General features: G+C 48.0%; 10 protein-coding genes and 3 long non-coding RNA genes across 41 annotated transcripts; 7 read left to right on the top strand and 6 right to left on the bottom strand.

Annotated features, from left to right (window-relative positions):
• The first annotated feature begins 238 nt into the window (after nucleotides 1-238).
• MSI2 (musashi RNA binding protein 2) lies at nucleotides 239-238,827 on the top strand. 16 transcript variants are annotated; one of them, XM_051635419.1, is made up of 15 exons: nucleotides 239-355; nucleotides 600-640; nucleotides 840-921; nucleotides 1,339-1,423; nucleotides 5,672-5,713; nucleotides 84,373-84,465; nucleotides 145,592-145,640; nucleotides 183,747-183,829; nucleotides 191,526-191,640; nucleotides 198,012-198,086; nucleotides 212,594-212,656; nucleotides 214,089-214,115; nucleotides 229,441-229,595; nucleotides 231,411-231,488; nucleotides 233,685-238,827. In XM_051635419.1, exons 1-14 carry the CDS (start codon nucleotides 294-296, stop codon nucleotides 231,450-231,452), a joined length of 1,014 nt encoding a protein of 337 aa, XP_051491379.1. In that variant the 5' UTR covers nucleotides 239-293; the 3' UTR covers nucleotides 231,453-231,488; nucleotides 233,685-238,827. The 16 variants fall into 16 exon arrangements, with proteins under 16 accessions (XP_051491379.1, XP_051491371.1, XP_051491375.1 ...); XM_051635411.1 differs by having other exon boundaries at nucleotides 229,387-229,595; XM_051635415.1 differs by lacking the exon at nucleotides 231,411-231,488 and adding an exon at nucleotides 216,455-216,546.
• LOC127392027 (uncharacterized) lies at nucleotides 238,090-242,870 on the bottom strand. The gene is made up of 3 exons (XR_007891167.1): nucleotides 241,269-242,870; nucleotides 239,837-240,043; nucleotides 238,090-238,145 (listed from the first exon to the last, which is right to left on the bottom strand). It is a non-coding gene; the product is annotated as an uncharacterized LOC127392027 (long non-coding RNA).
• A 133-nt stretch (nucleotides 242,871-243,003) lies between these two features.
• Nucleotides 243,004-256,067, bottom strand: LOC127392191 (uncharacterized). Of its 2 annotated transcripts, XR_007891211.1 has the most exons (6): nucleotides 255,739-256,067; nucleotides 251,768-251,862; nucleotides 248,532-248,646; nucleotides 247,345-247,507; nucleotides 245,664-245,814; nucleotides 243,004-244,031 (listed from the first exon to the last, which is right to left on the bottom strand). It is a non-coding gene; the product is annotated as an uncharacterized LOC127392191 (long non-coding RNA). The 2 variants fall into 2 exon arrangements; XR_007891212.1 differs by lacking the exon at nucleotides 251,768-251,862.
• A 12,866-nt stretch (nucleotides 256,068-268,933) lies between these two features.
• MRPS23 (mitochondrial ribosomal protein S23) lies at nucleotides 268,934-271,134 on the bottom strand. The gene is made up of 5 exons (XM_051636088.1): nucleotides 271,022-271,134; nucleotides 270,706-270,873; nucleotides 270,379-270,456; nucleotides 270,141-270,264; nucleotides 268,934-269,355 (listed from the first exon to the last, which is right to left on the bottom strand). The coding sequence occupies exons 1-5, from the start codon at nucleotides 271,063-271,065 to the stop codon at nucleotides 269,206-269,208; spliced, it is 564 nt and encodes a 187-aa protein (XP_051492048.1). The 5' UTR covers nucleotides 271,066-271,134; the 3' UTR covers nucleotides 268,934-269,205.
• Nucleotides 271,135-274,939: 3,805 nt separating this feature from the next.
• Nucleotides 274,940-297,507, bottom strand: CUEDC1 (CUE domain containing 1). Of its 2 annotated transcripts, none has more exons than XM_051635309.1 (11): nucleotides 297,397-297,507; nucleotides 285,176-285,638; nucleotides 284,504-284,628; nucleotides 283,542-283,668; nucleotides 281,952-282,135; nucleotides 281,283-281,366; nucleotides 280,296-280,385; nucleotides 279,533-279,626; nucleotides 279,295-279,353; nucleotides 278,605-278,674; nucleotides 274,940-278,348 (listed from the first exon to the last, which is right to left on the bottom strand). In XM_051635309.1, exons 2-10 carry the CDS (start codon nucleotides 285,464-285,466, stop codon nucleotides 278,607-278,609), a joined length of 1,122 nt encoding a protein of 373 aa, XP_051491269.1. In that variant the 5' UTR covers nucleotides 285,467-285,638; nucleotides 297,397-297,507; the 3' UTR covers nucleotides 274,940-278,348; nucleotides 278,605-278,606. The 2 variants fall into 2 exon arrangements, with proteins under 2 accessions (XP_051491269.1, XP_051491268.1); XM_051635308.1 differs by having other exon boundaries at nucleotides 278,574-278,674; nucleotides 297,397-297,505.
• A 4,512-nt stretch (nucleotides 297,508-302,019) lies between these two features.
• On the bottom strand, nucleotides 302,020-316,926 carry VEZF1 (vascular endothelial zinc finger 1). 2 transcript variants are annotated; one of them, XM_051635306.1, is made up of 7 exons: nucleotides 316,808-316,926; nucleotides 310,604-311,322; nucleotides 309,827-309,890; nucleotides 308,685-308,871; nucleotides 307,134-307,346; nucleotides 304,915-304,959; nucleotides 302,020-304,565 (listed from the first exon to the last, which is right to left on the bottom strand). In XM_051635306.1, the coding sequence occupies exons 1-7, from the start codon at nucleotides 316,838-316,840 to the stop codon at nucleotides 304,138-304,140; spliced, it is 1,689 nt and encodes a 562-aa protein (XP_051491266.1). In that variant the 5' UTR covers nucleotides 316,841-316,926; the 3' UTR covers nucleotides 302,020-304,137. The 2 variants fall into 2 exon arrangements, with proteins under 2 accessions (XP_051491266.1, XP_051491267.1); XM_051635307.1 differs by having other exon boundaries at nucleotides 310,625-311,322.
• Nucleotides 316,927-327,646: 10,720 nt separating this feature from the next.
• On the bottom strand, nucleotides 327,647-331,621 carry SRSF1 (serine and arginine rich splicing factor 1). 3 transcript variants are annotated; one of them, XR_007891193.1, is made up of 6 exons: nucleotides 330,989-331,619; nucleotides 330,493-330,677; nucleotides 330,085-330,257; nucleotides 329,634-329,820; nucleotides 329,086-329,205; nucleotides 327,647-328,167 (listed from the first exon to the last, which is right to left on the bottom strand). XR_007891193.1 is itself a non-coding variant. In XM_051635700.1 (5 exons), exons 1-5 carry the CDS (start codon nucleotides 331,180-331,182, stop codon nucleotides 329,183-329,185), a joined length of 762 nt encoding a protein of 253 aa, XP_051491660.1. In that variant the 5' UTR covers nucleotides 331,183-331,620; the 3' UTR covers nucleotides 327,647-329,182. The 3 variants fall into 3 exon arrangements, 1 of the variants encoding a protein (XP_051491660.1); XM_051635700.1 differs by having other exon boundaries at nucleotides 327,647-329,205; nucleotides 330,989-331,620; XR_007891194.1 differs by having other exon boundaries at nucleotides 329,086-330,257; nucleotides 330,989-331,621.
• A 238-nt stretch (nucleotides 331,622-331,859) lies between these two features.
• Nucleotides 331,860-339,575, top strand: LOC127392333 (uncharacterized). Of its 2 annotated transcripts, XR_007891237.1 has the most exons (4): nucleotides 331,860-332,161; nucleotides 332,680-333,905; nucleotides 338,353-338,531; nucleotides 339,257-339,575. It is a non-coding gene; the product is annotated as an uncharacterized LOC127392333 (long non-coding RNA). The 2 variants fall into 2 exon arrangements; XR_007891236.1 differs by having other exon boundaries at nucleotides 331,864-333,905.
• Nucleotides 339,576-346,184: 6,609 nt separating this feature from the next.
• DYNLL2 (dynein light chain LC8-type 2) lies at nucleotides 346,185-353,097 on the top strand. Of its 2 annotated transcripts, XM_051635904.1 has the most exons (3): nucleotides 346,185-346,328; nucleotides 349,411-349,549; nucleotides 351,231-353,097. In XM_051635904.1, the coding sequence occupies exons 2-3, from the start codon at nucleotides 349,418-349,420 to the stop codon at nucleotides 351,366-351,368; spliced, it is 270 nt and encodes an 89-aa protein (XP_051491864.1). In that variant the 5' UTR covers nucleotides 346,185-346,328; nucleotides 349,411-349,417; the 3' UTR covers nucleotides 351,369-353,097. The 2 variants fall into 2 exon arrangements, with proteins under 2 accessions (XP_051491864.1, XP_051491863.1); XM_051635903.1 differs by lacking the exon at nucleotides 346,185-346,328 and having other exon boundaries at nucleotides 349,397-349,549.
• Nucleotides 353,098-363,019: 9,922 nt separating this feature from the next.
• On the top strand, nucleotides 363,020-379,980 carry HEATR6 (HEAT repeat containing 6). 2 transcript variants are annotated; one of them, XM_051635929.1, is made up of 20 exons: nucleotides 363,020-363,210; nucleotides 363,768-363,875; nucleotides 364,266-364,406; nucleotides 365,995-366,110; nucleotides 366,916-367,030; nucleotides 367,290-367,391; nucleotides 367,814-367,951; nucleotides 369,050-369,342; nucleotides 369,715-369,892; nucleotides 370,176-370,382; nucleotides 370,893-370,992; nucleotides 371,223-371,581; nucleotides 372,404-372,526; nucleotides 373,082-373,168; nucleotides 374,081-374,215; nucleotides 375,401-375,523; nucleotides 376,458-376,582; nucleotides 377,454-377,550; nucleotides 377,977-378,181; nucleotides 378,636-379,980. In XM_051635929.1, exons 3-20 carry the CDS (start codon nucleotides 364,269-364,271, stop codon nucleotides 379,184-379,186), a joined length of 3,192 nt encoding a protein of 1,063 aa, XP_051491889.1. In that variant the 5' UTR covers nucleotides 363,020-363,210; nucleotides 363,768-363,875; nucleotides 364,266-364,268; the 3' UTR covers nucleotides 379,187-379,980. The 2 variants fall into 2 exon arrangements, with proteins under 2 accessions (XP_051491889.1, XP_051491888.1); XM_051635928.1 differs by lacking the exons at nucleotides 363,020-363,210; nucleotides 363,768-363,875; nucleotides 365,995-366,110 and having other exon boundaries at nucleotides 364,320-364,406.
• Nucleotides 379,981-390,842: 10,862 nt separating this feature from the next.
• On the top strand, nucleotides 390,843-413,352 carry HNF1B (HNF1 homeobox B). 2 transcript variants are annotated; one of them, XM_051635694.1, is made up of 9 exons: nucleotides 390,843-391,203; nucleotides 396,108-396,307; nucleotides 397,671-397,857; nucleotides 398,316-398,557; nucleotides 405,496-405,659; nucleotides 408,723-408,855; nucleotides 408,975-409,166; nucleotides 409,868-409,986; nucleotides 412,706-413,352. In XM_051635694.1, exons 1-9 carry the CDS (start codon nucleotides 390,866-390,868, stop codon nucleotides 412,724-412,726), a joined length of 1,596 nt encoding a protein of 531 aa, XP_051491654.1. In that variant the 5' UTR covers nucleotides 390,843-390,865; the 3' UTR covers nucleotides 412,727-413,352. The 2 variants fall into 2 exon arrangements, with proteins under 2 accessions (XP_051491654.1, XP_051491653.1); XM_051635693.1 differs by having other exon boundaries at nucleotides 397,593-397,857.
• Nucleotides 413,353-422,564: 9,212 nt separating this feature from the next.
• Nucleotides 422,565-430,866, top strand: DDX52 (DExD-box helicase 52). The gene is made up of 15 exons (XM_051635959.1): nucleotides 422,565-422,664; nucleotides 422,822-423,053; nucleotides 423,371-423,501; nucleotides 423,697-423,882; nucleotides 424,103-424,246; nucleotides 425,574-425,685; nucleotides 425,964-426,036; nucleotides 426,164-426,367; nucleotides 426,994-427,084; nucleotides 427,409-427,531; nucleotides 427,741-427,891; nucleotides 428,245-428,320; nucleotides 428,801-428,872; nucleotides 429,516-429,608; nucleotides 430,170-430,866. The coding sequence occupies exons 1-15, from the start codon at nucleotides 422,578-422,580 to the stop codon at nucleotides 430,255-430,257; spliced, it is 1,863 nt and encodes a 620-aa protein (XP_051491919.1). The 5' UTR covers nucleotides 422,565-422,577; the 3' UTR covers nucleotides 430,258-430,866.
• Nucleotides 430,867-432,264: 1,398 nt separating this feature from the next.
• SYNRG (synergin gamma) lies at nucleotides 432,265-473,288 on the top strand. Of its 5 annotated transcripts, XM_051635695.1 has the most exons (23): nucleotides 432,265-432,342; nucleotides 436,316-436,356; nucleotides 437,723-437,841; nucleotides 439,707-439,837; nucleotides 440,165-440,270; nucleotides 440,866-440,977; nucleotides 442,058-442,357; nucleotides 443,085-443,309; nucleotides 444,481-444,558; nucleotides 445,239-445,435; nucleotides 446,244-446,489; nucleotides 447,514-447,650; nucleotides 450,341-450,459; nucleotides 450,643-450,705; nucleotides 452,549-453,499; nucleotides 462,133-462,738; nucleotides 463,041-463,204; nucleotides 464,056-464,109; nucleotides 464,834-464,930; nucleotides 465,210-465,358; nucleotides 467,828-467,938; nucleotides 468,394-468,429; nucleotides 469,443-473,288. In XM_051635695.1, exons 1-23 carry the CDS (start codon nucleotides 432,269-432,271, stop codon nucleotides 469,572-469,574), a joined length of 4,248 nt encoding a protein of 1,415 aa, XP_051491655.1. In that variant the 5' UTR covers nucleotides 432,265-432,268; the 3' UTR covers nucleotides 469,575-473,288. The 5 variants fall into 5 exon arrangements, with proteins under 5 accessions (XP_051491655.1, XP_051491657.1, XP_051491656.1 ...); XM_051635697.1 differs by lacking the exon at nucleotides 442,058-442,357; XM_051635696.1 differs by lacking the exon at nucleotides 468,394-468,429.
• The last annotated feature ends 1,746 nt before the right edge of the window (nucleotides 473,289-475,034 follow it).

Below are 475,034 nucleotides of genomic sequence, written 5' to 3'. Positions count from 1 at the left end.
GGGGGAGGGCGGGAGGGACGGCGCGGCGCTGAGCTAAGCCGATCCCACGTGTGACGGATCTGGCTGCTTCCCCAGCGCCTCTCCAGTGAGCTCCTCCGGTAGCGGAGGGAGGAGGAGGAGGGGGGAAGGGAAAGGGGGGGAAAAAAAAAAAAAAAAAAAAAAAAAAAAGCAAGCAACCGGAGCGCAAGCGAAGCCGTTAGCCCGGGCCGGGGGGGGGCGGGTTGGGCGGGCGGGGGGGGGGTTCCTGTCAGGGGCTCTCGCTCGGCGCGGATCGCTGCGGGCTCCGCGCGGCCATGGAGGCGGACGGGAGCCAGGCTACCTCGGGGAGCCCCGGCGAGGCGCAGCACGACCCCGGGTAAGTCGGCAGGCGGCGGGGCGCGGAGCCGAGCGGCGAGGAGCGGGGCGGAGGGGGGTTGGACCGACCCGGCCGGCCGTGTCCCTAACCCCCCCACACACACCCCCTCCTCCCCACCCACCCCCCCCAACCCGCCCCGCTCCTCACCGCCCCGCTCCGCGCCCCTCCGCGCCGCCGTGAGGTGCCCCGTCAAAATGGCCGATCCCGCACCGGCGTTCAACTCCGCTCTCTTCTCTCCCTCCAGCAAGATGTTCATCGGCGGCCTCAGCTGGCAAACCTCACCAGGTAAGCACCGCCGCCCCCCCCCCCCCTCAGCTCTTTGCCGCTCCCCAACCCCCCCCCCCCCCACGCGTCCCGCCCCGCGTGGGCCGCGTCCCGCCGCGCCGGGCCCTGCCCGCGAACCCCCCCGCCCCACACACGCATCCCCCCCCCCTTTTCCCCCCCTTCCCCTCTCCTGCCTCTCTGCTTCTCTCTCTCTCCGCAGACAGCCTTAGAGACTATTTTAGCAAATTCGGAGAAATTAGAGAGTGTATGGTCATGCGGGACCCCACCACCAAGCGCTCCAGGTAAAACCGCCGCCCACCCGAGTCGGGCTGACAAACTTCGCGAGTTGCCGTCGGGGCGGGTGGACACCCCCCCCCCCCCCCCTCCCCCAACCCCTTCTCCCGGCCCAGCACACCCCTCATCCCATCCCACCCTCATCCCGCCCCACGCGTGGCCGGGGGGGGGGCCCGTGGGGCCGGTTCCCAGCGCCGCATCCCTTCAGCCGGGAGGAGGAAACAAAGCGGCCGGGGGAGGCGGAGAGGTGGCCGGGTCTGTCCGCCCTCCTGCCCTCCCTCCCTCCTTCGGATCCGGAGGCTTTGGGGAAGGGGAGGGGGGAGGATTTATTTTTATCACTTATCTCCTTGTCTCTAGTTCTCATCATCCTTCCCCCCCCCCCCCCCCCAACCCTTCCCCATCCCTTCGCTCTTTGTCTCTCGCAGAGGCTTCGGGTTCGTTACGTTCGCGGATCCGGCGAGTGTAGACAAAGTCTTGGCTCAGCCCCACCACGAGCTGGACTCCAAGACGGTAGGTCGTGCGTGGGGCTGCCCGGCTGCCCTTCCCCTGCCGCGGGGCTCGGCGGTGACAGGGACCGACCCTGCCCCTCACCCCGCGCTGGGGCGGGATTTTTGCGGGGCGATGTCAGGCTGTCCCTGACCCGGCGTGCTGGCGTTTTGCCTTAGAAGTCCGCCTGTAACTTACAGAAAGCCATAACTTTCATTGTTTTTTTGGTTGTTTGGGTTTGCGTGTGTTGGTTTTTTTTTTTTTAAGCCCGAATTTCCCCACACCGACCCGAGGCTCCTCCCCCAGCCTTATGTTTTTATCGAGCGGTGACATTGAACAAAAAAAAAAATATTGTAGAGTGAAATCCAACTTTTTCTGGGGGGGTGTTTGCTGCAGAATGCTTTCTGCAGGGAACTTTCTGCTTCTTTTGATTGATTATTTATTTAGCAGTGCACGCTTTTCAAGGTGGGAGTGACTTGCTGCCAAATCCTAAAAGCTGCTTCCAGTGTCGTTTCCCAAAGTCATTTTTTTGGAGAGATCCCTTTTACCTGTGATGTCAGGGCCCTAACGAAGCGTGCATGTTAATTTATGAAAAGCTGCATGAGAGCTGGAGAGTAGATGTGACAGAGAAGCACAAGCCCTGATTTCTTGTTGTTTCTTCAGAGCTTTTTGCTACACTCAGTCTCCAATGCATAACATAAGGAAAATGCTAATGAGATTGAGCTGATTTTTATTTTTTTTTAAATAAATATTGCGTTTTCTTTTTTTATTTTAAATTTAATTTTTTAACCCCCACATGTATGTTGACCCCTTGACCTGAGAGGGTGTTTCCAGTACTGGGTCAAACAAAAGATACCGAGTGTGCGTAGCTTTAGGCCCCATCTTTCTCCCTGTGCTCGAGGCCATGCAAAAGGATGAAGTTTTTGTGCCTCTGACTTTGTTGCAATGATGAGCCTCAGCAAACCTCGATGGGCAGGGGGGAAGGACATTGGTAGAGGTCATTATTGCTCTGGTGCAGATCGGTCTGAAGGGGGTCGTGTGTGGGGAAGGGAAGGACTGTGCTGGTTTCACTGTCTGGCAGGGAAGCTTCTGCTGGACCTATTAAATGTGTTTGTTGCTGTAATTGTCTTTTATAGTCTGTATTCTGGATCTTAAAGGCTTTATTTTAACATGAGCAATGGTGTTAGGAGGAGTCCTGTCTCGGTGCTGGAACATCCTGTGTGTGCCTGTGTGTATGAGGTTATGGTTTCAGTGAAGAATAGAAAAGGCAGGGAGCAAACATGAGTGTATGATTTTATTAAAATGTGATTTATCTGAAAACAAAAAGCCCAAAGCTCTTGCAGAAGCAGGTGGAATCTAGTGTTTCAATTCGACCTACAAATTCTGCTGGGCTTGTCTGAACACGTATCCTGTGCTTTCACATGCCTTAATAATTTGATTTTAGGTTTAATCAGATATGGTATGATAACTGATTCAACTGTGCTCCTGGGATTACAATCACCAGAGTTTTCATGTACAGATATATTCTCTGTGTGTTTTTAAAGATAAATTTAGATAAGAGCAAAAAAGGCAAAGAGTATCTTGAATGAGGCTTTGGAAAAAAAAAAATAAAATCATGGGAGGACACCCTGTCATATTTCTGACTATAATTAGGTCCTCCCCCAGCTTTTTTCCTGTATCACAGTCTAGTCCCTGCAATGTATTAATTTGCTCTTCCCTGGGGGAGGGGTGAAAGGCTTGACCAGGACAAATTTACCTCAGTTTTTTGATTGTGTGATAACGATTGAACCAATCTCAAGATGAAACCGACGTGAAGAATCAGTAACACAGCTTAACAAGTCAAACATGAAGCTAGCCAGCTTCCCTTTATCAGCATTTATTTGTAGACGTATTATAGTGACTGTTCTGTAGTTTAACATAGCATTTGACTCTGTTTCAACGTTCAGCACAGGAGGCAGATCGGTTGGGTATTGGCATGGAAACGTCGCTCTTGTTTACAGTTACGTTAAAAGCTTTGTTTAGGTAATGGCCATTCATATCAGAAATAGTATTATAGTCATTTCCTAGAGGACTTGTAGATACAGTAAGTAGAATTGTACCTAACTAACTAATTTATTTTTTTGTAGAAGTTTTTTTTTGTTTGGTTGGTTTTTTGTTTGGTTTTTTTTTTGTTTGTTTCTTTGTTTGTTTTTGTTTGGTTGATTTTTTTTGTTTCAATAGTTGACAGGGATGTGCAAAAGGTATGGATCTGCCACGCTGACTGCCAGTGTTCATCTTCCAGCACTGGTGGTGTTTGTCCAAAAGGTTTTGTGGAGGAGAGTTTGGTCACTTAAGAAGGGCTGTCGCTGTGGTGCACAGAACTCTTTGAACTGACCTTCAAAAATGAACGTGTTGCTTTATAGAGTTTAAGTGGCTCTTACAGCTTCCTACCAGCGGGGCTTTGCAGTGATGTCCTTCTGGTGGGACTGGTGTTCTTGGTTGGGAAAACTTTCACCTGTCAAGCAGATGTAGAAATGTGCATATTTGCATCTAGCTTTGGGGATCGCTGTGGAAAATCCGTACCTGTTGTATTTCCCCAGTAGACAAATGCCTAGTCAGTGCTGAATATATTTGTAGATCATGTTAATCTCTATGAAAAGGTTAGCTATCTAGATAAAGAATTTTACCTTTTATGCTTTTTGAACAATAAAGTACCACGTAATCACTCATTTCTCAGGTGTGTCCTAAAAAAGATCCTACATTTGTGTCTAATGTAGACAAATCAGTTTATCAGTTGCACATCAAATGTTTGTGCTGTTTCCAATTTTGACAAATTAATTGAGCAAAACTGCTTTTTAGGGGAAGCCTGTGGTTATTTATGTGACAGGCATATTTATCACCACAAAAATAACAATACCAAATGGAAACATCTCCTTTTCCTCATCAGGGTTAGCTTGAGGGGGGGTGGAAAAACACAACAAAAAACCAACCCTGAACTATTAAAGAAAGCATCTACTTCTAAATATGCCTTAACACCATCAGGATTAGTTTCATCAGCTTGTTAATATAGTCGAAGACAACACTGAAAGCAGTCACAAGTTGCACAGTTAAGGTGGGGTTTAATCTTTTAAAGAACCCTATTCCAGACTATTTTAGAGCACGTTTGCCTGTCGGTGCTGCTGAAGAACAGGGGTGAAAGCAGCAGCATGGAGACATTTTATTGCAGTAATTTTTAAAGATGACAATTTCAAGAGAGGCAGTTGTTTAAAAGGTATGACTCCATTTACCTCCAGCCACGCACCTACGGTGCTGTCTTTTTATGAAGTGATTTTTTGAATGGTGGAGAAGGGTCTCTTTTTTTAAAGATGGCTCGAGTGGAAGTTGTTGTGAAAATTGCAGAATTAGCATTTTGGGGCTGCAGGGTGGACACGCTCTCTCATTTATGCAGCGCAGTGAGTCGGTGCTGCATCTTACAACAAGGGAGCAGGGGGTCAAATAAAGATATTTTTTTCTTTTTGTGCTTCATTCTGGAATACTTTAGGTAACTCCTTAATGGAAAATCTTTTTTAAGAACTTGGTTTCTTCCGTTTTAAAATGCCTGAATGTTTCGTTTGTGTCTCACTCTCCCCCTGCCCAAAAAAATGCCCCTTTGTAGTCTTTTGTTGCTCATACATATCCTTTGCGGGTGAGCAATCCAGATCAACTTGGCATATTGTTATGGAAGAGAATCTTGCAGGCCTTCTAATGTTCTAGTTTTAATAACTGAGATGTAAATAATTGGACTTGGTGTTATTTGTTTCCTTTTTGCTGGTGGTGTTACTTGGTTGACAAAACAAAGCAGAAAAAGAAAAGAAAAACAAAGTAACCCCAAACCCAACTGAAGGAAGATGCAGGTGTCAAAACCAGCAGGTTAAGATCTTGATCAGGAATGCTGGCTCTCTTCCTGTGCAACCTACAGAGTATGCAGATTACATTTAACACACATTTTTAGGTGTAGAGGCAGCACCCAGAGACTAGTAGAGAGCTCCCTGAGCACCAGCAGAGACTGTTGCCCAGAAGATGATGGAGGAGGTGTACAGAAGAGATGTTTTCTTCCTCCTTCCCGTCTGCCTCCCCCTGCCAAACCCCCCCAGACAAACCCAGACTGTGATTCATCAGTCCCAGAGTAGTTTTAGATGACCCAGTGTGCTAAATTATAAGCCTGAGAAATGAGGGATTAATAATTCAGTGATATAAAAAATATAAACTGACAACAAAAGCAAGCTTGTTGATTTCCCCTTTCTTTTTCCTCAGATTGACCCTAAAGTTGCATTTCCCCGACGAGCACAGCCTAAGGTAAGTAGGAGGATCGATAATAGGATTTTAGGCACACAGAGAATCATTGTTGCCAGGCAGTTCAGGTTTCAAACAGGGAATTGGCAATGAAAGCTTTTAAAGCCGGAGCGCTGGCGTCTTAAGGGTATAAGCGTATGGCTGTGACACGCCAGGAGAGCTGCTCGGTGTGATACTGCCTGTCTCCAGTTTAACCATCTCCTGGCAGAGCCCTGGTCAGCTGGGGCTGGCTGGGAAGCAGAGGAGGCTCCTCTGGGGCTGGCTGGGAAGCACAGGCTGCTCTGGGGCTGCAGGAGGCCGGGGCTGCCTTGCCTGTGTTTGTTATATGCTGTTTTACGCAATGTGTTTTGCATGGTGTTTATGAAGAGCGTTTGGATTAAGTGCAGACTTCAGGCTTGTTTGGAGCTGAGCTTTCAGTTCTGTGGTTGTGATGGATGGGAATGTATCTCTGCCTTCATTGTTTGCAAATTTTCTTTTGTATAACTTGAGGGATGTGCTGGGAGGCTAACAAGCATTGGATAGCAAGTTTCTGATGAAGCTCCGAACTCTTCAGGCCACGGGGTACTCTTTTGCAAGAACAGTGAAACAATGAGCTCGAAGTCTCAGGCTGGTTGGAGAAGTGACCTTCTCCTTCCAGAGCTCTCTTACTGTAGTGTGGCCAGTTTCCACGCTGGGGCAAAGATGCTGTAGCCATGTGCAGAGAAGCTTGTGTCTGTGTGCTTGCTCTGAATTGCCATTTCTTCTGGAGGGGTTGCTTATGGAATAGAAGTGATTGTTGCTCTTGCGTCTGTGCCTAAGGAAAACTACAGATTGGTTTCAAATCCAAACCTGCATGCAGTCAGTCAGAATGTTGAAAGCCAGAGCCTGAAAGAAAACTTTTTGTAATTGTCTTTTTTTCTTTTTTTTTTTTTTAATTTGTTTTTGAGAGTCTATTGGAAAAACTTAATTTAGCTGGTGTATGCCACTTGTATACACTCTCATCATTTTGGGTTACTTCAGTACTCTGTGAAGAAATGGAAAGACAAGGCTGCAAATTTGTGGAAAAGTGGTTTTTTAAAGCTGGTGGCAGGAGACTACCTGAGCAAGTTCAACCTAACAGTTTTACTGCGTGTAGCTCCTCATGTTAATAGTGTGTGGGACCATAATGTTAAATATTGCACAAAACATGCATCTAGGGAAAACAATGTGTAATTTAGAAACCCTAGGCACACAGCAGGAGAGATGCTAGTGATTTCTTGAAAAGAAAAATAAAAGCAGAGGACAAAACCCAACAGCCTACTTGCAGAGCTTTAAACCAGACTAATGTAGTCAAATGTTTAGAGGTTCTTTTCTTCATAGGACATATCTAATAACTAATTAGTGAATAATGGTGTGTCTGGCTTGCTTCTGCACTAAGGAAAGTTTATAGTTTGTAGGGTTTGTGGCTTCTGGATTATGTTGGATTAATGTTGTCTTTAAGATACAATTTAAAGTTATCAGAATTTTTGAAGGGTTTAGTAATTGAAGTATGAAGATGATCTTGTGTTGTGCCTGATGTTCCTTTCCCCCTTCCCAATACCTTTTAAAGACTTACTTCCATTTTAAACTGTCTTCAGTTACTAGTTATCTGTTTCTACAGTGTTATTTGTACAAGTTTATAATGCTTACAACAGAGCTGTTAAGCTGCCCCATGTGGTTTCTTCTACAACAATTAAAACCAGGGCATGTCTTATGCCCAGGATATTAGTGAGTTAAATTTTCTTGTTAAAGAATGTAAAATTAGGTCTTTTTTTACAAAGGGGATTTTGTTTTTCTCCACATAGGTGTTTGGTGGTTTTTGGTTGGGTTGGTTTTTGGTAACAGACATCTTTCAAGTGTGAGGCAGATCCTGGAATGTTCTCTGGATTCCTCTCTTAGCAGGAGCTCACTCACTCTGGAGGGGTCAGCAGTGTCTGTCTCTGCTTTTTACACACTTGTCCCTTCTGAAGTGTTGAGATTTCTACAGGGCACTGGGAAAAAATACCTTAAGAGTGAAAGGAGTCTTACTAGGAAGCTGGAGAAAATCAGATGCAATAAATAACAGATTTTACAACAATTATGATGTGTTGTTCTGGCCAGTGTTTGATAATGTGGATTTCTTGTTTTCTGTTTTTTAATTAGATACTGAATTAAGGTTTTGGACTTGAGTTGTTCATTTATCCCAGTTGAATAGTGAATGCTCAGTGTTAAAATGTGACTGTACTTTAGTCTAATTAACTAGCTAATGCTTGGGTCTGTGGAGATTAATGGCATTTCATGAAATGTCTCTGTCTCTCTCTAGGTGTGAGAGGGTTTTTGTTTTGTTTTGTTTTTTTTATTTTCCCATAGTAGTTTTCCTTCCTGGTATGTTGTGCAAAGTGGGGATTGGGCTTTTTTTCTGTGATCACTGGCAGACTCTCCGGCAGCCTGTCGCTCCATCCATCCCCTTCCCCTCATTCCCTTCTTCTCCCTCCCCTTTCCCTCCCTCCATCCCCTTTGAGCCCTTAACTCCTCAGCGGGCAGTGGCTGGGCTGGATCTCAGGCTGCATTCTCCTCCTTTTCCACATCCCAGCCTGGCTGTGGTCTGTGGGGTCACTGCTTATTTGTGCTCGCACAATCATTTGTGCTCATTCCTTCCCCCCTTCTGACTCACTTTAATTGGCTAGTTTTCCCCTTTCAAGCCACAGCCCAGGAAAATGCTTTCTTTGGGGCTTTTTAAATGGCAACTCCATGATTTGACACCTCTCTGGTGATGCAAATTGGTTCCTGAGCAAGAAGTGGCAGGTTGTAACAGCGCAGCATTCTTCCCTGGTTTTCTTAGAATGACCCTTGCAGAAAATCCTGGGTGATTGCCTCCAGTGGATTAGCTGTGATGTGTAATCCTGCTCTCCTTGTGAAGTTCCAGGACGACTAGAAGCCATTGTTTTAGGAAATTTGCTGCAGGGGTTTTACTTGTTGTAGCTCTGGTACGTGGCTAAGGGGAGATGAAAGAATATACGTATCCTCTCTCGCGGCTGCCGTTCCTTGATAAAAATCTGTCTTGCTTCCAAGTGCTGGAAGGCTCTCTCTAACAGTTGATCATTTATAACTCTGCTGACTTAAAAATCCTTAAAAAGCAGCAGTGATGGGGAGGAGTAGTAGTAGTTTTGTACCCACTTGAATACTGAAGACTACAGTAATTTGACCTTTTATTATACAAAGCCTGTAAATTCTGACATTACTAGCAATATTAGGTTGGAGAAGCCTTACCAAATTTAGCATGTTCATTAGATATTTTCAAATGTAAGCAATTTCCACCCTCACCCCCCTGCCTTAGGGATTTATTTATAAAACAAAACAAACCTGGAGAGCAAAAGGACAGCAGCCTCAGTTCAGGAAGAAGCTCCTTGGCCATGAAAATATCTTTGTGTGACTGGTGTAGAAATGTGGATGCTTTGTTGTGCAAAACCGTGTATGGATCAGGCAGGTAAAACTTCAGTCAAAGGTTACAGTGAGTGAGGCTACCCACTGAGTTGTGCTCAGGTTCCTCCAGGATGGGACAGAGGTGCCTGCTCTTCCTGTCACTACGGGGACATAATGCACGTGGTTGGGAATTGCTCCAGCTAGTCAACAAGCTGGAACTACTTGTAGTAGCTTTTGGTAGCATTAATTAGCATTGTGTGTGTGACCTGCTGACTGTAGTCTGTAGCCTCCCTCTTCAGTGGTTGTTCAGTGGAAAGGGCAAACCAACTACTGCTGTAGCTACTGGAGCTGCTCCTCTAGCTGGGTGCTGTGCCCTGGGTGCTGGATGCCCAGCATCCTATTTGCTGACAACCCAGGGTAGAGGTAGTTGTTGTCAAGATTGCATGGTGTAATTTGGGATATAATCTGTGTGAGCTGGGTGCAGTTTTCTGGTGATTATGTGGTCACAAAATAGCAAAAGGGCTTTTTTTGGTGAGGGAAGCCTTTTGTCTGCTGATCAGATGGTGAAGCTGAACACCGATGCTTTTATTAGTTGTGTTTTATTCTAACAGAGGGCAGTGCAGAAGCAATAACTGCTCCTGGCATCTCTGTGCTTCAGTCAGTGGATCTGCAAACTGTGCGTCCCTTGTCTGTGGACTGGCTGGTTTCCTGTCTGGTCGGGCACATGGACTGCAAGAGGTGCAGTTGTGCACATCTGTTCCTCCTTCTCTGGCAAAAAACAGTGTCAATAACTCGCCTTTCATTTCAGTCCCCCCTGGTTAAACCCTTGTGAATTCGGCCATTCCAGAGCAGCAAATGGAGGGCATGCCCTTTTGGAATAACAGCCAGGCTAACCTGGGATATATGTGTATGTATTTGAAACCTGACCAATGGAGTTGGATGCCTGATTCCAATTAGTTGTGTGTGGAGTGTCTGTGTCCCCTGGCTGCCTGATAAACATGAGCCAGAGTAGCAGGGAGAGATTTTATTCCAAAGAAAATGATGGACCTTGAAAATCAAGACTTATGTTGTTTGTTTCCTCCCCTACTTCTGCCTGTAAACTCCTGAAGGTTAGTCCCACTACTTCCTATAATATTTTAAGTATTGGGTAGACTTTGAAGTCTTTTTCAAAAGAATGTGAACTGAACACATTAGCAAAACTCAGGATTCTTCCTTTCCTGCCACCCTTCCTTCCCCACCAAGCAGTAAGGAACAGCAAGGTCAGGCGTTTTTTTCTGTGTTTTTTTTCTTTTTAAGAGTTCCCCTGCAGGTCTGGATGGAGTATGAGAGGAAGGATTTCCTGCTCTTGGCATTGGGCATAGATGTGTACCTTAAGAATATTGCTGTATCTTCTGCATACAGAGAAAGATGAAGTCCTTACAGGTGGTATGAGGGATTTCTGTTCATGGTTGATGGTCAGTGTTTAAGCATCCTGTTCAGCCAGCTTGACACAGATCCCTTGTCCAGGCTAAGCACCTCCTAGAATTTGTCTGCCTCTGGCATCTGATGGTCAAATGGAAAAGTTGACAAGTCTGAGTCTTGGCTAATCAACCCAGTTCTACCCAGGTAGTAGAGGATCAGGGCTTTGAATCCCATTATTCTTGGGCTGAGATTCTTGCTCTCTGTGATGTGTTGGAGGCAGAGGCCGGTCTCTGTTCTCAGATACTGGCAGCCAGAGGACGACGTGGCTGTGCAAGGTGTTCTGTGGAGTGCAGCAAGCACTCCACACAAGGAAGAGCTGAGCTGGATTTTTGTAATTTTGCTTTTTTTGGAGGTGTAAACATTTATTTCTTCTCCTCAGCCACTCAAGTGGACTGCTCAGATTGTCCTTAATCCCCACAGTCTGTCTTGTACTTGTGTAAAATGTATTTCCATTATCATTGCCTAAGGACATCTTTCATGTTAAGAATAGTCCTAATGTACTTTCCTTTCCTTTCACTTACTGCTAACTAAAAATTAAAATTGAACATCATCTAACTTGTGTGTGGGTTTTTTGTTTGGATTTTTTTTTTTTAAAGGGGATTCTACATTCCCTGTGCTTTTATGTATCATTGGATTATTTTTAGTGGTGTCTGCCAGGTAACCTTTCTGCACTGAGACCTTGCTGCGTGGGTATGCCAGGAAAGGATCTGCAATGAGGGAGGTCAGGGAAATGGAAGGGCAGCAGCATGTGAACACCCCTGGGTGTTCCTCTCTGCTTCCAGATTGAGTACATCTCGTCTGCAAAGTGCTGAGCCTCTATCAGCCTGGGGGTAGGTCTACTAATGACTGATCCAAAACCATCAAATTCATTTATTTGTCACTGCCAGTGACAGGCCAGTTAATGCTAATGGATTCTTTTTTTAGCCTGTTGACTCTGATGATACTCTCATAAATGTTGTGAAATGCAAAGCGTTAAGGGAACTTGTAACTTAGTTTTAGAGAAGAGCTATTGAAAAAGGGTAATGTGGCGTGGGTAGATCAAGGTCTGTGTTACGTTGAGAAGGAAAAGAGCAACTCCTCTGTTTCATTAAGGCATACATAGATGTCTTTGCTGTTCTTAATAGTTATTTGACTTTTCATTTGTATTTCAGTGTTCTCTTTAAACACATTTTGGGTCATGCTATAAAGGGAGGAGAAGCTGTAAATAGAGCCAGTCATCTTAAGAAAAAGTGCCTTGTTTCAGAAAATGGTTCATCTGCAGGGCCTGAACCTTCTCTGTCCCTATTGTGCAAAAGCACTTAAGCATATACTTAAGTTGGCATAAGCATGTGGGTAAGTGCTTTGCTGAATCAGGGTGGACTAAAAGCACGTTATTAAATACTTTGTTGAATTGTGGAACCTGTAGCAGAAAAAGATTAAAAGATTACTTTGTGTGTTTGACAGTATTTTGTATATGGTCAGCCCCATCACTCCTGTTTCAGAGAGCCAGTTTCATCTCTCTTGTTTCTCCCCCCTTCCACCAGAGGTTCTCATAAGAGAACACTAACCTGCAGTTTCCTCAAAAAAGTCTTTGCAAGGTCAGTGTAGCATCAGACTTAAAAATAAATTTAAAAAAATCATTATCTAAGCTTAGTTTAGTCTCTAGCCCTGCAATCACACATTCTGTTTGCCTTAGTCATTGGAATAATTCTGTAAACTATGTGAGTAGAGTTCAACGTGGCTTAGGTTTCTAAGATATTACTGCTCTAGAAATGGTGGTTTGCTGAGTAATTTGAAAGTTAATGTGAATCTCTGTAGTCAGATCAGCATGAGGTATTAATAAGTTACTTCTAAACTTTGGCATTTTGCTACTCTCCTGTTGAAAATATTTCCTTTATTCACTGAGTGCAGAGAAAATCTGAAGAATGTTAGGAAGTTGTTCTCCCCTGCTCAGTCGTTCCTCGTGCTGGGCACATCTGCAGCTGAATCTGTTGTGGTGATTGAGTAGGCTTAAATTAAGTATTAAGATTGTGCTTTGAAAACTTTGTATTCTGAAGAAGGACCCTGCCCTGCTAAGACTTAAGCAATTGTACACATGAGGAATAGTTCCAAGACCTTAGCAAGCACAGTTAAATGCAGATGAGGCTTTTTAATATGTTGGTGAAGTGTAGGTGGCAAGAGGGGTGAAGGAAAAGAAGTGTTGTTCCCTCTGCCCTTCCCTCCCCCCAGCCAAGACATGCATTAATTTCCCATTGACTCTGATAGACAATAGGGAAGAGGTTTCAAGCTGACTAAAGGGGCAAAGGTCCAAGAAAACTACTGTAGCAGGAACTGATACAGAGTGACAGTAATGAGGTGGCCTGGCAGGTGGGAGGGAAAATGGTGGGATGGGGAAAAGAAACTTAATATCTAGTGAATTATGTAGTTCTCAGGGTTGGGAGTTAAGTCTGTTGATTTTATTTTTTGGTTGTATGTGCCATACAACTACAAGATACAGCTGGAGCAAGACCTCCATGGCTGAGAATGTGGGCAGGGTCCTGGTGCAGCTCCAGTCCCCCTGGTTCAGGGCTGGATTGTTGGGAATGATGGTGTTGCCCAGAGGATACAGAATTCTTCTGTAGTGTTTCCAAACCAGTGCTGTGCTGTTTTAATTTGTGTTTGAGTGTTCCTGAGTCTGAGCTCATCTTTATGTTGTTCTGTGGGTCAGTTTTGCATCAAAGAGAAGGTGAGGAGCGAAAGGTGAAGAAGTGTTTTGAAAATTTGATTTATTTGAGATGGGCACTGTGAAGTGCCAGCAAGACTTTAATCTTGAATCCTGGTGGAAACCGAGTGTCTGCTAGATAGAGAGTCAGTAGAGGTTTTTGTAACAGTTACTGAATAAACGTTGTTCAGGAATCTTCCCAAAAGGGTTATTTGGTGTGGTGTGTAAAGACGTTGCAAGGAGCTGAGCATTTGTCCCAAGTATCCATAAATCCCACTAGACTGAGAGTCAGACGCTTGGTTTGTGGCGAAAGTCTGTCAGCTGCTGACACACAGCACTGGCAAGAAGGTTTGCTGTTTGTTGCACTGCTGGAGAAAAGGTGTTGCTGAAGGGGATTTTTTTTCTAGTGATTTTTCTGCAGTGCTTGCTGAAAGAGTGAGACTTCTATATAGTTTTCCATTTGGCCATGTTATCAATCATTTATACTCAGAGATGCATCAGTGCTGTTCCCTGCTCTGAGCCTGAGCTGTGCACAGAGCCCGACACACACACGCACTGAGCATTTATCCTTTTGCCAAAGGTTTGCAAAGTGTTGTAAATGAGTATAAAGATCTTAATTTGCTGGTGAAAATCGTCTACTTCTGGTGTTGTATTTGGCAGACCTACAAAGCCTATAAGAGCGCTGCGTGCTCGGTGAATTGTGAAAGGGAACAGAAAACATTGAGAAAAAATCTGAAGTTAATGCTGAGACGTGAAATGTGATAGGAGTTCTCTGAGGACATGGGGGTTGTTGCCCCACCTTTTGGTGTGGGGCTGCTGCTGATGTTGGATGGTGTGAGGCCGTTGCTCTCTGCCTTGTCCTGAGGATCCCTGGGAGATCTCCCATGCAAGTCTTGAATGAGCCCCACTGAGTCAACTACGTTGAAAGATGTTGGATTCTTGCAGCTGGGGCTTCCTCTCCTCAAAAAGTCTTTTGTAAAGGTGTTGGGTTTATTGTTTGATTGATGTATCTGTACTAGACAGCTCACCTTCCCCCCCAGCAGCTCATTATTACAGCTCCAGCCCTGGATGGGTGCCCTGCTAAGTGCACAAAGTACCTCATGTTTGAACTCTACCCTGTTCAAACAGCACTTGGTGAAAATGCCCCTTGCAAAACCTGCTGTGCTCATGTCTCAGAGCTGCTGTCAGCTGGGTTTGACCACTTTGGCAAGGGCAGTTTTGCTGTCAGTGAGAGACTGGTCTTTACTGATGTAGAACCCAAACTGAGGCCCTGATGGGACTGGTATTGGTATTGCCATTGAGGCAAGGCTTGGAGGAGCAAAGAACAACAGGGGGTTATCCAAAGCACCTCAGCATGGCAGAGAACACAGCGTTTCCTGGTGCCTGGGTTTGGGGCCAGGAGGTGAACGGCTGCCTCTGTGTGACAGGGATGTGGGCAGCATCCCTGGGCCTGGGGGAGGAAGTGTGTGAGGCAAAGCAGCATGGTACCCTGCCAGCTCTTCGTGTGGCTTGCCTTTGAGGGGTTAAACTGAGGTTGTTTTTGTTTCTAACGACTTTTTGACTGGAAGATTTATAAGGGAGGCCCTGCCTGGAATGGCAGCGTTTTGGTGCATGGCAGAGGTTGTGAGTGTGGAGTCCTGACCTTCCTGAGGTTTCTGAACAGTGGCAGCAAGGCCGGGCCTTGGGGAGGGGGAAGCAAGATAAGGGCACCAGGCCACAGGATGTGAGAGCTGGTTTGTGATATGAATTATGGCTAATGCAGGTCCCAGGGTGGTTACTGGCTGGTGTGGGGGCTGGGGCCGCAGGGCCTGTGTGCTGGGAGGAGGCGGGGAAGAACAGGCAGTGGGTTGAAGTGGGCTCAGCAGCGTGTTGTGGTGCAGGGTCGATCCTGGTTTCCTCAGTAATGGGAGGAGAGGAGGAAGCATGCTAAGCTGCAGGTGTCATGGAGTCCCTCTGCCTCCAGATAAGAGTTGGCTCCTTTCTTCCCACAGAGCTGGGCGCCCGGCCATGCCGGACGCTCCTCCGCCCCCGTGGTCCAGCTCCTGGAAGCTGGCCTTCCCCTCTGTGCTGCAGGACTCTGCTTGCTTCTCTCTGTGTGGCCCTGTCCTTCCTCCCTGTTGGAGCTAGAAGGGATGGTTGCTGTGGTTCCTCTGCCTTTTGTAGACAGGAGTGTGTCCTGGTGTGCTTCCAGTGCTTTGGTGCTGGAGATGAGCTGCAGCAGGATGGCATTCCTCTGCTCCCCACTGCCTGCTGAGCAGGGGTTTCCTGCCCTGCCTGGCCTGGCATCCCGGGGGTGGGTGGATGGTGGTGAAAAGCACCTGGAGAGAGTCTCCTGCTGCGGTACCTTTGTGCTTTAAATTCCTGACTCGCCTAATCCCATGAGCTGTGATCAAAGCAGCAGGTTATGCATGCAGTGTGCCTGGCAATTTATGTGTGAACAGAGAATTGTGATTATCTTGTGCCATTTTTATTCCCCACCCCCCCACCCCCTCTTTTTCATCTGGTCACATCCTCTATGTCATTAATCCTCCAGATCAAATAAAGTGACAGTTAAAAGTCCTGCATAGTTATGATTTCCCCCAAAGTTTTGTGAGCATGGCTTTGATTTTGTTGTAGTTATTAGAAGTCAGTTGAGGTTTCTGGACCTCTGTTTTGTAGGTATCTCCAGTGGATACTTTAGTAGAGACATGTCTCTTCTCCTTCAATCAAGCATGTGTATGCAATAGAAAAAGAACAAAACATAAAATAGAAAAAAAAAATTAAAACAATTTAGTTACCAGTCCGAAGGCTTTAATGCTAAAGAGCCATGAAGAAACTTTATTGGAACTATAATTGCAGACATAAGTAGTGATTATGTCTTCATGCTTTTATAGTCCCCGTCACTGTCATCTGAACACGTGAAGCTGATGAGAGTGTGTGCAGAACGACATTCAGCTGATGCTGGGTAATTCTGATCTCTTGCAATATGTGGAAAGTAAAATAAAACATCACTTCATTTGAGAATGATGGGGAGAGAAAAAGGTGGGAAAGGACAAATACCCTTGCAGAACACGTAACCTTATTTCATCCAGCTTGCAGCTGAAGGAATGCAGTTGACAGGGTAAGCATCTTGTATGGATGTGGTTAAAAGAAATTTTGCTATTTATTAATGTTCTTGGAGGTCTTCAGCAGGTGCAGTCCTTCAGCTTTGGAGAGTGCCTCCCTTTGTTTGCTTGAAATGTTCTGAATTTCCTGCAGCTGAGGGAAGGACAACAGCACCTGTTTGTCTGGTGCTCCTGAGAACTGGAGATGGTTGGACCAAGGCAGACAAATGAATGCTGCCAAGAGCCTCTTGAGGTGGAACAGAGATCAGAGAGCAAGTTCTGAATTGCTTGGCCTGATTATTGCTGCTCCTTATGCAGGTGAAAATGTGCTCTGGGCTGCAAAGAGGAAAAGGTAATTTGGTGTTGTATGCAAGATTCATTTCCTGCTGCTTGGCAGGCCTAAAGATCTGAAATTCTCAGTATTTACTGCCTGGTAGGTTTTGGTGACCTTGGGTGCTTCACAGGACTGCCCACATGCCATGGGGCTGCTCTGCTGGTACAGCTGAGTGACTAACTACTTGTCCATTCCTGGACTGTAACCTAGTGCCCATTTTGTAAAGAGGTTTCCATGTCTCTACCACCCTAAGAAGTGTTGAGTGAGAGACTGTCTGCTGCTTGGCAGCCAGAGTGGTGGAAGGAGGAGTGTTATGTGGAGCTCTGACATTCTGCACTAAGGTTTGTAATCCCAAGATAGGCACAGGTTTAGGTGGTTAGACTTTGATTGATCTGGACCACTGTTACCAGGGCCTGCCTGCTGCCTTGATTGCCCTGTGCTCCCTGGCTCTTGGTGCTTCCCAGGCAGGTGTGCTCATCACCTGATGGCCATTTCTAACCCTCTCATTAATGCTGATGGCAGTCACCTGCTCAGGGTGACGTGGAGAAGTCGGGGGAAGAAAGGAGCCAGGAGCCATAAGTCCTGTGAGCTCTTGAGGAACAGTACACAAATAGCTGGAGGAGAAGTTTGAGCCTTAAGAAGGTAATTGTTTTGTTGATGATTTTTGGGTATGGGAGGTGCTTACTGGATAGGAAAGTAGTTATCATTTGTTTTCCTTTTTTCCTGGAATTTGGAGGTAAAAAGGACAACAGTTTTGAAGGAGGAAAATAGATGCAGAGGAATCCACAATTTCTAGATCTGTTTTTATTTACTGTAGGATCAGGTAAAAACACAATTGTATGTTTTTGGTGGACTTTTTCTGAATTTTTCAGTTATTCTCTTTGCTTTTGCTTAAGTTAACAGGAGGTATCCACTAACTTCTGTGAGAGCAGGTCAAAGCAAAGCTTCTGAATTGCCTAATACATTTAAGTGCATTTAAAAAACAAAACCAGAAAGCTACTAGTAAAGTGCCTAGATACAGACAGAAGCAAGTAATGTAGTCTTTGGAGGTGTGTGCCAGTCTGGCCTCTATTTGAAATCAAAATGAGATAGTGATGTTTTAAAGTTTTTGGACCTCATCTTAAGTGAGCTGCCATTGAAAAACTTGGAGAAGTTCTGTTCAAAATGTAGTTGAAAATCTGTGGCATATACGTTCTTGGAGACATCAGCATCCTACTTTTCACAGAAGATTTACATGTTGAAATCTCTTAGGCTAGTTTAAATCTGACCCTTATTCTTATTCGGAGCTGAGGTGAGTGATCGTCATCACCCTTGTTTTATGGCTGTGGAAAACAGAAGTGCTGCTCGTGTGTTCTGCAGTACTGAAAGCAGTGGGAATCCCTGGTGCTTTGGGAGAGGGTTATCTTGATCCTGATGTGGTGCTGGGGCTGCACCCGCAGTGCCACGTGTTCCCAGGTGTTGGAGAGATGGGGTTTGGGATGCAGACATTCCAGCTGTGCCGTGGCCAGTGCTGTGTGACTAACTGCGCCTGCCTCAGTCCTCACGAGGCAATGAAGCTCTCTGCAAAGATTGCCTTAGTGTTGCATCACTGGAGATGGGCATGAGTCAGTCATGAAAACCCTCTGCAAAAGGCTTTTGTAGCTAATCCTGGCTTATTAGAAACAGTTGTTGAGAATAGACCTGTTTTCACTGGGTATTTGAAGCATCTTAAGAATGATGCTAGAGGTGCTCAAAGGCTGACGGGGGCACAGGCAGGCATGGGATAAGGTATAAAGTGTTTAAGATGGAGGAATGAGTGCCCAGAAGAGCAGACAATGCAGCATACTCATCTGACATCCAACTGGTGCTTCAAAACCTGCAGTCAGCTACTGTAGTATGGGGCAAGAAAGGGAAGGAATTAATATAGAATTGCTCCTTGCTAGGGTTTGATTGAGTTCTGGGGAACACTCTGTAGCAACAGAAAGCAGTACTGAGACTCAGGGCTTATTGCACAAAGGTGTGCTGGTGAGCTTGGGTGCTGAGCTGTGCTGTCTGTGTGGTAAGGAGAGGCAGATGGAGCTGCCAAGTCAGCTCTCCGTGCTTGCTTCTGTGCAGCACTTAACCTCTCTGCCTCCATCGCTGTGAAATGCTGCTGCTGTAGTGCCCAGCACCTTGCACCCCCTCAGCAGCTCCCTGCCCCTGGAGCAGTGCTGCCCTGCTTGCACGCAGAGGACTTGCCTGTGTGGCACTTCTGTAGGGGAGGAAAAACTGCAGCCTGGGCTTCTGTGTCCCAGGCTGAATGCCCATCCTTCCTCCCTTGCTGCTCCAGGCTCCTCTGCCAGGCATGCTGGAAGCTTTAATTCATGTGCTTTGGGATCCTCTGGCAGGCAGCGCTGTAGAAATGAGGAGTATCATTGTGTTTTATTGTGGCTTCTAAGAACGCAGTGTGTTTGTGCTTTGGGGAGCCCCAGGGGCTTTGTTTTTTGCCAGGCCTGAGCTGTTCTTCAGTAGAGCCTTCCCGGAGCGTGATCTAGTTCTGCCCATTAGGAGTGAGAGACAGGCCTGACTGATTTTTGCTCCCTGCTGCATAATAAATCTGATACTAAAATTAGTGCTGGTCTCCCTAGGCCATAATTCTTGCTGAGATTATAGAGAATTGTGTGTGCAGAGAGGAGCTGTGGTTGTGTGTGTGTTTGGGTTTTTTTTATAACCTTGAGTGTCCGATTTCCAGGTTTTTTTACTTAACCCTCCCCCATCTTTTTCCCCATTTCCTCTCTTTTGGGAAGTGCTTAGCCTTTCTGTGTATTTTGGCTATTTAAGCTTCTGTCACTGCAGGCAGATGAGTTCCTTGGGAGCTCTTCTGAAGGTTTTGTAATTGAGTCTTTTACCACTGCGACAGGATATTATTAACCTTCAGTAAAGCAATTTATTTCATACTCCTTTGTGGGGATAAGCCTTTTTTCCCCCAGGAAAATATGTATATGGAAAGGGTTTTTATGTACAGGGGTAGCAGGACTCGCAGCAGTGATTATGGTTTTAAAAAAAAGGTACATGAAAAATAGGTAGTTCTGTTTGTGTCAATTTGAAAGAAGCCATTGGTCCTGAATGACTCCTATTCCTGCCCCAGTGTTTTATTTTGAAGAATGTAGTTTCTGCCTATCAGTGGTTTTGGAAGGAGGTTGTATTTCATTTTAGAGCTCTAGATATTTAGCCCCCGTGAGCACTAAACCATTTTGTTTTCATCTTTGAGGCCTTAAAAATTAACTGAGAACTGGAGGGAGAAGTTCTTTGCGGGGTCTCCCTCTTGGCTTGGCCTTTGCCCTGAAATCAGATGCAGGCTAGTCCAGGAGTCGTTAAAGATTGGATAGCTCCTGGAATAGCAATTGCCAGTGAACAAGTGGGAATGCTGGATAAGTGGCCAGTCTGGCTGAATAACTTGTATTTTCCATTGAGCGTGGTGACAAAGGCAGTGGGCTGGGATTCAGGGGCTGGTCTGTTACAGGCTGTGCCATTGCATCTCCTTGCACCTATGTTTTTATTTTTAAAAAGAGTATGAGAATATATCTTTTCCTATGTCTGGCTAGATTTTGCATTTTACTTCAGTAGACTGTTAAACTTAAAAAGAATAATTAGTGACATGGGTTGTGCCTTGCTTGGAAACTTTGCAGCAGAGTCTGCTTTCCGAGGAGTTCACCCTGCCTCACAGTGCAAGTGTGTTCTTCAGCAGTTATATTAGATAAAGAGGTGGTATTATTGCCACATTATACAGCTCTCTTGGATGAGAGCTACAGTGCTTTGTCCAGAACTTTACGTTTGTTAACACACTTGGATCTCTTGGTGCTGTTTGAGGCTGGGATTGCAGAGTCATCCGTTTGCTGTGCTGTGCCTCTTCAGCATGAGCTGCTGCTGCCTCAAAATGGGCATCCTGGAGAAAGTGCTTTGGTCTGGGAGGCTTTTAGTGACCTGTGTTAGGGCTGCCCTCCAGAACCATGCTCTCCTGAGCTGCTCTTCCTGCATTCTACCACTTTCTGGTTTTCCAGATGCATTTGGTTGTTTTTATCCGAACTTCCTAGTGCCTCCTCAGCAGTTCATTCCCTTTTACATTATATGGGCTTTTCCACAGACTGTGACTGAAACCTGTTACTCTTGACCCAAGGGGCACTTGCTCACGGTGTCCCCAGCTCTCATGGGAAATGGTTACACACCATGGACAGGGTGGCTGGAGAAAGTGTGGGTCTGAGCCTAGGGATGCTGAGCATGCTGGTGTCTCTAGGATGTCCTGCTGGGAGAAGAGACTGGTGATAAACATGTTTGTTTTTTTTTAAAAGCTGACAGCACTTTGTGCAGGCTGTCCTTTGGTGGTGGTGTGCCCAGATTTGCAGAACAAGCTTGCCCCTTGCTTTTAGGGTTGTGGGTTTCTGTGGTGTTTTGGGTTTTTTTTGGTAACAGTGAACTGAGATTTTTTTAAAACAACGGTGAAAGGCATGACCTTGTTTTTATGCTGCACTCTTCAAACACCATCAGTCCCATGTGGCACTCCTGGCTTACCAGGCACAGTGTGATGGTGGAGCTGGCCAGGGGAACAAAGAGGCTTCTCCCACTTATGCCCTCGTCATGCTTGGCCTCTGCTCTGATCCCTCCAGCAAGATCCCTTTCCTCTGTGGTCCTTCAACCTCTGCTAAAACTCCAGAGACATGTAATATGCAACAGAGCTTTTTTGTTATTGAAAGACTTTTTGGTCCCTCCACATGCTGGTTTTTTAAAACTTTGCAGCTGGTAGATTTATTCTTACCTCTTCAACCAGAGAATATTTCTATTTTAGAAGTGCTTGAAGTACCTTTTTCCCCCCTTTTTACTGTAACTGTTGTTGTAAATGAGCCCCACAATCCGAAAAAAAAAATAAATCTCTTTAAAGCCTTCCCACCAGAGATTTAATTAAAATATTGTGAAAGGCAGTCATTGAAAATGAGAAACCTTTTGAGTGGAAGGCACCCTGATTTCCCTCCACGGAGCTTTTTGTCACCATAGAGATGAAAAGAGAAGCTCAAAATTGCACTTTCCCCTTGTGCGTTGCTGCCGAGGGGCCGTGGCTGCAGGTAGCAGCTGCAGCTCCGATCAGCAGGGCTGGGAACCACAACCAAGGCTCTGGACTTTAACTCTTTGCAGGGCACGAGCACTGGGTCAGGGTTTCCACCCTTGGTTGGAAGATTTTCTTCTTCGTTTATTATTCTGTTTTAATTTCCTGTACTTCAGGGCTGGAATTTATCTGGGCTTGAGAAGGGAAGGAATGAAGGCGCCCGTCCTTTTGTCTCCATGAAAGCATAACTGAGCAACTTTCTGTGCAGACTGGCCTGTTGGGTCTCGGAGCTGTTTGGAGTGGTCTGTAAATCGTGGCATTGTTCCTGAGGTGTTTATGCAGAAAGCTGGTTAAGTAACAGTGTTGAAATCCAACTGGGCTTTTTCAGTTTTGTCATGTTGGTGTGTAAATCAGAACTTCTCTTGCTGCTCGGCAGCAGGGCTCAAGGCTGCCTGGTTCTTGAAGTATCTGAATGTTTGTTTTTCTTTTGGAAGAAATGAGTTAAGGTTTTTTCCTTTCCTTCCAGTAACCCCTCTGGAAGTGTAGGGATTAGTAAACCAAGAATACATGTTGCAACTACTCTGATACAGTTTCAAAGATAGTCACACAAAGTGAAGATTATTGGAGGGTATGTGACACTGGGCAGTGTTAGGCTTTTAATTATTTTAAAAACACATTTTTCTCCCTAATTGTATTAAAAGAGAGTGAAGAGCAGGCTCAGGAAGATTCTTGGCACAAACACCTCAGACAAATGAAAGTAAAATGTATATTCAAGCTGTCTGCTGTTGTATATCTTACATCATACCTGTCTTTGTGCCTGATCTCAAATGGATGTAATGGTTTAATTTTAAGCTGTGCGAGCGAGACCTGTTGTGTTTAAACTTCCAGATAGAAAATGAACATAACTCGTGTCACAGCATTATTAATAGGGAGTATTACCAAATTGTAATTTGAAAATTAATGGTTTAACTCTGAGATTAAATATACAGCTGTGTTCTTGTGTAATGTTACACGACAAAATTAGATGAAGTATTTAAAACCAGAAGGGCCTCATCCAAAACCAGCAGGTGTCTTCCCAGGGACTTCTCTGAGCTTTGCCTCTGGTCTCTTCCACCCTGTGGGGAGGGTGCAGACTCGTGGCACCAGCAAAGTTACTTTGATGTGCATATGTCCTCAGGAGTGGGCTGGCAGCATCTGACTACCCAAGGTACCAGTGTATTCAGAGAGGAATAATAAAATTGCTTGTTTCCATGATGGTAGTGACTAGGGCCAACCTATCTGGTGGCCAGGCTCAGCTTCTACCTGGCAGGCTGATCTAGGCAATGCTATTGTACATATGCATTTGAGTCCTTGCAAGATGATATATAAGTTTTTTAGCAAGACAGTATTTGGGAGCTGGGCTCTGATGCAATTTGCCCTTGTGCTTTCCTTGGCTGTTGCTAATAAGAAGTGCTGGCCTAAATCAGTGTCTTGGAGAATCATCGATTCGCTAATTGCAGATAATCGAGTCCCTGCTCATGCTGAGACCACTTTTGTTTTCTGCCATTCCACCAGGATCCAGGCAGTGTCTCCCAGCCTCTGACATAACCAGTAAAGTGTGTTTTGAGCTCTGAGGTTGTTAATTCTTGGGGGTGACAAAGTTGTTGCTATTCAGGCTTGATAAACAGGGAGCTCTTATACCACTGACCTTCAAGACGTGAAGGTCAAGGCTTGCTGGTTGGGTTTGGGGGCAGGGGGTGCTTGGAGATCTCTGGCAGCACAGAATTTGCAGCACTTGCCCTGAGTCAATGCAGTCCTGAGGAGTTGTCTGGCTGTGCCAGCCTGTGGAAATGGTTCTGAACACATGTGGTAGTTGCTGCTTATTTTAGTTGTTTTAAGATGTGCTTCTTTCCACTTCTGGGTTCAGTTAGGGAGGGTGTTTGTGTGCTGTATATTTTGCAGAATATGTTTAAAATGAAGCAAGGGCTGAGGAAAATGTCTGTGTCCTGCAGTTAACTCAGCCAGGAGAGCAGAAGAAGCTGCTGCTCTGTGGTGGCTTCTCCTGAGTTTCCTGTCCTGTTGGCACAGCAGGCTGTGAATGGATGCTCTGCTCTGTGCTCTCTGTGTCCACTTTACTAACCCACCTCCCTATCAGGCCTATTTTCATTCCCTAGGTGGATTTCAGTCTCAGCAAAGGATGTTGGAAAGAGGGGCAAGAGGTCATAGTGGCCGGCAGACTTTCCTAATGACTTTATGTAGAAGAGCTCATCCCAGACCATGAAAAAACGGGAGGAAATAAGAACCTTTCTTAGGAAGACCCCATTAGCTGTTGGGCATGCCTTCTTTTTGTAGGTGTTGGTCCCCAGGGGCAGGGAGAGCAGGGCAAATCCTCTTAAACTCCACTTGCTTTGCCTTTGCAGGTGGAGAAACTGAGCATATTGCCTCGCCTGAAGCATTTTGCCAAAAATAATGAGGGTTTTTCATTTTGTCCATCTGAGTGGGAGCTGATTCTGTGTGCAGGGCAGTGTGTGCCTGGGAGGTGGAGAAACAGGTTTGCTTTTCCCAGTGCCTGCCACCTACAAGCGGGATAGAGTGTTTAAATGGCAGAGTAAAATCAACTTCAGCCCCACACTGAAGTGCTCCTTGGCTGCTTGTTCCATAGAAGTGTGTTAGCAGATCTTGCTGTGGAGGAGGAGGGAATAACGTGGCACGTGTTGGTGTGCAGAAAGAGGACAACAAGTTGGGTGGGTGTCGGGAGCACGGGGGGCCACTGAGAGAGTTGTCCCCAGCCCGTGTCCCTACTGGAGCCGCTCTGTCCACGCTGCCGCTTTAAAGCCAAACCAGAGGAACAGATGATCACTGGACAGCTTAGGTTACCTAATCTCTTTTGGGTTTAATGTCAGGCCTCCCTGAGCCCCATCCAGTGCCAGCTTCCAATCTGGCTCGTAATACTGCTGAATGTCCTTTTCATTTTTCTCTTTATTAATAGTTCCCTTACTGTAGTGTGCACTTGCCCGGGCTTGGTGTGCTCTGTGTGCCTTGGAGCTCATTCCTCTGCTCTCCAAGGCCTCTGCTGCCTGTGCTTCCTGCTCCTCCACCGGCCTCGAGCTTCTCACGTGTGTTTTCTTTGCTAGTCCAGAGATGTTTTTGAAAAAATTGTGGGAAGGAGGAGGGCTGACCAGGGGATGGAGCTTTCATGATGGGTTGGCTGCTTTCATTCATGACGGGAGCTCATGAGCTGTGTGGGAGGACAGGCCAGCGCAGCGGTGGTGACGTGATGAGGCTGGTGGTGAAGGTGGGATGGGAGAGACCACAGCTGGGCAGAGTCCTGCTCTTTGCAGCCACAGATCTATCAGCTGGATGGATATGAGATTAGCTCATTTCTAAAAGAGCTGGTTTGCTTCTGTTTTGAATTTTTAATTTTTGTAAAGAAAGTTCAGGCTCTTAGTTGTTTTTCTCTGATCACTTGGACATAGTAGGACCAGCAGTTCCGTGAAGTCAGGGCAGCAGTGGTTTTGGATGCTAAAAGATTGTGTGATTCAGATGCCAGTGCTTTTTCCCTCATCCCTAACTCCACGAGTAGGAGACTTTGCAGTCATTCTCCACTCCTGCTAGGATTGCCACTAATTTCTTGTATGTGTTCTGATGCCTGGCATTTTTCTGAAAGCTCTAGCACTGATTATGTCCATGTCAGACATTTCTATTTAAAATAATAGTGTATATATGTATGTATATGTTTAAGTTTGCAGAAGGGAGGAGGAACTGAGGTGTTATTTCAGATACAAGTCTAGAAATGAAATAGAAACTGCAAAATAATGAGTGGACTTGTGATTTAGCAGCAACCTCAAGCACTTGGGATACTTCTGCATTCTCTGAGACACCTTCTCTTACATTAGGTGCTGCATAACGTTCTTGTGTCAGTTAAAGCAGTTGAAAAATATTGCAGGGAAAGTATTTAATACATTTTGAACATCAGTGCATTGGAGCAGCCACTGGAAAAAAAAAACAACAAACAAACCACAAAACATGAAGGGCAGAGAGCAGTACAGAGAGACTGCTTTCTGCAAACCTGTTGGTACCATTCTGGACCAAGGTGGAGGGTTCTGAGCTCTTGGTGTTCTTTAATCAGCTGGATCCTTGATTTTTATTTTTTTTTCACCTACTTTAAATGATGACTTGTCCCAGAGGGAGACAGGAGCTAGGTGAAAAAGGCAGGGTGGTGGGCAGGACTGGTATGTTTAGTTTCATTTGCACATCCAAGTAAGTATCACCCTTGCCATCTTGTGCACCAGTAGCTAGTACTTCCTAAACTCTGATTGTGAATAAATCATGGAACAAAACTGCTAATGCCATCATGATCTGAACTGTGAACCAAGTAGTGCAAAATCCAGCAGTGTTCTGCATGTCTGAAAAACCCAAACTGAATTGCAAGCTGCTGGTGATACAGGCACCTGCTGCTGTTTGCTGAAGTGATGGATTGCAGTCTGTGATCCCTAGGTGAGTCAGTCTCTAAATTTTATTAAGAGGTGGTATATGGCATAGCTACAGCATTATTTTGCTGCGTAACAGGAAGGAGCAAGAACCCAGGACTGGTTTGTTTGCTTAATTTTGATTTTTTTATGAGCTTAACATTTTGGGCTGTGTCCTTTTGCTGGCAGATACGTGCAAATAGAAGTCAAGACTGAGATGTGTGGGGAACATTAATTTTATTTAATATATAAATATATGTATGAACACACACACATAATGGATGCCAGAATCTCTTCCATGTTTGTATTTGTTCAAGTGTACAAGAAATATGATTGACTCCCCTGAAAAAGGGAGAGGGAAAATGAAATGAGTTATAGCTTTTGGTCCCCAAACTGCTATTTCTTACTGTATCCTGGAAGAGCCTTCGTACTAATGATGCTGAGCAATAAATAACACAGGGAAGATTAATAGCTGCCTATGGTAGCAAATTATTGTTGATTTATTGCACATAATATATACAGGTGCAGCTAATTTAATTAAACACAAGACCTTTTTAATGCTGTAAAGACATCCCTCTCTCTAGAAGCGAAGCAGCGCTGTGGTGCTGTAATAAGGCTTTAAGTGAAATAAGCAGCATTACGAGCAGAGCTGTAGTTGGTTGGATCAGCCTCTCATGTATTTGAGGGAGGGAGTATTTTTCCATAACCATTAATGCCACTTTAAGTCAACTTATGCTGTAACAAAGTCCAATTTAATATACTGATGCAAGTTATCCCATCTCTGCTTCATCATGTAACAGCAGCTTCCATAAAACAGCATGTGCAGCTTGTTATTTTCTTGGCTAATGGAACGATGCTGTGGAGGGGATGGCTTGACTTGCAGGGGAGGAGGGTTGGAGCCCTGGTGGTGTGGGATCTCACCCTGGGGATGGGAACAAATAAACAAGAAGTCATAGTTCCCTGGAGCCTCTCTGCTTGCTTGTGGGTTGTCTTCTATTCATCCCTCCTCCACGACTGAAAAAGGGGACTGTGTTAAAAGAAACTCTGGTAGAAGAGCCCATCCATAGGGGCACCTAGGCAAGGCCCTGGATTAGTTTTTCTCCACGTTTGCTTTTTCTGTTTTGTTTTTAAATCCTCTTCTGCTCTTTTTTTTTTTTTTCCAAATTGAAAAAGTGAAGCAGTCGAAGGGAGTATCTGTGTTTGCATGTATGCATAGATATACACCTTCAGCCCGGCTTTAGGCTGTCCCCTCTGCTCCCTGCTGTTGTAATTTCCCAGGAGCAAGGGCTGGGGGGCTTGCCCAGCAGTGCAACCTTTCACAGCTCATCATGATGCAGAGTTGAATCTTTTTCCCTGCATATAATGGGGACGATGCTCTATGATACTTTGCCACCATTACTTGATTATTTGTGAAAGCGCGAAAGGCTCAAGTAGCTGATTAATTTTTCTCTTTAAGTTTTTCTTCCCTCCGTTGCCTTCATTTGGAACATGTAATCAGTGAAGGAAAATGTATTAGGGTGTGCATATGAATGCTTAATTTTTTTCTAATTCAAGCATTCATGTGGGCACATGTATCCTGATGCATGCTGTGCTAAACAAATCTCTCTTCCAGCACTTGCTGGAGACAGATGAGTGAGGTTGGTGTGTGTTTCTTTTTCAGGACTGTAGTTTCTCTGTTCTGAAGCAGTTGCTGCTCAAGCTGCTTGGGGAGTATGAGGAGTGTCCATGAGCATGACTGGAGTGGGGGTGTGCAAAGCTTGGTATCTCTCAGCACAAATCAAATATCTACTTGACCTTTTTATCCGTCACTACTGGGAAGAAGTCCAGCAGCTGTCATAAATCTTCCCAGTCCGTTTGCTTTGGGCCAACACTTCAGTTAGTCACTGCTAGAGCTTCTGGGTTTAGGTTTAAACAGATATTTGTTGGCAGAAGCTGGTGGGCAAAGTGTGGTGAAGGTGCAGGATCACCAATATATGTGCTGAGGCTGAGGGAGGAGCGGGTTATGGTTCCAGGTAGCTTGGTCATGGGCAGACGAGTGGCCATGGTTGGCGGTGGCAGAGGGAGTTACACGTGACTGTGCTTCCAGAGTTGGGTCGTGGAAGCAACCCGGGTAGTGTGAATTAAGGTGCAGGAGGAAGAAAAGCCCCAGAGATACCTGTTCTCCAGATGGGCAAGACATGCTATTTTAAATACTTCTCCAAAATGAATAGCTTTTTGTTTCCTTTTGCTTAGGAATTCTGTCTCCTGTGTGTTTCCAGGATGTGTAACAGAAAATTCCCCATGTTTTTTATCTCTGGTATTTTGCATAGTCCCTGCATGGGGAGAGATGTGTAAATGCAAACAAATTTTTATTTTTAATGGCTAGAAAGAATGTATTTTCACATGGTTGTCAAAACTTTACCATCAGCTGATGGCACATACCAACAGCCTGGCTCTATGAAAGCAACCACTTTGTTAGTCATGTGGTAGTTTCTTTCATAAAGAAAATTCCCTATTTTAAAAGAACTGTTGTTCTGTGCAGTTCTGTTTTTCTGTGTGCTTTCTGGATGAGGATCTCCATGCTTCAGTTTTGTATCTGTTTAATGGATGGAGTAACAATCTTGCTTCTCAAGGATTCTGCTGTGAAGTGCTTTTGAGAAACCTGGGCTGAAATGTCACATTTGATAAGGCTGCTCAAGAGCTTCTATAAAAACTACTTTTAATCCAAATTATGTTTGAAAAAATATGTTGCTTCCCTGTATGTTTTGCTCTTCTCTGCTCAATTTTTGTTAGGATGCAGGAGGGAACTGAGAACATGGAGCCAAACCTGGAGCAATTTTTTGACTCTGAAATCTGGACAGTTACTTTTATGGTTTGGGCAGAGGGGGGAGAACTGCCTGCAAATTTCCCTGAGAGTAAAAATACTAACTTTATATTTTAATTTCTCATGGAAAAGGTTCGGTATTTGCCCTTCTGTGCTGTAATAATTCTTCTTGTACTTGTAGTTCTGATTATGTTCCCTCAGCTGCTACTTCAGGAAACGTGTTTGTCTTTGAACATGTCTGGTGACTCAGATACGTGTCTCCTTAGCATCTGGTGAGCGTAATTGTCATTATTAATCTGCCCCATGCCAATCTGTCTGCAGAGGAGCCGTGGGAGGAAGGGAAGGTGTTGCATGACTGGGTACATCCCCGTGCCTCGTTCTACTGAGAAATGTGACTTTTGAGAAGAGGCTAGCAAGGAGGTTGGGCTTGGCTGATGTTCTCTCTCTTCCCATTGCTGCCTCCAGTGCCATCAGAAAGAAGCAGTTAGTGCTTGATGGACATTGTTGATTTGATGGGTCTAAATTGCGTTTACGGCACGACCATGTGGAGAGTAATTGAAATAAGAGTCTGAAGGGAAGCAGCTCGTGTGGATGAAGTATTGTTCTTAATGTGTGCTGCTGCTCTTGCTGATTTGGGCTGCAGTGGGAAAAATCAGGTGTGAGTAGCTGGATATGCACGTGGTCTCTTCAGAAAGCGCTGTGAGGTTCCCTGGGTCCCCTTGGGTTTTCCTAAAAGCTGCTTAGTTTTTGTGCAAGCCTGTTAGTGTCTCTGACAAAGCCCCTCCACGTGTCCATGAGTGGATCTGCTCTATGAGGACCCAGTGTGGTTGGCTCTCAAGGAAGAGTTAATTGCTCAAGTGGCTGGAATCAGGGTCCTGCCTGTGTCTGGGCACCCTTAGCCAATGCCACCATCTTCTAATTATGCAATGCTGCTATTTTCAGTGTTGTGGGTGAGTGTGTTGTAAGTTAATACCTTGCTTTAGAGTTCAGAGATTCACTGGAACCAGATACAACTTGGCATTATCTCTAGAGCTTTGTGCATTTTCATTTTTAGACACAGTTGAATGAAATCTCCCACAATAAAGTCCGTTTTTTCTTCTCTGGTTCACGTAGAGGTTCTGCTTTCCTGTGTTCTGACCACAAGGTGGGTGATACATGAGTGTTAAAATTATCTTTACCCTAAGCCTGGACACTCTCTTACGGTGCCTTGTTCTTATGGGAAGGCTTTAGGTGCCTTTCTGCTATTTACTTTTAGGGCTGTAACTCCTGCTTCCTGGTTCACAGGATGAAGCTGCAGGTGATACAGACGTGCTCTGGACATCCCAGAGGCACATGGGAGGGTGATGGCAGAGGTTTAAACTAAGTTATCATCATTTGGAATAAGGATCCTCTCTCTTCCCACCCTTTCCACTTCTTGCTTTTCCCCTAAGGGGAAAGCAACCTGCAGAATGCTTGTTTGCATATTCTGCAAATTCCTTTTCAAGATGATGTGGTGATGAAGTTAAGGTAGTGATGCTTACTATGAAAGGGAGGACTTCTTTTTGCTGAAGATCTGGATTTGGAGAGGATGGCCACGTGCACCAAAATGAGTAAGAGAGCCTTTCCAAACATGGGTAAAGAGGAAAGCTAACGAAGTGTAGCAAGGCAGCTTGCTGACTTGCCAAATACAATCCTCTGGTAAGTGCTCTTGTGGGGGCAGTTAGCATCTGTGTTCTGGGGGATGAGAATAACAATTTGACTTGGGGCTGGTGATTATTCTGTTGCAGTGATTGAATTTCTTTCAACTGTAGTGGTATTTTGAATTCTGGGGACAGTTACCACCTCTTTTAAATATCTATTTCCACAGGCCAGTTGGGGCAGATCCACCTGAATAACGTGGTTTTCAAGGCTACTTATTGAGTCCTGCGTATTCAGAATGAGATTTTAATGGTTCCCTGTCAAGTAAGAGCCTGTTGCTGAGGTGTTGGGAGCTGGGCTGTGATGCAGAGGGGTGTGAAGGGAAGGTGCACGCCACAGAGGGATGGATTATTCTTCTTAATTTATCATCTCTACAAGCTTCCATCTGGATTATTTAAAGCAGACTTTGTTGGACAGCTGTTCAATTTATCTTAGTTTGTGTCAGTGTGTTGTCTAGAGAAGGGGGTGGCTTTCCAGCTGCAGGCAGCTCAGGCACGAGGACCTGGGTGGTGTTTTGTGTGGCTGGTGGTGGCCTGATGGCTTTCCTGGTGGGAAGCACAGGTGTCCTTCTGTGCTTCTGGAGCCTGCGCTGCCCCACTGCAGGTGAGGACATGGAAAGCCAAGTGCTCTCCCAAGGCTGCCACAGCTCACCAGCTGAGGGAGGGATCCCGAGTCCTGCTCAGATATCCTCATCCATGAGCCCGTGTGTACTTAGCTGCCAAAACTAGTGGTGCTGGTGTTGTTTTCTTTTTTTTTTTTTTTTTAACGTCACAGCTCTTGGTTTCCTGCCAGCTGGAGTCATTTCCCATTGTGACTGAGAGCAGTATACTTAGCCTAAATGTTTCCTCTTAAAATAAAAATTAAAGCAGAAAAAGCAAAGAAGCGCGGGGTGGTGCTGCCTGGCTCCGTGCTGGTCACCTCTCCAGAGCCTTTCAACAGGGACCTGAGGGCCCAGGGTCCCCAGGGTGGGTTTGGGAGGTCAGGGCGGGCTGGTGGGAGAGGCGGCCTGCGAGCCAACCCTGCCCTGCCATGGGAGCCAGCTCCTGCTCCTCGATCCCACTGGGATTTGTGGGCCAGGATCAGTGGGCACCGCGTCTCCCGTGCTGGTGCTTCTGTTACAGCTGGTGACATGGGGACAGCCACCAAGGGCAGGGGGGCTGCTGCCTCATGTCTGCTGGGAGGCTGTGTTTTTTTGGAGGGCGTGTGGCAGGGACACACAGTGAATGCTCTGTTCTTTCTTTGCAACCTGAATTTTCATTGCAAGCTCCGGAGGGAAGTGCTGCCAGTTCTGCTTAGTGAGGGAGCAGTTATGCAAAGCCATGATTTTAATTTTTTTCAGCAGATTTGGAAGGAAAGGGGACAAGAGAGAGGAAGGCTATAGTTGAGAAAGGGAGAAAAGTATACCAAAAAAATCTACTTTTTGTTGGTTTTTTTTCTGTTTAAAAAGGAGTTTACATGTCACAGGTCTGTGGAATGAATGATTATCTGCAAAGCAAAATTGCTTTTGGGGGCTCTTAGAAATAGAAGAGGTTTGGTCTCATGGGGGGTAGTGTGGTTTGGGTTTTTTGGTTTTTGTGGGGTTTTTTTAATCTTTACTGAACCAATTCTGCTTCTAAAAATGTATGTGACTGTTTCAATAAAGTCTGTTGTTTTGTTGTGTTTTTTTTTTTCCTTTTTATGAACCAGTTGCTACAGTGAGGTTTTTGTGTGCTTTAAGCTTGCACTCCTGCTTTCTCTTTCCACTCCTGCTCTCAGTGTTGCCTGGCATGTCTGAGGAATGCTGCAGTCTTACTTTCTTGGTTTTGGGCTATTACCTTCCATGGGAAAGGCATGAATAACACTTCTTGTTTGGTAAATGAAGATGCTGTGTGGTTTTCCCTAGCAACCTGCTTACCTGGAGGTGATGTCAGACCTCTCTAAGGAGTCACCTAGAGGATTTGGTAAATTGATCTGTTGGGAGATGTCCTGTGAGGCAGATGTGGTCAGGTTCTTCTGGTGTCCCTGGAGCCTGTCTGAAGTCACCTCAGTCAGGGGAAGTAATTGGTGATGTGTATTTGTTTTGACCTCAGGTAGCTGTTACAATTTCAGAGGCTGGCGCTCCTTGATGCAGGGTGTCTGCTGCAACTTCTCCAGATGAGCCGTTTGCTTTGGACTATGAAGGGAGGCAGCTTTGACACAGAGTTGCTAGGCCAGAGTTGCAGCCATTTACATATGACAGTGTTGATTAAGCTGCTGAAGAGTAAATGCCCTGGAACACAGATGTTGGTACACTGATGGTCTCTGCCTCACCCTCCTTATAGTCATTACAAAAACATGAGGAAAAAAAATGTTTGGATTCAGAAGCTTTATGTTGTGAGACACCAGTTGTGCCTGCCTTCCTGCAGAGGTAAGCATGGACTGGAAAGTCCGAGCTGTGACTGTTGCTGAGGTGGATGCTCTGAGGCCAAGAATAATAGGAGTGAGTGGATTAAAAGATGGTCAGTGCACATTTTAGCTTCTTAAATTTCCAAAGCAGCGTGGAATCATTTAATTCTCCATTGGGAGGTACTACTGCACGTTCCACAGGTGTAGGAAGTGAAGGCAGGGAGCAGGTAGGTGGTGACAGTCTGTGCCCAAGCTGGATCCAAATGAATGGCTGGTCTGGAGGCACAGGGTGTGTTCACTGGACTTCATCGTGGTCACTGACTTGAGCTTATCAAAGCTATGCTAGGCCTGCTGAAAACTACCCGGGTCTCCTGCTTTCTTCTCAGATCTGTAACTGAATATGACAGCAGGGAAACACTTTGAAGTGCAAGAATAGTCCAATTGGAACCAAAGACCTACTCTGAGAGGGACAGGCTGGAAGTTACTGTTGTGGGAGCTAGAGACTAGTGCTATGGATGAGTTCAAATAAACCATCTTCTCTCTGCCTCTCATGTATAAATTGAAATTCTGTAACATTGCTTGCTAAAAATCCAACCTGGATAGTTGAAGCTGAACCATACTAATCCACAGCAGAAAACAGAGTTTATTGCAGAAATTGATTAGTGGGAATTGTATAGGTGCATAATATGGAACTTTAGCTGCCTTTTTTTGAAGTAATGAAGTTTTGGTCAGAGCTGAAGGAAAAAAAGTAAGGGATAGATTATTCAGATGCCTTAATATGCTAATTAAGCATGATCAAGGCTTCTTCCCATCCTCTTGTCTCAGAGGACAGCAGGAACAAAGGCCTGCTTTCCCAACACCTGATGTTGCAGTTCTTTTTCTGTGTTGCTTTTCATGCTTTCATAGGGTGAGAAGGCATTGAGATCCTTTGTGCAGTGTAAAATTGGTTGTGGAAACAAATGCTGAATGTACTGGATAGTAGGGTGGGAACCTGGGAGGAAGTTTTATTTCACTTCCCACAGTGGCAGTGAGGAGCTGCTCTTACGGACTCAGCAGTAGAGGAGGAACACACACAGAAATAAAGGTGGTCTCCTTATCCAAAGATCTTTTGTCTTGTTGACAGGATGGAGGTAACTTGGACATCCTCAGTTTGACCTTCCTTTTCTGGCTGCTTGATAGCTGAGGGAATGGCTGAGCCTTCAGTGGATGCAGAAATTTTGTTTTGCGGACTCTTTTTCTTTGGTGTCTTTGAAGGTTCCAGCTGGTGTTTCTGGCCGGCCTCACCCATCCCTTGGGAAAAACATTAGGTCATTCAGGCTCCATTTGCAAGGGCACTGAGCAGAGTAGAAGGCAGCAGTTATTTTAAGCTTCTACTGACCAAAGCAGGATTTTAGACAATAAAAAATACTTGTTCTGCTGCCTGTTACCTTCAGTTGTCCAGATTCAAGATTTTGTGTCTTTTGTAAGGAAGTTACTGTGCAAGAGGAAAAAATCAGGCATGGGAGTTTGTTTGTGCAGTTCTGTCTTTTTGGTGGGTATTTTTATACCCTTGGGAAAACCTGGCTGTGCCAACCCTGTGAGGTCATACAGTGCATTGACAGGCTTTGGGTTGTGCTGAAACTTCCTAGTAGTGAAAGAAACACGTGGTGTGCCCCCCCCCCCCACCTCACACCAAATAGCTGCTGTAGTTTAGCGTGTATATTAATAGTCACATCCTCTCACTTCTGAGTTTCCCAGAGATTTCACTGCTTTCCAAAGAAGAATCCACTATCACGAGATGAGCTGGAACAATAGGAAGCAGCTGGGGTCAGTGGTCAGTCTGCTCTATTGGATATCCAACCTGTGCTCGCTCCTTCCTTTGCATGCGTTAGGCCTTGTCTTGTGTCCTGGTGCCTTTCCTGCCTCTGGAGGCCTCTGCTCCTCTTGGGAGCTTTCTGGGGCAGGGAGCTGTGTTCCTTCTGCTGGTAGGGCTGGTCTTCAGCTCCTCTGGACCTCCACGGGTGCTGGCAAAACACGAGGAGAGCAACAGTGATGATGAAAGTGTCCTTAAATGCCTTTTGAGATGTGTGCAACTCAAATTCCACTTATGCCAAAGGAAAATATTTGAGGCAATTTAATCCATAATGCAGGAAAATGGCAGGGAGTTTGAAGAGTATTGCAGTAAAGAGCCAGTGGTTCCAGATGTGTGGAAATGTTTGAGAGATTGAGGTTGTGATTGAGAGAATTTCTATGTAGTTTGATTGGCATCTTTTCTGTTTGGTTTTTGTTTGCTTATTTTTGGGGTTTGGTTTAGGTCACCTGCTGGTGTCATTTGAGGTTTAGCGGAGTCTTGTTGATCCAGTGAAAGTTAAGCATCAAGAAGGGAATGTTTGCAATTAGCTCTTTACACGATAAACATATATATCACAGTGACTGATCTATCTATCATAATACGATTTCCATCACTTTGATATATCTGGGTGATATCGAGGGGAGAGGAAGCTTTCCTTTTCCTGAAAAATGAATCTGTAGCACACGTTAATGTTCTTTTCTGTCCTTGCAGTCTCCTCCCTGACAGATTTCAAAGTCTGTGGGGCAGAGTAGCTGTCCTGCCATCACTGTCATTCCTTTGCATCTTGAAGCGTTGCTTGCAGCTGCCATCCTGCAGATAAAAACTTGTTTCCTGAGCCAGCAGGACTGCTGTTGGAAAGTATGATGTGTTCCCTTTTCCAAGCGCTGCGAATTCCTCTAGGAGTGAAGTCCAAGGACCCTCTGGGAACCCTGTGAGGTGGTGGCTGTGGTTGCAGGGCCCTTTCTGTTTGCAGTTGTGCCCTTGGCATGGCTAAATATTTCATATAGAGTTGTGTCTTGGGAAGAGTAGGGACAAGTGTGGGAAGTGTTTTTCCTTCATGGAGGAGTACCCTGAAGTCATGCTGGTAATGTGAGGTCCAGGGGTTTGCCTGGCTGCTCTCTAGGCTGTGGGTACCTTCTAGGTCCCCCATTTCAGTTGCTAAAGAGTGTGGGTAGACTTTTTTTTTTCCCCCCGAGTGACTAATTTTGGAAGCTCGACCTGGAAAATTTCAAATGTGCCCTGATGTTTAGAAAGTTAAGAGGCTGTCCTGTGACGATCTGAACCTGAAGGGAGATTTTCAGGCTTGGAGCATACAAAAGAAAAAGAAAAAAGGAAGAAGAAAGCAGCAGCAACTCTCAGACCTGTGAACCTGTGAGTTCAGCTGGGCAGTGCTGGAGGGTGAGCCCTGGGGATGAGGAAGGTCTGCAGTGATGCTGAGATTTGCCTTTTTGTATGTATGATGTTGAACAAATAACTTCTGCTCTCTGTTTTTTGTGGCTTTTTCCTTGTTTAAGAATGAATGCTTGAACGAAGTGTTTGCTGAATGTTTGCCAAAACATAAACATCAGTGACCTTGGGATTTTGGAGCCTGTATTGAAGGAGAAGGTCTGTGCTGAGAGGTGACTGTCTGTACCAAAGTGTGCAGGCACTGTCAGAGCTCTTTGTAGCACGAGCTTTAGGATCCTGCTCAACTTCCTAAGGATGTTCCTTGATGCACAAACTGTGTAGTCCAAAAGAGGGAAAGTTTGCTTCCTGGATCAGGAGAGAAATATTGTTAAAGGTGTTGCAGCATCTCTTAATGAAATTCGGAGGGAAATTTGCAGTGAAAAGAATCTTTTGAGCTTCTTTTAATGAAATCTGAGCAGCAACTCGAGTGCTTTCTTTAGACAGGAGAACTAGTGACAATGCAGGAGCTTGGTGGCAGGGCCACTGAGAACTTACTTTAAAAGCAGAGAGTCTCCTCTGTCTCGTTCCTTCCCATCTTCAGCCACTCTAATGGTTTGTGGTTGGGCTCTCCTGGTTCCAGCTTTGCATAGCACCAAAGTCTCAGCCCCAGAGATGCTGCACTGCTAGAATCTGGTTTACTGCAGGTGTTTGTTAATGTGGAGATCCAAGTCAAACCAGCATGAAATGGAAGAGACTGAAGCAAATCTTCTTACCTATCCCATGAAACTCATGTTTTATTTTCTTTCATGAAAAATTGGATGATGTTTCTCTCCTGTTGACTTTTACAAATTGTCTCCATAACCAACAGTCTCCTTCTCTTCCATAGATAAGCCCTTGATCATTGGTTTTGCTTTGGAGCCAAGTGCCTTCACTGCAGCAGGAGAGTGGCTGGCACTGAAGAACTGATCCATACTGACTTTTATTTTTTTTTAAGCATTCCTGGTTTCAAAGATTAAATATTGTCCTGGACTTTGACTTGAGGTAATTTGAAACTCTTACCTCTGGGTTAAGACAGCTCATCTGCCTCTCATTTTTCAGGCTTTGTTACATATGTATTTGAAGCCATCTGTAGAATAGTAAAAGCCTGTAGAATTCTTAGGGTAGCAGTTAAAAAGGGAGGGAGCAATGCAAGTGCCATGGGCTGTTTGACAGCTAATACTCCACCAGCTTCTGACTGGAATTCAAAGTAGGTTTTTACACCATTTGCCTTCCATCTTATTTTGCTGCATTTGTGGTTAACCTCAGCAGGACACTCCCATATTACTATTATTTTCTTGCAGGAAAATTGCCCAAAGAAAATTAAGTTCAAGTTGTATCAGGCAGATTATTTTTGGTTTAAGCCCATAAGGGGAATTCCTTCTGAACGGGGCACTTGTGGGGAAGGAGAGGCATAAGCTTTTATTTAAAGAGAAGTAAATCAGGAGATGTCTCTTCTCACAAACTAGTATGTCTGGAAATCAGTGGTGAAGGAGGCTGATGTTTGCCTTCCTTTTCCTTTTGCACATCTTCTGATGACATTGGCCAGAGGAGATAAATGAAAACATTCTGGTACTACTGAAGTGTGAGGTTAAGTTGTAACCCACTGGCCACTAAGGGTTCCCTGGCACTTGAAACTCAGGCCTTCTTTCATTTTATTTTTTCAGTCAAATAATCTGCCTATCTGAAATTCCTCCTCATTGTCTTTTATTTCTTTGTTTCTGGTCATTTGGTTTATCATTAAAGCAGGGTTGTGTTTTGCTCTGGAGGTGACTGTGTGGATCTGATCATGCTGCAGCTGATAAGTTAATTCACTTTGGAAAGCAGCTGGTATCCTTTAGAATTAAAAGTCTGTGTGAATGAATGGGATTTTCTGGTTTTGTGTATGTGCTTTGTGTGTGTAAGTCTGTTTATTTTTGTAAAAGTTCAGTGTCCCAGTGGAGATAACTGATGAATGGTGTTCCTCAGGGGTCAGCACTGGGACCAGTACTGTTCAACATCTTTGTTGGAGACATGGACAGTGGGATTGAGTGTATCCTCCACAAGTTTGCTGACAATACCAAGCTCTGTGGAGTATCTGACACCCAAGAGGTAAGGGAGGCCATCCAGAGGGACCTTGACAGGCTGGAGAGGTGGGCCAGTGCCAACCTCATGGAGTTCAACAAGGCCAAGTGCAGGGTCCTGCACCTGGATCAGCTCCCAGCTCTTGTACCTCGGGCACTAATGCAGGCTGGAGGGAGAATGGCTGGAGAGCAGTCCTGAGGAGAAGGACTTGGGGGTGGTAGTAGATGAGAAGCTTGATTCTTCACCATGAGGGCAGTAAGGTGCTGAAATAGGTTCCCCAGGGAGGTTGTGGCTGCCCCATCCCTGGAGGCGTTCAAGACAAGGTTGGATGAGGCTTGTGCAGCCTGGTCTGGTGGGAGGTGTCCCTGCTCATAGCAGGGAGGTTGGAACTGGATGATCTTTAAGGTCCCTTCCAACCTTCACCATTATGTGATTCTATGATGGCTTCAAGGCTTTTTTAAGAGGCATTTTACAGAACGAGGTTGGTGTTGGATGTGCGATGCTGGTGTGTGTGCCCTTTTCCCTTGAGTGGCTTTTAGCATTCAAGCAGCAAGCTGTTGTGGGTGAGTGTTCCTGGCCAAACCTTGGATTCTGCACAGAGGTGCAGGTGGTTTGTATTGATACATATTTCTATGGCTCTTAAGCTGGGTTCTGATTTCAGCAGTCAGGTTTCTCTATCCTGAATTGGTTTTGGTGATAGGAAATGCTCGCTAGAAAAAGTGAATTGCTCTGTGTTTTTCTTTTCCCTGAAGGAACACTGTCAAGAATTGCAGGGGAAGATTAAACACTTAGTCTTGCTCTCCTAGTGTGGATTGTTCTGTGAGAGGTTAATTTTGAAGAATATGCTCCTGAACTAAATTTGCTGTTCCCCACTGGCAGTCGGTTTTGCAAGTGTATCTTTTAACATACACACAGGATGGTGAGGGGGAGTCATTTTAACCTCTGCCAAGAGGAAAACACAACAGTTGGGAGAGGCACTATGTAATGATAAATATTTTATTGACATGTTCCAAACATATTGGATGTAAATTTACACACTCTCAGATTTTTTTTTTTAAAGTTTCCCTGTGAATCTCCCATCTTCCTGTAAATCCTGGTTCATTAATTGGCTGCAAAGAAAGAAACATCTGAGATAGTCCTTTCCCAGCAAGGAAGCCTGTGAGCTGTGATGGATGATAAACCCCCCCCTTCTGCAAAGCCAAGCTACAGCACCCAGTGAGCAGCCCTGCTGAGTGCTCAGCTTCCTAGGAGGGAGGGCATGGAAACCCTGTTGGCTTGGTTCCTCTGCACACGAAGGGGAGATAAAATCCATACTTCTGTAAATGAATGAAGGGTGGGGCAGTAGGCAGCTGTTTTCTGTTCTTTAAGGAGGGTGGCCAGGGTCTCCAAAGAAACAGAAAGTCAGGTTTCCTGTGTAAATTTAATTTGAAAGATCATGAAGTCCTTTAAATTAGTATCTTTAGGCACTGCCACCATCTCCTTTCCATTCGCAGTTAGCCCTGATGTGGTTCCTGTTCAGTAATTTGTGAGAGGAATGTCTCTGGGTTTGGCACAAGCTGTGAAGAAACCAGAACAGCCCACAGCTGAAACAGACACTGACCCTCTGCTCCAAGTCCCTGGGAGTATGGGAATCTCATCCTCTGTGTTTCCCTCCCTAGACAAGAGCAGAAAACTTAGGGGCAGGAGGAGTTAAGAAAAATTCCCAAGTGGTGTCTGGATGGCAAGGTGACCTTGGCTGGGCAGTCAGCTGGTAGAACAGTTTCTGGGAAGTCTTACCCTTTGACCACCAAGGTCTTGACAAAGACTGGTGGCAGAGTTGTCCCTCTGTGGTTCTAGAACCCAACTGTTTGTCCAAAAAGCAAAGAGTAGAAAAATTTTGATTAAGTTTGCAGTTTGCTGTGAATGTTGCACCTCAATGGGAGTTTGCAGAGCTGCATCCTTCTGATTTTTATCAGCATCCTCAGAATGTGAAGGTTCTCCATTAAAAGTGCAATAGAAGTTTTCACTCTTGCAACATTCTGAAAATGTTTTCTGCTACCTGCCCTTAGATGTTGGCTTTCTAATTGGTGATCACTAAAAAGGAAAAAATCCAGTTTTGGATATACAATTTGGATCTAAAAGGTTATACAGCGTTTATTTCACTGCAGTTCCTCTAAGTGCTTTTGCTGGAGTATTTTGAGGCTTTTGTGATTTTTAGTCTGTCTAATTAGATTTCTGGGGCTCAGAGGGCTTGGCTAACTCTGCCAGTTGGGCTTTGTCAGAGCTAAATCTTTGATGCCAGAGGCAATAATGATGTCTGTATTTCAGTAGTTAACTGCAGGGGTTTGGAAGAAGTGATTCAGAAGCTGTGGCTTTCCATCTGAAAGTGGCCTGATTGTAGCTATTGCTCTCCTAAGTTGGTTGTAGCATCTGGGTGCTGGTGTGTGTGTTTGTTCATTTCATGGACTTTCCAGGAGTCAAACCTTCCATTCACATCAAAGGTTAAGAAAACAACTTCTTAAAAGTAAGCAAAACAGGCTTATCTGCTTTAGTGAATCTCCTTTTTCGAGCCTCAAAACAACTGAAGCATTGCTAAATCTTTTTGAGAGGTACCTCCTTAGATACAAAGAGCTTGGGCATGTGAATAAATCACTGGCAGCAAGGAGGTGCCTTGGACCTGGTGCCCGTTCTGCAGTTGCAGGGGTGGTTTAACTCAGCCTCTGCAGCCACACCTTCTAAATACCAAATCCACAAACTTCTGTTTCATCACCTCAAGAGAGCATGGCATGAAGGATTAAGACTTCAGTAAGGCTTTCAAGAGGGTGCTCACAGGCTGCAACACCTGTTCGCTTCAAATTTAGATGCTGATTTGTTCAGTGTAAATTTTCTGATGTTTACTGAATTGTCACAGGAGGTAGGCAGGAAATCTGTGTAAATGTGTCTCTTATCCTTACTTAGCAGCATGTCATTGCAGGTACCCAGTGATGACCCATTTGTTCATGTTGTAGGTAGTTTACTCTGGAGCTTTTTTGAGGAGATGTTTTTGAGCCTTTCCCTCTCCTGCACCCCCTGTGGTGACAGCAGCACTTGTGCTGCCAGCTCACATGGTGGGACAGTCCTTGCAAGCAGGTAGAGGTGTCCTGCTGTTGTCCTGCCATTTTCGTGCTGACTCAAGTGAAGTTTGGGGAGTGTGAATGTCTGTGGCAGGGGAGAACAGACACTATGAGGCTGGAGCCTGCTCTTTTGCCAGCTTGTAATACCAACAGAAATACTGTCAGTCCTGATGCTGTTGTCTTTTTACCTGCTTTCTTTTAGTCCATTATCTCTCATTAGATTGGCAGTTGGATTAGATATCAGTGATGAGAATCTCCAGCTCTGCCTTTTGGAAGAAGGACCCTCTGGGTATCCACAGAAGAACAAAACAAACTTGCCAATAGCCATAGGAAATGTTGCTTGAAGGAAACAGGAAACACAAGGCAGCTATTATCATTTTGACCTACAACCTGGATTAGAAAAGCTATGCATCATACAGTGTCTCTCTCCTCTGCTCTTGTCTGGGATCTCACATAGTCCTGTTGAGGATACAAGTCCTTATGCTTACACCTAGGAATGTAGTTCAGGGCTAGATCTGTAGCTCACCAAAGAAAATTACTTTAAACATTTTGTTGAGGAGGATAAGGGGAAGATCAAAAGGAGCCAACCTTTTTGTCCTCTCCTAACAAGCCAAATGCTCTTCTTGTATGTTAGTTATGAAAATATCCCTGTTACAGCAAGAAGTGTAGTCCTCCCAGCATTGTGTCTAATCTTCACTTGACCTGAGCACAGGAACTCTACACACATGGACTTTCTTCTCTCCTGCATCTGCTTTTATCTTGCCTTAGCTCACCTGGCTCGAGCCTCTCTAGTGATGTGTGCAAATGTGCCAGTGCAGATGTGATAGAACTTGAAGAAGGCTGCAGGATTAGCTGAGCAATGCTTTTTTTCTATTTTGCCATTTTAATCTTGGTTAAACCTCTTAGTCAGAAGGTGATTTCCATTTCATCTTGAGTTACGTTGGCCTTCTATGGCTCATTTCAAGCTATAGCTTGCCTCCTTAAACTCCTGATGTAACCCTATTACTGCATTACCCCAGTGGCTGCAGGGAGCCATACCTACTCCTGGGTATGTAAATATTTTCTATTCTTTCCTTCATTTGTCAGACATTTGGGTTTGGTATGAGCAGGAATGGAAAAGTTTATTCTTGTTTCAAGGGGAAGGCAACAAACGTTTATCTGAATGATCAAAGCAGAATTTATGGGGAAATACAATGGAAACTATTCCTGGCTGTTTAGAAGAGATCCTCTTGATCCAAGAGGAACAGAAATATGTGTACTCAGTTCACTTTTTCTTCTGAATTCAGACTTCTCCTGGGCCTTTCCTGGTCCTGAACTGCAGTGAGTTTCCAGTAAGCAAATGCTTTTTCTTTGTATGTGTCTAATATTTACTCTGGATTCGTGATTTACAACAAAGGGTTGTGAAAAGCACAAAAGGTCCTGAACTGCTACTTCAGTCGAGCCACAGAAAGTGACCTCTTTATTGTAGATTATTTTGTTTAGTATAATTGTATTACTTACCACTTTCCTCCTCACCTGACATGGCTGTGTACCTTGATGGGGCAGGTGAGTCCAGTGAGATGGTAGCTCCACTGCTTTCCAGGTTAATGAGCCTAAACTTGTATTCTCAGGCTTTGATTTTGTGTTTCTTCTTTGGGTGAGGACAGCATGCCTAGCCCACTTGACCAGGCTGTCCTCATTACAGCCAGGTTGCTTATCTTCTTAGGTTGACTCTAATGAAGTGTGACAGCTTGATGAATTCTGGAAGGGAACTGGACCTATAGAAAGTAGAGGTTCAAGTATGTGCATTATATGGCTTTAGCAAAAGTATTTAAACACTTAAAATCATTAGAACCAATCTAATGGGCCTCGTGTGAAGACATAGTTGACATGAAGTTGTAGCAAGGCTGCTGGTACAGGAAACCTGTGCCTAACCCTCATCCTTTCAAAGAGATGAATTGCATACTGTGTGTTTCTCCTGACTCTGTGCAGCCTCTCAAACAGCATGCTGCAGGTGGTTTGTAACCTTTGCCAGGCCTGTTTGGAATGACTTTTCCTTTGCACGTGGTTATCTGTGTGAGACCTGCTGACCTCTTTCCTTGGCTTTGGCAGTCCATGGCCTCTCCTTTAAGAGGACAGTAATGCCTCTTGGTTTCTTAATTGAACCTGCTTATTCCTAAGGAAAACCAGGTGTGTTTGTGTGTAAGGCTCATTTGGTAACAAAACTGTGTCTTACTGCTGTTTGTTTTACTGTGGACTAGAATCCATTACATGGAGCCAGCTTTCTCCTGTCTTACTGATTGTTCACCTTTGGGGCCAGAGTCCTGAGACCCCCTGGGCTCCCCACAGGCTGTGATTTGTTTCACCTACAACAGTCTTTGAGGGTGGGTATGTGAGCTGTATCTGTCTCTACTTTCTCAGTTCTTTTGCTCCAAGTTCTTAAGAGCTCTGTTTTGTTCAGCCTGCAGACAATGGGTACACTCCTGCCTGCCTTAGGCAGGGGCATTTAGGGAATACTTGCTGTTTTATTCCTTGCAGTGGCAGCTTCAGGCTGTTGCTGGGCTGGCAAAGCCCTTCATTCTTTAGATGGAAATCAATGGGGTTAATGTCATGCGAGCTGAAGCTATTCTGTTTTTAGAGGACTGTATGCTAGAAAATTAAAAATGTATAGAGTTCAAATGCTTCAAATGCTTCTATTGCTTTTCTCAAATTCTCTAGCCCCTTCCTTCATGCTGTTATGTTTAGAGATAGGCCTGTATAGTTTCTGAGGTCTGGCAGAACAACATTCCTGTTGTGGAGCTCGTGTAGGCCATTCCCAGATGGATACAACACTTAAAAGATGCTAAATACATGAAGACTGTTTTACAAACTGGGAGAAATACGTAGTGGTGTCTCATGTTTAATGCTTTCCTTGTCTTTTAGTAACAGCTGTAGCAGGTGTGTCAATGGGTGGCATCACCTTTTGGTGTAGGAGGCAGCTGAAATGGTGGCTGAGAATGGGCAGAGGCAAGACCTGCCCTGTTTGCACCATCTGATGGTTCTGCCCAGCACTTTGCAGAGCTGCCAGTGCAACAAGATGCTCGGGTGCCCTCACCACACTCTCGTGAGTACAGCAGCCGTTCCAGCCCAGGCTGAGCTCGCAGCCTTTCCCGACCCGGGGCCGTACCAGCTCGTTCCCTCCCACTCTGCATTTTGAACAGCAGTGTCCAGTTATGGCCAGGTGACTCTGCAAGAGCTTCACAGGAGGGTCATTATTTTGTCACCTAGGTGACAGTTTGTTACCCTGCCAGTTGTCTGGAGTGCAGCAAGCCACTTCACAGACTGCTGGCGTGGTTTAGGCGCTTTTTACTGAGTAACATGGGTACCAGTATCCTTAGTCCTTGTCTCTCAGAACAATCAGTTTCCAGCTGTTGCATCTGTGATGAGACTGCTTTGAATTGGGGACTTTTGCAGCAGTTGTCTGCTTTGTCTCTTTCTGCTCGAGAAGGTGACATGAAGAGGGCTGTCCTGATTTAGAAGTGCTTTTAGAAACAGGAATCTTCAGAAGGTACTGGGAGATAGGAAGGTGCTGTTCCCCTTTCTGAGTTAGGTAAATGGAGCTGTGGCACTGTGACTTGTGCAAAACTGCCAGAAGCCATCCTGATGTGGCCTCTTAGACTAAAAATGGGCTTCTGTATTTATATTAACATGTATTTATAATACCTCCCATTAAGAGGGTTCTCCCGGCTGTCCACTGTGGACTGTAGGTCATGAATCCAAACTGGGTGAGTCCTCTTTAGAGATGCCAAGTGTAGGTTCAGTTTTTTAATTGTTCTTTTAGGATAGATTTGTTGTTGTTGTTGTTTATGATGCACCTTGGTAACTAATGCTGAAGTTTCCTTGCCAATAGCCAAGCACTGAACAACCATTTATTGCTAGAGGGGGAAGAAACATCATCTCCTCTCTGTGCCACTTCTTGCTTTTCTTCAGGGTTGGATTATGCATGTAGCATTAAAGACGTGTTGTACATAACATCATGTTAAGCATTTAACAACTCTCCTTGCCAGAGGTTGCTTTTTAAAGACTCTGCTGTCTTCTCACAGGAGGGATGAGATTAATTTAAAACTCTGTTCCTTCCATTTTAAGCACAGGCTTAGGCAAGGCTGTGAGACTGGATGAGACTTTACCTTGTCTGCTTCTCAAGCAAGGCCACTTGTGCCAGCATTTGGAAGGTCTCCTCGGGTGCTCCCATCCTTGTGCTCCCTGCAGGCTGTGAGAACAGAGCTGTCACCAAATGGAACCAGTGAGAGAGCAGCCACTGGGAGTCAGGAAAGCTGATAGAAGTCACTGGCTGACTTTTATTAGTGGTCTCCCCTCTCTTGCCTCTTGAGGAGTTGTTTGTTAACAAAGGTACTCAGCCTGGGGAGTGCACTATAATCCTTGCAAGTCATTTAAAGCAGTGTAGGCAGTTAAAGATTAATTTTGCATGCGGTGATGTCTTTATTTTTTAACTGCTTTGCCTCCTGCATCTTTAGAAATAACGAACAAATGCTCCAAACATACCAACCCCCTTGGAAGACAATGATTTCATTGTGGCTGTGAACATGACATACATTACATAAATATTGGTGCTTACATGCCTGCTGATTCTTTGTCCTTGGATGCTGAGTCTTCCAGCCCCTCTGGTTGTGTTTCATAAGAGCTTGGGAGGAAGCACAATCAACAATTTCAGACACTGAAGTTACTGATTGGTCAAGACTGTTCTTCTAGCTTGGTCTGCTTAGCAAGGTGGATATTTTTTTATTAACATGATATGGCTGGTTTATCTGTTAGGTCAGTTCAGCAGACCACAGCTCTTGTTGCACTTCTATGCATTTGTCTTGGGCTTTTACTTGTCTTTATGTTGGTTATTGCAGGATACAGAAGAGCTTTGTAAACAGTTCAAGCCTTCTGTCATCTCTGGAAGAAAAGTACCCAAGCCTTATCATTTTGAAGGCAGAGGGAGGTAGAGGAATGATGCACAGAGAAATTGTCCTTACAACACACTTGTGAAATGTGTTGCATTATGCCCCTTCCTCCTACGTGCCTCCTGTACATGGACAGCAGCAGATTCCTACAGCAATGCAGTCATGCTGCTCTTTTAGCTCAAGTGATGGGATATTGTGCTAAGGAGCTGCAAGTCCCAGTTTTCAAACCCTGCTGATGCCTGGTGCTGGAGGTAGTTTTAATTTCCTGGAGACTACATGTAACTCTGGTGGAGCAATGAGTTGTTCTCTGCTTGTTTCTGTAGCTAGGCCACACTTCCTTGCAGAGAATGAAATCTAAATCTCTACATGATCTAACAGTTGTTTCCTAAAATATGAACAAAATCAAAGAATGAAGAATGTGTGTTGTTCAGAGCAGCTTGAGAAGCTGAAATATTGACTGAAGTAGCTAAGAGAAGAGAAAGTGGGAGTTTTATGGGGGTTTTTCTAGATTGTTTAATGTGTTAAATTAATCTTTGCTAGCAAAGCCTTTTGAATCAAGTCAAAGTAATTGTGTGTATGTGCTCCTGTAATTGTAAGGTCACTTTCTGGATACAGGCAGCAGAAAGGGTAATTTTTGGTGCAGTATCTCACTCCTTGGATCAAAGACACTTTATAAAACTGAGATGTGTGTGTGAGAGAGAACTGAAGTGTAACCTGCGCACAGAAACTTGGGGGTGGGAGGAGAAGCCTGATAGACTTGTTTAACCTTTGAATGCCTCTTGGCTCAATGGCCCTTGGATACTGCTACTTCATGGAAAAAGTTCTAAATATAGTACTCGTTTGTTGTTGAATAATAACCCTAGAGGGTGGATGCTAGAGTTTCCAGCTCCTTGCAGGGTGGAAGCAGTGCAGGAGCTATATACTGTAAATGAGACCCTTCATGAGTGTTCAGTCCAGCAATACTGCTGAGCACTGACACAATTTATTTGTTGATTTTTTTGGATAGAATATTCTGTTGAAAGTCTGTTTGTTGCAAAAAGCTCCCCAAGATGAAACCTGAAGCTCATTTTTGCCCTTGAGAGATACTGCCTCTTCCTTGCCTTTTTGCCTGGCATGTACCAGCTCCCAGGCATGGGATCTTGCTGTCCATATGTCTGCTTGTAGAGCTGAAGAGATTTTGAAAGTAAATAGAGTGGGCAGGAAATGTTTTTGGGAAAGGGCTCAACAAGATCATCTTTCCCTAGAAGAGTGAGAGATAAAATCTAGGGAAAGGGGAAGAAATTTGCTCGAGGTCACATAGCAGGTCTGCAATGAATCCGGGGTCTGAAACTCCCATTTTTCAGAACCCAGTCCTTTAGCCAGGAATCCAGTCCTGTAACCAAGATGCCATCCTTTACTGGAAGTTCAAAAACCCTCTTGGTTTTAACCACCCAGGGAGTGAATCTGCTTCCTTTGTTGCTTTGTTCTCCCAGAGCTTTTACCTTAGAAGACCCTGCCATCTTGAACAATTTCCCTGTATAATGCCTGTTTCATTGCTGTTTCATTTCACTAACTTTCACTTGAAAAATCAGACATGTCCCCATCTTTTCTTTTTACTTCCTTATACAGCTTTTCCCTCTTGCTCTTGCTCATTAAATTGCGCAGCTGCGTGTTATTTAACATCATAAAGCACTCAGAGATCAGGCATATAAAAGGATACAAAATGAGTGTGCATTGTAATTCCAGTCTTGAGATAGCAAACTTCCATGCTAAGTTGTGACTTAACTTTTGGTGGCTTTGTAAAAGCTTTTACTTTTTTTTTTATTGAAGTGCTTGTCTGAGTCTTAATGATTTGTGTGTAGGTAAATATATTTATAATGCAGTTATTAAGTAATCTGTATAATTATGTACGTTAAATTAATGTGAGTATGAACTTGTATTGAAAATGTCAACTATTTTTCCTTTCTGTGAGTTCAGCAGCAGGCAGTGTGCTGCACTGGGTTGCTGCACGCTGGCACCATTCCACATGTGTGCCCTGGCCTGTGGTCAGAGGGTTCCTGTTCTGCTGAAAACTGATGCAAATAAACACACTCACCAGGCTCATAGCCTCCGGGAGGCAGGTGTGCTGGTGCCCAGTGGCAAGCCTCAGAGAAAGAGGAGAAGATGGCAAAGCTTCATTTTTCAATTATTTGGTAATGAGACTCTTGCTGGAGTTTGGCAACACGGGTTTGAAGCAGCCATGTCAGCTCTTCTGCTTTGTATTGGGTATTAATAACTCAGGATTGAAATGTGTCTGGCTTCCAACTCTGCTTTCTTTCTTTTTTCTTTTTTGATTTTTAAAGCAGGTTACTTAGCATTTGTGTGTCTAGGTTTACCTTTGGGAGGCATGGAGGCCATGTATTTCCTCTCCAGGAACACAGGCTCAATTGGAGTCAATCACTTGGAAAGCCAGAGCTGATAGGATCAGCACTGCCTAGATCAGCTTTTCCAGATGGGTTTGTGTGTGTGGTTGTTGTGTAGACTTGTTTGTTTGTTTTTAAATTCAAATACTCATTTTGAGGCCTAATTACCATTGTTTCTTTCTGGATCTGTGTCTAGGAGCTTGCTGGTGGCTCTGTGAAGCCATTTCTGAGCAGCGGGCAGTGGGGGGCTGCAGCCTGCCCTTGCTCAGGGTGGGGGCCAGCCCTCTTCCCCCCCTTGGGGCTTGGAACAGGGGAACTTGGCCTTTTTCCTTCTTTTTAGGTAGGTGTGTATAAGCTTGTGCACATTTCCAAGGCTTGATGTGGAAGGGTGTTCCGGGGGGCAGAGGCACAGTGCTCCGCTCCTCTGGCATTGCTTTTAAACATGTTCCTGCTTGTATTTCCAGGAGAGCTGGTTTGTGGGTCTTTTGCCAGGCACTGGAACCATGCTTAGCTGCAGTGTGTGTGGGGTGGCTCCTCTCACTTGGCTGTAGGCATGGGAAGGCAGTCCTGTTGGACCTGTCTCTTACACAGTGACAGTAGGATGCTTGTAGGAGTGTCCTTGTGTCTTGTAGAACGTCTTAGTAATACCTTTTCAAATACCTCTTGGAATAATCATTAAAAGCATTTTTTTCCTTTTTTTTTTTCCCCCTTTTTATTTTTTTAATGTATCCTGGCCACAGCAAAAAGGATCAGGAATTAGAGCAAGCTGAGGCTGGTATAATATACTGAACCATGACTCCAACAGCAATTAATGCAATGGAATGAACACTTTATAGTGCCCTGCAGTTATCCTTAGTTCTCAGTGGTAAACTGAAGTAAGCCTAGTGTCTATGTACTCACTAGACTAACTGCCATTTTTATTACATTACATGCTTTATTGCTCATTTTTTCCTTCAATTTTCAGGCTTCTCTCAGGCTACTCTCCTTCCGCTTTCTTAGCGACCCCCAAAGAAGAATATTATAGTTAGTGCAGTTGATTTGAAACAGTTGAGTTCTGATGCTCCTACATGGTCTGTGCAACTCAACATTTGAACATACTACTCTGCTGCCAGAACTAGAGGTGGCTAAGAGATCCTATTCCCTGGAGGGGGGAGAAAGAAAAGGTGTGGTTTGCATGGAGTTCACTGACTCAGAAGTGGATGCCTTGCTTTAAGCTCAGGGTCGTTCTGCTGACTTTGGAGCTGCTCATGTGCTTGATCAGGTCTTCATCTCACTATGTCCCAAGTCTTTTCTCAGTCAGGAAGTTGATATTCCACCTGATATTCCATAGAAACAAATCTGTTTGTAGTAGCACCCTGTGCCCCGTTCAGAAAGACAAGGTAGCTATAATATTACTAGAAACATGTTTGGGTTTGGACTGCCATCATTTTCAGGAAGAAACCGACTTTCTTGTTACTTGTAAGAAGTAAAAACATTTATGCCAGTTTAGTTTCTTTCCTGTTAATTATACCCTATTGCCACACATGCTCTGTCTTGGGGCTCTTTAACTTGCAGAAAGTTGAGGGTTGAAACCATACAGAGAGCAGCAGGGTGGGGAGCTTGTTTTGGTTATGGTAACCATGAAATGGTTAAGAGCAGAGCAGTTAGTGCTTCCCAAGTCAACCTTTTGCCCCTAAGCTTTTCCACTTGTTTGTGTGGGAAGCAGGAGATGGGAGAGAGCCTGAGCCTTAGCAACTTGCTGCATGTGTATGAAATTGGTGTATGAAGAACATCTGTGTGAAAACCTGAAGAAATAATACTCTTCAGGCAAGAGAGAGAATGTGTAATGTAAGAAAACGCTGTTACTTAATACATTTTTTTGCTTGGAAGCAATAGTCAACACATGCTGAAATACTTCTTGCTTGTGTGATACAGTAGCAGTGTGACACTTCAGATTTATTACTTTTGGTTTCTTTTTAAAGAAATCCTGAATCTGGAATCAAAAGAATGCTTTTTCCTCTAAAGCTACAGAAGGGAAAAAGTATCAAAATGACATAAATCAAAATTATATTAAAGGCCAGCAGAACAGATGAAAACTTTTTTGGAAGATTGTCTATAATGTTTGGCAGAAGAGACTAATGTGCTGTGGTTTTTGGCTGAATTTATACATATGAAATACTCTAGGGTCCGTCTCCTTGAAATGAGCTATTTTTATGTATTTATATAAAAAAAGCAGAAGTTACGTGTGTGTATATAATATGTGTATTAGCATGTGTGCAATTTATGTTAAGTGTATATACTGCATTCTGTGAACTCAATTACAGCTTCATATAGAATATTCAATTACAAAATCATTTTTCAGTGCAACCTCTCACTAGATAACTTGATCTTCGCCAAGAAATTCTGTATCCTCTTGTTGATTGCAGGGCTGGTACATTTTTCGTGTAGATTCATTTCTCTCTGAGACATGGGCATACATCTGTAGATACACTTTATTACAAGTATGATTATGTATGTTACTTTTTTGATAAGTTGCACCATCTAGTATTTGAAAGGTGCACTAGGGGCTCGGGAGGAAAGCCAGGAGATTTTGAGCTTGCCTTCTGTCTCGTAGCAGCTGGATGGAAGTAATCAGGCCGAGTGGATCAGAATGAGTTGGCTTTGAGTGTGTGTGCTCTTCAGTAAACTTCTTGATGACATGTTTCTTCCCCTTTTAATGCATTTTTAAATTTAGTTACGTGGTTGTGTTCTGTGTAACCAAGTCGCACCGCAGAGGTAGTGTGGGATCATCAGCTAAAGCCGCTGCTTCCTCCTCTGATGCCCTGGCCTTCTGCCTCTGCTTTCTGACCTTCTAAGTAAGTGCAGTCACCCCTTGACTGCTTGTGCTCATTTACTTTTGATCTAGGGAGGTTGTTTTGATTCAAAAGTTTCTATAACCTTCTTTCTAGGCTGGGGATCTGGTGCAGTCACTGCCCTGTAATACACACAACATGGATACTCTTTTCCTCAGCCTCCCTAAATGGCCACTGAAGTTTTGCACGGGAAGAGATTTCAACCTGCATACCCTGGTCACTTGAGTGTTACTGTCTGGCACAGCTTGCACTCCTAAACTCAACTGCAAACTCAGGCCTCAGGTCATCTAACTGAGCTCTACAGGTTTCCATTTTTAAAAATACATCTTTCCATATAGAAATGCTGCACGTCTGTGTGTATAACAGTTCCAGAATTGTTATTGACACTGCTTAAAAGTGTTTACAAAGAGAGGGCAACACGATAAAACTATCAATTAGAAATGACTAGAGCAGTGACAAAAGATGTGAAAACAGTTATCAGTTTGGTTTCCAAAATAAATCTTCAGGCTGACCCCTCGGGCGTGGCTGTTGGGTTTGGAAGCGACAGCTCTGGAGAAGCCGAAGCTTTCCATCTGCTGCCAGCACAGCCTCGGAGGTGTCAGCGGTTCAGTTCAAGCTCTGCAGAAGCCAACGAGTGTGGTAAAGGAACAGACTCCAAAATAGCAGAGATTGATCACATAACTCGCGTGGTAGGACGTGAGCAGAGCAGTTGGTGCTGGCGAGGAGGAGGCAGCGGGGTGGACGCTTTGCTCTGACCAAGGGCTCCCCTGCTCAGGGCTGTGGGTGCAGCTCCCAATTGCACCAAGCACTGGGTGCTGAACCTGGGCTTGGCTCTCTACATCTCTTTCCTGCTCTAAAGCTCTTTCCCTGGGTGTAGTAACGCTCACCGTGCTTCTGAGTTTTGCTGTTTGCAGCGGGGACGTACCAGCTAAAAGCGACATGTAAACAGCTTTGTTGGCTACTTTTACTTTCCTTGCTTATATTGTACACCTTAAATGTGCTATTTCTTTGGCATAATGGCAAAATCGCTGCTTATGGGAACTGCCGTAGATAATACAAAAGCTCTTTGAAAAGAGCTTTATCAGAGTACAAAGTACTTGGAATTGAAAGCCCCTAGAGGGTTGCTTTATTTTCCCCCTTCATTCAAACTTGTAGTGGTGCAGGATCGAGATACATCATGCCCTATTTTCAGCTGATTTGCATGTTAGAGAGAACGGAGTAATTGGTGTTTAACCAGAACAAAAGAGGATCTGTTTGCTAAAAGAAAAAGAATTCTTGAAGTAGACCCTAATACATATACTGCCTTTGTCTCTTCTCTTATTAAGAATTGAATAGGATGGCCTAGTAATTAGAATGTGGAAGGCATTGCTTTGGTGTTGATGCTTTTTGAGCTAATTGGTTTGAAAATTATATTTGATGTAGCTCTAAGGGATGTTGGCACAACACCTTCTTGGGACATGGACATCCTGTACTCCAGGTTAACTGCAGAAATAGGCACTTTGAGGCTGGGATTTGTCTTTTGGGTCTCTTATTTATTTATTAAAGCCATATTTACCTTCCCAATTGAATACACAGGATGCATTGCACATGTAGTAATTCTTCTCTCCCTGGTATGAAAACCTTGAAGTGACCTTGGAGAGAGATTAGCTCCTCTTTTCCCAAATAAGTACTTAGTTCAGACCTTGGTAAAGCAGAGATTTGAGCTAAACTGGGTTTGGATTTCTGCCTTTCTGCATTCTTGGAAAGGTTTTGTTGTCAGTTGGTTGGGGAAGTTTTGTTTTTGTTTTGAGAAAAAGTTTAAAACAAATGTAGTTCTTGAGCAGGATGTAGTTGTTGGTTTTCTGCAGAGCTCTGTACGATCATCTCAGTGAAGTATTACAGTGTGGTGGAGTTGATATGAGGATGAAGTGAACTTATAAAATTTCCCCCAAGGTTTCGTTGATAAAAAAGAACACTTTAAAAAATGACTTGAGGTTCTGGGGAGTATGTATTTAGCAGCGTATTTGTTATTTAAATGGATTCAGTCTTGCAATGAATGAAAGTTTGCTTTTCTTTACAGGTATGTCTTTTCTCCCTTCTTGTGACATTATGTTTTTATTTTGCTGCTTACAAGTGTGTCAAATCAATATAAAAGTTGTGATCCTGCTTTATCATTTATGTGTTAATTATACACAACTTCATTGCACTCTAGCGTCTTAAGGCTTTATCTTTAGATACTGTAGGTATTTAGATGCCTTAGATATCCTATCTTTAGGTATCAAGAGGTGACACTAAACTGTAGTGCAAGTCTTGGAATGCTGGGTTGGGAGTGATGGCCTCAGAGCCTGGCTGTGCTGCTGTCCCAGTGAGGTCGGTTGCCCACAGTGATGTTTTGTGGTGTCCCTTGAATCTCTGGTGTTCAGTGTAGCTAACCCCTTCTGGAGGAGCCTTCTGGGTGGGAGTTAGCTGTTAGGGTAATTGTCCTAACCTGAGACAGGAGTGCTGGCTGCAAGCTGCTGCTGCAGCACCAGCCTCCATTCCCTGCTCCAGTGTGTTGGCATCGGCCAGCAGCAGCACATCCTGAGGCTGCTCTGGGCTGAAGATCCTTCCCCACTCTGTCTCCCTTATTGCTTGTTTAGTAAATCATTCCCTTCTGGATGTCAGCCAGGGGCTTTCCAGCTGCAGTGGGAGCCTGGAGGGTCTGGAGCTGTTGTTGGTCGTGTGTGGGCAGTGGGGCCTGGGTGTTTGCTCCAGTTGTGTGCCCAGTGTGTTCAGCACTCAATACTAACCCAATCCAGTCTGTGACCAGGTTATGTAGCTGGGTTGTACATAAACACTGTTGTATTTTGCATTTACACACCACAGTGGGGGCTCAGTGTGGTTTGCTGGGCGGGATATGCTGTTCTGTGTTGAAGTCTGGATATCCACAGTGGCACCAAAACCTGCTCCTGGGGACTGGGGCACCTGGCAAGTCCAGCAAGTGCACTGGGTGAATGTCTTTTATAAATGCTCTCTTTGCAAGTTGGAGCTTGGAGGAGAGGAGTAGGAAGAGGAACTTAAGGGTCCAGAAATAAATTGTAGGCTACGATATTGATATTATCTAAAACAAACTTCTTTTTTTTTCTTTCTTATGGGTTCTCCTTAATGAACAGTGGGCCTAAAAGACAGAAGGTTTAAAAGGGGTTAAATAAACTGGAAAAAACCCCAAAACCGCAATGTATTTCCGTTCAGAGTTAAAACAAGATGTTGTGGATTGACTCAAAATGAAATTTTTCTTTTTTTTTTTTTCTTTTAAGCTTTGCCAACAAACTGAAAACATGTTTGTTTAATCATAGGCAAATTTTTCCTCCTGTTTTTTTGGTTCTGTTTTGTTTTCAGTTTAGCCAGCAAATTGAAAAATGAAACTGTGCTGCCAGTGCTACTTCCAGTTAGGATTGCTCCGAGCTCTGTGCCTCTCCCCTTTCTGCACTTGATCTAGGAACCATCAGAGTTTGTTCACTGATTAATTCCTTGGAAATTATAAATTAACCATATGGAACTACTTCAGTTTAAGTAACCTGGATGTTCTGATGATAGCTAATCCCCTTAAAATGTTCTTTTAACGACCAGTTTGTTTTCACCTGAGGTCATTAATGCTCTAAAAATGGCTGTTAACTGCACCAAAGACTTTTTTTTTGCGCCCAAAGAGGAATGCTGCTGTGCACCATATTTAATGGTCTAACACGTTTTATTTCTGCCTTACCTCCCAGATATGCTGCCTATTTTTAATGACTGTGGTGGGGAAAAAAACCAAAACCCCAACCTGTTTATTTTCTGTCTGCTAATGATGGATCTTCCATCTTCCGGGTTGAGTGATGTGAGGTCTGAGCCACCCTGAGTGGTGTGAGCTTGGGCTGGCTCTGGGCTTGGCACGTGCCTGGCTGTGGGGGGCTGGGGTGTGCAACCCACCCATCCCCCTTTTCTACCTTGCTGCCACACTGTGAATCATAAAGTCATTAGGAATATTAAAACTTCAGACGATGGGCTGTGGTTAATTCTCCTGCCTCCTTCTGCTTAATTTTTGTGCTAATTTATTGCTCTATATTCCTTACTTCTGTCACCTAAATGCAAATGCACTGGCAGCCTGCTTTATGGATAACACTTAAAAAATAATGGTGCAGTAATGAATGGTGAATTGCAGTGGAGATCTTGCTGAAGTGCTTCAATATCCATGTTAATTTGAAATTAATTAATTGCAGTTAATACTATTGTATTAAAAACCTGTCAGAAGCCGTAACGATGATTAGGGTGCAAGTATGAAATGTTATTTTGGAGCAGCATCAACATGTTTTAAAATAGCAATATATGATGTTAAAGTGTGTCTGACCTAATGGCCATCGTTATCGTCAGCTTTTGTGCTAAGCCAGTCTAGAGCAGATGAATCAGAAATGTCTGATTGAGAAAAAGAGGAGCTCTAATCCCCTTCAGTTTTTCATTTTGATTAGAAGCAAACGGGTCCTTCACCCTGGTGCTGCAGCAGGATGAAGGAAGGCTCTGGATCCTGTTGATCTCTGGTGCTGGGCGGTCACGCTGCTGCTAAACCACATCTGTCACCAGTGGGTGGTTCCAGCACAGGGGAAAGGGGAACCAGAGTTCACGGTGCTTTCATAGTTGCTTCCAGTCCTTCAGAACACAGTGGTGCTGTGGAAAATGTGTTTGTTATTCAGTAGTTAATACTAAAGAAGCAAAACTGTCCCTATTGGGACAAGCTTCAGTCCTTGTTGGGGATGCCTTGAGCATCCAGAGCAGGTCTGTGGCTTTCCTTCTTGGGATGTGGCTTGGGGTGGTTGGTACCCAGGTAGGGCAAGTCTCTGTGGGATAATCTGACACCACACTGACTGCAATGACAAAACTGCCAGTGCTGCTGGGTGCTGGGAGAGTTGCTGGGACTTCTTGCAGGCATCTCCCAGTGCTCCCTGTGTGCTGGGCGAGAGGCTGAGAGGCTTTTTTGGCTCTTGGGAATGAGATGGAAAAATTGCCATTCTTGGTAGAGCTTCATGAAGGTGCTGAAGAGCTGATGGCACTTGGTGATTCACCCTGCAAAGTGGGTGAAAGTGGGACGTGGGCTCTGGTCTCTGCATTCCCCACAGCTCCACCCCTCTGGGATGGCCCCATTTGGGCACCTTGGGAACCAGAGGGAAAGAGGAATAGGATCTGCAGTGATGCTGCAGGGAAGGGGCTGGTGCCACCAGATCATCTTCCCCATTACCTTCTCAATAAGTGGTTGAGGGCTGCAGCAGAAGTGCCTACCTCCTGTTTCATCAGTTCCTGTCCGTGTCTCCCCCAGCATCTGCTCTGCTGGGGTTGTCTCCAGCCACAGCACCAGCCCTTGCTCCATCCTCATTCCTGCTGCCTGCAGTGGGTTGCAGCTGAGATCCCTCCCTGGGCACTCGCTGGTGGGGGAATTAGGGTCCTTGAAGTTGGCCAGTTGAGGTTAAAAAAATGCAAGTAATTTCTTTTTTAGGGTGAGGCAGGTGTGAATGGAACTTTATTTAGGACTTCCCCCAGGGTACGACCTGTCAAAGGCTGGACCCAAGGATGCAGGAGCACCCTTGCAAAAAAACCTCTGCTCTGCTGCAGGTTTGTGAAACCTGGAAAGTGGGAGGAGCAGGAGGAGGAGCAGGGAAGCCAAGCTGGGTGCCTGCAGGGTCGCTCAGCCATGGTCTCCTGTGCTCTCCACTCCAGCAGAGAGGCTCCCACATCTCCACACCTGCCTTAGAGAAACAGGCACATCACTTCTTTCAGTTTAACCACTTGTATTTCTATTTTAGATCTTAGTGTCTGGCTTTGAAGAGCACTACACCTGCAGTTTGTCTCCTGATAGTGGAAAGCACAGAGTGCAATCTAACAGAGGAAGACAGCTGCATTTTGTTCATCTCACGCAGGAGTTCTGCTTGACGATTTGTAGATACAGTTTCCATCTGACACAAAGGCAGTCACTAATTCTGGCATGTGTGGGGCTGATAAGATTTCAGCCAGATCTCTTATTTTTTTTCTTTTAAAGAAAAAAAAACCCTTGATGTGTTGCATAGTTCAGTAATAATTTTCCAGGTTCTTTAATTAGATCTGTGCTTTAGCTGATTTAGCTGCATGTCTCAATACATAAATGATTTATAAAGGGGGGGGAAAAAAAAAGTATGTGTTAATCTCCAGTGAGTGATATTCTACTGGAGTCACTTTGCACTGTTTGTACTAGATATGCTACAGGATTCACAGTCTTTCCTTTAACAAGGAATTTGACTTTTGTTTTTAAAAAAAGAAGAATGACAGATTTACAGCTGTATTGTTAAAAGCTTTTTATTGATGTAGATTTGTGTGTATGTTTACATTTATATGTAAATGTAATTATTTAGTGAAGATCAGCAGTCAGTTGAAGTCCTGTCTCTCCATTTGGTGTGTAATTTGCAAATTAATTTCAATGTAGGTTAAAAATTATGGTTATCATTATGTTTAATGCATGAAGTGCTCTTGATTCACTGTTTCCTTGGACACTGCTGCAAATTTTACCTGATTTCATTCAAAACCAGCAGAGAGTTCATCATAGTCTCTCCTGTTCTTAGTTCATCCCTACATGGTAGTTTAGCAGCAACTTCCTGGTCAAGAAATCTGGGCTGTGGAACCTACTGCAAGTGTAGACAACACCATTTAGTCAATTAACTGGTAGTGGAGGCACGTGGAATTGCATTAGTGTGGCTGAGCTCAGAACATCTGTGCGGTGTTGGGCTGTGGGGTTGCTGTTGTCTGGAGGAGTTTCTTCATGATCCAAGAACACACCAGCATGGGTTAGTGTCATCTCCTCCTGTGCCAAAAGGCCAAGCAACCACTGGACTTGGTCCATACAGTGCTCCAGGAACCATCAGAACAATTCCCATTAGTCTGTTGTCTCTTCTCTATAGTTAAACAGAACTTGAGGCCTGAGGGTATCCTGACTCCCTCTTGCAATTGCATCATTCTCACTTTTAAATAAAGAGAGCAATCCTTTCTTTTTCCCCAAATAAAAGCTTCTTTGGATGCATTCTTGAGAGTTGTCTTAGTTTGTAACTGCTCAAATTGAAATGCATCCAGACGCCAAGTTCTTATGTTTTCTTTGTGTCCCCAAACTCTCTTATGGGTAATTTGCATTTCAGCCCTGCTCAGCTGCCTTTTGCTCAGTTTAAGGGAGGGCAGGTCCATGTGGTGGCGTGTGCTGATTTACATGTGTTGCTAGTACCAGCTAATTCTAACCTGGATGCTTTGCTTCCTTCAGGCAACCAAACCAGGATATTTCTTGTTGTAATATCCTGTTGGTTTCAGGTGAGAGGTAAACTGGAGCTTGCTCTGCTTGATTTACAGCTGGAATCTTGGTTTGAGGTTTGGTGGTAAAGATCTGAGATGCTTGGAGGATGTGAACAAAAATGGTGAGCTGAAGGGTGTTACTCTAAGAGTTGTTGCAAAAACTTAGGATATATAAACTTTGTGGTTCACTAAGTGAAAATAATAAAGGAAAAAGCACTACAGGGCACTGTTAAGTAGCAGCATGACGTGTCATTGATGTTTCAGCCTTTAGCAAACACTGTGACATCTCCAGAACTCCACTGCCTGGCAGGCAGTGCCTGCAACAGCCAGTTGCAAAGCTTTGCCATCAGATCCCACAGGCTCATTTTCTTGAAAACATACGTGCTTCCAGGTATCGGATCATGCTGATTAGTCTTCCGTGTTTTCTAACAAAATCAGGATTGGAGGGAGATTAGTAAATTCCAGTCTGCTGTTTTCCCAGTTACTAGTTGGCAGGCAGGGGTGTCCTGTCCAAACTTGGAGGACTTTTTTTGTCATTTCTGCAGTAGAGCTGTGTTGATTTAAATGCATCTTGTTGTGAGGCAGTGTGCACATAAAGGGCAGGCAAGCAGGGGAGCCCACCTAGGCAGGGCCGAGGCAGTACCAGTATAAAGCCTTCCTGCTTTGCCCTGATTCATCACCTTCTCAGAGCTCTGTGCAGTCTCACTCCTGCTGGAAGGTTCCTGGAAAATGTTTGATACCTGCTCAGGTGAGCCAAGCCAGGTAGGAGGTTTCCACTCCTGACTTGTGGTTGCAGGAGATGCAAATTACTCTGAAGCCTCCCCTGAAGGGACTTGAGTTTTCCCTTCCAGAGCTGGTGCCATATCCTGATTTCTCTTCTCCACCTTATGGAGCTACACAGAAGAGACCCTCGTGCTGGAACAAAGCAAACCTGTGAACAATCCTAAAGTGGCTGTGGGTGCTGCCCACAGCATCCTTCCCAGCACTCTTTGAAATGCTCTGAATTTGTGCTGTTAGGAAATAGGCATAAAAATACTGTGGGGCTGTAAAGAGATGTCAGGTTAAATTTTGACTGTGCAGGGGGGTGCAGATGGTGATGGTGTAGAGCAGCGTGGTGGCTTCTTGTTATTGTTCCTCTCCCTGAGAGCTCTGGAGCATCCAAAACCCAAGGGCTTGGGTCAGGAGGGGGCTTACAATGAGGCAAACCTGTGCTTGGTAACTGGATTGAGCTTTCCAGCTCATTTTAAGGGCTTTGGTTTTGCATCCTTGTCTTGTTTGCTGTGGGTGTGGAAAGGCCTTGATGGGGTCTGGGTGCTTTTAGTGGGGAGTGCTGCCTCCAGGAGGGGTGAGCTGGCAGGTAGGGCAGTGGAGACCATGCCAAGGGAGCTGATAATTGCCGTGTTAGTCTCAACAAACAAGCAGGAAGAGATGCTGGCTGGATTTAAATACAGGATCCCCATAGCAGCAAAAAGGTTTCTGTGTTCTCTGACTCATGAAGCTGATTTTAAAGAAAATGGGCATTTTTAAAATCCTATTTTCCTTCCATTTTCGCCCTCCTTTGATCAAAACACTTGAAACACCTTTTTAACTCTTATGTTTTAAATGTTTTTTTATAGCCATGAAATACACCCTTGTGTGGTTTTCAGCTCTCTTTAATTTTTAAAAGCCCTCCTTATTGCTGCTATATAAGGAGAAATTTTTAGATTATGGGGAGAAGCAAATGTGACATTCTGTTCTGTATTAAAAGTTAATTTAGGGCAGAACTGAAGACCAAGTAAAGTGTCTTTTCCTATACCTCTTTGTAATGTAGTTCACCTCTAATACCTCTGCAAGATCTGGCACGCAGGCAATGGAAACCAACTGCCCAGGCCCACAGTGAACACAACTGAAAGAATGTGCCCAACTGGAATCAAACTTTCTCTATTCAGGAGTTTTAAAGTAGGTCTGTTAAAACAAAGCAAAGCTTGTGGAACCAGATTTGGGCAACAAGTGAGAGGATGTGGGTGACCTGTTGGCACGGCAGGGAGGGCTGGAGGAACGAGTTCAGCACCAACCCAGATTCAAAGCCTGTTCCTGGTTAGTCTTGATGAAACATGATGACTGGAATAACCTCTGGCCACTGGGCCTGATGCAAACCATGTTACTGGGAGCTATAAAAAAACCTGCTGTGCCCCAGCCATGGCAATATCCCGTGTCCACACGGGATGAGGTTGGTTTAAAAGGCTTAACTTGTGCCAGTGCCAAGTCTTAGACCTGAGTTGGTTTGTGTCCTCGGCTCTTACATGGGTCCTTTGGTCTTATGCTGACTTTGGGCACAGCAGATTATTAAAAATGACAAATTAATTCAGATTGTGGTCATGGAAACAAGATTTTCCCTAGGACAGTTCTTGTCACTACTGAGATTGATAAAAGTCTTTGATACTGTGAAGCCAGAGAGAGGAATAAGTTTGTATAAACATACAGGTAGGAGAGATCCAGGATGGTCTCATCCTTGTGGAAGAGAAAATACAACTTTGCCATATTCCTCTTGATTCCCTTCCTTCCCTAGTAGTGTTAACTGGAACTTCTGTCCAGTGTCTTTTTTTGCAAGCCCTGGGCTGAAGTAGTCACAGGCATCCTCCAGGCCATCCTTCCACGTCAGAGCCAAGACTGTGGAGAGGGTGGCTTGGCTGCCTCCCTTGGCACCAAATCAGCTGTGTGGTCTTAATCAGAGGTAGCAACTGGAGGGTTGCTACTGAGACTTAATTATGCAATTATAATTTTCTATAAAATGCATCATAAAACCTATTCATGCCTTGTATTGGCTTGAAAGAGTTATGCCAGCCACTCCAGTTGTAGAGTGCACTTTTTAAGAAAATGGCCTAAATCTGTATTTTTCTTGGAGCAACTCTAGCCAGCCCCACGGGTTGCTAATAAATATTTCATAACCTTCTATGAAGGATTATTAAAATAATTGAAATATTCAAATGACTGGCTCTACTTGGCCCAGGCAAAGGCCAGAAGCAGCCTTTGGTTCATTTCTGTGACCTCTCTTGGCCTGCCATTAGGATGCCCTAAAGTGTAGGCCCTACATAAACACCGACTTGTTCTTATTGGCTTTGAATTTCTTCTGCCATTAAATCTGATTTACATTTTTTTAACATTAGTGGTTAAAATACATTTTTGTACTTCCACAGCACTTACAGTGACAGATTTAAAAATATCTGGTGTGTGTTAATTTAGCATGAACTCCTTCAGGAGCTGAGGAAACTCTCTTCCTTTTTTAACAGTCAGAAGGGTGGGAGGAGACCCCGAGTTTCCACCTGCCCCAATTCTTGTGTTGTTTTATCCCTCCCATTGATAGAACAAATAAGAAATTGGAAGGGGAAGACAGAGGGGCTGATGCAGCAATCATCCCAGCTGAGAAGATGGGCAAGCATACCCTTCATTTCCTACTATTTAATTATTTTTTTTCTGTAGTGAACCTACCCTGATTAAATGCACTCAAATCCCCTTTTCCCTCTGGCAGAGGCAGTGCCCCTGCAGGGCCAGGGCAAGGCTGCCTGGGATGGCTGTAGGGCTAGAGCCCCTGGAGCAGGGCAGTTCATTGCAGAATTCCAGCACAGACCCAGGAATGAGCTGAGCTGAGATTGCTCAGGAGCTCCCATCCTATGTCTTGGGTGAGGTACTTAGTGCTCAGCCTGGTTCTTCTCAATGGTGGGGTTGCTCACAGCACCCATCTAGCATATGACTTGTATTTGTAGCCATCCAGGGCTCTTCATTCTGCTAATGTGACATTATTGAAGGTCTGTTTCCCAAACTGTGCTGTGGGTTAGAGAGAGAATGACAGCTTGATCTTTGTGTGTGCAATATTTATGTATGTAAATTACTGGTATGTTTGCCTTTATCTCTAGATATAAATACAAGAGATGTATACAAATATTATGAGAAGGCACAGGAAGCTCATTTTGTTTAAGCAAAACATGGCACATTAAACCATCATGCCCTGACACTAGTTTAGTAGTGGAAAATAAAAAGGGAAGCATCGAGCTCATGTTGGGAGCCATGGAAGTTACTGCTTCTTTACATATTGGACATTATAGCTATAGCATTCTGGAGTCATTGGGGGTTTTATTATTATTTGTCCTTTTGGTGGAGACTGGAAAAAAAAAAGAGACAAAGACTAAAAATAAAAAACATAATTTTTGATCTAACTGTGGAAACATGGTTAGTTCTAACACAGCAGGTGGCTAAGGGACTCAATCGGCAGAAAGCAGCAGTGCTTTCAGTGCAATCAAAGTTAAGTGCAGAAATTTAATTAAATGGTAGCAAGGCTGGCAGAAACTTTGTAAAGCAGCAGTGCATTGTCAAATTCAACAATTATTTCAAGGAACACAATCCACAGATGGTGTCTAATTGATAAATTAAGGTTCTGGTGCCTGATTCCGCTTACATTTAAAGGTTCTCTTTTCTTAAACAAAACCTTCAAATTTTAAGGCTGCATAACTGTTCTGAAAACAGAACAAGCTGGCCTGTGTTTCTTGGATTGAGAAATGTACTTTTTTTCATGTTAGATGGACAAGGTTTGTTGTAGATTTTCCTTCTCTGTGTTTCATTCCGGAAAATCTGTGGCACAGTGTTGGTGAAGCACTAACTGGAAACTCTGGTATTTAGAGCTCAGCTCCTGGGGACCTCCCCTGTGTGCAGGGCCAGGTAGTCAAATAATCTCTCTCAGCTTTTAACAGCTTTTCAGCTTGCTTGTCTGTACCGTAAAGCTGTCTGGCTGTTTCTGGACCTCATTACCAGCAAATGCAAATCCTTCAGAGCTTGGTGTCCTGCTCCGCAAGCCCTTTGTAGCACGGGGCTGGTCAACCATGGGGACCAAGCCTGGCAAGACAGGGACCAATGAATTATTGTTGCCATCACTTTCACATCTTGTGTATTGTTTTTTTAGGGGGTCCTGGGCTGATTTTATATTTGTTCCCTTGCTTGGATGTTGCAAAGAGCTCCCCACCACTTTGTGCTGATGTGAGGGAACCCAGAGCATGTCTCCAGGGGTCCTACAGCAGACCTCAGAAAAGCCTCCTGTGATGTTCTGGATGTCTGTAGAGTTTAGTTACACAAACACACAGGCCCTGTTTTCCCCCTTTTTAAACTGAAGACATATCAGGGATATTGTCTCTGTGTGTTTTTGATTTCCATATGCAAATACAGTTCCCTTTCCAAGGCTTAGCATAGCACTTCAGAGAAGGGGGCAAAAAAGATTGAATCCAGCTCTTCAAATACACTTTGCTTATTGTGCTTTAGTGCTGGAGAGGGCCTTTTCCCTCACCTAGTGGCACTTTTTCTGTCAAAATAAGCATTTTGAACAAGGGTGGTAGTTGAGAGTGGAAGAGCTTCAGACTACACACCAGATTCATGTAGCATGTGTGCACACACACCTGAATATACAACATTCATTTGTCCCCGGTTAAAAAAAGAGAATTTTTGCCCTTCCAATTTCATGCTTTCTGCTTTATTAGGCAATGTTAGAAGATGGATGCAAGAGGGAAATCACCATTCTATTGTGTACTTTGTAAACCCAGGGCTCAGGATTCCCTAATTGCTCCCCTGAATGTGTTCTGTGTCTGTCTTGGCATTGCCCTGTGGTAGTAAATTCTCCATCAGCCGGATTCTGCGTGATGGAGCTGAATCTGTTCTGAGCCGTGGAGCTGAATCAGTGCTTGTTATTTTTGGTTACTAACAGTTCACTTGAATTCAGGAACTCGGCTGCTCCCTTCCCTCTCTCTCCCCTCCTGTGCCTAAATATATCCAACCAGTCAATCAGCACTGGCAGGCATCGATGCTATGGCTGTCAAGTCGAGTTAGCTTTGGATTGCCTAAAACTGGCTTGGTTTTTTGGGCTTGAAAATGTATTCAAATAGTGGCAACATGATTTGACTTGCAAATAAGTCCAGTCTGGTAATGGGGCCCTTGTATAGAAAGAATGATGCAGCACTTTAGTCAAATATATGTCTCCTTCCCATGAAGCAGATTAGAAATAATACAATACATGCTGATGTTTATGGCTACACGCTTAGTGAACAGAGACGGGGTTGAATTTTCATTAATGGTGGATTTTGGAGTTCTTAATGGAACAAAGAAGAACCACTGAAAATTAAAGAGATGCTAACGCCTTCCTGGGAAACTTAGAAAACATTTGGTTTAGAGGCAAATCTGCTCTGGTTGTCATTTTCTGTCTTAATTTTTTTGCCTTATCTCAGCTTGTTGGCTGGTTGGTTGTTTAAGAGCAACACTTACGCAAACACATTATCTTTGCTGCTGCTCCTTCCCAAACTGAAGGAACTGGCCTTTGCTGGTGACGGCATAGCTATTTCCACAGCAACCAGGCAGGATGTCACAAATTCAGAAGTGTGATTTTACATGCAGAACAGCAGCAGGAGCAGATGGATATTGGAAACAAAATCCCCACCCCCTCCCTTTGCCTTCTTCCCCTTCTTCCAAAAGAAATAAAAGCATTTCTCACAACGTCTCCGTGCGAATCTTCCAGTGTGTGGCATAACTTGAGTGAATTGTTTCTGCAGTTGGAAAGTAGCAAAAGCTGGGGAGCAGTGTGGTCCCTGTGTTTGGGGCAGCACTGCCGTGACAATGTCAGGGTGCTGGAAGAAGGCCTGGAGAGGAATGCCATCCCTTTTTGTAACTTTGGGGTAGAGAAGAGAAGGCTCCAGGGAGGCCTCATGGCAGCCTTCCAGTGCCTGAAGGGGCTACAGGAAAGCTGGGGAAGGACTTGTTACAAGGACTTGTAGTGAGAGAACAAGGGGGAATGGATTAAGACTGTAAGAAGGGAGATTCAGGTGAGACATGAGGAGGAAATTCTTTAGTGTGAGCATGGTGAGACCCTGGCCCAGGTTGCCCAGGGAAGCTGTGGCTGCCCCATCCCTGGCAGTGTTGAAGGGCAGGTTGGATGGGGCTTGGAGCAGCCTGGGCTGGTGGGAGGTGTCCCTGCCTGTGCAGTGGCGTTGGAACCAGATAATCTTTAATGTTCCTTCCAACCCAAACCATTCTAGGATTCTGTGAAAATGAGCTTGCTTGGGAATTTGGGCTCAGTTTTGGTCTGGAAGTTGTTTTATTAGCCTGTTGGCCTAATTCTGTTAATCCTGAATGTAACAAAACGAACAGGCAAACTCTCACCTTAGATATTTGGACACATTTGGTAGCCATCTTGCAGAGCTGTTTATCGTAACACCCACCCACCGTGTGGGCAAAAGCCCCAGGAACATATGCTCAGTCTGTTTTCTCAAAAAAGATAATATTGGAAACAGACACAGAAGGGGGTTTGCACTTAATAAAATTTGAGGTCAGGGCCTCTGGTTTGAAAAACATGGACTCGGTTCAGTGTCCCAGTCGAAGGCTCTCCAGGCAGCTTGCAGAAGTCACCGTGGGATGGACACATACCGAATAAAGCTGGGGCACAGGAGAGAACTAAACAAGCCGTTCTTAGTGCTCCCTGTTGAAACCTGACAAATGCATGAGGAGTGAGGCCAGATGTCCACCATTTGCTTATTGCCAGGTTGTCAGAGTCAGGTGGTGAGGAGCTGTAATAACCTGTTGGGACATCCTGTGCTGGAAGCCTTGCAGCCTGTGAGGAGAGAGCGGCCTGTGTTTTGTGCAGGAGGTCTGGTGTTGCCTGGGAGTGGTTGCCCCGCTTGCCCGTGGGCTGGTGCTGTGCAGGGCTCTGGTGAGGGCGGCAGAGATGTGCCCCTGGGGGCCTGTGTTGCACTAGCCAGGTTTCCCTGGCTGAAGCCATGGGTGGTGGGAAGCAGGTTCAGCTTATGTCTTTCTGTGCCCTCAGACTCTGTGAACTTGGTGCTTGTTTTGTCAGTGTTTTCATCTGGCTGGAAGGCTTGACTTTGTCAAGCTGAAGGCTTTCTTCTTGCTGGTGACCACTGGTGTCACTCAGAGCTCTGTATGTTCCTTCCTGAGTTGGATGACGGTGCTAATGCATCAGAGATACCTCCTGGGTGATGGAACAAAGGCTGAGCAGCATCCAGCCCCTTGCTGACCTGCAGGCTCCGTTGTCATTGTCACCTCTGACCTTGCATTTCTTCCTCCCATCAAAGTAACACTCTCACTTCACTGTATGCCTGGTTGATGTTGTGGTACTGCAGTACAAGTGATTGGTTTCAGTCAGGGTGGCAGTCTGTTGTAGATGTCAAAGGAATGTGCCTCTGGGCTAACTGCTCAGGAGGAGAGGACAGGTAAACCTCCGGCATCTTCTGCCTGAGCTAATTGTTGTTTCTGCAAAACCCTGAGCTGACTCTTCTGCCAGGCTTTCCATTACTAGAAAGTATTTTGCGCTTGTGTGTATCACAGCCTCTGAAATACTGGCACAAGAGAAGAACAATTCTTGGAGAGTCCTGGAGCCCAGATTACTTGCATAAAGCTGATTGTGGGTCCTTGGAGGCTCCTTGTTCTGGTGGGAATTGTAGACTGGTTTAGTGGGTTGAGGCTCTCTGAGATTATGCTTGAGTTTAAAGTTTCAAAGGAGTTAGGTGTCAAACTTGCACTGACTTGAGTTTCAGCAGGAGCTGGGTGTCTATTTTTGTCTATTAGCAGTCGGGTTGCAGCCCAAGATCCCCTTATATTTTTATTTTGTTATTTGACTTTGAAAACACCAGCTGTGATCCTCTACACTATTACTGGTATGGATTACATGACATTTTAATTAGCTCGGGTGAAGGGAAGTTCTGGTAATTGATTTAATATGCAAATGCCCCTCTGCTTGCTTTGGTTTATGTGCTGGAAAGATTGTATTGGAAATTTTCTATTGTGAGGGAGATTAAAATGCATTTTTAGGATTTTCTTGAAATCAACAAGTTAAGTGCCTCTAGACTGTTCAGATGAAAGATAGTATTGATATTTCATGATTTGAAATAAAAGGAGAAAATGTTGTTGTTGTCATCATCATCATCTTAATGGAACTAGTAACTGGTGGTGGAATTTATGCAGTTGGAGGTGACTCAGCAAATCCAAGTGCTCTTTGGTTCAGCCAGTCATAAAGCACAATCCTCTTGTCATGAACGTTACAGCACACATTTCATTAGAGAGGGTTCTAAAGTGTTTTAATCTCTGCATACAATAGGAGTTGGTGGATGTTGCATCCTGTGTGTGAAGCTCATCCTGACGTTCCTGCCACTTTTGCTCCCTGTGCCCAAGAGCCAAAGCAGGAGCACAGCTCTCCTGGGGATGTCTGGGGTGACCCCTGCAAAGTGGGTGTTAGTGCTGACAATCAGGTATTGTCTGGGGCACAGCCAGAGTGGTCAGGCTCTGCTGGTGTTACTATAGTCTCACATTGCTGGCTGGTTTTGTTGGCAGTTAATACATTTGCCAGGTTTTACACTCCCTGTCTCTAGAGGGGCAGTGCCCTGGGTAATAAAGTTGGTCTTTGTGGTTCCTGACCATCTGTGACCATCAAATGTGGAAACTTTTAAAAGTCAGACTGTTGTAGAGAGCAAAATTTAGCTGCTCCAGGAACAGATATTTCATAGCTGGTACTAAAACTTAGTTAAGAAACTCTTAACACCAGTATTTCATATCTTTAAACCTGGAACTATTTTGTATGTGTTGTAAAGGGCTGCTGTGGCCAGTGTACCTGGCTTTTGAAGAGGAGGTGGCTTTAAATATGTCCAACATCCCTCCTTCATGGAGCAGCTGGCAAGATGCTGCTCAGCTGTCATCCACAGGGAAGATCCCAAAACCAAAATATGTTTCATCATTCTCTGCCCTTTTTTCTCCTTCTAGTAAAGAATGGCATTTTTTTCTTGGAAAAAATAAAATGTCAATAAAAAAACCCCAAGCCCACAGGGCTTTGTCAGAGAGAAATTTGCCCTGCTCTATCATAGAATCATGGAATGCCAGGTTGGAAGGGACCTCAAGGATCATCCGGTCCAATCTAGTCTGTATCTTTCTATAAAAGGCCATTAATCGAGCTGCTTGTCCTCCAGAGTGCCCAGAAATTCCCTTTCGAGTTTGGGAGGTGTGTTGTCTTTGGTGCTTTGAAGTACAGCAGTGGTCCTCAGGAGCTTCCACACTTGAGAGATGCCCTGATGGATAAAGCTGAAGGACTTGGCTTCAGCCAGGTGGGTGCTGCAGTCAGGGGGCTGCTCTCTTAAATCAATACCTGTCAGATACATGCTTATGTTATAGAAAATTATCCTTTGCCTCTTCCTTCCCCTTTCCTGGTCCATCTAGTATTCATCTACAGCCCCACTCCTTTTACTGTCATTTCAGTCATCCTTCCAGGTGACTGACAAGGGAGATCATGCTAATTTTTCTTGTCTGGGGCTGCCACCTTTGCTTTCTCCTGATCTAGCATGCACGCACTCTCTGTTCACCTCACCTTTCACTTTCCTCAAAGTCTGTAGGCAGATTCCTTGTGCTTCAGAGAGGAAAGCCCAGGCACGTGATAGCAGTTTCTGCAACAAGTGGTTGTGTCTCTGTGGACTGACTGTATCCTGAAGGCCAGGTTTTACTTCTCAGTGCAGATGTTACTGTCAGGGGTAGAACTTCCTCTGTTTACCTTTTCAGAGCTCTTGGTCTTTCCTTCTACCTCTGTTTTTCTTCTCTGTATTCTTTTCTTTTGTGCTTCTTAAAAAACAACAACAATGAAAGATTAAAAAACCCTCTAAACTCTTCAGGTAACTCCTTAATAAATATGGCAACGTGGATATTAATACCTGTTCTATCTGGGCTAGGCTGTTAGTGCTAGAAATGATCTCTGTTCTCCCCCAGTATTTTACAGATGAGCACTGAAAAGCGTCTTTATTCGGTTTGACTGTTGCTATTATGTGGTGAGGCATTCAATAAAAGTTGTGATTTATGAGATGTGTGTGGCTGTTGTTGTTTTTTGCTCTGTCATCTATCAGGGAGAGAAAAGCCAGGCCTGATAATTCTTGGCACATAGCTTTTTCAGTTAAGAATGTCAGCTGTCAGGCTGTCAAGAGAAGTTATTTCTCTGGCTTGTGTTTTTTTTTTTTTTTTAAATAGGCAGAGATCCTGCTTCTTACTGTGCTGGGTTGATAAGGGAGTGCTTTCTGTATTGCTGAAAAAGTGTGTCCCATGGTAAGGCCCTCAGTGTATGCCCACTTAAACTTCCAATGCTTTGTGTTTTCAATGTGTGACAGCACTTGATTGCTTAATATAAAAATGCATTCAGCTTCTTTTTTGCAGCTTTTATGTGGGTTTTTCTTCCCCTTTTTCTCTTACTGAATAGAAGGCTTTTTTTCCCCCCCTTCCTTCTCTGTTACTAGGTATTTTTAAAATGCTCTTTTGCAAAATACATGCACATTAGATAATCTGGTATTGCATAAAAGCCCTTTCATATTTTTAGGGGTTTCATGCATGCATAAAGTAGACCTAATTGAAGACAGGGGCTGTTTGTCACAAATGTGAATATAAGGATGGGGGACGGAGGGGAAGAATGATGTTAAATGCCAGGGTGATGTGTTTTTTGTTTCCTTATTAGTTATTTGCAGAAATGTATCAAAAAGTCATTTTGATGCAGTGTACAATAGTGTCACCAACTTGTGCTTTGCATCCTAAGTGCCTGGTTAGAGCTCAGTTAGAAGCTGAAATCATTCCTCGATTAGTCCCTGGAGTCCTATATAAGTCTTTAAGTCTCAGCATGTGGTCTGTGATTTAACAATGGATGAAGGATTGCTGAACTTGAGCTGAATGTATAACCTGAAATTTTCAAACCAGGAACCCTTTTGCTTCCTCCTCTCCCCTTCCTCCTGGAGAAGATCCATCAAAACCTTGCCACAGCTGGCAGCGAGTTTGCCTTCAGGGCAGAACTTTGGAGCTGGAAAGACTGGCAGACAGCAGTTCATAAAAATGAATAGGAAATCACTATCAAAGAGAGGCAAAAAGGGTGTCTGGCTGCCATACAGTTCTGGGGTGTTAGGACTGCACGTTCCCTTGGAGGTTGGGAGGGAATCGGTCCCCACTTCCCACTACCTTCATGTGGCTGTGGATGCAGCTTGTGATGGCCTCCTTATTTTGATGAAGTTGGCCTTCATGTAAAAGGAAAGCATTTCCCATGCATTAATTCAGTCTGGACAGGTCATTTACATATTTCACTTTAAAGATATGAGGCTAGAGAGGTAGGATGTAAACATCTTATAAAAGATTTTGTTACTAGCATGTATGAACCATTTTGATGTGCAGCATTGTGTGTGTAGCCTATAAACCCTCATGTGGTTCACAGGTTATTTCTTAAAAATAGTAGAGTGGTCTTTTAACCCTTTGACTGTGCCAGTTGTGGCACAGAGCTTCTCATCTTCCATTAAAATCTCCAGCCTGGTTACAGACCTGGTGATTCCCTGGGAAAAATGAAGTCTCCCACCACACTGCAGACAGTTGGACAGTGGCATTTCTGTAGGCGGTCCTGGACTTCAAGCTGAGGTAGGTTTCTTCAGTGCCAGCAGCACATCTGCCCCTTGATCAGTGACCTGCTGGCAAGTGTGTTGCTGCTTTCCCCCCAGTGCTGCAGACTCTGAAGATCTTCTCTTCTGGAATAGAGTTTATGCTTAAATGGCAGAAGTTAGCAGTAGAGGTCATTAGCTTAATCCCCATCTATCAGGCAGGAGGCAGATGTTAAAATGGTGTTCAGATCTGGCTTGAGTCAAACTACACAAGGGGCTGTTCATGGGACGTTGTCCCAGCTTTTTATGTCCTGCCAGACCTGGGAATCCAGTCATCTCAGTGACATGGCCTTTTTATGTGAGATTTTTGGCAGTGTCATAATGATCTAGGTACTTTCAAGTCCCTGAATGTATTGATCTGTGATAGTCTTTGATATGGGCAGAGCTCTTGTGCTGGGGAAGATGGGAAGGGGTGTATTTCCAGCCAGATGCTTATTTTCAGTAACATCATTATTATTAGAGACCTATTGGTATTACAGATTGGGTAAGAGTGAGTCCCCTCATGGGAGCAGGTGTTGCTGTAGGAGCCAGTCAGACACTTTTGCAGCACTCATGGTGCTTCTGAGCCTTGGTGGGGAAGGAGAAACCAGCAGCCCCTGTTCTTACCCTTCAGTAGGTAGGAGGCTGAGCCAGTGACCAAAATGCCACAATTCAGTGATTTCTTCGAGCTCTGCGGGTCTTGCAGCCCTAGGGAGAAATAGAAATGACAGGACTGTCAACATGACAACAATTTTCCTTTCATCCATGCTCTCTGCCAAATTTTGTGAGTGCTGGAATGAGAAGAGCTTCGCGTTTGAGGGCAGAGAGAGGCATGGTGCAAAAATACCTGTGCTTTTGATGTCATGATGTGCAGGGAATTCATTCTTGCTGGAGAGTGGGTGAACGTGTCTCTGAAGTGAGGCCCTGGGGTCAGGCAGGCTCAGAGCTAGAGGTGTTGGCCAGTGAGATGTTTGGATCATTTGCATATTTGGCCAAGAGCAGGGGGTCTGGTTGAGCTCTGGTGTGGTTTGCTGGCTCTCTGCCTCCTGTCCTGGAGCCTTCACTTCCACTTCATGCATTTCTTCCCCCCACATCCTCACTTAGGACAGGGAGCTGTGATGGGGCCAGGCTCAGTTTCCTCTTTGGTTCTACAAGACCCCTGAGCTGCTCTGGGCAGTTGGAGGTGCTGCAAGCCCGAGTCCAGTGGTGCATGGTTCTGGTTGTCCTGGCCAAACCCCACATAGGAGGTTAGGAAGGAACATGGGAGTTGGCCTGTTCTGGTGGACAAAAATCTGCCTGACCTGATCAAGGTCTTGCTTAGAGATGGTCTTGTTAAAGCCTGGGTGCTGAGTCACACTGTGTGTTCTGCCATCCAAAAGCCAATGTATAAACACATCCGTTTTCGCAGAATCTCTTGCCAAGTACTTGGGTTTACAATGTTAACAGCTTTAAATAAATTCTTCCTGGAGATAACTGATTTATTGGGCTCCTACCCATCTGCAGGCAAAGCTAGTCACAATTAACAAAGCAGCATGAGGCAATTATCATTCTGGATAATAAATCTTTCAGTGTTGGGTACCACTTCCTAATGGGCTTTGAAAGTAACACTGCGTCGGTCCAAACGTGTGTTCAGCTGGGCGGGCAGCCTGTGCATGTCATGTCACAGCTATTAATGTGGCACATGAATGATTTCCATTTCTGTACCCAGATGTGTGTTGGAGGTGGATGGTGGGTTTGTGTTTGGGACCCATGCCCAGGTCCTTCCTTGCTCCATGCCAGTGTCTGGGTGCTCCAGTGGTGTGTTGGGATGTGCTGTGCACAGAAGTGGTTTCACCATGTGTCTGTACACCTTGCTCTTGGAAGATCTTACAGGTGTAGGAACCAGTGGTCTGTGTACTTTAGTGGTGCTAGGAGGGTGGTGGGTCATTGGTTTCCTTACTCTAATGAATCGAAGCAGCACATTAGCTCTGGGGGTCAATGTGCTGTGAATAAATGAGCCATTTTGATTCTGCTGCTGTTGTACAACAACGGCCACATGAAGTTTGAAGCAGATCAAGCTGTCCCTCATTTCTTTTTTGTTTTTCCTGGCAGCAGCCAGAGTTGGATCAACTTATTTACTCCTGGAAAAGGGCTACTTTTTTGCATCTAGTGCTTCAGAGTGTGCTGGTTGTGTGTCCATCTGTATGGAGGAGGTCTGTGTCCTGTCGAGGGGGAACACAGGGTGGTCTGAGGAACAAGTGTGCCTGCCTGGCACTGCAAGAGCTGGAGCCTTACCCCTTACTCCAGATCTCTTGGGCTGTCAGCTGGGGTCATGGGCCTGCCTGAGAAGGAGGGGAGCCCTCTGAAACTGAGGGGGTTACATCTATTTGGTCTCCTGTTCAGTATGGAATTGGTGCTTGGTGCTGCTCTTGGGGGGCTCACAGCCTGGAAATGAGAAACAGCTGCAAGCGGAGGCAGGGGAGGCTCTGCCAGCAGATACCTGGCTCCTTCCCCTGTGCTCTCAAGGCTACAGCAGTTGCCCTCAGGCCTTACTGCTTTGGTTTTACTGGTAATCCATCCCTGCTCCTTTACTACTTATTCACCCTTGCCCCTTTCCTGTCCCCGTGCCTCAAACCTGGCTCCTTGTTCAGCCTGGCTTCCCCTGGCTCTCAGCCTGATGGCACACAGCAGAGAAACAAGCCCTCCCAGTTTTGGGCAGTAGTTATTGTTGCTCCCTGATGGTGTCTTTGTTTGGATAAACAATTGGTCCAAGACCTGTTAGCATGGTTTCCAGCATCAGGGAGATATTTCTTGCGGGGTTTGTAAAAATGATCTAAATGGATCCGACAACCTGGCTATAAAACATCTGTAACATTACACATTTAGTTATGTTACTAGAGACTTGAGTTCATTTTGATGGGTAGTATTTTATCTGCTACTTTTTCCCTTCTGAGAGCAAAGCTTTCTGTAGAGGAGGATTTATAGAAATATATTTCTAGCACAAAGAAGTCATGCACATTAAGATGTTGGAGTAAAGGAGAAATAATGTCTTTTTTTGGAGACCTTGGCTGATTTATCTCTTGCTTGGTAGTTTGGTATGACCTCCCTAACTAGGAATAATATTTTTTTATTCTTCCTTTAATAACAATAATGTCAGTAACAATGTCTTGCACTACTTCAGCATCTTCAAATCAGAAATTCAGCAGGTTAGACATTTAATGAGTGAAGCCTCACAGGCTCTACTGAGCTGTGGTGATATATTTTTGTTCTTTTTTTGGTGGAAATCAAGGCACATAGCACTCGACTGTGCAATGCTCTCAGCCTAATGAGGCTTCCACAAACAATGCGAGTTAAAATGTATGCTTAAATGCTGAGCCCTGCAGACTCCAACCGAGTTTCTCCCAAGACTCTTTGATACATCAGCCCTGTGGAGGCTGAAGTGACTTGCCCCCGTGGTCAAGAAGTGAGTAAACATCACACAAGGGAGACAAGCTCTTGTAGCTGCGAGGTGCTGCCTTCCTTTGGAAAAAAGTATGAATGTTTTCTCTTGTCTTGCTTCCACTGTTCACTCTCACTGCTGCTCCTCAGGGGCCCTTTTATTCCTAGTCAAGGGTTATTTGATCCTCTTTCGAGCGACAACGATGTTGCTTTCATAATGGCTGGTGGGTTCCCTCCCTGGCAAGGGAAACATCTTCCTTTTGTGAGATGAAGGTGGGAGTACTGTAATTCTTGCAATTCACCAACCCATTTGTGTAGGGGGAAGAGGATAAAAGAAAACGCGGCGTTTCGTGAAATTGTGGAAGCATTTCAACAGCAGTAATAGGCAAATCTGGACATTTTGCAAGAATTCAGTGGTCTCGCATCAGAGGAAAAGATCACCCTTGTGAAAAAGCCAAGCAGCGTGTTGCATAGACATTAGCTTGACTCAGCAGATGAAGCAAAACTTGCTCATCAGTAACTGATTGCTGTGTGCATCTATATTATGTAGATGAAATTAATCAAGCCTAAGGGTTAAAGTTTTCCATTTGTTCTTTTCAGAGAAATCATCTGGAGTGTGTTGGGAGGGAGGTAAATTGCTTTACACGTTTCTTTTCCCTTCCTATGAATTTTTCTTGTTTTAGCAGAACACGATCTAGAATCCTAACAGAGAGCTCTCATCACTGATTTGACAGGGTTATCATGAAAAATTAGTTGATACTAACTTAGAAGTATTTAAATTACATCTGCTTTCTGCACTGTGGAGGCAATAAACTTATTTTGGAGTGACCTCAGTGTTTGGACCTGGAAGAATTTATAAACTCAGAGTGTGTGCCTTTCTTGGTCTCCAAACTGGACTGTTAGTTTTTGTTAAACACTGTGTTAAATCTCTGGTTATGTTTCTTTCTTCCCCATTTTGTAAGTGCAGGCTTACAGAAAGGTTCATTGGCAGTGCCAGAAAAGCTGTTGCAGCTGCAGAACCATGTTCATTTGGGCCTGTTGACAGGGCAAGCTGCTTGCATGCTCATAGGTACAGCTGGGCTGCACAGAGGAACTGCCTCTTAAGTGCTCCCCTGACTTCAGAGGTGTGTGTGGAGCAGCCAGAGAAGGAAAAGTAACAGTTTTTGCCTGTGTTTTGGCTCCTGGCTGACAGCCATGGTGTGGCAGTGTGACTTTGTGGGCTTGGGCAGCCCACCTGGTTGGCAGGCAGCAGCTCTTGGTCAAACATGACTCTACCTGAGCTTCTGTGAGCTGTTTGGCTTGAGGTTGGCCAGTGGGAACACCTGCCCTGGTGTCTGCAGCAACCAGGAGCTGGCGAGGCCTGGGGCAGCAACTGCAGCTGAATGCAAATACAGCAACAAGCAAAGGTGCTTACTCAGTTCTGCCTGCTGCTTTTTGCTCTAACAGATTTCTAGATTTTGATTGATATGACTCAAATCACAAAAATATTGTGAAGACTCTTGGATGAGGGTTTGGAGTCAGTGGGAGCTGGAGGACTAAGGAAAATGAGGGCACTTAAGTGCTTCAGTATGGATTTGGCATCCAGCTCCAAGCACACAGCTTTTGAAGCTCTTGGCCTTTGTGGCCACCTGTCCTCTGGGGCAGCTCTCAGTTGTGGAAGCCCTACACAAATCTCTGCTTTCAGCAGGTCTGCAGCAGCATATGGGGCTGGCAGCTGTTCTTTGACAGAAAAAAGTGCCAGGTATGAAGTAATAAGGACTTGGGTGTGTTTTGGGAAAACACTTTGTTTGATTTCTCACTTTAGTCTACTCTTCTTCATCTGTAGAGGCTTACTCCAAATTGACCTTGAACATGCCCTTGTAAAAATGTGCTTTCCCAATTGTATGTCTGTTGGAGGACACATTTTCTGATTGTATTTTGGATATGGCACATGAGGTTTCTTTCCAGAAGACAGCATAATATTAATAGAGAAGCTGATGAACACTGTAATGGTCAGTTAATGCTCTGTTCCCATCAAAAATTGCTGCCATGTCTTTGAATGTGAGGTCTCTGGGCAGAATGCCATCTCCTCCTCTCTCTCTGTACAAGGTGAAGTTTTGCCAGTAGCCTGTAGATGTAGGGCCAGAGTCTTAATTGCTTCCCACTGGGACCTTTGTCCCTACATTACGTGGGCATTGCAAAAGTCCTGCCTCTAGACATAGTCACGTTGGGCACTGATCTCCATTTGTGGTCCTGAGATGTATTCTTTCAAAAAGAATTATTTTCGTTTAAAGATATTAATACAGTTTTTAAGCTCTGCTGAACAGCCATCAGGCAGGCACCTTAGGTAAGTTGTCTGTACTTAGTGAATATTTAGAGTTACCTTCCTTACCATACTGTGCATGGGAAGCTAAACCAGGGGCATATAAATAGATTTTTCTCCCTGCTTCCCTCTTCCTACCTCTGTACCTTGCTACTGGGACCCATAAAAGAGTTAACTAGAGCACAGTAGAAGGGGGCAGCCCTGAGGGATGTGATATAACTGGTTATAGCCAGGCTGTGGGGCTATGATCTATTCCTGTTCTCCGGAGGGTGTGAAGTCTGGCTCTGGTGAATTTTACTGTATCTTTTGATATGAAGCTTGAAGCCAGATTTTGCTCAAAAAAAACCAAACCAAAACACCAAACAAACTCTCACAGCTGGGGCTAATTTTCAGGAGATTGGCTCTCCCATGAAGGGAGCCTTTCGTGGTGGGTACAGAAAGGCTTTGCTGTGCCCTGAGAGCTGGGGGTTTTGCAGGGTGCTCCTGGGAGGGTGCGAGATGCTTCTGTCCTTGAATAAGGGGCTGCTCCTCCCTGGGAGGCAAATAAAGAGAGTTAAATTTGGTCTTGTCCGGAAGGTGACCAGGAAGGACTCTGCTGGACCCAGGCCAGGTTTGCTTGTGAAACACCCAAGGATGGCTTTGGCAATTGCTGCCAATTCAATCTGTCATATAAAAATCACTTTGTGTGTTCTGCCTCCTGCTGATACAATGGCCATCGAGGGAGGAAAAAAAATAAAACACCAGCCAAACCCCCACCCTCCCGAAGTTAACAGCAAAACCAAGGAGAGCCAAAAACTAGGAATACAGCAGGGACAAAGTTAACAGTTTCATTCGGGAATGGATTGGCAGAATACAACCCATCTGTATTTTCCACAGAAGTCAAGGGAACTGATTTACCCCGCCGGGAACGTGTGCTGCTTGTTTGGATTAAAGAGCTCTTTCATTCCTGCATATCTTGCTATAGCTTGAGTCGGTTCTTACAGGATGACATTAGCTTACTCAGGGGTCAGGCACAAGGTATTTGCACCGTTTAAGTCTTGCTGAAATCCTATTTTGAATAGTTAAGCATGTTGTACGTGGCACACAAAGCCATGCTGCCTTTGCACAGAATTGAGTTCTCTTGCTGTTGTGGAGCTTCAGAGTCTAATATTTGCCAGCTGATGGTACATGGTGCTCAGCAAAAATGTCCATTGTTTGTCAACTGTACAGCAGGATTGGGGAAGAGGATGGTTCCTGGAGTGTTCTCATACTGGGGGAATGGAGGAAGCTTGGCAGTTTTAAGAAATGTTCTCTTTTTTCATCACGGCCTTTGCATCAGGTTTCAGTTTGGTTTTTTATTAGCTTTTTGGAACTTGCTGTGAGGATCCCGGAGGCAAAAAAAAAACATGGAGAATTCTAGCTTACGGTTTGTGCTCTGCCAAAGAAACCTAGCAATTTAGTTAACAAGATCGCTTCCCCTATTACGTGAGTTATTGTTGTTTTTAATTAGGGGTAATGCTGTAGTTCGAATGTACAACACAATGGGGTATAAACTACAGTTCAGCATATATAACCAAAGATGATTTTCCCAATTACAAACCTATTTAGAAGGTGGATACATTAGAAATGATGAAATGTCAACCTGCAGATTAGGTGAGCAAGCTGGAATATGTGTGCACCCACACACAGGCTATCATACAGGGAAGAGGAAGGTGCTTCTGGAAAACAGTTAAATATGGATAATTAGTTTAATCTGAAATTAATGCTAATTTCAGCTATTTGCGATGCAGATTCACTATTAGTGCTCTAGTCCTCTTCCACTCTGTTGAGAAGTTGAGGATGCAAAAAGCCTTAATGAATTCCACGCAGGCATGCAGCAGAGCTGGGTTCAGACACTGCTTTCCAGGGAGTTCTTTCAGCCCCGTGTGTGTTGGTTTGCTTCAGCTCCTGTCTCTGCCTCGTGCTTTTAGAGAGCAACTCCTCATTTCAAAACCAGTCCTGTTTCCAAAAAGGGTGAGAGGACATGCTGGATATCCCAGGATTTCTGACTCTACCTGAAGGAGGCCTGCAGGAAAGCTGGGGAGGGACTTGTGACAAGGGCTTGAAGTGAGAAGATAAGTGTAAATGGTTTAACACTGGAAGAGAGGAGATGTAGATTAGACATGAGGAGGAAATTCTTTAGTGTGAGGGTGGTGAGACCCTGGCCCAGGTTGCCCAGGGAAGCTGTGGCTGCCCCAACCCTGGCAGTGTTGAAGGGCAGGTTGGATGGGGCTTGGAGCAGCCTGGGCTGGTGGGAGGTGTCCCTGCCTGTGCAGTGGTGCTGGAACTGGATGATCTTCAAAGTCCTTTCAACTCAAACCAGTCTGGGATTCTGTCTAAAACTGCACCTGCACTTCTGGATGATCTGATTTCAGCACACACACATTTCTCTTTGCAAGGAGACCTGCCAGTGACACTTTGGGTCTGCTCTCTGTGCTCATCCTTCCCAACCCCATTGCCTGTGCCTCCTGAGTCAGGAGCTCTTCACTAAAACTGGGTGGGAAACAGCAAAAAAAGGCTGTGTAAAGAACAGTAGGGAAATGACACTTAAAACCACTACCCTGAAGTCAAATATGTAACTCCTGCATTAAACATGCACTGAGCCTTGTCTCATCTGAAGAGAGTCGTGGATACTTGTTGCTTTAGATTTTGAAATTCTGAGAATTCTGTGAAACATTTCATCAGCTTAAAAACCCCTTTGTTCTTTTTTAATAGTCATGACAATAAGACAGTTTCAGTGGGGGAAAAAAATAATCCAATAAGACTAAGAACAGGGTTGATTTGTGAGTGTGCAGGAATATTAATGGGCACCGAACTGGAGGCTGTACTTTGCAAAGCTGCGGTTCCTGCATTTTACCCGAGTCAGTTGATTTTAGCTCCCATAGTGTATTGATGTACTTGAGTGGGACAGGATTTTTGTTTCCAGAAACTGCATCTTCAGCCTCTTGTTTAGAGAAGATTTACCTGATACCCCCCAACCCGACCTCTTGTCATTCTGCAAGGTTGAGGTTGTACTAAAATGAGAAGACTGCCTTGCTGAAGCAGGGTAGTTTTTTCCTGCTTCTGCACCACCTGAAGTGTTCGCTGAGTTTCAGAACAAAGGCAAATGTATTTTTCAAAAGCCAAACCAATGAAGAGATTGTCACCTGGAACGACTCTTGGCAGTAGTAGCCACGTGTGGTTTGATTACCTGCAGCACTAGCAGTGTACAAACAAAGTGATTCTGCAGGTACTCACAATTAATGGGCTTTATAACCAGCCTTACATCTAACTCTCCTGTTGATTCCTTCTGCAGTGAGACACACACCTTCAGTATACAAAAGCCCCCCAAACATTTAATGTCTATGTTTGCACAACACTACAATAGTGAATGACAGACACATAATGCTGCAAATTAAAAACTAAGATGTGGAGCTGGGAGTGTTGTGGTTTCTGAGTGATCCAGGCCTCTTGGAGTCATTCATAGGACTTGTGATTGATTCCCACCAATCACTTCTGTCACCCCAACACTGCCCTTCCCAGCCCAGCAAAGAGCTGCTGGGGGGACCTGGCCCTGGATCACTGCTGGGACTCTCTGCTGCTGCTGGGGGGAGTGCCCCATTGCAGGCAACCTCTGGAAAGCAGGTTCTAAATTCACTCGCAGGAAAAGATAAAGATCCTCTCTGACTTTCTTTGGAGAGATTCTGGGCTGGGGACTCTTAGGTTTGGACTTTTTTTACACTTAGAAGTATTTATTTTTATATATATATAATATAATAATAATATAATAATAAACATAATAATAAATTTATATATATTAAAAATGAGTGGTTTAGATAGATACATATGTTTTTATAAAGTAGTTGATTTTTTTTTTTTTAATTTAAAGATATGCTGATTTCTGAGCCAAATGAGAGATGCAGATTTTAAAAACCTTCAACTTTTAAATCAGCAGTTCCTCGGTTGTCTCTCTGATCACTTGTCTTTAATGCTTACTAACCAGCACTAAGTGTACTTAAGTGTTTCGTAACCCTTTGGTTTTCCTCCCTGTGAGAAGCACAGATGTGGGGATGTGATGGAGAAGATCACATCAGACAGTGCAAATGTCAGTCACCGGGGTGAGCCAGGAGTCCATTGGGGCTGGTGCCTGTCTCTGACTGCAAGTCAGCTGTGGTGCTTAGTCAGAAATAAGGTGGTTTCCTTGTGTGTCCTCTAGTGCTGAGAGTTTTCAGGTCTTTCTGGTTAATGTGAGTTTTTGCAGAACTTGTGTGTGAATGTGGCTGGTCCTGGCAGTTTCACATGCATTAAAATCTGTTTTATTGGTGATTTAGTGGCTGATTCACACAGAAGGTGTAGTAAAATCCCTGAGTGAGTGAATACTTTTTTTTTTTTTTCATAGTTGTTTTATGTCTTTTCAGTGCTCCATCGTCTTTGGCTAATGTGTTTGCAAACTGTTGGCTGTGTGGTTAACAGTGTGTGCTGTGAGCCTGAGGGCTGTGGGTCTGGGGCAAGGCTCTGCTCCTTGGGAGCCCTGCACAGAGCCAGGACCGGAGATCTGGGACCATGGAGCAGGACCGTGGCTCTCTGCAACTGTTACCCTGTCAAAGCCTTGCCTCCTAACTCATCTGTGTGGCTGCTAAAGGAGGATTTGCAGGTTAGAGCAGGAGTTAGAGGCTTTGTTTCTAGTTGGTCTGAGTCCTGCCGCAGTTCCCTAATTGAAGATTGGTGAGGCTGTACCAGCACAGACAAGTCAACTGTGCCCAGCAGCTTACCCTGCATTAATGTCTGAGAACAGAAAGGGTGCTTCCAATACAAAAAGCAGCTTTTCTCCTCTGCTGAGGCTCTCTTGGGTGCCCTGGGCTAAAGGGGAGCCGAGCACAGTTGCTGGCCTTGCTGCCGGCTGCAGGAGCCTGTCGGGCACTGCAATGATGGGGCTTTGTTTGGTCACCTCCACCCTGCACATCCAGGTCCTGAGGGGGAAAAGGCTGATTTCCAGCCCTGCATGTGTGTAAGGACTGAGTCTCCTGGGCTGCCCATGAGTTCTGGGAGGTGGGGGGTGAGGAGATGGTGCCTGGCTGTGCCCGTGGCGAGCCTGGGGGCATGATAGTAACTCTTGCTGTGGGTGAAAGGAAGGCAAACTCCTGTTGAGGCACGCCGGGAGAGGAGGAATTGCTAAGGCTGCATGTTACTTCTGCTCTTTTGCTGAGGGGAATGTGTCTAACAAAACAATTGAACCGTCTCTTCAGGAAAACGTAGATTGTAAAAGCAGACTTAATTTTGTGCTTCACTTTTGTACCAAAGAGCTGATTTCTGAAACCGTTTCCCAGCTCACAACACATCTCTAGGCATTAAAATGTTGTGAATTTGCTTGTCATTACCAATATTTTCTTTGACTGAAGCTATTGAAACAAAGTAGTGGGTTTTTTTTTTCCTTTAACCTTCAATCTTGCTTCTCAAAGAAGTAACTCTCTTTTTCTTTCTTTTTTGGTCAAATATAAAAATGATAATTTCAAATATTGCTTTAGAATAATTGCTTTCCTCCTTCTTTTGTATGACAACAGAAGCTTGGCCTGATCTTAAATCAGATGCTGGCAGGCAGAGGCCTCTTGACAGCCCTGCAAAATCCTTTAGTTACAAGTCAAAGCTTAGCCAATTCTTTATTTGTAAATGACAATTTTCTACAGAAAAATATATACTTGGGCTTCAATTTTGGAGCCCTAGATTGCAGCCAGGAAAAAATAATTGAATTTTTACACTTTTTTTTCTCTCTTTTCTTCCTAACTTACAGGAGAAAAAAAAATAAAAAAAATTAAAGTGAAGTTCTGTAAAGCATGGTTAGGGGCTGACTGAGGGAAATACCTACCCTGGTTAATTTGAATGGCAGCGGAGACGGGAGCGACGTTTAATTTGTTCTGTGCTGAGAGAGTCTGGGGCCACTCCAGGTTTTTTGTTGGGTGCCTCAGATCTGTAAAGGCTTTGCCTGCAGTGGCTCATTACCACTGGTATGTGGGACAGGTCTGGTGGTACAGGGTCGTGATGGGTGGCTGTGCCACTGCTGGAGGCTGGTGGCCCTCCGGGCACCCCCAGTGACCTTGCGCTGGGCCTCACCACCTTTGGGAGCTCTCACAAAATGCATCTCGTCTTTGGTGACAAAATGAAAAAGTGAGGAAAATCCTGGCTCCACATGGAGCAGGTGCAGCAGTTGTGTCTCCAGCTGACTGCTCCATGTGGTTCCTTTGCATTCTTTCAGTGTCTGCCAGGCCAGTCCTGGTTCTGGAGTTAGGGGGATGTTTTTTCGCTTCTGCTGTTGTAACTTGGCTGCTCCGTCCAGTTTCTGTCGGACAGAAATCAAACTTGAGGTTTAATGCATGAATTTCTTTCAGATGTATGCTGGTTTCTTGAGTTTACTTCAAGCATCTGTGTGTGTGAGGGTGTTAGGGTGCTACTTAGTCGTCTCCAGTGGGAAGGGTATTGGGGTGTTTCACCTCTGTCCAAGCATACAGGATGATGCTCGTCCCTTTGGAGCGTGTTGATAATATTGTCCTGGATCAGCCCACCATCAAAATGGCCCACAAGACTCAAGTGGTTTTGGGTCCACCAAAGATACTAGCTTCCCCTGCCAGGTAACCCAATGGGTCATCTGAAAGCACCTTCTCCATAGAGTGTTCAGCATCATCCCTTCACTTTGTGTGGTCCAAACTCAGGCACATCTGGGTCAACAAGAAGAATTGGTTGCTCAGCTGGGCTCTTGGGCAACACAAAGGGGGTTCCAAAGGGCTTGATCCAGGCCCTGATGGACACAGACACTGTGAGCTGAAACGTCGTTTGGGGCACCTAGAAGACTGCATTGGTAGCTTGTGCTGTCTTTTGTAATTTGATTATTTTTAAAGTGACTATGCAAGTTCCTTTTAAACTGACCCATGGAAAGTTATTAACATATCACTTCAGTGTGATGTAATTACCTTTTGTCTGCCAAAGAGAATTCACTCTGTCTTTAGGAAAAAAAATAGGGTGGAAATGGAATGTCTTATTGAGACAGTATCTATGAGGATACAACACTTGGACTCCTTTTCCACTTATATTTGCATTGAGAAGCACAATAAAAATCACTTATTAAAAAAAAATATCCGGGGGCTAGAGCTGTTATTGAGTCCCTTTCCTCAGCCATTTCTCAAATAAAACCAAAACAAGACAAAGAAAAAAAGAAGTATCTAATCAAATAGAATCAGAATTGCTTTTGTAAAGAAATGCTCTCATTAACTGGGTTAGGGATGGCATCTGAAGAATATATATATTTTTTTTTCCACATATTGTTTGAAATAATCTGGTTAAACCGTGTGCTTGTCTTGTAATTTCTTACAGATGGTCACGAGAACAAAGAAAATATTTGTAGGTGGATTATCAGCTAATACAGTAGTGGAGGACGTAAAGCAATACTTTGAACAGTTTGGCAAGGTAAGTCCCTGCCCAAGTGAGCACCACATATTTTGAATTCTTCTTTCTTCCTCCCCTCTCCCCCCACCCCCCCCAGCCCCGTTATTCTGAAAGTGTGTTTTGAAAAACAGAAGCACTGAGAGGCCTGTTCTCAATGAAGGGCCACATTTTTTTGGCTTTCAGTGCAATGTCTCAAAGCCTCTGGAATAGCTTCTGGAATTCCTTTTCTGTTTGTTGCATGTGTGTATCATTGCCAACAGTGTTTTACCTTCATTAAAGAAAATGTATCATTGGGAGGTGAATTTGCGTATGTTCAGGAGGAATTTGACCCGTAGCTGAACAATTACCCAGTTGTGTCTACTCCATAAAAGTCAGCCTTCTGTTTACCCCTGTTTTCAGTGGCAAAAGGAGCAGATAGACTGATTTGAGAGAGCTCATTAAGCTGTGAAAATGCCTGAGAGAACCATCTGAATAGCAATAATAAGATGGAAGTCACTAGAATATCCATTTAATTTCTTATTAAAATATCCTTATCCTGTGGAAATAGATGTAGAATCCTGATATTTTGAAAAAATAAAAAGTTTATGCAGGCAAGGAAACCTGAATCTTGCCAAAATAGTCTTTACAGTGATGGGATAGCTCAGCTCCCACATTCCAGGCTCTATCTAGAGGGATCTTAGTGCTGCTGACTTCCATGGAGCTTACTGGATCCTCAAGGCTTCTGGATGCATGGCCAGGAGAGGTGTAGAGCTTGCAGAGCCCTCTGCTTGGAAAGGAGTTTCTGATGCCACCTTCCATGGAGACTCCTCTCAGCCCCACTGTCTGCGAGCTCCATACAGCTTGATTCCTGTCTTTTGGAGTGCAACAGCTGATGATTTAGATGCATGCTTGCATGAGGACACCACAGGGTATCCCAAAGCAAAGCAGCTCGCATTCCTTGTAATTAGCTTATGTTTCTTTTAACTTGGCCAGGCACTATTTTGTTGAGGGCTGAGGAGGGGAGTTCGTAAACTGTTCCTGTGCTGGATTGATAGTTGTTTTGCAAACCATTCATTTTATTTTCAATAATAATCTTCGATTCCAGCAGGATGTTTACAGCCTGTTGAGCCTTTTATTAAAGGATTACATGAGCTTTTGGATGTTTCTTCTGTAGTTACTTATAATTGCAGAGCTCCTCTAACCTGTATTTTTGAAGTTAATAATAGTTTCAATATAAGTGCTTTGCATATTGTCTGGATGCTGTCTTAATACAGTCTTTCTAATTTCACCATCTGGTAGTTTCATGCTTGCAGTTTCACAGTCCCTCCAAATGCAGACAACCAGGCTGTGGTTTTCAGAGGTGACTAGTGATTCAGGACACTTCAGTTCTGCTCTCAGGCTCTGCCTTCCTTGAGATAGCTTAAAAGAAGGCAAAGCTTTTGGAGAATCAAGTGTTTTTTCAAGTGTCTTAATTCGAAGGCTAAAGAAATTAAGGATCTGAAAGTAGTTGCATGAGTTGCAGTCAAGGTAGGAGCCCATTCCTCTGGCAGTGGAGCTGGGGCTGTTCTGCTGAGATGGTCCAGTGTGTGGTCAGTCATTGGAGCTCAGTTCCTGTAGGACTCGGGCTCACCAGGCTCGGCCCCTGTGCCACCTGGTGACCTTATTCAGTTGTTTCCTTGTTTAATGCTTCCCTGTCCTAGATGGTGACAAGGAGGTGAGTTTGGTGAAGCGGGTGGTGTTCCGGAGAGGCAAGTTGGCTGTGTCACCATGGCTCAACCTCCCGTGCTGGCGTTCAGGTTCTCTCCACTGCACTTGGCTGTTTATCCGCTGAGACGCTTTGTGGGGTGCTTTGAGGCTCTGGTTGCAAGATTGAGGCTCTGGTTGTGAGAAGATGCAGAGCTAGTTAATGACTTTAGGAAATGAGGACTTGTGGGCCAGCTAAATTAGAGGACTCATTAGCATGTTTCAGTGGGTGGGATGCTGCATTCAGGTATAATGACCCAGGATTGGCCTCGTGGCACCCTGTAGGAGCTGCTTCCTTCTCCCTTGTCCATTCTGTGGCCCCACCTGTCCTTGACTTGCTTGCTCAGGTTGCAAGCTCTTTGTGGCAGGTGCTGGTGATGGGGCTGTGCCACACTGCTTAGCACACAAGCCTCATTTGCCAGTCAAACCATTGCAATGCACACGGTGGGCAAGGGCTGTATTTGCTTGGAGCTTTCTTAAGAGAAAGCAGATTGCATGACATAACTCAGGTGTCGAGCAGCCGCCCATATTTGATAAGAGCATCTCAGGTGACTTGGTCATTGAAATGCTGAGCTTATTTATTGGGGTGGAAAAAATTGCTTACCTACTGCTGTGATTCTTGAAATCCTGTTTGTACTTGCTGTGGGGAACAGCTTTGCAACCAAGGGGAGGTTGTTTTGGTAACTGGAGGCAGTGCTCAAAATACCTGAGGTGCTTAGAGCAGCCACCAGCTTTGGGGCTGGGCGGACTCGCCTGTTTAGCTGCAGTTGGCAGGAAAGGGCCTAAAGTGTAGAATTTGAAACTGCAGCTTTTTGAAAAGTAAATGCCAGAACCTTTTTCTGCTAGGGAAAGAAAACTTGTTTTAGCTGACGCTCTTTCCTCACTTTACCAGTGAAAATGCCTCCAAACTCGTTTACAATCAGAAGGAAAAAAAAGAAGCCATTGTCTTAGTACCTAATCCTGACAGCCTAGTGCAGTTGTTTCTGTGATCCTCTGTTATTCGAGTCAAAGATGTTTCAAACATTCTTGCAAACAAAATAAATTCACTGGCTGTGTTAACCCATCCAGGGTCTGCAGTGTTGCCTGTGGGCAGACATGTGAGAAACTGGCTGTGAAGACCCAATTTTTAAAAGAAATTTTTATAAGTATGAAAAGTGAGGAGATGGAAGGGGCAGCACGATGGGGCTGTGCTCTGACCCCCATGTCCCATCCCTCTGGAGAGGCCACGAGTGCCCTGAGGTCTCTGCAGGGCTGGGGCCTCTTTTTTTATGGCTTTCTGGGAGTGTAAGAGAGACGGTGCCATCCGAGATGAGGACAGGTTGGAGTGTTTAAGGTTTCTGGTATCATTTTTAAAAAAAAAGAAGAAGAAAAAGAAAAAGCAGCAGCCTCTGAAAGCCGCACCCCGAGGCTTGTGACCAGCAGAAGGCCCCAGACACTCACGAATTCAGCTTCTCTCAGGACGTGCGTGTTCTGCACCTTTTAAGCTGCAAGTGGCTGATGATGAGGGACATGGTGGGGTTCATTTTTTCCAGTTCCCTTTACAGAGCTCCTGTGAAAGTAGCCTAGTCCTTATTTTGCCACTTGCAATTATACTTCACATGGCGAACTGTGTAATTAGTTTGGAAGACTTATGCCTAGTCATTGGTTAAGCCTAATCGGCTTTGGCTTTTCCCAACAACAAAGTGAGCTTATTTTCCTAAGCTGAAACAACTCTGCTCCCTTTGTTCCTCTCTTTTATTGTCTCATTCCTTTCATTCTGTTTTACTGCCAAAGTTTTGTTTCATTAGGCCTACAAGTCATTTCCAATCCAGTGGGCTGCTACAATAAGGCCTTTATAACTCAGCTGCCCTGGTTCCCATGTCCCTTCTGGTCTGGAGCCAGGACGTGCTGTTTGACATGGGATTTTAACCCTTTCCCTGCCCCAGCTCCTGGTCCCCCCATTGCCACGTTGGTGTGGAGCAAGCCAGGCTCAGACATGGGGCAGAGGGGCCACCCAGTGAGCTTAGGAACTCAAAACATTGTATGTGGTCATTAACTGATAGGTTAATGTGGTGTTGGGCTCCAGGTACAGTTTCTGACCCAGTTATTAAAACAGAATTCTGAGTGAAAATCTTCTTAGTGAAAATGCCATGATCAGTCTTGGTCGGCACAGTCCCATGAATGAAAAGACTGTGTCCTTCCAGCCCTTGTTTCCAGCACCATGGGAACAGTTATGGTAAAAGTATGTTTCAGTTGTCTTGAGCCATTAGATTAGCTTCTATGTGACTGCTGTTGTAAAGAAAATAATGATAATATTTTCTTGTGTGAGAGAGAATAAATGTAAATGTATACTTTTTGGAAAAAGAATGGTGATTTTTAAAGAAGAGGTGTGAAATAGTTTTGTGGATAAACAATACTTTTGCATACTGTTACTTCAGTCTGCTAGAAAATCAGATTGATGTTGGAGACCCCAGCTGTTTTACGTCTTGTAAAAATCTCAGATCAGGAGCTTTGGCTCTATGTTATTTCTTTCACAACAAACCTCGCATCACTTTTGGGGGGGAGGCTGCGGCACTTGCTTTTTATCTTACGTCTTCAGATGAAATTGGAACGGCCCCATATGCATTAATTTTGCTTTCTGTTCTGGCTTGCCACAAGGTCCCTCAGACAAATCGCAGGCATGTTTCAACTTTGCTTGGAATATGTTGTTTCCACAAGAATGGCTTTTAAGAAATTTTGAAACAAGACAGGATTTTTGAATTACCTCTCTGGATCCAAAGCATTTGGTACAGTCACTTGTTATTTCCTGTGAGATGCAAAACAGACCAGTGGAATAATAATATCTAGCTTCTGTTGTTCCTTGGGTTCTTTTTTTTTTTTTTCTTCTGGGCAACTGTTGAGCTTTTGAAAGATCATAATTGTCTTATCTCTTCCTTCTGTGGCCAGTATTTAACATCTCAGCAAGTCAGAGGAGGGTAACCTCTCCAGCCCTGTGCTGCAGGCATGCCTGGGCAGAGCCCTGGTGCTCCCTTGCACAAAAACTAAACCTGAGAGGGACAGCAAAATGTGAGAATGAGGGTTTCCTTCTTTGGTGATAAAATGTCACGTGCTATAACATAGCCATGCAAATAAATGACCAGTTTAGCCTTTGAAAAAATAGTATTTTCTGAGTAGGAGACAAAAAAGTCCCTCTGCTTTCTCTGCGTAGCTGTGCAGGGAGGGGCCAGAGGGAAGAGGGGGGATGCAAACCCAGGATTTCAGCCTAATTGGGTGGTTTACAGAACTTGCTTCCTACATGTTTTCCTCTCTGACAGCTGTGAAAATAGAAATGAAGAAAACAGGAGGGAAAACTCCTCCTCGATTGGCAAGGCTGTCTGGGTGTGAACGAGTTAATGTGCCAGTGCAGTATTAAGCACTCCAGTGGTTTACTTTTCCCTGAGACCTTGAGTATGGCCTCTGAAGATGTTATTACAATAGAGTTGTTAGCATGAGAAAAGGTGGTTTTCTCTCCATGGGTTCATTTTGGGGGGATTTGGAAGTCTGTGCAGGGCTTGGGGCTAAGGCTGGGATCAGGAGGGGCAAGGAATTTTGCATGTGTGAAAGTGAAAGCTTGGTTAATTTAGACTCGGCATAGAGTTTGAATTGTATTGTTACATCTGTTGGACATTGATATGTTGATTTAATAGTCAATAGGATACATGGATGATCTATTCTTAAAGTATTTGCTTTGCAGAAAAGTCATTTTTTGGTTTGACAAGTTGTTAGCCTTTCACATTTTTCAGCACTGTTATTTCCAGATTAAATATTTGTGAATTGGTTGCATTTTATGAAATGAAGGGACAGATTTGGACACTTATTTACTTTCTAGTCTGTAATAGCCTGAGTTCCCAAAACATTTGTAATATGCAGTAAAATAGAGAATGTGTTGGCAGTTTTTAGCTGCCGCTAACAGCACTGTTCCCTTGAAAAGGGAGCTCTAGACCTGGTACAAAAGAGCTTGTAGCTCCTGAGATTCTTTTCTATCTAAACTACCGGTGTGTTCCTAGTTAAGAGGTTGCTCAATTGAAATCACTGCACCTCCTTAAAACAGAGCAAGCAATAGACAAATACGTCAGCGATTGCAGCTTCTGATAAATTTGGGACAATGGAAAATGTGATTTGTGGGGCCTGTTCTGTTGCAGTGACACGGAACAGCCCTCAGCCTTGGTCAGGCTGCTGCCTCTGCCCTTCGCTCGGCCTTTCAAGTGCCAGGATTTCTGGATTTCCCTACTTGAACAATATCTCCATGGTATTCCAAAGGATAATGAATATTCCTTGAAATTTTTGCTTTGACATGTGGCTAAGGGCTTTGGGATGTAGTGGTCCCTCATAGCCTAAAGCCCTTTTTATTCTTTCTTTTCCTTCCCACGCATGCTCTTTTATTTAGTTTTGTTGTTGTTTTTGTTGTTTTTTTTTTTTAAACAAACTGAGAAACTTGATCATTGCTTTAAAAGCAGCCAGAGCTTTCATTCTGTCCATGAAAATTGTCCACAGGAAGTCAGTTTTTAGGTGGTCTGTAATAAGACACATGCTTTATGGAAGCGGTTTTGTTATAAATTAGATGTTGGTTTCTACCTGGATTTTATGAAAAGAGGAAATGTTAAGGCAGGATTTGTGGGTAAGAGGGCTGTATCAGAAGCCAGCAGAAGTTTGAAGTACGTTTTTCTTTCCTTTTCTACTCTGGTTAAATGAAATGGTGAGGAAGCTTTTGTGCTGTAGTCCCATAACCCTGGTGAGATCAGGTAATTGTGGTGGGGAGTCGGGGCCCCCAGCATCTGTCTTCTGTTTCCCACTGTGCCACCCACTTGCTGCTGGAGGTGGGTGAGCTGTTTTGTCTCCCCTTACGTTTCCTTGCCTTTTTTACTTAGCAGGTTCTGAAGGACATGTGAAATGTCAACTTGCCAGCCCTTGTGTCACGCACATCCCACACCAGGGGGGACACAGGGGCAGCAGAGCTGAGGGGCTGGAGCTGCACTGGCTGGAGAGATGGCCTGAGCATCCCCAGCTCCCAGGAGCCACAAGGGCAGGGCATCCTGTCTCAAAAATGGATTTAAGACAACTCTGCTATATCCTGATTTTTTTAAAATTTATTTTTACATGAATTTGCAGCTGGTGCCCCATGTTCTGTCTCACGTACTTCAGAAGTAGTAGGGGAGCTGTATTGGTCATAGAGTCGTAGACTGGTTGGGTTTTTCACCCACTTTTATTTTATGCAAACCCAGTAAGCTGTCTAAAATACCTGACAAATTTAGCTACTCATGTCTAGTAACATCTTTAATTCATCCCTGGAGAGGTCTTGGATTCAGCTCCAGTGCAGATGAGTGGGGTTGTAGATGTAGGGCTTCTGGGGAAGGAAATGCTTCGTTTTTGTTGTGCTGTGGTAGCATCTTGGAGCCCCTGTTTTGGAGCAGGGCCTACAAGGGTGGCTGTTCTTCAGAAAGACTCTGGCCCAACGAGCTGCATTGAAAGCAAAAGGCAGTGGTGTTAAACCACTGCAATAGGAGTGAGGGAAAATAATTCTAATAGGTGTTTCCAATATATGCTGCGAAATTGCATCAGATTCCACTTTGGCACTTGTCTTGAAGTGCAGCCTCTTGGACTCTCCAGGAACATATTTATCAGTGTAGGCACCACTCCTGACAACCCTGGAAGTGAGAGCCTGTGCCCAGAACGTTGCTTCTGTTCTTTGAGTAGCTCAGCTGAGGGTGCCAAAGCTTTGCCTTGGGAAAACTCATGTTTTAGCATTGATTCTCTAATGAAAAAATAGCAGCAGTTATTTAAAACTGTGTATGGTGTAATTGAGGCTTGTTCTGTGCTGCTCACCAATTGGGGGTAGGCTCATCAGCTCAAGTGAGTTAGTTAAAACATAATTGATTGGAGAGTAAGCGTTTGATCATTGTCATCACACTACATAATAAATACACCAGTGTTGAGTGATAGGATGTGAAATGTGAGGGTTTTTTAAATGGAGCTCTGAGTCCAGGCCCTTAAGAAAAGGACTATAAAAGTGTCCATGAGGAATTTCATATAAATTGTTCCAAACATGGAAAAAGAACACACAGTACTGGAAGGAGGTGTAGGAATGATTTTTTTTCCACCTGGGAAGGAATGGGTGCACTGGTAACCTGTTTAGCTGGTGCTGCCCAGGGTGAGCAGAGGGATGCCAGACACTCCACCATCTCTGTCCCCAGGAGCTGGTGACCCCTTGCCCAGCCTCATGCCTGCAGAGCCTCCTGTACTCCCAGGAATACTGCTGTGCCCTCCTCCAGCAGTTGTCCCAGCCCTGTCTGCCTTTCACCTTGCTGTACTGTGTGAAGTTGTTTGATATGCAGCTGGATTTTAAAAAATTACATTTTTCTGATGGAAAATTTATTTTGAAAGTGGAGGGTTCTGTGCAGCACAGCCTGGTGGTTCTTGGTTGTTGTTTTTTTTCTGTGTGCTTGTTCTTTTTATTTATTCCCATGGGTTTCCATTCTGCTGCTAAAAATCCACAAGAGGATTTTCAGTCAGTCCTAGAGGCGCAATAACCGAGCTTTGTTCACATGTGCGATACTGAGGTGCGACCAGTTTAATTAAACTTATGCTAATTCTACACAGGCAGAACATAAAGTTCATTTGATGTCCATCTTCTGCATGTATATCTCTGTTAGAAGTCAGTATTTAATTTTCTGGGGAAAACATGGGCCTGAGCTTATGTTTTGGTAGCAGTGGGGTGGGAGCTGAGCATGGCAGTTTGGTCCTGGTCCCTCCTGTCAATAACAGCCTGGCGCTGGGCAGCACGTGCGAGGGAGAGCTGTGCTGTGTGTGGCACAGAGTGTGTGTTTATAAATATAACTGCACAAATGGGGACAAGGGCGAAGTAGCTCAAATGAAGAGCCAATTAAGATAATCTAAGCAGAATGAGGATTAACTGCCTCCTGCTCTGAAGGGTACCTGAAATGCATGTGGACAGTTTAGGGCAAGCTGTTGTCTCTGTCGGGGACATTGCATGAGGGTTTGGGGTGGAAGGAGTTAAAATTGGTGTTTTCAACCTATTCTCCAGGGCAAACTGTTGTTGAAATGGTGATTCAGGCTCCTGAATCACTGTGGGTCCATATCACAGAAGATATTTCTTTGCTGTAATGTCATCCCTGTGGAAGTCTGAAGAGAAGTTTTGGCTGTGTCATGCAGAAGTGATCGCTCATACAAAAGGAGTTCACATTCTGCAGTTTTTCTTTTCCCAGAAAGCTGAGAACACTGGCAAGTCTGTCAGGGAAGAAGCAGTTATGTGTTTTCTTCATTAAAATGAGTTGCAGTGCCTGTCGTGACCTTCCCTGCCACTCCTGATGTGGAGGGAGGCTGGTCTGATCCAGGCTGGTGGTGAAGGCAAGAGGACGTTTGTGCATCGATTTTTAAACCTCAGCAAATAGAAACATCCAGGATTCCACCTTGAGCACCTATTTATTTTAACACTGGCATTGCCAAGTGTTTTGGGTGTGTGTCCCCTGCAGGGGCTGAGCTGTGAGCTTGTCCTAGGGGTGTTTATTGGGAAGGAGGGGGTGCAGCAGATTCCGCTGTGGCGATGCTCCGTTTCAGGGGAAGTTGCTGTGCAAGCGGCGACTTTTCGGGAGAAGGTCCCTCTGTTGACTCTATTACTCTGATGAGTGGTTTAGCAAGTTCAGATTGGTGCCATGTTAATTGTCAGGACTGGGAAGGTGGGAGCAGATTTCACCGGGGGCAATGGAAGAGATCCAATGAATTTCCACTCTGTTTCCCTGCTCGGCAAACCAGCACTTGCTGTCACTTTGCATAAATAGGTTTATTTCACAGGGTCAGCCATCACCACTCCCCCTCTTCCCCTCCCGGCCCACCCTCCCCTGAAGGATAGGAGGCCGACGAGCATTTAATTTCCCCAACAGCAGGTGCTTGTCATCCATCTGAAGATAGCTGCCAACATCTGGTGCGATTGCCTCAGCAAACGCAGTAACAAGGCGGCCTGCAGTTCAAACGCAGGGAGAGCATTGCCTCTTTAATGATAACAAGCTGTTGGCTTCCCCTCTGAGATGAATTCATCTCACAGATGTTTGTCTAGTTTTGGCAATCTTATCACTATAGCTTTGGTGATTATGCTCAACTGGAGACTATTACTATAAAAGAAGTTTGAACTAGTTCCACTTTGCCCCCCTCCCCCCTCATTATTTATTTATTTATCCATTTATTTATTTGCTTTCTAGATATAATTTGTATCAACAATTGTAGTGTTGGTCCCATTACCCAAGTACCCGTCAGAGTTTTTATTGCATCTGCTGAACAGTAGCTTGCTACTTGACTTTCAGCACTGGCGAGTGTCTTTCAGCCACACTGACATTTTTAACATTCCCCCATCAACAGCTTTGTGGTTTGAACCCTCTATTTAACACTACATTTTCTGGGATTACTTGGCGCTCGCTCTGTCTGTTCTCTCTAATAACTGCAATATACTGACTATTTCTGCAACGCGCCAGTCGCCAAGAATGTTCTGGATACTTCCTTTTGGACAGCAGCACTCTGGTGACCTTGGCAGGGGTTCGTAATGACAATGTACAGCCATCTTCATTGTTGTATCTTAAGCGTTTCCAGCCTCAGCATGATCATACAAAACGTGGAGACCTGCAGGCTGAGGACTTCAGTGTTTGGTTTTTTTCTGCCGTTGTCTGGTTTTCTAACATTTTGTTGTTTTGTTTTTAAGGACACATTTTTCTCCTGAGCATGTAGAATTTAATTCTGGTAAATAGGATTTATTTTTGGAAACATGCTTGTGAATAGGTGACTCATGCCTGAATGAAGATGTGTCACTGTTGGTGGGGACACCACGTATATAATTTCTAAGTCTATAAATAGATGTCAGTCCAAGTATTGGTGACACGGGGATGCTTTGCACTGACTCGTTAGCTGCAGAGTGGCTTCTGAGGAAAGTGTTTAGAGTGTCAGTCTCTCCTGCTGGAGCGGTAATTTCTGCTGATATTTAAGGAACAGACATCAATAGCTTTGTAAAAAGCAGAGTGCTTTAATTGGCACAACAGAAATCAGAATTCAGACACATTCCCACGCTGCTGTCGTGGGGTATATTCATATTGCTTCTCTCCATTGCAGAGGTGGAGAACTAAGTTGCAGAATTTGGATGCTTGTCAAAGGCCATGAGTGTCACCTGCAGGACCCTGAAATTCAAAAACTCGTGTTTGTTCATTTCATGCATGTGCTAATTTCTGTGGCTGAGGGAGATTTTAAGCTAAACGTTCAGGGTTAGAGATCACTACAATTTTCAAAACCTGGCAGTATCAGTTCCCTCTTCCTGTCGCTGATGCTAAACTAGTTACATGTTGTTGATGTTTGCACAACACCATTTACCCACCAACACAGCACATATGGTTTAATGTCTGTCTTTTTCCCTGCTTCTGCTGTAGTTACAGTATTATTAAAAATCCATTAAATTTTAATGTACATCATAAAGTATGTGCTCCTGTGAATGCAAGCACAGATAATTATTTCTGATGAATAAACCAAAAGGACAAGTATGTAAGAAGTTCATCCTGCAGCTTTCAATTTTCATTATATACATCTCCTGCAGGGGCAATCGTTGTGATGTTGCAGCTGGTTATTTCTGTGGCCTGGCTCTCCCTAGAGATGGATGATGACAATGCAAACTTGAACTAGCAGAAGTGCCAATGTTTTTGAGGGCATATTTGTAGATAAATGGTTTACCAGGGGAGGTAACCCTCTGGAAGGGAGAGGATGTGAAGAGCACTGCAGCACAGCGGCAACTTTTTCAGAGTTTTTGTTCAGCATACGTTGGCTTTGTGGAATCTTGGAAAGTAACCCAATTATTTCTCGTTAAAATAACCCAGAAATCTAGCAACAAGCAAGGTGTCATTGCTAAAACACCACCAGGAAGCTAGGCAAGCTCTTCTTGGTTTCCAGGGCCTGAAGCAGGCAAGGGAATCATTAAAAATAATGCATTACAGTGTCCATAAAGTTTCATGCAGTATATAATGGTCCATAGGGGCCTCACCTAGTTTTCCATATATGATACATACATAATGGTTACAGCTTCTCATTAACTTCCCCGTAACACTGAATATATTCCCGTTAACACCCCCTTCAGGCTTCATGTTATTTGCCAAGCATTTCCTAATAAGCAGGAACTTAAATATTTATCATGCTTGCCTCCTGTCCCCACCAGGCTAAAGCCGTTGTTGGCCTCTCTCCTGTCTATTTAATTTCCTCTTCCTGAGTGAGAGAAAACCCAGCTCTCTTGCTGAGGGGACTTCCCTGGGGTTCTTCTCCTCTGGTTTTAAGAGCCCACCCACCCCAGTACTTCTTGTGATGAAGAGCATGTCTGTGCCCAGAGAATTAACCTTGGTGTAGCACACAGCCTCTTGCACAGACCTTGGGCTTAGCAACAGCACATAGCCCTTAGCTATCCCCAGTAAGAAAGCCCAGTTAATCCCAAGAAGTCCTAGAGATCCTACCAAAGCCTTTGTACCTGTGATTTCTTTGCACTTGGGCATTAGTGTTAAAGCTGCTTGGGACTTGATGGATCCTCCGTGGTGATTTCGTTGCTTTTTGCCCTGCAAAGGTGTCTTTCAGAGCTTTGTGCTGCTGGTGGCAAGAGTTTTAGCTGAGTTTGGATACGTTTACTACTGAGGAAAGATGTTTTGAGCTGGTATGGTCTGCAGGGAGTTGGATCTAGGTGGTATTTAAGGTCCCTTCCATTTTATGATTCTGTGAGTCCAGGAGTAGAGAGGAGAAAGACGGAGTTAATGGCTGTGCTGGGACTATAGTTTAGGAACGTGGCTTTGTGGACCTGGCACTGATTTGCTGTCGGATTTTGGTCTCATTCGGGTCCCCACCCAAAATCTGGGACTAATAGTGCGGCTTTCCTATTGCCACGGTGACTGCAGGCTTTCCTGAGGGGGAGTGAGGGTGTCTGTGTGCAGCACCTTGCCATGACCTTGAGCAAAGTCACAGTGCTGCTGTGGTACCAAATGATGACAAATAAATTCACCTTCACACAGTTTAGTCTAGCTGGCTTTGTTCCTTCATCCCTGATCCTCCCTGCAAAGGATTTTGTTTACTTTTCCTGAAATGGAAGAGGCCCTGTTACATAGTCCTCTTTCAAAAATAAACCTCTAAAAAGGAAAACAAAAGAGAAGGAACAGAATCATTTGAGGTCTGATAATAGAGAGAAGATACTGATCTTGAATCCAAGGCAACTTGAACCAGAGGTTTGTTTAAGCATAACTTGAATTCTACCTTTTTTTGGATGATATGAAACTCTCCTCTTGTATTTTGTGAAAACAATCAGAAAAGAGAACTGCAGTAAAATTCTAGAAGTAACAGCTATTGATTTTTTTTGTCATCCCCTCCCCCCCCCACCTTATTCAGTTAGGTTTATGCTCTGAAGTTCACAAAGTCAGTTAAGTGCTACGGAAAAGCTGTATTTCATTTGACCTTTCGATTTGTAATTTGACTTTAAGAGAGTAAAAATCTCTGGTAAAAGACCAGGTTGCATTGCTTCCAAGCCCAGCAACAGATTCTTGAACTGGGAGAATAAAAAGGAGTGAGAAAGAGTGAAAACCCTTACCTGCTGTCTGAGGGGTCCATGGGACCCCGGGGCTCCCCTGTGTGCTGTGCTCTCACCCCAGCCAGCTCTATATGCTGCACTTGGGGTGTGCTACTCGGTTTATTGAGCTTTCCTGGTATTTATGTAGTTACTGGCCACCTGAAATGTCTTATTCTTGTTTGGAGCTTGGAAAGCCTGCCTGTCAAGATGGGAGTGAGCTCTCAGTACTCGGCGGCGTGGGAGTGAGCTGTGCTGGCTGTTAGTGAAATCTGGATTCATTTACTTGATGGGCTCTGTAGGCTGTGATGACTCCAGAGGAGCCCATCGTGTCAGAAGAAAAGAGCTGCAGAGACTAAATGCCCAGTGATGGCAAAAGCAAGCAGATCAACATAAACACTGCTCCATCTTCCCTCTGCCTCCCTGGAATGTGACCTTGTCTGTCGTGCTGTGGGGACCCCAGTGCCAGCCGTGGTGGCTGCGCAGGGGCGAGCGTCCCACAGCTGCCGTGACCTTGTGTCAGTGCTCACTGCCTGTCCCAGGGCCAGGGACCCTGTCTGCAGGAGCAGCTTTCTGGGGAGAGAGGAGGGGAGGGGGCTCAGGCATTTCTTTTAGTGAAGAGTTTTCCCTGCAGGTTGAGTAAGGGTATGTGGTGGATTTTCACTAGTGAAGCAAGAATCAGCCATGAGACTCATATCTGAAGGGCAGATGCCTTCTCCTTTGCTGCTGTTTGATTGTTTCAAAGCACACCCTGTAGCATGTTTTACTTCCTTTTGGTGAATGAGGGAGGCTGATGTTGCCTGGTGCCAGTGGCCAGAGCATTTACTATTAATATAATAACCTCAACATTTCCTTTGCTGAAAATGGAATTCAGGAATATGCGTGTGAGCAGCTGTGACAGTGGTGACCAGTGGGGGGTGCCCTGTGGGAGTGCTCAGGGGGCTGGAGACCCTTGGGTGGCTCCAGGCTCTCCTCCTCTCACACCACAGTTGTTGGCAACTTCATGGCTTAGGGTAGTTGGGGGGCAAACCTCTTGAGTGCCACTGGCTTAAATACCTTAGTGGCACCAGCAGGTGGATCTGCAGCAGTTTGCAAGTTTGTGGTGGTGTTTCTGAAGTAAATAAACAGTAAATGTTGACTCTTCCCACCCACAAAACGGCTGAGGAGGATAAATGAAAGCCTCTGTAACTGCACCTTGTTCATCAATAACTATGCTATGGGTTCCTGGTGAAATGTAAGCTCTGTGCTTGCTTGACTCATAGGTCCTATTTCCATTCCTGCTTTTCTGTTTAAGTGGATAGGTCTATATACTGTTCCTTGACCTAAAAAATTGCTCCATAAAACATACAGAAGGTGCAGTCTGACATAATGCATCTTTTGGGACTGGAGGCTTGCTTTTGACCTCTATTTACATGATGTAAATCAAACTGGAGTAGAGTTGTGGAAATAGGACAGGCCTGTTCAGCCTTATCACGTAATGATGCCGTGTGAAAATGCTAATACGTATGGTTTTGCTGTGGCCTTTGGTGATCAGGAAAGTGCTCTAAAAATAAAAGAATTAGAGGTAATTGATGATTTCAGCCAGATTGTGGATGTGAACTGGCAAAGCTCCTCGGAGTGAGAGGAGCTGTGCTGGTTCATACCCACAGGGCGGGAATGACTGGTCCCTGTGGGCTGTGCTGCTTTACACGAGCTGCAAATTGGACACTTGATTTGAGCAGAATAAATGTTCCCATTGCATGAAGGATCAGCCTGCATTCTTCCACGTCTCTGTGCTCTCGTGGCCTCAACAAGCCGGAGTTTGCAGGGAAGCATCAGTGTTGGCAGCAGCCACACGTGGTACTTGCTTGCTTGCAGCCCGGGAAGAAATCCCTTCATTCGCTTATGCTGAAATATTAACACAGAACAAATCATCCTGTTTGAAATGAACATCTGAGAAATTGTGTGTGCTGCTCTGTGTCCTCTGTAAGGGGACATATGCCTTCACTGGGGCTGAATCCTGCAGGCAGAGAGCCCTGGGTTGACTGGGCAGGAGGATCTTTAGTAGCCGGGGGTGTAAGTGGCCAAAGTTTCAGTCCTGAAGCCTTCCCTGGTTTTCTAGGAGCTAAGGTGAAGCAGGAAAAGGAGCTTCACTATTTTGCATCATCTGGGGCTGATTGGGAGGATATTTGGAAGATGTTAACTGCTCCTGGGACTTTTTCAAACAGCCTGTTTAAAGTAGTTATTTTTCCCAGATGGTAAATACAGGAGACATCCTTAGCAGCCTGCTAGTAATAATAATACTTTACATGGCACTTTACATTTTCAACGTGCAGTCCAAGTAGCTGATTTGTCTTGTCTTTTGCAGCAAGGTGTAGTTAAACCTGAAGAATATTGGCCTGAATTTCTAGCAGTTTATCAGCCATGTCTGTGAGTGAATTTGCTTTTCTGCTGTTTTGTACTAGGAGAGTAAACTGATTTCTCCTGTGAATCTTGACATTGATCCCAGTCTTTCATCTTGGTAGTGAAAAAGGTGATCTTTCAGCTGAATGGAGAAGAGAGATGTCTTTCTGCCTATTACACTACAAAAAAGATGAACATATCTTTACAGAAAAAAAGGTGTTCTTTTTTTTTTGCCTACATGGTATAAATGAACTTAGACCTTCTCTCAAGGAGTATGTTTTTTCCCTGTGGAATGACCTGGCTAACTTGTAGCTGCTCGCTATGTGCTTTATGTGCTTGGGTGCAGCTAACAGCAAGCTGCAGTGTTTGGTGTTTCCTTCTAGCTGGGGGAAACTCCTCTTGTTCTGCCCAGCAGTCTTATGGACCTGTGGGATGGTTTTTGATCTTAAAGCTGGGCACTGTTGGCCAAAGCATCTTCTGTGTTTCCTTAGTCTGGGGACTAGGGCAGGGACAGGTGGAACACCATGGTTTCTGGGGGTGGTGGGAGGACTGTGCCTTGGTGTGGGGACAGAGTGGGGGTGAGAAGGGTCCTCTCAGCCCTTGAGGAGCCTGAGCATTGTCATGTCACACCCTGGTGGCCTGTCTCTGCGTGGTGGCACAGGGGCAGCTGCTGCAGCTCTGCAGTGCATCTTGTCTGTGATCTCTCCAAGAGTTTTCTTTAAAGAGCATTAGGGGCAGGCAGAGGGAATAGGTTTTTGCACCTGCCTGCAATTAAGTAGTTTGTCTTTCTGCTCCTTAATCTTTTATGACAGTGGCAAGGACAGTCTGTGTAATGTGGAATTGTCATTAAGCCAAGAGCATAATGCTCAGTGAATGAAACACTCCACGCCCAGCCCTGCTTCCCGTTTGCTCAGTGTCTCCCGAGCTCCCGTGCCTTTTGCCGGTACCAGCCCAGGATGTCAAAGCTGAGCAGCACCAAGGGCTGGCACGGGCCAGAAGTGGAGTGTGTAGACACAGGGCTGGGCCATGGCTCGGGGGAAGAAGGCAGGAAGAAAGACAACATTAGTGAAAGGGGTCAGGGGAGAGAGAGCCAAGTTCCTAGAAAGAGGACCCTGCAAGGAATGCGCAGATGATGTGAAAAAGTAATTAAAAGGAAAGCCCTAATGGGACGTTAGGGGGAGATGCAGCTGGAACTTGAATAAGCAAATGTAAAGAGGGAATTAAGTTTGTAAGCTTTCCTCTAAGGAACTGATGGGGAAAACACAGCAGTGGCTTCTGTTGATGTAAATCAGCATTGAGTCCATTGCTGAAGAGCTCTAGCTTGTGAGACTGGTTCGTTTTAGATTTGCTAGTTCTAAACCTTGAAAACACACAGGGAAAGAGGATGTGGTGCTTTGCAGAGGTGACATGAAGGACACTTCATTCCAAAGCAAAGGATATTGACTTAAAAACCACAGTGAAACTGTTCGTAATGTATTTGCCTGGGGACAAATTGGTAGTTTGCTGTAAGTAATATTAAGTGTATAATGCTTTAGGTTACCTGGATAATTTAATCTATGTCATTTTAAAGAAATAATTTATTAGCTCTGATCTTGACTGAAAAAAGCACCAAACAAATGAAACAGAAGCCTTCCATTGATATTAGCACCCTCTTTTACTCTGGAGAGTAAAACACAGCAGAGACGTTTATTTTTAGCTATGAAGAATTTGCATGTGTGTTTCCAGATGTATTCTTAGACTTTGTACTGTTTAAAATTCGGCTACCACAGTAGGTGGATCTGAATTTTCTTTTCAGTAGCATTTTGTCTCTGCCACTGTGGGGATTTTTCCACACACACACCCCCCCCCCCTTTCTTTTTTCTCTCCCAGCAGAGGTGGTGGAGGGGGCTGTGATGATTAAGGCAGCTGGTAAGTCTCTTTGCTTCCTCTGAACTTTACTCCCTCTGCGAGGAGTGACCTATTTAGTTGGGGCCCTTTGATGCAGTTGGGAGGTCAGGTGAGGTCAGAGCACTGGCTGTGCCAGAAATCCCACAGATGCAGGAAGCAAGGAACTTCTGGAGGATGTGGGTTGAACAGGCAGTTATTTCAGTATGTTCTTTCTCTCTGTGTGCATTTGTTCTCTTACTAAATTCCTGAAACAGACAGGGCCGGATCCTCTGCAGTGCAGAGAACAGCCGTGATGCCTCTGCATCCCCACCGAGAGGGGTGGGAGGATGGAGAGGGCACGGGGTGAGGACAGCAGCACCAGAGCTGGATTCTCTCTGGCTCTGATACCCCCTCTGGTGCATCACTCAAGGCTTATGCAGATGTATGCAAATTGCAACCCTGCCTCCCCAGCTCCTCCTTCCCAGACCCGTTGGGTCTGTCTCCTTCGTACAGCTCGTTATCTGAAGGGGGCTGTGCAGATTGTGTTCAATCCTCCAGCCTTTTTAATTTCTCTAATTGCTGCATGGAAGAAAGGGAAGGAAAAAGAATGCGCCTCTCAGCTTGGATGTCCCAAAGTAAAATCCCAGCTGAGCAGCTTAAAATAGATGGTCAGCTGGTTGTGAGGGCTGGAACTAGCCCTGGGAGCATGGCATCTGTCTCCCAGGAATGCTGCCTGGTCATCAGGCTGGATGAATTAGGACTAGTACTGGACCGTGTGTGTGCAAGAGACAGACCGCACTGAGGATGGAGCTGTGCTGTCAGTGGGGCTGGTTTGCTCCAGTGCACTAACATCTGTCTGGGCATTGATAATTCACTGCTCAGGGATGCTGCAGGTCTCAAACATGGATGTGCTGGTGCTGGGGAGGTGCCTGCACTACTGCCCTGGCAGTGCTGCCTCCTCTTTGGTCTGCCCCAGGAATCTGACTGTGAAGCTGCTTTTAATGCTACATCTAATAACGGATCCAGCTTAAAAGGGTGAAGAAAAAAAAAAAGTGATGCCTATGATACCAGCACAATGACCAAGTCTGTGTTTTACCTTCAGTGCCTTTCCTCCACAGGCTGCCTCCTCCTCCCTCGGGGGCTGGGGGCTGGATGCAGTGACAGCTCTGCTGTTCCTCAGATGCATCACAAAACAGATTTTTCTAGTGGCTGAGTTTAATCACTTAGATGCAGAACACTGATAGACTGAATCAATTTAATTCCTATTGCTTATGACTGGGAGGGGAGAGAGCGGAGGAGGAAGGTCATAACAATTTAGTAAGCAACAACTTGGCTTAAAAATGTAACCAATAGGTCAGTCTTTAGGGTTTATTTTGTTTTTCAGACATGTCCAGGCCAGAAAATATGGCAAACTTAGGAAGTGGGAAATGCTGCCTGGGTGTGAGGTCTGAAATGCTGGGGCTGCTGCAGGGCTGTAGGATCACACCTCCTGTCAGGAAGTGAAGTTGATGCTACCTCCTTTTTTTTTCTTCTGTTGTTTTTTTTTTTTTTTTTGAGGGAGCTGCTGGAAAAGGCATCTTCTCATTGGGCTGCAAACATCTGAAATGGCACATGGTATCTGAGCATCTTGGTGTCCTGTGTGTTTGCCTCAGAGTGTCTCTGCCGAGGCAGCGAGTGCTGAGCTGCAGGGTTCTCAGATGGTGCCAGATCTCCTTGGGAGACTTCAGTTACCTGCTGTGGCACAGTCTTGCTCAAAGAATAGAAGGATTTAATTGGAAATGGAGCAGTCTGTGAGTCTTCTTTCAACACAAGGCCCTGCTTTTCCTGGTATCTGGTGCAGTTGTAGTATACCTGTTTCATACAAGGTCCAAAGCAAAGGGTTTGTTGGCAGCAGTTTTGTAGTCTCTTTTCCAAGGGTGGTGGCTCAGCAGGAGTCTGTCCAACTCTCTGCCTGGGATATGGCCTTTTCTGTGCCAGCTGCTTTTGGATACCAGTGCAGTTTCAGTGATCCCAGGAGATGAAGCTCCTGTGAAGATGATGTCCTCAGTATTCACCCAGGTAAGCTGTTGATGTTGGATTAATCTTTTACAAGCATCCAGCCCTCCCAAGAGAAACCTTAGGTGCATCAGCCTGAGTGCCAGTCCTGGGTGGCCTTTTAGAAGGATCTTTAATGATTTCTCACACAGCTCTTCCCCAGGTGGGTGCTGTGGGGTGCGGGTGAGACTGTTGTGTCTTTGGTGAAGATGAAAAACTTGTCAGGGATGCTGTGCTGTGCTTCGCAGGGAAACCATCTCCCTGCCAGGGCCTCCTGAGGTGCCATCCAGCTGGACTGGGCAGAGCAGCACAGAACTGTCCAACTGCCATGGTTGCCCCAGGCTGGCATGAGGAGCAGCCGTTGTTCTCCAGAGAGACACACAGTAGTAGTGAAATAATGAAAGCAAACTTGGCCAGCTTGACAGCTAACTTGGTAGCCTGCCACAGCCATCGGCCCATATGCACAATGGTAAATAAAAGCTGTAGTTGAATTTCTTTCAAGTTTTATATAGTGTTCGTTGCAATATGGAATTGAGGGGGAGGGAGAATCCCTCTTACAAGTAGTTCTGCTGAAAAATAAATCTGAATTACTTGTCTGCTCTGTGGGTGTGCAGCAGGGCAGCCGTGGTGAGGAGGAGGGAGCAGGGTGTGCAGTGGGGGGCTGTGCTGGGGCTGCTGCAGGCTGGTGTGCAGAGCAAAGCTGGTGGCTGAGGGGAGCTGCACCAGCACAGCACGGGTGTCCAGACAGGCAAGGTAGAGGTGTTCACCTGCCTCATCTGCTCTGGTCCCCAAGCCCTCAGTGCCTGCACAGCTGAGCCAGGAGGTAAACCACAGCAATGACAGTGGGAGCAGAAGGGGAGGAAGTTTGACTGTGCTAAGCAGTGGTCAACTTAAAAATAAACCGGTCTAACGATATCCTTGGCAGCACGCTGCTGCCCCCCCAGCGCCTGCTACAGCCTGGCTGCAACTGCACCTTCTACACGTGTTTGTGGGCAAAGGCTCCTTTGCTGCCCGGGAGGCAGCCTGCCCTGCAGGACAGTGGGGCCAGACTGGTGTGACCTGAGAGGGTTAGACTGGATATTAGGAACAATTTCTTCCTGAAAGGGCTGTCAGGCCGTGGCACTGGCTGCCCAGGGCACTGGTGAAGACACCATCCCTAGTGGGGATGTAGATGTGGTGCTGAGGGACATGATTGAGTGGTGGACTTGGCAGTGCAGGGTTAATGGTTGGACTCAGTGATCTGAAAGGTCTTTTCCAACCAAAATTGTTCGATCATTCTGTGATGCTGGGGGTGTTGCTTCATCACTGTTCTCCCAGCCCAATGTTCTTCTGGACTACAGACTCTTCCCAATGCCTCCTCCCTTGTCCAGGCTCCTCACGAGCTGCTGTGCTCTGTGTGTGGGTACTGGTGGGTACCAATACGGCCCTCCATCTGCCCTGGGGCCAGCACATGGCCACTCCATCACCTGTGAGCACTGGAGTGCCACGGCTGGAGCTGGGGGCACAGTGGCTGGCAGCACTGCCTCCCTTCTGCCAGCAGCTCAGGTGTCTCTTTGTTTTACACCTGTGTTGTGAAATGCCCAACTAATATGTGGGTGGCCTCATGCTCTGCTGCTGCGGGCAAGGAAGGAGGTGTAATGTAAACACCCACTTAATTGCCACATGTCGATCACAGGCAAGACTTCCAGTTTAGGGGAAGAGGCAGCACTGGTTCTGAGTTAATTCAGCCTTGGAGAGGAAGGAGAGCAGGAGTTACATGCCACGCAGCCAGGCCCCACAGATTTCCACGCATGCCCTTGCAGGTGCATTTCTTCCCCATGGGGCAGAGCTGTGTCTCTTCTTGAACTCAGGTTGTTCCCTCGTGGCCAGGAGTGGTTTGGCCCAGCAGCAGACCAGCGATGGGGGAAAACCCAGCACACTGGCTCTGTGTGCCCAGACTGGGCAGGCTGCAGCCCTGTGATCTGAGTGGTGTTCATGTCCCTGATTCATCCCTTCTTTTTGTTCCTACACAGTATTGGTGGTGGTATTGTTGTCACTGTTATTTTCTAAACTGGCTTTGTTGGGTTTTTTTAATGTAAATGGAGAAGTGAGACTGTTTTGACTTAGTTGGGATGAGTGAAGGTGACAACTGAGTGGAAGAGACCCTTGAGATGGCTCCTGCTGGTAGGTGAAGTGGGAAACCCACAGCTTGGGATTGGAGAGTTTGCTCTGGCTTTAGAGCACAGTGTTGATGTGCATGTTTTGCTGTCCAGCCATGGCTTTGCTGCCAGGATGGTGCCACATTCCATCCCTCCCTGGCTCTGGTGAGTGGCTGGGCCCTGGGAGCTGCTCCTTTTGCTGCACGCCAAGCTTATCACCCAGACAGGCACGATGGGACTGAGAGCCCCTGCAGGGAAGCTCTGTCACCTCTTTGCTATCATGGATACAGACCAGGGGAGAGACATCAATTCATTTCACGTTCAGTCTATTCTTAATTGTGAGGGTTTTTTTTCCTCTGATTTAATTTCAGCTTCCCACTCCAAATTAGAGGGTATTTGGGAGAATTTATTCTCATGAGCTTTTGCATTCCTTCAAGGAAACCTGTGCCACTGCTTCCATTACAAACCCTTGCTTATAAAAATACCTTCTCCTAGTTGAAATTTAATCTAATTAGATCTTAATTATATGGGGCCTCAGGATAAGGTTGTGATTTTTTTAATATACATTGAAAAAAAGCATAATAAAAAGGAAAAAGTGTGTCTAGGGATTGTTCCCTTTGAGATTGTCTGTCCAGCACTGAGGAATATTCTGTTCATTATCTGGATATTGATAATCAGTTTAATTCTAGGACGGGAGCAATGCTTTTGGTGTCTGTTTGTACAGTCACTTGCATATTCAGTCCTGACCTGTAACTGGTACTTCTGCAATGGAAATAATCAGCAGAATAAGCTTTTGATGAATGGCACTTGTAGTCATAAAAGCTAGCACCCATGAGTATTAAAGTGTTTTTTAGGAGGGTTTCCAATAGAGAGGATAATCCAGACCCTGAGCTAAGCTCAAGTTTTCCTGTGGCAAAGCAGACAGGGAGGGAAAAGGTGTACTGAGAGGGCAGGAAAAGCCATGTCCTCCTTCATCAGAGGGTGATCTGCTTTTATGGGGCTGGTGTGTTTGGAGTTGTTCAGTTGGAGAATACAGAATTGTTCACAAAGTGGTAGCACTCCAGCCTTTCCAGCAAACATTGACTCTCTGCCTAAATATATTTTTACCTAGAGGACCCTCTTACCTAAGTTAGACATGAAGTTTCAGTAACATTTAGTGTGGGAGCATTCTGTACTTGAAGTGGAACCGACGGGTTTTATTCCAAAGAGCATATTGAGGGGAGATTAATGTCTTTCCATACACAATTTATATAGAAGTTGTAGGTTCTTTCATGGTTTTTCTTTAAATGGAAGTGTGGTTTTATATTAATATTTCAACTTTGGACTGCCAATTCAGGTTTGAACATTGGGGCTGCTGTTTCACTCGCTAGTATGCACTTAAGTTTAGAATTTCTGCTTTAGTTTTCAATCTCTTCAACTTTTGTAATTTTTTTATCACAACCTTATTTAAACACTTTTAATTTAATCAGTTATTCTTTTAAGTGGGCTTAATTGTATAAAGATTATAATGCATAAGAGACGTCTATAATTAGAAGGGGGGATTGGTGCTATTAGACAGTGTTTTAGTGAAGAAAATTATAGTGTTCATTAACAGTTTGGAGAATGGAGGCAGCATATATTAACATTCAACAACTTTTATGTAATCCTAACAGAGTATTGACTCTTGCTTGCTTGGATGGGTTTGGGCTGCTCCAGTATTCCAGTATTTCCTCCACAAGCCTTTGTCCTCTGCTCCCTTCCTTCTCTTCTTTTACTCCTGGCATGGAACTGGAAACAATCTTGTCTCTGTTTTATTGCAATGCCATGGGCTGGCCTGCAGACCTGACTGTTTTGCAGAGTTCAGTCCATGACATGAATTAGCAGGTGTGGTGCAATGCTGACCTCTGCTCCTCAGTCCTAGTCTTCCACAGCTCCCAATCTTGCTATGTTTTGGAACTCAAGTAAAGGATATGAGCACTGCTTTGGAGCTCTCTGTATGGACAGAGTAAACAGAATCAAAATAGCTTTTCCATGAAAACAGGAATTTCTTGGCAATTTTGTATCAGTTGGGCTTCTAGAGATTTGCCTTTGGCTGCTCCACTGCCGCATGCTCTGCTGCTCCTCTCACTAGTTGGGGACCTGCTGACATTCACATGGACGTGCCTGTAGGACAGTCAAGGTGATTTCCATCTTGAGGTGGTTTAAAGCCTCCTGGGCTCTCTCCAGGCTGAGTCTGGGCCAGCTCTCTTGAAAAGAAAATGTCACCACTGTTTTTTTCCCCGGCATCCTTCTGTTAGCTGTGTGCATGTGTGAAAGTACAAATAAACATCCAGAGCTATTATGATATTCCATATGCAGGTAGGTAATTTATTGGAAACAATTACTCTGCACGTTGTGAGCAGAAATGAGCAGGAGAAGATGGTGTGCACCACAGCTTGGCAGCCTGCCTGAAGTACCTGTATTGTTAGGATTTCTTCCCCCTCCATCTCCTCCCCATTCCCATTGAAATGACATGACACCGGGAGACCATTGATTTCTGCTCGACACGTTGTTAATGAAAAATTCCTTGTTGGCTCCTAGTTCTCTAAATCCTTTGAGACAGCTGCAACAGTTTAGATACTTCAGGAGCAAACATGCCAGCCTGAGTGATGTATGACTTTGTGAACTTTCAAGGAACAAAAGGGTAGGCTTTTGTTGGCCATAAAACCAAGAGAAGCTCTTATCCGTGTAATTATTACATTTTCTGTAGCCAGTTTGCTGGACATATTTTGGTAACTCAGTACACAGTTTCCATCTCGGATGGCATATGAGATTTATCATGTTTCTTAATGCTTAATAATTCTATTTGGAAGTTTAGATCCAGCCAAGTAAGAGCCATGAGACTTGATGATGCTAAATAAAGCCTTCCCATACGTTTCCTAGGACTCCAAATGCAGTCCTCATTTTCTTCTCTGCTGCGTAGCTCTTTGCCAAGTTAAAGCCATTAATTTTGAGAGAAGGGAGGTTTTGTTTTAGATCACCTTGTAGTGCTTTGTTGCTACATTTTATGTTCCTGGACAGCATGGTACTGGAATGCTCTCCATTTATGAAGTGAGGGGTACAGATGGCAACTCATTAAAACTTTAGTGATAATCACCCTTCCTATGGAATTACCACTTAAGTCTGGTTAGTAGAGGAGGAGGAGCAGTGTCACAGAAACATGTTTCTTCTGGGTGATTTAAAAGCATGTGGGATTGAGCTTTTTATGTGTGCCCCCTTGTCAGGAGTCCTCAGAGCAGATTGCCAGAATTGTTGAGCAGTTAGAATTTAGTGGAGGTACAGGAGCTTCTGCTGTTGATCCCGTTGACAGTTAAGCTGTCATCTTGAAGAGCATCAGAAAAAAAAAATATGTAAAAAATCTTTTAAATAAAGCTTTTTTTGCAGAATAAATGGAAGCAAGACCAAGTAAGTATGTGAGGCAGTTGGTAAGGAAATATTTGATCATTTCAAGGTTGGGAAGTGTTCTTTGGGGAGTAATGCATCATTGTTACATGGCCTCAAAGGAAAAAAGGTACTTGCTTGTTTGTCCTCTCTTGTGCAGATGGTAAGAGGAATGGTCCCAGGGGCCTGTTGAGAGCTTGGAAGTGTCTGGGAGTTAGAAAAAAATTTGGATTTAAGTCTCAGCACTGTTACAGATTTTCACTAGGACTTGGAGCAAGTAACTTATTTCTTCTGTGCCTCCGTTTCCCATCTCTAAAATCTGGTGTCACTGCCTTTATTGTAGCAAAGTACTGGAGGTGCATGCATCAGAGATGGTGAAGTATTTAGGTAAAGTGGGTTTGAATATTGACTGTGGATAGACAGAGTCTTGCGATGTATGGTGAGACTTGGAGGCAGTGAGTTTAACGGGTGAATCCCTGATTCCCAGAGGTGGGTAGTGATGCCTTTCCTTCCCCACAGCTGCATTCAGGTCCGATTACAGAGGGTACCGAGGAGCATCTTGAATATACCAACAAATTGCAGCCTAGAGGTGTCTGAAAAGCTCCCTAAATAAGTTTTTTTGTTAAAAATGTCACTGTTTTCTCGTGCAGCATTGTTTTAAAATGGATCACAAAGGTTTGGGATTTACAAGCCTGGAATAGGCACTCAGGATTCCTAGGCAATGCCATGCTAGGCCTTTTTCTGGATAGTCTTTGTCACCTGAGCATCCTTTTTCATCTGTGCATTTGTCTGCTGTGAAGGGAGCTTTTCATCTCATGCTGAACTGCTTTGAGTCAGCAGAGGGGATGAGTGATGCTTTCCGGCTCTTCCTGTTCTTCCCTCTCCTGTTTCTTAACAAGTGCAGTGTCTTCAAAGATGACTTGTGCTCAGATGAGTGGGGGTGGTGAGAAGGCTGGGAGAGGTCAGCACCTTTGCACGGTGCTGTCATATTAGAGCAGGGTTTGCAACTTGGTCCATCTTGAAGCAAACCAGCAAATACATCCCTTATAGCATCCTCCATGGTCTGCCTTGCCTGGCTAATGCAGGTACGTGAAGGGCGTGGACCTTTTTTTCTCCTGTTCCAAGGACTTGTGTGGAGGTGCCCCCATGTCCTCTGTCCATGTGGCTCTGCAAATCTGTCTTGCCATGAATTTCTCTGGAGGGCAGCCAGCGGCTGGGCGGGCTGTGCTTTGCTGCTCTTGCTGCTGGCTGCAGGTTTGCTGGCGTGAGCCACCAGCCAGAATTTGGCTACTGTTTCCTCTGAGTCACATCTGTCTAGTCTTCCTAAAGCAAATAGAAAAGCTTTCCTGCTTTTGATGCTGCAGAGCCAAGAGCTGTGTTCAAGCCTGCTTCGCTCGCGCGGCCACGGTCAGACCTGGGCCTGGCAGCAGCACTTGCCAAGAGCTTTGGTTTTGTGTGCCAGGTACGTGGGGGATGCTTGGGAGAGAAAAAAAAAAATGTTTTGAACAGTATCTTTCCTTCAGTCAGTTATGTGAGAAAACCATGATGCAGGGTGGGACACAGCGAGATCTCTTAAATGCGGAGCTTCCTCCTCATTATAACTGTGTTTCAAATTATAATTGTCTATTTAGTGTACTTAAATGAATTCCTGATTCTGTCCTTGCATCCAGCAGTCTGATTGCAGTTCAGTCTCCGCCCTGTACTCCAGTGTCACTCAGCCAGTTGCTGGAGACTGGATTTAAGTGCCTTTAGGTGCTTTTTGCTTATCTTGTTTGCGTTTTGCCTCATCCATCAGCAGTCAGAGCTTGGCTGCAGCTTGAGCCCTTCCTCTGGCAGCGCTGACGTGACTGAGAGGCAGCCAGAGGTGACCCAGGCCACGCGTGTTCCCTCTGGTATCCCAGCTGTAATGTACCCAGGTTTTGGAGAGGAGTTTTGTCAGGTTTTGGAGAGGAGCCTTGGTTCTGGCTGGACCTCTCCTCTGGCCACTATGGTGCAGGGCAGGAGCAGTGGGTCAGGGTGTGATGGAGGTGCTCTCCCTCTGCTCTGGATCAACCTAGTTTGCTTTGAGTTTATAAACTTTAGCCTGCCTGCTTTTTTTTGCCTCAGAGGAGTGTGGAGGTCCAGGGTGAGACCCTGGGGAGCCCTGTCTGCCTACCCTGCCAACCACCAGCAGCTCTTGACTTGTGGGAGAGTCTGAGGCTGCAGCCCAGGAGTTGTGGGGGGCTTTGAAGACACGTGTGTGCTCTGGCTTCCTGCAGTTGTGAGAAAACCAGGCAAAGCTTTTCATTCTGCCTTGTGTATTTGTATGCAGAACAGTGCGGAATAGAAGCATCCACTCTCCTGGAGGGATATCATCTTTTAAACAAGGCGCATTTGAAAAAATACAGTAAAATTAGTGTGCATTTGTTCTAGTATAAACAAACGTGGCTCCTCAGCAGCAGATGGGGAGGCTGGAGGCAGCCAGGGCTGAGCTGGGCAGAGCTGCTGCCTGTGCCCAGGTTGGAAGTGCTTAGCTCTGCTTTAGCACCAACCCTGCCCTTCCCCCCTTAAAAAAACAAACAAACAAAAAAACAAACAAACAAAAAAAAAAAACCAACAAAAGACCACACATCTGCTAATGCATAGTTTAAAAAAAAAAAAAAGCTGCAGAGTAAAGCCCACTCGCTTGGCTGCAGCTGAACTCAGGGAAAAGTTCACCAAAGGGCACCCAAGCTGCTCTGCGGTCAGGCTTGTGAGAGCACTCGTGGTCACACCCTGACATGTGTTTGTGGCACTGCATGGCTGGGTTTAGACCTGGTTACAAATTGTATGTAATAATAGCAAATGCATATTAATTTTTAATAGAAATCTGCAGCAACTCGTGATGCTGAAATATGGTGTCTCTGTTGACAATTGCTATTTTGGGTGGAACCCAAACCCTAAGGCCTTTGCTGAGCTTCTGTGTGTTTATAAACATTGCTGTCTGCAAAAGAGGAAATGTGTTTTTCAGCATCTTGATGCAGTAATTTTTCTCTCTGATTTAATGGAAAACTTCAAAGTCAATTGTTTGGACTACTGATTGCAGCATTTGTCTATTAAGTTCCCTTTTGGTCTTCTCATCTTTGAAATATATTTAGCTGCTAAGTGCCACAGGTTCCAGGGAGTGGGAATAGTTTAAACAGAGACACCCCCTTCTGCTTTTTGTACCCTTGCTGCAGCAAAAGTTTAGCTGTGGAAGAATGGTCTGGGAATGCACACAGGAATGTGCTTGGGATTGCAAGTACCTTCCAAGTCCCTCTGACTGCTCCCTGTGCATGCCCATATGGTTGGTCCCCAGTGCTAGCTCGCTTTAATTCTTGGCTGTTAATTGCTTTAGAAATCATCACTTTCAAGCTCTTGGTGGGGGATTTTTGGTTTTTTATGTGGTTTGTTTGTGGATAGCAGGAAACTTTGATGTGACTGGAGCTTTGGTGCCAAGTGCTGGGCATTGCTCACTGGTCCTGTTTGGTCTCAGGTACCTATAGCTGCCTCTCTTAATCACCTTGTGTGTTTGTAGCATCTTTCTCAGCTAGCGAGAATGTTTTGTGGGTGCAGCTTTGGAGGAGTACAGGGTGATGTTGCTCTCAGTCACTGTGAGAACATTGACCAAAACCTGGTAATGAAATAGGTCTTTTCGAGACCCAGTAATTTTCACTCATCTTGGCACCCAAAACCCTTGGTGGGGCTGGAGTGTTGTGCTGGTGTGGTGAGGATGGGAGGGCTGTCAGGCTCAGCAGCAAGGTGAACAGTTTAAGATGGAATATTAAAACCCAGTGACTCCAGAAGGTGTTCAAGCCCTCAGTGTGCAATAGAAGGGTCTTGTGATACAGAAGGAAAAGGTGTATAAATCTTTTTTTGAGCAGCGGTGGTGGCAGCTGAGCAAGGGTGTCTGACCAGGCTGGCTAGGGCTGGTCAGAGCAGCCTCCATCAGAGGTTCTCGTGTTGCTGTTCTTTGTCCCCAGGCAACCACAGTAAATAAACACATGGTGTGTTATTTATGCATTTGATAATTACCTGTTCTTCTCCCCCTCCATGTTCTAGTTTTCACTTTGTTTCAACCATTTGCCATTTGTTCTTTTGCCAATAGATGATAATTCCTCTTAGGAGTTTTTCTAGGAATTGTTTTCTCCCTCCTCCTAAAAATCAGTCCAGAAGCTGCTGGAGACCAACGCCTCTAGAGAATTTGTGGCTGTTTACAGACCTGTCCATCACTACAGCAGTTGTTGCAGGGAGTTCTCCAGTTTCTGCTGGGTCATCTGCACAGGCCTGGTTTTTATTTTTACCCTGACAAAATTCTGTGAGATTTTCCCCCAGCACTGGGAGCAGCCACGATGCTGCTGCATTTCCTCATGGCAGGTTTTAGATCTGGATTCCACTGACTCCTCAGTTCTGCACTGGCTTTACCAGAGAGGAGGGTTAGGACATAAATACTGAATTTTTCATGGTGTCAGTGAAGGTGAAGTTTGCAAGTACCCCATATGCGTGTAGCTGCAGCTGTCATTTATTAGACTATCAAGAGGGTTTGTTTTCCCAAATAACCCTCTGAATTATTCTGTGTAATTAACTCATGAACTTATTTAAAATGATAACGGGGTAGGGAGGAGGAGAGGAACTGTTGTGGAGCTTAGTAAACCGATAGTGTTGCATCACTTCTCCCCACTGATCACAAGGTCGTCTCCAACAGCTGTTCAGGCGTAATTAGCCAACCCAGACCTCATGGTTTGAACAATTGAAAAATTACAGGGGTCAATGACTTGGTGTCTTAAATTTTAATAAGTACATAAAAACAAAGTGCTGAGTTATTAAAAATTAATCCTGCTAAGCGGTTGTTTAGGCTTTTTGGAGATGGAAAGCCTGAGTGTGTCCATTTGTCCACTGAGGCTGGAGAAGTGTGGGTGGTTATCTCTCTGGCTTGCGCTGCTTTCCAGCAACAGTTTAATGGGAATATTAAGTTTGATCATTCATTTAATGAAGGTCGTATTTTGTTTATGGAGAAGTAGAATGAACTGTGGCCCTCAGTAATCCTTTCTCTCCTCGCTAGCTCAGCCTTTGTAATTCCTATAAGCTGCTCATACGAGCAGAGTTGGGATATTCACACAGTCAAGTGGATATTGTGCAAGTGTTGATTATACTGCGCCGCTCTGTCTCTTCCTGAGTACAGAGATGTTCTATTAGCATGGAAGGTAAATCTGTCAGCATTAATATTATAAGCCTAATTTATTTATTTCCCCCCTCTCCTTTGGAGCTTTAGATCCTGGTTATAAAACTTGGGTTTGGAGCTTAAAGCGTGGTGAGTGAGCTTTCTTCTCTCCATGCATTCTTCAAGAAGCATTCAGCCGTGGCCTTTCTACAAGAACAAATTTGGGGACTTCTGGCTGCTCTGATTTTACAGCTTTGTGCATGTGTGCCGTTCTGTGAAGCCCTGAGAACTTGTGACAAAAGAAGGTGTTTATACTATTAAATATAAACGGCATGCAAAGTAGGGAGGATAGGCTGAGCCTGGGGGGGTGGGTTTTGAAATGAGACATTTATTTCCTTAAGTTGTATGCAGGAATTCATAAAGGAATCCAGTAAGAACACTTGCTTTGATTTAAACATAAAAGTATTGTGAAGATGCATGCTATTGGGTTGCCCCAGGGACAGCTGGAAAAATCATGAAGTGCATTAGACCTGTAATCTGAATTTTCAGGTAGCTGGAGATAGGATATTAGAACTTTTTCTTCTGTCCTGAGCACAGGCCTTTCAGTTAGCCAAGGTCATTGATGAACAGCTTTCCAGCCTGCATAATGTGGCTTTTTTTATACTCTTAATGTGACTCTTTTATAGTCTTTATATTATATATGTATATTATATATATGATGTGACTCTTCTATTTTTTTTTTATTATTTTTTCATACTCTTAAACTTTCCTAAACAGCCCCAGTGAAAACTTTGGGGACCTTTTGGCCAAGATCACCTCAGAGGAGGAGAGGGCTGGGGGAAGCATGTCCTGTGCCTGGGAGCTGAGGTTCACAGTCCTGGTCTGCTCCCTCCCAGCCTGACCTTGAGCTGCTGAACTGCTGAAATCTGCAGCCAGGAATATTAAGATAAAATTGATGCTGATTTTCATTTTCTGTAATTCACTGGGCCGTAATTTATGGCTGTAACTCACAGTTGAGCGGCAGCCGCATGAGCAGCCGAAGGTGGGGGATGAAGCTGCTCGCAGGCAGCCCTGAGGAGCTGTCCTGTGTCACCCTTTGTCCCCTGAAAAACGTGCCCCACCACTCTGCAGGGTCCTGGGCATAAGTGCTGGAGAGCTCACAGGGCCCGTAGGTGCCCTGTGTTCAGGCTGGTTGATAAATAGGGTGAATAAACCCCTGGCATCCCCGTGAAAGGAGCCTGAGGAGAAAAACATTCCTTCTTCTTGGGAATACAGGGTAATAGTGGGCACGAGAGGGCTGTGCCTCTCAAGACCTCTTTTTTTCCACACCACAAAGAAACACTGGTGGTTTTTTTTCGTTTTTCCCCCCAACCCTTCAGTAAAGATGGGAGAGCCAGGAGGTGGCCGGAGGCAGAGCCGCCTGGGGAGGGCTGAGGACCTTGTCTCGCCTTGGCTGTGGTTCGTTAGCGCACAGAGTGATACTGAAGGGTGATCACATCCCTTTGGAGCTGCCTGGCATGGGCATCACCTCCTCCCCAGCACTATGCTCCCCTCAGCCACCATCACTGAGCTGCCTTTAACTGTCTCCCCTTTTGTAAGCAGGGAGGTGAGAGAATACCAAGAGCCTTATTAAGATGTTTTTAGATAACGTTTGCTCAGCTGCGAGCCAGCAAAAGATTTTTCAGAGTCTATTAGGCAGCCAGTGCTATTGTATCGTAAGGTTGATTTGAAAAATTGGCACCTAATGGTTTACAACTGGAATAAATTTCCAGAAATTGGGCCATGGAGAGAAACTTCTTTCTGTGTGTGTGTGCAGCAGAGTGAGCCCCAGCCCCTGCCCCTGAGGGGCCACTTCTTGATTCAGTCGCCGCGCGGGATTTTTCCCTTCTAATTAGGGAATGTGAGGAGTTCAGATCAGCTTCTATTCATTTCTCTGTTTTGACAAAGCTGTTTGATGGAGAGAGGATTGCTGGGGGGGAGGCTCTTCTCCTGGCTGGAGTCTCTTTCTCCCCTTACCTCCTCCTGCCGGGTTTTGTAAAGGCCAAAGCCTGAGAATTCCTGAAAAATTAATGGGACCTCAATAGGTGCTTGGCATCCACTGCTCCCCCTCTGCTGCACCCACTGGGGTCACCACTGAAAAGTTTGCAGGATAATGGCTGCACAGCAGCTGCTCTTTTGTATGTAAATATGACCTAAAGCAGCGTGGGGAGCCCCTCAGCCACTGTCCCCCCAGCCCGGTGTGCTTCGGCTCTCTGAGACACTCCACCAAGATGCCACAAATGTCACCAGCAGCTGTGTTCCCATCCTGCTCTGTGGGTGCCACTGGCCCCTCCAGCATCAGGTGTAATCACTGTGCTGCTGAATAATGCACAGAGATGTCTCAGAGGAGCTGGGAGTAAGGGAAAGGTCTCTGCCTTCAGAAAACATAAAGACTCTCATTTTAGTGTTTGAAATATTCAGCAGCATCCTAGAGGGCTCTGAACTCATAAGTATCTGCCTTTTCTCCATTACAGAGAAGTCCTGCGTGGTTTTCATTACTGTTATTGTTGCACTATTTCCAGTTAGCCAGTGCTTGTTTTCCAGCCTGGCTTTAAAATGAAAGGTGCTGAGAAGACTTCATTTTACATTGGACCTGACTGCGTAAGTCTTCTGTTCTGTCTCCTAAGTTTATTTTCCAGCAGGAGAGAGAGACACTTGCTTCCCCAGCCAGGTTTGGTGCTTGGTCGAGAGTGCCCAAGTTAAATCTCTTGCTTCTCCTTCTCTTCAATACTTTGAAAGTTTCCAGTTTGCTCTAATAGTTACTTGCTTCATCAAAAAAAACCAACCACCCACATCAACAAAAGCCCAACCCTGAGTGCTAAGCTGTGTTTATCACCTTGTGCTGTGCACGCCTGGGGTGGGATGATGTGGGCTGTGGTCCTGCATCTCCTGGACTTCCCACCACTTCACCACCTGGAGGAGCAGTGAAGGTTGAAGACCTGCCTTTTGCCCTAAGTAGGTTGAGCTTGTTTTTACTCCCTTTGTTAACGTAACACCCCCTCAAAGGAAAAAAACAAAATAAAGTGAGAAGTCTTCTCAATTTGGCAGTGTGTAAAGGCTTTTTAAAGCTAAACAAGAAAACCAATTATTTTTCTAACTGCTTTACTCCTTCAAATCTTTCACTGTAATGGAGATTTAGAATCCATCTCTGTTTAGCTATTATTTCTGTGTAAACAGAGTCATGCCCTATTGCACCAAGCAAACAGTCAATTTTTTCCATTATACTTAGCTGCAAATAACAAGGGTACAGAATAGATGACCCGTTTTGAAGCATATTTGTCTCCACGAGGTGCTCTGCCTGCCTGTGCCCCCGGAGGAGGCTGAGAAAGGGGTGAGGCATCACCCAGGCTTTGTGTTTTTCTGCTCTCTCTGGGTTGTGCCCAGTGGAAGGAGCTGCAGGAAGGGTGAGGATGGTCCCCAGGGTGGCAGATCCTCTGCGGCTGTGCAGGGCTGTTCCTCACTGCCTACAGCTGGCATGTTTGGCTCCTTTTGAGGAGGCAAACTTGGGGAGCTAGCAGTAATTGCATCTATACCCCTGAGCCTGAATACTGCTTGTAGTGAAGAGCTGGGTGTCCATAGGGTGTCATGGCTGATTGTCTTCTGCCCTTGTCCCCATCAGTGGGAGCTGCCACAGGCAGGAATTGCTGCCCATCACCCTCTCCACTGGTCTGGGGTCAAAATGCCTTTAGAGGCGATGCAGGCAGTGGGGAGGGTTTCCCTGGCAGGCTGGGGAGCAGCCAGGGCTCAGGAAGGTTATTTTTCATTCTCAGGATAGTTGGCTATGTCTGACTTTTATTTAAATGCAGGAAACTCATGCAGGCGATGTGTGTGTGTTGTGTGAAAGCGTAGCACGCAAATATGTAGCCAGCAGCTGTTTTTTAAAATTAAACAGACACTTGAGGTTAAAAATCCACAAGTTCAATGTTCACTTCCTTCTGTGCTATTAAGTTTGGATTACATCCAAAAAACTTGGTAATTTTATATTATGTCATTGGGTTTGTTTGTTTACATTTTGCATTTCATTACTGTTACTTTGTGTTCCAGCTCAGGCTTCACTGCTGGGGGGCAGTGGCCACGTTGCTGGCTTTCTAAGGAGGGGTCCAAATCCAGAAACTTACTTTATTTTAATTTTTAATGCATTATAACAAATACGTTCTTTTTGGCAGCCCTGCAGGGCTGGGCAGTAACCTTTGGTGCTGGTGACACTTGCTGTGCTGGTGGGGCACTGGCAGGGCCACCAGCAGGGGATGGGTGCAAGTGGCTTTGGTGACTCGAAGCATTCTTGTGGCAAAGGAGGGTCCAACTATCTCACAGGACCAGCTAGAAATGACAGTGAAGACTGAAATAATAAAGTGTGATAAATTAATGGAATAAAATACTGTAAGGGATTAATTGAAAAAAATTAGTCAGAGTAGCATTTGAGGAGGATTTGAGTACGAAGGGGAACAGGCTCTGCCAACTGCCAGGTAGTGCTGGTAAAGAGAAGGAAGTGCTGCTGCCTTTACACAAGACCTCAACTTGATCAGCCATCATTAAGAGAGATTATTATAATTGGGAAGTTACAGCAACGGGCTGTTAAGATGATTGAGGGGAGAGAACACTGCAAGACCTATTTAGTCTTGCAAAGCAGAGAGGGGGGATGTCTCTCCCTGGGGTGCAGGGGGAAGGAGCAGGCAGAGGGTTATTTGACCGAAGAGCAGAGTCAACAAGAGAACTGGAGGAAATAAGAATAATAGATTTAGCCTGGAGTTTGAAGTTAAGTTTCAAACTATCAGTGAAAGGGATAACACAGGCTGTTGCTGAAGACAGTGAAGGACTTTAAGGTTCAGGATGTCCCTTCCAATGCTGAGTTCCCATGATGTTCACACTTTTCATTCCTCTTCTGTAGTGTTTGACTTGCATGACTAAGAAGGGACTTTTTTTTTTTTTCTTCTTTTAAAAATATTTTTGTGTAGCCTGTTCCCAATTGAGGCTTTTATTTGAGAAACAAATGCTTCTGCTCAGCTTCCGTATGGAATACTTCCAGATTTAAACCATTGCCATGAGCAAAATTAATTGACAGCAAAAAAAATAAAAACAAGCATCCCCTGAGCTGGGGCACTTTTGCCTTTGGGCCAGTGGGAATGATGTTCCTTAAAGGACAATAGTGTTGATATGTTTGTGTAGATACAATAGCTGTGTGTGTACATTGACACACCGGGTGCTGGGCACTGGCGTGGGCAGGGTGTGTGAAGCCCAGCTGGCTGCAGGAACTGGGCAAGTACCTTTGTTTGGGAATGAGAAAATATGTTTCTGGTCACTGTGGTTTGCAGTTCTGGAGGGAGAGGGTTGGCTCTGTCTCACTATAGCCAGCTCTGATGGTGCCTCTCCTGCCAGTGCTGGTGGGGTTTGGTGAGGGAGGCTGTGGAGCCAGCCCAGCTTCCAGGGACTGGGTGGTTCAGAGAAGCTGCTTTTGTTGGGGTTTTGGTGATGTGGGCTGGTGGGTTGTTTGTTTGTTTGTTTTTTCAACTGTCTTTGTGCCAAGGAGCACTGATCAAACTGGAAATGTGGGGAGTCGTGTCCTTCTCACACTAAACCCATTTTCCTCCCTTTGGGCATGAGAAGACCTCACTCCAATTTCCCTTTCATGCTCCTCCCTTGGCACAACCAGGCAGTGCAGGCAACCACTGCCTTTTCTGACAACATCTCAAACTGGAGAATCAAGAAGAACTGCAGGGGTTCTTAGTTAATCCACCAGATGTTGTTTTCTGCCCTTACTGATCTTGAGCAGAGCCAGGAGCTCCAGAGGAAGAAACCAGCGTGAAGCTGTCCCCTGGCAGCCCTGCCAGCAGTGTGACAGCCCCGGGGAGAGGAGATGACCCTGTGGGCAGCACTGGGGTGGTAAGGAAATAAGGAAAGGCCAAGGAGTATCTCCTTGGGTTTGTGAAATTCAGATCCACCAGAAGCTCAGTGCTGGGCTGCCTGTTTCTGCTGCTTTTCTCTTCCCTTTTTTTTTTTTTTTTTTAATTCCAGAACAACATATGGAGGGTTTTGATTTGTTTTTGTTCTTGCTTTTGTTTTTTCAAAGCCATGAGCATGTTTTAGACAAACATAATGAAACTATTTAAAAAAATAAAAGGAATGGAAATAAGTGACAGAAAAACCCCACTGTCAGCATCATCAGCTGTGCTCGTGACAAGGCACACACACCATGTCGTGCCTCAGAGACAATGAAATGGGCTTCATCTGTGGACCCCTGTTTGGAGGCAGCACTGCAGTGCACCTGCTGTGGGGATCTGGGTCTTGGGTTGGAGTTTTGTTCTGGTTTCTTTTCTTCCAGGGATTTTCTGCTTCTGAATTTATGGTTGGTTTTGATATGACGTCTTAAGCAGAGCTGTGCAAAAAGGAACAAGAATTAAAATCCCAAGCTCCGCACAAACCTCCTCATTTTGGGTAGATATTTTTTTTTCTTTCACTGAGTAGCTGGAAGAATTGGGCTGCCTAGGTTGCTTTGTCTTGCTTTGATTTCAGGTTTATTAGCACCTCACCTGGTAGCAATGCTGGTTTTGGAAAACCTTGTTTGTTAGGAGATGTTTGCAGTGTGGATTTGGGCTCTTGAAAGGAGCATCACTTTCTGACCTGCCTAGAGAAGCACCTATCTTTTATCACAGTTATTGGTTGAGAGTATTAATGAACTAAACCCCATCTTTTCAGAAGAATCCTCAGCAAGATGTTTATATTGTTTTTAAGAAGGGAAGTAAAAGTGTTCCTTTTTATTAAACAATAGTGTAGGTTCAGACTCTGTTCTGGTGAGTCCTTAATTGGCACAAAAGGGCAGTTTAGCTTCGTCTTAAGGAGGAGTTGTCAAACAAGCCAGAATTGTTTGCCACTTGGAAACATATGGAGCAATATTCTGTGATTTGCATCTTCTTTTCAGCTATTACATAGTGCAGCATATTACTTCTTGGCATGAGAGGAGCATCTAATGAGGACACTTCTACATCTCGGATGCTATCACTGCGAGAAATAGAGTTCTTAACAGAAATCTCATTTCTGGGCTGGAGATGGCAGATTTAATACTCAGTGTGTTGTGATGCATTCAGGGGCTGGGTGAAGTGGTGACTTTGGAAGGTTGGTGCTCCATGGAGCAAGGACATAATGAGCCAGACTGTAACGTGCTCCACATTAAATACAGCCCAGGCTTCTGGTGTGCCATTGCCTTTCCCCATCCCCTGCATCTCTGCAGATTATAAAGCCCCAGATCTTGTTTTGGTCAGCATGTGGATGCTCCAGAATTGAATCAAAGCAGCAAGAAATTGATTTTTGCAAAGAAGCTTCTTTAAATGAAAGAATTCCATTATGTAATTTATTTTCTTAAATCCACTGCAGTAACTCACAGTAATTCCTTTAAATTCTGCTGTGTATCTTGTGTATAACATAGTGGTTTTGACTATTACTCGCATGTACTTTATTAAAATTGTTTGGGGGTTTTTTGGTTTTGTTTGTTTTTCACTTTCTGGGTGTTTTCTGGGGTTCTTTCTCCTGCTTGGAGGGCCAGTACCATCCCATGCTCTGGTCCCTGAGTGCTCTGCAGCAAGCTCTGCTCTGCTGCTCAGAATTGGGGCTTCTTTTAATATGGGGTTTGCTTTGTGCCTCTGTTTTGAAAACAGGTCATGGTCAAAAAGATAAGTAATTAAACTGGAGACCCTTTGTAAAATTCTATTTATTTGTTAAGAGGAAAGAACACTAGTAAGAAGGCTCAAGCTACAGCAAATAGTTTCTCCTCCAGGAATGGACTAAGCTCTCAGAGGGGCAGAAGGAGGCTTTGAAGGGGGCTGTCCTCTCCTGTCCCCCACCCCAAAGAGGAGTGTCTTGGGGATGTTCTGCAGGATGAGCAGCACTGCCATGGGAGATGGGACAAACACCAGCCCAGGCTGTGGGTGACTGCACAAGTCTTGCCCAGCACGAGGTGTTCAGTGTAAATGCTGACTAAAACCCATCAGGAACCGAAGCAGTCTTCTCTGCCAAGTTGTTAATTTGACCTTTTGTTCTAATCCTTTTTGTTGCACTGATGATTTAGTAAAAGCCCAAGAAGGAGAGGGGAGTGCTGCTATACTTTACAGGTCAGGACCAGCATTGCCAGTGTTGCACAGGAGGGAAAAGCTGAGGATGCTGGAGAGGAGAGGGAAAAGCCAAGGTTGCTGGAGAGGAGAGGCAGGACGTGCTGGTGGCAGAGTTGAGTGGGGTCATGGCACGTCTGTGGAGGAGAGCACTGGGGAGGTGAAGAGGGGCTGTGGTGAAGTGGCCACTCCGTGGCAGTCAGCTCTCCTCTGCTTTGAATGTGCACAGCAGTGCCTTTCAGCATAATTGCTGAGACTTCCCCATTTTCCGAGGGATTTCTTTCCCGGTTTGGTCAGTGGAATGCAGGGTGTGCTGCAGGCCAGGCAACAGGAGCCTAATTAGAGCAATGCTGCCAGCACGGGGCTGTGCCTGGTAATTGGCACCGTGCGGGCCCCACAGCAGCTCCTCTGCAGCCTGCCTGGCCGGTCTCAGCCCAGCAGAGCCACCCGTGTCCCTGCCTGTGTCCTCCAGCTCCACACGGAGCGGAGTGAGGGCTGGCAGGCAGCAGCTCCTGGATGGAGCTGTAAAACCCCAACAGTTGGCCACTTACTGCAAACAATGCACCAGCATGTCTTAACCTTTCAGTTAGTTGGTGACAGCAGAGATCTGTCCTTTTGGTTCCATTGAAGTGCACAGCGACCTTTTAACAGCCGAGGAGCTGCAGAGACTCTTCCAGAGCTGGAGTCTGAGGCAGCTTATTGATTCGGGGGGAAGGGGGAACCCACTGTGAGTTCAGCTTCTGCTGCTTTGTACCGCAGAAATTCAAACTTCCAGGTAGAATCATGAAGGGTCTGACCTCAGCCCTCTCCACCTCCTTCACAGCTTGAGTGTGTCCCCCCAGGATGTCCCCATGCTGAGGGGTGCTCTGTGGGCAGGGTCTGGGGGAGCAGCACCTTAGATCTGAGCGTGGAGCCACTGTGCTTTCTGCTCCTGCTGTCTCCTGGTGAAAGCTGTATTAAACACTCACGGAAGTCATCAGGAAAAATCACCCCCGCTTTAAAGGAGGCAGGTGCTTTAATACCAGTGGTTGAGGCTTGAAAGCCTGCAGGGCAGTGATTTCGTGAAAGCTCTCGATGGTTGTGTTGGGAAGGTAGTGCTTGGTGGGCTCCAGGCTTGTCAACGTGGGTAACAGACCATCAGAGTGTCCTGTGATGGGACCAAACCATCAATTCAGATTTCAGCTAAACAGTGGGAGTGGCTCTGAAGTGTTCAGGAGTGTCTGTGGGGAATGCCCTGGTCCCATTACACCTCTGAATTCCTTCAGCTGGTTTTGTTGCTGGCTGTGGGGTGTGTCTGACAGGCTAAGCCTGGTTCGCAGTGCCAGCCAGAGCACTGAGATGGGGATTGGAAGGGAGCGAGGAGCTTTATTTGGATGGAGAACTTTTAGGTCTTGGACTTCATTTTGTTGTTATTGTTGTTTTCCAAAATCCCTTCCAATCCATCTGCTCTCCTGACATCCTTTTTATGTTGTTTGGAAGCTGGGAAGCAGTTGCATTGTGAGTGTGGTCAGGTCAAACTCCTCCCTTTTATCTTTGCTTTCCTGTAGATGATGGGTATTTGGGGAATAAAATGCTAAAAGCAGGGTTTAACAGGCCTTTGTTTGCTGTTGTCCAGCTGTGCCTGAGACAGCAACAGAGATGGGGATTTATTGACCTTCCTGGCTGCCTTCCTTGCCCTTAGACATTAGGAGGAAATTCCTCAGTGTGAGGGTGGTGAGACACTGAACAGGTTACCCAGGGAAGCTGTGGCTGCCCCATCCCTGGCAGTGTTGAAGGGCAGGTTGGATGGGGCTTGGAGCAGCCTGGGCTGGTGGGAGGTGTCCCTACCCATGCAGGAGGGTTTGTATCTAGATGATCTTTAAGGTCCTTTCCAACCCAAACCATTATATGATTCTATGAACAATAAACAGTGAAAGGAAGTAGAGATTTTAAACAGAACTGTTTATTTTCTTCCTATTCTGGTGTTCTGGATTCTAACACATTTTGCTTTTTAGTCCCAACTATATTAGTAAAAATAACAAAGCAAAGTGCATTCAGTACAGCTCAGAGCAGGTGGGATTTTGGCTGTTGCTTAGTATTTTATGCATAGATCTCCATCCCTGTGTATGTGTGTTTCTGGGGAGTGTCTGTATGTTCTGAAGATGCTAAAAAAGAAGTAATTGCATTGACTAACCCTCCTCCTGTTGATGTATTTCCCACATAATGCCCTGTGGTCTCTTGGGCCACTGTGCTTTTAGCCTGAGCTTTTGGGAGCTGGAGGGGGCTTTAGAGCTGAGGTTCTTGCCATCTTTGGCAGCCTCATTGTGCTGCCTTTCCGAAAGTCCCGGAGTACTGCCCTGGAGGGTGTTGACTTTTCTTACCCTCTCTATTCCTGTTGAGAGCTCATTTGGTACTTAGCTTATGTGATGGCTAGAAGCTCACCGAATTTATCACCTGAATTTATTTGTGGCTGGTTTATACCCACTTTGTTCACTCGCAGCTCTGTGGGAAACTGGACACCTTCTTGTCCAAGGCTTCTTTGAAAATCCTGTTTCCAAGTCATGGAAAGCAACTCTTCACTTTTTTCTGCTTGCCACTACTTAAACCTGTGTTCAGACCCTGATGTGAAAGGTTTGCACGTTGGTTTGATGTTATTTGTAAGGATGTCTGCCAGAAGACTTCACTGTCTCAGGTCACCATTCTGAATTTTTCCTCCCTAGTTTTTATCGTTTGCTCTCTTATAATTTTGTGGGCTGTTTTCTCAGTCCCTGCTCCAGCCCCTTCCTTTTCCCTGGGGCAGGGTGACTAATTTACACCCTTGATCAGAAAATGAAGGAACCTGGCAGAGCACAGCATTGTTTAGACTGTTTTGTTACATGAACCAGCTTTTAGTCGTTTACATATTGCAGACTGAGGTAAATTTTTCCCATTTAACCCCTTCTCCAAGTAAGCTTTAACCTCCTGTTTTGCTCTGCTGGGTATCCCCAGTGGAGACAGTGGGGATGAGGGGGGCTGCATCTGCAGGGTCTTGCCCTGTTTGCTCCATCTCACATGAAAAAGCCCCCAGGGCTCCTGTGTAATAAAAGAAAATTTCCAAGCTGTTTTTCTTTCAGATCATAAATACCAAGTAAGTAATATTGTGCTATCCCTTTCTTTCATCTTTTTTTAAAATTTAATCTCCGAGTGATTTGTCTGGTAGATGACTGTGGGCTGGCTGCGGTCGTGGTGGGCCCTGCCACTCTGGCCACACTGGGCTGGTGGGTTCAGGCTCTTAGGACCCATTTTAAGCAGGTGCAAGTGAGTTGGGGCTCTGAGTTGGGGTGCTTGTCCCTCCTGTTCTCTCCGAGCTTCACACCCTGCCCTCCACTGGGGACTGTATCTGAATCTCCCTTTGAAAATCTCCACCTACTTCAGAAACACTGTTTTAATAGCTGCACTGTTCTTAATTTTGAAACCCCGAGAGGAGTTCTCCGATAGGAATAGAAACTGAAAAACAAAGCAATCAAAAGAAAGCTGTCCTGCTCTCTGGGCATGTTTGGTTAGCAGGGTCTCAGGGGATGCTGAATCTAGTTCTTTAAACCAATGCCTCTCAGTGGTGTGAAAGGCTGGAAAGTTGCAGCCTGCAGCACCTCTCAAACTCATCTGTAGCTTGTAATGTATATCGAATGGAGATACCCGTTCTGCTAAAGAGCTATAACAAAAATAATCTAACCTATTCCACCCAAATAAATAAGTCTGAAAATAAATCTCTCCTCGTACTGCCTTTATAAATATCTTTGAAATTGAGTATGAGTGACAAGATGTGGTTGAGTCGCTAGAAGAGCATCTCTGATCGTGTTGGAGGAGCCTTTTCAGATCTATTTTATACCCCAATTGTCCCTGCAGCGCCCGCACCGTGGCCGCCCGCGCTGCCCTTCAGCGGCTGCAGGTTGGAAAATGACAATTGGTAGATTGAAGATGAGATACCCTGAGTGCTGCTGCGTGCTTCCTTGATTGGGCCTGGATTGCTGGGAAGGGAAAAACATCTCCCTGCACGGAGGGGGAAGGGAGCACCTCGGGGGCCACCTCCCCATGTCCCTGTTACAGGGAACCAGGGGGGATTGACACCAGGGGGGAACACAGGACCGGGCAAATCAGGCTGCACATCCCTCGCGCTGGAGCGGGGAGGCTGTGTGTGCTTATTAGATTTTCAAATGTTATTTAGCTTGATTGCAGCCTTTTTACAAAAGGAGTTAAGACATGGATATAAAAGATAATAGAACTATAAATTGCAAGACAGGTTCTTATGAAATCAGTAAATTATTCATTTAACAGTTCCGAGCGTGCTAATTTCATGTTGCTATGGTATCTCCAAATGGAGGAGGGAGGTCAGCCTGCAAAACACGGGGCTCGCATAAAACCCACGGATCTTTGTGGAAGACAGATAAGGCATTGCACACAACCTTCAGCAGAATGATAAATTGCCTCTTTATCTTGTGTTGTCCAGGGAGATCCAAGGCAGACAACTGAAAGAGATGTTTCACACTAGCTAGCGGTTTTTGGAATTAGACCAAAAATCACACATTTCAGTCTCGAAATCTGTTTAAGTATGCATTGTCTTAGTGGCATCTCTTCTCGGTCTGTCTCTGGAGATAGACAAATCACTGCACTCTGAAAGCAAACTTTTGGGGCTGCTTTCATGCCTGTGTGTTGCTGCTCTCTGCTATTTCTGGTGGGCAAAATGGGTTTCCCTACAACTGCCGGTTTCAAGAAGGGAGCATTGTCTACTGTTTGGTTTGTGGGTGTTTTGGTATAAATTACTAATGGACAGAAAAAATGCTGTGTTCCTGCTAATCCATAGATGTTTGCCTATACTGCTTTATTGCCTTCAGTGGCAGTGCTGGTGGTTTGGTGGGAGGGTAGGGTGGATGCTCAAGTGTCAGATGTGAATTTTATCCTTTTAAGCACATGAAACTTGCCAGCAAACTAGCAGGACTGGTGGGGGTTTGTACAGTGGTGATAGGAAGGGATCTCTTCTAATATTGATTGAATCTTTTGCACCTGACTGCTGGTACTGGAGGCATTTGCCACAGGAAGATGCTGCTGTGGTTGGGGGCAGCTGGGATTGTTGGTGTTTAATAGGTCTTTCTTGGGCTCTTTTTGTCTCTTTGCTTTTTGCAACAAAGAGCCACAAGGGTCAGTTCTCAGGGTTCTCTGTTTGATTTTTTGTGTTGTTGGACACTTGTGTGTTCCCTCATAGGGAATTTCCATGGTGCCTTTGTCCAGAGGATGGTAATTCTGTGCTGGGGGGGGGGGGGCTGGTACCCCGAGTGGGTGGCATGGGCAGGTGCAGAACTGGTCTGTACTGGTGGTGAGGGTAAAGGCAAAAAACTTTAAAATGTGACTGCAACTCCATCTCTTTGCAAACCCAATGTTTTTTGAAAGGTTGAATCTCCTGAGCGATCCTGGGTACAGGAGCCAGGTAAGATGAGGTTTATAAGTGTGAGGTTTATACATATCTTAACAAAAATACTGTGTGTTCCTAGACAAATGGGGCATAGAGCAGAGCGAATCCTCCCGGGTCATAAAATCCAGGTATATTCAGTCTGAGAGAGGATTCCAGACTGGCATCCTCCCCTCTCCACTGCCTCCACACACCATGTGAGCTCTCAGACATCTCCCAGGGCACTGATACAAATCCAGGAGACTTTGGTAGGAATGACCAGGGGCCCAGAAGGCTGGTTGTGTCACCCAGAGGGGCACAGCAACTGCTCCATGGCAGCAGTAGCTTTTCCACTGCTCCTGGTTAATTGAGCCCACTGTGAGTGTTCAGGAGCACAGGTAGCTAATTTTTATTTCCCAGAGACACCAAATGCAAGGAATATCTGTGTGCATTCTGGGAAGTATTTGTGGTGTTTTGCACTGACTAGTTTTAAGTCTTCCTGCTGGCACACATGCTAACTGCTGCTGCACTTCAGGTAAGAAGATAATGATCACATCATTAAGACACTACTAAAGCTGGCATTACTTGTTAGGTCAACATATCGATCTTGACATTACGCTGCAAGATTTTTTTTAGATAATGCCTGTCCATCCTGCCTCTTGCTCGAGGAGGAGGGAAGAAGAGGGAGAAAGGAAATGCAAAACGAAAAACAACTTGACACAGATCTTTTCCCCAAAACAAAAGCAGTTTGCTCCTTAAAAGATTTGTTCTGCTGCATCCTGCCTTGTCGCTGCTGATGGGATTACTGGCAGATTTCCTTTAAGTCGATAGAAATCCCAAGGGAGTTGTTGGGCTTGTGGGCAGATAATTTGGTCAGTCTAAAAAAAGACACTCCTTTAGCCTTTTTTTGCTTCTGGGTGCCTGCTGCCTTCTCAGGGATGGAAGTGGCCCCTCCAGCCTGCCATTGGATGGAGGCCTCTGAACCGAGGTGTAGACTTGGACCCATGTTCTGAGCATATTAGAAGTTGTGGCTATACCTCTCCTATCTTGCTGCAGAAAAAAACACCTCACTTTTTAATAAATGCCTGCTTGTCTTGTTATCTCTTCTGTATTGAAGCTGTCCAACCCAGTTTTTCTCATTTCACTGGGCAGTGTTTATAGCATGCTACTTAAAGGCATTTTGTAAAAACAGCAGTAACTTTGCTTTATGTAGACCTGTGTGTATGTGTTTTGTATCACTGAAGCTTTATTTGGTATTTTAATCTGAGCTTCCTGACTGCACTTTTAAGGACTTGTAAATCAAAAGTGATAGTTAAAAAATGCATGATGTGTTTTAGTCTTTGGCTTGCAGAGAAGCAGTGTGTACAGCAGCACTGAGCTAGTTTAGTATCCCCCTCAAAATCTTATTTCATTAAGAGTGGTCCATATGGTGTGTCAGGGAGAAGGGGAATGCAGAGCAGAACCTGTGTCTGCCAAAGAAAACTGTTTTGATCTAATGTTCAGCATAGTACAACTTTGGGGGAAAAAAAAATAAACATTGTCAGATGGGTGCTGCCAAATCTCACAATTTATCAAGAATTTCGGGCTGTTCAGTGATATTTTTTTTTTTTGTCTTCTGAACACTCCAGTTGCTGGAGCCTTGTGGTTTACATGAGACTGTTCATTTTCATTTTTAAACTATGTTGTAGAAAACATGTAGAAGATATGGAACCAATAGGCTCTAGTGTCTGCGGGCTAATCAAATCCTCAACTGTATTATATTGAAAATCTGGTGGCTTTTTAAGTGCAGCTCCTGATTTGGAGGCGGTGGGTTGTGGAACCGGAGGCGGTGTGAAACAGGAACCATGAGAAAGGGAACTTCTTGAGGGCATTAGGTGTATTATTTGTCTTGGTCATTTGCACAGAAGAACAAGGTAAGTCCCTTTGCCTTGTTCTCTTTGAGCTTCACTGCTGTCATGTGCTGCCTCTGATCTCCCAACAAAGGCAGCAAATGGGGACGTGTGGGGACACGGTGCCTGCAGGAGCTTTCTGGTGTTCCCTGACAGTCCTGCCAAAGCACAGGAGGAGAGTTGGTGTTTTTCTCAGTTACTTTTGGCTGAATGAAACCAAGTTGCTGCATCTCAGCAGCCATTTGCTTCTGTGGTGGTGCTCTGGACCAGAGACAGTTTGCTGTTGTCCTTAGATAGCTTCCATCCCACCTCCATTTTGCCCATCAGTCTTCAGTGCTTGTTTCTTTTAGGGTGGGCGAAGTTAAAATGCCAGAGTTTGAGAAATGAGCCCTGTTTCCTTCAGAACCCAGCCCTGCCTGACCCTTCCCTGGTTGGTGGTGGGAGATGCTGTGTCTTCAGTGGAAAACCCAACATTTTCTCATGGTTTCCTTTAGTCGCATTTGAATTTGTATCTTTTCTTTTCAAAGTTTTCAAGTTTTCAAAGTTGGTGTAAGGTTAATTCATGCCAATAAACAGAACCTCCTGTCACTAAATGTACACTATTTTATACCTGTTGGGCTTAGTCTGGGAAATGTTTGGAAGATTCTGCCTAATGAGAGTTTGGGGAGCTGGAGGAGCTGATTTTGAATTTCTGACACTCGAGACAGATGTGGTTTTGATCCTTATGATCTCCCTGGGGTCCTGGTGTGTAGATCTAGAAAGTCTGTAAATCCTGCGTCAAACAAGAGGAGGTCAGTGATGAATGGGGCTGGGAGGGTGCAGAGAGGGGAGCAGGTGAGATAGCTTCTCTGCTGCTTTGCCAGGGAAAGATCTTGGAGAGCTGGCTGCCAAGAGATGATCCAGAATCATTCAGTAACTCTGAACCTCCTGCTTTAATTTGACCTTTGAAGTGATGAAATGAGCCTGACTCTTTAAAACAAAATGCTGTGTCTCAGACCAGGGAATGCCAGCATCAAACCTGAGAAGATGAAGCCATTAATAACTCTATGCATCACTCCCTGTATTCAGCTTTTTTGCAATGATTTGCTGGAGAGGCAGTCAATCCAAGGCAACTTTAAAAACTAATAGAAAATAAAATTTCATGATGTAAAGTGATGCAAAGTTGGGTGACGCTGGAAGGGCTGTCCCCTGATGGACAGTAGCATTGGTGACTTTAACACAGTGTTCTGTGGAGCTCCTCATGCAGAGAAGTGTAAAAACTCACCTGGGTTGTCAGTAGCCTTGGAGTAAAATATGAGGCCTATTTTTATGACATTACAAAATGACCCTTTATGGTAGTTAAGTGTTATAAACCAGTAACAAGTGAATAAGGTAAAATATTTCATTTCCATTACCCATATTCTCCTGGTGCTAAAGCTCTGGGAAAAGCCCTCGAGGAGTGATGATGAGTGCACAGGAAGGAAAACCATCCTGTTTCCTTGAGTTTTGGTGCTGTTTTGGCTAATCATTATAGAAGTTCCTCTAAAGAGTCTCCCAAGCTCTCACTGAACAGGGCTGGAGAAAGGGGGCAACAAGGGGAGTTGTGCAGTTACAGAAAATGCCAAATGGGTGTCTCTGGGGGGAGGAAACACCAAGTCCTGCAGGAGGTCTGTGTGTTTGGGACAGTTTTACTTCTGGCCCTGGTTTGTCTTCTGACATGGAATAGGTCACTCCCTGCTTTTATTGGTCCTATCTATTTATTTATTTTTCTTGTTGGGTTAGCTTTGTATTATCTGCTTTGAAGCAAATTTACAGGAATAAAATGGGGAAGATGGCAGTAGAAAGTGAGCCAGAGCATGAGAGTGAGGAGGAGTTGAAAGTGTCCTACAGCTGAGCAGCAAGGTTAAAATCTGGCTGCATTTAGCCTGCCATGGATGTAGCTGCAAGATCAGCCCTGTCACCTCCCTCACAGAAAGGGTATAAATCTCATTTCTTGGGGCACTGAAAACTGGGTTAGCAAAAGCACAAGCAAAACGCAGTAGAGAACACTTTTGTCTCAAGCCTCGTGGGGGTGGGACAGATCCTTCTACTTTTCCTTAAAAACATTTCCCAGCTTCAGCCAGCACTTGAAAATGCCCTGTTATACTTTTGTGAATCTTTTCATTGCTTGTTCCCAGGTTATTTTTCTTTCTTTTCCTGTTTCCTTTGCTTGTTTTAAGCGTTGGCTACAAAATTAATGCTCTGCTTACTACAGCCCTTTATCATGTCGTGTTTTCAGCAGACACTCAAGAATTAAATATGTACAATTTCCATAATACTGATTATCCCTGTTTAAGTGCTGTTTTAGAGGGTATTAATTTCTGTTGCAGTAACAGCCTCAGCACCACCAGCCCAGCTTTCCCTCTGTGCCTGAGCCCGGGTCTGGTCTGACGTTGCCTGGTGCTGCTGGAGGTGGAAATGTTGGTGCTCAGGGTGAAGAACCTGCTTCCGTGACTTCTGATATCTTCTGGTTTCTGTAGGCAGAAACACAAAGCACAATTAGAATACAGTTATATATCCTCATAGTTATTAAAGCTTGGATTAACATGACATAAAGTTTTGTCTGGGGAGCCTTTTGCTATGGCTCAGGGAGCATTTTTGTGTGACAGTAATAGGCTGCAGTTAATATACTTGAATGATACCAGAATCTGTGTAATAAGACAGAACAAAGGGGGTTTATTTGAAGCTGAATTACAAAGGTGGAATTATCATTGTGAACAATCCACTGAGATCGCAGCTTAATTATTGTATCTTGCATGATTTCAGCATAACAAAGTGTAGTCAGTGAAGCAAAGTTAAAAAAAAAAAACATACATCTCAGAAGGACATCTTGTCAGTCATGCAGGATTGATAGGGGGACCTGTCACCTTTATTCTTAACACCAAAATCCTCTTTTTGCCTGTTTTTGCAGTTTGTTTGATTTACTGAGCCTGTTTGCCATGATTCAAGAGTCTCTTGTACCGTATCTAGGAGAGATTCATCACTGGGACATAATCCATTCAAATAGCTTTTGGGCAAGAAATAAAAAGTGTTGGAAGCCAAGAGGTTTCAAACAAAGCATAGAAAGGCAGCGCCTGGACCCTGTAGAGGAAAGGAAGGGAGGGCTTTATTGTTCTCCAGGGCTTAGGGGAGAAAAAGGAGTGAAAAGGTGGGAGCTTCCTTTTACATCCCCTTTCCTTTCTTTAATTTTCATTTATAAATGGAACAACATTATTTCTTTTTTCCACATAAATCATTTTTATGATTTAAGCAGCTGCAGGAGGTTGAATGGTTTTAAACAACCAAAAAACCCACAACAGAAAATGTTGGGGTTTTTTCTGCAGCAGGCATTAAAAGAGGAGTAAGATAGTTCCAGCAGTCGGGGTGATGTGATTATGCCATAATCCCTGCACTGTCCGGGGGTAATTAAAAATTGCAGCTGAACCTTGGTTTCAAATGGCTGGGTGAGGCTCTGTCAGACTGATGAGAACTTGCCTTGTTGACACGTGTAAAACTCAATTTACCCACCAATAACGGCTGTTCAGGGGCATTAAATCTCTCTCCAAAGGCTGTGACACGGGGCACAGCGGGACGCGCTGGTGTTCGGGGGGCTCAGCGAGGGGCGCGGGAGCTGTGCCGACTGCAGCCAGCACTGCTAATTGCTTTCTTTTTAATATTGTATTCAGCCTTAATAGCCTGGGCTCTGGGTGGATTGCCTTTCCCAGCATTTCTTACAGCCCGCTCAGGAGCCTGAGGAAAGAGTGGGAAGGGGTGGAGCTGAGGGGATGAAATCAAGGTGGTACTTCAAAAATTCATGTCGGCAGCCCGGACTGGTGTTCCAGCCTGAGCCCCCCGATGGAGCTCAGGTGAAGGGGGCCAGGCTGCAGCCAACAGCCCCTCCTCAGGAATGCTGGCAGGGGCAGTGTGCTCCTCATGGTGTGCAGCCCAAGGGACAGCACAGGCTGGGTGGTGGGTTGCCATCGACAGGCAGTAGTGTTTGTCACCAAGGGTCACTGGTCTTGGGGCTTTTTGTAATGAACAGGCTTAAAAGACACGTTTCCACAGGTGGCTTTGGGCTTCTGTCTTCTCATCAAGAATTGCTGATGTATCTTAAAAGAGGTAAATGATGAGTCTGAGCCACAAACACATGGGTCAAAGCTGCTGTTTCCTTTGTCATTTCTCCTCTTGAAGGCAGGTGATGTGCCCTTGTGTGAGGGGTGCGAGTGGGGCTGTGAGCCCAGGGAGGTCAGTGCTCCCTCTTCCCGGGGCAGAGCTCTGGTCTTTTCATGCAGGTTGGGAAAACAAATCCAGAGATTTGCCTTCTCCTGTTTTTAATCACTTATTTCCGACAAGGGGAAAGTCACTTTTGCTTTCTGTGCATCAGTGCTGTGAGCTGCTGGAGCGTGTCTGTGTGTGAGGAGTGGTGGGGTTCGGAGCTGAGGTGCAGCCTTAAAGCAAAGTCTTAACTCATGGGTGTCATGAGTTGGGTCTGAGTACCATTCTCTGCCTCCCCACCTGGTCAGCAGCCTGTGCAGGAGTCAGGGACCTGGGAGCTCACCCTGCTGCCTTCCTCTGCTTGCTCTGGAGCCCAAGGGGAGAGGGGGAGGCTTGGACCCCTGAGCCAGCAGTTCAGCAGCTTTCTTGAGTGCAGCAACATGCAACACTTGTTACAGCAAGGGGCTGGGTTGTGAGTGGTTTCTCCATAAATTAAAAAAAAACCCTGTGTGTAGAGATACAAGCTACATTTGAAGGTTGAAGGACAGGGGAGGAGAGCTTTGCTTGGAAGAAATAGCTCTGGAAAAATACTCTTTAATATGCAAGTCAGTATATGAAAAGAACAATAGAAGGAAAAAGGGTCTAGCAGGAAATAAAATGAAACTTTTTTTCATTACAGTCAAGGGAAACTTAGATGAGTTTTTCTTTGCTAATAAACTACACTTTGGTTTTGCAGCTGAGCCTTTTGCTGGAGCTGACTGTGGCAGTTCGTGCTTTTTTTTTTTTTTTTTAACTCTGGGTGATAAAAAAGTCCTTCATGCATCAGGAAATATAGTAATGCAATACTTGTCTTATCTTCACACTTATTCAGCAGGTATTTACAAAAGGGCAGCAGGAAGCTCTTTAAACTTGATCCTGCTACTTTGCTCAGGATGTCTCTTAATCAGATCAGTTTACCTGTGTCTGTCCTGCATCGGGGCTGTACTGCAAAGGCATCTGTAAAAACCCCTGGGTTCTCATGAAAGGAGTTTTTCTCTATGCTCTGCACCAGGCAGGCTCTGAGCTAGCTTTTCCTTACAGCTTAAGGGCACTGAATGGAAACCCACAGGTTATTATGGTCCAGTTAGTGGGTAAGAAAGAGCTGTGCTTTAATGCTGCGTGTTTGTGCTCTGCAGGGGTGTGTGGTTTGGTTATTTCTCTGCAGGTTTTGTCACTGGGTGAAGAGGAACTTCTTTTCTGCTCAAAGTGATGTGGTAACACAGGGACACAGCAAGTCGTGGTGTGCTGCCCAGGGAGTCCCTTAGGTCTTGTCTCCAGAAGGTGCTTCAAAGAAAAATGTGCCATTATTGTCTTCAGGCACCACATCTTGGAAGGACTTCATTGGGCTTAACCGTGTGCTTGAAGCTGAGCTGTGCTTCACAGTAGTTTCCATTGATTCAGGGTTGCTCCTGGAATGATCAGTGTGTGATGCAGAGTCCAATGTGCTGTACTTTGGTGGTCAGAGAGGTGGTTTCTGATGCTCTTTCTGGCATGTGGCTTTTAACGATCTCTCTGCATCTCATTATTTGGCATGTTTGTTTGTAGCAAACAGACCAGCTGCTCTTGTTTTAGTGTTGCATCAATAGGGAAAATGCTGGGTTTGGAAAGGAAAGCCTTTACCCTGTGTGTGGCACACTCCATCCAAGGACCTGCAAGTGCTCCACAAATATTTGAAACTCCTTCTCAGCTAGAGAGAGGTTGGGGCCTTATTTACTCTGGGCGTTGCTGTGTCCAGATCCCCTGTGGAGGCCGGGGGGGGTTGGACCCTGTTCAAAGCCCCACAGCCCCAGGGGAGCTGGGGGCAGCAGCTGCTGGCTTGTCACTTTACACCCTTTTTTTCAGGAAAGGCACTAATTCAGACACCCTCTGCCTGCCTGCATGGCAGAGCAGTGGGATGGCAGGGAGTGGCACTCTCAGGGGGTCCAGATCCAGCCAGCCTGGGGCTTTAACCAGCTCCACAGAAAAACCTGAGTGTCTTCTATGAAAAATGCCTTGTGCAAAGCAAACAGAGATCAGCAGAGTTTGAATTGATGCTGTAGTTACATTAAATGACAGTGTCCCTCTTGTTGCAGCCCAGAAAGGAGAACAGATGTTTGTATCTGCTGCCTTTTCAGGTAGTGGCATTGCTCTGCACAGCCAAAGCCCATCAAGGAGAAGGGAGATCCCGTTGGCCGTCTGTGTGTGCACACATCTTCAGCAGGAGCTGCCCCTCCTCTGGCTGGACCTGTACCAGTCTCCAAAAGTCTCCGGGTTTCCAAAATCTGTGCTGGCCAGGCCTAATGGGCAGCACCTCTTCAGTGTTGTTTGGAAAAGAAAACAGATTGCAACTTTGCAGGGCTAATATGCAAACGAGCACTACGAAGTGAGGAAGAATTATTTCTGCTGACGGCAGCTAATGTTCCGTGAAAGTAAAATCACAAACTGCCTCACACCTGGCTTGCTGAACTGCTGAAGGAGCAATGTTCCTCCAGTGCCCTGTGGTGGCATCTCCTTTGTGCTCTGGCATGGAGGAGAGCGGCCGTTCCCAGCACTGCCCAGCCCGAGAGCACCTGGTGGGTGGAAGGGGCTGAAGTGGACTGTAGGGCTGTCAGCTCTTGTGCTAAGTATCCTGGGATATTTGATATATTTAAGTGTCAGTTTGAGTGATGTGGTCACATGGGGCTCTCAGCATTTGCTTTCAAAAGCACAAAAGTTCTCCTGCATTTCAGCAGCAGAAGTTTAAATGTGAACCCCTAACAGCTCCTGTGTGGGCACCAAAAATAGTATTTTAAAGTTATTTTGTGTGCATTTAAAAAGTACAGCTTGTGTGTGTTTGTCTTCTGTTTTTATCTGGTGATAACTCCTTCAGGCTGCTAGTGAAGGGGCAGGGATGGATGGATGGAGTTCAGGTTCTTCATTTGTCTGTGGATCTCGCAAGAAAACACTGGAAGTTCCTCAGTTGTTGGGCAGATTTGTAGAAAGTAAAGCATGGTCTGTGGATACACGTGCACATGTACAGGGAGACAAGACATCTTGAATAAATAGACAGACAAGGATGCATGTGGGAGGTAGATCTCCTGATGCCAGCAGGGAACCGAAGACAGAGTTTTCCAGGACAGTGGCTGGCTCTGGGGCTATACTTGGGTCACTGAAAATGCCTGTAGCTTAATTTTCCTTCTAGTCCCACCCTCTTCTTGTCTATTAGATGGGTAAAACACAACGATGTTTTGAGGCAGGGTGAATTAAATGTTTGTAAGAGAGTTTGGAGGCTCTCCAGCAGCTGTTTTGAACTGGATTCTGTTCTTGCCTCTCCAGCAAAGGGCAACAGCGGGAGCTCCATGATTTAACACTGGCTTCAGGCTGAATGAGTTCAGAATATGCTCCTTCCCTTGCATGCTGAAGTTTTTTTTAGCTGTTGACATGTATTTTAAAGTTATCAATCACTCCCTGTCTCTTACTGTAGCATGGACTAACTCTGATCACAGAAGAAATTTCCATGGCACCAATTTCTGGCAGAAACATAGACTGGAGTTTTGTTGTGGCAGTGAGGGAGGCACTGCTCTAATTCACAAATCTGTTTGTTACCTGAACACTGCAGCTTCATGTAAACATGTGTATTGTGTGCCATTAGATCAGTCTGCTTCCAGAAACAAGGATGAATGTCTGCTTTCTGTCCCCTGGTAGGTTAGCTGGTGCTTTTTTGTAAAGCATGTGGCTTGCCGAGGATGGGGGTTCTGGAATGGTGCCACTCCTGGCCCTGCAGCTGTCCCTGAGGACCATTGAGGCCATCAGTGTTTGGTCAGTGGGCTCTGCCACCTCTCTGCCCCTTCCCAGCAAGAGATGCTGCCCTTCTGCCATGAAATTTTGTTTGTTGGTGTAGATCTCCAGGGCTGTGAGTAGCACAGCATCTAGCAAGGTGTTCTTAGCACTGTGTTTTGGGGGTCGTGTGTGTTCTAGTGACCAGGTAGAGTCAAGTCTCAGGTTCCTGCTGCAAGGGTGGTCATGTCTATCCTCTGTACCCTTTTCCATCAGGATCCTGGAGCACTAAACTGCAGCTGGATGTTGATTACCTGCAGCACTGCTGGCCAGGGAGAGGGACAGAGGAGGATCAGGGTTGTCTGGCTGGCTCCTGTGAGCTCTCTGTGACACGATCTCAGCTCCTCCAACTCTTACTCCATTTCAGAAAGGCAGCGCTGGAACCTATTTTCCCATCAAGCTAAGGAGACCCAAGGGACGGCTGCCTCTGTGCTGGCAGGCATAAATTGTTCTGGGCAATTAGACCTGGCTGCAGGACGTGATTGTGGAGATCTGACCCAGCCCAAGGCTTGCTCTGCTCTTGCAGAGGCAGGCCCTGCTGTCTCAAAAAGCACGGGGAACACAGGCGTGCCCTGTGGCCAAGGAGGAGAGTAGCATGGTGATGGCTTTGCTTGGCTCCCAGTGTCACTGACACCTTCAGCTTGATTTCCATTGATGAAGGCATCCCTGAAGATCACAGTGTTGCAGGTATCTGGGAGATGAGGGCCACCTCGTCTGTAGAGGGTAGATGCCAGTGCCCAGATGAATGAGTGTGATTTATGGATTGTTTTTTCATTTTTCGAGAGCCTTGTCATCCCACTCGTTGATGTTGGCTGCCGTGTGCTGGAAGTCTGATGGGGGCAAGGGAAGTTCTCAGCAAAGATGACAGGTCAAAGGCAAACTCCAAGAATCCTCATAGAGTTTATAACTTGATCCAAGAGTGGCAGAGAGCCTTGCTTTCATCAGTACTTCCTATTATTAATACCAGAGAAGGAATTAATGGGAAATCATCTATGGAGTCATCTCTGATTTCTCCTGCTGTGGAAAGCTGTTATTTTTCTGGAGAATATTAATTATTCTTACATCCCCTTGGTAGAGTAAGCATTGAGTAACGTGCTGGGTTTTTATAGGAGCATTTTGAAGTCCAAGAGTAGCCACTGTGCTTTTTTGGCAAGCATTTGGGATGCTCTTTGCCATGTCACGGCTGGTGAGCAAGCCCTGAGATTAATGTGATTGAATGACTGTTTTAATTTCAGTCCTGATGGAGCAAAATTAGTTACAATGATATGTGTGTGTTGAATAAAATTGTAGTTTTATTAGCTATAATTGCTGAAGAAGACTTTTTAAAGAGTTGACTGCTGGGGGGAGAAATTGCTAGCACTGGAATTTGTTCTTGCACAGTGTGGCATTGATTATTATCATGGTGCATAATATGTCAGCCCTTGGTTGATAAGTCATCCCTGGGAAGCGCTCAGCGAGGGACCTCACCGTGTGCCTCCAGATCCTGGGGAGCTCTACATAAATGGTGCCTGATCCTGAGGGGACAGGAATATCTCACCAGGCAGCCAGGGCTACCTTGTGAAGCTATCCTGGGTCGTGCTTTTGGCCCTGGAGGTCTTGGGTTTGCTCCCTGATGGGTTGGCCAAGCCAGCGGACATCAGGGCAACTGCAGGAGTGGAGCCCTCAAGCATGGGTGAGATGGTGGAGTGGGATCCAGCCATGCTCTGGGTTGAGAGCCAGTGGTCTGGTGTGGTAGTCTGGGAGATGGTGCTGCCCACAAGGTGGTCCAGCTGGTCTGGGTGGGGAGGGACCAACCCTCACGATGACAGCACCCGGGCAAGGGGCAAGAGTCCTCCAAGTGCCTTCAGACTGGGAGGGAGCCACACTGAGAGGAGGGGAGCCTGCTTGACAGAAAGAGGGGGAAAAGGTTGAAGTATTTCTTTATTTGTTTAATTCCATTGTAATCAAACCCAGGGGCCTGCTGTGGGGGAGCCATTTTTTCTAACTGTCTGGCATGCAATATGCATTTGTCTTAATTTATGTGGGGAGGCTGGGAATCTGCAGAAGCACGATGCTGGTGCTTGGATTTCACATGGGCATTTAAAATAATAGCACCTGACAGTTTACTAGCAGCTAAGAGGTTTTTCTGCTTCAGAAAGCAAAATATTGGAGGAGTTGTGCAGTGTGTATAAATAATTTGAGGAATTAAAGCAGAATATCCAGCATGCATTTCTTGGGAGAGCTGAAGAACTGATGGACCTGTAAAGTTTAGGAGTTGGGAATTGGAGGGGGTGGAAGCACAGCTCATCTGTGTGTAGCTGAATGTCACCCTTCTGTAAATTCTTTTCTCCCAGGACCCAATATGAGTTGCTAGAGTGTTTAATTATTTCATTTGACTGTCCTAATTATTCTTTACCTTGAAGGGATGGAGAACATAGCACCAAGTCTGCTCAGGAGTGTTAGAAACAAACAGCCCCCCCTGTTCTCATCCCCATCTGCTCTGGATGTGTTGGAAACCCAAGTTTTTGGATTGGGAAAAACTTTCCTGGGCTGGATGAGGAGTGTGAGGCATAAGAGGATTCAGCTGGTTTGTTAAGGTGTGAGCAGTGATGGGCTGGTGCTGGGTTTGATCATCTTGAACAGCTCAACTGCCCCATGACAATCCTGAAGGAGAAAGTGGGAGGGATGAATAGAGAATCCTGTGTGTTCTTGTGCCAAGGCTGGATCAGTTGCCTTAAATTCAGACTTTCTGAGTACAATTAATAGTAATTTTATTTAGGTCACCCTGGTTTTGGTGCTTTAAATGTATGCCTCCATTAAAGTGGAAGAAAATCAAATACATTTATCTCGGTGGAGACTTCTGTGAACTGGTTGGGCATACTTTAAATAACCCTGGGAACTGTTAGGATTATTAAAGCCTTTGGCTCCTCCAGGTTTTTTTTTTTCTTTCCTCCTGTTCTCTCCTATTCCACCTTCCAGGCAGTGATTAAAGAAGTGGTATAGCTCTTCGTTTCTCAGAGCCCCAAGTGGGTTGGAAAAAAAGTTAAATAAACTAAAGCCCATTAGTTAGGCTTTCTGTAAGAAACTGGGTCTAAATTGGATGTATGCTGGGACAGAGGAGAAGTCTGTTGGGCTTTAGTGTCCGTTTGTAGCTGGTATTATCTGGCAAGGCTTTTTTCTTCTTAATTTTTATTTACCTTAAGGGCTAAGACTGTTCATTTTGTAATCTACTCTTATTTGATGCCCGTAATTAGTTCAGATTAATCAGCTCCTTTAAGCCATGCTACATCTGAAAACAGACACAAGCTTTTGGATCTCCAGGAGCTTTCTGTGCTGGGTGGGAGGTGACTCTCTGCTCAGTGGCTCACACCTGTATGCAGAGGGTCAGCTCTTTGCTGGTGGGTGGTTTTTCACCATGACTGGAGAACATGCCCACAGGAGGCCACTGTGGCAGCCGATAACAGGATGTGGTGGATGATCAGCTCTGCTGTACCCCAGCCAAACCTTGGAGGTGGTGATGGCATCTTCCAGTCCTTTTCCTACCCCTGGAGAAAACTTCCTTCTCTTCTCTAAGCAAGGTGCTAGTTGTGTGTTTCGAGACCTGGAGAACTTGCTGTTCAAGCATCTTCACAACACCAGGCCAGCAAGGGAGCCTCAGGTTTGCGGAGGGGGTTAACTTTCGGACAGTCACAGCTCCTGAATCTGCTTGAGTTTCATCTGTGGGTTGTTGTTTTTTTTCCTTCTTCCCCTGAAATAGGGATCAATTTGCTTACTACAGGGTTTACTGCCGGTTACCTTGACTGTGCCCCTTAGTTCTCCTTGATGAAAACTTGAACAAGCCGCTTGTGTTTGATTCAGAGAGAACCGTGAGAAACGGGCTGTGTGAGGCAGTGTGGGTTCCTCATTCTATTCAGCCCTTTGTATATTCAAATTCTTCTACTTTCAGTTCTTGCTGTTCTGCCAGATTTCCATACCATTGATGGGTTTTCTGAATTAATAAGTTTCTTTCTCCCCCTCCCTCCCATACCCTCGCCACCTTTTTGCAACTGGTGAAAAGTTTTTCTAAGCAGGCTGCCCTCTCCATATTGATTTTCTTCTCTGGCTTGTCTAACCAGCTCTTAGATGTTTTATTTTGCAAAGTGTTAATAGAATTTTCCTTTTGCCATTGCACTTTATCTATTCAGGAGGTTTCAAGAAGTCTCATTGTGTCACTGGACTATGGAGGAAAGAGGCTATTCTTCTGTTACAATGCCTGCCCTAAAAAATAACACAGGGTGGGGTAAACTCCAAAAGGGCAGAGACGGAGATAAAATGTTCTGACCTTAGGAAACAAAAAAGATAACCAATTAGATGCTGCTGAAAGGGCACCAGCTGGCTTAAAGAACACCCCACTGATTATTTTCTCTTAAAGCCATGCTTGGTCCATGTCTGACAGCCACAGAGCTGCTTGCCCCCTCGCAGGTTTTCAGGTCTGGCCTGGTGGGGCTGACCTGTTTGCAGGTGGGTCTGCACCCAGTTCTGCTCCCAGATGCAGGTACCACTGCCTGGAGGGATGAAGGGCCTGTCTCTGGGATATCTGTACTCCTCCTGGTCCCAGCCTGCACCATGGAAATCTCCTGGCTTAGTCCATGCAGGCTGCATTTGTTACTGCTAATAAGGAGTTATTTGCATTAAAAAAGACCTCTGCCAAGATCTTCAGTGCAGTGTAGAGGGGCCTTAGTTCACATGGCACAAAGCGTGGTTGGCCCTAAGACATGTCGTGTGTGACTGAAATGGCAGATCCTCCCAGGATGGGCTGGAACCAGAACTAGAGCCCATCGCCTCCACTGGTGCCTTGTCCCATGCCAGGACCTGTCTCTCCTCTGTCTTGGCAGCACTTGGAGAAGTAGGATGGGGCTGCACAAGAGGTTCAGACCCATGGTGTTGCCACAGCTGAGCCTGAGAGGATTTTTCCACTCTCAGACTGCTGGGAGGCCTTGGACTGAGACCTGGCTGTGCTAAAGCAAGGTTAGAGTCGAGTTGTGCCTCATCTGATTTCTCTTCTCCCCCTAACAGCAATATGTGCAGCCTTTACAAAGTCCCCAGTGAGGTCCTGGCAGGAGGAGGTTTTGTTTTGAAATGTGTGGATCCATCCAGGAGAGCCTGTGCGCAGCAACAGCCTCTGGCTCTGGGGACGGAGGGACCCCCCAGGCTGGTGGGGTCTGTGCTGCTGCCCACCCAAGGCCCTGGCGTGGGATCTGAGGCAAAGAGGTTATGCTGGAATTGTTGCTTGTTAAAACTTGTGCAGCAGTGATTGGGTGGGGGCAGCAGGGTGGCCAGCACACTCGAGTGGAGCGAGGCAGAGGAAGCTGCGATGCTCTGGGAAGCAGCATTAGGTGCAACGTGTAATTTTTGGTTCCAGTGAGGCCAAGACCTCAGAGAATGAAAAATAAAGATTGCTGTGCAGACGTAACCCTGGAGCAGAGATAAGCAGTGGTGGTGGTGGGGCGAAGGGGAGCTCTGTCCTTATCTGCCTTCTGATATGACTTGTATTTGTGAGTTTTCTTCCTTTGGGTGAAGACAGACAGCAGGACAAATGGCTCTCTGCTTAACATGGTTTGGATTTTTCAGTGCATCAGCACCTTTAGGTTTCATTCGAGATGGGTATCGAGGCATGCTGTTCTCCTCCATCTCAGGCTAACACTTTGTCAACCACTAGGACTGAAAAAGTTGAGAACAAGTTAACCCAAGACAGGTTTTTAGATGAGTTTAGGCACAGGGTAAGGTTTTGCTGCACTGCGTTTTTTTCGCTATAGCCCAGCACGATTTCAGTGCAGTAGTTAAGAGAGGATCAAGCTGTTTATACCACTTTCCCAAAACATGTCTCTACCCAGCCAAGACAAAGGGTAATTCTGCACAGCAGTGGGCTGGGTTTGTGCTCCCCTGCATAAGAGAGGACTACAGGCAAACTGTACTTCTGAGCTGTGATTTCATCCAGGCAGGAGCTTTCAAATCCTGCTGTAATTCCAGGATCACATTAAGGCAGCAGAAGCTGGCACAGCTACCAAAAGTGGTCCCACCTTCCCCCAAGGTGCTGCCTCCCTGCCCTCAGCAGTAGCACAAGCATTGGTTTGGCTGTGCTGGGTAACTGATCTGGCTTAAAACTAACCTGGAAGAGAAAGTGTGGTTCGTTTTATCCTGGAGCAGTTCCCTGGCTTGATCTGCTGTGCAAATGTGTTGGCAGAGAGGAAGAGGCCAGCACAGAGCAGGCACGGGCAGTTGGGTGGAAGATAGAACCCTTTGGTGGTTCTGTGTAAGGTGAGGAGAGTGTGTAACTGCATTGTAAATCACTTGCCTAGAATAAATTATTTACAGAAACCAGAATACAAGAACATGGAAGTATCATAAGAGTAACTGGGGGGAAAAAAAGCCCCAGGCAAACCATAAAACCCACCCCTCAGAGACAACCAGTGGAGTCCTTTAAAATATAAAACTTTTTCTTTAAAAATCTCCTCCCTCCCCCCAATGTCTTCTGCAATTCAGTAGTTTAACAGGTTTTCATCAGCTTCTACTTTCAAATGGGGAATGGCAAGTCTGTAGTTTCTTTTCAAGAGAGATTGTCCCAGTTGTTTCCTGCAGCACGTGGGGCTGACCTGCCCCAGCTCCTGCAGCCTCTCAGCAACAGTTTAAAATGTGATAATGCTGGAAAATAAACCCCAGCACAACATCCTTCTAAAATAAGTGCAAAATTTTAGGTGTGGCTGCACAGATTAAATGGAGGTGGAATAAATCATGCAAATAGTAATGAAAGTTGAAAGCAATTTGGTTGCACTTCAATACGTTTCATCAGTCATCTCTCTTCTGAAGTGGAAATGCCAAGCCTGATGCGAATTAAACTTTCTCCCTCCTCCCTCTCCCCTCTAGCTTTTCAAAAGGCCTTTTGAAAACCTCTGAATACCTTTCTTGGCTGACCAGATTTTACCCTGCCCATACTTCTTGTAACCTCCTAATTCTCAGCCAAGAGAGTAACTCTAATTTGGAGAAGTCATGGGCTTGATTTTCATCTATGGTTCCTTTCTTGGCCCTTCCTTATCTCCCTACAAAAAGGAAAAAGACTGAGATGAGGCATTGCCGAGGGACTGGCAAGAGATGGAAGAACTCCTTAGATATTTGGCTTTTCAGGGCAACGGAACTTTTAATGTTCTCTTTTCCACTTTATGATCACATGTCAGCTGAGACAGGGGTTGGAAGCAGCAGATTTGCAAAAGGAAGAACTGACTCTGAGCAAAAGCAAGGAGATCTGATGCATCATCTTTACCTGACCTGAGGCTGCTCCTGCTTTCAGCTCCCCAGCCCAGTTTATTTGTTGTGCCTTTGTCACCCATGTTAAAGCACACATCTCCCCTCTTCTGTCTTGCAGGTAGAGGACGCCATGCTTATGTTTGACAAGACGACCAACAGGCATAGAGGTAAGAGAGAACAGGAGCTCTGACACCCCCTTTTGTGACAGCTTCTGCATGGTGAGCACAGCCCAAAATCAGTGTCAACATGATGACCCAGTGGCTGAATCCAGCAGTGGTGAATCAGCAGAGCCCTTTGTATTGGAGGCAGCTCCCTCTGTCCTGTTGGTGTTGCAGAGGAAGGGCTGTTGGGCATGTAATGGGAGATATTGTGTGGGTTTTCTTCTTAGAGGTGTCTTTTCTGGCCAGTCTAATGACTTAGCTTTGGGGAGACCATTGTCAGGCTCTGTGGCATCCCTGGAGATAGTAAAGGCAAGGGAGCTGTGTGTGGTGAGGCCACGGGGAAGCAGAGGGTGTGTACTGAGTTGGCTGGTGTTTGGTTAAGCTGGACAAGAGGCCAGTTAAGCTGACATCAGGAAATTAGGGCAACAACCCCCTGGGTTTTGCTGGGGCATCAGGAATGCTAGAATTTCAAAGATGAGGACTGCTTCTCCTCCTGTCATGGTAGCTTAGAGTACAGAGGATGTTCAAAGAGGAATTTTCCTCCACATATTTCATGAGAGAGACAAGGTTTCATCATTGCTTGTACAGTTCTGTGAAAATGAGCTGAGGGTTATTTTCAATGTTATGGCCATTCCTTTCAGTGGAAATAAATGATGCTCCTCTGTCTCTTGGCAAGTGGTTCACATGATCCCTGCAGTCGAGATGCTGAGCTCCAGGCAGAGCTGGGAGGGGGTGAATGTACCTGGGCTCTCACAGTGACTTGTGGGCAGGCTCTGGGGCACTCTTCTCTCCCAGTGAGACTGATTTTATGCCCCACTCTCCTGCTCTAACATGGCATGTGTTTGGAAGCAGCTGGAGCACTTGGGCTTGTAGCCCTGAGGTTTCTTGTTTTGCCTTCGCACTCTGGACACGAGTTCACTCTCGGGGAGGCTCACTGGGTTGATATGGTTATTGTCTCAGCCACAAATGTGTGACTGCTTGGAGGGGTGTCTGCAGCCTGTTGGTTTAGGGCTGCTGCCTGAGGTATCGTGGAGCCAGGCAGCATTGGGAGCCCTGGGAATGGGAGAGGGAAGCAGCCCGGAGTGCTCGGCCACTGCTTCATCTCCATGACAGGGTCAGGAGACCTCACCTCCTGGTGCTGCCTGAATTGTTCACTGCTCTGATGTTTGTCTGAACAAGCAGCTTGGTGCATGCAGCTGGCTGGGTGAGTCAGGCAAACCTCCAGGATAACGTTGCCTCCCTCCAGCAGCACCCTCCCAGGTGCTGGTCCCTCTCTGAACTCAGGGAAAGTCATACCCTGGAAAATTCAAGAGCAATGAGCAAAAGACTTCCTTGGAAAGATACGCTCTTCAGAGCCAGGGAAGGCTGTGAGCAGCCAGTGCCCATCGGTTTGGTAACAGGAACCAAGTGTTCAGAATTCTTACATAGTTTGGAGACTTCAGCCCCTGACAACCTCCTTTTATATCCATGGAATTTTCTACCCTTCTTTTTGCAACCACCCTTAAATGGATCATAAATCCCCTTCTCCATTCAGGATCTTGGCATGTTGTTTGTTGTGTTATATGGGGCTTTTGTGCTGCCCCATGTCCCTGCTCTGCCCTGGTCTGCTGGCTCAGGGAGCACTGGGAGGCTCAGGAAGCACTGGGGGTTCTAGTACCAGTCCTGGTCCCAGCAAGGCACAAACTCAGCAGATGTGGCCCATGTCAGTGAGCTTCAGCAAGTCCTCTGCCTGCTTCTGTTTGAATTCCTTGTTTTCTTCTCTTAAACTGTTTCTTAACCTGACAAGTTTATGTGGTGTGCGTTGGATAGGCTGACAGTGCATGCTGGTGTTCATCTCCATGCCTTGTCCTCCTGAGACTTTGTCAGACCCATTTACAAGTCCCTGACCAGTGGTTCCGTGTCTCTGCCTGTCACCCCACAGAACAGTCACTGCCATCCCTCTCTAAGGGCTCTACATGGACACCTTGTCCTAGGGAACATCAGCCTGTCCCACAGCATGACTGCAGCCCATTGGCTGCCTCATCCCTGGAGAAGGGCTCTGCTTCAGGAAGAAGTCTCAATTTTCTGAAATATCCCAAATCCTGGAGTTCTGTTCCCCCTGGGGCTCTCGGCTGTGCCTGCAGTGAGCTCTGTTGCCGCCCGCCCACCCCGTCGGGGGTCTCCTCACCAGCCTGTGCCTGCCTTGGCTGGGCTGCTCTGCCCAGGACACTCTGCAGGGACATTACAAAAAGAGCAGGGGTGTGCTAGTCCTTCCTTTGCTTCCTGTAAGCAAGACACTCGTCTCTTCCCTCCTACCTCAAGGTGATCCCTCCTCCGTCCCCGCCGGTGGCACTCTGCTGCTGTAAGCACTTTCCGAGGCGCGAGGGCACCGGGGAACGGTGGTGTTTGTGCTCTGCTGGTGCTGAGCTCTGCTCTGACAGCTCTGCTTCGGCTTTTCTGTGCTCTTAGGGGAAGCTGGGGAGTTCTGCTATCAGCGTGAACCTGAGAGATAAGCCCCAGAGGATGGTTCCTCTTTCCAAAGCATCTTTCCCCTGTCATATCTGGAGAAAAGGTCCGTAGCTGCAGAAGTTGAGGGCTGCAGATGTTAGGGCACCTTAGCTGCCATGAAACCTTTTGTTTTTTTCACAAAGTGTGTTGAAGATGAGAGGCAACAGGTCTTCCTTTCATTCCCCAGGAATTCTGTGAATGTATTTTGTCGGTTAATTTTTTATAGCCCTGATTTTTTTTCTACATAGGAGCCATAACATTTCTCTTCATATTAGCATCCTTGTGTAAATTCCTAGATGGGATCTAAAGAGAGAGGAGGAACTGTGAGTCCAAAAAGACCACAAGCAGACTCCAAGTGCCCTCAAGTGTGATGTTACAGGTACATCCCATACACTCCACTGGAGTCCAGCTCTGGACCTGGCTCTGTCCCACTTGCCTGTGCCATCCTGGGGCAGGATGGGCTGGAGCCTCCCTCCCCACTCCTGGCAAATGAGGCAGTCCTCCAGCACCCCAGAGGCTCAGCTCTGTTTGTGAGGCTGTTTCCTGGGGAACAGGCACTTACCCTTTTGCTGGATGAAGGACAATACTGCTTATTAGCCAGGATTAGCCAAAATTCCTGGGAGTGGGTGAAGCCTGGCCAGTGCCAAGGGGCCACGTGGCTGTGGCTGGAGCAGCTGCCAGAGGGGCAGGAAAGCCTGAGCTCTGGGTCTTTACCTCTGCGGAGTACGGGTGAAAGGGAGAAGCAAGTGGAAAAGGCAGAGAAAAGAATCATTTTCATCTTCATGCTTGAATTTATCCAGCCTTTTCTGGCATTTTTCCTTCTCTGTCCAGGTAGTTGCTGCTAATCAGGCTAATGAACTGGCTCCCAGGCTGCTTGATGGAGCGAGTTCTGCTGCATCGATCGTTTATAAAATCACCCTAGATTTTACAAATTGTGACATTCTGATTGTGTTGGAAACGTGTTTAAAATGCAGTAACGTGCAGCCACAATGTTAATGGCAATTCCTAAAGCCACTTGCGGGTTGCAATCTGTATCTTCACATTAGCCAAGGGAAAGAGGAATGACAGATAAAACACCCGTTGTGGTTTTCTGTAGTTAGTCTATGCCTAGAATAATCAACATAGATGAGGGGAAGGAAAAGTATTAAAATTCACTCCCTAGAAGGTGAGATGAATTTCCTTGCAAGCAAACTAAGGGTAGTTGTTGACATAACTGGCACGTGTGTGTGAGCTGTGTGTGTGTGTCTTCCAACAGCGTGTAAGTCACCTGCACCAGGCCAGCCCTGGTTAGTCAGTTGAAATGCACAGGTTTAACCAAGTGTAGTATGAAGGATTTTCAAAGCTGCTCATCGTTGAACAGTTTTATTAATACCTTGGGAAGGTTTGAAAGCCCCACCCAAAAGACAATCTGATGCCTTGCCAGTGGAACATGTAACTTTTATGATGTTAAAAATGTCAAGCTCACCTCGTTGCTGCCTCTGATGGTGTTTTTTTCTTTGTTAATGTCCAGCTATTCCTGTAAGGAATTTTCCTGTAAGGAAAATAAGATTCTTGCATTTTATGTCTATCTCTCTAGCTGTATTAATGGCAAGCTACAAAATCCGTGAGTATGTAGTTAAAGGAGTGACTTTTTGGAGTATTGTAGGTAGAACAATCCCTAGCTTCACTGGGATGCAGTGACAGTGGGCACACAATGGACCAGCACTTAAGAAGCAAGTACCTCTTGGTCAGCTTAGTGAAGATGCCTGTTCTTTTTAGAAATAAATTGTTGGTCTATTTTTATGCCCTCTACTGTACTTTTGGACTTCTGTACAGGGAGCAAAACCATACACAGAAGTTCTCCAGACACTCTGGAAAATCACTTTCATCACTTTCTTCACCGCCTAAAATTTCACAGAGCTAAAAATTACTGGGTCAGTCTCGAAAGAGTTTAGTAATTGGAAAGAAAAAAAAAAGAGAGGGTGGTGTTATTTTGTTACCCTTGCAAATCCTAGATAAAATCTAGAGTTCAGCATTAGTTATTGATCTGCAGGGTTGGAGGGAGTCTGGCAAGATGATGATGTCCTTCTAACTTGGTTGTGGCAGGGAGCTGCAGAAAGCAGCAATTTACTGCTGAGCACGTGTGACCACTGGAGCAGGAGAGGGCAGCTCCTGTACCCTTGTGCTGTGCCCACCCTGGGTGATGCCCAGACCCCAGCAGCAGGGCCTTGTTTGATGTATCCAGCAAAGCTGAGAAAAAATACCCATGGCTGCTTCAGAGGGGGCAGAAGGAAGGAAGAGTGAGATGGAAGTGTCTGACCCAAGGGGTGCAGGAGCCCTTCCTAGGCTGGGTTCATTTTGTGGAGAGGAAAATGCCGAGCAGTAGGTTTTTTGTATTATTATATATATCCTGACAAACTTGTTTGACAGCTCCTCTTTCTTCCTGCAACTGTTAAGCACGAGGGTAGAGATGAGTCAAGAGGAGGTGGCAAACTGGTTAGACACAGTGATGGGCTGCTCTTGCTTGCAGCCTGTGCTGGTTCCATGCTTGCCGGTGGCTGCTGGCTGCTCCAGAAGCTGTCCGCAGCATGTGTCACATCAGTCCCACATCTTGAACTTGCAAAAAAACAAATGAAGATTTTGAGTGATTGAATCCCCCAAGCTGTAATTGCTGGAATTAAATATAATGCTATATGTTTTCCAAAGCCATACAGTCCCCAGAGTTATTTTCATATCAATTAACTCTCTCTCGCTGTTTGGAATAGCAGGGGAGCGAGGAGGGAAGTGACAGCATGTGATTTCGGCTGCTTTAATCTTAAAACTAAACAAAACCAAAGAAAGGCAGGCTGTCTGCATGATGCAAACAGTGTCCAATGAGTTTGGGGTTAAAATGTCTCCAAAAGACAGGCAGTGGCTGTGGCAGAGCTTTAAAATTAGTTGGATTTTTGCATTTGTTGCCAACCTCCTGTTATTTCTCTGCCTGTGAAGGAGGGTGAGGGTACCCTGGGCAGGGGCTGGGTGTCAGGGGCTCAGCCATGGGGACTGCAGTGCCTGAGGTTTGAGTTTGAAAAAACTACAGCTGCACAGTTCTGGTTGAAGGATTTGTGCACCTGGCAGCACCAAACCAGCACGCAGCAGCACGGGGGCTGCTGCCTCCTTCCCACCTTCTCTGCTCTCGGGGAGGGACATGGGGGTTGTGCTTTGTGTCTGTGCTGTCCCCGTCCAACAGATTTTGGTTCATAAAGTAATTTGTCCAGGTGGAAGCAGTTGGCAGAGTGGTTGTATTTATTGGAAGAGACAGGAATGATGTTGTTAGGGAGGTATCGGCTGTGCCTTGGCAAAGTATGAGGCTTTTCTGAGGAGAAAAATAGCCTTTTGTGTTGTGTCCAGCTGCCAAAGCCTCAGTTTGGTAGTTGACCTCTGAAATTATAATTGACATTTTTATAGATGAGATATAAATATAATTAAGAGTCGCTGCAATTATTTGTTTATCACCATCTCCCTCAAGTAAAGCAAGGTCATGTGAATTTAAAGACATCCCCAGGCAGATTTGAGTAAAGAGTGTTTAAAATATATAGAAATAATTGCCTAATTTGGTTGTTTTCAGCTTAGCTTTTCTTGGCAGCAGCCTGGTGATTGTATCGAGTGCTTTGAGGGCAGCTCAGAGAGAACCTTTCACCTTCTCATGTAGTTTTGCTTTTAGAGGGATGGGGTTAAAGGGAGAGCTGTTGTTTGGCCAGGTTTGACCCATAGGATTCTGGAAGAGCATCCACATGATGATGGGGGGATTTTTTAGGGCATAAAGTGCTTTAAGAGCTTTGGATGACAAGTGTGACATAAGATATAAATGGAGATGGTGGTATTGTTACTGCTTTCCTAGATGAGAAGGGCTTTTATTCCCTTGTCTGTGGTATCACTTCATAAATGGGACTCCAGAGAGTGCAGTTGTTTGGAAGGAAACGCTTGCCTGGCTCAGCCTCCTGCTCCCTAGCCAGTGAAATTCATCCCAGGGACTTGCTGTTTGCAGCACAGAGAGAGGCTTTAACCCTTGGAGCTTAGAGGTTCTGGGTGTTTATTTCCTGCTGAAGGCACAGAGGATCAGAGAGAGGATTATTGCCTTGGGGTGTGGGGGGGTGTTTGTGTGATTTCTAAGCAAGTATTTACTTCAGAACTTCACATGAGGGCTGTGAAGAATCATTAGTTAATATTATTTACCATTTACAGACCTCTCAGTGAAAGTGGTGATGGCTGAGCGATAATACCATCAGTCAGACCTATCTGTTTAGTTTGCAGCTGTGACTTGTGCCGTATTAATATTTTATATGTGTGTGTTTTTAGTATTACATCCTCACTTATAAATATTCATGTCCTAAAACACATTAACGGCTGCGGCGCCGAAGAGCAACATCCACATCTCTGCTTCGTGTTGTGCCTTCACCTCCATCCCAGGTGGATCCAAGGTGGGAGCTGGGATGGCTGTGGCTGGTGAGGTGGAGCACAGGGAAAGGGGCTCATGGTTGTGCGACTTGGGTGGCTACATCCCACTGGTTTCCCATTTGGCATCAGTTTCTCCCCTGTCGCCTGTGTGGTGGGGACTGTGAGTGTCATCCCCTCAGGCAGGGTGGCAGCCACTGCAGGGTGGTGGCTTTTGCACAGCGATGTGCTGGTGGCCCCCAGTGCAACAGGCTTGGTGCTGCTCCCTGCTCCCGTGTTAACAAACACGAAACAAAAAGGAAAAGCTGCCAATTCTTGGATCCGTCTCCCTTGCCTTTTAATTTCCTGGCCAGCACCTATTGCTGCTGCATCAGGGCACCTCACATGAAGTGTAAAAACAAGGCAGTGTGAGCCTTGCATCCCAGAAGGCTCCAGTCTGGAATAGCAAATCAGGCTCCTGGCCACGCTTTTCAAGGCGATTATTGAACGTCTCGGGTGGTTACAGTCATTCTGCCCCAGCCTCACGCTGGATAACACCACCTGAGGCTTGGAATAATTGCCCAGCTATGTCCTGTCTGTCATACCTTATTGCTTAATTTTATACCAGTAATGAAAATTACATCCAGAGGAGGAGAAAGAGCAAACAGCTGCACTGCCCGGGACACACTTGAAGACATAGATGTGCGCAAATGCTCTAAAGAAGGGGAGAGGCTCAGCTTGCCAGCAGCACTCCAGAGATGCCTTGACATTTTTATTTTCTTGTTTAACAAACAAATGCAATAATAATAATAATAATGATAAGGAAAAATAAAAAAATCATGCCAACCTCCAGTAAAGGTTGCAAGCACAGCCCAGCAATTAGTTTGGAAGTCTCCAGTCACACAACCAGACCTTCAGGAAAATATCACCTTAAAAGTGTGTTGTAAAAGACAGTAGGTTTGTAAAACTCATTTGTATCTTGTCCTCATAGCTAACATGGGGAAACAAATGATTTAATTCCCTCTCACCAGAGAGAGGGAAAGCCCTACACAGCCAGACCTTCTTCACTTTCTTAATTTATCTGGCTTCCTTTTGATTAGCTTTAATGCAGGTGGTAACAAGGGGAGACATTGAAGTGCTCGGCCTGGGCACCCTCCCTGACATGGGGACAAGGTGCAGGTGTCCTTGACAGGCAGCGCTGGGTCCCTGGCAGCTCTTTAAAGTAGGTGTCAGGTACTAACAAATGCGGGAGGCAACGTCCTGCTCCCCCCAGGATGGAAACCACTGTGGGAAGGGAGGTTCACAGCCAGAGCATGAAACCTGCAGGAAGGAAGAGATGTGCAGGAGGAAATTTAACATTTTCTGTGGCACCTGTATGCAGAAGATAGTAAATAGCTTTTCAAATAGCAGTTAAGCTTTCAGCAGTTCCTGGGATGCAATAAATGATGGGTTTGCAGATCACCAGAGGCTGATATCTAGATGCCTCAGATGGGAAAGCAGAGATGCAGAAAGCTGGGAGATGGAAGTGTTGGTCTAGCAGAAGGTATCTGCGTGGTGTCCAGGGCTGGACCAGGGCAGAACCATGAGCAGAAAGCTGGGCATTTCCCTCCTGTGGAGCTGCTGTTAACAGTCACTGGCTTAAAAAGAAAAATCTTCCTATGCACTTAGTACTGAAGAGTGTCAATAACTTAATGCAATTAGATTACAGCCCTATCAGAGAGCGCAAAGTAAATCAGTGGAGCCTTTTCTCATTGCTGAAAGGTTCTTTGGGAAACACAAAGCAGGAGTTGTGCAAATATTTAAGGACTTTTAAAAAATAATTATAATAGTTCTGTTACACTTGCAGACGGTCAGCATGTGTGAGCTGTCTTGGGTGAGTGCTCCTGTTGGAACAGGCAACATCCTCTTCCTGGCTGGAGCTGCACTGAGAGGACAGTGAGGTCGTTTTAATACTTCAGTTTGCCATCTTCATTGTCACTGCTGAGCAGCCAGTTTGAGTGACAGATAAATTAGCAAAAAACCTGATGATCTGTGAATGGAAAGGCACCCTAAATACCGTGAATAAGTTCTTGCTTATGAATCTACTCAGCTGATGAAACCCAAACCCTTTTGCTTCCCAGAACACGGGAGCGGAGTGATTAGCAGGTACTGCTTCAAGTCTTGTGGGACTATTTGAAAATGTTAATTGAGGAAAGGCCAGAAACAGGAGGAGAACAAAAATGCAACATTTACATAGACGGGCAGCCTTAATACAAATGAGCAGAATTAAAATCAAGTGTGGTGACCTTGAGAAAATAGGCAGCTACTCACAGCGTGGCCATGCTCAAAGATGTGATTTGAAAATCCTGAGACGTGCCGTGCGGCTCTCGCTCCATGGTGGGTTGTTTCTGTTCCCAGCAGATCACTGAAGGCAGACTGGGTCAGTCCTCTCCAATCCACACTCTTTGGTGCTTTTTATTTTTTCAGTGTCTGTGCTTTATATCTGCTGGGTTTGATAAGAAAGCTTTTAGAGCACTTTTATGGAAGGTGAAGAGGATGTTCCCAGCAGCCCCGAGAGGCTGAGATGCAGTGAGTGGAGCTGTTTGTCCCAGCAGAGGGGCTGGTTTGCCTCCCAGTGCCCAGGTGCTCTCTGGAGTAAATCACCTCCAGGAACTGCTGCACCCAGGCAACTGGTGCTGCTGGAGCCTTTAATTTTGCAAGGTCGTTGCTGTATGTAAAGCCTCTTGGTGATCTCTTTAAAGAAACAGATAAACACATCCCCTATCGCCAAAATCGTGGCATTCAGCAGAAATGTGGGTTACCCAGTAATGCCTGTAGCTCCAGGGATGGCTGTGACCCCTGAGCCACCTACTGGAGCAGGCTCTGTGGCACTGATCCAGCTGCCAGGCTGCTTTTCTGGGTCTTTGTTGTTCCACAGTGTTGGCAGTTGGGCTGGGGAGTGCTGGTGTGGGCTGTGGGGTGTCAGGCACTGGAATGGGCTGACCAGGGAGGTGGTGGAGGCACCATCCCTGGAGGCATCCAAAAAACATGTAGGTGTGGCACTTCAGGACATGCTCCAATCGGCATGGTGGGTAGTGTTATGTTGTTTGCTTGGTGGGGTTTGTTTTTGTTTGTTTTTCCTCCTGGGTCGATGATTTGATTTGGTGATCTTAGAGGTCTTTTCCAGCTGCAACAATTCTGTGTGGGTACCTGAACTCCTGCTGTGCTGCCATGGGGTGTCCCCAAGCTTCTTGGAGCCCCACTCTGTGCCCAGGAGCAGAAATTGCTCCTGGGGTAATCTTTGCCAGGAGCTTCAAGTGACACCAGTGCCAAGGGAGGGCTTGGCCATGGGGGTGTGTATATGGAAACACTGCTACCCCGCAGTTAAGGGGTTACAACCCTGGCGTGGATACATTCCACCTAATCAATCCTCTTGTATTAGCAAATTAGAAGCTGTTACAATTACTGGCTTAGGCATGTAAAAGCCTGTGGCTGCTGCAACCTGCCTGCTCTGGGGGCAGGTCCCACAGAGCCCTCCTCACCTCCTGCTCCAGCCTTTGTCACCACCACCAAGCCCAGCTCCTTGCAGGTGACAGCCACCTGCCTCTGCCCTGCCACTCTCTCACTCCAGCAGATCAAGCCACTTCACATCCACCATCCTCTTCTGCCTGGTTTTAGGTGGCCACAGAGCCAGTGTCAGTGCTCCAGCCCCAGGATCTCAGTGTCCTGCAAAAGGACCTGTCTGGCAGGGCTGGGTGGGAAGAGGCAGCCAGGGGAGTGAGCAGGGATTTTTCTATGGGAGGCTGCTCAGGATTTCACAGATGAAAATATTTGTGCTTGCACCATTTCACATCTGTGCCCTCTTACCTACGCTCAATAGCGGCTGTCCCAAAAGGTTAAGTTTTGACTGAAGATTTCATTAATTAGGTTGATTAATATGTACTGGCAAGGAGTGATTTTGCTTATTCTGTATGTTTTTTGTATATGTAAGCTGAAGTGAGAACATCTGGTACTTTTTTTGCTGGGTCGAATAGAATAAACAAGTTGAAAAACTGCTTCTTTCAAAAAAACAGCAGGTCAGTAGATTTGGGTTGTGGGGTGTTTTCTTTTTAACTTATTGCATGTTTTCTGGACTAGAAAGAGAAACTTGAGGTAGTATAACAATTCCCAGGTTGTTCTCCATTTTAAAACATGAGTCGCTGCTAGCAACTTCCTCATCTCTCTGCTTTGGAAGAGGACCTAGGGTGAGCAGACACGGCACAACTAGCCCTGCACTGCCCTCCCGGGAGTGATTTCAGAGCTCTGGTGAGCATGTCCTGAGCTGAGGCTCATGTTGTGCCTGTGGAGCTGGTGAGGTGAGGAGATGGGGAGGATGGGACCCTGAACTCACCCAGCACTGAGCAGGGATCCAGCCCAGACTCTGTGGCTGATGCTTCTCCCATGGCACCATCTCTCTGTGTTTACTCTCTGCAGGACCATCACTGGCCCTGGTGTGAGTGATTTGAAAGGTGTGAGGGTGGCTTCAGTCACAGCGAGGCTCTGGTGATGGAAACCATCCTCATCCATGACAGGAGTGACACGTGGATACACATGTTCACACTCAGAATTAGGGCAGGAGCTGTGAGGAGAATTCTGGCAAGAGGACGTGCTTTAAGTATCGTTGTAGCAATCAATATATGCCTGTGGGCTCACAGGGAGTTGGGGTGAGCTAAAATCACCCAAAGGGATGGGAGGTGGGTTTGGCTTTTGCCCATTTCCCTGTTCCTGCCTGTTTCTCTCTGTTTCAATCCCTGCTCTCAGTGCCAGCCTGTCCCCAAGCAGAGGGTTTGCATCCATCCTGCTGGCAAGCTCCGTCCTGCAGGCAAACAAAAATCTTGTTTTCCTCCAGTCTCTGGAAGTTCCTTGCAATTGCAGGAAAACAAACAAACAAATCAGATGACAGAAGTGTGGGATTGGTTTTCTTGCAAATCAGCAGCCCATGTTCCCCTCCGGGCCACACCACGTGCATTTTCTTGTGGCCGTTTGGCTCAGTTTGGCTTCGTGCCTCACAGGGCAGGGGCATAAAGTGCAGTTTGTGTCCCCAAATCTGGGCTCCAAAGGAGAATGTGGGTAGGTGGGAGAGGAAGGTGGGCTGAGGACCTGCAGCTGCTGGGGACAGAGCGGCTGCAGAGGGACAGTGGGAGCAGCTGTGGGGATGAAATTAGTCATTCTATGAAGAAATGGATTTGATAAATAATAAAACAGTGGTATTAACAACAGATGCTTTCCAGGTCGGATGACTTGGATAAAAGCACCCAACAGCCGTGGGTAACGGTATGAAAAATGCGTATCTATATTTATAGATCAATCTATATGAAAAGGCTTATAAATAAGCAGGTGTTTGTGTATAGATGTGTGTGTACATGCTCATGGATAAATGTACCTGGCATTTTATTTCTGTTTTAAAATGACAGTGAAAGTGTCGCTGCTCCCGTTCTTCACAGGCTTTGAGACTTGCCAAGAAAACCTGAAAGCTGATCGATGTCTCTCAAATCCACCTCTTCTCAGTGCTGGCTCCATTTGTTTTTATATTCATACCTTTTCCTTTTGATGACTGTTTTGATTTGTAAAATACTACGCCTCATACAATGTTTCCTTTATGATGATTTAGCAGGCTCTCCTTATCTTTCACCTTAAATCTTTGATAAAAGCCTTTTAAAAAATGAAATTGCTACCTGACACCATTATCTGCTCCTGGCTGGTTGCCAGCAGGGATGGAGCTGCTGAGGAGGGAAGAGCTGGGAACAGCCATCCCCAGAGCCTGGGTGAGGAGCTGGGCTGGGACCAGACCCTGGCCCAGCAATGCCAGCAGTCGGTCGCTGAATGTTCCTCCTCTTTCCTCCCTGCTAAGTTGCTCATTAGCCTAATTGACTGTCATCGCACATGGGGTAGAAGCAGGAGGGTGTCTCAGTGCTCAGGTCGGTTTAGTTTCCCCTCGAAGCCCTAAAATCCAACTTTGGGATCGTGGTGTTTTTTAGAGGGCAACCCAACGTTTCCAGCACGTCCCTGTAACCGGAGTGTTTCAGGACATCTGTTGGTTGCGCCTGCCAGGTGCCATTTATCAGGGGAAGGCATCAGCAGCAGGAATGTCAGTAAATAGAACTGTCTGACATGGCAGGTCATTTATATTTTAATATAGTAGATTTAATGAACTCTTGTCTTTTTAATTCATGGTACTGAGCTTAACTCTCCGAATTGCAGTGATACGTTCCCAAAGTGCAAAGGGTCATCTAGCAAAATTGTTGCCTTTTACGTTCAATACTATTGGTAAGAAAAGTAGCCCAAAACTTCCCTGAGCGGTTCATGCATTATTAATTATTATTATGATTATTGAGTCTCTTGAAAGGTCATTTGCAGAGGCCTGTGGTGTGTTTTCCCAGGTTACTGGGGGCTCGGGGATGGGCTGTTGTTGTCGCGGCGCCTCTCGGGGAGTTTGTGCGTGTTCGAGTGCGTTCAGGTCAGAGCTGATAGCAGCCCCCAAATCTGTCAAGTGGTTTAATAGCATTTGTGTCCAGCCTAACCCAATCTATCTCACCTCGCAGAGAAGGGGGGGGGAAATAAATAATCCTGCATCAAAATTACTGCTTTTGGAACTGTCTTGTCTCTTTTGAGTAGGAACTGGAGACAACTAGACAAGCTTCAATGAAAGCGAATAAAGAAACATTACTTTCTGAACACAATCTTCTGTTACCAGTCACTTTTCAACAGACATTCAATCAAAATGCTAATAGCAAAGGCAACAAGGGAGCAAGGTTATTGTAATACTAATTGATAGGCTGCAGGGATGGGTTTTGATAAGTGCTATTGAAGATGTATTTTTGAAATATGATTCTCTTTAATTACAACGATGCTAAGAAAAATGAACAAATGATTTAATGATAGTTTCTCAGGTAATGGCTTGAAGATTTCAATTTTTTTGTTGTTGTTCATGTTATTTTGGAGGGTTTTATTTTTAAAGCAGAAATTATAAAGATCACCTTAAAAATAAAGCCATAGTGGAAGTTAGTGACTTTATCTAGACTTGTGCAGCTACTTTGCATCAGAATTAATACTGTCAAATTTGAAGCTCTGAAGCTCCTGAATAAGAAATCCAGTCATTTATTTATACAATAGACTTTGCTGAAAGACCATAGTTGAAGCCACATTGCATGTAGGAATGCATTTAATATCTAATGCTTATAATAATTAGGATCAATTATGCCAGCAAGGATTTTAAAGTACATCTGGAGGGAGGGGAGGAAAGGGCTGAGGGGCATTTTCTCAGATTTTCAAGTGCATCCTGAGGTACCAGATTTGATCATATTAATGGAATTTATTGACATTCAGTGATGGGAAGCTTCCAGCTAAGAACTGCTTTCCCCAGCTGATTTTCCATATCCCCCAACGGATGGGAGAGCTGTGCTGATGCTCCTGTGGGGACTTGTCCCCATCCAAGCCTCTCCTGCTCTCTGTGGGTTGCATTTTGGCATCCTGCCTCCTCTGTCCCCTCAGAAATGGGGACGCGAAGAGAAAGGCCAGATCTGTCACTTATCAGGCAGACTCTGCTGCAGCTAATTTTTGATGAATTAATTGATAACAAAAGAAAGAATGTTGTTTTGTTTTGAGGGGGGTGGGGGCTCTTTCTGGGGCAGGGAAGGATGCTCTCTGCTGCCTTTCAATTTGTCAAGCTCTCTCTCAAAGATCTGCCAGAGAAAAAAGGGTAATTAATAGGCTTGAAGTCATTTCCGATGTGTCAGTATTTCTGCCTTGCTTCCAAGTGATAATGTTCTCTGGCTCGAGGCCTCCGGGGAACCTTCCATCTTATTAACTTGTCTGGGAGAAACAGTGAGTGGGGACAGCTTGGGCCAGTGGGTGACATGAAATAAGGATTTGTGGCGTAGCGAGCTGTAAACACGGGGGCCAATGGAGTGAAAAGTGAAAAGAATATAAAGCAAAGGAAGAAAAATATATTTAAAAGGCCACCAGTCATAAGTACATTTGATGGGAGGGATGCACTTTATTTAGGGTAGCCTGGATCCAACCTGTGGAGCTGGAGCTGCTCTTCAGCTGTGTCACCCATGGCTAGCTTTGGCACGTGCCACTGTTGAGCCCTAATGCTGGTTGGGGCTGCAGCTGTCACCACCAGTTCTGACACCCACAGACCCGGGTGTCAGATGGGCCATGGTGTGTGTGATTTTATTTTAACCAGAGATCCTTCTCCTCATTCATTCGGTGTGTTTGCCAAGTCAGCTGGCAGTTTTCATAGCTTTTCTTACTTAAGAAATCTAGAATTTCCTTTAATTTATTCTTAGTTTTCTTAAAAATTGCTCTTTGGAGCCAAAGCTCTGTGTCCTGGTTTTCCATCTGCCTTGTTGTGGGTCGGTGTGTTCTGTATCCTAGCCCAGGACCAGCCTCCCACATCCTTCATCCCTGCTGGATGTGGCTCAGCACCTGCCCCAGCCTGGGAAGGGAAGGGGCAGGTAGGAGGGCACAAGTGCCTCATGCTGCTCAGCTTGTGCGTCAGCAGCTTCAGTCAGGGGACCAGCTTGGGGAGTGCAGTTGGCAAAATAATTGGTTTTTTGCCTTAACTCCCCATTGTTCTATACCTTCAAGGCTTATTTTTGGAAGGGAATGTGCAGGAGAGGAGAGGTTTCCAGTCTCTGCATGTGTTTGATAACTATACCTGTAATCACGGGACTGTGTCAGTACAGGATTTGGTATAATTGCTTCCCCCCCACACCCCCAGTCCTGGTGAGATTTTGTTAATTAGAATGAGAACACTTAAAAATAGATTATTTTTAAACTGTTTTCCTGATGATCCTGTATGACAGGAAGGCAGTTGGGTGGGATCTCAGTAAATGAAAGCTGTGCCCCACACGGGACCCAGCTCCCTCGAGGCCGTGCTGGGCATCCCCCATCCCAAGGGCTCATCCCAGCAGGAGCAGGGAGCTCTGGAGCAGCACCTGGGCAGAGGTAACTCGGGACTGCAGCCTCTGACAAGGCAAGGAATGAAAATAGTTATAGGTGGGCTCTGGCTTCTGGATGTGCTGAGTTGCCCACTGGCCTTTGGCTTCAGTGAAAGCTGCAAAACACCCTGGGAAAGAGGGATGAGCGAGTGATATCCCTAAGTTCATCAGGATAAAAGAAAGAGGTGTCTGGGAGTGGTGGTGTGTGCAGCTGATCTGGTCGGTCCTGCGCAGTGTTGAGCATCACTGGTGTTGGAGCTCTGACCTCCCTGACAGATGTGGGCTTACGTAAGGGCGTGCTCTAGCTGCATCTTTAACCTTTGCTTTCCTTGTTCTGTTTTTAAATTCTCCTTGATAGCAAGAGTGCACCAGCAGTTTCATTACCTATTAAAGAAAAACACAATGGAGGCAGCTCTGGTCTCCACCACGGACAAGCTGTTCCTTGGAGATTGTTCCCTTTTTTATGTTTTAGAGTAGCAAACTTTGGCGTTTTGGGTCACTGGGAAGGAACAGGGTGTCTTTCACATATTGACAGGTTTTTTTTCTTCTCTTTTCTCGTCTCACTCCTGTTTGTGAAGCTCACTTTTCATTTTCCAGAGAAATGATTATGACTAAACATCTCTGACAACCTCTTTGCAAAGTGTGAGAAGGCTACAATGCAAAAAAACCCCAACAAAACACCTCAAAGCTCTTCAATGATTAAGCAACTTAACGGGCAAGTTTTTCCTCTTCTGCTGCAAAGTGTATTTCTGCACAATGGAATTCCCCTTGCAAGCACTTATTAGGGAGGCAGTAGTATAATCTAATTAAAATTTGTTTAAATATTCTGTGAAAATTAGAACTGAATCCTTCCTGTTGGAATGAATGACTGTGCATGTATTAGTCCTCCGTGTTTTGTTGTTGTTGGTAGCTTATTCAAACATTAACACTGCCTGCATGCTCAAAATTATAGTTTGTGTCCATTAACAGAGCTTAATTCTCAAATTAAATGATGAATGATATATAGGAATAGGTGAAAGCTGGTTGCTGGATTATTTTCTTTTTTTTTTAATGCTAATGTTACTTCCTGGAGGTAAATAAGGGGAGCGAATGCTGTGCAATGTTATCACTGTGAAATTAAAATAGACTCTCATTATTTGAGGATGGAATTTAGTGGCTGAAGGTTTACTTGTCGTCTGAAGCTTCATCCTGAATTCTCCCAGCTAATTGCCTGCTGATTAGTCGAGAGACAGGCATTGCTAATGTTGGCCTTGAGCAGCAAATTATCTCCCGCAAAGTCTTCGACTTGTAGCGCCGAGCGGGTGCATTCGGTGGGCTCGGGGTTTGTTGGAAGTGAACAAGAGAGGAGGGGGTTTCCCTGACCCCCATGGCTGGATCAGGAACCCAGAGAGGATGGTTATGACTTCAGGGATAGGATGGAAAAAATTACAGAACTTAAAGCTGCAATTTATTTTTTAAAAAAAGCCAACCCCAACCTTTTAGTCTTGGTCTGAAGATGGAAAAATTACCAAAATGCCAGAAAACCTCCAAGTATCAGAATGTTTTCCCCTCTTCCCCAGCTGTCTTTCTGAGCTTGATTTGAAACATACTGAAAATATCTCTGTTCCTGATCTATTGGAAGTTTCCATTATTGACTAGCAGAAAGGCTGCCTTTGCGTGTGTCTCACTTGTGGGCAAAAGATGATTTTAAAAAGCACCGTGTTTATCTGGAGAGAGCAGTGTGTTGAGGCAGGAGCCCCAGGCCAGCTGTGGTGATGGATCCAAAACTTTATCTACATGAGCAGCAAAGATGGAACATTCTTGAGGAGCCTCTGGGAGCAGGTGTGGGCTTGGCAGAGTCTTCAGCTGGTGCTGAAGGAGCTTTTGAGAGCAGGAAGGGTCCTCATGCCCCTTCCCCCCCAGAATCAGAGCTCCCTCTGCCCCAGCTCCCTCCTGCTCCTCCAGGAGCTGGTACTAATGAGGCTGTGCCAGGCTGGAGGGACCCGTAACCAGTCCCTGCAGCAATTCGAGAAACAGGAGCTGTGCTGAGGATTTGGAAGGAGAGCCCTTAGTATTGAGAGTTTGAAGGGAAGGTGCTTAAAAACGTGGAGAGGCTTGGCAGGGTAATTAGTCTTGCTGCTCTCAGAGTAAATGTGCGACTTCACGGAGCGTTACCAGCGAGTCTGGCCTCCAGCTAAGAAAATACAGAGCCAAGAAAATACAGAACCACTTGGTAAAAGAGTGCATCAGACCCTTGGCTGGGATGGTCTTGCCAGCCTGAAATGACAGTGGCATCGTGTAATGGATCAAAAATATTAAGTCTTTCAAACCATACGATGGACATGTCATATCACAAGAGCTTTATATTCTTGGTGATAACAATCAGCAACGTGTTATCTCTGGTTTTTCACTTGAGTGTTTCTCACAAGCTGATAAACTTTGAGCTGATGAGAATCAAGCGTGCCACATTGTTAATGTCATGATCTAGGCTGGAAGAGTGTGTCTGGGGGTTGATACTGGAGCAGCCCAGGAGCTGCTGCTCCGAGTGGTGCTCAGCACCTCTGGTCCAGGTCCTCCCTCGAGCAGTGGTGGGCTCCATGTGTTTCAGTGACCCTGCCCGTTCTCCACAGCCAGGTAACTGGTGTGGCCAACAGAATTAAATAAACAACAGTGACTATCAGTGTTACAGAAGATGGATGCTTCACTTCACTTGGCATTTTAATCTCTTCCAGCACTAGGTTGGAATAAGCACTTTTCTGGTGCGTGGTGATTTATGTTCTTAAAAACCAAGGCATTATTCATAATTATGCAGCTCTATGAGAGTATACAGAGCAGTGTTCTTCCTGTGGTAGGCTGTTGGAGCTGGCATAATATTTAAATAAGAGCCCTGAGGAAAGGCCACGCTGATGTTCAGAGCAGGGCTCAGCCTCCTGAGCGAGCGATACAAATCCCTGCGTTGGGCACGGCTGCTCCAGTTATCAGCCAGCCCTCAGGGGGAAGGCCAGTGATTTAAAATGACATAGATTGTTAGAGAACATCAAACTTTTTTTAATAACAGTTAATGATCCTCAGCTATAAATAATCTGTTCCCATTGACTACTTTTGGACGGGGCCTTGCAGATCTGCAAGGTTTTGCCCCGTTTGTGGGTTTTGCCTTTTTTCCCTCTGTACTCTAGGTCCTTTCACCACAATCACTTTAGAAACAGCAGCCCCAGCTCTCGGGGCTGGGAAATGATGGTCCTGTGGAGCAGTTTTCCCAAGGGTCTGGTGGATGAACAAGGTGGAGATGGGCAGCTCTGTCCCTTCTTGGGGACTGGGATGAACTGCTCTGGGGCTCCCCACCTCTCTCTGCCACTAAATAGTCTCCTGGGAAGACCCAGCCTTTACTTTGTTAGTGAGACAGGCAGCTTTTGTATGTGCTGTGCCCCAGAACTTCTCAGGTTGAAATGTGACTGTAGGCCCATGGAGGAGGGTTTGGTGCCAGGGCTTGCTGAGCTGTTCTTTGCTGCTGCTGCCCAAGAGCTGGAAGTGGTGAGGACTTGTTCTGCAGAGCCCTTGTCCTGGCAGAGCCGTTGTCCTGGCAGTGCCCTACTCTGCCACAGAAAATCCTTGAGCAATCTGCAGAGAGGAACCGTCTGCATGAGCCCTGGCTGGTGTGTTGCTCAGTGCTTGAGCTGTGCTGGGAGCAGATCCCATTCCTTGCAAGAGCACCCAGGGCCCTGCAGAGTGGGATTTGAACTAGCCAAGGAGTTGGAGAGCAGCACTGAAAAAAGCTCTGAGAGCCACGAGCACTAGGAGCAGTCGGTGTGACTCACATGGGATGTCAGGCTGATCTGTGGCAGAGCATTTCTAGTCCTCAGCACTGGTTGAACATCACAGCAAAGTAACACCAAGGAAAAACCCCAAACTGACTCCCCAGCTTCCACAGCAGCAATTAAATGGCCACATTTCCCATCGCCCAGAAGTCATAGTGAGATTCTGCCACAGCTTTGTTCTCAAGTGCCTGCAGACACAATAGGAAAAGGTCATTGCATAAACACCACTTCTCTGAAGGCAATTTCTTTGTCTGTTTTGAAAGCTGGGAAGCAAAGGGTATTCTAACTTGACCTGCTCTGCTGGCGAGACAGTACTATGAGTGCCTCCCCCCACGCCTTTCAGGCACATCTTCAGATGAGGAGGCTTCAGGATCTCGGTCTGGGTGGGTTTGGCTGCCAAGATCTGGCACATGTTTGCCCCCACTGCAAAGCAGGATGGAGACTGGTTGGGGAAATGCAGCAGGTGGTAGCTTGAGATCTGGGCCAGGAGCACCTAGGCTGTGAGAAAGCTTCAGGGAATGCTCCAGTGTGTATAATTAGTTCACTTTTTCCTTTGCCTCCAACTGCTGCTTCTGGTGCTTTTGTTTTTAAGCAGAAAGATCTCAGCGTTTTCCCTAATGGTTTGAACAAAGGTTGAGTGTGTGGGGAAATCCATAAAACAATGTCACCAAAAATGCAAGGAGGAGAAGAAAGTTTTTAATTAAGCACTGCTGGGCACATGCACCTGGGAGTGGGGCTCAGATGAATCCAAACAGGAGGGAGGCTGCCAGAGAAGGTCACCTCTGAAGGAGGCAGATGAAAAAGCAGCATGGCCCGCTCTTCTCGGGGAGCTGTGGTAGAAATCCATCAGTCCATAGGTGTTCAGTTGGCCTGTCCTCTGCCGTGTGATTCCCCAGCATCCCAGGGCTGAGCAGAGCAGCCATCCTGAGGATGGAGCTTGTGCTTGAGTCAGGGGGTGGAGGGGAGCGAACTTCAAGGGCACGATTGGCAGTAGGGAGGGATTTGGCTGCAGCTGCCCCAAGTGGGCTACCAGGGAGGTTAGAAGATGTCATTAAGGCACCTCGAGATGACAATATAGTGGTTATTTGACGTCTAATGCTCAGCAAAGAAAGTACCTCTTTTTTGCCATGTGTGTCAGTGCCTGATCTTGAAAAGCAGCTGCAGAGGAAGGAAGGTATCCACCGTGCCTGAGGAGGGTTAGAAATCATATTGAAATTAAGGATGAGGTTGTTAGCAAAAGGCTCTGGATTTTGTGCCTGTTTCAGTGTCTTGTTTTCCTTTTCCATTACCAGCAGATCTGTTTTATAGAGCTGTTTGGCTCTGTGGCCTTTATTCAAAGTTTTCTTTCCCACAGTGATTCTGCTCCTTTGTGCATCAGGTTGTCAAACACTTTATACTATCAAACAGCAAAACTGCTTTTATTGATGCAGCAAAGAACAATGGGACCTTTCCAACAGTGCTCCCAAAATATGCTCTTGGCTTTTTGTTATGCCCAACTTCCAACAGTGGAGAAAATTATTAAGATACGTTAGGTTTACTCTGGTCAGTTCAATGGGAGATTGATAATGCCAACAAACAATTCCATTAAATGGATTAGCTCCTCTTCTCCAGCAAGGCTGATGTGATGTGGGCTTGCCCTGTCCCTGCTCTTTCTAGGAGGCAGACAGCTGAAAAAGAGGGAAGCATCTGCAGTCTAACAGACCATGGATCAGGTTGGGCAATGGTGATGGTGCTGGGCTGGTGTCAGGTTGCTGGATGTGACAGGACATGCGTGGTCGTTGCTCATACCACAGCCCCGGGCCTCGTGCTCGGTTCCTCAGAGGTGCAGTTTCCCATGAGAGCAGGGAAGAGGATGAGCAGAGACACAAAACCAGCCCTGCTCTGTGTGTGAACTGAGCTTTCTGTAGTGTCTTATTACTGGCTTTAGGTTTATTAGATACCAGGGTTAAGTGTATCTGCCATAGATTTAAAAAACAATATATGCCATATGAAAAATTTGTATATGTGTGTATTTTAATAGCCACTGTCAGCTTCTGCCTCCTGGATGAGTACAAAGACTCATGCAGGGCTCTGCCTCAGATTTGGGGAGCCTGAGAGGAGTCTCAGGGCGTTCAGATGCTTCCAGAAATATCCTTTGGTTTGTAACATTCTTCAAACAAACAAAACCCCCACAACACGAGAGTAAAGTTGTGTTTAGGCTGCATTGACTTGGCAGAAGAGTGCATTTTGCAGCCTGAGGGAACATACAGGGGTTTAATTAATTAAGATTTCATGTGCTGTGTAATATTTTTATTTATTTGTCGATTCTTCTGGGAGGGCCTTAGTAAGAGGCCTTTGTTTTCCTTCAGGTGGAAGGTGCTTGTTACAGCCCTTTGCTCCCCTGCCTTCCATTTCTAAACTGGATTTCCACAGCAGGTTGCATCTGGCTTCCTGGGACAGAAAAGAGTCTGTATGCAATGACTGAAGATCACCAGGACATTTATATAGTGCCTTTAAAAAAACAAAAACAACAACCAAAAGTGTAGTGCCATTGAAATCACAGCCCAGCTCTCTGTGATAAAGGGCCCTGCAACTTGACAGCAGGAGCTTTCAGAGGAGTCTGTCTCCTTTTGATGCAAACATTGCTGGTGGAAAGGAAAATAGAAAAATAAGGTGGCAGATGCTCGGAGGAGTGAAGAGGTGATGGTTATTCCTGGGAGCTCTGAGGAGCAGCCCTGCCTGCTCTGCTCACACCTCTAAGTCAGTCGTGTTTATGTCCATCTCAGCACCTTGTTGCCCTTTGGAGATGCCGGTGCTGGTGGCACGGCCGAGGGAGAGACCATCCCTCAGCAGGTCACTGACAGCCACGGGGGTAAAACCCCCTCCCCACAGCCACCCACACTTTCTTATGCACTAAAGGTGCCTTTGGGACCAGTCCCTATCAGTTACATCTATAGGCGATGCTCCAGTTGTCAGGTAAAAGCTGACATGAAATTCTAAACAGCATTAATGTAATTGATGAGGGCTTTTCCCCCAGACCCCAGCTCTAAACATATATGTAAGAAAGTGATTACCTGAATGTAATTCATCATTTGCTTGAAGTGCGTGCTGAACCTGAACCTGTTGGCTCTGATAAGCATTTACGTGCTGGAGGAATTGATGTTATCTCCCTTTGCCTGTGGTCTTGAACAAAAAAAGCAGACTTTGAGCTTATATTAAAATAGGGCCATTTCCCCCCTCCTCTCTTCTGATCAGAGTTTTCCTGGGAACAGCACATCAGAGGGGTTTGGACTTTTTGCTTGTATTTTAACCTATGCACAGAGGGGAGAAACGTGGGTATTTCAGCATTTGCAGGGATGTGGGAGGCTGTGTGTCCCACACCCCCTCAGCCAGACCGCCCTGTGCTGACCTCTCCTTGGTGGTGGGAGCTGGTTTCCAGGAATAGCTCAGCAAATACTTTGCTCTTTACATGCGTATCCAGAGGAACAAATGGTGCATATATTCCAAGCATCTGTCATAGCCAGACACCCTCTCACAGTAGTGTATGTTGTTTGCTTAGGCAAATACTGATACGGTGCCTGAGCAGCAGGGATGGAGCCCTGGCCAAGGAGATTAATAATGTTCAGGAATGTTGTGCACTGCCTGAAGCTATAGCTGGAGGGGTCATACTGCACAGCTCAAGGGTATTATTTTAACCTGAGGCTAAGCTTCTCATTTTTGCTGGTATTTCCCTTGACCTCAGTCAGTATTTATTTTGATTCTTTCAATAGTTTTTTTGTTGTTTGGTGCCTAATTCTTTATTCCTTTGCATTGTGATATACAAAGCCTGCGGGGCAATGAAGGGTCCATGCTTCCTCTCCTTCCCAGCCAGGGCTTGCAGTGCCTGGGGATGCAGCCCAAGGTGGGCAAAAGATCCGTGGAGGCTGCAGAGCTGTAAGAAAGGGCACCCTTGAGTATTGCATCAGTTTTTGCAGGCAGCAGCATTTGGCCTGGAGGTGAGCTGCAGATACAGCAGGTAAACCACAGCTGTCCAGAATGGATTGGTGAAGACTGGGGATATTTTGCAGCCAGGGTCCCCCCACGGGGGTGCAACCTGTAGAGACATGCCCTTGTTTGCTTGTCCACGTGAGCCTGTGTTGGCAGTTCCTGCGGCGGCTCAGAGGGACACCGATCTGTCACAGGCTGCTGTGTGCGGCTGTGCCAGGCTCACGTTGGCTTTCCTGTCCCCCCCAGTGCAGAACCCGCAGGGAGGGGGACATTCCCACTGGAGCACAGTGGCAGCTGCCAGCAACATCTCCACAGCTCACTTTCAGAGTGCGCCCGTGGTAGAACCTGGCCCTTTGCCTTCCCGTCCCCTTGGCTGATGGGTGTGTGTTGATGAGAGGAAAGACGCCTCCATGTTCACAGCAAAGCGTCCCTTGCTACTCCTGCAGCCTGGGAGGGAGGGCTGGAAGCAGGGACCTGCATGCCAGCAAGCCCAGGGGTGAGGTGACAGTGTTTTGGGAGATGCCTGCTGGCACAGGGGGTCCGTCCCCCAGCCCCGGGCTGTCGCTGCTGCAGTAACCAGGTAGGCAGGAGTCACCTTGAGCGCAGCCGCTTGAAAAATCTCCCCCCTGTGAAGTCGGTTCTGCAGACACGTCATTTCTCTCGGGGCGCCTCTGGCAGCTGCTGCGCCCCTGAACTCTCTGGCAGAGGTAATTAAATTTTGGAGGTAGGAACAAGAGGATGTTTTTGGGTTTGGCTGGTGCATCGGAGAGGAGTAGTGTCAGCAGCGGGTTTTGGCTTCGTTCCTTCGCCATGGAGCTGCCTCGCGTTTCTGCACTTGCTGAAATCAAGCAGAAATCCCTGTCTTTGCAAATCCCCTTTTTTGTCTGGAAGGACTGGTTGACTCTGAGGACATGGGAACCAACAGGGTTTGACACCAGGTTGGGCAGGCACTGGCTTACCAGGACTATGGTGGACTGTAGCTCCATCACCAAACCTGGGGTATGTCCATGCCAGGGGACACTGATGTATCAGTGTCTTTTGGTGTCCAGTTATCTGGTGAAAGAGCCTGAAATTGGACCACTGGTGACATGTGGCACAAAGTGGGCTTTGTGGGGTCAAGCTGGTGGTCTGCCCCTCCAGGCCTGCCCTGTGGGGCACCAGCAAATGCCCCATCATCCCACCTTCACCCAGCCCCACCATGGCTGGAGCAAGGGCCAGCTCAGTGGGAAGGGGCGTCCTCACTCAGGGACACTCCAGGTATGTTTCCTTGGTGCACCCAGCTGGGAGGAAGATGAGGAGCTGCTGTGCACTCTTTTGAGTGCTGCAGGACATGGAGGCACTTGGCTCATGTGCTCTGTTGAGGATGGCTGGTCCTAGAGCTGGACAGAGCCCAGTCCCAGGGTGTTGGGCAGGGACATGGAGGTGGGAGGTTGCCATCTGCATGAACTCTGCCTTCAGTGCTGTTGCTTTGGGTGAGGAGGGGTGACAGCATTGTCATCAGAGGAGGGCAGACTGGGGTGGCAGAGCTCTGTGCAGAGCCCTTCACCAGGTCACAGCAAGCAGGCAGCACCATGGGTGCTCTGGTTTTCTTTTCTTTCACCACCAGCAGAGCTACTGCTATATGGACATAGAAGCCATCCCATTCCTCATGCTGTACCAGGCTCTGTTTTACCTGCATTTGCTTAACTGCACCTTCAAAATGCAAAGGCACTTCACAGTTTCATGCTTTACTTTTGCGAAGTCACGGAATACTGAAAACTTTTGCTCCCTTGGTCAATCACAGTGATTTTCTGGCAGGGAGAGAGCTTTTCTGGGCTCTTTGTTGCAGAAGAAACAGCTCTGGCAAAGTGAACTTCCATTTTTTAAATAATCTATTTCTATAATTGAAGGATTTCAGATTTCTTTTGTAAGAGCAAGTGCCTGCTTAAACAGGGAGACAAATACAACCAATAATATGTACTTGAAGTTTAATGCAAGCTAATTCATTTTGGCACAGTCCCAGATATGCTGATTAAATGGCCTGTGAAGTGCTACAATATCTTGATAATGTACATTCTACATTTGATTATATAATCAATTATGGTGCACGTAATAAAATTTACAATTAGTGGAAGAGCTGTGAGCAGATTGGATCAGGTGCAGAGTGAGTCTTGGGGCAGCTTTAAAGAAACTTCTGCAAGCGTGTGCTGTGAAGGAGCCTGTGTCCGTGCAGGTCCGTCTGCTAAATACCAATCTTTAGGAAACTGGAGGCTCAGGAAAACGTTTCTGTTTAGTATAGTGACTTGATTTAAAAAAAAAAACACAGGGTGTGTGCAGCTCCTGCTGTCTTTGCTGGAAGTTAGGGGTGTGTGGCTGTCCTGGCAAGGTGACCCTGAAGTCCATGTACAGGATGAGTCCATCAGGCCCCACCTCTCCCCGGCTCTGTTTGCTGGAGCAGGTTTCTCCTGGGCCCCTTCTGTGCTGGGTGCTCCTTGCATGGTTGTGGGGAGAGAGCTGCAAAAATAATCTTCATGCACAGCTTCCCCCTTCCCTCCCTCAGTTTGCTGCTGGCAAATTTACTGTGGTTCTCTATGAAGAGATGACCTTGCACTGCATTTTAAGAGCTGAGATATCCTTGGCAGTGATTCTGTGGCAGCTTTTGAAGGGACATTCTCCCCCGTGGCCAGACGCTTGAGTTCAGCTCTGGGGTGTTCATGCACCCATCAGTGGGAGCAACGTGGCAGCAAGAGCAGAGCCAGTGTCTCCAGCCCTTCCCCGCACAGGGGACCTCAGTGTCCCTCCTTGGGGAGGATGGTGTGTCCTGGCCAGGTCCTCCATCATCTACAACACCCTCACTTGTTGCTTGATTCCAGCCAAGCAGGGTTAGCCCTGGGATGCTGGCCTGGGGCAGCTGGCAGTGCTAGTCATGCTGGGGAGTCCTGGGCTGTCCCTGTCCCTCTGCCAGGCACCAGGGAGAAGCCACCATCGTTTGGCAAACGTTTTCTCAGCCCTTTCTGGCAAAGTGAGCCGTTTCTGGGTGACTAGCTACAGCAGGTTAGGGGAATTTGGCCTGGATTTTATGGTCCTCTGGTAAGAGAGGGTTGATGGGAAGCAAATGTGTTATGGCCCCAGACAAGCTGTTGCTACATTTTTTGTTTCATTTTAAAGCAGCACTATCAACCAGTTGGAATATAGGCCTGGAGTATCGCGGGGAGTAATCTAATTAGTATGAAGTCAATTCACTAGTTCCTTTTGTATCTCGTGATTAAATAAGTGGGAAAATGGCTTGAAAATTAGGTGCTAGAACGACCCAATTACATTTCTGTAGCTTTTTGTATTCAATTTCATAAACAATTTTGCTCTTCGCTGGTTAATCAGTGAATGCCTTTTTCCAGTTTGAAAAGCACTTTTGAAATTATAATGCAATTAAATAGTGTGTGGATGTTCTGGCATAGCGAGTGTGAAAGCTGGGGGCCTGGCAGCCAGCCATGTTGTACCTTGACAGTAATGAGTTCCTAAGCTGGCAGCTTGCTGGTGTCATTCATAATATTGTCCACGCTGGGTTACTGTAAATTGCAGCCTCCTCAACTCCCTTCCAGCCCAGGTCACCAGGATCCAGGCAGATCCTCTGCAGAGACCTCCCGGCTGGGGATGGTTCCTGAGGCAGATCCACCACCTCCAAGGGTGGCAGAGATCACCTGCAGGACCTCATTTTGTGCTGGGCGAGATGTTCACAAAGTTGTTTGCAAAGTCATAGAGCAGCTTCGGGTGTTTTTTCTCTTTTCTGTTCCTTACATGAGCGTTTGTAGGACTGAAAATGGGCAAGGAGGATGGAGGGGCTTGAGTATTATTTTCTTGGGGCAAGTAGGAAAGGGTCTCAACATCTTGTCCTCAAAGTCAGCAACAGTTCTGCCCTTGGCCTCACTACCTGGTAGCTCATGTAGGTAGGTTCCAGAGGTGTCCCCTCACCAGGTGGGATGTCCCTCAGAGGAGCATGCCCCAAGCTCCCACTTGGGCTCTGAAGCAGTTTTTTTCACCAGCCCCAGCATCCATAAGGGCTGGGGTATTGTTTAAGCTCCTCTCTCCTCAGCCAAAATGCTGGTGGTCCATACAGCATGTGACTTGTGTGCAGCACCAAGGGGCATCTCATCAGGTGCTGGCTGCAAATGACTTCCAAAGGCCCACCACCAGCTCTTTGAGGCTACAAGGCTGGGAAGACCACTGGCTGCTGTGTGCTCCTGCTGCACTGTGGCCTAGCTCCATGGGCCTTTTAAGGTCAGAGTTTTTCAATGCTTGCTTTTTATTTTTGTAGATAATTTGCCTTGTATTCAGCCTGCTTGTGGCAAGCAAGAGCTAAATTCAGCCTCCTGGGGAAGGGTGACCAAGTCTGCGTGATCACCACCTCCCATGATTTACAGCTGAGCATCACAAGGGGAAAGGTAGAAAGCTGTGTTACAAGAAAAAGAAATAATGTTAGAAATAATGACTTGCTTGGCAGGTTTTAACAAGTTCAGTAATGGTATTAGGTGCCCTTGGCTCAAGATAGTAACCTCCTCTTAAATGATCATTACCTGGCTAATAAAGACCTCAGAGCAGGTCATTACAGCTTAATTTAGACATAGCATCCTGTTTGGTTTGCACAGCATTGCCATCTTTCAAGGTCCTGGATCTATTGCCTGAACACCCTGGTTGGGAGTTGGCCTCTGCTTGGGCTCTCCCAGCAGCTCAATGAGGAGCTGAGCTGCTTGGTCTTGACAGCCCTTCAGCTCTGCTGCTGGTGGAGGTGGGATAGGCAGGGGGAAGAGGACAAGGGGCTGCTCCAGCTCATCCCTTCAGCTCTGCTTACAGCTCAGGGGCTTCATGAGCATTGATTCAAAGCAGGGCAGGAAGAAGGGATGGGAACAGATTACTCCGTTTGGGAAAGCTCTTCAACATGTGTTCACATTGTTCAAATCAACGAGGTCTAAACGATGGCTGTAGGGCTTTGCCCTCTTGATGCATTGTTTCAGAGAACATGTGGCTTTCCAAGTCTTTTAGGCAACACTTGCTCAGGTGTCCTCTTTGCATGGGGACCCTTACCTGGCCCTGTTATGGGGCTGCTGCGCTGGCAGCTCATGCAGATGGAGCTCCCAGAATACAGGCATTTTCCTTTTAAACATCTCCCTCAGGAAGAGGAGTGACCACCAACAGGAAGGTGTGGAGGAGCTGGGGTCCAGCCCCATACCCACCATGCCACCCCAGCCCCTGCTTGCTCACAGATGAGCTGTCATGCTTCACTGACCCCATTAGCAGCAAGTTTCAAATGCAGGTAATTATAATAACCAACCCTCACCCATTATTAATATTTTGAAGACATCTCCTTGATAAGCCCATCTTTTCAGGCAATTTCCTATTTCTTCTGAAAGCAAAGCATCTTTCCTCCCAGTATTGCAAATCTGTTGTTAAAATGAATCAAAGGAAATGGAAATATGGGGGCCCCCCACCAACAAAACCCTAACGCCAGGCTGGGTGCTGGGCTGCCTTTGTCAGCCCTGGATAGAATTATGCATCATGAATAAAAACTGCTGTCAACATGCATTGGTTTCAAAACATTAGAGCATATGGTATGTGATTATCTGTATTGTCAAATGCAATAAAGTGAATTTGGATATAATAGAAAATGTAATATTTTAGAAATTTGGTAATAAACTGTGGAAGAATTGACAGGCAGGGAGTATTTGACGCCTGTAGGCAAATAGATAAAGATGGCAGGACTTAGTGCTCTGTGAGCAGCAGCCTCTGCAGTTGTGTTGGGAGCAGCTTTGGTGCCTGCTGGGGGAGCCTGACCAGGGGAGCCAGCACCCCAGGAGAATGACCCATTGTCCCTGCTTTGGTGGGCAGGGGACAGGGCTGGGGTCCAGCACAGGCTCCCCATGGGCAGGTCTGCACCCTCAGGATGTTGGAGCAGTGGTGGATATTTCCTTTCTTGCCTCGTGGCACAGTGAGGGGCTGTGGGACACTTACTTGGGGGTGGAAATCAGCATTTGGATTTGTGGCTGGCTGTGTGTGCTGCAGGTCTCGCTCACAAATAGACAGGAGCATCGAAGCATGATGTTCCCAGTCTGGTTGTTAGCAGATTAGTGGGATTTTACAGGCATTTGTGGTTTTCTTCTTTGATAGCAAAAAGAAATCTGTTCGTTTATGCTACGCTTCCCCCGCCCAGCTGCACTCCCATCAGTTTTGTACCACTGACTCATTAGAGAGCTGGGAAACCCATACCTGAGCCAAAAAGAGTGGTGGAAAGCTGAGGAGCATGGGTGGGTCTGCTCCCCACACTCCAGCAGCAGCAGTTAGAAACTGCTGAAAAAGCAAACGCTGCCTGAGGTAACTTTCTCCTTCAGTATCTTATATTTCAGCCTCGTGCATTAATTCTCAAGCTGCTGACAAAAATGTTCCCGTTGGGATGTGATGTCTCCAACGGAGAGAAGCTGAGTCGGGAGCAAACTTTGGGGCCTCCTGTGTAGAAAATTCAGGTGCAAAAAATACAGACCTAAGTGTATCACACGTACATGCAATTTTTCTTAGGTCACTGCTAATGCTTCTAAATGATCTGTGAATGCATTAATGGTTTCTGTTAATTAACAATATGATAAAACTGGCATTTAGTAAGTTGCCGTGTAGTGTGCATCTCAGTCATTATGTACTCAGCGCTTTGGTTTGATTTCAGAATGTTAATAGAATAAAATTTTAATGAAGATGTGTTGCTATGAAAAATTTATGATAAAAAGTTCAGGTACTGCTTTCATGTGTGTGCTGGAGTCCCTTCTGCAGCCAGCACCCTGTGCCACCCTGGAGGCTTTGGCCAGGACCGGCATCCTGGCTCCAGGCCCTGTAAGGGGAAGGCACATGCACCCCCCCAGCCTGGAAATCTTTGGTTAAGATGGGTCATTTGAGGAGAATCATTCCTCAAGCCCAGTTGGGGTGGATTTCTGCCTGCTTGGAGGAGCAGGCCTGGCGTGGTGACTGCTCATCCAGAGATGCTTTTTTTTTTTTTTTTTTTGTTCTTTCCCTTTGCTTGGGTTGTTTGGGGTTTTTTTGAGCGATGCTCCCTTTGTGCAAATGCCAGGCAGTGGTGGGAGGACAGAGCAAGGAGCCTAAGCCTTGCAGCTTTCCAGAACAAAAGCACAGGAGTGTCTTGCTGGTGCCCTTTATCCAGCTGCGTGGCTGACCCAGCTCTTCGCTCTCCTGCCGCGCCGGTATTGAAACACTGGCACCTTGTCTGGAGGGTTTGGTCTGAGGCAATTGTCTGCTGATTTAATTTTGAGAATTTACTCTCATGTCATGGAGTATATATTGACACTTTAAACAGCAGTAATACCTGCCTCTGCCTGCCAGGAGAACCGGACTATTTTCTGTACCCCACCCAAGGTGCACATAAAGACCAACTGGATGTGCAGGCTGATCACCTGGCCTGAAGAGGTCCTTCACAGGAGCACTGCTAGAGAGCACATGGTACAGTTAAATGAGGATGATATTTTCCAGCCTAGGTGTTAACCTTCTCTTTCCCTTTCCATCTCCTAGTGCGTCCCAGTCATGTTACCACAAGGGTGGGGTGAGATCTTGTTCTCCAAGGAGCAGGAGGTGCCTTCAGAGGGTACCTTCAGGGGGTACATGCAAGTGTGGCCGTTGCTTTTCCCAGCAAACCCTGCTTAGAAGTAAGGAAGTAAAATGTGAAGAGTATGCATCTCAGGCTGAGTTCTGTGAATCTGGAGAGAGTTACTTCTTTGGAAAAGAAAACCTCTCCTTTGGTGTGTTTGCAGCAGAGAAAATTGGAATAACAGGAAATAATGAGTTAGAGTTGACAGCTTTTATCCTAAATGATTTTGAGCTTTAAATAGCTGAGTTGCAGCACGTCAGATAAAAACTTTGTGAAAGAGACTAGAAAGTGGGAGGAAGAAATGTGGGTCTTGGACTACAAGGAAGATTTAAGCAACTTATCCAAAGACACAACATTAAAAAGGTGGCAGTCAGGGCTGAGTTTTCAAGTAATGCCTGTTGGATTCAGGCACTAGCAAACAAATGGCTTTTCCCAGAGGCAGGATTAAACCCACAGATCCCCCTTCCCAGACTCCCAGGGTGAATACTTGAAATTACCTTCACAGACAGGAAGAAGTTAGAAACATCCATGACTTGATGTCTGAGCAATTAAAATGTCCCAGCCCCTCCACTTGGGTCATTCTCTGTGTCTGTAAAGTCAAGATCCTGTGACAGCGATGACAGGACTTGGTTTCAGGTCCCCCTCTTCACTCCTCCCCTGCAGGTCTACAGGTTTTTAAATTATTTTTATTATTGTTTTTATTTTTATAAGGTGGCGTGGTAGTCTGGGATGTGCCGTCGTTTACTAAGTAACTTTTTCCTCTCTGATTACAAGGGATGTGTGAATAAAGTAGAACAGTATTGATTCACACCAATCTATGCATCGACTGTGTGGGAGCCACTTGCAATTCCCAGCAGCACCCGAAAGCTTTGCAACAGGGAGAAATATGACCAGGCAAGTTGAGAAAATAAATTAAACTAGTGTCAACTTTTCTTGTTTCTTCTCTCATTATTAATGGATGGAATGGGGCTCATTTATCAAGAAGAGGAAAAATTAATTGACACGGGCTTTAATGTTATTATGCCTGGCTTGTCTGGTCACATTTCTTCATTTTTTTATTTTTTTTTTTACTTTTTGAAAGGCATTTTATTACAGTTTACAGGACCAGCTGCCAAAACTATTGGTATAAACAAGAAAGCAGGTGCATAAATAACACCACAGCAGGAGTGGACCTTTCTGTTTCAAAGCTTCAGTAATTGAAGTATGGGGAGGAGAGGCGAGGCCTGAAGCAAACACAGGTCAGGGGACCTCACAAAAGGGGAGGGCAGCCTGAACCAGTATTTCCTCATTATCCTGCACTGGGACAGACTGGATATCCCCATCTGTTGGCATAGACCCAGTGGGAACTGCAGACCCCTGGGGACCCCAGGCCGTGCCCACAACAAAACAGCCAGGTGGGGACTGTGGAGCAGGATGGTGCTGCAGGAGGGGAGATGATCCTGCCCAGCGGAGGAGTGAGAGCTGAGCAGAACCTGCCCCACTAACGACTATGGTGTGGGCCGTGTGAATCTCTTCCCTTCAACTCTCCATGCTCTTCTCTCCTGCCCCAGGTCTTCAGGATTATTGTGCAGGTACAAAAGAGCCGTGGTGATTGCAGATTTCCCAGAGCCCTGTGAGGAGCTCTGGTGCCTTGGTGCTGTAAATGCAGTGAGGGGCTGCCCAGACCTCATAGGCAGACCAGACAGTGAGGAGCACTGCAGAGATAAAGTAACCTGCTCCACATCAGCAGATGACTCTGAGACAGCCTGGGAGCTGAAGAAGGATTCTCTTCCTCTCCTTCCACTGCCCTTGACCCCCAGGGATCCTTCCCATGGGCTGGCTGAAGAACCTCCACACCCAATGCCCATTCACCCTCTGGAGCCCACCAGGGCTAACCCCAGCGTTGGCCTAGGCTGAACCTTTCTGGCACGGGATGGAATTGTCTTTTATTTTTTTGTTTTCATTTTTACGCACAAACGGGCTTGAAAGAGCGAGGCCTTTCCCCTCTCAAGCTGCTTCTGTGTAATTGTCCTGACCAGTGACGTCCTCGCGTGCGCAAACGCGGCTGCAATCGATAACGCTGCGCACACGGATCAGCCCGGGCTGTGGAGCAGTTGCTGCCAACTAGCAGGAGAAAGTAGATCTGTTTCATAGCCATGGTGTCGTCATCTCAGCTCTATTTCACTTGAGTTTGACATAAAACCTCTCAAGTGACAACAAAGGTGTGAAATATAGTTGGTTTGAGTGTGAAAAAAAAACCCCAAAATGCAGAACACAGGAGCACTGACATTTGGGATCTTCTGTGTAGCTTCTTAATATTATTTATGGTGTCTAGCAATTTTTTAAGTATTATTTTTAGGGTTCAGTCACTTTCTCTGAACAGTGTTTCTCTTATTTCTGGAATACTGTGGCAGAAAGGGCTGTGGCTGAGCTGCTTTGCTGCACAGAGCTGTGCACCCACAGGCCTGGGCAGCCTTTGGGGCTGAACAAGGACCAAGAGAGACTTTTTGGTGTAATGAAGGTGTGTCAGAGGATGTGTCCTGTGCTGTCAGACATCATGCATCTGGGCTGGCATCTTGCAGGCACACTGGGGATATTTCCAGGGGAACTCAGGGTTGTTTGGTACTTGAGACTGTCTTGCCTTGCAGTCAGAAGTGTTTTGTGCCAGATTTTCCCTCCCCTGTGAATAATCCACTTGTGTCTGTTTCCTAGTGAAAAAAATCCCTGTTTGTGAGGCACTGTCAAAGAGCACCGTGCCCTCAGGCAGCCACCCCAAACAGGAGCTGGTCTACAGGAGCACCAAGTGCCTTCACCTTGGTTTGCATCAACTGAAGGCAACTGTGCCCTCTATTAATTGACACACACCACCCCCCTACACCCTCCCCAAAAAAAAATTTTAGCCTCCAATTAGCAGATGAAGAAAGTCCCAGTGAGTAAAATAAGTCAGCTGGGGAAGCAGACTGCTGTTCAGTGCCCAGCACATGTTGCTGTGGGCAGAAGCAGCAGCAGCAGCCTTTGTCCTCACCCCTCTGAGGTGAAGCTTTGGCATCTCCACCTCTTTGAGGACAGGCTGACTGGAAGCTGCAAAGCAGCTGTGAGCACAGCCGTGGGGAGCCGAGGGTAAAACAGGGTGGTTTGCTGGCTTTCCTGAGTGTCTCCATGTTGGCACATGTTTGGGGAGGTAGGAAGGACGGTGACCAGGGGCTGGTGGGGTGAGCCATCCCCAGCCACTGCTCTGAACCTGCAGATCTGAGGGGAAACCTGCCAATGGGCCACCCGCTGTGGGGACTTACTCAGGTTGAATTGCTGGGCCTTAGACAGAACTCCAAGGCAGCTTCTCAGCCAGATAGCCCCTCCGTCTCCTTCCGTGGCCCAGATCATTCCTGGGAGTCAGCCTCTCCACACACACCTGCCCTTCCTGCAGAACAAACCCTCCCCCTCCAGCCGGGGGGCTCGGAGGGGATCCTTGTGCATCTCTTTGATGCCCATTAAGTGGCAGATGAATAGAGTGAAGTGATCCCTTTTTCTGAGCAGATGCTGAAGGAGGGTTTTTCACCTGAAGGTCGTGAATATATGTCTCAGCTTCCTTTAGTGATGGCACTTGGCTCAGAGCCACTCATTTGGGGGCATCTGTTTGCCTCTTACTTTATTTTTTCCCTCTTCTTTGCCTTTTCTTTTACAGAAAAGATTATCCAAATGAATATTCAGTTTTATTCATTTGAATAAAAAACCCAACCGTTTGACTCTGTTAAATGCTTATCTCTTAAATAGAGCTTGTTAGCTTCCAATAATAGCTTCATTCAGAAGGATGCAGTATAATTTCATTTAAAAATGTGTGCTCCTTGACAACCGGAATCCTATTTATGTCACCATTTTAAACAGCCTTCTTTGTTTTGTGTTAATCTTTTTTATACACTTTCCGAGAACCATTTTTTTGTTGGCTCTTAGAACCTCTCAGAAGAAATAATTGTCTTTTTAGTCCAGGAAGGTTTCTAAGAGTTTGGGCAATTTAAAAATGAGCATGTATTCATTATGCTAACTAATAAGGCATGCATGCAGTAATATTTTAATATTTTTTTTTTGTATGTGCAATTATTAAAAGTTGAAATCTGATATTCAAGACGCAAAACAAAAAAAGGACCCATTACTGGTCACTTTTACGTAGTTTTTGGTTCTGGGACATATGATCTTTCAGGGATTGTACATTTAAGGAGCAGTAGCATCTCTTGAAGAGCATCCTATGGCTTTTAAGTGCCTGGATCCTTGCAGATTAAAATCCCCTGGTTGGTTCCCAATCAGTTAAATATGTTGGTAATTGTAAAGGTGGAACATTGTGAGCTTCAGGTATGGATGGAGTGCCCTGCATGGGCTCTGGGTCTGACCCTGTGAGCTCCCCACGTGCTGGAGCTGCCCACCCTGCCCATCTGCTGACTCTGGAAGGGATAAAAGATGGTTTTGTTTTTTCTTACAAACCTGATCACGACTGTTTTTTCTTGCCAAGCCAGCTAGACTGGCATAGATCTTTTAAAAACCTGCAAATGAGTGTTGACACCTATGGATTGTTATTTTATTCTTGTTAGAAAACCTGTACATACAGAAAGCCGGGTGGCTATGTGATTTAATCAGACAAATAATTTCTTGATAAACCCGTGTTTAAGCCATATGGAGTGGGATGAGAATGGGAAACTTGTTTCCAAGTCCAAATACGTAATGACTGCAGTGGGCTTTCTCGTGGTGTTATGCATATTAAGGCTAATCGCCTCTGAATTCCCTCTCTCCTCCTCTATCCTGGCAGTGAGACCTGACAAAAGTTGAAAGAGAAATCCTCAACTGCAGTACTCACTAATGAGTTCCTAATGATGAAGATGTTGCTGGTGCTCAAACAATTAATGACTTGTAGACCCAAACTGGCCATCTCGCTCTGCTGGGCAGAGCTGCTCCCAGCTCTGGTAATTGCCCAGCACAGTGTGCTCCAGGATTCCTGGGATGCCATATTCAGCCAGTTAACCACAAAAATTTTAGTTTTAACTACAGGTCTGTTGAAGGTAGATTTAAATGGAGTGATTTAGAAGGCAAATGAAAGACTTGAGTTAAGTAAAATACTTCAAGCTGCTACATGCTCTAAGTGCAAAGTAAAGTAGTGTTCTGAGCACTGGGTTGGAGTCTGCTGTGCTGTTGGATGATGTGTTATGCCTTGGAGGAGATCTAGAAACCATTCCTGGAAGTTTTTTTGCTTAATAACAGGGTCTAAAAGGATGGGAGCATTCCCCATTGCTACAAATACTGTGCATTCCCAAACAAACTGGCTGGGAGCTGCTTGGACCTCACCTTGAAGCATTTTACAGCTTCAAATATTGCAGCCTGCAAAATGTACCTTGTACCTGTAGGTTGCCAAAAACCCATATACAGCTGTGCTGGCTCCTTCAGAGTCAGGAAAGACAAAACTGCTTTGCTGCCATGCACGGGGGAGCAGAGGGATATCCACAGGAAAATAAAGCCAAGTAGCCTTGGCTTCTTCTCCCTCTTCTTTCACCTGTTGCCTCAGCCTGGGCAAAAGCTGCTGCTGCCTGGGATGCCCCAGCTCCAGTGTGTTTGGTCAGAGCCTGGTGTAATGGAGACATCCCATGTGGCTTCGTTGGTGTCAGGTCTAACAGAGTTTTCAGTGCAGGCTGGGGGATGAAGTTCATAAAATGAATCATGGAATCACAGAATGGTTTGGTTGAAAGGGACCTTAAAGCTCATCTAGTCCAACCCCACTGCCATGGGCAGGGACGCCTGTCACTTGACTAGGTTGCTTAAGGCTCCATCCATCCTACCCTTGAACACTTCCAGGGTTCCACTTCCTGCTGGTACATTTTTAAGATTTCAGTCAGTGTTGATGCTAGTTCATGGAACCTTTGCCAGAAATGTGGCACATTAGATTAGGGGTTTTTTGTTAGCTTGGTATTTTTCTATTTTTTTAAAAAAGGAGCAGAGAACATGGCTGTGCACAGCTGTGGTGGGCTACCAGATCTCTGTAGTGTTCCATGTCTGCAGCCACGTGGCCCCAGCAGAGCCAAGACCATGTATGGCTGTGGGCAGGCAGCAGGCATCAAAGGACCCTAAACCAGCCCAAACCCATGGCTCCTTTGAAGCAGCAGCAGAGAAGAGAGGAGTGATTAGATCAGAGGCTTTAAATGTGCTGCTTTCTCGGAGGCCTCAGGATGTCCTGATGAGGTACTAGAGGAAGTAATTCAGGAAGAAAGGGACAAATAACCACCTCCGGAGCCTGGCTGACCCACGGGGCCGGCTGCAGCAACAGGGATGGCTGGGGAATGGAAACACAAAGTGCTGCTGCATGTTTGGGCAAGCATTGGTATTTTTTTCCTTGCCAGTAGTAAATGAAGAATCATCTTCTGTCTTCCCAGATTTTTTTTGATTTTTTTTTTTTTTGGTCATGTAATGAGTCAGCCCTAATGGAGAAGTTCTGTGGAATTAAACAAGAGATAAAATCAATATGGTTCCATAGAAATATAATTGGGTTTTGTAGAGATGGCTCTTAAAAACGTATAAGGTGTAAAAGAAAATACAGCCTTATTGTAGCTTCTGAGCCATCATGTAACTGGGGTGTAACTATCCATTAAATTCTGCAGTATGGATCAAAAAATCCATAAGGAGGTTTTAATTCTCCATTAAATCCTATGGAAGAGCTGGAACAGAACCATATTAATTTTCCCCAAGACAATGCCTCTTCCCTCCATTAGTCTGTAATAAGTTCAGCAGCAGCTCCACAGACAGGAGGTGTATTTACTCATGCATGTTGTTAGGAAAGTTTTCCAAAGTCTAAATGGCTAAGTAATGCTTTATTCAAATGAAATCCATTTAACTTCACTAACATTTTCCTTTACCCCCCTCCCCTTTTTTGTTTATTGAACAGGATTTGGCTTCGTAACTTTTGAAAATGAAGACGTGGTGGAAAAAGTCTGTGAAATTCATTTCCACGAAATCAATAATAAAATGGTAAGTTGGTTTTGTTCCGCAGTGCGTGTCAGTGGCAGCGAATTCTTTGTCACAGACCCGTGCTGTGCCAGGGTGGTGGCCCTCTGGGAGAACCTTCTCCCTGAGTTTAGCTGGGTGCTGGGCACGCTCTGCCTGGCAGAGGGGCCATGGGGACAGGCTGCTGAGCCTCAGACATGTCTTCTTCAGACCCTGCTCCTGTCTCCCAACAGCAGGACAGGTGTCTGTCCCCCCACAATCTCAGGTGTTGGCTGCGGGCTCAGGCAGCCACCCCAGAGCAGGTTTTGGTGTGGGAAACCAAAGGGCTGGGCAGTGGTGTGACTCAACCTGCTCAGCTTCTTGACCAGCCTTGGAGAAGCTCTCATTCTCCTCCCAGCTCTTGGGAAGAGCTGTGGCAGCTGCTGAACCTTTGGGGTTTCCAGGAGGGAAGCAGACTGGGGAAGCTGTTACAGACCATGTGCTCCCAAAACAGCTCATTCTGGGTGAGTTCCTAGTCCCAGTGCAGCTCTGATGTTGCTGCTGGACTGTGTCCCCAGGCAAGTCATGGCTCTCTGCTATTAAGCTGCACTCATTTTCCACCCAGGCCCAACCCAGGAGCCAAACCTGGGTGAAGTTTCTCCTAAATGACAGTCAGGTCCCAGGTTGTGGGTTGCCCTGTCAGTAAAGCCACTGAGCCAGATGAAAAAGGGGCATTTGTATTTCAATTGCTGCACTAACTTTGATATTTTCAACTAAAATATTCTTTTTTCCTTTGTCAAAACATCCCTTGCTTCTCAAATGTGTATTCAGATATGCATTGTATATTGGTCTGATATGTGTTCACAGACTTTAAATTCAATAATAGAGCTTTTAGTGTGGATAAGATCAAAGCAATCTCCTTGGCATATGCTGGAGGCCTGATTCAATATTTGACTTGCTAATTTTTCCCAGGGCACTGAAATAATATTCCTCATATTGTTCCTCACTGCAACATGCATCTGAAATTCAAGTGTAAGGGTCCCCTTGGCAAACTGAGCGGTGGGATGGCAGGGCAGTGCCCCTCACCCTGCAGGAAGCCCCTTGCTCCATCCAGAGTGGGTGTCCTGGATTTTGTCTCTGCCCCCTCCAAGCATCTTGCTGCCCCTGGGGTGTCCTGCCAGCCACCAGTGATACCCCACCCGAGATACATGTGGGTTGTGGGGGAGGCTCATTCCCCTCTCTGGTTACCAGATGCCAATTAATCTGGCTTAAAATAAAACCAAAAGAACAAGCCTCAGCTGCCCCCACCCCAGCATCCTGACACGTAGACCCAGCAGCAAGTTAGAAATGCCTGGAATGTAAATTTAAAGTGAGCTTGTCAGTTGGGAAGGAAGAGCTGCAGTGCCATGCTCCAGGGTTTTCATCGTGGGTGGGTGTGTGTCATGTCATACTCCATGGATTTAGTTATTCCACACAACAGTTTTTTTCTCAGCCTTTGCCTGGTGCAGATCAGTGCTGCCCCAGGTGGCCATGGATGTGGGCTGGAGGGAGCAGAGGGTGCTGGTGTGTCCCAGCAAAGCCAGCACTGGCAGCAGAGTAAAGCAGGTTATTTGAGGCTTCCCAGCAGGATCTGCACTTCTGTGCTGCAAAAACCTTACCCAGCTGTTTGCAGGCCCCTGCTGTATGAGGAGTGGGGAGGATTTCTTCCAGTGGTGCAGGGAACGTGGAGGATGGGACAGGGTGAAAACACTCAGAAGGATTATAAAGAGCGAAAGGAGCAGCGTAGGCTGTTGATGTGTTGTTGTTGTGGATACTTAAAACGTATTCGTCCCAGCTCTCTGCTGCTTGGTGCACGACCCAGCTGCCACGATGCTTTGAGTGTTCTCTTCTTGTCACTTCCACACCAGAGATTTTAAAAGCAGCCCGCGAGGGAGGAGATGAGACGTGCTCCTGTCTTGGGTCTGACTCATCGTAGTGCTGATGTGTCTGCAGATTAATTAGCAGCCCCATGCAGGGGCAGGAGGGTTTGTGCAGGCGTGTGTGCCAGTGAGCTGGGGCCAGAGGTGACACACAGCTGCCTGGGGGTCAGCCTTGGGCATGGATGTACCTTCCACAGCACCTTCAGAGCCTCACCACTCGGGCTGTGCTTTTGACATGTCCCCCTCTAGTGTTGAGCAGGGAAGGGGATGAGTTCTGGCAGCCCCAGCTCAGGGCAATGGGTTTGCAGTTTCTCAGTAAGCTGGGAAATCCCATCCCCGGGCTGCTCTGCTGGGGCATCCACTGCTCCTTGGGCACCGACTCACTCTGATCTCACTCTCTCCCATCTCCTGAATCCCGTCATTTCCCAAAACACGGGAGCAAGCAAAGGGTAGTGGGGCTGCTGTTGTTCCCCAGCCTATTTCTAGCCTCCCATCTCGCTGGCAGGTTATTTTTAGCCCACTCATTCTGCTTCTGTTGCCATCCGTAAAGCTTAGAATGTCAAATGTAGTATTAAATGAGCAGCGCGAAAGCAAAAAGAAAATGCCAGTGAGGTATTTAATCAATGAAACTTGGAATTTACGTGGGAGGCCAAAGATGCTCTCCAAACACTAAGGGGGGGTGAACACCTAAAAGCCAAACAAGCTACTTCTCTGACGTGAGCAGGCTGCTTTGCAAAGAGAAAGCTATGGGGTTGCAAAACTTGCTGGAAAAGAAATGTGATGGAGTAATTTATTTTCCTTTTGGTCCCACTGTGATGTAGTTGTTCACGTCCTAGGGATAGTGGGACATGCTCCAGCCAGTGGCACAGTGAGGTGGGCCTGGCCAGGGTCTTTGGACTGAAGTCAGGATCTCAAGTCAGGCTCTGGAGCAGCTGACAGAAATGTTTGGCTGTTCTAAAATAGGCTCTGACACTGTGTAGCACCTGTGGCTGCTTCTCTTTCTCTCGGTGGGTTTTGTGGGGTTTGTGGGTTTTTGTTGTGGGTTTTTTAATGTATCAGCACTCCAGGCTTCTCCCCAGACTGGCAGCCTTCACTGTGTGGTGACATTTTTATGTCACACACCACGTGCCTTTGGGTTTTCATCAAAATACTTTGTACCTCCTTCCCCAGAAAGACCAAAGCGCACCACGTGCTGAAAGGCACATGAGAACACTGATGTCTAAGGACCCTGTAGCAGCCAGGAGTGAGGAAGCACAATGTGCATCCGACAGTCCACCTCTGACCTGCTCCAGACGTTTTAGGAAGCTGCTGGGTCCTTTGCCAGCTAGATGCCATGGAAGGCAGAGATAATCCCCCAGAGGTTCCAGGTCAAGGATCCTACTGGAAACCCTGGGAAACTCTTCAGAGTTGGGGTTGACTTCATTTGGCACATCTGTAGGACCTACCAAAAGAGAGCTGTCATCATGAATGGGGCATATGAGCACCAAGGGCAAAGGTGTGCCTGTCTGGTGGGGTGTGGTTGTCAGCAGGTCACAGGAGTGTGTCACTGCTCATTGTTTCCTACTGTGGGATCATGACCAGCTTGTAGAGCTGGAGCCTGACACATGGCAGGTTGCTGTGGGAGAGCATAGGTGGGCACTGCTGTGAACCACTGTGCCAAGAGGCCAATGCTTGTCGTGACAGGTCCTCTGCAGAGCGCGTGGAAGGTGCAGTAGCTTTGGAAACCCCATCTGTCAGCTGAAGGACACTTCAGACCACTGGCAGGTTGGGACACACTCCTGTAGTGTTGTCTTCAATGTGCTTTAAATGATGCAGCTGTTGCTGCCTTGCCAGGCTCTCCACGGGTGGCTGGGCTCTCCAGCCTGTGCAGAGCAGGAAGACCTGCCCAGCACTGGCTGTTACCAGGTGCTCTGGGGACAAACTGAATTGATGAATCACAAGAAACTCTGGCAGACTCCTCTGCTCTCCTGTTGCTGCCGAATTCTCCTCTTGCAATCTGAGGACATGACATCCTGTTGTCCCACTCCACCTTTGTCAATGATCTAATGTTTTTTTTTTTTCCAAAAACATGCTTCTAACCTCCCTGTGTTGCCCGCTCTGGCCCGGCCTTCACGGCAGGACTGGGCAAATACAGATTTCTCTGTTAGAGGAGCAGTAGTCCTGGCTGGCTGTGGCAGGAGCTGCACGGCCTCCTCGAGGTAGTCACATCTCAACTGTGAATCACACGTTCCTGGCAGGACAAAGTTGCCTTGTCTTTGGGTGGTAAAATGGGATTTTGTGCATTGTGCTCCTTCTGCTTTCCTCAGAACAGCCCCAGTTTCCCTGGAGGCTGTTAACGTGGGGCTCCGAGACATCCTGGGGCTGGGAGCTGACAGCCCGTTTTGTTATCCTGAGTGTAAGAAGCTTTTCACTCCTCATCTCCGCCATCCTGGGTTCTAGTGGCTTTGACTGCTCAGCTTGACCTAAGACTACCTCAGTGAAATGTTAATTCTCCAAACTAGACTAAACAAAAATAGTGAAATTTCATTTCCCTGCCTTTTTTTTTTTTTTTTTTTTTTTTTTTTGCCTTAGAGTGCAAACTGTCTTTGTTAGGCTGCAGAAAGTGGAGCACATCCCTTGTGCAGGGGAGGTGGAAAAAATCTGGAAATTATGAATATGTACAGAAATGCTGAACTGAAACTTCGTGCAAGATCCAAATTTACATCCAAAGAACCTGCATCGAGCGGGCTCCTGGGGGTGATTTGGTACAGAGCTGGGCACTGACTCCTAAATCCAGGTCCACCCCCTCTTGGAGAAGCCTCATTCCATGTCCTGCTTTGCTGACATATGTGTGGCATCCTTGTGCAGCATCTCTGCTGCCTCCAGGGTTTTAGGCTCCTGGTAACTGTGGCTATGGGGTGGTCATGGCCATCTCCATCCTGGTCCCCAAGGAGGAGAGGGCTGGCTTCTTGCAGGGAAGCAGCCGGGCCCTTTTTTTCCCACTTTTGCAGCCTCTGTTGGTGAAGTGGTTCTATCCAAGCCCACCACTGGGCCACTGATATGGTGCTTCACCTCCTTTTGCTGCATTTTCCCTGTTGGCTGATGGGATGATGCCTGGGCAGCTTCTGCAGAGCAGTTCAAGGCTTGATACTGCTGAATGGGGAGGGTAAAAAATCCCACCAGGCTCAGTCATCCCCTTCCTAAGGGATGTGGGAGCAGGACCAGGGCTCCTGGTCCCATGTATTGTACATCGTCCCTTCAGAAGGAGTCTCTGCTGGGTAAGAGAGAATAGTTTTGCCCTCAATATGGGGTGTGTTTGTTTACAAAAGCTAAGGAATTAATTTTCTTTCCTACTGTGGTGACTTTTTCTTCCCCTTTAAATCCCAGTTAAAACTTCTTTGCCACTTGCTGCCATTCCCTTTATGTCCTCGTGTGCTGTGAAAATCCTAAATGAGGCTGGTCTTTCAGAGAGCAGCAGTAGGCTGTTTTGTGGTTGCAAAAGCTAATTACTGGGTTATTGTTTCTAACAGTGCTAATCCAAACTTCATTTTCCTGCTAATTGTCCATCGAGCTGGGCTAGATTGTTTTGATCATCCTGGCTGTTTGCAGCCCCAGTGGCAGGGAGGTGTAACCAATGCAGCCGTGACACTTGGAGCAGTCATGAACCCAAAAAATGGGGCTGCAAAATGAAGTGACACACTTCTGGAGCTCAGCCCTGGTCGTTTGGCTGGAGAGATGTGGTTGGCATGCTCCTGTGCAATGCCCCTCTGGTTAAAAATAAGCAAAGGACAGTTTGAGGGGATGTTGCTGAGCTGCTGTGAGGGGAGGGAGCTGGTGCTTGGTGTTCCAAGATGGCTTTGTCCCCGGGTGCTTGGGGACAGTTGATGAAGAAGGGAGGTAGGAGCAGACTGCTGGCTTTGGGGGCACTGAGGTTGGGGGGAGCACACATAGCCCAGTTGGGCTGGAGGACACACTGGTTCTCACTGAAGCTCTCACTGGCATCTTTCTCTCCTGGAGGACTTGCTACCCTGACAGTGCTGGAGAGGAAACGGAGGGAAATGCTGGCCCTGTTGTGGCTGTTCCTGAGTTTTGGGGTGTCCAGACAGTCTCTTCAACACCACTCTTGCTCCTGCTCTCCTGTTTTCTGTTTCCCTCACACAGCAGTGTCTGGGCTGTGCTCACGCACCTCTGTCTCCAGCCATCCCCAGTCCCTCTCTGCCCTTCTCCCTCTGCCTCCTGCCAGGGCCTGAACACTTCTTGGCAGAAAAGGAGCCAAAGTTGAACTCCAGAAGAATTTCCCCCCAAACTTCACAGGGTTGGGGTAGCTTGTTTGCAGGAAGCATGTGTTTTGATGGCGTTGGCAGTGTCTGAGCATTGTAGCTTTGGGAAGTGTTGCAAGCAAGCAAAGTAAATACAGTCTGTGGAGGTTTGCAGCAGAAGGGGGAGAAGTAGGTGGTTTTGTTGAAAATACTCCCATTACAGTCAGTTAACCTTTATGTTACCTAAATGAAAATCATATAAACCTGAAATTTTTGCTGATCAGGTTGCCTAGGAACAGGTGGTTGGTTTCCATAAGACAATGAACCCAGTCACTGATCGGGCTATTAGGCACCGAGATGTTGAGACGCGTTATCCCGCATCCCCGGTTTGCCTGGGACAGGCACCTGCCTTCCCTGCGTGTGCCAGGGATGGAGGGGACACGAGGGACAAAGCCCCACTCAGAGCCAACCCTCTGCAGTCCCCATCCCATGGGCTGGAGGTGGCTGGGCTGGGAGTGTGTGGGTGTGGGGCAGCACAGGGCTGTGCCACCCACCACCTCTGCCAGGAGCACATTCCTGGCTTGTGGCATTCCTGCTCCCAGGCAAGCGTCAGGGGGAACGTAAATGTGCAAAGGGGATGAGGAACTGGTTGTAGAACAAAGAGGCAAAAGGCTCAAACCTTGACCCTTAGACCAGCAATTCTCACAAACCACATTGGTGGAGCAGACAGTGGCCCAGCTCAGGGCTTCCCTGTGCACTGTGTACCTGAAGTTTCCTTTTGCTCAGAGCATGGTCGGAGGTGTAAAGCCACGGCAGAAGGTTGGGACAGCTCCTGCTGGCTCCAGACCAGCTTACCAGCATGGCCAGTGCCAATGGGAGCACAGGAGCAGTCTGCTGGGGGGTGAGTTGGCAGTGCCAGAGCAGGAAAACATGGAAAAGGGCTTCATTTCTCCCTTTTTCCATCCAAAAAGAGGGTGGGAAGCAGCAGCCAGTGGTGTGGCCGGGGTGTCCTGGTGCCTGTCTTGGTCCCTGCCTCTCCCAGGGTGTTGGTGGGCACTCGCCACATGGTTCAAGTGGCATTCAGCAGCTTCAAGAGGCAGCAGGAGTTAACTGGAAGAATGCAGGTCCTTTATTAACAGGGTTTACAGAAATTTTCTGCTGGGTAGAACATTGATTCTTTATTCCTATTTTAAAAGGAGCCTTTTGTAATGATCACCCAGAGACATTGACAGTTATCGATTGCAATAGTGCTGTGCTGGAGACTTCCCTCCATCCATTCCATGCCCACGAGTACTGTTGGGGAGGGAAGGCAGCCCTGGTTTTCCTTTCAGGAACACAGGCAACTTCTGCAATCAGCGTTTCTGTCGCCCTTCCGGTGGGGGTTGCCACGTGTGTTTAAAGAGACACACACGTTTGCTCTTTTCAATCCTTTTACACTATTCCTAAAGTTCACCTGTGAGGGGGAGGTGGCGCGGGGAGGCAAGTTCTAAAAATAAACCTCCCCCCCTTAAGTAGATCAGTTCTGCATTTGACATTTACATGGCATTCATTTGCATCTCATTTGTACATGTTTCTGCTCAATAGGTAGAATGTAAGAAAGCACAACCTAAAGAAGTGATGTTTCCACCAGGGACGAGAGGAAGGGCACGTGGATTGCCGTACACCATGGACGCTTTTATGCTGGGGATGGGAATGTTGGGTAAGTGCTGGAGCCACCACACCTCTCCCAGAGCAAATCCCTGCACCTGTGTGGGTGTGAGCCCAACACTTCAGCAGGGGTAGAAGGGGAAAATAATCCTGTCTGTGGTAAATTATTAACTCCCCTCCCCCCTTTCTTGGAACATAAAAATTTGCATTTAAATGGATGTTTTAAATAGCCTGTTTTACTTGCAAAAATAGAATGATGAAAGATGCAGTGTGTTCATTCTGGCTAAAAATGATCTCTCTCCTTTTTTAGAGGAATTGAGTCACACATTATTCCCCTTCTTTTAAAGGTATCTTTGACACTTCAGCATAGATAATTGAAAATCTTGCTGGTTCTTAAATGGCATGCAAGATGGAGAAAGCAGGAGAACGTGTAGCAGAACAGGTCGCTACTATAATTACAAGTTCCAAGGAGATGGAACAGTATTTTAGTTTGGAGTATTGTGTCCAGAAAATACTAATTAAATGGGATAAATGATATTTAATTGCAAAATTCTGTTTGTGCGTGAGGTCTATTTAGTAATAATTGGTTCTCATTTGTTTCTGCCTAGACAGTTTTTCTTTCTATATAATGTGACAACCTCTTGACACACTCTCCTCAGATTTACTGAGCCAAAACACTGCTAATCCATTGCCAATGTATTTTTGTAAACTCCCCTGTATTTTCAACTTTCTGCTTCCTTTGTATTACTGGGCTTTCCCTCAGTTGTCACCTGTTGTGTCCCTAAAGCGTGCATGAACAAGAGGGCATCTAGAGGTGTTCCCAGACATAAATGATCCTGTCCCTGGCCTCTCTGGGATACTTTGAGTTTTCTGTCCTGGGTTTAGATGATCCCAGAAGCTGAGCACACCAACCGGCCTTGAAAGCTGGTTCTCAGTTGTCCTGAGCTAGGCTGAGCATGTTTGGGGGCTGTCTGAGATGCTGGAGGACCCCAGGGCTCCTGGAGCAGGCGTCAGCTCAGGAGACTGAGCTCCTGAGTACCAGGCTGTTACACTGAGATGTCTGACTTCAAGCACTGCTTGATTTGATAGGGAAAAGTTTCCTGCCATGTTTGCTTTGTCTTGGAATTAATAGTACTTCTGTTCGTGTGGCTGAAGCGATCCATTTCTGGGATATGTAATTCAGTTATTTCAGCTGATCATCTGTTTTTCTGTCCCCACATGCCACCGCCACCCTGCCCATAGTGTTTGGAAATCACATTTTATGGTTAAAATATTTATCTTCTTCTATCAGTCTGTGATTTCGTTACCTGTATGTTCCCAGTGTGCTTGAGCATCTGTACTTTAGGTCTGTGGTTTCTCTCTCTTTTCCGCTCGTGGTGCCAGAGATTTGGGGTGGCAGAGGTGGTGCATGCCACATGGCTACTGGGGGAGGGAGCCCAGGTCACCCCAGGGTGGGTAAAAAGCCCAAGGGCAGCATCCTTCTTCTTCTCATCACAGGCAAATTTGCTTCATCCCTTCTCCTTGCAGCCAGGCAAGAAGTGAACAGAGCTCAGGTCCATCCCAGTGACCTGAAGGTAAAATTCAACCTTCAGGTGCAGTGTGAGTCATTCCCACCAGAGCTTCGTCTCTGGAAAAAAGATAATTTCATGCCATAAGAAGTAAGGGGAGATGCCCTCAGCAAGCAGATCCATGTCTGCACAGAGCAAACCATGCAGGTGCTTGCTGGCAAATCCTTGTCCTGCTGCCATGGGGTGGGTCAGGTCACCCCGACCGGGTCTGCTCTGGCCACTCTCTCAACGTGCTCTTATTAGATTTGAAATCAGAGTGACTTGTTCAGAATTAATGATTGATTCATGTTGAAGGCCAGATGCTTCATTATCTGCTCTAGCTGGTTTTTTCATCTTCCAAGTTCCTGCTTGCCACAGTGGCACCGTGTTAAATAATTAAGCGCTAAAAAAGGAAATTGCAGCACAGGAAAGCAAGGCTCTCTGGATGGCCATTAGAAATCCCCATTTTCAAAGGCCACTTACAAGAATTGGCTTCGAGGAGTCTGGTGAGCAGCAGCTCAGCAGGGAGCCCCAGTCTCTCCTTCCCAAGCCTCAGCAGCTGCTCGGCTGGGGCCCTGTCCCCGCAGGGAGAGGGGTGTAATTAACCCATCAAACGATGAGGCACATAAAGCAACTCCTGCTGGAGGCAGCGTCTGCAGCAGCGAGTGTTTTGCTGTGCTCCCAGGAGACCAGTGTCAGCCCTACCCTGTTCCTCCTTGTCGAGGCCTGGCTGGACCGAAACACAGTGCTCGGGGTTTGTTTTGGGAGGATTTTTATACCTGTTTCCAGAAGCCCTTGTTCAAGGTCACCTTCTCCAGATGCCGTTCACGGGCAGAGGAGGGAATCAGAGGAACAAACGCATGAGACAACCCAAAGGAAAGAGCGGGGAGTGACTCCCTCCAAAGCTATTAAGGAAGTTGGTCTTTTTCATTAATCACAGCCTCCCCAAGGAGCCTGCGGCAGCCGGGGTCTAAAGGTGCGTAGGCAGCCGCTTCTGTGATGATTTGGTTGATTGGAACAAAATTAAAGTGTTCTTCTGAAAGGATTTTTTGACTCGGAGAGTGTGGGCAGGCTGAGCCTATTGCCAGGACTGCTTCTGGGCTGTCTGGGGCTCAGGCTGCTGGTGAGCCATGAACCATCTCAGGGGAGATCAGGAGCATTAATTAGCCACTCGGCATAAAGATCGGGCCAGAGTGGTGTCAGTGCCTGTGATCTCTCTCCCTGCCAGTCCACCCATCAGGAATTGTTGCTCCCCAGCTCCATGGATGCCTGTGACCAGGCAGCATGTTCCCTGTGGCAGGAACTCACACATCTGCAGCTGGGCAGGAGCAGTTCAGTGGCCGAGAAGTTGGCACGTTCCCAGAAGCCTCACCTGGTTCTGGCGTGGACACAAGGAGCCCAGTCACCCAAGGGCATGTGGCTATCACTGTGTTGCCCCATGGCTTTTTGCCTTCCATCCAGGTTTGTACCTGAAAACTTGAAAAAAATAGAGAAAAAGCAACCGAGGAGCAACATCAACAGGAGGTAGTCTCTGTCTGCCTTCTCGTCTGAAGCAGCTCTCTGCATCTGGGATTCTGTTACAGCTCTGGAGGTAACAGCCATGCTTCTGGATCCGAGCTGGGCCCCACAGCACTCATCTGTCTGGCGACAGACACTTAGGTTGGCTGGTGTTTAATATTAAAGTTGCTCTCTTCTTAGCTTGCAAACCCCTCCAGAGACAGGGAGTACTTGGCCCCTGAAGCTCACAGCCACAGCCTGCCGAGATGGTGTCTGCAAGGAGCACCAGGAGGTCTCCAAGAGACAGCTGTATTGCTGGGCAGAGCAGGCTCCACAGTGCTGCACACAGCCAGGCTGGGGAGGCTGAGCTCCTGCAGGGAAGAAGCTCATGCCCTTCAAAGAAAGTAACTCCATTTTTTTCTGTCAGACTGTTTCATGGAGTAGCAGCTGCCCCTGAAAGCAGGATTCAGGAAGGGGAGCCCTTTGTTAGCACAGGCTGGCACAACTCCCCAGCACCCCCCAGGCTCCTCCAGCAGCACCCACTGGGCATGGCTTTAGCTTAGCTCTGTCATTCCCTTAAAGTGAGACACAGGTCAGCTTTTTTTGGACCAAGGGAGAAACTTCAACAGCAGATGTGTTCCTTCTCTGTAGCTGCTCCCCAGTATGTGACCACCCTGTGTGGCTGTAGGAGATGATTTGTGGTTTGCATCCCCTCATGCCTCAGGTGCTTATGTCAAAGTCACAGCATGTTTCTTTTGAGAAAGACCTTGGGCTTTTTTGTTGCAACATGGGGCTATGCTTTGGCAGAAGGACGGTGCCTTTCTTTGCAAAGGAGATGATGTTCCATGCTCTGAGCAGCGTTAAGAGAGGGTATTTTTCTTGCATTAGAATTTTGAAAGCTGAGGTTCCCAGGCCCTAACGTGCCCAGTGGTTCCCACATATTAACCATGAGCTTTGTCCATCTCAGATCACAAAATTTAAAAATGAAAAGACATTTCCAGAGCCTGGTTCAGTCAGGTCCAGCCTGGTTGTTGGTTTGAGTTCTGCTTCCATGAACAGGATGGTCTTGCTTTGGAGGAAATAATCCGGGCAAAACTTGGATTTCTGGTTTAGCAACATGGGGTAATTGGAGAGATTGATCATTTCCCAGGACCACTGAAGCAAATAAGCTGTTGGGTGCCCAGTGCAGGATGAGAATGGCATCTAATGGAAATGGTGGGCAGGTCAGCATGGCCATAATTTGGCTTGATGAAGCATCCACATGGGCATGGTGTTAATGCGCTATTGATATTCAGCCCAGCAATTTCCCCTGCATGGATTGGGCTTGGACTCGTTAGAGCAGAGCTGGGCACTGCAGCAGCAAATGAAGAGGAAAATTGAAGCAATGTTGTATTATAAATTTATGATTTCATCTGCCTGACCTAGAGAGCGTTGAGCACTGGTGATGCAGGCAAGAGCCCCCGGATTCTCCACTGGGGCCATCAGGCACAGCTGGGTTTGGCTACAGGAAGCCAGGCTGCCACACACTGCCCTGGCTTTAGTGCCCAATCCAGCAGGCAGGAGCATCCCCAGCCCCACAGGGCAGTGGGGTAGGTGGCATCCTGCACAGAGCTGCCAGCTCCAAAAACTCTACGGGCAGCTGCCACCCCCCACCAGCTGAGGACATGGGGACCACACCTGCAGCCCTGCTCCCCACTGGAGCTCAGGCACTGCCCAGACATGACTCCCCTGCAGCTCCAACAGTCGTGAGCTGACAGATCTGCTTTGGAGTCATTTGCAATCAGAATAAAACTTAATTTTTCCACTTGGTCAAGAGGGAGGCTGCAGTCAGACACTGCAGAGTGATTCTTCATGGTGGTGTTAACAGCCTTATTTACTTAGCAAACAATCCATGTATCAGTATTGTTTGGGGTTTTTTTCTTTAAAAAAAAAAAGGAGAAAAGGTTTGTAAAGCTTAACTCTGAAATATCTGATTTAATGACAGAGGTGATTAATTTCTAAGGGAATCCAACTGTTGAGCTGTGAAATAAACAGGCGAGGGCTAAGCAGTGTGTACATATTGCTGGAAGCCACAGTGTGCTGTCCGGGGATCACAGGGCTGCTTAATCCCACAATCAAAATTCACCCGAGCACTTTTATCTTCCACTTTTAGATTATGTTCAATAGTACGTTCTATGTATATAGAAACCTAATCAGAAATGGATGAACATGCTAATGCAGGGAAGTAGCTCTATGATGTGTATTAAGAATAAATAAAAGCAGAGGTAGGGGACCCCAGAAGGAGCATTTGGCTGCTAAACCCATTGTTGGGGTCTAGCCTGGCTAGACCTCCGAAGCAGAGACTTCAGACAGAGTGAGAACAAAACTGTGGTGAAGGTTTCTTGATCTGGAGAGGTCTTTCCTGGTGACTGGAGGACACTTGACAGGCAGTGGGAATATTACACAGCATTTATTGCACTGGAATTGCATATTTTTTAAGAAAGCCAAGCAAGGACATGCTGAGGATTGGAAGTGAAGTTACAATTTTAGAAAATCTCCTTAGTGTACGGGACAGCGTGTGGCCACGGCCCCTCATAGCCGTGGTGGGAGTCAGTGCTGACCAGCCTGCGGGTCCTCCCGCACCCACTGTACCCTCAGCACCTTTCAGTCTGTGTCGGAGCAGGCAGAATTCCCACTTCGTGCATTGACTTGAGCATCTTTATTACCAGAACACTCTCGAGTGGTCTTTTTCTCATAATAAAACTTCAAAAGCTGCCCCAGGTCGGGCGCGTTCTGCGCGTACCTCAGAAATTGCCTTAGGAAGCGGTTCTCATACCTGGCTTTTACTTTCCTGAAAAATTAAAAGCTCTTTGACTCTGGCTCATTGCTGTTACTGCCTCTAACTCTTTGATGTGTTAACTGTTGTCCTTCACACTCCCAGGATAAAGAATTACTACTACCTTAATCTCCAACTGTCAATAGCTCTGAAGCAAAGTACATTCATTGTAAGCTCTCCAAATGTCAGAGCAAACCTGTGGTATGTGTTTAGCCTTAGCATTTGGCATTTACTCTTCCAGCTAACAAGTATGCACAGTCCTTGGACTTCAGATACCAAAGTGCATGTTAATTACCTGAGTGACAGGGCTCCTGCACAGAGCCAGGCAGGCAAGTGAGCAGGGACACTGACCAGCTTGAGATGTTTCAGTTCAAGATAGTAATGAAACCATTCCACGGTTTACATGAGTGGGATAAATCTTGGGTTATAATACCTTCTCCAGTAAACTCGAGTCTAACCCATCTTCCATGTCATTTTGTGTTGTATTTAAAAGCAAAAAGCCTTAATTAATCTTCAAACTTCTCTTTTTCTCTCTCTCTTTTTTCTTATGTGTCTGTCATCAAGGTTACCCGAATTTTGTTGCAACGTATGGCCGAGGATATCCAGGATTTGCCCCAAGTTACAGCTATCAGTTCCCAGGTACGTACATTTCATTTGGAGATTTACTTTTCCCCCCCTCTTTTCTTCTTTATTTTTTTTTCCTGTTATTTTAAATCTGTAGCTGCAAGCTGAGACAGGCAAGTCTGCAGGGAGCATCGCACACAACAACAATTTTTTTTCACTATTTTAAAATAGATATTTTTCTATACATATTTCCAATACATCTTTCCTAATGTGCAAATTGGTACTGGTTATTTGAAAACAAACTTCTTAAATCAAAACATAGAGCAACAGAGTTCATTTAAGAGCTATTACCCTCCCCTTTCATATCTATTCTGGAGATAGACAGTCACGCACACAGGGGCTCACACACACCTTCCCATCCATCCTGTGGTGTGTGGTCGTTATCAGTGCAGTTTTGGAAAGAAAAGTCCAAACATTCCTGTGCTTTTTATCCATGTTGCTGGTATCCTTCACAGAATTAGTTCCTAGCTGTGTGTTGATGGTTTGGTTTGGCTTCGGTTTGGTTTGGTTTCCCCCTCTCCTTGGCTGCTGACTGCTGTGGCGGTGGGTGTGGGAAGGGCAGCAGCACCACAGGGAGGAAAACCAAACACCCTCCTGGGAAGGTCCTTAGGGATGGGTGCGAGTGTGGAGGGATGCTGGGTCGCTGGGATGGAGCTGTGCATTGGCAGCAGGCATGTCACTGGCATCCGGAAGACAAACGATGTCCTTGGGATGGTCGTTGCCGCGCAGCTGGTTCTTGCTGGACTGATTCCACCAAGGGGAACAGGTCTCTTGGGGGGCGGTTCAATTTATTTCCCAAACGCTTGGGCTCTACTCAAAGCCCATCTGCCTCTTCCCTGCCTGTGCTCCTGAACTGAGCCAGGTCTGGAACAAGCCAGGTGTCAGGGTGCAGCAGCAGGTGCCCGGTCTGCTGGTGGTGACAAGGTGGCTGCCGCAGCGGGTGACACTGGCCCTGCTGGGCAGAGCCAGGCTGGCAGGGCCACAGCCATTGTAGGGAAGAGGCTGCAGAAGGTGTTTGCATGTTGTCTCACTTTCCTCCTGGGTCCTGATGATTCCTTGTACCAGCTGATTTGTTTGAAGACAGCTAAATGAGAGACACCTTTGATAAGTTAAATGATGAAAATCGGCAGAGCTTAGATTACTTTAATTACAAACACATCTAAACTGAACGTGTCTGCCAGCTGACAGCAGAGGTACCTTTTTGACTCCAGCCCTCATTATATCTATATTTATTATGGGCCTGGTTCTTCAAAACCAGTTCTGGGCTAGTTATTTTCAGTCTCTTGTGGAGATTGGACATGCAGAAGAACAGCCAAGAGGCTTGTCACCAGTAAAAGCAGGTGCACTGGCCCGTGGGCACCAGTTGTGCCCTCAGGAGCAGGGCAGTGAAGGGGAGCAGCTCAGAGTCCTCTATTGCTGTGCTTGGATCTCCCTGCCCTGAAGCTCTGCCCATGCTGTTTGCTCCACTCCCACGCTGATCATTTATTCCTTAGCAGTCAGAACTGTTAATAGAGTTGTCGGGGAGGGTTTCTCTTGGGACTCCGGTCTCTAGAGACATAACCAGTGACAGTGTCCAGTGGTGTTTAATGCCATGGGACAGATAACATAATGATGGTCCCAACACGTAGTCCTGCTTCTCCTCAAAGGAGCCCCCACCCTTCCCTTTGCGTGTTTTGGGGTTGTAGAAGTGCCAGGGGACCTGTGATACAGCTGTGGCTGGGAGTGGGAGGTCAGAGCATGTGCAAACCCAATGGAGAGAAATCTGAAATCCACTCTTTTTAATAAGTTGTTGTGTCCAAATGCTCAGTGTTGTGATTCAAAAAGAAAAACACTTGGTGGTTTCTGCAGGAGCATCCCGGGCAGGGGTGTCACACCCACACCTGTGCATATGTGTGTGCAGACATTTAAGCATAATGCACATATGTACACAGCAGGGTGCTCCTGGTGGTGCTTGTCCTGCAATGCAGACGTGGTGGAGCCTGTTCCCTGTGCTGGGTGGGCTGGGGCCAGGCTGTCCCCACGGGGACATGGCAGGGCTGTGCTTCAGCAGTGCCCATCCCAGCCGCGTTATTTCGGTTCCCCCCACCCCATGTTGTTCCGGTTCCCTCCCCCTGTGACGCTGCCTGTTTACTTTTTTAATTTAAAACACAAAGGAAACCCCCATGATATCTGAGCTGTACTGTTGGTATTTACTGTTGTCCAAGTGAAACAAGGCTACAAGTGCCAGCATCCCCCAGTTGGTGTTGCCATTCCTGTGCCGGGGCGTCGGCTGCCGGAGCTGCCGCCAGGTCCCCTGGACAGTCCCTCTCCCATGTCCCCTGTCCCTGCCAGCACAGGGACAGCCCTTGCTCCACGGGTGAGACACATGCAATCACTTTGGCAACTGCTCTATCTTCTCCCATCACGTTACTTTTCCCTTTAGGCCTTTATAACTCAGTATTTAGCCTTTTTTTGTTGTTGTTGCAATCACTCCCTTTCTGTGTCTTTTTTTTTTTGTGTGTCTTTTTTTTTTTTAATTTCTGGGACTTATCTTTTCAGTTTAATCTATTAATTTCTGTTCTTATTTCACTTTGCAGACTATTTGCCGATTTCACAAGACATAATTTTTATCAACTAGTTCTTAAAGATGCATAACAAATTAATCGGGGTTTACTACAGTGCTAATGAGAGAGAGAGAGACAGAAAAAGCCTGGGTGGTCCATGTTTAATATCAATGTCCACTGAAAAATTGCTGCTCTTACTGGCTGGTTTGATTGACTGGACTTTTTATTTTATTTTTATTTTTTTAAAGGCTCCATATCCTCACTGCTTTGAGTTTGCTTTTTATTTTTTTTTATATATTTTTTGTTTGTTTGTTCTTTTGTTGTGTTCGGTTTTGTTTTGGTTTTTTTCCTCTGCTTTGTTATGAGTTTTTAATGCCCACTTGGAATGTAACTCACAAGGACTGGGGATAGGGGCGTTATGAAGGCATGACTTCTCACAAACTTTTTTAGAAATGATTTTATCAAGGGCACAGAAATTATGATTGGGTCTCACAAGCAGCCCCAGAGAGAGAGAGAGAGATATGTTGGCCCTTTTGAACATGGAGATGCTCAGCAGTAGCACAAATTGTAATTAGGGTGGACTGAGATTAGTGTCTCTGTCGGGAGATCCTTAGCAATGCAGGGTTTAATTATTCAAAGTGAGCGTCCTGTGCTGGTGGCTGCAGCCATCATAGCCCCATCCCTGTGTCTCCCACTCCCTTTGGGTCGGAGGCTCTTCCTGGAGCTGCCCTCATCCTGCAGGAGCCACCACGCAAAGGGCTGGGGCAGGTCCTGCCCCCCCCAGCACTGCCCACCCCACTTTCCCCCCTCCCCGCAGTCGCTTCTGTTTCCAGGCTTGCAAATCATGGGCAAATTACTGACATTTTGGGTCCAGGGCCAAGCTTTCCTGCCCCCTCAAGCTGCATCTCCACCCAATCACAGAACAGCTGCAAACGTACGTGATGGTGCCTCCATCCATTGGCTTTCATTTCAACCAGGGCTTTTGGGTAGCAGACACACATCATATTTAAATTCTGTTCTTCTTACGAGTGTTTCTACCCATTTTATAAGTTTGTGAGAAGTAAATCGCATGCTTACAGTAGAACTGTAATGCATTTTAATGTTTGTTAATCCACTTGTTTAAAATGTCAGTGTCAAAGGCTCTACAATACACGGCTCTGCTGTTCATTGCATTAAAGATGCTTGATGTAATAATTGGTTAGTTTTCTTTTGACTTTTCTGCAGGCAATAGCTTTTTTTAATCTGTATGGCTTCTTATTATTTTGTTTGGGTTTTTTTGCTATGAATTGCTTTGCTTTTGTGAACTTGTCTTAGTGTGCATGATTTGCAAACATTTCAGCTATTGTGAATTTTCTCATTTTTTGTAAATAGTCCATCTATGCTTTTCTTTTTTTTTTTTTTTTTCTTTTTTTATGACTTTTTTCCTGTAAGTAACTGAGGTAGAAAATAATAATAAATTGTTTACAACGGATGTGCTGTGTTGCTGCTCTCTTAGCTTGCAGTTTTAATACTTTGGTTTGGACGCACCAAATAACCAGTACCAATGACAATTGAATAAAAGAATAAAACAACCATCACTCAAAGTGTGTGACCCAGTGTTTGAAGAAGCTGCAGATGAACGGTATGAGGGGTGTTTACAGCCAAAATTAACCCCCCCAAAAAAAAAAAAAAAAAAAAAAAGACATCAGTGCATTTGTAGTTGAATTTCCCCCACTGTGCTCGGTGGGGTTTGTACCACAGACCCAGGTGGGTTTCGGCATCAAACCTGTCAGTGTCCTAGAAACTCTTGTTGCAAACTCATCAGCACTAATGTGCAGGAATTTCTTGCTGCTGTTTGGGAATTGAAAGGACAATAAGGTAACTCTTGAGGCTGTGAGGAGGTCCCTGGCTGGGGTGGCAGCCGGTGGTGTCGGTGCTCAGGGACAGGCACTGCTGGCCCTGCCTGCACACCCAGGGACGTTGCCATCGCTGTGGTGACCTCAGTTATACTTTCTCCATCTTTACCTGGGTGGTTGGGGATTGTCAAAGTTACTTAGAATCCTTCAGCTCAGGAATTTAATTTTATTGTGTTTTGTTTTTTTTTTAATTGAGGGTTTGTATCCTTGTGTGCTTGTTAAAGCTTATGAAAACCCTTGTATATGGGGAGAGGTGGGAAAAACAAATATTTTCACAGACTTTTCAGAGTTCAGGGAAATACACTTGCTTGTTAGTCATGGTACTCTGCAGTCTGCAAAGCCCAGCCTTGGGTCATGCTCCTGCAGGGCCAGTATTGTGAAAATGCAAAGCAAGATCAAAGTCTGAACTGATGTTTTTCATTTAAAAGCAACTTTTTGTTGATCTCTAGAGCTTAACTTAGTTTCTTCCCTGATACCAGTCACAAACTGGTCAGTTGTTGGCCATCAGTGCTGGGCAGGAGGGTATTCTCATGTAGAAGCTATTTGTGATGCTTGCCTAGTAGGTCTAATAGTTATTTTCTGTGTCAGGAAAAGGAGTTGGTACCAAAGACAGGGAGATGATTATAATAATGACATGCTTAAGGCTTCTTTTTCCTAGTGTCTGAGAGAGGGAGGAGAGGTAAGGAAGTCCTTGTGTCTGTCATTTAGGACACCCAGCAGTCTTCAGAAGCTGCAAGCTCTGTGTCTCGTGCAGGTCTCACTCTTGGTTAATAACCTCCTGAGGGGAATACAGTGGGAATGGGAGAAAAAGGGTGTGTTTGTAGCTCCAACCCCCTGCCCAGCTGCCTGGTTCATCTGCAGCAAGGTGTGGTGGTCCAAAGCAATGGCCATATGTGGGGGGGCAGCTTTATCCCTGTGGTCTGGCAAGGTCTGGGAGCTGGTAGGAGCAGGCACCAAAGCCCTGGTACCAGCCAAGGCCTGGCTCCCAACACCATGAGCACAGGGCATCGATGACCCTGAGCCACACACCCATGCACACCAGTAGCCAACTGCTCTGGTGATGTAAAGAGGTTTGACAGGGGGTGCTGCCCACACGTGGCTGCTTTAACAGCAGGGAGTCATGAAGTTAGTGCTAATAAGAGTCAACTCTGTAAAACTCTTCTAAGGCACTGTTACACAAGTCTGAAACTTGTATAACACTTAATAATGGGAGCAAAGTTTGTCTGGTCATGATACTTTAATGGTCAAATCTAATGTTAAGAAGGAGAAATTGCTGGCAGATGCAAAATAGGAGGAAATATGAAATATATCTTTAATTGTCTATTCATTTAGTTAAGCCTTGTAACATCAGAGATGCGGAACAAAGCTGGGAATGTTTTTCACTCCTTTGTCTAACCTTTTCTTAACTGCTTGAAGTCTGCTCTAATCATCCCTGTGCTGCATGCTTTTTTTCACCTGGAACACATTGCTGCATCTGCATGGCATCAAATGGTTTACAAAGTGCATTTGAAATCTGCTACAACCACCTTAATTACCACTCTTCAAACCTCTCCGTTTCAGCCTCCGTCAGTGAAAACAAAGACTATAGGCTGGACCTGTTTCAAAATTAAGATTTTGGGTTTCTTCTTCTGGCTGAAGGCAGGACCATTCACATTGCAGGTGCATCCCTGGAGTGAGGAGCAGCTGGAACTGCAGGCAGCAATCTGAGAAATTAATATAGCAAAGCCCATATATTTCCAACCTGGAGGTACTCCTGCAAGCTCTGCTTAGATGGCAGTAGCTTTTGTTTTGACGCAGGAAAAAATGGTGTCTAGAGCTGTTGCCTGAGTCAGAGCAGAGCTTGAGCACCTTTGCCACTTAGGCACATTTGTTCCGAGAATCCTTCAATAGGTTTTTCTCTACTGATGCCATGAGTAACTGCTTGAGCAATAAGAATGTCTTGAACATTGAACTCGAATGCTGATCGTCCTGTTCTCAACTGCTCACTGATCCGTGCGCGGAGTTTGAGGCAGGCGTTAAAACTGCTGGGTCATTGCCCTGGAAATGAGCGGTCGTAAAGGGACAGCGAGGAGAGAGAAGAGAAAGAAAAACCCAAACCTGCCTGTCTGTCAGGAGCTCTTTACATTTCGAGGTGATGCTGCAGCAGCAGAGCTCCTGGGCACTGGGCTCTGCTGCGAACGGGCCACAGCTGCAGCAGTGGGGAAGTGTAATGAGCATAATTATTCACAGGAGTAAAGAGGCGTAACGCAAACACACGCGTGTGGAAGGAAACATGGATAACCCTACAGAGAGAAGGATGTGGGCTGATAATGCCAGTTCTGCTGTAAGGAATTCTACATGTCCGAGTTAGCTGGAGCACAACAGCCAGCTCATTTGTGCCTCGTGCATCTGTAGGTACAATTTTTAACTGTAAAGTTGTTGAAAATGGAGAGCTGGGGGTTGCACAGAACTTGAACAAATAAGTCTCCTTAAAGCACAAAAACATCAAAATGTGACTGATTTTCAATCACATTTAGTAGTAGGATTTCAAGCTGATAATGAAGTAGTGTCCAAGTCCTGCTTTGCCTAGAAGTGGTAATGTGTAGTCTCTGCAGTGATGCCCTAAAGGTTTCTGGGCTCAGCATCACAATCTTCTGACCTTTTTCATAACATGGGTTATGAACCTGGTGGTGGTTCCTCCAGCCAGACAGTGGGAAGGTCATTGCCAGCTGTTGTGCTCGGGGAGCTGCAGTGTCCCTTTGAGGAGGAGCATTCACTTCCAACACGTAGGTTGTGGAGGATTTCCTGCCCTCTGATTACCTTGTCCTCTGATTAATTGTCTTCTCTTTTACATAGTTGCCTCTTGTCTGCATTGAATTTTTCCAGCTTCAACCTCCAGACATGAGTTCTTTTTATGCCTTTGTTCATTGTCAAAGATCTGTCTTTTAATACTTATCTAGATAGTTTAGATCATTCATAAAAATTTAAGCAAGCAGTTTAACCAAATAGCTCATTTTCTATACCATCGAAGCAACTGAAATGAGGCTTGAAGCAAATCAGTGCCACTTTGCTGATCTTTAAATATATGCCTTAATGTGGTTCCATCTAACCTGCCCTTGTTCATTCAGCAGCAGGTGACTGAAACTCAGAGCTTCTGGGCTGCCTGACATCTTGGGCACGGGGAACTCACAGGTATTCCTCCCCCTGCTGTGATCCTTTCATTTATACATACTTTGTGTTTTAAGACTCCATGGTAGATGTTTGGGTTTGGGCTTTAAAATAAGAAACGCTTTCATCAGAGTGATCAACTTAGGATTAAACAGAATTTCCTTGCTTTTAGGAAAGGATTGGGTTGAGATTCTCTTCCATCCACATCAGCTGCATTCACTTGAAGCTCATCATTCTCTGTGTTTCCCAGTTACTAAATGAGGGAGAATCCAAATGACATATTGAGCTCAAGTGTTGGATGGTGGGAGGTGTAATTTTCATAGGACACACTTGAGAATTGTAGTCGATGCTTCGAAGCTGCTATAAAATAGGAGCAGTTTTTAAGTAGAGTAAATAAACTAAATCAGCTACCAGCTTTTGGGTTGGGTTTTCTGAATAAGTAGAGTAGACTTAGAATAAACTATTTGCCTTTGAGAACTTTCCCAGTTTTCTGTATGGTGAAATAGCTGCAAAAGGGTTATTACACTTGAAACGACACAGAAGGATAATTTGGAGACAAACAAGGCTTTGTCTCACTGATGCATAAAGTAATTACTGGGCAAAAGTGCATCATTCTCATTTGAAAAACCGTGGCCTGAGAGTGGTAAACAGCTGAAAAATGGGCCATTTGCTGTACATAAAGTGGAAGTGCTAAATCCGAAATGAACTATATTTGGGTTTTATTGTTTTGTTGAAATTCCAAAGCAGAAATATTTGTTCATCATAACACCCATCTGCAAACAAGCAGCGGGTGGGACACGCGTTACGGTGCCTGACGTTGAGAATTCTCCTCCAGTCTCACCACGCGCCCTCCATGTTAAGCAGCAGCTGATGGTGCCTTGAAGAAGGCTGTGGGCTGCCTAATGAGCTTTCCGTTATGCATGATGTGCTTTATCTGAAGTTCACTAATTTTCTGACCTGGTGAAATAGATTTTAATAAGCTTGATGTAACACAGCATATAAAGACAAAGGGAGACACTTAATGGGGCTGTCACAATAAAGGACTTTGAGCGAGCTCGGAGATGCTAAAAGTGTTAATGGAATTGATCAAAAGCTTAGGAAAGAAATTCTTCATTTCCGTGGAGGTCTGGCTGCCCTGCACCTGGCTTTTCCCTCCTCTTTGCTGTTGTGGGAATGGTGCTGTCCCTCTTCTTTAAAGAAAAACCAGGGTCACTGATGGCAACCGTGAGACATTTCGAGCAAGGCTTGTAGCTGCCTCCGTGTTCATGTCCCGCGGACTTTGGGAGAGCATTGATAGAATCTTCAATCAAATCCCAGAGTTAATTGCCACTAAACTTTGAATATGTGTTGAGAATGATTTGGTTCTAGCTAAAATTTGATTTCTCTGGGTATATATTCCTCTTTAAGTATTGAGCATCTAGTTGTTGATCAAGAGTCTGCAATAGCAGCAGGTTTTTTCTTTCTCATTTTTGTTTTCATGTAGGAAGGGAGGGGGAGTCTGAAACAGAAGGGTCTGAAAGATGAAGGATTTAAAAATAAAGCAATTGTTTTGGGATGGAGCTTTCTCTTGTGTGTGCTCACCATTAAGGACTACATTTTTGTCCAGTAAATTGGACCCACGCCTGCCTGCCTTCAAAAAAAAAAAAAAAAAAGCAACCAGGCTCTTCTGCTTCATGGTTTTGAGTCTCTGATACTTTTGAAATGAAGCCTAAAGATCCTACAAAGAGGATAACACTGTCTAATGGAAAGAATAATGCAAGTGAGAACCCATTTGGAATGACAGCTGTGAGCCTCGTGAAGCTTTTCTGTGCTGATCAAAGCTGCTGGTAACGCTGTTTGAAAAGAGGGTATCAGGTTCCCCTTCTCCTTTTCCCACTCAACCTGCAGATGATTTTTATATTCCAGTCTTGGCACTTCTTTTCCTGGGAGATCAAGTGAACCTCCTGAATGACTGGGGTTAGATCAGAGTGCTGGGGAGCACCATCGTTGTAAGAGACAAAGTGTTGGGGGGGGGGATACAGCCTCAGAGCAGGGCCCTCCAAAACATCTCTCAGAGACATGGTGACTTCAGGAGGCTGAGCTGCAGTGCTCAGCTCTTCTGCCAGCGTCTGCAAGTACTCCAAACGATCCATGAGCAGAGAGGAAAGGTTTTGCTTGTGAGGTGTAGTTTTACAGTGGCTTTTATTGTATTCTCCATGCGTGTCCCCATAATTTTGGTTATTTTCTGAAGCCTATTGCTGGAGTCAGATGGTGATTTGAGAAGCTCAGCTTCCGTTTTTATTCTTGTTTTAAATCCCTGTGCTTATTGCTACAGTCTGAACAAATGACCTTGTGTGCCCCAAGTGCTTTAGCCATTACAAGCAGAGAGAATTCTTGGCGTAGTGTTTTCTGATGTGAGAACTAACTTTATGTTCTTTGTGAATTCTCGGTTTGGTTCCTGTTGTCTGGCTCTTTGTAGAGGACAAGGTCTTGTGTCCTTTGGGGATACAAGATTTTTGGGGTCTGCAGGGGCTGAAGTGAGCAGAGCAGGTCTGAAGCAGTCAGGTATTTCTCAAGGAGAAAGCCAGGGCTGCAGGTGAGTCCTGGCAGCTCATGTGGAGCAAGGGGGTGTAAAATAGGTCTCCTGGTTTTCACTCGCTCCTGATTGCCTTGTAGCCAGTTTCAGGCTGGGGTGAAGGAGAAATGGGTGGCTTGAGAAGGGAACATTCTTGCCAGTGGGAGATGGAGCATGACAGAGACTTGTGGAGGGACGTGCCCTTCACCAGGAGCCCCTGAGCCCCTTGAGTAAGGAACGGCCCCACTCGGGCAGCACAGCTCTCACCAGATTTGTTCTCAAAGCCCCTGGAAGATCCACTAAACCCCAGGCTCTTGGTGTTCTCTGCTCAGTGATGTGCTGCCTGCCCAAATCCAGCCCTGCTGCCCCTTGTGTGTGCCCCTTGATGCCCCTTTCTCCCCAACTTCATTGTGCCTGGAGAAGGCAGTTGCTTGCAGCCAGCCACTGACTTAAGTCCGTGACCTTAGGGCAAAGCATTTAAAACCAGATGTGTCCATCTTCCCTCACATGAGGCTGCATCATTCCAGTATTTAAAGTGGAACTAGTGATGCAGGAAGCAGAAAAATTTATCTGTGAAAAATTGAACTCCAGATACTGACTTTGGCTCGTTCAGAGCAATACAACTGCATGAAATTGATGTGAATCCTCAGGGCTTTCCTGGACAGTGTGCAAACCATTGCAAAACATTTATTGTAAAATACCTTCTAATTGCAGTGCCTAAAGTGGGCACTTTTGTCCTTTTGAGCAGCTCTGGTATCTTGTTTTCTCTGGGCAATTATAAGCAGCAGATGCACAAAGAAGGACAGGGATAATTTCAGCAGGAACTGGAGCGCCTTAAACAAACACCGTGGATGAATTGATCTCTCTCTTCACCCCTTTTGATTTTCCAGTTGACTCCAGAGAGTGGAGGGCTCAGAGGGAGCAGGGATGGAGCTGGCTGTGCTCCCTGCCTGGCTGGTGGTGGGATGCAGAGCATGCTGTGGTCAGTGCTCCCATTGACTTTAAGGTGCTCTAGTCCAGGCAGCCATTCCTAGCACCCAGTTTTCTCCAAGCTGCCTGTTAAAAATTAACTGGGATTGTGCAAGCCCCTTGGTGACTGGCTACAGGGTGCAAAGAGCCTGCTGATCCCACCCTGGCCTGCAGTCCTGCAACCCCAAAGTCACTGCCCTGTCTCCTGGAGAATCCTGCACTTCCCAGGCATTGCTGAGGGAAAACAGTGGCACTGGCACCTCACATGTTGGGTTGTGCTGGCTAACGCCTCTCTTTGCCCTCTTCTCCAGCCCTCAGAGGAGCCCCCAGTGCCCTGTGTTGGGTGGGGTCCCCATCAGTCAGCAGGATGGATTGCATCCACCTTGACTGCTGCCTGGGAAACAGCACTCACCAAGGTGCTTCTGGAGCTTGGCAGCTGCATTTCACCCTGTTTTAAGCCCTGATGACAGGGAAGGGGAATGTGTGCAGGCACGTAGCCTCGCCAAGGGAAAGTGTGGTCTGTGGGGCCAGCAAGAGGCTCTGTGAACAAGCAGGTTCCTTCTGGTGTCTGGAAATCAGCAAAAGGGCCTGCTAGCACTTTACTGTTGCCTAAAGAGCTGCAGATAGCTCAGCTCTCAAACTGTAATAAAATGGTGTGACAACACAGGCTGAAGGGTGACAGAGGCAGAAGTTTTTTGCAGTACACAAAATAGGTCCAGTGTTAATTGCAGTGTCACTATAGTGCTATGATGTGAGGTCTTCACTGGTGTAGAAGATTATGAACAATGGCAGGGAACAGTACAATGTGACCAAAGTGCTTAAATAAGGGGGAATTACAGAGATTAGTGGTGAAACTTCAGACCAGAACCTGTAAGAGCCTGGCTGCACCCTTTGCAGCCTGCAAATGTCTTTCTTAAGTCACTTTGCTCCTTTGTGCCTCATTTTATCCCATCTGTGACGTGAGGACAGCATCAGCTGCTGAGTGCTGTGGAGAGGTCCAGGAGGAAACCAGCACAGAGGTGCAGAAGTGGGGTTGTGAGGGGCTGCACAGCTGTGCAGCGGGATGGTGGGGAGATCTGCTGTGGGCCAAAGGAGTTGATGGATGCAGTGCCTGGCAAAAGTCCTTGTGGGGGGGTGGTGATGGCTTTCAGTACATGCGATTGATTTAGGGATCCTCCAGTGATGGAGCCAGTCTGTATTGGTAAGCAGGTTTTTGCCAACCGTGCTAATCAATACCTGTTCCCATCTTCTGCTTCCACAACGCTGAGTGCCCGGCAGCTGCTCCGTCTGGGCTGCCTGGCTGCAGAATTCCCGGGCAGAGCACGAGCAGCCCATCACACTTGAGTTGTTTGGAGTGCCATGGCATGCAGATGCTTTTATCTCAGAATTAGGATAAGAGCTTTCTTTGGGGGTAGAGGGATTAATTTTTCACACATCTGTCCACTGGAATGCAATAACAGATCCTTTGTTCAGGCTCTTTCTGTGGAGTGCCTTCTCCACCCTTATTATTTCATCCTTCTTTTGCATGGCAAAACTTTTTGTCCTGCGTTTCAAATAGATACTGAGTGTCCCTGGCAGTTGAACAAGAGAAACAAACTTTCCAACCCTGTTTTTTACGCTGCTTTCAGGGGATGCTTGGTGATTTGAAGGGTATTTGATTGGTTTTGGCAGAGGCATTTTATTCCATGGAAAATCCATGGCTCCTCTCATCCCTTATGGATGGTTTAGAGAGTCCCTGAGTCTCTAAATGAGAGATTTGCTGGTGGCCAGCTGGCCCTGGCCATGTCATGGGAATGCTGAGGATGCTGCTTTTCGGATGTGCTGTGATGGGCAGGGAGCAGAGGAGGAGAGGTTGTGGATGGTGCCAACTCTGCTCCCTCTTAACCCACAGCCAGAGGGCTCAGGGCTTGTCCTGGGTATGGCTCTGCATGAAAATGAAGCCCCAGAGCCTCAGCCCTTGTCCTGCCAATGCTTTCCCTGCTGTTTGGAGGTTGGTTTGACTCCTAACACTGAGGTCTTCTCACTCCAGGATATCTCAGCTTCAGCCCTAAATGTATGTTAGGGGACATGACCAGGGTCGATGGCTCCATCACCAGCAAGAGGGAATTTAGAGCCTGGATATTTGGTTATAATAACCCCCAGTCTGGGTGTACTTCCTCCTGCATCCCACTCCACAGAGACTGTAGCAGCTCATCAGCATAATAAAAACAAACAGATTCACATCAGCACTAGGGAACAGGCTGTGCTGTGCAGATCGTGGGGAGCAGCAGCAGGCAAAGCCTGGGGTAGCCATGCATACGTTTACCAATACAATTTTTTTTCCCCCCAACAGCCCTATTACCATATTTAAATGCAAGTATGTCTTTTTTTTAATTGATGTCTTCAGTAGCTTCAAGCCACTCTTGCATAGTTGTTCTCTGCTCCTTTCCCCTGCTAGATGATCTGTAGTTGAGATGATAGCGCTAGAGGTAGCGGGCTCGTAGTCTGCTGATGTCTCTGGGTCTCACTCTCTCTGTTTCTCTAGCTTGCTGTTCTCTTTTCTGTTGCCCCAGTTGTTTTTCTGTGGTTCTTCAGCATTGCAAAGCAGCTGTGATCAAAGTCCTGGAGCCAGCTCCAGGGGCAGGTTGTCCTGTCAGGTGTCAGGAGCTTCCCAGAGATCAGAAACCTCCCAGGATTTTGTTGATATTGCAGCAAGGAGTTTGGGGTTCTTGCTGATCACCTGGACCTTGCCATTGCCCTCTTAAAAGACAGATATTTAAAGTCAGAGCCTCTGGCAGATCTTTTGAATATTTATTAAGTAAAGAAACTAAATCTGCAATCTTGCTGGCAGCATTTCATTCATCTGTGAGGGCTCAGTCCCCCCGTAGCAGGGTGTATGTCTTAGAGCTCCTTGATCTGCGGCTGTTTTGCTTTCAAAAGCCTTTTTTCTTTCTTTCTTCCTTTTTTAAATTACATCCCAGTGAGGTGTTTTGTGTTGTTTTTTTTTTTCCTGCTTGATCCCAGCAAATCTGTGATCTTGACACGGGGACCTCCTCATATTTTTCCATTACTGCTATGTCTGTAGATCAGCACGTTATTATCACTTGCAAATAAGCAAGGCAGAGAATGCCCCCGGTGGTTTGCGAAGCGGTCTGACCCCTGAGCCGCCGGAGAGTCCGGAGAGGAGCGCTGAGCACCGCAGGCTCTGCCGCTGGCCTGGCCACCCCGGCACCTTCCTCTTCTGCCCAGGGGGTCTGGGCCACCTCTGTGCCAGCAGAGACCACCAGCAGCAGGCACCTTGGCGAGGGCTTGGCTCTGTCTAAAACTGGTGCCTGTTAAGGGCACGGAGAGCCAGGACGGCAACCTCTGGCAACGCAGAGACTCGCGGTACCCGCTGGCTTCTTTCTTTACCCTTCTCCTTTTCTCCACGGCCAGGTTTTCCGGCAGCGGCTTATGGACCAGTAGCAGCGGCAGCCGTGGCGGCAGCAAGAGGATCAGGTAGGGGGGCCCGTGGAAGAGCAAACCCTCAGAGTGCAGGGTCAGGTAAAAGCTCTGTCGGTATTCTGTGTGGCTGCAGCTCTCCATCATTTCTCTGATTTTCCTCACACTTATCCTGGGGACCTGAAAACAAACAATTTAAAAAAAAAAATTATATAAAAAAAAATAATCCCAAACCAAACCCAAACTACAAGCAGAGGCCACGGGGCCTGGAGCACCTTGCAGGAGATTGGTGTAAGAACTGCCAAAACCAGGGTAGATATTCTGATTTGTTTATTTATTCCTTTATTGTGTTGGTTTCTGTTTTTTCTTTAGTTTAAATTTGAGGTTATAAAGGACACCCCAAAAGAATTAACTTGTGTTTTTTGTAAAAACAAAACAAGAAAAGCTTTCATTTCTCATGGAAAGCTGGTGTTGGGGTGAGGTGGCTGCAGTGGGTGTTCCCGCCACGCCTGGAGCTGCTCTCACCTCCTCTGTCACGGCCAGTGTGAGGAGGAGCCTTTGTGGGGGACCCCTGTGGTGAGGGGTCTGTGTCCCCAGATGCCACTGCTCATATTATTGTCACCAAAGCGTGCTGGCAGCTCGCCTGCCCTGCCCACTTCAAACCCTGGCCTGCTCTCCTGAGGAATGCCAAAGCTTTTCTCCCTGTCCTTCTCAAAATGTTTTTTTTGGTTGCTTTTGTTGGGTTTTTTTTCCCCTTAAGGGAAATAAATAAATCGTTGCCAATTACCGTTATTACCTTAGGTTTTAAATTTAGCTAAACACGTGAATTAGTGCTTTGCTCAGGTAATTAAGCGTTCAGTGCAGCCATCAGCGAGCTGTGGGCTTGGCAGCTGCCGCAGACCCCACACGTCCTGCATGGCCCCTGGCCAGGCTCAGCTCCCTGGTGGAGGTGCCAGCACGGGGGACATGGTGGAGGTGCTGTCACAGAGGATGTGGCAGAGGTGCCAGCTTCCCAGCTCACTCATGGCTCAGTCCTGAAGTGGGGGTTTCTCGGTGGCTTTTCTGGCAGTGCTGGTGGGTTAACCAGGCTCTTCCCGAAAAGACCCAACTAAACCTCTGTGTGAGAGGTCAGGAGGAGGGCGCAGGCCCGGGTGTGTCTTGAGTGCGAGCCTGATGCCATGGAGGCCAAAGAAAGACACCAGGAGAACTCCGTTCCATGCAAACTGGCACTGCTTGCAGGCTACAAAGGATTATCTGTACCAGTTTCATCTTGTGGCATGTAGAGAGCGCCTAAGGGGTGACTTGCCAGACTGGTTGTGGGGATTCCCCATCTCCTGCCTTCTCCTACTGCCCCTTCATGGAGGAGAAAAAAAAAAAAATAGAAAAAAAGAAACCACAAACAAAAGAAAACAAAGAGATTTATTTTGCATATGATTTTGGGTAAACAGACTTCATTGTTTCTGCCTTTTCCTCATGTTTTGCCCTTCAGGTTTTGTTTTACGTGCAAACAGACCTGGTGAGTTGCCCCTTAGCAAGGCACAGAGGGTTTGGCTGGATTAACGTTGCTTCCCTGATTATTATAATTTATTTTTTTTAATTGGAGTGCTTTTGGTGCCCATTACAACTGAACTGAGCATTGATCAATTCTGTGCCTGAAAATCATTTGTCTTTAATTTTGAGTGTTTTTTTTTTTTCTTCTGTTGGGTTTTCTGTTTTGGTTTGGTTTCTCGGGGTTTTTTTTGTTTGTTTTTTTTATTTGAACTTGCAATACGAAACGAAATCTAACCCTAAATTAACAACACCCTTTCTGGCAAGTTTAAAGAGCAGTATGGTGTTTGGAAATGTCTTTCAAGCCTCAAAATTGCCTGTGTGCACAAAACTGGCAAAACCCCAAAACTGACTCAAAAGAGACAACCCTCCCTTGCCCCCCCATTTCCCCAGCCCTGAGATCTCAAGGAGGAAGATGGGTTCATCCCCAGCCTGATGGCTGCTCACACAGTGGCAGCAAAACATGTTCCAGGAACAGTGCTGTTGTATGTAGAGTCATTTCCATCCAAAGACAGTTTTCGGAAGGGACATCCTGGGTTTGCCACTTCCATCCAGCAATGGTAGTGAATTGTATTCAGGAGCAGTAGAGTACAATCGATCTTGTGCTGCTGTGATTGGGCCCGATTCATTACAAGAAAAATGGTTGGGGTTTAATTTTTTTTATTATCTTTTTTTTGCCTTTTTGGTTGCGTTTTTCCTTTTCCTTTGGAAATTTGCACAGCCCTTCTTCATGTGTGCCTAATCCAAAAGCACAGAGCACAACACAGCTGGTCCTTACTGCCCCCTTTATGGAAGAGCTGGAAAAGGCTCAGGCAGGCACATCCCACCACCCCTCTGCTCACTGGGGAGTGCCAGAGACATCCCCACCACTGCTGCCCCTCTGCAGTGCTCTGGCCCAACCAGCTCACTCCAAATTGACCTCCTCTGTTCTCCAGCCCTGTCCTGCTGGCTCTTCCCCACCTCCTTGGTGTCATTGCCAGCATGGTGGCATTGCACCTCTGGAGCTGGGTCCTGGTACCAGTGCCCACCACTGGGGCTGAGCACCTGTGGAGAGTATCTGCCTTCAGGCATCCATCTTGGTCTTCTAAGGAAGATGCAGTCCTTCCTGGGCTGCCGGGCATGGTCACTGACCAGCTCAGTTTCTCCCTGAGGTGATGTTCCTCCTCTTAGGAAACCTGCATGTTTGCTTAACAGCTGGTGAAAGGAGCCTACCCAGCCCCCCTTCTGCCCTGCCCTCTCCCCTTCTTTTCCTATTGCAGCATGTGAGGATGCAGTCACCAGTTTACCATGCTAGATAAACAAGTTCTCTTCTCTGTCACAGCAGGAAGGGACATTTCCCCCTGCTCATGCTCAGCCCCACACATCTAGCTTAGCTGCTCACGTGCCAGCAGGGTGACCACAGCGATGCTTCTCTTCAGAACTTACGTGCCCAGTCGACTTCCCAGTGAAGAGGTGGGAGCTGAGGTCCCTTGAGCAGACAGGGGGGTTTGGCCACATCCGTTCACACTGGGTGGGACTGTGCTGCCAAATCCCTCAGCTGGTCTTCACAACCTCATCCATGCTTGTATTATTTTTTTTTTTTAATGAATTGGGACCTGAAGCCATGGAAAACAAGCAAACATAAAAGTCTGAATGCTGCAAACTCCTCCTAGACAACTTCACTATCAATGTCACATTTCTTTTGAATTCACCTGACATATTTTACGTGTAAAACACTTTTGTCGTGTAAATGCTTTTTTTAAGGTACAATCATGGGGGGACATTTTTATCTTGCATTTGACATGGGAGGGATTCATTTGGCAGGAGAACGAGACAAGGGAAATTTGGCAGGAGAGGGTTTTTGTTCCTTCCTCTTTGGTTCATTGACAATGAATGAGATTTTTCCAGTTCCCAACCTGTTGCCACCAGCTATTCCTCCCTGAGGACTGGAGACAAAACCCATAAGGCCATCAGTAATCCAGCCCAGGTCCTGCTGCTTGGCACCAGGAGGAGCCCCAGGTGAGCGGGGCCGGCTGCCACGGGCACGCTTTGCCCGCTGCAGTGGGACAGCAGCGTGGTGGGACAGTGAGGTGCCACGGCACCAGGAGCTGCTCCCCCCGCATCCCAACCCCTGGCACATCTGGATTTTGGGCCCAGTCCCGGCTTGCCAGTGCTGCCTTTGAGCCCTGCGCCCCGACAACCCCTTACTGTACTTTATACTTGCCAGCTATAACAAATCTCGTAACGTGAGCTACTGACCTTGATGGTGAGTGTGAGCAGTTATGTTTTGTTGTTTTCTCTCTTGCTTGGTTGGGGCTGCTGTGAGAGAGGGTGTCTCTGAGGCATACTTTCCGGCCTCTCTTACACTCGGACGTGCACACCTCCTCTCAAACACTCTTCTGAGCGCTCTCAGCGGGAAGGTTTGTCCACACCTATTAATCCTCTCTCAGTGTCCAGCTTCTTGTTAGTAGCAGCTGGTTGCATGTTTTTTGCTTGTTCGGACGAAACGGTTCAAGAAACGACTCATATCAACTCTTGAGAAATGTCTCTATTTTTTTGTACACTTTCTTTCTTTTGATGTTTTTATTAATTTCCCTTACTTAAAAAACAAAACACCTGTCGTCCCGTAAAACATTTCACATCTCCCCTTGCCTGTTCTTAGAGTGTATGTATCTGTGGGACTGAACTAAATGCATGCACTGTAGTAGTCGTACTGGTAGCAGTAGATGTAGTTGTAGAACATGCATTGTTGAGTTGATATTATAGGTACCATCAACGTGAACTAGCGTGGCAGTTAAAAGCATAGCCTTGGTCTGATTGAAAGTGTAGGGCTATTGATACAGCAGAGAGCTGCTAACGGCTTGGATCCATAGTACTGGATTTGTTAAATCCCATTATCTGGCAGTTCAAATTGAAGCCAGCTGTAGGCAACCTACACCCTCTGTACAAGAACCCACACATGCTGTTACGTTGATAGTCAATTTGTCATTATTTTTTTTCAAATTAAACCCCCTAGGAATTAAAACGCTGACTATAGCTGTATTATTTTTATTTTGTATTTAAAAGAACTTAAGATATTTTTGAAATCATTCTACAATCATGGTTTCTTCATCAGCCTGTTACTCGTCCATATTAGCCCATAGAATCATCCGTTGGCAGTCGTAGAGCAGATGTGCCAAATGCAAATCACTCCATGTGGGTATCTAACTAATACTGTGTGTAGCAGGTTCCTGCAGCCTGTCCTGAGACATGGAGCAATTGTTCGAAGGTCATAAACCTTAAATCTTGTTAAGCAACAAACTGAGCTAGCAGTGGGTCGTGCTCATTGCCATGTCACCAGCTGAAGGGAAGATTTCTAAATGAAGATTTAACATTTCATAAATATCAGCATGAGGAAACTGAGGCAAGTTCACCATCTTTGCCATTGAGCCAGCAAGTGTCTTTGCTTCTTGTGCCCAGGTTTCTGTGCTAAACTCTTACAGTTCTTTCACAGACGAAGCTGCAGTCAGTGAATTTAACAGATGGTAATTGAGATCCTGAATTGGACTTTGGTTTATTTGTTTAGTTTGTTGCTTGTCAGAAAGCATCCTGCTGGGGGTAGAAAAGATGCTGTATAGTGTGGTCACAGCTCCCCTCCTGCCCGTGTCCCCAGCCCTCCCCACAAACCAGATGTGCTGAGCTGGAGCATCTTCCTGCTCTGCTGGGGACAGTCACGGCAGTCCTTAGTGCACTTCTTCCAGCAAGCACTTTCAAAGGATATAAAATATCCAGAATGTGCTTTCAAAATGTAATTAAGGATTTGTATCCGCTCCTTACCTCTAGCAGAACATAAAGTAAATCAATCCAACAACCACTTGGATGGGGCTGATGCAATGCAAGGCAATCTGAGCCACCCCTCTTGCTTTCCTTATTGCTACCAGGGAGCTGAAAAGCTTGTGAATCAAGAGGGAGAATAATTTCCCCCTTAGATCTCAATCTGCCAGGGAGATGAGGGGACCCACTGTTTAATGCGCCAGGCATATGATGAAGTGAGGAGTGTATCTAAAAGTCAGCAGAGCGACAAATTGCATGGGGTTTAGGAAGCCTTGTCTTACACTTAAAGAAGGTGCTCTAAAAATTTAATCTTGTCATTAGGCACCCATAGTGTTAGCAAATTATGGCCATAAAAAGTGGGGTGATGGTTGGTCTGTGTGTGCAGGGGGAGAGAAGCTGCCACCAGCTCAGGGAGGGGGTGTGAGGAGGAGCCTTTCAAAGATGCAGCCATGAACCAATTTGGGATTTATGCGGCTGGTTTGGGAGGACTCCCTTGTGGCACGGCGGCTCTGATGGAACTGCTCTCCTTTTATTCTACTATATGAAAGTACATAAAGTTTAATCTGAGCTATGTAATCTCAAAAGCCAGAACCTAACAAGTGGACCACTTGGGAACAGCAAGCAGGTTGAAATTTCTCACTCTGCTGGAACCGCCGGTAATTACGTGACAGAGCCTGGCGGTTGATGCATTGGGAAATTAATGGCTGCATCAGATTTTATCTTTTGCTTTTCTTCCTAGCAGGGTCAGCCTGCCTGGAGAGCATTGCAGGCAGCCCAACAGGGAAAGGGAGGCAAGAGGGACCCCCACTGTGGGGGGGTTTTGAGGAGGGGTGGGCAAATGTATGAAAGAGAAGTAAGAGCAACCTGGCTGTACCCGGAGCACCTGCACAGGGTGAAGCCACCAGGTGTCTCTAGCCAATGTAGCACAGCTCTAGAGGAGGCCACACTTTTTGTAGAGCACTACAGTTACTTTTCTGACTATTACCCCACATTTAAAAAAAAATAATGAAAGAGGAGTCATTTCTGTTTCTGTTCAAAACTGCTGTGCTGGTCTAGGGTGGGAATCATGCAGGTCCTTTCCAGAATGCAGGCAGGCTACACGCAAAAAACATTTATCTTATTTTACTGTGGGATGCCACTTTTGATTTTTTTGATCTGCCAGGGACAGAGCTGCCAAGTAGAAAATTCAGTAGATCTGAAACAATTTGGTGGTGCTGCTGTTAGGCCATGACCACAGCAGCAGTCGTTTTACAGGGCTCCTGGCTGAAGTCTATTGTGGTTAAAATACATCAGCTTTAATCAATAATTTTGTAATAGAAAATCTTGTGCACTTGATAAATCATCTCCAGTGCAATTAGTGACCACCTCTGAAGTCCAGACTTAAGTACAGGGGAAGTTAATCTTTAACGAATTTAGTGGCTAACTTTTAACAGTCTCTTCAATCAGGAGGATTATTTTCAATGGGAGAGCTGGTCCCAGCTGCCACTCCTGACTCCCGCCAAGCGCTGATGGCGCGGCCGCTGCCCGCTGACTGCCCGTGCCAGCACTGGCTCGATGGTGCACAGGACCATGGCATCCTGGCCAGGCAGCCACACCAGCCCCACAAAGCCCTGCAACAAGGCAGTTGTTGGCATTTGGTTTCCTTCCTCCCAGCTGAAGTGCAGGGATGGAGCTCTCAGCTGTTGCAATTAAAGACTTTGTTCCACGCAAGATGCAGATGAGTTATTGTGAAGTTTGAAGCGGGGCCTTCAGTGTGAGCTCTCTGGTGCAATGAGATACTTGAGCACATCTCATGCATTTTAATCCCGAAATGTGTAAAGTCCTAGCTGAGCTGAGGGGTGACTTGCCTGTCTGGCAGCAGTCACAGGCTGTTCCTTATTAGTGGAACTAAATGGGACACAGTGCACGTTTTACTGACATACTGTTGTGGGTATTTTCATGCTGATTCTCTCCCCAAATGCTTTAAAAGTAAATACATAATTCCAGTTCTTTTTTTTTTCTCTATCTCTCCTTTCTGAAATAGAGAACTGGAAAAGCAGCAGTGGAGTTTTTCCTTGCAGCAGATGTTAGCATGCATCTGGCTCTGGATTACTTGAGGAGCATGGTGGATTAGTAGTTGACAGAGAATGTAAAATAGGTCTGCAGGTATATAAACTTGAGGTATTTAAAAATAATCAATTCCCACAGCTGGATCTTTTAAAGGGTGTTTCCTGGTAGTCAAAAGAAGAGACCAGAGCTTTGTGCCATGAGGGTTCTCAGGGTGTCTGTGCCCAAATCCCTGGGACTGAGGACTAGCTTCCGATGGCCAAGCTGGTGCCACCAGCTCTCCCCCAGACACTGTGTGATGGGCAACAGCTTCTCTCAGTGTTACCTCGTTGGTGATCTCAGGTTTTCCTTTGGGGGGTGGTATTACCAGCTGTGTGTGTTGTGGAGGACCCCTTGCTCCTCCTTGGTGCCAGCCGGCTGGGCAGGTGTCTGCTCATGGTGCCCAGCACCTCTGGTGCCTGGCACAGACCCTCCCACAGGAGAGGATTGTTGGGCAGAAAGCACCAGGGAGTTATGGGCTGGATTTCTCTTCTGTTACCTGGATAACCCCCTGTGCTCCCAAGCATCCATCCAGCCCACCAGGGCCCATCAGCAGTGAGAAGGTGCCCCTGGGCAATGCCCTCCCGCTATGGTGACTTAAAATATGCAGTGAAACAAAGACCTGGTTTTGTTTTAATTTTCCTCTTGTATTGTCTGTTACTGTACAAAAGGCTTCAATTTAAAATTAACAGGAGTGATAGCCAGTTAATGTGGTACAGTGGGAGGCCGGAGTTTCTGTTGCTATGGCAATGGAGTTCGGCTCATTTGTTTTGTAGATGAGTAATTACTACGCAATTAGAGTAGGCTAAAAATAAAGGAGCCTTTTGTTCCCTGTTACTCATTAATATTAATAAAAGACCTGTCCGGGCTGTGGTAAACAATTAATGCAGATGTGGTCACCCATGGTAAAAGTAGCAGCAGCTTTCATGTTACCCAGTGCGAGGTGGAAGCGCCGGTGTTGCCTGGCCTGGCTCTTCCTTCATTTTAAGTAGAGAAATTATTAGAAAGAGTTCTGTGTTAGCACAGCAGCACCAGCTTTAGCTGTTATTTGCCAGTTGGATGGATGTCATAAGTGTTAAAGCTTAATGTGCAGTCACAAACAGCAGGTGCAGCGCTGGGGTCAGATCCTGAGAAGCAGCCAGAGCCCTCCGAAGGCAACGGCAGCAGATCCCCAATGCAGGAATCTTCATTTTTTCCCCCACCCAGCCTGGCACTGCCTGAGGGGAGGGCACAGAGTTGGGTGCTCCAGGGCAGGGGCTGCTCCACTGCAGAGCCAGGGCTTGAGCAGAGAGCTTGCCCAAAAACCCCAGCATGTGAAAGTGCAAGTGTGGTGCTGCTGAAACGGCTCTAGTGCAGCATGTTAGAAACATCCAGTGCCAAAAAAGAGTGGAATGAAACAGTCCCAAGCATTTGATGCAAAGTATGTAAACAGTAAAGCACACCAGGTTTTAAATTAACTGTGAAACCAGTTAAATTGCCAGAGAAACCTGTTAGGAAGATGACTAACGGGACAGTTTATTTACCTCTCTGTTTTATTTCCTTGTCTCCTGGCAGCCGGTGAACATCCCTTGCTGGTGGGGAGGGACAGCAGAGCTGAGGAGGGGCCAAGGTGCCATCTCCCCACAGCCCTGGGGTGTTCAGCACCCATGGAAGATGCCCTCAGTGAGGTGGAACCTCTCTGAGGGGCAGCAGAGGCACCCAAGTGCCCCCAGTCTGGGACCCGAAGTGCAGTGCCAGGAGGGTGGGCTGCAGACAACTGGGAACCCCATCCCTCCCAAACAGTTTAACTAATGGAGGGAAACGCAGCATAGCCTTTGTAAGGTCGACATTTGTTTGTTGTTAAGGATCTAATTAGAAACATGAGAGGGAGCTGAATGGCTGCTTGCTTGGCTAATTAGCGACATGCACCAAGACCACTTTGAACTTCAAGGACACAAAGCTATTAGCGCTTACATCAAAAATGGATTAAACTTCTGTGCTTTTATAATGATTAAAGATGAGCCGCTCGAGAGGAAATCCTTTTGTGAGGCAGTGACAAGAGCTGGCTCCCTGATTGCAGCTTCCACAAGCGAAGCTTTGTGTGGCCTCCGTGTCGCGCTCGGCCCGGCGCGCGAGTGACACCGCCAACTTGCAGTATGGAAAATGTGATTAGGCGATAAATATTGATCGTCCGCTAAAAATTACAGCCAAGCTGGAAAGTGCCTTTATTTGTCCTGCTACATAACTGCAGGGCTTACAAAAGCTAGGCTTGAATACGCTGAATTTTGTCTCTTTTCTTCTGCAAATTGGTGTACGTTAACAGCTCCCAGACATGGCTGATGCTTCATATGTGTTAACCGCAGTATTTATCAGAAGCAGGTGCTGCTCACGTGCCTGCAGCCCGCACGGAGGGACAGGAGTGGGCTTTTTAAGCACCTGCACCAGTTGAATTTGTAGCTTGCCCAAGCTTCTGGAAGCCACCCAGCTCTTTCTCTCTGCTCATTTAAGGCAGCTTAGCATGGGCTTTATGTGTCCAAGCCCAGCTCAGCATCCGTGTTGGAGCCAGGGCAGACGTCCCCGCGCTGCGCTGCGGAGGGAGGAACAGTTGCCACAAGATCCCAGTTGCCATTATTACACTGACATGCCTGGCTGAGTTCCCAGCAGCATGGGCTGTTCAGGGTGTGGGTCTGGGGGTGAGAATGGTCAGCAGCGCCCGGGCAGGGTGAGGACAGGTGGAGTGCTGCTCCCTCCCCGGCCTCTGCTCACTTCAGCAGTAATTGCTGAGCTGGGAACCTGCTCACCCCCCGCCGCTTTCTATCGTTATTTTGATGTGTGAAGCCATTTCCAAAGGGGCTGCAGAGGCAGAACAACCTTTTAAAGTGTGACTGCAGATAGAAAATAACGTACAAATAGTACCTTGTTAGGGCAGATAGCTGCTCTCAGTGTCTCTTGGCCTCATCATCACTTATTTTACTGATGAGCCCGACAGTTGTTTTATTTTATTTTTTCACCTGCAGAGCCAATATAGCTGCAGGGGAGGGACAACTGCTGCTGCTCACCCAGGGCTGCCTGGCTGCTCCCCTCCCAGAGCCACACCAGGACAGCAGGGAAGGCATGAAGCTTGTGGTTTGATTTTTTTCCAGAGTCAGGGCTGAACCAGCTGTCATAAGCAAAATATCTACAGCTCTTCATACTTGCTGAGGAGCTCTGTCTGCCCCAGGCTTCCTACAGAGAGGTGTTTGCTTTTCAAGTCTGCTTGGGAACAAGTGGAGAGAAGTGCTGCGCCATGCGAGAGTTGTACTAAGTGACACCTCTAATTGTAACACTGGGTTTGTTTGTTTCTTCCAGTTTGTCTCCTGCTTTCTGGTTCAGCTAGTTGGGACCTGTTTGTATGTCATTACTCTCCAGAAAATTTGTGTGTTTCCAGCTCATTATTTCAGAGACATTTTTGAGTTTGAGCATTGCTCTGAGTTTGAGGTATGCTGTTGCAGAGAACAGTTCTGTATGTAAAAGTGCAGGTGCAAGAAAAGTGATGGATATTTCAGTCTGACCACAAACAAACATGTTTGTGTCTCTACCTGGAGTTGTATGTGGTGATTGGCATAGAAAAAAAAATAGTCTGAATGTGAGCATTTAATTCTCACTGCTGTGCCTGTGTGCTCTTGCAGCCTGAATAGGCAACTGAGAACGAGGAGCATCAACATCTTTTTTCAGACTGGCATTAATTTGTACATCCAGCCTCGGGTAAATCACATCTTGGTTGTTAGCATCTCTGAAAAGCAAGGTACAAGCTCCCATTAATTTCAGCTGTGAGTACACAAAGAATTAGCTTGGCCAAGCTATCTATACCACGGGTGCAGTGCTGCTAATGATATTTGTAAGGCTCTAAGCACTAATGATGTCAGATTTGCGTGCAGTGCTGACGCTTCCCAGCAGTCCATACTGGGGCTGGTTATTTAAAGGATCAGCATCACACTGTGACTGCTGCTCTGTCAGTCACGCAGGCGACGACGTGGCCGTTAGTGCTCGTGCTTCAGGACACGTGGGGTCCCCAAGGAAGGGCAAGACCTTCCCTGCTCTGGTTGCCGTGGTTTTACTGTCATGTCCTCTGCAGCATTTGTGCTTGGGTTGGTGCAAAGGCAGCACAGCAGGCTCCAATGCTTGGGGAGCAGGTGATATCCTTTCTGTGAAAATCTTCCCTTAAAATCCAGCAGGAAATCCCAAGCGACTCACATTAAATGCCTCCAGACTGTGGTGTAGTTCCCTATCCCAGCTGGGCTGCTTGGGACCACCCAGCTTTGCAGCTCTGCTGAACCCAGCGTGGGCAGAGGGATGGGCAGCAGCAAATACCATCCACTTGCTGCTGCTGGTGGGACTGGGATCCCTGCTCTCCCTCAGCTCACCCCTGGTTGCTGCTGGTGGGACTGGGATCCCTGCTCTCCTTCAGCTCGCCCCCCTGGCTGCTCTACCTCCCTGCCCTGTGCCCCCTGCTCCTTCCCATCCCTGTCAGCAGCACTCCACACTATTAGATCATTTACTCCTTCGAGCTGGAAGATGATGTTTGGAGCATGTTACATGAATTTTTCATAAAGAGAGAAAAAACAACCTAATCTTGTGAGCTTCGAGTCTTGGTGGTGGGTAATGGGTTTGATTTAAAGCGTTTTGTCTTAATGATAGTTATATTGAAAATTTCCTGCTGCTTTCAAGCACGTGTAGTTATTATCATAAACATTGATGGTAGAAATGCCTGTCAAATTGTGCGTGGCTGTTTAGGGTAGAATAGAGAGTCATCCAGAAATGAGAGCTCTGGATCAACAAGTTGTTCAAGAAGCCTGTTTGTACGGGAAGTACGGGACTGGTGGGATGAGGCAGGAGTGAGGAGGACCTTGGATGAAAGAAGTGCTGGAGATGATGGGCACTGGGTATAGAAAATGCTTGGTGTGAGATTAGAAGGGAGTTTTGGACAAGAAGGAGCTGCTATAGAAGAAGCTGAGGAGGGCAGAGCAGGGAAGAGTGCAGGGTCTTTTTTGGTGTCTTTTTTTACTTTTGAAATACTCGTATTTGTTAAGTGTTTTTGGAAAAGCGAAACCACAGTAATTAACAGTAAAGAGGCTGCGGTAGGAGCCAGCCTTAACACAACGGTGTTTAAGTCTTTGGTGCTTGGTGCTGGAGGTGAGGGACAGTTAACAGGTGCTCCCTGTCTGTGCCTGTCTCACCCTTCTGCACCTGGTTTGTTTCCTTTGAAATACAACGTACTTTAGTGGTGCTTAAAGGTGTTTCTTTGTCATCACATCTAATTCACCAGGCCCTAAGGGACTGAACATCAGGCTAGCACCACCAAGTTTTCCTTGTCAGACAGGAATGTCCAAATCCTTGCATTTCTTCTCCCTTTCCCTCCCACTTTTCCTTCATTGTTCATGGATGATTTGTGCGTATTTGGGTGGGATTTCAGCATCCAACTTGTTGGGCTTTCCCCAGCTGCTCCCCCACCCAGTGAGGTGTTTGGATCCTCATTAGTGTAACACATTGTTCATAAGGCAAATGTCATCATGAATCCCGACTCACCAGTTTCTCAAGAGTTCATGGAAAGAGAGTTTATCTTTCGGTGATGACCTTTCTTGTTGAACGCGGATTAACGTGCAAGCAGGGGCTGTGTTAACATGGCAGTTTGCAGGAGAAGACACTTGATAAGCCAGCTCTGTCCCAGCTCCCAGCAGAGCATTTCCAAGCACTGAACCTCTGGCCTCCATGAGAACCAGGAGCCTGTTGGACTCCACCTCTCGCTTTTTAGGGCACCCCAAGCCACTGCAGTGGCCAGGGTAGAGCCCAAGGCTCCCCGAAGCCCATGCCTCTGGCCAGCAGGCAAAAATGTGCACTTACTGATCAGAATTCAGAGGCTCAGAAACTTTTCTGTAAGAAAAAACACAGCAAATCTCAAGTGAAGCCAACACTGCGTTAAATTCCTTGCTCCCATCACTGCCACACCTCTTGGTTGCTGTCTCTGGATCTCCATATGCATAGGAACAAGCTCCTGTAACCCAGAGGAGGGGGGGATCATTGAGGCTGAAGAAGATAAAAGTTGGTTAGCTGTGACTTACAGACACCTCTTATCTTTTCCCTATCCCTTCTGATCTATCACAGGGCTTCCTGGTGACACCTGGGATTGTAAATTACAGAGGCACTGAGCTGCAGTCTCAGAGCTGTGAAAATGTCTGGTGCAGGGTGGTTTCCTATGCAGTTGGTAAATTGGACCTACACCTTTCAAAGCATGTTGGAAATGGGCACTTTAACTACCAGGACTTCCTGAGTGCTGGCAGTCTTTGGAAGGGGAGGAGATGGCCCTACCAACCTGCAGGCAATGCTGAATCAGTTGGCAAGGTCCTTCTGGCAAATTAAAACCAGGAAATACTTGGTCAGCTTGGCTGGTACCCCTGCTGGAACCAGCCAGGCAACAGGTCAAGCTTTGCTCCTGGTCTTCATTGACTGGCATCAAGACATGGTCAGTGGTTCCCTCTCCTGGGACAGTGCATTCCTCTGATGTTCTTTCAGCAATGTGCTTCCAAACTTCTGCCCTTAGTTATTTCCCGTTGTGACCACAGAGTGTCACTGGCCCAGGGAAAGTCTCAGGTTCCTTCCAGCCTGCAGGGCATTCATCTTAGTGCTCTGCAATCCCTGCAGCTCCTGGCAGCCATGGCTCCTGGACAGCTCCTCCGGTGGCTGAAATGACATCAAGAACTTTGTCATCAAGATACATGTCCCCAGAGAGTCTTAAATTTTCTTTGAGTACTGAAACAGTATCTGGACTCTGTAGGATTTGGGGTTTTTGTTGATTCTTCATTTTAGTCTCAGATTATGCAGGGTTTCTGTAAAACAGATTTGGTTTTCACCCCGTTTTGTTGGGAAAGTCATTCAAGGTCCCTTTGCTGTTGTTTTGAAGCAATGGTACAAGTGCCTCTGGCTCCAGGTGAGCTTACGTGCAGCTGTTGTAAGAAGACAAATATTTAGCAACTCACCAGGGCTGAGCGAATCGTTGAGATACGGCTTTCTGAGGAGTGTGTGGCCTCCTAGGAGTGATGAGAGCTTCTCAGTTTCATTTATTGGGTCTGGAGCAAAGCGTCAGCTCTTTAAAAGCCTCTAGCCCTTTCTGGGCAGTGTTCCAGGCACTGTTCAGCTGGTGGTGCAGAGCAGTGCTGGAGCATCCCAGGCTCTGCCAGGCCGGTCCCCGATGCAGTGGCGGTGCAGGGGGTTCTCTGGGTGCTGCCATGGGGGGGTTGCAGCAGGAATATTTTGCTACCAGGATTCTCCCCCTTGCCTTGTCACATCCCTCTGTCACATTCCTGCCTTTGCCCAGACCAGCCAACTGTGTGTTCTGTGTGACTTGGCAGTAAAACCCGGATCCATTTTATTGACCCAGAAGGAGGAAAAGGGGAAAAAAGTGCTAGCTTATAGTAATAAAGGGCTTTTGAACATCTCAGCTGGATATTTTTCTTCACGAGTGAGAAGGCCAAATGTTATCTTGACATTTAATCTTTAATAATAAAAAGGCGCTTTGTTTGCCAGTGAATTCCAAAATCTGTTTACTCTCTTCTGCCTTATTCCTTTTAACTTGCTAGCTCAGATGTCCTACTTATGTTCCCCTGCTACCACCAGTTCAGAGCTGCATTCAATAATTTCTTTTGTCAAATCTTTACTTCCCTGTCATTGCAGAGCCGACAGCTGCCAGGCTGACTTTTTCTGACTAGTTAATTAATCCATTTTAATGATGAGGGCCCCTTGGGAGGGTGTTGCAGGGGGAAGGGGCCAGGACAGGAGAACTGGTGGCTCAGCAGCACGCCCAGGCTGAGCCCACCAGAGCCGCCACCAGTGCTGCCAAAGTCTCCTGGGCTGGTTTCCATCCCCAGTAAAACCTGCGGTGGTTGGCCGAGGGTTATTGCGGGCTGTCAAACTTTATAAACCCTTTTTAGTGCTTAATGAAGATACGTGGGAAGTTGCAGCCAGAGGGAAAGGCTGGAGCAATCTTGGTGCAGCCTCAAGTGCAGAGGTGATGGGATCTGTTGTGGTGGGTGCTGGTTGTGGTGATAGTGCCTAGCTGGGGCTCCTGGGAAAGGCTGTGGTGTTTGTCACCAACGGGGACTTGTCCCATCCCCAGGCATGTATGCTCAGCCCTGGAAAGCAGGAGGCTCCTGGCCAGCCCTTCACCTTGGCAGTGAGTGTCATGGTACTTGCACGTGGTGGGGATGCAGGGAGACACTAGTTGGGCATCATGGTGTGGGCGGGCAAGTCTCCGGGTGCTCCCCAAGGACCTTGCAAGTACCACCCAGGTGTAGCTCCAGCTTCTTGCAAGCCATTTCCATCCCGCTCCTCTTAGGCCACTAACTTTTCTTTTGCATTGAAACTTCTTACTCATAAGTTTTACATCCAAGAGCAACTGTGAGAAATGCCAGAAGCCTGATCATCTAACATGCTTTAATATCAAAATTTATTCTTTAGTGTCATTCTTATTTACATTGTTTTTCTGTCTCAAAACAACAACAACAAAAAAAAAAAAAAGGGAGGAAAAAAAATTATTTTCTTTTACTTCCACATTAGGAGGTGAGTTGTTACACACCCTCTGCAATTCTTTTTTGCTTTTGATCTTTATTTATTTGTTTCATTTTGGTTGATGTCCCAAGCATGGTTTTGGAGACGAAGGTAGGTCTTCGCTCTCCAAATAAAAAGGAAAAAAAATTAAATAAAACAACACTCTCCTTGGTCATATTAAAAAAAAAATCCAAACTGTTCCATTCCATACCATTTAAAGAAAAAAAAATAATAAAAAAACAACTATTGAACTATTTCTACAGCTTACTGATTTAAAAGGGCAGGTTTTTTTCAAAAGCATCAAATGGATCCAAAAACAATTTTCCTAGACACGATTGAAGTTATTGCTGTCAACATTTTAATATCAATATTACCACAATGTGTAGTCTCAAACTAGTTCCTTTGTAGTTTGCATGGGATGTGAATGCTGTCTCGGCGTGCCCAGACCTAGAGAACTTGTTACTACTGCATGAGCATCAAGTCAGATGTTGAAAAATATCTATTATATTTTGTGATAATTTGGTGAAAATGAGCACCTCCAGTCTCTGGTTGCAGTAGTGTGTTGAATGATTGTTCTTTTTCTTTTTTTTTTTTTTTTTATATATATCCATATATATATTTTTGGAGCTCTAAGCTTCGTAGTAGTACGGGCTGACTCTTCTCCAGTACTTGCTCTCCTATCGCATGGCCTTGGTTAAGTGTTAGAAGTTGGGCCTAGGCTGTTTATTCTGGTGTTTGGCTTTGTAATAACGGTGCATGCCCGGCGTCTGGCCTCATACCCAGCTTTATTCTCTGCACACCAGTCTTGAATAGCTACAGTGCTCAACCGAATTTTGGCGCACCCGCTTCCCCGGCAGGCTCCAACCCAGCCCGACCAGGAGGCTTCCCCGGGGCCAACAGCCCAGGGCCCGTCGCGGATCTCTACGGCACGGCCAGCCAGGACTCCGGCGTGGGGAACTACATAAGCGCCGCCAGCCCTCAGCCGGGCTCCGGCTTCGGCCACGGGATCGCCGTAAGTACCGCGGCGCCGCAGCTGCTGCCCAGTTCTCGGGCGGGTGGAGGGGGGTGTTCCATTTTTAATGAGATCGAAGGGTGGGGTTTTGTTGGGGTTTTTTTGTTCGTTGTGACCGGACGGTGAGCAGAGCACCTTGCTGCTGTAGCCTGCTGGAGCTGCCTGGCTCGGCTGGAAGCCCTCATATGGTGCCTTTTGCAGGCCAGACTTGACACATTTCATAGAATCCCAGGTTGGTTTGGGTTGGAAGGGACCTTAAAGATCATCTAGTCCCAAGCCCCCTCCATGGGTAGGAATACCTTCCACTAAACCATGTTGATTTAAGTCCTGTCCATCCTGGCCTTGAACACTTCCAGGGATGGGGCTCACGCAAATTACCTGGAAAATTTCAAAAGGAAATACCTAATGATTATAGGCTTTACATTTTCTCCTTACCTATATGGGCTTTATATCAGCCTAACCCCCTGTCCTGGCTGAGGTGCCCATTTGCAGACAATGTGCCAGTCCCTGCTCCCACCTAAAGGAGCTGAAAGCGGCTTTCAGCCAGGGGGACCCCAGGGTTGCCCAAAGCCACCCCAGCAAGGGGACAGCCATCCCACCCCTGGCTTGGGGTTGTCCCACTCCTCACCACCCAGCCCTGCAGCTGCAGCATCCCAGGCACTGGGGGTGGACACCCGCATTTGCCAAACCCCTGGGTTACTTCCAGCATCTCTAACGGTCCTTAACATCAGCAGGCTACAAGTAAGTTGCTTCTGTTTTGTCGTCAAGTCGTTGGAAAAGTAATTCCTTAATGCCACGTGGGTCTGTAATCTCACTAATTACGGGCAATGGAGATTTGCTTAACAAAGCTGCATGCTGGTTTTCAGCCCGCGCTGTTTGACCTGTGTGTGTTAGCATGAATGTGGTTGGCCCTCTTTGGTGGCTGTCAGTCTCCCAAACAGCAAAACTATGACTCAAGTTGTTGCCCCTTTTTTGTAGCGAAACAACGACATTTATTTTTTCCCTCTTGATCAAGATGGCCAAGTGCAGGGGGCTCCCCCGAGATCCTGCTCGCTGAGCAGAGACTTTCACCCTCTGACTGAATTAGATGAATGGGAAGCAGGGGCTGTAGTGCAGACAAAGATCCCAAAATTCTGTTGTTTTTGTTGCATAAAAGACAAAAAACCCAGCTGCCTCCATTCATGCCCTTGTGCTCCATTCTTGTCCCTTCGGATCAATTCTAGTACCAAAAGTGGAATATTACTGCTCTGCTCAGAGCTACATCAGTTTAAACTGCCATCTCTTACCACTTGCAACACCTCTTATTTCTATTTTTCACCTAAAGAAAAAACACCTGTTTGTTCTTGTAAACATGGGCACTTTGACCTCAGCAACATCCTGATTTTTCAAGTAATGGGACATGAGATCTGAGCCTGGGTGTCTGGATTTGTCTGCACTAACACTTCTCCAAAGAATGATGTTGTAGTTGACTTGCAGATTGGCAGCCTCTTAATTTCCCCCCAATAACTGCAAAGAACCCCATAGCTTTTTTGGCATTTCTATTTCTTTAACACTCTCCCATTTACTAACCCTGGTTGAAAAGGAAAAAAGCCAAAGCTTATTTTTGCAACCAGGGGAATGAGAAGATCATGGTCTTGGAAAGGTAACGGCAGGGTTGAGCACACCGAGCCATTGGTGACCAGAGCAGCTCTCAGAAATACCTGTTCATGCTGGCAACACAGTCTTTCAAGTCCTTTGATAATTTCTTGCCAAAATTAATAATCATCTGTTCCCATGTATAGAGCACTGATGAACTTAACAATTGTACAATTTTAGGGACCTTTGATTGCAACGGCTTTTACAAATGGATACCATTGAAACGTTACACATGGTTGGTTGCCATCTCACTTGGAGGTATTGCAGTATATACCATTTGTACTTTGTGCTAAACTACCATCTCCCCTCTAGTTACTTTTACGTGAACAATTTTTAATCTTCATTTCGTCTTTCCTTGGCCTTTAATCATTCCTTTCTGTGATTTTACGTTATTCAAATCAATCTCATGGGTTGGAAACTGGAAGACAGATCAGGAGCTGGCCCCTAAAAAAAATAAAATCACGTTTGTGTATTCATGACACGACTGTAATTTGGAGAGCCAAAAACCTTGCAGAACACCCAGTGATCCCAGAAACCTGTGGGGAAATGATGGCGTGCCAGCTGACGGCATCCCAGTGGGATCAGAGATCCACTACCAAGGCACTGGTCTAAAAATAGATGAGCCCCACTGCTTTATTGCAGCGAAACCATCATTCTTAATTAAGTGCTGCACCAAATATTACAGCTAAAAGATAACACTGTAACTAGTAACCATAGAGCAATTATCAAGATTAAAAAAAAATTAAACCTAAGCAAATTAAATTAACGACATTACCTGAGTAATGCATCCTTGGATCGCTGCCAGTTTCCTACCCTTTGAACTAAGCTCAAGTTAATTAAATGTTTAATTTTTTTATTATTATTATTTTTTTGGCCTTTGGCATATTCATCTTTGCAAACAAATATTCTTACACCGAGAATAGAGTAGATTAGAAAAGTCAGTCAATGAGAAGCAGAAGTTAACCCCATGAAATGGCAGAGCTTTACCTTGAGAGCTCCTAAGCCACCCAGACAAATGTAATGGATGTGACGGATTTTATTTCTCTGCCTTTTGCCCAGCACCACCTGATCAATGTCACTTATGTTCAAAATTGGTGTGTGAAATCAAAATTGCAGTTAGTCAAGGGGCTGGGAACTGTGAAAAACCTTTGGAGCCTTTAAATTATATAAAAATAGATTAATACCTAAATATTAGTGGATAAAGGGGGTTTGTATTTACTTCATCTACCCGCGTACACCCAAGATTACCTGAAATTGTTCCATCAATTGATTTGCTCCACCAGGTAGTATTTTTTTATGGGAAAGAAAAAAGTGCCACGAGCACTCTTGCTTTAATCCCAGTTATTATTGGCACATATCAGTGTAAGAGCACGGATATATTGCTGGGCTGCCAGCCTCAGAAGCAGCGAGGTGGTACTTGGTGCTGGCGGGAGACCCAGGCACAGCATCATCCTTCACCCTGATGATGCTGAGATGGGGGCAGTGCTCAGAAGATTAATGTATCCCAGTCATTTAACACCGCAACACATCAAGCCGTAACCATCATTTACTGGCCAGTCTTAAGACTCAAACCATTAATGACTTAAAAACAAAGTGCTTTTAATGTTGCTCGTTACTAATTAAAATAGATTTTGAGAGGAAGAAATGAGCCTTATTACGAATTCCTCAAGGACCACTGAGTTTGAAGTTTTTATCTGCGGCAGCTCCTGCCGAGGCCTCTGCCCGCAGCAGGATGTGGCCACAGAGGATGAACTTGACAGAGCCGTGCCCGCAGCACTGGGGGTGCCACCAGGACCTCACCCAGGAACCCCTACTTTGGGAATAGCTTTTGGAGGTCACCCCCCCAAGAATGTGTGACCAGGGCTCATTCCTCAGCACAGGCAGCCCTGCGAGTGGCCACCTGCAGGACCAGCCCCTGGGATTTGTTTCCATCTCAGCGTTAAGCACGGTAGGAGCAGAGCGTGAGCAGCTGAAGGCTCCATTATAAATAAATCCCCAGCTCTGCAGCCTCCCCCTGTAGAAGTTGTTAGCTTTCCAGTACTTCAGTCCTACCTTTAAAAAAAAGAAAAGAAACATTTCACCAAAGCCTTGTAGATTCCTGGCATAACAGGTGCCTGAGGAGCAGTTTTTGTCCTTCTCATATACCGTCTCATTTTATTGTTCCTAGAGCAGACCAGCACAGAGCTAAGCCCAGCCTGGGGCTGAAGTCTGGCCTGGTCTGGCCAGCTCCCATCCATGGGATGGAGCTGGGAAAAGAGTAGTAAATACACGGAATACCCTCTGCCAGTGCCAGGAATGCCACTGCCTGTTGCTCCGATCCACCCTTGGTGTGGACCGGAGCACGCTTCGATGTGGCGAAGCCTTTACAAAGCCTGGGGGGGTTGTTGAACATCCCGGTTGCTCTGGAGGAGTCCTCACTGCTCCCTGTCCTGTGTCTGCCTTCTCCTCCCATAGAGTCTCTCTGGATGTCCGGGCAAGACGGGGCGAAGTTTCTGAGCAGGCCCACATTTGGGTGATCTCATCAGACTTTGAGCACTGCATCATCACCGCTAACGCAAACAAACTGGAGGTGGCACTCGACGGACTTAGGTTGTTAAAATCTCTCTCATCATCTCATGAATCTGCTGTACTATAAAAACAACAGCTTTTAAAAGTATGTATATAAAACCCATTTCTTGTTCGTTTTATTTTCTTGATGGGTTCCCCCCCCCTCCCTCCTTTTTAAACCTCTCCAAACCACATTTTTTTTTTGGTAGCATTTTGACATAGTCTCGTAGCCACGTAGTTTGAATTCTTTGTGTATCTAGCAAGAGCTTAACCATAGTGTAACTGTTTATATTAAGGGGTTTCTTTCGTTTTTCTTTCCCACCTCCCTTCCTTCTTCCCTTCTGTTTTACGTAGTCGTTGTTGCTTAAAGGATGCTGAGATGGTGACAGGAGTGTCAGCCGCTGGTGCCAGCTCTGCCACCACCACCACAGGTGGCCATGGGGAGCAGAGCCAGTGGCGGGCAGGGTTTGGGGTGGCCTGGCAGGGCACGGGGGGGGCATGGGGGAGCAGCAGGTTCTCTAGCCCTTCTTTTCATTTGTGGCGTCTTCGTTAACCTAATTCTATCTATTTTCGGCAATAAGGCAAGGACTACAAACTTTTTGTGCGTCCTTTTTCTATAAGTGCTTTTTTTTGTTGTTGTTGAAAGAGGCGAGAGAAGGGGTTTTTTTGAAATCGTGAATTCTGAGAAAATAATAAATAAAAAACAGAACTGTAAATACAATTCCATTAACTACATATAAACTATTAAGAAAGAGAAATACAAACCTATTTTTGTGATGGAGTCAGCCTAAGGCAGTTTCTCTAGGGGAAAAAAAAAGAAAAAAAAAAAAGGAAAAAAGAGGAAAAAAGAAAAAAAAATTAAAAAGGGCAAGTTCTGGACTCGGTGACCAACTGCCGGGGCAGCGGGCGCGGGGCGACGCGGGTGCCGGGCGGTTCCGTGCGCCGGGAAAACCGTCCCGTCGGACCAGCTCCTGCCCCGTCAGACGTGCACAGCTTACAAAGGAACAGGTTAGTGGGATTGTTTTGTTGTTTTGGTTATTTTTTTGGTTAGTTTGGTTTTTTTGTTTTTAATTTAACACCTGCTTTTTTTCCCACGACTGAAAAAGAAGCTACGATTTTTCCTATTTAACGCATTTACGGTTCAAAGCACACTTTTTTTTTTTTCTTTTTTTTCTTTTTTTAGTTGTTTTTAAACTAGATCAACTTGTCCAGTCATTTCAGTGGCCCTGGGCTCCCTGCGTGGCTGGTGGAGGCGAGTGAGCTCCCTCTCCTGCAGCAGGCAGGGATGCTCCACCACTCCCATCCTTACCTTTTTTTATCCGTTACTTTTTTCATTAACAAATTAGGAATGCAACTTTGGTTTGAGTTTCTTCTCTTTTTTTTTGTTGTTTCTTTGGTTTCGGTTTCTTCTTTTTTTGTTGTTGTTTGATTTTTTTGGTTCTTTGGTTTGGTTGTTTGTTTTTTTTGGGAATACCTCAGTGCTACAAGTTTCACCCTAGAAGCAACGGAAGATTTTAATTTATTGTAGTTGTAAACAGAATTTTAAAAAAATAAAAATAAAGTATAAAACATCATTGCACTGTGACTGGTAGGGGAAAAACTGACAGTTTCCTATTTGCACATGTTTAATATTTGGCTGTTATATATATGGTCCTCTGTTGGGGGAGGAAACTTATGAAGGATATTTTTTAATTTAATTTTTTTAATATTGGTAAATAGGCCTGCAACAGCAACCTAGAAGTACAACATGGTAGGTGGCATTAAGAACATACTGTAGTGTGGAATATATTTCTTCTTTTTTTAACGTAATATTGACAAGTTTTATTAATATTTTTTTAAATTGTTACGTTTATAAATTTGGTACTTTAGGTACAGCCAGTATAAGACACTGAATGCGACATTTGTTAAAAAAAAGAGCTGCTGCACTCCTATTTTTGTAAATTTTACTAACAAGTAGACTAATGTAGACATTCAATAGACAAGGTAGAGCAAGGCATCTTTAACAAAAAAACAAGGCACCATTACTGCTAACTGAAAGGAGAAAACCTTGTTTTTTCTTGTTTTTAAGAAAAGAATATAAAAAAAGAATCATGCTTTTTATGTAATATTTTAGGTTTTTTTCTTATTTCAGAACAACCAGGTTTAAGCAAAATGCTGGATGCTTTTTAAATATTGAGACTTGATCAAGTAATAAAAAAAAAATCAAGAAAACAATTATTTAAAAAATGGAAAAAAAAAAAAAGAAGAAAAAAAAACAAAACATAAAACACCAACAAACCAAATTCCCTGAAATTCAATGTACGGTCAGGGAATTTTTTATTGCTATTTTGTCAATGTTGATGATGTACTGTACTACCAGTTGGTTTTCCTCTCCATTCCCTGTCACCTCATAGAATATTCTTTGTTGATCATTGTTGTATGTTAATAGTGTATAAAATGGCTATCTTGTAAGAGTGCTGTCCTGATGCTAGTGTAGTGACTGCCCCCCTCCCCTCCTCTCTCTTCTTCTTCTTCTAGTACATATTGGTAGATGTATCGTAATTAAGGTTAAAAATTTAGATGTAGTTATTCAGATTTAGGACCAGTAAGGATAGAACTTTCTCTTATTTAAGAAAACAAAATGCTAATAATTTTGGGAAGATTGTCCTTTTTTTCCTTCTTCTTCTTCTTTCCTCTTTTCTTTGTTTTTTTCTCTCTTATTTTATTTTTTTCTTTTGCTGATCTGATGTGGTTTCAACTAACCAAAGGTCTCACAATGTTAAAAATGCTGGCAAACTCCTAAGGCATTTGTAGATCCCCACCTTTGACTTTGGAAAGGGGATGTGCCATACTACCTTAAATGCTAATGCTAGATATGCAAAACTGGATTTTTTTAATTTATTTTTTAAAAGAGGGAGGCACGGGATATTAAAACGATTTTACTAAGAGAAAAAAATATTTTTTTAAGAATGCTCAGAAGAAATTGCTAAATCTGTGTGAATATGTTTTAGATGTTTATATACCTTTCGAGAAGTCCCAGTGGCCCATAGCACAAATGTCGTGGAATCTGATATGTTTTGATGTGGCTACCTAGACTAAGGTTCACGTTAGTCCCCCCCCCGCTCATCTAGAAATCCATTTCAAAGGGTTTGGGTTTGGTTTTTTGCCTTTTTTGGGGGGTTTTTTGTAAATTTTTCAGCCCAAAGGTTCAGCTCCACCTTTGTTTTAGTCAAGCACAGTGAAGGATCCTCCCAAGGGATGTTACAGACTCACTGAATCACCTTGGTCGGAAAAGACCTTAAAGATCACCGAGTCCAACCACCAAGTTCTAACTAAACCACATCCCTACATCTATAGGACTCTTAAATACCTCCAAGGATGGTGACTCCACCACTGTCCTGGGCAGCTTTCTGCCTTTTTCTATCCAAGTATCTCATACGGACCCGTTACCCCCGGAGTGACCAAAAAAGAGTGAGATTCCCATCGCGTTGTGTGGAATGGGCACCCATGGCCTTTTGAGAGGAGCCTTAGCCAGCCACAGGAGCTGGGGTACCCTCCCTGCTTCCAAATCAAAAAGTCACTTGGGATTGGCTTGATTAAAACGAAGCCTGATCTGTCCTTTTTTTTTTTTTTTTTTTTCTCGTTTGTTTCTTATACTTCATAAATGTTCATTTTAAGTTGAATTTGTAGCTTGGACTTTAAGGTAGCATGGCTCTCTTTGCTGTCAGTTTCGTTTTGTTTTCCATTGTACAGCAGCATCCTGCTGGTGAATGTCACACATCTTGCTAGGCTAGTTAAACCATTGGGTTATTGTTGGTAATAACGACCTGAAAGGTGTTCAGATTTCTTTTCTTCCCTTCTCTGAAGCAGAGGATGCTGTTTTCATCCATAGTGTGAATGAGGGCTAGTGACTCCAGCCACACTTACCTTCTTGTTTCGTTTCTGCCATTCACTCAATGCAACATAATCAATAATAAAGCAATATAGTTTACTACATTTTTACTGAAGGCCAGCCATGGTTATGTATGATATTGCATATGAAACTGTTTACAAAAAAATAAAAAACACACACAAAAAAAACCAAACAAAACAAAAAAACACTAACTCATAGCTGTCTTTTTGCTATGGAAATGTCTCTTGGGTGGAATTTTCTGGATTTGTTTTTTTTTTTTAAGTGGTTTGGTTTGGTTTTTTAAAGCGAAGTGATAGTTCAAAAGAGGAAAAAAAATTTAAAAACACAACAAAAAAACCTGAAGTTAGTGTAAGGTGAAGAGACAGGACGTGGAAGACGCCGGCAGATCCCGGCCTGTGCACAGACACTGTAGAGTTTCCTCCAGACAGAATCCAAGTCAAACCCGTTGCCGTGTGCGAACACTACGTGAGGAGGTTCTGTAAGATAAGCAATACTTTCATACTGTAAGAAAAATTACCAAAAAAAAAGAAAAAAGAAAAAAAAAGAAAATAAATTAAAAAAAAAAAAAAAGGAAAAAAGTAGTTTGAGAAAGTCCAAATCCTCGTGCTTGGTTCTGGGCTCCCGACCAGCCCGGCTGCGCTGGCCTGAGCTCCGTGTCCCGGCAGGGGAGGCCCCGGCTGGCTCTGCTGTCCCAACCCCTGACACCACCCCTGGGCTCCTGTGTCCCGTAGCAAATCCCCATCATTCTCTGTTGTAGCAGGTCTGAACTCCATCAGTACTAGGATGCAAGTCTAAGCATTTCAGGTGGTCATAAATGTACCTAAAATAAACTATGGCACAGTGGCAGGCCTAGCCCTTCCTTTTATACTTTAGTATGAACTGATGAGAACTTTGGTAGTGACTTTTTTTTTATATATATACATATATATATGTATCTATATATATCAAGCATCTTTCAGGTCTCTGTGTATGGCTTTCTAAAGCCCTGTTGTAAAATACTATGTGGATGGGGGTCTCTCACATCACAGATGTGGAAAGTATAATTTTATATTTGTATTTTCAAATAAATAAGTTTGTGAAAGGTTTCCATCCTCTACTGTGGTCCAGAAATCAATGTGTTTGTCTGACGAAAAAATACAATAAACTGTTTTGAACAGATCTGTGGAGTCCCTTTCATTTGGGGAGGGGGTGAGATGGTCATTCCTGGGGTGGGAAGCCAATGTGCAGCCCCATCCATCATCACCTCCTGTGCAGTGCCCTGAATCAGGTCCCTTCAGCTGTGGTACACTTAGCACCTCACTGGCACCACATCCCTGCCCCAGGGACTGTCACTTTCCCTGGAGATGGTCCAAAGTCAGGGGGATGTACCAGCATTGCTGAACCTCTGCTGCCCACACTGCCAACATCACATCATCTTAAAAATAACCCAGCACAGGAGACATCAGGTAGGGGACACCAGTGATGGGTGTCACCATCATTAATGGCTCTCACCCAGCCCCTCGTTCCTCACACACATCCCAGGGGTGCTCTGCAAGCCCTGACAGAGGGGAAGAGCTTCACTCTGTGCCTCAGAAATATGCCTATCTTGGCTGTATCGGTTTGTCAATCTCAGTGTGTCTTACAGAGATACTTGGGGGCCAAGGGGGGGTTGGAAACCATACCTGCATTGTCCTTGATGTCCCTCTGGGGAAGGCAGAGTCCAGCTGGTTGGCATTGCATTGTACTACAGACCTGGTTTTAGGCTGTGCCCACTGGCAAGACACCAGATGAAGGACAGGAGGGTTTCCCCTCCTCTATCCCATTTGTATTTGTATTTGCTGGGAAAGCTGGACTCAGCCAATTAAAAAACAAACACAACAAAACCTCACCCAGGAGGGAAGGAAGGCAGCCTCAGGCTCCCCAGCAGGGGGTTGATTCAGGCCCCATGACTAGAGGTGGGCACTAACTCCGTCCCCAGAATGGGCAGTGGTTGCCAACGTGTTCCCAAGCCCAGTAGCAAAATTCCTGGGCCCTGCACACATGCTTGCTGATTATTTTTTTCATCAGGAGCCACACGTTGTCTGGCTCCTCACCCTTCTCTATAGCTCAGATATTCCACTTTGGCACTTCAGGTAGAACAGAGCCAACTCCCTCCACCCCCAGCCTCCTTTTTCTCTTCAATAGTTACCTTGTTTTGCCCAGAACAGCACCAGTCCCTGTAGGTGGGGGGGCACAGCCGGGAGCTCAGGATGCAGGTTTGGACTGGGATGGAGGAGATGGTTCAGCCCCACATGGTCATCACCTCCAGGTCCTAAGGGATGGGCAGCACCAGGAGCTCCGTCAGGATTGTGGCAGTGAAGGTCAGCGCACAGCGGGACACGGGACGGGCTCCTCCCTGGAAGGCAGTCAACACAGCAAGCCCTTAATGGGATTGATGATTAGTGGAGCACCAAGGGGAAAAATTATATTAGCAAAACAAACGAAAATCATTTCGGAAGTAGGGTTTATTCGGGGTGGAAGGAGCTGCCACACTCAGGGCTGCAGGAAACAATTTGACTGCAATCCAGAAGAAAAGGAGCGCAGGTCTGGAGTACATTAGTGTGGTGGGAGGCCGGGAATAGCAGCCACTTAACCCTGTCATTCAGCAAACATTAGTGAATTATGAGTGTATTATGGATGTTGGGTTATGTGTTATATGGAAAGCCTGGGGCCCTGCTAGAGCTGCACTAAAACGTGGGGGGGATGGGGCAGGAGATCTGTGTCAAAATGTAAATTTTTATACCGAGACCGGAATAAAAATTCGATTCCATGTTTGCCTCCCAGCTACTGAAATAAAATTGCAGCCAAAAATCTGAGTTGTAAAATAAGCAAAACTTTCCCTTCTCTGTCAAATTAGTGGCCCTGATAAAGAAAGCAAGGGATATAAATGTGATTTACTTCTGTTCTCTCCTGTTGTAACCAGTTCTGGCTGCGCCAAGGCAGTGGGTTCAAGAGCCAGAGGGGGCACTGAAGCCTGACCCTGTGCTGGGGTGTCACTCACAGGACAGAGTGTAGGGGTGGCTGTCCTAGCTCTCCTGGGGATAATGTTTCCCCTCTAGCACAGACCCTGGCACCCTCCACTGCAGCAGCAGAGCTCTGTGTCCCCCACCAGGCAGCTGGTGCCTGCAGCTCGGCAGCAGAACCCGGGCCAGCATTTATTAATTATGAGCTTAAGCACTTCCTTTCATGGCTATTTACAAGGACCTTCTCATTATTAATAAAGAATAATAAAATAGAGGGGTTTAAAAGCTCATTTGTTCCGCAGGGTACTGATCCCTGGACGCCACCCAGAGAGCACCAAAACCCTGACTATTATGCTACCCCACCCAGAAAGAAAATTTTAAAAAAAAACCAAACCACAACCAGCCCCTGTATACCATTCTGCACTCAATTACTTTAAATACCATAAGACATGACCAACAACAGCAGGCTCAACATTTGGAGGGTGCCAGCCTGAGGTTTTTACCCAGTCATGAGGGGGTGGCAGCTCCTCTGTGCAGAGATACTTGTAATTCATTAGAGGGCACACATACTTGACTTCACTCCTGCCTCAGCACAGACTGATTTCCCAGCTTTTTTACCTCCAGCAGCTGCAACGAGCATGAGCACAGGCTCCCACGGGCTGGGTGGTGGCTGCTGCTCACATCCATCACACGGTGGTTTCTTCTCTGCAAGGCAAACAAAGACAATTAAAGTTCCTATTCTCGGTGTGAGTGGAAGAACCTGGTCCCCAAAGCTGCGTTATTGCAGGGTGGCAGCAGGCCCAGGTCGTCAAACCTGGCACCCAACCACACCACTAACTAACCAGGGTTAGTTAGCTGGGGATGCTCAGGGATGTTCCCCACCCACTGCTGTGGTTTCCACAGCTGCAGAGCCTGGGGACCAGCTGAGGCCCTGTTGTGGGGCTGGTGACAGTGACCATGTCCACCAGGTGCTAATTGCTGTGACATATTGTGGCACTCACTTGGGGAGCAGGCGAGAGGAGCCCACGCTCTGCTCCAGCTCCTGAATAAATTACCCATTTAAAAAACCTGGTTAAAAAGGCAAGGAGGCCTGAGCCCTTCATTAACCAAATGATCCACATCTTGAGCCAGCCCCAGCTGCAACATCACTACTTACAGTGTCACCAGGGGCTGGTCCTTTCTGCCACCCTGGCCCTTCATAGGATGCACAGGAGATCCTGGAGATCCCGCTGCCCTGGCTCTCTCCCCTCATCCCTCCCAAGGAACAGTCAATAGAACAAGAGGAAGTGGCCTCAAGTTGTGCCAGAGGAGGTTTAGATTGGATATTAGGAACAATTTCTTCATGGAAAGGGTTGTCAGGCCCTGGCACAGGCTGCCCAGGGCAGTGGTGGAGTCACCATCTCTGAGGGGATATAAAAGCCATGTAGATGTGGTGCTGAGGGACATGGTTGAGCGGTGGCCTTGGCAGGGCTGGGTTAATGGTTGGACTTGATGATCTGAAAGGTCTTTTCCAAACAAACCGATTCAATGATTCTGTGTCCCCTGTAAGGACAAACCAACTCAACTCTGCACGTCAGCATTAACAGCAGCCTCGTCCCCAGCTCCAGGCTGCCCCAAAACCAAGGCAGTGCTGGGCAGGGATTCAGGACAAGCAAGGTGGGAAGGGCTTTGCCGCCTGCCCCTTGATGGGAAAATAAAGAGAGGCAGTTACTGCTATTTCTTACACTGTAATTTTAAAAAGTCTACTGTGTGGTTTGGTAAATTGAACAAAACAAGCCTCCTTTCTTCTCCGGCTGTCAGCACCTTCCATGCAGCAGCTGTGGCAGCCACCCTGGCACAGAGAACATGGGGGGGGAAGCGAAGGGAAGGACCTCCTCCCCACCACCAGCCAGTCCCTTCACTCAGAGGTGACTCTGCTCTGCACCCAAATATGCCTCTCTCTGGGCCCTGCTTTCCAAAAAGAGTCTGAATTAAGAGCGTTTTCCCTTCCTGGTTACTGCACTTTCCTCCCAGGTCCTGACAGCTTTGAGATGGGCTCCATTGAACTCATAATTTTCTATTGATTTGGGGGGTTTCCTACCTGCCTGGACAGCCTGGCAGCCAGGGTGTTTCCAGGCATTGCTGAGCCAAGACCACACTCCCCCTGCAGCTCCAGAGCCCCCCTCCACCCCTTCCTCCCATCAACACTTAGGGTGGCTGCCAGCCTGGCTCCCCACCTCACTCCAGAGCCAGGAGCTGGGGGCACCTCCAGCTCCATCTCACTGGGGGGGTGTGTCCCTGTTATGGCCTCAGCTTCTTCTTCCAGCGTGTCATGGGCTGTCCCCGCCCCAGGCTGTCCCCTCCCAGCCCCCTTCACACCAGGCTGTGTCACCTCCAGTGCCCACAGAGCACCTGGCACTTGCAGGCACTGACACAACTTCGCCATCAGCAGGAACAATAAGTAAAGAAGATACTTTTGCCTTTTTAAAGCCTGTGGCACATTTGAGCCACTGGTAAAACTGCTCAGGATTTCTACATGGCTTTGCATCTTCAAAGCACGGCAGCATCTTGTTCCTCCTCAGCCCTTTTCATCCAAAGATCCAAAGCACTTCCCACCATCCTCCACCACCTTTTGATGGGTGGGGAATTCCTCTTTTTTTTAATCTCAAAAGCTCGAGCCTGAAGGGGACTGCAGGCTCCAAACCCTCCCAACCACACTTCCATGGAGCCAGAGCCACATCCCTTAACTCCCTGTCCCCTCCTGCCGGGTGACACAGCCCCTGTTGGAAGGATTCCTGAGCTGGGTGATGGGGGGGGGATGGAAGCAGCACCGAGGCCGGGCTCAGCACCTCCCCCCAGGGCACCAGACCCCCCTGCAGCACCGCGGGGCTCAGGGACACTCACACCCCGGCGCAGGGAGCGCGAAGGACACGCGTCCCAGCCGCCAGCATCGATAGCTGTGACACTGTGTAAACGCAACCTCCCCGCTCCGCGCCAGGCGATCGATGCGCCTGGAACATCCCGGGAGCGGGGACGCCGGGAGGTCAGACAGAGGAAGGTGACCGGGAGAGAACCGTGACCCCTTTGCTGCACCAGCTCAGCACATCTCTCCCCCCCGCGCATCACCCGACAAACAAAACCAGGGCCCGAACGCAGCCCGTGGGGGAGATGCTGGCTTTCCAGGGTGTTCCAGGGTGTTCCAGGGTGTTCCAGGGTGTTCCGGCGAGGGCTGGGAGCGGGCGCTGCACAATGCTCTGCCATCAGCAATCAGGCCTCGGCGCCGCTCGCTGCGACATCAAGGGGCCAAATAATTGAGTCAATAGGCTGATCCGAAAGGATTGCTCCTTCAGCCTTATTCTTGTGCTAACCATTCTTCCTTCCGCTGGGCTGGAAATTCAACAGCTCGAGGAATCAAAAAAAAAAAAAAAAAAAGGGAGAAAAAAGGAATTGATTTGACTCGGTGCTCCAGCCCAGGCTGTATTTAACACATCTTTTTGCTCGCTCTACATAGAACAGGAGCTGCCAGGAGGCGGGAGGGCAAGAGGCAGGGAGAGCAGGGGGGGGCAGGAGAATATTCTCGATTCGCTGCTTTCTGAAGAGCAGCTGGTCCCAAACCCTGCAGACCAAGCCTGGGGACCCTCCCCACACCGTGACACCCCTGAGCATCCCCCCCCAACCCCGGCTCTGGCATCTGCCGAGCCCGGCTGGGCTGGTGAGTAAAACGAGAGCAGAGGAGATGAAGGGAAGCAACTAGTGATGCAGATCGGTGCTCCCCGTCCTCTCCGCTTCACCGGAGCAGCCGCCTCCATCCGTCAGGCTCAAGGGCAGCTGCTGCAGGGTGAGGGCACAGGACATGGCACCGGGGACATCTCCCCTTGGAGAAGGTGCCTTTTTGATCCCACCCACACCCTGGCACAGAGTCACAAATCCCTCCTTTCGCAGTCAAGCGGCAACAAGCAAAAATGTAGGATTCCTCCCCAAATGAGAAGGTTATTCCCAGCGCAGGCAGGAGCTTCCCGGCAGGTCTGTGGGTGCTGCAGCCCCACACCAGCACCATTTTCTGCTCCCCTCCCTCCTCTGCTTCTCATCAAGCAGCACAGATGCTTTCATGACACTCAAAAATCTCTCTCCTCTGCCCTTGCTTTAAATCTATAAAAAGGGGCAGAAAAAACCCCCATGTCCTGCTCCAGCATCCCACCCAGTTCCAGCGAGGCTGAGCCAGCAAGTGCCCAAGCACCCTGGATTCCAGCAATCAGGATGGCAATGACCACTTGGAGAGGTCCCACCATGAGAACAGCCCCCACAACCCCCCCACCCAAGGCTGTGCACACACAAAACCCATGGACACGTCCTGGAGAAGGTGTGAGAACCTCAGCAACACCCAGGCAGGTCAGAGCATCCAGCCTGAGGCACTTTCAGAAAAACCTAAACCAACTGCAAAATAAAACCCAGTACCAAGCAGCCTGGGCAGGGGAAGGGGCAAGAGCCCATCCCAGCAAAGCTCATTCCTCAGCTCACCATGTAGCACACACGAGCTCCACATTCCCTGTGCAGCTTTGTGGCCACTCTGCCCCTGATGCCACCTGGCTGCTGACCCAGTGGGACACCCCCACCATCCCCAGAGCTGGTGGGATGTGTTGAGGAGCAAGTTGCGTTGCTATAATAAGATGTGTTTATTTGAATAATAAGGTCAGGGAGTTAAGTGGTTGGCATTCCACTCATAGGAAGCAGTTTGCACAGTGTCACTAATAATTAAAGGGGGTTTTTGACTAATCTAGTTGCTCTTCCTAAATATACTCTACTCTGTTCAAGAAACTCATCAAAGCAGGGAAGTGATCTTCGAGGTTATTAATCTCCTTTGCTCCACAGCTGGAGCAAATTTATTTGCTTGAATTAGCATGTAATAAACTTATAATAAAGCTGCCATATCCCTCGCTTTAGAGATATAGTTTGTGTAATGGGTAGTTAAATCTAGGTAATGTAGCAGAGTCTGTAGGCTCAGAGATCAGAGGGAAGATGTTATTGCTGTGTTACCTGCAGTGCTGCAGTTGCAATGGGACTTCTTCCAGGTCAGGCTGCCAGGAGACATCAGCCTTGTCAGAGACCTCTGGAGGGAGTTTTCCCGGTGGGAGTTCCTGCCTTTCCAGCATCGCTCCATGCTGCACCACCAGATGCTCCTGGGATCCTGCAGGAGAAATTGTTGGACCCACCAGTGAGCCCCAGGAAATGGGACTCAGTGCCTCTGCATGCCCAGCTGGGTGCTCCACCATCCCATTGAGCCTCCTCCCAGCTGGAAAACCAGGAATATTTGAACAGCAGCTCTCACTATTGCAAAGGATGGATCCCCTGCAAACAGGCAGGCACCTCACCCCCTCTCCCAAAAGCATGTTTATCCCCCCAAAAGGCACCCTCAGGGCTGGCAGCGGGTGGCAGAGCCCTGGTCACAGCCCCATCAGGCAGAAGTGAAGGGTTGGCACCAACCCCAAGGGCTGCAGGACACGGGGTAGTTTGAGTTAGGCTGGACTTAGCACAGGGTGTCTAAGAGGAATTAATTTGCTTCACTTCACTAAGCTGAGCCTTTATAGGCTGCAGTTTCCTACCAGCAATAAATCCTCTTGCTTCTTTTTTCCCCCTAACACTTGCTGCACCACTTTTAAATAGTAATAAATGGGCAGATGGAGACTAATGGGGGCAGATACCAAAGTTCAGCCACACAGGGAGGGCTGGCCCCCACCCTTTCTCCTCAGAGGTTATTTTTCACAGAGCCTGGGCAGTAAATAATTTTTCTCTCTCTCCATTTCAGCTCTTTTCCCTTTCTGCTAGAGGTGCTCTGTGCTGGAGAAGGGCCTGGGCATTAGCCAGAGGTGTCAGAGGTGTTAGACAAGGTATTAAGGAGGTGTCAATGGTGAAATAGCTGGGATTACACTAAAGTCTAAATAAGGTGTAAAATAAAACCAAAGGTGATAAAGTCGTTGATAAGAAAAGCTGGAGAAAAATAGTGGTGCAATTATTTCTCATCCCGGTTGTTCACTCTCACAGGGCGTTATCTCTGGCTTTGCAAAGACTTAAGTGAGATTTTTTTCCTGGGATATGGCATCCTCTTCCAGTGCTGCCAGAGCTTGTGGAGCAGCTGGTACCTCTGCACAGCCCCACGGGCACTGCAGGAGCTCCACGTGCCCAGGGATGGGACCAGGCTGGGGCTTGGAGGGGGCTGCTCCCCCTGGGCCTGGACGGGCTGTCCCACCAGGCAAGCAGAGTCTGACAGTGGATGAGACAACCACGTGCAGTTTCCACATCCACTTTGACAAACCTCACCTGCCCCATCCACACGTGTCTCAGGTTTGAAATAAATATTCATTCTGGGCAGATTTCCCTAGTCTTCATGGCTTAGAAGTGATCCCATCAGGATCAGCTGGCTGTGGTCCCACAGGGAACAAAGCCCAGTGTTGGCCTCATGATTTCAGGCCATATCTTTGCACTCCATCATTTATTTTCCCATACAAGGCTCCTGTGGATGATCAGTAGGAACTGCTGATGTTTCTCCTCACTCCTCCTAATTAACACATTTTAAATTCATAGCTTTTAAAATAATAAGCACTGGAGCATCTGTTCACAATACTCTCTGGGACAGATGCCCCTTACCAAGCACTGTAGGAGTTTCAGGGCTCACCAGTTTCCTCTTCAGTCCAAGTATCAGGAAAGTCTCCAGCCTTACCATGAGGAGCTTTGTGCCTCTTCTCCACAGCTTGATGCTTCAGAGATCTTCAGAGATCTTCAAAGAGGTTTATGTCCTCCAGAGCAAGGAGGTGATGTGGAGCAGCAGTATTCAGTGCTGGCCATGCCCCAGGCTGGGGTGTGGGGATGCTGGAAGGGCTCTCCTGGGAAAGGGAAGAAAAGCAGCTACAATAAATATTGCCTGTGCCCAAGAAGATGCAGAGAAGTCCAACAATCCTCCACTGAAGGCTTTGACCTTGGCTGTGTCCTCTGAAGGCAGGGCTGACCTCACCACTCCAGCATGCTCCTGATGTTGGGGACCCTGGTCCACAGGCAGTGATGGACCCACAACCTAACCCTGCAGCAATATGGGGAGGTCATCTTTAGGAACTTCTGGCTGAGCAAAAAACATTATTCAGTTACTGCATGTCAAGGAGCAATTATTTATTTTAATGCCAGCCCAATGCAGTTTGGCTCTGTCATCTCCTCCCTCTGGGATGCTTCAAGCACCCTCCACCACGGTGGATCATGTCCACCACCTGCCCAGGGACCTGCCTAGCTCCTCCAGGACCACAGCACTGCTCTCCCCAGCCCTGGAGCACATCTCAGAGCCCTCCCATGTGCTTTGCTTTGGGGTAACAGGGGCTCCAGCTCCTGGGACTGAGTGTCCGATTGCAGCAGAGCTAGCCCAGGCCCAGGGAGCTTGCTCCACCAGCAGAAGATGGATGTCAGCACAGCCTGCACACCAACAGTCAATGAATTTGACTTTACAGCAGCCAGAGGAGCAAGGACTTGCTGTTTGACCTCAGAAAAACCACATCACCTACCTGTACATTTTCAGTGTCTGAACCCCAACCTTCACCCTCAGCCAGAGGATGGTCAGAGCCCTCATCCCCCTGCAACCTGCTTCAGGAGGCCATCCCTGACCCTCCTGGGGAGCTGCCCACCCTCAGGCTGCTGCCTCCTCCTCCAACCCCTACTCAGGTACCAAAGGGACCATGCTGGGGAGGACACCTGGGTTTCAGAGACCTTGGCAGGACACATGATGTCACGCAGCGGAGAGCACAGCCCTCGCTGCAGCCCGGTGTTGTCCAGGCTGGGAAATCACGGGGATTTGAAGAGGAGGGTGTTGGTGAGGGCCAGTCCCTGCCTGGCTGTCAAACCTGCTGTCACGGTGAAGGGACTCACCTTCTCCAGCAGGAACACATCCATCATCCTGACAGCTCCTCACCAGGCAGCAGGAGCTCGCTCAGAGGCTCAGCAGAGGGTGGAGGGCTCGCGCCTCCCCCCGCCAGCACAAATCCTGCAGTGGGGGGAAGAAAGGTAATGCAAGAGATTATTCTGGATGGCAAATCAACAAATTAGCCTTAATTACTGCCTAGGACTCTAAACCACCTTTTCCTCATGCATCTCAGCTCGAGCTGTTGAGCTGTTCTGCTCCTGCCGCGTTTGCTCCCGTGCCAGGCGGCTGGAGCTCGGTGCCTTGTTCCATGGGGGACAAGCCCTGGGGTGCCGGGTGAGGGGGTCCCTGAAATGCTCCCATGGGACCCTCCTCCAGCAGCTGGAGGCTCAGAGGCCACCTGCAGGGACAGAGGATGGTGCAGGAGGCTGCAATGGCAGAGCTCTGCCAAGACTCCCCAGCTCTGGGCTTTGAAACCAGCAACCCTTTGTGCAAGATGCAAATTGAAATTAGGATTTTTTTTTTTCCCAGTAAAAATCCAGAGGAATCGTTTTGGTAAGGGGGGAAAAAAAAAGAAGGTATTTAAAAACTCGTTCATCTGCAATTCTTCCACTGCCTTGAAGTGTTGTTAACTGATTTGGTTTCATCACATCTTACTTTGCTGACACGGAGGCTGATTGTGCTGTATTTGCATTTCTTGTGGTCAAGTAGCTCCACCAAGCTCCTGCTCCCCACCATGGGCACAGGGCCACAGTCCCCAGCCCACCCCAGCCCCTGCATCCCGGGGAGGGTCCCAGCCCAGCTGAGCCACCTGCAGTAGTTCTGTGAGGGGACTCTTGAGGGTCTGTGGCTGCCTGGGGGGACCATCCCCACAGGGCTCACCCCTGGCTCAGGGGTGGGAAGCTGGGAAGCAGCAGCGTTTCAGACATGAATTTTTTGGAGTTAATTTGTTTTGATTCTTTGAAATGGCACAAAACTCCCAGGCAGGCTGACATCAACAGCCAAGGCATTTTAAAAAAATGGATGAATACAACAAATAGATGGATGTGCCAGTCGAGTCCAACCCAGGCAAGATCAGGTACATGAGCTTGGTGTTACCTTCCCTGCTCACAGGCTTCATTAATAATGTCTTTACTCTGAAACTCCTTCCATCATCACAGCTTTGTGGAACACACCACATCCTGCTGCTAGACCAGTCTTCTTCCAGAACAACCAGCAAAGTCAGCGAGATTAAAACCCAACAGAAACGAGCAGCTTTCATTATTAGAGCTGGGGGAGTTATTAAAGCACGTGGTAAACACTAAGATCCCCAGGAGAGGGAGGGGGACTTCCTGGGTCCAGTGGCCTCATATGTGGTGGTCGAGGTGTGACATTAAATAACACCTGCTGGAGGGGCTGGAGACCTGTTGGTGTGATGGGACCACAGCTCACAGAATGGTCAGGGTTGGAAGGGACCTCTGGAGATCATTTAGTCCAACCCCCCCCCGCCAGAGCAGGATCCCCTAGAGCAGATCCCACAGGAACACATCTAGGCAGGTTTGGAATGTCTCCAGGGATGGAGACTGCAGAACCTCCCTGGGCAGCCTGTCCCAGGGCTCTTTCACTCTCAGAATAAAGAAGTCTTTTCTCATATCCAAGTTAACTCTCCTGTGCACCAGTTTGTGCCCATTGCCCCTTGTTCTGTCCCTGGACACCACTGAGAAGAGTCTGGCCCCATCCTCCTGACACCCCCTGTAGACATTGATAAGGGTTGATGAGATCCCCCCTCAGCCTCCTTTTCTCTAAGCAGAACAGACCCAGCTCTCTCAGCTCTCAGCAGCCCCTCCCCAGCACCCTGGGGATCCCACTTCCCTTCCCTGCTATGGAAACTGTCTTGGTTTTCAGGCAAGAGGTGCTGGGGGAAAAAAAACAACAGCAAAAGAAAGCCACAAATTACTATTAAAAAGGCCAATGAAGTGACTTGTTTGGCCAGGTTCACACTACCCAGGTCTCACATGTGCCATGTGAAGGGCTCCATCATGGCACACATGTCTCCAGCCCAGCAGTGTGTGACCAGCCCCAGGCTGGGGTTGTCCCCAGCAGGTCCCCACCTTGCAGGCAGCACAGGGGAGGGAAGCAGTGACACGAAGTGGCTGATTTCCATGGTAATCTGCAAGGGAGAGATGTGGGGGGGCCGTGGCTCAGCCTTAACCATCACACTTGTCACACTCATGCTTCAGTTCGAGGGGGGAGGAGAAGGGGAAATAAGTCCTTGTTGTTGGGGTGTTTTTTTGGCCTGTGCCACCCACCTGGAGCATCCTGGCATGGCCAGCTCACCCTGGGCACCTCACAGACCCCACTTCCCAAAACAGCTTCAGGTCCTGGGTACTGGTAAAACTGTGAACCCCAAAAGGGTGCCAGGCTGGGACCACCTGAGCCCCCTCAGCCTGGCCCAGCAGTCTGGGTGAGTAATATTGAACATAAACCCACAAAACAAGGATAAAATCAACAGGGGCTGCAGCAGGTTCCACAGTCCTAAGGGTTGTTTTAAATGGAGGAAATGCTGTCCCTCTAAACCATCAGACTCCACTGCTGAGGCTGGGAAATTGCCACCTCCAGCTAAACCTCCCATTTTAAACACATCCTCGAGTCAATCTTTGTAAATTCCACATTAAATATTGATCAACCAGCAGAGAGGTAATGCTGCCCATTGAGCACCAACGTGCTGAATTCCAGCTGCAGTGGCTGAGCCAGAGCAAAGCCCACATCCCATCCCATCCCAGGCCACGGTGGCAAGCAGGGAGGGGACTGAGAGGGGCTTGGCCACACGTGCTGCCCAGTCACAGCAGCAGAGGAACCCAGTCCTGGTCCAGCAGCTCCACACTGAATTGGTTTTCATGGGATAATAACAGGAATAACAATGAGAAAAACACCACATGGGATGCAGAGCACACAGGCTCTGTTCTCCCATCCTGAAGGTCAGCCCTGCAGGAGAAGACCAAGGAAGGTTTCAGCCACTTCTTAACAGAAGAGACTTTGTTTCCCGTACATTTTTGGGAATTTCCCCACCTTCTCCCTAACTGGCACTCACAGCCACTGAAATGGAAATGCAGACATTAATATATGTGCACCCATGGACACTGGGTGCAGACATCACTAAGTGGGTGAGCCCAGCCATCAGGGCTGTCTTCGTGGACAACAAGAACACCAGAAACACAGCGTTGGACTGAACCCGCAGCCTGACTCACCCAGATGTGGGACTTACCAAGGACAAGCCAAATCCAATGAGGGTGATGAAGAGCTGACCCCAGCAGGACAGAGGTGACACTCATGTAAAATTTCCCACCTCGTCTGAAGCCTCTAGAAATAGAAACAGCATCATCTTTACTTTCAGCTCTTCAGATACTGCCTGTCAGCAGGCCCACCCTCTGGACCTGTGAAACCTCCCTGGTGTGAGGGTTGGTGCAGCCCCAAGCATGCAGAGTGACAGCAGTGCCACCAAACTGCCCCTGTTCCTGCAGGTTTTGGAGGAACATCACCACCTCCAAGAGGATGGGTGACCCCTTGGCTGATGCTCCGTCCCACTGGGGACCCCAGAGGCAGCACCTGAGCCAGGAGAAACCTCCTGGGATGGGGACCCTTCTGGGAGGAAAACCAGTGCAGGAGAACAGCGAGGAACAGTTCACAGTGAGGTCCTGGCACTGAAGGACAGTATTTAAAGATCCATAAGGAATACTTAAATATGGACACAGGCAGGGGAAGGAGACTGGTGATTCTCTCCTAGATATGCCTCAGAGAACTGCCAGCAGCAGTGACCATAGACAGTCCCCTCCTGACAACTGCCTGGCCAAGCAATTCCAGCCCCACCATCAGACACTACAGACTCCCAAATTCCTGGTTCTGGTTCCCAAATCCCACAGCAACCAGCCAGCTCCTGAGGGTGAGGGTTGAGCCACAAACATTTCCAGTGATCCAGTGAAGGGCTTTAATAAAATCATGGCTGTTGGGAAAGGATCCCTGTTTCATGAGTCCCCAAACATCACACACACGTATATATTTGCCTGGAGTGTTATTAAAATCATATTTGAAGCCCTGATTCCACCTCCAGTTCCCACCCACTCATATAAAATTGTCATTCCTGGCTCCTGCCCTGCAGAGGAGCAGAGGGCAGCAGCACTGGAGCTGCAGCAGAACCAGCCAGGTGGCAGCTACAGACACTCCTCTGCCAGGTACACCAGAGAGCTGGAAATTAAAGAGGTAATTCAGAGCAATTTCTAGTAGAGAGTCACAGAACCAAGTCATTTAACATTTAGGCAGACAAGGTTTCAGGGGAGCTCAAAAAAAAAAAAAAAAAAAAAGGACTGGAAGGAATGGTCAGAAACTCTGGGTTGATTTTTTTCCGCCCTTTTTTAATATTTTGTGGTTAACCAGCCCTGCTGGTCCCTGCCACCCCATGGATGGTCCCAGTCCAGGTGCCCAGTGCTGTGTCCCCTCCTCTCCCCACCAGCACAGGACAGTGACACCCCGGTGTACAAGCCAGGGAGAGGGGACAATCCTCCCCAAATGTGCCCAGATGCCAGTTCTCTCTTCCTCACCTTCCCTCCCTGACTCCTCGTGCTATAAAAAGAACAGAAGACAACCCTTTTCCTCCGTGATTAATTAAGGCCGAAGCGGGACCCCGAGGCGCGGCGGGACCGGCACCATTTCCGAGGTGCTGCAGCTGCCACATCCCCGTGACTGCCCCCCCCGCTGTCATTTGTCATCTCCTGACACTGATAAAGAGCTTCCCCAGCGCTGTGTCTTTGTGAGGGAACATATCCATATCAAAGCTGCTTGGATCATCCTTTTGCTAACTACCTGCTGCATTTCCCAGCCTAGCTTCCCATCTCCGACTCTTGCTCCATCCCTCCGTGAGTCCCCACCCCAGCCTGGGCCACCCCAACCTGCTCCTGCTCCCCAAGCCTAAAGGCTCTGGGGAAATGGGGAGGGGACACTTGGTTTCTGTGCTGCTCAGTGCAGACTCACAGTAACATGGTGCATCCATTAAAATTGGGATCAAGTGTCCTCTCTGCAGGTGGAGAGGAGCCCAGACGCTCCCCACCTCTCAGACCAGGTGGGTGTCCAGAGATGGGGGCTCATTCCCAAGCAGGCATGTCCTTCAACTTCTTTTGGGTCTCATCACCTCAGGGTTTTAAACGGCATTAATAATGTTTCCATGAGCTATGAAGAGCTCCCAGGAAATGGGGATGGAGGAAGGAGGTACGAGGAACCACAGCTGCTGAAAACAGCCCCTTCTCCTCAGCACTCCCTGAGGTGTTGACTTCCTAGAGTAGGAATCCTCACCTCCCCTGTGATGCATCACAGCCCTAGGAGCAAGCACATGCAGCCAGAACATGAGCAATGTAGTTCCAGCCATTAGGAAAATCTTTTCCTATGGAAATGTTTTTCTCTTTGTGATGACACTTTAACAAGAGCTTAATGAAGAGTATTTTCTTGGTTTTGAGAGGCACAGACAGGCCAGATAAAGTTACCAATTCATTAGCATCCCATCATGAATGTCACCTCCAGATTCCCCAGCCATATGGTCAGCACGATATGCTTCCAACAAATGGGGACATCTACAAAGGCTTCATTACCAACAACCATCATGTTAAAGTAGCCCGTGCTCATATGGAGATGGGGAACACCTTATTTCAGGACTTTTTGGGTGTGAAGGGACATGCCACGGACCGGGGGGCAAGGTGACTTTGTAGGACACGACCATCCCTCTTCCTGCAGACAGGATTTTAATTGGGATCACCTCCCAAGAAATGCAGTCTCCAGAGTGGATGCACATCTCCAGGAGCTACCTGCCTGGGTGGGAGACAGAACATCTGCTTCCATCATTCTCCAGATAAATTCCCCACACAACTAATTAAACCTCCCAGCGGGCTGAACTGCATGTCCAGCAATGAGCCATAGCTGAGCTGAGACCTCAGCCAGGCATGGAAAATTGAGAGGTTGTCCCCATCCCCACCACGTGCAGGCCCAGCCACCCCAAGCAGCATCTGTGGGTGGCATTTGGTGGCCATAAATAGATGTGAAGCAACCATATGTGGCTCTGAAGGCAGCAATCTGTTAAAGATCCTCCTCATTCTCACCAAGGTGCAGCTAATTGTGGCATCCTGAGAAGACAACAGACCTGGGGCTTTTATGAGCTTTCTTGGAGGAGGAAAGGAACTTGCTTAGATGCCCACACACCAGCCCAAAGAGCTGTTGACCCTTGCAGAGGGGCACATATTGGAGCCTGCACCCCATTTCCGCCCACTCACAGCCTGGGAACATTGTCCTTGGAGACCCCTGGTGGCATCTCCCACCCTTCCCTAGGTGAAGCCACCTCCATCTCTGCTCCACATCCCTGAAATCTGCTGCCAGGTTCCCAGCACCACGCCTGTGTTTTCTAATGAGCAAATAACTCCCTCCTTAGGAGGAGCTCCATTTGCAATCCAGTGAGACTCAGCAGGAGGGTTTGTGCTCCTTCTGCTCCTCCTGCACCAGCCGACCTGTGTCAGCAGATTATTCTGCAGCCCTGTTGGTTGCTGAGTGTGGGGAAAAAGAAAAAAAAAAAAAAGGAGAGGAGTTTTCAAAGCTTTAATGGCTTTGAAAACAACACGGACAGTTCCCTTTACTGCAGGAGAGGTCAATGATCTCCCTCTGCTGCAGGGCTAAACAGGACATCATAATAAATAATCGTAATAAGATATAAAGTGTGACCTGGAGTCACTCAAGACAGAGAGCAGGTAGCTGTGACGCCTTCCCACCCTTCAGAGCAACTGTGAGGTGTGACATTTGCAAAGTGAATTAAAAAATGAAAAGCCAAAGCCTGCAATTAAACCATTACACAAGCAGAAAGGGGTTGTGTGTTGCCTGGGAAGCTGGAATGCTCTGGCTTCTGGCTGGACCATGGCCCTGGGGCTGCGATGCATGAGGGTCCTGCCAGCCCTCCTCTCTCCTTCCCCCCCAGCCCAAAGGGAAAGGCCAGCAGCATGACACTGTGCAGCCCTGCCACCAAAGCCCACGGTGCCCCTGAGGGACCCATCTGCAGGGCTCTGCATGGCCAGAGCTGAGCAGCTCCTGGACACCAAGCTTGGCCTTCAGGCAGAGGAGCCGTGGTGCCAGCCCACGGTGCTCTGACCAAGCCCATCAGAGCAGACCCATCACCCAGGCCACAATGGAGCTCCCGACAAGGTGCCTCACCTGGGCTCTCCCTGAGGACATCTCGGAGGGCCTGAACTTCAGAGGGCAGACAGGTGCTCGAAGATGGGTCTCTTGGACATCTCCTCTCCCAGTGGTCTTCGCTCCAGCTCCTCTTGGAGGTGCAGCTACCTCGGCTGTACTTGCAGACGGGGGTTTTGTTCAGGTACATCCACAGGGACGTTTGCATCGATGGCCAGCAGGCACGGAGCCCCTCTGCGCCTTCGTAACGATCAGAAGGACGTTGCTCAGGCTCCACAGCTACTCTGCCCCATCCCTGCACGAGACTGACCGTGGTTTTGCTGTTGGCAAAGCCTGGGGGGACACAACAGGTACCTGGATGCAAGTGGAAAGCAGGTGTTGAGCACAGACCATAAAAAAAACACCAGAAACATCAACGGCAGCACCAGGGAGTGACATCACCTTACAAAGCTCAGCCCAAGTCAGAGGTGACAGCCCAGCTGCCACCACCCTGCCACCCACTCCACACATGGACCGGGAAGCAGGAGTCAACCCATCAGCAGGGCAGGAGGTGCCCCCAGAGGAAAGAGGGTTGGAGCTCCTATCTCATGGTATTCATCACCTTCCCTGAGGCTCTGCACGTGCTGGACAGTCCTATTAATCAGAGGCACACCAGCCCTCCAGCCTGGTCAGGGACCCTTTGTGCAGGTCCCTTCCCATCACAGACAGATAAGATTATCAGTGACAAGTGAGACACCCATTCTGCAACACCCGACTCAAAGAATGGGATTTATTTTATTTTATTATTTTTTTTGTTATTTATCCCCCTGTCTCAAAGATGAGCTGTTTCTTGTCTTGTCAAACCACATCCTTTTCTTTAAAGAACCAGCTTTAAGAATCCAATTTGTCAAGCTGGACAATCATCTGAGAATCCATAAAAAGCTTCGGTGACTTTATAAAAAAAAATAATAAAAAAAAAATCAGAAGGTTTTAAATGTAACTGAAAGGGATTTGAAAATAGGTTGAGTGGCCTACATCAATTAATCTTCAGAGAGCTGGGGCTTTGTGAAGCTGAAGTGGCAGAGAAGTGTCAAAGGCTGGTTACTGGGCTTGAGGAGATGGAAGTTATTGATATTTCTCCTCTATTTTTCTCTTTTCTTCCCTCTCAGTCTCTTCAGAGCACGGTGAGGCAACATCCCCTGTGAAAGGCACTGCAAAGCTAAGAAGGGCTGGGAGGTCAAGCCAAGCAGCAAAGGGCCACTCTCCTGGTGATTTTTCTGCAGTCGTTCCCAATGTCAGCCAACAGGGACCAGACCTTCTCTCCCACCACGGTTCCAGGTCCCTCACCATCACTGCTGGCAGGTGCCAGAGCTCTCCTCCATTGCAGGGAGAACCCTCAGAACAAGCCATCAGACACCCCTGACATAGAGACCCAAAGGCAGCAGGAAAGTCCCGGGGTGTGTCACAAAACCCAAGGGTCCAGCTGCCTCCATCACTGGCCTCCTTCCCTGAGGAGGGAGGAAAAGAGAAACAGTCTCAGTTCCGAGCCCCAGGGAAGACCATCAGGAATCAGAGAGACCAAGGGGACACACAGATGAAAGTAACAGGCTGGAGAATTTACTAAAAAAAAACCCAAAAAGACCTTGGGAGGAATGAAAAGGCTGCATAGAGAAGGGCCAGGCTGCCACTCTCCAGTACTGAGAGCAGGATGTGAGGAGCTCCAGATGGCTTTTTGTTTTAGTGCAATAAAAAATTCAATCTGACAGGCAAGTATGGGGCTGGGTGATAATAATAACAACCCAAATAATTTCCTTTTTAAAAAAAAATAAATAAATAAAAATGAAAGGAATCTAACAGCTCAAAGATCTCTTCATTTGCTGCAAAGAAAAGGGACTGTGTGTTACTGCCTGCTGTTGGGAGCAGGTTCACAAGCTTTCACGTGGCATTTTGTTGCAGAAGTATAATATAAGGACACTTTATGTGCTTCCCAGTCTGGGGAAATAGATCTGACTTGGAAATCAGCCAGAAGGACTGTAAGTTAGGGCTCTGAAGCGAAGGTGATAACTTTGCCAATTAAATATGGATGGGATTTTTTTCCCCCCCTCTCCTTCCCCTGAATACTTTTCCACTGTCATTAGGTGATGATATAAAGACAGAGGCCTCCTGGTGCAGCTTAATTGCTCATATATAGAGAAATGATGAGCTCTGTTGCACTGCACGAGCCCTGCCTCGGCTGCTTGCTGCCTTATTAATAGGTGATACCAACACCAGTTTAATTCTTCTGCCCAAGGAAAACAGAAAGAGCAAAACCTCACTCAGCAAAGTACCTCAGCCCTCACAAAGTGAGCTGATATTTAATCACACAGAATGTTTTGCTGAGTTGGTGCTCAGTCCGATGGAGACAGGACGGGTTTCCTATTAAGTGAAGGTTTATTTCCATACCCTTCTATTTATTTTTTTAATTGCTGCACAGTGCAGGTGATCCTGTGATTTGAAATCTGCTGCTGCATGATTTCTAGTCCAGGTTGAAGCCTGGGCAAGCCAAGGACCAAAAAAGCTGTTGTTTTAATTAATATGGACCTCAGAGCTGTTGTTGTAATTAGCACAGAGCTCAGCACCTCAGAAGGGGTGGGGAGGGCCATGAGCCAGGGAGGCTCCAGGTGCCCTTCCTGGGGATGGACATGCCTCAGGGAGCACCACGATGGACCCTCTAGGGCAGAGAAGACCTTCAGTGCCTGGGGGTGACCAGGGACACCTTGCCCAGAGAAGAGCAGGAGCAGAACACCATGAGTGGGAACGGTTCAAAGCCTGGATGGCTAAAGGATGCTGCCTGTTATTATAATAACAAGAGGAAAGGAAGGAGGAGGAAAAGAGGAAAGGAAGGAGGAGGAAAAGAGGAAAGGAAGGAGGAGGAAAAGAGGAAAGGAAGGAGGAGGAAAAGAGGAAAGGAAGGAGGAGGAAAAGAGGAAAGGAAGGAGGAGGAAAAGAGGAAAGGAAGGAGGAAAGAATACATTTTTGTTGTTGTTATTATTATTACTACTATGCCTTCAGGAAAGCAGTGTTACTGCATCTTTTCAGTCTCCACTTCCTCGGCAGCCAACTGGTCCCTCCTAAAAATCCACATTAGTATCTGCTTTTTGACAGTCTCTCCAGGCAAAGCTTTTTAAAGCTATTGACCCTCCCCTCCAAAAACTGGGGAGCACCACCCTCCCGTCTGCATGGAAAAGGTGCTGGGCACAGGCTGGGGAAGCAGGGCTGCAGGGGCTTTGCATTTGCATCAGCCCGGGCTCTGAAAGCCGAGTTCCATTTCCAAAGCAGCCGCGGTTCAGCAGGGCAGGGAGCGGAGCAGGGCAGGGAGGCAGCGGCTGAATTGATGGCAGCAGGAACAAAAAAAAAGCAGGAGGTACAAATGACTTGAGAAAAGGCGTGATGAGATGTGACTGCCCTGGGTCCTGGGACTGGAAAGAGCGAAATGGGAAAAGACCACCCGGACGAAGCGAAAGTGCTTTTGATTGCTGAGGGGAAAAAGGGAGTTAACGATCATGGGAAGGGACAAGGCAATCTGGCGCGGAGCTGGGGCTGCTCGCAGGGCTGGCAGAGGGGGCTGCAGCCCCCCGGGGGCTGCCAGCAGGGCCAGGCCATCACCACCCCAGCAGGTGACGTGTGGGAACCAAAGCACCCAAGTAGGGGTGACCCAAAACCTGGGCTGGCACCGATCCCCCCCCTCGCAGCACCCCGAGCGATGCCGCTGCGCATCCCAGGAGCGTGGCTGGGCCTTGGATTCACACATCCCAAGGTTTTTCTAAAGGTTCTGCAGGAGTTGGGGTGCAGTTGCTGTGTGGGGTGGGGAGACTCTTGTTTGCCTTGTTTCCAAAGCCTGAGGGCTGCCGGGCAGCACGGCCAGGAGGGCTCCAGTCCTCAGCACGTTGGTGCTGATGCTTCAGTCCTAAACCCCATCCCAACACAGCAGGTGGTGGCAGGGATGAAGGTAACAAGAAATAACCATGTCCCCATTTCCTTTACCATTTTTAGGCAGCCCCATCTCAAGAATGGAGAAATATGAGAGTTTTGCACAATGACCTGCTGGACCCAGTGACAAGCAGACAGTCAGGTTTGTATTGACACAACACCTGATGGGCAGACCCCCCTGTGACTGCTCTATTTTAAATTTAGGGATTGGCCCAACCTTCTCTAGAACCTGCCTCAAGTCTCCAAACTCCTGCATTTCAACAGGAGAGGCAGAGCCTCAGGAAGAAAGAGGATTCAGCTTGCTCTGGGTTGCTGAATAAACCAGCAGCAGGTCCAGGAGCCCGACCACAGCCTCTGGCCACAGGGATCACACTTTGTGCAGTACACGCAGAGAAGGACAGTTTCAAAACAGGCACAACGTATTTTTTCAAATGTCCCTTCTCACATTATTATGTGTCACAAGTTACTAAACAAGCAAATGAGGATGATTTCCTTCCCAGCATGGCAAGCCTGTGGTTTCACTCCAGAGTTTCATTAGCCTCTCTAGACAAGTTCCCTGTCAGGCTTCCCAGGGACAAGCACCATTTCCCAGCTCCCAGCACTGAAATCCAGCCAATCTATTCTCATTGCAGCCCAAAGTGCTTCACAAACTCCTCCACTTGTGTTGCAATTTCACATTCCTAAATAGCAGTAGTAGCTCCTAACACTGCTTCAACATCAAATGAGCCAGAAGAAAAAACGTTCTGAAAGGTTTTCACTTGGGCTTTTCTGTTTTGAAGGGCACCTTAAAGACAGAGAACAAAACCCAGCTCCTGCTGATGTTGATGAGGATTTCATCCTTTACTCAAACAAGGAATAACAAGCAGGGGCTGGAGTGCAGCAAGAAAAGGAGATGAAGTTTGATACAACATTATGAAGACACAACTTACTTTCCTAATCACTCCAGATGTCCCATGGAGCAGGACGGGCCCGTGGTCTCAGATTTTTGAAGGTCCCATGGTGAGAAAATAAAGAGCCAGCAGAAGGTGGAGACCAAGTAACCTTGTTTACACCAAGGAACTTCAAAAGCATGGATAATTTTTTAAGCTGCTCTTTCAGAGGGCCCCATCATAAAACCACACAGGAAGAACCTCAAGAAGCAGCACTAAAGTGGCACTAAGGAGACATTCACAAAAAGAATAAAAATGCCACTGGACCCATGGTGGGAAGGACAGTGCAGGCACGTGGAGAACTGGATCCCAACACAGACACCAAACTTGTGTTCCTTCCCAGGAGAGACTGGATTACAATTCAGCAAAATCCCAGGGGTGTCACAGGTGGCAGAAGCCACATGAGGCAGCAAAAAGAGGAGATGCAGAATACAAGCTCTCAAGCACAGGATGTTCAGCCCAGGGTAGGACCCAGCCTGGGACACACAGCAGGAACACCTCTGCCTGCCCCAGCTCACCCAGAGGTGGTCACACCACCACGGCACCTCTTTCTTAGCTATTTCTTAGGTATTACAACTGGTTAATGAAGGTTTTCACCTTGGGTAGGTTGAGTTCCCTTCCAGCACCACTCCTAACACCGCAACATTGGCGGGTGCTGGGGGTGCATCCCTACCAGATCCCTCAAGACCCCACATGAGCCCACCATGCCCTGCAGAGCCAGGGAGGAAAACAAACAGCAGCAGAGAGTGGAATCCTTCCTGTCTCTCTCCTGTTAATTATGATCTTATTTTGAGCAGAGAACCTGTCATTCATCCTCCTGTAATGGATAGTTTCTATTTCCATTCTCCCTCCACCCCATTATCTTTTATAAAATTCAGCTGGGCTGGGTGATGGATTGATAAGGGACCGTCCCGGCGGGAGCCAGCTCTCTCAGAATGGCTCTCACATGCCCCCAACTTCTGTATCTTTTTAAATATTTCACTTGTTTGAGATCTTTATTTCACATTTCGATTTCCTGTAGTACAGTACATTTATCTTAGTCACCCAGTCAAGCTCTCTCCGAGCCCCTTATCTTCTCCTCCTCTGTACAACTGAAGGCACCGACACCATCCAGGGGCTCCATGCTGAGCCTTCCTCTCCCTGGAGGGGTTTGGCATCACTCCCACCCCTGCAGCCCCCCAGGGCAGCAGTCACAAGGAAAAGCCCAGCCAGGGATGTCCTCCATGGACCAGTTCCCACTGGGATGCTCCCAGTCTGTGCCAGCAGCCCTGCCCTGCTGAGGTCGTGAACACAAAGACATGTTTTCCCCCTCTAGACCACAGAAGTTTAAATATCTCAACAGCAAAGGGCAGAGAGAGAATCCTGAATTGCCATGGGAAATCCTCTCAACAGCATCACCATCACCCCCAGGGTGGGAGCTGGGAGCAATCGAATAAAAACAGTTTTAAACTCCAGGAAAAAAAAGAGGTAAAAACCTTCTCGCTATTCCCGCTTCGGCAGCACTGAGCTGTGAGCAGGCAGCACCACCTGGTGCCCCCACTGCTGCTGAGCCCACCGGCCCTGCTGAGCACCCCAGGCCACGGGAGAGGAGCTGGACCAGGCTGGGGTGGGGGTGGTGAACCCACAAAGCCGCAGCGAGCCCGAAGAAGAACAAAACCTTCCTTTTTCTCACACAGACACAGACCCAGCTGCTTCAGAGGTGCACACTGATGGACGGGAGGAGGCAAATCCTGCCTGCCCAGCTCTGAGCTCAAACACACCCGTTTGGGGCTGTCACCCATCCTGCCTGCCAGGGGATTAAGGGGGTTTCGAAAAAACCACAAAACACCCACCTTCTAATCTTGCAGGCAACAACAATGCACCTTTAATACAATAAAAGAGAAGCTAAGTGAGGAGCTCTGTATCCCAGCATCTAGACCAAGTTTGATGCTCTTGCCTCTCATCGCAGCACCTTCTGCCCAGCCCATCCACCAGCACGAGCTCTGGGGATGCCTCAGGTGAGTCCTCATGGACTCTGGGGAGTACAGGAGCAGGACTAAACCCCCTGGCAGCACCCTTGCAACCTTCCTTGCACCAGCCAGTAGGCAGATGCAACTCCCAGGCCGACTGCACCCAAACCAGCAGCCCAGCAGCAAGGTGTTTGCCAGCCTCTTCACAGCTCTTGGAGGGATTTTGTCCCTTGGGATCAAATGCAGCAGCAGGGCACCCAATAAACACATCTGCAGAAGGTGATTTATCTGTAGGGGAAGCTGTGAAAATTCCAAAACCCTCTTAAATATCCACTTCCTGGCTCTAAACAGTCCATAACTTGCCAACTGGGGGCTCTATGGGTATGCTCCCCTCCCTGTGTTTTCTGCTTTTCATTATAATTTGCTAAGTAACACATTATGATGAGTTATTTATCATGCTTGGCAGCTTCATGATCCCTCCTCCGGCCGCAGGAATCTCACTCATCCATCAGCCACATAAATATCTGCCACAGCAACGAGCAGCTTCTCGCCCTGCACCCACCCCAAGCTCTGCCAGAGCCATGGCCTGAGTTCAAGGGCTTTGCTCTACCCCAGGACACCCAGCTCTGCTCTCCTGGGGCTTCTCTGGACACCAGCCAAAGGGGGAAGAGAAATAATGGAAGACAAATCCAACAGATAAGAAGAGCAGAGGAGGGATCTTTGCCAGCAGCTCCATTTCTCCTGCTCCTGTTGTGGGGACTCTAGTGGTGGGAGAAGCAAAAGTGGCACCAAGAGGGAAACGAGAGTAAAATTCATTGAAACAAGTGCTCTGAGGATGCAAAGGGGTGGTGGGAGGGAGGCTGGATAGTTCTGGCCCTTGAGCACGGGGCTCCTTCAGAAGATCCCAGAGTGCAGCAAATCTGATCACAGCCCTCCCTGCAAGCCTTGGCTTTTGATGATCTCTTCCATCACCAAAGGAAAACCTGGGAAGTGGCTGGTGTTGAATGAGTGACACCCAGACACCTTCCAGACCTCCAAGCCTCCCTCTCCTGGAGAACACGAGGTGAAGAGCTTGGCCAAGGAGAGGCTTGAGCTGCTGGGAAACGAGACAGATGGCACTCAGCACTGGTCCCAGTGGGGACACCAGGAGGGAAGAGTTACAATTCCTTAGGTTTAACCTTCCTTTTCAAGTTGCTGTACCCTCCCTTTGAAGGAGGTAGCTTTGCAAGTATTTGTTAATTTGACTTTGCAAAATAAACAGTATCTTGGCTTACAGATGGGGAAATCAAGGCATGGAAGGGGAAATAAAACAGAGGAACAAACCCTCTCTCTGTGCTTTAACTCCAAAATCATCTTTCCTCATTAGCAGCTAATCAGAACTACCAGAGGGGGAGAGATTACAGATGGGGTGGAGAGGGGAGTAACTGAAAGAAATACAGACATCAAACCATTTGCATTTATTTACCCATTTATCAGAGTGAGTCACGGACTTTGAGCTCACTTGCATCTGCCTTGCAGATTTTGGTGATGGTATCCCAAAATCCTAAGAAGTTAATAGGCCAGAGCCACCCACTATGGCAGGAAGGAGGAAAGCTGGAGGTTTAGGTTGATCCTGGGAGATATGATACTGCTTTGCCTGCTAGATTGTAAGAAACCACTAATCTTCCTTCACCTGCTGCCTAATCTTTACAGGAACCCAGATACCTTATCTGAAACCTGCTCCTTGCAGAGCCCTGGCCTGTGTGGCAGCACCTTGGGCAAGGGTTTGGGTGGCTCTGGGAGCAGGTGGGGAGCAGAGGTGGGTGCCCCGTGTGGTCCTGGGTCCCACCAGGCTCAGGGGCTCAGGGCAGAGCCCACAAAGCCCTTCTGCAGCTCTCTGTGTACACTCCTTCCCACCTTCCTATATTTAGACACTGAAATAAACCATCAGAATCTCTTCTCCTTCCAACTTCTCTTTCACTCCTTATTTCATCCTGACATTCCAGACATTCCAGAAGTAAGGACACAGGCAGGGTCCATGATATACACATCTGAGCTCAGCTCACAGCCACAGAGCCAGGCTGGATCCAAGGTCTCTGAAAGGGACAAGTCTTCCTAACCCCCACCAGCCCCAGGATGCTCTGACAGGTCACACAGTGCATCTCCTCCAGCATTCCCAGTCTTGAGCACGAGCCCAGGCTGGGAAATGAGAAACATATTTTTAAATAAGAGGAGGAAATGGTGTCTTTGTGTCAGGCAAGTGGAAGAAATCCAGGACCAAGAGACTGCAGAGCCTTTCCACTTCAGACAGCAGGTGCTCTCCAAGATGTGGTTATGGCAACAAAATAAATGATGGATAATTGCTTTTGTGACAACTTGCCAATTAAATTAGACTCAGCAGAATAACATAATGACAATTTGTTATGCTCTGGTGGGCACTAACACACCAATCATAATTAAATGCTATGACTGAAATAGAATGCTGCTGTACACAGGAATATATAACCCCAATTCCCTCCCAGTGAAACATTATAGGTTCAGACTTGATTTCAATTTCTGGAGGATAATAGCATTAGTGCACATCAGAATGAGCTTGCAATATGCACAGAGGCAGCAGCAGCCCAGGGAGAGGGAGTGAGCCAAGGACAGCTGAGCCAGGGCTCCTGGGGGTCCCCTCCCCAGAACCACTGGTGCTCTGGGTCTCGAAGCAGCAGGGGGACATCCCAAATCCCTGCCACGTCCCAGGAAGATTTCAATTTCCCAGCCCAGGGGAGAAGGCTCAAACTGCTCTTCTCGTGGGATGCTCCGACCCTCCCGCTGTTCCCTCCTCCTGCCCTGCATCCTGCTCATCCCAGATCCGTTGGGCTGGGAATTGCCATTCCATGGGCACTTCTGGTGCTGCAGAAGCAAAACACCACCAAAAGCACCAATCCCAATCTGTTACAAAAGTGTTAATTTACAAACGAAACTGGGCAGATGGCAGGAACCAAGACTGCTGAGGTTTTGCCCCAAAAGCAGAAGCTCCCCCGGGTGCCACCCCTGCTCCCAGGGTGGAAATTCAACACTCACATCCTGCACCACTCCAATGCCACACACATTTTTTCCCCAACAAAACACCTGGATTGTCCTCCTGGCCACACCAACAGCCCCAGGGAAGGGCAGCAGCAGAGCCCCATCGTGGGGTGGCCCCCCAAAAGCAGCAGGAGAGCTGGCAATCCTCCCAGGTAAAACTTCCAAAATTCAGGTGACACAAAGAAGGCAACTGCCCAGCAATGAGACTGGCCCACCCCTGGGTCACAAAGGCCATTGTGCTCTCTGACAGATCTCAGCTTAACTTTTATCAGGTCTGGTATAATAAGGCAAGTGTAAAACCACAATAAATTCCAGCTCAGATCCTAACAGATACAGATTTCTGGAGTATTCCAAAGCTCAAAGTGGGGCAGATTTGAAGACTTTAATGTGTGTGTGTGTGTGTGTGCACGCAGAGGCAAAGCACAGAGGAACACAACAGGGATGTGCCAACATTTTAGTATCTTACTTGGAACCACATTTTTAAAACATCAAATGCTTTATTACCTGCCTCGCTGAAGCTTGGCATTGGCAGGGTCAGATCTGGTTTTCTGGCAAAGCTGATGAATTATTTTGGCTGCTCCAAAGATAATACCTGATCCTATTATAGCCTAAGTTCCCTCAATACATCACAACAGATAATCTGCCAAAGCATGGTCAGAGATGTGCTACCACAGAGTTCCTGTGCACAGCTCTGCCACGTGGGCAACCTGCTAGAGAGCAGGTGGAGTTCTTCCCCCTAAAACTTCCTAAAAACGTCAGGAATTTACCTTGGGAAACCCTTCAGGCTGGCTTTCAGAGCTGTAGAAGAGGTCACCAGCCTCCTGCAATTGTGTTTTTGATGCCTCAAGGAGTAAAGAACCTTGTAACTGATACTTTGGCATTTATTGTCACTTAAAAATAGCCTGACAATCTGAGAGAGGAACTACACACTCTGCTTATCTTGCAGGAGGAAGGAGGTCAGCAATTTAGCCCAGAAAAGGTCATATTGCTGCTCTGTAATGGGGTGTAAGATTGCAAGGAGGTGAAAGCTGTGGGGAGAGCCAAGGGGCAAAATCCTCCACGGCCCCAGGTCATTCCCAACCCTCCTCCTGCAAAGCTGAAGGATAAATGCTTGATAAATAATAGCTCGCTCACCCCAGGCCCTGGCTCAGACCTTTAATTAGAAGTGGCTGAGTTCCTCTCTCAGGTGATGGGCATTTCAATCCCAGCCCCACAAATGCATCCAGCAAACACAGACCTCTGCTCTTAATTGTCTTTTCTCCTAATTGCACCAAACACTTCAGCTGATGTGATTTACTTCTTGAGCTTCCCCATTACACACCAGCTGTAACAAAGCCACAGCACCCAAGAACATTCCAGAATCACAGAATTCTCATGAATGGAAAGGACCTCTAAGATCACAGAGTCAAACCATCCACCAAAAAAAGGAAAAGAAAAAATAAGACCTTGGCCAGTAGAGCATGTCCTAAAGTCCCAAATCTACACAGCTTTGAACACCTCCAGAGATGGTGACTCAATCACCTTCCTGGGCAGCACCTTCCAGTGCCTGACCACTGTTATGGTTAAGAAATCCTTGCTAATATCAAGTCTAAGCCTCCCCTGGTGCAACTTCAGGCCATTTCCTCTAGTCCTGTTATTACTGGGGAGCAGAGTCCAACACCCACCTCCCTACAACCTTCTTTCAGGTAGTTGTAGAGGGCAATGAGGTCTCCCTTCAGCCTTCTCTGCTCCAAACTAAACAACCCTGAACTGCTTCTTCATCCAGAGCCACTCGGCTGGACACATCCACAAGCCTGGCTCTGCTCCACGAGCTTCCATGCAACAATTCCCAGCACTACACCACATGAGGGCTCCCAGCCTCCCCCACTTCTCTATTCCCCAGTTTTCCCTCCAGTTTGGCCACATACCTTCAGAGCAGCAGCACATGCACGTCAGTGAGATTCCTTGCTGCTTTATCCAGGAGTCGGGCAAAGCACGTAGCACAAGGACACCCTCCAGGCTGCACCAAGCCAAGTTTCTTCTCTCCAACTCCTTGTCTAGCTTCTTGGGCACACCAGGTTTGCACAGAGAAGCAAGCTGCAACAAACCCTCCACGTGTGGTCACGAGAACTAACAGTGAAAAGAGCTGGACAGTCATTTCAGATGCAGAATAAAAAGCATGAGGAGTCTCTGGGCTGCCACTCCTCAGACTGCAGCTTCACCTGGGAGTAAATCCCACCTCAGCTCGTTACAGAGCAGCCAGTTCAGCTGGGGCTGCTCTGCCCAGAGACACACACCAGGGACTTTTCCCCAGCACAAAATAAAGAAGAAAATTAATTCCAACTTTCTTCTTGCCTGCTCAGGAACTCACCCAGGGCTCTGTGTTCTAAATTTAAGATGGTTTTGCTCAATATGCTTCAGAGAACTGAAGGGAGAGCCAAGCTCAGTAAAGATGCAAGGATGAAGCCAGTTACAGCAGATGAGGGAGATAAAGGCTCCTCAAGTGATGTTGGCAGTTTTTTAGAGAAGTGCCAACAAACAGACCACTGAGCTGTGAAGGGAGAAAACTCTCATGTGTTACTGCGACTTCACAGCCCTTGTCCTTCCAAATTTATTTCCACTTGCAACTTCTGGCAAGCCAACAGCATCATCAACAGTTCAAAACACAGAAGGTGCTGAAAATATTTTTTTTTCCCCTCTAAAAAGCCACAGAAAGCAAAGACACAAAGGTGCAGCATGGGAGACATGCAGGTGTTGGGCTCCCTGCCCTTGGGCTGGTGACAATTGTTTGGCTCAAGGAAGAAAATTGGGCAGGAGGAGGGAAACTCACCCCCCAGCTGCCAGATTCCCAGTGAGGGCAGCTCAGTAACAGCTCTGCTACCAAGAAGAGAATCAACCACAAAATCCAACCACTTTTAATCCTTCTTTTTGCCACCACACAAGAGATTTGTAAGAGTTTTCTCACAGCAGCATCACTGAACTGCACCGTGAGGGATGTGTCTGGGGGAGGGAGGTACAGACCAAAGGGAAATAAATTCCCTCTTTTCCTTGTGGGGAAAAGCCAGACAAGGAGGGGGAGAGAAGACTGGTCTGGCCTGACTGACACCTGGTAGCTTGTGGTGGTGGCTTGGCTTTGTAAAAAGAAAAACAACACACCAAAAAAGGGAAAACCCACACGAAGGGGAAAGAAACACAAACAAAGGGGAAAGATACAAAGAGAAACCCCAAACAAAAAAGAAAAAAGCCCCCAGGCAGGTGGGCTCTGCCATTTCCCCAGCAGGACTGTCACAAGGCCTGCACCACCAGATGCAAGGAGAAACATCTTTAAAACTGCAAATAAGACACCTGAAGAGACAGGACTTGCCATTTTTAAATAAATTCTTTAATTTTTCCATTTTCATACTTGTTTGAAAAGGGGAATAACTCCAATTGTATTAATGGGGAGATGGAAGGAGTGCCCCACACACCACCAGGGAAGGCACTAGAGCTGGATCACTGAGGCTTATTCCCCCTAAGAAAATGTCTCCTCACCATGAGGTTGTGGAGGCAGAAACTTTGGCTTCTGAGCAGTGACTGCAGGGCCAGGGAACACCCTGCAGTGTCCCAGGACACCAGCATGGCTGTCAGGAGGGTCAGGGATTTTCCTTCTGCCTTTCTGCCAGCTCAGGTGTCTGCTCCTCCTGATCCTTCTTCTTCTCCTGTATCTCTTCCAACACAGTTTGGAGCTGCTGGTGCAAGACAGAATCCCTGGTTCCAACACCCTGGTGATCCTGTTGTGCTCCCTGCAGTTACAATCACCAAGAACAAGGTCATAAAAAGCACCTGTTGAAGAGCAGCTGAAGGCAGCCACAGAAAGCAGCAGGCCCAGCTTGTACATCCAAAAAAAGCTGAAGGAAAAATTCCCATTGATGCTTAGATTATTGTGAAGGTACAACAGGGTATCACCAGGGCAAGACATTCAAAATGAGCCTCCTGGCCTCAAGCTAAAAGATGAAAATGTGTTGGTGATGTCATCTTTTCACATGCTCATGGCCCAGGGCACTTAGGGCAGAACCAATTTCTCTTCCTCTTCAGCCCCTTTCACTGGGGAAAGCTCTAGGGGTGCTCAGTCAGATAGAAGAGGATGATGATGAGAACAGAAAGCATATTGCACAGGAGAACATAAATTAGTTTTGCTAACAAAGTTTAAAACTGCAGTTGTTACAAACAGCTCCTCCCCCTTTTGAGGGTGTTCAACCAAAAGGACAGCATCCTCAGAAGAAATTACAGTCAGTCATGAACAGGGTAAAGATTTCCAACCCTGACAGAGCAACCACATTCCAGAAATCTTTCCTCACCAAAACAAGTGCTTCTCTCTCTGTCCCACATGAAGTGCCTTAACCTCAGTCAGTCACCTTCATTACTACACAGAAAGTTCAACCCACACAGCAAAGACTTTTTATTACAACCATCAGGAGCATGAACCTCTTGCTGAGAATTCACTTTGGGCCAACTCAGCATTAAGGGCCTGGTGGGGAAGTTTTCTGAATGCATTGGCCAAGAAATTCTGTGGATATTTAATACTTACTTTATCTACTCCTCTTCTCTGTAAAATTACCCCACTGGCTAAAAGGGCTTTTCCTGTTTCTTCAAACAATTTTTCTTCTTCAATTTTTCCTTCTTCTTTCAGTTCATAGAATTTTTCAACAAACCTGGATTTCAAGATTGTTATTTTTTTTACTCTCACTCCTTTTCCTTCTGTGACTCCAGAAGGAAAAGGAGCAGGTCTCAGAAACACTCGTAGCTTATTTATAAGTAAATCTGACCTCTGGCAAGTAGATTTGTAGTTTGGCTGTGACAGGTCGAAAGGCCTTGGGCCAGTGCCATAAATTCTGTAAAATTTCCTATTCGTGAAAGAGAAAGAGTTCAGTTTTTCAAGCCACCAGAAAGGGGTCGATAAAGGGGGGGGTGGGTAGAAACGTGCAGTGCCGGTTTTCTGCCATATAAACGAGCAGGGGAAACGCTGCTGGAAGGAGCAGGGCCACGAGGGGGGCTGAGCCGCCCCCCGGGACGGGGCAGGGGAAGGTCTCGGTGCCCGGCGGAGCTCCGGCAGCCCTCGGCGGCCGCTCGGGGAGGGAGAACGCGGGACTTACGCTCGCACTTCGTCCTCCGCGTAGAAGACGGGCGGGACGACATCCTTCACCTTGCCGTAGCGCGGCCGCGGCCGCCGGTAGACGGGCTCCCTCAGCGGGGGGAAAGCGGCATAGACGTCGAACCACAGCGGCTTCTCGATCACCCCGATGCGGAGCAGGTTGCGGGTCCTGCCGGGAGAGAGGAGCGGCGGCGGGGGGTGGTTAATAGGAGGGCCGGGAAGAGCTCAAGGGACGCCCGCACTGCCCCGGTCTTCATCCTCCTCCTCCTCCTCCCGCCTGCCTCCCTCCCGGGGGACCCCGCGCCCGCCGTCCTCACCGGCTGAACACGCTCCCTATCTTCTGGATGCGATTGCCCGCCATGCGGCCGGGCCCCCCTTAGCAACGCCGCCACCCTAGCAACGGGCCGTGCCCCCGCCCGGAAGCGGAAACGGCCCGGAGGGCGGGGCGGGAGGCGGCGCCAGCCCGAGCGCGCCCGCCCCGCCATTTAAAGGGCCAGCGCCCCCGGCCGCTCCTGGCTGGAATTCCGGGCAGGGTGAGGGGAACGGAGCGGGAGCCCGTTCCTCCCAGGGCTGGGCTCCCCTCTGTGCCCATGCCGAGGGGATGGGGACTCCCCAGCCCGGACCTGTCCCCGCAGCGTCCCCAGCAGGGGGGTCCGCCCCGCTCCCCGCCGGCCTGAAACAGCAGGTCCTCCTCGGCGCGGGCCCTGGAACGCCGTGACACCGGCTGTGCTTCCCTGAAGAGCCCCGTCGGGGCTGCGGGAAACCGGGGGGTGGATGAGCCCGGCTGCGGGGGCAGCGGCTGTCACCCCTGACAGCTGTCACCCCGCTACAGCTGTCACCCCCTTACAGGTGTCAGTCACCCCTTACAGCCGTCACCCCGTTACAGCTGTCACCCCTGACAGCTGTCACCCCCTTACAGGTGTCAGTCACCCCTTACAGCCGTCACCCCGTTACAGGTGTCACCCCCTTACAGGTGTCAGTCACCCCTTACAGCCGTCACCCCATCCCACTTCCCGATGCAGCCCGGCTGCCCCCCGGGCTCCTGCCGGGGCTGTCCCGCTGCCAGCGCGGGGTGACCGGGAATGACAGCTGTCCCAGCCCAGGGACACAGGCAAGAAGGAGCTGCTGTCCCTGCTGTCCCCCGTGCTGGCCGGTGACAGCAGGAGGGGACATGGCAGGGATCGCCTTTGCGTGCTGCCCCCCCCTCCGGGAGGTCGTTTCTCTCCGTACGGCGGGAATGGTGTCTCCAGGGGTTGGGGCTCATCTTCTCCGCTGCTGGCACTTTCCGTCTGCCCCGCGCTGCCCCCTGAGCGCCCAGGAGCTCGGGGACAGGCGCTGACACTGGGCTGCAAACCATCCCCGGGACGGGGGGGACACCAGTCTCTCCCCGCTCACCTTTTAGCGTCGGGTCTCACCTGGACAGAGGGGCCGAGGGGGGAGGTTTTCCACCCCGGTTTGCACAAGCCTTGCCCGGGGGTTGCACCGCAGCCTGATCCTGCCCCGGGCAGCCCCAGGAGGTCCCTGGCCTGCACGGAGCCCCAGCCTGTACGTTGTGGGTTTTTTTTAACCTTAGAATCATAGAATCCCAGGGGTTGGAAGGGACCTCGAAAGATCATCTAGTCCAACCCCCCCGCCAGAGCAGGGTCACCCAGAGCACATCACACAGGAACGTGTCCAGGCGGGGTTTGAATGTCTCCAGAGAAGGAGACTCCACAACCTCTCTGGGCAGCCTGTCCCAGGGCTCTGTCCCTCTCACAGTAAAAATTTTTTTTCTGATATTCACCTTAAACCTCCTATGCTCCAATTTGTATCCATTACTCCTTGTCCTATCACTGGTCATCACTGAAAAAAGCTGAACTCCATCTTCTTGACACTCACCCTTTACGTATTTGTAAACATTAATGAGGTCACCCCTCAGTCTCCTTTTCTCCAAACTAAAGAGACCCAGCTCCCTCAGCCTTTCCTCATAAGGGAGATGTTCCACTCCCTTCATCATCTTTGTGGCTCTCCTTGATTTAGAACACCCAGCAGCTACCCCCGGGCTGTTTGCCTGCAACCAGCCAACGCTTCCACCCGCCTGGCTTGGGAGAAGCGCGAGGCAGCGAGCGGTGCCTGGTCACTAGGTGCAGCCCTTCGCTTGGGAATGAGCTGCTGGCAGAAAATCCACATCCCGCCTGCCATCTTCCAGCCGCGGGAAGGAAGGGGGCAGTAAATTTCCACCGCAAGACCGACAGCCAGCAGGTACTGGAGAGAAAACACCTCCAGCATTCATCTTCCCTCTGGCCGCAGTTTTCAGTCCTGGACTTTTCTCGGCTGCTGGTTTTCTTCGAAGAGGATTTTGAAAGGGAAAAAAAAAAAATATCCCTTGTCCCCACAGAGAGAAAGAATTAAAAAGGGAGTTGCTGGGACTGCTCCAGGGCTGTGTTGGAGCTGCTCAAAGGACTGGGCAGGCCCTGGGCTTTTCAGTACCTCTGAAAAAGCCCCCACGGGCTCACCCCAGCCTTGCTTGGCTGCCGTGGGAAGGCAACAGCCAGGGTTTCTCCAGCATTTTGAGGCTTTTGACATTTAAGGCAAGAATGTCTTGACTATTTATTTCACAGGGAAGGTTTCCAAGCCACACGTGAGGCTGGGGAGGTCTAAACCCACCAGCAACTGAAAGCTGCTCCAAGGCAGCTGATGCAGGGCAAGTGGACTCTGGCCCTGGCCCCACAATTGAGGGGGAAGCTCCATGTGCCCCCCAGGGCCAGGCACTGCCCCGGGGGGGAATTCTTAAGGACAGGACAGCCTGGACAGGCCAAAATTCCTGCTCTTCCTCTAAATGAAGGAACCAAGACCAAGGTTTTGGGTGCTGGCTGTGGACACAGGAGACCAGCTCCTGTAAGGGGGGCCTGAAGGGCACCTGCTCATCCCTGGCCCAGACCTTTCCTCACTTTTGGGTCCATATGCTGCTTTTTGAGCTGCTGTGGAGTTTCTCACCACAGGTTTTTCTCCTGCAGCCTGTTGCAAGAACATGAATAAAAGGGGCTATTCCACCAGCACCATCCATCTCCAGGCTCTCCAACTTTGCAGACCAGTCGATCCTGCCAGCTCAGCACAGAGTGGAAACGTGCAGGGCTGGAGAGGAATAAAATGTATTTCAGAAACACTTCATTATAGCATCGTGTTGCCGTTGTGCCAGGAGCCAGCCTGCCTGCCTGTCAGACACGGAGGAGTTGCTGTGCAGTAGCTAATGAAACAGTTTAAAAGAAAACTCACACGCCCCACCCCCAAGAGGCTTGTTATTTTCAGAGCGAAGTGGGTAAACCACAACATCTTCCCTTTTCCGCTCTTTCCTGAAAGGCAGCTCCCCACGGGCAGAGCTGGGAGCCTCTCCAGGGCCTGCTGGGCACAGTGGGTCAGTGGTTCTGCTCCCCAGCACACTCAGATGGTCGCCTCAGAGCCCACCCCACCAGCCTCACACCCCAGAGGAGCCCTTCACCTTGGACCCCCAACGTGGGGACAGCAGAGGGGAGTGGTGGGTGCCCCAGGTGCCCACCCTGCCTCAGGATGGTGTCGATTTGCCTGTCAAGGTGAAGTGGGGAGGAAAGGGGACAAGGGGTCCTCAGAGCATCCTTGCCTGTGGCAGGGCTTTCCCTGAATCCTGGGCTCACTGGCTGCTGGCTCCTGGTGCTCTTCTCACACTCTCCCACAACAAGCACCTGCGGGGACCTGCTCCTGAACCAAACATTCTGCTGCTGGAAGCAGAAATTCTCCTGGATGGAGACAGGAACTCACCAACGACGAGTCTCCCACAGCACTCACTTTCTAGAAGAGTGGAGATTTAGGTGAGACATGAGGAAGAAATTCTTTAGTGTGAGGGTGGTGAGACATTGGAACAGGCTGCCCAGAGAAGCTGTGGCTGCCCCATCCCTGGCAGTGTTGAAGGGCAGGTTGGATGGGGCTTGGAGCAACCTGGGCTGGTGGGAGGTATCCCTGCCCATGCAGGGGGGGTTAGAACTAGATGATCTTTAAGGTCCTTCCAACCCAAACCATTCTAGGATTCTACGAAATCATAAGATGCAAATACAGCACCATCAGGAGCAGGGAGGCAACGAGCCAGACTGGCACTTGGGCACCTGCAGCCATGAGGGGCACAGCTGCAGTGAGCATGAAGGGAACGTTTCCCTCCCCACCCCAATTTCTTTCCTTTTCTCCCTTGAGAGAAATGGCAGCAAAAAGCAAAATAGACCCGAGTGTTAAGAGTACAACAGGACTTTATTATATGAATGACTATTAAACATCTTTAAGAAAAAAAATCACTTATGGAAATAAATTCTAAAATAGCAACACTCACAAAGTCACAGATTGTTTTGTTTTCTTCTTTTTAAATCATTTTGTAGAGAAGTGATACAAATGTCACTGAGAATTGTACATTTTTATGTAAGAAATGCATTTGGGCTTTCAAGCCAGTTTTAGGGGCCTTCCTACTATTATTTTTTTAAAGGACAAAAATAATCACTCCTCATCCTCCTTTAAAATGATGCTTTGTGCCTCCAAGTTATTTTTCAATGGCTACAGAGTGACATCATTCAGAGAGGCTTTTGCCTGGCCCGGGATGTTTAAGGGCAAGTTGTTAAGACTGTGTTAGCAAAGCCACCCCCAAGCCCCCTGCGCGCTGCCCACCCTGTGCTCACCAGCGTGGAGCCCCTTTTGGCACAGAACCCTTCCTGGTTGGTCCGTGGTGCCAAACCCACCCAACACAGAGCCTTTTTGCTGGCACTGTAGGCAGAGAAAGCCAGGCCAGGGGGTTGGCACCTGCTGTGTGTGGAGGTGGCATGGTGACAGCTGTCCCCTCCCTGTGGCCCAAGAACTGCCCTTCCTTCCTTCCTTCCTCTCCCTGCCCTATGCCAGCTCCTCAGCTCCCAGGTGGCATCACAAGGAGCAGGACACCTCAGGGACAGGCTCAGCCTAAAAGAAAACCCAAGGCAGCTGCAGCCTGTGGCTGCCCTGCCCCAGCAAACCCTGGCTGGGTTACCCAGCGTGTCAACTAACGTGCAGAACCAGCAACGCTCACCACTGGCTCCGGCAGGACTGACCGGTGCCGTGATGGGAAGGGTGGCTGGCCCAGCACCAGATGCCAAAGGCAGCTCACTGGGATCCTCCCTCAGCTCCCCACAGGGAGCACAGCAAACCCTGGGAGGGCTGGGCAGCACGGCAGGCATGCTGCAAGCACCCAGGGGGGGAGTGCTCGGCTGCCTCTCCTCCCCACATGCCAGACCAGTAACCAACCACCTCCTCGCCTGGGAGAAGCGGAATTTCCTTCCCGCAAGAGCCTGAGCTCCTGCCCGACTGCCCGTGGGTGCTTCCTGCCTTCATGGAAACTTCGCTGAAAGTTAAGCCCTCGGTAGCTAAGAGGCACTGGAACTTTGACAGGCTGATCTAGTTCCAGGCTTGACTTTCTTCCAAATATGCAAAGAGCTGCTTTGGGTTGGGAGGGAGTGACGGCAGCCTCCTACAGACCCCAGAGCCCCTCCTTTCTCTACCACTCTCAGACTGGGGATAAAAATCCCACTCAGGGACTAAAGGACCTTCTGTTCCCAACCCCAGCTTCACACTTAGCCCCTTGCTCCTGCTGCCATGCTTGCACCTCGAGCCAGGAGGGGACACACTCTGCTACAGACACCCACCTTACCCAGCCCAGAGTGGTGTGCCGGGTCTCTCCGGCACCCCCGGCAGCCAGGCATGCAGCAGGGAGCTGGAGGGCCTGAAGCCCCTGCTCATCAAAGCCAGCATGACTTGGGATGGCTCTAACCCATGGGCCAGGCTGCCATGACTCATGGAATGCTCTTCTCCCCTTCCTTTGAAAGGAGCAGGCACCAAAGCTGGGATCAGCTCGCTGGCACCAGGCTGATGCTGCTTTGATTTTTGGAACCCAACCTCGCTGGGTCCCAAGGCCACTTCCAGCCTGATGATGAACCCTGCCCTCGGCACCCTGGCACTGCCAGGAGCACTTCAGACGTGCTGACAGGACCCTGCCCAGCCCCAAAGCCCTTGAAGCAGCACCACGAGTGGTGAGGGACCAGGGAAGGGGACAAAACCCACTGGTCCCTGCCATGGCTGCGGGGGCGGCAGCAGCAGCGCTCAACAGGTGCACGGGCTGCACCCGGCAGGGACAGAAATCTTGGCGTCCACTTCAAAGGCATGTGAGCTCTAGGGGGGTTTGAAAAGGAGCCTGTCAGGAGGCGGTGCCTGCAGCGTGGGCTTTTGTTACCAAACCCCGCGGAGAGGCAGGGAAAACAGTTGCGTGTGTGTTGGATGGCTGGGGCTCCTGCGTCTGCCGCCTTCGCAGCTCCATCCTGCAACATTTGTGCTGGCTCACAGGAGCCAGAAAGTGGAACAGGCACGTCTGGAGCCACCTCCTGCATTTAGCAGCCAGCAGATCACGCCGATAAAGGAGACGAAAACGCTGGCGGGAGCGATTTCTGACTTTATGCTCGTCACTCGTTACTTACACAGGGAAGAAATTTGTTAACGTAATTATTTTTAGCCTGACAACATCTCTGAAAGCTGCAATGGTTCCAGGGCTGCCTGCCAGCCCCCCAGCCCTCCCCCCCAGGTGAAACAAGCCCCTGGGAGGGTGTGAGGAAAGCTGCTCTGCTCCTGCCACGGGGCCAGCCCCGGCCCCACACCGAACCCGGCAGTGCTCACAAGCCCTTGTGCAATCTCTCCGTGCCGAAAACACCTCGACCGGCCTCATCTGCAGCCCCCCCAGGCTTGGGCTTGGCATCTTACCCAGAGCGGGGGCCTCCCCGGAGCTACTGAGCGCCCTGTCCAGCACTGGGAGCACCAGCAGCACGCTGAGCCCGGCGGGACGTGTCCGGCTTCGGCACTGAGGGTTAAACGGATGCGAAATCCAGCCCTTGGTGCTGCCCCAGGACGGTGGCACCAGCCCCGTGAGCCACAACACGGCCCACAGAGCCTCCGGACCTGAAGGCAGTTTTAGCAATGCCAAAGGCAAAGGTTTAATTCAAAGTGAAACGCCTAGGAAAAGAAGGCCTTTCCTTTTATAAACAATTTATATTATTTGACTATTACCTGATCTGAATCTCTGCTCATTACTCCTAGCAGTAGCAGACAACGGCTGTTAGGTTCTCTTTCTGACGTGTTTGGTGTGTTCCTGTGTGCGCAGAGCAACGTTACATCAGATCACTAGAGATATGTTCAGGAGATCCCACGGGTGAATCCATCCTCCTCAGTACCACTGATTTTCATTCCTTCTGCGAGGCCGCTCGGACCAAGAGAGCAGGCAGGACGCTGCTCCTCCCAAGTCTGAGCTCCACGGGCTCCTCCTCCACAGCTCACATCAGCTGCTTGCTTTTTTTTTTTTTTTCCTCTTTTTCTTCTCTCTCTCTCTCTTTTTTTTTTTTTTTTTCTTTTTTTCTTCCTTTTTGGCTGCTTCACTGGATAGAAGTTGTTTTCAAACCACTGGTAAGAAAACATTGTGCCTCACTTCAGTACTTGTACTTCAGAAGAGTACAGCAGCAGAGGGGGAACAGCCAAAACACTGGGCTGTTTGTTGGGTGTTTGCTTTTTTTCCTTTTTCAGCCATCTTCTTATGAAGCCTTGTGCACGTTCCGTGCCAGCAATAAACCCCAGTGCTGGGACCTGGAGGGGAGGAGAAGGGGAGGGAAGGAGAAGGGCGTGTGCTCAGCCCCAGCTACACCGTGACCAGCACCAGCACTGGTCCCTCGTGGTACCCGGGGCTGTTATGGACCATGGCACTTGTAGCTGCTGATGGGGCTTGTCCCCACCCAGACATGCTCTGGACCCAACCCAGAGCACCCAGCCCCCTCCTCCAGCCAGGACAGATGGGGCCATCCACAGGCTCACCAAGAAGTGCGTGTCCCTGGGTGCTTCTCACCATTACTGCCCTTCCTTCAATGTCTCCTCCTCCTCCTGGAGCTGATGCCTCCGTGCTTGGAAATCTTCATCTGAAAGGCAGAGGAAGCAGGGGCTGGCAAGGGCTGCAGCCTCTTCCACGCCAGGACAACAGCCACCGTGCCATGGTGCCAGCCCCAGGGGGCTGCCCCAGTGGGGAGGATGCCCAGTCCCTGCCCTCGGACAGGGATTTCCTCACCCAGACAGGCAATCCCCAGGGACTGGGACATGGGGACTATGCCAAAACATGCCTGACAACGCTGAAAGGAGGTTTTGGCCCAGGGAGGAAACGTCTACCATGCGGTTGTACCTCACAATCCACTCCACTTGCTAAGACGCACCTCTGTACAAACCTGGCTGGTGACAGATTTGCCAGGACTGCGCCCTGACCGTGGGCTACACATCCCACAGGGCTGCACAGTCTGGTTGTGAGCCACAAGGCTCCCCAAAAGATGAGATCCTGTCCCCCATCACCCCAGCAGGCACACGCTCACAGGAGAGCCACCCAGGAGCAGGGCCAAGCCTGTTGCATTGGTGGCCATGCCCTGATGGGAGCCATCTCCAGCAGGGCAATGTTGTGGGGCAGGATGTGGCTGGGCACTGCAGGACCTCAGCTAGCTGCACTGAGCATGGCACAGCATGGCATGGCACGGCACAGCTCGGTGTTTCTTACCGCACGAATGTCCTTCAACGTCGTCGAGAAGATTTGCTGTGGAAGCTGCCGTCCCCATCCTGAGCCCTTGGCTAAGGAAAACCAGTTGTGGGGCCAGGACGTGGCCACAGCACCACAATCACCCTTCCCAGCCCTCATCCCAGCCATGAGAAGCAGCCAGGAGGCTCCAGCCAGACTGTGGCCTTGGGCAGCATCTAGGGGTGCACCTCCCACACCTCCCCAGTCCCTTTTAGGATACACCTGGTGCTTCAACAAGTGTTTTCTTTTCGATTTCCTCATCTTTGTCTTCTCAGAGAAGGCTCTGGCGAGTTCAAACAGTTTCTTGCGCGTGGCTGGAAGGAAGCAGCTGGGTGAGGGTCTCACCCCAAACCCAAAGCTGCCATGGGTGGTGGGGAGGAGACAGCCAGGGCTAGCAGTGTGAGAGCCACCTGCACCCCACAGAAATACCTAGCTTTGCCTGAGAATGCCAGGGCCATGCCATGCTGCCAGGCTCAGGGAGCCAGGTCCTGCACCCAACAGGGATATGCTGGTTCCTGGCGGGGGGTACTGAGATTTTTACCCTTCCACTGGGATTTTCCTGGCCTTCCCTACCCCTGACTGACCCCCATCTCCCCAGCATCTCAGCTGTCTGCAGCCCAACTCCAGCTGCCCAAAGCCCTTGGTCTGTTTTGCAGCGGAAGAAGTGAGCTGACTTGCTGAGAGAGGAAGGGCTAAAAAAAACAAAAGGGAGAGTTACCACAAACCCTCCACTCACTTTTCTAGGATTGACACAAAACCTGCTCTGAAATTCCTCTCTTCCCCAACACCACCTGCATCCTCAACTCGAGCTGCATCCCAGAGGTGCAGAGGTGACCATAAACCCCCCAGCAGAAGTGCTGGAGGACACGCATGAAGCAGCCCACACTGTGTGAGAAGGGAAGGGGGGCAGCACTCGGGGGGGCACCAGGCAGCACTGCCGGCTCTTCCCGCTGCCAGCGCCGGGCCTTGCAAACCCCACTCACATTTTCCCATGTGTTTCAGTTTGTCTCTGAATAAGGCATCGTCAGACACGGCACCGCCGGCCTCGCTGGTTGCAGGGGGAGCTACATCACCTGGAAGGCAAACATCTGGTCAGCGGGAGCGCCTGCGCGGCCAGGGGAGGCTCGAGACAAATCACTTCCATGACCCAATTCCAAGGCTAGTGAAATGCAGCTCTGCCACGAGCAGAGCTGAGCAAGAGTAGGTGGGATTAGGGCACTGGCACCGAGCGGGGCCGGCTTTGGATGGGGACCCTCTGTGGAGAAAACTCCAAGACTGTGGGTGCAGAGACAGCACCTGTGAGCAGACGTGGGAGGAGCAGTGACCCAGTCCCACCACCAGCACGAGTGGGAGGCTTCTCTCTGTGCTGCCCCAGAGAGGGAGAATTTGGGAGAGCAGCCCCAAAATGCACTGACTGCACTCTGGGTATTTGATCGTGTCCATGCTGTGCTCGGTGGCCAGAATGCCAGAGCCACCAGACCAGGAGTAGAAGTTCAGGTCAGGCAGGCCGGAGACCCCAAAGCCATGTCCTCGTGCCTGCCTGGGCTGTGCCCCTTCCCCAGGGTGCCCTGGCAGCACGGGGCACCCAGCTGCCACCTCCCGCCTGCCCCCGCGCGGGGCCATGGACAGACACCAGCTCTAATTCTGAGCAGGGGCAGCTGCTCCGCTCACCGAGGTTAATCGGGATTACCCAGGAACAGTCATTATGCCTCCCAGGCACAATCCTGCACTCCAGCCAAGACAAGGGAGAGCTTTGTCTCCCAGCTCCCACCCACAAGGATGGAAGCAGGCAGGGCCCAGGAGCATCTCCACAAAGGGAGGGCAGCAGCACCCATCCCAATCACCCACCAGCTCCCCTCCCTCTCTCAGGGAGGGATCAGCCAGTTTCCTCCCCCAGAGCCACCCTGGACTCCGAAGGGAACACAGGAGCTGCAGGGCATCCCACTCCTCCCCTCCACCTGGACAGTTACCTGATATTACAGAGGAGAAACCAAAGTCATTGCTGACAGCAACACTGGTTGACTTGGATTTTTTTGATTCGTATTTCAACCGATCTGAAAAACAAAAAGCTCAATCAGATCCCCAAGGCAGTGTACATGGCTCTGCTCCCCCCAGGGCCTCCCCCCCCAGCTGCAGAGGGACAGGCTGGTGGCAAAGGCAGGGAGCTTGGGCTTGCCTTCAGCTCCCCGACCACAAGCCCGCTGGTGGGAGCCTGCAGCAGCAGGTGGGTGCACTCCTCTCCCCACAGCACGGGAACCACAAGCACGCAATGAGCACACTGGGGGTTTTCCAGCGGGGGGGGAGCTCTGTGGTGAGGACCCTGCAAACCACCAGCAAGACCTCAGAGGGAGACTCCCCTGGGCATGGGGCCTGGAGAGCATTCAGAGGCTCTTTGCTACGGATTTTGCTGGGCTTTGCCAGAGACAGAGAGGTGGGCAGGGGCAGGAGATAGGCACCTGAACAGCCCACCACCCGGTTCCAGAGAGTCACACCACCTGCCACCAGCCCGGCCACATCCTGCGCTGGCTCCACTTCGGCACAAGCCACGATGCCACAGGCAGGGCAATGCTGCTGGCAGCCAGTGTCACGGGGGGACACACCCAAACGGGGAGGCAAAGGTTTCTGAAGGCTCTTCTCACCTCTCTCCAGGGCAAGGAGGAAATCCCGGTTCCTCTGGAGCTCCTTCATGAACTCTTCGTTCTGCAGGAAGAGTGCGATCCGCTCGTCCTCCAGGTACTGCTTCCACCGCCGCTCCTGCTCCAGGGAGCCCTGGCTCCGTGGGGTGAGCCCCCGTGGCACGGGCTGCTGGCAGCCGTGGGAGCCCTGGGCATGGGGAAACACAACACAGGTGGGTTGGTGGGCTCAGTGCTGGTGTGTGCACAGGGCTCCCTGAGCTCAGCATTCTGCTCCTCTGTTACACCCCAGCCTTGGGGGCCATCGGCTGCTGCTCCCCCTCAGGGAGATCCCCCCCTCTAACACCCAGTGCCCAACAGCCCAGGGCACCGTGTCTCCCCTAGCTGGGCTGCACAGAGGGGAACAAGGGGACAGGGCAACACCGCCTCTGCCCAGCAGTAAGGGGACGGGGCAGAGGCAGGAGGGGACAGCAGGAATGGGGACCCCTCAATCTGGAGTCAGGGAGAAACCGCTGCCTCTGGAAAACCTCCTTTGCAGAGCGCAGACTTGCCAAGATTTTAAACTTCAAGCCCTCTCTAAAAAACAGAGGCAGCAGTTTCCCTGCTGACAAACGTCCCTGCACGAGGCTCCGCGAGCTTCCCCGGCTCCTGGCGTGGCAGCACCTGGGGAGCAGGAGAGCTGCCCTGGGCAGCCTCAGCCTCATCCTTGCCTGCAACATCCATCTGATTTGTAGCTGCTCGCTGAGAGCCATAAAAAGCAAAAGCACACAATTACCCGGGAAAGAAAAGGGCAGCTGCTCCTCTCCTCCCCCTGAGCCCAAACCAACTGGCACGTTCCTATTCCCAGAAAGGTAATATAGCCCGTGAAGCTCAACTTGCAGGGCAATCATTTATGAAAACGTGGCAGGCTGCCTTTGGAGCCCAAAAGGGAGGAGGAGAGGATGCACAGGATGGCAGGGTACCCACAGCCCCCAGCCCCCTGCCATGCCAGCATTTCTGGGCTGGTTCCTGTGTTAGCCAAGGGACACCCCGAGGATGTGGCAAGCCTGGAACCAAGCTGGATGCCCAGCATGGTCTGTGCTGGGGCTGCTCATTCCCCATGGGATGCTGCTGCCTGCTCCACTGTGCACAGAGAGACAACCACAACTGCAAGCTTTCTGGCTCTGAAACTACCCCAAAGCACATGGGTCTCTAGTGTCCCAGGGGCAAATCCTCTGGTTCACATTAGAGCTTCCACCCAAGTTCCCCTGCACCAGCCCTGAGCATCCTGGCAGTGCCACTCCCCTGCTGCTTTTCACCAGGGTAGCAGGTCAGATTTTCAAGTAATTAAAAATATTAGGCACAAGCAGTATTTCTGGCAATAACTGGCTGGGCTAACAGCAGGAAAAAATGTCAGAGCTTCACTGGAAGTTTCCTCTTTCACACCTTGATTGCTTGAACAGCGAGAAGTGCTCCAAGACTTTTGGTTTAGCCCGTGCCTGGTACCCAGGAGCTTTCAGAGAGCCAACACTGCAAGCTCAGGGTGGCCAAGGACAAAGTTTGGTGCTGCATAGCACGTGGTGGAGCTGTGGTGCTGGAAGGGGCAGCAGGCCTCACCTGTGTGCCGGCCGTCTGCTGGGGCAGGATGCGGAGGAAATCCTCGGGGAGGTTGCCCAGAAGTGGTGGGTTCCAGTTCCTGTAGCGCCCTGACGCCGGGGTACTGCCGGGCCCCGGCATGTCCGTCCTGCAGGGCAAACACAGAGAACACCTTTGGCGTGGGAGAACCCCCCCTGACATCTGCCACAGCTCCACCAGCAGTCCTGGGATCCCAGAAACCACAGCACACCTCCCAGACCCATGTTAGAGCAGGCTCCGAGAGCACAAGGCCTTCCTGGCCGGATGGAATCTTTGGAAACCGCTTCCCAAGCCTTGCCCCTCACTGCACAGGCTGGATTTTGCTCATCCTCCCTGATTTACTCAGACTCCCAGAAAACAGCCCCATGGCAGCCCTGGCATGGCAGGATGATGCTTACAAAGCCAAAGGAGGTCTCACAGATGTCACATCCAGGTGGCACAGCTTTGCCCGAGAGGGGTGGCACAGGGGCAGCCACAGCCACTTGCCCTCCCATGTGCCCTGAGACCATGGCCAAGGTGGTGCTGCTGGGGGGAGCCTGAACCCCACAGGGCCAGAGACCTCTGGGGCAGGAGAGCCCCCGGGCTGGGCAGCCTGGCAGCAACGAGCCAAACCAACCCAAGGTCTCGGGTGCTGAGAGCCCTGACACGCAGGGCCGTGCCTGCCCAGCACCTGGTGTTTCTGAGTCGGGCGAGCGCTCCCCGCCCCCACTAGCTGATTTTTGCCATTCCACGCGCTGCCAGAAGCAGCTTTTCCAGGCCCCTCAGCTGTTCACTTTTCGGGCCTCGCGGGGATTTTTTAGCCAGCTGTGAGCTTCGTTCATCTCCCTTGGCTTCATCTCACCCAGCCCTAACGAACTGACGCCAGATGCCCCTTGCCAGGGCCAGCTGAGACACAGGGAGACCTCCCGGGCGGGCACCAGGAGCAGCGGGCACGGGGGGCTCACCGGGGTGGAGGGGTGGGCGCACGGGGCGGGCGGCTGCCCAACACCTGGCTCTCGTAGGCAGGAGGGGAATAGACAGGAGGGGGCTCCTCATCCGAGCTGTCTGGCTCCAGGGTCCGCTCCAATATCTGCAGGGCGAGAGGATGGGGTGAGAGTGAGTCAGGGGAGCATCCCCTGCCAGGCTGGGATCCTGCGTGGCAGCAAAGTAGGAATGGGATAGACTGAACAAGGTGGTGAGGAGGATGGAAGCAACCTCCTGCACTGGTGACCCTGCACCAGAGCAGGGTTTGGTGGGGTTTGGAGGTGTCACTCTCAAGACACCACATTTCGGGTGGGTGGGTGAGTGAGTCTGTCCCTGGGTGCACACAGCCCTCAGGAACCTCCTGACAGCAGCAGCAGCAGGGTCTCTGTTGGGTCTCAGGGTGGGAAGGAGGGAGTAGAACACTTTAGCTTGAGCCTCGAGCACTGTCCAAGACAGACCAGCCAGGCTGGACGCTCCAGCTCAGCCGAATCGCGCACTCAGACCCCTGCCCACCCACAGCTGCTGAGCAGCACCATGCCCAGGCAGAAATGAGGAAGGATGAGACTGAGCTTCCTGCTGGTGATGAACCATGTGGCGTCCAGGAGTGCAGGCAGGGGACCCACAGCCACGTGCCAAGGACCACTGGGGGTTACCTCAGGGGGGATACTGTCCTCCGAGTCCGAGCTGTCGTCGCAGCCGCTGCTGTCCAGGTTCATCTGCAGGAGCTGGTCGATGGTGGCGTCCACGGCGCCGTTGTTGGCCCTCAAGACGCACTCAATGATGTCGTAGTCCATGCTGGGGAACATGGTCTTGAAGTCCTCCATGGCCTGATTGAACTCCAGCCGGCGGACCTGCCTGGCGGGGCGGCTGTTGTTGAGCTCCTGGGCGGAGGAGCCGCCGCGGGAGCTGCCGTTGCTGCTGCTCCGGCGGAAGAGGCTCGTCATGGCGGGGGGCACGGCAGGGGAGGCCCTGGCCCCGGCGAGACGGGCACCCACCCCTGCTCCTCACGGGGCACAGCCCCGGCAGCCGGCAGGGAGCATGGGTGGGAGACGGGGTCCCGCTCCCCGCGGCCAGCGGCACCGCCTCAGCCTCCGGTGTGCTGCAGCATCCTCCCACCTGCCGAGGGGAGAAGGGGAGAAAGTCACCCATGGGACAAAGCACCCCGTGACGTCCCCACCTCAGTGGGAAACAATTCAACTGGACACATCCAACCACATCCTGGTGGGACCGTCCCATGCCGGAGGACGGATGTGCCGTGCCAGGTGCTGCACCAGCTAAATGGGAGGTAGAGAAAAGGAGCATTACTGCCAGCGCTGAGGGCTTCCCCAGATTTAACATCTCCAGGTTTGACATGTATTTATAAACACAGTAAAATCTCTCTTTAAAGTAAAAAAAAAAAAAAAAACCCACAAAAAAAAGGAGTCGGCTCAGAGAGTTTCAGAGCAAGGGGCTAAAATGCTCTGGAGAACGACAAATCGACCCTTGGGAAAAGCCACCAAATCCAAGATTAACATTCACTTTAAAACCATAAACAGATTATACAGCTACTGCTTCTCATTTGGAAATGCAGCGCCAAATTCAGTTCTGGATTAACTCCACTGTTAAAACAGAATTACCTCAGGAACACTTCTTATCCATAATATCATTTTCAAAGGCTTTGTCCTAAGCGGCAGGCAGAGTTCAAGATAACTGTCCCTAAAATGGTATTTAATTCAGGAGAATGTGTCGAGCACGTTTCTCAGTGAAATGGGGTATAATCAGATTCAAAGCCATTAAGCAGAGCAGTCACCTCTGAAGGTCACCCGGGCTCTCCCCTGCCCGTAGCGAGGCCGTGCGTGACAGCCACGTCCCCAGAGCTCACCCAGCCTCAGTGATTCCGGATGGGGGGATGATTCCTGCTCCACAGACATGCTCCACCCACCCTCCCTGGCTTTTTTCTAATCCTGGATGCGTTTGCAGTCCGATGCACCCAGTGTGCCCCCTGGGGCACCAGCACCCAGCCAGCCCTTGGGCTGAGTGTGGAGCCACAGGGTCCTCCAGCTGGTGCTCCCGTTGGATACAGGGTGGCTGTGCTGCAAACAGGCCTCTCCATGCAGCCAAGGTGGCTGGAGACCCCAGGTCTGCACTGATGGCCCTGCAGGGATCCCACCTTCCCCAAAGCATTGTGCTCTGCAGGACAGGACCCATGGAAATGCAGCAGGAGTTTCACTACCAGGCTCAAGAGGCCATTCCCAAACAGCACCGGGCACCCCCAGTTGGCTCCACGCTCACTAACAAAAAGCATTTAACAGAGAGACCACCTCCATCCCCAGGATCAGCTCCTGCTCACCAGGAGCCAGGCACAGAGCAGCCTTGTGCTAGCAGAGCAGGAACAATTCCGACAGCCCTGCCCGGCTCTATTCACTGAGGACAAATAAAACTGCTGGAGTCAATTAATAAATTCCTGCTTCTCGGTTCCTCCTCTGCTGTCGTGACTCATTGATAGCAAAAAGCTGCCATTCTTCACACCTCTAGTGCTACACTTTAATTGCAATATTGCGTGGCTGGTTCAGCCATATATTAAATTGAGTTGTAACACGTTCATGGCACGCACATGCTCCTTGGAAATTCTGGCTACTCCAAAAGGATGGGGAAAGAGCCTGGACATCAAGGGGAAAACAGGTTAAATAGGATACTCTGCAAACGCAGACATGAAGCAAATGTGAAGGTGAGAGCTTCTGTTCCACAATGCCACGCTAGCCCATACACTTCAAACAGTTCAATCAGCCCCCAGAATCAGGAAATGTGCTTGGAAACCCCCAGATCCATTTAAAACCCTGAGATCTCTGGCAGTAACGAGAGGCACCTGTATTTGGGGGTCTCTGCCTCCCAAGGTTTGACCTTTGAGTGATTATTTATGGCCTTCCCTGTAACCACAAAGGCCACGGCTGTGCCAGGCGCTGGTAATCCCCCTGGGGTGGCAGTCCCCTGTGATGGCAGTCCCCCTGCCATCTGCTCTGCTGGGAAGGGCCCAACTCTTGCTGCAAACAATTCTGTGCTGGGGAAGGCATGAGTCAACTCCACGTGAGAGTCTGGGACAGCTCCTTGAAATGGCAGCCCGTGCTGGACGTGGCCGAGCGCAGCAACGCGACTCAAAGCTTCTGGTCAGAAGATGAACTAAATTAGGGATGGGGACAAAATATTTCTATCTGGCTTCAAACGACACCAAGGGATTGCACCAATGCGATCTTCCCATCCCTCAGATAGAGCCAGAAGCTGTGGGGATTGCAGGAGGCTGCTGTGAAGGGAACATTTGGCAAAACCAGGATGCAGCCAGTGCCCCCAGCACAGACTGGGGCTGTTCTGGCAAACACAGCTGCAGGCAGAGCTGCTGGTGGTGAAGCACCACAAATGCAGGCTTTTAAACCCATTTTTTCAAGTCTTGCTGCTAATCTGGAGAAATGCAAACCACTACATTGGCATGAGTTAAAACTCAAGAGTGAAGCAAGTCACGACAGGGGCAGGAGGTAATTTGAAAGATAAAGCAGTTGTTGTATTTGCAGGATCTTCCCCAATTCCTGCTCATCCACATGAGCATCAGGCGCAGTGGGGAGGGCAACACGACCCCCTGCATGGGGAAGGGGCTCAGCACATTCCTGGTCCTTATTTCTGTGATGACAGTGAGGGGTTGGGAAGATGCCAGGAAAAGCAAAATCCTTTGGATTTCCCAAAAAGGAAAGCAGAAAGCTGGTGTCTGACTCCCAGCCTGGGTGTGTGCAGGGCCTTGGCTGGGCTTCTCCTGGCCTCATGGCCCCCCCACTCTGCAGAATGAGGCTGTGATGACTCGTGTAGCTGTTGCCTGATCGATTTTCTTCCTGCCTTGAAACAGCTCCTGCTCTGCTAGCACGCAGGAAGGGCCCTGAATGCTGTTATTCATTCAGCCCAGGCACGGGCATAATCCTTTCCCCTTCTGTCGCGCCCATCCCAGGAGGAGCTTAAAGGCTCTGCAAGCTCTGGGTGCAAATGTCCCCAGTCCTGTGGGTGGTGGGGAGCAGCAAGGTGACAGCAAGGACCCTGGAGGGACAAAACCTCCTGTCCTGGCAGGGCAGGCAGCTGCAGGGCAGGAGCAGTGCCTGGTCCTGGCTCACCACAGGGACACAGCAGCAGCTCCTGGCTGAGCCACCTCCACACCCCGCAGCCGTGGCTGTCCCAGTGCTGACCTGCACCAGGTGACATCTCGACACTGGGCTGGGGAACAGCACCAAACCTGCAGGGAAGGCTGCCACGTTGTTGCTTCCACACCAGCTCTGCTCTCCAGGGCAGGGCTGGCACACAGAACGCCCAGGCAAGTGTTGCCCTCATCAGCCAGCCAGGGTGGCACGGGATGATCTCTGCTCTCCCACACCCATCCATGGCTGCATCTTCACCGCACGCCACACTCAGGCACTGCCACACCTTTGGGTCCAGCTCCCACCATTAGCTCACCACTTAAAAAACATAAAATATGAACAAACAAAAGCTGACCTCTGGGGCGAGGCTCACCCCTGCAAGCCCATGGCTGCACCCTGCCCAAGCCAAAAACAACTTGCACAATTCAGATCCAGAGCCAAGAACAAGATCTCAGCAGCCTCCGAGAAACCCACAACCTGGCAGAGCAGGTCCTCCCGTGCCAGCCAGCATCCTGCCACCCAAAGCTTGTTTTCCCCCCTGCCCTGGGAGTGGAGCACTTGATACCTCACAGAAATTAACTTTTCCCATCAAGGGATGGCCTGAGAGGCTGTGGGTGCTTCGGGTCAGCTCCAGCCAGAAGCAAACATGGTGCAAGGCCTGGAGGAGGCTGCCAGCAGCCATCTGGGAATGGCACAGACGAGCAGCTCGATCATCCCAGGGCTTGGTCGAGCTGGTAACGTCACGCTGGAAACAACAGTTGCTCAGCTCTGCGAGGAAGGCAGCCCAACCGGAGGAGCCAACAGCTGTAAAAGCACAAGGACTCATTGCTCACAGCTCAGGGAAGAGCTTTGGCACCAAGTGCAAACGCGAATATTCCCTTCCCCAGTGTCTGCTGCAGCTCAGAGAGCAGATGGGATTGCTCAAACACCGCCCAGGCAGCCCGGCCCTTTTTCCCCAGCTCTTGCCACGCTGCGTTTGTAGCTGGGAGATGCGGAGCAGAAGGTATTTCCATGCACGGGATTATCTAGAGACAAGGGCTGCCCCAGCTTCTGGAGGGAAGACTTGGAGGAAGTCTCAAAACTGGAGACATTAAGCCAGAAATAGCAGCTTTGGCCAGAGCAGATCTGTTGAGCTCTGCCCGCAGCCAGGCCCCTGTGAAGGGATTGCTCTGCACAGGAACAGGGAGTCCAGGAACACAGCTGTTTGGTGGCTGCAGGTGTGACTGTAACAGGATTGACATCGGGATGAAAAGTAAATAAATGGGAACAAAAATTACAGTCGTGTCTACCAGCAAACTGAAAGGCACAGCACACCCTGAGGGTGTGCAGGATCGAGCCTTAGGAGTCTTCTCCAAAATGCCCTTTCTGTCTGCCTCGGGGGATGTGCACGCACACCTCCCTGGGAAACCTGCTTGTGAGCAAATCCTTCTTCTTAGAAACAAATCAGCACCTGAGGATCCTCTTTAATACTTGTTCTACCAGCCGTATTAAAACGGCCGGATTTAAGGCCTTTTCCAAGCAAAAAGCAATCAGGGAGGAGAGCAGAAGCAAGCCCTGTTTGAGAGCCTGCGCAGCACGTACCTCTCTGCAAAATGAAATTCCCCTCCCGGCTCCGGAAGCAGCATTCCAGGCCAGAAGAGCAGCTGAGAGGGGAGCAGAGCGAGCCAGGGAGTGAATGCAGTCCTGACACCCAGCATCACCAGCATTCCTGCTCAAGTGTTCTGCCCTGAGGCATTTACTGGGGACCCCATGGCTGGACCTGCACCACAGCCACAACAGAGCAGAGGGGGGGCTGCTGCTGGCCTGGGACACCCATCGCTCACCATGCCACAGATTTACCCAGGCCCCTGATAGCTGACCAGATGCCCTCCCTCCGCAGCACCAGCCAGCTCCTAAATCATCCACACCCAGACAAGACTCGGAGGACCCCACTTGGACTCCTTGCCCCCCCTGGAGCTGCACCCCAAGCACCCACCTTCCCGCTGCTGCTGCCGGATCTGCAGGGGGGCTGCCCAGCCCCAGGGGTCCCAGCACTGCCATGCTGGGGTGTCCCCAGCCCTCTGTGCCAAGGAGGGCAGAGCCACCCCCTGCCCTTTGGCACTGCCACACTAGTCCCCAGCTTTCACACATTTGCCATGCCCGAATTAGTGTCCTCCCCCCACCCCCCAAACTAAGCCTATATTAATGAGGTAGCACTAGATCTTAATCAAAAAGTCGCCTGCCTTGCAAGGCTGCCGTGCACTGGTTTCACTGAAGGTAATTTGATCTTGGTAGGACGACATTCCTAAAATAGTTGAGGGAATTCAAACATGAAATCAGGTTTCCAGGAAGGGATTAAAAAGGAAAAAGAAAAAAAAAAAAATAGGTCAAGTAAGTGTGAGTGATTAAAGTAACCCTACATCCTTTGTATGGTTTAACTGCATCTCTGTTCAACTCTATCTTGTATCAGTGTGTAATAATTTAGATGCAAGAGGTTGCCCAGAGCAGAGACTGATATAAGACTATTCTGTGAGGTGGCTGAACCTCTCCTGCTCCCACATTCACTGCCGACATCAAAACACACGTGTGCTAGATGAAAAATCAGCTTGGAGCTTGCCTGAGACGGCTGCAAGAAGCCAGTGCCTCCTGCCTCAGTTTACCCACCCACCTCCAGGCAGGAGGGAAGCCTGGGCACCCCGTGCCCACTGACATCCCCCCTGGTGCCAGCCACAGCTGCCATGCAAAGCCCTGGTGCCATATGTCACACAAAGCCTTCTACAACCACTTATCCTTTCTTCTCCCTTCATGCTCCCAACTTGGCACAAAAGCACCAGGAAGCCATGGGGAAGGAGAATAAAAAGAAAGAAAAATTCCTGCAGAGACAAAGGTGTGTGGCTGTCCCGGGGCTGGACCCAGGTCAGGGTGAGTAGAGGAGCCACCTCTGGGCAATTCTGGGTTAGATCTGGTCAGCAAACACCCAACAGGGGAAAGTGAGCCCAGGCTGGGGGCAGGGCCAGCCCAGCTCCCTGGCTAATTAGGGTGGCTGATTCACAAATGCTAATTTGCCATTTTATGTCAAGGGTCAAAGAAATTAAAGCACCGGAGGGGAAAAAAACAGAGAAGGAGCCTGAGCAGAGGCAGCCCCTTTCCCTCCAGCTCTGCATAGCAGGAACATACTGGGAATTGACTGGAATGGACTGGGATAAAACTGGGCTGACGCTGCCCTAGCCCTGCAGCGCTTCCCTGCTGGATCCAGCTCTGGTCATCCCAGGATGCTGGGTAGCACAGGGCAGGGCCAGTGCAGGTGAAGGCAGCACCCGGTGCCACCCAGCCACCAGCACCTGGGCTGCTGCTCTCCTCTCTCAGGGTTTAAGGGCCATCACTCAGCATGCAAAGGGAAAAAAAAAACCCACATCATATTGATTCGCCCGAGGCTCCGTGGTGAAGCGAGACCGCTCGAGTTTCTATGGAAACAAAATTAGTCGAGTAAAACTCTCACTGAGGTCACAGTGAATTATTTACCAGGACAGGCCCCTGGCCATGAGGGGCTGGTACAAAGATTTAAAGGTGATGGTTGCTCGGGCTGCCGGCAACTCCTTCCCTCAGGGCACTGACCACAGCCCAGGAGGAGGAAAGCCCCTGGGTTCCCAGGCCACGTGCAGGGTGAAGCCCACCAGCTGCCCACCCCTCAGCACCCGAGCTGAGCTGCAAAAGCCCCGAAACGACACTCTGGGTGCTGCCATAGCCTCCTTGTCCTGGGACACAGAGTCACACTGTAATTGCCCTGGTCTTTTGTCCTCCCTGGCGCCGGGTGACATTGCTCAACAGAGGAGAACATGCTTGAAACACTATCCCTCGCCAGGGACAGATATTTAATTAACACCAACACGTCAGGGCCCTCCTGCTGAAGCATTTCCAGCCAGCCTCAAGAACAGGCTCCTCCATCCCCAGCACAAGGGGGAAGAGAAAAGCCCCCGAAAGCCGAAGTATTGAGTTTGCTCCTTTCCTTCTGCTCCATCACAGCACATCATGGGTTTCTATGGAAATTATACAGGATGCTAACCAGGATTTGAAGCCAGGCCAATGCTCAGGTAAGCTCTCAGTCTCCTCTCAAGCTCAGCACTCTGCTCCCGTGCCAGCACAGCCCCGATTCTTGGTGGCGATGAAAACCCCGAGCCCCTGAGCAGCAGCCCTGCCCACTGCCCCCATCACCCACCAGCCACTTGCTGTTCTTGGCCACCAAACTAGGTCATGTTCTTCTTAAAAATCCTGTTTCACTTTTGTTTTGTTATTTTTAAGTTTGCATAATTAATTCCTGTACATTCTGTACATCTATCCCCATCACCGTCCCAGTTGCTTTACCCCAGGCTGACCGTAGCCATTGCCAGCCGTGGTTCAAAGCCACAAAGATTTTATAAGCAATAATCTAGGCTCCAGGAGCCTGGGAATCCTCCCCAAAGGCCATTCTCCATTCCCACTGCTGCCCTAGCACCTGCTCCCATGCAATCCATCTCCATCAGCCAATGCTCCAGCCACCATTCCCCACTGGCTCTGCGAGGGCTCGAGGGGGAGCACCGGCAGGATGATGCCCACGAGCTGTGCCTAGACTCCGGGTCCCCCTGTCTCCCTGTCCCCTTGCAGATGGCACCTGGAGGTGACAGCAGGGCTGTGCCCAGCAGAGGAGAGTGCTGGTGCAGCCCACAGTGCCTCCCAGAGCTCCCAGCTGCTGCAAGACTTGCACCCATGTGGGTTCAACCACTGCCAGGTCATGCAGTAGCAAATTAAAAACCCAGTTATGATTGACTCTATAACCGAATCAAATCCTAAAATCAGCTTCAAGCCCAGCTGTCCCTGTAACCCACCTAGCACTGTGCCACGTTCCATTTTCTGGAGATGATCTGCCTATTTTCCCCCCTCTCAAGCTCTGCCTTCCTCGGCAAGTACAGCACAAGGCTCCTTGCTTGGTGCCTGGCTGTGTGCACCTTCCCCAGGGAAGAGATTGAGGGCAAGGATCGACAAGCTGTCAGGCAGAAGGAAGAAATACCACTTCCAGGAGTCAGAGCTCATTTCCCAGCAATAAAAGCAGGCTGGGGCTGGGAAAAAGTACTGCTAATGGGGACACACATCGTGCAGCACTTGTGCAGCCGAAAGGAAAGGACCCAGGGGCTGCAGCCTGGAAAAATAAAAGCCATCAGGAATGCTCAGGTTTAAGTGATGGAGCCCCAGCTTGGGCTCAGATGGCACATAAAGGATCTGCCTTTCCCCACATGGATTATTGCTGTGGACGTTGCCCTCCACATGCCAGCCTCATCTCCCCAGCTCCTAGCTACAGCTCCTCCAGCAGATGGGAAAAGAAAAAGTTATTGCTTCCTCCTGGGGAGGGGAATTGCTCAGCTCAGCATCCTTCCTTAACCTCCCACTCTCCCCTCCATCTGCTTCAGCCCCATTATCCCCACTCCAGAACCTCCCGTGCTCCTCTGGGGACTTGAGGAAGGGCCAGAGCATCCATTGCTCCTAAATGCCATCTAGAAATGAAGACCTGAAGCTTTTGTGCTTCCTGGAGTTATTTGTGGATGGACTTTATCTCCTCTTCCATCTATTTTTGGTGTGCTTTGGCAAGGATGGTCCTCACTGGTGAGCCAGCAGTCTGCCTTCCCCACACACCGTGGCTGCAGAGGATCTGAGACAGGCAGTTTTCTCCCCAGAACAAACCCCAGAAGACACAAACAGAACCAACCACTAGTGCCAGGGACACAGACACGCACGACCGTGGCAGGAGGGGACAGTTCCTGCAAGGCACTTAGTCTGGATTTTAAGACACTTGTTTGTTTGTTTGTCGCTGGGCAACCAAGAGGATGGAAAAAAATATCAATGTCATATTGTCACCTATGAGTCACCACTCAGCACGGGCTGAGATGCCCCGTTCCTCCCGCCGCTGAGCAGCCGGGAAGAGCCTGAGGCACCCAAAAAGTAGCTCACTCTGGCTCCTGCTGCCCGCCCAGCTCTGCCCCAACACCTTCCCCAACCCCACAGCTGGGGACACCAGTAGCCCTGGGGACATCGGTGGCCCAGAGACAACCTTCCAGGCCTTGGAAGGTATTTCAGGAATTAGCATTTATATTTGCATTTCCTAATTGCGCCTGCGGGTTTCCTGGGGCAGCGGCTGGCTTTGGTTTCCATGGCAGGTTTTCTGTGGACCCCAAGAACCGAGGGAAGCACAAAGGGGCTACAATGGAGCTGCCACTCACCCGCATCAAAGGCGGCCGGCGGGGCGGGACAAGGGCACCGCGGACGGGGACACGGCAGCCTGGCCCCCTCGGCACCACCAACACCCGGGCAGACGTGGGGAGCCCCCTGGGCAGGGAAAGAGGCTGGTCAGTGGCTTACACCAGTGGGACACCTGTGGTTTCCCACCACCAGAGCAGCAGCAGGGACGTGATGCCAGCAGAGAAGCCAAGTCCCAGCCAGCGTTGCCCGGGGGTGGCAGCCGCCGCGCGCCCGGCGGAAGCGCTGCAAGAGCCGACCCAGATGTTCCCCCTGTTCTCCCTTCCACTTATTTTCAGCCGGCTTTCCTTTCAGCTGAGCTGGGTTTCTTTCCCCTTCCAACTTCCCTCTTCCATTCACAGACTGTCTCCCCGGCGAGGCTCCCTACCCTGGCTCGCCTTGCCCACCGCCCTGCCCGCTCCGCTCCCACACTGACTCCAGGGAAACCAGCCAAAAACCTGGGAAAACCTAGTCCCTGAATGGCTGCTGCATGCCCAGCACCACCCAGCAGGGACGAGGCTCCAGCCAACATCCCTCCACACCCTGACCACAGCGACACTGCCCCAGCTGAGCCACCAGAGAGGGACCCACCACTGCCTCCCACACCCACGAGGGGCTCCGTGGTATGATTTCCAGCATTTTTCTGATTTTGCAGTTTGCAATCAATCCTCATAAACTCACGCTGCCAAAAACCCTCCCAGCTCTGACCACAAGCACCCCACAGTGCCAGCCGGTGGGCACACCCTGAGGGTTACAGCAGCATCCCCCTCCATACAGGTCCCAGCCTGGGATTTTACCCTCATGGCACAGACACCGGGTACAAATGACCCTCCAGCTCCTCTCCAGCCATCCCCCTCTGAATGCCAGCATCCCCCGTTATCTTTGCCCCCACAGAGGGTGTTTGTGCAGGCAGATAAGCACCAAGCACTCGTTATCATGTTGGGAAGCCCTCCTTGCTCCCACTCTTATCATCCCGGGGTGGAGGGGGATCACAGCACCCACACCACCACCACAGCAGATCCCGTGAAGCCCTCCATGAGAAAAAGTCAGGTGCTGGTGCACGGGTTAAAGGCTGGTTTGTTAGGTGTTTGTTTTTTTTTAATTTGAAAGCTCTTTTTAAGTAAAATGCTGGAAAAGTCAAAACTTCCCTGGTAACTCTGAGGGTGGGAAAATGATGGGGACCTCTGAGCTGTATTTGAAGGAAAAACTTTCAGCAACTGGAGGCTCCAGCACCAGGAAGGGGCTGCAGAAGCCCAGGGTGTCAGGCTGTGCCAGCACCCGGCACGTTCTCACCATGGTGGACATGGGTGCTCCAGGGGTGGTCGGACAATGTGGCAGGGAAGGCCATAGGAACAGGGTGTGGAATGACAGGAGCAATGAGAAAGGCACAGTCAGACTGGGTCCCCTCTGCCCCGAGGACTGCTGAAGGGTCTCCCCCAGCCCCGCTGCCAGCACCAGCCACCTCCCCTCCCAGAGGCACACGGCTCCCCTGGGGTCTCACTGCCCTGGTGACAGGCTCCAGCCAGGCACTTCCACGGGAAAACCTTGCAAATCACAAAAAGCTTCGCAGCGGAGCAGATGCCCCTTCAGCCTGTGTTCTTAGAGATGAAGGAGGAGGAGGTGAGGAGGAGCCACAGCTTCCCTGGTCACGGGCAGCCCCACCAGCCCCAGGGTCAGCCCAGGACGGTGGCTTTCCCGTGTGGATATCCTTACCACACCGTCCCCCACGGTTGTTTTCGGTGGCAGCAGCAGGAGGTGTGAGGAGGAGGTGCGACTTGGCTGCTTGTTTTAAAAAAATAATAATAAAAAGGAGCCTTTCCAACCCGCCCGGCGAGACGGGCAGTACAGGAGGGAGCTGCTTTAAGCGCTGACTTCCAGGGGCGAGGCAGCTCCCAAGCCCTTCTCCATCGCAGTCTGCCCATCGGTGGCAACTCCAGCCTTGTCCAGGAACGCCCAAGGAGCAGCCCCATGTGCCCTCCATCTCCACCGGCAGCCACCGCACAGCACCCAGGCAAGGTCCGCAGCCAAGCCCCGAGCAACCTCGCAGGAAAGGGATGGATCCTGCAGCTGGAAGCCACCGAACCCCAACCCCGCGCTCCGGAGGGGTCACACTGGGGGAGCAGCGATGCTCCGGGGGCTGCCCCAGCCCCTCCTGCCCCAGGGCCGGGCTCTGCTCACGGGCAGGGATGGGGTCAAGCCCCCCGCTCCCCGCCACACTCTCCCGGTGCCCGGCGGCGGGGCCGCAGGCACGGCCGAAGGGCTCCAGGCCGCACCGGGCCCCGGTGGAGGCCGAGCTGGGGCGGGAGGGAGCCGAGGGTGGGGAAGGCTGCTCCCCGCCGCCTCACAGCCCCGAGCCCGGCCCCGGGCCCGCCGGGCTCCGGGCCTCGGCCCCGCGCAGGCCGGGAACCCCCGCCCGCCCGCCCGCCCCGCCGCAGCCCGGCCCGGCCCGGCGCACAAAGAGCCCCGGCCCGCCCTCCCCTTACCGGCGGTCGGCGCCGCGCTGCGGGGGCGGTGGCAGGAGGCACCAGTCACGCCGGGAACCATGGAAAGGAGCCGGGACGGGAGACGTACGTGGCGGGCGGGCGGGGCCGGGGCCGGGGCCGGCAGCTGGGGGCGGCGCGGCGGGGCCGGGGCCGGGGCCGGGGCCGGGCCGGGGGGCGGCGGGAGCGGGGCCTAGCGGCGGCCGGGCCGAAATGCAGCGGGAGCCGGGAGGGGGGGGGGATCGCTCGGGAATTGGGTGGCAGCGCTCCCCGCCCACCCGGGGTCGGGATGTGTCGGCGCGGCCGGAGCGGTCCAGGGGTCGGTACCTGCCCGGTCCCCTCTGCCCCCGCGGAGGCCTGAGCCGCCCTGCCCCCCGGCTCCGCCCGGCCCCGGGGGCGAGACAGCCCGTGGCGAGATGCCGGGGATGCCGAGGACCCCCCAGCTCCCCCGGCTGTGGCCGCGGGGTCGGGCAGCGCCGGCCACGGCCTGCCCGGGGGGCCGGGATGCAGAGCAGCATCCCGAGCCGAGCTGCTCTCCCGGGGCGGCTTTTCCCTCTTCTCCACACCTCAGGAACATCCCAGACTCCTGGATTTCGGACCAACAGCCCCCGAGCACACCTGGAGGAAGGAGGAGGACGCACCACTCGTGCCCCAAGGGCTGGACAGGACAGACGTTGTTGTAACCAGGGCATCGCTGCACCGCGGAGCGAAGCAGCCGTCCCAGGGCGGCTCAGGATGGGAAGCCATCTCCTCTTACAAATGACAGGAGCCAATTTACACAGGGCAAACACTTCCCGTTTCGCAGAGAGCAGGGCGAGACGGTGAGAAGCAGCAGCAGGTCACGGTTTCCCCTTCCCTCCGAGCTCCGCTGGGCAACCACAGCCATCTCCCGCAGCACCCAGCGCGGCCAGCTCAGAAGCGTGTCTGTGGTGCTGGGCCCCGAGCACAACGTTTGGGGTGGTCCAAGGCTCAGGTCATCCGTGTCTGGCAGCTAAGTGATCCTTAGCCCGAGTGAAAAATCTGTAAGGCTTTGACAGGGAACACAGACATCAGTCAGAAGGAAAAGATGAGAGGCAAAGCTTCGCTCTTCCAGGGGCCACACGTGCTTTCCCAAAGTCAAGGGCAGATCAGCCTCTCTCTCACCTTGCAGTGAGCTCTGTTGACTTGCCATCTCTTTTCCTCAGCCAGGCTTGTTTCAGGAGAAACAGGTGATTTTACCAGATTTCTTTACTGTCCTTGGATATGGGCTGGGAATGACGCTGGGAAGTAAAACCAAACGGCAATAAAAATACACAACTAAAAAGAATTCAAGTAGTGAATTTAATTCAGCCAGTTCCAGCTACACTGGTGATTCCCTGAAAAACAAACCCTGCATAGAAAACACACAACACAAATGGTTTTGTCTCGACAGCTGGTGAAAAGGTGGAGTATTTCTGCCTTCTCTGAACAACAAAAGGTGACATACACTCTGAAAATGCCCCTTGGATGTCTGTTTTTTTTACTGAATGAGTTGACTTTGGAGGTAGCAACTGGAAAGGCTTTGCAGGGAAAGCAGAGGTCTGTACTGACACAGGCAGGTCAGGTGCCCACTTGGAAATTTAAAAATGTCTGGTTTTCAAAAAGGTGTTTATGCTTCCTTCAAGAAAAACTCAGGGCTTTTAAAAGTGGTTCAAATCAGCCCAGAAACTTCAATAACAAAACAAAAATAAATAAATAAATGTATTCTTTTTAAAAAATTCATAAGCCCAGCTTTCCTATCAGTCTGACTTGGGCTTCAGGGAGATGCAGTGTGCAAACAAATTCATTTAAGATTGAATGCTCTCACCAGCCAGTGAGGAGGGAACTAGCTGGCCAGCCTGGCTCAGTTTCTCTTAGCACTTAAATACTTTTTCCAAACCAATACCAAAAAAGGTTTGTTTCTAGGTCAGGACCTCAGTACTGAATTTTAACCAGGGGCTGACAGTCAAATCTGCACACAGCTGTAAAATGGATTCACAAGAGAAGCTCAGGCATTCTTTTTGTAATTAGAAAACAGTCACTGAGCCTTGAGCATTTAAAGGTGAAAGCTATTTTTGACATAAAAATTAGCACGTAGTTCCTCTGTCATCCTTCAGTTGCTGCTCTGGAAGCTGTGAGAGAATGATCCAAAGATAAGGAGCATAAACATGTTGCATTACACAAATAGGTAGAAGGGGATCGAGTTTTAAGTTTTATTCTGGCTGACAATTAAGAGAGGAAGAGATTTATTTTTACACTTGCTGTTTATTCTAAAAAGTTCCACTTAAGCACTGGGACAGACCTCAAAGGCATTTAAAAACTTGAAGTGCTTTTAATAGCTGGCTTTTGAAAATACTGTTAAATCTATTTTTGAGATGGATAAACTCAGCCACCAATAGAGAAGGGCAGTTTTCAGAAGGACCCAGCAGTGAAAAGCTGTACTTCACTTCTCAACAACTCAGCTCCCACACAAGGGACCCTGAGCTTGAAAATAAGTATCAGAGAACTGGATGCTTTTAAAAACCCGAGTGTTCTCTAAGTCCAAATTTTTCTTCTTTCTTTGGTGAGAACCTGACCCAGAGAGCCTCAAAAATTAACCCCCGGCAGTTTAGAAAGTATGGCTCAGAGCGACTGTTTCAAAAATAAAAGTGAGGGAAGAGAGAGCAGAACTTGGAGGGCTTATCACCACCAGTAATGCCACCAACTAATCCCCAGCAACCCCAGCCCCTTTATGTAACCTGGGATTGCTGCAGCTAAAACAGCTTATTGGGGTTTTGTTGTTTTTCTTTAAACCTCTCGTGGACAAATGCAAACGCATTACATACTTGTTTCTTCTGCTACTCTAAAGAAAAAGTTATTGTGAGAGGGGGGGGGAAATTCTTTTATTTGTGAACAATGGCAAGTAGAATTTAACTCATACGTTGAGAATAACACGAGTTTCTCATCTGTGATCTGGGCTGAAAAGCAATCTTCCCAGTTCACAACACTCTGGGATAACACTCCAATGGTTAAGACATAAAAGGTCAAATCCCCAATTTCTCCTCACCCCAAACACCCTCTAGAAGTGGTGGGGTGTTCCAAATAAAGAAAAATAAAACCAAACATGCCTGAGGTAAAGAGCATTTACACGATTTCCTGGCAGCTTGGGTGCCTGTGCCACAAAACTTCCTTCCCCGTGGCCGCTTCCCCGCAGCGCCTCGCCCGCAGCCGGGCGCCCGCAGCCTCTCCTTGCCCCGAGTTTTTCTGCCATTGATCTGACTGTTCTGACTTTCCACGGCACGAATCCTTCCGAGGCAAAATTCAACTTTAAAACTTTCAGTCGGTGCTCAGCCATTAACCTCAGGCTGAATGCTTATGGAAACTAAAGACGAAAGAAAGAAAACCCCTATTGAACTCCTTGCAATCGGAGACCTGAATGGGCTCGATATAAAACCCACTCCAACCAACGGCAGCAATAGGCTTCCCTCGATGTTGGACTAGATCCAGCTTAAAAGTTTCCATGAAATAAACTAGGCTAAGCACATCAGCTGCATAGAAACTAACTCGGTGTAACAGAAGCATCTGTTCTTCACATCCACCATTTTCTTAGTCTGAGCTTCCCAGTGCTGCCGTGACGGGAGCTGCCGGGACAGATCACTCAACACCGTCGTGCATCTACATGTCATGTCCCCACAGCCACTGGCCTGTTGCCTCCACACACTAGGGAGGAACTGGCCACTAGCAGGTAGCACACACACCATATAAACTACTTGACCAGGTAGCTTTTGTTTGTCAAAAACCAGCTTAATGTATTTCGTATGATGGCATTACAAAGTGAAATTAATGTCTGTAGCGAGACAGGCGAGGTGCACACCTCGGAACCATTTATACACAGTACAAAGCAAATGTTTACCCAAGTACAAATGAAACAGGTTGACAATTAGCTAATGTAGCTTTGTGGACATAAACCAGGTACATTCGAGCAGAACCAACATAAAATAAAAAGGAAACAGCCCTTTTCCTATCCCATGCTAAGAGCACGGTGGTTAGTGGTTTGGGAAGCCTCTGTCACGCTGAAAAATTTCCTTGCCGGGGTTTAATGTGTTTATTCTACTGCTACTCTGCTGGGATAAAAATAGCATCAGGAGGGCAGCCTAGCTGGACGAGGAGCCACTGCCAATACTACAGTAATTGACAACATACAATTCAGTCTCACACCTGTTTATTGTAAGTAATTCATAGATAACCACTTCTCGTACACATTTTCATATTGGCTTTTAATGCTCTGGGTATTTTTAAGCTCAGGGACACTCAGACTCCATCTAAGGGTCATCCCTGCTGACTGACCCAGCTCCAGAACACTACACCTACTGTGGGAAACTGGTGTGAGCTGGTATGGTGGCCACGGGGAACAGAGGTGGGCTTGGAAACTACACATCCCAACGTGCAAGGCCCCGGCGGTGCTGCGGGGCACAGATGTGTTTTGGGGCGTTTTGGGGTGTTTTGGGGTGCCTTGGCCTCACATGCCTCCTCTTGGCCAGAGCAGCCCAAGTCATGCAGCTGTCTGCACGCAAGGCTCTACACAGTGCAAAAACAAAGACCTCTACACACCTGGAGTGAGAACAGTGGTAACAAAGTCATAGCTACATATTCTTCTCTACATTTTTGTTTATTGAGACAAACTAATTAAAAGGCACAAACATAGGGCATATGTTTACATGGACATTATAACAAACATATACATTAAAAGTGTAGGAATGTGTTTCCTTTCTGCTAAACAGAAAGTTCCTAAGCTTTTATATATACAAAAGTTGTACAATTTGATGTCCTAAAGTACAAAAGATCATTTATAAAATTATTTTACACTAAGCTCTATTTTTTGTTGTTGTTGTTGTTTTTGTTTTACTATGTAGTCCAAGCCCCCTAGAACAGTTTCATGTAATGATACAGATACCTGTCACCTGAGCCAGCAGCCTGGCAATCACTGCTTGCACTGACATGGCAGGGTAGGAACAGCAGCAGTCCATCTGACTGGGCAGTCCTGCTAGCAACTCTGTGAAAATGCACACACTCATCTCCATAGCTTTCAACTTCATTAAGATAAAAACATCTCAACTGTAATTTTATTATTTTTTAATTTTTTTTTTTAATTATTTTTTCTTTTTCATGTAGAGTCTTGGGTTTAGGGTGTTTTGTTTTTTAAACAAAGTTTTTAAAAAGGTGAATATGTGACATGATAGTCTAAAAAGTATATCTGTTTCCCTAGATTTTGCTTTCTACTTTATGTACAGATAAACAGGTTAAGAAATAAAAAGCACATGTAGCTTAAAACATGTGTGACCATTTGTGGGGAAGTTCTGGGCTGGATGGTTCAAACCATCACCCCAGAACTCCCACAAACTGATAGAAATGTGTTAACACAATAGAAGAGTAACGTAAAAATGATGATGTTTGCAAATATTTACAAAGTTGAACAGATTTGCACAACACTTAATTAAGGAATAGGGGAGAAATTAAAAGACGCTCTCTGCTTGTCCTGGAGGGGCATCCTACCTAGTTAGTGGTTAGAATAAAAACTGTATACAATTTAATATAAGACAAAACTTCTAGTGAACAACTAACACGTCTGTCCCCCGCTGTTAACACCAGCAGGCTCTGATTGGGAGGCAAAGGGCATAAAAATCATACCCAGTGTCTCCAGAATCTTCCAGCTTAAAGCAATATTTCTTAAGTTTCAAAGCACTCCTTTTGCTCCTAGATAAGAGTCCCATAGGGGTCTGACTGTTCAGAGACCATGTTTACATACATTTCGACTCCTCTTCTGTCAGCCATGGCTGTTTCTCACCAAACAATAACAGTTTTTTTTTTTTTAAAAAAAAAGGTTGACTACAATGCTATATTCCCTTAGGGTAATATGTTGGGTAATATTTACATCTCCAAATATCAGGTCACAATCCCTATTATATGTTGAAGTTAGAATGATAAGTTATCATATGCTTTGCATATCAGAGCTGGTATCACCTTTCCCATAGGGAATGCTGCCTGAAATTACCATATTCCCAAAGGTAAAAATGCATATTTTCTCCAAAATGCATTTTTTTTTTTTTCAATGACAACATTGTAATGCATTTACTCATTTAAAAAAAAACAACAAAACAAAACAAAAAAAAAAGAAAAAAAAACATTAACACAGACAAAGATTCTACACTAGCTCAGAAACAGTGGATTTAACAACTGGCAAGTTAAAATGAGCCATCCACCCTGTTGAAGGTACAGAGGGGTCTTTGCTAGTGTTTAGATTAAAATAACTTCCTAAGTTATGATTTGGGGGATAAAACATAAAACTCTTTTTTTTTTTTCTTTTTAATTATTTTTTTTTAGAAAAAAAAAAAACTCTGGCAAAGAAGTATCTGCTCTAATTCTGCATCAACTAGAAGGTACAACTTCCTTTCAATGAAGTGCTCCAGTGAAACTCAAGGTGGAACCATATGAGCCAAATCAACAGGGGAAGATGCTACTAAGGTCTCTGATGGTGCATGTTGCCCCAGTGTCTTAGTCTGAATTTATTATTAACTAAAACAAAATGAAACAAGAACCAAAACAAAAGAACCAAAACAACAATAAAAAAGGAGAACCAAAACAAACAAACAAAAAAACAAAACAAAAAACCCCAACCAAACAAAACCCAAAAAAAAAAAACCCAAAACAAAACAAAACCTGCTGGTAAGGATTCCATTTTAATCCTTTTTAATACTGTTTAGAAACTCTTTACCAGGGAGGAGAGGTGGGCAAGGCCTGGGGCAGGAAAGGCATGCTCTCAACTGGTCTCATGGCTATGTTTAGGGGACCAGCTAACGTCATGGGTGTGGGGAGGTTCATGGGAGATGTTATAGTGACTGGATGGGCAATATTCACTGGAGCGGTTACTGGGGTGGGTAAATTGACTGGTGTGGTGAGCGTTAATGGAGATGTCATGGATAATGGACTGGTTATAGTTACAGGATGCCCTAGGTTCATCGGACTGGATATATTAACTGCACTTGATACATTTACTGGACTTCTCATGCTCATTGCAGCTGCCACTGTGACTGGGTTTGTGATAGTCCCAGAAGCCACAGAGGACGTTATATTGAATGGAGTAGTAAGAGTCACAGGCGTAGTAGCAGCAGTGGAGGTTTGGCACAAGTTAGCAGCTTCTAAAAATGAGACATAAAAAAGACAAAAAGTTTTTAACACATAAAAAACCATGGACAAGATTTAAAAAACAAAAACAGAAACAAAAACCAAACAAGAACAAGTACAAATTCCGGAATAATTTTCTTTAGGAATTATTAGTAATTAGTTAAAACTGTTAACATTCTATAGCCTGCAAGAAATACAAACTCTCATGCAGTTCATTTCAATTCAATATTATTTTTTTTCCTGAGAAGTCAAGTGAGGTTGTCTTTTATAAAAGAGGGTTTTGATGTTCATAAAAACAGTATCACACAATCAAAAAAATCCTCCCAAGAGGTACATTATAAATAGAGGAGAGAGTGTACATACCGAAGGGTACGTACTCTATAGCCTTCTCAAAGGTGAACTGACATTCTGTGAAGGTTTTAAAAAGTCATTATTAGGGACTGATAAGCAAAGCTCATTTCAATATTTACCTGCTTATTTCAGTCTTAATTATTGCTACTAAATCACTGATCACAGTACTTCTACTTAGCAATTTTCAAGGCCACCCAGTCAGTACATCTTTCAACCCCCATTATCTCCTCAACTGTCACACAAGCTCCACATCCAAGTTGTTCTGCTTTTGGGTTGTTGTTGTTTTTTTCACTTTGTTTTGCAGCAAGCAGGAATTAAGTGCCAAAGAAGGAGAAGCAGGGAGGGCAGTGCCCAGCCCTGTGACTGGTGAGCTCTGGCAGGGCTGGGCACTGGGGCAGTGTGTGGTGGGGGGGTCACCAGGCACCCCCTCAGAACCACTGCACCCAGCCTGGAAGGCTTCAGGAACAGAAGCAGGGTGCTGGAGGAGGGCAAAGGGAAGGGATGACTGCTAGGGAAACCAACAAAAATATATTCTACATCAACATTACAGCACTTCTAAAGTCGTGTCTTATTCCACATTTGTAGAGGAGGACACCAAGCTCAGTCTACACCCACGTTTCAGGAGGTAAGCCAGGAGCAAAGAGTCCACTCTTGCCACTCGGGCAATACAAATGTACCAAGACAGAGTTAACTTTGAAAGCAACATTAGCCCCATTCAAGGGTTACTGTTGGTTCTTCAAAGTCCATATCTAGGAGGGGTGGAAAGGAAGGGAAAGAGTGAAAAAATAAATAGAAAAATTGTGAAAACAAATCAGATTAGAGTAAAAAAAAAATCCCATATAGTGTTGTAAAGCCAACAAGCACAGGAGAACTAGCATGGAAACAGCAGCACCCAGGCCTGGCACTGACTGGGCTATACAAAGACACATCCCACCCACACCCCTTCCCCAGTGAAGTTAAACTAGTATCATCAGTCTCACAACATTTCTCCCCACCCACCTCTCTGTCCAGACCCAGTGTTTCTATTAAAACATATTCAATCATCTCAGTAAGAAAGGAAGGGAAGAGGGAACAAGACACAGGAAGGAACAACCAGGAAAAAAAAATTCTCAGAGGTTTTCTAAATCTGACACCCATTTGCTTAATCCATTTAGTGGCCTGATGATATTTAATATTTCTGTCATTGCTACAATTGAACATGAATAAGCTGTTTCTATACTGTCTGATCACAGAATTCAATTCAATTGGAATAACAAAGCAAAAGGAGCTAGCAGCCTAATGCACAAACAAGACCTAGAAAACAAGAAGAGTGAGGAAACTGAAAGGAAGATTAGGAGAAAAGAGGGAAAAAAAAAGTGAGTCAGAAACATTTATTACTAAAAACAGCTAGTGAAAAACAGTAAGTGGTCACTAAGAATTTCTCCTAAAGCATGTAATCCAGGATAGTCACATGATAGCACTGGAAATCAAACTGTTTTGGAAAGAATAAGCTAGAAGTAATGGAAGACTTTAAACTACTCTACTCCTAACAACACTAAATTGAAGCAATCTGTTCTTCACAAAATTGCCACACTGACCAAAGACAGGAAGTTATTCAGCTTCAACTACAGTAGCACAGGTAGATGTGAGCTGTGAGCTGGCAATCATGAAAACACCATCACTGATTACTTAAATTTGGTAATGAAAGAAAGCCCAGAGATATAGAAGAGTAAGTTCTATGAGTTCTAGAAAACTTGAAGCAAAGACAGTTACGTGATCATAATGTGAATGGAATAAATTGGGAGAGAAAAGATGAAAGGGACACAGAAAGCACCCACATGCAAACTGGTGATGATGTTACCACAGAGGGTGTTGTTTGTGTGTATATATATACATATGTATATGTACACAAGGTAACAACTGGTAAGTATGCATAAACACAGCTAAAAACCACATGCAAGCCAGAAAAACAGACTCTTGCCTTGGAGCAGACACAAACATCCCTTTATAATTGATGAGTGCTACGTCCACATTCAAGCAGAGAGGCCAAAGGGAAGCAAGCAATAAGGAGCTCATCTGCAGCAGCCTGATTTTGGTCATGGTATCCTCCTGCTAGTTTTAAGCTATTACTTGTAACATCAACAATGGAATTTCTCAGGTAAGACACCCTTTCCTGCCATCTTAATCTCCCTACATAACTGCAAACTCCAATATCTTATCAAATCAAGACCAAAAGTATTGTTTTGTTTTACCTTTCTTCCTTGCTTTGACGGCCTCTTCCCACAATCTCAGGGTCTCTACCTGCTTTCCAGGCCAACTTGTTACGTGTTGTTGCTGCTGCTGCTGTTGCTGCTGCTGCTGCTGTTGTTGCTGTTGCTGTTGTTGCTGCTGTTGTTGCTGCTGCTGCTGTTGTTGTTGTTGCTGCTGCTGCTGCTTCTGATTGCTGGTCTCTTCACTCATGCATGCTATGCCAATTAAGTAAGAACACAAATTCACCTTGAAAAGTTACTGTTTTCTGCTGAGATGACAAAGGCTTTCCATAAAGATTGTGTGGAATCTCACAGGATTCCAAGAACAAAAATCACAAAGCTGTTTAAAACCATATCATTAATTCTGTGTTTTATAAAACCACTTTTCCAAGATCTAAAAACCAAAACATAAGTCAGGAACATCTGCTTTCACTGCCAAAAATTAACTTTTTTTCTGATTATTTTGTTTGTATTTTAGAAAGAATGAAATAAAGACAATGAGTGTCTAGACCTGAGGCTGGTGAGCAGATTTCACTAAACTTCAGCTCCAGTTTAGAAACCAAAAAAAAGCCTTTTTACTTTTTATTGTAAGTATGACTCTAAAATATTCAGTTTACCTTAACAGAACAGAACAGCACGTTACTACTCTCTGGCCACATTACAGCTCATCACTTCCACCTCTAACAACTGCTGCACATGCCTCACATGAACTGGCTTAGCACCACCAAACTGCTTGGGAAGCCAGAGCTGTCAGCCTGTACCTTGAAAAATACTTCTCACCCAAATTTCATATTAAACCAAACAATCAAGCATTTTAGACATTCCCAGTACGTTCAAATTATCCAGGAGTAACAGGAAATGCAAAGATGTTTTAAACTAAAACTATTTAAAAGGCTTTACAAAGTTTCCAAAGATATGCCTTACTTCTCCCTCGATTCCTCTGAAAACTCGTATCACCCATCATGTAGGTTACCTTAAGTTACAAGTATTTTAATGGGGAAGATTTGAAAGTCAATTTTTCATCTGCTTACTAGGCACTCCCAGGCCCAGGCTTCAGCACTTCCACAGAGTTTCAGACTAGAAGGAACTATTACAAACATCTCACTTGAACTCCTGCACACTGCCAGTCAAATGCCATTAATGCCCAAAACATATCAGGGCTGGGTTTAAATGCTTTTCTTGTCAGCTACTGCCAGAAGGAGGAATCACTGAACCCTACGGTCAAAGCTCAGAAAAAAGCAGAGAAATCTTTCTCCTAATTTTGATGAGCTTTAGATGGGGATTCAAATCTGAAACTTGGGAACCCTCTTCTTTAAAAGATGGCTTATTCTCACAATGCAGGTCATTCCTAAGGGATAAGAGCACAGTCTAGCAGCAAACCAATTCCACAAATGCCAATTCTTGAGCTGGAGAAGATCCTGTCATCAAATCTGTATTTTTAAGAGGCTTGAACACCCAGACTGGGGGGGGACGTTTCCTCATTTTAACCGAATCACAGGTAATTCCCTTTGCAAACACATTGTTATCAGAAATGTTTTTAAAACGTTCACCTACTTTTATTGTTGATGCCTTGTTTACAGGTATTACAGTTGATACTTTGGCTCTGCCCGTGTGTCTTTAAGTGGCTGGTGATATATGCTGCACTCAGAAGTTTACCACAGATATTACACGATACCTTTCCTTCATGGCGCACCATGTGTGTCCGCAGTCTGTCTTTGGTGGCAAAGGCAGCAGTGCACGTCTAGATGAAGGACAACAAGTTACACATGAAGGGCAAGACAGCAGCACTACAGCCTGAACTACACGCCCTTTGTGAGCCTGCTGTGCCTCCTGGGTGCAAACAGTACCCGAAGGATACAGACAGCCTTAAGTTTTAAATCGTGTTTATAGCGAAACCAAAATCGATCTACTAAACAGAGACTGAAAATGGAAGTTGGTTTCTGAGACAATCAGGATAGAAATCACACTTGACACTGATTGAACTTTCTTACAATACTGAGGTGCCTCACCTAACAAAGTAAGAGTTAGCTTATTAAAAAAAGGTATTTGATAGAGTTTTACAAATATGAGCCTGATGTCTTACATTGCTCAATCAGAACAAGGAAATAAAACCTTTTTCTAACACTTATTCTTTCTACACAAGACTCTTTGTTTAAACGATGAGTCACTTAAAAGCAGGTTGGAACAAGTATGGATATTCCAAGGAAAACAGTTAATTGTTGAAGGGCAGTCCAGTTATTTCGCTTGTACTCAAGTCATCAACTTACAACAACTTGCTTTTGCCTTCCAGCAAAATAACGGATCCACAAGCAACAACTCCAATCCATTTTAAATGGATATACAAGGAGACATTTAATTTGAATATGCTGAGAAACACACTGCACACGTTACCCCGTAATCAGCACTGAGCTGATGATGCTGTTAGAATCCTTTCTCTAAGTTAAGCATATCATAAAACAGAGCCCTACAGTGTTTCCAAAAGAAGGAAAAAACCTCTAAAAGTCCTAAAGAAGTAGCCCCAGGATCCTTTTAAACTGCTTCTGCACTTATATCAGAACTCAGTGGATGAGACTTGGTTGCTGCACTTGCTTTTCAAGGAAAAGTCCAGAAGCAAATACCTCTCTGGAAAGATTATTCACCTGAGATTCTAAGGATAAAATAACGTATTGTTCCTAATAAATCATTTTAGCCCTTACTTGGCATTTGAAGGGTCTCTCTGTTGAGTGAACATGTTTAACGTGACAGCTTAAATGATCAGGCCTGCAAAAAAGAGAGGAACAGGAAAGAAAATGCGCACTGTTACAAATACATAGAGCAGACACCTTGGCTGGGGGTGCTGAACACCGTGCTGGTGAGCCCCCCCAGCCCACAACCCACTGCACAGCCAGAATAAATACACTCCTGGTACCTACACAGTGCCTTTCAGCTACAGGAACACATAGTTACACTGAGACCCAACCTGCAGTTTAAAACTTATCCATGTTTTTCTCACACACCCAAAAATGGTACATTTGGTCGTACCTTGTGTAAAGGTGACAGAACAACAGCTCTAAAGGTTGAGGTTTTCACTGTTGAAGCGCAGATATAAATACAGGCAGCAGCAGTGCAGGCTCCCCCACAATGCTCTGTCAGTTCAGCTCAACCTTCCTTCAAAACAAGGAGACAATTTGCCCGCCATGCCCTGTTTGGTCACTGACCTTTGTCAAGGCTGGTAAAGGGGCTCGGTGGTCACCACCAGAGACACGGACACGTGTCCTACAGGACCTGGATTAAGGTCATGAAATCACTTCATTCTCATAGAAGAGAGACCACTTTCAGCCTCTGCCAATCTGGCTCACATCAAGACCCATGCCCTAGAGGTAAACAAGGCTCTTTTATCCCCTCACCAATCTTCTAAGATGTCTGTTTCTCCTAGCCCCTCGCTATGATAGCTTAACCCTTCTTGGTTACGAAAAGCCAATACTTGAGCTCGCCTGGGATTTTCTACATGGTACCTCGAGAAGCCTTTTCCACAAACACCACAGGTGTAGGGTTTCGTGATGCCACCTTCGTGAGACCTCACGTGGTAGGTCATGCGATCCTTTCTCTTGAAGCGCTGATTGCAAATTGGACATTCAAAGGGTTTTTCATCCGAGTGGGACAGCTTGTGCCGGTTGAGGTGGTAGACATCCCTGAAGGCCTTTCCGCACATCTCACAAGCGTGGTTCTTCTTCACGGGCTTGCTGGGCTTCTTCACGGTCTGAGTCACTGGCATGGCCGTCGCGCCGGCACTACTGCTGGGGTTGGTGGCAGAGGAAGACGTAGTGACTGTGGACAGGATGCCCGCGATCGTCGAAACCAATGAACTTCGGCTGTTGTCACCAGCGATGGTCGAGATAAGGGGCACCATTGTGGTGGGAGTTTTCTTTGGCCGTGACACTAACTTTATCCCTGTGTGGCAGGACTCGTGACGCCTCAAATGGTAGCTGTCCCTGAAAGCTTTGCTGCAGTAAGTGCACACAAAGGAGGTTTTAGGTTTTTCCTTTTTAATCCCAACAATAGCATCCTTTAATGTTTCTGGTGCAGGTTGAGGTTTCTGCGTTATTGGTAAGGGCAGAATCGGCTTCTGATCGGGTGGCTCAACAGCAGAGCTCAGGAGAGGCAACAAACTGTTCTGTGCTGCCTGCTGTTGGTGATGTGAGGCTTCGTGTGCCTAAAACCAAACATTCACACTTAAATTCTATTGATGGGTGCTCACTCTGACACGGTGAGAACATTTACAAGCTACAGGAAAGCATGTTCTAGACCAAAAGCCACTGAAGTAACAACTGGAAAAGGTTACATAATTTTGGTTTTGGACAGGATAAACCACGCACGCTTTAAATGCACTGGCTGTGCAGATTCTGTGGGAAGTGTAGGAAGACACACATCATAACAATCAAATAATGATTAAGTTTCCGGAGGGCAACACTTCTTATGGAAAACAAGGAGGTGCTTGTCAGATCTCTTACTAACACAGCGTTTGATCTTTACATAACAGATAACCTGTTTTGCTAACGATCATATCAGGTGCCACCTTGGGACTACCATGGGAGTGTATGAATGTACTGAGGGGAGTTGCAAAATCAGACCCCACCTTTAAACTGAGCTTGGTGCACACCGAGAACTAAACTGCAGCCAGAGAGAGCCTGGATGCGATAAAGCGTCTTATTTAAACAAGGTGTTCATGCCACTGTGTTAGCACTGAAACCAAAGCAACTCAAACCGAGGGCTGTCTAAAGCCACATTTCTATATTTAGCCAAGTTCCCACTGACCACTGTGCTCTTTGAGTCTGGAAACTATTAAGAATAGAGACATGTTCTTTTTCTTTTCATCAGCAGCTACTTTGTGAGAGGAAGAGCAGCTGATCAATAAGCACCGATGGACATCTAGAGATGGCGGAAAATACGGCAGGGGGGGGAAAAAAACCAAACACCTCAAAACTGTTTCAAAACAGCTGATACCAACTGACTCTGCATCAGTGGGAGAAGCTAAAGGGGAGAGGCAGAGGGGGACCCCCCAGGAGCGTGTCCTGGCAAGCACTGCTCAGCTGAGCTGCAGCCTGCGCTGCTACAGGCTGCCCTACAACATGCTTGTATTAGGTATTGTTTATTCTAAGGCAGAAAACACTGTTATTAAAAATCACCCAGTCAGACTGGGACAAAACCCTAGCAGATAAAAATTTAAAGTGGTTTAGAAACCACACAGACCAATTCAGCCTAATGGAGCATTAAAATAAATCACTCCAGCACCTTAAGCCAGTTTAAGTGCATCTGTATTCAAGATGTGCCTCGGTCTCACCGGACCAGTTTTAAATCAGTCTCGTTATTAACGTACCAAGTCTGAAGCTGAGTTTGGGGAAACTTGCATTCCCATTAGATCAGCACTGCAGCCTTCCAGGACTTCATCCCTACGGTTTCCTTCACAAAATAACGTGACTTGAGGCTGTGGGAGCTGAATAAAATGCTGTGCTGGCCTGCAACCCCCAACTCATCTACTTTTACACTAGTTGAGGATGGACAGCTGTATGAAATACACTCAAATACTCTTCCTACAAGAGTCTGTTTTCCTTTGGAGAAGTCAGTATTTCTAGAAGCTCACTTTGGGACTTTTTCTTAGCTGCATCCAAGCCCCAGCTACTTTGCCCCTACCCATGGCAGGAGCAACTGCAGCCCCTCAGTGCAGCGGGGGCTCCGGCCTCCCCCAGCACTGCACCAGCCCTGCAGAACCTTAGCCTCTCATTTTTCAGGAGCATGATGTCGGTGATCTTTGGATAAAAGCCACCAGCGGATACAAACACTAACCCATGTGGGTATGAATACGTGCTCCCTAACACTCCAAGCCCATCTGACAGGAAAACAGCTCACGGGAGAAAGCCGGGCTTGGTACAACAACGAGAGACAAAACTAGTGGGAATCGTTAGGAGCAAGGCCAGCCCATCCGCTTTTATCTGCATTTTATGCCCCATCTGTGCCAAAGTTTGGGATGCAACAGGTAAGCTGAGCATGGCCACAGTGTGCCCTGCCACAGCAGCCACCTCAAACCACAGCCCTGGAGGCTGCTGTGCAGCAGGAATTGCTGAGGAGTGAGGGCAGGGCTCTCCTGGAGGCTCAGAACCAGAGCACAGCACAAGCTCCAGCCTCTCCAGCAAACTTTTCCCTGACTTCCGTGACGACTGTGGATTTTCAACCATTTCTTTTCCGTGGTTTGAAAAGGTGATTGAGAATCTACATTGCATCAAAAGAATAGAGTATGTACAACACACACCGAAAGTACAGCATTAAGCAAGCTGCGTGCTTGAGCAGAGGTTCAATTTTAAGAAAATTCTGAAATGTTTTACAGCCAACTTTAAATAAGCATTGAACAATGTTGTTAAACTGCACCAGAAGACACTTAAGAGCACCTAAGGATAGCTCCAGAGATACAGTTTCAAAGGCAGAGCTAGCAGATCGGATAATAGAGAGCCCAAATCCTTTGGACGAGGTTCAAACTTATGCAGTTTATGGATATTTTTAAGCCTTAAAGAATCGTCAGCACTTCAAGGTAATGATGCACTTATTCCTACAGAACCAACAGACAGTGGACATAAAACAATGTATATTCATAGGGCTGCAGGCCATGAAGCTGCTGCTTATGTAAGTCTGCTTATCTTGGTTCCCAGATAGCCAGCGTTATTAGCAGCGCTGTCTTTCTAACAACCCCTCTCTGCAACATGCAGTGTTCCACAGTTTCCAAGGGCTGGCTGCATTAAAGCCTTTTAAAAAAGGATCATACAGTGGGGTTTTTTTTAACTCACTGTTCGAGAAGGGGAGACAGCACCTGCTGCATGCCTCTCGTGAGTCATTTTTATTCAGGCACAGACCACGGTTTTACTTGACCCAGCATTAATGTCAAGTCAACGCCTTTGTGATATTTGGATTCCCTGGGACAGGCTCTGGTGCAAAATACCCTCATTCTATCACTAATTTTTTTTCTTTCCTGGGGGGCAGTAAACAAAAACCACTGCAATTCGTGACCCGGAGTGGTAGGATGTGGCACTGTGAACTTCCAATGCCAGAGGCTAAAATATTTTTGCACTCCAGCCTTAATGTGAGAGCAACAAATTAGCATGAGTCATATCTTGAGCACTCCGTTTGATGGATGATTCCTCCTCACATTAACAGATACAACTTTCACTTTCCAAGCAGATACTAAAAGTGGTTTTCAAAATAGGCATTTCAGGGGACTAATAATATCCGAACAAGAGCTACTTATTCAGTCTCACACTTGTTTCTTTAAAAAGATACAATGCATCGAGATGCCACCTAAGCACGATCAAACAACTTTATTTGGAAAGAGCAATTTACAGTCACATACCCCATTGCTAGCAAGACTAAAATTAAGACATTGCAACCTCCCCTAAAGACACTTTGCTAAAAATTACAACTTTACACACCGGGTATTAAACTGTTCTTTAGAAATCTTGTCACAGCTGAAACACACACTTGGTAAAACTCCCCCCTGGTGAAGAATGAGCGTGTATCAAGTCACTTCCACTTGTTATTAAGTGGAGAGGGGGCCCGGGAGGGGCTTTTAAATCCACTTTTTCTTACTAGTTTTAACTAATCTTGGCTGACAGGCTGTTGAGAACAGGAAGAAGAAAAACTGAAGTCCCATCAGGAGTCTCTTAACAGCACTTTCTGCCAGGTGCATTAGGATGCTCGCCACCCTAAATCACTGGGTTAACAAAATCACTCAAGAAACAATATTCAGCATTTATTGTGAGGTCTTTAAGCTTTATTCTTTGGAGCCAAAAAAAAAAAAAAAAAAGGAAAATTTCCACGTCAGTTTTATGAAGATGCTTCCAAGTCACACACAGCTAAGTACATTAGGAGAGCGAACTGCTTGACTTCTTAATTAAAAGCAGCAAAGTCTACTCCTAAATCAAAGTGTGACATGGCTACTTCAAAATACAGTATCCTTCAAAAAAAAAAACCAAAACACAGCACTAGAGACGAGCAGCAAGAAGCTGGACACGTACTTCAAAGTATTGCTTGGCATTTCTCACAGAGGTTGCTGCAATACCACAGTGCCAGCCGACAAATAATTTCCCCTGGAAAACTCTCATCTGTGAGCTGGGGAGGCAGAAAGGCGATAAAACAGCCCCAACTCGGAGGGAGATGGCCCTAAACTAAGGAGATTAACTTCTTAGCGTGAAGTTTCCTATGTGCGAATCACAACTGCCCACTAGAGTGAGAAATAATTCTCGAGACCTCAGCCAAACTCGATGGCATCACCCGCCTTCATCACCAAAAAGGCGGAAAACCCAGCGCCCAGCTCCCGGTACCGGCTCCCCGGGAACATTCCCAGCATGTTTTCAGAGACAGAACACCCGAGCCAGTGACTCATCCCTCATTCCAAGGGAATAATTTCCCCGTCTCTAAAGGAACGGGGCTCACTCTTGGCGGATTTATTCATTCAACTCAGGTTTTCAAACTCGTGTCACGGGTTGGGTTTGGGTTTAATTCCGAGGACAGTGAGTAAGCGAGCGACCAGCCGCTGGGACCGTGCAAAAAAGGATTATTTTACCTCGAGAAAGGTGACGTGCGGGGCTTTTTTTATTTATCCCCCCCCCCCCCGCCGCTGCTGCAATTGCACATTTTACGTTTTAAAAAAAAACACCAAAAAAAAAAAAAAAAGCAGGAGGCATCAGAAAACAATCTGGCGTGAAAGGGGCTCGGCTCACAAAAGCCAGCGGAGGATTTATTTTTTAATTATTTTATTCTTTTTTTTTTTTTTTTTTTTAAGTACACTGGGTTTTCTTGGGAATTACATAAACAGCGGTGTTTTTAAGTCTGTCTTTCGCAGACAGAAGGGGGGAAAATTGTGACTCAGTTGGCAAAGGGAGGGGTTGCACGCTCCACCGTCCCTATTCCTCCCGATTACCGTTAGCATTTTGCCAGTTTTTACAGAAATCCGGCCCGCTCGCGTCCTATTTTAAAAGAAAACAAGCTCCCTCGTCACCCGGCCCCTGAGTCAGGCTGTTTAAAGAGGGATTAATTTATTCTCCCAGACACGGTGTTTGTTCCATCGGGGTTTTGTTAGAGCCCGGTGGAAGGCTGGTGGGGTGGGTTGTTGTTGTTTGGGTTGGTTGTTGTGGGGTTGTTTTTTTTTTGGTTGTTGCTTGGTTTTGCTTTTTTTGGCCGAGGTGGGGGGGGCGGGGAGTGGGGAGAGAAAAAAAAAAAAAAAAGGCAAAAAAAGCGCGATTTCGGGTTTTGGGGGGGAAGACCAAAAAAAAAAAAAATTTTTAAAAATAAAATAAAAGCATTTATCTCTTGAAAAAAATAATAATGAAAGGGAAAAACCAGCGCGGGGCGGCGGCGGAGGAGAGCCGGGCGCGATCGGCTGGGGGGGAGGCGGGCGGGGAGAAAGTGCAGGAGGGAAAGGAGGGAAAAGCGCTGCCGGCGGCGCGGGGCCGGGTCAGCCGCTGCCCCGGGCGGGCCGGGCCGGGCCGGGCCCCGCCACTGCCGCGGGCCGGGCCGGGGAGGCGGGCGGGAGGCCGGGCGGCGGCGCTGAGTGACAGCCCCGGCCTAGCGGGGAGCCCGGCGGGGCGGCCGCCCGCCCGCGGCCGCTGAGGGGAGGGGGGGCGCGGGCAGCGCCGGCCGCCGCGGGGCCTCACCTGAAAGAGGAACGCGGTCCAGTTGGCCTCCATGGCGGGGGCGTCCCGGCCCTCGGCGGGCGGCGGCGGCGGCTCCGGCGGCGCGGTCCCCCCCCTCCCTCCCCCGGGCCCCAGCTACATGGAGCCGACAACAAAGCGGCGGCGGCGGCGGCGGCTCAACATGGCAGCGCCGAGCGGCCGCTTCCGCTAACCTCCGGGCTGCACCACTGCGGCCCAGAGGGGGGAGGCGGCGGCGCGGCGGCCCGGCGGGGCGGCGCGGGCCCGGGCAGCCGCGGCGCCGCCCCCGCCGCTCCCCTCGCCTCGGGGCGGGCGGCGGACCCGGGGCGGCGCGGCGGGGCGGCGGGGCGAGCGGCGGGGCCGGGGCGGCGCGGCGGGCCAGCCGCCCCCCCCGCGGGGCTGGCAATGGGCCGGTCCCGGGCTGGGGAAGCCGAGGCGAGCTGTGGCGAGAGAAGATGGAGGAGCGGGCGAGGTGTCCAGGGCCGCGGCTGCCGCGCCCCGGCTCGGCCCGGCCCGCGGGGGCCGCACCGCGCCGCCCGCCCTCCCCTTCTCCCCTCCCCGCCCGCCCGCCCGCCGCCCCCGCCCGCCGCGCGGGGAGGGAGCCGCGGGGGCGGCGGGGGGCGGCTTCGCCCGCGGGTGCGGGCCGGGGCGGGCGGGGGCCCCGCACGTGCCGCCCCGCCCGCCGGCGGCAGCGCCGGGACCCGCGGGGGGAAGAGGGGGGAGCGGGGCCGTGCCCGGGGGGTCGCCCGGCGCCGCGTCGGCCTCGGCCCCCCGGGGATCGACCTCAGCTCAATCGGGCATCGACCTCGGGTCCCCCCGGGGGCCGGCCTGAGCCCACCCGGGCGGCTGCCGCCTGCAGCGGGCCCTGTGCGGCTCTGCCGGGCCGTGGGGTTCCTGGGGTGCAGAGCCCTCCCTCAGCACCCCGGGGGGACCGTCCCCACAGCCCCGGGGTCCCGCCGGGCTCCCCACAGGGTGGCTGTGCCCTCCCCAAGCTGTGCAGCCTGGAGCCTGGTGGCCCAGGGGCTTCTCCTCCACGTCGAGTTCTCCCGCACACCTCAAGAGCTGCAAACCGACTGGGTTTGCGTGTATCTAAGTTATCTGCAGCGCAGCACCTGAATGCAAATCAAAGCCGCAAGCAATTAAGTATATACTTACCGTTAATTACGTGTTTACACACATCAAGCACATCCCTGACAGGCAGCAGGGAGGGCTCCTTGCTCCTCCCCACGGCTCTCGGGGAGCGTGTGTGGGGTCAAAGGGGGCACCTGCGGGGTGTGTTGGGCATCGCTTGGGCCGGCGCAGGAAAAAACACGAGCGCGGCGGGTTAAACGCTGCAAGAGGATGGCTGGTTTTAAAACCAAGCCTCACAGACAAGGGCTGTCCTCCCTGGGACCTGGGGAGGTGAGAACAGGCTTACAGGACTTCATAATTTTTTTTTTTTAATTCTCCCTGCCCTGGCTCTGATCCATCCTCTTTGCCCAGGCCCTGACCCACGCTGCACCTCGGAGGGCTCGGCGGCACCGGCAGCACCCGGCAGGTCGGGTGCTGAAGAACAACACAGCGGTGCCGCCGCGGCCTGACCTCGGTAAGCAGGGTTAAACACGGCTCACGTCGATGGACGCTCCTGCAGTACTTCCTCACCGGTGAGCCGGGCGATTTTTCTTGTCTCCTGTTAGAGATAAGGCAGGGCTGGTCCCAAAGCTCCAGCTCTGGGTAGCGCTGGTGCTGCCGTGGGACTGCCAGGACAGAGTGGCCGGTGGCAAAGGACTCCCTGGGGGTCCCAGCTCGCTGCCTCAGCCACCGCTTTGTACAATCCTGGACGAGCCACCTGGCTCCTGCCGTGCTGGTCTTCGGCCTTCCCCGGGTGTTTCTTCACTTTCCAAGAACATTGCAAAACAAAAGTGGTTCTGCTCAGAGCCGCGCTTGTGGTTGTTTTGTGCCTCTCAGGCTACCTCTGCCAAAGCCCCGAATTAAGAAAAGCAAACCAAAAAAGGCATCGGAGGGGTTTGCTGGTGCACTTGCAACAGGCTCTCCCAGCCCTGCCAGGGTCGCGCTGGCCCAGCTCACCTGTGGACCATCAGTTCTGCTCAGCACAGATGCTCTTCCAGCTGCTGTGCAGGGAGAGCCACAGCATCACCCCCCTCTACCCTGCGTGCCCCCTCTGGATAGTTTCTCTCTCCTGCCCTTTATTCCATCCCCAGCACTGCCACCAGGAGAGGAAACCCATGTCTGTAGAGAAGGGGACACAACTGCCACTCCTGGTCCTTTCCCCCCCACCCCTGCCCAGGTCGGTCAGTTATTTTTGTTAACGCTTATTAATGAAGACTTGGGAGGGCTCTCTTTGTTAAGGGCTCACACTCACTTCAATTAAAGGCTAAGAAAACTACCCAAGCGTATCACTGAGTCATCGAAGAAATCCTGATGAGCACGTAGGAGGCTGAGCTCCACGTTCTTGTTGGTTTTACAACTAAAGAACCAAGAGGGAATACAGGAACAAAACCTAGAAGACTGAAAACCAGAGGAGAGACACTGAGCTGGAGCCCACTGCCCTCTGGATGGTGTCAGGCTGGGTTCTCCCAGCCCCTCTCACACACCCAACACGTCCTGGTTGCTCACGGAAAAGCTGGGTTGGGAGCAAAGTGAGCTGAGGTGCTGCAGGGAGGGAATCCTCAGGGGGAAAACAGCTCACAGGAGCTGGATTTATAAAGGGCAAGTCTATGCCAAACCTGACAAACTTTCCTTTACCCAGAATTATAACTGGAAATATAAAAAGCCACAGTGTTTGAAAACACGTATTTACATTATATATGCCCCAAAGCAGAATAAACAAAGGTTAGATTTGTAAACTCCCCATCTTAATTAAGGCAGCACTGCTTTGGATGAACCCACATAACAGGTGGCTTGAAGTGTTGTGTTATTGAATTTATACCTTCTAGCTCCCTTAGTCATTGTGCTGGGACAGCGATAGCATCAGCAGCCACCCTGCTGCCACTCTGGTCCCCGTGGTCAGCCTGCAAAGGGAATTTCCAGGGAACTGTTTCCCACCATCTCCAGGCTGCTTTTTTTCTGCCTTATCAAATAAAAATCTTCCCTCAACACTTCTGAGGCTGTTGGGAAGGACAGGAATCCTGCAGGGGCTGCTGGGCTGTCCACCACCTCCAGTGCCCATGTTGAAGCTGGTTGTGGGGAGTCTCCTGGGAATTAGGGCAGCACCAGGGCTGCCCCTCGGTGCCACAGCCATGCTCTGCCCAATGCTGGCACTGCCAAAACCCTCGTGCCACCCTGGGCCACCAGCCTGCCCTCCTACCACCCAGTATGTGACTTCCTGGGGACATCAGCCTCCAGAAGAAGCAATACCCACGGTTAATTTGTCAAACTCACCTCAGGGTGTGACTCAGAGAGAGAGGAGCTCTTTCCTTCACCCTGCTCAGCCACAAAGCAGTTAACAAAGTGCCTCTTTGCACTTTTAGCTGTGCTGCCTGCTGGAGAAGCCTGGCAGGGCAGGGGGATGCAGCTCCCCTCCCTGGAAAGACCATCTAAACTCTACCCATTTTATCCCCTAGCAGGAGCCCCCTGTGCGTTAGGACCTGTAGTGGGACATGAGCAATCAAATAATAATTTGCTGTTCTGCTGTCCACATGTCTCCCACATTTGTAGGGTGGCTGGTGACACCCATGCCCCCTCCTCCCCTGGCACCTCGCAGCCCCAGCACAGCCCCTGCCCACCTGCTGTGCTCTGATTTCGCCTGTGCCTGCATGGCTGAGGATAGGAAATGCTGTCAAATATTTCAGCTTTCAGAAGAGCCCCTTTCTGTTTGTGCTCAGCTCCCCGAGCGACGTGGCAGGCTTTGAATTTCACAGCTCCGTGGGACTGAAGGGCTCTCGTGTCTGTAAATGAGCTGCGATGGTGCTACTCAGAGTGCGCTCCCTGTGGGCAGTGTCCCTGCAGCTGCTTCCCAGCTTTGTGTCTTCTCTGGTTTCTCTCTTTGCAGCCTCGACCTCCCTCTCCCAGGGAAGGTAAAAAGAGAGAGTAAAGATGCTGTTGGGAAGCACAGCCTGAAGCAGCACCTCCAGCAAAGCCTTGGCTGGCAATCAGACAGCTTCCCTGGCAGAGTGGCCATCCTGTGGTGTTCCCAAATAAAATCCCACTGCATCCCTCTGCTCAGTGCCTACCGGCCAAGCACATCCCTGACGTGCAGCAAAACCCAGCTGGAAGGTGCTGTGGTGGCAGACAACACATTTCCTCAGGAGGGGGAAAGGAAAGCTTTCATCAAGCTGCCCGCAGTCATCGTGTCCACTACCACGGAGCCTGCTGCCATCCATCCATCCATCCATCCATCCATCCATCCATCCATCCATCCATCCATCCATCCCTCTATCCCATGCCCTCAGGGACTGCAGCACTGGCAGTGATGTCCTGCCTGCGCTGTGCTGGGGCCACCACACACGCCTGCCCCGGGGCTTGGCAGGAGCTTAGTCGCCTTCTCGTAATTAGCACGTCTGAAAGGTCGCTCCACTTTTCAAAAGAGGAAAAAAGGAGGCAGGAAATCACCAGCCAGCTGGGCTGGATCGCGGCAGAAAGGCACTGCCACGATCAATGGAGGAGCAGCAAGAAGCTGCTCCAAGGGAAGGTGCCTCCTTAGCGGGGCTCAGCGGGGGGTGCTGAGCACGGCTCGACTCCGTTCTCATGTTTTCAGCACCAAAGCCGAGGTGCGTGTTGCTGGAGAGGCAACGTAAAAAGAGGGGAAACTGGGAAAGCTGGTGTGATGCCCATGGTGGAAAGTCATGGTGCCACAAGGTCACATGCTGTCCTGGCTGTGGGGACACCTCCAGGTCCATACAGAGCCAATGCCAGCTCCTGCCACCCACTTGCCAGCCCACGGGTGATGCCCGTGCCCCTGCCAGGCAAGGAAAAGCAGTAAAGCTGCTCCATACTTTGAAGCATTCCCCAGTGGAAGCATTCCCACCAAACAGCCCTGCAGTGGTTGCTCCACACCGTGCAAGTCACCTGAACTCCCATCCCCTCTCCTCGTGCTGCCACCACACGCACATTCCCACTGATTCCTTGCGTTCCCCGGCATAAAGCACTGCCAGGGCTGGCTCCCTTCCTGCACGGTTCCGTGGCTTCCTGGCACAGGCCACAGCCACACAGGAGGTGTCCAGTGCCTCTGGCCAGCATGGCCAGTGGGATGGTGGCCAGCAAGCCATGGCTGAGCAGCAGTGTGGCTATGTTTAGCCCTGCCACAGGCGGGCAGCACGCTGGGAAAGTGGCCTTATCTCTTCCCACCTCCTTGTCCTCAGCTGTGCCAGAGCTAATCTCCACTTGGCACCTTGAGCTGCCCCACGCTGCAAGCACCCACTGTCCTTCAGTTATTATTTTGGTTATCTCTGTCACACCTTTTTTCCCCACAAAGTAGCTGTCACCATCCACCGTGCCGAGGGACGGAGTGAAAGAGCTGCCCTCCCTGCTGCTGGCTTTGCCACCACCCTCAGGCACCTGCAGAATTACCACCTGTGCCCCAAAAAAGGGGGCTGCCTGTGTCTGCTGCCAGGGCACAGGTGGGGGATGCAGTGCCCTGGCACCAATGCCCTGCAGATTGCCCACCCTCAGCACCCGCTCCTCCGTTCTGTGCCTGTATATGATTGATACACAATTTACACAAAGGCACAGAGATACAGAGGGGTTTCTGCTTTGCACCAGGAGGTTTCACACACCTTCCTTTGAGCAGATCTTTGCTTTTTGAGCAACAGCTGCTCTCCAGAAAAGCCTCCACAATCTGACTTGAGAACTTCACGAGCCAGAGCGTGTACCAATTACTTAGCGGCGCGCTCCTCCAGTTAATCACCAGTGACCATTTTTAGTCATAATTCCTGCGGGGCCAAGGACTGCAGGGAAACATCCGCTCCTGCCTCACTCCTCTTCCCACCATCTGCCCTGGCTCCTCCCAGGTGCAGGATGGATGGCAGCAGGCACGTAAGGTCAGTGCATTTAGGGAAAAAATGCGGCCACTGAATTAGAGCAGCCGAGCCGGCAAGGAAATCCTCGCGCTAATCCCTGATCTTTCACTGACACACAGCAAAGCTCAGGCTGCCTCCCTCCTCCCCAGCCACAGCTGGAAAACACGGATAATGCTGCATTACCTTCCCTGCAGGGCTGCTGTGATTAATAGTGATGAAGAGCTTGGAAATCCTTTGGGGAAGGGAACAGCGAGGATTAATACCCAGCTAGGAGGCTGTGGTCACCCAGGACCAGCACCGAGCCCCATTTTTATTCTTTACTATTTCCTTTTTTCCGGGCCCCGGGTGTTGTTTAATCTCATTTGGCAGCTATGGTTTGTCTCCAAAAAAAAATAAATCAATGTTTGTGCATTTGTTTCCACCACTCAGCTGATCCCACAGGGATGAGCATTCGTGCTCCAGTGGGAGTCACAGGCAGAGCATCCCTGCTCCCACAAGAAAGCAGCTGCCCACTTTCTCACTGGAGCAAGAATGCTCAGCCTGAGGCTCCCACCAACCAAAGGAATCAACTCCACACCATGTTTCCAAGGGGTGAACAAAATCTTTGGTAGGCACCAGGCAGCTGCAGCTCCAAGGAATTATGGTGTCCCTGGGAAAAGGATGACTTACATCATCCTGTAAGTCAGGCAGGAATGATGCTCTTTAAAGACACACATGCAAGTAGGGATGGGGAAGCAACGTGGTTAAAGGAGGTAAAGTCAAATCCAACCCAAGTTTAAAACAGTGTTGAAAATCACTAGAAAAATACAGACCTGCTCTTCAGCAGAAGGAAAATTCCCAGAGTTCAGTAAACTGCCAAGTTTTTCAGTTTTAAATTTCCTCTGGCATGCTGGAGGCTTTTTGCAGCCTCCTGGCATCCAGTGAGTAAAACACTTTGCACCATCCCTGCCACAGGAGCCAGCCCAGGGCTAGAGCTCTGGGTCCACGCTGGAAAACATTCCCAGGTAAAGATCCGTGTGGTTTAAGATCGTCAGGATCCATCACATCATCAGCTTTGCAGAACTGAACCAAGTCATGCGAGAAACGGGTATTTAAAAAAAACCCTTGTACCCCAAGCGTGACTGGTGAGCTGAGTTACAGAAATAGGAAACTCACTTAAGGGACGAATTAGAGCTATTAGAATACAGAGGTAATTACTCATGCGAACAATGCCCTTCTCAACTCTTTAATGATTACACAAATTAATGCATAAAATTATGTTAATAGCCCTACAACTGTTGCATATACACACAGCCCGCTGGTTGGGAGAGGATGAGCTGGGGGTTGAGCCAGGACCCTCCTCACTGCCTGGGACCAGGGGCCATCCCACAGCTCTGCCAGGCTCCGTGCCTGCTCCATGCCCATCCCACAGCTCTGGCAGGCTCCGTGCCTGCTCCATGCCCATCCCACAGCTCTGCCAGGCTCTGTGCCTGCTCCATGCCCGTCCCACAGCTCTGCCAGGGTGAGACAAAGCGGTGAGGAGCACGCAGTGCAGGTGGGTACATCAGGCTCTGCAGCCTGACTCACTCAGCTTCTCCAGGAATGCAGGAGATTTTAGGGAGTATATGTTACATGGGGAACTTCCTGGAATCTCAATGATTTTCTTTAAATTAAGCTATTTGTAATAGCTTCAACTCCAACCCAAGATAAACTGCTCCTCACAGTGCAGGTGCATGGAGGATTACAGTGGCCTATTAGCAAAGCTGTAGCTATTTTTAGCCAAACTAGAAATCGCTGTAATTTTGCTGTACAGCTAAAAACTACCTGCTGTTCTCAGGAACAGGACATCTCGAGCCATGACGAACATGGAAGGATCAATGAATGAGTTAGCTCTTCTAAAGCAAAAGTTTCTGTTCAAAAAAACCAAAACAACAACAACAACAAAAAAACAAACCCCAAACTGTGGTTTGGACGAGAAACCACAACTTTTCTAACCATTTCTGCTTCAGAGCTGATGTTAGCTTTACTAAGCACCTTGGAGGGAGCAGGTCTGTCCTGAGCTACACAGCTGGGCACACTCTGCAGGTCAGGACAGACCCCACTCCCTGCTGCGCTTCCCAAGGTTGGCACAATGATGGTTGTATCGTGGCAGCTGTGCCAGCCAAGGGGCCATGAAGCCCCATGGGACAATTGCCCTCAGTTGTCCCAACAAAGCAGCACTATCAGAAGCACAGGACCATCAGGATGGGCCAATTCCCCACACACAGAGGGCAGAGAGGTGCCCCGGGGCTGCTGGGTTAGAAGTGTGGTGGCACCAGGGAGGGAATGCCATAGCCTGTCCCCTTCCAGCAGGAAGTGAAGAAAAACCAAGAAATCCACCTGCTTCTGTTCTTGTGTTGGACATCAAAATGGTTTAGGGAGAGGGTCACATTTGGTTGGTTCCTCCACTTTAAGAACAGCATCTTCCAGTTACTACCCATTTTCTCTGGAGTCAATGGTCTCTTGAAACACTGAGCTTTGGGAAGAACACGTTCATTAAAAAAAACCAAAACAACCAACACTTGATGCCTTGGTTTTGATCTGTTTAAATCCTAGAAAATAAATTCCCAGCACAAGCACTGGCAGAACAGCTAACAGGGTCTGACTGCTGCTTTCCAGCAGAACCTGTTTCCACTAATTTATATAAGACATGACAATAAATTGTAGCAAGTTTTCCCCAACAGCCACAGCCAGGCAAGCAGAGGACTCTCCTGGTCTGTGCCTAGAAGGCAGCATTCCCTGAGAGGGAAGCAGAGCTGGTGCTGACTCGGGTTTTATTTTCATCCACAGCCCCTGAAGCCAAAGGGGAGGAAGTGGCAGCACGGGGCTCCAGGGCCGTGCCTGGCAGCAGGGACTGCTCCAACACAGGCTTTCCTGCTCCATCGCTGCACATCGGTCTGTTCACAGGACAACAGGCAGGGTTTTTCCAAGAAAAAAGGGTCTAGAGGCAGGAGACACCAGAGCTGTGCAGTGGGAGCCGTTTTGTGACAGGCTCTGCGAGTGCTTTACAAGCCCCAGTGCTGAGCAGCGACACGGGGCTGGAACGGGCAGGACACGGGGAGGGGCTGGGGCAGAGCCACAGGAACAGGCAGCAGCAGGTCACCCCTCCTTGGTGTGCAAAGCCAAGAAGTGAGGAAGAACTCCAGCATCTCTCTGTTCCCTTGTTTTCCAAGTAGAACAAGAACAGTGTTTCCACTTGACCGGGAGGACTGGCAGACTCTTCCAGAGCTAGGACACCCACCAAGCCTTTGGGAACTCCGTCTGGAGCTTTGCAGGAAGGCGACGAGGTCCACAAACCCCCCTGCAGAGAAACACTGGTGTAACATCCTCCTCCCAGAGTTGAGAGTCCCCTGGGCCTTACCACAGGGTGATGTTTACTATGGCTGCAAGTGCTTCGAGACCATCTCTGAAGCAAAGAACTGTGAAGTATTTCCCAGTCGTGGTTCATCCAACAGCACTAAGAGCTGGAGCACTGACCTTCCCACCTCCTTCCCTCTCCCTCCCCCGTGGAGTTTCTTTTCCTCCCAGCCCCCTGCACTCAGAACATGATCCTCTCCAAACACCACCACAGCCAAACCAAACTCATCAGGTTTCCTTTTGTGACAAACATTTTGCCTCCCCAAGCACACTCACAGCCTTTGCTTTTTACAACTGCTCCAATGTCACCTTCCTTGAACACAGGTGATAGATCTATACCCAGAAGTGTTTGAGGGGTTTTTTTGGGACCAAACTTCCCCCTTCCTCATCAGGACACACCTACATGCCATCAGGCAGGTGCTGCCTGCTCCACTCCTGTTTGCCACATCCTGACTGGCAAACTTTCTCTGGCCTTCCCAGCTCAAACCATCCGTCCCCACAGCTCCTTTTTCTCCCCATCCAGTATCATCCCACAGTCACTCCAGCACCCAAGTCCATTCCACCCATAACACACCAGTTACCTTCCTCCAGGACAGTGCTTTGTCATCAGGATTTCATCACTTTTCAAACAAGTCCATCACACACATCTGTCTTTGACAGAATTCCAGCAGGGAAACAACATGCTCCATCCCAACTGCCAGTACACACAGCACACACCATCACAGCATGACACCAACCCCAAATCCACTAATCCTGCCCCAAACACAAGCCCCAACTGACAATAAGGCAGCCCCCTTGCCCTGCACAGGATGCTGCCCTGCCATCCAACCCAGCCACCATCTCTGAAGACCCAAGCAGTTTCCTCAAGTCCCCACTGACCCCTGACACTGCCGCCCACCTGCTGAGCTCCCCAGGAGCTGGACACAACATCCTGCAGAAAAATCCTTCTGCTCCAAACGAACACAGAGCTCCTCACTCACTGTCAATAAACCACAGTCAAACACAATCACCATCATTTCATCACAGCCCCACAACACCCCCCCAGGGACAGCACTGCAAGGGCACCCTGACACCAGCAGCTGTGGCTCAGTGGTGACACTGCCACCTCCCACCTGGCATCAGTACCACCTCCAGCCCGGGAAGGTTCACACTCTGCCTCCACCCCCATTTATTTCCAAGAGGATTGCAGGGGGCACCGAGCCCAATTCATCCCACATTTCCCTGTTGTGATCCCTTTAGAACTAGAGCATCGTTAACAACAACATGAATATTAAACATCCTCTTCTCCACACTGAGAATTCTCCTTTCCCCTTTTCACCTACTCCTGTAATAAATTCCACCCATTTCCCAGGGAACTGATCCTTTATTCAGGAGAAGCTCAAACATCGAGGCTTCCTGTGAAACACTACATCTCTGTTGAACACAAAAGCCTTTTGTCTGAAAACTTAAAACCCTCTGCTGTGCCAAGCAGGGGCCAGGACTCTTAGCAACAAACGATGACAACCATGCATGTTTTTTTTTAAAAATTTTATTTGTCAAAGAAAAAAAAAAAGGCAAGAGCCAATTGAAAACCTACGGAATCTTTAACTCCAATTTTTGTCTTTAAATTTAGAGAAACGACTATTTTTTTAATTTATTTTTTTATAAACAAACCCCCCCCTTTTTTCCCCTTCAACATTTACCATCTACTCGTGCTGAATCCTTCCAAGGAGATTGCTCCAGCGTACCTCTCCAGGTCCTCGCTTTGCTCCTTTTACCAAAAAAATGAACAACTCCATCGTGCATCTTAAGGGCTCCAATCGTCAAAAATAGGAAAAAAAATATCTTTGGAATAGCCAATTGAGTTGTATAAAAAAAAATCCACACGAATGGGGTTTGGTTGGGGCAGGAATCCACTCCTATGTTCCTGGTAATTTGATCCCGCTCCATGAATCCTTGTAATTCAGCCTCCCTATCCTATCCACATTATGATTTGAATCCAATGATCCAGCTCCAAGGATTGGGATCCAGTGAGCCCTCTCCAATCCAAACCTTTATAACCAGCAAAACCAAAAAAGAGGAGGCAAAAAGTTAGATACTGTAATGAAAAAATAGGATTCTGGGGAATGATCAGTTATGTTTGCCATCAATTAATACAGATGTACATTAATAACTATCAATTCCCCAAAACAAACTTTTGAATGGTGATGCTCATAACTTTTCTAGAAATGTTAATTACTATTTGGAGGAAACATCTGTCATATTTACAAATAGGTCAACTGAAAATGCCAACATACTCATCGCTCGTAACGGTGGCTACAGGTTTTGTGGTTGCAAAAAATGTTTTTATGACACTGGAAAATCAGCTTAGGCTGCAAAAACTATCCACCTACTGCAGGTCTGTGCTCCAGCTGGAGGGAACAGGATTAACTACCCGGGAGGTCTCAAACGGTGACTCAATTGCAAATTAGTCTGAGGGGGCAGGGCTGAGACTGAGGAAATCATTCCCAACTAGTTTTGGTTTGTTTCTCTATTTTTTTTTTGCTTTCATTCTGATACTTATAAAAATGCAATAGCAACGCTGTATCAGTCACACAGAGGACATGCAGATTTTAGCAGTATTGATATTATACTCTGATTTAAAGATACCCTTGATCTACTACAAGTGTACAAATACTACAGAACATCAACACTTGTAACCAAATGCTGCATGACAAGGTAAACCAATGCTCCCACCCCCATCCCAGTTTATTCCTTTCAAAAACCAGAATGGAATAGAATTACAAAAGCAAGTATTTAGCTACAATTGCCCCCCCAAAAAAAGTTTTTTAAAGAAAAGGGCAATTGCAGTCTGGGGTAACTAGACCATGCCTGAAGTGACACGTAGGTGAAGGTATTTAATTAACCTGTCTCTCAGTATAAGGTCAATACTGCCAAGTTCATCTGTGACAATAGCACTTGGAGTCATACCATTGCCTCCATTATTGATCTGATCCTCCTCAATCCTCCTTTTGACAATCCTAAAATGATTGACATGTGCTCCACAATCCTTTAATCCAAAGCATTCTTAATCCATCTCTTCAGATATGTCTACAGAAAGACACACGAAAAGGCAAGATAAAATATAAGATCCCCCAGAAGAGACAAGTTAGCCACAAAACATCCCAACATCCCCAGCTCGTGTAAACCATAGCTGAACACTGAGACATTTACACAGCGATACCACAGCTCCAAGAATGTTGGTATTGAACTAGAACTAAACCAAAACAATCCTGACTGACACCAATTAAAATACAGTTTACCAAAGACATGAGGGGAATGTTGATGTGAAGGAGCAAATACTCACTAGGGATTATTATTATTTTTTTTTTTACACAAGAATGCAATTCAACACTTCAGCCAATTCGAATAAAACAGTTTGAATTAAAAAAAATAATGAAAGACTGTACTAAGTAAAGGAAAACTGTGTACAACATGGGGTTCTACAAAAAGATCAGAACTAGTGATCATTTATGTACGAGATCGGGATCTGCTGTGGCGGGGAGAGTAGCGTGGAGATCCTCTGCTTCTTCTTGGGGAATAACTGCGGCTTCTGCTGTTGCTTCGACTACGGCTTCTGCTACGACTACGGCTGCGTGACCGAGATCTTCCATAGCTTGGACTTCTTGGGCCATCAACTTTAACACGGATGTAGGCAGTTTCTCCCTATTGAATAGACAGAACTTTCGATTGAAAAGTCTAGGCTTTAGGGCCATCTTTTTAGGCATGCTGACAGACTGAAGATACTGTTTTACTAGTGCACGGAAATAGACATCAACGCTTAAAGGTCTATCTCCCGACAAACTGAACACAGACTTATTTAGCTGCTTGGCATATACACAACAAACACCACACGTTCCTTACCTTCAAATCCTACTGTTAAGCCCCTTGTATCCAATTCTGGCCAAAGAAATTAAGTATGAAACCTACCTCATGAGATCTAAATTTAGTGTTATCCAGTTTTCGCACAGCGTAGGTCATATCTTCCTTCCGTACAAACTCCACGACACCAGTGCCATCTCGGAAAACATCAGCATAACATACATCACCTGCTTCACGCATGTGATCCTTTAAATCCTGCCAACTTCCACTTGGAGGCAGCCCTGTAGGAAAAGCAAGACGTTCCTTTAAAAACGGATTACATTCTCACCTTTTAGCTACAGCACCAGCTCGCCGCAAACAAAAGAGACTGTTTCCAAAGCAGCCGGGCTGCAATTTCCTCCCGGGATATGCCAGGCGATGCTTTGCAAGACCTAGCTCGGAGCTGTATCCCACCCCCCCCCGCCGAGAAAAGGACCCGGGAGGGGCACTGGGGGGTAAAACAGGGGAAAGACTCACCCGAGACGATCACTCTGTACTCCGAGCGCCGGGACGGGGGCCCGTACCTGCCCCGGGGGGCGCCGCCCCCTCCTCCTCCGCCACCACCTCTGCCGGTGCCCCGGCCGCTCCGAGGGAACTCCACGCGGAGGCGATACCCATCGTAATCGTAGCCGTCCCGCCCGTAGACGGCGTCCTCCGCGTCCCTGCGGAACGGGACGGGGCTGTGAGCGCGGCCGCCCGCCCCCCGCGCCGCGCCCAGCCCACGCACCGCCCCCCACCCCCGGCTTTGTTCCCGCTTCCCGCCGGCCCCACCCCGCGCCGCCCCCTCCGCGGGTCCTCGTCACCCGCAGGGGCCCGTTAGCGAGACCCGGCCCAGCGGGAGGGGGTCGGGGCTGCAGGGGCAGCTCCCGGGCGGCCGCCCCGCGCGGGGCCCCGGGGCCGCAGGGGGGCCGCGGGCACCACGCAGGCCGCGGCGGGGCCCGAGCCCGGGGCTGGCGGCGGGAGGGTGTCTCACCTGGGGTCCTCAAACTCCACGAAGGCGAACGGCGGCCCCCCGCGGCGGTTCTTGAGGTCGATGTCGCGGATGGCCCCGTACTTGTAGAAGACGTCCTCGATGTCCTTGGTGCGGATGTCGGGGGGCAGGTTCCCCACGTAGATGCGGCAGTCGTTGTTGCCGGCTGGGCCGCGAATCACGCCCCCTCCGGACATGGCAAGGTCAGCAATGGCTGCGGCGGTGGAGGGCCGGAGCTCGGAGAGCGGGCAGTCGGCTGGGCGCGGGGCCGGCCGGGCAGACGGGAGCGCACACGCCGCCTCCCCCAACAACCGCTTCAAAATGGCGACCGAGCCTCCCTCACGCTCCTACTGCGCGCAGCGATCTCACCCCGGGACGCAGCACCACCCGCGCTGGCGACTCACGAGGCTGCGCCCGCGTCTTCCGCCGCGCCCTCACTCCTCGGCTTTGCGCACGCGCGGCTTCGGAGAAAAAGTAGTCCCTCCCTTCGCGTCCCTCGACAGCTCCGCCGAGAAAAGCCAAACCCGACCTGGCGACGCAGCTAGCGCGCGCGAGGGTGCGGCGAGCCCGGCTGCCTTTCGGGAACCCCCCGCTCCCTGCCGTGGAGGAAGAGCGCAGCCCACAGCCGCGGTTTTTACAGCGCCGGGCCGTGTGACGTCACGTCCGGTGCGGCGCCCGCGCCAAGAAGGCCCGGCCGGCGCGGGGGGGGAGTGTGAGGGGGGCTGTATCCCACAATGCACCGCGGCGGGGGGCGCTTTGGCGCCAAGGAGCGGGGCGTGTCCCAGAAGGCAGCGCGGCGGGCGGGAGGGCGGGAGGCGGGACGGGCTGCGGGGCTGGGGCTGCGGGGCGGGCTCGGCTCCGGCACGGCCCGGTGTGCCCCGGGGGGCGTGAGGAAACGGGCTCTGCCCCCTCCCAGGGCGGGCAGGACGGCGAGCGGGGCTCGGCCACGCTGCAGTAAAATGGCTGCCCTGAGGGCGCAGGGACCTGCGTCCAGGCCTGGGTCCGCTGCTCGGCCGCGCGTGCCCTTCAGGACATAAATAATTGGGGGTTTTTTCTGTTGTTTTTTTTTTTCCCCCTAACTGTCCTTTCCCACCGACATCGTGGTCCTGAAGAGGTGGTTTCCTCAGACTAACCTCACAGGCTGCTGCGGGAGGACGCTCACATCCACTTTGCAGGGTGGGTTTGGACACACGAGCCTCAAAAACGTACTCGGCTCTGTGCTGTGCCTACGTAAATTAAAAGCGGAGGGTCACAAAAGTATTCTGAGGTTGAGGCAAAGCCGCATCTCGGGGGGGGCGGGTTTGTGAGCGTCTCCTGAGGGCTCCGTGCTCCTGCCGGGCACGTGAGGGAGGTTTCATGTAGAGTTAGATGACAAATGTGTACAAAAGAGGGCAGAAAAGGATTTATTTGGCTCTAAAACATGCGTTAAAGGCAGGAAATGTAGCTTTAGGTAGACAAACTGCTCCCACATGCCCCAAACCCTCATGTCCCAGCTCACCCCAACCCAACCCGTCCCTCTCCTCACTCCTCGCTCTGAGGAGTTCAAGAGGCAAACGGGCTTTTGAAGTGATAATTTGTTTTCTGATCCACAAGATCTTAAGAGTGGTGGGAGGAATATTTTTTAAAAAATGATTGAAATAGTACTTTGCTAATCTGCATTGCTCTGGTTTATCCCTTGATGTCTTTTGTTTCAGCACAAGTGAATCCATGTGGTGCCAGGAAGGTCCGGTCGGTGTATCCACCACGGTGGGGTTGAAGTAAAAAAACCCTTTAGGCTCCTAAGTGAATTAAGGGATTTTGAAAAATGTGTCATGCCCCTTTAGCAGAGGCTGTGGTTCGTGCTTCATTTTCCATGTGTTAATTAAACATGCACATTCCTCTAGAAAAAACAGAAACCCCGATGACTTAGAAAAATATTTTCAGTCTAACATCATGACATGTTTGACTGTTATAAATGCCTGTCATTTTTCTCTCCTGTAAAGTAGAGTTATGTGCAGTGCTCTAGTGATTCTTAACATGGGTAATATCCGTGTTAGATTGCTGGTGGTTTACATAAAGGCTGCTATTAATCACTGGGAGGCATTATGAGAAAACGCATCTTCAGAATCGGTGGTTTGCAAAGTATCAACTGTCGAGGGATTTTCTACATCTTTCAAAGAGCATTATGGTTTCAGGATGCTGCTCACAGTGGAATATGGAGCAGTGAGGTGGTGACTGTGGTGCTGCTGTGGTTCCAGCCTTGGTCTCTGTCACATCAGTGGCTGCTTTTTGGGGAAATACAGCTTTTGAACCAGCACAATTAAACCAGCTCATTCAGTTATTGTCACATTTTAAAAAACCCAACTCCATTCCCCACAAAAAAAAATAAAAATCTCAAGAGACCCTGAGTACTCTCTTCCAAGGTGTAGAATCACAGAATCATAGACTGGTTTGGGTTGGAAGGACCTTAAAGATCACCAGCTCCCAACCCCCCTGCACGGCAGGGACACCTCCCACCAGCCCCAGCTGCTCCAAGCCCCATCCAACCTGCCCTTCAACACTGCCAGGGATGGGGCAGCCACAGCTTCCCTGGGCAACCTGGGCCAGGGTCTCACCACCCTCACAGGGAAGAATTTCTTCCTAATAGCTAACCTAAATCTCCCCTCTTCCAGTTTTAATCCATTCCCCCTCATCCCATCCCTCCCTGCCCTTGTCCCAAGTCCCTCCCCAGCTTCCTGGAGCCCCTCCAGGCACTGGAAGGTGCTCTAAGGTCTCCCTGGAGCCTTCTCTTCTCCAGGCTGAACACCCCAACTCTCTCATCCTGTCTCCAGAGCAGAGCTGCTCCTGCCCTGGATCATCTCCGTGGCCTCCTCTGGACTTGCTCCACCAGCTCCACGTCCTTCTTGTGTTGGGGGCTCCAGAACTGGACATGCTACTCCAGGTGAGGTCTCACCAGAGTGGAGTAGGGGGAGAATCACTGTGTAGAGAAGGCTCCATCCTTTGCTAAGTAATGAGTCTGTATTTTCCAAAGCTCATGAAACTGCTGAAAGTTATTCTTAAAGGGCTCATAAAAGAATGCTAAGTCTGCCTGGTTTGCAGAAACCCCATTGCATCATTTCTGTTGTGTGTTAATAGTCCTCATAGCTGTTTTAAAGGACTGCCTTAATTACCTTAATGAAGTGTCTCTTTATAGAAATACTGAATGTTTTCTTCCTCATCACCTTTTTCAGCTCTATGTTACCAGTGGAGTGCTTAGAACAGCTGGATAAGCTGCAAAATGTTTATTTGCTTTGTCAGGGTCACTTTTGGCTTTCTGGCAAGATGTACACGGGGAGAGTCATTAAACATTTATTGTGTAGAAAATAAATTACTGGGAAGGAGATGGCAAATAATCTTGTTAGAAAAAAGGAGTGCCAACTAGTGTAGAATGACAAGTTTTCATTCTCAAAATGAGAGTAATGAAAACCTAGGCTTTCCAGTGGGGAATATGGGTGGGTAGTGCAAATATTAGTGGTGTAACCCAGTATGGGAAGTGTCTGAGTGTGCTGAGCCAACCATAGAATCAGAGACTGGTTTGGGTTGGAAGGACCTTAAAGATCATCTAGATCCAACCCCCCTGCACAGGCAGGGACACCTCCCAGCAGCCCAGGTTGCTCCAAGCCCCATCCAACCTGCCCTTCAACACTTCCAGGGATGGGGCAGCCACAGCTTCCCTGGGCAACCTGGGCCAGGGTCTCACCATCCTCACAGTGAAGACTTTCCTCCTCATGTCTCACCTAAATCTCCCCTCTTCCAGTTGTAATCCATTCTCCCTTGTCCTCTCACTAGAAGCCCTTGTGAAGTCCCTCCTCAGCTTTCCTGGAGCCCCTTCAGGCACTGGAAGGCCACTCTGAGGTCTGCAAAACAGCACCTTTGGTTTTGCCTGGAAACAAGGTCCAGAGGTGCGGGTGAGGGGCAGAGCAGGGACCACCTCCAAGCAGGGTGGGGTGCAGTTGTGTCCTGGCTTTCATCACCTTCAGCACCTGCTTGGGTCTGCTAGCAAGAACCTGTTTCTTGTAACCCTCAGGACAGTCCGATCCAGCTGGGATTAGTCTTGACTAATCTTGCTTTGTTGCAAAATCTTCCAAGCTCAGATTGTTTGGAAGAAAAGGGTCATTTTTAAAACAGCGTCTTTAAGTTGTAAAATTCCCTTTGAGCACTAAACTTGGAATTGTCCAAACTTCCAGTTTCCCTACTGTAACAGTTGTTCTGAATATGTTCCTTGAGCAGTTCCTTTTGGCATTTCAGCAGGAAGATGAAACTGCAAAAATTGTGCCTTTGCAGCATGAAATAGAAAGCTGATATTTTGGGGGCCTTTAAATAGCACCTCAATGTTACCAAAGTTATAAATTTGCATGTAGAACAAAAGGGCAAAAAACCAGCCTGTTCTTTATTTCACAGAAACTCTGAGTGCAGTGATAAGGGAAGTGTGTGAAAGTCAGAAAATCTTTCCCACACCAGTGGCTGGTGGCAGAGCTCATTTTATTTGTGTCTATTTATATGTAAGCACAAAGATTTCATGCTGTAGCATGTCGTGATGCACCTTTGATTCCCCCGTGCCAGTGCACCCATCTGGGAGTGGGGAGGGGAGGAGGCAGCAGGGAGCACAGGCTGCAAAGCTGCAACGAGCCCCCAAACCTGGTTTAATTGATTTCTTTCCCTGGGAAAATGTTTATGTCCACACAGGGCTCTGCAGGCTCCTCCTGCCCACTTGCCATCGCTCCCGGCCTCCCGCTGTCACTGAATATTGCAGCAGCCTGTTTTGCTGCTCTTCCCTCTCCCTGCCTGGTGGGAAGCTCCGAAGCCTGACGTGCATGGTGGAGCATGAATGCAAACTGTTAATGAAAATAAACCTGCCGAGGTTTGTTCCTGCCAAGGAATAAATAAGGGAAAGGGAGCGGATCCGCTTGGGCTGCTCATTTTGGGAAGATCCTGGTGGTTAGGCAGGGACTGAGGGTTTCCCCACAACCGCTCCGTTGCTCCTTTTCCTTTTGCTATTTTTGTTTCTCCGTGTGATTCCTGCAGTCCCCTCCTTTCCCCTCCACACCTCCCCACACCTCAGCCATGTGGCACATGACTGGCTGCGCATCCAGCGAGGAGCCGCTGCCGTAGCGCATGGCACGGGTGCCAGGAGCTCACCCACCTGCCTCCACACCTCCTTTCCCACCCCTTGTGCTCCGACCTGGAGCGAGTGATGCCACCTGGATACAGGGAACTGAAACAGTGGTGACAAAGCACCGGGGAGGTGACACTTGAGCCAGCCAGCCCTGTGCTGCAGGGCTCATGGTCATAAGATTTTGTATGTGTTCATTAGAGGTCTCGATAGCTCCTCGTCGGGTGTGTGGACATCTGTCAGTGCATCCAGATGTGGTGGTGGCCGTGCTGCTGAGCCTCGGGAGTGTGGCTAGAGCTGAAGCCTTTTGTTCTCCAAAAATAGCCCCCATTTGCCAGGCCTCGGTGGGTTTTAAAAGGAGGTTTTCCATTAGCAACCATCAGCTGCCGCTGGCAGCGCGGCCACGTCCTCCTGAGGAGAGACGATGGGAGGTGACCCCCGTGGCATCGGGGGGGGGGTTGCTGATTTTTTTATAATACGAGGAAACAGAACGAGGGAGGAATGCATGAAAATTTGTTTCAAGCAGGACATTTTAAACCACAAACTTTTCAGAACTGCTTTGTTGACATAGGTAATGTTATATAAACCATCGTGGAAGGCGCAGGAGGGGGGGTTTGCAATAATTTCCTGAATACGAAAAGTCACACAGGCCAAGGTACAAGTGACCCTGAGCCAGATAATATTACTATCTGAGCTCAGCAAAAGGCAAACAAATGAGGAAAAATAAACTGGACGTTTACAAGCAGCTGAGGTGGGAGCAGCTGCTGAGCTCCAGAAGAGTTTGCTGAGCCCGTTGCGTGGCTGAAAGGCACTGCCAAAAGGCCTGTTGCTGTTCCCACTGGAAATCCTGACATTCCCCATTTAGGAAGCCTCACAGTTCATGTCCCAGTCATGCTTCAGGAAGATAAAAATTGCAAAACCAACTCCTTTGGCATTAGCAAGTTAAAATAAGTGGTCAGAAATGAGGAGTGGGAAGGCCCTGGCTACCTTCTACTGGCAGTGGCTGTGGGGGGCAAAGCAAAAATGTGGCAATTTTCATTTCTTGCATGGATCAGACTGACTGGTACCACAACAGCCCAACTAAAATGTGAAATACAGAGAAGAAACCTAATTTTTTTTTAATTTTTCCTTTTTCCTAATACACCTTTTGGGTGCAGTGGCTTGAGGACAGTAAATGGGAAGAGGAGAACACTGTAATTTAGAGGCAGCACCCAGGATGGGGGGTTTTATTTTTATAGTTTCCCAGGATGCATATTAACATTTTCATACTCTGCAATACCAGACAGGAGAAAGGGAGGATGAAAGGAGCAGGAAGTTTAATGGGATGAGGAGGTGTGGGAGAGCTGGGCTGGTGAGGGTGCCCAGCCACAGCATTGGTAAAAACGTTTGCTCCATGGGGACCAGCCCTGACCCTGCGGAGGCACCAGCCAGGCTCTCCCAGCACCACCTCCCCTCGCTCCATGTGGGGCTGTGCTGGGATCTGCTCCCTGTTGGAAGCAGCAGTGACACATCACCAGGCTGTGCACACACACGTGTCTTTGGGGCCAGCCAGGTTTCTCAGCTGCCTCTGCCCAAGCCCCTCCGAGGCTTTTTAGCTGTTAAGAGCAGAGGAGAAAGGACAAGAGCTGTGCACTGCTGGTCCTGGGGGCAAACAAAGCAGTGCCCCCACGTACTTTTGTGTGCTTGAGAGCATCAAAGACGTCAGTGAGTATTTTTTTCCCTCTAGGCCTTTTTTTTTTTTTTAATTATTCTCCTTTTTATTCCTCCTCATCCTCCTGGGCAGAGGGCAGCTTTGCTCCCTGACAGATCTCTTGCCGGTTTGAAGTTAAACAGGAGCTGAGCCCTGGGATGGACTGGGGCTGAACTGGAGCTGGGACTGGGCTGGAAATGTACCTCCCAGCCCCCTGTATTGGTGGTTTGCAAGGAGGGCAGGGGCTGGGGTGCAGCTCTGGCACTGACATGGGAACTCAGGGAATCCTGCTGGCTCCTGGTGCTCCATGGCAAAGACCAGCGTGTTCAATGGCACCAACACGTGGGCTCACGTGGAGCTTGGCAGGGAGGCAGAACCACCCAGGGCTGTTCCTGAGGATGCATGCCAAGGTTTGCTCTTATCCCATGGATATTTCCTTGCTGTGGGACCTGAGCAGCTGTTACATTCCGTTGGAATCCCACCACCTTTGCAAATTTCAGCAATGTGTATTTTGTTCACTAGAATCCTCTTCTTTTTCCTTGCCAGGAGATGCATTCCTGACACCTCCCCATATCAGCAGGAAACCAGGAATATTCCCTGCATCCCAACAGAAGAGCCACCTTGCACTTAGGCTAGAGATGTGAGCAGGGTTTCAGCTGACTGTTCATCAATAAACCCCTCATGCCTAGAGGAGGCTCTGCCACTTCCCCACCATCAGGCTCGTGGTGAGTTCAAAGGGTGATGGGGTCAGAGCCACTCTGGTTTAGCATCTCTTCTCCTGCCCAGTTCCAGGGATTCCCTGAGGGAGGTGGATACAGGCTGTACTCCTCTGTCCCCCTGCTTCTGCCCCTGTGCTGTCACTGAGCCTTTGGGTCACTGGTGAGGAGCTGGGCTGGGAGCAGAGCTCGGCAGCAGGACAACCTCTCCCCACTGGATTTCCATGGGAGATTAAGCAGTAGGCAGAACAGCCTTAAGCATTCTTCTAATTAAAACAAAATCCCTTGTGGCCTCTTACATACAGATATTACAGACTTAAGGGATGTATAAAATGTATATTTATTGATTGGATCAACCATTGCAGCTCCTTCTATACTGTCCAGTGGGAATATTAATAGACAGCTGACCGGGCTGGTGAGGAGGGCAGGGAAAGGGGGTTTGGCCAGTGCTTTCATTGATGCCAGCCCTTTGGGCTGCTGGCCCAGGCACCAATGTCATGGTGAGCCCCTGAGCACCTGCCTGGTGTGTATATTCATGTATATCCATAGCTATTGAGCCAGGCATCACCTCCAGCACCAGTCCTGGGAGCCCCTTGTTTCTGGTCCCACTTTGCCAGGGTGGTGCTGGTGCTGGAAGGGGATGCTCTGCCCATGCCAGCTGTGGGTTGCACACCCAATGGGTTGTCTCTGTCTGCTTTGCTTCTCAGGCCACTCACAATGGTGTCTTTTTTCAGTCACACAAAGGCGAGATCCATTCTGGGACAGGACATGCTTTCCAGGGAGAAGCAACCACTCAAAAGCTTTTGCAGGCTGAGATTCTCTGCTTAGCAAGTTGCTGCACCTTGAAGAACAACCCCAAGAAATGTGAGTGTGTAGTGGAAATGTCTGCAGGCTTGGATTAGAACGGCACTGGCAGATGATGCTGTTGCTTCCACAACATAAATATTACAGAAATTTCAAGTAAATATGGGGGATTCTATTTTTTTTTTTCCTCATTTTTTCCTCACCCAGGCCAGGAACTGCTGAAGCTTAAATAAACAATTGCAGAAGTGAGACTGACCTAAATCACTCTACACAGTGGAGACCTTGTCTCCTGCTTTGGGAGCTTCTTGTATTTATGCTGTGCCAGAGCAGAGTTTGTCTGTATGGCAGCAGCTCCTTCCTACGCCCTGGGGAGCTCGGGGGAAGGTGTGAGATCAGCTCGTGTGTGGCAGCAAGGCTGCTGGGGAGACAAAATGCTCAGTTCAAGTGTGCCAGGGGAGCCAGTTAGTATTTTTGGTGCCGCAGCACCCAGTGCTTGGCTCCAGCAGGTTTCCCTGCCCCTGTGCAGGGATGACTGCTCCTCTGGGCTCTGCTTGTCCCCCCTGAGCACTCAGCGTGTCATGCATGAGCACATCAGTGTCCCATCAGTGAATGAACAAGTCCTCAGTTAATTTACATTTGAGCACCCAACGAGCTCATGCATCAGCACCCAATTAGTGGATGCATCAGCAACCAACTAGCTCATGCATCAGTGCCTGGGATGTGCATGAGTGCCTGACCAGTGCATGCATGAGCAGCTGAAAGGATCCTGCATGAGCGCAGTGGACCTGGGCACAGATTCACAATTAGTCCACGCAGGAGTGCAGGATGAGTCCAGGCATGCATGCCTAATTAGTGTATGCATCAGCACCCAATTAGTGCATGCATGAGCACCCAAGCAGTTCATGCATGAGGGCCCAGTTATTTTGCATACGAACACCCAATTAATGAGTGCAAGGACCGGTCAATTTTTTCATGCATGAACACCAAGTGATTTCCCAGTTTGTTCACTGGGGAACGACCCAGTGTGTTCCTGGAGTGGGGACACCCCTGGAGACTGCAGCCCATGGCAGAGCGGAGCTGTGGCTGCTGTGGACGTGCAGCAACGCAGGAGGAAAACTCCAGCCCAAAGCAACCTTGGCACCCCCATGGCTCTCAGGAGGATGCAGCAGATGCTCAAAGTAGCCCTTCCAGCCTTAAAAATTTAGGAAGCCTCTGATGTGCAGGCAGGGTCTCTTGCACATAAATTATGTTGGGTTTAGGGCTTGTGCTGGAGCACCCAGTCCAAAGGGAAGGGAGGACAGAAAAGAAAAAATGGAAAAATTGTAGGAAAGAAATCAAATTAACACTCGTCCCGACACCCACTGAGTCTGGGTGCTGAAACCCCTCTGCCTCCTGGGCAGACTGGGAGCCCCTCAAAGCTGGCTGTGGGAGCAGAGCCACCCGGCACAGACACACAGTGTGTGGTTTGACATGACTTCTCCTCTTGGTGCTTATTTTGCCCTGACCTTTCACAGCAGGAGAGATCAGATCAAAGACAGTTCCTGACTCTCTGCATCCTGGGCTGGGAGCAGGGCTGCCAAGAGCCAGGAGCCGTGGGCTCCATCACCCCTCATCCTTCCCCACACACAAAGGTCCTTGTTATGTTCCTGTGCTGATCTGACCCTGCTGAGATTCCAGAGAGATATTTTTATTTATGGATCCTGCATGAACTGCACACCACAAGTCTCTTGCAAAAACTTGCAGAGAGCAGCTGACCTGAATACATATTAATAAGGCTCACAAGTCGTTTAGTATTAGTTTTTTCTCTCACGCTTGCAGGATGGCAGGGGATGCACTACCTCCTGGAAAGCCATCTTTAGGAAAAAAAACATCTCTAGCTGGTCACATTTTTAAGCCCTTTAAGCCCTTGGAGATAAGCCCAGGCTGCCCTGCCATAGTGGCACACACAGCAGCTGCCTCTGCTCTGGGACAGACCCTGGGGAGGGGAGGAGCGATGGGGCCACCAAAGGGCTGAGCTGGCTTTGGGGACAGGGCCCTGTGTAACTGCAGGCATGTCTAGGGGTTTCAGAGCCCCCGTGGTGCTGGTGGGAAGTGTTTGACCCAACCCTGGGCAGTCTGGCTGATGAAGGAGCAGAGGGATGGGAGAGTGTCCCATGGGAGACAGAAATGTGCACAGATGGGATCTGTGCAGGGAAAAGGGTGGCAGGTAGTGAAAAGACTTTATCATCCTGGAGTTGTGAACCATAAGCTGGGGGACTTGGGGTCTGATATTGGTGTTAACTGGCTGCTTACAGTGATCAAACCCTCAGCATCAGTGGTGGCAGCTCCCCGCTGGAGTTTTATAGAGCATTTCCTTTTATAGGGCATTTTCTTTATCCACGGGATTTATTCAGGTTCCACAGCAGGGATTCAGGCAGATAATACCACACATTAACCAGGGCTCTGAAAACTGCTTGGCAAACAAGATTGATCAAAGCAGCCCAGGACTGATAGCAAACCCTCCCTAATGCAGTTTGCAAACTTGCCAAAACAATTGAGTCCTGGTAAAAAAAAAAACAAAACCAACACTGGTTGGGCAGCCTCAGGGGCTGCAGCTGGGGAAGGACCCAGCTCCTGCTGCTGGAAAGTTGGTGGTCAGGAACTGCAGCCACCAGCAAGGGTCAGATCTGGCTCCCTCTCAACCCACAGCAGGTGCCAGGCTTTGGTATTGGGGTGTTAGCACCCAGGAGGTGAATGAATGAAAGAAGATGCTTTGCTGCTGCTTGTTTTTATTTATTATTTACTGGCAGAAGAGAGCAAGTGATTGTGGAGCCTGGAGAAGAGTGAGAAGGGGAGCAGAGGTGCAGGAGGCACAGTGGAGATGGAGAGAGGGAAGGAATTCCTGCAGGGAAGGGAGACAAGGGTGACATTTCTGCAGTCTTCTGCTACAGACTAGTGCTACAAAACACATCTGTGTGCTGTGTCCACAGCAGGGCAGAGCAGAAGTAACAGGCTCAGTTGTAGCAAAGTGGGTTTAGGTTAAATAAGAAGGACAATCTCCTCTGGGGTATGTCACTGTGGAGGTGCAGCTGGTGTGGGGCTGCAGCTGCCAGCCCAGCTTGCAGTTTCCAGACCTCTGCCTTTCTTAGGGCAGATGTGCACAAAGTCTGCTGTTTTGGACTTAAAATCACATGGGATTGGAAACATGTCCTGTGGGGAACCACAGAGCCACAGCCACAGGCGGAGCGCAGCCTTAGATGGCAAACTGCTCCTCACTGCCAGGCCCTTTTTAATCCCTGTGAAGTGCCTTATATAGTGCACTCGAAGGAATTGATAAATAAAGGCTTTTTTGTCACGATTCAGGAACGCATCTCCCTCCGTGGCATTTGAAGCACTTTCCTCCTTCCCATGCCAAGAGGAGCACCCATCCCAGTGCCTCTTGCTGCCAAGTGCTGTAGGGAAAGATGGGGTTACCATGGGATTGCAAAAGCAACCACCCAGACTGGAGCCAGCTCTGGGGACCTCTGGCTGTCACCGTTTGGCTTCAGGGCCTCTGGTTTATACCTGTTCCCCCAGGCAGGCAGGGCAGGAGGGAGGTGAGCACTGCTTCTGCACCAGCTTCCACTGGGAAAATACCGGGAGGTCTGGAGCATGGGAGTCCTTGTGGGAAAGCCTGGAGCTGCTGTTGTGCAGGACAAGCAGGACGAGCATCACTTGGCAGTTGCTTCTAGCCCTAAAACCTGCCCAGTCCCTGTCACGTGCCCCGGTCCCAGCTCAGGATGAGCAGCATGGTAAAACCAGGCTTTGTGTCATTATCGCACACGAGGATTAGGCAGAAACTCGTGGCAGCAGGAACGATCTGATTTACAGCCGCTCAGATCCCTCCCTGCTAACGAAGCTGCTTCATTAGGAAGGGCCGGTGCAGCCATCACAGGACGGGCGCCCGGACCTGCGGATCCTCGGCAGCGCTGCGAGACTCGCTTTGGTGTTTGCAGGACGCCAGAGCTCCTCAGAGGAGGGAAGCGGAGGGTTTCCTCCATGGCCCAGCGCCGGGGAGGGAGGGAGGGAGCTGCTCCCCCCAGCGCAGCCGGGCTGGTTCTGTGCCGCCCCGGTACATCCCGCAGCCCCCGCGCCGGGATGCTCATCAAAGACCCAGAGATGTGTTCCCTCAACAGACTGGGCAGAGCTATAAATAACCCAGCGGCGCAGCGAACCCGAGCGGAGCCGGCTGCCCTCCTGGCCAGGCGCTCCCGGGAACCTGGCGGGGACGGCCGGCTCTGCAGCTCCCGGGGAGCCTCCCGAGATGTGGGTCTGCCCCATCTCACTCCCAGGGCTCCCCGTGGGCTCCCACATCCTAGGCACCCCAGGGGATTCCTTCCCCTCCCCAAGCACGTCCCACTCTGGCAGCTGCCCTTTTGGACACGGCCTTTCCCCCCCTCTTCATCCCCGAGCTCAGCACCTCCGGCTGCACGGAGGAAACACTCCCATCAAAATATTTACTCCTGCTGCTGCTGAGATGGAAGCTCATCAAGAGATGTAGCTAAGCCTGTTACAGCATTAGCACCGGCATCCAAAAAAGATGAAGGCAGATCCCACCTGGGAGTGGCCTGGGGTGACCCAGCACAGGTTGGTGGGTGCAGGGCATCACCTGCATCCCGGCAGGATGGGCACTGCTCACCCACCCTTCCTGCAGAGGGTGCAAGAAAAAAGCCAACCTGCAGGAGAAAGCAAGAAAAATCCCACTCCAGGGGCACAGAGACCATCAGTTATTTCCCAGAGCAATGCAAAGGGATCTGGATGTTAATGAGCCCCAAGGCTGTAATTTGATGGTTACAGCCCAGTCCTCTGCTCTGGCCACATATTTATTAATTGTCACTTTGCTTCTTGGCTGGAGCAGTTCTTGGTGCAGCCCTGGGATGTCAGCAGCTGCCATGTGTGCTGTGCTGGGCAGGCAGCAGGCAACCTGCAGCCATTCTCTGGCTGATGCACCCATGCTTTGAACATTTGGCCTCAGAGGGGGGGGCACTGATGCCCTCAAATGATCCATCTGAAGGTGGCAGGTCATGTCCCATGCCACCAGCAGTCTTACAAACTTAGTGCTGTGCCCTGCACTTCAGTCCTGCTTTGCCTTCCTGTTGCTCTCTGGCTTCTGCTCATCTTATGTCTGAAGCTCAGGTCTGGACCCATTTGGGAATGCTAAATAAATTATTTGCTGTTGGAAGTTTTGATCAGTATCTCAGAGGCTGCAAAGGTCACACTGGGAAATGTCCTCTTAATTAGCAAAAAGGATCAGCCCGTTCCTGGGTTGCCTGCTCGTGAGGCAGGAGTGCAGCCATGGAGGGAACTCCAGCTGTCCCCCGAGTGCAGTTACCAGCTGTAGGCTTGTCTTCCTCCGGCCATCAAATTGGATAGATTTCAGTACCTGGAGTGGTCTCCCCGGTTCTCCAGGCTGTGCAGACAATTAAAACAGGTCTCATTAAGAGCCAGCTGAGCCCGCACAGCCCTGTCTCCCTGTGGCCGCTGTTCACTCCAGGCAGCGGGAATGGGGATGGAACAGGAACAGGGACTTCTTGTTTTGCTGGGCTTTTCTTCAGGTGGCTTCTGCAAACGGTTTCTTGGCACCTCTGCTGAAGTGAAATGGAGCAACTGAAACGGGGTTGGCTGGTGGCCAGCCTGGCAGATGGGCTCAGGTGTGTACCAGGGACATGTTGATGGAGAGAGGAGACCTGTGTGGGGAAGCCGAGCGGCTGAAGAGCCAGTTCCACTCCTTGTGTGCCAGGGTCCTGCTGGCCTGGCAGCTCTTTCCCTGCCAGCTCCAGTGCAGGACCCCGTGAGAGCTCACGGGTGGTGTGTGGGCACTAGATGGGTTACAAGTATTTAAGAGGGGGAAATCTGTCTGGCTTTGCAGGACAAGGAGAGATGCCGAGTCCTGCGGGGGAAACCCAGCACCTGCCTGCAGAGGCCCTGCCAACCTGGAGATCTGGGGACAGGGGAGGAGAAGGAAGTTACAAGGAGCTCCAGGAGACCTGGATCTCTTCCTAATGGGGCCAGTAACAGCCTCAGGGATCTTTCACAGGTCACTCTCTCCTGCTCCTTCCTTAGCTTCCTCAGCTGTAAATACAGAAGTTGCAGCAATGCCAGCCAGCTTGGGAGGGTACTGCAAGGCTCAGATGATCGATGACCATCAAGCATTGAAGATCTCAGGTGGAAGATGCCGTTGAGATGCAAAACTACAGCCAAGCACCACGGGCAGAGCTGGATTTTGACTCTCGGGTTAAGCCGTCCTTCCAAGAACACCTCGCACGTGGCAGCCCCCGGCCTGCAAGCAGCTCCGGGGAGGTGGGGAAGCCTCGCAGGACGCCAGGAACCTGCAGAGCCCAGGGAAGGCGCAGCAGGCCCTCATGGTGCCAACAGCCTGGCCTGGCCTCGGGGTCTGTCACCACAGACACGTCCCTGTCCCGCCAGGCCGGTGCGGGGCTGGGACACCGCCGCGGCGAGGCCCCCGCAGCGGGTCAGGCCTTCCCGGGGCAGTTACCGCCGAGGGGGGCAGGATTCCCCAAGGCAGTGGGTGCCCCCAGAGGGTGAGTGCCTCCCCGGGGAGGATGCAGGTCCCCAGCCCGGCGGGGACCCCCGAGCGGACCGAGCCCGCAGCTCAGTGACGGGTCCCCGGGCTCCCGGGCGCCCCGCCCCGCGGCCCGCCCCGCGCTCGCCCCGCGGCATTGTGGGATGAAACAGGATGTAGGCAGAACAGCGCGGGCGGACGGGCCGGGGCGGCGGGCCGCTCCGAGGCTCAGCCAATAGGAGCGCGGCGTGGCAGGCGGCGCAGCCAATGGGCGGGCGCGGGGCCGCGCGCCGCAGCGGGCGGGGCGGTATTTGAGCGCGGCGCGGCGGGTCGGCGCAGAGCGCGCGGCGCGGCGCAGGAGCGGAGCGGGCAGAGGCGAGCGGGTCCGGGCCTCCTCACACCTTCCCCTTCCTCCTCGGTGCTGTGCCTCGCTCTCCCGGGGTGGCCCTGTCACTGTGAAGGTGAGCGACGTCCTCTGCCAGGCCGGGCTGCCGGGGGTCTCCGCCCCTCGCCGGGCACCGGTTGCTCGGTGTTTGAGGTGGCGGTGGGGCTGCCCCGGGGTGGGGGGGAGAGGGTGGCGGCCTTGGTCGGCCGGCGGGGCGGCTGCGGTCCGGGGGTGGCTCCCGGCGGCACAGGGAGCCCGCCCCGCCCCGCCGGCCTGCTGCCGCTGCACTGCTGGGCAAGGTCACCGCGGTCTCGGGTGCCCCCGGGAGTCCCCCCGTGAAGGTCGCGCAGGGCTCCGGCTCGCACATGCGCCCAGCTCTTGGGAGCGTCTCTCCTCGCTCCCTCCTGCCCTGCTGGGGAAGGGGCTGTGCCGCACCCCCTTCCCTGGCGTGCAGGGGGAAGCGGTGGGTGCTGGGCTGCGGCCTTGTCCGCATCCTCAGGCTCCGTGCTGTCCTGATGGGGCAGCGGTGGGTGCTGGGCTTGAGCCTTGTCCCTGTCGTAAAGCTGCATTTTGTCCTGGTGAGGGAAGGAGCGGGTGCTGAGCATGAGTGTCACTCTGTGCTCCCGAAGCCCCGTCATGTTCTGCTGGGGGAGTGGTTGGTTGCTGGGCGAGGGCCTCACGCTCCTTCAAGGCCTCATGCCGCCCCAGTGGCGGAAGGGTTGGGTGCTGGCCTAAACCCCTTCCCGGGGCCTCATCCTGCCCTGGGGTGTCTGCTAGGACTGTGATCTTTCCTTTCTCCCTCAAGATCCTATCCTGCCCTGGGAAAGGAGTGACTGCTGGAGCTGTACTAAGACCTTTTCCTAGGACCATTCTGCCTTGGGCTGGGTGCTGGGCCTTTGTGGTTTTCCTTAAAGAGGGCCAGTCTTGGGTGGCAGGACCCTCAGGGCCAGGTGTGATCTTGTGGTTTTGGGTGTGTATGTGGTGCTGCTGGGCTGCTTTGGCAGGGATGGTGCCTCTGACCCCGTGAGAGAATGAGCCCTGACTGGGTCTCTGCTTTGTTGTGTTCAGGTGGGTGGATGGGGGGCACTGGGAGCTGCTCCACGGTGGGTGCAGGGGACCCTTCCCTTTAGCCTGTGAAGGATGCTGTGCCCCAGAGCAGTGCGGTGCTGGGAAGGGCAGCCTGGCCAGTCCTTGCAGCTCTATTGAGGGATGATGATTTTTTTTTTTCTGTGGTGCTGTTGACCCTCAGCAGCATGGGCCTGCACTGAGATGCTCCTTGCCTAAACAGTGAGGAAGGCAGATGCATTTTGCAGGTCACTCCATGGCTGGTTATGCAATGGTGAATACCCTCTGAACTTGGGGTGCCGTGGGGGTGTGTGAAGGCCTGATGTGTTTGAGAGCCTGCTTGCCCTTTTTCCCTGAAGAGGCTTTCCTGGAAGAGTAATCCACATGTGAATTTTTTGCCTCTTCCCTTTTCCTGTGGGCTGGACCCCCCACAGAAGACTTTACCAAGGGATTTCCAGATTCCTGGATAGTGAATCCAAATCTACAGGCAGTTGGTTGGGCTGTTCTGAGCCATGCCTTGCCATGCCAAGGTTTCTGGGCCACAGGGTGACAACACTCACTGCCTTCAACCACAACACGAAGGGGAACAAGCTGCCTGGAAGTGGATTTTCCAGAGCTGTGCAGGGGCACGTGTTCTCTGTTGGTGTGTGAGCTCAGTTCCTGTCATTTCTCCTGATGCTATTAGTGTATGTTAATAGTGCTGCTTATTAAACATTCTATCTAAAATGTATAAATTAATGTTGCAATAGAAGTCTTCAACTGGAGGCAAAGTGAAGAATTGAAGTATTGTAATCATAGGGCTGCAATTATGTAACTGGATTCTCTTTCTCTTTGGATAGCAAGCTCCTTTAATTGCTCTAACAAAGCTACTCCTTCAGTTTTCTGGGACTGTTCCAGGAAGCAATCATTGCAGCAGATTTTCTTTACTCCCCAGTAGAGCTAAAAATGTATAGTTTTACTATTTCAAAACATGCTGGGTAGTATCACTCAAGACTTACAGCGCTGTAGAAGGATTTAGGAAACTTAATGGTGCTCTGCAGGCTTAATTGGAGGCACTCCATGCCATTAAGAAGCTTATTCTCACAAAGTTTTAATACGCTCTGGTAAGAGCTGGGGCCAAGGTGAGCAGCTGTGGCTCTTCTCAGAGCAGACCTTCTCTTGACCAGTCCCCCAGATAACATGTGCCTCCTGACCAGGCCTCACATGTGGCCTGGGAGCCAGGGGCCTGATGCCTGGAGGGCTGCTGGCCAGCAGCAGGACTGCCCAGGCCTCCTTCCCCAGGCTCTGTATTGCAGCGTTTGTGAGGCTGGCTCAGAGACTGGTACAAGGCACCTGAATTGAGTGAGGGGTATTATGTGCTTAGCTCCAGTGTACAGCTTTCTGGTTTCTGCAAGGTTGGGGCAGCACTAGCCTTCTGGTTTCTAGCTGATCTGTTGTGGTTCAGAGGTGGGAAGGAGAAAGGAGGTCAGTCCCTGCCAGGCCCTTGCTGTGCCAGCTCTGTGGGGGGCCTTACTGCAGCTTCTGACTTGTCAGACCGGCTTTGTCCCATGGGAACAGCTGAAGTCTGGGTTTCAGTGGCAAGACAGGGGTGAGGTGAGGGGATGATGATAGGCTGAATGGGAAACAACACTCCTTCCAGGCAAAACTAGCTGCAATAAGTGTAACTTCTGGCATGGGGGGGATAAAAGCAGTGCTGCTGTTAATGTACTTCCTGAGCCTCCCAGTCTGAGACCAGCAGTCTGGGGTCCATGGTGTACTAGGCTTTGAACAGATGATGCTCCAAACCACTGGAGCACCTGGAAGGCAAACTTGGCTGTAGCCCATCAGTGTATAGGAGGGCTGTGCCTCTCTGCAAGATCCCGTCTCCTCCCACACAGTAAGCATTTCCCTCCAGGCAGTGCCAGTTCTCCAGCTTCACGGGGCACCTTAGCCTGGGAACACTGTAGGCTGCCCTGGTAACCTCACCCTGGCTGTGACTGGGGGTCTGTAGTATCGGCTTGTGACGCAGCCTGCCATAGAAAGGACAACCTCTGATGCACAGGAAGCTTCTCCTTTCCTGGGAAGAGATTAAAGGAATCTATGTTCTGCCTTAGGTTCACAATGTCTGACAGAAAGGCTGTGATCAAGAATGCGGACATGTCCGAGGACATGCAGCAGGATGCTGTAGACTGTGCTACACAGGCCATGGAGAAGTACAACATAGAAAAGGACATTGCAGCATATATAAAGAAGGTAAGTATGGGATGAGGGGGGCTGCTCTGACTGAAACTTCCTGAAGCTCTTAAGTGTGTGTGCCTGTCATGAGCCTGAGTGTCTGTCCCAGACTTCATACTTGTGTGTTTGGAGTCAGAAGATGCTTTCTTCTTGGCTTCTTTATTGCTGTTCCCAAGAGGATGGAGTGACTTCTCCAAGGTCGGAGGAGGGCTCTGGCAGAGCAGGGCCTGGTTTGTTGCTCTGGCAAGCTCTGAGGAAGCAGCGTGAGCGCTGTCTCTCTGAGTTTGCCAGCCTAGAAGGCCCTGGCTGCAGTCTCTGCTTAGGCCTTGCTCCACAGAGGCTGCTGCTTGACTCGCTGTAGCAGCGTGGGGTGAGATGACTCTGATGTTTTACTTGGTGGGTAGCTGTGCACGTGCAGTTCTGTCTGCTGTGTTCCTGGCTCTGGGGTGGGTGGTGAGGAGGAGGATGGGGCCTAGTGCTGGCTGGCAGGGTTGTGGAAGGTGCTGCTTTAAAAATGGAGCAAGCAGCTGCCCTGGCTTGTGCAGAGGTGTTTCCCCATTTGCAGGGGCCTGTTTACTTAAGTATCATGCATGATTGCATCTGGGGAGCTGTCAGCTTCCTCTGCAGCCACTTCTCCCAATGGTCAGGTGTAGTGCTCTTGAAGGGGCAAAGGTCTGACTTAATTGGTAATGCAGCCCTGGCACCTGGGCTGGCTTTTGGGTCTTGCTTGTAATCTAAGCTTGAACGTAAAGGGTTCAAAGGTGTCTCCTAACATTTTGATCGGAGCCAAGACTGTTCTCAAAGTGCCTGTGGCAATGCAGCCTGTAAAGTGAGTGAGTGCAACAGAAGGCACCCAAAAGGGTGATGGCCTTTATTTCCTGAGAGTGTGTTGGGAGGAGGGAAGCAATTTGATGCACCTTCGTGCCCTGGCATGAAAGCTTTTAGTTACTTCAAAGGTTACCTGCAAAGAGCTCAAACTGTCTTGCTGCTGTCTGAGCACTAATGCTTGCTTTAATCTTGAATGTTGTCTGCTCTTCTGGTTCTGTCTCTGGGGAAGGAAGGGTGTTCTTGGGAGTTGTGTATTAATTAGAGGGAGGAAAATGGTCTTTAACCCTATCATACCTGCTGAGCAGAAGGAGGCCAGCATTCAGCTTGCTCACCTGTGACTTCTGAGGTCTCAGGTGCTGTTTGGCCTGTGAATTCCCTGCTCATTTTCAATGCAGACTTTCTTCCCTTTATGTAGAGAGACACAAACAGAAATCAGATTTCTTCCTTTTTTTGGTGACCTTTAAGTTCAAATGCTTTGTTGGAGCAGACATGCAAAAACTTTTATTTTTTTTGTGAGTGGGCTTGGAACGGGGGAGGAGAAATATTCCCTGAGCTAGCCTACACACAGGGCTTGAATACCACAGTGCTGAAGAGAGCTCTAGTGCCTGCTCTTTCTGCCCGGGATTGATGGGTGCTCCAAGTCTCTTTAGATTATTTGCTTGTTGGATCCTTCAAACAATCCAGTGCAGAGATCTGGTTATGTCAGTCACTACCTTGCTTAGTGTAATTGTGTCTTGCAGTGGGGAATCTACAGATGCTGCAGGTGGGAGGAGAGGCTATAGTGTGTGAACAGAACCAGCTAAGAATTTGTGCTAAGAACTATTTTCATGTGGGCTTTCTTGGCCTTAATGCCTCTCTTCTCTTTCTTCAGGAATTTGACAAGAAATACAACCCAACTTGGCACTGCATTGTTGGCAGAAACTTTGGCAGCTATGTAACACACGAGACAAAGCACTTCATCTATTTTTACTTGGGTCAGGTTGCAATTCTGCTCTTCAAGTCTGGATAGGAAGTAGGAGCAAGTGAAATTTGGACTGTAATGCACTGATGGCTGAAGCCACGACTCCCTTTAACATGGCTATGCCGCTGCATGGACTGTATACTATATTTAATGTGTATATGTTGCAGTAAAAATCTACTTCTGTTTAGTTGCCTGGGAAGAAGGCGGCATTTTTTTGTTACTGCTTTTTTTTGGTTGTATTGCACTAGGAAACCTGTAAATGCTTAAACAATGGCCTTTACGTGGGAAGAAATAAAACTATTCCACAACAGCTCCCTCAGTGGTAACTCCTTCTTTGAGGATGCGAAAACTTCTTTGGGCAGGCCAAAAGACCCTGACTTCCTTCCTGAGTTTTACTAGACTGTTAATCTTGTAACGAGGAGCAAAGCCAGTGTGAGCCTCTGTCCCCACCCCGCAGACTGTCGAGAGCTGGCTCTCCCAGGGTCCTCAGGGCAGGTACTTAGACCTTCCCTGAGAGCTGGTGGGGTGGCTCTTGGTTACGTGGCTTTCACACACGAGTTGAACTCCACCTTGGACTGTGATAAACAGACTTGCAGCTGGCACCCTTGGTGTTCTCTTTCAGTGTCCATCACTGTATTTTTGGCTCTGCTGAAACATTGACCTAGACTTGTAAGCAGCTCAGCCTGGTCTAGAAGACTTCTGCACACACACATCCCCGAGTTGCTGCAGAAAGCAGCATCCTGTGGCTGAAGTCTTTAGACCTTGATGCTGAGATCTAAAGCCACATGGCCCGTCCCCGCAATGGAGTAGGATATCAAATTGGTGACTGCTGACAACAGCTCTATTTGGCATGTTCTTAGCCAGTTGTCTCAACACTGCCTTAACTTGATGCTCTCCTTAAAGCAAGCTAGTCATGTGGAAGACTTGTAAGTGGCCACTGTCTCCTTTTATTTTTTTATTTTCTGTAGCTGATAAGCTATTTCTGGAGGACTGTCCTCCATGTTCTGATATCTGCTTTTGTTCTTAAAGCACAGTACCAAGAAGTTAAATTTCTGTGTGATGTTTGTGTGAAGGAAACTCATGTGACATCTGCTTCAAAGGCAGACAAATGTCTTGGTCTCCAATAGGTTCAGCAGTGATGTTGTCTTAGTATGTACTGACTCTGGGATTACACTGCAGGAAGTTCTTATCTGGGTATGGAGAAATGCTGTGTGATGGCAAGTAAAATAGTTGGTGCTTGTCATAAGGTCTATTTATTGGTTTGTTAACTGATCCATAGACAATATCACTGGGCTGGTGAGCCCAATGTGTGTGTCTGAATTAATTTGGTGTTGATATTAAGTCACTGCTGGGGGGGAAAGGGCAGAAGGAAGGGAACTATTAATTGTGAAATGACTTGATGACCCAGGTTGACTACTTCCTGAAGTAAAAGTCCTTCTTGTCTCTGTGCAAAATCCAAAGTATGCCTAATTTTGTAATATTGATAGAACAATGTTGTATCTAGAAAGAATGTAGCTGTCATAACTTCATGTTGATGGAAATGTCTGCACTGGGGTAATGTGCCTTGGACTGTCCAGGGCACTCTTGTGGTCTTGTCTATTCAGAACTCCACTCTGGATCTGAACAGAGAATGTTTTGGGTTTGTGTTTTTCCAAGCATGAGTCTAATGTGAACCTGTTCACGGTCTGTCGTGGAGCAAGATCTGTTCCCTTCATAACTGCAATGGCTCAAATACCATTTATTTTTTTCAAACATTAAAGGTGAATTGACACATTTACACAGCCTCTAGTTTCTTTTTCATTGCCAACTGTCCCCAGTACAAACTGCACTTTCCAGAGAGGGTGAGCAGCCTATTCTGTGCTCTAGAAGATGCTGATGACCCAAAGGAGGCAGGTCTGCAGAGGGAGAAGCTTGACCTGAAGAGCATGTGTGGCTCATTTGTGTTGGTGCTGACCTCCAGCCTGTCTCAAACCCTGTGCCAGAAGGAGGGATGGAGGGGAGTATGTCCTGCTGCAGCTCTGGTGGGATCCAGCTCTGCCAAGCAGTCTAGAACTGGAGGCACTGGGGTAACCTCTCAGTGACTGGGGCTGGTGTTGCAGTGGGGGTCCTGGCTCCTGTTCATGCTCAAAGGTGTCTCCCTGCTTTGCAGGAAAGTTGTTTTCCCCCTCAGGCTTCCTGCCTGTGCTTGGCAGGAAAGTGGGATCTGAAACTCCTGACAGTTGCCTGAAGCTGATGTGCTCAGTGCCTCTCACACTGCAGGGGCTGCAGGCTTGCCCTGAAACAACCCCTCTCCGTTTGTTTTCTTGCTTGATGCAACCTAAATTTGGGGTTGTGACCTCCTTGATATTTTGGAAAAGCTGTGGGTGCCTAACCAGGCACAGGAGTGTGACAGCTGTGCTGTGGGACAGTAACACTGGCAGGAAACACATGGGGAAGTGGAGCTGCAGACAAATGTGACTCATATGAAGCAGCTCTGAGCTGAGCCCAGACCTCCTGAGTGAGCAGCAGCATGGCTGTTGCACACAGGCAGCCTTCTGTAATCTGCACCTGAAAAGCAGAGCTGCTTTCTACTTTGGGCGAGCAGTCCCAGCCAGTGTTTTAGCTGAAAGTAGAGTTGTGGGGCTTAAGTGCTCTCTGTGCCATGGCACTGGACTTCTGGCTGGGTCTGGGTTAGCACTCCAGCTCCAGGAAGGCATTTGTAGGGCTGGGGTAGTTGAGCCTTTGGTGCACAGGGTCAAAGTGGTCTTGTCCAAAGCAAGAAGCACAGAAGCTGACACCTGAATGCCAGCTGCAGCACAGCAGCCTGTTAATCCAAATCTGAGGTGGAAAACTTTGCTGACTGTGGGAAAGCCTCCCTTTGAGCCACGTATCCAGCAGCTGTGGTGCTGTGTGAGTTGGTCCCTGCCAGGGCTGGAGGAACAGCACACACTGGAGCTGGCACATGTAAGTAGAAGGTGCCTTTGGAACTTCCTTGGATGTGTCACTACAGCAGGAGTCCTGTTCCAGGGCAAGGAAAAGAAGCTCTAGCTCACACTTTCAGCAGTTAGGCAGTGAAACTGAGCCCTGCCCACCTCTCTATACTCAGCCTTTCCCCTAAACCATCTTGTGTGTAGCCCTGGGGCTCTGAAAGACACAAACTGCCTGAAGTTAAGCAGCATTTCCCTTTACACAGCTGGGAGCAGGGTGAGGCTTCAACATGGAGCCTTCTGCCTGGCTGAACTTCCCTTTCCTGCTCCCCAGCAGCTGACTGACACGGCTTTTGGCTTTGACTTTTTCCATGCTTGGGCTCTGCTCTGTCTCCAGTTTCCACCCGGTGCAGGTGTCCTGCATGATGCCTTGTGGCCTTAACTGTTTCTGTGCTGGAGAGGCCAACACAGCATCCCCAGGGTGTCTGCCGAGTGTCAACGGCGGCACGAAGCTGCTTGGAAACATCTGGATCTGCGAGTGGAAGGTATGTGTCTGGGGAAAGCATCTGGAGCGAAACTGCTTCCAGATGTTTGGGCAAAAATGCTATTTAAATGTAAACTGAACAGAGGTTACTGTCCTGCCCCACAAGCATTCAGAAATCACCTAATTGCAGGGATTTGGGGTGTTGCTGCCTGTGGGTGGGGGTCTGGGTGCAGGACGGGGCTGCAGATGTGCGTGTCTGCTCGCTGTGGTTTGCGGTTGCGGGGAGTGTCACATTATTTTCTCTTGTACAAACCAAGTTACTCAGTTCCTCATGTCGAGTATTTCTTCCAGATGTGGCTTTACAAAAGCAAAGCTTTGCAGCACTGAGGGGCAGACGGGCTGGTTTTCTGTAGCTGTGCTCTGCGTGTGTTAGATATTCTCTAGGATTCCCTCTTCTGTGGAGGGAGGGTGATGTGAAGGTGCAGGGAGAGCCAGCCTTGCTCCCTGCCTCCCTGGCACAGTGTTCTTCCCCTTTCTCTGTGACCACTCTGGGATGGGACACAGAAGCATCCTCCCCACCCTGGGCATCCTGCTTGGGGACTAGGTGTCACAGCCTGCTCTGGTGGCAGCAGCCAGGCTGTCCCATCCAACAAAGCCAGCCTGTGGCACTGCCATTGCAGAGTTCATCTTCCATGAGCACATGCAAGCACAGCCTGTGGCTGGTAAACCTGGTCCCAAATGGCTGTGTTCCTTCTCATAGTGCTTTTGCAGGAGATTGGAGATGAAGAGAGAAAACATGGAAATCACTTAAATCTCACTTTCAGTTTCTGGCAGGTAAATCCTTGGGAGGCCAGTGCCACGCGGTGAGGGAAGCAGGGCTGTGCCATCCCTGCCCACCCGAGGTTTCCCTGCTTTGTTCTATTTATTGAGCTATGATTCTGACACCCTTTCCCAGACTGTGACTCATAGCAGCAGTATCTGTGCATAAGCCATGCATCTCAGAGTGCTTTATAGATACAGGAGCTGCGGGAGCCTCACAGGAGCCAACTGTGTTTATTAAAAGATGATCAGATGTTTCCTCCCTTAAGGCAGTGTCTAGCTGAGCCTGAGTAATAACTCATTACCAACGAGACAAATAACAGCTTATCATCAGGTCAGTGCCTTTGCCAGCCCTTCTCTTAGCTCCTGCACCAAGCACTGGTGGTCTCAGCACTCGGCACAGGGGGTCAAGAAGGGAGCAGTGCTGCCAGACCCCACAGTGCTCCCCATCTCTTCCCCTACCACCAGCCTGAGCAGAGGCAACCCTAGGAGGGTGACCCCAGGCTCTCCTCTGCAAGGCTTGGCCCTGGGTTAAGCTCAAGGAAGAGTTTTATCAGGCCCTGGTGTAGCTCGTTTCCTCCTGCCTTTCGTAGTGGCCTCGTGGTCCATGTCTTTCTGTCCTAGTGCTGGGAACTTGGAGCAAATGCACCAGAGCTTGCTGTGGCTTGGTGGGAAAATCACTGGTGGGTCAGTGCAGCCACAGAGGCACCCTGGGTGTGCTGGCAGCTGAGGTGGGATGTCACACTTCACCATGTCCCCCGTCCCCGTGTGCCCCTTGCTGCTGGGGACGCAGCAGAGAGCGGGGCCGGTTCTTTTTCCCTTTTCTTCCCTTGCAGGATGTGGGGCCAGGACCCTGGCAGGCTTGTTGAGAGCCTTTCTTTCCTCGGACGCCATCCTCTGGTGCAGCCTCCCCTGCCAGATGCCATGGCATCTCTCCATGTCCTTTGTTCCCTCCCTTGCTTACACGTCTCTGATGATTTATGGCCGTTGCGGAGCAGCCCGACCGCAGCTCAGCCGCTCGCCCAAACCCCGGCCAGGCCTCGCCCCAGCTTGTGGGGAGGGGTCCAAACCCTTCATGCAGTAGGGCCCCTCTGCCTTTAAACATGTGCGTGGCCTTTTCTTTCACCTCCTTCCAGCCTGAGTGTGAATGAAGTGCTTTCAAGGGGAGGAGATCTCTGGGAGCCCCGCTCTCCCTCTGCATTGGTTGCAGCCCATAAAAGCATCCCAGGAATTCACCACGGTGGTCCCTGCGCGGGCTGAGCGCGGTGAAAGCCGCTCTTTGTTCGGCCACCGAGTCCCGCAGCCCGGCGAGGCTGGAATCTGCAGAGCTGGATGTGTACTCTTGTCAGCACGTCACCCTTAGCAGCCCCATCGTGGGTGCCACACCGCACCGCGGCCTTCGGGAAAGCTTTTTTTTGGCCACCTTTTCCTGTGTCCCACCCAGCAGAGGGTGAGCAGCCCGGGGTGGGCAGCATTGGGTGCTGCCAGGGCACCATGGAAAAATTCCTTGGGCTGATTGCCTGGCTGTAGGCACGGCGTGACCCCAGCTTTAGCCCCGTGCTGCTTAAGCTGAGTCAGAGGAACGGAAATCCCTTCTTACACAGGTATTTTTCCACCAAGTGTTCGATTACAGGTTTGGGGGTTAATCTCACACCCATCTCTCCCGGCTCCCTGGCTGGTGCTGCCTGCCCGGCTGCCGGGGCGCTCTGGCAGGGAAGGACAGAGGGCTGACACCCAGCCAGGACGTGCCTCTGCTGCAGCCTGCACACAGGCTGTTGGCACCTAGCCCAGGACATGGCTCTGGAAAAAGAATAAATGCCTTTTTTGTTTTTGAGGAAAGCCCAGAACGCTTCAACAGGGACAAAAACCTCTTCCTAAATCCAGTTTTGAAAGTCCTGTTTTCTCCTAAGAGTTCAAAATGACTTGGCTGAAAAGTGTCTGCTCCTCCACAGGTCAGCTTGGAGGGGGTAAACCTGGACCCACGTTGCAAAGGCTCCCTCAAACCATGGCTTGCAAGGAGACTGAGGGTTGGCAGCCATGTGTCCCCCTTCTAGCAGGGTCCTCACCCATGGGTGCTGTCAGTCCCACTGGCATAGGGTCCCTGGACCTTTTCTGTGTTGTAATTAAGGGAAGAAAAGCTTCAGGTGACTCAGCAAGCATCGGGTGCCAGGCCACGGCTGTGACACTGCCACTGTCCTCCAGGAAGGCTGACAGGGATAATTCAGGCAGAGGCTGGGCTGGCTGAAGATCCCCTGTTACTTAAATATTTTATAGAAAATCATTAAGCAATTAAATCTAGTGGAAAAAGCAGCTTGAAGCCAGTGCAGTAAAAAGGGCAACACTTCCCAGTCATTTGGGATGTCTTCTTGGAGCCTTAGCTCCAATCCTTGCTTCAGAATCACTATCATTATCTCTTAATTGCCATTATTGTTTAACATTTTTAGCATTTCCAAGTGCGAACTGTTGCGGTTTTCCATGCAGATACAGTCAGAAGCCAGGGTTCACAATGGAAGCAATTAAAATCCCGTGACTATGACAAGCCTGCAGGTCTATACAACAGCTTCAATCTGCAGAACTTGCCAAGACGTGGGCTAGAAACTCAGACAAATTTAGTGTTTATTTAGTAACCTAGCAAAGCTACTACCTTTTGCAGCCTCCAATGATTTGCATCTACGGCACTTTTTGGAAGGACGTGAGTGTGGAGGGGAGGGGAAAGAAGGCATTTTCTAGAATACATCCCCAGAGAATATACAGCAAAGATAAAATTATGCACATGAATTATGCATCTGAATTATGATTTCACTCCTATTTTTGTTGGGATTAGCTCATGTTTTGGTGTGCATCCCTGGCAGGTTGCGGGTGGTTCGGCAGCAAGCAGAGCGTGCGCTCCAACTCCCAGCAGGTCACTGCGGTTTTGGATCCTGTGTTCCCTGCTCCACCAACAGCAGCTTCCCAGGGCTCCAGCCCACAGGTGACAATGGCAGCCCTGGCTCCTTCAACCCCTCTCAGGTCTGGGCAGGTAGTTTTTTTCTGCATGAATTGATGGCACCTCTGCTGAAAACATGCAATGGATGAGAAGGGATTTGAGTGTAAAACTAAACCAGTGAGTAGTCTGTGCTGTTTTGTATGGAGAGGGAGGTGTTTGCAGGCACTGCTGCCATCAGCCAGGCTTCACTGGTGTCCCCTGGGTCCCCAACACCTCCTGGGGAAGGCAGATGTGGAAACATCCCAGCCTCTGCCAGCTCTGGGGAGATAACACCCAAGGAGAGGAGGGCAAGGAGAGGCAGGAAGAGTGTTTCTAAAATCTCCGCACCAGACTCAGCTGCAATTCCACCACACAGTCAATTGAAGCCAGGAGTCCTTCCAGGAGAAACAGCTTGAGAATCCTGAGCCCTGGTTCCAGGAGGGCTGATGGCCCCAATCCCATGGGTGTTTCCATGTGAGAGGAGCTTTACTGGCCCTTGTTGCAGGGGAGGATTCTCCTCATTAGCCAAATCACCAGGACATTTGCACCCAAGGCAAGGAGCAGGCTGGGCCTGAACAAGTGGGGCTCAGGGAGTGGGGTGGGGGTCTGGGCTGGAGTGGGTGCAGGCATGGGTACCCTTCCCATGGTGGGACCACATGGGGAGCCTGAGCCCCCTAGCTGGGTCCTTCCTTTGCCATCCCACATGCCCTGTCCCATCCCTCTGTCCTATCTCTGCTGCAGCCTGGGAGTGATGTCCTTGACAGCCCAGCAGTCCTTTGCGTGAGAAAATGAGATTAGGAAAGTGTTTTAAGTATTTGTGTCTGTCCTTCAGTGGCAACGAAGCCTGGAGCCGGCGTGGTTTGTCCTGTCAGCTGGCCTAAAGCTTGGGAAAACAGCTGGGAAGCCAGTGGGAGACACCTTTGGCACCAGCAGAGACAATGCTGAGTGTGGGGGCTGAATTTGCAGATGCCACTGGGGAATGGTAAATGTGTAGCGTGGCATGGACAGGGCCACTGGCTAAATCCCCTTCCCAGGGATGGAGCACCTGCATGTGCATGTTTGCAGGCGTCTGTTGGCAGCCACATGGACTCCCCTGGATGTATGAACACATCAGAGGATTGGGGATTTTGTGTCTGATCTGCTTTGAAATGCTGCTGACAGGAAATGAAAAGCCAGTAAATTTGGACAGTGCCATGAAAGAGCAGGACTGCCAGCAACAGCAGCGTTTGGGAGAGCCTGGGATTTAACCCTGAAATTCCAATCTGAACTTTGAGCCTGTTTTCCTCCCAGGGCAGTAAGATTAATATGAATTCTCTCCATTTTGCCTTTAACAGGAAGAGACACAGGTGACAACTCCAGAAGGCAAGGAGGAGGCAGGGAGAGGCAGCAGCAGCTCCCAGGTCATCGCTTTGTCAAAACCAGCAGGTACTTGCTGTGCCCTTGAGCTGTCTGCTGTGGCTCCTGTTCAGTTGGCTTCCCCACGGCAGCTGTCACCATGCCTGCATTATCAAACCACCTGCCTGAATTTTAAGGAGCTCATCCATATATTCAACAGAAATATCAATTTCCAGGAGTTCTTGGGGGCCTTGAGATCAGAGCATTTAAACTGGGGATTTCTGCTGAGCTGTGCTCACAGCACCAGAGCTGGGATTTCTCTTGGCTGGGATGGGATTTCTGCTGGGGGGCTGCAGGGAGGTGGGATTTTATTGAAGCTGTAACCACACAGAGTTGCCAAAATGTTGTCAGTGTCTGCCTGGCCTCAGCCCTGCTCCCTGGCACCCAGAGGAGTGTGGATCCCATGCTGCAGTGCTTGGCTGTCCTCCTGGAGCATCACAGCTAGTGGGACCCAGCCCTGGAGGAACAAGCCTGAGAGCTGCAACCCAGGGAGGACACTTTCGTTGCATGTTTTTAAGCCAAATGTACCTCCTCAAGTCAGTAGAGAGGGAGATTCCTTGGCAGCCTGGGGAGCCACCCTGTCCCACATTCTTCCCTGGGACCTTCAAAGGAGCTGAGGAATCCAATTCCCACTAATTTGCTTTGAAAACACCAACCTAAAATTGGAAATATGGCATGCTGTGTTACAGGGGAGGAAAGAACTCACCAGACTATAACTACCTGGTTTTCCTAAGACATCAGTTTTGATGATTTATTAACACTTATATTTTAAACAATATTATGTCAGTTAATGTTGGAAGATGTTCTTACAATTAATGAAAATTTCATAGACTGACTAGGGAAGAAAGAGACCATTTTCTGTCCCCTACCAGATGGCCTCAACCAGCTGCTCACTTTTTTCTTTGAACCATGATTCTAACGACTTCTCTGTCCTTTGAAGTCTGCTTCTGAGCTGCTAAACCAGATGTATTTGCATGATAGTAGCAGAGCATGTTTAACAGTGGTGGATTTGTGCTATTTTCCTGCCTGGCCACTGCTGGATACTGTGAGGTTTGCTCTCATTTGGGGGTTTTGAGAGGTGAGCAAATGTGAAGACTTAGTAAGTGCTGGTGAAATGTGACTTGGTGTAACATCACTGGCTTCAGTGGAGTTATTCCCTAAACCCACAGCATCTTTACCCACCTCTTGCCTGGTTTTGTTGCTTTACAAACCCATGCAGTGGTGTCAGTCTGCTTTCAGTCATGGATTTATTAGGGCCTCACAAAAAGTGGGGGGCTGCTCTTGAGAGACACATTTCAGCACTGATTTAGAAACAGAGGACAAGAGGAAAAGAAGAGCTTTAAATAGGTATTCAGAAGTTTTAAAAATCATACATCACAAAATAAAATGGTGGCAAAGGGAACAAAACTAAAAAAGGTCCTTGTGTGTGGAGTTGGTGGAAATTTATGCCAAGCAGGGAAGTTGGGAAGGCAACACTGACAATCCTGGCTTGTTTTAAACTCAGTGCAGCTCCACCTGAGCCCATCCCCAGATGCTGCAGAGTCCCAGAGCAGCAGCAGGTGTCAGCTGAGACCCCAGCTCTGACAAGGCCACCCCATTGATCCCACTGATGCCGAAGGTGCCAGAAGGGCTTCCTAGGATGGAGCAAAGTGCCAGGAAGTTCTGGTATGTTGTGGGTGCCACAGATCTCCCCAAGCTCCAGCTACAGGCTCCAGAGCTGGCAGGCACGGTGGCTGCACTGCCCAGCACCCAACCATGCACAGGAGGCTGCAACTCCCCTGCAGAGCTCACCCACCCCTTGATGAGCTCTCACACCAACCCACACCTGCGTTTCTCCTGACAGCAATGAAGACCCCTGTGCAAAGTCTCTGATGTGGGGTGAAGGTGGCCACATGCTCCTCTCTTTTATGCTGCCTCCCAGAGCACTTACAGGACATCAAGCAGCTGCTCTCCCCAGAGTGGTGGCTGGGCTGGCAGAGAGCTCTCTGAAATGATCCTCACACAATATTTATAGGCTGGAGAGTGTATCTTTGCTACATGTTTCACTGTGCCTGCCTCGGAGGCCTGTTAGGGACTTTTGGGCAACAAATAATAAAGAATAAATGGAACAATAAAGGTAAGAAGCAGAACAATTAGCCATAGCCAGACAGCCCAGGGCGAAGGAAGCCAAGGCAATGGTGCTGGTGGCACAGCATGTACTTTTCTTACTCAAGGTGCTTGGTCTGATAAGGAAATGAAAGGGGGGTAAAGCAAGGCAAACCAGAGGTAAGACAGCCTGTTAAGTGAGGTACCAGACCTTGGTGGTGATGGAAGGAGAGGACACTGTGCTGTGACCCTGCAACCCTCCTGGGTGATGCAGATCTGCATGTTGGCAGCTGTTGCTGTGCAGCAGACACTTGGCTCACCCCTGTTCAAGTGCATTTCCCCATCAACTGGGACCTTTCAGTCCTTGGCCTCTCTCCTGGGATGCTGTTCACAAGGAAATGGCAGGAACCCATCAGTTAATTTGATGTCACCCATCAGCAAGAGATGAATTCTGGGTGAGGTGCAGATTGAACCTGGAGCGACGCCCTTAAGGTGAGCAGGTTTCTCTTCCCAGCTGCGTCCCCAGTGCTGTAACTCCATTCTTCCCCGTGTCTGTGCCCAAAGCCGGTACAGACAGATCTGGGGCAGGGCAAGGCACGTGGGACAGGAACACCCTGTTAGAGCTCAGCAGCCCTGGGTGGATTCTCCTTCCATCCCAGGCTGAGCACCGGGCGAGCCTGTCAGGGCTAAGAGCGAGACACGGCCCCGAGCAGCTCCCGGCTGGAGCCAACACGGCCCCGAGCAGCTCCCGGCTGGAGCGAGGCACGGCCGGGAATGTGTCCGGGCTGAGCCCGCCCCGGCCGCAGCCCCTCGGCCGCGCTGCCCGGAACCCCGCGGGGCTGCTGGGGGGGCACCGGGAGCGCTGCGGGCTGCGGGAGGCGGGCCGGGAGCGGAGCAGGCTGCGGTCAGACCCCCCCGGTCAGACCCCCCGCCCGGTCCCCGCTCAACCGCCCCCGCCGCGCCCCGGGGCCCGCCCGGGCCCAGCGCCCCGCCCCGGAAGCGCCGCCCGTTGCCATGGAGCCGCTTCCGCCGGGAGGGCCGGAGATGGCGGCGGCGGCGGGGCCGGAGGAGTCGGAGCCGGGTGGTTCTTTCCGCCGGTGCTTGGCCCGGCTGGGCGCTCTGCAGCCTCAGCCCGGCGCTGAGCGGCCCGACGGCGGCCGCCGCACCGAGCTGCACCTGCTGCTCGACCTGCTCCTCTCGGAGAGCTGCGGGCCGGCGGCCCAGCCCAGCCCCCAGGTACCGCGGGGCCCGCCGGGGAGCGGGGCTGCGCGGCCGGGGAGCGGGGCCTCGCCGCGGGGGGACGAGCCGGGAGCGGAGCCGGTGCTGGGGGGACGGGTCGCGGCCCGGGCCGGTGCCAGGGCAGCACCGGCTCTCCCGCCCTCCGCGCTGGGTTTTGCCTCCCGCCTTCCTCCTCCTCACGGCCCGGGCTTCTCCCGGTTCCGTTTCCCAGCGCTGTGGGCTCGGCTGCCGTGTGCCCGCCTGGCCCGGGCAGGAGGGGTGACACCGGCGGGAGTGGGGGCTCGGTGATTGTCAGACTCTGCTGTTCAAAACGTTAAAAACTTGCCAGTCTTAAAGTAGAGCCTGCAGAGCTGAGCGCTGTGTTTTTGCAGTGTTGATCTGGGGGTAAGTGAGGGGAAGATCCCCAGCTGCAGCATCGTTAGTTTCATGTTATCCACGTGTACTGGTGCTCGTGGTATCCACACGTAGATCTGGGTGTGTGATCAAAGTCTTAACGTGGCTTCCACCCCAAGCTGTGTCGTGTCTGAACGTTAAACTGAGGTTTTCTTTTCCAGGATGTTTGTGCCCTGCTTGTCCAAGCCTGTCAGCTGGTTCCCCTTGATGAGGAACACCTTGTCATCAAAGTTTGTCAGCTTATTCATCATCTGCTTAACAGATTTCAGGTACAGGGAGTTTGGCTTTTTCCTTCCTTTCCTGTGTGCTGGCTCCCTGGTCTCCCATGAACCCAGGGAAGCTTTCTGGGACTGTGGAGCCAACCTTCATGCAGTTTCCTGAATTTTCACTGTATTGGTTCTTTATTCTTATTCTAGTTGAGGTTCTGACCTGTGGCTCTCACATGGTTCCTCCTGTAGAACCATTTCTCAGTCAGAAGTGGTACACCATTGGAATTACTCTTGGTTAGAGGACACTGGTGTTGATTTATCCACTTATCTGTGGTGGTGTGTAATTTTAACAGCCACATCACCCATGTCTGTAACCAATATATCTGGGTATATGTCTCCAGTAGTACATGGCAATGTTTTCTTAACCACAGCCCTTTTCTGTTGTGACAGGTGATGGTTGATGAACAGAACTTGAATTTTCTTTTATCCTACTGCATCTCTGCTCTTAAGCAGTGCAGCTCTTGGACACATGTTGAAATCCTGCAAGCCTTAGCAGCTCTTGTTTACAATAATGGACCTAAATGTCAGCAGGTGAGTTTACAAGCTAAGAGAAAGTGACCACTTTCTACTTATTTCCCCCAAAAGAAAGAATAAAAAAGTAGCATGTTCTCAGATTGCCACACTTACTATGTTAGGAATAATCCCATTTAAATAGTGACTGATATTTGTGGAAAAGTGGCATTTTAGGTGTGATAGGTGTGTTATCAGTAGATAACAAGATTCTTCCCATGCCAATTACCTCTGTCCCTGCAGGGGCCACCTATTACCTGGCTTCAGCCAAAGACACACTGGTATTGAAGGGCACCAGGCTTAATCTGCAGACTAATCACCCTGGTCTGCCCAGGTATCAGGCAGGAAGGACATGGGGAGCCTCTCATTGCACATTACTCAGCAGTCTCCATTGAGGATCCTGAAATTTATCCTGTAGCCAGATCAGGCCTCTAGTGTGTAGTGATGTCCTTGTTTTTAGCTGGGATAGAGCTAATTTTCTTCTTATGAGTTAGAATAGGGTCACAGAATGGGTTGGGTTGAAAGGAACCTTAAAGATCATCTAGATCCAACCCTCCTGCATTGGCAGGGACATCAGATTGCCCTGTGTTTTGGATTTAGCATGGGATTTGAGGTGAGAAGAATGTTGATAACACACTGGTGTTTTAAGTTGTTGCAAAAAAAATCAAGGACTTTCCAGCTCCCCATGCTTTGCTACGTGTGGGTGCTCAGGAAGCTGGGGAGAGCACAGCCAGAGCAAAGGACCTGAATTGGCCAGTGGGATATTCCGTATAATGCAACATCAGGCTCAGTACAGAGATGAGAGTTGCCTGGGAAGTTGCTCTCACTCTTCCAGGCTTGCATTTTTGGCATTTCTGTCCTCTGGGATCACTAGCTGGGAACAGGCTGAGCCTTGGTCAGCAGGTGGGGAGCAATTGCATTGTGCATCCCTCACTTGTATAAGCTGCTGCTACTACTATTATTATTTAAATTATTATTTTTCCAGGCGTGAAATTGTTTTTATCTCAACCTACAAGTCTCCTTACCCTTACCTCTCCAATTCTTTCCCCCATCCCCAGAGCAGGGAGGGTGAGTGAGCAGCTGTGTGGTATTTGGTGGCCTGCCAATGAGCTCAAAGCCATTGCAAAGCAGAGGCTGTGGGGTATCAACCCTGGGGTTTGTAGGAAGCCCCTCCTGGCTGCAGTGAGACTGCAGGTGTTGGATGTGTTGGGTTCCCCTGCTGTCACCAGCCCTTGGCACCTTGCAGAGCAGTTTCTGCTGCTGGGCTGAGGTGTGGGCTGGTGGTGCTCGCAGATCTGGAGCTGCCAGTTTGTGTGGGTTTGTAACCACAGCAGTTTGGTACAGCAGTTGTTACTGGCTGAGCTGTGTCTGGGAAGGAAGCATCAACTGGGACTCAGTCTGAAGTGTGCTCACTCTTGGTACTTTCTAAACACAAAATAAGAGAACTTTGGAAGTGAGTATTTTCATGTCATTCTGTCTGGAATCTGAAAATGCAGCTGACAAGACTTTTTTTTTTTTTTGGTTGCATAGATAGGTTTAGCTACCAAGCAGAACTGGGAGGCTGAGGGAAGAGCACTGATCCTTAATGACTTCTGGTGGTTTGTTTTAGCATCTCCCAGATTTGCTGGGCAGGACGGGGCTCTTGGTGCAGCTGAGTGATGCTGCTCAGCCCGACGTGGAGCTCCGGCGGGCAGCGCTGCGCGCCATGGCCAACCTCTGCCTCAGGTGCGTCCGGGCCCCTGCAGGTTTGGGGTGGGGGCTTTACCAGATGTGCATCTGACAGCATGGACAGCTGCTCTGCTCCATTGGTGCCAGGAACAGTGAATTTGGAACTAGTAAGGTGTATAAGCGTGATTTGAAATGTCAAATTTAAATCCTTGTTCGCAGGCTGGGAGAGTTGGGGTGTTCAGCCTGGAGAAGAGAAGGCTCCAGGGAGACCTTAAAGCACCTTCCAGTGCCTGAAGGGGCTCCAGGAAAGCTGGGGAGGGGCTTAAGTGCTTGTAGTGAGAGGACAAGGGGGAATGGATTAAAACTGGAAGAGAGGAGATTTAGGTGAGACATTAGAAAGAAATTCTTTAGTGTGAGGGTGGTGAGACCCTGGCCCAGGTTGCCCAGGGAAGCTGTGGCTGCCCCATCCCTGGCAGTGCTGAAGGGCAGGTTGGATGGGGCTTGGAGCAGCCTGGGCTGGTGGGAGGTGTCCCTGCCTGTGCAGGGGGGTTTGTATCTGGATGATCTTTAAGGTCTTTCCAACCCAAACCAGTCTGGGATTCTATGAATCCTCCAAGATATTGTAACATCTGTGGGTAAAACCATCAACTCTGTCTTCCAGAAATAATGTTATAGAGAGTAGTTTAGCGAAGAAAAGAAAAAGCATTGTGCTGTCTGCTCCCTGCAGTGATATTTTGGGTTAATTTTGCAGAAGAAATGGTCAGCTACAAGTTGTATTTTTTTATTTGACTTTGTGTAACTTCATAAAGCTATGGGGACAGACTGTAAACCAACCATTTATCTCCTCCTGCTTTAATTTTAGTGTGCCTGGGCAGCCATACTTGGATGAGTCCTACAGAAGTGTCTGTTTTCAAACTTTTCTAAGTGTTCTGCAGTCTTCCAAGACCACTGACATAGATGACATCACTTTTTGCATGGTGAGTGTGAGTCAAATTGTCTAGAGTAGTCTAATTAGGAGATTGTGCTGCTGGAATATTGGAATTTGGAAGGTATGACATTTGGAATATTGTCAACTGAGATTTTGCTTCAATACTCAATTTTAAAAAATAAACATAACTAACTGTCCCAGTGATTATGTTGAGCAAAACCATAATTGCCTTGAAGGTCACTTGAAAGATGGGAATCTTCAGTGTTTTGGGAAGGAGAAATGAGGAATTCTGTGGTTTTGGTTTTCAGTTGCTGCAGAATGCACTGAAAGGTATCCAGTCACTTCTAAATGGTGGGAAGATGAAACTAATGCAGACTGACCAAATTGGACCTCTTTTTGCAGTATTAAAGGTAAATATTTAAATCCATTTGAGAAAGGAGCAGACACTGGAATGTGCATGTTCCAGATGCTTGTGTAGTTGGGAATGGTAGGAGACGAGGAGAAAGAGGAAGCAGAGGAGCCTGGGTGTGTGGGGGAAAATGCAATGTGAGATATAGAGAAAGAGACATTCTGTTTCTCTCACAGCATCTTGACTTCACTTCCCACAAAGGAAGGTGAGAGAAAGAGGGGAGGCTCATTTTTTAAGACTTGCTGAAAATCCTTCTGGAGAGAATTTCAGATGTCATGTAGCTGTGAGACAGCATGGGGACAGGCAGGGCCTGGGGGAAGGATTCAAGCCCAACTGAAAATGGATGAACACCTGAGTAAATACACAGTAAATCTTTGTGCCTCAAAAGAGGAAAGTGTGCTAAGTTTTTTGTTCCTGTTCCAGAAATGTATGTTTCATGGACTGCCAGGACTGAGCATAGAAGTGCCCACAGCTCTGTACCCGGCCCCGCTCCCGCAGTATGACAAAAGGTCACCTGTCAAGCAGGAACAATCAGAAACCACCACCTTTAAGCAGACAGGGGTGAGCTGAAATGACACTGATTCCACTGCCTGGTGATGGTAGTGGCTAACAGGCTCTGTGTGTTCTGAGAGGGTGATGCATTTCACATTCTTTGCTCTAAAAGTATTGATTATAAATCTCTGTGCTGAGTAAAATTGCTTTGTAAACTCAGATGACAAGAACAAATAGCTCTGCAGAGATTGGTTTTCCTGCTTTAACCTGTGTGCATCCATTATTCATCTATAGCCAAGAATTCTTGGCCTGCAGACATGGGATTGGTGCCTGCAGACCAGCCAAAGCTTTTTCTTTTATAAGTTACAGTTTCTCTCCTAACACTTGCACAATTGTTTGACTCTTTCTTGGGGAAGTTAAGTTCATCCAGAGACTGATTTCCTCCCCCCTCCCATCTGTTCTGCTTAATCCTTCTGCAGGTTATTTTTTAACCCTGTAAACATTTTGGATTACTGATTATCTGAAAGACATTAGAGAAAATAAAGTTGTGTAGTCATGTTGACTGGTTTCTTTTTAGATGCTAAATATCTAGCATAAATCTAAAAGAGCTAAGGAAGTATTTACTGTTCCTCTTCTTTAATCACTTCTATGTGGAATATGATTTTTAACTGCAAGTTTTGTTGGAAATATTTTGCTTTACTGATGAAGAAGCCAAATTTTTCAGGCTTTTCAGATATAAATTACCTACTTCCACTAAAGTATTACTATACTGGTGTTACTGTTGCTACTAATAAGCAGAGTTTGCAAACTCTCAGCTGCTAAAGAAGTGACTGTTTCTGTAGGTAGAGCATTGCACATACATATAATTGCACTTATGTGCAGTATTATTGCAGCAGAAGGTGCAAAATAGCTGTGATGATTCTTGGTTAAGTGAAATCTCATCTAAAATCTCATTTAGAAACTTGCATAATAGGATGTTGATGTGCTATACAGAGGGCATGATTTATTATATTCAACTCTGCTTTTCTTCTGGATTAGCAATTAGCTTTGCTTTCAGATGAGACCATTTTCCCTGAGTAAAAGATTGACAGCTCTAAAACATTTGCACATCTTTCTAGCTATCATTTAAAAAAAAAAATTAAAAAATTAAAATGCTTTTTCTCTTAGAACCGAAGAAAAAAGTCCAAAGGGAAACAAAAGAAGGGAGAGTTGGGAGAAGAAGGAAAAGAAGATCTGGATGATGCAGGAAAAGAATCAATCCTTGCATCTAACCTGCTGAAATTGCACCTGGGGGAGGTGCAGAAAAGTCCTCGTTCAGATCCCCGGAGCCATGCATCGGATGTTGCTCCTGTGCCTGCTGGGAAGGATCATTTGTCTTCACATCACATGAGTTGGAAAAGAATCAGCAGCAGTGAGTCAGAATATTCTGATGCTGAAGGTGGAATGCAGAGCAAAACAAGGTGATTTTTTTGTAGACATGAAGCATGGGAGCAGTGTGCTGCTGTTCGTAACGGTTGAAGCTCGTGTGTCATGTTAAAGCTTTTCCTGCAGATCTGGCACAATTTCTGTAGGTCTGCAGGCTCTTGCACTTCCACAGGATCCTGGTGCTTTGTTCTGAATCAAAACTGTTGAGGAAATCACTCTTGCTTTTGATTTATGTGCTGATACAAGATTGGAAGGCAGTCATTTGTATTGTTCTGAAAGTAAATTTGTTCTTTTCCTGTTCATGGTCTAAAAAAATGTCTTCTCTCAGCCACTAATATAAGTGGAAGAGATTAAGTCCATTACTCTTCTCTGCTGCTATTTAATAAATATTTTTGTTTGTTTTTAAGATCTTATCAGGCCAATGTTCGTCAAGGGGCTCTTGCCTGTTTCCTCTCTGCTATAAAATCAATAGAAAAAAGAGTTCTTTATGGCTACTGGTCAGCATTTGTTCCTGATGCTCCTGGTATTGGCAGCCCCCAGTCTGTGTCCTTGATGACTATTGCTTTGAAGGACCCTTCTCCAAAGGTGAGGCAGTTCTGAGGAGACAAAACATTCCTTTTCCCGTATTAATCTTGATAGTTGTCTTCTCTGGTCTTCACTGAGTTAACTTTGGTTACTCTGTGTTGCTTGGTCACTGCACCACAAGAAACAGAAGAGGATGTGTTGGTCAAGGAAACCATGGTTAAAGTAGAGAAAAGATAGTTCCATTTCCTCTTGCTGAAGAAAAGCACTTTCATCAATTTTAAAATTCTCTATCAGCTCCAGGGAGTTGTTAAAGGTGGGTAACAGAAATGTTCTATCATTTCAGACCCGTGCCTGTGCTCTTCAAGTTCTCTCAGCCATCCTGGAAGGTTCCAAGCAGTTTCTTTCAGTTGCTGAAGATGCCAGTGATCACAAGAGGGCTTTTATTCCCTTCTCTGTAACTATTGCTTCCAGCATCCGGGAGCTGCACCGCTGCCTGCTGCTCGCCCTGGTGGCAGAGTCCTCCTCTCAAACCCTGACACAAATAATCAAGGTAACTGCACTGTTGAGTGTTTCAGCTGCTGCCTAGAGACCATTAGGTCTCTAGATCAAGTCTTGAAGATTGCACAGAAGTTATTGTAGCTGTTGAGGACAAAGGTGGTGGTGGGGAAAAGACTGTTGTTATCTCACAAGGCTCCACAGACTGAGTTTTCCTACAGAGTCCTACGGTTTCTTTTCAGCACAGTTCTCTTCTGTAGTCTTTTTGGAGCTGAACGTGACTGTGAAATGATTCTGAAGACTCACATTGGCTTTAAAACTGGAATCCAAATTGGCAAAAAAAAGCACTCCATGGGCTGTTGAAATTCCTTGGTCTTTATGCCGGGTCGCAGTAGTGTTTAATACTCATTCTTAGGAGCCAAATTTGTAACCAGTTTTCAAACAGCAGATAATTGGGGCATTTGTTTTCAGGTGCCCTCAGATAATTGCAAGTATAAAAACAAATCTGCTGGAGGCCAGGCTGACACTGGAACCACCACTTTGTGGATGTTCTTGTCTGTTTCAGTGCCTTGCAAATTTGGTTTCCAACGCACCCTACAACCGCTTGAAACCTGGGTTGCTGACAAGAGTTTGGAACCAGATAAAGCCATACATCTGTCATAAAGGTTTGTGTTTGGCTGCTTCTTTTTATATGCTATATCATAATGTAACAATTTTTTAATTACAAAATAGTTGTGGATTTTTATTTCCTTCTCTATGCCTCATAAATACTTATGTATTACTAGAGAATTATATGTTACGATCTGTCTTGTCCAAAGCTTCTGGAGAAGGATGCTGAGGTGCCAGCTGCTAACAGACTGGTTTTTTTCTTCCCTTCTCCTATTCTTTCTTGCAGATGTTAATGTTAGAGTTTCCAGTCTGACCTTATTAGGAGCTATAATATCTGTCCAAGCACCTTTACCAGAGGTGCAGTTACTTTTGCAACAGCCCAGTTCTTCAGGGCTAAATAATAGTGGTAGCTCAACCCCTCACCGTTCCAATCCCTGTGAGCAGTGGAGGAAAGCCCTGCCAGCAGCAGGGGAGCCTCCGGAGCACCCAGCAGGATCTGCAGCTCCAGAGCCCTGCTGGCTTCTCCGTCTCTGCGTTTCCATCACTGTTCTGCCCAGAGAGGATTCCTGTTCCGACAGCGACGTGAACTTCCCGTCGTTGTCCAGCGTTTATGAGCCCTGTCCCCTTCGCCTGGAATCCTTACAGGTGGGGATGAACAGCTTGTAAAATGAGCAGCTTTGGGACAAGACCAAATTGCCTGATGGCAGCCAGGCCTCACTCGTGGGCTTCCTTTGCTCCTCGCTCTCTCGGTGAGATTTAGGCTGAAGCAGCTGTTAGCACAGCATGGCTGAGCTGCAGTGACTGGAAGAGCAGTGACATTTTGATTCCTGTGGCCACAGCTTAACCCTCCCATAGCAAACCTGCTGCAGTCAGTTCATCTGCCTGGGAGTTTGGCTACCTTTGTTATTGTCAAATATTACCTGGCTGGGTGTTTGTGCTGGCATCTGGTGAAGGCTGTGAGTCTTCCCCATTCCAACTCCTCAAACTAAGGGGGTACCTGTCAGTGTTCAGGCTGGGCTTGTTTTTCCTCATGTAACCACAGAAAACAGGAAGATTTTGTTATGTGTGCTGGGGATTCTCACTCTTTTTCTGGAACAATGGATATTTGCTGAATCCAGCTTCACAGAGCACAGGACATGAGAAACAGAATGTGCTGCTCTTACAGGTGCTCTTGCTTAGCGTTTTAGCTATAGGAGACCTCACTTAGAGTAAATAATTAATTGTCGTGCTACCTGATAGTGCTTTTGTGGCCCTCTTTTGAACAAGATCATGGAATAGGGAGGTTTTTAATTAGCTGTAGTATTCTAGAAGTTGTGCTGCAAGGTGTATCTGTTGCATCAAGGTTTAGTATGTGGTCCCAGTGTTGATTAGCCCAGTAACATCCTCTCTGTATGTATTTGGGGTATTCTGGTTTACTAGAAGGAAGAAAATAAAACACTGACTGGAATTTTTTTTCTTTGTGTTTAGGTGTTGGCTCTTCTTGTAAAAGGTTATTTCTCTATGGCTCAGAGCTATTTCCTAGAGCTTGGAGAAGTGGCTTGTAGATGCATGGAAGAAATGGATCCATCCATTCAGCTTCATGGAGCCAAAGTAAGAGCATGAGGAAACATCAAATCAGTTTTATCTGTTAGCATGTTTGGCAAATGCAGATGAGTGGTGACAAATATTTGGAGCATCTGTGTGTGTGGTGGAGCCCACCATAAGGAGCTGGTGCTTGCTGGAGCTCTGGGAGGTGCAGTACCCTGACACTTCAAGATATGTACCTTCTCTTTCCAATCTTGAATTCTTAGCAGAATTCTGTTGCTCTGCTGAGTCACCAGGAAGCTTGGGAAAGGCAAGGATTATGGCACTGGTCCTTCCCTCATTTAACATCAGCTGGTGTAGGAACTGTCACCCAAAGGAAAGCTCAGAGAGATTTGCTCTTTGCACAGCAATTTGTTGTTCTGTTCTAGCTGGAGACTTCATGTAAGAAAGGCTTTTCTTCCAAATTCTTTACTAGCAGGGGCAGAATAGAGTCCAAAACAGCACTGAATCTTTTATTTTTGTTCTCCAGGTAGGTAAGTATAGTCCTAGGTAAAGGTTGCCATAGCTCCTGGTACTCAGTCATCCCTGATAAAGACCCAGTTGTTTTTTGTTTCCTTGCAGCTTCTGGAGGAGCTGGGCACAGGAGTGCTGCAGCAGTACAAACCTGATTCACCAGTTGCCCCTGATCAGAGGGTGCCAGTCAGTGTGGTAAGTGTGTGGGGTCCCTCTGAGATTCCACTTCCCTGAGCTTCCTGCCTTGAACTCCCTGCAAAGTCACTGGCATGGATGCAGATCAGTGAATTTTAGGAAAGCAGAGAGAGGGACTCACAACCCTGGAGTCTACAATTTTTGTAGGTTTCTTGCATTATTTTGATATCTGTACACAGGTGTGTTGCTTTGGTTTGGGTTTTTTACATGCTGGAAGAACAGCTCCCATTTTGCATGTGTCATTAACTGCTGCATAAAACCTAGAGGTACACTTTTTGAGTTTTGGTGAATTTGTGTTGTCACAAGAGCCAACCTGCTTGTTCACAAGTGCAGAGGGAGGGACCAGAGCCATAACATATGTGATTTCAGAAAAATTCATTGTTTCTGTCTGTTGGATAAGTTTGCAGAAGCTGAGGAACTGACATTCTAATAGTAGAACAGGCCTGTTTACATCTTGCTTCTGTGGACAGAAGGCAAGTTTCAAAATGTCTTTGGTGTAAGCTCAGTTTTGAGCCAATCACCAATGGCCCTGCAAGGCAGGAAACGTGTCCAGTAGCACCAGTTTCCTGTTACTGGATATGGATGTAAATTGTCAGGCAAATGAACATACCCAGGTGAGTGGATTCAGAAATGGGATCATAATTCTACCTAATGCAGTCTGAGTGGATGTGTCCCTGGGAAGGAAACACACAACTCAGTGGATAAGTCCTTGATAGCAGTACTAAAATGTCCTTCAAATGTTCCTGCATGCCCAGTGTTTTAGGCTTCCACACCTATAATCACTTTCACACGCAACGACGCTGCCTGCTGTAAGTGTGCCTGAACAGTGATCCTAGAAAAAGACAACCTGTTGGGAGAATTTGGGCATAATGGCTGAGTTTAATTAAGTAAACCTGGCTGCTTCCTCTTTAGGTTGTAACTTTCTGGACAATGATGTTAAATGGCCCTTTACCTGGAACCCTCCAGAACTCCCCACACGCAACTCTGCAGACGAGCGCCTGTGATGCCCTGTCCTCTATCTTGCCAGAAGCTTTCAGCAGCCTGCAGGTGAGAGAGCACCCCTTGCAACCTGCCATTTTTACTGATGGAGGTTTCGTTCTGCTCTGCCAGATTGCAGTAGTGTAAAGACTTGGAAAACTTTTCTATGGAGAGGGTAGAGAAACCTTCCAGAATTCATTTCTTTATATTCTGAACAAGTTGTGACTATTGAAGGCTGAAAAAGGCAATGCTGGAAGTAATTAGTCTGTCAAAACAATTGAACTGTGGGTCACAGAAGCTGTTTAGGCCCTGCTATGAACACCCAGCCTTGGCCATGATGCACAAGAGATGGAGGGCAAGAATTTCATTGCATGAGGAAGGGGTGAAGATTGTTCTTTTGCTGGTTAATTCTTTGAAGACACAGCTGAACTAGCAACCATGGCCTGACGTTGTTCACCAATTTGCATGCATGTTGGTTGTTGTTATTTTAATTTTGGCTGGCTTTTAAAACACTACACTGTGGTGATTGCCCTGGCAGGAGCAAACAAACGTGTTGGCCTTACTCTGTTTCTGCACCATGAAATATGCTTTTAAACATGAAAGCCTTGGCAGTGTCTCACCACTGCATTGTGCAGCTCCTTCTGTGTCACTGTGCCCTTCTTGATGGGGAGTGCTCTGCCAGGGCTCATTTGCCCCAGAATTGCTGGTGCAGCAGTATCTCTGGAATTCTCTGTCTGGTTTCTCCAAGTACAGCATGTACTTCATCACCCTGTACTTTGATCCCCTACACTCTCTTGTCCCTGTGGCCAGTTGGGGTCAAGTCAATGCCCATTCTGACCCTTTGCTCTGATGAAACAAAGATCTTTGTCATGGGTTGGTGAACTGACAATTTGTCCAGGATGAACTTAATCTTCCTGGCTGTCCTTGTTAATGAAGGAGAAAGAGTGAAGTAAGACAAGAAAATGCAACCCATCCAGTCTCTTTTACCTCCAGTGGGCCATGCCTTCTGCCTTTGGGTGATAGTTTGTATTTTGGTTTCCCTCCTGGTTTTCCCTAACAGCAAGAAGACCCCATTTTCTGGAAATGTTCCCATGTGACACCCCGAAATGCCAGTCAGTTTGCTTTAAATACCACGCTCTGAATGGTCCTTCTCTAGATTCCATGTGCTGGGGTGTTTCAGGGTGTTTCTCAGCTGTCTCTGGGGGACAGAGACCTTTCCAGTTGCTCTTTAGTCATGGCTGCTCATCCTTGCAGAATGACCAGCAGATCCTGTGTGTCACTCTGCTGCTTGGCCTGAACCACAGTGAGAACCCGCTGGTAAAAGCTGCTGCTGCCCGTGCCCTTGGAGTCTACATCCTCTTCTCTTGCCTTCGGCAGGTCAGAACTGGCCCATTTTTCTTATTTTGTAATAGGTTTAATGAACCCTAAGGTGTGGCATGTGAGTCCTTTTGGAATAGATTTACCTTCCTTGTAACTTTTTCTTTACCATCTCCAGACCCTGCCTTTTGTGTGGTGAACAGAACCAGGGCAGTTCGAAGAGAGATGAAGCAGAAGCCAGAGTGTCTCCTAAGTGGGAGGAAAAGGAGGGAGGATCTTCCCCAAACTCTCAGGGACAGAAGTGGGAGAGGCTAGATTGGCAGAAAGGAATTGCAAGAGATGAGGTAGAGCTGGGAAGAGGAGAGCAGCTGTACAGCACTCTGGAGAGTTTAACAAGTTTTTAATGTGAAGGCTTCAATTTTGCTTAAAACTAAGAAGTAAACCTTATTTAGAGAAGAAGACTAGTTTTTGCAAGGCCTCAAAAGGGTGATGGTAATAACAAAATTATGCAGTAGCTGTTGTTGGGATTTGAGCCCAAAATACTGTGAAAGAAAATCCTTTGCCATAGGCAAGGGGATGAAAATGAAATGTAATGTGCCATAGAAGAGCAGATTAGACAGGCAGCTCAACGGGGAGCTTGGAGAAGCAATTACTTAAGAGTGGGACTTGATGAGCATGGCATTGGCAGTCCAGGTAATTATGTTAAAATCTAAAGTAACTAAAAAGCACCAATGAAATTAAGGAACAGCTTGAAACCTCAGAGCAACAATTACCTGAGAGAGTGGTGAATTTGGTCAGCATGCTGGTTTAGACTGTCAATTAAGGATCAAACAAGGCTGTACAGAGAGCACCACAAACCTGTTAAATATTGTCACCTTAAAAAAGAGTAGGTGAATACAGGTATTTTCCCTCAAAAGGCCAGAATGTGTATGTTACTAAGGAAATAACCTTTTTTTAAAAGTATCTGACTTGGCAGCAGTTTTGACTTTCACAGGATGTGATGTTTGTAGCAGACACAGCCAATGCCATCCTGACCTCCCTCCATGACAAGTCTCCCAACGTCCGTGCCAAAGCAGCTTGGTCCCTGGGCAACCTCACAGACACTCTGATCATCAACATGTGCGTAAGAACCCTTGCCCTGCAGAGCTCCCCTCTCTGCCTGTGTTCCCACAGTGTCAGACAGAGGCTACTGCTCTACTTAGTGTCAAAAAAGACAACGTTTGTCTTAAATGCTTCTTTTCAACTCCTCTGTGTGTCCGTGACACTGTATTACAAGTATCCTCTTTCTGTCTGGGCTTGAGTTTACAGAAACACAGGCTGGTTTGGGTTGGAAAGGACCTTACAGATCATCTAGGTCCAACCCCTCTGCATGGGCAGGGACATCTCCCACTAGACCAGATTGTTCAGATCCCCATCCAGTCAGGCCTTGGAACACTTCCAGGCAAGGGAAGCTCCAGTCAGGAACTAAAATGTATCAGGATTTTGTTGCAGAGCAGTGTAGGGCCAGAGTTTAGTTCTACTAACATGCTTGGGTTTAGGGCTTTCTAATCTTTAGTTTCTCAGTTTTCTATTTCTTGTACGTTGCTTGGTGTAGTTGCATGTTCCCTGGTTACTTTCAACATAACACAGAAGTAAGAGTAATAAATATTTAACACTTCCTCAAATCAAAGACTGAAGGCAGTCTAACCTGCTGTTACATTTTTAACAGGAGAAATAGTTATCATATATTCCTGCTAAAGAATTGCCTCTGAGCCATTCATTGCCCTCTGTTTTTTATTACAGACTTAATGCATTGCTAACCAGCTTTCTTGCATTGATAGTTTGGTTTTAAATTAATAAACATAGTGGTCACATGTAGGAAGGTCTGCCTTACATATTAGCCTTCTGAAGAGTGAAGGTTGTTCATAAGCCCTTGTAAAGGATTGTTATCCCATCTTTTGGGGATGGATTATCTGAGCTGTTACCTTCTACTGTGTGATTGTTCTGCTAGGGAAACAATGGGACAAAGTTTCCAAGAGGAGTTTTCTGATGTTCTGCTGTTGAAAATGTTGCGGTCTGCGACGGAAGCATCCAAGGACAGAGACAAGGTATGACCGAGGGGAAGGAGGGTGGAGTTGTTATAGTGTAGTCAGCTTGTGCATTTTTATTAAAAAAAATAAATAAAATAGGAAGAGACAGTGGTTATTTAGAGGCATTTTGCCCCAGCAGGTGACGAGCTGCAGCTCAGCATCCTCTGGTGTTTGGGGGTTTCCCACCGTTGACCTGCAGGGCGTTGGATTGTGCTGTTCCCGCAGGGGGTGGTTTTGGTTGTTTTTTTCAGGGTGACCACTTGCAGAGAACAATCTTTCTGGTGACATTTAGGGACTTATTGTATGACCAGACACCACTCTGATTCCAGATGGGCTCCATGTTGGCTCCAAGTATGATTTTGTAGCAGGCTTGAGAAAAGCTTTTCCTATTAGCTGAAGGCTAGAATGGGGTGGGTAGTTTTCTGGTGTGTCTGTGTGTTCCAGGTGAAGAGCAACGCGGTCCGTGCCCTTGGGAACGTGCTGCATTTCCTTCAGCCATATCACATAGCAAACCCCAGGTTCAGGGAAGCCATTGAGGAGTCTCTTCAGGCCCTGATTTCTACTGTGCAGAGTGAGGCCACGATGAAAGTGCGCTGGAACGCCTGCTACGCGCTGGGGAACGTGTTCAAGAACCCTGCCTTGCCACTTGGTGAGTGACTTGTCCCACTGGCTTTTGGATTTGCACAGCACATTGTGGTTTTGATAAGAAGGTCTCTGCTACAGGTGTGTTAGGAAAAGGGGGAGAAAGCAAAGGGAGCTGAATCATCCTCTCCTGGCTTTCCCAAATCTTGTGCCAGGGAAGTGGGCTTAGATCCCACCCGTGCTGATACAGACACAACTGTGCTGTGTTCAGCTGGATCTGTCAAGCTAGGGAAGAGTGGGAGGATGAGATTGGAGCTGTGAACAGATGCAAAATGTCACTTTTCCCTCTTACCTAGCTTCAGAAGATTAGTTTTTAACTAATTTTTAATTTCATAACCCCCGATTCTCTCGTTTAGACCAGGATACATGTAAGCCCATTAAATATTTAGAAGACATATTTAGAGTTCTGAATATTTTGACTGATTGAAAAAGGGGTTTTTGTTTTTTGGGGGTTTGTTTAGGAGAAGCACCTTGGACCACACAAGCATATGGTGCCCTTTCCTCAGTAGTGAAATCCTGCAAGAATTTTAAAGTCCGAATCAAATCAGCCATGGCCCTCTCCATCCCCAGCAAGAGGGAATGCTATGGCTCCACTGAGCAGTTCTGCCAGATCTGGAGTGCCCTGGTGGTGGCCTTGCAGAAGAGTGAAGACACAGAGGACTTTCTGGAATTCAAGTACAGTGCCAGCCTCCGGACACAGATCTGCCAGGCTCTGCTGCATTTGTTAAGTCTGGCAAAGAGCACAGACCTGCCAGTCATCTGGGAAAGCATCAGAGAAAATGGGGATTTGATCAAATCCTACGTCTTGCAATATCTGAAATCTGGAGGGGAGGAGAACGAAGCAGGAATGCACACAGACTTCTGGGAGAGGGAGAGAGCACTGAAAGGAGCTATTGAACATCTCTGTGGGATAGAGAAACAGCTGAAGGGCAAAGCTAGGGCAAGAGTGTCTGGTTATCTGGAAGATGTCTTGGCAAACCATGGCAATGCCACTGAACTAACAGAGGCGTAGAGAGAAACCCCTGGTTCAGTGACCAGTAACTTTGACTTCCCCGTGGGCACAGAGGAGAAACATGCTGCCTTCACTGCCACTGGGCAGCCAGGAGGAAAGCTTCCTGTGGGTGGTATTAAACAATTTACATCAAGCTTATCACAGAATCATGGTATGGTTGAGGTTTGAAGAAATCTTAAAAGATCATCAGGATCCAACCTCTCATTAGATTGGGTTGCTCTGGCTTTAAACACCTTCAGGGAGGGAACATCGGCAACCTATTCCAGCACCTCCCTACCCTCATGGTGAAGAACTTCTTCCTGATGTCTGACCTAAATCTCCCCTCTTTCAGTTTAAAACCATCACCCCTTGTCCTGTCACTGCCCTCTCTGGTGAAGAGCCCCTCCCCAGCTTTCCTGTAGGCCCCAAAACGTTTCCTCTGGGTGGTATTAAAGAATTTATTTCCAACTTGCTGAATTAATTCATAAGGCCTGATGAAAAGATCTGCAGAAGTTTATATTTTATTTATTATTTTCTGTTCACTGAAGTCTTAAATTGTCTTCCCTTGGTTTTGTTTGTACACTGCACTGTTACAGTGTTGCCCCTTGGAAAACAAATGTCTTCTTCTTTGTATGTTTTATATCACCAGCCTGTTCTCTCAGTTTACCTGAAGCCATTTTGTTACTATTGCTGCTGTGTTCAAAACAGTGTTTGTAAAGGAGGGGTCTGGAAGAATCCTGTGTTTCTGAGCACTGCAAATGTTGTCACTCCTGTGTTCCTGCAATAAACCTAAATTTGCCAATATTTGAATAACAGCTTAGAGCAAACACACTTTGCCTTTACCTGTGTATGTCCCTGGTGCCCTACACCTGGCCTGTGCCTCCCTGCTGCCTTCACTCATCCTGGCTTCCAAAAGCTCAACATTCCTTGTTTCTGGGTGGATGGTACTGTGCTGTGTAAGCCAGAACATTCAAAACTGCTTCTCTGAAGCTGGAATTCTGACCCTTCAAGCAGTGCTGGGGCTCTGTTGCCTGGCCATGGGAGGTGCAGTGATGTTCTAACCCTGCTGTGGGTTTGTTCCTGTTGTTCCCATTCCTCCACTCTGGTGTTCCTCACTCTGCTTGCTGCACTGAGAGGGGGGGTCTGAGCTCTCTGATGTTGCTGGGGACAAAACAACTCCTGCAGGAATGAGCTGGTCTGCAGGATGCTCTTGAGTGAAGAGTCTGCTCTTCTAACCCTTGGGTGGATGTTTGAACAGAGCTCAGCACCAGCCCTGCCTGTCATAAAACCTCTTTGGGATACAAACTGCTTTGTTTTTCCACCCTTGGTGCTGGTTTCAGTGGGCCTCAGGTGCTGTGTGTGTAACTAGAGCCTCTTTGGAGTTGTGGAGTCTTTTCTGCTGGATGTATGGGGCCAGTTCCCTGCCAGGAGTGACTTTCCTGTACCAGTTCTGGGTGTGTTGTCACAGCTGGGATGGAGCTGGATGGAAGTGGCAGAGCTGAGCATCCCTGGCTGGGCCGTGTCCTGCCTCAGGAGCACCCCTGGTTACATCTCACCTTACAAATCGGCACAGATTTGCTTATTTTCTCCCTCTTGGGCTGCTGCAATTGTCCCCATCTTTTGAACTTCCACCATCTCAAACAAGCCTGAGTTTGCCAGCTGTGTTCTGGAGCTGCCTCTGTTCTGTACCAGCTGGAACACCAGCAGTGAGGCAGCTCTGGGACTTGGTGTCCCACACGGGATCGGGCAGCAGACACAGGGTGTCCCTGTGCTGAGTGTCCATGCCAGCAGCCCACACCCCACGTCAGGGTGTTCTGGATGGAGAAATCTCTGGTTTTATGCACCCAAGAAGCAGATGGGAGCTGCTGGGGTTCTCAATAGCGTGTGGCCAACTTCTTTGGTTTTAATAAAAACTTCTGTAAAGTCTCACCTGGCTCTGGAAACACCCAAGGGGTTTTGGGGGAACATGGACAGGAGAGAAGGGAGGGGCAGGAGCTGGTTTTCACTCTGGTTGGTGGAACTTCATCCAGCATCTTCTAAGGATGAGACAAACAGCAGCTGTGTGGCCTCTCCTGCCATGGGTGTTGCTGGGGGGGGGGTGTCACACCTTACAGGGGGGTAGAAGGGGCAGCTGCAGAGATTCAGGCCTAATTTCTGTGAGCAAGGACTGAAAAGCTGCTGGGGGGGGTGGGTCTTGAGTCACTCACAGGGGTCAGCTGTGCCCAGTCCCACGGGGTGTTTTTGCTTGCACCTGGATGCAGTCCTGAGGGTGCTGGAGCAGAGCTGGGATGGGATTTCCTGCCTGATACCGAGGTCAGTGATGATTTTCTGCATCCCTTTAATGTTACTTGCTCATTTTTGGTGCCTGATGGGGTAACGTGGGGATGCACGTGCCCTGTGCCACCTGCTTGCTGCCAAGGGGAGCAGTGGGGGCAGACACAGCTTCTGTCCTTGGCTGGGGGCTGGTGAAGCACAAGGTGCTTGGGGCTGGCAAAAGTCAGCACCTTCCCCACCCCAGCCAAGGTTTTATTGTCCTGCCCCTTTATTGTTGTGTTTACAAGCCAGGCACTTTATAGGTTTTCCTATGAATAGTTTCAAGGAGAAGGTAATTACCTTATCACATGCAGGATGATTTATAGCCAAGGTGGCAAGGGACATTCAAGCTCTGCATCGGCTCCGTTTGAAAGACAATCTGCCTGTTCTTCCACGCGGGGTCATGGGGTGGGGTGAAGACAAAAGGGTTTTAGTGCCCGGTCCCAGCACCGGGATGGCTCCTACGGTGGGAGCATTTCCCCAGCTGTGCCCACCTGCAGCCTGGTGGGTCTCCCTGGGGCTGCTCCCGGTGGGCTCTGCCCTGTGCAGCCCCGAGAGGTCAAAGCTCTGGCTGTAAAAGCCCTTTTATTTCCTGGTGTTACCTGGATGGGTAAATACTCGGTGGGGCCTCGAACCACAGCGACGTGGGACCGGGCTGGCGTGTGCTGGGGGGTCTCGATGAACTGGAGCGGCTAGTTGCTTTTGTTGGGCAAAACTCGTCAGCAGCAGCACCGTGCCTGGCTTGGGGGCTTGTTACACATCCCCCCTGCCTTCGCGTAGCTATTTTTCTTTTTTTCTTTTTTTCTTTTTTTTTTTTCGTCCTTACCCCGTAACTCGCTCTTTATGGACTCGGAGCAAAGGATAACTCGCCAGTTCCCTGGCGGCTGCAGCTCCCGGCGCATCCCTCCTGGGCTGGGGGTCCGGGAGCTCAGGCAGCCCCCGCGGAGCGAAGGGACCTGCCCCGCTCTCCGGGCCACGAGGTGGCACCACCGGCCCGGCCAGCGCGGGGCCGCGGTGCGGGGCTGCCCGGGGGGGGGGCGGCGGCTGCGGGGCCGGCCCCGGCTGCGGGGTCACCTGGCAGGGTCGTGGGGGTCCCTCTTGCAGGATGTATAAGGTGTACGGGGGTTCCTTCTGGGGGTCCCCCTCGCGGGTCGTGGGTATCTCCAGCCCGTGCACCCCCCGGACGTGCCCCCCAGCCCGTGCCGGGGCGCAGCGGGGAGCGGCCCTGGAGCAGCGTGATCCCGGTGAGGAGCCGGCACAAGGACACAGGCGTGTTTCTCCCTGCCATAAACCCAACCCTTTCTTCTCAGGGTGCGCGGCCCTGAGTGGGGCTGGTCGTTATCGCCCCGACTGTGCAGGGGCCTGGGGACCGGCAGGGGGGGCTGCGGTGGCCCTTGGGACACGGGTGCTTGGTGCAGCCCCCGGGAACCCAGCCTGGCTGCTGCCCACCGCCCTAGGACAGGAGCAGGGGCTGCCTTCCCTGGGCCCTCTGCGGGACCCTGGGGTGGTGGGGGGTGACAGCAGCAGTGCCGAGCACCGCAGGGCATCGATTCATCAGCAACGGGGTGGAGGAGGCAGGGGTGACTTCCAGTGGCAGGGTCGAAGGGAAGAGGCTGATCCTCAGTTCATGCCTGCTGTCTCTCCCGTAAAAAATGGCTCGGTGCTATCTTGCAAGCCGTCCCTCCCTAGGACCTGCTAATTCGGTGATTTTTATCCCGTCTGTTTTCCTTTTCTCCCCTCTGCCCCCCTGCAACCTCCCATCACTCCTTCTCGGGGGCAGCTCCAGGGTCGTTGCTGATGGATGGTCCCCGGCAGCGCTGAGGAGGTGATGGCTGGGAGGGGGCTTCAGCCCCCGGGCCCCGCCCGTGGCTCTGACCCGGCTGTTGCACCAACCTCATGTCTGAGGTGACGCTCTTCCCCAGGGCTGGAAGCCCGTTGAGGGAAGGATCCCAGCAGGAAGGGTGCAGGTGATGGGGCAAGGAGTGCACAGGGAAACCACGGGCAGCCCAGCAGTGCCGAGCGGGATGGAGATGGAGAGGATGAAGGGGCTTGGTGAGCCCCAGGGAGCAGGAGTGTCTCTGGGGTCATGCCTCCCTGTGCCACCTCCAGGAAAAGGGAGCCTGTGCCACCCCGGGGGGGGGGGGGGGGTCCTCCAGCTCCGTGGGAGCCCAGACTGGTATTTCAGTCTAGACGTGCTGGTATTTTTTCAGTCCAGCAAATTTCCTTGATGGCCCAGCAGTGAAGCACGAGCACGCCTGGCGTGCTGGCAGCGGTGGCTGCTGGAGGCTGGGGGATTTCTGGGGGGGAACAGGTGGCAGAACCCCCCCCCCACCATGCCTGCTCCTGCCTCCCAGGGGGGGCAGGAGAAATATGTTCGCTGGAATGGGAGGGAAAACTATGCAAGACTTTAAATTTGCTCATAAAACCAGGCTTGCTGGGTGGAAAACTTGCTGTGTCTTGCTCGAGTGCTGGCCTGGGCTGTGGTGGGATTGTGTGAAAAGCTTTAGTCAGTGTTGGTCGAGGTCCCTGCTGCCCCGTGTGCGGCCGCCCGGTCCTGGAGGGGTTGGGCTGGGTAAATACTTTGGGGGGCAACAGGTGAAACACCGTGGAGACTCGAGGGCTCGTCCCTTCCCCTCAACACCGTGGGCACCACGCTGCGGCTTTTACCAGTGATGCTCCTCCTGGCTCCCCCAGGACACCCCCCCGTGCCTGCCTGGGGACTGGCTGGGTGGACAAAGGCATCTCTGGGGGGCTGCGGGGCCGGGCGGGCTCTGGGATGTGTGAAATTCGGCTTTCGCCCGGCTCCTTCCTGGAGCGGAACTGTTCTCAGCGAAACCGTCCCCGCTGCCCACCCTAATGGCTTTTCTCTGTGCGCCCGCATTAATGAACGCGAGGCCCAGCCTAATCGGAGGGAAGCCATGCAAGTAATTGCTTGAATTTTTAATTCGGGGTTATGATAGGGGAATCAAAGTCACACGGCAGCCGCTGAGGCCGCCCGCGGCTCCGCGCCATTGACTCCTGCAATTTGCTTTTGATTTTTGCCCTCCCGGCTCCCCCCGTGGACTGGCAGAGACCCCATGGGAGGCTGGGGCTGGACCCTCCCAGGGAGGGCACCCAGTGGAGAAAGGTATTTGGGGTGAGGGTCTCACCCGTGGCAAGGCTGAGCTGTGCTTGCCTTGGCTGGCGTGGCCGTGCCCGTGGGGGCCCTTGCTGCAGGTGTGAAGCCATTTGCAAAGTCCAATGGCAAAGTCCCTCTTCCACCTGCACCTGACCGTGCTGCCTGCAGGGAATTGGGGTTTGTTTTTCTTTTTTTCCACAATGGCAGCTCTTGCCCTCAGCCTGGGGAGCTGTCAGCAGTGGAAAACAGGCACCCGTGGCCATGGGGAGAGACGTGAGGCTGGCTGGAGTTCAGGTTGGGGTACTTGGGCACCGTGGGTTTGATGAAGTTGTCCCCAGGGTTAGGACCCCCCATCAGTGAGGAGCTCCTCCAGCCCCACGGAACGCTGCAGCACTGCTTTTTGTTTTTCCAGAAAACAACCCCACCTCCCTCCCTGGTTCCAGCTCACTACCCTCCTCTTTGTCTTAAAATTAATACATTTAAAAAAAAAAAAGAAGAAAATAAAAGAAAGAAGTCGGAGGGCGCGTGGCTGCTCGGCAAAGCAGAATGGCATCCGCGAAATGTCTGCCCTGTACGAGGCTGCCCGGGGTTTTGGGAACTGGGAGCACTGGGACAAGCTGTGCCAGCGCCATGCTCCACCGGCCGCTCATGGATGGACCCGGCTCCTCCCGGGCAGCCGTGGGCTGTGCCCCGTGACCCCGTGTTTGGGGTTCGGGGCGCTGTTGTGGTGTTCCCTGTGCCGCGATCCCCGGGCCGATAGCATTGTTTGCCCTGACACGTAAGCCGGTGACAACCCGCCAGGGCTCTGGCACCGATTCCGGCCGCGCGGCTCCCGGCCTGCCCCGCTTCCCTGCGCCTTTTTATAGCCCAGCAGAACTTGTTTGGCTGTGGCAGTGAAGCAGAACCCCAGCCTGGGCTGGGAGCTGCGGGGGCACACGCGTGTGCCCCACTGTGGGTGCTGGGTCATGTTCCCCTGCCCCCAAAATGTCCTCCCCATGGGAGGACCCTGCTCCCCTGGTGACACTCAGCTGTGGTGTTTGTCTCCAGCTCAAGGCTTGGGGAGGTTGAGGGAAGACTCTGAATAGGGGTTTTGGAGGGGGTTCCCAAGGAGGGCCAAGCCACCAGAGCAGAAAGGCAAGTTCTCGTGGCCATGAGAACACACCTGAGCCCTGCTGCCTGTTCCCTGGCAGAGCGAGGGGACACCAGGGGGTCCTGCCTGTGAGCAAGGGGCCACCAGCACCCCCATGCTCCCACCCTCCTCCCCCAAACAGCAGAGCCTAGGCAAAGGACAGGAGGTGAAGCTGGATTATGAAAGTGTTTCTTTGCTTTGCTTTTGAGAAAGGAGAACTTCAAAGGGGCCATTTATCATCAGACAAAGAGAGTCGCGAGTTATTTGCAAAGTGTAGGGGAGAAGCATTAATTATTGGAGTGACAGACAAACGCTGCTGCTGGGTGTCCTCCTGCCCACCCCTTCTCCCGGTCCCAGCAAGCCCTGGCTGGCACCAGCACCATCCCCAACTCCTACCTTGTCTCCCCTCCACGTGGGGTTCAGAGTGCTGACTAGTGCCATGGTGGATCTGCCTGACTCGGGGTCATGGATGTCCCCAGCCAGGGGGATAACACGGTGGGGATAACATTGTGTCCCCAGTACTGCTGTTCTGCTGAAAGGCTGGGAGAAGTGGTGCCAGCAAAGCCCACCTGGTGTCCCAGCCCTGCCTGGTGCTGCTGTTGGGGGTTGAATCATCATCCCTGGAGGTGTTTAAAAGCTGTGTAGATGTGATGCTGAGGGACATGGTTTAGTGATGGACTTGGCAGTGCTTTGTTAGTGGTTGGACTTGATGATCTTAAAGGTTTTTTCCAACCAAAAATGATTCAATGATTCTAAGATCATGGTGGAAACCAGGCAGGGAGAAATTTGGTATCTAGGAGCGTCCCTGTCCCTGTGGCACCCAACTGGAGGCAGCTGCCTGCAGGACTGGGAGGTATGGTTGGCCGCAGATTGGCTGTGCTCAGAGCTGGGGTACAACATGGGTGGAGGAGTCCTTTCCTCTCCCCACCTTGCTCTGCAGCTCCCTCACTCCTTGTCATCTCCCTTCCTTCCGAAAAGCCTGTGCCAGGCTCAGCCCAGAGGGCTGTGCAGCATGGCTGGTGGTGGGGCATTCATGGGGAGTGGTGTCAGTGGGATCTCTGTGCTGGGGACTGTGTGTGACAGCCGATGGCCATGGCCAACAGCTGGGCTGGGGGACATGGAGGGCAGGGCTCAGCCCGGAGCTGGGGCACCAGACCCTACAACAGAGCCCCCATCTCGAAAGCTGCAGGGGCAGGGCTGTGGCTCAGTCCCTCATCCCGGAGGGAGAAGATGGAGAGCATTTATATCCCAAACCAAAGTGGTGATGGACCCAGCCACCCTTGGAGGTTGAAAGTGGCATCTGTGCCACCATCCCTGCCACCTCCACAGTGCTGGAGGGCTGCTGAGACAGGGGAGGCTGGGGCACGAGGGCTCCCCCAGCCCCGCCGAGTGAGCCCCGCGCGGGGCAGGCAGCTCTCCCTTTCATGTCTGATCCCTCCCCAAACCACAGCTTCCCTTCGCCCCGCGCGGGGATCAACCGCGGGTCATATTTAATAAAGGTGGGGATGGGAGAAGGCTTCAAAACATTACGTCACCTCGGTGTGGGGGAGGCGGAGGCAGGCAGGGAATGCGAAAAACCTCGGCGCGAGTGGGGGCAGAGGAGAAAAAAAATATCAGCGAGGGGATTTAATGGCCCTGTTTTGGTGGGAACTCTCTTGCCCACTGCCCGCGAGGTCAGGGGCGGGGTGTCTGCACGCGCTCAGGCGTTAAATGAAACTCTATGGAAAAAAAAATGAGGGGCATATGCCGAATGCGTAAGCGCGTCCACGGCAGAAATTCCCCCGGCGCTGCGTGAGTCATGGCGCTGTGCCCGGCTGGCCCGCCGTGGTGGCAACCAGGAGAAGTCCCCTCCAGTCCCCAGGTCACCCATCCCTGCGCTGCCCGGGGTGAGGGTGGGTGTAAGGGGACCCCGGGTGCCCTGGGTGCCCCCACCTGCCCCAAGCCTTCCCGTGCCTGAGAGGCAGCCGCGTGGTGCCAGGGTAAAGTCCCCTGTGCGGCAGCCTGGCCTGTGCCTGACCCCGTGGGGCTGGCCGTGGTGGTCTCCTTGGCATGGGTGGGAGCTATTGCCTGTGCTGGGGGCTGCCAGGCCCTCAGAGGTGATTGAGGAGACTGGGGATGTAGGCAAGGGTTTGCCTGGCCAAGGCAATCCTGCCAGGATGGTCAATCCCTTGCAGGGACTGAGATTTCTGGTTTGGTACCGGAGAGACTCTTTGGTGCAGTCAGTGATGGGGGAGAGGGACCTGGGGCCACTTCCAGCCATGGCAGCCAGCACCGGGCACCCAGACCCTCCTGTAATACATGTGGGCTGGCTGCAAACCAGGTGGCTTCAGAGGCACCATAATCAGCTTAAAAAAACCCACCCCCGTGCTGAAACCCACCCCTGTGCCGCTATCCTGCGTTCCCAGCCGCAGCCACCTCCCGGGGAAAGCTGGGGCTGATGCTCACACCACGTTGGTGCTTTCCCCAGGCTGGGAAACTATGTACTCCCAGCCCTGTGGGGCACCCATTGGCCCCCCGAGCTGTAATGACCACGCTGCTCTGCTGAGAGGAGTTAATGAGCTGTGCCGGACAACGATGGGAAAAGGTGGATTGCAGTGAGGCTCCCGACACTGCTCAGAGGAGCTGGGTGTGGAGGAAGGGAGAAGAGCAATAGGGTGAGAGAGATGGACCAGAAAACGATATCCACTTCATTAGCCAGGTGGCTCTGAACGTGTGGAAACAGGACAAGGTCCAGGTCACCCACTGTGACAGAACATTATTATCATGCGATGCCATGAAGCCTGTGCAAAGACCAAGTCAAAGCTCACCAGCCCACTTGAAAGGAAGCGAGGACCTTCTGGGAGCAAGAGCCAGGCTGTTCCCAGGGTGGGGGGTATAGGCTCCCATGCCAGGGGGTCTGGGCGCTCAGCCCAGCTCCTGCAGAGCCTCCCACAACCTCTGCCCTGGGCAGCTGTGGGAGGAGAGCCGGGGGACAGTGAGTATGAGTCCACATCCTGGTGGCAGTGGTTGGTTGCTCAGGGATGGTAGTGGCTCTTCGTGGTGTCTCCTGGCCCCGAAGGCAGGTGTGTGATTTGGCATCTCACCTGGGATCTGGGGGCTTTGGGGTGATCAGAGACCCACTGCGGGGTGAAGGGTGAGAGCACCTATGAGTGTGAGGGACCTGGCAGACACATACCTCTCACTTGCCCTTGCAAGTGGGAGAGCTGGGCACAGTGGGGACACGCACCCAGCACCCTGGTCACTGCACCTTTTGTGCTCTGAACTCCTTTGGAGCTGACCTGAGCAGGGCTGGCATGGGGAGAGGACCAGCCTGCTGCTACCGTGCATGGCAGAGCCTGGATCTCCCACCCTTGGTGTCATTTCCCAGTCGTGCAGCCCTGAGTGTGTGGGAGGATTCTTGGCTAGGCTGGGGGCTCCAGGCTGGGCACCTGGAAGGGGTTTTTTGGGATTTTTCAGTCCTGTCTCCTCAAAGTTGTGCTCAGCCTGCTGCATGCCTGTGAAAAACCCTGTGTGGCCATCGTGTGCATCCACAAACTCCCTCCTGAGCACTTGGAGAAGTTTCATGTTCCCTTCAGGATACCCTTGACCTCAAACCTTCCCCCCCTGGCTGCAGTTCTGCCCCCCACGGGACAGAGGGGCTCTGAGGTCCCTGCTCTGCTCCACAGAGTGGGAATGGTTTCCCGCTGTGTGTTCAGCCCATGCAGCTCCCAATGCGCTTGCTCTGGCAGGTGGGTATAGGTTGTTCCCAGCCTGGCTCTGAGGCTTTTCTCTTCATTCTGCTGGAAGCGAAAGTGCTGCGGGGTCCCTGGAGTGTTTTTCCAGGAGGAGGACCCATGGCCAGCAGTGGCAGAGACCCACAGCTGGGCTCCCGTGGGGCTCTGAAGCACTTGGGGTCTGGCGTGGCTGCAGGGTTTTCTGGGGGCTTTTGAGATGGGCAGGCAGCTACAACTTTGGGTACCCTGTAAAAGGGCAAACCTGAGCTGGAAACTCTGGGTTTAAAGCCATTGTCTTCTGCCAGGGCTGAGGTCCAGGTACCAGCTGAAAGCAGCAGAGAACTGCACTACCAAACTGAAAGTGCTCTGGGAGACTGGAGGGGTCATGACCGGAGATTTGGGACACCTGCCCTTTCCTCTCTGCAGGGTCCCAGCCAGCTCTGGGTGTGCTGGTGTCTCTTCTCATGCCTGCTTTGATTTAAATGAACTTATTAATTTGGGGGGGGGGAAGTCAGTGTATTTAAAGTGTCAGGTAAGGTAGTTTACACTCGCTCCTAGAGCCCGCCTTGGATCTCCTCTTCTGTTAGCTTCCAACCCTGTTCCCTGCTCCCACTCCTGCCAGGGTTCAGCAGGGACTTTGTGTCCCCTGAGCACCCCTGTCCCCTTTGCTAGCTGGCTGAGAAGCCTTTCCATGCCGTGCACGGCTGAGTTACAGTGAGCCTGTGCTGAGCCTGTCCCCAGAACTGCCCCACAGTGGGGGCCGAGACCCTCATTTCAGCCCCCTGCCTTGGGGAACCCTCACAGCCTGTACCTGCTCTGTGCCAGGGCTTGGGCAGCAGGACCCTGCACGGTGGGGAATGCTGGGGGGAGAAAACTCCCCTGTGGGACTTGGGGGGGGAGTTTTCATAGCTTGGCCTCCTTTCAGTGTGGGGCACAGCCCCCGAGGGAACCAAACCCCCTGTGGAGTTGCTGCCTGGCCCCAGGGGTGCGGGAAGAGGGGTGCCCTGGAGCAGCGGGGTGTGCCTGCGGTGCTGGAGGGGCTGATCGCATCCCCAGCCCCGGGGTGCCGGCACCGGCGCTGCGCACCAGCCCCCCGACAGCAACCAGGGCTTCAGCGCTCGGTGCCGCCGTCCCGTCCCGTCCCGTCGCTGCCCCCGCCGCTCCGCCCGCTCCTCCGGGGCCTCCCGCCGGTGGCGGGCAAAGTCCGTCCCAAGGCGGGCGATAAGGGCCGGGGCGGGGGCCCGGGCGGCGGCCGGAGGAGAGGCCTGCCGAGCTGATTTGCATAAGGTATATTGCCTAATGGAGGCGGTCATGGCTTGTTAGAGGGCGGCCCGCGGCCCGCAGCAGCTCCGCCGGCCGGGGCGGAGCGGCAGCGGCCGGAGGGAGGGCGGGAGGCAGCGGCGGGGCCCGCCGCCGGCCCCGGGAGGATGGTGTCCCAGCTCAGCGCCCTGCAACGGGAATTGCTGGGAGCCCTGCTCAGCTCCGGAGCCACCAAAGAAGGGCTGATCCGCGCCCTGGAGGACATGGTGCCGGCCGGAGGGTTCGGGGTGAAGCTGGAGAGCCTGCCGCTCTCCCCCGGCGGGCCCCCCGACGGCAAGGCCGCCTTCCCGCCGTTGGCCAACGGGCATGGCAAGGGCAAGCTCTCGGGCGACGAGGGCTCGGAGGACGGCGACGACTTCGACACGCCGCAGATCCTCCGAGAGCTGCAGGCGCTCAACACGGAGGAGGCCGTGGAGCAGCGGGCAGAGGTGGACAGGATGATCAGGTACCGGCGGGGAGCGGGACGGGGTCGGTCCGCAGGCTCTCCGTCCGACGGCCCTGGCACGGTGGTCGTTCCTGGTGTGTCTCAACCCGGTGGCGGGTCCCAGTGATCCCCGCCCGGTGTGTCCCGCCTGGTGGCGGGTCCCGGTGCTCTCCGCCCGGCGCGGCGGTGCCGTGGGGAGCGGGGCGGGCCATGGAGGGGGGCGAGCAAGGAGCGGGGCCGGGGCCGGGCTCGCTGGGGCTCGGCGGCCGCCTCCTCCCGCCCCGTCGAGTGCTCCCAACCCGTCCGGTGCGGCGGGGCCGGGGGTGCCGGGACGCAGAAGCTCGGACCGGCCGCCGGCTCAGTCCCTCCGCCCTCTCTCCGCGCCGGGAGATAAAACATAAACTGCAGCACGTGGAGCCCGGAGTGTTATTAATTTATTTCTATAAATCATCAACAGAAAGATACACAAAGGGCCGCGATTAGGGCGAGCGGAGCGGCGGGTTATTCATTGCCGAGGTTGTAAAGTGGCCGCGGAGGGGGGAAGAAGGAAACCCCCGAAGGCGGCGGGCTGGGCTCCTGCCCGACCCGGGGACGCGGCTCCGGTCCCCGTTCCGGACCGGTCCCGGCCGTACCGAGCTGCCCTTGGGGCACGGACGGTGGCGGCTGCCGATATCGTGGGGCCGGAGCAGCCGCCGCTTCTCCCGTGGCCGGGGACACCGGGGCGATGGTGGCCGCCCCGACAGCGCACCCGGAGTGAATTGAAGCAGGTTGGGAACCTCGCGGGGCCGTCCCTGGGTGCAGCGGGGACACTTTTGTGTCTCCCCCTCACCTGGCACTCTTGATGCCCCAGGAGCAGCCTGGGCGCGGCACGGATCCTGCCAGCGGCCCCAGCCCCCCGAGATGTCCGAACCCTCTGCCAGAGCCTGGGACCAGCCCCGGCTCTTGCCCCCTAATAGCAGCAGTCCAGGGGACAGGGACGGACATGGCTGGTGTGGTGCCGGTAGGGAACACGGCGTTTTTTGGGGACAGGGCTGGATGGCACCACCAGTACCTGCCAAGGGGCTCGGCTGGGTGCTAGAGAGACTCCGGGTGAGGGAGAAATCCCTGCAGGCCTTTTCTGCAGGGTTCCCAGCTTCCCTGATCTGCCCCCGTGGGTGCTCCTGCCTGTCTCCAGTGTCCCCCTCTTGCCGGCCACAGCCATCCCTGGGTACCCAGGGTGGTGTGGGGGTGCAGAGGAGGCTCAGCCCCGGGGATCTCTGTCCTCCCACAGGTGTTTCTGTGCAAGTTTGCCTTCGGTGCAAACAAGAGCAGGCACATGTCCCTGAGGAGCCTTTGCAAAGGGCTGGTGTTTGCTCTAAGAGAGGCCTTTGTACTTGGAGCGGCAGGTAGGGGAGTCAGGAGCCATTTATTGCAGCCACACACCGGGGCTGAGCCTCCTCTGCTCCCGCTCCCCCAGCATCAGTGTCCTCACCTCGGGAACGGTTTGGTCTCGGATTATTCCCACGTTCCTGGGGCTGCTCCCTGCAGCTCTTTTGGGATCGTGGTGTGGGCTCGGCTGCTCACCCACAGCGCGGGCATGGGCAGGAGTTGCCTGTCGCTGTGCCATGGTCCCAAGGGGTTCACACTAGCCCGTGGGCAAGCAGCGTGTTCCCTTGGGCCTGTTCATGGCACCCAAAGGGCTTTTCAGCTCCAGTGGGTGGGAGCAGGGCGAGCGCCCAACGCCGGCACAGCGGCTGCTCCGTCGGAACCAGGGGGGTGCCAGCAGCACGCAGAGCCTGGCTCCAGGGTGAGATGCCCCACGGATCCCTGCCTGCCCCCCGGGCTCACCCAGACCCTACTCGGGCAAATAACATATTCCATGAGCACCCAGATCCATGCGAAAGCCACCCGTCCTCGGGGACCTGGCTGGAGATGTCCCAGAGCTGCTCCGAAACGCGTGGGGAGCGGCGGGCGCAGCCGATTCCCTGTGTGCACAGGGAGATGCAGATTAGATAGATCATTTCTGCAGGGAGCCAGGTTTATAATCCATATGTAGAAATTCTTGGCATATTTCTCTGAGGATGTGGAGTGTATTTACCTGTTTTCAAGGCTGACAAAAGGGGGTGAGAGGGTCCGGAGATCCTTAGGGAGAGGGTTGGTCTTTGCTCCCCACTTGCACTTGAGGCCAGGGTGGGAAATGCCTCTTTTTTTGGTCAGGGTTTCTTAATTTTTGTGCAAGAAAAAAACTCCCACCTTTCCTTAATTTCAGTGCAGAAGGACCATAGAGCCAAGGCTGTAAACTGGTTTGCCAGTATTACAAAGTATTCCTGGGTTGGGCTTTTTTTTTTTTGCTTTCTTTTTTTTTTCCCCATGTAAAGTCTTGGTGAAGATTGGACAATTAATGAGGTTTTTTTTTTATTTCGGTGACAGAACCAAAAAAAAAAAAAAAGGGCTTGTGTTGAAATCAAAAGCTTTTCTTTTCTGGCTTTTTAGGTTAACCAAAAAAGAAAAAAGGGGAAAAAAAAAAAAAAAGGCCAAACAAACACTCAAACGTTTCATTTTGGGTCAAGTCCAAACATTTTGTTTAACATGAAACAAAATGTTTGGGTTTGGTTTCAGGTTGTTTAACCCTTTTGAATACGGTCAAGTTGTTTTGTAAAGAAAAATCACTGCTCAGAAATTAAGAGCTGAATAATTGTTTTGAAAGTCTAAGTGTGAAACATCAAACCTTTCTTAAAATAATAAAATTGAGGGAAACTCAGGGAATATTTTTTTTTCCTAATTCTCACAATTTTTATTTTTTTTTTTTCAGCTAAAATGCTGCCAAATTTTATTTAAATTCAGAAATTATGCTTATAATCCCAAGTCACTTGTTTGACACTTTACAAGTGCTGTGTTGCACTGGCTCCTGATTTAACTCTGGGAAAGCGATGCCCTTGGCTTAGCTGGGACCCAAACTGCTATTAGAAATGATAATGAGCCCAGTTCCATTAACTTGTTATTAATCAGTAATTAGTAGGATCAGTTGGGTGACATGAACTGCTGGTGGCAGAGGTCAGTGTGAGCCCCTTGGCTCGGGCACGGCAGGGAAGGAGCACACGGAGAAGAGCTGTGGTGAAGAACATTTCCTTCACCTTCTGCTTGTTGGCTCCCACCTTCTCTGGGACAGCATGAAGACTCGAGAGCTCCGAAGCCCCAAGAGCTCTGAAACCCCCATGCTGTGGCTGGTTCCCGGTGCCGACAGGCAGAGAAGTGCCATCGTCACCTGGGCTTGCCCCAGGGGCTGCCGAGCTCATGGCCCAACCATGGGGTGCCGTGTGTTTTGGGGACAGGAGCAGGCTTTGCAGGGAGCACCGTGCTTGATCCAGGCGGGTGGGAAAACAGGAGGCAGCGTGTCCGTGTGTCCGTGCAGCCACCCAGCTCCCCAGCTCTGCAAGGGCTGTGCAACCAGCACCATCTAGAAGCCACCATCTATATGGTGGGGTTCTCCTGCCCATGGGGTGCAGGACTGGGCACGGGGACATCTCTGGGAAGGCTCCGTGCTCTCCTTCTGACACAGCCCCCACCGCCCCAGGTCTTTGGCTTTGAATCCAACCAGCTTTGTTTCCATGCCGCGTTCAGGACAAAAAGTAAGAAATCTATTTGTTGGCTTGTTTTAATTTTATTTTTTTTTTCCCTGTGACAAGTTGAAGGATCCAAAATAAGTAATGAATTGGGAAAGCAGCCGCATGGTTATTCCAAGCACAGTGTTAGAGTATTGCATTATTTGAGTGCATGACTGTGACCAGGTTCGGGCTCCACACCGATTTTTCGGCATTAAAGCATTTCCTTTTAGTCCAGAGTCCTCCTGTGGTGCAGGAGAAACCCAGGGGGTCTGAAATATGGTGAAGATGTATTGGCCTCTTCCTCTGCTCCCACCCTGGGAATTCTTTTAAAGAACCCAGCCAGCATTTTGATTTTTGGCTGTAATTTTATTTATTCCTTAGATCAGCGTCCTTGGGGTGGCTGACACCGAAGCCATGCGGATTTAGGAAAGAGTCATTTGATACCTGGATCTCGCAGGACCCAAATCCAAGTGTTTTAAAAAATTCAAGAATGATTTAAAATTATTGAGGGGGTTGGTTTTGGTTTTCCCTTTGGAGTCTCGCCGGGGTTTGCATGCTTGGTTTGACCTTCTGCGTCTCAGCCGCTTGCAAATGGCTCCTGTGAATGGGTTGCTGTTGTGGTGGGGTGGAAACAGGGTCTTTTTTAAAGGAATATTGAGATTTGTAGGTAATCACCTGTGTGGGGATGGAAGGGAGAAGGTAAAGCAGCCAGCGCGGCGGGTGGTTTTTGGTGGCCGTGGGAGGGCAAGAGCGGGGGCACGGGCACAGTTCGGGTATCGCACCTGGGACCGGGGGCAGGAAAAGCATCCCTGGCATCTCCAAAGTACAGGTTTCTCTTTCTTCAGAGAAATATCTACCTGGGCTTCCCAAATCCCTACCTGTGTGTGTGTGCTTGTGTATCCCGTTGCTTGCGTGTGTCTTCAGAGGGAGGAACTGCAGCAGACATAAAGCAGCAGCTTTATGGATGGGTTGTGTTTCTCCTAGAGGGATCTGGAGGTGCTTTGCCAGCATTGCTGAGACCTTGCTGTGTCCTGTCAGGACTCCAGGATCCTCTTTACTTCTCCTTCCCTGGGCAAAGAGCCTGGTGGGTGTCCTAATGGTGGCCTGGGCACCCCACAAGCCCTGGTCCCTCCAGCCCCTGCTCGTGGAGGCAGAACAGAGCTGTTCTGGGGTGGCCATGTTAGCAGTCAGGGAAGGGCATACGCTTGAGGGATCTTGTGTCCTTCTAAAACAGGTTTCAGAATAATAATAATGGGCTTCCATCATGGGAAGAATCAAATACCAGGTGTTTTTTCCCCCACTGGGAGATATTAACCCTTGGTTTCCCCATCTCCCCCGCAGTGAGGACCCGTGGCGGGCGGCGAAGATGATCAAGGGGTACATGCAGCAGCACAACATCCCCCAGCGGGAGGTGGTGGATGTCACCGGCCTCAACCAGTCTCACCTTTCCCAGCACCTCAACAAGGGCACCCCCATGAAGACGCAGAAGCGAGCCGCCCTCTACACGTGGTACGTCCGCAAGCAGCGGGAGATCCTCCGCCGTAAGTACCCGGCACCCTGGAGGGCTGGGGGGGGGGCAGAGGAGGGGTCCCTGCATCCCGGTACTGCCCGCCAGCACCCGGCACAGCCAGGGCTGGGTGAGGAGCAGCCTCGTGACCTCTTCCCTAGCAGAGCCCCCAACTTCAGATCCCCGCTGGCTTTGCCCCCAGACCCAGGCTGCCCAGCATCTCCCCCAAAAGATTTTTACAAGTAAAATGAATTTAAGGTGTAGGAAAATGGGGCGAGAGCCCCTCTTGGTCACAGTGTGAGCTCTGCCGAGCCCACCCACGCAGCTGGATGTTGCTGTATGTTTCTGTTCCTTAGAGGTGGGAAAGCTATTCATAATGGCACAGCATTAGATGTCTTTCCCACCTCTGCCCCCTTTTCTCCTCTGTTTCTTGAGGCTGCTCATTTTCTGCAACTACTTGCAAAAAAAGTAAAGAGAGAGAGAAAAGAGAAAACAAGCTGTAAATGGCTCCTGTCTGTGGCACGGGCTTGGGCAGCCTGTGGTATTTAAAATGCAGATGATTTTGACCAAGTGCACAGAGTCTTGCTTTTGTGCACCTCTCCCACTGTCCCCAGCCCTGGCTTTGTCCAGGATGTCTCAAAGCAGCCCCATTTTTGGCTGAGCTGCAGGTTGGGGCACTGACAGCTGCCTCGAAAGGGCTCTGCCTCCCTCCTCCTAAAGGATGGAATATCCAGCTGAGGGGAAGAGCAGAAAAGGGTTTAGCCCCAAATACCATTGCTTTGAAAACACACCTTGAGACGCTGGAGCAAACGGAGCCTCCTCCAGCCTTGCCCTGCGTTTCCCCCCTCATCACAGGGGGAAAAGCCATTGTGAAAGGTGGGAGAATTCCCCTGAAAAACGGAGAATAATAAAACCCTCCCATTCATCTGCCTTTACTGCAGCGGTGACAAGCGGCGGGTCTGAGGGCAGCCGCTGGGGAAGGTCACCTCTGGGGCTGGTGTCCCACGGGACAGGAGCAGGAGCCAGAGGGGAGCTCTGGGTGAGCAGGGAGGGGACATCCCTTCAGGGGGCTTTGCAGCCCTCCTGCCTGGCTCCAAGCTTCCAAAAATCCTCCTGGAACACCGGCAGAGAGCCGAGCCATGAATATGCATGCCCTGAGCGTGCCTTCCCATTAAACACCCATCCCGGAGGGGTGGTAATGACTCCCTGGCCCCTTCCCCCGGGGTGGGTGGCAGGGAACTGCTGCAGAAGGGGACACGGGATGGTGACTCCGAGCAGCAGCTACAGGCCAGCTCACGTCTGCTCCTTTCTCTTTTCAGAGTTCAACCAGACAGTCCAGGGTTGTGGAAATATGACAGACAAAAGCAGTCAGGATCAGCTGCTGTTTCTCTTTCCAGAGTTCAATCAGCAGAACCAAGGGGCTGCCCAGCTCGACGACGCCTGCTCCGAAACCCCCAGCAAGAAGATGCGTCGCAATCGGTTCAAGTGGGGGCCGGCCTCCCAGCAAATCTTGTACCAAGCCTACGACCGCCAAAAGAACCCCAGCAAGGAGGAGCGTGAGGCTCTGGTGGAGGAATGCAACAGGTAAGGGCTGCCCTGTGCTGCCCTTCCTTCCAAAAACCACACAGTGCCAGGCTCCTGCTTGCAGTACTGGCTCCTGGCACGGCTTTGCTGAGCTGCTTGGCCTCTTTTTGTCTCTTTTTTGCCCATTTGGGCAGCACCTGGGGCCAAGGAAGCTCCGAGGCGGGGCAGGGATGGCATGGGGATGCTGCAAGGATACCACTGGGATGCTGCAAAAATGCCACAGGGATGGTGCAGGGATGCCCTGGGGATACCACAGGGATGCCGCAGCATTACAGCAATGTCAGAGGAAGGGGGGATGGCTTTTATGGCATAGATGTAGTTGGAAAGAGCAGACAGGCTTGTAGGAAAGGCTTAAAACCCCCTGAATTCACACACCCTCCCAAGCCCCCCTGCCCAGGGTGCTGGTGGAGGCCTCCCCAGCAGCACCCTTGTTCCAACGTGTCCCCTTGCACGCGCAGGGCCGAGTGTCTGCAGCGAGGGGTATCTCCCTCCAAGGCACACGGGCTCGGCTCCAACCTGGTGACAGAGGTCCGTGTCTACAACTGGTTCGCCAACCGGCGGAAGGAGGAGGCTTTCCGCCAGAAATTGGCCATGGATGCCTACAGCTCAGGCCAGCCCCCTCACAGCATGAACCTGCTGCTGTCCCACGGCTCCCCCCACCACAACCAGCCCAGCACATCACCTCCCACCAAAATGCCAGGTAAGGCCTCGTCCAGGGTGCTTGGGTGGAGGCGAGGAGGAATTGCAGTGCTGGCTTCGACTTCTGCTGGGGAAAAGGGTGCTGAGCCCTCGGGGGGTGGGAGATGGGTCACCCTGGTCCCTGTCACAGCTTCAAGGGGTGGTGGAGAGGAGCAAGTTCTGTCAGGGCTGGGCTGGAGAAGGCTGTACTTGGGCAGCTCTGTGCCTGACATACCCATGCTGGGGCCTTGGGGTGCAGCCCACTGGTGAGCACTGGTTTAGGGCCAGGGGATGCACAGGCAACGCTGCAAAGATGTGGCCGTGTGTCCTGGTCTTGCTGCAGGGCTGGGGAAGGACCAGGCTGGGGGCTTGGTGCTGCACCATCCCTTTGCAGGAGCAGAAGGAGGTGGATGAAGGAAGGGGCATGCAGGGTTCACCCCATCTTCTGCCTCACCCTGCCATAGTCCATCCTTTTGTGTATGGTGAGGGGCTGGCTGGGGAGAGCAGACCCACCAAAAACTGCCGGGGGGCTTTCAACAGGAGATAAGGCCACTGGGGAGGGGGCTGGAGGCTAATCAGGGCAGGTATGGGGCGGGAGGCATTGTTGGGAGGACAATCCCCATTGTCCCCCTCCAGCCAACGCCACCAGCCCTCAGCACTCAGGAGTGGGTGCTTGATGGGGGGGTGGAATTCAGTGGGGGGGCTGCACCCCAACTGCCCCATGTCCCCCCTCAGCCACGGCACCGGCACAGCCCGGCTGGGGAGGCTAAAACCAGCCACCTCTTGGAAATGACCCTGCCTGGCTCGTTACACACACCCAGCTCGTTACAAAGGCAAATTAAAAGAAACCCGTGTGGCAGAGAGTCCCTGCGGGAAGGGCAAGGTGCCTGGGGAGAGGAGGCAGAGGACAGGGCCAGGCCACGGCCCACGGCCGGTCCTTGGGCGTTAGCAAGTGGGGGCAGCCCCCAAAGTGGTACCTGGGGGATACACCAGCCCCAGGTGGGTACTCAGCATCCCACCCAGCTCCCCCCGTGGTTGGGATGGACAGCATCCCACCCAGGTCCCAAATACTGCTCTCCCCGTCGGGCCAGCCCACGGTGACCAAAATGTGACCCTGCCCCAGGAATGCCCTGCACAATGGCGGGGACGGGGAGGACGTTTGCCCTCCTGTCACCGGCTGATTGCTTACAAGGTGCCCTACAAGCACATTGTCAGCAAAATCAGCTGTTTTCAGTGTCGGCCCCTGGGCTATACAATACCCCACCAGCATGCAGCCCCGCGTTGTCATGGCGTTGTCCCCCCCGTGCATGCTTAATTGACAATTAAGCTGGGGCTTTGAACGAACCCCGCTGCCTTTGATGTGTCCCTGTCCTGCCAGCGTGCAGGCAGGCACCCCGTGAGAGCCTTTGTTTTCTTCTATTAGGGGACGGCAATTACTGTAACCGCCGGCATTTATCTCGGGGCTGGAGGGCCGTTAAGCCCCAACTTTTATTTTCCCGTCGGAGCAGTGGCCAGCAGGAGCCGGCCACGGCTATAGGGCTGATGACAGCCCATTCCCAGGGGCTTTTGAGCAGGGCAGGAGTGATGGCCGCGGTGCAGGGCCCCTCTGGAGGGGTCAGAAGGGCTCGGCCGCAGGAATTTGTTGAGGGCTGGTGCTGGTATCCATCGGCCTCGCTGGGGAGAAGCAGGCGGGTGCGGCAGGAGCCCCAGTGGGGTTTTAGGGCTGGTTTGAGGGTGATGGGCAGGGATGGGGCTCAGCCATGACTGCTTTGGGGTCACTGGACCAAGCAGGCTTGCAGCTCCCAGACCAGCGCTGGGTCTATCGCTGCTTGAACCTCCTCCAAGAGCTGTTTGGGGGCCCGAGGCCTCAGGGATGGCTGACCCCACCCGGGTCTGGCCATGCTGGGATTTGAACTGCCCTTGCACCGCGGGCGGCGGCGGCTGGAGGCCCCAAAGCCTGAGCAGCTTAATGACGGCGCGGGGACGCTGCCCGCGTCCTTCCCCGGGACATCCCGCGCGGGACACGATGGGGCTTGGCAGCGTGGGGCAGCTGTGACATTGCTCCCGTGCCCGCTGGCGAGGAGGGATCAGCAGCTCCTCAGGACGTCAAGAGGGTCTTGCGAAAGGGTGTAATGACGGCCGGGCAGGGACAAGAGCTGTAAAAGTCAAACATCCTCTCAGCCTCTTCTTGGGGACCCATCTGTCAGGCCTCCAGCCACAGTTTTTAACTATTTGGAGGTAAATACTTCAAGCCTATCTATCTCGGAGGCTTCTCTCAGACTCTGGACTTTTCCCTTCCTTTGGGGTATTATCAGCAATCTTGGTTCCTTGTTTGATTTGAAGGTCACTTGGGGCTTTATCTCGGTGCCATGCTGTAGACTCTGGCTTATGCCATTTTTATCTTCAAGAGCCCTGAAGACAATCGGTGCATTGATGAGATTAGGTGACGCGCCGCCCCGCTCGCCAGCCGCCCTCCACCTCCCACCCTGCATACAAAGGGCCGGCGCCCGGCGCACCCCCCAAAGCCCCCTCCCCACAGCCGGGGGTCACAGCATCGCCTCCAACCCATCCCAGGGGGGTCCTGCCCTGAGGGGTGGTCAGGGTGTCCATCCATCCATCAGTACCTGCTCTGCAAATATCAGAGTAGCAGAGCAACGTCAGAGATGTGTATACACCTGTATAAATGCATGAACATACATTAGGATATATATGTTTTTAGATACCTCTCTTGATGGAGGCAACAAGTGTAAAAATAACTCAGCACCACCCCAGAAATTCTTCCTCAACCCAAAGGGCAATCGAAGTCGTTTGACTCTTCCTTTAAAGAGGAGCCCACCAATAAACCCTTGGTTTTTTGGGTGTATTTCTGGATCCTACATGTTGCTTCTTGGGGTTTGTGCTGGTTCTGGTTGCAGAGCCAGTGCCAGTGGTTGTAATATTTTACTGTTGGGCGCACTGTGGGGCTCTGTGGGCACAGTGTGCTGTTAGGAGCTTTTCCTGGTTTTATGGGGGGTAATTAGGGCTTTATGACAGGAGCGAAATGGGAGAGTCCAGTCCCCATAAACAGGTTTATAATGGATATAAACTATGCACCTCTGTAACTTAGCAAGATTAACACTTTAGGGACAATTTGAGTGGCAGCCCAAAAAATCAGAGCATTGCCTGGAGCTGCCTTTGGGAGGGTGAGAAGGTCCTGGCACCGCCCTGGCTGGTTCCACGCTGGTGCAGCATTTGCCGAGTGACCCCAAAAGCCTCTCGGGTGCTTTGGCTGCCTTGTCCTGTTTCTGGGCTCCAGGCCCATCCCGGGACAGAGCCGTGGCAGGATCCCTGCAGCCCCTCCTTCCCCCCGAGCCATCCGTGATCCGGAGCCGAGCGCAGCGGGTGTGTTTTGGGGTTGGGTATTGCCGGTGATTTGCAGGATGTTTGCAAAGCTCCGGGCAAAAGTGCAGCCTGGTGCCGGAGGAGGAGGTTGGGATGTGCCGAGCGGCGGCAGCAGCTCCTGCTCCACGGGAATTCCCTTTTAAAGTACGGAGTTTGATTTATTTTTTTATTTTTTTTTTAAAGTACAATTTAATCGTATCAATAGGACTTAAAGCAGAGGGGAACCGAACTGCTTCGTTGCTTTCACCTGTCAAAGACACAAACCTGAAATGGAAGGATTTCAAGGGAAGGATTTTTTTCTGGTCTCTTTTTTACCCAATGCAGCAAAAACCAGAGGGTGCCTAGAAAATGACATAAGCTTGTGATGAAAACAGCTAAGTTATCGATCACTGCCCTAAGCCCGCTGATTACTGTCCTCCTTCCCCCCCAAAAAAAAGATTCCCCAGGGGCAGTGGGGCTGTCACACTGCCTGTCCCCCCCTGGCTGAAACACAGGGTTAAGGCTATGGGAGCCGGACCCTGCAGCTTGTCTGGAACCACGGGAAAGCAGTAAAACGTTTCCCAGGCAGTGCAGCTCAGGGGCCACACAAAAGCCGGGTCCCATAAACAGACTTTTATATCATGGCTGTAGCTCCAGTAAAAAAAAACAACAAACAAAACAAAACAAAAAAGAGGGCCCATTCCTGGTGTTCCCCATGCTGGCTCCTCTCCTGAGCAGCTGCAGAGAGAGGCTAAGAGGAAAAAATCTCTTAGCACAGGGGCTACTTCTAGCTGCAGAGGTGCAGGAGAGCAGTGGGAGATCAGTCATGTCGAGCTTCAGTGTCTGAGCCCTGGCTCGTAAACCTGGGAGCCCCCCAGTTGGTCCAGGAGGAAACCAGTGTGTCCTGTTGCAGACCACTGGAGTCCCCCCTGTGCATCCAGCCTGGCTGTTGGGGTCCCTTGGAGGGGTCTCTTGGAGGGTCCCAGGTGTTGTGCTGCCAGGGGATGGCTGGCACAGCGTGTCAAGGATTCACTTCTTGGCGATGGCAGAGTGCGATCAGGATTCCCACTTTCCTGGGAAGCTTGGAGGAAAGGTACCCATCCCTACTGGGGAGTTCTGCTTATTACAGCAGTGACAACAGACACAGCAGTAATGCCCTGTGTTAGTTCCCAGTATTAATTATCTAGTCTGCCCAAACTCAGCCCAAAGCTGAGAGCATATGAATAACAGTAACACTCATCCCATTCTAGGGATGGAAAAAACCAGGCTGGGATAGTTGGTGACTTCCTAAAGTTCTGTGGAGTAGTTGTGGTCAAAAGGCTTTTACCCTGCCCAGCAAGGGGTTTCTGGGCATCCCTAGGTGCCCATCAGCTTTGGGGACATGAGAGTGGGGTCCAGGAAGGGCGGGGGGCTGGATGCTGGCACTGCTGCCACCAGCCCCATAGCTTGACCTCATGCTCCTCAGAAGAGTTAATTTTCATCAAGACTGAGAGTCTTCAGCGGTTTTATCTAGAAACCCAAAATCTCGGTCACTAGACTATCTGAAAATCTCAGCGTTGGTTATTGTTTCTCAGACAATAAAAGCCTTGTCCTTGGGACTGCAGGGAAAAGCTTGGAAATCAGCTTTTAACATCTCATATGTTTTTAAAGACAACTTCAAAACTCTGTGTGCCTTGGCTCATGAGTTACAAGCACCCTCAGTTGGGTAAAAGCGTGATTTTGGGGATGAATCTTTTTATTATGTTTTTTTTCCTTGCTGAAATCTTCCCCGAACCCAAAAGAGACTGAGGACTGAGCAGAAAACTCTGCCTTTCTCCCCAAGAGGAGCCGCCTGTGCTCCTTGTCTATCTTTTAAGATCACGATCAGAAGAAAGGGCTTTATTTTATCTCCCCTCCCATTGTTTAACCAGCGCTGCAGGATCTCAGCCCGGCAGCGGCTGAAGCACGAGGCCGGGACCGTGGGGAAGAATGTGTGTGACAGTGCCCGGGTTGAGTAATGTTTACCCTGTTCATGGCAGGGACGTCCACTTGGACCCGCAAATATCCACCTGCCAGAGGACATTCTTTTATTATCAGGGATAAAAGGAGTTTGCTGGGAAATGATCAGGAACCAGACATCGCGGAGAGATTCCTATCTGTGGGATGTGTTTAAGCAGCTGATGGGGAGAATTCAGAGGCAATTGGAAGAGGGGCTTTGCTGGGGTTTTGGTGGAGGGCAGGGGGTAGCCATCTGCAGTTTGGCAGGTGCTTTTGGAGCTCACGGAAAGCTCCTGGACTCAAATTATAATTTCATCCCTTTTCCTTGATTTAGAGTTTTTTTTAGAGTAGCCCTTAGAGCATCCTCTGCCCAGCCAGCCTGCATCAGCTCTTCCCCTCAGGCACCTGGGAGAAGAAGATACTGAAATCCTAGGAGGAAGATCCTTTACTTGGGTGGGCTTTGGAGCTGGGGCTGTCTGTGTTGTGCCAGAGAAGCTGCCAGCATCCTCCAGAGACGGGACCTCCTGGCTGTTGGTCATTCTGGGGAGCCATGGCTGGGGGTCATGGTCAGATGATGCTCTTGGTGGTCTCAGTTGTGAGGGTGGGCTTTGCCACCATGGTTTCCTTTCCCAGGAGAGCTGTGGCCTGTCTGTCTGTCTGTCCACCACTTCGATGTCAGGGCAGTTCAGTGAACCCAGCCTCGAGCACAGTGCCGGACTCCTCATAATAAATGGCTTCTCCTTGTAGTCATCAAGGCAGCCTTGTAAAAGACGCTTTTGTTTCCCGTGGGTTTTCCTCAGTTAATTATTTGTGATCTGTAGATGCCTTTCCATGACACATGGCTGATCATATGGTTATCAGTGCAGGATGTTTTAGCCAAATTAAATATATTTATACAGAAGACCTGTGCTCGAGCCACATTTCCCTCCTTGGCGGTGGTGGGCTGGGTTGTGATTTGGAGGTTTCTGTCTGTCTGGTCCCTCTGTCTTCCTGCAGTAATCTGTTAATCATACACACGTCGAGAGGGAAAACGGATGCAGAAGGGCCTGAGAAAAAGGCATGAGAGCCCTGGTTGTCCCAAGCTGGGCAGTGCTGGGCTGGCTGAGCAAGCCTGGCAGAGGGAAGAGCTAGAGGACACAGCTCCCCAGGGACCCCCAGCTGGTGTCCAAGAGCTGTGGGCACATGGCAGGAATTTGCACAATGGATGCATAGGGTGCAAATCAAAGCACAAAGGGTGCAGATGGGTGTCCAGGATGCTGGCCAAGGTCAGGCTGCCTTTCTGCCTCGCAGCACTGGGGCACTGGGGGGGCTACAGACCCTGTGAGTATTCAGCATCCCTCACCACAACCTTCTCATTATAATTTCATGAGATGGGGTTGGGGAGAAGCTGGGAAGTGGCACTAGTGGAAGAGGCACATTGTCTAGTTCCATTCCTCCTGTTTATTGTTCCAGGGAGTCATTTAAGAGCTTGCACGTCTGTTTACATCTTCATGCCATGCACCCCAAGGGAGCTGGGGAGGGCGGGGGGGGGAGGGGTTCCCCCTTTTCAGGGAGACTTTCAGAGGGGGCTGGGCACACGTGGGGTGTCCATGGGCAACGCCAACGCCTGCTGGTGTTTTGCAGGGGTCCGGTACAACCAAGGGACGAGCAGCGAGGCAGCATCCTCCGGGGCCATCAGCCACCACGGCAGTGGTGCCATGGTCACCACCAGCCAGGCAGTCCTGCAGCAGGTCTCCCCGGCCGGCTTGGACCCAGGCCACGGCCTGCTCTCGCCCGACGGTAAAATGGTGAGTACACCTGGCCTATTGTGGCGGCGGCGCTGATAAGATAAGAGGGCCCAGCGGGCAAAGCAAACACGCTTTCCCCGGGTTTCACACGAGGCCCGCGCTGAACAATGGGACATTGTGGGGCTGGGGCAGTGGCCGTCCCCACCGCCCGCCGCGAGGGTGGCCCGCAGCCCCCCGCTCCCCCGCTGGCCGGGGAGGGTTTTCCGAGCGCAGCCCATAAATCCGACACAGCCCCGCACTGGTTCTCATCGATCACGTGCCTGGAGGGTTCAGTGGGCTCCGGGTGGATTGGTGTTTGTTTTCTCCTGGCTTGGGTATCGATAAAATCCTCGTTCGTTATTTTTTCCTTAAGCGCTCCCAGGTTGGGAGTTTGGCTGGGGAAGCACTTTCCTTGTGAGCAGGGACATCCTTGTCCCAGGCATCACCAGGGCTTCACCCAGGGTATTGCCCTGGACATCTTCCCAGGCATCACCTGGACATCTCTCAGGGGATCACCCAGGGCATCTGACCCTTTCTGGGCACCCCTGGCTGGTGCAAAGCCCTTTGGGGAAGGAGTGAGCACAGGGCCGGAGCAGGGGAGCGCAGCCCTTCCCCACACAGGCTGGCAGAGGTTTGTGAGCAGCTGCTGCTCTTCCGGGAGGTTTTTGTTCTGCTGAAAGTGAAAGTCAAACATGGCTCTGGGCAGCCGGGCCAAGCTCCCTCTTCCCTGGTTTTCACTTCCATTTTCAGAGGCTTGGCCCTATTGGGCCGTGGCATCAGTCTCCTCACATGGCCATGGAGGGGCTCATCACCCCCTCCCTCAGCTATGGCACCATTTAACTTGGTTTCCTTCTGGCTCGTCAGGGTCTCCGTGCAGCCCCTCAGGCTCAGACGCTGACCCTGCGAAACCAAGTGTATCCCCCCCAAGCAGGGGGGGATATTGCAGAGCTAAACCCTGCCCTCCCAGCACCCTACCTCCACCCCGAACGCACCCATATCTCCCCAGGGGTGTGTTGAGCCTTATAACCCTGAGCCTTGAAGTCATAAAATGAGTCAGAAATAAAGGCAGCGGCCAACACCAAATGCCTGGGAGTGGGGTCTGCAAGGACAAAGCGATGCCCAGCTCGGTGGCAGAGCCTGCCAGCAACTCCCCTCAAAGCCTTCTGTCAGGGCCGTGTCTGAGGGCTGGGTTTGCTGGAGCATAGAGACCCTTGGATGGAGCAGAGGCAGCTCACAGCATCTGAGAGGTGTGTGGTGGGAATGCAGCAGATTGAAGTGGGAGAAGCAACCTGGGCTGCAGCAGGCAGGAGCATGTGGCAGCCAAAGCCCTGCTGAGTTATCCCCCTGCACAGGCGGGACGTGGGTCCTCAGCAGCGTGCAGCTCTGCCAGCTTATCTCTGATCTTTAAGCAGGGCTAGCTAGTGCTTGCAAGTGATTTAATAAAAATATGCTGTAGGCTGTGGTTTCTAGTAAGTAAATATGTGCCTTTAATACCCCACATAAAACCAAAAGCTGCCAAGGAAGTTGCTGCCTTGGAAGGCAATCCATTTTTTCAGGGAGGAGCATTGCTGGGGCTGCAGCAAGCTTTGGAGGTTCGCTCTTTCACGCTCTGGTGTTGCCCTAAGCGTAGTGCCAGAGGGTCCTCCTCGAGGGTCCAGTGTCTGGAGGGCCTTTCCCAGCCATGCAGTCTCAGAGGATTCCTTTTGGGTGCAGTGAAACGAGCCTGGGCTGCAGGCGAGCGGCGTGCACTTGCCGAGAGCTGTTTGACTTGTGCAGCCGAGTGTGGTGTAACCTGGCCTTGGAGAGACTTTGAAAGTGGAAAATACCGGATCAGGAAATATGAGTCACTCCCGGGCTTTGGAATTTATTGATGGATTTGTTTCAATGGCAGCGGAGCTATCTCCAACTCACATGTGCAAAATAAACAAGGTGCTTGGACTGGTGTCCAGAAATGTCACACCAGAAGCCGAAGGGATGGCTCTGGATCGGGATGGAGGGTGCTCAGTGCAAGAGGCCTAATTAGAGGGATTAGGAGAATGTGCAGCAATTAAAGAAACCAGGCACTTAGCCCCCTGTTTGTCCTGGGACCAGCTCGAGTCCTCTCGGCACACTCCGAGTGCCTTTGTGTGTTTGATCCCTAAACGCTGACCCGAAATCCTGGGAATTGGCTCTGGCTGAGTGCACCCAGCTCATCTCACCAGTATCCTGCCCATCTGAAAAGTGATGACTAAGATCATCCCTGTCAGGCCCTTTTTATCTGCTCTTTTTTTTTTTTTTCCAACTGCCCGAGTATGTGTTTCCCACTTTCCTCTACAACCATGACAGTGAGAAGTTTATGAGTGTTCCAAGTCCCCAGAGGACCCTGAAGGCAGGAGCTTGGGGGACAAAATGGCCAAGGCTTGGGATGTTCTGTGTCCCAGCACTGTGCTCCAGTGGAGCTGGAAGTCAGTGCTAACAAAGCCCTTCACCACCACTGCTCTGCTGTTCGCTGTGTGCCTCGTCGCTGTGTCTGATTGTCCCCTCGTGCTCAGAGCTGGTGAGGCCACACCTTGAATCCTGGGGTCAGTTTTGGGCCCCTCACTACAAGACATCAAGCTGCTGGAGCATGTCCATGGAAGGACGGAGCTGGGGAAGGGTCTAGAGCAAATGTCTGACAAGGAATGGCTGTGGGAGCTGGGGGTGTTTAGCCTCGAGAAAAGGAGGCTGAGGGGAGACCTTCTCACTCTGCAGCTGCCTGAGAGGAGGTTGGAGCAGCAGGGGGTTGGTCTCTTCTCCCTAGTAACAAGCAACAGGACAAGAGGAAATGGCGTCAAGTTGTGCCAGGGGAGGTTTAGATTGGATGTTAGAAGAACCTTCTTCACTGAAAGGGTTATTAAACACTGGAATGAGCTGCCAGTCACCATCCCTGGAGGTATTTAAAAGCTGTGTAGATGTGGTGCTTGGGAACGTGGTTTAGCACTGGACTCAGTAAAATTGGGTTAATGGTTGGACTCAGTGATCTTAAAGGTCTTTTCCGACCGGAATGACTCAGTGATTCTGTGATTCTGTCTCTGATGGTGGCTGTCCTCCCTTGCTCTTTGGCAGATCTCAGTGTCAGGGGGCGGGCTGCCCCCAGTCAGCACCCTGACCAACATCCACAGCTTGTCCCACCACAACCCGCAGCAGTCCCAGAACCTCATCATGACGCCGCTCTCAGGAGTCATGGCCATCGCACAGAGTAAGCGAACCCTGAGCTCACCTCTGCATGCCATGGGAACCCCCCACACTGGGGAGGGGGACACCCTGCCTGCTTCCACCAGTGCTGATGGCTCCGTTCTGCTCTCTCCCTCCTCCCAGGCCTCAACACCTCGCAGGCGCAGAGTGTACCAGTTATCAACAGTGTTGCTGGCAGCCTGGCAGCTCTACAGCCCGTCCAGTTCTCCCAGCAGCTCCACAGCCCACACCAGCAGCCACTGATGCAGCAGTCGCCCAGCCATATGACACAGCAGCCTTTTATGGCCACCGTGACTCAGCTGCAGAACTCGCACAGTAAGGGTCCAAGGGTCTGGGCTGTAGCTGTGAAGGGAAGGGCCTGGAAAATGAGTCCTGATGGAAAATATGCTTGTGCTCTCACCTGCCCAAGCTCACGTCTGTGACTGCCACCTCCCCTCTGTGGGTACCAGCCAGTGTGGGGATGCACAAGGATATGTGGTGGCCACATTCTGCCTCATCTTCTCCTTCCTCTATGGAGAGAGGTCACATTTCACTCCATCCTTTCCTTTTCCAGTGCCATTTCCCATAGGGCTGCTCTGCTGCCCCACCTGTGGGATGCAGCACCCCCAGCATTTTGTACAAACTGCATTTTTCCACACGTGTTTTGCCAAGGGAGGTGGCCGGGCCCGTTGAGCTCTCTGCAAAGCAAGCACTTCCCTGATGTGCCCCAAAGGGATCTGGCTTCACCCCTTGGGCTCATCCATCACCCTAGCCCCATCCCTGCTCTGGCACTGGGCTCTGCAGAGCTACCAGTGTCTGGTCCAGCCACAGCCCTTCAGTCCCCCTGATCTGCCAGGGTGAGCAGGTAGTTGAGAAAACTGTGGCTTAGGGGCAGGTGGTGGTTACTTTCCGTGGTTTGTCTGATCTCCTTTGTGTCTCCATGATGCTTGTTCCCAGCCCTGTGACCTGCCATAACACAGTGCTCAGGCTATGGGTGGCTTCTCGGTGACAGCTGCTTGTCTCCCTCCTCTCCACAGTGTATGCACACAAACAGGAGCCTCCCCAGTATTCCCACACCTCCCGCTTCCCCTCGGCGATGGTGGTGACAGACACCAGCAGCATCAGCACGCTGACCAACATGTCTTCCAGCAAGCAGGTAATGACCGAGTGCATGCAGAGGTGGGCACGGGGGCTGTTCCTCCCCAGGGATGGGGCTGGAGGAGGGTGTAGCAGAGACCAAGTCCTGCTGTGCTAGACCTGCCTGGGCAGCTGAGGAAGAGCCTCAGGGTGCTGAGAACCCCATCCCAGCCTCTTCATGGGCTCTGAGAGCCCTGCTTGCAGATGGTGTGATGGAGGTTTTGTTGATGGTTCAACTGTGCTGGACAAGAAGGACTTGTCGTGGTGGTACCGTGCTCATCCCCGGGACAACTTCATTGGTGTGGGGGCATCCTCCTGGGGTTCCAATGGGGCTGAGGAGGTCAGGACCGAGCAGGCTCTGCTGCCTTTGTGTCCAGGGTGAATCAACCCTGGCTGGAGCTGAGCAGAGGAGCTGGGCTCCGATGTGCCTTGATGTCCCCCAGCCCGTAAGCCTTTATCACCTGCCCGGTGCCGGCGCAGGTGTAAGGCAGGACTTATCCTGGGTCAAATCAGGTGTGTGAGGCCTAACTCAGACAATAGTCCCTTTCTGAAAGGCAGCTCTGGGGACTGTGGGAAATATGTGGCCCTTATTGATCGCTAGATAAATATGAGAGAGCCTTGAACTTGCATTCAGATAAACTTTCTTACCGAGGTTTGACAGGAGAGAGGAAAAAAAATGCCTGCAATGACCATAGAGTAAACAGGGTGTGGGATTGCTGAGAGACCCCCCCCGGGTGACCAGTGCGGGGTGAAGGAAGGGCTGCAAAGGGGAGAAGTCAGGAGAGGGGCTGCCGGGGGGGCTGGGGGATGCCAGGGAGGAGGTGATGGACACCTCTGCCCCTGGACTGGGCTCCCCAGATCACGGTGCTGGGGGTGAGCACCGGCCTGGGCCCGGAGGCGGTCAGGCCCGGCGGCTCCTCGGGAGCACCATTTCCTCCGCGCGGCTTTATCGGCTCATCTGGTGTGCGCTGAGCCCGAACTCCCCCTGATTAATGGTGCTGTCCTGCCACGGGCGGCCTTTGATGCCGGGCTGGCCAAAAGGAGCCCTGGGCACACAGGAAATATCCCTGGCAGGGAGAGAGGGCCCGACCGTCCCCGCTGCCTGGCCGGGCGCTGCGAGCAGCCTAGCTTGACGCCGCACTGCCCGGGGTGCCGGGGAATCACTCGCTTTTCCCCTTCCATCACGCTTTTGCACTTTAATTAAAGCAGATCTCACGGCTCAGAAGGGGGGAGAGGGGGCCCAGCCTCCATGGTGGATGGGTGAAAAATGCCCAAGGGGCATGTACCCACCCCCCTTAGCCCCCCTACATGAGGAATGAGCACTGGCTGGTCCTGCAAGTGCTGGGAGAAGGATCTGGCCCCTGTCTCCCCTCACACAGGGCTGGTGGGGGTAATGGGGACATGTCCCCCTCCCGGCCCCTGGGGCCTTATTTCCCGCCAGCCGCTCAATGTTTGAGCTAAAGCTGGAAAAATTTATCTTTGAACACCGATTCATTATTTTTTTTCTCAGCCGTCACCTGTTTCATTAGCAAGGGGCCAATGAAAGTAGCACAGGGGACCCATGAATGCTGCTCACCCCCCCCCAGGTGGCTCAAATGCCTGAATATTTTTGGTGGTTTGGGTTTCTGTCACTGGCTAGGGCTAATGGGGGCCATCCCTTGGCTCCTCCATGCTTTGTGATGGACTTCTCTGAGGTGGCCAGAAAGGGCAGGAGGGTTGCTTGGATCCTCAGGGGAGCTGCAGTTTTGGGAGTGCCATTTGCTGGGCGAGAGCTGGGTGCTGCTGGTGGGAGTGCACGGATGAAACCCGAGAGTGAGCCCCCTCATTGCAAGAGGAGAGGCATCCTCCTGCCAAGCAAAGCCTTCAGAGAGGCCTGGTGGCTCTTCTGCAGCCCTGGCAAACCTGCTCCATGGTGGAGCCTGGCTTCTCCCAGTCCTGCCAGCGGGGATGGAAGCTGGAGGGATGTCCCTGGTCCCCCCCAGCTGTCCCCTCACAGCCCGGTGCTGCAGATCGCTTATCAGACGTTGTTGTTTAGAGCTGGAAGGGGCAAATACCTCCTGGTTCCTTTGACAACGCTTGAGGCCGAGCCACCATTTTTATTACGTTAGCAAACACCTGATAGCTGCAGACTGTCCCTAATGACATGTCACGGGAGGCTCCTGGCGTCTCCTTATCTCCGCGTTGCCATGTTTGCTGTGTGCTCCAGCCCACAAGGTCACCCACGGCTCCCAGCCCCACCACCCCACCACTGATCAGGGGGACCCTGGGTGGGGGACCTCCCCCCAGGGATGGAGAAGGGGCTGCTGTGGTGGGATGGATGTGGTGGCTGCTCAGCTCCTTCCCCAGAGGTGACAGCAATGCTGGGGGACATGATGAGCAAGGTCCCCGGCCCCGCTCCCATCCAAGCATGAGCTCCTCATGCCTGGCTGCTCTTGGCAGCACAGCTGAGCTGCACAGCACAACCTCTGCAACAGCCTGTGCACAAACAGGCCCTTTTTAAATTATAACTATTCTTATTTTTATTTTGATGAGGGGGTGGCAATATCTGGCTCAGAAAGTATTTTCCCACTGCCCTGGGGGTGTTGGGGAGGATGCAGGACTTGTGTGGCACCGCCAAGGTCCCAGACTGATGTGGGAGGTGATGCCTCCAAATGCTTTGCGATGCCCCCGGGGAGCCCCTCGTGGTGCTGCCTTCGCCTCCTGCCCGCCGGTCACTCTGCTGCTCTCTCCCTCCCCAGTGTCCCCTGCAAGCCTGGTGATGCTCCACACCTCACTGCTTTTGCACATAGCAACGGGATCTTATTTTCCACAACATCCCACTGGCGACCCGCATTCCGAGCCCGGGGAACTGCCGGAGCGAAGCCCAGCGCCGCCACGAGGAGCCCGTCAACCCGAAACGGAGACAGAGGCTCGAGGCTCCCCCACTGGAGACCAGCCCGGATTCATGGCACCCACCTGGGACCCTGCCTCTCCTTCCCTCCACGCAGTATTTCCAAGACAAGTCTTGGGGATTTTATTTTGGTTTGGTTTTTTTTTTTTTCCTGAAGTATTTGCCTTCCAAGAGGCTGCCGGTTCTCCCGAGGAACAAGCTGTACTGGGAACTGGCAGAAGGGGAAGATGGATAATATTTAAGTTATACTCCTCCACCCAACGGACTGAGAGGGACTTGGGTCTGTTACTTGGAGTCTGGAAGGAGGAATTGCATGTGCTGTTGAACTGAGCCAATTCAACTGTAAATATAGGTACAGTCTGCTCTATCCTCACCCTTCCCTGCTCCTATACATAGAGATTTATATAAAAGAAGTAAATTTTTTCCAATGGTTGTAAACTACTGTAATTAAGTGCAATTCCCCATCTGTATATATTGTGCCCAAATCTCTCCTCTTTCTCCTTTTTTTTTTTTTTTTTTTTTTTTTGGTAAAGGTCAGAGCTGAGCATGGGTTTGGTTTTGTATGTTTCTTCTTCATTTACATGAGTTAATTCATGAGGAAAGAGCTGGGCCTATGCAAGGGGCTGGTCTGGCAGCCCCAGTCTGTGCTCCACAGGAGGACAGGCACATGTGTGTCCTCTGCGTGGTGACATCCCATGTGAAGGAAAGGCACAGGGCAAGCTGGAGGTAGCCCTGGCAGGACCTGGACGATCCATGTGGGGACAACTGCCACTACAGAGATCTCGAGGGACTCTTCTGCTTTTGGGGACTGTGAGATGGACTGTTGTGGGCTCGGGAAGCCTCCAGCAGGCTGGTCAACACACCCAGACCGCTGGGAAGTGCTTCAGCATTGGCATTTCCAGGTGAGCCTGTAGCATTTGCTGCTGCAGAGATAAATGAGGCTGCAAGAAATTCTGCTGGGATCTTCCTCAAATTGGGGTTCAGAGACTCCCCTCCTTGGGATGCAGAAGGGACCAGGTGCCCAGTTGCTGCCTTGTCTCCTGCCCATTAAACGGCCAGTAGAGGTGGCTTATTTTCCACCATTAGCAGGTTGAGGATGAGCCTTGTTGGCTTCACCCTTACCAAGAGACATAGTGCTCTCCTCTCTCCTCCTGGTGGTGTCATGTCCAGGCTGCAGCAGGATGGATGGGCTCTGGCCTGTGATGGGAACACACTGGTCCCCAGTCTCTGCTCACTTCCTGCCTTGTTTCACCTGGCAGCAGCTCTTGGAGGCAAAGCTTTGCAGCAAGATCTCCAGCTTGTGAGTAAGCCCAGCTCTGCAGCGAGGGCACAGCCCAGCTGGGCACCCACTGAGGACACCAGGCTCCACATCCTCCAGAGCCCTGAAGGGGTTTGGGTGTCCAAGTCCTACCTCCTGAAGCTGTAAAAGGCATCATCTGCCCTCCCAAGTGACACAAGCTCCTCCATACCTGCTCCCCTTTGGAAATGGATCTGATGCTCCCCAGTTGTGCACATTTTTAAAAACTTTGCAGCGTGTGCTAACTGCTGAGATTGGTTTAGACAGGTGAAGAGCAGTAGAGGTGCCTGTGGACAGATGACCACTGCTAAAGTGAAAAACACTGGATCCTTTGTTTGGGATGAGAAAGGCCCTTTTGCTCTGGGTTTGTACGTCTAGTGCAGTGCGACCCTAACCCTTGCTGGGACTTACAGGAGTTGCCCTACAGTGAATAAGTCATCATGAGCTGGATACCAATATTCAAGAATGACGTTTAATTTAATGTATACCATAATTAAATACCATTTCTTCTAACTCCTTGCTGCTATGTGGTCTTTAAATTCCCCAGCCATTATCTGCTGTGATGTTGGTCAGGCAGGCAGTGGGAGGCAGGGACACGTCCCTCCTGCTGTCCCTGTTGCTACCTGCTTGGATGTGGTGAGTCAAGTACTTATATGAAGCCCCAGATACCCACCAAAAATAGCAAGAGTTTGAGAGACCTGCGTCCTCACCCTCCTAATGATGCACTAATGATGTTGCTCTTAGTCCAGCCCAGTTTATGCCTCATCCTCTCTACCTTTAGCAGCCGAGTGTTAAGCAAACCAATTAGGAGCTGAGTGCCTGACAAAGCCAAACCTCACCCGTTCTCTGAGCCTGTGGGTGATGAAGCAGCAGGGGGAGCAGGAGGGTGTGCTGCTCACTGGAAAGCTTTTGAAGATCTTTGATTGCAAAGAGCTAACAGAGCAGGGTGACTCAGAGCACATCAGGAGGAAAGGGTGGCCCTCCTCGAGGTGCAGTGCAGGGCTTTGGTTTGAATCACCTTCAAAAATCTGGTTTTGGTTTGGCACCCATATTGTTAATTATTTTTTTTTTCCACTAAGTCAAATGTGGGAAAGGCTTTCAGAGCACTGATCTGGTCCTCGCCTTTATAGCCAGAGCAGGACACTCTGACAAAAACCTTCCCTGTGAGTTTTAGCTACCCCAGACAAAAACTGGAAACACAAAGCTGGAAAAGGATGGGAGGCATGGAGACCACTTTGTCCCTTCCATGCAGACTCAGAAGCAATGCTCTGCTTTAGCAAAACTGGGAGACAGGAGATGCAGGCTTTATCCTGAGATCCCCTTTGCACCCTCCTGCTCAGCAAATCCACTCCAACACACCTGAGAGCCAGGCTAAGCCCTTTGAAAATCTGCTCCTAAATATCGTATTCCCAGCAGTGCCTCATCCCTCAAAGTGGAAATTACTTGTTTTCTACTTACACCAACTATGTTTTGCTCCATGAGTGGCTGGTAAAAGCCAACTGAGCTAAACTTTTCCCAGCTGATGTATATCCAGCATCAGGTTGAATTGGTTCTGCAGGGGAACTGGTAATCCAGCAGGAAGGAAAGGGAAGAAAGAGGCACTGAATAACCTGCTGCAGCTGAGCTGGTGCTCCAAGGGGAGTGGTAACTTCTGGGGCTTGATTTCTGCTTTAAGATAGACAGACTGAGAGTTGTGGGGTTGGAGTGTGAGGACTACAGGTAAAGAAATGTTTGATGAGTGGTCTGGCAGCAGTGCCGCTCTTCAGAAAGCTCTGCAGAGAAGGTGAGTGACAACTTTGGGGAATGGAGACTCTGAGATGACACCCCACCAGAGAGGGACCTCGGTGAGGGAAGGGAGGACTGAGCTAAATAAGAAACTGGGTAAGAAAAAGGTATCCACAGACACTGGTGGAGAAGGTGACTACCATGGAATGGAGAGTGTGTGATAAAGGAGGCAGAGTAATGTCAAACATGCAAATAGAACAAATGATTAAGAACAGATTGTATTTACCCAAGAGGTGTGAATTTATGAAGTTGCCAAATGGCTTGTCATGTGCTGTCACCCCTGGACAGCAAAAGATGGGAAGGGAGAACGGATGATGGATTGCTAAGGGATGCTGTAGATGCTCCCCAGAGTAATGTGTTTGTGCAGAGAAGGATTCCCTTTATTTGGATTTAACCTCTGGCTGAGGAAACCTTCCTGCCCTGGGGAACTACCATCCCAAACTGCTTCCCTGAGCAGCCCCTGGGGCTGTCCCTGCCCAGCCCTCACCTTGTGCTGGAGAAGTGCTGGGTGGGGTGTTTGCTCCTGCAGATGCCCTGGCTGCCTCATTAAGTTGTTGGGAAATAGGATGTAAAGTTAAATGAGGCTCCTGGAAGATGTAGGGTTTTTTTCTCCCGTTGCTGTTGGGCATGTTGTGTTTGTCTGTGATGCAGTTGTTACGGAGCAAAGAAACTAGCAGAAACATGACAAAGTTCATTTATGACCAGTACAGTTTTACAGGGCTGGGTGATTATTTTACAGTTTGGAGCTGCTCACAGATGAATTCCTTGCCCGTAAGGATCTGCAGGCTGCTACCAGGCTTTGCCAGTCACTATGTTTGCAATAAACTGCAGCCTCCTGCAGTGCAGAGGGGGGACACCACTGCATTTAATTTGAAGTGCAGACGTGGATGCAAAGGAAAAATCCCCCAAATCCCAGTGTTGCTGAGGTCAGGGAGTAACACCCAGGGTCAGGGCTGTCATGGCTCTCTCCCTCCAGAGGGCACACAGCCTGGTGACACCTGCCCAGATGGGTAAATCCCATGCCCCAGTCACCTCCTGCTTGCACTGCAGCACTGGAGATGCTGCTGGTGAAGTCCCTGGGTCAAAACCAGGTTAACACCTGCCCCGGAGCCGTGATAAGGATTTATCAGGGCATGAGCACGAGCCCTTGGCATGGGACTGCAGCCACCCCTGGGGAGCAGGGCTCCTCACTGCTTATCACCTACGTAATTGTGAGGAGGAACAGAGCCAGGGAAAACTCATCCAGGGCCAAACCCTGCGTGCTGGCTACTGGGCAGAGGCACCCTGGTGCTGTCCCCAGGTGTGTGATGGGAGCCCATGGTGGTGCAGACCTCACTGCCAGGGCTCAGCATCCATCCTCAGGGCTCCAGTGCCAGCCCAGCTGTGGCCAGTCCAACTTGCACCAGCCAGCTCTGAGTATGCAGATTGCTAAGGAAGGGCCAGGCCATCCCCGTGGAGGAGCCGGCGTCCTGCTGGCCACAAGGGGAACGGCCTCTCCAGGAATACCGAAATACCGAGGAGCTATTTCAGCAACTTTAAAAATGTCGTTTGGCGCGCAGGGAAACGTGCCGCCCACTTGCGCAACAGCACCCGGCTCCAGACTTGTGGGCTTTCCAGACTTGTTCTGCCAGTCCAGCCAGATGTCTGGATCTGCTGGAAATTTCAGCAGGAGAACCAGCAGCAGCAGTGCAGGGCTGTGCCCCGTGTTGGTGGAGCCTGCACCCCACACACCGTGGCCCAGCGGTCCCTTCCTGCACGACAACGGGTCAAAAGGGAGAGCGCCGTCAGTCCTCCCCGGACAGCAAACACGGGCTGCCCCTTGGAGCCTTTGAGAGGATTCGGTCGGGCTGGTGGTAGAGTTTGAGGAGTACACAAAGAGGAATGCAGCAGATGCTTGTGTTGGGCAGCTGGGCTGTTTGCAGAGGTTGCCAGCTCCCTGCTGTGCCGTGTTGTGCAGGTACCTGGAGCAGGAGGAGTCCCCGTGCCAGGTGTGTGGCAGTTTCGGGCAGCATGCACTGATCCCATCTCCTGCTGACGTGGGGTTGCTATGATGTGTTTGCAGGAGGTCTTCACAAGCCTGTGAAAATGAGGAAAGGTTTGATGGGGTGAGAGATGTGAGTCATAAAGACCAGCGGAGCAGAGAACAGCACTGGAGCAGTGTACTGTCCTAAACCAACACGCTGCTGTGTGCTGTCAGCAGCCAGAGGAAACCTCACTCCCTGCCTGCTCCAGTGCAGCTCCAGTTGCTCCCACAGCTCCGGGTGCTGTGACCTCCCCACCTGCTGCTGTGCTGCCTTGCAGCAGCTTCCCCCATTCAGCCAGGGGACCAGCCAACACGGGGGCTCACTGGTCTACAAAGATCTTGGGAGCTTTGACATCCCACCATCCTCCTACCATGACAGGCCAGTGCGGGCAATGTTCCATATCCCGTGCTGGAGCAACCAGGGCTGCCTCTCCAGCTGCAGGCACCAGCAGGTCCATCCTGCACACCCACTGCAGCCATGTCCAGCCAGCAAACCCCATCAGCTGCTCAACACTGCTCTGCAAAGGTCCCCACTTGCCTTCTCAGTGCGAGTGCTACGAGAGCTCCTGTGCAGATGAGATGGGCAAGACACCAGCCTGGGTCCCGCGGGGACGAGGGACGGACGTTCTGCGGAAGGAGTCTGGTTTCACTGCGTGTGGCTGGGTTAAACATGGGGTGTGAACAGGCTGAGCCCTGCACTGTATTACAGAGCCCGGGGAGCTGGGCTGGCTACACCTGGGTGCAGGCAGGTAAACAGGTAAATACAAGCTCAGAGCTGACGTTCCCAGAGGCAGAGCCCTTTGGGAGGCTCCGGGCTCAGCCAGCACAGGGAGCCTGGCTCCCCTCGGTGCTTGCAGGCTGCTTGCTGGTTTAACTCTGAAGGGTCATTTTTTTTTCCCCCCTCGGTGATGGTGGAAGGCCAAAGGGTCCTGCTGCAGCACCCAGGCAAAGGAGCAGTACCTGCTGCCACAGGCCAGAAACGGGAGCCCCTGGCACCCGGGGGGAGAGGTCTCTGCCCCCTCAGACATTATTTCTCTGACCTTTTCAAAGTTAAAAAGCTCAAATGTGCACTGAAGCCTTGTCCCATCCCAGTGTGTGTGCACTACAGAGCCACACAAAACCTCAACCTCAGATATTTTACATTATCTTCCAATTCAAGCAGCTTTGATTTTGCTTTTCTATTCAGCAAAATTAATTATCTTCTCTGTAATTAATATACTGCTCAAATGGATTCTTAATTACAGATAAATCACAAATCTACTACACTCAACTGTTATGCTTTTTAAGTAATAAAAGAGATCATTTGTCTTCCTCAGATGAACAGAGACCAACCAGCACACCATTTCCCCCTTTATGAAGAATTCATTTGCCTCAGAAAGAAAGTCTTTAAAAAAACATTGCAAGGATTTTTTTGAATAGGGGATCAAAGCTCCCACACTGCTGGAAACCATTTTTGCTAAATAAGATGTAGGTAAAGGGAAAAAAAAAGTAAAAGTTTTTTGGTAGTGGTTGGGATTACGACACCCTTGGGAGGGACAAGGATGTGGGGTCAAGAAGTTGTGACCAGGTTAGCAACACAGGGAACAGAAGGGAAGGACAAAGGAACAGAAAGTGGAAACGGACAGATGAATGAGGAAGCATGTTTCTTTGCCAAAAGAGAATGGATGCTACATCAATTCATACTGAGAGCTAAAGGATGAGGGCCTGTTAATGGATTGGGGGACACAGCAGGGATCAGAGGTCACGAGTGCACTCAGCCAGGCTAATTGACTGTTATGTGCATATTAGGGATGATAATGCAGTAGGATAGTGGGATGTGGGGAGCAGATATGCAAAAGTTCCACTGGCAAGCACTGGCCTGTAATTCCTGTCTTACACCTGCTAAACAAATGTCTTCACACACACAAAAGATCTTGGCTGCCTTTCCTCAGGAGGGGAGCCCACAGCAACAGGTAAGTGTCCCTGACCTGATCTGCTTTGCAATCTTGGGGGGTTTGTTTCAGTCCTACGTGCTGGATGTGGCCCAATGATCTGATCAGTGCATCTCTCTGGGCTGGTTCCACACCATGGCAGAGGATCCCTGTGGGATGGGGGCTGCTGTGGGATCAGGACCGTACCCTGCTATTACCCACCTGCCTGTACCTGCTGCCATCCCTGGGACTGTCCACAAGGATAACAAATGATCAGGAAAACCACACAGCCTGGGCTCTCCCCCACGTCCCCATCCAGCCCTTGGGCATCCTGCCAGCAGCTCCAGGCAGGACACAGTGAGTGCTCACCCTCCTCTGCTAGAACTTCATGCCAGCCCTGGCGTGTCGGAAGCACCGTGTTCTCCAGCACGTACAAGCAGGTGCAGGGGATTAACGAAAAGATCATGAGATGGTCCAATAACTTCTGCACTCGCCCTCTCTGAGTGTGGCCGAGGGGTGTCAGTGACCCCTCAGCTGCCTCAGGCATCTGTCTCCTCTTTGCTGTGACAAACATGGAGGGCAGACTACTTGGAAGCAACCACTTCACTTTTTCTTTACTCATTTGGCTCAATTATAGGGAACAAAACAAGTCAGCCTCTGCCTTGTGAGGTTTCTGCAGCATGCACCTGAGAGGGTCCTTCTCTGGGAGTCTTTGGGTCACTTTGCTCAGCAGAGCAGGAGTAACACAGAAAAAGAGTGCAGTCAGCTCCAGTCAATCCAGAGATGGAATCAGTTTTGGAGATCAGGAGCAGTTTTGAGGTGACATTTGTGGAACTGAGCTCCAGCTCGGCGAGCACTGCTAATAACACGGGATTGCCCGGGTTCCACCAGGCTGCTGGAGCATTAATCACCAGGTCGTGGCAGAGCAGCTGGTGCTCCCGCACCACATGCACCCTGACACGGCCCCACCATCCTCTGCTGTCAGTGCTGACTGGGCAATTAGCACCGACTAATTGATAGAGCTGCACCAGGGGAGCAAAACTCAACCCAACACGGTGACGGGAGCGGTTTTCGCTTTGCGCTGACTCGAGTTTCTCCATTTCTGTGTTGCACCAACTTCCCCTTTTCACCCCTGGCCCACGACATGGCCCCGTGCAGCCCAAGTCCTGGCACTGGCCCCTCCAACTGCTCCAGAGCAGATTGACCTTGGATAAGGTGATTTGGCCCTGGGGCCACACGTGCCAGAAGGTGGGAGTGAGCCTGGCAGGGGCTGCTCCCAGCAGAGGGTCCCTCGCCCCACCTGGCACCCAGAGCTGCCACCTCCTTACACAAAGGGATTTCCCAGTCAACTGAGGAAGAAAGTATTTCCCATTTCCCTGCTCTTGAATCTGCTGACAGCATCTCTTGGTGAGTGATGGATACTGGAGATGATTTATAGATCTTTGTTACACAAATGCCTCCACATTCTTCCCTGCCCTCTCATGGCAACCACTGGTCATTTTTCCCAGTGGAAAAGCAAGATCCTCTGCCCAGGAATGGCCTGAAGGACACGGTGTTGAGTCCCTCTCTCACGTTGGCTTTATTTGCTGTAAATATTCCATCAGCAATGGCTTGGGGACACCAACGAGGGCAGGGTCAGCCTTCTGGAGCTCTGCAGCCACATGGGTCTCTGTGCTGCTGCTTCTGTCCATCTGCTGGGAAGTCAAAAGGTTGGCAAAGAAAAAGGCTGGCTATAAATCAGACAGAGAGGGGCTGTGGTGAGGATGGTGTTGATGTGGTTTTTTCATCTCAAAGTTTGTGATTAAAGCAGTGAATGCTACAGGAGGAACAGATATTGCCTCTATCTCTTCAGGCTCTCAGATTTTGGCAATGTAACTGTTTAGCCCTTAAGACTTTTATTAGATAAAATACTTTTGGTAATGCTCTTGTTGCTTAATTGGGTTTCTGTTTGTTTTAAGAACACCAGGAAAAATACCTGTATTGTTCGATCTGATACAGCGTACTAGGAGACTTAGCTGTACTATTGGGTCTCACAGTTTATCATAATGAATAAATACATGAATTAAATACATTCTGATCTTAATCTATGCAAAGTTTCTGGATCACCCTGACCAGCTGCGCCAGTTGCACGTTGTTCCTGCAGTTGCCTCTAGCATTTCTTTCTTCAGTTGTGGGGCTGGATGGTATCAGTGGAAATCAAGGATTAAACAAATTAACTGGACTTTAATTCCAGTATCACTGGGAGTGCTGACCAGCAGGCTGGAACGCTCTGTGGGTCTTCAAATCAGGAGGATCATGCAAGAAGGAGCCCTAGGAGCTTTTAAACAAAATGGGTTTGAATAAAAACCAAGAGAGAACACCCCTCTCCTTCCACAGGGAAAGACACAGCCACTTGCTGCTGACCAAAAAGGGAACGGGACATCCACAAACACCAGCCTGCTGCGAGTCCCGGTCGGTCCCCCGCAGATCCCGCTAGTGCAGCCGGCCGGCCGGGACTCCCAGCCACCGCGCTGGCCTGACGCTTCCCGGTGCCGGGTGGCCTCTCCCGGTGCCGGGTGGCTCCTCCCGGTGCCCCGGGCCCGGCGCGGCCCGTTCCAGCCGGAGCGCGCCCGGCCAGGCCGCGGGGGGTTGCTAGGATACCCCGCCCGCCACGTGCTCCCGGAAGTGCTCGCTACTTCCGGGGGCGCCGCGGGGCTGGGGGCAAGATGGAGGCGCAGGAGCTGTTTCGCCGCTTGGGTGCCGGGGCTCGCTTCGATGTGCGGCGGTTCGGGGTGGATGCGCGGAGGTTTGGGGTACGGAGCCACCGTGGGGAAGGTTGGGAAGGGTCTGGGGTCGTTCCCTGCACGATGCGGGTCTCTGGGCGATGTCCTTTCCGCCCCCGGGCCTGCCTGTGGCAGCGGCTGGGACCCGGTCAAGCTGTCTCTCCGTTTTCCCTGCTCTCTCCCCCAGGTGATAAAGGGCGGCAGCGGTGGCGTTTCGCCGGAGAGCCTCGACTTCTTCGGCCGCAAGGAGGAAGCCCCCCTGGGATCTGCGGAAGAGGGCTGGGGGCCAGTAGGAGAGGAGGTGAAGGGTGGGGAGAAGCAGGAGGATGGAGCAGGGAACAGCGATGGAGAGATGGCAGGAAAGAGAAAAAGAACAGCACAAAGCAGTGAAGGGAAAAGGAAAAAGAAAAAGACAAAAGGTATGTGTATACACGTGTTCCTGGCAGAGGTTCATGCTTCTTTCTTGTTTCAGTTTACTTTAAATCCACAGGCACTGTAGGTTATTTTACCAGAATAAAAGAGGCTTCTGGGTTCTTTGGATGACTTTTGTCAGAGTCAATACAGTAATGAGGCCAAGATGCAGTGTTAAAGTATGGACACGTGTTTGCTATTCTTCTGGAATCTTCATTAGCATCAATGCAAATGAGAGAAGAAGGATTTGAGGTGTCCTTTTTTAGCAGATAATTTCTGTCTGGATTTTACTAACAGAAACCTCAACTTTTTTTGGAAATTCCAGAAGCAGCAGCCATGCCTGAGCTGTCAGAAAATAATGGAATCAAGTGGATGTCCTCTCTGGAAGCAAAATTTGAAGATGCAAAAGACAAAAAACCTACTGCAGAAAAACTTGAACGTTTGAGAAGAGAAAAGGTGGGAGCAGAGGGTTCTGATGGAACAGACTTGGGTTCCTGGGGGTTTGTTCTGAAAATTCAGATTCATTTATGGTGGTTTCTCTTGGGAGAAGGAGGGTGACTTGAGTAAGGGGGAAATAACCAGCAGATGGGTCCCTGTATGCTTAATTTTATGCTGTCAAAGCAATTTAGAGTTTGTCTTTTTGCCTTTCAGATAAACCGCTTCAGAAATCAACACAAGATCAATGTCCAGGGAACAGATCTTCCTGACCCAATTGCCACCTTTGATCAACTCCAGAAGGAATACAACATCCACCCCAAAATCATGGAGAACATCCAAGCTGCTGGCTTCCGGGTCCCCACGCCCATCCAGATGCAGGCTATTCCTGTCATGCTCCATGTGAGTTCTCTGCCATTGCATTTTATTTCAGGGAATAAGGTGACATTTGGACTCTCCAGGGTCATGGCAGGGGTTGGTTGCACAGCTGAAGAGAGAGATCAGAGTTCAAAACTACAATCATTATGTATTTTGGGTTAGTTTGTAGCATTAATACTTTCCTGAATGTGTTTTGTTTTGTTTTCCTAGTAAAATGTAAACCCCCTCCTTGTTTTTCTTACAGGGTCGGGAACTTCTGGCTTCAGCTCCTACTGGGTCTGGAAAAACCCTGGCATTCTGTGTTCCTCTCTTGGCACATCTGAGGCAACCAAGGAACAAAGGATTCCGAGCTCTGATCATATCGCCTACCCGAGAGCTTGCCAGCCAGGTGTGTCTTGAGGGGAAAGGGGCTGTTGTTGTGTGGGTGGACGTCAAAGTTTTCACTCTCAATCAGTAAAATAGCAGCTGAGTAAATATTTTTTTTCCTTTATTACCCTCTGATACCAGAAAAAGCTAATTTGAATGTTTCTTTTAAGTCTTTTGTCTTCCGTGCAATAGCGACGTATCTGGGGTGTCATTCTAAGCAAGATCACAGGATCACAGAGTGTTTGGGGTTGGAAGGGACCTCTGGAGAGCATCAAGTCCAACCCCCCTGCCAGAGCAGGACCAAATCTAGGGCAGGTCACTCAGAAATGCATCCAGATGAGTCTTGAAAGTCTCCAGAGAAGGAGACTCCATAACCTTTTTAGGCAGCCTGTCCCAGTGCTCTGTAACCCTCACAGGAAAGAAGTTCTGCCTCATGTTGAGGTGGAACTTCCTCTGCTCTAGCTTGAATCCATTGCTCCTCATCCTGTCACAGAGCACAAGTGAAAAGAGGTGGTCCCTGCCTTCTTGTTGCCCAGCCCTCATATATTTATGCACATTAAAAAGATCACCTCTCAGTCTTCTCTTCTCCAGACTAAAGAGCCCCAGGTCTCTCAGCCTTTACTCATCAGACAGATGTTCCAGTCCCTTCATCATCCTCGTAGCCTCAGTTGGACTCTCAGTAAATCCCTGTCCCTCTTGAACTGGGGAGCCCAGAACTGGATGCAGTACTCCAGGTGGGGTCTCACTAGGGCAGAGCAGAGGGGGTGGAGAACCTCCCTAGACCTGCTGGACACACTCATGGTGCACCCTAGGAGACCATTGGCCCCACAAGGGCACATTGCTGCCCCACGGATAACTTGTCCATCAGGACTCCAAGGTCCTTCTCCACGGGCTGCTCTCCAGCAGATTCCTCTTAACAAGGCTGATCAGGTTAGAGGCTCAAGATTCTTTGATCACCTTTTAAAACTGCCCAATGCCTCCCTTCATACTTGAGGTTGCTACCAGAGATTTATCTGCTTGTCCCAAACACGGAATTTCAACCAATAGCTTCATACTGAAACTTTCTTATTAAGCTGAAGTAAAAATGCCAGCCTTGGGCAGGGATCCATTTTTATTCTAATGGCAGAGGGGACGTGTGGGAGCTCCAGTGATGAAGTCAGACCTGGGAGGTCTTTGAAGTGAATAATACATGTTAGAAGTAGATGCTTGGGAAACTGGACAGCTTGCTCTTAACACTGAAATCAGGGAGGTGTTTGAAGCTCTTATCTTCAGGATTGCCTGGAGGTTTTCTGGTTAGAAAAGCCACTCAGCTCAGTTTGAACATGTGATCTTTGTTGCTGCCTCTTCAGACACATCGGGAGCTGGTGAAGCTGGCGGAGGGGACAGGCTTCCGGATCCACATGATCCACAAGGCAGCTGAAGCAGCAAAGAAATTTGGGCCCAAGTCATCTAAGAAATTTGGTAATTGTTTTAACTCGTGTTGTGCTTCTGAAAATTAAAAAAAAATGTCACTGCCCCCTGCCCCTTCCCTTCTGGCCTTTGGGGTTTTAAAGAGATCAGTTATTACCACTGTTGCTCAGAGCTAAAAAAGTTGCTGGAAGAACTAGGAGGTGAGCTTGATAGTGGACCTGGTTAAATTGTACCTCTGACAGATGGGATTGGACTTGGGTTTCTCAGGGCTCTGTTAGTCTTTTTTCTTTTGTGTTGTTTTTAATGTTTTACTTATTTTTTTCCCATAGATATACTAGTTACTACTCCAAACAGACTCATTTATTTGCTGAAACAAGATCCTCCTGCCATAGACTTGACCAGGTACTGAGAATCTATCTAATCTGGCTTTGCTGCTAGCTTTGCCACTGCAGAGCCCTTGCCTCTGTGATGCTCTGATGGGACTTCTGCCTTCTGCACAAGTGACTGAGCAGCAAACCTCTCTCCCTAGTGTGGAGTGGCTGGTGGTGGATGAATCAGACAAGCTGTTTGAAGATGGGAAGTCAGGGTTCCGAGAGCAGCTGGCTTCCATCTTCCTGGCATGCACTTCCCACCTGGTGAGGAGAGCCCTGTTCAGTGCAACCTTTGCCCATGATGTAGAGGAGTGGTGTAAACTCAACCTGGACACTGTCGTTCTGGTGTCTGTTGGAGCAAGGTGGGTGTGGAGAGGTATGGAATCATGGAATGGTGAAGGTTGGAAGGGACCTTAAAGACCATCAGGTTCCAACCTCCCTGCTATAAGCAGGGACACCTCCCACTAGACCAGCCTGCACAAGCTGCAACCAGCCTGCCCCTGAACACCTCCAGGGAGGAGGCAGCCACAACAACCTATTCCAGCACCTTACTGCCCTCATGGTGAAGAATTTCTTCCTGATGTCTAACCTAAATCTCCCCTCTTTCAGTTTATAACCATTGCCCCTTGTCCTATCGCTGACCATTCTGGCTCTCTGATGGTTTTGGGTTTTTTTCCTTTCCTGGGCAAATTGTTTGCTTTCTTTGCATCATCAGTGAGTTTGGTTGTGTGTCTCTCTTGTCAGTCTTAGTACTGCAGGTTGGTTGTCTCCAGACAAAAACTGCAGGCACACAGATCTTCCTCACAGAGCTGGGGAAGTGTTGTTTTCCTTTAGCCATCATCAAAGAAACATTGCCCTTAGAAGTGTGTACTGGTGCAATAAGTTTGTCATGCAGTATTTCTCTTTCACCAGGTAATACTTTGTGTTTTGGTGTTTATAAATATATAAATAAACTCTTAACAGATTTCTGTGGTATTTCTGGTTTCAGAAACTCTGCAGCGGAGACAGTAGAACAAGAGCTGCTGTTTGTTGGGTCTGAGACAGGAAAACTAACAGCAATGAGGGAGCTCATTAAAAAGGTAATTTTCAGAGACTGGGGATGTTCTTGCACACTGAGCTGTGTGTTCTGTCAGGGCTCATCGTTTCCTTGGGCAGAGGCTTCTCTGTGACACATGATAAACCTTGCACCAAATCTGCTGAGGAAGAGTAAGAACCCTGCCTATGCAAACTGAGAGGGTTTCCTGTTCTTGGTCATACATTGGAGTCTTGCTCTCTGGAGCAGTCTGTTTAATTTCTCTTGACAGTGTGAGTGGGTTTTTTACATCAGGCAGAAAAATACATCTGTTTGTTTCTGTGGATTGAAATGCAGCTTTATGCTTAAGTTAGGAGTGGTTCTTTTGCAGGGTTTTGCTCCTCCAGTCCTGGTGTTTGTGCAGTCTATTGAGAGAGCTAAAGAGCTTTTCCATGAACTTATTTATGAAGGCATCAATGTGGATGTCATCCATGCAGACAAAACTCAGCAACAGGTAGGAGGATGTAATTTTTTCTCCAGAAATACTTCACAACACTCTTTCCTGATGTAACTTCAAGGTAATATTGGCAGGAAATCACTGCAGGTTTTAATTTAAAAGTTCAGTTTCATTGATTAACATTACAACTTTCAGGAAACAAGTTCACCTCCTTTCTCAAATTGCTGATGAAACCGTTTCCAAGTTCCTTTCTTTCCTTTTCCTAGAGAGATAATGTAGTCCACAGTTTCAGAGCTGGGAAGATCTGGGTGCTCATCTGCTCAGCCTTGCTGGCTCGAGGGATTGACTTCAAAGGTGTGAACATGGTCATCAATTATGATTTGCCAACGAGTGCTGTGGAATACATCCACAGGATAGGTGAGGGAATGTTCACACATTCTGGCCTTGCTATTATATCCTGGATTTTTAATATCACTGCTCTTGTGCATGAGCAAAAATCCTGAAACCAAACCTCCTCTGTTGCTGCAGCACTAGCTACTGCATCGCTTCAGCCACTTTATATCTGGGCTCAACTTTCAGCACAACTGTTCCTTTTTGTCAGTCTTCTATGAACGTTAAATATTTAGACACTTCAGGGACACTCTTTGGGGATCAGCTGCTTGGTTGTATGCTTAGTACACTGACATATGGGGAGGCTGGGGCTGAGGAGTAGAATTAAGGGAAATATTGCAAGTAAAATCTCTATTCTTTGCTAACTTTGTGTTTGACAGGTCGTACTGGACGAGCTGGGCATACAGGAAAAGCAGTCACTTTCTTTACAGAAGATGATAAACCTTTATTAAGGAGGTACACTGGAAACATGATCTAGCAAAAATGTTGTTGGTGTTTTGAATAGTGTACTGCTGAATCACGTGGCTGTGTCTGATACCACGCACCTGGTAAGCACAGCATTGCTGTGCTCTGGAAACCCCCACTGCTGTAAAAAAGCTTTTGCAAATGGAGAGAGAGAGAGAGAGAGCTTTGTACCAACATGGTGGAGCTGTGAGGGGGCACCACAGTATGGGAAAGACTGAGAGATGGAAATGGAGTCATTGGTTTAATTTAAGCCTCTTGGGTCTTTTTGACTCTTCCTCATCTTACTTCAAACTTATTTTTTGGTCTTTATTTCTTGCTTTGAAAAAAGCATAGCAAGCTGAAAAAAACCACCAACAAAACAGCCAGATGTTAGGGATTGCTGGTTTGGGATTGCTGTTTTCACAGAGGCAGCTTATTTGTTGTCCAGGCACTCACTGCTGGAGTTCATCTCTTCTCTCCTCTCCTTCCCAGTATAGCCAATGTGATCCAGCGAGCTGGCTGCCCTGTCCCAGATTACATCAAACACTTGCCCAGGCTGCAGAGGTGTGTTCATTTGAGTAGTTTATTTCAGTTTATTTCCTGTTTTATAAGCTTGCATGAGTGGTGCTGGGTGTATAAGGGTTCCAAAAGATCTAGTTGTTTGCAATATAGATGCAGTTTAGCTTCAAAGGAATTTTAGACATGGTGGGGATCTCAGGTTTTACTCAGAGAAAAATGGAAACAAAAAGAATTTTCCACTTATGTTTTCCTGAATTATTTATCCAAGTTCCCTGAAATCTGCCTTAGACTTGCTAGGACAATACTCATTAATTGAGTTTCTGATACAAGAAAGTCCTTTACTCTTTGGATTTACATTTAGAAAATTGGTGTAGGGGTGTATGCATATAGATAATTTTTTTAATTAGTGCTTCTTTTTAGTTCACTTTTGCAACTTGCAATAGTTTCTAAAACTAGAAATTCCTATATATATAAATTAGACATATATTAAAATAAAGTTTGTTTGAATGTCTGGGAGACAATGTGGCTGAACAAAGCTTGGAATAAACAACACTGAAAATATGTTCAGACTCATAAATCCTTAGCAACTAGTAAAATATTTAATTATCTGTTTTATTTACTTTGGATATTATATTTTTTGTTGCTCTTTAAAGCAATTTAATCCTTCTTCACTAAATCTCGTTCTCAGCAAACAAAAGAAGAAATTCATTAAGAAACCATTGAAAAGAGAATCCATTTGTACCACCCCTCAGTGCTTCTTAAAAAAAGCCAAAAGAAAAATGTAAGTATTTTTTTTCTCAAGAAGGAGTTAAGAGATGCCAGAAAAGGCTTTATCCAGAAAAGGCCCAGCAAGCTTCCTCCAAAATAACCAATAACTTCTTTGGATGGGTCACCCAGTCATAGTGATTTTAGTGATGGTAAAGTTTTAGTGTCAGTATTTGTCTGCTGGAAGTTGGATTGATGTCAGTTTGCCTGACATGGTGCTGTGTGTCAGGTGGCAGTGAGCTGAGTTTAAACTGCTGGAGTTCAAGCCAGGCTTCAGACTAGCTTCTTCTAGCTCCTCTTCTGGCAAAGGGCTGGCTTTGATTTTTATACATGGAGAATTAATACAAGAAGCAGATCTTAAGCTGTAATGACTAGAGCTCAGAGAAGACTGGTGAGTAGCAGTTTGGTACAGCAGAAGTTGTCATAAAGATCACCATCACCCACGCTGGGGGTGTTGCTGGCCAAGGATGTATGTTCAGCTGCACTAATAGTAAAATAGTAAAACAACTAATGTGTCTCTGCTGTATGCTTCATAAATTATGTTCAGGTGTCTTGGTCTCCAATGTGTTTCTTGTAGGAAAACTACAAAGGAAAATATTAAGGAAAAAAAGAAAGTTAAAGAAGATAAAAATGGCAGTAAAATGCAGACTGTTTCAAACAGCTGAACAGCAACAAACTGCTGGTGGGCTGGGACTGACACCTCTGACTGTACTGAAGAACAGAAGAATGAAGATAGCAACAAAGGTGAAGGGGAAAAAAGCATTTCTTAAGTTTCCTTCTGGTGAGGATAGATGTTGACATGCAAGAAAGTCTCTACTGAAACACCAGTAGCAAATTCCTGAATGCTTCTCATAGAAGCTGAAGAGTGCACTCCTGCAGTAAATGCCTTGTGTTTCTGAACAATAGTTAAAAAAATAGCATCTGTTTGTGTTACTATCATGCAGTTTTGTACTACATCTTGGAACTTCTGACAGTTTTCTGTTCAGATCATCCCTAATATGTTTGTCAGACTTCCAGAAGATTCATTGGCAGAAACCATGCACAGCTTGCTGTTAGGCTTGAGAAGTGCAGCTGTCAAAGACTTCCCTGGGCAGTTTAAAAAACAAACCAAACCCACTTGTTTTGTATGTGAAAGTCAAGCCTTGCTCCTCCTACTTGTTTTGCTTCTATAAAATAATTTTGAAATAACCAGTATTTCCGTGTCTTTCAACTCTACTAGAATTTTGTGCTGTTTGATATTTAAGCCTCTAAACAATAAAGAAGGTTATAAAATATTCTGAGACCTGCCTGTCTGTAGGGTCTTGATGGGACTGGTCCCTGGGCATTATTCCTTGCCTGTTCCACAGCAAGGCCAGGCTCCATGCATTTTCCACCTCTGCATCTGCTAATTTGTGTTCTCAGTCCACTCTTGTCTCAGAATTCCGGTCATGCAGGACTAGCTTCTCCTTTGCCACTGCAATCCTGTACAGGATTGTCTTCTTGCTTTGTCATACCTAATCCAATGTGGAAATGGATCCCAGGTCTGTTTTAACTCATTTACAGCAGAGCACTATTAATTGGTCTGCCCAAGTGATGACTGTGAAGTTTTGGGAGAAACTGATACAAGGCTCTGCCTCCTGTTTTGCTTATTCCTGAGCTGGGCAGAAGCTGGGATGTTCTTGCTTTGTTTGCATAATTGCATCTTATATTTGGGTTATGTGGGAACTAATGTCTTCATTTTGACACCTATGAGTGAATTTGTATATATTAATAAAAATGCAGTTTTATTCTGATAAATACCAAGTTGCCTGCTGCAAGGTATCGATGGCAGATATGACATGGAGTGTGGTTAACAATTTGTGTGAGAAATTAGAAATATTTGCCGTTGAAGGCACTACTAATACATTGAATAGATGTGCTTATTCCAGTAGTGGTAGCAGGAGAGAAAACAGCTTTTGATCTGGAGCAGCATTGTGCAATACTCATTCTGCAGCAGAAAGTGCCACAGTCCTGTTTCTGAGGGACTTGGCTGTGAAAGGAGACTTTACGTTTCACCTAGCTGGTTTTCTCAGCCTGGGTTTGACTTTAAGATGATTTCTGACAGCGACCAGCAGCTCCCCGAGGCAGTGAAGCGGGGGCCTCTCTCAGGGGTGCCCCCCTGTGAAGCGCTGCACCCCCCTTGGCCTGAGGGCGGGGAGCAACTCCAGGACTCCCAGGCCTTTTCGTCTGTTTCAGCATGTGTTCCTGACCTTGTGCAAAGAGGTTGCTTGTGCACAACCACCTCGTAACGCAAACCGCACCTCAGCGGGGGCTGTGTTTTACAAGCCAGCTGAGGGTTTGGGCCGGCACAGCTCCCAGGCGCTGCTGCAGGATCCCCGCGCCCTCAGCCGGGGCAGCTGCGGGGAAGAGCTGTCAGCCCAGCCCTGGGGGGGTCTCGTCCTTCAGGTGCCTGCAGTTGATTTTTGTCAACACGCAACCTCGATTCTTACAAGCGTCTGTGAAGAGAAGCTGGGGGGGGGTCCCTCTCCTGCCTCGGGCTGGTGTCTCCCCCCTCATCTCTGCACGTCCCTACGGGCCAGGCGTGTCCTCCCGGGGCCGGGCCGCGGGGCCGGGCCGAGGGCGGGCTGTAGAGCCCGGTCCGGCCCCGGAAGCCGCCGCCGTTCAGCTGACAGGAGCTGCTGGGGCCGGAGCGGGAAGATGGCGCTGCGGCCGGGAGCCGGCGCGGGGGGCAGCGGCGGGGCGGCGGGCGGCGGCGGAGCGGGGCCTGCCAGGTCCGTGATGGCGGGGGAGGGAGGCAGGGAGGGAGGGCTGCGGCCTGAGGGGAGAGGAGGCGAGGGGGACGAGAGGTGGGGGAGGCTGAGGGGCGCACAGGGTGGAGGAGGAGGTGGGGGGAGCTGGGAGAGGTGAGGGGGAGCCCAGCGGGCTCGGGGTGAAGGTGGGATGTGGAGACGGGGAGGGGTCAGGGCCTAGGCCGGCTGTGGGGATGCTAGGCAGGGTGTGTGGGGTCCTGGGTGGGATGTGGGGGGTCCCACGTAAGGTATACACAGCCCTGGGTGGGATGTGGGGGTCCCACGTAAGGTATGTACAGCCCTGGGTGGGATGTGGGGGGTCCTACATAAGGTATGTACAGCCCTGGGTGGGATGTGGGGGGTCCCACGTAAGGTATACACAGCCCTGGGTGGGATGTGGGGGGTCCCACGTAAGGTATACACAGCCCTGGGTGGGATGTGGGGGTCCCACGTAAGGTATACACAGCCCTGGGTGGGATGTGGGGGTCCCACGTGGGGTGTAGGGGTCCCAGGCAGGGTGTGGGAGAGGCAGCCGTGGTGACTCTGTGTTTTGCTGGGATGTGTTTGCCTTGTGGGAGCCCACCTCGCCCCCCGCGCGGTTATTACAGCTCACTTGCCATCAAGCTCCACAGCCACAGTCTCAAGTACTGGGGGTGGGAAGGGATGTTGAGGTTTTCTCAGCCCTGCTTGGTGCTGCTGGTGTCGGCAGCAATAAATGTTGCTCACAGGCATCAGGCAGGGTTGTGGCTGCGCTGGGACGGAGGCTCCGCTCGCCTGTGGCTGCTGTGGGGGGTTTCTTTTCCCCTCTGTCCCACGAAGGGCCCTCAGCCAAGAGGGAGGAGGAAGAAACGTGTCAGGGGAAAAGAAACAGTGGTAAACGGGCTGTGTGTACCTATTGGTTTGTTTTTGGAAAGATTAGTAAGCTGGATTTTGCTGCCTTTGAAGAGTTAGTAATTCTTTTTTAGCACAGGGCCTTGCATGCTATTTATCTGTTGTCCTGCCTCTACGGAGGCTGGGAAAATCCTGCATTTGGCAAAGAGAGCTTAAGTTCCTTGAGCTGTCTTGGCTATCTGAAGGCTATGGTTTTGTTGACGTTGCTGCTTTGTTCTGGGGAAGAGGCATCCCAAGGGCTCTGGGATACTTGGGAAGAGAAAAGCTAAAGTATTTACCTGTGCTTGCTGTGGAAGGGATGGAGTCTGTTTATGGGATTCCTGACATATATAAGGCTGAAACAGTTATTGTGAGGGGCTGGATGAACCATCAAACCTCCTACAGCAATGTTGTCTGCTCAGCAATTTAATAGGAAAGTAACAAATAATGTTACCAGTGGACTGTAAGTTTTGAAAAATAATTTTAAAATCACTGTTTCCTATTATTAATATTTTGGTTTATTTGAGAATTAAGTCTGGAGGTAGAGGAAAAGTTCCCTTCTCTGTGTCTGTGTGGGTTCCTTGCCTTGTTTCACTTAAATTTCATGGATTTTTGCCGCTCAAAAATACTGTGACAGCCTGTGTTGTGTTGATAGAATTATACTGATTGGGAATTAAGGGGTTTAAAAATCCACTTGTAGACAGGAAAATGTGTTGATGTTGCTGCTATCACTGTGTGGTTTAGCAAGTTCAGTGGTTTTCTTCAGTGCCTCAGTTAACCTCACCAAGGACGGTGCCTTTGCCTGATTTCTCAACCATGAGGATCAGCTGCTTTAACTAGGTGCATGTGGGCATTTCTTGTGCATCTCTGCAAAGTAGTTTGGAAATTAAGTTTCTGTTCCTTGGCTAAAGAAGTTGTTGGGGTTTCTGTACGTGTGTGTGTGGCTGATGTTGGCAGCTGCACAGCTAAATCTTGGAGTGAGGTCTGTGTGGAATCTGAGTTGCACGTACTCTGCTCCTTTTAACTAGCTCATCTTCCAGTGCCCTCTAATTAGCTGTAGGTTTTTGGTTTGTTGGGGTTTTTTGTTTTGTTTTGTTTTTTTCAACAGAGACTTATAAATAAATCAGGAGCTCTGTAGAAAGGGATAAATATTTAATAGTCTGGCCTTTATTTGCTTCCAACAGGCAGTAGTACCTTGCTATGCTTGTTCAGTTTACGTTACATTTGCTGATTTGGATGAGTTCTTGTTGACTGGATTTCCCCAATAAAAAGGGAGAACTTGAAGCTACAAACACTTTTCTGCACTTGTGAGCTTTTAAAAAATTACTTTTAATATTTCATCATTTTGACTAAACTAAGGATGGTCTGTTTTTATGATGCCTAAAATTGCTGCACTTGCAGGTCTGGCGATTGACAGGAGCTCAACACCATCTGAACTTGCTTGTGTTTTAGGGGGATGTGCTTCTGGCGAGGCACTCAGTACTGACAACTGTTTCCACAGGTGAAACCAAATGCAGGCAAAATCCAGTTAATGCACTGGGCTTCAGCCCTTCAGTGGAGAAAACAGCTTTTCTGGCCAATACAGGACTTCAGACGTGGGTGCCTCTATGATTTTTCAGCCAGCTATTTGTTTTCATGTTGTTAATGTTTGTTTGCTAGGAAGTGGATTAAAACTGACAGAATTGAACATCAGTCAGTTGAACCCACGTTGGTGTGAGCTGAACCCAACCCAGGGAAGCCCAGCATGAGGTAGTGTGTGTCTGCACAGTGGTTTGAAGAGAGAAACCAGAAATTGTGGTGATTGAGGGTGGTAGGACCTGGAGCTGGTAAAGGTGTAGGTGTGTGTTAGCTGTGGAAGGAGGAGTTAGCACATAGTGGTCAGGGTAAAGGAGAAGCTTCAGTATTGAGAAGATTCTGAGTTAGAGGATGAAATTAGGAGTAACATGGGTTGTCTTGGTGACTGAATAACCTGCTGTCTGTGTAGTGGGTAGGTGCAATTTGCTCCTGGATAAATGCATAATTTAAATTCCTTATTTTATCTTGGTACTCACATTACACAGCCCTTTTATATTTATAAACCAGGTTGGCTTTTGGAACTTCCTGCAGGTTTTGAAAACCTGTCTGCAGTCATTTATGACAGCATTTTCTCCTTTACTTTGAGGCAGCTTCTTTTCCATCCTCCCTTGTGCTGAGGAATATTGAATATCTGTAAGTTTGTTTCTCTTTCATGGTATTTTGATGTAATAGCTGCCTGGGACACTGAGCAAGGTTCTTGTCTGGTGAATTACTGCTGATGTGGGTTTCTTAGAGCTGCTTGCAAATGAGACTTCTCAACTGGGTCCTTTTTTGCTGTTTGGCAGCACAGCACATGGTTCTGTTTGGAACTGAGGGCTGGCAATTTCCATTATTATTCAGTTGAAATGTTAACAGCTCTCCCTCCAGGTGCACTTGGAACTGGAATGAATATTTTTTTGCAAGGCATTATTTTTCTTGTAATTAGATGTAATTGAGAAAATAGAAACTCAATTATTTTGTGATACTCAGTGTTTCAAAGGTGCAGAGAATGCAGAGGTGGTGGGGTTTTGTGGGTAGTTTGTTTCTCTGTGAAAAACTATTAATAAGCAGCTGAGAACTGTTGTCTGGTGCAGTTAATGGCCTTGCTGAATCAGATACTTCCAAATGGAGTTGCTTATTCATCCTGTCGTGTCTGGAGGCCCAGCCTACACTGACAAACTGACCTGCAACCAACCTGCACAGGCACCGAAACTGTCTTGTGGGTGATGTTGATGACTCAAGGCCATTTTTGTGTTGCTGTGGAAGATAAGATCTATTTCTTCCTGGATTTGCAGCCCACGATGGTGCTGGTGGGACTCTCCAGTGCTCTGAGGGGATCCTTGGGAGGGGTGACCTTTCTCCTGAGGTGGGGTTGGGTTCTGTGGGACCTACCGGAGCAGATGATTGTGCTGACTAGAAGGTTGGAGGCTCTGGCTGGTGCTTCTGACGTGCAAGTTGAAGTAGCTTTTTTCATTAATTTATATTTGCACTAAAATTACAGACTTCCATGTATCCTTTTTTCCTCCTGCAGCTTCATGTTTCCAGTGGCAGGTGGTCTAGGTCCCCCTCAAGGTACGTATGAACATTTTGAGCATGAAATGCTTTGCTCTGTTTAGATACTTTAAACAACTTCAAAAGTTCTGCACTGCTGCTCAGAAGCATGATTATTAATTGAACTCTGTAGCTCTTTTTCCCCTGGAATGCAGGACTGGTGAGCTGACTCTCACAACTCTTACTTATAAAACTTTCTATGCCATGTTGAAGAAGCAGTGTTACCAGAATGCTAGATGAAAGATCTAGGAAAACTAGATCTCTGAATTTGCCTGTAAGATGTTCGTGTTATTTTCAGTCTGGTATTTAACCTCTTTATGCTTCATCTACCAGCTGTTTATACCCATATTGTGTGGGTGTTGCAAGACCTGGTAAATATTTACAAAGCACAGCAAGACCCTGGGACAAGAGTCACAACCTGTGTGGAAAGTATTCATACAATAGGAGAGCCTCAGCCTTAAATTACCTTTGTTCTCATTCCTGTTGCAGTCCTGTTTAATTAATGGAAAATACAGGGAGAACTTGCAGGGAGAGTGGAGAGTTTCCTTTTAAAAAATCTCAGGGACTGATTTATGGATTACTCCTGAGTAATGTGTAAAGTGTCATGTCCCTCCTGAAGAGCTTTTGTGTCTGATGTTCAGTTCAGCACAGTTACAATTATCTCACTGTGTGCTGGTAACAAATGTGTGCTAGTGTCTGGCTCCCAAGATATCATACAAGATATGAAAATAATGAATCATAATCCATTTTATTCAATGAATTCATATATTCCAGCTTGATTTTGTTGAAGTTTAGCTTTTACTGACAAATATTGTAACCATTCTAATATCTGTAGTGGGCTAATTAACATACAGACAAGTTATCCAGGCAGATCAGAGTGTGAAGCTGTGTTGTGAAATAATGAGTTTATTTCCCAAGACTCTTCTTCAAAAACTGCCAGTATCTAAGGTTTTCCTTTAAGAGAAATGGGCGATTATCAGCACCAGTCAACCTGTTTAATTAAATCTCGTTAATTGGAAATTACCTTTTAAAAAATCATATGGGAAGAAACCCTCAGAGAATCCTTGGGCTGGTGGCACAATCTATCAGCTTGGTTATTGTGAAAGCCCCATCACGTTTCTTCCCATAGACTGACCGGTGTCTAAACTGAGGAGGTTCTGTGGCTGCCTGTAATGTAGCATTTTTGTTATTTTTTTAAGCAGTCCAGCAAGACTGAGAGGTTTTTTTCCTTTATTTGCTGGTTTAGTTACAAAAATACACCCAAAAAACACACCAAAAAATGCCCCCCAAAAACCCAACACCAACAAACAAACCCAAAACCAAACAACAAAAAGAGAAACCCTCTAACACTAACTGGGAGCTTACCATGTTTCATGTTTCGTTGTAGGGATGATTCCCATGCAGCAGCAAGGATTTCCAATGGTCCCTGTCATGCAGTCCAACATGCCAGGCATGATGGGGATGAATTATGGTTCTCAGATGCCTCCTGGACCCATGGCCATGCAGGTGCGTGGCAATAAAATGTGGACTGAAAGGAGATGTCTGGGTGCTTGTCTGAAAGGTGACAGCTGAAGAGAGTGGAACTTGGCTAGAAACTAAAGGATGGGGATCAGTTTCTAGTGGGACATCCTATTTTGTAGTACTCTCTTTGAAGATTTCTTTTTTTTATAATTTAAAGAATTCTCCAAGCTTTGTTGAGATCTGGACGGAGCGAGTGGGGGAGTTTGGCATACATTACTCACTGTTGTAGAGCAGAGAGAAATGAGGGTGTAGTGCAAGGACAGCATCAGCTATATTTAAAGTAACATGGATGTTGTAGCCCACTCAAAGATGTCAGTGTGAGCTTTCATTTCATTACACGAGTCATGGCACCAAAGTGCGCTCAGGGAAACGTGGTCTCTGAAGAGGGAAGGAAACAAAAGCATCAGCAAGATGCTGAAAAGGTCCCAGATGGCATCTACTCCACAGTGTGGTTAGTAAGAGTATTGAGTTGTTAAGTAGCTACAATTTAAAACTCCCACAACAAACCTCTTCTGCCTTTTAAATTTTGCTTCATGCTTTTTCTGCTTTTGCTTTGCTGTGCTTTGCTTGCTGTTAAGGTGGAGCATTGTGTGGGATTTTAAATGAGACCTTTATAAGCTGATAAGAGTGACTATGTACACACTCTGATTGATCACAACCAATTCACTGCATTGTTTTATCCCTTTGTAACTCAAATGCTGGAGTTAATAGAATCAAGTTTCCCCAGTGCAAGTGGCAATTCATAAACTTTGTTTTTAATTACCTCATTCTAGGGAGCAATGAATCTCTTAAATATACTTTATTTTCTCATGTGACCGGTCTTCCCATTTGTCCAACTTCCTGTGTTCCATTCTCATTATTCTTCTTGTTTAAAGTAATTTTGTCTTTAACTCTGCTGGTGCTAATTGAGGGAGAACAACGAAATATGAGTAGCTAATATTATGTTTTCTCTCTTTGAAACTTCTGATTTCGATTTAGCACTAGATGTGCTTATGTACAAAATTATAATTTGCTGAAATTTAATGTCGTGGCTTTGTAGCCAAACTGCTAGTGATTTTATTGTATCCTGCCATCTCCTTACACTCCCTTCCCATCCCCACCTGGAATTTATTAGATTAATTTTGTAAAATTCATAGTAGGAAGGTGTTTTTTATGAGAGCTGGTCTAAAAATAATGAGCAGCTTTTGTTCTCTTTCTACGAGTTCTGATACCAAATACAAAAATTAATAGTAAGAGAAGTAAATTATTCTCTGGCCTCTTTTATACTAGGCAGACTTTGCTGCTATAACTGCACAAGGATGTATTTCTCAGCAAATGTTTCTCATACAGATGCAGTTCATTCAGACAAGTCACCTCTTGGTTGTTGTTGTGCACTGCCTCCTTCCCTTGGCCCACTGAGTAAGCTATGTTTGCAAAACGTCTAGACCACGTTTTTCCAGCATCCATCGTTTGTTAGGAGTCTGCACCTCCAGCATGGAATTGTAAAATATCATGCAATCGCTTAGAAAAGGAAATTTAAATAGAAAAAAAAATCCCCAAAGCGTGGTACTGAGCCCCGTGTAGCACTGCAGGATGCCTGTAACCTTCCTGAGTTTTGCCTTTGATCAGGAGACTGTCCTGTCCTCTAAAATCCTGTAGGAGTTGTAGCTCATTATGGAGAGGGAAGAGTGCCATCTGCTGAGGGACCAGGGTGTGCTCACACTGCTCTGTACTTCACGCTCGTCGTTTGGCGAGATCTGATTCACAATTTGACAGGGTGTAATTGCCAGTGGCTTGATTATTATTATTTTTTTCTTTCTGTGGAGAGGGGAAAAAAAAGCCTGGGAGTTGTATTATTTCTTTTGTTCCAGGGTGGGATGCCCTTAGGGCCCATGCCAGGGACTGGGATGCCTTACATGGGACAGGCTTCTTTCTTGGGAATGCGTCCAGCAGCCCCACAGTACACCCCTGACATGCAGAAGCAGTTTGCAGAGGAACAACAGTAAGTGAAGCTTTGCTGACTCTTGGGAGATTCTTCTAAGGGGGAGATGTGGTCTTGAGAGGTGATCCACACTGTAAAAACACCAATAGCTTCCCTAGAGAAGTTGTCCATTTAGAGCTGTCAAATATTGAGATCATTCCATTGCATTTGGAGGCCACCTGTGAAGTCAGTAGTGGCTGTCGTAGAGGCCTAGGAAGAAGCAGAAATGGGTGCACCAAGTCGTCTGAATTTGAGACAGAAGAAGTGGGAAAATTAAGCAGAAGCTTGCCATGAAAACTGGAGTGAAAAAATATTTTTAGAATTAAAAAAAAATTCATTGTGTTTCAGGAAGAGGTTTGAACACCAGCAGAAATTCTTAGAAGAAGAAAGAAAACGGCGCCAGTTTGAAGAGCAGAAACAAAAGCTGAGACTCCTAAGCAGTGTGAAGCCAAAGGTATGGCCTAAATAATAAGTGGGGGTTTTCTTCTGTTTTTGTTGGGTTTTTATGGGATGGTTTCTTTCAATAAAGAAATAAGTGGGGAACTTACATGAGACATCAGATTACGTCTTAAAAAGCATGTGGAATAGTTGGTCCTTTGCACACTCTTGGTGTAATGTAAACAGTCTGGTGTTGAAAATGAAATAGGCTTTTGAAAAATAAAACAACCTGGTGTGTAACATTTGGAAGTAGATTGAGTTTCTGGAATGGAGAAAGGTTGGTTGGTTGCTTGTTAACTTTGTCCAAAAATTTGGACACTTGTAAGGAGCTCAAGGCTCTTATCTGCAAGAACAGAAAAAAATGAGTGATGTTTGTGTTGTTCCTTTGTATAAAACTATGTCTGAAGCCTGAGAAACACTATTATGGTATAGTTTGAAAAAAAAAAAAGGCTTTCTAAACATGTTGATATGCCTCGGGAAGGCACTGCTGGAGAGGGAAGTGTTAATCTAACAGCAGGCATTGCTACCTTTTTTTACTGAAGAAGTGTGGATATTGAAAGAAAGCTGACTTCTCCTGTGAATTTTTCAAAATGTGTTCTGTGGTGTTTCAGACAGGTGAAAAAAGCAGGGATGATGCTTTGGAAGCCATTAAAGGAAATTTAGACGGTTTTTCTAGAGATGCTAAAATGCACCCAACACCAGCATCACATCCAAAAAAGCCAGGTTTGTCATTTTTCTCATTTTCCAACTGAAAATAAAACTCTTAATGTTTTAAATTTTCAGCAAGGGGGAACTAATTGCGAGCAGGATTTTCATTTGGTGGTACAAAGTGAGTGGATTCACTGTTTTGTAAAACAAAGTCTTGGGGTTATGAGGGTGAAATTAGATATCAGCTTTTATTAGGAGACTTGAAATCTTTAAAAGAAAGTTTAACGTGCTGTGCTTAATGTGAAATGTGGAAATTGATAATGCACTTGTTCTTTTCTAGTCAAAGCATTAATTAATGTTTTGCAGAGTGCTTTTGAAGCTGGGAAGTGCTGTACAAGTGCTAAGAATGATCAGAACACTGTGTAGTGACTGCAGTGTACTGTGACATCTTACTTGTGCACCACTGCCAGGGCATGGTCAAACCAAAGCCTTCTGTATCCTCAGTAATTACTCCCTTTGTACAATGGCTACTCAAGCTTTCCTATGAGTTGTAGGAGAGTTTGTTCTCTGTCTAGCCTGAAGCAAAGCTTATTTAGGCAAGCTTTTTCCTCTATAAAATTATTTGCTCTTTGATAATGCAGAATTTACAGGTGGTTTCTGACAATGTTCTGTTGTCTGCAGACATGCCCACCCCACGTTAGTTCTGTTAAAAGGGGTAACCATGCAAGGGATCCAACAGCAGATTGTGTCTGCTGAGACCTTACCATATATTACTGAGCTTTTGAGGATAAAGCACTGCTTGGAGGGAGAGTGTCCCCATGTGCATAGTTTGAAATATTATTTCTTGATTTGCTTGGATCCAGTCTGTTTAAAACAAACAGAGCACTTCCTTAGCCAGTGTTCAGAGTCAGCTTTCAAAATCTGGGATAGAAGATGCATGGTTGGAAGTGGCTGCTCAGTTCTACCTTATGTGTTTATTATGCTGACATAATAAGTCTCACATTTCTCCCAAATCTCCCATCCTCTGCTGTTTCCCCTCACCCATTTGCTGTGGATACCCAGTATTTGCTGCTTTTCCTGCCTTTCCACCCATGAACCTTTTTCCTCATCGCTTTGTGCGTGTTCATTCCGTTGTGTGTTCATTCCATTTTACAGATCATCCCAGATCATCCCATTCTGCTGTATCTGTTTCCCACTCTGCTTTTCTTGATGATGAAGAGTTTAGTGACTTTATACAAGGGCCTGTTGAAACTCCCCAACTGGTGCCTCAACCCACCCCTCAGCCTTTTCAGCCTTTTCATTCTGCCACTGAGGCTGGGCAGCTGCTTTCAGAAAAAGCTGTGGTCCAGCCTCTCCCTCCAGCCCAGGCTCCAGTGTTATCCATCCTGCATGGTACAACTGGGCAGGTTCCTTATCTTCCTGCCTCTGCATCTTCACCCAATACCCGTAAAACAGGTAACTCTAAAGTATGGTTTTTTTAATGTATCACCTTCTGTCATAGAGCTACACCAAGCTTTTACTTATTTTATTGGGTTTTTTTTTCAGTCTGGCTGAAAGAGGTAATATATAGGCAATTAAGCAGAAACCTGCTGATCCATGGGAAAAGATGGTTTCAGTCCCACTCTTCCTTCCCTTAGAACTGCACTGTAAAAGCAAGTCAGGTGTGGATCTGAAGATTGCTAAATATGCACATGGCTGATCTTAAGTGAATTTAGTCTTGGGTGCTAGATTCTTCATAAGTCTGTGTAGTAGAAAAAGACATTTGGGATAATTGGTATTAAAAAAATAACTATTATGCTAGTGTGGAGCACTTGTGTGCTTCCTGTCTTGGAGGCTAAATGGGTGTTGGTGAGACTAACGTGAAGGATTTTGCAGATGTAAGTAGATATTGGACACTTCTGCTATTGATGCCTAGATGATTATACAGTGGTGATCCTAATACAGGAAATAGTTTCATGTATTTCTTCTCCTACTTGTTTTTGTTGGACTTGTTGGGTATGATGGTAAGTGAAGGGCAGAACCAGGTTATAAAAGTGTTTGAACAGGGTGATGCTGTTGGTCTCAGCTGGGATGGATACTCATCTATATAACTCATCAGTGGTACCAATAATACTTTGAAAGTGTGGAATTGCAATCTGGGTGGTTAATAACAAAACATAAATAATTCCTCCTGTTTGTTCAGGCTCTTCCTTGGAGGAGAAAGTCTTAGATAATGGCTCACATGAATGTGAACAAGAGCAAACCAAACTTAAAGCATCTGAAGTTGAGCACAAAGCCTCAGCTGCGAGCAAAGTGCATCCCAGTCTACCCATCACTGATTGGGATGTTGTAGGTGGACATGACAGTGGTACCACTGCTGCAGAGGTGCACAAGGCTTCAGAACAAAACATAGCAGTTGAAGAGTGTGGTGAGCAAATTAAACATTTGACAGAATTTAAATCTACTGAGATGCTGCTTGAATGCTAACACTCTGTACCCTAATTCTAAGGCCAATCCTGCATAATTTTGCTCTGAATGCCTGCTTGAATAATATGTCAGTGCCTCCTGCTCCTTGCTAAAAGTGTAACAATGTTGATTTTACTCTAAACTTTTTCCACGTGAGTGTATTGCTGTAATCACTTTTAACATGTTTGTTTAATCAGGTCTACTGTTATACAATATTCTGTCTTCTTTCTCAGGAGCAAAAAAAGATGTGCTCTCTAAAGGTTTTTATTATATGTTTTAATTATTTAAAGAAACTTATTACTTAAGATTGTCAATATCTTAGTGGGTTTTCTTCTTCTGAGGAGATAAAAGGTTAAAACCCCTAGCTAGTTAATATGTTTCCCAGACAATTTGCTACTAAAAGTATATGTGATTTAGGGATCAAAAGCTGAACTAGATGAAAAAATTAAGCAAGCTTTAATTTCCGGTTCTGTATTATTGAAGCTGACTATTGACTGTTTGGTTTTGTTGCATTCCAGATAAAATAGATGCAAGGTCTCTGGTCCATCTTTACTGGTGCTCTTGTGTTGTATTCAAGGGTTACATGAAATATGGGCTCCACTGTAGTCAAGTATGATAGAAAGTACATGTACTCTTTACTGGAGGATGAGAGGAGATGGAGAAGGGAGAGAAAGACAAAGAATTTTCAAATTATTCTGATTTTGACCAGAGCTCCATCCAAGATGAGCATAAAATCTGCTTAGAAGGGAGCTAGATAGGAAGTAAAGCAATGAGACTGAGGCAAAGAGTCCACACAGTGGAGAAGGAAATAACCAGTTTGCTGTGAAATTTTAAGACACAGTGAGACCTGAGCTAGAAATTAAGAGGGAGGCAAATGAGAAACTCCTTATTTCATTATGTATATAACTCCATTCTTGCTGTTACTGCCAAATCATTCTAGTTAATATGTTGAAAAACATATTCCTGCAGTAGCTGTTTTTCTTCTGAGCACAGTGATTCTTATCTGAAATCTTTGCCTGAAATGCTACATGATACTGACCAACTACAATCTAGTCTCTAAGATCTTTATAGTCTGAATCTGTATATTCTAAAACAACTGTCTGTCTTTTCCTTCCTGAATGGAATATGTTTAGGAGTTGGAGTGTTCCCTTCACAGGATCCAATTCAGCAAATGATGCCTCCTTGGATTTACAATGACAGCTTGGTGCCAGGTAAACAAGAAAGCAGGCTTTTAGCCAAGTGGGCAGTGGAAGGTGTGAATGTACCTGTGCTTAGACTGCCATTTATTGATCACTGTATTCTTCTTCAATCATCAAACAAGTCCTGTGTCTTTGATAGGTTACATATTTATTGTGGCTTTCTCTGCAGTTGAAGAAGCACGAGTTTTATTCAGACATTTTAAATGTTTAATCTAGAATTTGTTAGGATAGCAGATTATGCTAGTAGAGGTTGGATTGCTGATAATACTGCTTTCATGGGTAGTTTGTTTTTTGGCATGTCTTGTAATTAAGCAGGCTCATTTCTTAAGGCAATTTATCTTATATATGCAAATAACAGTAAATTGTAGATGAAATACTGAAGTAATTATTGATTACACTGAAGTTTAAATATATAAAGCTGTTATAGCTATCTTTATGTATGGATTATCCTGCAATTTTATGTGTTTTGATATTGAGTATTTGATATAAAATACTTATTTGCTTGTGTTAAACTTGTCTGTAAAGGCCATCCAATAACACATTTAGATGAAACATGATACCATACAATGCCAGAATGCTTACTTTACACATAATTTGATATGATGTTGAGTTTGAGATAAAATAGAAAAGCAACCTTAAATTTACTTGAAAACAGCAGTTGTCACTGTCTAATACTGGCTCACTCTCAACAGAGTTGTATAAGAAAATTTTAGAAACCACTTTGACTCCTACTGGAATAGATACAGCCAAGCTCTATCCCATACTGATGTCGTCTGGATTGCCCAGAGAGACCCTTGGGCAGATTTGGGCCTTAGCCAACCGAACCACCCCTGGGAAGCTGACCAAGGAGGAGCTCTATGCTGTGCTGGGAATGATAGCAGTGACTCAGGTATGACTGACACCCTGGGGATAAGGCACAAGGGCACTTCACTCAACTAATCTGCCTTAGGTTGCGTGTTGGCACCAGTGGCTGGTGTCCCACACCTGTGGTAAAGCACCACTTCTGTTGAAGTCTGGAGGAGAGACTCCCCTTGTAACTTGAATGGGATTAAAATTTCATTCCCTGTACTTACGTTGCAGTTACTCCTTTATTTCGTGTCAGGTGAAGATAGTTCTCAGACATACCTACCAAACACATGTATATGCATTTCTACTAGAAAACACTCTTGTTTTTATTTTGCTATAGAGACATCTGTTTTCCTCCAACTGTATGAGTCCTGTATCCCTTAGTCTGCAAACAGATTGACTTGCTGCCTGCCTGCTGCACCACTGGAATGTTAATTTTAGGCTTCCATTCTTTGTCAGAGTTGTCATCTCTTAGCAGCTTATTTCTAAGTACCAGCCCTGTATAAAAAGTAAGACAAGAGTATCTTGAGTGACAAAGACCAAAGCTGAGGTGCCTTGTGGGAGGGTGTGTAGGAAGGATGATATGGCACCAGGTTCAGCACAGCTTTGCTTGCCACTGCTTACTAGGTTAGCTTACTAGGAGCCAAACAAGATTGCTGTCAAACACAGGGTGTGGGATATTATCCACTCGCTTATGCTCTTGACAGCATGTTTTGGCTCAGGAGGTTTACTTGAAGCTTGAACATTTCCCTGCTCTTTCGCTTATCCAGGAATAAAAGCTAGAAACTGGAATTTTTGTTTGCCTGTTAATTGATGTGTCCATGGTTGACTTTGCTTTTCTGCCTTTACAGAGAGGAATACCTGCAGTGAGTCCTGATGTGTTAAACCAGTTTCCAGCAGCCCCAGTCCCCACGTTGACTGGTTTTCCCATGCCACTGCCTGCCATGAGCCAGCAGCCCCTGTTGCCCCCGGCGCCACCCGGCTCCGTGCCCCTCAGCATGGGGCCAGCCGTGGTGGGACTGAGCATCCCGGCACCAGGGGGTGGAGCTGCCCCACAGCCCTCGGGAGGTTTCCTGCCCTCCTTCCCACCCGGCCAGGTCAGCTCCTTCTTGGTGAGACACTGAAACAGGTTGCCCAGGGAAGCTGTGGCTGCCCCATCCCTGGCAGTGTTGAAGGGCAGGTTGGATGGGGCTTGGAGCAACCTGGGCTGGTGGGAGGTGTCCCTGCCCGTGCAGGGGGGTTGGATCTGGATGATCATTAAGGTCCCTTCCAACCCAAACCATTCTGTGATTCTTACCTGGCACATCTCCACTGTTCTGCAGAGAGAAATAGTCTGGCTGTTAACGATGTGTAGTGACAACAGACTTTAGATCAAGAGCAAAAAAAAATAAAAAATAGAGCTGAAATCTAGCACGTGATGTCTAAAAAGCATGAAGTTGTGCCACTAAGGATGTCCTTTTATTTTTTCTTTCTTCCTGGTGGCATTAGAGGAGGTGCAAAAGCTTTCTCCATTACAAACTAATTGCATTGAAAGAAGATTTTAGTTGTTGTTAGGATTTTGTGATAAACCTAAAATGCAACTTTAGGTTATACTAAACAACAGGTAAAATAACTCGGAGTTTTCAGGATAAGCTAGGAACTATGAAAGCCTTTGGCTTACAGCACTAAGTCATGTAGGGGGTAAATTCTCCTGTTTGCAGGTATGGTTCACCCTTCTTTGGAAAGTATTTCTTCTGACGCTGCTGCTGTGTGTATTGATTTTTACCTTACTGATTTTTATATTATTGATTGATTTAAATTATTAATATTTGTCCTGTATTAAAGGTATTACATGGCTAACATCAGTGATACATTTAATGTGAGAGTTAGAGTAGGATACTTTATTCTACTGTTCTTCTTGCATCCTACTTGTAATCCTTGTGTGTGTTCTGAGTTGGGTGAAGTGCAGGCCAAGTGGAAACACTGACCATACAAATTTTCTGTGCTAATGTTGAAAGGTTTTTTCTGACTTTTGGGTTTTTTTATTTCTTAAGTCAATCTCACTGCTCTGAACTGCTTTCATGCTATATGACAATTTGTGAAGACAAAACTATAGCAATTTACGTGCTGTTTGTAATTCAGGTAGTGAAACCAGAAGATGATGACTTCCAGGAGTTTCAAGATGCTTCAAAGTCAGGCTCACTAGATGACTCTTTCACTGATTTCCAAGGGGATGTAGCTGGCTCCTCCAAAGCAGCCAGTTCACAGCACCAGAGCAGGTAGATCTTTGGTTCCTGCCCCTTCGGTATTTTCAAACTCTTTTTAAGATATGAAATGTTTTCCTCTTTTGTGGTTAGCTTTCTAGCCTGTAATTTCCTGGTCACCTGACTTCTACTCTGACAGCTTCTTTTGAAGGTTGTTGCAACTACAATTAGGCTTTTTGAATCAAAAATTACTTTTGATGTACCAGAGGTGCTTGGCCATTCTTTGGCATTCTAGTCATCGTGCTGAGGTAAATCACATTTACAAACTCTGGAGAGAGGTTTGCAAGTGCTTATACTGCTGCACAGGTAATTGAAAGTAACTTCATACTGTGCATTCTGGGGAAAATCTTACCCAAAGCTATTCAGGAAAAGTACCCAGGGACAGAGGAGTTCTGCAGTTAGTGCTGTGGGCTTCCATTACAGGTGTGACCCCATGTTTGATGGAGTTGGTGGAAACCATTTTCTGACATTAAGGTCTTTCTTTAGGCCCTGGATATGGCCCCAAAATCCATGCAAAGAGCACGATGTTGTATTAAAGGGCTGAGCACAACAACAGAAGAGCATCTTGTTATTTCTGTTGTTTCTCTGGCCAGTGCTTAAACTTTTGGTAACTGACTATAAATCCCAATTGAAATCTCGTTCTGTCTTGGCTTTTCATTTGGGACGCTGCCAAGCTGTAGTTCCAGATCAGGCAAATTTTGTGTAACAAAATCAGTAAGCATGTTTACTGCCTTTGAGAGTTTGAAATCAATCTTTTGAAGTCCTGTGATGACAAAATTTCAGTGTTGTTGTTTCCTGTTACTGCACACGGCAAACTTGTAAGTATCTCCCAGGTGTCTGATTGTAGGCACGCACCTTTTCCGTGTATTCAACAGGCTGTTGTGATCCTGGAGAAGAGAAGGCCCCAAGGAGACCTTATAGCAGCCTTCCAGTATCTGAAGGGGACCTACAGGAAAGCTGGGGAGGGACTTTTGACAAGGGTGTGTAATGGTAGGATGAGGGGTAATGGTTTTAAGCTGGAAGTGGGAGTTTTAGATCAGACATTAGGAGGAAATTCTTTAGCGTGAAGGTGCTGAGACACTGAACAGGTTGCCCAGAGAAGCTGTGGCTGCCCCATCCCTGGAAGTGTTCAAGGCCAGGTTGGATGGGGCTTGGGGCAACCTGGTCTAGTGGGAGGTGTCCCTGCCCATGCAGGGGGTTTGGAATTTGGTGAACTTTAAGGTCCCTTCCAAACCAGAGTTTTCTGTGATTCTGAGTTGCACACAGAACTGTGCATTATGGTGCCATGTGCATCTGAAGAGGCTGTTTTAAGTAGATCTTGATTTGTGTGAGACTTCATTTTGCAGTTAATGCTATTCTCTTGCTGAAAGTTTGAACAGAAACATTGTTTGTAAATTCCACAACAGGAAGTAGGAGATCATAAAAAAAAATAATAAAAGGGATGTTTCTTTTTCTGCAGCAGTTCCCTTTATTCAGTTGTAAAATCATTCAGTTTTGAACAGAGTATTACAATGAGCTATAATGTAATTGCTTATGGAGCTTTATTTTTTTAAAAAAGCCATCTGTAGAGTACAGATGATTAACCATTGCATTTGCCAAGATTGCATCTCTAATAGCCTGTTTTGCAGTGATGTGAAATTTAATTATATTACCATAAGCTATATTTTTTTGACATTGCACTGTCTGTCTGCAAGCATCACAGGCCCTCAGTAGCATGTGTGGGGAATTGCTAGGTTTGTGTGTTGCTTGTAGGCTGCTGATAAGGAGATTTAAATGACTCTGGAAAGATTCTTCCTTCAGGCCAAAGAATGCCATAGAAATTCACGTTTTCAATGTGCATAGAATTGAATAACATAAACTAAGAGGTAAAACACATCATTCATATGTAAAGGATGTTGCTCTGTAGAGCTGCCAAGGTCTGATAAGGGGGCTGGTGTGGAGGGCAAGCAAAGCTCTTGCAGAACCTCTGCTAAATCTTGGAGCAGTTGCTGACATGGTGTTAGATTTTTTGTGGCAGTTTTACTATATAAAGTAGAGTGTGTTTATGTGCAGAAAGATTTGCTTGTGTATGTGTGGACTAATCCTTGTTGTGCTGAGGAGATAGCAACCTGAACTCTCTGATTTGCACTGACAGAAATTCAAAGTTATCCTTTTGCACCCTGCTTTCTCTTCTCTTAATTTTCCAATATATAATGAAATAGAATCAAAAATAGATAAGCTGGAAGTATGGAGCTGGCAAATTCTCATGCAGTTTTAACTCTTTACTTTATCAGAGAGAATTGTCCTTATGCTGCCCTAGGGAAAGCCCTAAAGTGAGACAGCAGCAATTCCTGGGGTGTGCATGTGTGCTTATTCTCTCCTGGGCTAAGAAATTATGTGGTGTAAAGTTCTGGAGTGTTTTGTTCATGTTGTTACAGGGGAAAATCAAGAAGGGTGAAAATTGACTTGTGGCCTAAAGAAATACGATTAAGTGAGATAAAGTGCTAATTCACCCATCAGTTGCACAGCTGCCTCTAGATGCTCTTATTCTTAATAGATCCTGAGGTAGTTTTCATCAAGTTCCTGATTAAGAACTAACTCCTTAGGGTACAAGCTGAGGTTAACGATTCAAATTTTGTATTCATAGCTCGTCTAAATGAAACCTGGAAATGTAGATTTCTCATCAATAAATTAAAGAACTTTGCTTTTATCTCTTTTATTTTTAGTGTTCCTTCTTTACTAATGCCACTCCCAGGTAATAAGACACTCTCATCAACTGATAAGTATGCTGTGTTTAAAGGAATTGCAGCTGAGAAGCCTTCTGAAAGTACAGCTACTTTTGGAGGTAAAAGGAAAAATACAGAACCACTATGAGCAATTTGTTGCAATATTTCATAGATCTTGTTTTTACATTGATAAAATTAATATTTTTAACAATAGTAGCAGTTATTTCATTCTAATTTTTATTGTAGGAATTCCTAACTCCTGAATGTAAATGTAAATGTGTTCCTTTTCTCATGTTCACTAGATTGTGGAGACAAGTACAGTGCGTTCCGTGAACTGGAACAACCACCAGAGAGCAAATACCTAGGTAAGCAGTGTGGTTTTTGGAGCTGTTTTAACATGCCTTCTTGGTCACTTTTATATGCTGCAGAATTTCCGTTGCTAAACTTCTAAAATAGTTGTGCTTTTGCTCCTCTAAACAACTCAGCAGGAAATATCCAGAAAAAATAGTGTGATTTGCTACTGGAGCAATCTCCACATTGTATTTCTAGACAATTGGCATCTCTTTTGGATGCCTCTGAGTTTTGTTTTAAAATAACAGCATGACTGGAATTTGTTCATTTTTAACTAAGGAGTCATATATTCTTAGAAGACAGAACAAGATACTTCTGGACAAAACTGCAACTTTTTTCTATTGTTAGGGCAGAATTTAAGCTTTTTGTGGTCTCTGGTGCTCGAGGAATAAATCTGATCACTTATTTTGAAATTTGCATTTAACTGGTTTTGATTGGGAAGGGTAAAACCCAGATGGCATCTGAGGTGAAACGTGTAACTACAAAAGCAGAATCTCCCTGAGTCTTTTCCAGATCCCTGTCTGACTCAGTTACACAATATAAGTGGTAATCTCATCTTGTTAATCAGATGGTGAAAAACTTTCATATATTATCAGTAGGCAGATCAGAAGATAAACATGTTACTGACTTAACCTGAACTTACACAGAGTTCTGTTAGATCCAGCATTTTGTTCCGTTAGTAGAAAACAATTTTAGATTTTAGGATAAAGCTGCTTACCTGAGTTCCCTCCTCCTCCATATTTTTCAGATGGAATTTCTTTTTCAGACATTGAGTTTCTGAAACTCCTGTAATTCTTTGTGAGGTTTTCATGCTCAGTACCTCCTCAGATTAAATACACACAACGAAATGAAATAACATTTCATCTCTTTCCGTTCATGTTCTACAATATATAGAAAATTCCTGTATTTGCCTGCTGTCCAGGTCTGACCACTCTTAACCCTTTCACCAGCTTGCATTTCTAATGGAAAAGTTTGCAATGCATCAGTAAGTTTAGTTTGCTGTGATGTTTTAGTTTTGATCAATAAGTAGCAATTTCACCAATATTTGTATTGTTGCTGGGCCAAGTGAATTGATTTGGAGGGGAGGGAGAATGGAAGAGTGTGTCAGGTACAGTCATGGTCCTTTACTACTATTATAGAGTATTCTTTTAAATCTTGGTTAAATTAATTTAAGGCATGACACTGTGTGATGGCTTAAAAAAATACATTTTGATGATGTACTTTTACAATAGAACAAAATCTGTGTATTGGACACTTGTCTGCAGGTATGCATCAGTATTTTGAAATTACATGCTGGTGAATGGGTTAAATGACTCAACATTATCAGCAGGGTTGCTTTTGTCCCAACCCTCTGCTGACACCCCAAAAAAGAACTGCATTTGGGCAATATTTTGAAGGAAGGGAGGGGGAGAATTGCTTCTGTAAGAAGGTAAATACCATATCGGTGTAAGTGAAATTCGATATGAAATTAATTACTTGGCAAATAAGGATGAGGTGGGAAAAAGAACTTACCTGGAAGCAGAGTGAGACAGTACTGATCACCTTTTGAAAGTGCTGGTCATACTGTGTTTTGATATTTACTCAATGTAAAGGGACTGGCATATGACTTTGAGGCTAGTTGAAAGACTTAGGTGTTTGCTGGAATGAGTAGTAGAATTGCTGACCTTGGAACTTGTGTGGTTCACAGACGTTGAGTTTGCAGTTCTATGTGCTTCCTGAGGTCTTAATTGAAATTGTTTGCATAAAAACTTCTGACATTGCATGAAATAATTTGCTTGCTTGCATGGCGTGAGTATGGTGTGTGTGTTGTCACTGCAGTGTCTCATTATGGGTGGTTTTCATTGTTTTTATTCTCAGGAGATAACCTTGCAGAATTCAAGCCTTCAGGAACCGATGATGGTTTCACAGATTTTAAAACCGCTGACAGTATCTCACCACTAGAGCCACCTACAAAAGACAAAACTTTCCCTACATCCTTCCCTTCTGTGCCCATTCAGTCCAAACAGCAAACACAAGCAAAAACCTCTTTGAATCTGGCAGACTTGGATCTCTTTACCTCCACTGGTGAAAACAAGCAGCCCTCCTTCCCACCTGCATTTAATACATCAAAATCGGGCTCCTTCCCTCCACCACCCCTTCCATCTACCACTTCCCAACCAGCACCCAGCAAAAGTTCAAGCTTAGCTGATGAGTTTGGAGAGTTCAACCTTTTTGGGGAATTTTCTAATAGTGCATCAGCCAGTGGACAAGATGACTTTGCAGATTTTATGGCTTTCAACAATAGCAGCGGATTTTCCGAACAAAAAGCAGATGACAACTACAATGCACTTAAGCTAGAGACCAGCCCTGTTCCTCAGCCTGGCTCATCTGCCAGCACGGTGAAGAGTGGGCAGAGTTCTGCCACCACGGCTACACCCACCAAATATGATATCTTCAAACAGCTTTCTCTGGAAGGCTCTGGAGCAGGCTTTGAGGAGGGGAAGGACAACCCGCTTTCTTCAGTGAAGAGCGATGACGATTTTGCTGACTTTCACTCTAACAAGTTTTCTTCCACGTGCAACAGCGCCGAGAAGTCCCTAGTGGATAAAGTGGCAGCTTTCAAGCAGGCCAAAGAAGATTCTGCTTCGGTGAAGTCTCTGGATCTCCCTTCTATTGGTGGCAGCAGCGTCGGCAAGGAGGATTCTGAAGACGCGTTGTCTGTTCAGTTTGACATGAAACTGGCTGATGTGGGAGGAGATCTTAAGCATGTCATGTCTGATAGCTCTTTGGATTTGCCAACAGTTAGTGGCCAGCATCCACCAGCAGCAGGTGAGGAACTGGTTAGATTGCTCTGGTAATGTAGGTGATGGAGGTTTCAGTGTTGTTCTGTGTGCTAAATTACAGTATTATGCACTAGTCTTTCGGTAGTTGAAAGACTCCTCAATCTGTGCACCCATTAGCCAACAGCCCCTCAGCAGGGCAGTGTTTATTTCCTGCCTTAGGTGACTATAAATAGATTGAAAAGTTTGAACCCCATGCCAGTTTATTTTTGAGATTTGACAACATCGTAACACTGGTACCTGTTAGCTATTGTCACTTAAGGGATTCAAGTGGAAAATTTTCTAATGCAAACACTGTCATTCCATTTATATTAGCAAGATGGATGGCTGAGAGTCTCATTTTAATCTCTTGGTTTCAACAAAGCATTTGGCTGGGAAACTTAACCCACTCTGCGCTTCTGAAAGGGTAGGCAGAACACTAATTTGTGCTGTTAATGAAAAAGCTGTCTAATCAACACCACTAGTATATTCCCCTTACAGTGGGGCTTAATCTGTGTAGCTAGTATTTTGCAGGACTGCAAGTAGAAGTATTGCATTCACTTTTTAGAATTAAACCCCTCGTTGGAATAGTTGTGCAAAGGGCCTGTAAATGCTAGTCTCATGATTGATAGCTTTTGGACCTAAATTTGAAACCACAGGACTCTTACTTTCTCCTTATCAGATGTTCACCTTCTTTAATTTCCCTTTCTGAAAGTACCCCTGAGACAGTGAATCGACCCTCTCTGATCTGATCACATATCATCAAACAGGTTTCCCAAGTGTCCTGCTTTTTCTTTTCATATGTACATAGGAAGATAAGATGTAGTTAAATGTTCTGTGGCCTTCAATAATACAGGAACCATTACTGTGTTCTAGTGACAAGTATTATGCAGTCAAAGGCTTTTCTGAACAGGGGTGGAGCATACAAACTGTAAATGTAAAAGCTGTTACTGTAAGGATTGGTTATTTCCATATTAAATACTTCCATTTTTGCAGGTATGGGTAGAGAAAATACACAGTACTGTAATTTTGCATTATATGATATTTTTAAGTAGGGGAAAATTAAGTTGGCAACTTCGACATGGAAGATACTCTATAACAGGGTACAAAATATCAGGAATAATTTATTAGCAAAGACATTTAATTTTCATATTACTGCTTGGTAAAATTCCAAGTTGAGTGAGCTGTCAAAAACGTAGCACCTACAGTGTATTCTTGAATGTTTACTTTGGTTTTGAAAGCACTTTTTCCTAATATTTTTCTAGCCTCTTTTGGTGGTAGTTTGACTTATGTAGCTCTTCTACAGGATGTGAGCTTTTGCCACAGAAATCAGTGATTAATAATTGCCATTTGTGGCAGGGAAGACTGTTTCTCGGTTTGTTTAAAGGGGTTAGCTGATCATGTGCTTGTTGCTAAACTTTTGAACTCTGAAGTATTAATTAGAAGCTATTTTTATTAAACTTAAACAAGTCTGTATTCTCCTATGGTGCCAAGCTAGACGTTTTTCCACAGGGAGAGTTTTACTCCATTGAACTCTCTTTGGATCTCGTAGCGGAGCGTCGCTCTGGACAATCTGTTACGAATACATCTCTGTTCCTTTGTGTATGTTTGATGCATTTCAAGCTGTGAACTGCTGATGTTCAAGCCCCCTTTTTTTTTTTTAAGTTTACATAAGTTAAAAAGCAGATTCTTTTTTTTTCCCCTCTTCATTTTCTTCAACCTGTAAATCTAATGTCAAAAAAGGACAGTATCCCTTTGTCATCCTCACTGCTGAGAAGGGGGAGTCTAGGCATTGGGAACCGTGTGTTTGGAAGCCCCTTGTAACATCCCCAGTGACAGGGCAGCGTGGCAGAGGTGGTGAGAAAGGATTTGACTTTTCTGACATACTGATACAGAGGTCCTTATCCTTTGGCTGTTGAGATTTTCCCATTGCTTACCTTCCAGGTGTGGGCAGGTAGGTTGCTTATGCTGGGAACTGGGAAGAAATTGAGTTGCTTCCCATGCGAAGGACTTTGATCTCTGAGGGAAGAAAGGTTTTCTGTTTTGCTCTCTCCAAAGGGGATACTGTCTCTTTAAACTTTGCTATTATTCTTTGTGTGGAAGGAAGATTATACTAATGTTGCCTGATTTCTCTTGCATTTACTTAGTATAACCCTTTGAGCACTGGCTGCATGCTGTTACTTTCAACCAGGCTGCTTCTTTTAAACCAAATTTGTGTTTTGCTCCAAGACAAAAGCATTTTAATTATCACCTACTTGTGTTACATGAATCTGATTTGTCCCACATCCCGCCCAAGGTGGCAGCAAGAGCTACCCTCACCTGGGTATTCTCAAAGGGTTATCCATCTGCTGCACTTACAAATCTGTAAAGTACCTTTTCCTTTGGCATTATTGGAGATCTCTGTATATTTTAATCAACTTCAGATTTTTTGCTGCTTTTCTAATGTCTAATTTCGACTAAACATTTCCTGTGTGAATGTGCCTTCTCAGATCTGCTTTGATATCTCTCTTCTGCAAGTATTGACCTGCATGCTTTATTCTGATAATGCCCTTACAAGCTCCTATGTATCACTATCTTTTGTGATCTGTAAGTCCTGCTGTGTTAATAAATATTATCTTGGCATATTTTGAAAATATGGGGATGTGTGTGATTTATTGCAAACCAGCAATCTATCTCTCTTTCCTGAAAAATACAAAGTTTAAAGTTGTAGTATCCCCTTAAGCTGGTGGGTGTCTGTGTCTTGCAGAGCTTGGTGGGGATGAGCTGCTCCTCTTGCAAAAGCTTTGACCTCACTCCCTCTGCACTTCTGAAACTTTACATCTCAGGCTGAACAATCTGTTTCAAAAGAGCAGTGTTTGAGAGGGATTGACTAGAGGTGATGTGTGGATGGCAGGGTTGTTTCTGTGAGTTGGTTTTGAAGGTATGCTGGTAGTTCAGGCTGAAGACAAGTGCTGTTTTCTCTGTCCCGTTGTCTCATCTGGATTTTTTTTCTGCTGCCACCCAAGGTTTTGATACACCTTTGTGAAGGAAACCAGCTGGGAAATATGTCTCTATCTGGGACTTTATGAGTAGAAACCCATTAAACAATATTCTGATATTTATTTAGCTAATCTCCAGTGAGCTAATCAGTGCCTCAAAGTAAAGGGCCCTGCTTCCCTTTTCTGTTTGGGAACGCCTGCTTGCTGAATATTAAAGCTCTCAAACACGAGTGACAGCTGTGAATCTGTGTCACATAATTATGTCACTTCAAATTCCTCCAAATCCTGGGCCACTAACAGTTTGGGATTAATGTCAAATTAGCAGACAAAGTAAAAACCTAAAATGAAATAAAGTTAAAGCATTACACCAGTGCAGACTGGGGTTTGTCGTTGGCTGCCACAAAAGCAAAAAACAAACCAGGAATGTTTTGGGGTTTTTTCTTCTTTACACCAGTCTTAAGAGACTTTAAAAGAAAAAAACAAAAATCAAACCTTCTGGATAACCAGTAGGTTATGCCCAGCCCTACAGCTTTTCCAACTGAAGGCTTGAACATAAACCTGAGAGACTTAATTCTGCAGGGCTTGTGCTGTTAGCGTTTGTTTGGCTAATCATACCTGGAGGAGGGGGAGTAATGTTCATGGCTCTGTACTTAATTACATTTTTGTCCAGACTTGACAGTCAGATTCACTCACTGGCTCTCCTTTGGTGTGATTCTGCAAACAGAAGAGCTTGACAACACTTCTCTATCCTGTGAAGGGCTCTCACAGCAGCGGGTGCATCTGTGTGTTCTGAGCATTGTCCAAGCTGAGCCAAGGGCTGCAGGGACACAGGTGCCCTGGGCTTCCCCAGGATAGAGCTGAGCTGTCCCTCTGCTCCCAGTGCAAGCTCAGGAGATCTTTATTCTGCCATGAAACAGTGTTTATCATCAGAACTAAAAGATAATTAGCAAAGTCATTAATTCCACAAGCTTTTCAAGCTTTCGTTTGTCCTTCATTTTAATGTATCTTACAGTCAGCATTCTTGATGGTTCCACCTTAGCAGTGCTAGGCACTGTCATTCTTCGGCCAAAGTAAATTGGAGTAACTCCCTTCTCATTAATGCTGTTCCAGGCTGCTTCAGCTGAGAAATGGGCTTTGAATTGTTCTGCTTGCTGACAGGCATGACCCTGGGAGCAGCAGGACCTACTAGCCTTTGTGTTCTCCCAGGTCCATCTGCACCTCTGCTAGGGAAGCCCCCTGGAAGCAGTGAGGAGTTGGTGCCTGTCCTTGTCCAGTCTCTGGGCTTCTTGCTCAGCCTGCTGGTGATGTTCCTAGGGTTACAGTTCTGGGTTTGGTGCTGTTCCACTAGGAACAGGACTAGCTAGCACCTGCATCACTCTTAACAACTGAAAAATGAGAAAAGAGTTGTATTCATTAATCAGAATTAAGTAGAAACTGAAATGTAAAAACTTGAAAGTCTCCTATTTTGGTTAAAATTCATAAATATATTGCAATCTTCTGAATTGTCTTCTTCAGGTTTCTTTAGGCTATCATGGTTGCTGTCAAGGGTTTTCCTTAAATGATAAAACTGTTGACATTGAAGGCTCCAGCTTGTAAACTGCCTCCAGCCATAGCTTAATCCTTGGTAGCTGAAATAAGTTGTTATAGTTGGCTCAAATGAAGGCTGCTGAGTCTTTCTGTAGATGAGATAACACTGGGAAACAGCATTACAGCTGTATTTCATTCTCTGTCTGGATTCTCCTGTATATCCCTTGACACTCTTACTCTGCCCTTTGTCTTGTCTGGCTTGTGGACCTGTAGCTGTCCCCAGGTGATCATCAGGCTGGTCAGACTATGGTTTTGGTAGTTCAAAATGGATAGCCTGTAAATGGTGAATATTTCAAATATTTTGCTTTAGAAGAAAATGCAAATTGGGTTTGGTTTCCAAAGCTTTTGGAAACTTGCTGCACTCCAGCATGATACTGTGAAGATCACTTTTTCCATTCTTGGTCCTCTAGAAAATATTTTTAAGGAAAAATAAATGTGGTTACATGGTTTTTTTTTTTTAATGGATCCGACTTTTATTTTTACAGACACACACACACACACACGTCCCACCCTGCCCCATCTATATGTGATTTGAGAATCTGTATCTCATGTATTTAATCTGAGGTGTGTTCTGTGGCCTCACCAGTGCCGAGCTGACTGTGCTGATGATGTGTGGCTTTAACTCTGCTGGTAACAGGAGCTTTTTGATTTTTATAACAAAACTAAACTCACATCTCTTGTAATTTCTGAAAGACACCACAGAATTGCTATTGAGATCAGTCTGGAATACCGTTTTATGATTGTGTTTCCCCAAAATCTGTGGATGTCTCTCTTGTGGTAGGATTACAGGATCCCTGACCGGTGATCTGTGTAAGATTTCTCCTGCTTCAACAAGGAATTATCTTTATGCTATTCAAAAATGCCAACCAAGAAATCACCTTTAACCTTACAAAAAGAGATTGTGTATCTTCAGAACAAAGCATTTTCATAGGATTTTGAATTTATTTAGTCTTTGCCCATTTTTTGATAAAATTTGGTGCTTCTCATCAGTTCAGCTTCTGTTCTCACTGTTAGGTGTTCTCCAGGAGGAAATGGAGGTAGCTCTGTAGCATCTGTTTTTGCTTAGTTAGAAGCAAATTATTCCCCCCCCCCCACACACTTTTTCCTGATACACATGCATATTTTTAAATTTTAAATTGCCGTAACAGCAAAATGAAGCTTTTGTTATATCAGGGGGAACAACTGCAGTGTTGTAACTGGAGCTTTTTGTATTCATTAAACCTAGCTGTGATCTTTAAGGAAAAGGCTGTTGGAGGAGCAGTTCTTAGCACTGCTTAATAAAACGATCTCTTTGCCAATAATAAAGATACCCACATCACAAAGAGTTCTCTAGGGTGAACCAAGAAGTGCTTTCCACATGTAAACTGTTTCTTTGCTTATTAGTCTGGTGGTAAGTTGCTCTGCTCCCTGTCAGGGGGGAAAATGCTCCTTGCTTCATTATGCAGTGAATACCCTAAGAGCTCAGATAAGCCTTTAGTTTTGCTGTAGCTCTGACAAGGGTGATGATTTTACTTCCTCTATGCAAAAACCTCTAACTTGTGGCAAATGATTGGATGAAATGCAGCTCATGGCACAGCAGTGTGCTGGGCTTTTTGCAGTAGAATAAAAATTCTTAGAAAAGCTACTTTACCTTGGCTGCTGGAGAGTTACACATGCTGTTCAATAAATTGTTTTAGGACTGCTTTAGCTGTAAACACTTTGTCTCTGAACACAGTATTTTTCCTGTAATAGAACACTCTTTGGAAAGTTTATTCATCAGAGTAATCCTTTTGTAGCTATCCAAATAAATAAAATGTAGGGAATTGAACTCTTGCATTTCATCTCTGCTCTTACACTTTTGCAGATGGGTTTCATGTCTGCATGAATTCATTTAGAGAGTCTTGAATCTTAGCTTGTGAATAATTACAACATTGTTCTGCCTTCCCTGCCATGACCTATTGATTTCAGGGAAGGCACAAGGAGTTCCCAATTCCCCTTGCTGCTGAGCTCCAGCCCAGGAGTACACTGACCTGGTCCTTTAGGATGTGTTTTCAAGCTCCAACTCTTAGCAGTTATCAAAGAAATCACTCACAGTAGAATGTGAATGTGCTGATCTTCACAGTAGGATCATCAGTCTTTCTTTTCATTTCCTGGTGAACACTGAAACAAGAGCCATTCTTAAACCTTTGCTGGGGTTTGGAGTCAACACAAGTTGGAAAAAAACAAAAAGGTTGCTTAGTTCACTGGGGTGTTTTCAGGCTTCCAGGATTAATTACAGTTGGCTAACACTTTGGAGGTTATTCTGGCACTCTCTTTAATGCTAGCAAAGCTTTCATTTACCTTCTTTAAACAAAACTGTATATTTGAGAGCACAAGGTGTGGCTTCTTGTGATAAATTACTGATCCCTTGCAAGTCAGCTCCTTTTCACCTCAGAGCCTTCTTTCTGTGCAGTTTTGCCATAAGCAGGTGATTTCATCTCTCGTCTGTTTACCCTTTGTAAACTGCTTGCTCTACAAATTTAATATTCCAGTGGCACTTTGAAATCCTGCTGTATATGTGCAAGGTGTGAGGGTTTGTGATTGAGGTGCTGTCATGTGCAAATGCAGCAGCTGCAGGAAGACTGTCCCTTAGGAAGGTCTGATAGACAAACACACCGTGCCTGGCTGACCTGGTGCAAAGGGCCTTTTATTGTCAGAGCCATTAAGCTCTATCATTATATTGCATATTTGTCAGACTTTTTAATTAGCTATGTATGTGGGTCATGCCTGGAAAGCAGCCTAAAGCCTAGCTTTCCCCTTCCAGTAAAACGAATAAATGAAGGCAGAAATGTTTTGTTAAAATGGCTTAATCCTCAGGCCGGAGTGGCCAGATTGAATAGAGAGGGCAGCTGGAAAGTCAGCTTGTTCCCACCCTGGCTGTATTAAACCAAGTTGCTGCTACTGCATGCCAGCTGGTTAAGACCACGATGTTTATCAGAAGAGTCTCAGCTGAAATGCTGCTAAAAGTATATATTTTTTGCTCTGGCTTGGCTTTACCTCAAGACTGTTTGACCCTAGGCACCAAGCAGCAGCTGAATGTCTAATTCAAGCTGACAACTGTTAACGCTGGAAAACAAATGCGAAGTGTAGTAGAGTAGGGCTTTTTTTAATTTTATTTAATGCTTTAATGAAAACTACCCAGCCCCTGGCTCTCTGTGCCTTCTCTCTGGATCGATCTTAGTCTAAACGTGAAAGATCAGCTGAATGAGTAGCAGACCAAGCCCAGCAGCCCCTGCTCACTGTGCAGGCTCTAATGTAAGCAGCCGGGCTTTATCTCATACCTGCTCATGGCAGTGAGAAGAACCTATTGGCCCATATAATTGCCAGGTGAGTAGAAAGGTTTGGGAGCTTTCTGCAAAATAATTTGATTTTCTCTACGCTTAACAGAATAAATAGTTTGTAAAAGCTAAAACATGCTATTTCCAGTATCTGTGGCATTCCTGGAACCTTTGAGTTTGAAGAGTCGGCCGTGCGGCGCTGCGGTAACTGTGATAAGCTTCACCAGATTTCTGTTCTTAACAAAAATATTGCAGCATGTTTGTATACATTCTTTGTATCGAAGCATGAATATAAAATTAAAATTTATTAATACTTTATCGGAGGGAATGAAAAAGTTAGCCCAGTCTTCTGTGTGGTTGGTTTTGATAAGATGAAATAATGCGATAAGACGTGTGAGTTGCTCATGTTTACATTTGGATTGTAGATGCTGCAGCCAGCATCAGAAAACTGAACTGGTGAGCTGTGCAGTCTGTACTGCCTAGGAACATTTATGGGGTTTTTTTAGTGTTTCTTCACTACCCAGAGAGGGATGGTGATTTTGAACTTAAAATATAAGGCAATATTCAAAGGTCAAGGCTTACATTTATTAAGTGGAGGTATTTTTCTATGAAACATTGGGTGTTTTTCAGGTTGTTTTTGTGCAAACTCTAGTTTAAGCTTCATTGAAACAAAAGTTCACTGTGTTTGTTCATGCAGCTCTTTAAGACTCTTGTTTTTATACAGTGTAGAGAGATTAACGTTTGAACTTCAGCTTCTAATTGTAGGGGTTTGTTTTTCTCAGATATAGATGACTTAAAATGTGCCCCATTTGGAAGCTGTAACAGTGGGTCTGCAGTCAGCAGCCTGGCAAGCTATGACTGGTCTGACAAAGAAGACATTCACCAGGGCAAGAAGCTTTCCTCCTTTGTCCAGTCTTCAGGAAGTGGATCTTCTGCAGCTACCTCTGTTCTTCAGAAGAAGGAGACCTTGTTTGGCAGTTCAGAAAACATTACCATGACAACAGTTTCCAAAGTGACAACCTTTTCTAGTGAGGATGCTTTACAGGATGTTTCCTTTGCAGCCTTTGCAAACTTTAAAGACTCTGGACCAACATCCAGTGGTCCAAGTGACGATGACATTGGAGACTTTGGTGATTTTGCAAGACCTTCATCAGAAGCCCAGGATGCAGCAGCAGCAGCAGCGGACACAAACCCAGAGGCAGATTTCCTTGCTGGTGGTATCTCCTCTGAACTGCGAAGGGAGTCCACAGATGACTTTGGAGAATTCCAAAGTGAAAAGCCAAAAATCAGCAAGTTTGACTTCTTGGTGGCCACTTCCCAAGGCAAGGTGAAATCTAGTGAAGAAATGATCAAGAGTGAGCTGGCTACTTTTGACCTGTCTGTTCAAGGTAAGGCTGCTCAGGGTGGAGGAAAACCATGATGCACGTGCCTTATCAAAGGCTGTTTTTTTTCTAGTCTAATCTTGATTTCTGAAGTGTTTGGAGCAGGTTTCTTTTTAGAGGAAGAATAATTTAGTGCCAAAAAGTTGTAAGAATTGAGGAACTGGGGAAATTTGCAGCAGCCACCAAGTAAATGGTAGGCTTTGTTCTTCTGGAGTAGTAAGACATGCCTTGCTACTGCTTTATTAATTTTAAATAGTCTGTGCCTTTATGAGTAAAAGACTTAACTTGTTTATATTCTCACTTTGTAGGGTCTCATAAAAGGAGCTTAAGCCTGGGTGACCGAGAAATAAGCCGCTCTTCACCTTTGCCAGTTTTGGAACAGCCATTTAGAGATCGTTCAAATACTCTAAGTGAGAAGCCTGCCTTGCCTGTCATCAGAGACAAGTACAAAGACTTGACTGGGGAAGTTGAGGTAAGGAATTATCTGGAATACAAGTAAACTGGCAATGACTTTCATCAGTAGGATATCAAGGGTGTTCTGTATCCAGTTTGGGACTGTAGCTATTTGAATTTAGGGTGCAATTCTAAGATAGCATCTGGGTAAGGTTGGAAACTGCTCCTAAAGGAGGTTTCTTCTTTCCTGCCTTTAAAGTCTTGTGAAGTGGAAAAAAAAGTGCTGTTGCCTGAAAGTCAGAATGATCTGACCTTGTAGTCGAAGCTTGTAACTGAACTTGTAGCTGCTTCCTCCCTGGAAGTGTCCAAGGTTGGATGGGGCTCTGAGCAACCTGGGCTGGTGGGAAGTGTCCCTGCCCATGCAGGGGGGTTGGATCTAGATGATCTTTAAGGTCCCTTCCAACCCAAACCATTCAATGATTCTATGAAATCAGTTCTGACTTAAATCTAATCCTAGTTTTGGCACCGAGACCATTGACTTGGGCAAACAGCTGAACTTTTTTGGCTGGGTGGTAGCTATTTCTCTTGCTCATCTTGAGAATAGATGGTTAAGGACTCAGATTAAATTCTGCTAATCCAAATGTCTTGAAAACAGACTTGTAACAAATGTGTCATGAGCAGGCATGTGCAATGCAAACTTTTTCCCACTCATGTATGTTCGTCTGTTTGAAACTAGTTCTAGGCCCTCGAAATCAAATCAGTTCAGAATATTTAAAGAATGAGGGGGAAAATTAGGAATAAGTATGTTAAATGTTTACCTAACTAACTGCAAATGGTCTCTGAAAAGACCTGTCCACTTTGTCTCTTGGGGGAGGAGACAGGGCACTGTGTGCAGGAACAAGGTGCAGACTGTCCTTTTCTTTCAAACAGGAAAGTGAGAGGTATGCATATGAATGGCAGAGATGCTTGGAGAGTGCCCTGCAAGTAAGTGCTCAGTCTTCTTCAAAACCTTTTCCTCCTTCCTGTAGGTACCACCTCATTCAGTGTTTCAGAACATATAGGCAGAGGAAGGGTATGAATCAGCCCAAATGGATCACAATTTTTAAACCAAAATCTGTCACGAAGCAGCTACCTCAGCCAAAGATCCTCTAGAAATCTCCCTGTCATTTATTATTAGTTTGGCTTTTGCCTAAATTCTCAAGTGTTAATGTGAAGTTCCTGTGTTCTGGGTGCCCACTAAGGCATGTTGTTCAGGGCATTGATAGCAGCTGGCTCTTCTGCAGTTTTTGAGGAATGGCCTTGTTTAATGTGCTCTGCGGAGAGGACATTCCTTTCCTGGTAATGGGTGTCAGATGTTTCACAGCCAGTTTAGTTTTCCTTAAGATTTCTTCTTTGCATTTGAGTATTAGCCAAAACTCTGCCTGCTGTTATCAAACTAGATAGCAATGGATGCATCCTCTTAAAACTATGATTTGGGTAATGCAAATATTAAGGGGCATATGTTAAGGTTTTAGATGTTCCTCCTTTCCCCGTGATCTACTTATAGTTACAGTATGAATGTGTAAAAACATGTGATGGATTATTGCAATTATTTGTTATTTAATTTGCGTCCTGGTTCGTGTAACAGTTACTGTTGGGAACAATATTGTTCATCATAATTATTCTAAGGTAGATAACACCACCATTTTATGAAATTCATTTCCACCAGGTCATAAAGAAAGCAAATGATACCTTAAATGGAATAAGCAGTTCATCCGTTTGCACTGAAGTTATCCAGTCTGCTCAAGGCATGGAATACTTACTGGGTATGGTTTATTTTACTATGTCTCTTGCACTGAAAGTTCTCCTCAGAAAAACAGATAATTACTCTCCAAAATAGTAATTTTTTTTTAGCTTAATCTTTGCCTGCACAGAAATAACAACCAACTCTTCTGCTAGATAAATGTAACTAGTACTTTGAAATACCCATCCATGACCACCTTTTGTGTGCCATGCCTATTGTCTGCTATTTCTGAGTCAAAATTTCAGGAACCCGTGCTTGCTGTGAATTCTCTGCAATCCTCCACTGTGTTTTGTGTCAACAGGGGTTGTTGAAGTCTACAGAGTAACAAAGAGGGTTGAACTGGGTATCAAAGCAACCGCTGTTTGTAGCGAGAAACTCCAGCAGCTGCTGAAGGACATTGATAAAGTGTGGAACAACCTAATAAGCTTCATGTCACTTGCTGCTTTAACAGTAAGAACAAAAATAAGCTATGTCTGTACTGAAAAAAAGACATAATTAGATGTTAAGTGACTTCGTGGGTGTCCTGACTTTTTACAGTTTGTATTTTTCTTTTGCAAAGTGAAAATGCACTTATTAATGATCTCCAGTTTAAATCTCGCTGTAAGAAAACAGCTCCCAGTTATTTATGTGCAAACATGATGTTACCTTACTGTCTTTGTGGTTGGGATGATATCCTGTGTGTCTGCAGACCTCTCCAATAAGGGAAACTTAGTAAAATTTAAACAAGGGGTTTTTATGAAGCCAGAATAATGTGGACACATCTTGTCTTCCCAGTATCCCTGCAATTACTTTTAATGCTCACAGTTCAGGAGAACACAATGTAGCAACAGAAGGAGAAATGAGCACCCCATGGAAAGGGTTTGCAGGGGAGCTAGGAGAAAGAAGGCACACTGGGGCTGGGTACAGAAGGCACACAATTAGCAGGAAAAAAAAAATCGCCTTGCCATTAAATACCTTGCACTTTGTTGTGTGTGTGTTGCAGGAAATGCAATGTGCAAAGTGGCTTTCTTCAACCATGGTAAACCCCATATTTTTAGGGAACCATCCACCTGTAGGTACTTGGTATCATCTTGCATAATGGATCCCTTTAACTCAGTATGTACCTCAGCAGTCTTTAACTCTTAGTGTCACTGTATTACATCAAGCATTCCCTGCAAAACAGGTATTATAAAAGATCAGTCCCTTTTTACAGCCCTTATACACATTTTAAGCCTCTCCAATACAAACAGTCATGGCAAGCAGGAATTTTTGGTGCTGTCCTGTGTTGCACAAAGTCTGTCACAATATGAAATCTATACCTTCAGTATTTTACTGCTTGGCAGATGAAGCTGATAGACTGGTATTCACCTGTTTGAACTCTGCCATTGCTGATAGTAACAACCTAAAAACTTATCAGGATCCTCTCCTGATATAGGCAAGTGGATTAAAATTTAGTTCTTAAGGTTCTTTTCCTTGGAAGATTACAGGGATTACCTTAAAGTCCAAAAGCTTGGCCACATGTCCTCCAAGCTGCACCGGTCCAGATGAATTTTAAACATAGTGGGAGCTGCAAGTAATGACTTCACATAAACACACAGTGCCTGTGAAGTTATCTAAGAGACAGGGACTCCTGTAGCTCTCAAAATCATGCCTTTCTGCTTCTTTTCTCCACCTGGGCCACTGGCAGGTGTGGAACCTGTACCTTCTTCCCCGGGTGTTGCAGGCACTGATCTCAAGTGATGCAGAAGTGCCAATTAGGCAGAGAGCAGTATTCTAGCTCAGAGGCATGTGCTTGGAAAGGTTAATTTTATCTTTTTAAAGGATTTTGTTACAAAGTGATTTTATGCACAGCCTTGTGGTTTTTCACTGCAAATTACAGGCTGACCTTCTCATTTGCTTCACTCACACATTTGGTAAACAAATATTAGAGTGCCTTTATTAATTTGATTGATCTACTTAAAGATTAAAGGGTGGTTGTTTTTTTTTTTCCCTGATTCCAATTATTCTCCAGCCATTCAGCAGGGGAACGTGATCAGCATACCTAGAGTGTGGATTAAGATTACACATGTTCAAGGATCACCCCATTCTTTTTGGTTTTTAAGCTTCTTGCATTTCTAGTCGTTGTTTTCATTTGCACTGATATCTTCAAGCAAAACTTCCACAGTTTTATACCAGCCTTATGCAAAGTTGTCAATTAGCATTTACCTTGTGGCTGAGATGTAAGATTGTGTACTGGAAAAGTGACTATATGAATTTATTACATATTTGCAGGCTTATTCTCTCCCAGCCTTTGCCTCTCTCTTGTGTATGGCTGGTGACCTTAATTCTTCCATGATTTGGTTAACCTCAATATCCCATTTTGTAGTGCTCCAGCTTCAGAAAAACCTTCAGCAAAGGATAACAACTGCCTTTTCAGGGAATAATAGGGAATTCAGGACAATAAACACTGCTACAGACACCACTTCAAATACAAGTGAGGGAAAGCTGCACTGGCGATGGCTCCTTCCCTTGCAGCTGCACAAATAGTTGTTGCATTCCAGTGTTTATCTTCAGCCAGTTCTTAATATTCTGCAGTTGAAACGGAGCAGCCGCCGCCTGGGCTCTTTCCTCAGAAGTTTCTTCCCCTTTTGATGTGGGAAGGTGGAACTTAAGAATCCTTTCCTTTGTAGTCTAACCCTTTTTTTTTTTTTTTTTTCTTCAAGAGCTTGAGTGTTATAAATTAATGCTGGTGGAGATTGCATAGCAGGATTGCAAATACCTACTAATGGCTTTGATTAAATCACACATCAGTCTATGAGAAAATGCAATATCTCATCTGTGCCACCTTGCTGGTGGGAGGCTGTGGCTCCTGGCAGCAACCAGATCAATAGTTTTTATCATGATGTCTGAAACTTTTTCAGTCACTGAGAATGCTTAAGTTTTCTTTTCTCATTTCTTTAGCCAGATGAAAACTCACTGGATTTCTCCTCTTGTATGCTGCGTCCAGGGATTAAAAATGCCCAAGATCTTGCCTGTGGAGTGTGCCTCCTCAATGTGGATTCAAGAAGTAAAGTAAGTAGAATGGCTTCTGCTGTTAAACTCATTATTTCAGTTACAGTCTGGACTTTTATTTAGGCCTTGGCTGTATTTAAAAAGATTTCATGACTATAGTTTGTAACTGGAAGTGGCAAAGGCAAAATCTGACCTGTAGGTGGGACTCAGTCTGTGTCCTACATTCCTTGGGCTGTGGGTTGTGGCAGATGTGGATAAAGGGATGAGTTAAATGGTTCATAATGGGGGAAAAAACGGGGATAGTAAGACTTTAAAAGATATATCTTTTTATTTATTTATTTAATAAAAATCTTTTAACGAGTTTTCTTCACAAAGTTCAGCTCTGAGGATCACCAGGAGGGGAGTATTGCAATTAGCAGAGCTGGGAGGGAATCCCAGGCCATGCACAGGGTAGTGCCAACCAATTAACACCTCTCGGCAGTTTTGCTGACTTTTTGGTTTCAACATTATTTCAGAAAGAAGAGAAACCCGTGGAAGAGCTTCCTAGAAAAGTATGAATCTGTAAAAAACATATTCTTTATAGAACCATTTAGTTGAGTGTGGAAGGCTGAACTGCTAGCTGGCTTTCAGCTCTCATTCTCAATTGTACCAATCATGAATCCTTTTCTTCTAGTCATTTTTTGTGATTGTAACACTTGATCCGATCAACTAACATGCTCCAGAGCCTCCCTTTTGTCTTGTCTGCATGTTTGTATCTTGTGAAAAGCTTCTGGTTTTGTGCTACTTCTGTTGTGTTGGGAAAATTCACTGCAGTGGGTTTCTGAATCTGTATCTTCCTGTGTGTCTGTACAGAAGAGGGGGAACTGTAGGGTTTTTTTTTGCTACAAATATTGACTTTTGGCTATATGTGGTAGGCAATGGCATTTTTAGAAATCTCTGCAGGAAATCCAGGATGTAGGGAACAGAGTTAGAATATTTTTTTTAATAGATAGCTGTGAGGCATTGGAAAGTATCTCCTAGCAACAAACACCAAGATGTTTGAAGCTTGTTCATGGCTTCACACGCTCTGTTCAGAAGCTGCTGTTGTAAAGCAGATTCAGTTAACAGAAGAAAGTGGATCAAATTCAGCCTGGAATAACACTAATACAAATAATTGCACCTGCCTAAATCATAGCAAAATTTGAGCCAGTGAATTAAACGCAGTAGCTCTCTCTGGCTGGCAAACAAGCTTTTATCTGGCATGGCTATGTAGCAGGAGTAGAAGATGTGTGAAGCAAGGTGAGTTAGTTGCCAGGTTCAGATTGAGCAGCAAGCTCTTCAGATGGCTCCTCTGAACCAGGGGGTGACAGGCAAAGCAGACATCAGGGGTGATGACTGGGGGGCTTTGTCCACCTGCAAAGACTTTGCAGTCTAAAATACAATCTTGTTGGTCAGGTGGTGTGTTCAGAGTGAGAGGGTCTGGCCATTCTGGAGTAGTACCTCTGCAGTATCCATTTTCCACTCTAGCTTTCTGATCCTGGAGCAGATGAGACTCTCACACTTGTTTCAATTCTTGTTATTTTAGGCCTTTAATTCAGAAACAGACAACTTCAAGCTGGCATATGGAGGGCACCAGTACCATGCGAGCTGTGCAAATTTCTGGATCAACTGTGTGGAGCCAAAGCCTCCAGGTCTCATTTTGCCAGATCTGCTCTAAAAGCAGCAGCACTGAAAGTGGAGGATGGGGTCTGATAATAACAGGACACTTGGGGTAATGGTGTGGTGGGGTAAGTGGAAAGGCTTGAGGTGTGGTTAGTGTTTGAAATGGTTTGTTTTGATTTTGTATCATAACGGGTTAAAGCCACTGCCACATGCAAATCACTCGTGAAGAATTTCACTTGACATGGCTGGGGCTTCAGAACTAACCAGAAAAAATGTCCTGTGGCAAAAAATGCAGCATTTCAGTCTTTCTCAAGATGAAAGTGAGTCGGTCTTTGTAACAAACCACTCTGCTAACCACGAGCATGAATCTCTGGGAGAGGCCAGTACCAAGCTTCCAAGAAAAACTGAAACTGAGTTGGTTTGCATAGAAGTGACCACTGAAATACTTGAAGTACGTATTTGCAAGCATATCATTTCTTTAATGTTTTTGCTATGTGGACCAGGATGTTTTTTTCTTTAAATATTTGCTGCTACACTATTACAGTGCACAAGTCACAGTAACTTTCAAGGCAAAATGAATTATTGCCTTAGAGTAATGAGACTGCAAAAAGCTGTTGTATATTTATGCTTCTACTGTTCTGTATTGTAATTTATACTGTATCTTGTGTATAACTGGGTAGTACTGGGGGATAAGGACTTGGAAAATTGTTGAAATTTTCCCTATTGCATCTGGGTTCTTTAGTATAGGCAGCTGGGTTTTAAAACTTGTAGTCTCTGCTACTCGGTTGTAAATACAGACAAACTGGACTGTTCCTGAGCTGCAGGTTTGTGGTGTTTCACCTGACCCTTTGGGAGTTGTGTGACTGTTGAGAACTGAACTCCAGTGATGAAGCATGTCTGCTCCTCCATAGGTGTGTTAATTTTTGGTACCTTAATACCCTTTTCTGATGCGATGGTGTGTGACTTGTGCAGTCTGGTGCTCTCTGGAGTAGCGTGTTTCTGACTCAGAGCTGGCAGCACAAGGTGGCCCTGAGCTCCTGCTGCAGGCAGGGGTGATTTAACAAGGAAAGCAGGTTATTTTTTGGAGCAGGGTGTTGCACACCCCCTGTTTGGTTGGTTCTGACAGGTACAGCTACCTGGATCGAAGGAGGTTAGTGTAATAGACTGTCCCAAAATGTTACAGCTATATCTAAAGTACCTGATTCTCTCTTCAGATGCAACATCCAGATGGCAGTGCAATCAGCTTTAGTGCTGGTTACAGGATTTTAAACCTTCATGGCACTATTGTAAGAGCCTTGCCCCTATACAGTCTTAGTCTGCAGTGAATGAAGTGGGGTGTCTACCTATCAGGTACAACTTGCTTCTTAACTCTGGCTTAAGTATCTCTAGATCTCCTTTCTCTCCAAAGATATCAACAGCTTTTCCAAGTTTCTTTTGCCTCCATTACAAGTAGCTGACACTGATGAGTGGTTATTTGCTGAAACTGAAATTACAGTGAGGAAAAATGATGATTCATATTGAAAAAAAGAAAAAAAAAAAAAGCTTAGTTATACTAAACTATTAATGATACCAAATGAAACACTCTTGGCTAGCAGGAGTGCTAGGTGTCTGGCCCCTGATTTAGACAAATTAATATAAACCTTCCTGCTGCCTGCAATTAGCTCCTTCATAAAATAAGCAACTTGTGCCTCCAGTCACAAGCTCAAGCTAATCAAGTGGCAGATTTTCAATAGTGTGACAGTGACTGCCTGCCTTCCCTTGCCCAGTAATTATCAAAAAGAAGGGCAGTTCACTCATTGCTTGCTCTCTAATTCTTTTATTAGGTGTGAAATAATTACAGCAGTCAGCACCGTGCTGTTTGACCACAGACATTGTTTTCCATGGTAATTAGGGGCTGTTTTATCCTTCCCCCATGCAGGTATTCCCAGGGGTGTCTGGGGTCTGCAGGGCACAGGGAGCCAGTGCTTGTTTTTGCATCCTGAAATCCAGAAGCACTTGAGCATTGTCTGACTTGAAGCAATGGCCTCACGTGGCTGCTATCGAGGGGACTTCTCAAGTGGTTTGGAGTAGCTGGCTGACACAAGGGCTGTTGCTCCTGAAATGCTATATTGGGAAAAGGCAGTTTATTGTTAGCCTGGGTTTCCACCACAGCCCCTGAACACTTTGCTAGAGAGGATTTATGTTTTTTTTTTCCCTAGTTAAAAGAGAATGCCACAAGTAAGAGGCCACAGTGTGAAACTTAAAGCAACCAGCATTTCAAATGCAGTACCAGGTTGTTGTAAAAGCATTTTTCAGTGATGTTTGTCTTGCTAAGCAAGTGAGTTCCCTCTCTGCAGTGCAGCCAGTGTGGCTTTTGGCCTATAAAAACAAGGGATCAACATTTACAGTGATAATTGCAGCAGAGCTCACTGAAGTCTGACTGCTTCTTGCTTGCTCCTTCCAGCAGGGAAAGCAGCAGGCCTTGGTGGCCAGCAGAAGGTGTTCTGAACCCAACACCTTCACATCAGGGGAAATCACCCAGTGTTTTGCACATAGATACCCTCGATAAAGGGATTGCACAACGAGGATCATCTCACTCACATATCCCAGTCATTAAAATGACTCACTCTTGCATTCAGCAGCATCTCAGAGATTACATTGCCAGCCCAAGCCCAGTGTCCTTGAAATCTGTATCCAAGGTTACAATATTTTCTACAGTGCATTGTCACAGACCACGTTTCCCTGCTTCCTTTGCATACAGGCTAATACGGACGTGCTGCCTTTTGCTTTGGTTGTGATTAATTCCTTTTCCTGCATGTGTCATGTTGCTAGAAAAAAGTGAGGAACATAGTTTTTTTTATTTAATGGACGTTTTCTCTGGATTTGTTCCAAGATTACCCATGGAAAGTGGTTTTTCTATATATTTGTGTATATCTGGAATTTTAAGAGATTATTCACTGGGTTATTTAATGTATATATCCCTTTGCTCCATTGTATTCCTGATGCTCTTGTGCTGTCTTTGTGTGTTGCAGTTTTCCTGTGGTGGTAGGAAGGCTGGGGAGCAATTGGGCATCTCCAACCTGTTCTCTTGCCCACCCCTTGCCATGGTTTGGTTTGAGAATCCCCCCAAACTTGCTGACCCAGGTTGGCTTGGAGGGTTATTTGTGGCATGGGAATTGTTCACGTTCTGCACTTGACCATTCCACTGACTTTTCCTGTCTGGCAGCAGCTTCTCTTCACCTGGGTTTGTTTTGAGCAGCTCCTTCCCTGAAATTCATGCAGTATATACGAAGTGATAGTGACCTTCAGCCTAAGGTTGAGAAGAAGCTCATGCAAGCCCAAGGAGTGCTCCAGTTTCTAGGTAGCTCCATGTCAGACTAATTGAAACAAAAACCACCTTTTCAGTAAAAGCTGCTGTTGCATTAACTACTTTCTCTGAAATATTTGTTTTCTCTGGATCTGTGTTTAATTCCAACTCTCAGTCTGAAAACATAAATGTCATAATTTTATGAAGAAAAGTGGTCAGAAAACTTCTCTCTATATTGTGATTCTTTATTCTGCCCTCTGGGCAAACATGATTTCTCTTCTGGAAGTGGTTTTGCGATGAGTAGTTGGAGCTGTTTCATTTTGTGCTATCCTGGAGTCCCTGCTGGTATTTTAAATCCAGTGAGAATAAGTGTTATTAATTGACTTTAGTACATTGTTGACTCCCTTAATTCTTGCAGTGATTTATAAATCCTTTGTCGAGATTCAAACCTTGTATTCAATAAAGAGCTCATTTCATATCTGACCAACCTGTGAAGTGGCTTATTCAGCTAGAAGAAACAAATGTTGCTTTTGCTGCTTGCAGGTACCCAAAGGTTGTCACCTCTGGGGAAGGCTCCATGGTTGCTGGCCTGGGAGCTCCTCCTTGGAAACACACAGACAGGGAGAAACCTCTTGTGACCCAGGAGAAGCCTTGAAAGGTTGACAAAAAGGTCCTTAATCATAAGGAGGCTGCGTAAGTGAAACCTCCTTTGTGGTTGATACTTGAAAGGTGTCTCAGCAAATGACACACAAAATATTCTTCAAGCAATTAAGATACCGACCGTTTGGAAAAGCCTGTGGGGAGCAGGAAGAATGATCTTCCCCTCAAATCCAACTGGTTTGCTTCCAGCAACCTGGAGTTACATTGTGGCTCCATCTCTTTGGTTTCTATAGATTTGAGGATGCATGGAAAACTGGATTTTGAGGGGGGAAAAACCCACTCCTTTCAAGTATCTTTCATTGGAATGAACACAAAAGGAACTTCTGCAAAGAAATACCTGCAGGTATTAATACCATTGCATTCATATCATCTCAAATGGGTATTTCAGGTGAATTCTTTATTTCATAATGTGCTTTATTAGGCAATTAGATTTTTTTATAGGTCTAACTTTCCTTTTTGTTCAAAAGTCAGTCTTGATGATTTCTTGGCTAAACATCAGCATTTCCCCCTCCCCTAGGTACTGGGGCAGTGTGTGTATGAAGTACAGATAATTATTCCAAATGGAAAATTTTTACCATCCGATTTTTATAATAAAAATACTGTTCAATCATACATAGTCCATTTTTTAGGTGAAGTTCCATTTTGAAAGCAAATTTCAGTTGTTAGTATTTTTTTCCTCTTTGAAATGTCATCCTTCCAGAATGTCTCCAGACTAATGATTAGTCTTGATTTTTAATCCCCAGTTCCTTTCTTTCCTCACCATTTCCCTGGTTGCATTTTAACTCCTGATAAAAATAGATGAGTAGAATGTGGGGTTGTGTGGGGTTTTTTTCAGCCTCCTGTGTCTCTGTCACTGAAACCAGGGGACAACCATGAAACCTGAACTTGCATGATGGCAGAACTCATTTTTATTGCAGTGAGCCAAAACCTCATTCCTGCTCATCTCCAAAGCCAAGAGGAGACCTCCCCCTGCCAGCTCAGAGCTGCGCTTTGTGCTTGTTGACACCCAAGGACACCGAGATCCAGGTGCTGGTATCGTTGGGAAGAAATGGTGTTGAAGTATTTTGGGGTTTTTAATGTGCATTTTGTCTAAGCTCATCCTGGATTAGGAATCAAAGAAAGGTTTGCAGGGGGACTGGGCTGTCTGTATGTGCATGCAGGAAATGTTTTGGCTTTGGAGGCCCTTCCATTGCTGAGAACTTTGCAGCAACTCATCTCATGGTGGTGTCTCCATGCACAGGTTTGGCCTTCATGCAGTTTGTTGAACCCAGGGGTTTGGAGCATGCTCTCATGCCTGTGTGCCACCAACCCCCCCAGAGTGGTCTTGGGCCAAATTTGAAGTCTCTTAAATTTTTGCAGCAGCCCTCACTGACCTTGCTGGACCTCTCACGGGGGTCTAGAAATTGCAGAGCCCCGTTTCCTTCCCCTGGTGAGTGGCTTTAAGTAAGTGGCATTTGCTCAGCCTGGTAAAACTCTTGCCTCTGCAGTAAATTTGAAACCTGACTGATCAAAGCTTCTGGTCTGAACTTCTATTCCAACCAGGTCTGGTGTTACCTCTGATCCAGAAGA

Source organism: Apus apus, chromosome 18, assembly GCF_020740795.1.
Source record: "Apus apus isolate bApuApu2 chromosome 18, bApuApu2.pri.cur, whole genome shotgun sequence".
Lineage (NCBI taxonomy): Eukaryota > Metazoa > Chordata > Aves > Apodiformes > Apodidae > Apus > Apus apus.
This window is presented reverse-complemented; position numbering and strand designations above follow the sequence as displayed.

What these genes read in the sequence shown, in the direction of transcription:
- MSI2 (XM_051635410.1), top strand. Translation starts at nt 294, where the DNA reads ATGGAGGCGGACGGGAGCCAGGCTACCTCGGGGAGCCCCGGCGAGGCG. An exon ending in TTACAGCTATCAGTTCCCAG is followed by an intron (nt 198,087 to 212,593) that starts GTACGTACATTT and finishes CTCCACGGCCAG; the next exon opens with GTTTTCCGGCAGCGGCTTAT. An exon ending in GCTTCGGCCACGGGATCGCC is followed by an intron (nt 229,596 to 233,684) that starts GTAAGTACCGCG and finishes CTCCTCCCATAG; the next exon opens with AGTCTCTCTGGATGTCCGGG.
- MRPS23 (XM_051636088.1), bottom strand. Translation starts at nt 271,065, where the DNA reads ATGGCGGGCAATCGCATCCAGAAGATAGGGAGCGTGTTCAGCCG. An exon ending in GCGGAGGACGAAGTGCGAGC is followed by an intron (nt 270,457 to 270,705) that starts GTAAGTCCCGCG and finishes TTTCACGAATAG; the next exon opens with GAAATTTTACAGAATTTATG. An exon ending in AGAGAAGAGGAGTAGATAAA is followed by an intron (nt 269,356 to 270,140) that starts GTAAGTATTAAA and finishes TTGTAACTGCAG; the next exon opens with GGAGCACAACAGGATCACCA.
- CUEDC1 (XM_051635309.1), bottom strand. Translation starts at nt 285,466, where the DNA reads ATGACGAGCCTCTTCCGCCGGAGCAGCAGCAACGGCAGCTCCCGCGGC. An exon ending in GCGCCCACCCCTCCACCCCG is followed by an intron (nt 283,669 to 284,503) that starts GTGAGCCCCCCG and finishes TTTGCCCTGCAG; the next exon opens with GACGGACATGCCGGGGCCCG. An exon ending in CGTTGAAGGACATTCGTGCG is followed by an intron (nt 278,675 to 279,294) that starts GTAAGAAACACC and finishes TCTGCCTTTCAG; the next exon opens with ATGAAGATTTCCAAGCACGG.
- VEZF1 (XM_051635306.1), bottom strand. Translation starts at nt 316,840, where the DNA reads ATGGAGGCCAACTGGACCGCGTTCCTCTTTCAG. An exon ending in TACCATGTAGAAAATCCCAG is followed by an intron (nt 309,891 to 310,603) that starts GCGAGCTCAAGT and finishes TCTTTTTTGCAG; the next exon opens with GCCTGATCATTTAAGCTGTC. An exon ending in ACAAGGCATCAACAATAAAA is followed by an intron (nt 307,347 to 308,684) that starts GTAGGTGAACGT and finishes TAATTGGCATAG; the next exon opens with CATGCATGAGTGAAGAGACC.
- SRSF1 (XM_051635700.1), bottom strand. Translation starts at nt 331,182, where the DNA reads ATGTCCGGAGGGGGCGTGATTCGCGGCCCAGCCGGCAACAACGACTGC. An exon ending in GTACAGAGTGATCGTCTCGG is followed by an intron (nt 330,258 to 330,492) that starts GTGAGTCTTTCC and finishes CTTTTCCTACAG; the next exon opens with GGCTGCCTCCAAGTGGAAGT. An exon ending in CTAAATTTAGATCTCATGAG is followed by an intron (nt 329,821 to 330,084) that starts GTAGGTTTCATA and finishes TCTATTCAATAG; the next exon opens with GGAGAAACTGCCTACATCCG.
- DYNLL2 (XM_051635903.1), top strand. Translation starts at nt 349,397, where the DNA reads ATGTTCTGCCTTAGGTTCACAATGTCTGACAGAAAGGCTGTGATCAAG. An exon ending in TTGCAGCATATATAAAGAAG is followed by an intron (nt 349,550 to 351,230) that starts GTAAGTATGGGA and finishes CTCTTTCTTCAG; the next exon opens with GAATTTGACAAGAAATACAA.
- HEATR6 (XM_051635929.1), top strand. Translation starts at nt 364,269, where the DNA reads ATGGTTGATGAACAGAACTTGAATTTTCTTTTATCCTACTGCATCTCT. An exon ending in GGAATGCAGAGCAAAACAAG is followed by an intron (nt 369,343 to 369,714) that starts GTGATTTTTTTG and finishes TTTGTTTTTAAG; the next exon opens with ATCTTATCAGGCCAATGTTC. An exon ending in GCCATACATCTGTCATAAAG is followed by an intron (nt 370,993 to 371,222) that starts GTTTGTGTTTGG and finishes TCTTTCTTGCAG; the next exon opens with ATGTTAATGTTAGAGTTTCC.
- HNF1B (XM_051635693.1), top strand. Translation starts at nt 390,866, where the DNA reads ATGGTGTCCCAGCTCAGCGCCCTGCAACGGGAATTGCTGGGAGCCCTG. An exon ending in GCAGCGGGAGATCCTCCGCC is followed by an intron (nt 396,308 to 397,592) that starts GTAAGTACCCGG and finishes TTCTCTTTTCAG; the next exon opens with AGTTCAACCAGACAGTCCAG. An exon ending in ACCTCCCACCAAAATGCCAG is followed by an intron (nt 398,558 to 405,495) that starts GTAAGGCCTCGT and finishes GGTGTTTTGCAG; the next exon opens with GGGTCCGGTACAACCAAGGG.
- DDX52 (XM_051635959.1), top strand. Translation starts at nt 422,578, where the DNA reads ATGGAGGCGCAGGAGCTGTTTCGCCGCTTGGGTGCCGGGGCTCGCTTC. An exon ending in CCCGAGAGCTTGCCAGCCAG is followed by an intron (nt 424,247 to 425,573) that starts GTGTGTCTTGAG and finishes CTGCCTCTTCAG; the next exon opens with ACACATCGGGAGCTGGTGAA. An exon ending in CACTTGCCCAGGCTGCAGAG is followed by an intron (nt 428,873 to 429,515) that starts GTGTGTTCATTT and finishes TCTCGTTCTCAG; the next exon opens with CAAACAAAAGAAGAAATTCA.
- SYNRG (XM_051635695.1), top strand. Translation starts at nt 432,269, where the DNA reads ATGGCGCTGCGGCCGGGAGCCGGCGCGGGGGGCAGCGGCGGGGCGGCG. An exon ending in CTGGACCCATGGCCATGCAG is followed by an intron (nt 437,842 to 439,706) that starts GTGCGTGGCAAT and finishes CTTTTGTTCCAG; the next exon opens with GGTGGGATGCCCTTAGGGCC. An exon ending in CATAGCAGTTGAAGAGTGTG is followed by an intron (nt 443,310 to 444,480) that starts GTGAGCAAATTA and finishes GAATATGTTTAG; the next exon opens with GAGTTGGAGTGTTCCCTTCA.